The sequence below is a fragment of the Triplophysa dalaica genome, chromosome 18 (assembly GCF_015846415.1).
Source record: "Triplophysa dalaica isolate WHDGS20190420 chromosome 18, ASM1584641v1, whole genome shotgun sequence".
NCBI classification, from domain to species: domain Eukaryota; kingdom Metazoa; phylum Chordata; class Actinopteri; order Cypriniformes; family Nemacheilidae; genus Triplophysa; species Triplophysa dalaica.
Window position 1 is genome coordinate 8,309,920 of NC_079559.1, and position 567,661 is coordinate 8,877,580.

Consider the following 567,661-nt stretch of genomic DNA (forward strand, 5'->3'; position numbering starts at 1 on the left):
GCCCAGAGACAGAGTATATTGGTTTTACAAAAATAGATCAGCCTACTGCATTGGTTTGACTATAGACGGTTTCATTGGACCATTGGGCTGCCCCGAAGTTTACTTCCGGTCTTTTTTTGGTTATAAAATAACAATTTATTTTATTAACTTCAATATTAATTTGTATTATTTTATTCGGATTAATTGTATTAAATCAAATTATAACTACTTAACAGATATTAATCCTTTGTAGAGGTCTACTAGAAGTTAAGTTTGGGCCACATAACGTTTGTTTATGCTGTTGCCGTTGAAACCGTCTATATAGTATTTGACTACTTGTAAATGACTTGAATGGATTAACAGCTTTTTTTTAACGAAAATATGACTTACTAAGAAAACAGTATGTAAATTCTATATAGTTTGGGTTTTTTGAAGTGCTACTTTATTAAAAAAGTATAAACTTGACCCAACATTTTATGAATAGTCATTTTGATATAAAAACATTACAATCTTTTGCACATTAGTACTTAATTACACAGCTTTAATACACACCACCCTGTTGTTTGATAAGCAAACGCACAACATTAGCTGCCACACTAAAATCAACTGGTCTTTGAGATACACAGTATAGCTAAAATGAATTGAAAGTTAAAAAATAAATCCCAAAGCACATAATCAAAACTCACAGAGATACTGCTGAGATAATTTGTCACCAGAGAAAATCATTCCATAAAGGACAACCGGAAAAAACAAATACTTTCAGTAACACCAAGAGCAAATCCCCCCACCCCTTTCTGCATTTTCTTTTGTTCACGTGTTTGTAACATATTTACAACATTGCACTAACGTTTGACTATATTTGGTCGACCTGAGCCCCTTTTTTGTGCGCTCCAGGCAATTGGGATAATTTATTCCAGATCACATTAATATCAGATTCAAGACATTGATAAAGCAGCTATAGTCCATACAGAAGTGTCAGAGATCACAGAATTTGACAATAGTCCACTGTTGAAACCCCAATACACTCCAGTTACACAAATTGAAATTGCTGAGTCTTCTTACCATTTTACAAATCTCCCATTATATCTATATAACACAGAAGATTGGCTCAAGAATCAAATGGATTGTGATTCCACTTAATCTTATCGTAATCCACACTCTTTTGTTTAAAGAATGAGTGTGACGCACACGGACCTCCTGACAGCTTCTGAAATGACAAGAGGGGAAGGAGTCACCCATGACACACTACGTGTTATATTTCTTGCCATCAGTCTATTATTTTAGAGAGTCCTCCTTGAGTCCTCATTGGTCTCCCCAGTACTGAAGCAAATCTCTCTGTGCTTTTTCTCAGATGAAAAAGGCGTATAAAGCAAACAAACCACCGACAACAGCAAGAAATAAACCGTACCATTCTCCGATACCACGTGACAGTGCTAGTTTGTCACGTTTCTTTTCTTTTTTCCCTTTACAAGGGTGTTTTTTTCTTGAAAGCATGCATCTTTTTTAATCAGGCAAAGTGCATAAACAGTTTTGATAAAGAAAAACACTCACTTTACTGTGGTCGAAGTGCTGTGGTGACTTGTGACAGTGATGTTATGTCAAAACTACAAATCAATTAAATTACAATGAAAAGACATCGGGGTCTCCTGTCAGATATGTAATGTATTTTTGTGTGCAATTATTTCATGTTTTTGTCACTGTCCCTGAGCTGTTGCTAATTCTAAATCTTGCTTTATTGGCAATCACAGTTCACCATCTCTTTTTTTTATCGCCCAAAAATGACAATTCTGTAATTACAACCCTTGTGTCATTTCAAACATGACTTTCTTGTTCTGGAGAACACAAAGGCAGATATTCTGAAGAACGTTGGTCTCCAAAAAACATGACTTCCATTATATAGACCACTGAGACATTTCTCAAAATATCTTCTTTTGTGTTCCACAGAAGAAAAGAGTTAGATAGACATGTGGGTGAATAAATCATGACAATTATTTATTTTGGGGGAGCAATCCCTTTAATAGATTTTAAATGTATTTTTCAAATCTGTCCAATTTTTATAAGGGGACTGACTTTGACAGTTAACATGCTGAGCAAAGGATACTTGTGCTTAATAAGAAAAATAATTCCAACTGTGTGACCCAACGAATTAGAATATTTGTTTAAATTATTAATTTTACAGAAATAAACACTTTTACGTTACAAAAATATGACCATGTATTTTCTAAATCTTTTAGATTATAGATAGCTTTTAGCCATTATAAAATAGGATAAACTCTTCTATGAACAGATTAAATATAGATTTCTTGTCAGTAAGTTAATTTTTTAAATAGGGGACGATGCTTTTGCTTTTGACTCTATCTAATCAAAATATAATTTTCTTTTGCCAGGGGCTGCAAGGATGCTTTTAAACTCTGTGCTTTTTTTGTATTAGACTTGTGCTCACTTTCTCCTTTGGGATTTTCTAGGCATCTAATATAGCTTTGACCCGCAATTCCGATGGTCAAAAACCACAGCGTGTAAATAAGAAAAAAAACATGGATTCCATATAGAGGAATACAAGTGATGCTACTGTCTGTTGTGATATGTTATGTTTGTGGTGATATGTCGTGGCTGGTGAAGGGCACTGGTGACTATTTTCTTCTTTGCCATGGAGGTGTGCGACTAAGTGAACTCTGTAATATTTTTCAACGTCAAAGTATTTTGTGCCGCAACAATACTGATCTTGAGCTAGGCTTACAAAACTCAATAAATGCTCAGTGAACACTTGGTACCATTTAAAATACACAGCAGCGGGGTAACGTGTGCATCCCATCGTCAAGATTCAAGTTGTTTTCTAAGAAAAAAGTTCCCATAGCTCCCCCTACAGGCCAGTGACGTACATCTCCATGCCATCATTAAAAGTAAAGATGGTGGTTGTGCTGGAGTTAGCCGAGCTCTGCTTCAGGTCGGGGATGCTCTCATACAGACTCTCCCCTGGAAGCACCAGGCCTTTGGCTGAGAGATGCTGCATTTTGGTGTTCTGCTGGGGAGGTGGAGGGGGAGGAGGCGGTTGCTGAAGGGGCTGCTGTGGTCTCTTCCTTTTGGGCCGAAGGGTAGCGCTGGCGTTGGGCGGAGGCCTGTCGCGCCTCCAGCCGCCTCCACCCTCCATGGTATCGTAAGCTAGGTCTGTTTCCTCTGTGCTGATGGCTTCATAGCAATGGTCCTCCATGCAGCCAGGGGGAACTCGGGAGCTTTTGCCCTCCTGCGGGGCCCACGTTTGGGGTTTGACTACAACACTAAAACCCCCGTCACGGTCGCCGCGGTCACCTCGAGCCAAGGTCCTAAAGCCGCTGATGTCCCTTGGTGCTGTGGGTGAGCCGGGCATGGCTCGCTTCTTCTTGCCTGCTTTGCAGACCTTGGAATACATTTCTGTGATCTATATGGCAACATAGAGACAACATCTTAATCTGCCGTACACTGAAAACAAATCTGTTGGATTAGCTTTAAAAAAGGTACATTTGTTATACATTAAAGTTATGTTTACGCAGCACAATTTATCTATGTTTAATTTACCCAATTCATGTTTGTCAAACGAACATGATTTTTATATGTTAAAGTTTAAATAAATGAACATTGAATACAAACAAGTGTTTCTCTTTACAGAAAAACACAAACCACACTTAATAATGAAATTTACTAAACAAATGCAGTCATAAACAAAGGATGCTGGGAACTGAAAATCCTCGCCCCAGTTTTAACAATAGGGAGCCTCAGAAACTATGTATTTTTGGATGCAAAACCCGGATGCGAGTTAGCATTATAGGACTTCGGGTCCCATCGCTCCAAAGTCTATGTTTTTTTTAATGTTTTTTGGTAAATTGCCCGAATTAAGGTCTGTGGTGAATAAAACCTCTAAATATTTTAATGTTTTATTCTATGTGTTTTATTCTTAATTATAATCAGCTTGTGATGTTTTTTTAAGCCTTATTGTGTCTAATAGCGACTACTGTTTCTGGATAAATTCATCTGTCATTTACTCACCACCATGTTGTTTCAAACATTTTCAGTGAATAACATATTTTTCCATATTGCTGTCACATGGCTCCAAAAGACTAGAAATAATGTATATGTAGTCATATGGACCATCACTCTGATAGCTTTATGGTGCTTTTGTGTCCAATTTAAATCTTGAAGCTCTTTTTCATTCTCAATGCTTTTAATTTCTCATTTTGTATTCCACAGAGGAAAACACATGAAGAACTAAAATAGAGTGACTTCAGTGTGACTAAATGATGACCAACCCAAAAAGCAAGAATAACTGATAAGATGTTGAACTAACATTGAGAATACGTAATTTAACATTGATTAAATTACAGAATTTTTCTATCTTATCAACCATAAACCTATACAACTCTTTTTATTATTGGTTGCACTGTTTCTAAAGAAACGAAGAAAGTGGTCTAAGATCTTGATAGAAAGAGCCACAAGATGTTTCTAGATTCTTCAGAAGTCTTCTTAGAAGACCCTAAATTGCACAGAAAACTAAAAGCATACTGACCCCTGCTGCAGATGCTGCCATACTCTCTCCAGCGTGCAAGCTCAGCATACCCATCTGCTTGTGCTGGAACATGAAGTCATCGTCTTCCGGAGGTTTCCATATGTACTGCTCTCCGTTTCCCATAAACACTGCCTCCTAAACGTATTACAACAATCGACTTGAATTGTAAATATTATGTTACAATTTAACAATAAACCATCTCAAATACTAAACACTGGAAAGTACTGTTGAGTACATCATCATGTAATATAATCAAACCCACGGTTCCCCTGGTAGACCCCCTGTGCTAGCGACATCTATTCCTTATTCATCATGACGTACTGTAGGTTTATTCTATCAAAATGTCAACCAAAAGCACAATGAAAGATGATAAAACCCTTCACTATGTGCCATAGTCATACAAACTGCAAATAAAAATCTAAACGTCAACTGAGGAGTCACTTCCCAATTTTTGTCCCTAAACAATAAACTCATGTAGCATAATCAGTCTCCGATCCCCTGGTTTAATGCGTCCCTCGTGTCTAACCACTCAATGGATCTAATGATATTGGTCTTAATGTGTTTCCTATACTCGCTTTAAGGGAGTGAACCGATGCTTGCTGTGCACTTTCTTCTCATTGTTATGCAGGGGAAGCTGAAGGTGGGCAATGGGGCGTGTCACAGTGCCAATTTTAAGGGCAGGGATTAACATGTTGCAGCTTCCTGCATTCACCATAGCAATTCGCTTTGTCTCCCATGAAAATGTGACTGGCCCGTTTTCTGGCTCTGGCTGTTTGCCTGGGTTTGGCGGATTGAGAAGTTTTCCTGCGAGTTTCCGTCAGTTGCATCATACTCATAGTAAAGGGCCTCTGGGTAAGCAGCACCCCAAATGATGCGGACGGACATCTAATCGCAGCAAGTATCATTGATTTGGACAGCTTTCTTCTAGGCGAAATAATGAAGTACACTTGCAGTGTACTTAATTGTGAACCCACTTATTTTGCACTTTTGCACACAAACAGAGGAAGCAATCGGCTGCATGCTTCTATTTTTAGGACGTTCCATTATAAGACTTTAAAGCACAATAAGACAATTTAGTCGAAGGCCATTAGTGGTTGTATAATGAGAAATGCTTTCAATTAGCATCGGCGCTGTCTGTCTGTAGCTTTAGCTACACCCCTGTAGTTGCATTAATACATGAAGTGAATAGGTACAGTTGTTGCAATACTATAATATCAGAAATAATCAGAATTTCATCATGATATTAATGCGATCCTGCCAGTGAAAACCCCTGGTGATTTACTGTTGTCAATATAAATTCATCCTACTTAATGCAAAGAACATTCTGTGAAAAATATAACATTCATTTCGTTAATTGATTGAGTAAGGTCATGTCAAAGATTGAAATCATAGTGAAATTTATCATTGAAATCTAACTTTTATGCTCTTATCTCCTAATTATGTTATGAGACTTGATATAAAACTTAAAAATGAAATTACGGTTATTAAGGTTTTGTCAGTAAATTTCTAAATATATTAGAAATAAAAAAGTTTAAATTGAGAGCTGTATATGTACATATGAATCAGCAGTTCATTAGCAAAAACAGATAAAGTTTTTTAAAATCTAGTTTTTAATATGAATTAAACTGCAGTTGGGTTGTTTTCATTAAGTAATAATAACAACAACAAAAATCATCATACTAACACAATAAAACACAATTTGAAAATTATAAAAACACAATTTTAAAGCATTTTTAGTGTTAACTGAAGTCAAGCCTCAGAAAAATTACTTTGGATATCAACATAAAAGTAATAAATAATACTACTTCAGTCCATGTATTCTTTATTAACTGTGAGCTTATTAGATTTCTATGCATTTATATATTAAATAAACACATTCTTTGATACACGGTTGTTTTTATTTAGTTCATATTTATTATTAATTTGTCATTTCTCTATTGTTTGGCTTCATAATTTGATGGTTCAATCTAACCCAAGGGACTTTAAAAGCAAATATTGTACAGAAAATCCCTTTTGTCCACATGAAGATAATATATACATACATAGTTAATAGGTAGTTTCTTTAATTCTTCTGTACCTTAGGGAATGCGGGAAGGTTGAAGGTCTCCAAATTTTTCCTAGGCATTTTCTGACTGTGTGGGTGCATAGGAGGCGGGGCTTGGTGGGTGGGAGGAGCGTGTCGGATGTCCCCACTGCTGTGTCGTTGTTGTCCAAGTCCCTCCTCTGTGTCCGTCCCATTTTCCCTCTTCTGCGCTGCTTTGTCCACTCTCCGGACCTTCCTGATGCAGGCGTACTCCACCTTTTCCTGGGGTTGAGGGGGTGTGTTTACCACCTGGGGGAGGGTCTCTGCCTCTGGAATCCCGCCCTCTAAGCAGTCTCCATCAGGATCAGGAGGAGCTGGGGTGTTGGCAGGGACAGCCGGTGGGGCGGGTGTGTCCGTCTCTCCAGCTCGACCTCCGACGCCGTAGCGGGCGTCCTCAGAACTGCGTGTGGGAGAGGAGCGACGGCCCACCTCTGCATATGTGTGTTCCCCGTCTTCACCGGCGGGGATTTGAGGCAGCTGGCGGCCCTGAGCACGCAGGTCTGAGTTTGAGCGACGGCTGGGGAGTAGAAGCAGATCCATGCTGGCGGGGCGATTCTTCTTCGAAGATTCTACAGAGAGTAGGGGATCAGTTAAGTGATGTCAAACAAGAACTAGAAGTATTTTGGTATTTTTAACAAGACGGTACAAAGATTTGCTCGAAACTGCAGAGGCAAAGGGCAGCAGAGACATAACAATCACTATAGAATAAAAGTAGTTAAATATATTAAAATAGCTTATAGAAACTCCCATCCCATGAAACTTCAGGTTCTGCATGTGTGAAGTTGTATCAGCTATCAAGCTATCAAGAGATGTGATTGTACAGTACATACTCTTGCCATTGCAGTTGAGTCTGTTCATCTCATGAAGCTTGGTGTCTGACTTACTGATGGATCGCAGCTTGGACTGCTTCAGTATACTCTGAAAACAGATGCAAAGATAATTACTGTAGAATTTCATGTACACAGTATACAATATTACTACTGTTGAGTAATTTTTATTTTTTATTATTAATATACAATAAAATATTATACATTTACGCATTTGGGAGACGCTTTTATCCAAAGCATCTTAAATTGCACTACTTTTAATTTGTTTCTGAGTGTGTGCCATCCTTGGGCTCGAACCCATGACCTTTACATTTCTAGCACAATGCTCTCACTGAGCAATAGGAAAGCAAATTAATATAAATTAAAAGAATCATATGACGCAATTTGGTGTTTTCCTGTATGTTTGGTGTGTTACAAGTTGTTCATGCAGATTATAAGACACATAAATTTACACAAATTAACGTTTAAACACGCCCCCACATTTCTACATCAGTTCGCGAGAAGCGTTGAAGAACACTGCCCAAAATGTATACGTAAAAAAAGAAGGTGTGTCTATTCCCACTGTAGTGTTGTTGTTGCCGCCATGTCGTGAGAGGCTGTGTGTTTCATCACAAATGAAACAACTACTTAGTTGGGTCTTCCAAACGAGGACACCATTAGAAATACTGTTCCAAAACAGTACAAATCCGAGTGTAGCACATTAACACCTGGTTGTGCACAAAGGCTGTTTCTAAAAAGTGGGGCAAATCCAACTTTGTAAGGACGGTCTGTCTCTTCTCCCTAACAGCATGTAAGTATGTTTTCATTATTAAAGAATTTGCAACTGACTATTCAATTTTTAATTAAGCTGTTTGTCAGTCCTACGTTCACAAATGCAAAAAAAAGATATTTACGAGGCTGAAAATGATATTATTACAATATAAAATTAATTGTTATATTACTAGCCATTAGCTAGTATATATTTTACTAAAACTTTTATGTAAATCAAAATCAAATAAAATATTGGCCTAAATATTATTTGATAAAACTCAAAGGACTGGTTCTTTACGTTATTAAACATGCTGGCTTCTCATGCTTGACATGGTCAACTTGTCAAAAAACGAGTCGGATATATGACGTAGTATATCTGTACTCAATACACTCCTCCAAGGCTCGTTTAGGTTTCACAACGTATTTCTGAACATTAAACTCTCTTACGTAACAACTTTTCTTATACCCTTATTGGACATTTCTATCCGAAAAGCACACCCACACGTCAACCAGCGAGAGCGAGATAAAAGAGCCTGCCCACGTGTTAACCAGGGAGATTTGGAAATTGTTTGAAACTAATAGATGGAGCAGTCCCAGTGCTTAAAGATGGCCGATATGAACCGAATGCGTAAGGTGTGTTTTGTCGGCAATCGGCACGTGCTCGCATGAGGTAAACAGCACGAATTTATAGTGAATCAACGATATGCAGGAATAATCCCCCCCACACGCCTTCAGGATGCCGTCTGTTTTCGGAAATAATCGTACAGCTGTATCTGTCTTTTATTAATGTGAACAAATTAGATACTCTTCGAAGATACAAAATATTTAATCCTACTCTATAGGTACTCAAGATTAATATGAGATTGGCAAAAACAGCATGTGTTTCATCCGCTTTAAAGTATTTGAAAACTGATTCATGTTTTATTAAGAAACCAAAATTATTAAATGAAAAAAAAGACATACCAAAGGCTCCATTGTTGAATATGGTTTTAAGATCAATTTAAATTTACGGTGCTGATGGGAAACACAGCCCAGAACATTCTCATCTCCAGCACAGTTTAGGATGCTGTTGTTTCTAAAATAGCTTAAATTAGCTTCTCTATAATGACCATTATCTTTAGAAAGACCAAAGTTACCACTAGTAATATTCTGTTGGTAAGGTGGTCTACCAACCGGCTACAAACAGCATAAACCTGCCTGGATATTACTGTAATCCTATAATCTAAATTGGTCTTTTTCGATGATAGAACACCAAGCTGGAAAAGTTATAGTCAAGATCTTAGACAATTAATGTTTCAACATTAGTCCCTTTGTTTAAGACTGAAAACCTAAAAGAAAGAGATCCCTTTATACTAAATCTATGTCCATTGAGCCAAAGACTATCTTAATTCATGATGTGTCGTTACTTGAAATGTGTGAGGGAAGAATTTTAATCCTCAAACAAAATCATGAACTGGTTGACCGATCTGCTTGAACCGAGCCCAGAACTGAGCCACTGTACAAAGAGAAGTGAAAGACTGAGGAAAGAAAGCTGCTCACCATGTCCATGAGTCTGTGTTTCCTCTCCTCTCCAGTGCCATTGTGCGACTTTCCTTTCCTGCAGAACACATAGAGAGATTCAGTTTCCCAGCTGATCAGCAGCAAGTGCATTTCACCATCGTTTCATTTAACAACTGAGAGATGAGGAAGTGATGCTCTGACTCATTTCAGCTTTCTGATTCAATTGACTTGTGAAGCTCCAACTGTTTGTCTTGTAGAGGGAGAACATATATATTTCAATTAAATTATCAATTCCAGGGATTAAAGACAATTCTGTCAAGTACCAAACACAAATTATTCTAGATTTATTCTCCTCAGGAAAATGGGTGCAGATTTCTTTGTCACAAATAAACAGATTGACATTTAAAACAACAGAAGGCTTGGCTGGATGGGTGGGTGAATAACAGGCCTTGCAAGCTGGAAAAACCAAATAAACAATCAACATACAATTCAATGATAATTTGAATAGCAAAATGGGCTTTTTTATTATTATGAAATGTATTGTGATTTTTAGTTGATCACAGCATGTCCCCAAAACATTTGTCTCAAAATCACCCAACCCAACACACTTCGGTATTTGTATGATTTTTGCATGTTTGTATATGGATGTGTGTTATTAACTTTTTGTGTTTTCTGTAAGGTGGACATTTAAAACGTGCCACTTACCTCTGGCAACCGACGCACAACACGACGATGAGGATGGTGACGACGAAGGCCGAGGCTGCTGCGATGGCCCCCAGCAGCAGTACTTTGCTGTAGGGATGAGTTGAGAAGTTCACCCCGTCCTGCATGGAGGCCATGTGGAAGTGCTAGCACACACACTTTCACTCTCGCCCCCACACGCACACACACATATGCACACGCGCTCGAACTATCACACCGTCTGCGAGATCTGAAAAAGAACGGCAGAGGTGCGAGATTTCAGTTCCTTTGCTTCGTAACAAGAACGTATCATAATAACAAAACGTGAATCATACTCTTCGTTTTTCTCTCCCCCTACAGACGTTCTCATGTGAATGAATGACAGAGTGTATCTTCCGCACACTTTCTCTTGTTTTCTGTTTCTTTCTCTTGAACAAGTCGGTCTCTTTCTGCCTGTGGGTCTCTTCTATCTTCTCCCTCATTGTATCATTTTCTGCCCACTGACTGTCGCTCAGTGTTTCTGTGAGATCGTTTGCTTCCAACCGGGGGCATTTTTCATCTTTTGACATGCAGATTTGAGAGCACCAGGTACTTTATCTCTCTTTCGCTGCAAATAAACAACAGCAGAGGTGTTTACACCTCACTGTAAAGATTTTACATTGACATTTATTCACTTAGCAGACATTTCTATCCAAAGTGACTTACAAATGAGCAGATAGGGAATGACAAGGTCTATGGTTCGACTTCTGCTGATGTGATAAGTGCCATGGTCTGCTCTTTCTTGGTAGGACCTTAAAGGGACAGGTCACCCAAAAATCTAATTCTGTCATAATTCACTCACCCTTGGATTGTTCCAAATATGTATAAATGTCTTTGTTCTGATGCACACAGAAAAAGATTTTTGAAAGAATCCTTGTAACCAAACAGTTGGAACAATTACAATAGTCCTCAGAAGTCCCCCAGAACTGTTTGCTTTCCTACATTCTTCAAAATATCTTCTTTTGTGTTCAACAGAACAAAGAAATGCATAAAGAAATGTTTCCTACTCAATGGTGTGAAAGAACTGTAAAGCACGTTTGTGATGTAATTTGATCCTTTATTTTTAAATGCTAAGTTGAATTGCTGCTGGATTTAATATTACATTTTCTGTAACAGGAAGTGTGCAAATATGATCAAATATTTATGTATCATACATATCACCACCTCATCTTTCTCATCGCTTCATCCATATATGCACTCCATTCGTTTCAATGAGAGACATCGCAGAAGACTGATGTGCATTGAACTGAACCTCGCCGTAGTACACAATTTCTCCAATTGTCCAAAGTTCTCCATTACATCTTCTGAATGGACTAGCAGCACTTCTGAATCGGCTCTGAATGGTTCAACCACCTTTGTTTATAAGCACAATCCTGCCATTTATTTTTGTTACGAAGACTTGCTCTGCCGATGGCGCTACAAGGAATTCTGTGGTTATTTCTGACTTGTAACCTTACAGGCATCGTGCCTGAGCTGAGAGGGGATTAGAGATCTAAAGTTATACCAGTTTTAATTATTTTGGCTCTCGACTAGTTGTGCTATCAAAGTGAGTCATGAAATGAGCTAAAAATATGCACAAGCAAACAACAGCGTTGAGACATCAAAAGAAGGAAAATACTGCTTTTCAAAAGGACAGAAGTGCATAATAGCTGAAATAATTTAGTATACAAGTGTAGTAAAATGTAAGCACGCACACTCGCCCTGAACGGAACCTGATGTCCTCTATTAAACTCCACACAAGAGTCTTGACTCCATCGTAGACAGAGAAAAAAGATTGTGTTTGTCAAAGGCTGGCTGCCAGAAGTAGGGAAAACCGCTGTGCTAAGCTGAGGCATTCATCCAACCTCTCAGATTCAAGATATTGATGAATATTGCGCTACGTTTGGGAATAGCACAAGTTTTTTGAAAGCATAGAAAACCTGGATGACTACCTGCTTTTGATTAAATGTGCGAAAAAAACATTTAAGCGTTGGATAGCTGTAGAAAATATACAGCTAAATATTTATGAAGTGTTACATTAGAAGTACTTCATTCCAAACATAGCCTCAAATAGCATCACCAGACCAGAGGACTTCTGTTCATCCAGTACCACCAAACAAATCATTTACTTGCAGCCCAATTGTGATTTGCGTTTAATGAGGTTTGGACAAATGTATTCAGGTACAGCCTTCAGTCACTCTGGAGTAAAAGCCCAGAGCTAGTATAAACCGACATATAAAGCAACCTCAAATCACATTGCTAGCAAACAATGGCTGAAAGTACCTGAGCATGACCCATTTAGACAGATATCAAGTTTCTATTTTTTTGGAAAATGCACATATCCAAAAAGACACATTTGAAATATATTAAATAAAACCCAAATCACATTCTCAAGTTTCAATGTCACTTGATGAGCTGCTGTTGGTACTAAAGTACAGTTACACAAATAGCTCTCTCTCTCTCTCTCTCTCTCTCTCACCTTCACTTTCTCAAGCTCTCCATGCCGTTGTGTTTTTTTTTTAATTAACTGCCTCAATGGGTGGGCTGTACGAGTAGAGTAATAAAGCTTATTGAGTTTTTACTGAGTTTGCACTCCTTATCAAGTGTGTGCAGTCTGCTTTCTTATAGTGGATATCTAGGATGTTACTTCTATTGAATTGTAATGTATTTAAATAAATACACATGTTATGAGTCATTTTGTGTTTATTTTATGTTAAATAAAATTTAGAATAAAAAGTAGAATACAGGGTTGAGATAAAAGTCCTACCAAATGTGTTGTTGAGGCTTGTGTATATAAATATACTTGTACATATTTCAGAAATATGAGCTATATATAATGTATACTGAAACATGTGTCATTCACATTTAAATATGAATGTATATATATTTATGCACATATTTATACACATGCATGTGTGTGCATTTAAGTATACATATAAATTTACACGCCACATGCACACGTAATATATAGATTAGGTTGAATAGCCGTCAGCTGTTAAATTTAAGTACACAATAAGATAATACCAAATCAGGGCAATCTATTACCAAACAATGCCTCATTTTGTTCAGTCTGTGGTGTAAAAAGATTGCATTAGCAATAAAAAAAAACATTTAAGCAAAACATGGTTGATGTGTCTGAATAAGTTTTATGAATTTTAATGGCAGTTCAATTTAAAAAGAATGTTTGGGCACAATATTTCACATGTTACTTTATTTAGCTATCCTTGCTTACATAAATGAACTTCAGCATCCTGGACCCACAGGTAAAAAAAATATATATATATCTTGTGTCTTAATAATGTTTGGTTTGACTGTACTGTATGTGACATAACTGATGAATGAAATAATTGGCAAGATCCAGTAACTGAGATCTTCATTCATAATGACCTTCAATATGATATAATGGCCTTCGGCTACAGTATATAATGCTAATAAACCCTATAGCTCAACACTGACTGTTGCAGTTACTTCTTTAATTCCTCCCTTTACAAATGAAGATCGCTAACAGCAAACAATCCTTCGTAGAACAGTACTCCTTGTTGCAAGCCAGTGGCAGGGATCCCAACAATGAGAATGATATTCTCTGTGGAATGAGTGTGTATTGTCCCCTGTGTACATGGAAAGCAGTGTGATGAAACAGAGCGTTCTATCAGGGATTGTTCCATCATGAGCACATCATTAGTTTAAGGCCAGATGGAGCTCGATGTGAGTGTGTTTCACTCCAAAGAATGGCCAAATCACATGTTGGTCCTATTGATTTGTGAAGTCATTCCCTGTAAAGTGTTCTTATGCAGAGACATAGGAAAGTGTGAGCTGGGTGAATAAAATAGTCCCCGTATGACTTATATCAGGAGCGGGCAACTGGCGGCTGGATACGGCCCGCATTTTCTTTATATACGGCTCGCAGGACCATATCAGTATGATCGCTTAAAAATGAAAAGACTGCTTTCATATTAGGATGTTAATTCTCCAAACAGGAGAGGGCTCTAGTTTCTACAAGTCACTATGGTAATTACTCATAGTAGGAGATGCGCGCTATCGAGAACGTGCACCAAAATGAGAAAAATAAAAAAGAAGTGAAAGCCGTGTTTTCCAGGCAAGATGATCTTTTTACCAAGTTTAATGTTTTACCAACCATATGTTTGTTGTGCTTGGAAAACGAAATCAGTTGTGAAGGATTTCAAATTAAATTGGTGACGCGTCCAGTGACGCAAGAGCTGCCCTCATCTCAGATTGAAAAGGCATATACATCGTCAGCAAAACCTTTTCACTAAATGCATGACGGTTCAAGAATCATCCCTAAAGGAATCTTATGCGGTTTCAATCGTATTTAAGCATGTTCTCTTGGGTATTAATCAAAAACAGGGTCTTGTATCTTTATTGAAATGCATACATTTACTTTTCATTTAAAAAAAAGTTACTATATCGTAACTATATCTCCTTCGGCAAAGAAGCAAAAACGTGACAACATCTTAGTTCTGTGTCACCTGCGGTAATGCTTCGACAGGAAGGGTTGAAGTGAGCTGTTGGTTGCAACTCACAACCTCACCACTAGATGCAACTAAAAGCTCCACATTGCTCCTTTAAAGCAGGAAAGCCAAAGAAGGGCAAGTCCTTACATTGCTGTAAAATGAAGGTTGAGGTCAGGATTATTATGATATTGAATTTGAATATTCATAAATATGAATCATAAATATTTACTCCATGGTTTTGGTTTTATCGGTTTTAGGCAATCACAGACACCAAATAAAAGCCAAATAAACTGTGCAGGGTCACCACATTTTTTCAAGAATATCTTTTTCTGTCAAAGTACACTCACAAAAGGTACCCAACACTGGGTTGAAAATAACCCAGGTGCCCAAAAGAAGCAGTGATCTACTGAAATTAACAGTTCCACTCCCATCACACTTTCTGGACTGAGACAAAATCGGTGTGAAGAATTTGGGGCTAAATCTACATCTTGTCTACGCTGTGTTAATTAAACAGTAAAGAGCTTATTTCCTCTGTAATTACACAGATACGGTTTGGGAAAGAAATAGAGCCCTTTCTCTTATACACGGTCCTTGTCGACACTCTCAGACGGATTCATTTCTTCTTTCTGAAAAACGAACTCATAGCAAGACAGAATCATTTTTAATTGGTAAAATTAGCTAGTGCTGAGCAACTATTCAGAATACCACAAAAAGACTCCCAGGTCTCATTTTAATAATATGACCGAGCAAATCTAAACATCCTGTTTGGTCCTAATTGGAAAATTCTGCTTCATTTAAGAAGTAGACACATCTCATCCTTACCAAAGGCTTAAACCCTCTTTTATGTTGTTAAGAGACTTCTACAATAACCGGTTACGTGTGAAATCCAACGTTTGAAACAAACATATGTTGCTTACAAAAACACACATCTATGCATCTTTCTATTCTCAATAGACATCAGTGTTTCCCCTACCATTATATAAGGGGGGCGCCCCGCCCTCCTAACTGCTCGCCCCGCCACCCTTGGACGTCAAGTAAATTTGATTTGATTTTCTTTATAGCGCCAGATTACAATTTGTTATTTTATTAAACAAACTAAATAACCCTTAAGTAATATGTTATTTATCTTATTTCCACGATGGCATGTCTTTTCTGTCTGTGTTTGCGCGTTTACAATTATCCCAATGAGTGCGCACACGCGCTCACTCACACACAAACAAACATTAGCGGACAGAGAGCGCGGCGGGAAATATGTCGCTTCAATCAGATGAAAACCAAATGAAAATATTTGCGTTTTTTAAGAGCTCACAGGGAACTGAAGATGGCAAAACTCACTCCACTGCGAGTAGCAGCCGGAGTAGCTCTCCTGCTCCAATCTAAGTGTTTCGCATCCTGCCCCTGACAAGCATCAAAAGTCCATTCATCACCGGATGGCGGTTAAAATGTATATTAATGAATTACATGCCGCTTACTATTTACATATGTGTGTTTAAAATATTTTTAGTCAGGACATTGTAAATCTGCTGATTAAATAAGACAAGAGATATTTAATACGCTATGCAGATGGCTCCGTGTTGTATGGGAATGTCACGTGATGACGTTCAGAACAGCGCACGTGATGACGTTCAGAACAGCGTCCGCGTCTGACAGGATTATTCTCCAATAAATGCATCATAGAAATTAAACCGTCTCACAAAAAAAATCCCATTTAAAATTAGTTTATCATATAAAGGTATTAACTAACATTAACGAACAATGAATGAGCAATATATTTGTTAGCATTTATAAATCTTTTTTTAGTTCTTTACTTTTTTAAGCTCTGGCCCATTAATATTAACAAATACTTCAATACATTTAACAAAGGTTATTTGCCAAAGTCAATTTTAAAAAGATTTAAATACATTTATTTATATTTATATGTAACATTTTTTAAATTTTACAAAGCATTACCCTCCCAGACAATCAATGTATGTGACTAGATAGATAGATAGATAGCACATAAAGAATGAAAAGGAAATGATTTCTCGTCAATTTTCCCCAACCCCCCCCCCCCCAAAGCTGTAAACCTAGGGGAAACACTGGACATCAATGGCAAACATGTTTTTTTTGTGTAGTGTTATAGTAGGGGTTATTATGCTGGTTAGTTCTGTTAGCTCCTGCTCATCATCTGGTTCTAAAAGTCATCTTTTTCCATTGACAACCATTTAAAATTAGCTGGATGCTGTGGCGACATAACATTTCTTGTATGCATCATGTATTTGTTTATATTTCATAATATCGGTGTATAATCAGCTTTCTGTAATGTTTCATCTATGCTATTTCATTTTTCCGCTATTATTAATTCTTTGAACCCTCCAAACATTAATTTCCATTAGCACTATGTATTCAGTCAAAGGTAAGGTTTGAACTAAGCACCCATTAGGTCACGACCTGATACTGCATCAGATAACAAAAGGTTAGAATGGGTCTAGACTTCAGCCAGGATCATTGGCATGTCAAAACTCCAGTCAGAGGCACATAAATAACACTCATGCCAATCTTTTTTTATTCGATTCAAGTGTATCTTTGACTAACTGAAAATTTGATCACATAACAATGGCATCTTTCCATCTCTGTGTCTGTAATCAACACCTATTTTCCAGTAAAGTGCAGAAAGAGAAAGACATAAAGCCTTTCTGTGTCAAAGGAGGTGAGGAATAGAGCAAAAGTGAAATGGTGTAAAAGAGAGACTGGTGAAATGGCATGTTTTAATTACTTTTAAGTACTAGATTTCAGTCACAGAAAATCTGGCACGTTCCCCCGAACTCCTGAGACATGAATCTCTCGGCTCCTCCCCCTTCTCTTTTTTTCCCTTCCTTTTTATCTTTTTCTGCCCATTTAATATCAGCAAAAAAACAGGGAAATAAGACATTAAAAACAAACATATTTGAAGAGCAGGGCTGTGCAATTTGCATAACATGTCTCCGTGAAAGATGATTAATGATTTATTTGTGAGCAAGTGGTAAGTCAGCGTGTCTTCTGTCATCCTGTCTGAGATAGGAAACAAACAGATCTCTCAAGCTAAACCCCTCAGTATCACCTTTACATAACTGCTTTGTAAAGATAATTCACTCTTCCAGTACACAGAATAACTGACAGCTGGAACTGTTGGTTGCAGCAAATGCAACTAAAATACCCTTTTAAAAGTTGTATTCTATCTCTGTTTTTGAGGCTTTTATTATGTCTTTAGGGTGTTTAACAATTGATGTTCATGTTTCTAATTTCAAAAAACGCTTTATATTTCACATATTTCAAGTCTATTTTTCACCGCTGTCCCTCTTCTAACAAAACGACTGGATTTCTTTCGGTCAATATAAAGTCCCTCCTTTAGTCCCTTTAATTTACCAAAAAACATTAACAATGGCGTCAACTTCACTTTATCAGTTAAAAACATGCGGATCAATCGAAGTGTAACGGAGGACTGCTAGTCCATGTGCAAATGTCAATCTTGGTTAGAGATCGCAAATTTGTTTCCTACTATGGCGAGGGGAAGGACACCGGACCGAATGGCATTAGACCAGTTATATTAATTAACTCTAATAACAGAAGCGTTAGTTTTGCCTTTTTATATTGGACCCAAACTGGATTATTAAACAAGCAGATTGACCAGGAGAAATTTGCAGGCAGGACTTCAAAGGACGTTTCATAGAAGTGTTTTATAGGTAGCCTATGTGCACACAAACACAATATCAGTGTATTACACATAACAGCTTTCACAGCCGATGTTAAAGTCATGGAAGCTGTTTTTTGACCGTTGGTTATCTCAGAATGTGTGTGGCTGAATTCTTATTACCAGCTGTAGGACTGGGAAGAAAGTCAAAGTAGTTTAGCGTGTTGCTCAGTCAAATGTTTACGATCTCTGATAACCAAAGACTACTCCAGCAGCTCTTCATCTTCGCTAAAAAATGCCTTTTTTGGCATGTTCCTTAGGCCGGAGGTTATTAAAAGCACTCGGAATAGTGACATCATGTACGTGGGGAGTAGAGGGCTGTAGTCCGATTCCAGCCGTTCTCTGTAGTCCTTGAAAAGTGAATTCTGGTAAAGACAATATCTTGCTTGGCACTGAACTTTGAGCTTCATCGTTTTGCAGGGATTGTTTATGCTCTAACAGCAACATTACACACTAATTTAAGGTTGAAAAATGGGATCATTGGGAATGGGATCTTTAAACATCTTTAAAACAACTATGGTTATCTTAAATTGTTAAAGGCGACGTGGAATCAAAACAGATTTCTTTTAATAATGGTTCAAAACAACTCAACATTTTTCAGAGTATATTTATTGCTACTCTGTCAGTGATGTTTAATATAAAAAGATTTGAATAGTTACAAAATCAGCCTGTTGTGTTTATGATTATCGAAAGACAAAAACTGAGATACAGCAGAGAAACGTTTCGTCACACCGTGGCAAAAAGGAACATCCATTTACTGTAGCTTACAACCACATACCGTAACTCTACACTCACTAAAACCAGATTTTTTGAGTTTGGCTAAATGGGTTACAGGAAATTACCTTCCTGACTTATTCAAGGCACTTTCCAGGAACAGGACACAAAACCTGATCTGGAATTCTTTTAAAAAATCTTTAAATGATCTGTGCAAAATCATATTACAGACAATGTTGGATATTTTATGAGTATTTGACAAACTATATAATTTTACATTTATTTCAGATAAAGTTTCTGTTTTGGCAACCCTATCCAAAGTCTTGTTCACACACAAACAACTGTTTTTTATAAAAAGGTCAATAAACATCACAATAAATGAATGAAGTTGAGAGCACAGCAGACCTGCACTGACTGAAAATAACAGACTGCAGGGTCATCAGAGGGTCCTGTAGTAATGACCTCCTGTGTTTACAGTAGACAAGAACCTTCTGACCTCTCTGTAAGAGCATGCTGGGATGTGTTTTTGCAAGTGTAATATCAGCCACATTTATAGCTGAACTATCAAACCAAGTGCCAATGAAGCAAAGATGGCAGCATTCAGGTCATGTCCTTCCCTAGAATCATCATCGTACTGGCTTGATCATAGAAAATACTTCTTAATGATAACACCCACAGCCAGCCATCTATTCTAGGTTGATCTTTTGGCCAGTATTGTAGTTCTGAAATGCACACACTTATTGTGTTCAAGGACAGATGTTAGATTGCCTTCTGTGTTTTACCAATGTTAGGAGATATGACCGCTCATTTACTCCACAATAAAACTGAAAGTAAAGACTCCTCTTCATTTCACATCTACATCAACAGAGTCTCAAGTTTAATGGATGACTGTCTGAGGTGCCTTATCACACCGTCACAGACCTACAACAAACCTGACAAAACAATTCCCTCAAAATCAGCAGGTACTGTTCATTCTGCTGGACACTGCTGGACAAACAAGAGGTTAAAAAACTTTAAATCGGTGTAAACACATGCAATAAAGGTTTCCAACTTGTCTTATGTGTTTTTGAGTGTGTTTCCAATTGTTTTTCACTCTTGTATGGATATTCTTAATGCTTTGTTTGACTGTACTCCATTTCCTAATGAAGATGCTTTAATGTTGCATCCTGTTGAGCACACTGCTCTGGTTTCTTTTAAAAGCGATGCAATGGAAAATGGTGGAAGGGTAATCCAATGGAAAATGGGCTAAAGCAAATTAAAGAAAAATGTGACGATATCCAAAAAGAAACAGAACAAACAAAGTTGTGACACACACAGAAAATAAGACCAAACACAAAACAACACAGAAACTATCAATGCACACAGATTTCGTAAATTGTTGAAGGTTATATATAAGAACATATATATTAGTGGACTTTAAATATTAGCACAACCCTTAAATATGAATGTTGTGAGGATAAATTACCATTTAAATTGAATTAAACTGACTTTTTTGTCTAAAAGGTTCTTTATGGAACCTTGAAAGGAGTAGTTCACCTTCAAAATGAAAATGCTGTCATCATTTAAACGCCCTCTTGTCATTTCAAACCTGTATGACTTTCTTTCAGCTGTAGAACACAAAAGAAGATTTTGAAAAATGTTGGTAACAGAACAGTACAGCCCCCCTTTCACTTCTATTGTAACCAATGTAAGTGAATGGGGGCCTGTTAACAACATTTTTCAAAATATCTTCTTTTGTGCACGAACGCTGGGGAAGTGTATCGAACACAGAAATACTACGTCCTACGTCCAACTCGTTTTTTGACAAGTTGACCATGTCAACCATGAGAAGCATGCACGTTTATCATTGTAAGAATGCATGAAACACCGTGGCAACCCCACACCCCAACCCCCCCCTTTATGCACCTTATTTTTTACATGTAAACATGTAATATTACACTGTATGAATGCTATGTTTTACCATATAGTGTAGTCTTATGTTTCCCAGCAAAGTAAACGGAACACTGTTTTTAAAAGCATCAAAAGAAACCATTATTTCAGTGACTTTAGACATTACACATAATAACATGAGCCAATGTAGCCAGCGGAGGCTATTCTTCTGCATTCTCTGTTGCTCATGGTTGGGCACATTGCACTTATCTTTTCCAGTCTCCACCTATCAACAGGAAGCTTACTTGATTGAGCAGCCTGGACCCAATGGTCTGAATCACTGCATCCACTTTCACAAGTACACACGGACACAAACACCCCCACACACTTGAGTGTATGTGTCTCCAAACAGGTAATGGGTGGGGAACCATCACACACTGGGAGTCTGACAAGCATTCTGTCCACACTTCTTATAGACACAACCAATACTTCGTTCATAGTTATTAATGCTCTCTGTTGTTAATGGATTTAAATTATGCTGCTCAATACAGACTGGCACGGGCGATATTAGCCGATGCGCGTGACGCCCTAAACCCGTCCCGTGCGCTCTTGACTCCTCTAGTGCCCCAATAAAGACACATCATCATCTTCTGCGTCCTGTCAGAACCTCAGTCACATCAGATTGCGACGGTTATTCAGACATACAACAGGTTAAATGATTCCGTCCTTACGTACGCCATATAGAGCAAAACACAATGGCACAGACATAGTGACTGCGCACCGCTGGCAAAAACGTATCACGTATGCCAGCGCTCACCACCATTGTTTTTTTTGCCACGCATATATCACGTAGTGCGAATGCATGTATGTTAGGGCCTCAGCGGTCGACCTCCTATTCAGCACGAGTAATTCGTCGCTCCCGTGGGTATTGTCCCGCCAATCACAGATGCACTCAGGAAATAATTTCGCAAGATCAAAGTGGAAATGCGAGTCCGGCGAGAGGTTTCCATCGAAATCCGTTTTAATTGGAAAGGAAACGTATAAATAACCGGCAATACAGCTTCATTGTTAATCGATTCCATAATTCACCTAATTCGGTAAATCTGATTCACGGCACTGGTGCATTTCTGCCGAGTGAGAGAGTGCCACTGTCTGCTTATAAATCGTTTAATTAAGCGTCGAATCACAAAGGGTAATGCGGCTACATTGAAGCTGTTGCACACGTGTCGACGGACTTGTATGAAGCGCGTCATTAATCTCTTATAAACCGGACCCGTATTCTTGCCACATCCACAACCAACGATTATGTTACGCATTCTGATATGCGTTTAGTACAGCATTTTGGGGGATTCCGCTTTGTGGTCAGCAGCACGTAGGCAACAGTGCATGCCAATGAGACACGTATGGGGATGCTACAGAAAGCTCATACTCACTCAGTTTAGGGATTCAGGGGGCGCGTAACCGCGCAGCATCCACCTCGCTGGACTCTATGCTCCTGCTGAAATGTCTGGCACCCGGTCAGACGCCGAAATATCCCAAGCATAATCAATAACCTGCGTTGAGCCTAGATTCGTATGTCAGGGAGGACATGTGTGCGGCATGGCATTTGGCGTCCTCATTGCAACCTCTGACCAATCCCATTGTTCCCGTGCGTTACGCGTCGCGCACGGGGAAAGGTGCTAACACGCAGCTGGGTTATTCCAAGTCGAGGTTGGGTGGTGATATCGGGACCACGTCACAGCTGCCTCCGTTAGGTCTCAGAGCCTCCTGAAACCTCAATCCTGTCTCAAGCATCGGCGACGGTACTATATGACAGCGCGGTGCCCATTGGCATCTGGAACTCGCGTTTTGCGCCACGTCGCGGCGACTCTGGGAATCACAGTCATTAGAGTTACTGGGAAATAATGTCAATACTTGATCATTAACAGTTGCCACGTATTTCCTTTGCACAAAGTGCTGTGGATGTATCAATGATTCAGTATCATTATATGGTTTTGGTACTTTGATAAATATCACAGTACTAAATATCTGTAATATTCATGTAGATGGTATTTCAGGTATAAGTACTGTCATGGTACGTGTTTATATGCTGTTATTTCTTTTTTAAAAAGTACTTGATTTTGTCCATAAATAAAAAAAGAAAATAATGGTGACATGGGTTGGATGAGGTATCAACATAATCTGTTATAGGAGGAAAATTGCATATTTCCATTGATTAAGTTACTTCCTATTCATAACAGGCATAATTTTATAAAGAGACATCACATCAAAAAGGGAAAGACAGTTTTACAAATGTGATTTTGGTCCCAAAGCAACAAGAAACCAACCAATCACATACAGGTCTATGAGGTAGTAGCTGTATTTGTTTATCAGCACATACTAAGTCACTCAGACCTAAACCCTTGCCCCCTGCTGATAATCACCCATCTGTGAGACAAAGCGCTGTGCCAGTGAACATATTTACTAAAACAGACAGCTGTATTCAGGTCGGTGATATGTGCTGAGCATGTCTGGACACACCAGGGGCTAGTCATGTAGGGAGCATTTAAAAATGCAACCTCAGGGTTGACATGTTCATTACTGAACGAATATAGAAAAAATACACACCCAGGAGCATAGACATACACAAACGTGAACAACCATTATAATAAATGCAGAATGAACAAATAATTATAAATATATATATATAAGTTAGAACAGTACAAATCTTGTTGCTACTCAAAAATATACTTATGTTTATCTTGTGGTAAGTTTTCTCGCCATACTGTGTTCTATTATCACCGTTTTACATTTATTTATTTATTTGCATTTTAAATTATCAGTGTTTTGTATGTGCTTCCTAGGAATTATAATCATGATCTTGGCATTGCTGGCATTTTTACAGATCTAATGTCTCATTCAGAATATTGTGTTTTATTTTTATTAATCAATGCTCAAACAGGGTGACACACGATATTTAAATATTTTTGTTTTTATACCATTCTTCTCTTAAAACTCTCCCTCTTAAATATGCTACAAAATTGTGTAAGACATGCTACTGATGTATGCAAACTGTACTGTATACATATCTGATGATTCCCCCTCAAGTGCTCCACCTGCCGCTCCTTCATGACATTACACCAGGAGGTGGGGGGCCGCTACTATCGTCCCATTTATTTACCCCCGATCTCACCCCTTTTTACCCCCGCCCACCGCTTCATGCATTGTTTTGAACCTCATGCACAATGTACAGCTCGTGCTAATGCACACATCTCATTGTAAAGGCGAAATAATTGTGCAAATATTGAGTAAATATCAAGGATCCTTAATAATGAATCTGTTTGATGTGCAGTTTTGAGTTGCACGAGTATACAGAGAGTGAATCTGGAGATGGGGTGCTGCACGGGGAGGTGTATGTTCATATTCTTCTGCGCAGTTCAGCTGGTAAGACAAGACCGTTCTTTATAGAAATGTTCAAAAACAATAACCTTTTAGTCGCTGTACTTTTGTTTCCCATTGATTTCATCTGTCGGTTATAGAAAAGCTGTTTCCTATAGTTGTATATTAACTTAAAGATGCTTTTCTAAATATGACGTCTCCGAAGTCCGTCATGTCTGCGTGCGTTCGCCATGCAGTATTTTTAATAGTTTGTCTTTTGGATTCGGGTTTTGCGCGTGTGATATGAATAAAACTGCACGTATAGGGCCTAAATGTATGTTTATTTCTGACATTGTTGTGTATGACAGGACACTACCTTTGTGTATTATTTGTCGTCTTTGTTAGTTAAGGTTGGCAGAAGATGCACCTAGTATTTGGTACTTGTGCATAAATGTATTTTTTTTTCTTTCACTTTGTTATTTTGATGTTGGCACAACATATGAACTCCTAAATCTTGTCACTGACGTAAAATTGCATCTTAAAATCATGTATAACAAGTTCGTCAACCTTTTTGTATATTTGCAAGTGTTTTCTGCATTTCTTTATTCTTATCAACTCTGTATTGTGTGTGTTCATCTTTATCACTCTTCATTGATTGCTCTCGGTCTTCCAGTGGTGTGAGTCCGTTTTCTCCTCTCACATGAAGTGTTAGTAATTGGTTTGTAATTGTTGTGTTATCTCAGTTCAATAGTTGCACTGGTGTTCTCCACAGGAGGAAACCCTCTTGCTATGAGCGCCAACAGAGTATGACCTACATCCCTGCTTTTATTCTGTTTAACCACAAAGGAACAGTTCACCCAAAACTGAAAAATCTTTCATGATTTAGCTACTCACCCTCAAGTCCAAACCTGTTTAAATATATTTGTTCTGATGAACACAAAGAAAGGTGTGTTTGTGTATTGTGGTTAACCAAAAAAGAAAGCCTATTTATACAGGTTTTGAACAACTGAGACAGAATTTTCATTTTTTGGTGAACAATCCCTTCAATGGGTTTTTAACTGTAGCCAAAGCTCAGCTTTCTTTGGGTTAGTATAATTTTGATTCCTTTGACTCTTCACTTATGTATCTTTTTTAACATTGATCTAGTATGACATCACAAAAGACTTCATTAAATTATCCATGACCTTTTACCGTCATCTAGTAAATAAATGATGAAGATTCAGTGAGACAGGGCAGAACAGAGGCATTCTGTTATTAGTCATCACACTCCTGCATGTTTGACTTTTGGTTGGCTTAAACAAAATATAGACAAACTGCTTAATTGGTTTCACCAGTTAAATTGACTGCTTCACACATATGTTGTTTTAAAAAAGATACTGTATGTCTAACACAATGTAACAAGGGCTGTCACCCTTGATGTTGTCTATGGCAACAGGTTCTAACACGGTTGCTGCTTGTATAGTTAGTTTAATCATTTAAATAGTTTAAAAAGATGTTAAATTTACCCATACAGATGTTATTACAGACCTTAAGCTTTGGATGTGCATTACTGAAATTGGGAAAAACATCCATGTCGATGAAACATCTCTCAATGTTATTTGGTTATTAAAGACAGCTCATTCAAAAAGCAAAAGCATTGTGACTGATGGAGATGTTTCGTGAATGGTTGATTTGAAGTGGAACCTCTGGGAACAGCTGTTAGAAAGCAGTGGTGTGGCATATAAATAAAGAAGGGGGTTGGATTGTAGGGGGATGGGTGGTTAGTGGCAGAGAGAGGGTTTGTGACTGCTGCAGTAAAGCTTTATAGAGAGCAGAGCAGCATCCCCCACACGCAGTGCCTCCCATCTGAATCATGCATCCCTTTACCGAGCCTCTGACCTCCACGGAGAGCTCTCATCTCTTCCTTTCTCCCTCACTTGTCTGCCTCCCTCTTTTCTTGTTCTCTATCTATCGTTCTCTATTTTTCTGTCACAAGCTTTGTACCCCATTGGCTCTGTTGCCCTGGCAACCCTGAGCGTGTGGAAAAACAGAGGGGGGGTTTCGAGTGTTTCTCTGGGAAAAAGCAATGGGGTCTTCATCATTATTGTGATTGGACCAGCATGGTTTATCTGTGGAAAGCAGGGAAAATGAGGAGTGTGTTGTGTTTTTTTTTTGCTTTTTGGTCATAGATGCAAAGTAGCTGGTGATTTTATTGTGTTTACAGCATGCAGAGAGCTCATTTATCTTTTCCCATTCGTTCTTTCTCTCTTTAGATCGCTGCTGTGGAGAGACAGGTGTTTGATTTTCTAGGTTACCAGTGGGCGCCCATCCTTGTCAACTTCCTGCATGTCATTGTGGTGATATTGGGATTGTTTGGGACAGTCCATTATAAGCCCAGATACATTATTTTGGTGTGTATATAAAAAAATCATAATGGAAGATATATATAAACAAATTTATATATATTTTTGTGTTGTTACAAGAAATAATGTCATTACGTCATATGTGGTTAAACATCATTTGATTCTTCCTTTTTATTTTTTAGTATATAGTCTGGACTGTGTTTTGGGTGATATGGAACATCTTTATCTGTTGCCTTTATCTAGACATCGGAGGCCTCTCTAAGGTAAAGAGTCCCGATAAGTAGGGCTACTTATGTGGGTCAGTCCGGTACTATACTAAGATGCATACATTCATGGCATTTTTATAATTAAATATAATCTGTGATCATTTTTCAGTATTACAGAAATTCTTCAGTCATGATGTTTAGTTTCGTGGCATTTTTGTTCTCTGCTTTCGTAGGACGGTGATTTTATGTCATTGGGGCTTTCCTCTCACCAGACGTGGTGGAAAGACAAGAGTCTGGGCTGCAAGAATATAAACATCCCACACACTAGGTGGCAGCATCTCAACAGTCCTGCTCAAGTCTCTGAGCTGGGTTGCATACTAGAGTATCAATACATTGAGGTCCTGCATAGCGCCCTTCAGTTGTTCCTTTCTGTAAGGCAGTTCTTTCAAATGACACCTAAACTAGCTATTATAAATATGTTATTATGTTTTTTAGAAATATTTATAGACCATACAGAAATTCAGACATACGGTGTTGAACGTGATGTGACTCAATCTGTTGCTTTGTTTGTATTTGTGTAGGCGATGGGATTTGTTTTTGCCTGCTACATCGTCAGCTTCTTCAATGAAGATGAAGACACATGTTTGTAGAATATTTTTTTTTCTACTTTTATGACTTGTGAGAAAGGAAAACACCTTTCTCAATTGATAGATATATTGTTTACGGGTATGTTTCTAAATTTGTATCTGCATTGTGTTTCTTTTCAGATGTGTATAAATGAAAGGGTCCAGCTTTTAGCAACATTACCAGAGAAGGACATTTTCAAGAAAGGTCACCATTTCTCAACAAACAAAGGACACTACATATTTCATTAACAGTACTTCAGACAACAATTATAAACAGTAAGAATAGTATACCACCAAATAAAGGACAAAAAAGCATGAGAGTTCATCTATATGAGATCTTGATGAAACCTGAAAAAACCTTGTACACTTTTGGGGAAAATCTGCAGAATTCTATGAAAATCATGTTTAACCTTTTGAATTGTGCAAAAAGTAGGCCTGGCCTACTCATAGATTGTGTGTTTAATATTTTTCTGATTTAATCTGCTTTCAGATATACCAATGAAATTGTGGAATGCTATTGGTATATCTGAAAGAAGATTAAGTTAGCAACATATTAAACATTCAATCTATAGAGAGGACATAAGATGTGTAGAACTTATGAATAGAGCTTGTTAATTGACATTATGCTTTATTGAATGTTGTGCCATCATGGGAGGATTGCTGCTAGTGCTTTCAATGCAGTTTTTTTTTTTATTAGGAAATATAACTATGGTGTTAAAAAACTCCAATAGCATTACGCAGAGTCGTTCAGGAAAAGCCCATGGTTCTTTTACTTTCAATTTCTCCATATATTAAACAAAAGTAACTGTACATATCAAAACAGTAATAGCAGTGGAGTATTATCCTCCCAAGATGGCGGAGCCGCCACAACATAGGGCGTGACGTCAGCTTCACATTCTCTATAAGGGTGTCCTTATTCTTCACAGTTCTGTGGAGTTCAGAATGAAATGGGTAAATTTCACGTAGCCTGCTCTGTGAACTTTATTTGTGTAAGAGAAAGAAATGGCAGTGAGAATGTCTGCATGTCTTGGTCTGTTGTCTTGTTCACCCAAAGAAAAATGTAACACAAAACCAAACCTCATTTTGTGAGTGTAAATATTTCTACATACTGTTTGGCGATATCAAATCTTGTTCAGTACTTAATTTCATTTTAGTTATGACAAGCCAAATACTTTTTTATAATTTGATGAAAAAAATGTCTCAACACCATTTAGCAGGCCTACGAAAATCGGCATTTTATGAGCCCCCTATGGGTTTTGAAAGGTAATGAAGAAATTCCCAAATGATCCTCGCGTTGTAGTGACACCTAGTGGACACATTATTAAACTGCAAGCGTTTGTGTTTACTTGTGCCCAGAGTAATGATTAAGATCAATAAACATGCCTCGATTATTGTGTATGACTGACTGATGATTATGCAGTAAATGTCCTTCTGTCGGACAAATGTTTTTTTAGGCAAACAAACATCCTATACCACACCTGCCATTCTTTTAACGCTGAAAATGCAAATATACATGACTTACAATAACAAAAAATTACGAACGTTTTCAACACACCATTGTCAGTTGCCCAAGCAAAACTTTACAGTGTTTGAAGAAAAAGACTACAAGTTATGTCGTAAGGCTAAAGTTTCCCATGCGATGAGACATTAGATCACGCATTTGTATTGAATTGATTCCTTAAATAAAAAAATGCAGTACAAATTCTTTAAAATGCGACGTTCTTCATCCAGTTCCTTGCTATTTCTGTACTATCCGTTTAATCGTATAATATTGGTTTAACTGCAAAAAAAACTTTATTTGGGGTACCGAGTTCTGCCAGTGTCGACAGACAAATTCATACTCACAATCCAGGAAGTAAGATAATTGTCAATAAACGCCATCTGATGTAATATTTCAAGGATCAGTAGGAGTTCACATCTAGTTGAAGATCATAATTTTCGCTGCTCTCAGGTTGATGAACTCCGCATGGCCACACGCTCCATCCATGTGGCGTCAGTCCCCTCCGCGCAGATCCCGGATGGAGCGGCCATTGGGCGGAAGTGAACAGAGGTGCACAATAACTGCGGCTGGGAGGAGGAAAAAACATATATACACTTTTAAAAAATTACACACACTGTGTGACAGCGTTGGATTACTTTCAGAAAAACGAAGAGCCTCCGATACAAACAGAAACATCCCGAGGCTGGACTTTTAGTGCCCTCGAGAGGACCTGATCGCCGGAATCAAGTCGTGGAACTTGCTGAAAAAAAGCGCAGTTCTGCCCGCACGGAACCGAGAGGAACCCACGGGCTTCGGGTTTCGCCGAGCACCCTCGCTGCTGCTTCGTTTTCTTTGCAAGACTCTTGCCGAATTTAAAGGGGCTCTCTTGATGAATTATGTCTACCACCAGTATTGACCCACAGGTAGGTTGGAGCGGTAGGGGCCGGTGGAGTGGCACGGCGTCGGTAAGGCCTTTAGGAGGAGCAGGGAATGCGCGTCCAGCCTCTGCCGCTTCTGGGGAGACATTACGGGCATCTAACGTTACTTGCTACAAATAATCGTGATGGCTAACGAGTTAGCATTTTTTCAGTGGTTAAATTAAATCGCGTTTCGTCAGTTAAAACAAGCATTCATGCTCGTAACACGACAGATCGCAAAATGCGCTCTTCTCCAGTGTGCCATCTGAATTAAACTGAATTTCATGCAGAATCTTTCCCGTTAGCTTTCGAGAGTTGTAACCGATATTCGTTCTCGACAAAATCTTTAGCTAACGTGTAATGACTAAACGAGAGTCTTTTTAAGCAGTCGGTTCTATTTAATATGCGAGGGACCTATGATGCGCATTGATTTATTTGTGATACTCTGGAGGAGTCGATATTGCACTTTTAGAATCATTAAATATCTCACGGTTTTACTTTTATTAGGAACTAAGAGTTCCTGTCTGTTTAAATAAATCAAACAAGTTAATATGCTGTCTTGTTTCTCTTTGCATCTCTAATCGCCGGCTGAATGGGAAGACATCCAAAGGGCAAGACGCTAAAGGTAAGTTTGCTTGCAAAGACCACTGTTAGTTGCGTCCCTCTGTATTGCACATGTATTCATAAAGACTTGCAATCAATTGTTGTGCTGTGTTTGTCTGAGGATGCACAACCCACTGAGGCTCATTTTAATATATATTCCATTACTAAAGGGAGAGTGTTTTCCATATCCTGTTGCTTGTAAAATTTGGCCATTCATTCTTTATGCCTTGCATGAAGTCAAGGCTAGGTTGCAGTGGTGCTGGTCATATATCATCCATATGTTATGTGAGCTATACACGTATTTCTATCAATCACCTGATGAGGCCGTACCTCCTCCTGTAGCACATGAGTGCGACTTGGCCTTTTGTAGCATAAACCTTTGCATCTGTGAATGAGTCCCACGTTTTGAGACTGTTAATTTATGATTTTGCGACCGTCTATCTTTTAGCATTGTAGTAGTCAGACAGCACATCTGGTGCATGACTCACAAAATATGACATGGACATTACTGTAATCATGCATTATTCAGTGCAGTTCTTCTGAATAAGTTGAATTTTTGCGTTGGTTTATTGATGCCTTTCAAGCAACGTAGGAAGCCATGGTTGTAGCATGTTTGTTGTCAGATCGAAATCTATGACTAATATTCAAACATGTTTCTTCATTTTAGTGCAAAATGGCTCTCTTCATCAGAAGGAAACAGTCCACGATAATGATTTTGAACCATACCTCACTGGCCAGTCTAACCCGGTGAGAGATGTGTGACTGTGTTTTAGATGTCTGTAACTTTTCAAAAAAACACTCAATACTTTTCCACAAGCTTGGTCGCTTTTGAAATAAAGTGTTATTATGTCACAATGTCTTGCTTAATCTTGTGGTTAAAAAATCTTTATTTAATAAAAATGTTAAAAACATATTTATTATAAAGTACAATAATATTCTATGCATCTATTACATGATATTTATTGAGAATTCAATTGAATAATTGAACATATTTTAAGTTGTCTTTGTGTTGCGTATCTTATGAGTTTTATTCTAACAATCATATTTCTGGTTATCTCCTCAGAATAACAGTTACCAATCCATGACCGACCCATACCTGTCTAGCTACTATGCCCCCTCCATAGGGTTCCCGTACCCCCTCAGTGAAGCTCCATGGTCAACTGGCGGAGACCCACCAATCCCATACCTCGCTCCATATGCACCCCTCAGCAATGGAGACCATCATTTCATGCATGACACTGTGTTCGGACAGCCTGGTGGTCTGGGCAGTAGCATCTATCCCCACCGTTTTAACTTTTTCCCAGAGAACCCTGCGTTTTCTGCCTGGGGTACCAGTGGCTCCCAGGGCCAGCAGACTCAGAGTTCTGCATACGGGGGCAGTTACAGTTACCCGCCCAGTTCTTTAGGAGGCACCCTGGTGCAGGACGGGCAAACAGGCTTCCCCAGTGACACCCTGAACAAGGCACCAGGTATGAACAGTTTGGATCAGGGCATGGTGGGGCTGAAGATTGGAGGTGATGTGACGGGAGGTGGTTCAGGAGTGAAAACGGTGGGGTCGGTGATCGGTGGAGGGCCAGTGGCGGCAGCGGTTGCCACGGGTAACGGTGGAACTCCTATAGGACTTCCACCCTCCAAACCTGCATCCTGGGCTGCCATCGCTAGCAAACCAGCTAAGCCTCAGCAGATGAAAGTAAAAAGTAAGCCAGGGATGCCCATGGCTGGAGGCACCCTTCCCCCACCGCCTATTAAACATAACATGGACATTGGAACTTGGGATAACAAGGGGCCTGTGACTAAAGTGGCCTCCCCACTGCCCCCTCACCACCACCAGCAGCCACCTCTCCACTCCCAGGGTCACCTACCACCTCACCCACATGGGCACCTACATGGGCTCCCACCACCTCAGCACCAAATTCCATCTGCCCAATCACTTGCACAGCAGATGGCAATGCAGGGCCCGCCCCCTCCACAGCCCTATCAGAACCACAACCCTGGTCCTCCCCCTCAAACCCGGTGGGTCGCCCCACGAAACCGTAACACTGGTTACGGTGGGGGTGGCAGCGTGGACAGCAGCGGCTCCTCAGGTGGCGGAGGGGTTGGGAACGGCGGCGGTGGTGGACCACCAGCCTCCGGTACCATTGAGTCGCACCCGGTGCTGGAAAAGCTGCGTGCGGCTCACAGCTACAACCCCAAGGAGTTCGATTGGAACCTGAAAAACGGGCGAGTGTTCATTATTAAGAGTTACTCGGAGGACGACATCCACCGCTCCATCAAGTACTCCATCTGGTGCAGCACGGAACACGGTAACAAACGACTGGATTCTGCCTTTCGCGCCATTAACGGCAAAGGTCCTGTCTATCTGCTGTTCAGCGTCAACGGCAGCGGACACTTCTGCGGCGTGGCAGAGATGCGCTCGCCCGTAGACTATGGCACCAGTGCCGGCGTTTGGGCGCAGGACAAGTGGAAGGGCAAATTCGATGTGGACTGGCTGTTTGTTAAAGACGTACCCAACAGTCAGCTCAGGCACATCCGCCTTGAGAACAATGACAACAAGCCAGTCACCAACTCCCGTGACACGCAGGAGGTGCCTCTGGAAAAAGCGAAGCAGGTGCTTAAGATCATCGCCACCTATAAACACACCACCTCCATCTTCGATGACTTCTCACACTACGAGAAACGGCAAGAGGAGGAAGAGGTTGTTAGAAAGGTAATGTTCAAAACATCTCTGTATATTCAGATCTAGGTCTCTTGGTTATCCTTTTTAATAGTTGTGTGAAAGGTTGAGATTTTTTACGCAGATTTTAAAGTGAAATAATGTATACGTTGAAGGAATAAAGTCCTGTTGATGTATTAGACCTGGTAGAATAGTGGTGAATTTTTGAGGCGTTTAACTAAAGATCTTTGAACAGCATGTAATGGGTTGAGATATTTGTATAAGTTCAATAAAATATTTAAAGATGATTTCATAGATCAGTGCAGATGCTTCATTCGGGATGGTTTATGTGCCTTTGCTATTTTGTGATTCAGTTCACATATTCTTATCTTTGATGTGTCATCCTGTTTGTAGTTTATGGTGGAATTATATTTTTTTTGTTTGAAATCAGATGTTTTTATTATTTGCTAAATGTGTGGTGTAGTTTGAACTGTGCTTAGTTATTAACATTTGTATTTTTCTCTTTGATCTCCACTGACAGACCATAGAGCCCGCTCCTCTGCAGAACCGATCCCGATTGGATCAAGTAAGCTATTTTAATTATTTATTTTTCGATTGTTTGTATGAAATTAAAAGTCAAAGATTTTATCTCACCTTAATTAAGCTTATCTGTATTTTGTGATGGATATAGTTTTGGTTCTGTCTACCGTGAAGTAATCTTCTCTCATTCTCTTTTCCAGGAACGCCAAAACCGAAATAAACAATAGGAGGGTGCCCCTACAGCCGACAAGCAGTTGTTTTAGGACTGACCATTTGAAAATGAAATTTAAAGAGGACACAAGATGAAATTAAAAAAATGAACAATCATTATGTTTTTCTATTTAATTCTGGTGACTTTAGCCAGTGTAAGACTCGAGCCTCAGTGCATCTGGCCTCACCTGCGGGGACTGAAGTCGATTAGCGCCTTTCGAAGTCGCGTCATTGTTTTGATTTTTTTTCCCTTTTCTATCATTTGGTATTGTTTTCATACACCCCCTTTGACCAACCAATATCTGCACAAGTCCTGTTTTGTTTCTTCAGCCCCACCGGTCTCATTGCCCTTCAGAAATGCTTAAGTGAGTGGGTAGTGAATTTCGTGACACGTGTATGTATGTATGTGTGTGTATCAGGGAAAGTTGATGGAGTGTATTTCGGTCGTGTCATATGAAAGGGAGGGGCATCTTCAGCAACAGTAACTAATGGGCCAGTTTTTTGCTTTTTGATGTCGTTGTGTAGATCCAGCGGGTGATTGAATCTATTCGTGGAATGATCTGCAACTGCGTAGAAGGGACAATGAAATGTGTCTTGACATGAGTTGATAATGTTATAAAAATACTATATTTTTGAATTATGTAACACTTGACTTTTTTGTTCAGTGATGAGCCACATGTCACACAGGTTCTTTACTTTTTGTTTTTCCTGCTTGGAGCCTTAACATTTTAAAGCTACGGTGTCATCGAAACCATTTAATAATGGCTGTTCTATACCTCAATTGAAACAGCATTATCAGGGAGAAGACATCCCATGCATCTTTATCCAGGCGAAGTCAACATTGTCACTGGCCGGACTAAAAATGAAAGTAAAACTGATGTTTAAGGTTATTGTTCAGAGTCCAGTGCTCAGACTCTGTTTCCATACTTAACGTTGAAAGAGCAGAAATGTAACTACTTACTGTTCCAGTCCCCGCCCAGCAGAGGTCGCTCTTTCTTTAAGCCAATCCGAGAGATGTAGCAATTCACTGCTTTTATTTGACATCACTTTAGATGCATCACTTTCTGTTCTTTGTCCTTTAACAGATTTAATTTTATCGCTTTTTTCCTCCCCCATGTCCTCAGTATATTGCTAAGCTTTAACGTAGGATCATATAATTATAATAATAACGGAGAACGCCTCAAACGTGTAACCTGAAAATTAATGTTACTGATTTACTGTTAAAAGAAAAAACAAAAAAAAAAAGGATATATGGTTTCTGTGCGTGGTTTTTTAGGACCTGCTTGCTGTTTTGTGTGTTTGTGTGTGAGAGAGGAGGAGTGAGCTGTGTGAGGGTTTCAGATTTCTATAGTCATATAACAAAAGATTCATGAAATATATGAAATACTTAAAATATTAAAAAAAGAATTACAAGACAAACATTTAAGTCACCCCTGAAATGAATATGCATTGTATTGGAAGGTCACTATCTATCACGTTCTTAGATTTGATCATGCTCATTATTAAAATAATATTATATGGTGTAATCGGTGTTTGAAAGTGTTTTTACTGCCTTGTATGTTGAGAGCTGTCTTTATTGTTAATTTACTAATTATTTTTGCACAAAAATGCCCAAAACTACAATTGTGCTGTGTATCACCCACTGACCTACTCACTTCAGCTGAAAGTTTATAATATCTTTTTGGCATAGAAGCCAGATTCGAGACATTGGATAAACAACATCCTCTATTTCAAGAGGATTTTGGGAATATGTTTTTGTTAATTGTGATTATTTCGTAGATCTAAAAAATCATAGAGGTGTTATTGTCTGTGAAAATGTTCAAAATGCCCAATTGATGAAAACTTGTAGAAGCCTAAAGGAGCAAATTATAACAAAGGTGGAAATATTCTCCTCGGAATAATCACCAGTGCTTTATGAATGTTTCCTTTTTTGCCCTGAGTATTTTTTCTAAATTTGTATTCAAATATTTTCTTTGTAATCACTTTTTTTAGGCTGTTTTATTGGTGTGTTGTTTTTAGAAAGAAAATGGAATTGGTTCTTCGTCTTTACCTTTGTTGGGACATTAATTGCAAAGAATAAGCAACATTCCACCACAGGCATTGTTACTGTGAAAGCTAAACACTACTTACAATGTTAACTGTTTTTATGTGCACATCTGACAATTAGGCTGTTGAGATTTAACACAAGTAACTAAAGTGAACGGCCAATGAGAATAGTTTAGTATAAAAGGTATGTGATATGGGGTCTCTGTAACACATGGACTATGATAGGCTGCATATATATTAAGCTAAAGGTCAGATGTTGAATGTCACTGAAACAGCTTGGATTGGAATTGACCTTGTGCATGTGTGCAAAATAGATTTGTTTAAGATGGGCTCATTTTGCTTTTACCCATCCAGACCATCTATTCAAATACAATAGTTTAAGAGCGATTATGTGAAAAAGAAGACCAAAATTCGTATGAACAAATTTGGATAAAGTACGGCTTTATTTAGTAATCATGTGGATTGTGGATGTGGTATCTTTTAATAGAAGATGATGTGTAGGAAGATTGAATACACAGTACTTGTAAACATTTTAAAACAAAACCTTTAAATCACCATGTCTGTTTATTAAGTTAAAAAAATCACAGCAATTTGCTTTCTACAAATATTGATGTAACGCAAATATCTGTGGTTCATCATTTTTCGATACATAATAACCAAAATGACCAAATAATCATAAAACCTCTTGTCAGAAGATGCTGTCAGAAGAAATGATGTATCTATGTGAGATGTCCTATTATTTCTAATATAAGTCAATTTTCGTGGTAAGTGGCCAATTCTACTGAAATTTCCTGCGTTGCAACAAAGTCCTATTTCATCTACAGATGTATGGCGTTTTGAATATGTACGCGTTGTCACTTTAAGGAGAAAAGTGCTCCATTTCAACAATGTAATCTAGTCTTGAGTTCCCTTACAGGCTTTATTGTGTAGGACGTACAATTACATTTCCATGCTGAAATAATTAGGCTATCTTACAGACTTTTGGAATGGTATAATTCTGAATAAATCGACAGCCTAGAATTAGAAAAGGAATTTCAAATTCCTGTCAGCTCTGTTCCTAAAATTAATATTCATATCATGCGCCCGCAAACCAAGCGGCCTCAGACATTGCCTGCTCGGTTACGTACAGCGCTCCTCACTCTGAATTCGGCTTATCTCTCGTGTTGCCGCCCGTGTTTCGATTAAGGTTTGAAGTTTTTAAGGCCCCTCTCTTGGCATTCACCGCGTGCCTTAATTGTATGGATATTAAATCAAGGTCCGCCGTGAACACGCAGAGTTGCGGGCCCATGTCACCGCCCTCCATAACGCGCGCGTGCATTATCACAATGCATGGACGCACCACACACATTAGCACACTACAGCAGGCTCCTCTTCAAAGAGGAGACTACCGCAAAAGGGATGTCGTAATGCGTTTTGACAAGGCAACGGACAACATAGCAACCGCAATTATATTTCCATTTTGTTTTCTGTTACAATTTCGAGTTAAGCACGGTCAAATGTTAAATTATATAATTTGAAAGAAATGCGCAGAGCAGACCAACCATTGGCATATGAGCCTCTATATGATTCTGCAGTCTCAATTCAAGCAGCCATGGCTATTGTCCTCCTTTGAGTCACTGTGCTTTCCTGTCTCTCTGGCAACACGTTCGTATATTCAAAATCCAAAGAATGTCAGTACTCAAATATCATGCAGGCTATTTATCAGCATCGTTTAAACCAAAGATTCGCATTGTAGGCGACCAAATGAAGGGAGCATCCACCGGCGCGTCCGCACATCCATCCGAAGGGCGCGCATTGTTATGATTCTCACTCGTTTTGCTGACCTCTGCAGTAGTACATCCCTTATACTACACATCAGCTGTAAACAAAACCCTTTGTCATCTTCAAATACAACTATTTTACAAAGAGCTGTCAAAATATTACCAACACCAAATAAAGCAAAACGTCTCAATAGCCATTACAGTCATCATAAGCACGATGCTCCATTTTTCCGTCGAGCATCTTTTATGATGCCGCTGTATCCCTCCTGCATCCCGCAACGAGGTTACGCCTGTCCTTTAACGCCGAAGAACAACGACTGTTTCCTTTCTTAAATCGTCTTCTGATGCAATGTCTAGGGGTCTCGTTTGCGTCTTGTCTTCGTTAAACCCTTCTGGAGAGATTAGTGCTTCCTTGCGTCCCGGCGCGCTCGCCCTCCTCTACTGATAGGACTCAAGCGCGAGAGGATTACATCGGGACACGGTGACGTCATGACCCGCACCGAGGGCCCCTCCCCTCCCGTAAACCAAATCCCCATCAGTACGATGCCCTTGAAAACCAGTGAAGCTGACATTCGGAGGGCTGAGAGCCATTAGCGCCCTTAGCATTGAGTTGCCGTACCCAGAATTGCCCCTTTAGTTGCCGTTATGCTTCTTTATCAGCACCTTTATTATGAATGTCATGCGCACTCTATGCTACGGTCTATCACAATGCACGAACTGCTTCCTTTTTTAGACTCCGTTTCTGCTTAGTCCGTAGGGAGCTAGAGTGCCATCCAATCTCCATTTCTTAAAACTGCTCGACGCAGGATGATTATCTACAAGGAGGGGGAAAATGTATTAATAAAGAACTGAAAACGTGCTTTTTATAGAAACGCTCGCTCTATAACGTTTAAAAAGTGCATTTGATGAATCATCGCACTGCACCACTCGAATACACCTCTAATTTCTACACAACTACAAGTTAACAATAGGAAAATCAATTAAAACAGAACCAAAAATCCAAAAAGCTCAACACATCTTTCATAGATCTTACATTTCACAGCAAAGTCGATCCAACGTCTTACATTTGATTCCAAAGCCCTCAATTACACAAATATTCAAAACGGTTATACAGTACATTCTTCCCATGAAGCGATATTTTGGGTCTATTTCCTTCTTCACTGCAAGGGAGGAGTTGCGTCTTTGCATTACAATACGGCCGGACTATTCATCCTGTGAGCCTCAGCTCTTCAGCGGCCTGTCCACCCCACAGCGCGACCTGGGCCTCTTCATCACAAGACCTCACCATAAATGCACGTCAGTGCAGGAGGGAGTCTATGGTGATGCGGGGTGCGACTTAGCGGCTTTGTCATTGACGAGGACTCAAGATAATGTAGATGAATAAGAGCTGAAAAAGCCTATTGAGTTAAAGTAACTGCCTGCACCTGCGTCTACTGTCATGTATATCTAACCCGGTTGGCGAGGTCAAAGAATCATTTTCTTTAAGGCATTATTAAAAGGCGTTTAAACACTATAGTTTGGTAATAAGTGATTTTTTACTGAATTTTAAGACTATATGTAACTTATAAGGCATATATATGGGTAATACAAGGTTTTAAGGTGCACACAAATAAATAAATAACTGAAAACAAAATTCATGTATAGATACCATTTTTGACCAAGTAGTCATTATAAGTACAAGCAAAAAGGGTTTGATAGCCTTGTATGTTGTTTATAATTATAAAAATACAATTTTAATAAAAGATATTTATTATATACTTTTTTTTCACCTTTCTCTTTTCCCTTAATTTCTCCATTCTTTGTCCTTGTGCTATCCCTTCCTTCCGTTTCTGTTTTTTTTCAGGAAGTTTAATCATGTCCCCATTTACTTCCTCTCTTACCACAATTTTTACTTTTACATCAATATCTTCGGTATAATAAGATCCACTCTGCCCTACACATCTCAGCTGATAGGACCAGCTGCTCAACTCATGTTCACCATAGCAACAATAATTCAGTCGCCCAGCAACGGGTTTTTCTTTCACCCCACTAGCTACTCAGGGACCCCAATCTCCCCACAGCCAACAGTCCAGTGGGTGAATTTTGTAATAGGCCTAGTGTGTTTCTCCTTTTTGACATTTGCAGTTTCAGAGCTGATCATTGCAGTAGGTGGAGAATGATGTGTTCTGTAATTATCTGATAGTATCTACACAGTCTTAATGTAATTTTGTGTGTATTTATTTGTTCACCTGAATAAATAAAATTTGTCTATAAACCCATATGTGATTTTTAATTTTGTGATTTTAGTGTTTTCAGGTTATATCTAAAACTGGCCTCTTTAGTCAAAAGGTAACACACAAACCTTTTTAAAATTTTATTTGTAAAGCAGATGAGCATATGGCAAGATGTTTTGTGGCTTTCGTTTTTTGCTGAAACTTGGTTGACAAATTTGTTTATATTCTCAATATGTATTATTCAGACGTATAAACCTTCTCATGTGGTTATATAACACTTGAGATGGTGTCTGTGTGGTCACCTGCATTTCTTGCTGAGTTCTGGTTACATCATTTAGAAATTTGTCTGACAGAAAATGTACTGTGATTATTTTGGCATTCTTTAATGAATTCAGATAAAAAAACTTTCTTATCAATGCAGTGCAGTATAATTTGCTAATCCAGATAGAATAGTATAATGTATTTTAACCTGTTATACTATTTGACATGGCTAATGGAAATGTGTTTGCATGTAAATGATTACAATAAACAAAATTAGGCCATGAACTCACACTTATTAAACAGATGTGTGGCTCCGTCTCACAAAATAGTTGATTGCAATCCATCAACCCCCTCCACATTCACAGGATTCTTACAGCATTGGGAGTCTAATTTATAAACACGCTCATTTGCATTAGTAAATGATGACTAATTAATCAGACTGGTTTGGGGCATTTCTCAGATGCAGTAGAAATGTTGGCATGATTGTGATTTAAAACGATAAGCTGTTTTATATCCTAAAAACAGCTACTGTCATCTAGCAAATTATACCATAGAATTTCGAATTGATCACCTACAACATTAAAGGAACAAAGAAGGAAAAGCTGAAGTCATACAGATTAGACAAAGTATAGCATGTATGAATTAGTGGTAAAATATGTTAATCAAAGAACAAAAGAAAAGAAGAAATCAATGTGATTTTGTACCTATACTGAATATTCTTCTGTATTCATGTATTTAGCAGTAAAGACTGAAGTGTTTGAGAATTTTTTCGGTGTGTTTCCTACCTGACATGGCACACTTATTATAACGGGTTTGATTAGTATAATTTTTTTTCTAAAGACATCAAATGCAAGGTCAACAATATTATAATGTTGGCTTTCACTCATGAAATGATCCTGTTAAAGAAATGTGTTGTTTCTACATTTATTTGGAGACAAAATGTGAAATTGTTAGAATGTAAAATTATATTTAAAAACATTAGTAGTCAAATAGAAATAATTCGATTATTTTATAATACAAATGCTTAATTTGTGGATTCTAGTTAAACTACTATCTTCTACTTGACTTGTTTACATGAATTGCTTTGCTTTGTTAATCAATAAAGAGTTATGTACTAAAAATCTATATAATGAGTTTTGTGTTGCCAAAGACAAGAACTAAATAGCATAGCCTATCCTTATTACTTGATTTTTACCTTTTAACTTGACTCTTTGTGTGTCATAAACAGCATGTTTTTATGTTTCCAAGCCTCCTGCTGACTCTATATATGAGGGGGATATTTTGGTAACGTGCACTCTCTTGCAGACTCTAGGCTACTATTTTTCCACACTGGGTAGATTAACTGTCTACCAGCAGTAATTTGGCGTGATGACCCAGTTTTTCAGCAGCAAAGCAGCTAGTCTCTTCTATAGTCATTTCCATACTTGGAACCGTTCAAAATAAAAATTTGTGTAGGCCTAATATATATTTCAAATTATTGTTGGTTTAATTTCAAATTTAATGGTGAATTACGTAGTTCGTATTTCGGTTATAAAAATTCCGAAATTAAAAGAAAAATATTTATCAAAACTATTTTGACCGATTTAAAACAATAAGCTGTCAATTAGGAACACCACCTGTTTATTTACGTTTGTGCAGCCAGACCCAGATGTGATTGGGCAGTAGGGTTAATCCTTGAGAAATTCTCCAGGTTAAATAGGCACACCACTGCGACAAATTCAGGACGTTGGAAAAACAATCTACTATTATATTTTCTGATAAAATGAACAACGGAGGAGAAAATGCAATATCAGTTAGTGAAGGCTGTGGACTGCACTTCTGCGCCTCCATGAGCTACACGCCCCAGGGCCAGAATCTCGATGATGGAGTTCCCACGCATTCCTCTGACGAATTACGTATTGCCAATTACGTAATCGACGGGACCACCACAGAGACGAACAGAAAAAGTTTTTCGCATTCTGAAGATGGATGGAACAGTGGAACAATCAGAAAGCCCAGATCGCTGCGGCTCCTAATAAATGCGCGTGAACGGAGGCGCATGCACGATCTCAACGATGCGCTGGACGACCTGCGAGCTGTCATCCCATACAAACTGAATCAAAGAGCGAAAAAATTATCCAAGATCGCAACGCTGCTCCTGGCAAAGAACCACATTCTGATGCAAGCTCGGGCTTTGAAAGAAATGCGAAGAATTGTTGCACAGCTGGACATGATACAGAACTTAAATACACCACACTTATTGTCACAAGCGCATTAAAGTTGTTTTATTATTTGTTTTGTTTTGTATTGTTAACCAGAATTTCTTCATACAATTAACAATGTGCCCTACCTAATCCATAAAATATTCAAATAATAAAGACATGTAAAAACTACTTAGCTACCTAAATGAAAATATGAAAAAAATGTGTGACCGAACAGATATGGTATTTATTTTAATTGAATTACGTTCATAAATAAAATGTTAGCTACATTTTGTCACATGTAATGTATCAATATCGCTGAATTATGTATACAAAATAAAAACTACATTTCGTTCAAGATAAGCATGACTTTTGAAAAGAAAAAAAAAACAAGAAAAGTACAAACAGGGGAATAAATAAAGTGTAAATAAATAAAATAATAAATTGTACACAAATCAGTCTGTTCTATTTATTTTTTCCTCTTAACAAAAAAGTTTTAGTAAATGAACATCAAAAGAATATATAATGAAAATGAACTCTCGAGTTTATGATACAAGTAGGCCTATAATTGTTATAAAATGCAAAATGTATTATTGAATTAGACATTATACTCGTTGAATGGACACCAGCCTCCAATTTTATTTGTAATTTTACCGTTAACACAAATGATGTATTTAAATAAACAAATAACAAAAACAAATCATTTTACATCACCTGCTTTGACAAACAAAATAGTGTGTTTCATTCTAAACACAAACAAACACTTATTTAGTAAGAACTTGACAGGCTGTTGTAATGGTATGACGAGGAGGGGACATAAACAACAGATTTTTAGCCTACTGTACTAGACAATATTGCAAAAACACCCACTCCCTTCCCCCAAAACAGGGACTTTCTCATCTCTGAATATGGTCTTCATAATAAAGGTGACAATCATAATCTCTGAGCCATAATCAATTATCCTTCAGCCCCTTTGTTTCAGTGCTTATTTTGCAATAACAGTGTTGTGTTAGATAAGAGGATTAGACATATTTAATCTTGTTTGGGAAGGTTTGAGAGAATAAAGGTATGGCATCAAAAGTTATTGTTTGTGTGGTTATATCCCTTTAAAGCATACAGAACAATCAAACCTACGTTACATTTGGGAGAACAATTTATAAAAAAGGACGTATGAAGATTAAGTAAAATTTTATACTAAAATATATATTCGATCACTGCCGTTTACTCGTTAATTGGTATAATACATTTCAGTTTAATTAATATAATAGAAATGTTCTAAATATTGTTAATAAAAGTAGCCTACATACATTTTGCGTGAATGAAAGAAATCTCAGTTCTTATATATGCACTTGATTTGGCAACCCTTTTTTTCTGATCTGGCAACCCTTTCAGCTTTGCCACAGCAACCGTGACGTAAGCAGTCTGACCAATCACTGATCTCCCCCCAAGTCTCGTTAGGAGTGAGTCCCGTTTTGTTATCGCGGGATTTTCGCTGAGGCCCACCGCTATTTATAACAGTAAACAGTAAGTACTTTATAACTATTCCTCACATTTTTCACAAAACAAATAATATGAGTAAATAACATTTAAATTAATATAATGCACTGGTTTGTTACCTGATAAATTGCGTTGTCAAAATTCTGCTCGCCGAGAGCGTGCACTCTAGAGGGACTGTTTATTTTTTGTCCCGAGCAACAGGATATTATTTAACACGGCATATTATTCATTATTCTACAGCGATAGCTTTAATATAATCTGTCACCTGTATGTGTGTCACGGTTACAAATTGTTTTTACGTCGGTTACGCAGTTGCTTGGCCAGTAAGCCGCTTGCTGCTATGTTGTGCTGTCTGACAACAGAAACACCGCGAAAATATGAATTCACGCGGTGCCGTTCATTCATTTATTAACCATAAAACATCAACATCTCTAAACTGCTTTAATGTTAAACCATTTTACACTAACTGCTGGACCCAGCGTGCAAATAACTACATCATATGTCTGATCTGAGTTGAACACAAAAGCACGTGTAAGCTTCGTTTTATGTGTACTAAACGATGTTTGTCCTTTCTACAATAGCGCATCCAAGATGAGTTATTCAGAAAAGCACGAAGATATTACCAAAGAGGAGTGGATGGACAAACTGAATAATGTGCATATTCAGAGGGCAGATATGAACAGACTCATCATGAACTATCTGGTAACAGGTAAGCTTTGTCTTTGTTACTTTTGATAGTATTGAGTGTGTTGTAGTAGTGAATGAGGAGAACTAATACCATATATATTATAAATACTAATAACTAGTTTTGTGCTACTCTAAATCACAGTTGAGGTCTAAAGCAATAGTGCCGCAGTGAAAATGTTTTTTTTCCACAGAGGGCTTTAAAGAGGCTGCAGAAAAGTTTCGGATGGAGTCTGGAATTGAACCAAACATGGATCTGGATTCTCTGGATGACCGGATAAGAATCAGAGAAATGGTTCTGAAAGGTCAGATCCAGGAAGCAATTGCTCTCATTAACAGCCTCCACCCAGAGCTTCTTGACACCAATCGATACCTCTACTTTCACCTTCAGGTAAACAGTATACCTTATAAGAGCGTACTGGGAAGGAGAGAGATGTCTAACAGAGGATGTGAATGGAACATGGTCATCATAGCCTAAAACAAAATCTGGAAACAATACCCCAAACATAGCCATGTTTTACTTATTAACAATGCAGAGATAAGGGTATTATTGAACACCCATGGTTCCAACACAGAAGACAAAAATGCTGAAATGATGATCATTGAACTGTTAGTGTAAACATCAAACTGCAGTGAAGTAGGACAGAGTTACCTGTTTGCTCTCTTTCATCTTGTAGCAGCAACACCTGATTGAACTGATCCGTTTGCGAGAGACTGAGGCAGCGCTGGAGTTTGCCCAGTCACAGCTGGCTGAACAGGGGGAAGAGAGCAGGGAATGCCTTACTGAGATGGAGCGGACTTTGGCACTGCTCGCTTTTGACAACCCAGAGGAATCACCATTTGGAGACCTGCTCAATATGATGCAAAGACAAAAGGTGTGTGCGTTTATATAAATAGGACATAATCTTCACAAAGAGTTTGAGATGTTTGTTTTATAAACATATGTGATACATCAGTTTCACATTCTTCTAACCATAAACACAAACAATTTCTTCTCCTAATTTCATTCTTCTATTATTAATGGTATTCCTGTGACTAGTTTAAATGCTATCATTGTTCCCTAAATGCTGTATTCTGTCTCCCTCTATAGGTATGGAGTGAGGTTAACCAGGCTGTTCTAGACTATGAAAACAGGGAATCTACTCCAAAATTAGCAAAGCTGTTAAAGCTCTTACTTTGGGCTCAGAATGAACTGGACCAGAAAAAAGTGAAATACTCCAGAATGACAGACATCAGCAAGGGCACTATTGAGGACCCCAAGTAGAGACTGTAATCCACATGGACACATTTGTACATTTTTGTTCCTATTTATAAACAGTCAGTGACTGGATGGCAAATATATATCTATATATTATGGCTATTTGTTGATTCCTCAGTAAATATAACATGAAGTTAATGATGAATTGAAAGTGAAGATACGTGATTTACTTTCTAATTTAGCTAATTCTTTAACCAACTGTGCATTGTTTTATTTCAAATAGAACGCTATGAATTGAAAACACTAAAGCTAAATTTATTGTAATCTAATATTAAATATGTTGTTAGAATATTTTTGAAGAACAGATATTCTTAAATAATCTGTGCTAACCTTACCTCTTTTATTTTGAGTTCATTTTTTTTCATTTACAGTTATGATTTATCAATATTATGTTCTCATGCCAAGACAGTTAGCTTTTGTTTGGTCTTTACTTGTTGTTTTACTGTTAGAGACTATAGAATAATATTTCCCCTTTATTATTATTTTTGGAATGTTATTTGAATAAATTCTTTCTAAAATACCTTTAATGATGTGCCCTTTTAACACACTTTATTTTTTAAATGATTATATGCCTTGCATAACCTATGTTCATTTAAAATGGATGGTTTTGTTATTATAAGCACCAAAAGTTTGTCTAATGTTATGACTTAATCTCCTAATTTTGCATGACAAATATGGTATTTACTATATTAACAATGCTAAAAAATGTGACTCTGGACAACAAAACCAGTCTTATGGGTCAATTTTTCGAAATTGAGTTTTTAACATAATCTGAAATCTGAATAAGATTTCTATTTATGTATGAGTTGTTAGAATAGGAAAATATCTGGCTGAGATACAACCGTTTAAAACTCAGGAATCTGAGAGTTAAAAAAAATCTAAATATTGAGTAATGGGAACACTTGAGTTTGTTGCTGTCTTCAGCTTCCACCAGCTGTATGTTTGTATATGTTAGAGGAGGAGAGGTTATGCAGGCTAAATCTCTGGGGAAGAAACTATTCCTCAGTCTGTTTGTAGATGTTCTGATGGTCCTGTAACCTTTGCCTGATGGGAGGGGTTCAAACAGTCTATGACCTGGGTGAGTTAGATCTTTGATGATGTTGCCAGCCCTCTTGTGAAGAAGGCTAGCATTTACTACGTTTAGGTCGGGTAGCTTGGTCCTTACAACTCTCTACATATGTGTTGGGATGCCCCAGATGGTACAGGCTTGAGTGAAGTGTGATTGAAATTGCATCCTCCATTGATCTGTTCCTACAGTACCGCAAACTGGTGGTCATCCAAATTTGATGTGAGATAGAACAAGCCTCTCAAAGCAGTTCATTATAAAATAACATTTCATGCAGCAGCAACACACAAAGCTTTTCACATTATCTGAATTCTCAATCCTGTAGTTTTTCTTCTTGGCAACTGTTGCATTGAAATTGCGCATAGGCCTACTTTGTCTCTGTGGTTCCTTGGTGAGGGTGTTGAAGGAACTGTCTAATTAATGTACCATCTAGATTGATTCCTGTCCTCACAAAAACATGGTTTAACCAACCATATTTTTGGGTTTATTTGAAATTAAAGCTAATAAACAGAATATCCGCACACTGAAAAACTGCTCCACAAATTCATTTTTAAAAAAGCAACGTTTTGACCAAATGGTCTTTGAATTTGTTGAGCAGTTTTTCAGTGTGCAGACATTCTGTTTATTAGCTTGCTTTATTGTATTTTTGTCCTGACCCTGAGCCTTTCTGGCCTATGGATGTGGACGCCTTTTAAAAATTTAAATTGAACCGTAGTAACCACACTTTTACAGGTTACTACTTATAATATTATAAAATATGGTGTTTCTCTCAGGATGAAAATTACTTCTGTGATGTAATAATCCTAATTAGATTAGATATCTTGTCTTTGATACTTTAAGGAAGTATAGGTGTTTCTGTTTTTTTATATATTCTACACTCTTTATGGATCTATGTGATTTTATTGTGATATTCTGTCATGTTTAATACAAGTGTGATATTTGATCCAAATGTGGTCGGTTTTGGCAAACAAAGTCTCCCGTGCAGGCATTGTTAAATGAAAATCAGTGTTGATTTCAGCATCCGTGTTTGCCATGGCAACTATGAATCGTACTTTATTTTCTAGTGTACATTCATTTTAAAAGTCAGACTCACTATACAGCACCATAAAACATAAAAAGTCCTTACTGATATAACTGCTGTGTTTTAACTGAATGGAGAATTAGTGATCTTACATGTTTAAAATTTGGCAATTGAATCATACAGTACTTTTGTTCAGGTCTCATTTTCTCCTTAACTCACTGTGAATCAGCAGTTGTGAGACTGAATCTTAGCCAGGGTCCTCAAAAACCTGTTGGCTGCGTCTTAATCTTCTGACTTCATTCTGCAGGTCATCAGAGTGATCAAATTTAAAAGTGCTGATGAACATGTATCAAGAAATGTCAAACTCTAAAGTGCTAAATGAAATGTTTAAACAAAAGATGCATGAGCTCTGTGTTCAGTGTTACCCAATGGGAACAATTTTCCTTCATTCAAACACGCCAGAGGACGTGGGTGAGGTTTTGATGTTTTCATTCCATTTTAAATCAAGCCTTTGATTGGGGCTTTGAAGGAAATTGGTTCAGTGTCCTTAGCCAAACTCCTTTTTTGGATGTTTGATGTCATTAAAGCATTTCCCAATTTGTTTGATGACATGATCGGGCGTTTAGTATCCCTTGGTTTGTTGCTATTCCCTCTCTGCTGTTTGGAAGCTGCATCTCTGATCATCTCATTAAGCAAATTTAAACACAATTTTTTTCAGACAAAACATGACAATTTCTGTTCATAAGGAAACTTTTTATGATAGTCCTTTTTCTATCACTTATAATGACATTGTGTCTTAATAAACAGTTGTCTTTATCTTAGGTTTTAGGACAGTTACTGTACGAAAACTGATGAATGAGTTACTTGTGGTAAAAAGTCCACAGATCCAAATGTATTTTGATTCTACGTAGACAATATACATTTTAATTAAATTTGTGATCTGTATTGTGTCTGTGTGTGCCTGTTTGGAATATGCGTATTTAGTTATGTGCTATGGAAATATCCATTTTTTATTTTATTAACTCTACCAGGTGGCAGGAGTAGTAGGAAAATAATCTCAGGTCTTGAAAATGATACCTAATCCTGTACAGTCTACAATAAATATCTACATTGTTTAATGTACACTCTAAATGTCAGATATGAAACGGGTATTTTGTCGTAAACTTTCATTTTTATAATACAACTAGCTATGTAATTTAACCTGGTACTGTAAAAATAATTTTGGTTTGTATAAATGCTAGTTCTGTTACTCACCACGAGGTGGTGACAGAGAACCGAAGCTGCAAACGCAAGTGAAAAATCACTCCTCGGCATAATTGCGAAAAATGCAAAAAATAGCACATTGACATTAAGTGTTTTAACATAGGAAAAAACTTTATATTCTGTAGAAATACATTATTCTATATTATTTTACACGTCTGGCCATATTATGTTAATTACAATGTGGATCCCTTAATTATGAGTTCAAAAGAGGGTGACGCGCACGCCGTAATGAAGACGCTACTAGTGGGCGGAGCCTATATCTGCTGCATCTGGTACATTTACGTGATCGGCCGCGCGGTTCCCGGGGATGCAACCACAAAATTAACATCGTTTACTTTACCGCACTGATATTACATCAAGACGCCGTGTTTCGGGGCCGACAAAACGGTAAGCAATGCAGTTTAAGACATTTACATCTTTAGAGAAAGCCGTCTTCTCCGTTTTCTTTTGATTTGTCAGTGGGTTTGGCCGATTCGGTATAACGGGAGCGCGAGCTAACAGGCCAGAGTAACATGGATGCTGGAGCGCAGAGCAAACGAAAGCAACGGGGCCCTTCTTGGTGATGTGGAGCCAGAGATGACAACAAATCCTGTTTTTAAATGATATTTAACTATACACAGTCAGTATTTTATAGAGCAGATAAAACGTTGTGTATTAGATCATCGACCCCTCCTCAAGCTTTAAACTGCGAATGAATGAGTGAATTATATGTGCATTTGCTGTTTTTGCCATTGCATTTTAATAGACATATATGTGATGTCGAATAATAATTGCGTCATGCTATCACATGCTATGTTAAATGCGACAAGCGCTCTTTTTTTTTTGCAGACAAAATAGCGTATCGGTTACCATAACGTAACGTGAGCATGTCTTATTGGTCGTGCTTACAAATTTAATCTAGACAGCATTGTGAGTGTCATAGTCGCTGTCAAACTGTAAGAATTAGTTTCGATTTACCCAAAAACTGCTGTGTAACGTTAGGCAGCACTAGGTTTTGAATCACAGGGGCTCACATGAACGATGTGATGCTGGATGCAGCCAGGCCTGTTCGTGACTGAATCTTCGTAGTGCTTCTGGAAAATATATATGTGCGGCAGTAACGTAACAGTTTTTATCGTGAGGCAGAAGCGTTGTAAGATTTTAGGTCGTTACAGCTTCTATATTCAAATATTCGTAAGAAATGAAATTAAAAAATATATATTTTTCACAGAAAATGTATTGAATTACTGTTACTTTTATTTTGTAATTAAATTACGTAACCCCGTTACACGAAACTAGTTACTCCCCAACATTATTGTGTATGTTTTTGTATATTTGGAATGTCGTTACAGCTTCTTTTGATATAAAATAGCAAATATTCAACAACATACACAACACACAAGAATGTTTGGGAGTACCTAGTTTTGTGTAACGGCGTTACGAAATGTAATTACAAAATAAAAGTAACTGTAATTCATTACAGTTTATGTGAAAAATATGTAATTTTATTACAGGTTCTTACGAAAATGTAAATCATTTCAAAGGGTGTTACATCTGAATATTTTCCTCCTGCCAAGGCCATTTAATAAAGAGATGCTTTTCTGGTGCTTTTGATTAGTCCTCGTTTGAATTTGCAGCGCACCAGGTCTGCCAATCATATCAGTCAACACTGCTGCTGAAAGCTGTGACTAGTCTGAAAGAGTTGCCGCCCGGCCTGGTGAGCCATAAAAACACTGCAATTTAAAAATAATATCATACAGTAATCCGATAAGGGCGGAACTGTAGCAGTGCAAAACATGCTTGCTATTAAATTTCTTTCAACATCGAAGGTTTCAATGCCGAACCTGAATCTGCTGGTCTGTAACTTAACTTTATTTGATAGTTTTGTCGTTATTGTGAGTGTTCACAAATAAGTGAACCCTTTATTTTGTTCCCATTAAGTAGACCCTTTAGTTTAGAATGTTGGTGATGTATTACTCGTTTCTGTATAATAGAAAATATTTTAAGTATTTTAAATCCAACTAACGTTAGATCCTATGTGGAGAAATCATCATTAAATAATGCAACGCTACCGTTATTAATAGAAAAGCTAGTAAATCCCGCATGCTAAGCCATGCTAATGTAAAGTATAGCTTTGTCTGTATTGTTCGTTTCATGTAGCCTAGTTTATTTAACAATGTTCATCTCCATTCATAACAAATTCTGCGTATTTTCAGTGACAACTATGCACTCAACATGATTTTTTGATCCTGAAGATGAACAGTTTGATATTTGAGACGTTTTATACGAAACTAACCGCGTAAACATCATATCTGTCTATTACTTGTTGAGACAGCACTGGATTATTTAAAATACATTAACAGCAAGAACGAACGATTCATCACAAGGACGTATTAACAGAAGCCCTTTTATTTTCCTTTAATGTACATGTTTCAAGTGAATTCAGTTTTCAATTCAGTTTCTATAGCCTTGTGCATTCAAACAGTCTCTCTACTTGGCACTAATCTATAACAAAGCTTTTCTGTAGACTCTGCCTCTTTTTAAATGATGAGCAGGACCAAATGTTTGTCACCTGCAGTTAAATGCATAGACAGGTAGCACTTTAAGACTATTTTAACACATTTGCATATCTTCTCGAGGGTTTGAAACATCCTATGATGAATGTTAACCTAAAGCGCCACCTTGTGAACAAATCACTCTATTAGTTTATCGTTAATTATCATCTTAATTCAAGTGATTAAGGATTTTGTAAATTTGATACTTATCAGTATTATTGAGTACTACCGTAGGGTTAACCCCGCTTGGTTTAAATATAAAAAATAGAAAGAGTTCTCGCATATTCGTGAGAAATTAAGAAAATTAATCAAATGTAATCAGTTACTTTCAATTATAAAGTAATTGAATAGTTACACTACTTAGTACATTTCTCATAAAGTATCTTGTAATCTGTAACCCATTTAATTTCCAAAGTAACCTTCCCACACTGACAACATATTATCGTAAGAAATCTCTTTAGTCCTTGACACGGATTCTGAGCAGGCGTTTTCTAACACATTTGACAGAATGTGCACAAAAGCATAAGGAAAAAAATCATACTGTTCTCGACCATGTGTCTGAGTTATTATGGTCTGGCAGTGCTGAGTAAACTAGCTGAGATACAGCAGTCAGCAACAGAAAGCTCAAGAATCATTTAACACAAACCCTGAGTGCCTCAGGCCCAGACATGATGAGACAAGCAACCAAATGGAGAGACAATTTTGCTTTATTCTCACACCTTATATCCGCTAGTTCCAGCTTTTATACTTCATTTAGCATAGTGCCTAGGAATAACTCTAATCTAGAAATCATAATATGCATTTGACTGATTCACATGGTAGCCTAACCATCATACGTTGTACGTTGATATACTCCAAAACATCACCTGTGATCAGTGTTGTTTTCTCTATCTGGGAACACCACAAAGGATCAGTTGACAGGAGGCGTGCGAGTCAGATGGTGAATCATGGGTAATGAGTCTGATATCTGGAGATTCCCGTTTACAATATTATTTGATTTGTCCAGACTTGCCTGAATTGGCGAACGTTCTCAAATACACTATTGTGATATTATTCTCTTGAACATCATGCTGTTCCAGAGGAACAAAAAAGGTGTAAAAATATGCAAAGAGAGCAAGTTAAACGGAAAGACAAGCAATGTTCTATGTTGTTTGTGCACTGTTAAAATCTCTATGGGATCTTTAAAGGATCCAGCTGCTCTGTTTTATTTCTGTTGCAGTATTGATTAGAAATCTTTTTCATTTACTAATTATCTTGAGTGGTTTTGGTGCTTAACCGTAAGCCATTATTTGGAGAATCTCAGACATGAATAGAATAGAATAGAATAGACCGGTGCTGTACAGAACAAGATGTAGCGTAATAGTATAATAATGACATCATTACAGTTATACAACATGATTTTTGTGCAGTCTGTTCATCTGATAATGCATTTTGTGTCCTGTGGGTTTTTAGAGGCAAATTTATAAATGTACATTTTACAAATTTAAACAGTCAATAAACTTTGCGCAGCTCATCATATATGAGTGAGGTTAATCAGGTGTTTTTTATCGTAACAGTAGAGTGAGGAGAGATGAATAGTTAGAATATCATAACATTTATGGTGCAGGATTCAAAGCATAATAATAATAAAGAAGCTTGTTTCTTATTCAGTGAGGAAACCGTGTTTAGTCTATTGCGTGTCATTTTGGATGGTGCGTTGCATTATTTTAGTCTGTCCTTGTACAATCCTCTGCAGGTAAATAGACTGGTTAGGAGTTTTCATGAAACTGGGAGTCAGCAGATAATCTTAGCAAGCTATTGCCATTGTGATCTTTAAACTCATGACATTTTGAGTAAACCCAGATCTATGATTATGTGTTTCTGATCAGATTGTTAAGGACCTGAATTATCATGGCTGAGCAGCAGAGGCAGCGTACGCTCTCCACATCAGGAGAATCCCTCTATCAGGTGCTGGGAGTGGAAAAACTGGCTACTGTTGATGACATCAAGAAATCCTACAGGTCAGTTCCTCAGTATCTCTGTGCACTGGGCAACTTCTGTTTCTGGCAGTTCACTTCCAATGCTTTCACTGGTTTCATCGCATGCTTATTGACTAAATGCAACGTGGAACCATGCAGTTCAATAACATTAAGTGCATTCAGGGACTGTTTTCATTCTGCAGTTTTGCCTCCGTTCTCTCTGCTGTGTTTATACTTTCTGAATTGTTTAAGAGATTTTCTTGATGGTCATGATCACAATTTTCATTTTTGAATGCTAATCTGGTCATCATTCTTTGCGTCATTTTAATTAGTCTTAAGCTTTTCTGCTTGTGACATAAACTAACCTGTGGTGCACAAATTTGTAGTGTTTTGCGTAATTGTACTGTCAACAAATTTAGTCATTAATTGGATCTGTTTGCCAAAAATCTAATTTATTTGGTACCTTTCACAGGAAACTGGCTTTGAAATATCATCCTGACAAGAATCCTGATAACCCCGAGGCAGTGGATAAGTTCAAAGAGATCAACAATGCCCACGCCATTCTCAATGACGCTACAAAGCGAAACATCTACGACAAGTATGGCTCTCTGGGTCTTTACGTGGCTGAACAGTTTGGAGAGGAGAACGTCAATACCTATTTTGTCCTGTCCAGCTGGTGGGCCAAGGTAGGACCTAGTTCTGTTTTAATGGGCTGGTTTTGGGAGCAGAAAACCTTTGAGTGCATTGTATTGAGTTTTGCTTGCTGTTTTAAGAAAAAAAGGCTGCTATTTCACAAAAGAATATCTATAGTAGTCTATATTATAATAATTATGCTTGTAATAGTCAGACAATATTGCAGCCAAAAAGGCTTGATTCGAACAAATAACAGTGTTTAAACAGACAAAAATCCCACTTATTGGTCATCTCGTTTCTGTCTCCCCCTACAGGCTCTGTTTATTTTCTGCGGCCTGGCTACAGGTTGTTATTTCTGCTGTTGCCTTTGCTGTTGCTGTAACTGCTGCTGCGGTAAGTGTAAACCACGACCACGTGAGGGACCGGAACCGGAATTCTACGTCTCTCCTGAAGACTTGGAGGCCCAGCTTCAGTCCGATGAGAGAGGTTAGTGTGTCTGTGTGTGGTAGCCTAGCCCACATCACATATGATATGCTGTGTCTGTTATTGTTTAAACTATAATTTCAAGTTGAAATCTCTTTGCAGAGGCAGGTGGAGGTGAGCCTATCGTGATGCAGCCCTCGTCGGCCACGGAAACCACCCAGCTGACGTCTGACGGTTTCCACACCACTTACCACACTGACACCGGCTTCAACTAAAGCTCGACCCTTTCCACCTCCACCCTGTGGCTTGTCTCCTGCCACTACATCCCCACCTGTCTGAGGGAGAAATGAGCAGAATCCTTAAACTACAAAAAAAGCCTGTTTGTGAGAGGAGGATAGCCAGTGATGGAGGAATTATTTTTGTTTTTTAGAGTAACCTGTGCTTTATTCACACACCACTTCCATGTCCCACACAAGAGTGGCTCCCATTCACCTCAGCGTAGCTTAAAAACGAGTTTTAGAAAATTGATAAAAACATCCTGTTGGTTCCCCTGATCTCTTTGTTGCCTTGACCTCCGACCTTGCCTTCCACTCGTTCGTTCCTTCCTCCAGCCAGATCTGCTCGTCGTCCTGTGGCATGCACTGTTCCTTGACTCTGTTAGATGAAATTTTTGCAGTTCTGGTTTTCTTGTAGGTATATTTATTGACATGCAATATTTGTTTCCTGACTGTGGTTTAAATCCCTGAATTGACCATAGGTGTTTGAAGACTAGAGATGCTCAGCTGAGAAGCAGTAGGATTTTATTAAATTCTTCATCAACATCTCGACATATTATGATTTTCGATGGGGTTTTTAGGGCAACCTCGCTTTTCTCATCCATCCATTCTATTTTGCGAAAGAGATACAAGTGATGCAAGCGATAACCTGTCATTTCCTTTCATTGGTTAAAATCATCACATTTGGATGTTGGTGATCCTTATTGGACCATTTGCAACAAGCTGAGCCAAAATTAGGACTCTTCTGTATATGTGGAGTGGATTTACATGTCATCTCTCAGTGTGCCTGCTAGTATGTGGATGTTGCCATGCCATGCTGAGGTTGTCCGGTGATGTGCGATAACATGTTTGGCACTAAGCTCTATTTGGCCCAGTTGTGTCTCTATTGTCCTTCAAGACGAATCACGATTGCCAACCGACCATTAAGTACCATAGTGTCATATCTGATGTCACATCTCGACTGTACATGTAAAGTCGCTACAAAGAAGGATGATGAATTTTTATATAGTTATACAATCGGCACACATCATGTGTATGTACAATATATGTATATTTTGTGCATTTTTGTATTTCAGTTACTTTGCGCATATATAGGAAAGATTGTGTGATATAGTTCTTCTTGTGTCTGTGGTACTTGCCTCTTGCGGTTGCTCCCTATGCCAAGATATATGGTTTGTTGTGAGAGAGATGTTTGTATTAGTTTAAAGTAGCTAATTCCGGAACGACAGACATTCCCATATATTTATTGAAGTGGTGTGATGAAGCATTCATCGTCTGTGCAGCTTTCATGCTTTCAACACTAAAATTCAATCTCATCTCTGTCTTTCCATTGTTGCAACAATACAAGTGCAAATATACATGTAAGAACTTTTTCTGTGCATTTATTTGCAAACCGATCATTTCTTACAATTAAATGTATTAAACAGACTTTCTGTTTTGGGAGGAAATATATTAAACAGCTTAGTTTTGATGCTACATTTTACGAGGAAATAAGCTACTTATTCACTGATATTTTCGCGTTTATTTGATAGGATCTCATAATCGTCTTTGAATTGTGGCATTATATTTTGTCATTCGTATATTATTTTTGTGTCATGTTTTCTCTTGTAGTCAAGTTATGTGAATGGATCCTTATTGTGTTGTTCTCCATTGTTAGATGTTTTGTGCTTTCAAAGAAATTTCAAGTTAGATGCTTGTTGGTCTGAATGGTATAAAATTGCCTCTGTACATGTGGTCAGTTGTTTTTTCGAGAACATTTAAAAGTGCTTTAATAACCTTCTTATACCAAACCTGATTTTCTGAATCTGCAATTACACTAAGATGACCATCATTGCCATATTCACGGTCATGTTCTTAACTGTTTTTCTCTAACTTCCCATGCCAGTCTATTCACTGCTGGCATATGGGCAGTCCTGCATGATAAGTTTTAACTTGTCTAATCTTCCCAGCATTATACAAATGTCACCAGCCATGTTCTTTCACATTTTATTGTTGTGCTTCAAATGCAAATGATTCATTGATTTGTTTACATTCAGTTATTGAGCACAATAATCTCTTGTCTGTCGGTATCTGCTCCTTATTCCACGCTCTCCTTCTCTCACTCTGTCACTCCCTTTCTATCTTGTTATCATGCTCTAAATGGCTTATAATGGATGTTGGCCTCTGTGATAACTTTTCCTGTGCATTTATCTGTTTCAGAACTGCAGTCATTTAAAATGTATGGCTTCTTTGTTAAAATGTTGGATTTTCCTTTAAAGTTAAATGGACCTTGCTTTAAGGAGAAAAAAAAGTACATAATAAAGTGAAATGGTCAGGAAATTAATGCATATAATGTCTTCAGAAAGAAGATAAAATGTTTATTGTAATTATAGTGAAATGGTAAATTTTATGCATTTTAAATATTTTATTTATGATCTTATTTTGTCATGTTAATGATGAATTGGCTTTGTTTTAAATGGTATGTTATATGAATACATGACTCTGAAACTATGCGACTCATAGTTCTATAGTGAAAGTCTCTTGTACATACACTGAATTATTAAAAAGAATAAAAAATAGACCTTTATGTTGAAGCATGGTTATTGTGTGAGTAAAATAAAAAATTATTTGCTGGTGCACAAATAAATGTTCTGAACATTTGATGTGACTGAGAGTAGTTTTCTTAAAAATAAACAAAGAAATAACAATTATATTTTTAATCATGACGCATCTCTTTTGCTGATACCAAATTGCACATCGAAATTGAAAATCGAAGTGTGGATAAGCATTTTAATTACATATCCCAGTATTTATATTTATAGGAGTTAAGAAAACAAGCAGAATAAAATTATACCAACGTTTAGGCATTTATTTATTTTCAGTTTATGTTTGAGCAATGTACATTCATTTATTGACTCTTTCAGTTAATAAAAGTTATCGAGCGCAGAGCGTGGTGACGTCACATCCGCGCTCCGGAAGCTTACGCTCGTCGTTGGCTAAAGAGCTTGTGTGTGTGTTGTTGAAGTCCGCGAGAGTCAACTCTCTTTTGTCCGTCAATTTTTTTAAACTATAATCCGTGACATTTGCTAACGAACTTAAACACGTGTTGGAGGATCATATTTGAGCAGAAATGGACTCTCCTGGACAAGGTGAGGAGTGGTTTGTGGGGGAGCTTTGTGTATTTCTGAGCAGGTGCAGTAAAGCTGAGGGGGTGGCGCTAATACAGCAGTGCAAATAGATTCGATTATAAATAGTGTATAGTATAATAAACCTCTCAAACCATTAATGGTATTTAGGATTGCTTTATTATTAAGTGTAGCCTACTTCCACCGTTGGCGTCGCTTGTATGCTAACGTACATGTAAGGGTGTGTGAGAGCAGTATTGATGTCTAACAGCTGATTCGTGACTTTACATGAATATCTAGTAATGGAGGAACAACAAGTACAATATTATAAAACAAAACCAACACGTAGCTATGTGTTTTTTTCCATTTGCTTAAATTACCATAACGAGTGACGACGTCATTCCTGTTTTACACGTCTGAATTTTGTTCCACTCGTTTTATGCTATAGACTCGTCAATGGCATCTACAGGTTTAGCCAGTGGAGGGACTCTACCACCCGGCCTTACAGAGGAGGAGGCAGAAGAAATGCAGCTGGAGCTTACCAAGGTAGTTTCCTCACACTCCACTCACCTCAAAACCACACCCTCACACAACCGGTTGCTAAGAATTTATATAGTATTGTCTGAAATCCAGAAATGATGAGCTCACACAGACCTAACTGTGCAATAATTTGCTCAATCATGTCAAGCCCATATGATTTTCCTTCTAATGGTTTACCAGTGTTGCGAGATAGTGTGGACAATTTCTAGCCCAAATGTTCACCAAAACCCACCCACTCCAGGAAAAAACAGCCCAAATTCTCACTGCCACAATACTGTGATTGACATTTATTGCTATGTCAACTAAGTTTGACAAGATAACAAAATATAACAAAAGCCAGGAAAACAGAAAATGTATTTACAAGAGTTAGAAAATAGGACTAATATGTCCACTCAAAGCGACAATCAAGAAATTAAACATTGACTTGAACCCTCAAAAAACACATGCATCAGCATCACTACGCACATTTTTGTTCAAAAAGTGCCCACTAATAATTAATCGAATAGCAAAGTGCGATATGCGAGTAGGAATTTAACACTCGTTCATGAACTTCATGCACACACCACGACAGCCAAAAATGTGAAATTCATTGATGCATAATAGGACAGAACAAAAAAGAACAGCAGCAACAATAATATGTTAAGCTTAGAGAGTTGCCTTAACCTCTGACAGAACTACAGTACGTCTTTCGTGAAGTATTTATTGCAGAACATATAATGCAAAATTTACCAAGCACGAGTATGCCAGAGCACAGCCTGTACAGTTTAAAGGTGTGCTGATGTTGAACAGAAGTTGTATAATCCTATATTCAGTTTGATTTTATTAAATCATTCAACCGTGCTCTAAATTTAGTTATAGTTATATTTACTGAGTTTTTGACATATCTGTCACCACATGCATAATCCAATAATTTTTATTTCATAAGCAGCCCATATTTTGTTCAATGCATTTTCATCCGGTCTAACCCATCCAATCTGTCAACACTGTATTTGACAGTAATCTTTGTATCAGCACCTATTGTATTATTGCTCCTGTATGACATATCGCTTATTGCGCCCTGATCTTTGGATAAAAGCGTCTGCTAAATGACTAAATGTAAATGTAACTCTATACGCACTTTATTAGTGTTATTGACATGACAAGTAAACATAGCTGTTAATAGCCAGCAAGTACATAGTTGTATACACATATCTTATATATTTATTTTTTTCTGTGTTAGGTGGATGATGAGATTCAGACACTGAGGCAGGTTCTGACAGCTAAGGAGAGGCATGCCACAGAGCTCAAACGCAGACTTGGTATCAGCCCTCTCTCTGAAATCAAACAGAACATAACCAAAGGCTGGCACGAAGTCCAGTGCTCCAGTGCGTAAGTACAGCTCATGCTGTTCTAATAATGTACATAAGGTATCTTGATCACTTGGTACTACATCTATTTGAATATATAATGTATTTACACTATGCACATAAATTATTCTCTGGAGTCTTTTCTCAGGCTTATCTTCGGTCTTCATATACCAGCATCTCAGCTGAGGTCTTTTCTATATATATTTCCATATTTCTGCTTCTAGTTATATGAGAACCTCACAAACTGTTGGAGACTTGAATCGTAGAGTAACCTCATCTAATTTGTGAGTTTTCTATCTTTCGACTGTTGCCTGGTCTTGTGATGTTCAGTTGCTAGGTGTGTGGACCTGCTTTCGTCTTGTTTCGCTGGTATTCCATTTCTTGATCCTCTCCTAAACAACTATTTCAGTACTTTCTTTCCCCCATCGTCAGTTTGCCAGCTCTCAATTGAGACAGTAGCTAGTGTCTATCCAAAGAGGCTATTTGTCCTTAATTAGATTTTCTCTAAAGTTTATTTTTACAGTGACGTCTACAAATAAGGCTGTTTATATTGAATGAAGCTGGCTAACTTTTGGATGCTTTGTGATGTTTTCACTTGAACCTTCCACAAAATGAACCCCTAAACTTTCTTGGTCACTTGTGCAGATGTACCATACAGTATAGCAATGTGATGAAAAAAACCTGCATCTAATCTCGCACAATACGGGTATCAGATTTCAAAGTCCATTTATAAATTAAAGCAGAAAGTCATGAAGATTATTATTTCTTACCAGAAGAATATAGAATATAGCATTTCAGAAAATTAATTGTGCATAGTAGTGGTATCACACACACAAAAACATCATGATGATATGTGAGTCTATAACAATAGCTCATGTGTGCTTTGGGTTGGCTTGAATGACAGAAGGCGCACCGAGTATTTATTCTCGAAAGAAGTCAGACTTGTTTAAGCAGTCTGTCAGCTAACCAGTCAGTCTAATTAAGTGATATGCTGCTTGCTTTTGGTCAAATGTTTTGAGATTTGTTATTGATAAGTCTTCTGCATTTGATGTTCTCATTATGCACACCATATAAATAAAATATTTGTATGTTAAGACATTTATACTATGTGAAAATGTGTGTTTGTAGATACCTTACAGCTTCGGCCACACTGGAGGACATAAGCCGCTCTGAAACGTGAGTTTGTTCATTTATTGTTTAACATCTTTCACAATATTTAGGATCGCAATTTTAGCGAAATCTGACCGACAGACCATATTATAATTCAATATTAAAATCTTACTGTTATGGTAAGGAGTCCATTTCGAAACACTGAATATTTATGTGCTTGCTGAATGCCTGTTTTTTTTTTTTTTACAAAAAAATGCAGCTTTATGTAAAATGCACAGATAGGATTTTAATAGACATAATCCATAACATAAAGCTTTTGATTTTACGTCTGAGAGGAGACCCTAAACAAACAATACTATAGATGGAGAACACGAGAAGCATGAGAAGCAAGACTACAGATTCAAAGACTTTAATCTTGTAACAGCACTGATGTCACTACTCTTTAGGAAACTGAACAACAGGTTTCTCAATGACAACTCCTGCAGAGTTTCCCTGGTAACAGACAAAAAGATCAGACAATAAATCGCAATGATCGTAAGAGCATGAAAAATCTATTCTTGAATGTCAAACTCCAGAAAATTGTTGCAGAAGTTGGTTGTAGATATCATCCTTGTGGGCACAGAGATCTCTCCGGGTCATGGAACTGTCTTTTGTGTTACCAAGATCCTTGGGTGCTAGGCTAACACCCACGTCTGTCATGTGTCTGATATAATATCAATACTGTCTGATCTAGGACACTGAGACTGTATACATATGGTAGAAAGGTCGGGGTTGTGCATGTTATGCGGTTTGTGTGCAGGCATGTGCCTGCATGAGACTTGGAGAACACATGATGGGATTTTGCAGTGGCTTAGCCATAATTAAGGTCATTAGTTAACACTCTTAGGGAACCTCTGCGACTGTTTGGGTAAGTCGTGCTTGAGTGTGCAAGAGGGAATGTGTGCTTTTGGAAAAGAATAAGCGCTTACGTATATGCTTGTGCTTCTGCGGGTGTAAACAATATGCTTTGGTTATGTGTGAAATCAGGATGAGAATTGGCTTTTGATTCAAGCGTCATAAGATCAGACTGTAGCATCTGGTGTGAATATTCAAGCAGCTGTTCTTCAATAATAGTCCTGGACTTCTTTGTCTTTTTAATGGTCATCACTATTTATTGCACAAGCTCATCATTATTACAAATAACACTGTGTCTAATGAAGATTCCAAGTCCCCTGTGAAACCAGTAAGAAGAAAAATCCTTGAATGGTGTGAAGGGGTTTTTATTACAATAATGTGATAGATGGTTTTGTTACAAGTTTTCGCAACTTGCACCTTCAGTTGCATCTCCATTTTACAGCAGTTAAATAAAAAAAATTCATATGTTCGCGATGCAATTGACAAGACTCTCTCTTTTTGTAGTTATAAGAAGACTCAGGATACTCTGTCTCAGGCAGGTCAGATGACATCAGCTGCCTTCTCCACGATGGGCTCTGCCATCAGAAGCAGATTGGGAGAGATGAGGTGAACCTCACATTTCAGCACACCATTTACCCCTTTCTCTCCCATCTTTCAACCGCCCATCTTTCAAACCACTCCTCCATCTCTACATCATTTCCTTTGGTATTTCTCAAACAAGCTATTCAGTGAGATGAAATGTAGGACGGGGGTTGATTTCATCCATCATGACATAATATGTGGTCTATATGACAGATGGTTGGAGGGACGGGGTTGAAAAGAGGTCAAAACATTTTAGAGGCGTTCAGAGTAGTATTTAATGAAATATTACAAATGCAGTTGTTTGTATTATTATATTATAATAATGTGCATCAATTAATGATTTGCAATGAGAGTTGGAATTTCTTCTAAATTTACAGTGGTCAGTTTTTATAAGATGCTGAATTCCACATTATCTTGTTTTTACTTTGGACAAATCAGAAGTGACATCGGTGTTTAATCATATTAAAACATATTTTACCCAGCAGTCTGTGACTGTCAATAGTTGTTTTAATGTGATGGGAAATCTCCAGGTGGCTAACCTCAATCCCTGTTTAGTTTTGCTCAGAACTGTTTGTTTTGATCAACGTGTCAAGGAACAGAATGTATTAAAGTGAACTAGTCACTTTTCACGGATAGATTTTACAGGGAAGAGAACAGGCTGTTTATTTCTTTGAATGATTAAATTCTCTTGCCTGTTTATTTTTTTGTGTCCAACTAACCAATTGCATTGCTTAGTGCCAACTAACAAACAAACAGGGTTGCAAATGTGTGTGACTTACATTCGTGATGTTTTTGCATTAAACATACTCTCTTTAGTGCTCTTTACATGGTGATTTTTGAAATGTTTTAGACACCTGTCGCACTTAAAAACACCAGAATGCTTTTATGTTGCGATCTGCAAACATTTAACATCAAACAAATGATACTAGAACAAACTTAACAGAATAAACATAACATCCATTTATCCTGTTACTTTCAACTAACTGGCTCCCTTCAAGTTCACACAGGTCCCGTTTAAGTATTTGTAAAATATATTTATACATTTTTGAGTGTGGCCTAGTAAATGCATTCTGGAGCCACAGTTTATCAGTTATATGATATGTGATGGAGTTGTGAAGTGTTGCTTTTGTTTATTGCTGTATTTTTTTCTTCACTGCTGCGATCGGGCTCCTCAGGGCTTTACCGTACACTGGGTAAGAGCTCTATGTGAAACCACACTGACGGTGCTCCTCATCTTTTTATGGTCCTCTGTATCTAGAATAGATATGGTACAATTTGAAAGACAAATTGAATGTACGTGAAACTTTATTTAAAGCCGTTGTCTTGGACGTCTTAATAGGTTTGACGCTGAATGTTGTTGTAATGTAAAACTTGTATTCTTCCTTGAATATTTTGTTCTGATGCTCTAGTAAGATGTTCATTGTGCTGTACAATCTCTTTCTCTGCTCTACTAACGCTGCCTGCTTGGCTAATGCTTCTCCAACCCGCTCTCTGCAGTAGTAACCTTTCCATGCGTCACTCTTTAAGTATGCCAGCTATGAGGTAAAGTACCAGCCACGGCAGCACTTCTATCAGTTTCCTATCTGAATATTATTATCTGTCTGAACGTTCTGTCTTCCATCTGTTGTCATAAAGAGGTCAATTCTTAATGAGAATGATTTGAATACAGATTTTAAAATAAATCAATTTAATGCAATATATGACTAGTCTTTATATACTTATCATTGGAGAATAATATGCGTTTTAGATAAAACATGCAGTCCAGGACAAAGATGTTATAAGGTTTTTGATATGACAATGATGCCGGAATTTCTTTGTCTTTTTCTGCATGGAAAGCAAGAGCCGTATGACTAGCTGTTTAATTCATTGCATGAATGAATCTTGAGCTGTTTTGATTAGTTTTTAATTGTAAAATATCTTCTCAGGAACTCGCCAAGCTTTAAATCCTTTGAGGACAAGGTGGAAAACATGAAGGTTATACCTTTTCATTGTTTTCTGTTTTTGTTTTCAAATTAACTCTTTCTATTCGTTTCTTTTTCGGATTCAGACCTTGCTAATGTAGAAGCTGTTTCTGTAGCACTGATAATAATTTGAATTTGTGTTTGTTTCAACTGTATTACTCAGTCTTTTGTCTGTGTTTTGCTGTTTTGTACCCAACAGTACAAAGTAACGGGACGATCCAATGGAGAGAGTTCGCCTACTAGCAACAACGCACCCTTTTGACCAAGAAGCACAACCAGCAACTGACCTCCGTGAACTCTGTGTAACATTGTAAACGAATTTCACTCCATTAACATCAAATGAATGTACGAACCAAACATAATGCTTTAAAACACCGTTACCAATGTGCAAAGGAGCATTTCACTCTCACCCTTGTAAAGGTGTTGTAGCCAAACTGTTAAACAAAACCTCTTAAATATGCATGTGGAAAAGGTGGAAGCCTATTGAAAGAAAGCTTTCTTCTCTATGCACCACATTTACTTCAAATGAAATTTTTTAAAAGATGTTTAGTTTAGTGAAACGTTTTTACAACTCTTAGAATGGGCTAAAATATAGATTTCTCATCCTGCTAAGTCGCTGTTGTTTATTATTGTTACATGCTTCTTACAATAGTACTGCACTAGTTATTACCCTGCTCATTAAATGCTTTTACTCAGGGCAAAAGGTGCTACTGCACCAGATTCTCATGTTTGAAGGTGTATGGTAAATCATTCACATGTAGTGGTTGTTTTGTCTAATTTGAGCTTCATCCCGTTTTCAGAAATGATAATCCGAAAAGAAACTACCTGATGTTTTCTAACAATGCAATATTACAAGATATTGAGTGAATATGTTTTCATTAAGCAAGCTTATCACATTTCCTGTTTACTCTTTTGAATCTTTTAACTTGAGTTGAATTGTTCAATTGACTATTTCTTGGTTAACATCTAGGACTGAATTTTTTCTCTTTGATTGTCCTGTCTCGCATAGCTTGTTTTTTCCTTTTTCTGTATTTTAAGAGTGCATTAGTAACATCGCAGTTAAGGCATTTGGTGACATGATAGTGGTTGAATTATTTATTTTCTAATCAAGTGCATGCCATTGAAAAAGAGATAATAAATGCAAGATTGGTGTATGTGGATTCGTAATGCTTTAACCCACATATTGGGGTGCGATAAAGGTCAACTTCACTCTGAGGTGATGGAAATCCTCTTGTTTTGGGTCAGTTTATTATTTTGCTTATGATTATTTGTGCTGACTGGGCTGGTGCTTGTGGGAGTACTTGACATGCATTGACCTGTTAAATATGAATGTTACCACGGTGACCTAAACACTGTATCATGATTGATGCTTTACGACTCTAACACCCTTGACTGTTAAGGGTTTATCAAGGACAAATAAATGAAGAAAAACAACACAGGGACTGTTTTTTCAAAGCACACATTTACGTCATCCATACTTGTAACACACAAAATGAACAGGAGGTGGCGCCAGGGGTGTCTTAAATTAGTTTTATACACAATCGACTCAAATTGTGTTGTAATTGTTGATTTTTGTTACATTATAGGCTTTTTAGTGTCATTACTGAAGAAAGAAAAACAATCTGCCGTTTGACCTTGATAAAATGCGCACTGTGTTTTGTTAAGAGTGGATTATCTCCACTTGTATGTGACAGCTGTGAAAAACCCCCACCCTCATCTCCTGAACGACATTATTGTTTTGACAGTGTGCAAAGAGAACAAGTCATGCCCATGTTGTCCTGCCAGGGTTCAAACTACTCCTTTAACCCAATGCCAACGACCAAGTCACGCCTCGAACTCATGCTAGTGACCAAGTCACGCCTCGAACTCATGCTAGCGACCAAGCCACGCCCTCCGGTATGGACAGGTATCTGACGTCACTCTGATAATAAAAAGCCCACGCGCTCAAGCAGCTTCAGAATCCAGATCGAGAACGTAAGACCTTGGAGGGTCTCACCCCAAACACCAAACTACAAATGGGTCACGTCGCCTAGCGTTTACCCGACCAAACTTTGCATCTTGTGCTTTACCAACAACAGCACTCGCCACCTTTAAAACGTAAGTGAATAAGACATATTTATGAAAAGTTAACTTTGATTCATATTATTGTATTATAATTAACATAAATATTAATAAAACGTAATACATTAAGTAATATATACATTTATGACATTTTAATCATTTCGTTTTAGCACTTAGACCTCTTTGGTAAATTACCCATGGTTTTGTCATAGTATATACTGCAAAAAATGACTTTCTTACTTAGACTTTTTTTCTTATTTTCCAGTGAAAATGTCCAAACATTCTTAAATCAAGATGCATTTTCTTGATGAGTAAATTGACATAAGAAAATACGCTTGTTTTTAGTAAAAAGACATGAAATTTCAGTGAATTTGTGCTTAAAACAAGCAAAAATATCTGGCAATTGGGTAAGAAAAATAATCTTGAATTAAGGTTTACCTTTTTCTTAGTCACTCAATTCAAGATTATTTTTCTTACCCCATTGGCAGATATTTTTGCTTGTTTTAAGCACAAATTCACTGAATTTTCATATGTTTTCACTAAAAACAAGACTTATTTTCTTAGGTCAATTTACTCATCAAGAAAATGCATCTTGATTTAAGAATGTTTAGACATTTTCACTCTAAAACAAGAAAAAAAGTCTAAGTAAGAAAGTCATTTTTTGCAGTGTAAGTATAGTTACGTGTTTGATAGATTAATATAGCGATAACTTTTTATGCTGTGAGACTTTAATTAAAGTAATTTATTAGTTTATTTTCGTATGAAATCTTTTACTGTCTCATGAGTTTATTTGGTATAAGTGGATTTCGTTATTGGGTGTCTTGTATTTGAATGTAACACAGATGGGCATTAACTGGTCACGTGGTAAATCCATTTGTAAATTTGTGAAATATATAATACAAACTACGGTGTATTTTATGGTGTCCTTTCAGGACACTAACCTTTAAATAATTGTATTTCACCTGGAGGTAGAGTTGCACTAATTTTTGTTTGCATGTCTGGAAATGTCACAGACATACGTGTAAAGTAGCTGTCTACAGTCCCTCCTTATTGGAGAACAGGGTAGTGCACGCATTCAACTCGTGAATGCAGTGTGCCATGAAATAAGAGCCAAAATGCATGCACATGTCGGTGCTCGCTGAGTAATGCTGCCCTATGCAATGTGACAGCTGCCGAAATAACATCACATCACTATCTGGAAAGTAAAAAGAGTAAGGAAGAAATGAGCGCGCACAGTTTAAGTAGAACCTTCTCCTGTTCTTTCACGTGTCAGATATGATGACTTAAATTGGTGCTTCATTGCACAGTCACCAGTACCAAAAATACACATGCTTAATGCTTTACGATGTGACTCAGAGTGCACTGAATAATATGCATGTTTCAGCATGTTGATTGACCTGCCAGCACCATGTGTGATATCTTGGCAGGGTTAAAACCCTGGGTGCCAGTAATGATACACGGCACATACTGTTTGGGCATCAGAGATGATTTCCAGACTGGAATAGGCTTTAAAAGGCCACATTGGTTTCATGCAACTTTTGCATTTGGCTTGCACAGAAACATTGCTGACCATTTTGTTTTTTTAACAGGTCTTCCATCTTCCACACGGTTTACATTTGTACGGGAAAATGGCAGCAATTCCATCTGGTGGTTCACTTGTCGCCACCCATGACTACTACCGAAGTGAGCTGGACTGTTTGATTTTATTCTGTTCCACATTATTATACAATTAAACAAAACAACACTTGTGCTGTATTCTCAGTAAGTTGGAAGCATTATTTGATAAAGCAGTGAATTAAATATATTTTATTGTGCTTCTTTGCAGGGCGCATTGGATCTACATCAAGCAACAGTTCCTGTGGCAGTTCGGAGTACACGGGGGAGATCATTCCACACCCACCAGGTATATGAAGATGTTTATATATAAACTAAGGAATGGAAAATGTAGGAGTGGATGAATGAATAAAAAAAATTGAATTGTTGTATCTAATGGCAGGTCTAGCACGTCAGGACTCTGGCCACTGGTGGTCCAGCTTCTTCTTTGGGAAACAGAACCAACCGAATGGATTTGAATCCCAGCAGAAGTAAGTTAAAGAACATCTTTGTGTTAAGCTATACCCGGCTCCTGTCCTGTTCATTTGTAAGATTGTTTAATGGTTTTGATTTTGTCAGGGCTGGTACTTACACAGTAACAAATGGCCAGGTGACCTGCGTTGCCCAAGAGATTGTGATGAATAGAAAAATGAGCGAAAGCAGTGACTCTGGGAAAGAGCCTGGATCTCCCCTTCCTTCGTAAAACCACCCCAACCCAACGCCACACCCTTCACCTCATCCAAGAGTCACCATGGGAAGACTTTGGCGACGGGGCTCTTTTTTTTATTTTGTAAAAACTGGCTGCTTTTGTATCATGTTAAATTGCTGTTTGTTATTTATGACCAAATCAAAGCTGTTAACCTAAAAGTCTAAGTCACAGTGTTTTAGTGTAAACCCATTGTATTATGGGGTGTAATTGTTTATTTGCGATATATAAATAAATGACTGACTGCAGCCCACAATATGGTGTGATGTGAACATTTGTTGTCGTTTCTATTTCTCCTATATAGTTAGTTACACATTATTTGAAGTTTGTTTGAAACTAAGATGTGCACTTCCTTTGGAATAAATGAGGCCATGTTAAAAGAAGAGCGGCTGGTGACTGTGTATGGATTAGTACTAAATCTATCAAGTTACTGACTCTGCCCTTCTACATGAGATCCTGGCAGCCAGACACGCACAAGACATTTGGAATTAAACAGGCTTTGAAGTGATTAAAACAGTGCCAAGATAGGGCACACTAATACGCTTTATATAACACAACCTGCTGCAACAGGATGTATTTATTAAAGAATCCACTAAAGAAATTCAAGTCTTGTACTAGAATAATTCTTTACAAACCAGCTAAATAAAAAATCGTAATATGCTTATCTGCACACTGTTTAACTGTAAATAAGAGGAAGGATAGTAAGTACTTTAGCTTAGACAACTAGTGAAGGGTTGTCACACTGCTGATGCTAAAGTCTCTGATACCTGTCGCTTTACATAGAAATAGTGATGATTAGCGAGCAGGATCTTTGAGATAAATATAACTGCTGCGTTTCCTTTTTTAAAGCCATGACCTACATTATACACGTGCACACTATTTGAACAATTCAAGTCAATACTGATAAGTAAAAGGACAGTTTGATCCCAAGCTAAACCAGATAACCGGCTGAATATCACCAAAGATGAAGCTCATCTGAACTGCAATCAAATGCCTTATAAAACTGTTCAATGTTATACAAACAATAATACTGCCCTGTAAAAACAACAACTTGTAGTTCTTAACTTTTGTTTTTTTACTTGACAAATTTAAATTTGTGAATTGAATTTGAAACATTATGTCAAGTTTTTGATAATTTACTTGAGCAAATTTACTTAACATGTTTTAGTGGCAAGTTTTTGCACACAGCTTTTTGAAAATCTACTTAAAAAAACATATATATATTTTTGATACAACTACCTTGGCAGTTCATCTATAGTTCCCAGCATGCTTTGTATCTGACTTTATTTTTTCAGATTAACTGTAATTTTAAGTGTTTTTCAGTAAAAAGAAAGACTTGTTTGAGCTTTTTGTTAATTTATCTTTGAGATTTAGGAGAGTTTTGGTATCATTTTTAAATTTGGGTTTTTTAAGTTGTTATCTGTGTTTAGAATGTTGGTGCTTGTGCCAAGGGTGAGGGAGGCACGCTATTACTCATGAAGTGTGTTATTTAACTTATGGTGCTGTAACTGTGCTAATGCAATTACAGAGACCACCAGTCTCTCCTTATTGTTAATAATATATACTTCATATATCAAAATGAAAGTGAGTGATTTGTGAAGTTTGAGTTAGACAGATGTTTTTGTTCAGCATTATTTTTTATTGTTTACTATAATTAACATTTAAACAAAAACTAAAAATTACTTTATTCTGTATAGTAATTTGTACTTGAATTATAGCTGCAAATTTGAGTTAAAAAATGTTCTTGTAAATTGTTAGAGGGATTTTATTAAGTGAATCAACAAAAATGTATAAATTTACTTATAACAACTTGTAAAACAACTTTTAATGTCAAGTTGGTTATTTAAATCTACAATTTTGTATTTAATGGTATTTTAATAAAAAAAATATTTCAGGAAAACCATAGTAGTCAACCCTCTTCAAAGGACACAACTGGTTCTCCTGAATCAGTAAAAACTGATCTTATTTGGGTCAAAGTTTTAATGTCTCCATTACTTGACCCTTCGCCTAGATATTTTGGGGTCATAGACTTCCCTCACAAGTTGATTCTAAAAAGAGACACATGCTAAAACTGGCACCTGCCTCAGTCTGTTGTTTTGGACTATGAAATCTCCCAGAAACTCTTTTCTGTGAACCAGACCGGAAGTACCATCTTGGTGAACCAGAGCTCCAGTCTGTCCTGGACTACAGGGTTACTCTGTACAAAAGTCATTCACATGTTCTTGGAATTGTTCCGAGTCATTCTTTTTATTTTTGTTCTGAGTGAGATGTTCACCAGCAGTGATTGAGACTTTAGGTTTGAAAACCTTTACATTCACATCGACCAATTCAATTTCAAATTGTACACTGAATAAACATGTTAAAATATGGGATCAGGTAAGGTCAGTCTAACTGAATAGTTAATTTGAAACAACAGAATTTTCAAAGATCATGTTTTTTATTGTGCATTTCAAGAATCAATCAAAATGCAGCTGGGTTGTTTTGACTAAGTAATAATACAGCAAACTTACACAATAAAAACATGATTTTTGAAACTTTCTAAAAACAGTTCTCCATTTTTGCAAATAAACTCTTCAATTAGAAATAATATAAAAACAATTCTGTTTGCATTAACTAACATTAACAAAGATAAATAATGACTATAAAAACATATAAGTTCATCATCAACTAATGCATAAACTAATGGCACCTTACTTTAAAACGAGTCCAGATAAATTAATAAAAGCACATGCGTTATTTAAAAGCAAAGAAACAGAAAGAGGTCACACACAAGAGCGGGATGAGGTCTAGCCCATAATAGCAAATCACATTTGGCTCTTCTTTGGTTTGAATCATCCGGTGTCAGTTTGCAGAGGACAAGAGAAGCCAAAATTCCTGCTGGGATGTAATTCCAGCCAATCAACTTGCAGAAGAGACCATGATGGTTCACCCATCATGGACAACTTGTATATTTTCCAATGAGATCTGGCCTAGCAAGTCCAGAGTGTTCTTGACTCTATTTCTGCTCACCACACACCCACATCATGGACGCTGTGTATGGGATGTGCAAGTCATATTGATTTCTTGCAATGGTAGTGGGTATATATGTGAAGATGTGTGTTGGAAGGCCAAGTTGGAAGGACGACATGTTACAAGATTGCAAGAACTACTGAAGCAAGAGATTGTAAAACCTACTGCCCTGGTGATAAAAACACCATGCCCTGACACACTATGTTCAGGAATAATGTTTTACTTCTCTAATATATTACAGAGCGGAATACAGAGTAGTTATTATTATGATTTGTGAGGATCACCTTAATAATTTTTGTTTCTTTTTAGTTTATCTTTTATTCTTATCATGTTTTTGATTGTGTTAGTCGGCTGTATTCTTTAAGTTATGATTACTTAATCAAAACAACCCAACTTGATTTTTGAACTTTTTTAAAAACAGATTTTTCTGCTTTTGCAAATAATCTCTTCAAATATGAAGAATAGATCTCATGATTTGGTTTATGTTAACATTGTAGAATAGTTTCAGCCCTTTCTTCCTCAAAATGTTTCTAGCACATCCACATTTTTCAACTGGGCAGTTTACCTTTTGTCCATTTTACAAAGCTTATTGACAAGACTGTTGTCACAAGTAATACATTTATGAAACCTCAGCTGAGCCAAATGAAAAATGTATCTGCAACAAGTGACTAGTCACCAATTTTGAACTGAACATACATCTTTAAAGTAAAACAAAGCATTTACATCTTATTCGTTGAGAAATGTAACTGTATTCCTATCTGGAAGTTCAAGAAACATTGTGATAGTGATAAAAATTTACTTTTATAAGCATTGACTGCTATCATCTGTTTTAATTTGTGCTTTGGATTTATCAAAGTAAATGCATATAATATTACAAAACATTTGAAAATAAGCATACAACAAAATAAACATCTTGATACTGTAAAATAAAGTGTCGACAACTTGGATCTACCGAGCTCAATTCACTCCGAACGAACACATAAAATGTACCTGAAACAAAACTCCTTGAGCTGCTTTGGATAAACCAAATGCAGAAGTGTAAACTATCCTCAGCACATTTCAATAGAATTGCAATCCTCTGTATAACTACTGTCCCCCGCTGGATCTGACATGTCATTGCATGTCCATTTTAAGTGTCCTGTGCAGTTGTTCATGAGAAGGTCTTTCACATAACTGAAATCTGGCCTTTCATCTGCTGAAATCTTCCAACACATCAGCATTATGTCGTAAATGTGTGAGGGGCACTTATCAGGTGCAGGCATTCTGTACCCCGAGCCGATCAGATTAAATACCTGGCAGTTTGTGTAACCTGTGGAAACGCACACAGACAGTGGGTACACCTTCTCCTGACCCATTTATCAATAAACAGTATATTCACTATACACAAGCAATTTAAACATGCGTGAAGTACATACCTGGATATGGAATGCCACCATATGAGAACATTTCATAAAGAAGGATTCCAAACGACCAGACATCAGATTTGTTGGAGAATCTTCCATGGCTGATAGTTTCAGGTGCACACCATTTATATGGTATTTTCTTATCCTCGGATGTGTAAATCGGCTCCTGTAAAACAAGAGGCGATCAACAATTATCACATAAAATTGTACAGGTGAATTATATGAATTTTGCTATTAATAAATGATTTAATCAGTTAGAAGGTACTGTGAACCTTACCTTGATGATTCGTGCTAACCCAAAGTCAGCCACTTTACAAATGTAGTTCTGACCCACTAAAACATTTCGGGCTGCCAGGTCTCTGTGGATACTGTTTTGTTCCTCAAGGAACGCCATCCCATCAGCCACCTGACTCGCCATTTCTGTCAGTGTCTGGGGCTCAAGGTCTCTCCCTTCCTGTTCTGTATGCATTAAAAAATAAAAGTAATGCTTAGGTTATGTGCGTTTAAATATGGATTTTCTTAAACAAAACACTCTTAACAGTTTTAATGTGTATAATTGGCAAAATCGACATTTTTTAATAGTTAATTGAAAGGTAGAAGACCTCTTAGAAAATTGAGCAGGTTGCCTTTTTCCATAAGCTCCGTTATGATGTAGAAAGGGGCGGAGCTTGTACAAACAGCGAACAGTGTGATCAGATGTCTGTGCCTGAGTTTTTTTAAGATTTCAGTCTCCATTCGGAATTCCTTCTGAGTCATGCACTCTAGAGGAGATGAAAAACAGTAGATCAGATCAGATGAAACAAGAACCTGCGCTCTCAGTCCTTCAGCTCTATGTCGCAGAACAAGAAACACAGCATTTCTCACATTCCCAAGCACTAACAGGAACAAAAAAATATGTAAATACTTCAAACGGGAAATGGTCCGTAACACTGAGATTATGAATCATCTTATTTCAAAGTGAGAGATTTATCTAAACAAAAATTATTGAAGTGATTTTATAGTTTTACTTCTTCTCAATGTAAGCCAGTGCTACTGTATATGTATCTGTACATTTCCCACTGTGAATAAAGTGCACCTTCTTTTCCTTTAATGTATGCATAATCTATTGTATGCACAAAGCGAAAAATTAAAATCAATTAAATTAAAGGTCATAAAACAAATGACCAAAATACATCCAGCTAGCCTACCATTTTTCTTCAGGATCTTAATGGCCACATTGACAATGCCTTTCCAATTTCCACGGTAAACATCAGCAAAGAATCCTTTACCAAGCTGCTCTTCCAGAGTAAACTCGTCCTTTGGTAATTCCCAGTCATCTACCGTTTCGTGGGAAAGATCTTGTGGTTCTGGCTCAGGCTGATGGCATAAAACAGAGAGAAACTCAGGACGAGGAAATACAAGAAAAAAAGGACAGCTGCATATGTGTACACACACACAGATATATATATATATATATTTAATACAATGTTTATTGTTTGTGTTGTGGCTTATATTCTCTGTGCACCAGAACAAATTCCTCATGTGTGAAGTTATACTTGTCAGTCGAGTTCATTTTTAAGCAATTTGCGGAAACCGATTTATAATTAATTCAAGTCTCGTTCCTCATATCACAAATGCTTTCTTGAGGTGGTTCTTCCAAGTATCTCAATTCTCTGAGACAGCACTTGTATAAGAATCTCGACCTTACACATTTATATTTAGTCATTCAGCAGACGCTTTTATCCAAAGCGACTTACAGAGAGTTCAGGGGTCAATACAGCGATGCACACATACACAATGCACCTCATTATTGTTTTTTCCTTTCTGAGCATATGAATCTCACATACCTTTATGCAGGGCTCTTTCAGATGGAAGGCATGATCCACTGAATGCTTGCTGTAGTGGTCCACCAGCTTCTCCACGCTCGGAAACATTCGACTTTGATCCAAATAGAAATTCCCTTCATCATTTTTATGAACCCTAATGTGTTTCACTTCCCTGTCACTGACAACCACTGACGGAATGAGACACGACAGATGCATGAAAGGTTTGTTAAGATATCTTTGTCATGCACTTGATGTCAACACAAGAGCTTTTTGGATAAATTACTCACATTAATCACATTTCACTATTAGATTCATATTGCCCCTTTTTATTTGTATGATAAATATCAACAATGGTAAGTATAAAATCAGAAAAAGCACAAATCTTAGCACACTACAATCGTTCTGACTTACCAGATAATACACATCCTATTTTGTCTTTCTCACTGTGTCTCACCAGGAAAGCACCTATTCCATTACCTGGAGCCAAAAGCAAATTCTGGGTCTCAAAGCGGTTCAGCGTCCCAAAATACCAGCTAAAACACAATATTAAAGAGTTATACATACTATAAAACAATTCACATTATAACTATTGAATCCATTGGAATTCATGTGTTGCTTTCCAATGGTTCATTTTCATTAGGGTAATAAACAAGCGAAATGTGGTCCCAGGTTAGGAAAAGTTTACGCGCGCAGTTATGATGTTGCGCACAGGTAAGATTCGTAACACCGCATCTACTCACGGTTGCTCTTTCACCGTCTCACTTCTCGCCAGGTAGTTGTGAGGAACGTATCCTTCGGCTTTCACGGTTCCGTCTTCGTTGAGTTTAACGACTTTCCACCAAGCACCCGAGCGCTCGCAGATGTGGAACATCTCTCCCTCCTGGAAGGACAGTTCCTCCTCCGCTCGAGCCTGGAAGGGCCATATGGCCTTGTAGATCTCTTCCTCGTCGTAGCACTCCTGAGTTGCCTCAATGGACTCATAGTCGTTATCCGTCGGGGGTTTGTCATTCTTTTGCGGTTCTGTGATATTTTCTTTATCAGCCTTCCGATTGAATATGTCACACAGCGCCTGCAAATTTAGGCACAAACAGCACCCGTTCCCGTACATTTCATTTAGACGAATGAGTGACAAACATACATTGAAAGGAAACAGTGCCAGAACAGGGTGGAGCAGAGGCAGCGTTTCACAACAGCAGATTTTCAGAACGATAATGCCGTCTAGGTAGGCAGCACACTAGGTTTTGAGACCGTCTATAGCCTAATGTATTTTGGAGAGATATACGCACTGTTTTTAACATTTAAATCCTAGTAGTAAAGCGGTGTGCATCTATGAAAAATGTTACATTTTATTACTAAACTATGGTGTGACAAGACATGAATGAAAATGTACAAGTGTGTCCATATATATACAGTGCATAACAAATTTATTAAAACACCTGTATGTCATAATAAAAGGAAAACAAATATTTAACCATATTTGTCACTGACTAGCCAAATAACAAACTTGAATAATGAAATGTCTGTATTTACGTTTTGATAAGCAAATTTGAGCAGTTACTGTTAACATTTAACCTTTACAAGGTGTTTTTTCTAATGAGGATTGGAAGTAATGTAATTATGTCCTAAATGTAAAATATTTATAAAAATGAATAATGAATAAAAACAGGCTATGGAGAACAACAATTCTAGCTTTAGAAATACTTCTACTGGGGCATTAACCCGGTGGTTCTCAAATTGGGGGCCGTGGCTATGCATGGTCACAGGTTTTGGGGGACGTCATGAAATATCATCAATTTTATGCGATCAAACATCAGAAAAATAAGCACAGCAGCAAAAATAACTGATGTTTCAGCATTGTATAACTGGATATGTTTTTGGTTTGATTCAAATTTAAAATAGAAGATTATAAGTAGAATTTATAACTGATTATAACCAGAACTTCTTGGATATTCAGGAAAAAAACTTGTCTTTACCTTATAGCTTTACCGTAATATATATATATATATATATGAAGTGTTTATTTCCAAAATGAGACAACTCTGATAACCCAGTTTTTTACTGTTCATTCCAATTAATAATAATCAAACTGCAGTTAGTTTTGTTTAAGCCATAATAACTGAAAAAACAGCTACTATAAACACAATAACACAATAAAAACATGATTACATAATGAAAAAAACAGGATTTTAGATTTGTTTATTTCATTTTGGAAACAAACTCTTCGTTCTGTATATAACTTATAAATATGTTTTAACTGTTTTGTGGTATGAAGCAAGCCCCTTTTGAGAATGAGGCCTTGATTTTACTCAATTTGTATGAAATTTAGTGTGAGTTTTACTGCATCATATAGTGTGAGTTCTCCGCATAATATTGCTGTTCAAGGGAAAAATGATTTCTGAAAATGTTGTTACTAAAACAACAGACATAACTAGATCTCCTTCAGATACATATTTTCAATGTCTCTCTATGTTAAAATTGTTCTCTAGTCTGCAATAAAAAGTGAGATATTCAATATCCAAAATAATTTTTCATGTGGGCAAATTCCACACTCCACCTGATTTCTTAGCAGCTCAACAACAATAATACTGTGATGGTGAAAGAAACTCGGACTTCAGTATGATTTCAGTTCACAGATTTTATTCAGACAGCTCTGGAGGAAAGACCAACTCGGGTAGCAGGTGCTTTCTCATCTCACAGCGATGACACCACACCGAACATTTTAAAATGTCTTCGAACGAGTCTTTCTGCAAAGTGATATGTAAAAGGCAGGAAAATCACCCACCTGTGCTTTTTTCTTTGTGTACATTAAACAAACAAAAATGATTTTTACCTGCAATATTCTCCATATTGTAGTCGTTTCACACACATTTATATATATATATTTATGTTTATCAACACTTTTCTAAAGATTTCAAATATTCAGCCACATTTACTGGAGAAGATTCACTTTTAAATCACAATAAATATATATAAAATGAACAAACAAAAAAACACATACATAGCAAATCCAATATAACTGGGTTGATATTGGAGAGAGGGACGACTCGTCAGCAAAGACGTACAAATCTGGTTAAAAAAGGTAACGCAGATCCAAGGGTTCCTGAGGTTTGCGTGTCCCCCAAACATACGTAAGAGGTGTAAGAGGAATGGCTTTCCGACTCTCTGAGGCCAAAGATTACATTTCAACATGCGTTGGGTGGGATCTGTTTAAGAACCCCCATCCCAAAACAAAATGCCCCTTTATATTCCCAATAAAAAATGACATCACATCAAGAGGATTTTCGCTGTTTCTACAAAAGCAGAGACTGCATAAAAAACAAAAGGGAATTCTTATATGGGGCTTTTTAATCCCACATTTGTGGGGAAGAGAATTTGTGGTGCACTTTGTGCTGATGAGAAGTCCCTCCTCTCTCTTTCTTCTTCAGCATCTACCATCAATAGTGGCAATCACATTTAAAGGCCCTTACACAGAAGATGGTTTGCCTTGGATATGGAAAAACATTCAAGGTATAGGCAATGTATTTAACCTGATAAACAAATAAAAACACATTTGCATTGATTAAAGCAATGACATAAGATAGAAATAAAAAATCACATGTCTTTTGTGAAAGTGTGACTGCAATCCAATACAAAAGTGTGCAAAGGCCTTTACTGTGGTTTCAGTTAAGATTTTCCCTAAAGGTCACCCTCCTTTCAGATCTGACCCTAGCTAAAGTAAAAATCACGTCAAACAAGACAAGAGGCGGGGGCTTTACCAGGACAAACAGAACCAACAACAACAACAACAACAAAAAATGCAGCAAGAAAGAAAATCGTAAATTCTGTACATGTAAACATCACACACTTCCACTGAGTCAAGAACGAGAAAGAAATCATACAAAGCTTCACATTGGTATACAAAGAGAAACTGAGCCTCTGCCTACAGTTTCTAGTAAGTACAGGAGTAAAAACAAAGAAAATACCATAATAATAATGTTACAAAGCACCACAAAATTAAAATATATCACAGGCAATGGTTGTTACCACATCTGAATGCAGATTTTTGGCTGCATCGAATAGAAAAATAAAAGGTTGTAGCATTTCCTTTGTTTTCAGTTTTTCCTTTTTCTCTTGAATGTGTTGTGTTCACCAACCTCAGATATCAGAGCTCTAATGGTCTACGCTCTTTAATGAAATGTAAAAACTATCTTAATACACGTATGTCATTTAGAAACAAAAAGGTAGAATCGATTCACGGCCTAGTACAATCTTTGTACTTTCAAACTCTTTGTTTTCCTGCAAAAACGTTTACTTTAGAATAAGCCCTGAAGTATTTTGCTTGATGGCGAGTATTCAGACACTATGTCTTAAAAGCTCACATTTTTTAATCTGTGGCATAAAAGGGGGATGTGATAAATAACTTAAATAAAAACATAAGATCTGTTTACTATTTTCTTCTTAAATATTAAATATCCACTTGAACATTTCAGCAAATAATCACGTCACAGAAGAAATGAAGACAGGAGATTATGGCTTGAGAACGATTAGCTGCATTTTATAATTTAGAATCATGTAGATGGTTTTAAGGCTCCGTCTCATTTGACTCCTTCTGTGTACGTTTTCCTTTGCGGATTGTAAAGTGCTACCATGTTTTTCACCAATCTGAATAATTTATAAAGTTTAACATCTGAATATAAATTCCCAATGATCCTGCACATATCATTTGATATTTTCATCAAGGTATCTAAGTTAGAGGTAATAAAAGGCTCCATAGCCACGTATCAAAACCAAGTTGTGTGAGGCAACTTAGAGCTTCTTTTCTCTCCATTTGGATGTCAAATTCAGCCGCTCAGAGACCAATCTGAGATTCGCGGTTTTCATTTGGAATGTTGAGACTCGCAACGCTGATCCTCTTCGGTGTTGCTCAAATTAAATAAACAAATAAAAAAGAACAAACAGTAACAACAAATGCAATGTAAGACAGCAGAAATATACTGGCAATCCAAAAAATGAAATGTTTTACAGCTCAAAAGAAAAAATGCTATTCCGCAGAAAAATGTTGCAGAGCAAGGACACGGTTCAAGCTATGGCTACAAGAGTTAACACTTGAAGGCCCTGTCACTCTGCTAAAGGCTAGAGAGTCGGAGTGAGATCTCATACAACGTTATGCAGTTTTACGAGGGATCAAGTCATAATTCTTCAGGATTGTCTTTTGCTTTTTTGTAATACAGTTTTTTAAAGATGGCGTTTGTGAACGTGAAAAATGGCAGGCAGAACGAAATGCAAGCTCGCAAGCTTTATGTGGGTGATCCTATCCCAGTCCCCCGACCACTGCCAAAAATATGCCACTTCAACATAGCTGTCTTGACAGAAAGGACATGATGACATCATCCTTCCTGTCAATAATTTGTTTCTTCCTCCCAAACTATGCGTATTCAGTACAGTATGTGTGCAGATGTCCCTCTGTATGCATTTGTCCCCGTGAAGATGAAAGTGTCTCAGTCATGAGGTTAGAAAAGAAGAGCAGCATTCACAACCTAAATGTATTTGCAATGCAGTGCATCATGAGAAATGCAGTCCTTGGTCCATATTTTTCTGTTTTTTTCCTTCTAATTTATGTCAACAAGTCCTTCCATTTTGGATGTTGATGTCACGCATGTGTTCCTCTGTCTGTGAAACATTTTCCTACAGTGCATTGATGTGCTGAGCATGGAGGGTTGCCAAGGCAATAGAGCTTGTAGGAAAGGGTTTGAAGCGTTCCTCTCAGCACAGCTTCATTTGCATAATGTATGACGGTGCACCGTTCCCAACCAATAGAATTTCATCACCTTTAGCTATAACCAATCATTGTTTTTTAAGTAGACTTTAGAATGTGCATGTGTAAGCTTGAATGGAAATTCGTATATATGGGTAAGGAATATATATTTATATATGTACAAACAACATTTAATGTGTTTATAATTGAAAATGATACATTTTCAGATAGTAACACATTATAACGATTATCATCTACATTGCACCTTCTCCCCAAACCTCATTAACATCAAACAGATTGAAGAGATCTTGAAAAAAAACCTCTCTCTTGGATCTGTTCTGTTTCTAAATGGCTAAATATGGATCAAAGTTGCAGCATGGTTATCTTTATAATAACAGAAAAACTAAAATTTCTGAGGTGTGTTAGTTTTGGCTCATTGGTCGAAGAAAGTTTTGTAGTTCAATAAGACATAGAGGAGATCATAAATTTGATATGATGTAACTTGGTTGCAAAGAACTTTTAGGCATGAGATGACATCACGGGTTTGTAGTACAGAGAATGTTGAAGATGAAAGGTTGCGGCTCGCTGTGGTTGACTGTCCAACAGGCTTTACGCACTAACTGCAGGATTGTGCTCTGCGCAAGACATGTCTTCCTTTGTGTTGCATTCTCTGATCAAAAAACAATGCTCAACAAGTCATCTCAGCCCTTCAGAAAGGTCTCAAGATATAAGGAAATTTTATAAAGACACTATTTTGAACATAAACCTCTGATGGGCCATGAGTGAAAAAAGAGGAGGCTTTTAGCATAGGCAGAGTTTGGGCAGAGAGGGGCAATGGCAATAGATGAAATGTTATAATTATGAACATAAAATGAGTCTGCCACGCCCCCCACAACTCCACCTATATGGGTTTTAGGTGTTTGTACTGTATGTGTGTAAGTGCACATAGCTACATGTATCTTTCTTGTCATTGCATGTATGTTCTGTGTGTGTGTGTGTGTGTGTGCATTGATGTGTGTATGAGAGAGAGACGGGCAGCACCAGACCATGTGCAGTTCTCAGTTCTGCTGCAGTATGAGGTTCTCCAGTTCATCTGCCGAGCGAAGCAGGAACGCTGCGGACTCGCGGTAACCTGCGATAAGTTGCCGAACAGCCGTGACTTCAGGCGGGCTGAGCTGGGCGGATGCTCCCCCGCCTCCTCCGCCCTGACCATGACTGTTTGAACTGGAGGAGGAAGTGCTGTTGGATGCCAAAGATTTCATGCTGAGATCGGTAGGACCTAAGAGAACAAAAAACATTTATTAATCTACAAGTCAATGTAGATAGTAGATCTACAGAATAGAGTACAACAATGAAGAAACAACAACCTAAAGTTTTAAAGCAAGTGACCTGTGAGATTCAAATAGATTCTTGCTTCAACTCACCATTGGTTTGTTGTGTACCGTTGTTTTGGAGGCTGTTGCCAAGTGTCCCGTATCCACGGAAACTGTAGTTAAGTCCACCATTGGTGTAGAGTTGGTCTTGGGAGTAGGCCGAAGCAGCCAGTGAGAAGCCTGAGTTTGCCAGGGCAGCCGGATCTCTGGAGCTGGATTTGTCTGATGAAACGTTCTCATCCTGAGGAGTGAGCAGTTGAGTGGACCGATGGGAAGAAAATAACAGTATGGCACAAAAACGACACACAAATCAACATTAAATTGCTTTGAAGAGACTAATGAACTGATTTGATTTTAATCATAGGCACAGGATCCAGAGCCAATAATACTAAAAGAGGGCAATATTCCCATAGCACACACACAGACTTACATGGGCCTGGTAGATGTCAAGGCGCATCCTCTTAGCTGCATTACGTGTTTCACTTTCACATGCGGCTGCAAGGATGTTCTCAGCCATGGCGGAGGTGAGGTGAGGGGGCGTGGGCCGTGTCTGACATCGTGAAAGAAAAGGAAAAAAGTGCCATTACCTTAAAACAGCAGATAGTGCCCATTCTTTACAAATTCTGTTTTGACCTATACTATACTAACACAAATACAATTGCTGTTATTATGTAATTATATTAAATGCATTCAAATAAGAATTTAAGTCTTAAGGTTTTGAGCAATGGCAATATAACGGTACAGCCTTGTGTCTCCCTGTTTAATGTTTTTTCAAAATCGTGTTTTTCGAAAAATAGCTGTCTACAGCGTTGAGTGAAGGCTGAAAATTTGTTGAAAAATCTATTATTTAAGAGCAGTGGTTCTCAATCGTTTTTTTTAAACCGGCCCTGCAATGATGTCTCATGCATTCTCACTTCTTTACAATGTTAAACGTGCTGTCTTCATATGCTAATCATGGTCAACCTGAAACTGATGGGTGCACGTGCTTTGGTTCAGCCTGCCCCTCCCCCCGCACACTCCGTATGTTTTTGGAAACAATCGTAAAGCTGTATCTATCTTCTATAAATGTGATCAAACTAAATACTCTTAGAAGTAACAAAGTATTTAATGCTACTCTATAGGTACTCAAGATTAATATGAGATTGGCAGAAACCCTGTGTGTTACGCCCGCTTTAAGATCCGGTATCATGCTTCTTTACCTCATTTAACTGCTGGCTTCTCATGCTTAACATGTTCAACTTGTTGGAAAACGAGTTGGACGTATGATGTATAATTTCTGTACTTGATACACTCCCCCATCACTCCAACTTGTTCCGGAAAGTTTTTTTATAATTCCGGATCCCCGTGTCGTCACAGGGATCCTATTCCTTTTATTGGCCATTCCTCCGGAAAAGCATGCAAGGCACAAGAAAGAGCCGGCCCACGAGCCAACCATTCAGCCAACCGTTCACACCATTTCAGTGATGGATCTTATATAAATGGTTGATATAAATCTGGATTCATTTGAAACTGATAGATGCCGCGGCCCCTAAAAGATGCCAGAGATGAACTGCAAGCGGTAAGTCAAACTAAGTCAAACGTCTGTGTTCTGTTGGCTATCGGTGTGTACGTGCATAATGTACAAAACACGTGAGGATGTGCTAGCAGCTCGTGTTTTTCCGAAATAATCGTACAGCTGTATCTCTCTTTTATATATTTGATCAAACTAAATACTCTTCGAAGACACAATGTATGCAACACTACTGTATAGGCACTCAAGATTATTATTATATAGATATATAATATTACATAGAGATTGGCAGAAACTGCCTGTCATATCTTTAACATTTTGGATGTCAAACTGACAGTTCAAGTACTTATTTGCTAATGAACTGAATAAGGGTTGTTAATTTGTGAAGTACTGTGCTATTAGTACTTCCATTAGAATCACAACATTACAGTGACCCCTTCAGCCACTAGAGGGCACACGTGTGCTATTTAAATTTAACTTTAATTACGGGCTAAAAAATTTGTCCATTCTTAAAATGTATGGCTTAATTGCACATTACTTTCTAATTCTGTCACAGCACAGAGAACTAGAGCAAAAGTGTGTCTGTGTTTTGTTTGTTTGTGCATATGCAGATCAAAAATCATGTTTCCCTACCTCAAAGCCAACCTTCTTCATGCGGCGACAAGATTTGAGGTAGGTTCGGATACGTTTGCGTGCACGTTCTTGGAACTCTGGGAACTGTCGGCTACAGGACTCAATGATGGCCTGGATCTTCTCTTTGGGCTGCTTTGAGATGGGAACCATTCGGTCCAAATTCTCATCCACAAACAACCGCACGAACATCTGCAAAAAGAGAAATCAATGAGGTCAGGAAAAATGACGGCTGTAATAGATCACCAGTAGAGTTCAATTGCAAAGAAGATATAATTGTCATTAAAGGAGTCAATCTCACGTTAAAAGCTTTGAGCCTTTCAGGGTCAAGACCCTCTGCATCATTAATCTTGTCACTGTCGTCATGGTCATCGTGATCATCATCATCATCGTCAATGACCTGAGAGCGACTCGGGGTCATGTCCTCCGCACACATGCTCAGTTCTGTCTTTACGGAGTCATAGCTTCCTGAGCTGTACTGAGGGGACTGTTGAAAGCCAACGGAAAGACAAAATAATCATCATGGATCTGTACAATCTAAACACTGTTATGTTATGCTGATTATTATTTGAAATATATGTAAAGGTACTATTACTAAACGTTTCGAAAAATTGCACATACCTTGCTACCGTACTCAGTTTTGACGGGGAATTTTCTGTTGAGGTCAGGTGGGAAGGATCCGAGCGTCACCCCCGGCAACAGTCTGTCACTCAGATTGACGGGCTGCTGTCCCTCATGTGAGGAAGAGGACGATGAAGTGTTGCTGAAGTCCAGCGGTGCTGCAGCTCCGTTTCCATTCACCTCCCCGTATGGAACCGTCCCCTCGGATGCAGGAACTCCTCCGGTCGCCATGGCAGCACTGCCAGGCGGAGTCAGTGCAGGGAGACCGTTAGCTGTGCTGCCATTCTCTGAAGAGGAGTCATCTTAAAAGAGAGAGAAAATAAAGACTTTATAAAGTCACTGCACTGTAAGTGCATGTGAGTCCGTTTCTGTTTCACTGGGAGAAGGGGAGGCTGCTCCACTTTTAGGCTGTTTTTTAGCATGAAGGTATGCGTGCGTGTGTGCTTGGTTCTGCATGGCCAGGGGACCAACATTGGGGCCAACTGTCAAACCAGTGGAGGGAGGCAGAGGTGAAGAGGGAGAGACAGAGTGAGAGATGGGATGAGGGGGAATGAGATGGGTGTGGGGCTCTGCTAGAGTGGATGAGAGTATGAGGGGGAAGGGGGAAAGATCATGTTGAAAAAGAAAGATCCTTTTTGTGCTCAAATAGGGGAACGGAAGCAGAAAAAATGAAAAATATGAATAGACCCTATAACGCCTAGGACTCAGAAAGGCCACTTGGAGATGATCAGACAATGACTTCAACAGTTTCAATACTGGGATGGATGTGGTTTAGATTTTTCTATTCATTTTCATAATCAGTGATACTGTTGTGTTTTACAGCAAAACTAAACATTCTTTCAATAAATAGCATGCATTCATAGCATCTTGTTTAGTGCATCCAGAATAAAAGTTTGTATTACATAATATATGTCTATGTACTGTGTATACACACAAAAACATACACATACATTATGTATTTGGGAAATATTTAGGTGGATTTATTTACATTTACCAATAACTGAAATTAATTTATAAATGTTTATTTATTTTTTATATTTTTTTCTTAAATATATACATGTACAGTATGTGTTTGTAAATACAAAATTAAAATGCACAGTACACAGACATACATGCGATTAATCGTTTGACAGCTCTCATTTAATGATTATTGATTTATACACTTCCATGATATATATTAGACCATTCGATCATTTATATGTGTGATATAAATGAAATGTGTGATGTTTGAGGCCGTGATCAGATGAACATCCTAACACCAGAACATTTACTATAACAAGCAGAGGAGTTGAACTTATATACAAATTTGACCATCATTCCTAAAACACTACCACCACTCATTGGTATAATTCTCACAGGGGCCTCCAAAGCTATCCGTCAAGGGTAAGGTGCACTGAGCATGAGCGCTGTCACTTTCTCTCTCCTTATGATGGGGAAAGTGTACACTACACGCGTCTGTGTGTGTGGCCTAGTCATTCCCCGCAGCCCCCTCTCAGCGAGATTACACAGGATTAACCCACAAAGAAGGCGATCCAAGCTGCTTCCTCCCTCTCTACCACCCACAAGACTCTCGACCGTCCCAGCAGCCATTTTAAAAACATCACATCCCCTCCCCCTGCCCCATTCGCCACCTCAGCCCCCTTGCACTTATCTGAATGAGAGACAACACGGGAAGTGAGATCTTAAGCAAGTGTGTTGGATTTAAAAAGGAAGCAAAGTCAACAACAGTGATCCATGCAGTTGTTTACACATGTTATGATATGTGTTAACATAGGATGTTTATCGATTGTTGTCTATCAATAGATTATAACTTGTACATTTGCTCTTGGTTACATGCGAAAATACTATTAACATTGATAATGATGACGATCATGCAACCCGCTGGTTTTACAACAACACAAACTTTTCTCCACATACGCTGTACTACTTCACAGACGATTTTCAAATATTTCCCCAGATATCCATTTAACCTGCATCTGTCCAGAGCGTAATGGAAGAGAGATGCTCGAGTGCTGCAGGAAGAGCTATAATGGGCCTTTACGCACCTCCTCAACATCAGCATTACAGGACACTTATCAGACTCTTAGTCTACGCTAATCAACACCGACAAACATTGGTTTACAGTAGCTGTTATCTTAAAGAAATAAACAGTATATCCACAGAGAGAGTGAGTGTGTGATAAAAGGGTGAGATCATACCTTCCTCTTCTTTAATGTTGGCCTGCGGGGGTGTTGGCATCCTCTCTGTGTATGGGGCGGCAGGGCTGCTAGGCTCTGCAGCTGGAGCACGCTCAGTAGAGACCCACGCGGGCTCAGCCATGTCCAAATCCTCACTGCTTACCGAACTCTCATCCTGTATGTGAGAGGGAGGGGGGGTTAGGGAGGAGGAAGTCAGAGAGCTCAGGATACTCTGTGCACAAAATGAAGCACATCCACTCCACTATTACCTAGACATCACTGGACTCTCCCATGTCCATGAACACACAGTCGAACTATCAAACCTGTATTACCTGTTTAGTTAATCGTGGTGATATCCGGAGGATGTAAATAAACAAATCTTGCTTTTTAACCTGCTTACATTTTAGCAGCCCATTATGATCATATACTGTGCTCTATCCCAGTCTAATCCTTTCTGAGCAAACTCCACATTGGTGAAGGATGGGAGGAGAGGGGTGTAAAGAAAAAGAAGGTGGAGACGCTTAAATAATGAGTGACTATAAGGGAAGCTATTTTTAACCCTGTTGGAGCCAAAGCCCAAAAGATGTACAACATACGAAGCGTTGAAAGAACATGCAAAATGTACACTGAGAATTTGGAGAAAACAGGAAACTAGACAAGATATGTAATGTTATTCCAAACCTGTATGACTTACTTTCTTCTACAGAACAATTTTTTTTTTATAGAAAATACATATAGATATTTCGGTAACAAAAAAACACCAACATTTCTCAAAATATCTTAATTTTTCTGTGGAACAAAAGAGTCATATGCAGGTTTTAAAAGAAATAAGGGAGAATTAATGATGACACAATTTTGGCAAGCTCTGCCCTTTTCCTTTTTTATAATTCTATTAATTATCTGGCTAATAAAGCTCACCCGTTGATTCGCATAAACATGCATTTATATAAACTGTTGACCAAATGCCCCCACATCAGAAAAATAATAACAAGGAAACAATATTATAAACACAAGTAACTATGTCTTAATGTAACAATTCAGATGGGTCTTGGAAGGATTAGTTGATTAAAACATCAATACATCATTATAAAAACAATACAACTCAAAGTAAAGTCATAGTAATCATAATAAAAAACAATCATTGTGAGTATACTGTATGTGTGTACTCGCTGCAATAAGAGCTGGTCCAAGCCTAGCGAATCCCGTCGTGACCCTAGCTGTCACCTGCACTATAGGCGTGAACACACCTCTATACCTCTGCTGTTGTCATGACGATGAAACTGTAAGAAAGTTCACAGCTGTAAAATTCTGCATCTCTACTTTATTTATCTTTATATTTTCACATCTCAGCCCCTCCCTAAAAACACCCACAATGCACTGCTCTCCCTGTGCCATCCATCTGTTCAGATCAAACCCTCACGATGGCATGTGGGCTAATCTTGTAGCCAGTGCCGTTTAGACAAACATCCACCCCCACCCACGTGTACGTGTTCCACTTCCTCAATTTGTCACAAACAAACCCCACGTTTCACTCAAACCATCCCCCTTTCCATTACCCTCCTGCACACACTTCCTGTCTTTCTCAAAAGCCATGATTTTAGCTTTAGACACATTGTCACCTTCGGGATGCAATAAAATCTTGTGCTGAGTGCATTTTGCTGTCTTGTGTTGATGTATTTGACATAAAAAGAAGTTTGATACCTTTTTAAAAGAATAAAAACAATGGGACTTACTCACATAAAAGCCCTGAACATCTAGTACTCTATTCAGCTATCAATATAAAAGCAAGTTTTTATTATTTCATCAATGCATCCCTTTTCTTCTACATCACGAGTCCAAAAGAAGTCTCTATTCCCACACGCAAGGACAAATCAAATACGGCCTCTACATGTGTCCCTGAATCCCTGTTTATCGTTTCCATGGCAACCTGAAGAGCGGAGAGGGCTGAAAGAATGTAATCATCCAGTGGGGCTCACAGAGAAAGTGAGAAATGAAGGTGTGTAGATGGAGACGTGTGTGTGTGAGAGAGAAACACACACATTCACACGGCAAAGAAAAAAGTCACTCTGATTTCAGCCCCAAACCGTCTTTGTGAATTGCCTCTCCAAAGATCAGCAGTAACATGTTAAGCTATTCAATCTATCAAGAATTGCACCGCTAACAGGAAACTGGCTTGAGAACCATCTCCTGAGACTTCAAACAGATAAACTGATTGACACAAATGTTCTGATGTTACATAAGATTTAAGTTATCTAAGTTCTCTATTAGTCAATTTATTTTGCACCAAAAACTAATACATTACACAATTTAAGGCAATGGTTTAATACAAAATAAAAGTATCTTGTCCTATAAGATTGATCTCATTGTAAAAGCAATATGGTTGTGGAACAATAGGAGGGTCACTAAATGAATGCACAATTTTCAGTTATGGGTGAACGGTCCCTTTAAGTATTTCATAAAACCACACAGGCCTGTTTTTGGTGTATAAATAAACAGCTATATGCACGTTATGTGGTGAAATTAATGCAGGAAAACCATTAACTGCAATAATCGAGGACCTTGATAAACATAAACTTCAGCTGTAAACCAACATGCAAGCATGTCCAAACACACACACACACACACACACATATCTGTATGTTGTAAACATGGGATTTACAGAATTATCCTCATGAGAAATTAGGCTCCCTATGAGGTTTGTTTTAGAGGGCTGATGTGTGCGCTGTTGGCTCCATTAGGTACCAAGTGGGGCATCAGTAAAACAGGAAACGAGAAGGAAAATGAAAAAGATAGAACCAAGAATGGCACAATACAGTGGCAGGTAAAAAGGTGAACGTGTCCATGTTTTCAGACTATAAAACAATAATAGGGATGATAGAGGGAATAAGACCGCGTAAATAGACAGAAATATCATTGTAGACCAAACCATAACTCATCCCAACCCATAAAATACATATGAAATGTATAAGTCAGTGGGTAATAAATAAGTGCGTTATTTAACCCTATTTATTCTAATCTTCATGTGCAACACAAGCCAAACTGCTGTCTGCCAACCGACATATTATTGTCATCTCTCACTCTGTCCGACTCAGGACTCATTTCAAATACAAACTAAAACCTTTTTCAGTTTCATAGCCACAGTGGTACAATAGCGCCCTCTACCCGCAGGCTTGTAATATATCTACTCTTATCCTACTGCTATAGTTTTCTACAACTGATTGAAGGTCTTACAACTTAACACTTAAGGGCAAAGAAAGGAATACAGAATGTCAATTAAAAACATTTATCAGCCAAGCAACATGTAGCTTTAGATGCTTTTGACCTAATAATGTTTTGTAGAAGCTTATTAACTGCTGATGGCTTCTAAGCCTCTTTAATTATTTTATTCTCTATTCTAAAAATATAACTATATAATTATTTTCAGTCTAATTAATTTTATCTTTCTGGAAGCATTTTTTTTACCAGTATGAGGGTAGTATGTATGGACCACAGTGCTATTTATATAGAAAAGTGACCCAAAGACACATACATCTCTTGCTATTCCAGGCATCCACATACACCGTTGCTGAGGCAACCATGTCTTTAAGAGTTTACCTTGACAACCACACATAAGGCCTTGTCGCAGTTTCTTTGATTGGGTGACTTTTAAATTCTTTGCCTAGAAACTGAAGCATATTTAACATTATGCTATCAAGTCAATATAGAGCTCAATGTCAACACACCTGGTTTTATCTTAATAAGGTTTAGCATTAGGAGCTGTCAGCAAATGCTCAGAAACATATTTTTGAGTCTTAAAATATGATCTCATCAAAAATAAACCAACAACTTAGATTGACAGTACAGCACAACACTCTCTCTCACATACCTGCTCATTGGTGGTCATGCACTGTAGTTTCATCTGTTTCAGATAGGTGGCAGTAAGAGGCATGTTGTAATCAATGAGGTCAGGCACCAGAGAGGTGGGACGGTCATTCTCTGTGGATAAAAAGGTGGTGGTGTCACACATTTAAGGAAATGACTTAAAAACATACAAGATACACGGATTTATAACTACGTGGGGGTGAGTAAACTTTCCTTTTTGACGTGTCCCATCAGTCAGAAAATAGTATTTTCTTATGTAAATTCCTTATGTAAAAAACACTTTTTGAAATATTACCATTGAAACATTTTTTCAAGTCTTTAGAAAGCCAATATAGTCCAATTCAATACACGGTACATAACTCAATTATGTCCACTAGAGGGCGCAATTGAGACGGAGCTTTAATAGACCTTGTAGAAAACCCCCTCGGGTCTTTGTTAAAATCAAACACAGTAAATGCAGACAGGCTTTTTTGTTTGCACACAAATTCTCTGACTCTGACATTATATAGTGTGAACAGTTTAATCTTTAAGCTACAAAATTCTGCAGTGAGCAGCTATTGCCACTACATTTCAGTCACCCGTGGGCAGGAGCTGATCAACTAATTCACAATTCAAAGTTTGCTTAACATTCAATCTGTGCTCTACAAATGTCGAGAGAGCAGATCTCCCCCACACGCCAGTCTGCATGTGCATGGGAGGAAATCAAGCTTATCTTTGGCTGACTGTGAATTAGTCACATCAGTCTGTGACTAATGGTAGACAGACGTCATGTCTGCGCAGACAGCTGACATGCGCAGCATATGAACTATAATATGTCAGCTGTGGGAAAATGACCTAATCCATACAATCAAATCTGAATGTATGTTAGAGTGAGATGCTTGGAAATTACTACATAAGCGTTCATTTTTAAACAGTATGATGATTACAAAGGAGTTTCAATTTTAACAGCAGTACTGTTACGGAATGCTAGAATGATGCTCATTTTCAGACAGGATGCATATTTGAAGGTGAAATGCAACATCAAGCACCATTGGACAGTCTGATATGTTGTGTCTTGAAGGACTGATTGCATTTTTCCTTCAGCGTCATTTGTGATTAGGCTTTTTTGTTTATCTGATGTTCACGGTGGGACGTGCGTGGCTAGAATAATCTATGCATTAATTACACAAGGCCTGTACAAGGCCAGTTTTACTCTTGCCTCTGTTTAACTTAAAAAAAGGGTGCGAGTTTAATAAAGATGTTACGAATCTTGTCTGTCTAATTACTGTTAAAGGGGAATCCAACCCTCAAAACTTTAATTAATGATAAAATGATCAAAAACAATCAATTTAATGAGCAGGGAAATGTCTTTTTTAATGTTGCATATTCATGCATAAGGCTGAAAATCATAAAATACATCAAATTTGTCAGCTGACCTTTGAACTCTGCAGTGCTGGGGTTGATGTGCATCCTTTTCTGGCATTCTCCGCAGCTCATCAGAAAACGGGTCACTGCCTCACGTGGAAGAAATGCATAAGTCTCTGCAATCTGACGAAAAATGCAAAGCGCAGTCAGAAATCTTTTTTGATAGAGATTAAACATCTGGAGGAGCAGAAAATTACAGTGGCTGTACTGTAAATTACTATCACACGGATATTAAAGCCTGTGGATAAACGGATATACTAGATGCAACATAGAAAAAGGTTTCTCAATTAAATTTGTATGAATAATTGTAAATCAAACCCAGATGGCATATTTAGGAATAGTAATTTGTATTCTTATGGGTGGTAAAATGCTATTATCATCCAAACTCAACATGTCACCCACGTGTGAAACACAGCATTTATATAAAAATGTGAACTGTGAACACACAGAGAAGACCACAGGCCAGCAGCAAAAACATATTTACAAATCTTAGAATTTGTCTATAAACTTTGGGAAAGTTGTATATGCAAATATTCATAGCGCTTGCGGTCCTTCAAAAAAACGCTTGTCTCCATATTTCCTGCTTTTTAGTTTTTGCCATAAATCATTAGTTTTAGTCACCCTTTACGCTCTTCACTGGGTCTTGCAAATATCTAACCAATAAAAGTATTAAAACATGCTTGTCGATTTCGACAACACAGTATTCTATACTGAAAAACAGCGAATTTGGACACCCGAACACCCGAAGGACAGCAACGATACCCGTTTTTACACTTGTTTTGTTTGACTATTGACAGCCCTACAGTGTTTCATATACTACGCCTCCCTCTGTCTCTCTTGTGTTCTTCTCATGGTTTTTGTGTGACCTTCACACAGAGAGAGAGTGATCAAGCACAGCCACCCCGGCATCACCCCCCCCCCCCCCCATAGGGGGCACAGAGTGAAAAGGCCACCCGGGGAAAACTGTACCTCCCAGAATGCCATGCTCCCAAACTGCCCCCTCCTGCCAGACTGGCAGGGCTAGTCTATGTGGTATGCTCGTGATATGAGACCTGACAGCAGGGCTCTCCAGGGCACTGGCTGAGGAGAGGAGGTGAACGTTGCCCTAAGGACATCGTGCACCGCCCTGCCACCCCACAACAACCAATACACACATGCTCGCACTCCAACATCTTTTGCATCTTCCTAATATTAAGAACCTACAGTATAAGGTCCAGGACAACAGTGAAGTCTTTTTATCTAAAAAAAGAAAGAATTACAAAAGGCACAAAAATAATCCAGATGTGACTAATAAAGCAAACGTCAAAAAATTATGATGACGCTTTATTGATGACAGATTTACTGATGTCATTCTAGAATGCTCTTTTCACCGTCAGGTATGCTTATTTTATTCCAAAGTGTCAAAGGGTCTTCTAAAAGAAGGATTATTGAAGTCATGTCAGTAGTATTTGGCCGGTCATGTGATCACAGCATGTCTGCTCCCATGAGGCCTACGTAAATTTTGTATTTTTATTTGATCCACTGTTAATGACTGCAGTTTTTATCATATGAGTGAGCGTGCATTAAACGTTTCTTTCAACTATTCATATTTTTCAACTAATTCATTTCTTTGTTTATTCAACTTTCTAATTAAAAACATTGAGATACAAATCAGAAAATGCTCTCATATACTATAATATTTTGAATGAAGGAAGTCTGAAACATGTTTTTAAATATATTTTGTTTATAACCACCGGTTTTCATAAAAGCGAAAAAAGTCATAAAGTAGAAAGATTTACTGTATCTTTCAAGCTGTCTCTAAAACAGCCAACAGAACAGCAGCCTCAATAAGTATTAAGGATAAAGTCATGGTAGAAGTATTTTTATAATTCAACCGATAACATAAGTGAAACATCTGTAATCTGCCAAGAGATATTGCATTCAAAGTTTTGCTGTTTTGGGGATAATGCATGTTACATCTACATCTTTGTCAAGCATACACGTGAGGACTATAGGTGATGTGATTTTTTCGTTATTTTAAGACATTGTAGGCCCCTTGGTGGCTGCTTTGTGTCTCTAAAACCTTACTTTCAATGTGGCATAATGTCACCAGATCACAAATTTGGAAGTTAGGGCAGAATTCGTGACAAGATCATGGATGTACATACTGTAAAGATTTTGTAAACCACCAATCATAGTCGTTCCCAGCTGATTACAACCAATCAAAGTCAGTTCTACCCCAGCGTAACAAGATAATCAAAGACTGCCTCAACCAATCACCGCTGACATTTAAGGCTCACAGCCAATCAGTGGGAACTATGATCTTTGCAATGTGCAATGTGTGCCAAATGTCAATAACGGAGCTGTCAGGCAGTTAATTCCTTTAATTGGGTTATTATAGAGCTTAGTGAGGTCTAGAAACCAACACCTTCACACAACAAGAAGTCACAGCACAGGGGAGCGTAATCAAGCAAATACTGTAGGTAGGTACACACTCTCTGCTACTTCTTAAGATAATGTTAAGCTTACTGTGTTTATGCGTTCTGATTTAATTAGATCAAACATTAAATGCCTCACTAGATTGTAACTCATATTGACTTTCCCTAATTAACAAATAAAGGTGACATAATTTAATAAACCCTATCTTGAATACATTTAAAAAGGTACAATAAGGTGTATTTGTTAACACTAGTTTATGCATTAGCTAACATAGATTAACAATACTACTACTTCATTTATTCATCTTAGTTTATGTTATTTACTAAAACAGTTTTATTAGCGAAGACTATTAAAATTAGTTAATGCACAATAAACAACTGTATTATCTTTAGACAACGTTAACTAAAACAAATGCCAACATAATTTTAGCTAGTGCATTTAATAATGTTTTCAAATACAACCTCATTGTAAAGTGAGAAAAACTAGAATTAGAAATAATATATTTAGTGTGACTGTCTCTGTAGTGTGTTACACTGTTTGTAAGTTACTCTGAATAAAAATGTCATTGTAAATGTTAATTTTGGTCTGTCAATTCAGTCACCAGCTTCTTTTTTCATTCACCAATGTTTTAGATAAAGGTGAGTCAAACACGCATGCACACGCACACATACACGCATGTATGTTTTATTATCTCCATGGGGACAGTCCATAGGCGTAATGAGTTGTATACTGCACAAACTGTATATTTTGTCCCCTAACCTAACCCCTAAACCAAAAAGATCATAGAAAACTTTATACAGTTTTAGATTTTCATAAATTATCGTTCTGTAAAATTTATAAGCTTTTGTGCCCGTGGGGACCTCAATTTTGGGCCCCACAGTGACCCAGGTCTCCATGAGTTGGTGCGCATTCAGGCTTAGGTCCAAACTAACACATAAAAACGTCCACACACACACACACAGATAGCTGCCTTTCAATATAAGATTGCTTTAGATATACTCTTTATGAGCGCAAATGGAAAAATTGGAAAGAGATGTTTTGAAGAGAAGGAGAAATTGTGAGGGTGATAAATACAATACAGAAAACTGTCTGAGACCCATACATTTTAGAGATGTCTGATTCCTTAGACATTCAGAAAGGGAGGAGAGAGAGAGAGAGAGAGAGAGAGAGAAGAGAGAAAAGAGGCTAGATAGGTACAAATGAGAAAAATTGTATGCGGGGTAATGTACACGTTGACTCAAGTTTAGGCCAGATTGGTCGAGTTTAAAATCTTTTACGGTCTTTTTTATGGTCTTTAAATTCTTGTCACATGATTTTTTGTTGCAAGAGGAAGAAAAAACATATAGCCTAAAGTATATTGCAAATAAAAATATAGCAACATCAGCAGCTTCTATGGAGCACAGCAGGGTACAACTTTTGTAAAAAACAAAGATGGATTGTGAGAAAAGTTTTGCTTCTCCTAGACAGCAATGAGATTAAAGGAGACTCATCAAATTTTTGACCCTAGAAAAGGACAGAAACACATTTATGTGAATCTATTTCTTTTTATAAGAAACATCTGAAACGAATTTGACACCTAAATGAAACATGATAACTCACTACAAGAGTTCTGGGCCATGAAAGGATAAACTGTAATTTTATGCAATGTATTTATTTTTCTCAGGTAGTGGGCCAGACAAGTTTATTTAAGTCCCACGAAGCACTTCCTTTCACTGGGTTTTTTTCACGTTGGAGGGTTGTGATGTTGACTTTCATTAGTGGGTCAGACAGTCTCAGGTTTCAAAACATTCTATCTAGTGTTGGTTTGTTTTCACAAACATAGCTGGGTGTTCCAGAAAAGGCTGGCCACTGGTATACATCACAATAAATCTGTAATGTATGGTATATTATTTAAAGTTTAGCGTCTATAATGGCTAACAGTGCAACAGGTGTGTCAAGATTACGGCCTGTCCCCATTACAGTTAGCTATGCAAATGCTCTTTTTCAGCGTTGGTTGTGTGTGGCTGTAAAAAAATGTCGACAAAAGTATAGATTTTGCTTTATGCTACATCCCATCTTTCAGAAGAATAAAATATAATGACAAACGATGAACTCCTTTTGTTCCATGACATGTACTTCAATTTACTTGTATTTAAAAAATAAATGGTTTAGTCTCTTTTTTATAAGTGCATAATTGAAAAAGCAATTATGTAGTAGACTCAAGTGCTGTGTCTTACCGCCTTGTAAGTCTTCTTCTGACCGGCGTGTTTGGGCGCTCTACCAGGATCCGCCCCCATCTCCACGTGCATGGCATAGATGATATCAAAAAAATCCTCCACCACGGCGACCCGCTTCAAAGAACTGTCCTGGGTTCCCCCACCATCTGAACACTGCATTGAGAGATAGAAGGAGAGAGACAGAGTGGAATTACATTACATTAAGGGCAGTTAAATAAAAAAATCATTCATGCTTATACTGTTCATACTTTATTATGAGTTTAATTATATTTTCAGGTCTTCATGATGCAAATTTGTAAACTCTGGGTTAACATCCTTATACAGTATTAGTATGAGGTCAATAACATTGACCAGATGCTGCAGTCTGGTTTGGTCGAATCAGGATTCAAGAGTCACTAGGCGCTGACATCTTTATAGGTGAATGTTTTCATATCTTTGAGTGTTCACATATTAACTTAGTCCTGGGGTGCACTCTCCATATTTATGCTGATCTCAGTCGCCTAAACAGCTTCTTGGATGCGTGCATTGCTGCAGGACTTTATGAGTCTCACCACTGGGGTTATTGTGACTGTGTATAAGGCTAAGTGAGTCTCTCAGTGTAGTGTATTATTCAGACTTTCATTGATCTGAATCTAATATTAAGTCCTCCACGGCTCAAGTGCTATTGTAAAGAATATTGCTTCAGTTTAGATCTGTGTGTGTGAGATGGAAAAAAGTGTGTGGTTGTCAAACGCTTTCCTGCAGCATTTTAAAAATAACTGCTTTCTTTGCCACAGACACACACACAACCAGCCCCACCTCCCACCACTGGCACCTTCAACCCTGCTTTCCATAAGGCTGACCCTGTCGCTATGGCAACCACCAGCATTCTCAGGCAGGTGTGTGGGGCAGCAGGTCATGTGACACCTGCTGTCTTATTCCGGGCCCAAATGACACCTGGCCTTTGTCTTTTTCATCTGCCTATCTTAAATAAAGTTTCCTGTCTAAGTTCACTTAGCAATGTGTTGCTAATGTCACGGTGTTTACACTTTTGGGGGAAATCCAACAATTGGCCTTCAGTTCACTGCACAATGAATAACGATTCAAAGAAATTACACACTTCAAGTTAAACTCCTTTATATTTCACAAATATTTCACACATCTGTACTAGAGTACTTTTGGATTAGGTTATTGCTTTTGTGCTTTAAGATTCTATAATGGAGACAAATGAAGTTGTTTGTATTTGTTACCTGTTTAATGCAGGCAGCAGGTGTGTTGGGGGGGTGTATTTGTGCATGGAAGCAGTAGAAAATGTCCTTCCTCTTATCATTCTCTCTCTCATTCTTATAATGTAAATTCCTTTTTTGATACCCAGAGGGCCGAAATGTTTTTTTCCATTTCTCCACATTTTATTTCTCTAAAGCCTTTTCTAGGATCATCTTTTACCTCTTTCCATCCCTTCATTCTTTTCTTCTTCTGTCCCGTTCCATATTCCCTTTCTCTCGCTCCCCCTTTCCCAAGTGCCAGGTAATGAAGGTTGCCATGGCAACTAAAACCAGCGCACAGAGCGGGCTCGCTTTAATCCAGGCCCTCTCCATCCGCCCTTCTCGTGGATGCGCTCCCTTCCTCTCATCATAATTATCACTCTTATTATGCCATGATCAGTCAAACATGCACAAACCTTGTTTTCCTGAGCTCAGTCACGAGGAGACCATGCCGCATCTATAATATAGAATGTACCCGTCTCTGTCTCTCTGCCGACCAGAGAATTTTGCAGAAACATCCCTCTAGGACACAAGATGCGGGCTGCTCCCATACCTCTGAGAAATCTGTGGCGGTAGACAGTGCTTATTTGAGCCTTGTGCCTCGACACTCTCTGTCATACAAACATCTCAGCTCGATTGCTCCTTTCTGGTTGCTTTCACACGTGCGATCACAGACACAAACATTTCCTCCACAACCCCCCTCTTTCCCCAATCTGAGGGCGCATTACAGTGTGGGACAGACTTGTGTGGGTGAATAAACTAGGCCATCAGGACCAAGGCGATCTGCTCAGCCTTATCCAAAATGGCCTTACCAAACCCTGATACTGTATAGACGTAAATGGGTAGATGACCATTAAGATCTCTTTTATGCTAGTTTATATATAAATATTATAAATCTAAAATATTAACAGTTTGTTAACAGTTTTGCTGTCACACTATAGGACATATACGATTTATTTGTCAACTACCCAAATATAGGCCAGTTCAGTGTATAATGTTTGTGATATACAATAGATGTCGTAAAGTTTGGAATAATGTACAATCAGCTGGTTACATAGGTGCAAAATTAATGGAATGCATGGAATTCTCTTGTTGTTTCTACATCAGCCCTAAATTAACAAACTGCTCTACAGAGTGCGTTTCGTAAATACGTTATCTTCATTGGCAAAGAAGTGAAACCGTGACCACATCTTCGTTCTGTGCCAGCCACCATAGTGCTTTGAAACAGAGGGTTGGAGTGAGCATTGGTTGCAATTCACAACCTCACCACTAGATGTCGCCAAAAAGAAAAACAAAGACGGCAAAATGAGACCTAGCACAGCTTTATAAAATCTGTTGCTTAGGACGACGTTAAACAGTTGGCTAGTCCATTAATACCAAAATGTTATTCCATTCCACAATTTCCCTAATTTTGCAAGCAATGTGTAATAAAAATGATAACTATTTCAGAAGCCTTTTCTTGTAAATTAAGTAAATGGCGGACCGTTACTAATTCGATAAACAGTAAGCAGTTGTGGGAGCAAGTACAGCATGACTCACAAACACAGATAGACTGTGAATGTTTAAGCTTAAGTCATTAAGCCAGAATCCAATTCTCAGGTTGAATCGGCTCTCTGTTCCTGACGTGTAGCAACAGCATATGTGTTTGAACTGAATACGGGTGTTTAATCATTAAACCAATGTAGAGTTGAACTAGAGTGTGTGTGCGCGTAGCACTCGTTGAGGGGCCTAAAAGTGCACGATTTCATCATTCTCTCATCATTTTTAAGAAGCGCTGTGAATAGTCAGCAGTCGCAATCAGCATTTCCCTTTTAAAACTCCACTACAGTGTATCTCTGTTTCCATCCCTCTCTGTCGCTCTATCTTTCTCTTCTCTAGACCCGCGATGCCTTTGCGTTTTCCAGATGTGGCATATTTTTTTCAATCCCCCTTTTCTGTTCTCTATCCCATTCTCGTTCTCTCTGCTTTTTCTCGGCCTTTCTTTCCCTCTCTCACCCGTCCCGCTCCAAACAGCTCTGTTGCTAGGAGACTAGAGGGGTTGATTCGGCAAGCGGCCACCCCCGACCCCCCCACCCCCTCTGGAAGTCGTGTGCGCACACACATCACAGTGAAGAGTCGTACACACACAGGGCAAGTGAAAGGAGGGGGCATTAGAAAGGAGGCAGCTGGGTCACACACACACACACATGGGCCCTAGCAAATATTTACAATGATGATGGTAAAGAAGAACCGATAGACTCGAGCAGTGCAACCAAATGCGACGCAAACTGGACATGTTGGCTGCAAGCGATGACAGTGACACACACACGGATGAGACCCTCAAATTATAGGTGTTTGGAACAGAGCTAATGTTTTACTCTTAAGCCAGATGTTGTTATGCTGTAATGTTCACATGCAGAAAGTATAGTGCACTAATTTCAGTGAAAATCATAAGTCGGATCTCACCGCTTGTCTTCGAGCCTATAAATTTATGATGAGATATCATTCATGTATATCTTAGAAATAGTTTGGGGCGACAATCTGAAGTGTAATCGCAATTGTAATTGTGACTTCTCCTTTTTGGGGCACCGCTAATTATATAGGAGTGATAGTTGCTCGAATGATGTATGATCTCAGACACCTAAACACTTAATATCCAACAGTATAATTATGAATTGGCTTGTTTGTTAAAGCTGCCATAACACATTAAAGTGATACCGCGCCGGAGGGAAAACAGGGGTGGGGGGTGATATTTGTATAACAGTGTAGGAGCCAGTAATGTTTGTGTGTAAGCGACAGAGAGAGGAACTGTTTCAACGATACTGCCGATTCAGATCAGCTCGGCGCAAATCTGATAACAGGTCGCTTCTTAAAATCGCGGGAGGCCAGCACCAGGTGTGGACCCAACATATCATAGATGCACGTTATCTCAGCATGAGGTTGGGATTCAGAGGAGGTTAGGGTGCAGGAAACTGTGCGTGAATTTGTGCATGTGAAGGTCAAGGAAAGAAGGATGAGGTGTAATCCCTCTGTTGCTCTCCTCTCTCCACGTCTCCTTCCTTTTTAGTGCAACCCCCCTCCACAAATTGTCTCCAATTCCCAGCCACTGTAAGTTCACAATGCCCCGCTATTAAATCCACATTACGGCTGTCTATTGCTACTTCTCACTCGTTCCTCATTCCTGACCCTCCCTCTTATTCAGCTCCTCGTTCTACCTTTCTCTCTCTCTCTCTTTGACAGGGTGTGTCGAATGCTCTCAGCTCCACGTCTGGGCGATGCTCATCCCAGCTCCATCTACTCCCAGTGCTTGCGTTATCCGGGCACACAACTGATCATTAACTGTCACCTGCGTTAGCCTGTAACCACACAGGCCTTTGGCCTCTATCAGAGCCAACTGCTGAAACCATATTGACCCATTACTAAATGTATAGATGTGGTTGCTTAAACCAAACAACAGGAAACAAGACACTTGTTTGCATATTGGTATAGATGTGTTTTGTGCATGCTCTGGGGTGTCTGCTTGTGACCCTGGTGTCATGGTGTAATCGTGGGAAGGGGAGGAGGGTGCAGACAGTGAGACAACCGGACAGGATTGCAACGCTAATGAGAGACTGCAGCAGTTAATTACAAAGGAGAGATAGAGAGAGAGAGAGTGGCATAGAGGGTAGGGAGGGAGGATGTGAGGAGGGGGTGATGGAGTGAGACACTCTTTTGTCCCAAAGCTGCATCCTCCCAGAATAGAGATGGAGGCTTTTATTCCCTCACACACACACATATAGGTACACACACACTCTGTGCCGCTCAGCGAGGCGATGTGTACCGGGACTGTGTCTGTGTGTGGTAATATGTGTAGGTGTGTAAGCGTGTGTGTGTATTTGTTGGATCTTTCTTTCTCTCTGGTAGGGGGAAGGCCCTGGAGCCAGTTAAAAATGGTGTTAATTTCTTCTCCTATGGGAGAGGAGAACAGTCTCTCCATGGCAACAGAGAGAAGGAGCCAAGGGGAGGAACACCAGAGCAGCACCATCCTCGACCCTCTCTTATCACACACACAAACATATAGTACACACAAAAATAAATACATATAGGCAATATACATGTGCCCTAAACGCAAACTCATGCATGTGATCACATACATTACCACGAGGAAACCACACAAACTACATCTATACTTCTTATGGATCTTCAAATTCCTAGCTGTCCAGGAGAATAATAAGATCAGGCACATAAACAAAATGTGAATGTGGATGCAAATTTGTAAGATAATGTGAGAGATTAGAGATACCGGATCAGATCACCTACTTCTGAATGAAACACACATTTCAAGTAGGAAAAGTTGTCACGTTCAACACCAAAACTGAAGTGGGTCAATCACGCAGTGTGCGTGTGTGTGTGTAATCAGAACAGTTCTTGATGAATCTAGGCACTAATGTTAGACATGGCGTTTTTTCTGATATGATTTTCTGGCAGCTAGTTACACAAACTTTAAATGAAACAAAGCAACATGTTGTTTAAAATGCAAAGGCCTGAAGCGGGATGTAAAATGCACGGCTCTAACTGAGCAGCATTTAACTTTGGTCATTCAATATTTCACCTACAGTAATAACACACATTGGCATTTAATAAGTTCACATTTTCAGATGATTCTTGAGTGAGAAAAAGGTAAATAAATTTTAGTTGCTGCTGGAGGGCCCACATAGATCTAATCCATCTTTAAATTCCCCACTAGACTGCTTAACAAAGATTTCTATTAGTAGGTAAACAAATCCTTAAGTTTTGACTAAACTTCATGAGGTTGGACAGTGAACTAAGCTGATGTGTTACGTTTTATTGTGGCTAGGGTAGCCGAACAAAATTACTATAAGATTCCATTTTCAACAGGTTTTCCACTTTTCCCATCTGCTATTGGTAAAAAAAGAAAGAAGATAATCCCACCCAAACTAACCCAGCTAAATGCTTAGGTCAGTCTTGCTTTAATAGGCACCACAGAAGCAGTGTTTACCCTCTTGGGGGCAAATCAAACTAAAAATAGCTTATAGCCACATTAAACTGGGATAGAAGGAAGTATTTTACCAAAATTGTGAAATATGTCTGTGCCTGTGCTAATAAACAATATGAGATCTAGAATGTTTGTATATGTGGATGTGGATACTGTTGCTGGACTATGTTGCGTGCGGACAGTGTGACTGTTTTGTGGACAGGACAGTCCTGTATGTGGGATTTTCATGTCTAAGCCTGCTATTGCAAACGCATCATGCAAAACTGTTAGCATTCATGCAAATGTCTGGTAGATAAAAGGCCACTGTTGAGGCAGAGGAGGCGTGTGTCTTTGGGTTTGGAGGGGGAGCTGAGGGACGGTCTGTGTGGAACCCTTTTTCTGCAGATACGCTCACTAATTAATCACTTATCATAATGAGATTTTTGCCTGTTTTTTCATCAGCTATATGCTAATAATGGAATGGAGAAGTGGTTTGCTACAGTATAAGTCCTTCTTTCTCTTGTTTGAGTGTGTGTTTATTTGTGTACTCCTGTTACAGCTGTCATTTGCGTGTTTTTGAGCTCAATGCCCGGAAACAGAAGGTCCTTTAGGATGTTTGCAGGACGGGCGACAACCCCTCTTCAGCATTTTTCGACACGGATAAAAATATATGTTTGTGATATTTTACCCTTATGATATCAGTATCAGTTGGATTTAGATAAGTTGGTTAATTTGGAGTGACATTTTACACATGAACATATTTGGGGAAAATTCCAAATTTCACCACATATTTTGCATAAATTATTATCTAACTGGTGTGCACTAGACTTTCACCACAAAAATATAATAACCTCAGAAAATTCATGTTTCATCCTGGCATGGCAGAAAACATCTAGAGACTACTCCTTTCTTTTACTGGTCCCAAAATTCACTCATCTGATATCCAAGCGTTTCAACAGATATGATGCATTAGGTTACAGGTATGATGTAAGACACCAAAGATTTTCTGAAATAACTGTTTGCTTTTGTATCGACCCATCATCCTTCAGTAGATATGACAGAATGAGTGAGTTTCGAATGCTTGACCAGAACATTTCAACAGCTCAGAGAGTATGAACATGATGCTCAAGGTTCTCTTGCCATGGGCCTGTACCGCAGAACGCAGACTAAACCCCCACACTGCCAGATACACGGCGATGAGGATATTTCTGTTTCCGTTGGCATAGCAACAGAAAGCAATCATTTCCCTCACTTAAAATCTTGCAGCATTCTTTCTTCTCCTTTGCCCTTTTAATAAGGCAAATCATTAAAAAAAGTCAACCTCTCGCTGGACTCTTTAGCAGTTTGCGAAAAATCGACTTCGGATGAAGGGGGAAAACTATTGTGTCAATGAAAAGTAGATGAGGGAAGTGTCTTTGTTGTGAAATGTATGTCAAAGGAGTTTTACACATACAGACAAACACTTAATGAATTCGGAGTGGTCGCAATCCGGTATCAGATTGTGTGAGAGTGTTTTTGCTCTCAATGTAAGCCACAGGACATAACAGGTGATAAATGAAGTTACACCCCCTCAAAAGAGAGAGAGAGAGAGAGAGAGAGAGAGAGAGAGAGTTAAAGCAACAAACAGAAAGAGGATCAAGAGAGAGAGGGAGAATATTAAAGTGATACAGAGAAAGAGTTTGACAGACACAGAGCAGAGCAAGCTTGTGATGCCCTGCAGCTGAATTCAGCACCACTCTCATAAAAACAAAGTCTACAGTGGGCCTGTGACACAACAGATACATATTTAATAGCTTTATAAATGATCTGTACGCTGTGAGCACAGTCAGCACTGATAGTATGACACAAACATACACACTAATCTCCTCTCTCCATCCCAGCTCTAAACTGAAGAATTTACGGCTATTTAACAAATTGTCAAGCACATTTAAATAAATTCACCTTATTTTCACCAAACTGTAAAACAGTCGCCTCTCTAAGCACTTTCCGTCTGTTCTTCCTCTAACTCTCTCTTAAAACCACACAGGATACCCCCCAACATACACACAAACATACAGTCCACCACCAACCCGGAGCAGCCCCTTGCTTCATCTTTCTCCCTCCTACTCGCCCCCATACACTGAAACTTGGCACACCCATGGAGCAGCTGCATCAGAGAGGCCCTCCTTCGCTAAACCGCATCCCTCACTGCACTGCCGTTTCAACCCACAACATGGCACCCTGTAGCCCTGGCACCCTGGGCATGGTGAAAGAAGAGAGAATTGAAACACACTTGGGAGGGTAAAAGATGGATAGGAGAATGTGGAGATGGGAGCAGGCAGGGAGCACCCTGGATGAAGTCAATTTTGTGTTTATTACTGATGATAGAGAGAGAATGACTGATAAGAGACATAGTCACCCATACTACTATCTCTTCATACAGAAATAGCTCTGTCTCACACACACAAACACACACACAAAGAAGCAGGAAATAAAGTACAAGCTGAAAAAATTATTTAATAAAATATGCTTATACAGTACATAGAAATACACCTAAGATTCTAGGTTTTATTATACATTTACAAATACCTATCCTGTATATTAAAAAAACAGACTGATTTACAGTTGATTTATTGTTTACGACATACACAAATCAGAGTGGAACCAGAGATCTTTGTGCCACACTTTGTCTGTATCTTATTACTGTAAAAGGGTCCCTGGTTGACTCAGTTCCTCTTATAATTTGGCTCTGTTCTGTTTGTTCTGTCTTTGTTTGTTGTCTAATTTGCGTATATAGAGCAGGTAGGGGAGCATCCCCTACTGTTTAATCCTTAATGAGATAATAACGCTGATGTGAACATCTCCCTCTCAATGTGTTTGTGTGTGTGGATGGTTACACTTCCTTGTTTTTGGACCGTTGTGTCATGCTGATTGGTGAGGGTCTCTGCAGAGTTGGTATTAGAGGAAGTGACATCAGCTTAAATTCATTGCCCTTTGTGTGAAAGCAGTCACGTTGCATATTTCATTTCATGTAAACTGTGAGGGCAGTGAATAAATTATTAGAAATATGTTGATATATCTTAACAATTTGAACATTTAACATGAATAAGCCCATTGTCCTGAAAACACAATGGCCAGATCCACAAAAATGTATTTAAAATGTGTAATTAGACTCAAAACCTATAGCTCTTGTAGCCCTGCTCTCCCTATATATTGCCATAGATCAGATAACCACATGGCAAAAGTGGTCATCTGTATGACTGACAGACCGTTTGAGCGATGTAGTATGTGTCATAAAGTGACAGGAGGCCTTATTAGGACACAAAGAGGCTCCAGAGAGGCTCCAGATGATTGCTGAACAATATAACAAATGTGGACATTAGGGAGCTGTTAAATTATGATTATGAAAGCCAGTGTGAACAGACCTGAGATCAGCCACAATTTACATGTCCTCAGAGAAAACGGGAGAACATGGAGGGTGGAGACATGTATGTGTGTGTGTTGGGGGGGCATATTTATCAACAAGTTATTCTTGAATGCATTCATGAACTCCACACTGACATTTATCTTTATTTCAATACGGGAGCATTTATGTTCACATGCTTTATGTCCGTTCTTTGGGTAGTTAGGACCACACATCTGTGTGGATGTTAAGTGTGGCAAGAGTTGTTACTATGTTCGGAGTTCTGCCTCATTTCTTTTTAATACAGTCTTATGAATTAAAAGCACACTGGGAGCTGGCTGTTAGGAGCTGTCAAACGGTTGCATAGCAATTATCTACTTACAAGGATTAATCAACACAAATTCAGCTTTGGTTGTTTAAAAAAAAAGGAAAATTTAAAATTAACGTAATTTTTTTGTACAAAGTGATCAGGAGATCAGGTGGTTCCTGCTGGCATGAGAGCTGACCCTGTTTTCTAATAATCAAATAGCACAAGGATTTAATATGAATACTTAATACTTATCAGGTACGACCGGCCATTAAAAACAGTTTTGTCACCATTGTTTTTAATTTACATGCTTATTTCCACTGACGTGTGCCAGTCTCTGGGGAGTCAGTCCCCCCTGGCTGGCAGACAAAGGTCTGTTGGTGGGACCCCTTGAGGGCAACACTCAAAATGGTGTCTGTTCCTGACACTCTGAACACAGCATTATGCAGAAGCGCTAGGAAAGACCACCCAATGTCTCCAGCACGTATATCTCAGCCTTTACTCTGCAATAAATACAGTCACATTTGCATGATTTTATTAAAACAGCACATTGTTTCTAAAAGCCTTATGTTAATAGGTTGTGAATATTTATCTCAAGTAGGAATTGTTAATAAAACTATTACTGGCCACAAAACTGGATCTTTAAATTCGCCCCCAGATCTTCGTGACCAATGCTTTTTATGCATTTAAAATAGAAACATCATGGTTTATCTTCGTTGAGCAGATTTTGGGAGCATCAAACTGATTGCAAATGAAATACAACACTGATTTTGTTCTGCTTGTCTTTCTCGGGGTGAATTCTGTCATAGTCCTGGGATGTGCTAGCATTCTGGAGCAGAACAGGTAGGTTACCAGAGCAACGGGTACCAACCGTCCGCTCCGCCCTCATCCGGCACAGAACAATGCAAGTGCTCGTCCTCTCCAGAATATAATAAATTAATTAAGCGTAGCAGACGCGTTTCCACAGTAAAGACGATTTCACATTATACTTGCTACATTATATATGTGTATTTTTTCTCAAATGCACGGGTTAAGGTTCTAATGATACATTGATAGCGAAGCGTGAAAGAATGTCAGCGCCTGATATGCCCACAGGAGGAGGATGGTGCGCGAGACCCTCAAGTGGTCCAAGAGCAAAGTCCCTCAAAGACCCATTCCAGAACAACTGAGCAGCAATCTATCATACAACGCATTTCACAAAACATCGATCATTTTGATGGTGTTTAAACGTACATCATATCGCCAGTCCCTCGGGCAAAATTTCCTCTTGCGCGCGTACCACGGCATTCCCAATTATTGGGTACACCAGCTCACCATACGCGCGCATCCACCTGTCATCGTCCAGTCACGATAAAAACAGTGAAAAACTGCGCTGTGAACCACGTTGTCTCAATCAACATTATTGTAACTTGCTGGGACGGAAAATGGTCACGTTGTGATTTTCTTTGCCATCCCGTCAGCAGGACAACGTCATGCTTATTCGTCAGGCGGTGCGTCTCGGGCGAGAAACCATTACTACACCGCCGTTATTGCTGCGAGGGACCGGCGTTGCTATGGCAGCCATCTCTCAGAGTAAGACTGTTCTGCCCGGTTGGGGTAAGGGATGTAATGCTCCGTCAACCCTCGGTGACAGAGAGGTGTAAGATTGAAAAGTTCCGCACAGCAATGTGGGTTGCGCGCATTCTTTGCATTGAATGAATCAAACAAGGATACTGACTAAATGTGTCAATATATTGGTAGGACCGTTTTGGGAGTTTACGTCTCACAATCACAGAGACAGTTAACTTAGAGTGCTCACATGACACTCGTGACTGTCAGAACAAGGAAAAAACACTTACCGTAGTCTTGACAGGGACGTACAGGACGGGCTTCCCCGATGTCTCTTTCTTGTTGTGCTCGCCCAAGATGTTGCTGCCGACCTGAAACCCTTTGGACTTCACCCAGAATTTGAATTTGGCATTTATGTGGCTGTTGTCGACATACACGCCGTCAGACTCTTCGTTTTGTAGCAGGGTCTGCATAATTTTGTTGTATTTTCGGCGGGTGACGGTCTTTGTTTTACCCGAGTCCCCGTAAGTCCGGAGACACCAGTCCTGAAATTCGCTGAACATCTCTGCCTCCAGCACGACGGGACTTCGGCTCCTTTTCGTTAAATCCGTGCATGGTTTCTTAGTTGCCATTCCTTCCCCTTTGTGAGCCGTGCCCCTTTACGAAAACGAACGCAACTACAAAGCTTACTGAAAATGATAGAAGACTCCCCCTCCTCTCCCTGTCCCGCTACGAGCACGTTAGCTTCGGCACCGGTGCTGGATGTCCACCTCCGCTAAACAAGCGGAAAAAGTCGTTTGTGTGCCTGTTTCGGGCAACCGCACACCTGTTAGCAGAGACGCCTCGCCTACTGTCCCAAACCGCAACGGCAAATGTCACTTGCACACATCATCCGCTGAGGAACTGAGAGAGGGGGCTGTCCTACCAAGCGGGTATCTCCCACCTGTGCGTAAACGGCTCGAGAACCTGTATAAGTGGAAAAAACATCGATGGCCGATACCGAAAATTAAAAAACGAGGACGGATATGTGTCCAGTGAAAGATATAAAGCTCTGCGTAATGGAGTTGAACGTCGCACTTTAAAAACGACCTGGCTGAGGCGACGTTCTAGTATGGGATACGGCACGAGCCTGGCGATGTCAAAAGGCGCGATATTGTTGGCTAAAATGCTTCAAATTCTTATTTATTATGAGGTTTGGTAACAAAAGATCCCGGGGTACAATAGAGTGCGTTCACGAGCCCCCGTCACGCGCTAGGACGGTCCCAGTCTTTCCACCTGTTTGAATCGGACCTTCGCGTGCAGCGCTGACAAGAGCAGCGCGCTGCCACGCTAGAGACCGTCCTTAATATACATTTCTCGTTTGTAATCCTAAGAATTTAACAGCTCTTTTGTTGTAAAAACGTATGGTGGGTGTACAAAATATAAGAAACATACTGTACGTGATGAGGTGTTATTTTTATTTTCAGGAAGTAGACGATGCAGCGCGTGGACGCAGTGGTTATAAAGCGGACAAGAAGGCAGCTATCGCAATAAAATTACATAAATAAAACAATTTTACCATTCACACATAAAGTGAATGTCCCATCGTTTGCTTATATTTCGGGTATCGAAGATTGTTGAGGCAAATGTGCTTTGAATACAATAACGCACATTTTTACACAAAGCATGTTTTTTGGTAGAATGTAAATAGATTAAAGGTTTTCTTATATTTTAAACTTCACACAGTAGACTAAAATGGAACTATGTGTATTATGTGCATTAACCAGTGTAATGTTTTTTGCTCTTTCAATGTTATGATCTACTCCCTCGAACATCTTTTATGATTAATAGAATCAAGACATTTAGATTTTCTTTATCTTTTTGATGAGGGAATCTGTTTATTATACATCCTCAGTGTTTAGGTTGAGCCGAGTGCACTGTTGACAACTCACTTCAACAATACACTTTCTTGAATATATATGTATAGAAATGTGTGATATTTTGTCATGTAACACATTCAGGACAACATAATTGTAAGGTGGTGAAAAACGAGAGAATGAGAACCACCAACCACCTACCCACTGACCCAATGGCGGAGTCCAAGTGGCATGACAATAGAGTGCGTTCACGAGCAGGGAGGCGCAGGCTGGTCAGGCGGCCAGGGAGGCGCAGGCTGGTCAGGGAGGCGCAGGCTGGTCAGGCGGCCAGGGAGGCGCAGGCTGGTCAGGGAGGCGCAGGCTGGTCAGGGAGGCGCAGGCTGGTCAGGGAGGCGCAGGCTGGTCAGGGAGGCGCAGGCTGGTCAGGGAGGCGCAGGCTGGTCAGGGAGGCGCAGGCTGGTCAGGCGGCCAGGGAGGCGCAGGCTGGTCAGGCGGCCAGGGAGGCGCAGGCTGGTCAGGCGGCCAGGGAGGCGCAGGCTGGTCAGGCGGCCAGGGAGGCGCAGGCTGGTCAGGCGGCCAGGGAGGCGCAGGCTGGTCAGGCGACCAGGGAGGCGCAGGCTGGTCAGGCGGCCAGGGAGGCGCAGGCTGGTCAGGCGGCCAGGGAGGCGCAGGCTGGTCAGGCGGCCAGGGAGGCGCAGGCTGGTCAGGCGGCCAGAGAGGCGCAGGACAGGACTCCAATACACCGGACAGGACCGGCTTGGGGAACTTTGGAGCAGCCAGCTCGTCAATAGCCTCAGGAACGGGAGAGCAGTGCACAGCCCACAAGCAGAGCAGCAGCCTCAACTGGCAGAGCTGATTCCAAGGACAACTCCCCAGGAACAGATGCTATTGAAGGTGGGGCCGTGACGACTGGAGACTCTGGCTTGGTGGCCATCTTGCGAACGGGTTCTGGACTGGCGGCCATTTTGCAAACGGGTTCTGGACCGGCGGTCATCTTGTGAGCAGGCTCTGGACTTGCCATCGGAGCCAGAGGCCTACTGCCTCCTCCAAAAAAAGGTTCCTCTACCTCGCCCACAGTGAAGGGGGACCTGCTCACACCAGGACCAGCCCTACAAAATCAATCAAACGGGGCAAGCTGTGAATTGAATTTATTTGTTTAAGCTTTTACGGTAAAAACAATGAGTGACCTATCTGGATAGTGGGTTTGTGGAAAGAGATCCAAAAAGTCCTGGGTATGATTTTTAAGGGTGCGGGAGCCCCGGCAGAGCATAAGGAGGCGCATCGCCAGGTGCCAAAGTAATGCTGGATCCATAGTGGTCTGTCGTTCTGTAATGATGGCAGAAGAGGCAGCGGTACCATATGCAGAAAAAGGTTTAATCAAAGTAAACAGGACAAAACATAACAGTGTAATCCAGACGAGGGTACAACTTGAAACAAGACTGACCAAACCTCTATCAACGACAGATACCAGACAAAGGGCTTAAATACACAGGGTAACAAGAGGGCTAAACAAGACACACCTGAAACAGATCATGACACAAAACCAATGAACAAAAGAACTACAACAGTAGACAGGAAACAGGAACTAAGGCATACAAACTAAAAGTCCACAATACAAAAAGCAAAACACAGACTGGATCAAGACAATTTCATAATAAGAACGTGGATTCAGAATAATTCAGAATGAATTCAAACATTACAATTTATTAGTCAGGTAGGCTATATGTTTCATGCCAATCACAGAATCAATCCAGAGAATACAAAACAAAACATCAAATACTCAGAGATTAGTCTACGAGGCTAAAATGCATACCTGACAACAGTTTTGGGTGTAACTACTGTAATTTATTTACTTTTCTCTTGAAAAAGTAAAGTAAGAATTTTTATTACAGATACTTCTGATGTATAATAATTAATAATTATGCTTTATGTAGTCTTATATTACTTATTTGAATTAATTAAAAGAGCCATGTCTATCCTTGAATCCCTGAACTTATCAAGGTTGTTGGAGTCCAAAGGAATAAACAGCATGATGGGGTTCATCTTAGTAAGAATCTCCCTTAACATTTTGTAAGCTTTCATTAAATACCAAGAGCAAAATACCCTTCCTCCACACAAAAACAATTTACATAGTAAAGGACTCCTGAATCTGATCAGGCCACAAATGGGCATTTCCATGTAGACACACCCTCAACAGTGAGCACAATATCTTTAAACCACTAAACCTATGATATGATCTGCTCTAACGCTGGGGAAAAGAGACCATTGTGCCAAAACGTACCAGTGAAGATTCGTTTTTTATAAGATAGTAAGGTATCATAAGTGCTTATGAGTTGAGATGATAGAAAGAGAAGAGGGGGACATGTGAAGGTGTGAGGTGGCAATCATCATTCATTGTTGTTTGCTTTCTGAGATGGAGATGCAAACCCTGTGGGGAGTTCATTGTATCGGATGAAGTTCTGTGTTTCTCAGGAGTGCAGCCCTTTTGGTGTGGACACCTAGGCACCGGCCTTATATAATGAATCTAAATATCCAATAATGTATTTTCTCAAAACATAAATGATGGAACCTACTAATACACGCTTTTTAAAGCATATTAACAGAAACACTGTTGTTATACAGATGCTTATATATTTCTTATTGAAAACGCCAGACTCAACTGCAAATTCACATTAATGCTGTATGTGTGCGCTCATAATTTTTCGATGGAACCTTAGGTTTTTCTTATCGTACTATGTTGGCCTTCGCCATGCTTGTCATTTGGCTATTTTGTAAAGTGTTTTGTTTCCTCTATGTCTGGTTCCATCTTTTATATGGCCTTCTCATTTCTATCACGTTCTTTTACAGTTTGTCAATGTGGTGGTATTGTGTATGTCCATATATGACTGCTGGTATGTGAGCGTGCTCTCTTCTTTTGTCAGTAGTGTGAGTGCTCCGGGGCTGTGTCGAGGACCATGCTGGGACTGCTGGTGATGTCGGCTGCTGTTGCTATGACAGCAGCTCAGCTCCAGCAGCTGAAGAAGCAGAACAGGCCGCCTGTATCTGCCCCATCCAGACTGCATTGCCTCACTACATTCTTACAGCTCCAGAATCTTCTCTCAGTCCGGGAACCTGTTCGGAGCTGTAAAACGTTTACCTGGATCGGAAATAGTTTTCTGCAATTCTCATAGGTGTAATGAATAAAGATGACAGCAATTTGCATCTTTGATGTTCTCTTAAATACAAAGTGGGATCCTATCTTGTTCAATGTGTTAATTTTCCCCAGCACCATACTGAATTGACTTGTAAGTGGCAATAAAATGTGTGATTGACAGCTCTAAATCCCACCTTCGTCCCAGATGTGCCCCCCCTTTAGTTTGCAAATATATTAAAAAAACAATTAACATCACACAACCAAATTTAGATTAAATTGATTTTGGGGGGAATATATGGTTGTGTATTTGAATTAATTATTGTTCTCGAAAGAGAAATCTTGTATTAGCGCTGTTAATCTGGGATCTGTAATTTATCTGTAGGAGTGTTTTTCCCTTACCACTGATAAGGTTTAATATAACAGAGAAATTGCAGAGGTGAGATTCCTTTTTTTATTGGTCTTGAATTAGCAGAAACCTATTTAAAGAGAAAAATAATGTAAGAAGATCAAAAGGTGTGTGCTATTATTAACACCGATCTTTAATTGCAGAACGAATTTAAAGTTGATTAATAAAGTTAGGCTAATTAATAACCATATAAAGCTCAAGATAACTTAGTAGATGGTAATGACCCTTCAAATAGGATGCTGTGATAGTGTGAAAAAAACAATAATTTCTTTGAAACTCAGCATTGTATGTGATCTTGTAATAACCATTGTGATAGTGGTATTTTAAAAATGGTTATTTAAGGATCAACTTTGTCGTCTTGACGACACTCATATGAGCTTAAGTAACAAATACAGTTCTTATGACACACTCTGTTTAGCAGCATATGAGTTCAGTTAACTAAGATATACTTTTGTAAACTAAAATGTAGAAGATACTCATTTTTCAAAATATTTTAATTTGCGTCCAATGGAGGGAAGGAAGCCATACAGATTTAAAATGACAAAAGGGGGAGAAAATGATGACAGTGTGCCAACAGATCAATTATTTTTGGGTGAACTGTCCCTTTAACAAATATATTAAAGTACATCAGGGACATTTATTTTTGGTCTTGTTTTGCTATAAGAAATGTACATGTTATGTTTATATTGTCTATATGTGTGTATGTGTATGTGTAAAACAGAAAATAGATTTGTAGTTTAAATAATAAATAAAAACGATGTGCCAAATCAGGTGGGTTAAGTTTTTTTATTTATGTGCACCCAGTATAAAGACGTTATTAATTTCTGAATAATTTGCCAGATCTGGATTGGTCAGTTTTATGTCTAAGAATTATTTGTGAGTTAGCAGATTAGCTTTCTAGCATTAATCTAGCATTAAACAGGCCGGGTGGCCCCTAAGCAGAGCTTACTCAAACATGTCTACCATCATGTCCTCTGGGTACGATTAAACACACACTGATGGAAGTGCATATATTTTGTCCTTGTGCATGTTTCCATGAGTTCATGTTCCTGTGTCATTGCTTTTCTGTGTTTCTCACTTCACTTTGGCCACCACCACAGTGTGTATCCAGCAGGTTTCTGTTACATCAACAAAGAATGTATCTCTCTCCCATTGAGTGCAAATGTGTGCAGAAGTGAATGGAGGAGAGGGGATTACTCTGGCAGTGCAGAGGAGGCTGGTGTTTTGTGTGAATGTGTGTGTGCACACTGCTGCTTATATTTGCAAGCTCAGGGTGGGTGTAACTAAAGCTGCGTATTAGCTTAGAATTTAGTTTAGGAAAAGACAGCCGCTTTTACCTCCCTTAATCTCTCTTCCTCTTTTCCCTTGATTTCTCTCTTTAAAAGCTCTTCCTTCTCTTCTGTTCTCCTTTACCTCTGTGTCTTCTCTCTCTCTCTCTCTCTCTCTCTCTCTCTCTCTCTTTACTATATGAATTCAGAATTCCAAACTAACTATAGGAAAATCAATTCTTGGTGTGTTTACCTGTAAACATCTTAGAGCCATTAGTCTGTAAAGTGAACTGAATGTGTGCATCTCTCTTCTCTTCCATTCAGAACATTTTGACTCTCTTGACCTTTGCCCCTTTGATTGGTGCCGGAACACCCCGTGGCCCGAATTACATCAGGATCAGCTGGTGCCATTAAGGGGTGGAGGGGGCAGTGGGTGTGTGTAAATGCGTGTGTGTATTTGTGGAAGAAGGGGGTTTATCATTTCACATTGTTAATAAGCCTCTCGCTTCATAATTACTCCCCCCCACATTAATAATCTGCCTTCCCCCATCACAGGAAGACAATGATGAACATTCAGCCATCGTCTCCATAACCCTATCATTTAGGACTGGAGGAGGGAAGCAAGCCATAGAGAAGCAATCTTGCCCCTTTTCAGGTCTCTTAGAGGATCACATGACTCATCATCACAGCCCTACCGTGTCAAGACTTGCACTGTAGTGATTAGTGTCAAGCACATCCTGGTTCTTTCGTGGGATGTACTCTGACTTTATGGACATGTGTATTTTTATAGGCAGAGAGTTTATAAGGAAAAGCCTTATGTGGTTATATATTCTCTCTCATATCGGATACTTTATCTGTTTTTTATTCACACAAAAAAATATAATTATAATCTAAAGGGACCTTGTGATTGAGAGAGAAGGCAGAGAAATTGAGATAGAATGTGTGGGAAGTGCTGAATCAGATGATGTTGAAATGCTGACGAAGGGCATTAATATTTCCTTGTTGATGGCTGATGAGTTGACAGACGATCTATTCACTGCTGCCACTTTAAGGTCACCATTGGAACTGCACTCTAGATTTAACCTGACACATTACATTATGCTTATGTATTAAAGCTTTAGTGAAATAGATATGAGAAATACATTTATTCATATTTATTTTCCAGAAAAGTACACAAAGCATTGCATATTTTGATGAAATATTTATGCAACATGTGTTCTGAATGAAGTCTGGCTGGTATACTTGTGTTCGTTTCTTCTGGTTTCTATTCTGAACCGTTTACTTTGGTTATTTTTAGTACCATAATGTGCCTTTAAATTAGTGTGTTCAAAATCCTGGTTCTCAAAGTTCTCCAACACTGCACAGTTAAACATAAAATATAAAATAAATATGAATTAAACATTGTTCTCAAAATATGTCTTTTCTCCTCTCCTGTAATACGCAGAAAATTCTTCAGCGTGTTTTAAATTGGTGGCCAGTCTGTTTATAACACAAACAGAGAAACAGCGAGGGGGCAGTGACACAAACACACGCAGACAGCCTCATGTAATATCATTGTATAGGGTGGGCCTGGGCCTAGGCAGGCAGGCTGGGGGCAGTGGGGAATGTCAGGACAGGAGAGCCAAGAGGCTGTTGGGAGACGGCAGAATGGGCATGGTCACCATGGCAACGCAATTGGCCCAAGCAGTTCGAAGCAACCGGTAACCAAGTAACAGGAAATGAGCAGTGAACAGGGAAGAAACAGAGAAGATGGAGAAAGAGGGAGGTCTCAGCTAATGGGACAGGCTCGAACTCCTTATACATAAAAATGTTAATACATAAAGATGCAGCATGTTTGTTTATTAACACACCTGTGTGCATTCTGAACCCATTGTGGGTTTATGTGTAATGCACTATGTTTAGGCTGCCTGACTGACAAAAACATTTTTTAAAAAACATACAAACAAATTTCTATTTAGATATTTATGCTAATAGTATTACCCATTTGATTTTAAAGGGTTTTGGGATTTTTCCTAAATGCATTTGTGGCAAGTATTTTAAAAATGGTTATTTAAGGATCAACTTTGTCGTCTTGACGACACTCATGACCTTTAGAAGCAAACATTGTTATTATGACACACTCTGTTTAGCAGCATATGATTTCAGTTAATTAAGATATACTTTTGTAAACTAAGATGTAGAAGCTACTCATTTTTATCTACTGGAACAAACCATAAATGGATATGGATCTAACTATGAACGAGATGTGACGTATGCTTTATTCCCATGTGAACTGCATCATCACAATGTCCTATAGAACCAAAATGATGAACATGTGTCAGAGCAATACATTTTTTTACATAAAATCTCACTTCATTCCCTCTGCAATATCCACCATAGTAAAATGTATATGCAGTAAAATATTCTAGAGCTTGGTACAACTAGAAAGATGTATAATTAGATGTAAATAAATAAATATAAATAACAAAAGTTGGTTAGGTAGTGTTTTGATAGAAAATAATATTTTCTCTTTATAGTAATAATTAATGCAAAATGGAATAATATGTGAGAACTGAGATTACTATTACTATATTATTACTATAACCCTGTATATTATGTTAGGGTAGTTCATAAATTATTGCATCCCCCAAAAGGTAATGAATACTGTTTGGTTCTGGTTTAATTAAGTTCAGGGGTAAAAAACAGGGGTCTGTTGTCTTAAGACACCGACAGTGTCTTAAAGTGGGCATAAGAGTGAAGGGGTATCTTATTTTAATGCTTGGTTTTTCTTCAAAATAATTAAATAATTTAAAGCCATCTTGAAACCCCTAGACGTTTGTAGAGGCCAGCTAGTGGGCCCAAGTATTGTGAAACATTAGGCAAAGGAACATGATGATGAGAGACATTACTTGTAAGATAAACAAATTACAAACTTTTAGCATCTCACAATTTTCTTGGAATTGGATTGCTCTACCCTGTGTTAAAGTTACTTGACATGCACATGTTTAAGTCTCTGTATGCATGCTTGCTTACTTAAGTGAAGTTTAATGTAGAGCAATGGGGTTGCCATGGCAACTCAAGGTCAGTCCCTTGGAGAATTGTGTACATGTATGTGTTTGACTCCTGGTGATACAGAATGGTATGATGACTAGAACACAAAAGAAAAAAGCAGTCGAAATATCTTATATTTTTTTAATCCATCAACTCTTTCAGGAAAGCTGAAAATAGGATCTTCTGACCTTCTCAACTGAGTTGTTGTAATGACCGTACATGTCCAATAGAGGTCGCTCTAAGTGTTGGTTAACGAGGAATTATACACTGCACCACATTTTAAAGCAAGAGGGCTTTTTTGTAACAGGAAATAACTGTGCCACGTGGTGTTAGAACTCACTATAAAGGATTGAGTAACAGGTTTATTAACCGAAAGAAATGCCACACTTTTGTATTTTTAAAAGGTGGTCTGTGTGTATAGTTTCTCTGAAGAGCTTTTATAGTCTGTAGTACTGCAAACAATACTCACAAGATTGTGAGGGGTCCTGCTGAATAAATTTTGCAATAACTCTACACAAAGCCTAAGTGTGATGTTGACCCCGTTGACCCTAACACAAACACTCACGCTTTAAAGGGTACTTCACCCAAAAATAAAAAGTCACAATTTGCTCAACCTCTTTTTGATACAATCATGTATGACTTATTTCCTTGTCATAGGAAAAGTGCTAAAAGCTTCAATAATAATAATAATAAACCCACAAACATGAAACCACAGCAGATTGAATGCTGTGTCACCTTTAATAATAGTTTCTAGACTAGAGCAGTTATCCTCACGACCATTAGTTCCACTGACCTATAGGCTATTAAATACTGTGTAGTCTCTTCCTCATCCATGTAAGTCAAACCAAAAATCAATCAAGCTGATTGGCTGGAAAAGTCTCATGGTGAGTTGACACAAACACATGCTGCACTCTGTCTGATTGGGTACGACAAGTGTAGGGTGACCCCCTGTGGTGGCTGTGAGTTCCCATATCCTGGTCCATTGTGATGAGTTTGATCACAACTGTCAGGCCTTGACCTATAAGTATTGTTTTCTCTCTTTTTCTTTGTCTGTCTTCAATTGCTCACCTCTCATTCATTTAGTTACTTTGTCCTCCTCGTTTTTTCTCAGTTTAACTTACAACACACAAAAGTTACCAACACTCTTCACATACTTTCTAAACTGCGATTTTTAAGGTTTAAAATATAATACTGCTATACCATCTTAAGAGACATATTATCTGCAGCTCCATGCTCCCACATAAAAAAAAGTTGAATTGCCCTATCCTGACCAACATGCAATTCTATCAATTGCATCACAATCCACTTTACGATGAAGTAAAGGAAGTTTTCCTTTAAATTGTAACTGATTGCTCAATAATAGGTTTGCTAACGCAACTGTTCTTCAATATAATATTTTTTTTATAGTTTGTGTGACTTTATAATTATTGTATTATATTTTGACTAACAGTATATGTATTATATACCTGTTTAATAAGTAAAGATGTTGGAAAATGTTAAGGTCCATTGTATGAATTTTAGCAGGATCAAGTGGTGAGGGTTGCAAATTGCAACCAAAGACTCACTCCACCCCTCCCTTTCGAAGCACTCTGGCTGCGGACACAGAACTAAGATGTAGTCACGTTTTAAATTATTTGCAGAAGGAGATCACATATTTACGAAAGCACTCTGTAGCGCAGTTTTTTTATTTAGGACTACTGTAGAAACAACATGGCGAATTTCATTTAAACGTATATTACATGTATAGAAATATCTCATTCTGAGGATCTAAAAAGATGATGCTTCATTATGTAAAGTCTTTATACACCTCTGAAGACATAGTTATATAGATTTTATTACATTTCCGTTAATAGATTCTCCAAAAAATAACATATTGGACCTTTAAACTCTATTGAAGTAGGTAACACCCATACTCTCTTTCTCTCTCTCTCATTCAGGGTGTCGTGGGTTGATAAGTAACAAAAAGCAAACCATAACCCTTGTGACCCTGCTGGGGTCTTGAACAGAAATGGCTCTACCCTGAGTGAGATAGCATTTACCATCTCAATAGCGAGGTCAGCATGATGTCACTCATTTGGTGTGGTCTTTGGGTTCTTAGGTGATTGTAGGATATTCTGTTAGGAATCAATTCTGACTTTTTTGTTCTCATGGTTAATCGGGGTAGTTTTGCATGACGTGAAAAATCTATACTGTTCACTGCTAATCTAATCAGTCTCTTGTTGTTTTAAACAGTGTTTTACAATTCTCAATTGACTAAAATGTTGCAGAGCAACATGTCAGTTGAGTATCCCAGTTTAGCAGATGAATATAAAATAACAAAAAGAAAAAAGGCATGTCTCTAACTTCAGTAAAATGGTCACTTTTTGAGGCATGTCAAAAGAAACATTGTGATTTATGGATAAGAAAGATTTATGTGAGGGTTGAGGTAGTTTGTGAAACCGTCATTTTCCGTTTCAGACAGCAAACTTCTAGGAGTCAGGAAGCCGAAAAGATAAAGACCTCTGTTGTTTTTTTAAGTGGAGACTATGATAGCGATCACTGACTTTCTGTTTTACTTCTGGTTACGAGCTCATTTCACTCACCTGTTCCACTGGACAAACAACTTTAGTAAGTTTGATTAACAAGAACTAAGTAAACATACAAAAGGATCACATTGCCTTTGTTTTGACTTTCTCTCTCGTGTCTCCTTTGTTATATGTTACACTTTAGTCTTTCACCTTTCCCCCAAATTTCCATTGTTGTTTAAAGATGTGTGTCACTCACAGATGAGGGCACCCTTCTCTCTTCTCCTTTGCTAAGGTAATAAAAGTGGATGAGAAAATGGGAGCCCTATCATTGGCTGGCTTTATGGCAGCTAAACTTTGGCATTTTCTAAGCCCTATTGAATTCTGTGGACCTCCTCTCATTGCAAACAAACAAACAACAAAAAGAAGGGAAAAGAGAAAGAGGAAGAAAGATCGAAAGATTAAGAAGAAAGATGGGTGGAGGTTCATCTGTCCTGCTTGCCCAGCTGCTTTGCCTGTCTATACAAATTATTGTTTTGATTATAAAAATAGGTTACCTGTAGCTCACTGGTTAGAGCATGGCATCGTGGGTTCGTTCCCATGGGATTGCACATACATAGAAATAAATGTATAAGATAATGCAAGTCGCTTTGGATAAAAGCGTCTGTCAAATGCTTAAATGTAAATCAAAATGTAAATGTAAAAAACAGTATGAGACACAATGGTCTTCAATAAGTCTAGGTCTAAAGTTAATCCAGCAAAAAAGAGAATTAAATGTATTAACTTTTAAAGGTGTCATGAACTGGCCTTGTTTATTATATACTGTTGTATGAGGTCTACTTATGAGGTTTGCGTGGTTTTTAATCAACATCAAAATCAACCGGGTTTTGAGGCCGGCACGACAAACACTCAGTTTTAATGTGCCTGCCGCATTGTAGGCTTGGAAGTAAACGCCCACTGCTATGATTGGATAGCAGTTTGCGCAGTAAACTTAGTTGGAGCCTTCTGTGAAATTTGATAGACACGTAACATTATGTAACACACAAGCCATATTTGCACAGAATATGTATTATCTGGGGACCTCATGTGATTTGGAAATTACCTAAAGGATTTTGAGCCTGCCAAATCACAGAGATGCCGATTCGCACGGGATAAAGATCACAGACATCCCCTGCAATTATTACAAATGATCGCTAGGAAAAGGTCCCTAGGTAATACCGGCATGTCAAGTGATCTCTTACATAGCAACAGTGAGGCATAGTACAAATATGTTTTATTCACATAAGGTTGCTGTGGTATTCCTATCGGATCTAATATTGACGGCACAGCACTGCTTTTTAATTTTAGTCTTTTTAGTAACGTTTTGCCTGTTGTCGTTTTGAGTTCTGACACTTACAGGATGTTCGCTTGAATTTGATTCCCTCTAAACAAAAGCTTGGGTTAAAATTGATGTCTTAATTCATGACTACTTTAACATATATTTCCGAATCATATAAAGATAGAATGCAAGATAGAATTATGCAATTCGCACCAGAATGTCGCACAAACCTTTCAAATTGGTTACCATTTCACCCATGTTTCTGTTGTCAATTCCAATAAAGAAGTATCACAGCATTGCGAACAACAAATTTAGTAACAAACTTCTTAACACCTAGTGTGAATGCCCTATTACAACAATGGAAATATGTTTTGCTTGGAATACATCACAATCAGTTGTATGGTCTCATTCAAATAGTCACACTTTTCAAAATTACTTATATACTGTACAAAGTGTATCCAATAAAACATTTAACCTTACTAACCTTACACATTTTCAAATAAACATAATTTAATATGTTTAATAATCAATTTCCTTCATAGTACAGGCCTTTCTGGTTTTGCCAAATGAGAGATGTGGGACAACATTTCAATCAGATTTTAGGGACTAGTTTACAGTTGATGTGAAGTTTAAGCTTACAAAAAGGGTTATGGGCTTGAACACCTATCATTTTCCCTCTTATAATTTATGGTTTAGGGTTGTATTTAATGCAATTGTGTCCCTAGGTCACCAATGTTGCCCCAAGTATAGCCTACATCTCTCACTTGGCAAAATCAGTTGGCCAGTTTCCAACTTCCCTGAATGTGGTGTAGACTTTTACCATCCTTGTGTGCTCCCCACAATGTATAGAAACACGCACAATAGGCTATGCATTCACAAATCTAATCTTCATTTACTGCTTCCCGTTTATTATGCGCTACTGTTAAACAATTATCCTGTGTAGTAAATATATGTGTTGGTAGATATAACACTCGAATTGCATTTGGGGAGATTGCAGAAGCCTGAATCGAAGTTTCCTCAAAACAGAGTTTCCTCAGTTCTGTTAAATGCCTACTTCACGTGTTAATATGAGTTTCCAATGTGAAAATTGCACATGAAAAGCAGTTTTTACAAAGGAAACTCGTGTTTAAGATCATGCGGAGCACGTGAAAAGACAACATTAAAGACTTCACGCACACAATGATCGGATTTCCAAAATGGCGGCAGCGATTTCCCAGTGAGTGAGAAACGTCGCGCCGCCCGCCATTTCAGCTTCAGGCAGAATCCCATTGTTAGGTTTTCAGAATATATGTGACCACAATGTGATACTATTTGTCTCTTTGCGCGCTTTACAGAATAAAGAAATTTCCAGTTGCTGTTTTGTTCAGATACAAGCACAGTATATCAAGAAATAAAAAGACAACATTCGAATACCAAATGAAGCCAGAAATAACAGAAAAACATGCTCGATGGGAGTACACGACCATTTGACAAATAATGTGTGAAAAACGTGTGAATCGTCGTGTTTAAAAAGGAACCCATAAAAACATATCATCAGAATATCTAAACCGTCACTATGGTTCTAGTGTATCACAGTTACGCGACGGTCGAAATACATTATAAATTATATCTTTCTCATGTTATTTTGACTTTTTGTCCTCGCCACTCGCGATGGTAATAAGCGACGAACGACATTGTACTTTATAACGTCGCAGCGACGCGTTTGTTTTACGCGTTGACATAATCTGCCGACCATGTAGACGAAAACGTATAATTGTATTATTTAGGGATGCCACTACATGAAAACAAAAATAGGCCTTATACTATATATTGGAACAAATGGTAACTGTGATAGATAAGAAAATTTCGATTCCTGTTAGAAATAAAAATAGCATACTAGACGCAGAATTATTAATACGTTTGTCATCGTGAGAAATGCATATTTCACAGCACGCAATTTTGTACGTTACTAAAATATTAACGAGTATCTATTGACTTTATGGGACCTCCCATATTGGTTTTACAGGCCAATCGTTGTCAGCAAAATGCATGTGTTGGGGGATGGCACCGGGTTGGCTTGGAGATTACCTTCTGGATTGAGGAGTAGCGAGGTATCGGGACCAAGGTTCAAAAGAGGTAGGTCAGACTTAATGTTTTAATTGCGTGTTTTGATTCTGCAAATAATGTTAATAGTTATGTGGCTACTGTAGCAAAAATGTATTTCTACGTTTCATGTTTCGATACAGTTTGCTACATGTTTAGCGACCTATGCAGCTACAAAGGCACAAAGACTGACTGACAATAGCATTCGATTTTATTACAATGAGAACGTTGTTTCGGGAATAAGTTTCGTGTATTAAAGTAACCGGCAAACAAGAACAGCATTATTGCAGTGGATGTTAACTTGCATTGTATGCGCTTTAGTAACGCGAGGGGGTTAAAATATAGACATTAAACAATTATGTTACCATCAATCCAGTTGTTTTTAGACGGTACAAAAAGACAACAAACGCATGTTTCAGTGACAAGATTCTTAAATACTAAGCGAACATCATTATTTGCTAATGTCTTTCTGTCTTTAGGCAACATCTAATTCTGAAACATGAAATGCACTCTTTTCCTTGTTGTTTGTTATGCCATGTATATTTTTAATAGAATCGTTTCAGTTTCGTGCACACACTTTTCTGCGATCTGCCTTCTATCAACGTGTCACCGGTTAAACAACCTAGAGTAAAACCTTAACTTCAAGCATGCAGCATTCGCGGCAAAATTACCCCGCGAGATTTTCTTTACTTGTACGTGATCTGGGAGGAGTGTTTTACCCTTGTGTAGGCTACTGGCGCGGACGAACCCCAACTCAAGCGGTTGTGGCTAGAAGAGATACAGCTACGGCCGGAAGTGATGTAAAATCTCGCCATAAAATAACAATAACGTGCATAAGCTAACGCCTACACAAACCCTAAACATATCCTTGAATAATGCAAAATAGTAATTAGCGGTTTTCAGCGTGACAAAAATTATGCGGTATTAAAGTGCGCATGCCAAGTAGAGGTAGCTGTATCCCTTTCAGCCATAAACTACCCAAGCCTCTTCAAAACATGCTACAGTTCTTCCGCTTGGGGGGGGGGGGGGGTTACTATGCAACGTGCAGCAAAGGAGTGCTTTCAATAAAGTGAAATCTACATTCACTGTTTAAAAAGGCAAACTTATTTTTTTAAGCTACTAAAAGACTGGAGCCCATGGACTATGGTTAGCCAATTCACTATAATCATACGCACCATAATATCCAGTATATGAGGATGGCATAAACTCATTCTAAACGTTACAATGAATCATGAGTCTATTTTAAGTTATATTGCATTCTTCAAACCTATACTGATAACGGGCGATCCGAAAACAACACACGCCTAATAATACTTGGCTCTCTGTCATGTTGATAATAACATATATACTGCAGGCACAGTATACTAGGGTGGACGGCCACTGTTATTTTAGCGTTTAAATTGCGCGTTCTCGTGGCTTACATTGTAGCGTTGCGGTGTGCTGTTGTACGACTGTAGCGATGCGCCACCTACCGAAGTTGTAATAAACACCATTTGTTAATAAAATCTTCATTCTTCACAATAATAAACTGCCGTTTTTGTTAGCATTTCAACGACTTAAAAGCTTGAGTGGAAGGAAAAATGTGAATTGCCAAGGCTAGAGCTTTAAACACATCGTGTAAATAACGCAAATATGTGGATTTTAACTACTAATCTAATCACGACGCGTCATCAACCCGGAAGTCGGCCATGTTGGAAGCATTGAACGCAAACACTGCTATTGAACCTAAACGACATCGCATTTATTGCTGGAGAAAAAAAACCATTCTTTAGACATAACTGAAGATAAAGTGCTTTAATACAAGTCGATTACACCTGCGAACCGCTCTGTCCCTATACTATAAAATCACCTCCAGTATAATTAATTATTTTCTACTCTGAACTTCACTCACGAATTAGTAGTGTTAAACGTTACTGTATGTAGTTTAACTTAACTATTCTACATGGATGTAGACACACACAAAAAGACTCACTGTAACTCAGTTAAGAGGCACGCTGTTTTATTAAATAACTTCCGAGGTTATTTAGTTAAAAAGGACCAGGCTGTTTGTTTTTTTAAAACAAAAAATAAGTTTTCGCCAAAAGTTTTCTATGAGAATAAGGTTCAGAGGTAGGACTTTATTTACGAACAACATAAGTAGTTCTATTCGTCGAGTTGAGAAATATAGGACATTGGTTCGTCAGTCCTTAAATCTATGTGATGTTACTGCATATGGCCATTGTTATTCCTATAATAAACCACCTATTAACTTAATTTGTCAAAATATCGCGCCCTTTCCTGCTTATCAAGTCCTTCTCTATATGATTTAGCACCTTCCACGCGTTTTTTCGATGTTTTAGACATAATAAATTAGTTGAACAGCGTCTAATGTAGTACATTAACCGCGCCAATCCATGTTGTTGTTAAGATCCGAGTATTTCCAATATGGCCGCGCATCCGGGTAACTGACCAAACCGTGACGTAGGTGCAAACCCACGTCTATTCTAAACAGCACTGTCGCTCTACCCGATCCGTCCCGGAAACACGATTTGTTCCGCGCATGCGTGAAACTCCGTCTACTTCTGTTCGAAACAATTTACGGCAGTTTTAATACAAAAGTTGTTTGTCCATACCGGATTTTTTTTTTTAAATAAACTCTGTATAAAAAAGAGCAATTAACATCAAAAGACATTAAACACATTACAAATTATAATGGTTTGGTGAAACGTACGGAGGGATACACAAATAATCCTGGAAAGAGTGGAAAGTAGTTTTTCTCTAATAATCTTTGTTGCTTTTTATTATATTTTTTGATTCCAAGAAAATACAATATGACAAAATATTATATATGTCAGGAGTGAGAAATTGATTTTTATATATAAAAATACTTCTTTATTTATAAAAAAACTATACAACTTAAAATGAATGTTTATTAGTGATTCTCTTAAAACCTTTTTTTTGGCAAAATATGTCAAGGTTAATAAGTGGCATAAATTGATGACCTAATTAAATAATTGAAATCCTTACCTGGTTACCCTTGACAAGCAGGATTTTCAGAATTCATCCAATTTATTTATACATTTGTTCCTTATTTTCTTATTTTCTTTATTTTGTTATTTTCTTTAGTCATTCACTAAATCTCAACCCCCCACCCGGCCTCTCAATCACACAATCAAACATCTATTCATCTACTTAAATTGCTGATTAAGGAACAGGGCATTGACCTAACTTTTCTAATATTTTATCAAATGTCTGCATTTAAGAAACGCACAGAAAAAGTTATTTATGTATATATATTACATTTATTTACACATTTGGTTATTCCAAACCCCACCCACCCACTCACTCAACCTAACGACGCTCTGAAGGACAGTCAGGAATCTCTCCTTTTAAGAGAAATTTCTGAAGTCGTTCATAAAACACAAACGAATCCATAGCGCTGTCAACCATTTTTGTACTCTCCAATATCACCAATAACAGATTGTCGTAAAACATCTCCGATAACAGGAAGTGGCGCAAATTAGAACGCATCGAGTCGACTGTCGTAAAAACGGGAATTACCGGAAGTAGACGCACGTTCGCGCATGCGCGGAACAAATCGTGTTTCCGGGACGGATCGGGTAGCGACAAGCACTGAGTAGCGCGCGCAGTTTTGCTTCGATCACATCCGGTAGATATAGTCGCACATGTAAATATTCAACTCCGTGTAACTCAATGTACTTCCGGTCACGTCTTTTGTGTGAAAACGTGGCTTCACGTTGATGCGTATTGCGATGTAAGATTGTGATTGTAGGTTTTACTTCATTTTTTTGTGTGTGTAGCAAATATGATATAAGATTGCAGTATGATTTAAGATTTTGCATTTAAGGGTTCACAAGATTAACTTCCTAAATCAATAAATGGTTCAGCAGTGCACACTTTTCTTTAATAAAAGCCTTTGATTTTTTTTGATGTTCTATAAAACATCAATAAAATGGGGCAATCGTAGCCCAATGGTTAGAGAGTCGGACTCATGACCAGAAGGTTGCCGGTTCGATCCTCAGGGCCGGCGGGTAACGATTGCGGTGCCCTTGAGCAAGGCACCTAACCCCTACATGCTCCCCGGGCGCTGCAGCGATAGCTGCCCACTGCTCCGGGTGTACGTGTGTTCACCACTTGCTGTGTGTGTGCTCACTAATCACTGGATGGGTTAAATGCAGAGGTCACATTTCGGGTATGGGTCACCATACCTGACGAATTGGTCACTTTCAAAAGTGAACTCTTGCATTACCATTTTATTGTTTTAAGTTACTGCTTCCAAATTGTTCTCTCACAATTACTATTCTTAATAATCATAATATTATTTTACTGATGTAGGCGTAATATGGCCACTAATGTTAGTCTGGACCCTGATGACAAGTGCAGCCGCTATGAGGTTGTGGCCTGGATCAATGAAACATTACACACCAAGTTTAGTCAAGTGGAGGAGTGTCGTTCAGGTACTGACCATTGCTTGTTTTGAGTATTTTTGTGTATGTGTTTATATTGTACTTATTGTTTACATTTGAGGTATAGAATATAGGTGGAAGATGATGGGTTGATCTAATGCATGTCGTGCCTTTTAGGTGCATGCTATTGTCAGCTCATGGACTGTCTCTTCCCGAGGTCCATTGACCTGTGCAAAGTGACATTTCAGGCCCGCAGTAAGGCTGACTTCAAGAAGAACTATAGTCTCCTACGGGCAGCCTTTGCGAAAGCAGGTGTCACAAAGGTCAGATTTGCATAATTCAATTCCAATTTTTCGAAATAATTTTGTGTGTTTGCTGACACTGATGTTTTTAAGAGCATTTTTTTTGCCAATCAAATATACTTAATGTACAGAAACAACTGTAAGGTTTCAACATTGGTTTGTTCGAGTGTCCAACATCCAATGGACTACCAGTAGAGTTCAAATCAAATTTAATGGAGATGTTGTCTTTTGAGCTCGGTACAATGCATAAATGTAAGTTTGTTGTCTCTTTTAGTCAATTCCTGTGGAGGACCTTATGAAAGGAAAGTTTAGAGCCCATTTGTCCTTTCTGAAGTGGTTCAAGAAATTTTTCTTTGCCAATGAGAGACAAGGAAATGGATCATACAACCCAGTTGAAGCCCGTAATGGTCAAGATATTGCAGTTGTGGATATTCCTGTTAAGTCTTCAAAACCTTGGAGATCTTCAAATTATGGTTAGTTTTCATTGTTGCCTTCAGTTTCGTTTACATGCTGGTTTACTAAAAAGTCAACATAGTTTACTTAAGAAGAGGGTCGGGATATTGTCTTACAGATTTTTATCGTTTCTATCTGTTTTATGTTATACAGCCATAGTAAGACCAGAATCTGACAATAATGAGGAATTGAATGGAAAAAGGCGGGTGGTAAGTTATGATCCTCAATGGCAAGAAACCTATCCGTGGGTCAGGCACAGCAATCTCGGGGCCAACTGCGCTTACTGCGTTTTGTGCAACATCAACATTGTTCTACACACAGGCTTTTTCGATATGAAACGACATCAGAAGACTCAAAGACACGAAAAGCATGAAATGGGTTCACTTAATTCATCTGAGAGAAAGCAGGTTGAAGACTCCATTTCATGTTCTGATACCATGCTGCTCTTCATTCAGACTCATTGCCTCAACAGTTTGCACTCCAGGATCAATACCGTCTCCCAACGGTCAGCAAGATATATTTTAGGACTGCAGTATCCGAATGACATTGTTTCTGCTTGCAAGTTAAACCCATACAGTGTTTACGTGCACGGTCAAGTGCCACTAAATGGAGAAAGTGGAGAAAGGACCACCTGCCATGTGGTGCTCGTGGGTTATTTTGATGAAAAGCAAGGAAAATATTGCATCCGTATACTTGACGTCAATCAGCCTTCGGCTGAAGATTCGGATTGTTCTGCATCCGCACCTTTACTCGGCATCCTGCAAAAGTTTGAGCTCCCTCCCCACAACATGGTGGCTTACTACATTGATGATGAGGATCATCAAACTTCAGAGAGTTTCAAGTCACAGATTCAGGAACTCAACCCAAAGGTAGTTAATCTTGCCGGACTTTACAGTTTACCAGACTCTGCCTGTCATGCTGCTCTAACGGCTAAATCCAGTCAGGTTCAAGAGCTTATTTTGAACATCTATGGACACTACTCATCCTGTTCCACATATAATGACAATCTCAAGATGCTGTTTGCTGGCATTGGTGGACTAAATGAACAAAGTCCATCCGTTACAAGCAGCAGTGAAGATTTTTGTGCGCTTGTTCAGAGGATGCTCGGAATGTGGACCGATTTGGTGTCATACTTTGCATCCTGCAATGACAACAAAGAAAAAGTCAAACAAATTTGTTCCCAACTGGAGAACCCTAAAATCCGAGTCACCTTCATGTTTCTGGATCACATTCTTGGACCGCTCCGTGCTTTTGGGCAACGCCTGCAACGCTGCCAAGGTTCTGCTCGTGGTGATCTTGAGCAGATCCTTCGAGAAGCGAGCGGACTGCTACGATCGTATGCCTCCAGCTTTCTTCGCCCTCAAGCAGTCATACGTTACCTGAAAGAGCGAAATGCAGCCATTATGGAGAACACCGCGTTCTGTCTTCCTGCAGCTGAGCTCAGCTTGGGTGAGGCAGTCGAGGATTTCATCTCAGCACATGAGGAACTAGAAGACTCCCTGACTGAATTTCAGGACGAGTGTTTAGGGTTTTACAAAACACTGACTACCTCCATCGCCGATTTTCTACCTCTGAGTGATGGTGTGCTCAGGAGCATGTCACAACTGCTCAGTCCAGAAGGAAGGTTAAAGGTCACTGGAAAGAGTATTGTTGAACTTGCTGTACAGTTTGGTTTCTGTGAAAAATCTGAAGATTCTGCTAAACTCACAGATGAGTTCTTGGAGTACCAACTTGTTGAGGATGATGATACATTTTCAACCCTTTCACTGGAACTGTATTGGGCTAATGTCCTAAAGACCTTTGCACCAGCCTCCATCTTCAGGAGACTTGTTTTGAGTCTCTTAGCTTTGCCTTGTCCATCTCTTGAGTCTGAAAAGATCTTTGCTCAGGTAAATACTATAATATTTAACAATCTATGATTATTAGAAATATTTTGTATGTTGCATATCTCTTATTGTACTTGATGTATATACTTTATATGATGTACCTTGTCAAATGTACACCAACAATGTTTTTTGTTATCTGACAGGCTGTTGAAAATGGCGATGCTTGTCATTGGGATGATAGTTCAGCTGAAAGTGACACCGATGTCACAAAAGACCTTGATTCTACCGATGACTCCTCTATGGAGCCCACTGAAGTCAGGATGTCACCTATTCCAAATGGAAATATGGAAAACGCCACAGGAAACACATCAGGTGAGTTTGCCTCAAATGGACAGTTCACCCGGAAATAAAATTTATCATCATTTATTTACCCTCCTGTTGTATAAAATCTGACTCTTTCTTCTGTGGAGCACAAACAAAGATAGCAAAGAGTTTTTGGTGTCCATACAACGGAAGTCAATGGAAGGCAATTTGTTTGTTGACAATGCTTTTCAAAATATCTTCTTTTGTGTTGTGTAGAAGAAAGTCATAAAGGTTTGGGAGTAAATGATGAAAGAATTTTCAGTTTTGGGCGAACTATCTCTTTAAGGCCTATTAAACATTTGCACTAAAGCTGTTTATATTGTGCACGCATATTTTTCAGCCTCTGAGAAAGGTTTCCTGAATAAAAGTACCTGGGCATTATGGATTTCAGGCTTGCATGCCCCTTAGACATGTAAAATCAAAGAAAAAATCTGGCAGGTTGCGTTACATGATGGCCTGATGTTTGATATAGGTGGTTCTTTACCAGAATACACTCTAGTGTTCTAAACATACTACAAAGTAATATTTGGGTCACCTTCACCTTTAAAGCAGGCAGTTTAACCATCACTAAGGTTAGGAGTTAGTACATTTGGATTACTTCCACCAATTAATTCTCATTGTTGAATTTAGCGCCAGTTAGTCAAAGTACAACAATATTAACTAAATTGTTACATTAAATGTAAATGCACTGTTAAAGTTTAGTCCAGTAAACTCCAGTCAGATTAACACCAGAGGCTGGTTAGATTAATGAGTGTGCTGTTTTCCAGAGATGTTTCTACACTCAAACACAGTGAAGCCGTGTGTGGTGCGACTGGAGAGGATGAGCAGGCAGAGAGGTGTGAATGAAATCCTTAAGATCAGTTTCAATGATTCTAGAATGGCTACCAAGTAACGCTTTGCACATCTTGAGTTGCTTCTGGCGGCAAAGTCTGTGGGTCTTCCCTCTCTTTGCGTCTACTCTCTGATCCTTTGTATTTTAATTATAGTCTGTTTTTATGTTTGTGCTCAAAGCTTCGTTGCTTTGTTTTTTTAGAATAGCATGGCACACAATAGATCATACTTTCCCTGATGGTTAAACTTTTTGATTTAAATTAAGTTTATGTTTTTGCAGAAATGGAGTTGAGGGAAGATGGAGCGGATGATGATATAATCTGGACTAGTAACACATTTCAGAAGGTAATTTTCAGATTTGTTTTTAGCGAAGACGATCATTTCTGAATGTCGTTCTAACATTCATTTACATATATGCATTACCTAGTCCCTTCTATCCAAAGCCACTGGATGTGTTTCCTGGGATCAAACCAATGCTAACACAATGTTGATAAAATGAGCCATATCTGCTAATAAACAGATTTATCGCATAACTATCCTGGTGTTTTCAACAGGATTTTTATTCATTTTTCACATTGGTGCGTGTGACCAAGACTGACTGGTTCATTGCACACGAAAACTAATGACACACACACAAACCAACTGTGTCATCCCACTAACCTATTTATTAATCTCCATTCTTTCCTTTTCTATATACTGTATATCTTTACTTTGGGACCCGAATACTAATGACATCACTGTAGGAGACGGGTGAATGTGTGTGTGTGTAATATTTGTGCGTGTAACGTTTGTGCATATGTATATGTACGTCTGTATGTGGGTCTGTAGGACGCTGTTAGGGGAGTATTCGGTTGGGACAGCAGCTTACGGCAGAAACCGCAGGCACGCACAGTCTTTCAGGCTGGTTCAGGCACCTGGAGCAAGCCAGTGAACCTTGACAAGGACGGCAAGCCTGAGGCGGTATGTACCTGCCTAGCTGGACATGCTGTGTGTGGCTCATCGCAGGTGTAGCGGGTCTGCCTATTAGTTTTGTCCGGGCCGCTTGTAATGGCTGTGACTTTACGAGCCCGGAATCATGTGGTTTCATCTTCTTTGATTCTTCATTCTGTTATTCCTCCTTTAAATAGGCTTTTCTTTGCTATTTCATGCCTAATCTTAATAACATCTGCTTCTGCGTGGCTTATGAGCATTTATTTATGTGTCAATGTACATGTGCAGTGCAGTGCACAATACACTAACTCTTGAGTAAAATCTTTATGCGTGTTAAAGTTGTGGGCACATTTTGTGCTTAATGTACAAAGACAAGGACTGTTTACCCTTGGTGAGGTAAACCTGGAAAGAAATGATTAGGAATTTTTGTGGCGAACCACATTAAGTGTCAAAGATACATTGACAATACTAAGTATTGTGAAGGCACTAAATATGCTTAGATTTTTTCAATCTAAAATGTAATTCTTATTATTTTAAGGTGAAAAATGATATTTCTTCCCCGTCTGGTGTTTCAACGTCAAGCCCTAGACCTGGGAAAAGAGAGCAACCGTACCTGGTAAATCTTTTAGGTTTTTTTCAATGTAGGAGTGCTCTGAGAAATGTAAAATACTTTTTTGCCAAAAAAACAAGACTGTGGCTGTAGTGGACATATTTGACTGACTCTGTTTTTCACTGCAGGATGGGAAGGGTTTTGCCATTGGAGAACTGGTGTGGGGAAGAGTGAAGGGTTTCTCATGGTGGCCCGGGTTAGTGGTGGTGTGGAAGGGCAGGTCGCCTCCTGTGGCAATGAGACGTGTGGAATGGTTTGGAGATGGCATGTTTTCAGAGGTTAGAAGTTATACAACGTGTTTCATTTCCTTTTTTTTACTGATCCCGTCCTTACTTTTTATCTGGAACATAAATGTTATTGGAGAAATCTTTTCCAGCATCGTAAAAACTGCATGAATAAACATATACTTTTAGTGCATGCATTTAAAATATAAGGTTGTAAAATATGCTTGATTTTATTTCATTGCCTTTTAAAAGGTGGTGTAATGGCTGTTCACTTTTACCAAAGCACATCTTTTTTGTTCATTTCTAGATTCATGCAGACGGCCTGCTTCCCTTCGCTGCTTTTACAAAGTGCTTTTGTAGTAAATCCTATGTAGGTCTGCCAACTTACAAAGAAGCCATTTACCAAATCCTGGAGGTAAGCTTCAGATCTTTTGAACACTGATTAAATTAATTCAGTTTGTTTAAATACGTCCCATAAAATAAAACCTTTCTTCACTTCTGAAGAATAGATCAGCATTATTAGTTACCAGGTATCTTGTGTTTGGGTGTGCCACCAGCACTAACCAGCAGGATGAGATACTTGTTTATAGGGCATAGTCTAATGCTTGACCCGTTGTGACCTCAGACCATTTTAATATTTAAATGAAAAAACGATGTTATGCTGTTGTGTTTGTTTAGTTGGCAGCAGACCGCAGTGGAAAGAATTTCCCTTCCTTTGAGAAAAGAGAGGATGAGTCAAAAGCCATGCTGGACTGGGCATTTGGAGGCTTCAAGCCAGCAGGTCCCGATGGCTTTTTGCCTTCTGGAGGTACGTATTACATGTACAATTCTCTGTAATTAAAAATCAACAACATGTTTTCAGATTAACTACCATACTACCACTACCATTCCAAGCATTAAGGAATAGCTTGTTATGTCCACACCAAAGCTGTTGAAAGAGAGGGAAGTTCACTTTTTTCAAGCGGCATGTGATTCATGGAGTCTCCAGATAGTTCCAGGCAGTTATGCTTTCAATTCTTTATTTCTTAAATTTTTGTATTCATTAAATGTCTTTAAATGAGTTGACCTCAATTGGTCTGTTTAGCTGCAGCTCCATGCATTACTAGTAACTTCCGGGAACTATTGAGAGGCTTCATGAAGCTCCATTGATTTGAAAAAACTGTCCCATTGGAGTCAACGAAGTTAACGTGACTCTCTCTCGATGGCTCTGAACCAGACCACCTTTTTATTTGGACTTCTTTTATATTGACTTTCAACCAAATTTTGATGTCCGGTAGACTGGGCGCATTTACATTAAAGGTGCTGCTGCGAAAGCAATGCCCACATTTCTTTGAATAAGTTTGAAATTTCCTTGTTAATCTTCCAGACAGCTCTGCCAGTACTAAAACAGAGTCATCAGATTCTTCTGTAGTCGATTATCAGCCACCAGCCAAGAGGAAATATGTTCACAAGAACAAACAAAATCAACAAACTCCGGCACAGGATTACACCAGAGGTAAACTTTAGCAACCAACCCATAAACCGCAACTTTACTGTTAAATTAACCGTTTTATTATTCAATTTATTTCCTTTTTTTTCGTTTTGGTGGTTGTAAACTTCTGCCATTTTTTTTTTTCAGAGCAAATGGTGCACGAGGTATCCGTAAAGAGCAAAAACATTGAAGGTGAGTCACTTGAACATATATTGATATATATTGTCAAGCCATGTATTCTTCCGTTTTAACTAGATAATTAAATATGCTGTATGTTTCCTCAGATTTCTGTCTGTCCTGTGGAGCCAGCACCATTGCCATTTTCCATCCTCTCTTTGAGGGAAGCCTTTGTTTTAAATGCAGGGTATGAGACGAGTCACATTCATGCATTACTGTGTATTACTTATTACATGCATTTGGCTGACAGTTTTATTCATAGAAACTTTCCTCTCTGTTAAAATGCATACCATGAATGCACTGTGTTCCAATGACTGTTACCCAATACCGTTTACAGCGAGCTACATGAACATAGTTTATGTCAAAGCATAACATGCATTTGTGTATTTCTGCACGTGTAGGTAAACTTCACAGAGACGCTGTACAGATATGATGATGATGGCTATCAGTCATACTGTACTGTGTGCTGTGCTGGGCTGGAGGTCATTCTCTGTGGAAATGCTAGCTGCTGCAGGTTCGAATACAAATGTTCTCTTGATTTCTTCTCTCTTAATGTTCTTAATCATCAATGCATATTGTCTTACAATCATTCTCCACCTTTCATTCTGTTCAGGTGTTTCTGTAAAGACTGTTTGAATGTGTTGGTTGGTCCGGGAACATTTGAGAAGCTGAAGGATGTCGACCCGTGGAGCTGTTACATTTGTCTGCCCTCTAAAAACTATGGCATTCTCAAGCTTCGATCTGACTGGAGCGTTCGTGTCCAGGAATTCTTTGCAAATAACAGTGCATTTGAATTTGTGAGCCATCATATTCTCTCATCTATTTGATTTAATACATATATTTAACATAATGAACCGTTACATTTGGTTTGTTTAATATATAGATTCTTAAATGTGTCTGTTGATTCTTTTAGGAGCCACACAGAGTCTATCCTTCCATTCCCGCTCATAAGCGCCGGCCAATCAGAGTCATTTCCCTGTTTGACGGAATTGCAACAGGTTAGTCTGCCTATTCTAGATTTTTGTTACACTAATATAGAGGAAAACTAGAAGAAATAGCATTTATTGTTTGTGAAATTGCAATGAATCATGGGAGTTGAAGATTGGGTTTTTGTTGGTGTTTTTCTGCAGGGTACCTGGTATTAAAAGACCTGGGCTTCAACGTGGAACGCTACATTGCCTCTGAGATCTGTGAAGACTCCATCGCTGTCGGGATGATCAAACACGAAGGCAAAATTGAATATGTCAAAGACGTGCGGACCATCACAAGGAAGCATGTACGTAATAGGAATTCTCATGTTCTGATCTTTATGGGATCTAGATAGGAAATGCCATTATGACATTCTTTGGATTTACTAAGTAAACATTATTGTTTTATGTGGTTATAAACAACTATGTAAAGATCCCTTTTATAAATAAAATGTATATGTGTTTCATTGTTTAGCTGGCGGAGTGGGGGCCATTTGACCTCTTGATTGGAGGAAGCCCCTGTAATGACCTCTCTATGGTGAATCCAGCAAGAAAAGGTCTTTTTGGTAAGAAATTCTGTTCTAAATTTCTTAAAAATCTGACGTTATAGTAGTCTGTAGCTGCAGAATTATTCAGCAGCTTGGTACTTTTTGTATAGAATTTAATTAGTCTTAATTAAATGTATTGCTTTTAAAAAGTTTTTTTTTTTTCTCATCTTCTTGCAGAAGGCACTGGCCGGCTATTTTTCGAATATTACCGTATGTTAACCATGATGAGGCCAAAAGAGGATGACGATCGACCCTTTTTCTGGCTGTTTGAAAATGTTGTAGCCATGAGTGCTCATGATAAGGCAGATATCTGCCGCTTCTTGGAGGTAAAATCAAATTTTAACAGGTTTCTTTGTGTTTTTGACTGCCTGTGCTTTTTCTAGTGATTTTGTGCATGGCATTGGTAGTAATGTGTCTTTATGTGTTCTGCTTCCAGTGTAATCCTGTGATGATTGACGCTGTGAAAGTGAGCCCTGCCCACAGAGCTCGTTACTTCTGGGGGAATTTGCCTGGAATGAGCCGGTATTTAAAAAGAATAATATCACACACATACTGTTCTATGACAAAGCATAACATTTAGTTTGGAATTGTATGCATGCATATAATTTCATTGATATTAGCTTATTGCAGAAAAGTGGACTTACTGTTATTGAATGCCCGTTTTGTGTTTTTTAGACCACTTGCTTCTTCACTCAGTGACAGCAATGAGCTGCAGGGCTGTCTGGAAACTGGACGAACTGCAATGGTAAATTCAATATTCTATCTGTTTATTGCAATCGCTAATGATTTAATGATTTCATACTTTAGTTTCCTCCTTTCAATTTTAAGTTTCTCTATAGTGTCGGCAAACTAGGCTTCATCTAACACCTTGGCAAAGATGTTGTTAGAATGTCCAAAGCATCTACATTATTTCCCTCCCTTTTAATATAGATTTACAAAATGTCAACATTTTCCTGTGTTCTAGTTCAGCAAAGTTCGCACTATTACCACCAAGTCCAACTCCATTAAACAAGGGAAGATGGGACCCCTCCCTGTGCAGATGAACGGGAAAGAAGATTATCTGTGGTGCACGGAAATGGAGAGGTCCGTTCATTTTTTTTAAATAGAACAATGTGTTGCATGGATTAGTTTCAATCTTTGGATTCATGCCCTTTGGATTCTAAACTGATCTTTGCACAATTTTTTTATTCTTTACAAAATGACTGATGCTTTATTTATTTCTGCACTTGCAGAATATTTGGGTTCCCCAAGCATTACACAGATGTGAATAACATGGGGCGGAGTCAGAGACAGAGGGTTCTCGGACGGTCCTGGAGTGTACCCGTGATCCGACACCTCTTTGCCCCACTGAAGGATTACTTTGCCTGCGAGTAAAGTCAGTTCTGGCAACAGACATCTAGATGAGGAGTAACTGTCTACCCAAAGTTCCTAAAGTGTCTCAGATAAACGAATTACATTTTTTTAATGTTTTTAATTGTTTCTGCAGACTCCGACCTCAATATTTTGTCTGTTTTTAAAGTTTCATTTGTTGAAAACTTTTTTAAACGGGCGTTTGGATCTGGTTTTGTACCTCATAAGTACTGTAGCTTTTAATCATGTAGACGTTTAAAACTGATTTAATGCTGGAGAGAGCCACATGAAACTCCACCCACTACCTCAGTGCCATTCTGTGATTGGTTCATTGTCTGGGGAAATGCCTCCTTATGCCTATTTATAATTTAATGAATAATTTAATAATGAATCTAGTTAGTTAGATCTAGTCTGGTATCTGGAAAAAGGTTTTAACCTTATTTCATATTTTTACATCAGATCAGATCCTAATTTTAAACGGTGAAAATATTTTTCTCAATTAAAATCAACAACAGGATTTTTTTCCCGTTCCACGGTGCTATTTTATAACAAGGAATGTTTGACCACCATGACAACTGTACACAAGTCAGCATTAGATTATTGTTGCCTTATTTAACATCACTTCTAACCGAAGAGAATAGTAAGCTTATTATGATTCCTAGTTTAGAGTCTTAAAATCTTGATTTTTAAGAAAACAACATTTTGCTCTCAGGAGCTCATTCAGCCAGTGAGTACACAAATGAGTACTCAGAAGCACAAAATATTGTCTGTGCCATTTTAATTAAGCATTAGGTTGTTGACACACAGGAGTATGTTGACTACCCTCCAACTTTTCAAAGCATTAGCCTCTTATCTCATTGTTTTAACACAAACCTTTGTCATTTTGTGGCTCTGCAGTTTCTGGACCACTTTATTGCTATGTGGTTAAGGGCTTGAATTCAAAGTACGTGCCTATAGTTTGATAGGATATATTTTCAAGTAGGTGGAATTGTGAGTTTAACTGGGATGGTTTTTGATGACAATAAAGGGAATTATCTTGATAATTCTGAATTTATTTTGTGCACGTTATGTCTACATAGTTTTTTTAACATTTTGTGTGGTCTATGAATTACATTTATATATCAAACGGTTGAAAACTGTCTGTGAGAAATTAAGTGCGTTGGAATGTTCGATGAGGATTTTCTTGTGTTTTCTTTGTAGTTAAGTAGCCTGGTTTTATTTAAAGCTAATCCTATGCTTTTTTCAAAAATCAAACAAATATGTGTGGTAAAATATACATCATCTCATGCATTAGTGTCTTGATGCCGAGTATTTAACTATTAGCAAAGCTTTAGAAAATCTCACAAAGAATCTTATTGACATGTTATGTGTTTTGTGAAATGTTTGTCTCTTTTAAGTGAGGGTATGGTTTTGTACCTCATGGGAATAACACCCTCAGGTCTTTACAACACCAGCAGGCCTCGTGGTTTTTTTTAAAGCCACCTAATTATTTTATCCAATACATTGTGTAAAGAAAAAACTATATATTTGTACCCTTTAATACCTCTTTTTTTGTTAAATGGTTTTACAAAACCCCGATTTCATTTGGTGCTAAGTGAAATGCTATGTGTGTCTCTAGAGCTTTACTAAAAGTAAAGATTGACATGATTTGTTTTGTTTTTTTTAACATTTGAGATAGTTTAGGCAACTTGACTAGTTTTATTATTCCATGCTTGTACTAACATCAATGATGAAAAATAAAATTGCATCAACTGTTTCTCTCTGTTGTGTTGATATATCAGTTTGTTTCATAATCAACAAAACCAAACAATTCTGAAGTCCATTGTGTTGTTTCTTTGGCATAAAAATATTACTGTTTTTTTACTCTATTTTCCTGTTACTGTAACGTATTCACATTTTTTCTGTTCAGCAGTTCAATGAAAGCGTTATGTAGGACATCTTTAAGAATAAACAGCTACATTCATTTTAGAGAGTCAATAAGATGATACATTTTTGAAACTTAAACAAAATGATAGGTGGACCTAAAAGAAAAAAAGAAATAACGCCAGACGTACCTCTTAATATAATTACAAAATGTGACGCCATTAAATCGTTATGCTTTCCATTAAATCTTTATTTCATACAACTACCAGATGGTGACTTTTATTTTGACAGTTCAGACTACGTAGCTTTGTATCTATTTCAACGCTTGATACTGACTTTTATTTTGACATCTGTGATTAGTTCGTGAACCTCCAGTTGTCCAGCAGCCTGCTGCCGAGTGCAGAAGCGGCACTTTCCGAACCACACACACGACGGTGAAACTGCTGCACGGTTCACTGACACATCCACCATAGTTTGGACTTTCTGAACCAAACGTAAGCTAAAGACAATGATTTAATGTGTAAAGTTCAAGATCAAACAGTAGAAAAAAGTGTTTGATTGCAGTTCTTGGTCACTTTCAGGATTATAATCGTTTGATGTTATGATGTATCTTTAAATTGCGAACGTTTTCCAACTTCGGTTTGACTTAAAGACAGCGTTAAAAACAATAACCGTCTGTATTAAAATGATGTATAACTTTGATAAGCAGTTGAAAACTTAATTGTCCTTAAAGCACAGCGTTTAGTCGAAACTTAAGAAGTTACGCAAAAGTCAAACTTAAAAGGAAAGATCGTTTTTGATATGTAAATTAAATCTGAGGCAATGTGAGCTCTATGATGAATATTAAAATACAGTCATTTAAACAAATCGTAGGGACTCTAATAGGAAGTAGATATGCAACAGTATGTTTGTGGGTGTGAATGTCTGTTTAAGGAAATGAGGTTTAACTTAACCTTTTAACATGGCATCTCCCTACAGTCACTTTGGTCAAAGGGATCTTCTTCAGTGTCAGATAACCTGTTTTGCCTTATCCATGGCCGTAAACGTGTTTTCGACATCAGTGACAAGTGACAATCTCAGCCGCCATGACATGCTCACATGGATAAACGAGTCCTTGCAGATGAGCCATGCCAAGATCGAGCAACTGTGCTCAGGTCAGTGACCAGCTGTCTTGCCCCTTCATTTTACACTCGAGCATCACTAGCTTGCATTTAAAAAAGGTTTGTGATGGGTAGCATTGATATGACTGTCATTTGCATGCTAAATTTGTCGATATCTAGGTCAGCAGTTATCAGAATGAGATGATAGATAAAGAAAGAAAGTACAGTACTCAAATAGATGATAACTGTTTTGACTCTACTGGTTTTGTTTTTTAAGGCTCTGCTTACTGTCAATTCATGGACATGGTGTTCCCATCATGTATTCCATTGAAGAAAGTCAAATTCCAGGCCAAACTAGAGCACGAATACATCCATAACTTTAAACTTCTTCAAGGTTCCTTCAAAAAGATGGGAGTTAGTAAAGTATGTAAAGCAATGTTTTCTGCTTTACTACAATAACATTACATATATATCAGTATGCTTGTTATTCTCAAGCATTTTTCATCTCTGTGCAGATTATCCCTGTTGACAAGCTTGTGAAGGGCAAGTTTCAGGATAACTTTGAGTTTGTGCAGTGGTTTAAGAAATTCTTTGATGCAAACTATGATGGAAAAGAATATGATCCAGTGGCGGCTCGACAGGGACAAGAAACGGCAACCAATCAGAGTCCAGCAGCAGCACCAGTTAACAAGGCAAGGAAAGTCAGCTCAGGTGAGAACAGTGAACACATAAAAATAATGAAGTATACTTTAGTATTTACTATCATACACTGTACCACCTTATAATAGTAAGGTGTTCAACTGTATTTATTATAATGTATCAATTTACTATAGTTAATTTAACAAAAAAATATATTATAGATTAAAAAGTGAAGTAATTGCTATAATATGCTACACTTTATTATAGTAAATACTAGTAAAGTATACCACAGCATTTTTTTCATGTGGAACATCAGCCTTATTTGTCTTGGTCATTTCTCACGGCCAATTTGATCTATAATATGTAATATAAAACCCATTTTTAATAAAAAAGTAAGTACGTTATATACATTTATATACACACACATACATATATATATATTATATTATATTATATCATATACATATAAATCATTCTCGTTTTCAGACTAGAAGTATATTGGTGTAATTGTCAAAGCTAGTTCCCCCATTGCTTAAACTAACAGGTGCATGACACTTGCAGCTGTTATGGATTATAAACCCGAAATATGTGGGTGTGACCCAGTGGGTCAACTGTTTTCACACGTAAGAGTGGCATCTCAGTTTGTGTGTGCATGGATTTTTTGTTTACTTCAGACACAGGCAGCACACCACCAGTCAAACCAGTGGCCCCAGTTGGTAAGATGTTCAGAGCTGCCAGTTTGCTTAATTAAATCTAGATCACACTTCCTGTTCACCTCTCCACATTTTGTTTTGCCTATGGTCCTTTTTTTCTGGTATTTTAAAGTAAAATATGTGTTATGACATAAAAATGTTGCACATTTAAGCACAACGGTCATCCCTAGGCTTGGGCTTCTCACAACTTTGGGATTAGGAACCTGTCACATTGGTTAGATTCTTATCATGAATTCATTTTAAGGTTGGATTTGATATATAGTTAAGTATGTACAGTGAGGGAAATAATAATTTGATCCCCTGCTGATTTTGTAAATTTGCCTGCTTACAAAGAAATGAAGGGTCTATCATTTTCATAAAAGGTTTATTTTTACTGATAGAAACCGAATATCAACCAACGTATATAAAGGTTATATATTGATTTACATTTCAGTCAGTGAAATTAATATTTGATCCCTTATCAACCAGGAAGAATTCTGGCTCCACAGATTGGTTATGTGCCTATATGGACAACAGATTAGTCCTGTCACTTTAAGAAAGTAATCTAAGATCAATTTATGTTTATAAAAGATGCCCGCCAACAGAATCTGTATCTTCCATTTCAAACTCTCCACCACAATGGTCAAGACCAAATGGGTTTCAAAGGATGTCAGGGACAAGATTGAAAACATGCACAAACCTTGAATAGGCAACAGACAGAAGCTTGGTGAGAAGGAGACAACTGTTGGTTTCCATTATGTTGAAATAGAAGAAATACTAAATAACTTTCAAATGCCCTTGGTCTGGAGTTCCCTGCAAGGTAAAGATGGTCATGAGAAAGGTTAAAGATCAGCCCAGAACTACATGGAAGAAGATTGTTAATGATTTTAAGACAGTTGGGACCATTGGTAACACGCTATGCCACAATAGATTGAAATCCTGAAGCACCCGCAAGGTCCTCCTGCCCAAGAATGCTTGTCGGAAGTTTGACAATGACCATCGAAATGATTAAGAAAAGTCTTTGGAGAAAGTGCTATGAGAACAAAATTGACTCCTGTTTTTGGAGGGAAAGAATTGCTGACTATGACCCCAAGAACACCATCCCTACAGAGAAGCACAGTGTTGGATACATAATGCTTTAGGGCTTTTTCTCTGCTACGGGTGCAGGATGACTTCACCGCATTGAGGGGCTGAAGGACAGTTCTATGTAACGTAAAATATTGGACAAGAACCTCCTCCCTTAACTAGATCACTGAAGATGTGTTGTGGATGTGCCTTTAACATGAACAAGACCCAAAACATATTGCTTAAAGAGTACATAACTAGGGATTTTTAAGGTCCTACTTTGGTTTATGGAATGTCCAACAAGATTATGTTGATAGAAACGTAAAAACACTTATTCTTACCTTACTTCTTGACTGACTCTCAAATGATTCATTCCGCTATTCTGTCTCATCCCCACCTTTCCGCTAGCCTAATTGATCTTATTGGTCAGATTGACTAGTCTGCTGTTATTGGTCTACCGCAAATGAGGCTCACAAGCTACAGTGTTTGGGGGAGAGGAGTGAGGTTTGTGCGTAAAGTCCTAGCAAAACGGGGCGGGTACTATATGTAGTGAAGTAAATCCACGGCGGTTCGCGAATGGGACTAGGGACAACTCGTTTGCATGATTCGACTCCCTTTTTTCCAAGCCAATAACTTTGTTATTCATTCACATTCGGATTTACAACTTGGCAGACTGCTTTCTTTCAAACACGGCAACATTACACACTGCATGAAATGTCATTTTCATGATCTCATGTTTAATGTGCTTCTCCTTAAAGAGATGTCAAAGCCAGCCTCTCGACCCTTGTCCTACAGAACATCTGTGAAGGAGGCAATTTGCTGATCCACAGCCAAGAAACCTTAAAGATTTACAGAAGAGTGTACTAGGATGTATCCTGACACATGTGCAAAGCTGGTGACCAACTATCAGAAATATCTGACCTCTTTGCTTTTCCTCTTTTTCTCCACAAATTTTAATGTTTTGCTCAGGGATCAAATACTAATTTCACTGACTGAAATGCAAATCAATTTATAACCTTTACATAACATTTTCCCCTGATTTTTTTACATTCTGTCTATCAGTTAAAATAAACCTACCATAAAAATTTTAGACCCTTAATTTCTTTGTAAAGAGGCAATCGGCAGGGGATTTCCCTCACTGCATTAGATGATGGATATCATTATGTTTATCTTTAGCTCCACAGCGTTCAGCCGCAGCAACCAAGACTGCAGCAAAGACTGTTCCAGCTGCAACGCGGGCGACAGGAACTGGTGGGGGCGATGAAGACAAGGGAGCACTTACTCAGATGGTAAGACCTTACAAGAAAGAAAACACTATTTACTGTTGAATTGGTTCAAAATAAGCCTCGGAATAAATGCAATTGTTATGATTAGATTGTGCTTTTTAGTAAAAAATATATTCTGTTAGGTTTCTCATTCTGCCATTTGCTTCCAAAAGTTTTAACCATACTGTTTTAATATTCCCATGTGAGCAGATAAATGACTTAAAGGCCACTATTGCAGACATGGAGAAGGAACGAGATTTCTACTTTGGTAAACTGCGAAACATTGAGCTCATCTGCCAAGAGAAGGAGGGTGAGAGTGACCCAACACTGCAAAAAATTGTGGAGATTTTGTACGCAACAGATGTAAGTGTATTTCAAAATGTTTAAAATTGCATCTTAAGTAAACATTCCTCTAATAAGCTCAGTTCTGTTATTTCCTCTTTCTGTCAACAGGAAGGTTTTGTTATGCCAGAGAATGAGTCTGGTGAACCGGAAGAGTTTTGACCAGTTAAGGGGTGCCTGTTTTTTAAATTCCACCCTTGAGACACTTAAATGCACGTATTGGCTGAATTCTGGTGTTCTACTGCACTTGCCTTTGGTCCATTGTCTTGGACTTCAGACTTTTGAATGTCTTTTATTCAGGGATGTTCTATACCTTGAATTTCATTTTTTATTGACCATCATAACATTATTTTTGTGAATGAAAAATAAAGTGCTTATCAAAGACTGTAAAAAGCAGTCCATTGAGCTGAAATTAATGTTTCTTGAATGCAGTTTGACAATCAAACACATTCACTAAAGGTCAGTCTAGCTTACCCATGACTATGGGTACATAATGTAATACTTGTCAATGGAATAGTTTGCCGAAAAATGGTCCCCCACTGACTTGACCATAGTCATTTTTATTCCTACTATGGAAATTCAATGGAGGCCATTTTGTGGGTGAACTATTCCTTTGAGGCCACATCATTTCCACGAATGTACACAAAATTGTAAGTTCCCTGACACTCCCAGGTCTGTTCTTTCATTTTTTTTATGCATTTATTACAATTTACAAGTTCTTAAATCCTTGAAAACAATCCTGCAGATTTGCGGTCACAATCAGCACAAAACAAATACAGAGACTACCTATCACTAAAAAGTAAGCTTCGTAAGAAACAGGCAGGATAAATCAAGTCCTCCAAAGTACCTGAGGCCTCATCAAAGTGCAAAGAAAAGGTTAAGTATTTTGTCTTACAAATGAAATTTAGAACGTGTGTAAGTACAAAAAAAATCAAGTCGAACAGGCCTTTTGAAATTACATTTTGTGCGCAATGCATGGTTTACTCAATTTGGGTTTTATTGTTAATTTTACTTTTAATTATAGGAGATGTATTTTCCATAGCCTAAATTAAACTAATAATGATTTGGTAAAACGATGTAGTAATAGAAACGTTGTTTAGATTTTTTATTTATATAATTTTATAATAATGGTTAATGGCTAAACCTCTTTTTCAATTAGTTTGTTTTTTTCTTCAATTCATTTTTTTATATAATGTTCTGTTAAATGTGTCTTCACATAGTCCTCTCAATAAAAGAAGGTCTGCCAAATCATCCAGCAAAGCGAGATGACACTAACTACACTTCAAATGATTTCCCATTTGTCTTTTAAAGCGTTTCACACGCAAATGTGAACCTCGAACTATAAAATTACTAAACGAGTATTTGCAAAAAAAACACACCTTGACACTTTTTTTGTAGTATCACCATTCTACCAAATTCTCTGCGTAAGCATGCTCAGAGGTGTGCTTATATTTACACACAATTCAACGTACAAGTACAAATTGGTAAATACAACACTTTGCGTCAATGTTTTCTTACGCACATATCTGTGCCCACGCATTGTTGATAAATGAGGCCCCAGGTATGGTTTTGCTGTGTCTTTGTTTCTGAACAGCACATTTGATTGCAAGTTGAGCAACAAGGGATGTTCACTTCCTCTCATACGCTATGAGACTGTAAGCATGTGAACTTCCCTTTTTTGCATGTTTGTTTCACACAGACGTGAAGCAACAGGGAAGCAGTTGTCATAAAGTTCAGATCAACGATAATTTGTTTCCCATTGTTTAACTATTATCAATCATATTCTTTTGTATCACACTTCCTTAGGATTAAATGCATACATATTCACGCACTTTATTTTATTTTGTTGTCCTAGTACAGTCATGGGCAGCAGTCGTTTACGACTCGTGCGAAGCAGAACCATATGGACCAGTCTTATCTCTTAAAATTCGTCAACACCCATCATTTCTCCCATGGTTTTAGCATTCGAGGCATCTGGGAAACGGTGGGCATTTCATGGCATGGTTTGATTTCCGGCTGGTGAAGTCCTGGAACCTGCTCCCCTGCTTGAATCCTGCGGTACACCTCTGAAAAAGAGAGAGTCTGGGATTGCACATCTGCTCCCGGTCCGTCAGACTGTGTCTCACGAACCACTTCCATGTCATTCTGCGCCTCCATCGATTTAATGACAAGCACAGACACCGCTGTAGAATACAATAATATGGTTTAAGTCATTTATTTTATTGTGATTGTGTGGACAACTTTGACGATCGGAGATGACTTACCTGCTTTTTAACTAAGTTTGGAAGCGTTCATAAGTTGACTTCAGGCTATTAAAAACAACAAAGATACGTACTGAAAACGCAGCGTTACATCCTTTTTTCACAAATTGCTATTTGTTCAACGTAAATATTAATTCACATTTGTTTACAAAGTCCACGCGTTTCTTTCGTAAACTTCCGGGTACGCCCATCCAACGACAACCCCGTCATTATTATTTTTTAGAATAAAAGGCCCTAATGGCTCTATGTCGAATTGTGAAAATACTTTTAGTATAAAAATAATTGTTGTAATTATTGTAATAAAAAGACATGTGTGTAATGTATTTTATATTATAAAGTATATTATACCATATTTTAATCAGTTACTGATTTGAGTACATTTATTACGCACTGTATTGACATTTGTAGAACTTTTCCATTTTTGTTTTTTCATAAATGTAATAGTCATGTCTACATTTAGGTTGTGAGAGGTTGTCTAGACATGCTGGACTGTGGAATTTGGCCTTTACCTGCCTGTTTAAGTCAATCATTAATATGTAAGCTTGGGAAGACATCCGTTAGACAATAGGAAGCCACCTTGATATAGATTTTTGTTGTTACTTTTTAATATCTTTTGGCTATTTTCCTACGTCTGCTACTTTAATGTCATCCCGGTTTTGCTCATAATATGACAGGCAGGTATTCAAGCCTGTTTAAGTCATTTTGTTCCATCAGCACCTGAGGGTTCTCACACCGCTTGAGTTTAGTGGGACTTCTCGGAACAATAAGCAGCATGGCGCGCAACTGTACTTTCATGGGGGGTGGGATCCCACTGTCATCGGAATTCTTTAAAGGTAACAACAATGAGAAGTCTAGATATATGAAACCAGATTATATCTATTAGAGTGCTTCTTATGTTATCTGACTTTGGTCAAATGTTTGGGTACTTATATAGTTTTATCTACTGTAGTGATCAAAAATGATCTTTGGCTGTTCCTCCTTCCTGCTGTGTTTGCTGTGTTGCTGCTTGCACTTTTCTTGGAGGAGATCGGCTTCTTTGTGCGTCACGTTTCTTCTACACGGCGCAGACGTCTCAGCCTGTGGATCCTGGGAATATACCCGGTAAAGGAATACCCACGACATGCCAATAAACTTTTTAATTTATATTTATATTTTGCCTTTGGTAACATTCTGTTCTTTGACAGGTCTTTGGGATGACATCTATCGTTTCGTTGTACGTTCCACGTTCCTCATCTCTATGCAATTTCATTGCTTCTCTGTGAGTGACTTCTGACCTCCACTATTATAAAAGAATTGCAGAATATTGATCCTAAATGACAACATTCACATCTATTTAGAATGTGTTCTGTTTCTTTTCAGATACCACTCCATTACGCTGTTGAAGTTCATGGTTCTAATCCAGGACTTCTTCGGAGGCAAGGCACGCATGCTGGCGGTACTAGCAGGGGAGCAGGTGTCTCCAAACCCCTTTCCCTGTTGCTGCTGCTGCTGCCTTCCACTCTTCAATATCAACAGGTACTTCACAATACTTCACAATTTAAATACGCTTTACAGATGTTCTAAAGTTACTATTACTCACAGATCATAGATGTTGAAATAACCAAATAGTTATATTATAATTGGGACGTCTTATTCTTTCTGATATGTAACATTATAACATCGTTCAGGACCAGTGTGCGCTGGATGATGGCTGCGGTACTTCAGCTGTCTGTGGTCAGAACACTCCTGTTTTCCCTAACTCTTGTTCTCTGGACAGATGAAAAGTATGATTATGGGGATGTGAGTTTTTGCTAAATGCCTAAAATGTAAATGTTCTGTGTTCATTTCTGAGGAGTAGGTACAAGGAACATTAAGTAACAAAAGTTGTCTTAAACAATGAGATCCAATGCAACAATGGGATACTGACCAACACATTATTGTCTTAACCATATTATATGAAACTGCGAGTCTGACAAAATTTGTTTTTCATAGGTGGATTCAGTCAACCCCAACACATATGTCAATGCCATCATTGCTGTTTCTACATTTCTATCCTTCTATGGCTATCTGCTGTTTTACAAAGCCACCAAAAGGGCGTTGTCTGGATACAGCATTCGAGCCAAATTCATTTGCATCATTGTTATCTTGGTCCTTTGTGGATTACAGAGTGGAATTTTGGAGACCATGGGTGCACTGAACATTATTCCCTGCTCACCTCCATTCTCTGACCTCTTTCGCTCTCAATGTAAGAAGTACAGACATATTTCTTGGATCCTGCACATTGAAGCTTTACTTTAAAAAAACAATAATTTCTCTCTCTTTTTTTTAAAGTAATTTACCACTATTCCATTACCGTGGAGATGTTCTGCATCAGCCTCTTTGCACATCACTCGTTCCGGAAAGTTGAACCATGTCATGAGGAGAGTGATGAAATAGAAGATGATGTCATGAGAGTTTTCAGTGAGAAAGCGATTCAGACAGAAGAACAGCTATCATGTGCTGTGCAGCTCTCCTGTCAGGAGGATCAGATGAGCCATTCTAACATTGGGTACAACAGCGACAGTGAAGACAGTCTCTGTAAAATTGAGCATGCCCCACTTGACTACTTCCCATTTTCCTTCCCTTTACAACACACACCACAAACTGAAGCCAATAATGATAAAGTACATACTAAACCACCTGAAGACTCCGCAAGAATGGAGTTGCCAACCATAACTGTGATGGCTGATATTAACCATATCGACAATGTTGATGTTACTGTTGTATAGCAGAAAAGATGTATGCTATTTAATACTCTTTTAGTCAATTGATGATATTATAGCATTTTATATGCCTGTGACTCCCCTGAAGCCCAAGATATTAAACACATTTTAAGTGTTGCTTAAATACTATGTTTGAACATGGTCACACCAAGGCCATATACAAACAACACGTAATCCTCTTTTCGTAGCGCTATTGTAAAATATTTTTTTATTAAATGACTAAAGAACCATAATTTATTACTGTTTTCTAACATAATGCCATAATACTAACAATATAGTTGTTTAACTGTGGATGCTACACACAATGCATAAATGAAACAATTTTGCATTGGAAAAATGAATCTTGCTGTTATTTTCCTTTGTGGATTATCATTTTTTAAATAAATATAATTATGTTAAATATTACCATCAGTTGATTATGTATGTGATATTTTCCTAATAAAATAAAAAATAAAATAAAAATAACTTTCCGAACTTGCATTCTGAAAAACCAGTTGCTGTTGTGATCTTATGCTCCCGAATGTGAGCGACAAGCGGTCAGCGGGATCGACCAATCAGAGCTTAATACCCGTGTCCCAGCTACACCTCGACCAATCAGCAACTCAAATGCCGTAGCGCGCTCTTCCGGAGGCAGCGGCGAGGAGAACATGGCGCCTTATTTAAAAGGTAGATTTTCCCGTAATTTCGTGAAATAGTGGACTGATTATGATTAATTAAAGTAATAATCTGGAAAGTTTTATATAAAGGAGAGGACTCGTGAACTGCTGAGAAGTCTACATAACACATGCAGTTTACGACCTTAAACATATCAGTTCGCATAAAAGATGCGCTTTATCTGATATGACATCTTTTATTGTATTTACCTGGTGTGAGCCTTTAGTTTTCGTAAAAAAAACAATATTGAAGCTCCTTACGTATAATTTCAGATTGCAGGGTCTCCTGTAAACTTTCATGGGAAGACCTTCAATATCTGTGCCGCAGAAAGAGGCTACTATGCAATGAACTGGGCGTGACAAGAGAAAACTTCAATGACTATGAGGTGGAGTATTTGTGTAACTACAAAAAATATAAGGTGAGTTATTGCTTTAGTTATGAATTACCTGTACAACTCTGTAACATGTAACATAATTTGTGGCACCTGCTGCTTTTGTGGCGTCCTAATTTCATATGGACACTGTACCCAATTTATTTTCTATTTAGTCTCAAGAGTTCTTTCTGGTGAAGTGGATAGGCTACTCGGAATCAGAGAACTCATGGGAACGTCGAAGAAACCTTAGATGCCCCCAAATCTTGCGCCGGTTCAGACAGGACATGAGGGCAGCGCTGCTTCAGGCCAACGAGCCCCTTGACTCCATGTCCTTGAGTCCCTCAATTGCCTCTTTTCTTGCTAAGAAGGCCAAGCAACGCATAAAGCTTAAAAAATGGGAGGAAATCATGAACCAGACCTGCAAGCACAAGGGCCGCATATTCATGTGTAATGAGGTCGACCTGGATGGACCTCCTAAGAACTTCACCTACATTAATAAGAATAAGTTTGGCCAAGGAGTGGAGGTAAACAAGGCGACAGTGGGCTGTGAATGTGACGATTGTATCTCTCAGCATGTGAAGGGCTGCTGTCCCGGATTGTTAAGTCATCGCAGGGCATATAATGAAAGCAAACAGGTGAAAGTGAGGCCTGGTGTGCCGATCTACGAGTGTAACTCCAATTGCAGATGTGGGCCAGAATGTGGCAACAGGGTTGTGCAGAGAGGGATTCAATATGATATGTGCATCTTCAAAACAGCCAATGGGAGAGGCTGGGGTGTGCGGACGCTGCAGAGGATATTGAAAAACGCCTTTGTTATGGAGTATCTTGGAGAGGTAAGCAAGTAAAAGTCCCCATGAAATAAAAAAACTGGACATTTTCAAATGCGACTCAAATTATGTCCCGCCCTATCTTTTGTTACAGTGAAGATTGTGTAAATGTAGGTTAACATAATTTTCTATATCATATATATTGTTTAATCATTATTATTATTATACCGTTATTGAAAATGTTTTCTCTAAATGCTGATCACTGACCTGCTGTCAGCTGTTTTGCTTCAGGTCATCACTACAGAGGAGGCAGAGAGAAGGGGAATGGTTTATGATAAACAGGGTGTCACTTACCTGTTTGATCTAGACTATGTGGATGATGTCTACACCATCGATGCGGCTCATTATGGAAACATCTCTCATTTTGTCAACCACAGTGTGAGCACTGGAATTCTTGTCCTCTGTCTTATATACTGTAAAGAAATTTAGAACCAAAGTAGAGATTGATGTAGTGAATTACAGCTACAGCTTTACAGCACAAGCAAGTTTATTTTTAGTAAACCCATTCATTTCACATTACTGCTTTATAAGATGAATCATTTTTAATGTAAAAATAGGCTACTAGTCATATGTTAATTCGCAAAACTGTATGTTTTATTTGTTCAACTTTATTTAAAGCTATGTGCATTCAAAAAAGGTATGTCATGAATACATATTTACCTGTGGTGTTTTATTTCTCAGTGTGATCCAAACTTGCAAGTGTATAATGTATTCATTGAAACCTTGGATGAGCGACTGCCCAGAATCGCATTCTTTGCAAAACGAGGTATCAAAGCAGGAGAGGAGCTCACCTTTGACTACAAGATGACAAGTATGAACAAAGTCTTCCCTTTATTATGTTATTAGAAAGTGGACACTTTTCAAAACAAAAAATCTGCTAACAGCATGAATTAACGTTGTCAGTGCATGTTTTATTTATCTTAAGTACTTGTCTTTCATATTTTCAGTTGATCCAATAGATGCAGAGAGTTCAAAAATGGATATTGACTTGAGCCGGGCAGGGTTTGAAGAATCACCCATTAAAAGGATCCGTATGGAGTGCAAGTGTGGAGTGAAGAATTGTCGAAAATATTTGTTTTAATTGAGTGCAGTAAATGGCACTTGCATAGAATTTTCAAATTTTAGTTCCCCAAATTTATTTTTGTATATTTTTATTCATGTTTATATATATATATTACTTTTATTCAATATACCTTAAGTAGTTTAGGTTTGTTCAAATAAATTAGTGTTTCTATTTTAGGACAAACCTTTGCACGTCAATTTTTTATCTTGCTTTCAGCATATTTTAGAATGTCTTTTTTTATTTCTTTTTTATGTAGATTTCTTTTTAAATTGATTAACGACATTAAAAGTGTTCATACTTGGGTTTTGATTTTTACTGCAAGAATATAGTGTAAATATGTGTTTTTATTGGCCAGCAGATGGTGCTGTTGTGTTCATATTGTCAAATCTATATGTAGTCAATATCATTTAAGATTCAATAGCACCTTTCATTCAGTGTGATGCAAAGTGTTTTCACAGTGGTATACAGGAAGTAGAGAAGTTGACAGCAAAGATAGTAAATAAATACACGAAGGTGCTTGTCAAGCACTAAAACACATCTTTGTAGAAAGCACAAGCAGTCATGTTTATTTCAAGAGCTGCACTCTCTGGATTCTGTACAGTAAATATGTGGGAAGGCTGTGGTAAAACCTTTCAGAGAGAATCAATAAGGCATTGCTGTATCTCTGACCTGAATCCCTAGCTAAGGACAGTCTGCCTGGTCAGCACCTTCTTCCATTAACCTGCAATTCATAGTTCTTACCTGACGTCTTTGTCATTTTCTTATTTATAAATATCTATTGTTCGAAACACATTTATAAACTAATAGAATTTACAGTATATGTTGTCCTGTACCATCTCTGTGGGTGAGTGTCTTTATTTGATTTGGTGGATTTGCTGTGATTCAAACCTCAATAAGCGCACACTGGGGAACATTAAGCAGTTGAGCTCACACATATGGTTTGATCATCTATCCATAGCTAGTCTCCCACAGAGTGGACTAATGTTCATCCAACACACACATGATCACTTCGATGTTGATATCCCATGGAGTTATCTGTAAATTCACACTATGAACATTGACGTTGACAATGAGACATTCAGGCAGACAGGTTCAATGTTAACAAAGTTGATGTTCTTGTACCCAACTTTTGTCTTGGTATTGTTTTTTCATAGTGAATCGCATGTGAATTTGAAATGATCATTACTAGAAAATACCCTAGGATTGCATTCTCCTAGTTTAATACCTTTTTGCTTTCATCACAGCATCCACTCAAGCTGGCACAGACTCCACAAGGTTTTGCAAAACCTGATGATCCATGTTATCTGGTATCTCAGCATGATTTGACAATGTTCCAAAAAGCATCTTGTGGGCTTCAATGGAAGCCAAAACATCAATGTCACACGTTTGTAGTGCAAAATCCCAGATTTCATCAATTTGCCATATCTTTTTCATTACTTATTAAATCTCAAAATGTTAATTTTAAGGTTTAAATAAGATTTTGAATTAGATTTGTTTTCAAGCAGAATCATGGCTCTGTAAATTTGTGCTGACTCATTTGGCCCTGCAGTGCAGAGCATCAGCCGTATGTTTAAAGTAGATTAAGATCAGAAGTCAATCTATGTGGGCCAACCAAAAGTGTTTATGTTTAACTACACTGTGAAAGACGTTAGAAACATAAGGGCAAAACAAGAATGACACCAAAATAAATATTGCATGCTGAATCATTTGGTGAATCCGAAAGAGTTCTTCTCATCCGCTTCTCAAGTACAGCAGTCTCAGTATTTAGATGAACATGCATGATCATTCATAACCTTTTTAGGTATATTTTTTATGATTTTTTTCTAAGTATTAGCAAGAAAACAGTTCTTAATTTAAGTTACAACAAATCTATTCAAATTTGATGTTTTTTTTCAAGAAAAAAGGACAGTTTATAAATAAACATTATTTACAGTAAAAAATGCAACAAAAGTAAACTTTTATTGTCATGTTGGAAAAAAATCTGTTGATTTACAGATCAAGATTTCTGAATCTGAAAGCTGACTCACATTTTCTTTCTCATTTTTTTTCAGTTTTCCTTTTTCCCACCTTCATTCATCATGCATTCACAATGAAACAACTCCTGAGATGCTCAACTAAAATTTAATCCCATGTATATTTGATGGATAGATGCTGTCTATTGCACTTGTACTAGCTGTAGTAACTGTGGCTTGTCATTTCTTTTAGAAGAGAAATTAATTTAAAGAGTTATGAGGTGAGACGATGAAATCATGTTGTCATTTGGGTTCATAAATCATATACTTTAATTTGCCAATTATTTGAGATTAAATGGAATGCTGTGATGTGGTCAGACACAATAAATTATCTAAAAAGGGAAATACTACTAGGAGCAGTTCTATAAGAATGATCCGTTTATCATTAAAATGCTCCAAACTTCCCAAATTACGACATCATATTCACACTTAGCAACTGTTTGGAGCAACAATTTGACCAATTAATATTTTGATCCATAGCAAACTCCTTGTCCATTTTAAACTTAAAGTTACATTTTTAGTTGATCAACTTCAGGAGTGTTTCCTATCAAGCCTTTTACCTTTGCTTGCTCTTAATGAGCAGTTTCATCCACACACTCATACACTGCATAAACACTCACACACACATGCGTGGAAAAAGATGATGATCAAGGGTAGTAACCCCGCCCTTCACTCCACCCCCATTTGAAGTTAGTGCGTTGTCCATATAATACACATGAAATTACATAGAGGTTCACAGTTATTTTACAAAAGATAAGATGCCTGAAGCAACTAAAAATGTTCTACCAGGCATTTTTGCTTATTACAAAATCACATCCTTTTCACCCAACCCCAACACCAATCCAAGCAATTTCCTATTCACAGGTGAATACACAATAACCCAAACCTTCATTCATTATACTGCCCCCATCCCGACGACGAAGAAGAAAAAAGTCTTGAAGAAATCCTTAAGAATCCAAGAAGTTCCTTTTACTTCCATGGAAAATCAATTTAATTTAGTCTTTCTGCGTTCTGTGGTTTCTTCTTCTGTTAAATTCTGCCTCTTTAGAGAAATGAGCAGAATTGTATTTACTCCAGCGTGCCCACAATTTGCAAATCATCTGTAATGCAGCCGCAACTCGTAGGCATGTTAAGGGGAGCGAGACGTCTCCTCCGATAATCCATAAATACACAGTGTTGTGTTTTCCCCAGCATATGTTTTTTTATGATTTATCAGTGTCTATGAAGCATACAGCTTTCAAATCATTCTTGCATTGTTAAGATTAAACCTTGGTAATGGAGTAAGGCATAAAATGCAGATAACAGAAATAATTATTCCTCTTTTGCTGTTTATCATAGATGTTGTTATTCATTTCTGCTGTTACTCTTTGTTCTTGAAATGAAGGGTTTGGAAAAAAGTCTGATCATTCCAACCAATCCCGTGTCTACCCTTCAGAGCGATGCCATGTGTTTTCCCCCCTTTCACATTCACAGAAACATTACAATCTCTATGTCCTTTCCGCATTAATTCAGCATTCTGATTCAAGTTACATATGCAAGAGAAATCTTGTCACCGATCAATAACTTTTTGTGTGCAAGTTGTGTGCAAAATATTAGGGAAATGTATTTGACACAGCAACCATTTTCAGAATACAGCTCCTAATGAAATGGAATCCTTAAAAAAAATCTAAACATTCCTCTAACATCTCACTTTTTCTAATCTCAAACGCGTTCATTATTTTCAATTGCAAGAATTCCGAATTTCGAAAGGTCAACAAGAGGTCAAATTATACACAAATTATGTCAATCAGCGCAAACATTTCATCTTGTATAAGTCTGCAATACACTTTAAATACAAAGAAATACACCTACTGCAACCTGCATGTCATTGACATAAAGATCAATAAATTGATTACTTTCTAGGATACACATATGAAAATCATCACATAATAAAAATGTTTCAATTTTGTTTCAATCCAATATGCTAGCAAACTTTCATTCAAGTAATTTAAGAAGCAAAAGACTAATGTAACTTCTCCTCTACAACATTTCTGTGCAATCATTTGGAAGGATAAATAATCGGCTTATTTAACCAAATAACATCACTGATCAGTATATATACTCTTTCCTGAACACTCAAGATCTAGTTTGGTTGCAAACCTTTGTGTTAAGAGCCCACCTACAGTAAAATCCCATTTATGGGTTGGAATACCAGGAATTTATTAGGGAAAGTTATTTTGTTCAAGTCTATGAAATGTTTTTCATCAAAAATCAACAGGTAAACAGAGTTTAGAAAGAGAGACAATAAATAAATCAACAATAAATTACAGCAAAATCTCTCAGGGAAAATAAGCACCTACAAACCCGAACAGGCTTTTATACCCATAGATTTATATTATCAGTCAGCTCTCTGTGTCTCTTTAATGCCTTTGAATTAACTTGTAGATGAAATACACTTTTATTCTCAATGTTTCTCTGTTGCTTTTTTACACAAAATGTTTATCATAATTCCATATTCAGCCCGACCAATTAGCATAAATTATAGGAATTTGTCTTTTTTTTCAACCTCCATCCTCCATTCCTAGTGGCTATGCCTAGTGAGTTGTCTCTTGGCACGCATTCTTAAACATAGTTTAATCTTAAGTTTGTTTACCCTTAAAGATAAGGTAATATACATGCACATTGAATGTTTACTACAAATTATTCTGCCAAGAGTGCAGCTGTTCACAAGTCATGAATAATACCTTTGCAAATCTTTGTTTTTGTGGCACAATTGCCAAATGGCAATGTTTTTTTAGCTCAATCATAAGATACCATTTGATTTAGCCTTTACATTCCCCATAAAATATACCGGTTTGGTTTATTTCAGAACTGATAGATTTCTCATGGTTTTTAACCCCTTTAATGCACCCCAGTGAAGAACGTATGTTCCTTCAAACCTATTTGAGTTGATTTAACGTAACACATATTTGTGTAGAGCCCATTTTCCCCTTAAAATCACTAAGGTGACAGCAGATGCTTATTTCATGACATCCACTCCTCTAAAGCATCTTAAACTGAATCAAAGGCCACAACAGCTCTTCAAGTTCCTCCTGTTCCCTCCCCCTTGGTGTCCTCTCGCCAGTCATCCAGAAGAGAAAGGATGGAAAAGAAAATGACAATATGAATGAACACTCATCTTCACATAACACAGTAAGGCTCACGGGGCAGTTGAGGTGGAGTTCTACAACAAGGAGGCAGGTGGGCCAGCAGACCCTTCTTCAGGTCTTTGTTGAGGAAAAAGCAGATGATGGGGTTTACGCCGGCCTGGGCGAAACTCATCCACACAGTGGTGGACAGATACCGGTGTGGGATGGTACACGCCTTAACAAAGACTCGCCAGTAACAGGCCACGATGTACGGGGACCAAAGCACCAGAAAAAACAAGGTGATGACATAGAACATCCTGCCAAGCTGCTTCTCGGCCTTAAACTCCTCCATGCCTAGCAGGCGTCTGTTCTGGTTGTGCAAGTTCTGCCTGATGCCCAATAAAGTGGGAGGCATTGGACCGCGGCCGAACCCTGCTATCCAGTTTGCGGCTGCCTGGCCCGTTGCTCCGGGCCCGTGAAAGGTCCAGTTTTGGCTGATGGCTGGAACCATCTGGACTGGCTTCATCTTTCGGTGCTTGTATTCGAACAGCAGGAGCTTCATGTAGACCACATGAGTGGCCAGGATTAACACGGCCAGCATCAACATGAACCCTAACGTATCATTGGCCTTGAAGTAGCGATGTTCAAAGATGCATTGGTCCTCCTCACGGATAAACTTGTAGGTGCCTACGTCAAAGACGGGCGGGAAGGCCATGGCCACTGACAATGTCCAGACCATACAAACGACTGCGACACAGGTCCAGAAGGTCATTCGCTTAGAGTAGAACCGATGGTGGGCGATGGCCATGTAACGCGTGACACTAATGCAGAACAGCATGAAGGCAGCATGGAAGCAAAAAAGTACAGCCATGAAGGCCACCACCTTGCAGCTGAGCACGCTGTAAGTCCAGGCTGAACCATTTTTGATTGACACCAGTACGAATGGGAAACAGACCGCTGAGCGAATGGTGTCAGCAAGGCAGAGGTCCAGAAGAAAGTAGTAAGGAGCCTTGTGAAGGGCTCGGTCCCTTAAAACAAGCAGAGACACCACTAAGTTCCCCACCAAGCTGATACAAATGATCAACCCCAACAGGACAAGTTTAACATAGGTGGAAACAGCCGAGGAAGGTGATCCACCCATCATACCACCGGTAGTAGACACTACGGCTGCCAAGGGGTTCCCAGGCCCATCACTGCTTGCGTTTCCGTTGGCCATCCCTTTTGCTGCTCTGATCGCACGACTCCTCCTTCTCCTCCGAAACCAACTTTACCCCCGCTTCCTCCACTCCCACCTCCACCTCCGCCTCCTCCGGCTGAGCTGTCGTCCGTCCTCGTGGTTGCCTGTCGTCGTTGTCTCAGATGGAACGAGAGACGCTTGATTTGCATTGCCCCATTTTGCACGGTACGCTTTGGAACTCCCCTTCAAATTTGCCTCCTCAATTGGCCTTTACCCCTATGAATAAAGAACAGAGCGTTTGTTACCGTTTTTCTCTCACGCAAGATTGCTGATTCTAACAGGCTATAAACACAACTGACATGCGGGAAATGTATGTTTGCAAATGCCTGGGAGGAAGATTTTTAGGTCACGTAGAGTAAAGTAGCTGGATATAAAGTGATATATTGATGTTTGATAAAAGAGCTTATTCTTAACATCCCTTCAGCTTCTTTTTAAGAGCGCTGCTTTTCTTTTCACAAATAAAAAAGATGTAAAACTCTTGAAGCATTGAGGAGAACGTTTTCTGTTTATGTGAAAGAAAACATTATGCAGCAAGAAGCATGACTCCAAAGTACTGTCCTGAATGAAAATGCATTTCCGTTAACTACAAACAAGTTTTTATAGAAACGTTTTAGCTATACCGTCTAGCAGAGGTCTAAATCTCTAAATCTAAATCAAAGATTTTGCAGACATATTTACAAACCCAAAACACAATATGAATTACAATCATATTTAATTTGCTTCCAAACCTTTCCATTTTTTCATAGAGATTGATGTTATTTTCAGGTAATAGTTATATTTTTTGTGTGGTATTAAAAATTGTTACGCTACCTATTAATCATAATTATTTTACATTTATGTGTGGATCATGTAGGGGGCTCCCTCATTTTCAGTCATTGTGTCTGCTAAATTAATAAATGTAAATGTATTTGCAAAAAATTACATTTTAGACATTTCTATAATTTCACTATTAAAATGAATATTAAAAGTATTAAATCGTTCAAGCTACACAAAGCTTCAGCCAATAAACATGCCGTTAATGTTAGCCAATCAAAATACAAGGGTCAGGTAAAACAGTAAAGCAAGTTGTTGACAGTTTCGCTCACCTTCAGAATGACCGAGAAATCATTTAAAGCCAATCTCTGGACTTCTTTAAAAATAACACACAAAAGGTAAGATATTGCCAAGACCTAACCTCATGTGATGTGTGACATATATGTTAAACGATATATATGTAGAATGTCGTTTCTGTCGCGGTCATGTTAGTAGTGTATCTGTAGCATTTGCCGCTGAATCTTCGGGCATATACCTGAATGTGATTCTAATATGAATCATGTGACAATATTAAAAAAGTAATATGGCATGATAGTGATATTAGACTTGTTCGACTTGATAGGGCGCCCCAAGATCCGACAGACGGATAAGATCGAAGTACCGCGAGAGCAATTCGAAAACAAACTTTTAATGGTTTTTCGAATCGCTCTCGCGGTACTTCGATGTCATCCGCCTGTGGGATCTTGCGGCATCGTATCAAGTCGAAGAAGCCTTTAATTTCGTCCTCGCGAGCAGCTGTGCGCAAAAACAAATATATATCGGCTATATATCACTGCAGTCCGATACATAAGCAAATTATTCTTTTGAGGTTATTTTAATTAATCGCTTAGAAGCACTCGCGACTTTGCACGTTGTTCGTTTTTATTGCGAGCTACATGTATTCTGGTCAACATTACATTTACATTTAGTCATTTAGCAGACGCTTTTATCCAAAGCGACTTACAGTGCACTTATTACAGGGACAATCCCCCTGGAGCAACATGGAGTAAAGTGTCTTGCTCAAGGACACACTGGTGGTGGATGCTGGGATCGAACCAGAAACCTTTGATTTACCAGTTCAGTGGTTTAAGCCACTAGACCACCATCTCTCCAACATAAATTGTCTGCCTTGTTTCAGAACGCCCCGTAGGCATACACACAAACATGTTTGATCCCACCACCACCATTTGGAATTTTAAATCGATAAGTATATCAAATAGTGTCTCAGATGTGATAAGCAGGACCCCTGTAAGCAAGCATCTGATGTACCATGTTGAGGAACATCTTCAGTCTTCCCCAGCTGTTGCCACCATGTGCTCCATGGTATGCCAGCAACAAGTCTTTCATGGTAATTACCTTATTGTTGCTAGGCAACATTACATCACTTTTTATGCGTTAAGTATGGGCATGTGGACTGGGACATGGGACATGAAAAGCAGCAGTAATCTTTTTTTATCTTTGTTAAGGGCGTGTACAGTAGTTGCCATGCAGACACTTCTCCCCTGGTGTGTCATCGCATAGCCAACTAGCATCATCCAACTCTTTCACATGAAAGAGCATTGACCCATGAATTCAGGTGAATACCTGCACTGATGTTATATTGGCAGCATTTATAGAGCCATTTGAGCTTTGGTACAGAAATACAGATATACAAAGTGGCCTTGGTTGATGACAGTCACTTGAGCACCTTTGTCCAACAGGAGATGTGCCGACCCATTGTTTTAGAGCATAAAAAAATGATTCACTTGTGTCACAGCAATTACAGCTGCTTGTTGCTAGGTTACAGGGTCCTTCTGCCTTGTACGGTGTATGTGTTTTTTGTAAGCCTGAATTCAACACGGATTTGTCTAGATGAGGTGGGAAGGAAAGTGTCACTCATGAGAAATAGTCTGCCAGAAAGAAGATAAAAGTGAATGTTTTTGTCGTGGTGTTAGTCAAAAACTTCATTGTTGTTTTACTGCAGTATAAGCTTACTGTGACAATGTTTTGAATCTGATAACGTAAAGCTTTCCATTAGTGTGTTTTGAAACAAGTCTCTGATTTAGTTATTTGATTCGCTTGTATGTCTTGCTATTCTTAAATTGTTTGCTCTAGTAGCAACTGTTGATGTTTTTAAAGGATCTGAAGAGAGATTATTGATTGAAACAGAGAAACATAAGGTTTGAGTAAAAATAAGACAATGATGACAAGTTGGAGAAAGTATAAATAATTATTCGCAAATCATCTGGTTATAGGTCTATAGTCTAAATTAGGTATATTTTCAAAATCTTGACCACGGAAATTAAACATCCATTGGTTTTGATCATCGTGTTGTAGCCCTTGTCATACGTAAAATACCTCAACTGCATATGCATGTACTTTAAATGAACCAAAAAATATTAAAACTGTCTAAACAAATGTATTTTAATGACCTGATTTTGGAATAGGGGGTTTATTGCCATTTTTGTACTCCACAGACAAAACTTTTCAATATGTAGATTTCGTTAATTTGCATGCGGATTTCCTTTTAACTTTCCCACAGAAAATATTCATACTTTGCTCTGTGAAATAAAGCGCAGAAATGTGGCTTTTTTGGATGTTTCACAACCGCTACTGTCTTTTGTAGCAACCTACTTAAGTGAAAGTTCACCTCATTTTAGCTATTCAGCAACATAATCAAACGAGGGCGGTTAAAAGGTTTCAGTTTTTCAATGAAACGGAATTTACATTCATCCACCAAACACTTCCTTTTGGTAAGTAATGATCTACCTCAGATTTTCAGGGGACTGTTTAGAATATCATCTATTACATACATAGGCCTACTGGCCCTTTCATCTCACATACAATTTAATTTCTTTATATAATACAGTTATGCTTTGGGATTCTCCTATCAATTATTATGATTCTGTAATATACGTCTCCAAGGGCTCTTATAAATTGAATATCTCACATTAATAGATAGAAGGCCTTCGATATCGCAGGGAGGAGTCAGATGTAAAGGGGGTTGGTTGGAGGTGGAAGGCTGGATAGCAACAGCAGTGAATATCGCTACCGTAGTCTCGGTGGGAGGAGGCGACGCGGAATTCACCAACCAAACGAGCCTGAATCATTTCGACTCTCCCACACCTTTCGTTTTGATACGATAAAAAGAACGATGTGATCCCATCGATCGTGGCTAGCTTTTATAAAATGCTTTCTCCGTCTCTTAATACGCGTTGGGCTAACGGGGAACGCTGAGGTGCCACGATGATGCGCCATGCTTATATACATTAATCGTTTAGTCAAGTGGAGCTTTTAAAGTGCGCGTGCGTGGTCCGGTTTGCAGTTGATGTTTCTTCCTTCAAGCACACGAAATATTATAATTGATTGCTTAGATCTAATGACGTGACACGCACAACCACTGCTGATGCACATTATAGGCAAAAGTCGAAATGACCTGTCTGGACGCTAGCAGAGCGCATACGACGGTACCAGACAGCTTTGTTCCGTTATCTAGTCTATTTGGGTGCGATTTATAGCTTACATTTTACCATATGTAAACTACTGACGTGGTTGTTTATAATGTTGTTTTCTCGGGTAGCCTATGTGAATGCGCGCGCGCGCGCGTGTGTGCATGCGTGCTTGAACGCGCGCGTTTGCATGAGGGACAATAAAACAACAAGTGCATAAAACAGGGCTGCATTACACTTCAGTACATAGGATGCGTCATGCCGAGAGACATGAATGCTTTTTTTTCTTCTTTCAAAAATGCTCTATTTGACATTACCTCATTCCTTAAATTAAGTAAAATCATTTTTTACCAAGATAGACATTAAGGGATAGGAGTGTCATCAATGTGACAAAGCTCTTACCTATAGTTCTCGGTCATCCTCCAGACAATGAATCTTGTGTCGACGGTAGGCCTTAATGGGAGCTTGTTGCAATTATAAAAAATAAATAATAAAAACAAAATATAAACACGGACAAAAATACGTGGTAGTGTTCTTTAACCCGACGTAACCGGTCAAAGGAATCGCTCAAGAGTCCAAATTGTAATCCAATAGGAATCTCGACGTCCTTTACAAACAACAGAATGAAAAAATAATGAATTAATTAATACAAGGAATGGTCACGTCTGGAAAAAAAGAAACAAGACCTGTTTCAATGTCTTTTGTCGCAAGGTTTAAAACTTATTATGCAAGAGCTGGAATATTACATAAATACAGGTTTTAAAAAACAAAAAATATCGTTTCCTCTTTTTTCGTGTGCATGTCATGTCTTCGGGTTTTCCATAAAGCTAGGCCAAGCCTTAGCAGTATATTCCCATCACACTGTGACTAAATCAAATGCAGTTCAACAGCAGAATTACTATTCTCTATTTTATCTTGTTTCGTTGAATGTAATCCTGAGGCGAAGCATCGATATCATTATCTTGTGCACAAATGTATATTTGTAAATAACGATTGGCATCCGCTACACGACAAGACCCTTCTTCCCAGTCTTCATTTTCTTGCTGAAATCTCGACTGAAGCCAAAGACATTTTCTCCCACGCCACGTCGATACAAATATTCTTCGACGGGAATAAATCCGATTTCTCAGGCATCATCGCTTGGTATATCCATTGGCGTCAACCTTGTCCTCTCACACTGTAATCATTCTATGCGTAGACATGTCCACAGTACATGCAGGCGCCCTATATATTTAAAATGCATAAGCCTTGTACGGTCTGTGATGGATCACACATGGCAGTCAGACCCGATTCTTTGCTCGGGAATTCGCCATGACCGTCAGTATCCCGGTGCCATCGCTGAATTAAGAATGCTAACGAAAAATGAACAAAATGAAATGGGTTCCTCCGCGGTGGTGAATGGGAGATAGCGGCGCCCGTCTATGCGCTCTGCCTCGGTTGTCCCTGGATCGGGTCATTCCGGAAACGTCTCGGGATTTTCCGGCAGCGCTATTGATCCCGTTCTGCCCACCACAGTAATGTGCACTCAAGTATATTAACGAAATTACACAAGACAACAACATACATTTATATGGCTTGGGAAATGTAAAGGTGGTCATGATACAATATAATATATAAATATTCATGGTGTAACGTGAAGACTGGCTAATTTAACTTTAGTTGAAGATATGTTTCGGGCTCTGTGGCACGTTTTTGTTTTATTGAAGCGTGTTGCAAGCCAGGTCACTCAGTAGGCCCTTGGTGTGTAGACGTTTAATCTATCTGTAACTTGCTGGTAAAAAGATGTTTGGTCTCTGTGTGGTACAGCGCTGTGTGCCCTCATGCCTGGCCAAACAGCTGGCCGAACCGCTGGAAGTCACAGAAACAGATGGCCTTACCTACAAAGGAGAAATCAGAACTAACAGAGACATTGAATCTTAAACTACTTATTGGTGTAGTGTCAGTTGGTGTAGAGTAATCACAATTTATTTTGAATGGTTAATTTTATATTATTTCCATGTTGTGAACTTAACAAACCACTTTATAGTATTACCTCAAATTGGAAGATACCTTTGCAAAAGTAAAGGTAATGTGTGTACAGATGCGCCCTCTATTGGACAGAATGAAACAGGTTCAAGTGCCTTTCCACACTGTTTAGTCAAACGGAAAATATTGATTTAAGTATATTAATAAAATAGCTTTAGTATAATATTAAACATTTTATGGCCTATATGTTAAGATATATTTGAACTAAATGGCTAAATGGATACAATTAGTTTTAAGTGTATTTTTTATTATTATAATATTGTAAAAAATGACTTAATTTGTCACCAAAATAATTAGATCAATATTTTGATGAGCAATATTTTATTGCAACAACACTTTTGTTATAGAATTGACATTTTGTCAAATGATTTATTTCTGAATTTTATTGTTTTGATAATACCACACATACACTCTTAAAAATAAAGGTGCTTTATGATGCCATAGAATAACTTTTTTTTCTAAATGGTTCCATAAAGATCCTTTAACATCCGAAAACCTTTCTATTTCACAAAAGGTACTCTATGACATAAAGGTTCTTCAGATTATAAATAGGTAAGAAAGTGATGGTTCTTCAAAGAATCCTTGACTGAATGGTTCTTTGTGGAACAAAAAAAATGGTTATTCTTTGCCATCGCTGTGAAGAACCTTTTAAGCACCTTTATTTGTCTGTAATACACAATCTATGGATTGCCCTTTCTTCTTAGTTGAATTCCTTTAGCTTGATGTATGTCTAAATGGCCAGAGCAGGGATAGTGGAGTTTGTTTGCGTGTGCTTCATAGTCTACGTACAGGTTGTTTCAGCGACAACAACATGTGGCCCAAACGTAACTTCAGAAGACCTCCGCAAAGACACAATAACTGCTGAGTAGTTTTATTTAATTTAATACAATTAACACAAACATAATGTGTTCGAATATTGTTTTGTACAATATTGAAATATATATTTTTTTAATAAAAATATTATTAATAGCTACTATCCAGAAGTATAACAAACAGCTTGCAGTTCCAACTTGCTTTTAATGAAGTGCAGCATCAAAAGTCAATTCCGCACAGCCTTCCAGGGTCACTACTTTACAGGGTACTACCATTGAGTCTGTCACTCGGTATTAATATCTTGAAATTTTAATTGACAACTCTCTTTCTTTTACTCCCATGTTCAACAGTTGGTGAAAAGGCTGAAAGTGATGTTGGGTTTTTATTTTAGAATTAAATCATGTTTTTCTTTTGCTACGTTGATGCGATGTACATTCATGCATCTTCTCCGTGTTTAGATGCTTCTGACACTGTTTAACACGGCGTGCTGAGGTTTGTACAAATTGTAGGGAACTCACACATTGCTGTGTGGTCTACGCTAGAGTTGGTTGGCCTGCTTTGTCCGTACGTAGATTAAAACATTGGTATCTATTTGTATATAAATCCATCCTAGGTCAGCTCACTTCTTATTTGCAGAACTGTAAAAAGCAAGAAGGAGGGTACAAACTTCGATCGGAGTAATTATTTTTATTGTCTGTTGCAAGAGTGCGAACTGAAATGAAAAAGTCTTTTAAATTTGCTGCTCCCACTGCCTGGAACAACTTGCAAAACAAGTTGAAACTTAGAGAGCTGGTCACGTTAGATGTTTTTAAAACGATGTTTGATAAAAGGGAATGCAATTTGCTTATTTTATTTTAATGATTCATCTTGCGATAAGTGAGAATTTGCCTTTCCTCTCAGACGGCGGTTTGACACTGGTTCAGGTGAAAATGTTTATCCGTGCAGATTTGATGGCATGTTACCGTGTGACTGACGGACTTTTAGAGGAAATCAGAAAGTGTGACATTTGCCGACCACAAAAATAAGAATTCTCATCAAGGAACGTCATCAAATGCTGTAGTGAGGACAGTCCCATTTATGCAAATATCGATGTGTTGTGATTTTAGTTGCCCTGTTAGTTTTATGCTTTCGTTACGTTATTTAAAGGATACATCTGTTTAGTTATTAGGGAATAGACCGGTTAAAACAGCATTATTTTGCCTCAATTCTAATATATAGAACTATAACCTGTAAAGCGAGCGAGGAACGAGAGTCTCAAAAACTGCAGCCTTGTTGATGATGTTGTTAAATGTCTCGGGTGTTTGGGTTTAAGGTCATGGTTTCGAAAACCCAGTTTAATCTTGACTCGGTTTCAAAAACTTATTAACGGGCAAACAACAACATGTTAGATTTTGGTTAAGCACTCTGGGTGATACTACTGTCACGTGAGAATATTTGGTCATGTTTTACCTTAAAATGTCTGAAGCACATCTTAGAATCAGCCATTGACACCCACAAACAGAAATAATCAGCTGAATCTCAGTTGTAGACACCTACTATAAGAAATACTGACTCATTTACTACTTAAAACATATATTTGACTCACACACATTTGTGTGAAGAAGATTAATATCTGTGTAACAAGAAACAAGATGCATGCTAAGAAAATTACAAACTTAAAAAACAGCAGATCTGCAGATGAAGAATATTGTCACTTTGGAGGTTTAGTCATTGATTTTATTTGACGAAGACATTTTAGTTAATCCTCCCTACAGCTCCAGGAATCAAGCTTTATCTCTCTTTCATTAGCACATAATACTATTTTTTTATATGTAGTTTGTATCAGACACACAACCAACGGACCGTTTTAATGATGTAACTAGAAAGGTTATTTATTATGTGTTATTTAAATCAGACGAGTTTTGGTACATTTTATTTGCAGTTTTTTAATGCAATCGTATAGTTTTGTTTGGGCCATTTAAGGTCATTTTCATTTATGGATCATTTTTTACTTTCTATTAACATATGAAACTAGACATAAATTTAATGTTAGGCACAGGCTTTTAATTTAGTATTTTGTATCAATTTAAATACTCAGCTATTCAATACGTGTGAAAAAACAAACACACAAAAGGCAGCACACCATCTCACTATTTTGTCCTTCTAAACACACATCAGAGACATTACGCATTCTTAGCCTTTGATGTCAAAACATTGAGCAGTATTGCTGTAAATCAGTAGATGTTTTGGGTATGTTTGTTTATGGTCTGCTATGACAAAATAGATTGAATGAGAGCACAAGCTCAGGCAGATTCCACAAGATATGAAAAACCTGATGATCCATCCCGTCATGCCAAAATTATCCCCTATAATGCATTTTTAAAAACATGCTTATACTTACATTTTATTTTATACTCAAATTTTTTTAAGTTGTTTCAACTCATGGGACAGATATGGGTTAGGTTCGTATAATCCACATTTATTTTTATTTCTTTACTTAAATGTAAAACGTAGTGTTGCTCTATATCGATTTTGCACAATAAAAGGATTGTTCATTGATATATGCAGAGCCTATGTATGTCAAATGTGACATGTCTGTAAAAATGTTATATCCAATTTGAGAGATAGGGAGTATAAGAATTGCCCATAATGTTTAAGTCACATTGTTCTAGTTTGCTTCTTTAACAGGATTTCAGTCTTTGACATTGCCTTAGTCAGTTTTAAAGATATTAATATGTTTGTATCTGATAAAAATATATATTAGATTATATTTTTAATACTTGATATTATTAAAACTATATACATTATGCATTACATGTACTCTACATTATGTAAAACGAGTTTACGTAGAAAACAGTAAATCACAGAAAAATGTCTGGGTTTTCACAAGGGTCACATATAATGTTAAACAGCAGATAGAAGTGATATAAAAGTGGAGTTAGCTCCAAAATCATCCAAGCTATTTTTGGACCTCACCTGCACACAGGCACCAGCATGCAACATGTCGGAGCACAGCACTCTGGCTTTCATAGAAAATGTCATAAAACGTATTGCTCTTATACCCATCATTGTACATTGTTGTTGATTTCTCCAGTACTCATATTTGCACACAAAAATACTGTAAATGAACTTTAAATTGAAAATGCATAGAAGATTTGTATCAGAAATTGTAAATGTGTCATACTGTTTAGGTTAGCAATGGCATGCGGACCTATAGGTTTTATTTGTTACTTACCATACTGAGCTGATATCAAATTAGCGACCATCAAAAGTTATGCATTTTATATAATAATCATGCAGTATAAACTGAAAGTGGTTTACAAATTTGACTGTGTTGCAATCTGTCGTGCATTGGAATGTGTGCGTTGTTTATGGAACATCATAACCTTTGTGATGACAGAGTATTTTCTGAGTATAAGTGCTGGATATTGAGTACTTGCAGTGACACATTGTCTGAGTGTGGGAGAGGTGGCATCTACAGGTGAGTACATTGACCTTTCTGCTAAAATGTGAGAAAACAAATACTTTCTATATAATAATCAAAATAATAAATAATCTGATTTGTTGAGGTTTTCAGTTATTGCTCATATTTCTGGAGTGGTTTTGATACACTTTACTTTACTTTGCTTCTGCTGGCTAGATGATGGATCACCTCTGGTGCGGAAATAACAATATATTACTCTTTTTCTGTATTCGATTCCAATTTGAGGGAGAGGTTAAAACACATTTGATTTTTGATTTTTTTCATTCTATGTTTGTTCTGATTGACCATAGTTTGATGGTCAATTTATGAAAAATAAAATAAAAACGGTATTTGTCTAATAAAAAAGGTCAAATGTAATTAAATGAGAAGCAGAAAAAGAGGCATCATAAAATGGCGTAATGATAGAAAAAAAAATGTGTTTAGAAAAGTTTTTTTAATCCCATCATAATTTGACAAAGTGGGTTTAATATATTCTACCAAATGTGACAAATGTTGCGCCAAAAAATCCAGTTACTAAAATAGCTAAAGTATAACAATGGCCTATGATTTGCTTCTGCTACAAAAAGATACATAAACAAATAGTTAGTTTACATAACTAATTAACATAAAATACATGCAATTTCCATAAAAATCTATTTACATTAACATAATTTTGACCATAATTACTGTGATTTAAATATTGTCCCTTTGTAACACTGCCCAAAATAGTTTACGGAAGCAAAATGAATTGTCTAGCTTTAGCTGGAACAACAAAACTTGGCTTTCCTGCACTTGTGATCAGCCCCTGCAGACTGGTGTGTTTGATTGTCTTTATCATTTATGCACACATGATCTATCAGCTTTTCCATGACTGAAAGAAACTAAAGTGCTTTGATGACATATTTTATCTCTGGCTTGGGTTTTACAGACAGTCATATTATCTTAAAAAGATTATTTCACTCTCGTTTTTTAACCAGAACAGCACAGGAAGAAAACGGCTGACTACAAAGACGCAAGGTAAAGAACCCTTGTAAATATTTACATGCTTGTCTGTGAAGCGTGTTTGATTTAATATATGCTTGTCAGTTTCCTAATACTCCCAAAGCCTTACATGAACATTAGACTGCTTTGTATTATAAAAATTGTTAATGAGTTTCAATATCCAGATCATCACATTTACAAGTTGATTATGATAATACATCGTTTCATGTTTATGAATGCAAGAGTGAATTGTAAACGTGATGTACAATATAGATTTTTAAATTTCAAAAGAATCTCACATCATAAAACTGATCAACGGATCAGCTATTTTATCTGCTTTGCGTGTCAGATTCTATCTTTCCTCATATATTGTTATACCATATAGATCGAAAATTTTTATAATATGCAATACGCAGATAACGTTTAGTGAAAGGCTTTTGTTTACTGCATGCCTGCCCTATATAGTGACCTCAAACTCTGGAAATTTGAGAGTGGGAGGATAAAAGAGATAAAGTTATGGTCACTATGAATCATTTTGCTATTTCTCATAAAACGTTTCACATTTTGTCTTTAAATCTTAGCGATTTTTAGAATGTTCCATTTTTCAGCTTGTTTCATGTGGTCGAGATATCGATTATATGTAGTTTCACTTAGATTTTGTCATTATATCCTATGACTTTCAATCATGTGTAAAGAGGAAAATCTCAAGCAACTAATGTAGTGAGTAATATTCCATTACTGTGTGGTTTGAACCCGAAATCAAAATGAAATATGAAGTGACATACTGCAAATTTTCTGGAAAAGCAAATGACTAAGAATTATTATTTTTTATTTGTTTGTTTTGAATCAAATAAATTGAGATTTTTCATACACAATTTTGATTGTTTCCTAGCATTCGATACTTTTTATATTTATGTGAATACCAAGGCATTAAAAGCATTTATTGTTATAGATGCTCCGATCTCATCTCAGGCTCAATAGAACTGTAAACCACATTCTATCGCGTATCTTATATCCCATATCCTGTTCCTGGGTTGCTTTTTTCGTGCATGTTTTTGCAAAATGCAAAGTGTGTGTGTGCGGTTTCCTGAGAGGTGGGAGAGGTTTGTGTCTTGTTTAGATAGACAGATGTCACGCACCTTTTGAGCATTTCTGAGGCAAAAAAGTTTAGGCTTAGAAAAGGTTTTTTGTCAGAAGTTATAATGATTTTGTTATAATGATTCAAGAGAATGCACATCCTGATAAAAATCAATATTGTCAAGTTTGAATGCACTATAACAACTGTGTGTTGGTTGGAATAAACGCATTTGCCAGATGTGTAAAGATAATCAGTCTTATAACGTGGGTGAAACAGAAACACGTTTCCATCCACACATACCTGAATACAATTTTATATTATTCACACTTTTTCCTTTTTAAGATAGCGAAACTGCATTGTACGACGTATGGGTCGTATGCCTATGGTGCATGGTTGTCGAGGAAAACAGCACAAAACCTGTCAACGTTGGCATTTGGTTGCTTCTACCTAGTCAGAGATCAATTGACTTTGTGCTTAGATTAGACACCCAACAGTGGTAAGAAACAAAAGCTGTAAATTGTGTTTTCCTCTCTATCTTTGCTCTCTCGGATAGTTAGAGGAACCATTATTTTCATATTATTTTTAGCATACTATTAACAGTGTTAGAACAGACCAGTGTCTCATTTTGGGGTTTATGTTCATCAGTTGGGAATGACTGGGAAATACTGTGAAATGACTGAACACAAACAGAATTGTGGAATTCTGTGCTTCAGGGATGCCTCAGTCTGAGCAAGAGAGTGGGAGAGAATATGAACATCAGCCAACTTTGAAAGAAGAACGTGATGCATCTCCTCCTCTCTTAAACAAATGTTCTTCACTCCCATGTGAGGGTCATTGTTCTTCTGAGGTACAGTTAATGAATTCACTTTATTTGGCATAAATTATTGAGCATGTCCTGTATAAGAATACACTTCTGTTTGCATGTAATGGTTTGTTTTAGGACCCAGATTAAAAAATTTGAGTAAATACAACAGTAAACAAATATATTTAAAATAAAACACTGAAAAATATTTACAGCGCTTACAACAAACTGTATTTGCTCAACAAAAAGCAAAGCTGTTAACATTTTATTTATTGTTATTCAATTTAACAAAGTGCATAAACAACTTTACCATTAAACAAACTTTAACAAACTGGGTTAAATATTGTTTTGTGTTGCATTGTATTAACCAGCCAAAATTGGGTCAAAACACTGTAAAGTTTGATGGAGCGTGACACCCATTTGAGAACCACTAGTATCATTCCGCAAGATCGTATTTCTCTTTCAAACAGCTCATCTTTAAACATGCTCTATAACACCAGGTATAAGCCACTGAGATTTTAACGCTGAGCTGAAAGGAGCTCTCAGATAATGGATAGACATTGTGGAGAGTGTGCTGACACAATTCTGTGTGTGTTTGTGTGGTTGCCCAGGGAGCTGGTGATGAAGAACGGATGCAGTTTTTGCAGCTTGTGTTTCAGAATTCTCGAGTCGGTCAGATCAGACCGTCGGTTCTCCGCTCTACAGCTTTCCTGCTTCAGGGTTTGTGCTCCAATGAATTATTCAAACCTACATTTTTTCCATTACTTTGCTTTATATTCTATAAATTTGCATGCTCTGACGAGCAACAATGGTATCAACCTGAAGTGTCTGCAGATCTTTTTTTTCAAACTCTCCAATAGGCTGATTTATTATATAGCATTTATAATTAAAATAAAGATTTTTTTTAATCTCATTGTGGATCGTACGTTTATACAGTTCTTAACCAAACCTTTGTGATAATTTTACAATTGTTTCCCAGAAAATGTCTCATAGTTGTAACCTTCGATAAGGATTATCTCGCTAAGTTCTCAAAAATGTTCGTTTTTTAGCAAATGAGAGCAACCCAACAGCAATGAGCAGAAGAAAAGACATGAGTCACAGTGCACAGATTTCCATCCAAGCTGTTTCATCCAGGTGAGAATCTCTGTACTGCTGCAGAAACATCACACAAACATATTTTACATCACAACAAGCTAAAACCTCTACGGGATTTCCCTCAGCCCCGTCCAAACCAAGATGGAGAGTTCTAGCTCTCTTTTTGTAAACGGACAATGCCGTTGGCCTGGCTGTGATGAAGTCTTTGCAGGGTATTCTCTATTTCTTAGGTAAATTTGTATGTTCTTCAATGTAAGACAAGGCCAATAAATATGCAAACACCCAATCATCAATCCTTCTTCTCATTGTAAAGTATATATATTTAATGACTCTTTAAACTTGTCTAGACACCTAAACGAAGACCACAACCCAGGGGAAAGAACCATAGCTCAGTGGCGAGTTCAGCAAGACCTGGTGCGTCACATGGAGAATCAGGTACCGACAGGAGACGTCACTGATCCAGTTTAACACAAAAAAGTGCACATATGTCACTGTCTGAACATCGTCGCACATCAATAGTCATTATAAGAAAGTGGTTTATGGTTTCAATAGTTTTGAATCATCAATTTAAAACTCATACTTCAGAAACTCACAGGTTCTTGTGTGCTTATCCTAAACTTGATCTTTCAGCTCATTCAGGAGAAGCAGAGACTACACGCCATGCAGCTCCACCTTCGGCTGTTTGAGTACATCTCAACACACACCGTGAGCCTCTTCTGAATACATTTTTATAACGCATGGTAGAATTTTCGTGGGTGCATTCACTAAAATAGGTTCTCACACAGGCTATTTCCTTTCTGTGATTTCGTTAGACGTGGGTTAAACTGAGAGCGATGCGAATTGTGACATTAAAACCCTAAATGTGATTGATTTCTTATCAGTGTATAACGTGTGTGTTCTCTTTCAGGAAGGAACTTCAGGTTTGTGGACGCCGTTGGCTCCTAATTTCCCCCCATTGGGCGAGCCAGATGGCAAGACAGAGAAAGCTAATGAAGCACCAGTACGACAGGAACACTGGCATATACCCCCACCACACCTGCTGCCAGGTAAAACCTGCTAAAAATCCAATACGCACCCCCACACAGTGCTCCTAAACACACACACTGAAAATGACACATTTATTGAACATGACCACTTCAATTAAAAATGATCTAAAGTGAGACCTACAAATAAACTGAATTGTTAAATCATATGCATGAGTAAAAGTTACACTATTTTCATATTGAGGCACACACCATTTCTACTTGATGATTTTCTCTTGTTGTTGTTGTCCAGACAGTCGAAAGTTGGAGTTACTGTTACAGTTGAAGTTGTAAAACAGGCATGCCTGTAGACCACAATGGCTGCTCAATCTGGTCTAAAAATAGTTCATGTGGTCTCAGCTATTGCTCTTGCTCATAAGCTCTGTTTTGACATCTTGATTTTGCATGTGCAGGTATTACGCAAGTAGTTCATTGAAAATGACTGACTAGTTGTGACACACAGCTCATTTTACACTCAGGCATGTGCTACAAACCAAAAATAACTGTTTGTGGTCAATTTCCAAAAATTGTTGTGTATTGAACTGATTCCACTCTGTTGCTTTGCAGATTTTGTTAGCAGTGTCGAATACTACAAATATGCCAATGTACGACCTCCATATACGTACGCTTTCCTTATCAGATGGGTTAGTGGATCGTGTCTGCCCTTATGTGCCATTTATAATTCATTTTCATTTAAATACATTTTAAAATGTGGTAGAACTCCAATGATCTATCGAGAATGTTTTTGCTGTGTACTATTTAGCAATAATTCCTATTGTATATATTCCTATATTATAATTCACATATTTATCTGACTATTAGTGTAATTCTGTAGCCTGTCTGTGGCTTTAGTCAATTTCAATGTGCCATTTAAACACATTAAAATGTAATATTTTAACCTTTATTGTTTATCAATAATTCCTGCAGTCAATACTGGAAGCCCCAGAAAAAGAGCGGACGCTCAATGAGATATACAACTGGTTCACCCGAATGTTCTTTTTCTTCCGTTATAACGTCCCAACATGGAAGGTACTGAATATGCAGTTTAGTAAGGCTAAGTGTAATAACAGCATTGAAATCCATTTTTACTTCTATTTATTTTTGTGTTCAACTTCAAAGTTTACTTGTCTTTTTAATGACATATTAAGTGATTGTTTAAAACAAAACAAGTTCTAATATTGAGCATGTTTAGATATAAAAAGTTCAAAGAAACTGGTTTACAATCATGAAGCTTTTGGATATTCAATTTTTGTCCACTTGAGGGCAGTATTGATTCGACCGTGTCATGCTGAATATTAAAACGCTGCTTTTTCACAAAATCCTATATCTACATAAAACGATCTTTTCTGTTTTGTAACCATTTTCCTAGAATGCTGTGCGACACAATCTCAGTCTTCATAAATGCTTTGTGAGGATGGACGGAAGAAAGGGGGCAGTTTGGACAGTAGATGAGAAAGAGTTTCAGAAGAGGAAAGGGCAGAAAATCAACAGGTCATCGTATGTTCTTCTTTCATCTTTAAATCAAGAACACATGAAGTGAGATTCAAGATTCACAATAGTTTTAAGCAAAATACAAAACATATTGATTCCCTGTTTTGAAAAAGCCTACCTGAGAATCTTTATTTTGCTGCATCCATTGGAATAAGAACAGGAGAACATTTTTATATGATTTGTTTCTCCGGTCTTTTTATTACTTTTAATTTAATATTTCAAATGTAGGCCAGAAGACCTTCTAGAACAAAGTTAAATTTAATGAATGAAGTCTCGTGTTTTGCAGGGATTACCCTTTGAAATGGCTGACACCCTTCCCTCATTCTCCATCCCATGATCCCTCAGATTTATCAATGACAGCTGCAGATTCTCAGTGAAGTTTGCAAGTTAAATTGTTATCGTCTTTTTACAGGTGAAGAGTCGTTACGTTGGCATTGAAGTATTTAGAGTAAAGATAGTAATGTTTATATTTGTTTTTTAAACCAAACTGTTCTTGTCAATCTATTTGTAAGTCTGTCCTTAAAAATATGTTGTTCATTTATTTTCTTACCAATTTCTAAACAATTATTACAGTGTAATAATTTATGGAGACATTTTGTTTTTCATAGACAGTCATGTAAATAATATTTTTTTACATAAACGCCATTTATTCAAATGTTTAAAAAGGAAATATAGTATTGTGGCATTGATTTACCAGAAGAGGGCATCTGTGTGTGTATCATTGAATGTTCTTGTGTGAGAATATATTTTGGGTGTGGTAATTCAGCAACAGTGCAGTCGAGGACAAAAAAATCATCCTCGAGTGAGAAGACAAAGACATTTATTTTTTCATGTTGACATTTGATGAGTTTCACATCATACGGATGATGCTTATACAGCAGTAACTAAGTGACTCACTTGAAATCCCACAATATCATTATCTTTTAGATCTTTTCAGCTTTTTGTTTTTTCTCAGATGTTAAAATGGACTCTTTGTTTTCACTTTAGATTTGTTTTCAGCTTTTTAATCCATCACTCGTACACCTACACAGTCACACACACATCCGTGACTGCGCTGCAGTTGAGAGGTAGAGAATAAATAAATCCGCTGCATGTGCTCCCCTGTGTGCTTCTCTGCTTTGTCTTCCAGCTTGATGGGAACGCATACATCCCTCATGATCCTTCAGCCTGTGCTTTTGTGTCCTCTGCTGCCCCAGGCTTTTGTTCGGCTTCACATATCAATGTCACTATGCCCACAATGGCAGTGATTTTGGCATTGCATCCTAAAGGAAAACAAGTATTGGTTTGCCACCTCCTTAAATAATAATCTTTTGAGTTTAAAGAACAAATTTACCTAAAATGTCGAACCATGTAGGTCTTTGTAAGTCTCTTCAGAATCAGTTAAAAGCATTAGTACATTCGAACAGAACAAATTTGAGAACTACGGCAACTGTGAGCTATTATATTGATTTCAGCCCTTGTTTTGTTTTGTTCTTGTCCACATAAGAGACATAAAGTTTCCGTTTACTCTCCAATAATTCTCATTGATGTCTTGGAGAATTAATTGAGAATTTAAAAGGTGTCTTTTGTGATTTTTCTCTTATAGGAGATAAGAATGTTGTTTGTCAGGATTGTTTAAAATAATGTTCCTCTTATTTTATTACTGTATTTTCCAAGCTGCTGTTGCAGGACTCCTCTCGGCTGCTGAGAATTGTTTTGGTTCAACGTTGTCACAAAACATCTCGACACACACCCAACAGTCTTGCTGTTTTATTGTTTCCGTGGCTTTGAGCCCGCAGATATATCCTAAAGAATAGGCGGTTGACAGCCTCGGGGTAGAGCTCATAGCTGGACCCTAATTACACTCGGAGCATTTTCTTCAGACAACACAACTCATTATATTGTCTTCTGGACAGCCTCAAAGATTCTGACTGCTGCCTCTCTATGTGTCAGGTGCTTATTATCTGTTCTTCCTCCCCTGTTGACTTTCTGCACCAAACAGGTGTCTCAGCTCCTGTATCCAGTGTTATATGACTGCTGAGTTTTCATTACCTGAACCTTCCATGCAGCGGAAATAAATGTCCTTCAGGGACTTTCTCTGGTGTTTTACTGCCACTAAATCATTGCGCATTAGTGGACAGTGTAGATTTTTATTTCGTTTTCTCTCTTACTCCATAGGTGTGTGTCAGATTTTTTTTTCAAAAACATAATTTTAAATGTTTGAAATACAAAATGTTTCTGTTTCAAATCTTTGCCTTGAAAAAACAGACCTCAAATATAATTTGCATTAAGATTTATAAAAATCTCTGCATTGTCTCTCCCTGACAATTTTCTATTTAGGAGACATGCAAACGTTTAAAACTGAGCCAGCGGGCTGGTATGTTTGACAGGCTGGAACAGAGATAAGAAACGGCAAAAATGACAGCCCTTCAACATGCCACATCACAGAAATAAGCAGTAAATCACCAAGCACCCGTACCACCTCACACAAGCAGCTGCACAATAAAATATAATTGTTTGTGTTTGCAGGATGTTTCTTTTTAATTCATTGCAATGCATGTCAACGAAAAAAAAAAAAGGCATTGTCTGTGTTATTATGTGATCAGAAGGTCAAAATTTACCCTTGGCCTGTCTTCAAAATAGCTTCACGATAAGGAAAATATTTAACGTTTTGGAAAGATATTTGGACATTTATGCAATTAAAGGAGTACTTCACCTTCAAAATAAAAATTCTGTCATCAGTTACATTAAATTTTGTCATTTCATGAATGAAAAAAGAAGATATTTAAAAAATGTTGGTAGCAGAAGAGCCCCCCCATTCACTTATATTGTAACCAATTGGAGTGAATGGGGTCTGTTAACAACTTTCTTCAAAATAGCTTCTTTTGTGTTCTACGGAAGAAAGAAAGGTTTGAAATGACAAGAGGGTGAGTAAATGATGATAGAATTTCATTTTGAAGGTGGACTACTCCTTCAAAGTCAATTATGTAATCGTGTTGTCCATGTGAGGGGTGTCACAACATAGCCGTATATGTACAATAACCATGATATTAAAAACCATGATTATTGATGTTGTGTTAATTCTACACATATGATAATATAGTTAAAAATCCAGCAGCTGTTTAAAGTTTTGCTTTAGAGCCACAATGGTAAGCACTTTCTCTTATTCTCACATTTGAATTTGAAGTGTGGTTTGTTGGCCAAAGAAGAGAAAAAACAAAATAAACAAAAGTAAAATCAAATAAGTAAAAAATGACATTATAGTGTATTTCTCGCCCACAATAACATCATCACAGTGAATTCTCTGGCCACGATAACCAAAAATATCTGATATCGTGTCAGCCCTAGTCCACTTTAATTTGACTGTCACACCCCTTTTCTCAGTATTCTATAGCTGTGTTCTTTATAATGTAAAGTAATGTAACTATTTTACATTTTTACAACACCAGGGGGTTTTAACGCCTTTTAAAAAAATATTTCCTTAACCAAAAAAATGAAATCTGTTCAAAGTGCAAGAAAAAAAATGTCCTCATCTCACTGACATGGAGAGTTTTTATCATGTGAACGACCTTCCTTTAGTTCAAAACAATTGATTTAAAACCAGGTCTCTTTCAATGAATATCATTTATTGAAGTCACCAAATAGCTTGTTTCATGTCTACTACAGCATACCTAATTTGTTCTTGTTTAAAGATGTGAGGAGTCATTGATTTAGACCGTGGAGTGTCTACACAATTAAAAATCTTAATTACACGAGGGCACATTATCTGGTACTTCAATGACCTTGAAAGGAGAAAATGATATTTAGCAGAGACACGTTTTAATGGGCTCCGCTAGACCTCATTAAATTCTCATCAGGAAAGGCCGTGGTCAGCCATTGACGCTTGTTACATTTCAAGCTGTGCTATTCTTCCCAACACACACAGGTGTCTAAATAGAGTATATAATACATTAAACCAAACCCCTATGCATTTGATACTTTTTCAACTATCTCTTTGTTCTTTGTAGCATCCCAGTTGCAAGCAGAATTTCCCGCACTGCGTCTGCAATCTCTCTCACCTTGATGTTGTCAGACGTGTTGCCTTTGAGGGAATGAAAGAGCGTATACAGGAGAGGATGAAAGGGCGCAGGCCTCCATCTTTGCGGCGCAGAGAGACGATCTCTCCGCGGGGCACCGCGGCTCTATGATACCTCCTGACAGCTCAGGACTTTCCACAACTTTTAAGTCGTGATAAAACAGTCAAATAGCTTTGGGGGAAAAGAAGACGATGATGGGATAGAGAAAAAATGAAGGAGAATCTGATCCGTCTTATTTTTTTCTTTTAAGCTTAACAACTGCTCTGATCTAATTTCGTGGATAGAGACGTCTGAAGATGTGAGAAGATTCTGAACGACAAAAGAGCACGATGGTTTCGCGTTTTGAAATTGGTATGAAACAATCTTGTGTTTGTTAGGACTTTAGATTAGCAAAATCACACAGTTTTCGTTGACATTAATTGAATGCTCACGCACGCCCAGAAAAGGATGAGCATTGAGGAGAAGCTTGTTTGAATTGATAATGTGAACACAAGCACATACATGTCATGCTTAATTCTGGTCCAGAGATTTCCAATGGGTTTGACTCGGTTAGACTGGTGTTTCTGTTGATGGGATTTTAAATGGGACGGTCTTATAAAACAGAGATCATGAAACCAACGGCCTTCCTATAAACCATCTTACGTGCATGAGGACACACATTCATTTGCAGCCACACACACACAACATACATGGACGTACAGCGAGGAGCGAGGAGAATGAGAGGGTGGAATAGAGAGATTAGGATGAAGAGAGCAAGAAGATAAATAGCTGGATAATTAGCCTCATCTCCCAGGACCTGACAGAAATATGCGCTTGAGATGGATGAAACCCATGGAAAAATAGAGGCTGGTCCACCTCCTGCCCCCCATTCACCCATCCCCCCAATCCTCTAACATCCCACCATTCATACGGGATGAGGGAGAGAGAGAGAGAGAGAGGGGGGGGAGTTAGAGCATCCGTTTAGGGTTGGTTATCAAAAGCCCCCCATTTCTCAGAAATCCTCTGTGAGAAGTCAGCAAGGAAAGTTTGAAAGAGAGACTCAGTGTGAAAATTTTTAAACCTGGATGACAATGAAAGTCACATAAACTCATTGTTGAGTACCGATGGAGCATTATTATTAGTGGTGGGCCGTTAACGCAGTGAGACTATTATCGCGCGTTAAAAAAAATGTCGCCGTTAATCTATTCTCAAAGTTGGGTTGGCAGCTGGGTCTATACTACGCAAGCTATGATGACTTTCACCTTGATATTTTAGCGCGGATGTATACCAGCTTAACTGCACTGTACGGGGCGAGAACGAGATTTTTCAACTCGCGTGATTCGCGTCATTCGCGGAAGCAGAAGCCGCCTCATCATCTCATAACCAGGGCTTCATTCGCGCGATTCGCGCAGCAAGTAGGTCTATTGGCTCTTTGCATTAACATATAAATCACTCGCGCTTGACACGCCATTCGCGTTTGGTCTGAACACAACATAACGTTACTGTGAAATTACCGCATCAAACGTGACGTGCTAACATGGATGCAGCTATGAAGCCGCCGGGTTTGCTTCAGGGAATATTAATTTTTAAGAAGCTTCCCAATAGAAACATCGACAAGACTAAGGTTGTTTGCACCTTGTGCAATGCGGAATTGGTTTAAAAAAACACTTTCTCTCAACAGGTAGTGGTCTAGCTTTAGTTGAAAACAGTAACTTTGTATTGAGATCTAATGTATTATGGCTCCTGTATGACAGGTCGCTTGTTGCTCCCTCACTCTTTGTAAGTCGCTTTGGATAAAAGCGTCTGGTAAATGACTAAATGTAAATGTACTGTAGGAGCTCTTCCAGTCTCAAGTACCACCTAAACGCAAATCATCCCTTAGCTAATGCGGAAGTAAACACAAGTTCATCTTATTGAACATAATTTAATTTTCATCACCAATTATCATAGTAGAACAGCTTTCTCAAGCAGTTTGTGATGCATTTTGGAAACAGGAGATGAGCCCCTGGTCTAATGCGCCACCTGGCTTGAGAAACCCGTTCTCAAAGACTTACTTTTAGTCATTATTTGGGTAGCACACATATTCTGAATGCCTTCGGCAGAATTCAAATGAGCCATTTTAATCTAGATTAAAAAAATTAATCTATGCCCACCACTAATTATTATATAAGGACAATCCAATACATGTGACCCCAGAGCACAAAACCAGTCATAAGTAGCACTGGTTGCAATAGCCAAAATTATCTCTGTTTCTTTTATGCCAAAAATCATCATGCATCATATTAGAGAAAGATTATGTTCCTAAATAAATTTCCCACCATAATATATCAAAACGTTATTTTTGTGACTGGATCCAGGAAATTCGCAAACACAAATGATCGGAAACACACCCACAAACATCGCTTGCTGTTGCCTGCTGTTTGAGAATTACCCACTCAAGTTTCATATCTATGTGAAGCTTAGAATTTAAGTTTTCAGGGTTCATCTAATCTACACAACGTTATTACAGCGGTAAAACATAGAGTGTTAAAACACACATGTTTCTTTTGAGCAACGGTCTGCTACAGCGCTTCTAATGGACAACTTTAAAGATTATTTTCTCAATATTTGGATTTTTGCTCCCTCAAATTTTCAATAGTTGTATAGATATAGATCATATAATAGTTGTTTCTTGGCCATATATCGTCCTATCCTAACAAACCACACATCTATGGAAAGCTTATTTGTTTAGTTTTCAGACGCTGTACAAATCTCATCTCGAAAAATTGACGCTTAAGACTCTGTCATCCAGAGTCACAAATGTGGTTCATTTTTATGATTTTTCTTTGTTAAATATCTAATACTTTTAAACAAAAAATTTATCAATTAAAGAAAATTGTACAAGGGGATATAAACAACAAACACTCGACTGTCTTTTGCATCCCTAATCCCTAGAGAAATAAATAAAAATACCTTTGAAATGATCAACAAATTCTTCTTCCGAGGTCTCAAATTTTACCTTAAACTTACTTGTTTCTTCCTGTTTCAATCTCCTACTTTTTGTATCAGAATGCTTTCAACATTATGCAAAGATAACATCATTGAGCCAGGAAAATCCTTTTAGTATATTTCTAAAACAAAACTGGATCCCTTTTAATCCTTTAGAATCTGTCTGGTTAAGCGCCAGTGTGACAGACTGAAAACAAAGGCAAAGCTACTCAAGATTTAATCCTTAAAATGAACCTGCTCCATCAGTGCTAGTGCCAGATGAGCATTTATACTTTATGTGTTCAACAGTCTGTCTGCGTGTTCTGTGTCTTTCTTTTTTCTAATATGACAAACATATTACACAACATTTAGACATTTTAAAGTACTGTTGGACAGTGTGCTCACGTATTGCAACTCTTTTCCAAAATCCATGTTAGATTAGATATGAGGTACTTATCATCAATTTGGACTAAGGCCTCCGGTATTTATCAGAGGCTGAGGTCTTATTAGAAACAGAAACTCCTATCTCTGTTACCTTAGGTCAAATTTTTGTTTCAAGATGGTTTTAACCATGTAATTCCTTTAAAACTGCTTCCAGAATGTTGTTGAAAAAGTACTTCACCAAAAACTAATTACAGGTGTTTAATTTTAATCAAACTGTTGTTTCTTTTGGCAGCTGCCTCAATCTGGAGCTTTGATTGCTGAATTGTTCCATTGTCTCAGGAATTGTGAATCTGGATGATGTCAGCAGTATCAGAATTGCTCGGTACAGTTCTCACTGATATAATCTGCAGCTCCCATTGGCCAGAGGGAGAGGATGGAAAGAAGCTAACGGTAACAGGTGGGTCTTGTTGACTCTTTCTAACCCTTTTTCCTATTCTGCTTTCCTGTTCTCTTTTATCGGAAATTGTTATATCAGTTTGAGATAAATGACCTCAACCATGTGTCCCACAACAGCTTTACACAGGAGTACAGAGTGTGCAATACCATTAATTGAATTACCTATAATTGACCTCATAATCCTGTTTTTTCAGTATAGTTTACATTTTTCATTTGGCAGACAGTATTATCCAAAAGATCTTGCGTTGCATTTAAGGTAAAAGGAACCTAATACACCATAAAGTTTACACATTCTCAATAGGATTGTGTGTGTGATTATGCTTTAGGGATTTCCAGAATGCCTTTGCGAAACACCAACAAATCCAAGTTAGGTTTCAAAATAGCATAATCTGTAAAAAATTTGTACGTTTCAGTATTCATGTCACTGTACATAAGGATGACAGGAGAAAACATACTTGTGTAAACACTGGATCCTGCGCTCTTCTTTGCAGATTTTGGAAGGGATATATTTCCATGGTAAAGTTGCCAAAGCAAAGCAATGATGCTGGAAAATCCATTGGAAAAGATCCCAGGAGTACAGATCAGAATATTTGGGTTTTATGACCAAACTGGGAACCAAACTAGACGAAGATTTCTACATTGTTACCACTGTACATTAACAACTCTGTCTGGAGCATAAAGAGCAACCAAATCTGAAGTGTTGTTACATTTATTTGTAGACGAGGCCTTTTAAATGCACAGCTACTGCTGGTATAACCACAATATGTTTATTTAAAGGGATAGTTCACCTAAAATTCTGTCATCATTTATTCACCTTCTTGTTGTTTAAAACCTGTATGATTTTCTTGCTTCTGCAAAAAAGAAGATATTTTGAAGAATACCGGTAACCAAACAACATCAGTCTGAGAAGAAAATGGGTTCCACCATTGTTTGGTTAATGACTTTCTTCAAAATATCTTCTTTTGAAATGACAAGAGGGCTTGAGTAAATGATGACAGAATTTTCATTTTGCATGAACTATCACTTTACCAAATGCAATTCTGAAATAGAAAGAATTCCTCCCCTTTTTGAGGAAACTATATCATCTAAATATTAGAATAGGATTTCCTTGTACTGTGGCTTGGAATCATCAGAGGACACACTCTGTTGATGCTGTTTTCCTGGTCAAAACAAACAAAAGCGACAAATAATAACCTCACCAAATCAAACAATGTTTCCAATATTCTTATTCTAATCACCTGGACCGTCCGTTTACTGTAATCCAAGCAGTTTTGAAATAACAGATGTCCAGCTACATTTGTGTACCACATGGAGGAAATGTTCACCTTATGGTTAACGTGCATGTGTGTGTGTGTTTTGTGGTCTCAGGTCATGGCACATCTCCTTCTCAGAGGTTTGTGAGAATTTCGATGAAATATACAGAAATTTAATTACAATTACAATTTCAATGTCCAATATAAACGGGGTTCCAACGTGAAATCGCCATGGTTACTAAGCAGATTCGACAGGATTCGCATCTTCATTAAAAAATCGCTGCACGTTCGGAATGTTGTTTTCCAGTCAAAAACCCTGCAGGAACGCTAGGGGTTTGTGACATTGCCGACATGACCTCCCAGTTCATTTCCACCGAGCTGTTTGCATTCTCTGAAGCCCTTCACCCAGATAGCTGCATACCTCGGCCGTCCCGAATTATTTTCTCCTTGTGAAAGCAAACCAGCCCAATCGATTCATCCTCCCAGCAGGTAGAGGAGCCTGGCAGCAGGCCTGTCAGTAAAATTGTGTGCATCTGCAGGCATGAGAGATTGAATAGGCTGTGTGAGACACGCAGGCTTATACGACTGATTCGGGGAGGTGAAGGGTCTTGGGGTCTATTGGAGAATAGGGCGACCTTTGCACAAAGGACCTAACAGAGACATGGGATTTGTTTTGAGTGTAGAAGACACACACACAGAAAGACAGACCTAAAAAGCTATATAAGTGAACCCCTCTCATAGATGCAATGATTTCCATCCCAACTTAAAGGGACAGTTCACCTCAAAATAAAATTTTGGCCATTCATTCATCCTTGAATTGTTCCAAATCTGCATAAGTATCTTTGTTCTGAGGAACTTAGAGAAAGATATTTTGAAGAATGCTTTTAAACAAACAGCTTTTGGCCACCCTTTCCTTTATAGTAGAAAAATTACAAAGCTCAAAAGTGCCAAGGACTGTTTGCAGTGCTACATTCTTCAAAATATCTTCTTTTGTGTTCAACAGAACAAAGAAATTTGTAGAGCTATTTAGTCAATGTTGGCCAAGAACTGTTAAGTTAAAGCATTTTTCCAAAGACCGTCTATATGTGTTCATCAGAACAAAGAAATGTATACAGATTTAGAACAACTTGAGGGTGTGTAAATGAAGACAGAATTTCATTTTTGGGTGAACTATTCCTTTAATGGATGTTAAACGATAATGTTTTTTACAATTCAAGAGCTTTTAAAAATATAGAGACCTCTTCCAATATCATCGGATTTCAACATGTCTTCCTATATTCGTGAGCACATTTTTAATCATCTTGCCCTGTTGAGCATAGCCAAACCTGTATACGCACACGCACAAGAGAGGAACTCAAGCGTGCCCTGTTGTGAATGCCATCTTTAATCCTTCTCCTAGTCATCCTGCTCCTTTCGTTGTGGGCCACCGAGGCTGGACTCTCAGGAATCTGAAGAATTTCCCAGACTGCTTTTTACCCTATTCCCGCACCGAGACACCGGGCACAATGACGGCATCGCCCTGTCTGTGTAAGGGGTCAGGACCCCCTTAGAGTCTTTCTTCCTCCGTGCCACCTTTTTTCAGCTTTCTCTTACTTTCCAACTGTGATGTGCCAAAAACCTGTTGGTTATTGTTGTTATAGAAACATTGGGAGAGTAGCAAAATCACTAGAATGGCACTGTTATTCCAGGCGGATGAGGTTTTGTTTTTCTTTGTGCACACTCTCAGTGTCCTTCGCATAACACACAGCTGCTAAATTAAGTCACCCTTTTGGGGTTGGTAAAGAAGCACACGTGATTGGTTTGTATATATTGTTATTAAAATGGTACAAATCACGCTAGTGAGGTGCACAGATGTTATGTTTATGGTGTTTAGGTTTCCAGGGCATTCTCTGTTAAGCCCATAAGGCAAATGTAAAGCAACATTAAACACAGATGTATAATAATCTCCACAGTGAGAGCTGGATCATATATTCATATTTATGTAGAAACAAAAATGTTACAGCAGGTCTTGTTTTCAATATCTAAACCGTGCAATGAAAACAGAATTAATCGTAACCGCTTTTGACCAAATTGACTGTCTGGCGTTTATTCTTTTTTTACATATTTTTTCGATTCAACATCTCTGTGGTTAGAAGATAACACTATTTTTCGAGCTTTTGACAGAGCACCTTAATTTGACACTCTGTTTCACATCAGAGAGAATTAAATATGAGGCCTCAACCCCACTAGAAGGTTTATTATAAACCATGACACCTGACACCAAGGGTAATAACTCCAAGTTAATAGGACTCAGTGTTGGGAACTCCATGTACTGTCTTATTATTAATGATCCCCTCTTTGTAAGATTAACTATGAGGCCTGATTTATTAGATGCATGACAATCCTTCATTCAGTGCCTCATCAGGCGGTGGGTCGGGTTTTCTGCCTCTCTGTACTGGCTGGCAGGGAGCTGGTTAACAGTGACACGGCTGGCTGGTTTTAATAGGGAGGTAGCGGAGAGAGGGCGAGGTACAGCACAACACAAGCGACACCTGCAAGCACTTGACTGGACTAGTGAAGAGACTGTGGACTACTAACGGAATTAGGACAATATTATCAAAAATGATGACGATGCGTATCGAAATGTAAAAGTTTTTCTTCCCCTAAGTTATTTTGAAAGGGTGCTCGGTGCATATTGTACCTCAACTGCGACGCCTGGAAACTTTAGTAACTCGCAGAAAAACGAAAAAAGAAGACGCGAGCGCACAAACAAATGGACATTGACACGTGTGCTTGAGTTTTGTCATTTGTAACAGTTTTCTTTGAATCGGACAGCTGCGCGCCACGGAATGTAACATCTGCCTTCCTTAAGTTACCTGGACTAAAGTAAGTAGACTACTTTGTTCATTAAAGAATGAAAGATGGCGTTTAAATCACGATTTGTTAATGTGTTTTGTTGTTAGAAATTACGCAAACGCAGTATGCGGTGTTTCTGTGTTACCGTGGTTGTGCGGTTTCTTATTTCGATTTATCTGAAGTTTTCACGTATTTATTTCGGTTGTGATTTAAAATCTTGTCAGCAGCCAAACGGAGTGCATTTTGGTCATCATCCTTCTAGCTCCTACAATATCCCAAAATGAAGCTGAGTGTCACCCGTTCGTGATGCCTAGTTAGGGAGTTTGTGGAAGCGCCGAGTCCTGCGTCTTGAGAGATGCCACCGGTTTCCCACATCAGCTTTTCTCGTCCAATTCACACGCACACGGCAAAGTCTCTCAGGAATGGTCAGTTTTAAGTTAAAACAAACTTCGCAGACAACTTTAAAAGAGCACCTGGCAACATGTCGATATGCACGTTAAAGTTCGCCGTGAACATACGAGGCATTTAAGTCTGAAATGGTTATGCGTTGTGGATCCTAACTTAAAAGCGTGATAGTTTTGAATGCGTATGATGCGGTAAATAAAGATAAAGCCAGGCCTGTAATATTTAATATACATTTCCAAGCATAGATTTCGCATTGAGCAAGAGATCAGATCAATTATTTACGTTTTTAGTACTAGTCCCATTAAACTAAACTAAAATTATACTTATGATGGGGATGTTTTATAGCTCTTGGAATAGTTGTGAGGGTGAGTTATCTGAAAAGAGACTAAACATTTTGTTAGTCTGATAACTGGTTTATTTGTTATTTAATCTGTGTGATCTATCAGGTGCATGTACAGTTATTTTACGTCTTTTGAAAATCTTCTATCAGAGCAACATTTATGGTTTCGGATATTAAAATCCTTCTGTACCTGTCTGACTCTGTATAATGTACCCAAAATCCTGAACAAAACATGAAAAGGCTTTTAGTGGTTATGATTTTAAAACATTGCATGTCTTTTGCAGCTGGATAAATATAAATAATGTATTACAGTATGTGTTCCTTTCTTCAGAAACATGAAGATGGTGTTTGATGCCAGGTTTAGAAATGATGGAATTGATTGTTAAATCAATTGTGTGCCTGTGTGTGTAATTAGGATTTATATTCCGTTGATGGATCTCATGAAGGTTGTTAAAATTCTGTCTTCGTTACCTGGGCCCTTACAAGAAATCCCTCTTATGTTTTTTGTGGTCTCTATGTGCTTTGCAATTTTTTAATTGCTTGCTTGGACTGTGGTGTTTCAGTGGTGTAGAATTGCAACAACCTATTGAAGTTATTCATTAAAACCAACCTGCTGCTTGAAAGACTTGAATGTGGAATTCTGGGATCCATGTGGATTGTTTCTCATCAATTATTGAACAGTTATTGAGGCAGAAGAGGAAAGAAAGTCTGAAATCGATTGAGAGGCATCGTGCCCTCAGGGGTTCACTGGATCTGCCTTTATTTTGGTATTGTTGGCAGGCCTTAGTGAAATATTAATCTTGCCAATCATGGATGCACTGACTTGCCTCGATGCTTTGCAATCCATACTAAAATCTCTCTTATTTATTTTATACAGGGCTTTTTATGAGGTGGCTGACTAGCATAGTAGGAAAAATTACTTTATACTTTTTGAACACGAAAAAATATATTTTGTAGAACGTAGGACAGCAAACGGTCCTAGTGCACTTTTAGCATCGTCATTTTTCTGACTATGGTGGTCAATTGGGTCCAAAACTGTTTGGTTACAAATATATTTGTCATTATCACTCACGGTTCGGAGCATTTTATGGACTTTGTGTCACGGATTGGATAATTTTTCAGATCAGATTATGTAATGCTTATCATAGTTTTGTTATATATTATTATAATAATAACTTCAGTAACTTGTTTTTGCAGTCAATAAAAGGCTAAAAAATATAGAAAAAGAATTGTAAATTCTAAAAAAAAAAGTTGTGAAGATGTCAATAGATCATTGCAACAGATTATTTAAAGGTCCAGTGTGTAATTTTTGGTATGATCTATTGTTAGAAATGCCAGATAATATACATAGCTATAACATTTTACCTTATAAACCATTAATATTATTATTTACCTTCTAGGCTATGTTATAAAGTATGCATGCATAAAAAAAGACAATATAACAAATAACAATGACATAAACATGCAATCAGAGTAAACGGCAGAGTAAAATCTGATCTCTAGAGATCAGATTATAAATGACAGGTGTTAATTTACATAATTTGAGATGGATAGTTATTTCAGGGCGGAAGTGCATTTTCCGATTTTAACTGAAGATTATGAGTGTATATGATTAAAAAAGACACACATTGATAAGCTATTTACGCTTATTTCATGAAAAAAAATCATTTGTCATTTTTTATTTCACTGAGACTTTGACATTGTACTCGTCCATATACTGGAGACAGAGCGAGAGCCCGAAAACTCGCGCTAAAACTGGAGCGAGAGCAAGAGCGCATGTGGGCTAAAACTACATTTTACTCAATGATGAATAAATGTATTTAATCCGCGGGTCACATGCGTTCCGAACCGTAGAGCGCGATCCAAATGGATCACGGATCAAACCGGATCCCTTTCACCACTATTCACGAGAATTTATCCAAACATCCTTCTCTGTGTTCAACCAAACAAAGAAATTTAGAACAACTAGGAGTAATTCATGACAGAATTCCCATTTTTGGGTGAACTATCCCTTTAACCAATTTTTATTCCAGTACAGTCTTTTATCATTTTATTCAGGCTGTACACTCAATTTTTACCAGAACCACACAGGTCTCCTAGCCGGATAACCATAGGCATTTTGTAATTCAAAACCGAATTTCTTTTTTCTGAAGAAATGTACATTGTGCTCTCTTCACTACCAATAAGATTGGTATTTAGTTTCTTAATGTAGTAAGTCTATTCATACATTTCTGTACGATTTTAGTGTCTGAATACTTTTTTGAGCCACTACATTAAGATTTATGCTTCGTGCCAAAGGGTATGTAATCCAGATTTATGTTCACTTGTCATTGGGACGAAGATGAAGCTGATGATTACTTGGAATCGGTTTCTTAAGAGATTAATTCACAAAACCTATGATGTCGTAATTGGAAAGAGTTTAAAAGAATAGCACTTGGAAAGTTAAGAAGAATCATGTTTCTATGAAGCTCAGCTCCTTGAAGGCACATACATTTTTGCCAGAATACTTATCTTAACATATTTCTATAAGAGCCCAGATAAGGGTAATTAATACCTGTACAAACATGTTGACGTAACGTTCTGAACGTAATGGAGGCACATTTGTCATGAGAACATAAATAGTCCTGCATATTCTTTCATCGACTATAATTTTCAAATAATTATTAGAACATCAGTGCTCTATCTTCCTCAATCTCTGTTTGGCTTTCTTTCTTTGGTTGAAAGGGACTGTTATCTTTTTTCCATCTTAAACTTTATTCAATTTCAGGTCAACTAATATCTTCCAGAATTTCTTTTCAGTATTACTAGTGAAATTTTATGGCTATTGTAATCCCTTTTTTTCTTTTAAAAGATTGAAAATTTTGGTCTCCCTCTCTCTCTGTCTATCCACATAATAAAAAAATGATTTGGGGCTTCAATTTGCATTTACTTTTCCTTTCTTTATATTCCTTTTGTTTTTTTATACTTTTTCCTTCACTACATAAATGACAAAATTCCCATTTGTCACATAGTGCCTCTCCCGCTCTTTCTCTCTCTCTCTCTCTCTCGCTCTCTCTCTCTCTCTCTCTCTCTCTCTCTCTCTCTCGCTCGCTCGCTCTCTCTCTCTTTCAACCACACCCCAAATGTAGAGATGCTGCACTCATGTACACTTCTCACCCTCCACAAATACAACAAGCCTCTTGAGACGGTTGTCATGACAGCGTCAGTGGTGCTGGGGGGGTCAAAGTGGGGTCAAACCGGACTCTAGGGGTTGATGGAGGGGGGGAGCTCTGGGGCAAAAGTGATAATTTACTGATGTTAGCGTGGAGTCTTCCACCTTAAGAACAAGTGTGTACTCAATGCAGACTACTGTAGATATGATCTCTGTTGCCTGAAGTTTTTTTTTTAAGTTTGTCCTTTAGTTAGGAAGACTTTTTCATTTTTCATTTAAGTTGTAACCAGTATTAATTTACTATATTGTTGTACATCATACTAATACTTTGTTATCGAATTGTAGCGCTGAAGTGCTCTGAAGAAAAAATTATTATAGAGGCCAAATAGCTCATATATACATCAGATCTTTTGTCTTGCTGTTTGCTCTTGAAAGGCGTAATTACATTTGTTGTCAACTTCATCTACTGTCCATGGAGGATATTCCTGTGGGCAATTACATTCTATCATTAGTTTGTACATGCTGATGCTCATATATCCTAATACAAAAACACCTGACATGACTTCAGAACGGTGACCTCCGTTACCCCCCTCATAAACCCCCACCCGTCCTGGTCCTGGTGCCACATTTACGTGGAAAGGCACAATACATGGGGCGTCAATAATGGCAAGCAGGAGTCTCTAATCCCTGCAGCTGTCAGTTCTGAGAGCATTAAGCCTCCATTCTGAAGATTCCTGGGTCCCGGCCAGCCAAAGACCAACAGTAGTTGCTCCGATCACCAGATGATCTGTCCTCTGTCTGGAGACGGCAGAGAATTTTGTGAAAAATAGTCATCAAGTCGTGTAGGCATGAACAGGCTTGGGTCAAAAAAGATGCAGAATCTCTATGATCTTGTGATGGCACACTACTGTTTAGTGATGCTCCTTGTAGCGCTCGGGGGAAAAAAGCACGGGGTAATAAGAAGTAAAAAGTCAGTTTGTTGAGTGAGTGAAGCAAGAAAATAAACAAAGGGAAAACTAGTCATTTTAATCCTTTCATTTATTGGTCATGTTATGTGCATTGTGCTAAACAGATCAAAATGCCAACGGAACCAACCGCTAATAGATTAGACCTCTTTATTCTTTTGATGCACTGCATGACAACATTGCATCCCATCATGAAGTCGCCTGATGCTGGAAAACAGCTGTCAGCTATGAATAGCTGAGGCCACGCTGGCGGGGTAATTGTAGAGGAATTCAGTGTTTATCATGTAAATAAAAGAAGAGGGGCCATCGAAACAGGTGTCTGTATGCCGCGGGAGGGCCATGTGCTGTTTGCCCCTCCTCTGTATAATGCTCTTGCTCTCAGTTTGTAACATTACAACTCAAGCACCACTATGAAGGATTCTGGTTTTGCTAGAGGGGTGATGAGCATTGTGCTGGGGATTAAAAAGAGAGACGAGCAGGGTTCACCTATTTATGTATGTGTGTGCGTGCGTACGATTATGTTTCCACGGGTCGGGAATGATAGCGTGCGTTAATATTGCATGATGCAAGAGCTCTTTTGTTATTTCTAAATTAGTGGCACATTCTTTCCTGCGGAGACCGTTAAACCCGCAATATGTGCCGGGCTGCATTTTTGGCTTCACCGTTGTTGCGTGTAGCTTGGTGACTGCACAACACCGTCGTTTGAAGGTCAGATGTCGTTGTGGCTGCTGGCGGCGGTCGCTTCAAAGAACGGCAGATAAGATGTTGGAGCTTAGCAGCCTTTGAAGACAGGAGCTGAATCCGGTTCTTAAGGGTGGTAAAGCTTAGCCAATGACTCCGAAGCTCTCTGCTCCACCCGCTTTAAATGCAGAATCCAGGACCTGTGCGTAGGGGGCAGCCAACATTAGAGTTGGAGAAGGGCCACAATTCCCTCAACGGTGGCATGCACTTAGCTCCCTGACACTAGAGAGCATATGCACATTCAAGAAAACCGTCCCTCATCTACTGAGACCACAACATGAACCTGCTTTGGCCCTGAGTAAGGCAATCTGGTATGCTACTTGGATACTTCAGTACTGGCTGACAGCCATGTTTGCAGGGTAGAACCAAAAACATGTAGTAAAGACTACAATGAATGATAGAAAAGCAAAAAAAAACACAATAGATTCTGACACAATTCCCACTTCTTGTAACAAATTTGTACCTTTATTGTTGGTGGTGGGAAAGTTTGCAGAGTAAAGTGGAGGAAAGAGGTCTTGCAGAAGCAGTATTAAAGAATTACAGCTAGATGTGTATGATATTGCTGCAATAAACATACAAATTGAGTCATAGTAAGAGTTCATTTTTTTGCCATTTTTACGGATTTACATTTTTATTTAGCAGCCGCTTTTCCAGGGGAAAAAATGAAACACAAGCTATAAATCACATGGAGTCGACATTAGCAGTTGTGTAATGCAGCAGACCACAAATGTACAAACTGTGTATGTGTAAAACAGAAAAAACTTGAATTTAAATGACATCTGAAATTGAAAAAAGGTTAATTGGCTTTCTAAGACTGTACATTGGAATACCCATTTCTCAATGAATATGTAAATGAAAAAAATATATACACTACAGACAAAAGTATATATAGTCACATATTATTATTCTGTGACATCGTTTTAACTTAACAACTGTTTAACTTTGTATTATATGATTTTTTACATTTTGGGTCTTTTTTTACAACACAAAAAAGGTTTTATCCAAGTAAAATAGAATGCAATCTGAAATAGTTTCTTTTTTTAATAACTTCTTAATAAATAAATCGCTGCTGTCCTTAAACCTTGTATCTCCATATTTCTTGATTTATATTTTTTTATATAAATCATTATTATTAGTCATCCTTTAAAGTTTTAAAGACACCATATGTAATTATTTTATGAAATATCCAAAAAACCCTTGCACAGTGTGATTTATTTCATGCAGTTGGGTACTTGCATTATCCCAAATGTTCCCAGAAATGTGAAAATCCAGAAAAATTTCTATTTTAAATAATAGCTCGTTCCTTGTCTCCCTTGTAATTGTGGCATATCAGTGACTTAATATCTGCACTATCCTCATTTTCCGTTCGTAAAAACTACGGAAGTGGCGGTTATACAGCATATGGGATGAAGCGTTTTTTTTGTTCAGTTATGGATCACGAGTCACAACTACTAGTTGACAAGTAAAGAAAATCCTAAAAAACGTAAATGTAGTCCAAATGAGGCAAGCAGGCTTAAGGACAAAAGTAGCAATAAAACGAGGATCAATATTGGTGTGGCGTTTTCGAAATGGAGAGAGCTTCCCCACCAACTTGGACTCGACATAGACTCCACTCTCACATGTGTTTTAATGGATGAGTAAGCAAATATTATATGGCACAGATTATTTGAATAGATATGAAATACCCTAGGTTACCCTATCAAATACAATATGTCCGTATTTTAGTTATTACTATTGTTAAAGGTGTTGTTTGATGACGCAGTATGCAGTCGTGTAATGTTAAAATGTTCTTGGTCACATACTTAGTGTGTAAATTACAACTGTATTTTAAACACCTAAAACTGCGCAGCATTAAGTTATCAAATCATTTGACTAAGTCTATTATCAGTGACGGGCTGATGTAGCATTAATGCTTGTCAAGCCCGGGATGATAATCGCGCCAAGGGCGCCAATGTGAGTGTGCACACCAATGTGCAAAACATTACCTTTTTTTTTTAAACCGCCTCAGGCTCGTTTTTTTTGTTTGACCGCTGTGTTAAAAAACTGGCCAACCAATGAGATTGGTGCTTTTGTTCAAGTTCCTGGAGCTGCTAACATTACAGTAAAACACGAATTGGTGGCGCTCAAGATAAAAAACGCTCTTGCCTAGCATACATTGATGAAGAGGAAGCAAGATGAACCCTTCTTCTGTGTGACAAGCGAGTTTCAGAAGTATCAAGTTGTGCAGCGACAAGTAAAAACGTGTGCGATTCTTGTCCCAGTGTGTACAAGTCTATACCTTATAATTATATAAAATGATATAATCAAATGTATTAAATTCATTCATAACCCTGCGAACATGATGAGCAATCTAAATACGCCTCTGGATGGTCAATCTGCTTGTTTTATTATCCAACTCGGGTCCAATACAAAAAGGCAAAACTTTAAAACGTAATGTTTTTTCCATTTCCTGAAAAACAGTACTTTTTTCAGGAAATGGAAGGACAGCGACGAAATATATATTTGGAATGCTATAGGTAACAGTACAGTGTATTTATTTATTTAGCCGATGCTTTTATCTAAAGTGACCTGAAAATAAAAAGATTATGGCACCAACTTTCAGTTAGAAGAAAATCTGATATCTCTGGCAAACAAACGCCCAAACTATATAGAGTTGATTTCATTGAAAAGAAGCTTTAGCCGCAACTTAGAAAGTAACACCTGAATAGTCAAGTCTGAGTTTCTAGTAAATGATTGTTTCTTCTGTGCTGGATGTTGAAACACGACCCTCTTGACCCCTTTTGCGCACTTGTTAGCCCCTGGGGGCTGTTTTCCCAAGTCAGTGGCAGCTCTATTGCTGAGCTAATGCTTCACGCTAATGAGCGCTAACATTGACAGCAGGCCGCGTTAGCCCCACCCAGCTCACGTTCAGAGAGGTGATAGGGTTGACTGCCTCACCTTCACCTCTCCACCTCAGTGCTTTAATTACTGTGGCTAAGGCTCATGTTTCTGCTTTCTCCAGTCTTTACTTAGACTGAAACTTGGTCATAGAATCTTCAGAAGCCTCAGGGCAGGTTGGACAGCAGAATATGTTTCTGGGCTCATCCACGGAAAATGTAATGCAGCCTAAGAATTTGGGGGGATTTTAGTAGCTTGTTCAGTTTTTTCATGTTATCATAATCTGTATTAATAGAATATTTTAGGATTTTTCGTTTCTTTACCTCATCAAAAATGTATAATGATCTTTATAAAATGATTGTCTTTTATCTAAATAACAGGTGCTTCAACTTCACTATTGGCTTGAGTTTATTGAATACAGGAAGTCAGTCATTAGTAACATTGAGTATTATGACTGAATGCTAACATAGATTCTTTTCTGGTTTTGTCATTGGCCTATTTATTTAATGAATAAATGAAACCTCATAGCAGAAGTGCACACACACCACCTCCAGCACCGGTCCTGAATATGTGATTACCTCCTTGCACGAAATTATTATTCTTTGCAGATGTTGAAAATAACAGCTTCAGGCTAGAGCGAGATGGCAAAATGTATTGACAGTACCACAATGGTCCCCTTCTGTACCCATTTTATTTCTCTCTATGGAACAACAATGTGTCTCTGGAGATCAGGTGGCCCAGATAAACATGCAATCTGTCACTCCAGCCACAAACTGCCCAAAACTGAGAGAACTGCGTCACATTAATCGCTTGCTAGAAAAGGTATGAGATGTTTTATGGATGAACCTACTGTAACCCAAGAGGTGACGTTGTGTGTTGACACGTGGATGTTTAACCACATCCTTGAAAACACAGAGCACATTGAGTCCAATCGAATGAAAGTTCTGGCAAGTGGACCCAAGTTCAACTTTTGGTTTTTGAAGCTCTCATGTTTTCTTGATTTTCTTGGCATGCAGGGTTCAGCCATCATTAGTCATACTGTCTTAAGTTTTGTGTGTGGTTTAAGGTTGACAGCTGTTGCAGTTGAAATAGAGTCTGTGAGTCTGAATTAAAGCTTTCCTGGTTTCAATTAATTGTGTTTTTGTGTTGAATTATTGCTTTCATACTACTTAGAGTGTCCCACTGGTTTCCTAAACCCGGTGAGAATTAATCTGAGGTAATGAGGATCATCACTTTTCTACACATTATGAGGGTGGTTTCCCGGACAGGGATTAGTTTAAACCAGGACTACTATGCCTGAGGAAAAAATAAGGACATTTAAGTCGATTTTACAACATGCCTTCAAAAAAACCTTACTTTTAGCATTTTGATTCAAAACAATGGCAATGACGTATTTTAAGATAAGGAAGCTCAAACTTTCATTTGAGTCTGGGACTACTCTAAACCTTGTCTGTGAAACTGTACAATGGGGGGGGGTTTCCCGGACAAGGTTTAAAACTGGTCCTACACTAAAATAAATGTTAGAGCTATCTTGACTGAAAACAGTTAGCAGTGACTTATCTTAAAATACATCAGTGCCATTCTTTTGTCTCAAAATGCACAAAAGGAAGAATTTTTGTATGGCATGTTAGCATAATTAGCACAATTAAATTGTTTTTACATAGACATATAGTCCTGGCTTAAGCTAAACCTGTGAAACCTGGTTTATACAGTATGTATGAAGAAATGGGATTATACAGTACTGTGTAAAAGTCTTACATCACCATAAATTTCAGTAGTGGTGTTTAAGCAGTGGTTTAATGGCCGTCGCTATATAATTATTTATTTTTATTACGAATACAAGCAGAAATTTTCTATGCAGTATTAAACTCCAAATTCTCATTTCAAACAAATTCCGGACACTCTCCCCAAAAGCGTTCAAGATGTGCTTCGTGCCAAGTGTGGACACAATAAATACTGAATTTTTTCTGTAAAGAAGCCATTTTGTTTTGAAAATGGTGTTTTATTTATTTGTTTGTTTATTTGTGTGTGGTTGGGTGGATTCGTACGCGTGCGTGGTCCTGGTAAGCCGTAATAGTTGACCGTTTGGGGACATTTTTTTTAGTTAAAAGATTTAGCTTTTTATGATTCAGTGAACTAAATGATGTTTATTTGAAAATGTAAAAATGCAGAAAGGATTGGTTGGATTTAGGGAAATACAATATATAGTTTGTACAATAAAACAATTATTGTATATGGAATGTCCCTATAATACACAGAAACCACACGTGTGTGTACTTATGTCTTGTATTTTCTGTTGTCCTAAATATGTATGGTCAGTTAAACAACACGTTAAGACAAGAAAGCTGATGGTGTTCTTTTTGCAGAGTACTGTATCTCCAAACGTTTTGGTTCACGTAGGCCTATACTGAAGATGAGTTAAAAGGATTACATCAAACACAAAGGATGTCAAAGAAGAGACTGGACAGACATGTGAAAACAAGTCTTCTGTCACTAAGAGATTAATGTGAAGGACCAATAGTCTTGGAAATGAGAAATGGCCTGTCTCCTATGGAGGAATGTGGCACAGGGTTATCAGCCATAGACGATCCTTCAGGGCTAAGAAATGACCTGCTAACTGGTAATGTTGTATTTCAAAGCCTGTTTACTGACTGCATGAAGCTCTTGCCTAGAGACTTCTGTAAATGTACTTTTGAGTTCTTTAGCTAAAGACGGGAGGGATTTCATGTTAGGTTTTAAACACCAGAGAATTTGCATTCTTTTCAATAATGAGGGACACGAAGGGTGTTGGTCATGTGATCCGTCATGGCTTGATTTTTATTCCTTGGGGTTCCGTCGGGGAGCCCCGCTTAAAGTCTTCCTTTGTTAAAGGTCTGTGTATTTTTTCATTAGTCCAATGTTTTGCGTATAGGGACTCTCATTCGGTTTACTTTTAAATTGGTACCATCTTCTAACTGACCCTGAGATATAGCTGTCATCTCTTTAAAGGCTCTTCTGAGTGAAAATGCAGACATGGGTTCAGCAGGAGGGAGCCACTGTGGTTGAATCATTGAGGGAAAGTCTCCCAGAATCCTTTGTGTCAAGTCGCCCCATGACCTACTGTTTCCACACACCCAGGCTTCTTAATGGTAAATGCGCTGCGCTATTGGTTTTCTGTATTCATGCCTGCTGCATGGAAACTAATTTCCACTTGAAGAGGAGCTCAGCTGGAGAGAAAAAAATTGAGAGAGTGTTAGACAGAAAACAGCATGGAGAAAGAGAGACAGTGCCAGTTTTATTCTTTTTTGTATTCTCTACTATTACAATTTAAACAATTCAATGAGTGAACTTTACAGAGTAGTGTTGTGAGACGGATTTTGTGTTGTTGAGCATCCCATAATGCAATGCGGCTGTATATTTATCTGAACAGGTTTTTTATACAACCCCATCAAAATACTGTAGCTACAAGTACCATCACTTATACATAATATTTAATCTTATAAAATTGATATTTTGGACTCTTTTGATCTGATGAGCTGTTTTTTTATAATCACACCTTTTTATGCACAAAGTTCTGTATTATTTAATATATTACAATTATTTTATTATTAAATATCATTGATTTCAATTTTTATGTTTTTCCAAGAATCCACTTAAAGTGACAGTTCACCCAAAAAAGAAAATTTAGCCATCATTTACTCCCCCTTGGCATTTCAAACCTGTATGACTTTCTCTCTTTCGCAGAACACAAAAGAAGATATTTTAACAGCACCCATTCACTTGCATTGGATTTGTGTCCATACAATAGAAGTGAGAGGGGGTCAGCTCTGTTCAGTTACCAACTTTCTTCAAAATATCTTCTTTTGTGTTCTGCGGGAGATAAAGTCATAAAGGTTTGAAATGATATGTAAATGAATGAAATTTAACTTTTAAGTATCCATGTTTAGAAATCCCTGATCAAGATGATCTTCAGACCTCCTCACTTGCCTTTTGTATCTGTTTCTCTACCCTTCTGTTGTATTTCATTCTCTCTGCAGTTCATCTCATTTTTCCTGTTCATTTTTTTGCCTCACCCATCATCTTTGACCTCCATTATTCTCAGTCTCACTCTATTTCCTGTCCGTTTATGAGAACCTCGTCATTCTGTTGCTCTCTGTGCAGGTGTGGTTCCCTTATACACACACACACACACACAAAGAGAGAGAGAGAGACATATAATTTGAGAGACATGTGCGGCCTCTTAATGTTAGGTACAGGGCTCACCCATGACAACACCCTCAAATTTACAGTGATTTTAAAATAAAAGGGGTTCAAGGTGAACAAGGTTCAGATATACAGTCATTTAGATTTATTTGTAGCACTGTACTGATACGTGTAGTGTTTGGTTAACTCAAAGTAGTGCATATTGACATCACCATTTAGCTATTTCCACTACATCATATATAATATATGTGTTTAGTACATCATAACACTCAGCCTCTTGTCTCTGGATGGATGACTTTATATTTGACAAAATAACAATCATTTTAAAAACTTTATAGATCACTGACTCTCTGGTGCTTTTTAAAGGAGGAAGACTGAATATTGTTGTCATTGTTTTATTTCTCTCATCTTTTGTTCTGGATCATCTTTTCTGCATCAGTTGTGCTGCACGCTTACTTTAGTTTACCCAAAAATTAAAATTCTGTCACCATTTACTCAATGTTCCAAACTAGGCATGGGCCGGTATGAGATTTTGACGCTATGATAACCTTTAGCAATGGAGTCACGGTTTCATGGTATTGCGATTACAACATTAAAATGTGTTATTTTCAAATTTCTGTGTATACAAACAACAACTTTTTCTACTGGACACAAATACATTTTCTTTTTAACCAACATCCATAGAACATATATGTCAGGTAAAAATAAAGCCTTAAAATTATACTACTTTCAACAAACATATTTTTGTAATAGCCCATTTATTAAACCTAAACATCAAATATGGCATTACATGACTTAATAATGTATTTTTGTGTAAACACCGCTCATACCTTAAAAACGGTATACCTTGGAACCGGTATTTGGCCCATGTCTATTCCAAACCTGTACACATGTTGTTGTTTTGCCATACGCAATAAAACATATCCAGAAGAATGTTTGCAACCAAACAGTTTGGGGATACTATAGTGGAAGCAGTTTTTTACTATGATAAACAAGTCAAGGGTGCCCAGAACTGTGTGGTACTTGAGGGTGAGTAAATGATGACAGAATTGAATTTTTTGGGTGAACTATTCCCTTAACTGTTAACTGTCAGAGCCCTTTTTGAGCCTACACATGAAAACGCATATTGAAACTAAAATGGAGGTAACTCATGAATTCTTTGGAATACAGATTTGCTGTTGGGCTCGTTTGAAAAAAGAAATGTAGCTGATTATTGCAACAACAAAAAATCTCACACACATACACACAAATTTTTTTTTATGGTATGTTGTTAGGTTTTCTTTGATTAAAAAAATGCATAAAAAAAATATGGTTCAAAAGGATAACAAAAAATCTGAGGACACTCTTTATAAAAAAGAATAAATTTATCTCCCTACATTAATTATTTTGAAAAACACCAAAGAAATCTGTATTCTAGAGTCTTATACCTTTCCAATGATATATAGTTTGTCGTGATTCGATTAGAAATGACATGCACAATATTGCTGCAAACTTAGGTGTCCCGTATACAGGACGGGTGACAGTTAACAGACTACTACCCCTTTAATAAATTTGCTTTAAGATTATTATTAAAGCATTTCAATATTCTTATTCGAGGTATGACTGTGTTCAAATTCCTGATATTTATGGTGGTTAAATCAGAGCATTTATCCTAGTTAAAGAGTGGTGTCATTCAGCTATTGTTCCATTTTTAATAGTTGGAAATGTGTGATTCAGTCTGGCAGAGGACCTGACTCCAGCACTTCAAAGTGCATTACAAACTACACAAACATCGAATCAGTTAGTGAAAGAACCACAACAAACTCGAGGCTACGCTAATCATTTTAATGATTTAATTACTTTTACCTCAGATATTATTTTAAATGGCTGGTTAGTGCGTAGTCTTAAATCCTGGAAGAGAATTCGTACTTTTGAGCAATAGGTTCCCTTGGGAGTTTTTGAATAGGTTGAGGTATACATTTATGAGTAAACTAAGCTCTGTGGTTAACAATAAGGGACTTTCCAGTTGTATAGCTAGCACTAAAAAATGTTGTATAACTTACTGAGTAATTTTTTATTTTGATAACTTAACACATTTTATATTAGTAATTTTACAAAAACTATGGAATACCACAAATATTACTATGAAAATGCTAAAATATAGAACAATAACTCAATGTAGTCATCATTTGTTATAACCAGTTGTAGTTGTGCAAGCAAGTTTCTTGTTGTTTTAAAGCAGTGGTTTTAAATGTACTGTGCATTTGTGGTATAACTGAGTATAATATGTGTTGTAGAACAAAACAGGAAAACCTCCTTAAAGAATATTATAATTGGGTTTAAATGTGCTCATAAATCAAAAAAGCGCTTTTCTAAAACACCATTAGAAATTCCAAGGGGAACCCGTGGCGAATTAACCTTCCATGTTGGCCTACAAATTGTCATGACCGAACAGCTTTATTGAGTTAAAGTTGTGCTGCTTTGTCATTGACATATTATATATAAATCAACATTGTTCTGAGCTCATTGTCTTTGCGAAAAACCCGAGCATTGTGATTATAAAACTTGTTTTGCATTGTCATTATGGTTATCCCTCATTAAGTATGTAAATCTGTGCTAAGAAATATGCCCACCATTTATCACCTTAAACAGGGTGATTTTCTGCAGATACGGAGGCACAAAGTGGTTTTTTAGACCCCTGTCATCCGAGGCTATAAGAGTTTATGATTTAAAGTACGACAGTGTGACATGGATTTGCCGTAGCTGCGAGGATTTGCCAGACCTATTTAAGAAACCATTGCTCTCTCACTACATACTTTTCTAATCTCCTTCGGGCGCTTGTCTCTACTGCAGAGAGACATAACGCCCTCTCCAAAACCATCTATAACATTCATCTATTATTGTGGAAAAGGGCAGAGAGTCCAGATATTTGTCTTTATGGATATAAAAGCGGGGAAGAAAACATGAAAGAATAAACTAAAGCAAATAAAAGTGGACTGAGTGAACCTATGAATAATTTGAGAGGCTGTGTTTACCTCCACGTCGAGATTTAACTTGTCTCGGGGAAGGTGTTTATAGCCCTCGTGGTGGATGGCAGTAAATGCTGTTTTGTTTTGTGTGAAAACATTTCAGTAGTCAAATATTAAAAAGCAAACGAGCCAGCTTTAGTGCTTTGTTTCTCTGTCTATAGAGCCTCTCAGATGAGGGGTGGGATCTTTCTCAGATTGTCAGTGACCTGTGAACAGACCCTAATTTAGTTCAGGGCTTTTCAGGGTGAGTGCTTCTGTGCTAACAGGTCTGAGGCATTGTTAAAATCAATCTTTTCATACAGTGATTTATAAAAACAAATTTTCAAGTTTTATAAATAAATGCGTATGAGGAATAAACATTAACGGAGGCTTTGGCTTTAACTCATACAGCCGGTGGTGTTTGAGGAGATTCCTCCCTTCCATGTACGCACCCAGAAAAGCGCTATATAAATGTGACAAATTGTTATTATTATTATACAGTACTCTCCTTTTCTCTTGCAGATCTCAGTGGGTTACTGCTGTCATTATCATAACCATGATGCAAACCCTGCTACTCATCCTGAGTCTCTGTGTATGGGGTTGTCATGGCAACACGCGCACGGCGCCCCGAGTACACCTGTCATATAAAGGTGAGAAATGAAGCGTTTGTTTGATGTTTGTTTGTTTAAGTGTGTAAACAATATAACACGTACTGTTGTGTATGAATGTGTAATTCAAATCAAATTATTGTTTATCTCATTATCACGTTCCATCTCTGTCGGCTTAGTAACCAAATCGAAATCTTTTGATTTGCAAGGTACAACTACTGTATTCAGGCAGAAACCTGTTGAAATTCATAAATGTGTTATATACAAAAACTGTATTAAAAAGTTTTAAATGAAGATTATTTTTTGGAATCTAGAATTTTCAATTTTTTGCCCTTAAAGACCATTTAAGGTCTTGAAATCTGTAGTTTCTAAATCCTTTCTGTCATCATCAAGTAACTTTTCAATGCATCTATTTTTTATTTTTACTGTTACCCGTGTCACGCATTTTCTCTCTCTCACTTTCTCGAATTTTGCCTTTCTGTATCTGTTTTGAATCTGGCACCAGCATGCCTCATCTCCCAATTAATGCCCCAGAGAGGGGACTACCCATCATCCCCTCTGCAGGGGGATGTGTCACGGCGGGGCACAAAGAGATGCAAGCAGAGTGAGGCAGATGTTTGAAGTTTAAAAGTCAAATCTCTCGCACAAAAGCATTTGCATTTTTTTTCCATTAAACACGCAAACGGCGGTCAACTAGCAGGGTTCAAACGCTGCAGCCGAGCATGTTAAAAAGATATTGTTTTATATAATAAAAGGCACTTGGCGCGGTCGCTCGCAGACACATTTATAAAACTATTTTCCCCACCCGTCTGACAGAAGCACAGAAGCGCGACGGGTCAGAGCCTGACATGAATTTGCTCCCAGTTCTTAGAAACTGTCACACATAAAGCCCAGCAGGTGTCTCTGCAGTAGACTTCCATTACTGTATGTAATCCATTAAAAAGTTTGCGGGCACACACATAGAGGAAGTCAGACTCGCTTGCATGATTACGAAGATATTTCGGGGCATAACCTGATGGCGTGTGCCAACCTGTGGCAACTTGAGACGTGGTTGAGAGTGACACCCTGATGTCAGGATGTCGGGCTTTCCTAAGGCGGGGGGAAGAACACAGATGAAAGCTTTACTCAGATTTCTTCTCTTTCATTTAGTCACTAACACAACCTGCTGTGACTCATTACAAAGTCACAACTCTGATTCACCAATCACATGCTGGCGCTCGGATGTCACATGCTTTGAAACATGATTAATACCTGTCAGCATATCAGGTCGGCAGTGACAACGGATGAAAGGGGAGATGAAAGAAGGAAAGTCAGACCGGCCGTTTTGTATACAGTTGTGGCCAAAAATGATGTTCAGTGGGATATGTTGGATGTCCTTTTAATGCCCTCTTAGGTTCCATAAACTGGTAAAATATGTATGGTGCAAAATGAATGAAACGTGTAAGGTATTTATTGGTAAAAATGATATTGTATTGTATTATCAAAAAGACAAATGACAAAATAGAAAATACAAAAAAAGGAATAGAACAACAAAAAGCTCACACGAAATAAAGCATACATTGACTATAATTGTATATGTTATTCATATTTGTTGATCCTCTCTTGTGGTAAAATAGTGTAGTCATTCTTTTTGTTTATCTCTAAGCTGAACCTTAACTTGCATTGCAAGCACACCCATGCAACATGCATACAACCTTGTTAATACATCTTTAATAATACAATTGAATATAGAGCGAAGATGTAAATTGTTCAAAGTTAGACTTGACTTTCGTGTATCACAGTAAATCACACCTCTCCTTGCCCTGTATGCTTTCAGAGATTTATATTCTGCATTATGTATACAGTACATGAGTTTATTTAATCTTCGTCTTCATTCAATTGATTGCTTTCATCATTATCATTATCAAAGATCAACATTTTAAAGCAAACCAATCGTTCTTACTTTTACATTATTTGTATTACCGTGTTTACTTCTCGTACTTGAGAACAGTTTTGGCAACTCCACATAGCTTTGAGAGCGACAGGTTTATGTTTGCCTTTGAAATATTGTGAGTGTGTGTCTGTTTGTGCATGTCTGTGCACTCAAGTGTTTGCAATGGTGATTATGACCCTGGGTTGTGCGGGGTTATTATGTGCGTAGGTGACAGTGAGATAGATCCCAGTTCTGAGAAACGGGATCGGCCCGTGGATCTTGAGGTTTATTATTAGCTTGTGTAGTTGCTGTGTTTACTTCAGCCAGAGCACAGGGAAGCCCCTCGAAGCATGACGGGGATCATTGCCATCAACCTGTTCCAAAATGCGACATAGACATTCTTTGGGGCTTCAGCCGGTGTCGTCCAGCCTGAATCCCTCTTCAGAGCTACTAGCTTTTAAATGACTACGGTTGGATCCGAAATGAAGTTTGTGATGAGGTTTAACATGTTGTTTGTTTGTATCTCGACATCGTTCTCATTCCCTCTCAAGCTCATGATGAATGCCTTAAGTGCAGGAAAAGAGCACGTTTCCATCCAGTGCTTTCTCTCTGGAACCGGGCCATTTTCCCAGAATGCCTCTTACAGAAGTTTAAAACTGAAATGGTAAATGTGGGAAATGTCTGGGTAAAGGGCAAATGGATAAATTAACTGTATAAACAAGAATACCATCAGGAGTTTATGGTAGAAGATAAGAAACAGAACTATGGATGAGAACTTCAATGAACAACACCAGCAGAAAACCTCTCAGATTTCCATTGAATTGGAGCTGTAATGATTTATAGTGTTGCGCTCATCCCCAGTTTTATATTTATTAGATTTATAGATTTGGTTATTTGTGTATTATTCTCTGCGATGTTTATGACATTTTTTTATGTTTGCAGTATTCTGCTCATTTAAAGGTGCTCTGTGTAGCCAACTATTAAGGAGTATATTGACAGAAATGCAGTATAATATTCATAACTATGTCTTCAGAGGTGCATAAAGACCTAACATAATGAAGTGTTATGTTTTTATTAGCTTAGAATAAGCTAGTTCTATCTACAAACACCACCTTGCATGGAATTCACCATGTTGTTTCTACAGTAGCCCTAAATGGATAAAATGTTCTACAGTGTGTTTTGTAAATTAGCAAAAAGCGAAAACGTGACGACATCTTAGCCCTGTGTCAGCTGCCGCAGTGTTTTTCGCAAGGTGAGCCGTTGGTTGCAATTTGCAACATCACCACTAGATCGCGCCGAAATCTCCTTTAACTGCTCAAACGTTTAACACAGAAAATACAAAAAAGACGCAACGGTATATTTCTTCCGAACTGGGATATTAATAAATAATTATTGTCATATGGGAAAACATTTAAATTAATTTGGGTTGGTTTCCAAAGTAGTTGCAAAACATCAATATATTGTAGCTGTCTATTTTTGTTTAAATGGGTTCTTTTCTCTTATATCAAATCTTAGTGTTTGTCGGCAGATAGATTTATTATGGGGTCAGATAGGGTTTTGCTTTTCATCTACAATCAACATTTCATTCCCAGGAGAAAGTTAAAGAAATTCCTCACCAGTGAGACACTTTAGCCTCACAAACTTTTCTGTAAAAAATATTCAGTTTTTTTCTATCACACTGGCTTTGAACCAGACATCCATTTCCAAGTAATGATCTCTGCCTTTAAAAAATCCATGGCACAGTAGCGTGGAGTAATCAATTAAAAAATATAAAAAATCACATGAATGAGGATTCTTATGGCACTTTTCCATTCTTCTGGCATTTAGCCTTTGATTTTTTTTATTGATCAGTCGTTCAGTCACAAATTAAGTCAAACTAATCTTTAAAAACCGTGCTACATTGTGTCAGTAAGTACAAAAGACAAGATCTTAAGAGGCTCCAGATTGGTATTTAGGCATATTTGTAGCTGTTCACAATGGAAAAATGTTAGGAACTAGTTTGTAAAAATAGCTTATAGTTGCGATAGCTCATCCACTGCCTACGTGCACGATACATGGATGCCTGTGAACAATAATGTGATCTGATCCCTCTTCCTTGCTGCAGGATTAGAATAGAGCTATACACAGAAATATGTTGGGTGTAGCGTAATGGTTATGATTTTGGACTGCTAAAAAAAGATCAGGTTGACTTAGAAACAAGAGAGTGAGATACTGTATTTAGTTCATAATACATCATTGTGCCCTAATTTAGATATTACGAAATGTTATAAACTTAATAAAATTGTATTTGGTATATAATGTTGATTATCACCAATTTTTTTCCATCTTAAAGGGGTGATATGACACGGATTTTTTTTGTTTGTTTTAGATGTAATGCACTGTGTATACACGATTTAAGGTTTAAGAATGCTGTATTTTCCAGAGACTGTGCATGTTTGTATCTCCTCTTTGCTCCGCCTCTCTGAAATGCGAAGATTTTTAACAAAGCTCATCGCTCTGAAAAGCAAGGTGTGCTATGATTGGCCATTTAACCAGTGCTTAGTGATTGGTCGTATACTGTATGTGTGTGATGGAAATGTAACGCATATTTGGAACATCAGGTTCCAAAGCAATTGTACAGTATGCCCACATCTCTTGCCGTACATTTGGACTGTTTAACTCAAATCATACTGCGAACTGACGTAGATTTGTGGGGGTGTGGTTACACAAGGCGTTTCGGGCAGGTCTGGGTAGGCATTGGCTTTGGTGAATTTTTATTGGGTACGGAATAAAATTTAACAGGAGGGAGCGGGACGAAAAATACAGTCCTGCGCAGACCTGTACCACAGGTCCCCTTAAGTGAAATTCCCCATGTTGTTTCTACCGGAGACATTACATAAATACTTTATGTCCTTCGACCATGAAGCCAAAACGTGACGACATCTTAGGCCGATTCACATTTCGCGTCTAAAACCGCCACAGAAACGGGAGCTGTGTAAAGTTGAACTACATCTGACACGCCTCGAAAAATGTGTGCAATATACCTTATGCGTTTTGTGCGGAGTGAGCCGTTGGTTGCAATTCTCAACGTCACCACTATATGCTGCATAAATCTAGATTATTTTCTCTGGTGATCAACATACACTAATGCTGTAGATAAATATTAAGATGCAATTTACAACCCAGAACCAAATTGTTAAAGAGAAACTGCAATTAGTGTTCAGTAAGTCATTTTTAAATAACTTTATATAGTATGCAACTAAAACCTCATGATTTTGTCCTGACCCAAATATTTTGATTTCTTTAAAACAATTCTTGTGCCAAACAGGTCATGAAGTCAGTGAGGCGGAGCAGCTACATGTTTAGGAAAGAAGCTGTCAGGACCAGCTCACAGCAGGAGTTTAGACGGGCTCAAACTAGAAACATCCAAGAGAAATATACATGCGATGGCTTCTTTATACAGTCTGTGTCTATTTTCTGAGCAGACTGAACTGAACTGCTGACACAGCTACAAACTTTCCAGACTTAATGAGACGTCCGTTTTCACCTGCCTCCAGCACTTCTATATTTTATAAATATATTGAGCAGTACAGTACAGTAATAATACATTATATCAGAGTGGCTGACAATTATTTTTGGACTGTGTGTCTGATTTAGGCCGAAAGTTTTGGGATGCGTGTCTCTTAAGGAATAAATCTGGTTTTCCACTACATGTTAATTGAGAGTTCTGGCGTCTTATTCCTCCCTGCAGAATTTCATAAGGTCGACCAAGGATCTATTAATCAGGGGCAACTTTTTCCAAATGGTTGTTTGACGTGTTCTTCGGTTATCAGCTTGTCTTTTTATTTGGCAAAAGCTCCAGGACTTAAAACTATTTTAATGACCCACCAACTTTAACCAAACAAAGGGTGTCTAACAATGACTTTTTTTAAATGTGTTTATGCTTTTTAAATTGTTCTCATTTACAGATGCTGTTGATGTCATAATTCTTTTACAGTACAAAAGAACAATGAGTTCAAAAACACCATAGTTTCTGATTGAACATATGGTAAAACAGAAGTGTGAGGCCTGTTTAGGCTTTCAACATGTTTTTTTCCTTTTGCCCTAACATAACCTGCATTATTCAAGTCCCAAATAATGTTTTTTTAGACCATTGGCACCATCACAGTAGCTGGGGTTGGCGAACTGAAAATGTTTGCATTTGGAAGGTTGTAAGTGGAAACTATGACTGCTTTTGTCATCCATTAACGATGTTGTTGTGAATGTTATTATTCTCGAATCTGACTCGTGGCACTAGCTGGCAAAAACACATTCACACTCACACTAACTCTACAGGCCAGTTGGCAGACATCTGTACTTCAAACTGCACACAGAACTTCTCAAACAAAGAGATAGGCCTACTGTTCTCTAAAACCTCGTTTTTTATAATACTTTTACAGCCCTGTTCATATTAAGACAATCACAAAATAAGTGCTTTTAAAAGGACACACTGTTGCTCAAGTTTCTCTTTGACTACTTTTTAAATCATGTTTCAGATCACCACAGCTCCTTTGCGATGTCTTTCAGTTTGAGTTTCAGAAAATGTGAAATTTTATTGCAATGCAAATGTTACACAGTTTTACTTTATAAATGCATTTCTTTAGTTTTAATGGCGTTTAAATGTGTTTACTGAACAACTAGACGAATGTACAATATTATGGCTATTATGTGTGCTCATTTTTAAATGACATCACTTCCTCTCTTAATCTTCCTCTCAAGTTGCATCACTTCCCCTCTTTTAGGTGTAAATGCATTATGATTGTAGTTAAAGATCAAGGTCTGACCTGACACTTGCTATCTGTCAGGTGCCTCCATCCTGAAAAAAAAATAGAGCTGCCGTCTATTGCCAAAAGATGGTGGATTTGGTGGATGAGGCCTGTTGGACAGGGATGAGAGAGCCTGCTGAGAATAGAACCGTGTGGCCCCAGCGCACAGAAAGCGGTATGGAATCCCAGCATGCCCCTGTGGGTCGGGCCAGGGAGATTTTGTACATGGCTGGAGGATCACCCACACAGCTGCCAGAATCACACACACACCCGGGACACTTCGCCACCTAGTTAGAGCCCTTAGGAGAACACCTAACAAACACACACACACATTGAGAATGTGTGGCATCTCTTCTGTCCCCATACGTGTGGTCATGGAGGTCATTTCTATCAGTCTTTTTGTCTGTGAAAATTCTTTTAGCTGAAAACTACAGTTAGACAGTACACACTTACTGAAATAATCATTGGCAAAAATATTATTATAATATTTAAGATTATCAAAAAGTCTGAGTTGCTAGAACGGTTTAATCATCCTCTTTGCTTATAATATCAAAATCCTCTTTTACGTTCTTCACTGTCTAACTTTGACCTTCCTGTGACCAGCCCCAAGCTATTTCTGTTCATCTAACATGTAGCCCTGGACATGCGGTGCAGCGTTTGGTGCAGGAATACCTCTGAGATCAAAGTGGTGTGTGGTATGACGCTAACATGGAGTAATTTATAGATTTGGTGTGTGTCAGTTGTGCAGCTCCACTCCACTAAAATCACATACTCTGTCAGAGGGCAACAATGTCGGCACGTCCTCCTAACCTTTGATTTATGTTTAAAGTCAACAAGCTTTTTGTCATAACCTGGCACACATTTCAGAGTATGATATGTGCATTTAGGTATTTGCAGCAGATATTCGGCGTGGAATGCATTCTTTTGATTGGTGATGTGTCATTGGGGAAATTAGTGGCTGAATGTGGCAGAGACAGAGAATAGACACTTAGTACACTGGAGCACGGCGAGCCTAGACAGCTGAAGCCATCTCTCATCTCTACACCTGCTCTGTTTTCCCTAGTGTACTCCCTCAGAGAGAGAGATAGAGAGAGAGAGAGAGAGAGAGATGGAAACCACCACCACCTGCTGTGTTGAAAAATATGACAGATCCCAACATAACTAATCCCAAATCTATGATTTTTATGAGCTTTTTTTATGATTGATTTATGTGCATTTGAGCATTTTATTCACAAACAGTCAAACAGACATACAATGTTTTAGAGACTTGAAGGGATAGGTCACCCAAAAATAAGAATTATGTAATGATTTATTCACCCTATTTCATATCAAACACGTATGACTTCTTCTGCAGAACAGAAAAAAAATATTTTGAAGGATGTTGGTGACCAAACACTTTGGGACCCGATTGACTTCCATTATACGAACACACAACCACTGACACATTTCTCAAAATATCTTTTGTTTTCCACAGAAACTGGTATTTTTTATTTTGGGTTACTATGCCTTTAAGTCATGGCCGCAGCCAGCTGTGAGGTCACCTTGATTTTTTTTATTTAAAAAAAACGTGAAGCTCTGAATGAATAATCAGTTTAAAACTCTTCTGAGTGTCTGCGTTACACATATATAATTTCAGTTTATACTGTTAACAAAGTTGTTTATTGTCTGTGTTGTAAAAGATGGATTTATTTCATTTGATGCGGGATGCTGGAGGCGTCATCGGATTGAAAGAGTTGACTGAGTGCGCGCGTGGGTATGCTCCGCACCGCACACCCGTAATGACACACTCGCTTACCAGTTTTTAAGTAATGATACTTTATGAAGTTATTAAAGTGGGGAGTTGCGTATGGGGACATTTTTTATCCGGCAAGTTTTTCGACACATGATCTCACCATGCCAACTTTAGTCATATAAAATAATTTCCTAAATACAAAGTTGTTGATTGTGAAAATGCTGGGAGGCCAGTGAGAGAGGGCAGTGCAAGTAAACGTGACTCCCTGACTTCAAGAGGTGCTTCTGACAGATGTGTAGCCTCATCATCAGAGCTCTCATTTCCCAAACTGTACCAACGCTGGTTCGAGACCTGCTCGGAGCTGGTCAGTAGGACTAGTTAGTCATTTCGGAAAACCACTAGCCACAGTATCAAGCACTGTTTATAGGTATAAGTCTATTGTTAACTTTATTGTTCATTATATTTTTAAAAGTTGATGGATTTATAGCATTTATTTGTAATATTAGGTATAAGTATTGACACCCCACCACGGACCTCACTAATTTTCAAACCCTGGCTTTAAGTCTTTCTTAAAATTTTATACATTTATTTGTATTAGACAACAAATCTCATTATTGTTGGTTCCGTCCATGCAAGAAGCGTGTCATGAGCTCTTTTTGTTAAAGAGGTTTCACATGGATAGTGTCGGCGACCGACCGGTTCGTGATTCTATGGAGCCAGAACCACAGCATGAGAAAGTTATAGGAATAAATTCCACCAGCCCTGGTCATGTGGGAACACATGAAGATTCTCTTCAGTATAACGCCAGGGCTATAAATGTACATGTGCAGCAGTTATATGGATGATTTCAAAAGGACTAAAACATCCGTCAGTTAAATACCACCGGTGGTTTTAAAAGGCTTTTGTTGATATTAAATGCATTGACCTGATATTGTCTCTCTGGTTCTGTCTTTCAGAGTTACTGGAGACAAAAACCATACGGCCGTTCAGTTTTTCCTTCAACACCAGCGACTACCGAATACTTCACATGGACCAAGACCAAGGCAGACTCTACCTGGGCAGCCGTGAATACGTGGTCTCCTTAGATATGCAAAATGTCAATAAAGAACCACTTATTGTAAGACAATCGAATGATTCGGTTATTATAATTTTTTTATTGTTGAAGAAAACTTGGTACACTATTAAAAATAAAGGTGCTACGAAAGATTCTTCAGTCATTTAGTCTAAGATTCTTAAAATAGCCATATCTGTCTTACTTTTATAAAGCCCCTTAATCTACTACGAACAGCTTTTTTATTAAACAGAATATTTCTGTGGACATTATAGGTTCTTTATGGACCCATACAGCCAAACATTTTTTATTTCTTAGCAACTTTATTTTTAAGTGTCTAAATCATATAGTTCAAAAAAGGTTTTTATAACAGTACCATGTTCAAGAAAATACTGTAATGTCATGTCTTGGTACTTTTTTCATAAACAATTACGGAGTGTTACACAAAACTTTGTGTGTTTACAGATTCACTGGCCTGCGACAGCACAGAGAAAGGGAGAGTGTAAATTAACTGGAAAGGGTGGACAGGTACACAGTTCACAGTCTGTCACTTTTTTACACAGAATTTTTATTTCTTCAAAATAATTGAAAACATCTTGTCTCTTTGTCTAATGTGTGTTTTGCAGGGAGAGTGTGCAAACTTTGTGCGTCTGATTGAGCCGTGGAACAGAACCCACCTGTACACGTGTGGCACAGGTGCTTATAAACCCATCTGCACCTTCATCAACAGAGGCTGGAGAGCTGAGGTACACATACATACTTTCAAAAATGTTACAATTTCAAACAAAAATCTTTATAATGTTTAATAATTAAATTTTATTTTGAAATGAAAGTGTTACGGTTGGGGAGACCACAATATGTAGAACCCCCACACACATACCATGGTCTTCAAAATGCAGCAATGAATAAAAATCCTGTCTTGATTTACTTGTATACATTGATGAACACAGAAAAAGATCTTTGGAAAAATGCTTGTAACCAAACATTGACTTGTGGCCACCATTGACTACTTTAGTAGGAAAAATTACAACGGTTGTCAATAGTGCCCCAGAAGTGTTAGCTTTCCTACATTCTTCAAAATAAATAGTTTTGTGTTTAAAAGAACAAAGAGATTTTTTAGCAATTGTTCTTTCGTTGGTAGGAATATCTCTTCCGACTTGTTCCTGGTTATATTGACTCTGGAAAAGGAAAGTCTCCATATGATCCCCACCAGGAGAACGCAGCAGTTCTGATCAGTAAGATCATCTTTCCCATCCTCTCTCTCTCTTTCTCTCTCTCTCTCTCTTTAAGAAACAATTCGCTCAAAATGAACATTTTGACAGATCGTCTTCTTAACTCATAACAGGAAAAGAAATAAAAGCCGTATCAGATATCCCCAGCATAACTTCACCCTGTCTCTATTCATCACCTCTCTGTCTCATTTCATTACTCCATTGATCTTCTTCTCAGATGGGAATCTGTATGCCGGGGTACACGTGGACTTCATGGGTACAGATCCAGCCATCTTTAGAACCTTGGGGGACCGTCCCGCTGTCAGAACAGAACAGTATGATTCCCGATGGCTTAACGGTATGATTTGTGTCCGGAGAGGTGGAGAGATGGGATTAAAACAAAGACTTGTGAGTAAAGTAATCTCCTTTTATCTGTCCATCAGAGCCTGTGTTTATAAAAATCCAGAAGATTCCAGACAGCGCAGAGAAGAACGATGACAAGCTTTACTTTTTCTTTCGGGAAAAGAGCTTAGACTCTTCCGGGGGCAGCGCTCCGAGCGTTCTCGCTCGAGTGGGCAGAGTCTGTCTGGTGAGAAAGTCCTGATTGTTTCATTGATAAGAAGATCCAGTCAGATTTAAGTCTAAACTTCAGACTTAATATTGAACTTTTAATTAAGATATTTTTGTCATGCAAATCAATTATGTTAATAAAGTTAGCTTAAAAGACTACTATTTCATCCGTGTGTGTGCTTTCTCCTCAGAATGATGATGGAGGTCAAAGGTCATTAGTGAATAAGTGGACGACGTTCCTCAAAGCACGACTCGTCTGCTCTGTGATTGGTGCAGACGGGGTTGAGACTTACTTTGATGAACTGAGTAAGACTTTTTTTGTTGTGACATTTCGACCGTAACAAACTCATCGCCTTATTGACTGTGTGTTTGTTTTTGTAGGAGATGTTTTTATTCAGAGGACCCATGATGAACGTAACCCCATCGTGTATGCTGTGTTCTCCACGGCTGGGTGAGCAATTCATGTTGCTTTAAATCCATGTGATTTTTATTGAGGTGGAACACAATAGGCAATAAGGCAAAATATTTAACAAAGTGTCCAGACTGCTTGGAGCTCGAGAGTCTGGTTCAGTCATTTCTTTTGTTTTCATGGAAAGAACCAGTGGGATTTTCCTAGATGTCTCAGTTTCACTGAAGAAAAATGGAAATGTTGACAGAAGTTTAATTTCATGTAATTAAGATTTCAGTGGATTATATTAAATTTGTAATGTGATACCAATATTCTCTCTCTTTTTTATCAGCTCTGTTTTTAAAGGCTCTGCCGTGTGTGTGTACTCTATGGCTGACATCAGAAATGTCTTCAATGGGCCTTTCTCTCACAAACATGGTCACAACTACCAGTGGACCCCTTACACTGGTAAAATCCCCTACCCTCGTCCGGGCACTGTGAGTTTCAATTATATATATCAGATTTACTTCCTCTTGTTCGTACCCCATTCTTTAAATCTGTGTAAATCTCTTTTATGTTTTTCTCTTTCTGGTATTGATTTATTCTTTAGTGTCCCGGAGGAACCTTCACGCCTGATCTCCACACCACTAAAGCTTTTTCGGACGAGGCTGTAAATTTTGTCCGTGCCCATCCTCTGATGTATCAACCTATATATCCGATACACAAACGCCCCCTGGTGGTCAGGACTGGTGTGGACTACCGTTTTACCACCATTGCTGTGGACCTGGTGGATGCTGTGGATGGAAGATATGAGGTGCTCTTCCTGGGCACAGGTTAAACACGTTTTATGTTTTTTTGGGGGAGGGGTTATGTTGCAAATTTACATTATCAATCACGCATTTTGCAGACGTTTTAATCCAAAGCGATTTACATTGCATTTTATTATACATTATGTGCAATCGCTGCGATCGAACCCATGACCTTGGAGTTGTTAGCCCCATGCTGTAACCACTGAGTTATAGAAGCTGTAAATGTGTACAAAAGCACATACAGGTTGTTTCTTCAGGTTGTGGTTGTGGTTGATTCTTCTTTTTTCACTAAAACTGGGCATTATGATTTATTTCTGAAACACGCCTGTTTTTAGATCGTGGAACAGTTCAGAAGGTGATTGTCTTACCAAAAGACATCAGCACAACTGAAGAGCTCATTTTAGAGGAGGTGGAAGTTTTTAAGGTAAGATCAAGTTTTTTTGTTTGGATTTTCCTGTAAATTCATCCAAAAATGAACTTCTGGCATCATTTACTCATCCTCTTGTCAGATCAAAACTGTTTGACTTTCTGTCTCTCTCGCAGAAAAAATATATTTTGAAGAATCTTGTTAACTGGCCGCCATTCACTTGCATTGGTATTGTGTCCATACAATAGAAGTGAATGGATCCAGGCGCTGTTCGGTTACTAACTTTCTTCAAAATATATTTTTTTTTGTGTTCTGTGGAAGAAAGAAAGGTGTAAATGACAGAATTTCCAGTTTTGGATGGAGTATCCCTTTAAATGATCAATTGTAACAACCCTTAAAAGAGTTTGTTTCTCCCTATAATGTTTAGACATCAGCAGCCGTCAAAACTCTGAAGATCTCTACCAAAAGGGTAAATTTTCTCGCTTAACTAAATGTTTGTTTATTGGTCCAAATTATTTGTGTCAGATTAATGCATTTTAATCTCACAATTAAAGATGATCATCACTGTTTAGTTTATAAATGTAATGTTTCTCTCTTGCGATTTACAGCAACAGTTGTATGTGTCATCAGAAAGGGGTCTTACCCAGGTGTCTCTGCACAGGTGTGCTGTTTACGGTAAGGCCTGTTCAGACTGCTGCCTGGCCAGAGACCCCTACTGTGCCTGGGATGGAGAAACCTGTTCTGCTTTCACACCCGCTACAAAAAGGTCAGTATACATATTGTTAGGTTTAAACCTTAAACTTTCATTCTTTAGCTTTGTTTAACACTGATTATAATTAATTATTAATAATAAAATGCTGTTCATGTCGAGCAGCAAAGGGATAGTTTAAGCAAAAATGAAATTTCTTTCATCATTTACTCACCTCTTGTCATTTCAAACCTGTATGACTTTCTTCTACAGAACACAAAAGATATTTTGAAGAATGTTGGTAACCAAACAATGGCTATATATAGACTTGCATTAGTTTTGTGTCTTTACTATATAGCCATATCGGTTACCATCATTCTTTAAAACACCTGTGGGATAAAGTTGGGCCGTACCAATTCGAAATTTCAAGAGGGAGGGTAAATGATGACATTTTTGGGTGAACTATGCCTTAATACTATTCCTACTTGTGTACTTATTGTTGGTTCTACAACTTCTGAAACCAAAGCTGGTGAAGATGTTGTTGTTCATTCTTGAACTCTAGTTAAACTTTATAAACTCTTCTGTTTGCAGTTGGTTACAAAATAAGACTGAATAAAATGAGAGTAAACCGAATTTCAATAACAGTGACATTATATAATCTATTTCTTTTAATAATTAAAACATGTTATTGAATGTTAAGGAGAAGCAGGAGGCAAGATATCAAACACGGAGATCCTTTACGGCAGTGCCGGGGCTTTAACGCTAAAGGTTTGTATAACCAGCTTCATATAAAATGGGGAAAATTAGAATCTTGCAAAAGCTTGAACACGACCCTTGTCTGACCCACTCAGTAGAGAAGCGTCTGAGGGAAACGGTACAGTTTGGGGTTGAAGGCAGCAGCACATTTCTGGAGTGCCAACCGAGGTCTCCTCAGGCCACAGTCAAATGGCTCTACCAGAAGGACGGCAAGAGGAAAGCAGTAAGTCGGCAGTTAGCAAATGACTCGAATTTAAACTGCAAATGAATAATTTATGCCACAGCATTTTATGAAACACTTTCACATGAGACTTCTTTGAATATCATTTTATATACTGTGCAATAGGATGTATATCGTACAGCATCTCTTTTCCCTTTCAGCTCAATCGAGATAAAGACATCTTGAAGACAGGTCATGGCATCCTGATAAAATCTCTCACCCAATCAGACGCCGGGCTCTATCATTGCCTGGCAACAGAGAACAACTTCAAACACACCGTGGCCCGCATCTCTCTACGGATCCTGGACCGGGAGATCGTTGATGCGCTTACTGAGCCGGACATCCCCATTGAGCACCGTCGTCATCATTCCCATCATCACCCTCCACCTCCGCCCCCACCTTTCCAGACCCTTCCACCCCCTCTCCAGTCCCACCCACAAGCAGAGGTGCGTCTCATGAACCAGTACTGCCAGTCCTACAGGCAGCAGCAGATAAAAAGCCAAGCCAACAAACCCAAACGCAACAACCGAAGACACACAGGAGAAGAAGAAGTGGAGGAGCCACAGGATCAATAAGTCGGTTGAGATTGGGGAACAGCCGCCAAGTCACTTTTTGACTGTGTCCCATCTAATGTGTGAACAGTGTCATTCTTTTACTCCTCCAGGCAAACTCAATTTGTTTGCTGATTCGATTAGTTTGTTTCAATTGTTGTATTGGACTTCAAACTATGTTTTGAGGTACACTTTGGTATTCTATATACTCCCCAGCCAGTTTCTTTCATGTGTGTGACATGCACATGCCCCATGCTGAGGTTTAAACACAATGGCTCTCAGTGGTTACAATGAATTCCTAAACAAATCCAGTTTAACCAGCAAAACTACTGCCATATTATGTAAAATATAAGCTATTCCCTTTTAAAGTTAGATGGATTCAGTGTAAATACTAAACAGACGTTTTTGAAATGATGTTCGCTAAATGTAAAAGCAATGCAGGATTGTGTTCCAGATCACTTATTCCAGGTTTTCAAACTTTTTTTGTCAGCCGAACCCCTCCGACCTAAATCATTTACTTGAAGAAGGCTACCCCCTGAGAGGTACTCGACCTGAGGAAGTAGATATTTCCATAATTGAATAGCACATTTGCATGTTTAACTTCTAAAACATTTATTTTGTATCTGTTTTGAAGTTTTTATCAGTAGTATTTTACTTGGCAAAGAAATGTTTAGAAATAACAATAGTTATTTAATTTTTTTCAAAGTTTGGAAAACCCTTATTATTATTATTATGCTAAATTATTAAGCAGTCAAAAAAGATCGTATGCTGAGGATAAAGAAATTATTTGAACTGAGCTCATCCGAAAAACGCAATATATCTTTGACCATGGAAGCTTTACTCTTCTTGAAATTAACAGTTTTGATAGTTTTCTATAGTTCACCTGTAGAATTTTAGCTTTGATTTAAGTCGTGATCAATGACAGAAATGAAAAAGTTGTAAAAAGAGAGTGACATTTTAGTATCATTTGAACTGTTGGTGCATCAGTTTAAAAAAAATACTCACAACAAGGTGTAAAATAGTGAATATAAGACAGCATTGAAAATCACAGTTTAACTTTTGGTCAGTATGTTAAAAATAAAACAGTTCAAATTTAATTTTGTAATCCTTAAAATAAAATAAAAAATTAGCAGCTCTAATTTTACTAACTATAATATGATTGGCTCATTGCCCAGGAAATATGTTTCATTAAGACATGACTGTGGACCAAAATAAAAGTCATGACAACACGCATTGCAAAAATAAAAGTTCATAGGAATTAATGATCAGATTTTTTAAATAAATAAAATCGGACCTGCTACTTTATTAGCTATAGTGTGAAAAGCTTTGAATATGGTTCAGGATGCTGAAAATATTTTTTGTCCTGTAATTGTTTTCCAAACCACTATAATCAAACAAACCTTTCCTTTACTGCTGTAAATAGATAAAGAACACAGATCAAGCTTTTCAGTCTGGTCTCCATATGTGTTTGACTGTGGACTATTATGATAGTCGGACCACTAGTAACATTCTCACTGAGCATTGCTACAAACCACAATCAGCTTTGCGATGTCTTGTATTCCATGATTTGTCAATGGTGAAATGTGGTCATGTTTTTGCTTGTGTATAAACACAGTATCTGTGCTTCGTGTTGTGTGGAAATTACACATGTACATAGAAAATGTGTGTATTCAGAAAGTCGGGATTAAAACTAACCATCACTTATTCCTCACCTCTCCTGTGACCCCCTGCCTGCCTCTCTCTCGCTCTCTTTCTCGCTCCGCAACACCATACAACATATTTATTGTGAGAGTGTACATATTCATGTAAGTTGTGCTCTTTGGTGATGGGACACGGCTGATTTTGGTGGAAACTGTCATTGTATGTAATGTTTATTTTCAGGACAAGGGCACATGGAGAGATGCTGAGGAAAAAGAGGTAGATGTTTTTGGAACAGTTGAAATTGTAGCTGAAATAAAACCGGGTTTGATATGAATAATTTATATGCCTAAAAAACTATGGGAAAAATGTTTGGTTTATCTGTTACCATGAAGTAGAAAGAAAACTGTTAACAGAGAATTTTTTGGGGGGGACACAACTCACATCTCTAGAGTATTTAATGCCAGAAATGTCTACCTCTTCAAGCACTTTCAATGAAATTTAACTAGCACAGAACTGACAGGACCAGAGCAAAGAGAATCGTATAATTTTCTTCTGGAAACATGAACATGGTCTAGCCCACTGATTTTAACATCCTGAAAGATTAGAGACTGATGTTTATCTATATAAAGAGTTCACAAGTGATCATTTGGTGGTTTTAACCCTCGACACTGGTTTTGAAGGTATGGTGAACATATTCTAAAGTGAAACCACAATTTTTACTCTTCAAATAGATGTTTGTGTACAGAATGACAGCCATGTGGATTCACATACACTTACTTGTCCTGTTATGTTTTTTCTTTGGTATTGGTTATTGAACTAAACACAAACTTCCTAACAATGGTTGCTTCCCAAATGCTTTGTACTCACCGATGTATGTGTAGTTTTACCTTAATGTGATTACTTGTGATAAATATTATTTTATTATCATGATATCTGGTGGGATGGGAGTACTAGGTGTTTTTTAAAGCAATAACAATAAAGTGCTGTTTTTGTTTTTAACCAATTTTGTTTCATTTTACTCAAACACCTACACCGATGTTAAAGGAACAGTTCACCAAAAAATGAAAATTCGGTCTTTATTTACACACACTCGAATTGTCACAAATCTGTATACATTTCTTTGTTCTAATGAACACCGAGAAATATATTTGGAAGAATGTTTGTAACCAAACAGCTCTGGGACCCCATTGACCAAGTAGGAAAAATAACTTTCTAAAATATATTCCAAATATCTTTCTCTGTGTTTATCAAAACAAATAAATGTATACAGATTTGGAATGACTGAAGGGTGAGTACATGACAGCATTTTTATTTTTGGGGTGAACTGTCCCCATTTTTTTTAAGTCTTGACGTGGCGTCAAATATTTCTTCTCTGTTAGGCCTGTAGGGGGAGCACCTGTGCAACGTTTGTTTCTTAAAATCATAAAACGTATTACTTATTAGAAAGTTTAGATATATTGACAAGAATAACAGAACATTACTGCATGTTAAATTAAGGTGTAGAGATTGGCGAGATAAAAATATGTGCAGAAGGATGAAAAGAAGTTGTTGCTGAGTGTCAGTCAACAAACTTCCAAGGGGTCCTCAAGATAACTTAAAATTATTTAAAATAAGCTTATTAAAATAAGATAAAACAACTAAAATATTATTGTCATTGATACTTTTTTAGGACAAATAGGTTATTATGTTATTCTAGTAACAACCAGGTCTAATGTTCTCACATGTGACTGCTATCTGATGGGTAAAAGCTGGAGTTGAAGACCGAGCAACAAAGAAAGAGTGACAAGCCTCATTTTCAATGAGTAAAGTACAATATAGGGCCACAGTTACTATATTTAATGGGTATATTTTATTGGATGTTAAGATATGTAGATCATTTATTGAAATTACAATTATGTCAGGTAAAGAGAAAATGCCTTTTGCTCAAATGATTAGATTAAGCATAAACTTTTATGGCATTTAAGTGTGTGAACAGAGAGCAAACCGAAGCCTTAGTCGTCCCATTCCTCATCTTCATCCTCATCACCACCACAACCATCATCGTCTTCATCTTCTGCACAAAAATAAAAACACTGTAAACACACTGTAGGTCAGAGACAAGGACCAATGTGGAGATTTTAGCGTTATCTAGTGGTGAGGTTGTGAAATGCAAACAACGGCTCACTCCACCCCTCTCTTTCCAAGCACTACAGGGCCTGACACTTGACAAAGATGTCGTTACGTTTTTTCTTCTTTGCTCAAGGAGATAATGTATTTGCGAAACACGCTCTGTAGAGCAGTTTTTTCGTTTATGGTTACTGTAGAAACAACATAGTGAATTCCATGCAAGCGGGCCGTGGTGTTTGTATATCAAAATAGCTCATACTAAGGTTACTAAGGTAACTCTTCATTATGTAAAGTGTATTATATCGCATTTCTGTCAATAGATCCTCCTAAATATTACACGCTGCACCTTAAAATAAATTCAAATAAAGTAACTTTTTGAATTCTTCAATATGTTCAGTAGTTTACCTGAGGAATGGATAACTTTACATCTCTTCTGCATGACCATCATCAGGGCTCCAACAATGCCTTCTGAGGACTCATCCTGACCTTGAGAGCAAGGGTCTTGTGACTCGGTTACCTGTTACAAACATCATGTCAGCTTTGTTAGAAAAACAAAACAAAGTAATGCCATTCTAAAATAATGTATCACATACGTTCTTTAGCAAACGTCCACGCCGGATTTCCTCCAGTAAGGTTCCTCGTCCTCCACCACCAGAAGGAGGGGGAGGAGGAGCTGAGCTGGCAGGACTACTGGGGAAGCTGGGAGCAGAAGAAGTTGCAGGAGGTGGAGGAGGTGGGGGAGGAGGGGGAGGTGGTGGACCTCCACCCATTTGCGCAGTAGGTGGTTTATGACACTGGCCGGGAGGTGGCGGGGGTGGAGGCCCAGGTCGACCTCCAGGTGGAGCGGGTGGCGGTGGGCCACGATGCGGGGGTCCAGGACTACGTCCAGGTGGGGAAGGGCGAGGAGGTGGGGGGAGTCCACCCCTTGGTGGTGGAGGTGCAGGGGTTGAACGAGGACCTCCAGAGTGACCCTGGGAAGTAGTCATTTCGTCTTTGAAGGAAACAAACATCAGCAAATTATTAATGATCTTACATTTCATGTATGTGGTGAACACAAAATAAATCTGGATATCAAAGGCTCGAAATAAATTTATTTCAGTAAATTGTTTTGCAGAAATTAGCTCACCCTTCCTCCTCATTTCTTCTTTAACTGCATCCAATCCCCCAGATTGCTCGATTAAATCATAGATCATCTTAGATGTTTCTCTGTCTGTTAGCTCTGCATCACTGATTCCAGCACAGTGAAATAGTTTCCTGAGATCAGGATCCATATTGTTGGTCTAAAATGGCCCAAAAGTGTTTTTGCTTTATATTTGTCTTTGTGACATTTGTATTCTCTATTCTATACATTGTGTTGCCATTAGTTGTCACGTTATCATGAAACAGCTTAGTTGCTGAATTTGCAGGACTATTGCTTGATGCAGTAAGAGAAAGAACAAAAAACTTACATCAAAACCAGAGCTTGGATCCCACCCAATATGAGTGATGTGTCTTATGAGAGAGAAGCACAGCACATCAAATAAGTAGAACAAAAACACAAGTTTCTTTTAAAGTTAAGATAAAACGTCCTTACTTGAATCCACTAGGAGCTCCGATGTCTGCTTTTGTAAGCTTTGGGCCTTTCTTCTTTCCCTTTTTGTCCTTCTTGCCTATGAAGAGGGAGGCTGGTGCAGGTGTGGGCACTGGGGGAGAGCGGTACCTTGAAGCCAGTATATCTGGGTTCTGGATATCCACTGTTGCCATTACAGTTTGCTGTGGAACTGGACCTGGTCCACATATAACCTCATGAAACCACCTTAAATATGTCTTGCACATGAAACTGCACCACTGAGAAAGCATTTATAATTTTTGCATGTTAGAACTCTGTTATAGATGACTCACCATTTGATGGAGGAATTTGTTGTAGCACCTGTTTTTCTGTTAATTGAAAAATAAAACATGTTAAAATGCACATCGTTCTAGGAAAATATTAATAGCCAAGTTAAAACCAGTGTTGAAAATGGCCAAAAGTCATTGGGGGAATCCAGTATTGGACATATTTTATATTTTTTAACCATAAATATAAAAAAGCAACTTAATTATTAAATGTATACATATCGAGTTTGGAGGCTATTTTATGGATCAATTATGAAAATCCTCTACATTTCGAGGCGGAACTTTGTCTCCCTTTGACATTCACTCCCTGAACTCTGTTACCCGTCTTCCCCATTGTCCATTCTTGAATCCTGGTTATAACCCTACAGTTGATGTTCGATGAAAGAACATGTTTCAAATGTAGACACATACCTTCAACTGGAGCATGTTGTCTTTTTTCTATATTGAAAAAAATCACAGATATCAATTGGAGATTTTAATAAAATAGGTACGTTTGTAAAATTCTGTATTCAATATAATCTGTAAAAATGACCTTGGCGTTGGGTTCTATGATTGACCTTCCCCCCGATAATGTTCCTGAAACACTCAGCTTCTGCATCGCTAGCAAAGTTCAGACCTACTTGACAGTCCTGTGATACAAATGCATGTCAGCTTTAGATTCAAATACATCTGTCAGCTGCAAAATAACATTCAAGTTAGCACAATACAAATATGTTTGGATATGTCTCTTAAAATGTAAAAATTTAAGGCGAATGGAACTACAGTATGTTCAAGGTAGTCAGTACAACACCATTCGGCCTTATATGGCATTACAGTAGGTTTATAGATTATTGTGTAGAGTATTACGCCTACTCTATAGATAAAACGTAAGGGTTGATTTTTCTAAGAATTACTCAATGGAAAGAATCAAGAAGTAAAAAAATTGGTTAATCAAAGACCGAAAAATGGGAAAAGGACATTTCTGATGTAACTGGTGAAGAAGCCTGTACCCACATCTGCAGCAAAGCTGTGGAAGAACTGTGTTGGGCAGGAATATGTGAACGGACTGTACATCTCCTGCTCCCAAATTAATTTACCTTCCTGAAATACACCAAACGCACACACAGCTTGAATCAGCAGTACCACTGTATTTAATTCCAACATATTTGCTCTTAGAGATTCTCTAGTGAGGTAAACCACATTCTGTTTGAATAAATGAACTATTATTTAATGGGATGACATTAGCAAGACAAGACCAAAACTCGAAAAGCAAATATTCAATTTAAAAAAGAAAAATAGTTACTTTTGTCAGCCATCAAGACACTAACATATAAATGGCTTTAAATATAGCGTACAAGCCATGATACACTAATATTGATTTAATGGGTTTTCTGAGTCTTAATCCAAAAGAGAATGTAGTACCTTGATGTCAAAAAGCCGGATGTAATAAGAACGTTTTATATTGTCCTTAACAAAACACACAACTCCTGTATGTTGGAGGCTCCATTGATTTGGACTGTGAGGAACAGCCATGCACAGCTGAATAACTGCCGTGGCCGTGGTCTGCACACACACACACATACACAATTACCTGACAAAAATGTACATACATTACATAAAAAAGAACAAAAATCAATGTACAAGTGCAATATATCAGCATCCTCTACAACAACAGGAAGTGTGCTTAAACGGCATTTCCTGTCACCTTACGATCCAAATGTACCATCACATACATCACTTGTCAATGGAATTCAATCGGTATTGAAATTAAAATTCTCTTGAAGCATAGTCGTGCCTTCAAGATATACAGTATCTAACAAGTGAGAAATTTGGTTTTCCTGACCAAAACTGAAAAGATTAAAAAATAGAAGCAGATTGTTTGGGTGTTACTTTTGTCACAAGGATGTGTTGTATCGTAAGCGGTTCTGATCATTCTGCAGAGAGAAAATGAACGGACTTCTTAAGCTGGTAAATGCCAAACGAATGCATCCGAGTGTTGCTTTGACCTTTGACAGACATCAAACATAACATCGCTCACATCTGTGGCCTGTGCAACACACATCTCTCCTTTGAGATCTTGTATGCATGAACATCGATACAGTAGCAAAGATAAATGATTTGACAATAAACATTTTACCATTGATTCAACATTCAATCTAGGGAAACTTTCATTTAAGCTTATAAAAGGATGTATTTTCACTTACCACGCATCTCCTTCCCAGAAGCACATCCAGACGTTCATTCTCCTGGTTGCTGAGGAGAGAACTGTGCACATTCTCCTGCCCTTTGGCTTTTCCTTTGCTCATCTCTCTTCTAGACGGACACTCAGATCCCGGGACTCCAGACCGGGGTCCCTGATCACAGCGTCCACAGCACCTGTCTAAAGTTGCGTTTTTGGGGACGGATTTAGTCTCGAAGGAACCGTCACTTCCGTGTTCTGAGAGCTGTGAGCTGGTGTAAATGTAGCACAGCAAAGGAGAACAGGAAGAGCAAAACCACTGAGCAGATCTGTTCTGTGAATGCCTTGAAGAGGCACGTGCTTCTTTGTTCATACAATGGAGGGGTGGCTTGGGTTTCGTTATATCTGTACGTTTAAAACTGCTATATTTGAGATGCTAGATTTGGGTATCCTAGCCGGAACGCCAAGAGTTTAGGTTCACTTCTTTTTTTTTGTAATCCATTGTCAGGTTAATTCTGACTACACCTTTTTTATATATTGAAAAATAATTTAGATGTGCACATAAAGCACATTTTAGGTGTTTCAAGGACAGAGAAAAAGAGGAATAAAGAGATAATGAACAGTAAGAAGTCTGTTTGTAAGAGTGTCAAGTTCCTTTGGTATCAGACCGACAGTTTCATTAGGCAAATTCATATTGAAAAAACTGACATAGTGATGTTTCATATACAGTACAGTAAGATATCTAATAAATATATTCGTTTTTAAGTTTGTGTTTACATAATATAGGTCTGTATACTGTGCATATTAATTTTGTATTTATAAACACATGCATGAGTACATATGGCATATATTAATATTTATGTATTATTTAAAGTATATCAATGCTTATTCATTTTTACATTTCTATTAAATATAAGCATGTATGTGTATGTTTTTATAAATACAAAATTTATATGCACAGTACACAAACATATATTATGTCAAAACAACCTGCGATCGTTTCACAGCCCTAAAATATATAAAACCAGGCCAACTCAACCCCTAGTCAATGTACACAAATAAAAAAATACATATTGCACCTATTTAATACTGACTGTACTATCTTTATTGAAAATGACAGGTACAAAGTCAAAGGTCAAGTAACCCAAAGGACAAATGTAAAAGCAGCAGAAAATAACTTATTCAACCGCTGACTGTCTTTGGATTCTCACATAAACTGTAAATCTTTGGCACCTTTACTACACAAAGTCATTTAAATACTGTGCATTTTCATGAAACAAAATAAATATACATTAAAAAAATCTGTAAATGGGGGGGCTGCCATTATGTTATACTATTAGCAATGGCCTGAGCTGTCTACATAAGACCACGAGGAAAAAGCTGTTATTTACTGTAATGACATGTACAGCCATTTAATTTTTAACTTTAATGCATGGTTCAAATTTTAATATACATGATAGTTTTAAAACAAATACTTAACTCTTTATAAATGTCTGCAGGTAATGTTTTTGGTTTTATTTCTAAGTTAAGTAGTTCTTGTTGTTAGTTTTTTACCCCAAAATTATTACTTTCTTGGGGTATATTTTGTATGTCATCAAATGTTCAGTAAAAGTATAAATAAATTGTATCATGTCAGCCAGTGAAAATATGATACATGTGACCCCAGACTGTGATAGGAAAAATCACATTAATTCACAGTGTCTGCACTGGACGTCTTTGAGAATCACAGCATTGTAATGAAGCACCTCATCAAGTAGAGTTTTTCTCCACACATAGTAATTTATCCGACCTACAACTCCACGTACCTCACATTTAACTAAATAAAAACTTCAGACGAAACAAATCTGAGTATAAAGCTGATTTTCTGTTTTAACAATTCACAATGATGTTGGTGATATCGCACAATATTTTAGGACCAAGTTTTAAGTCGACTAAAACAATTTTTTTATCAATTTCATAAGCAGCAGTTTGAATATTGGATATAAAAGCTTACTGATTCATTTCAGGCTTGTAGCTTTTATTAAAGCTACTCTGAGATGGTGAATCTTTTCCTAATTATCTTCCTAGTTTTTCTGAATCACATCGTATTGTGGTGGACCAGAATTGTTGCATGAAAACATGTTGCAGTTTCAATTTCCTTGGTTTTGGACTCTGGGACCATTGCCTGTGGTTTGATATGGGCAACAGATGATAGTAAGTTTGGGTAGTGATGTAGTGAAGAACTTATTTCCTATAGTCTCCATCAGATAATACCTTAAACCTCTCCATTAATTTACTTTGGATTCTGCCTTATGTTATGCCTGTTGTTCAACACAATTTTAAAGAGTTTGGTTGGCTTCCATCAACAACACAAACATCAGTTATCAATTAGAAGCATTGTAGGAGAAACGACTGTGTGCCGGATCACAGTCTGAAACAGCCTCAAAATGGCATGACATGCCACATCCCCTGGAAATCCTCCACCTAATCTTTCTTAACTCAGTGGGACAAAACATCTGAGGTGAGATGGGTCCAGCCTGTCAGTGATGGCCTTCTCTCATGTTCAGGAGCGAAGGGGAGGTGGTGTTCTTCTAAGCAGGCTGTTCGGACCCTTACAATCTTGCGGTTGAAGATTAGTGGCCTCCTCCACTTCGGTTCTCCCCATAGATCCAGTCCAGGACGATGAACGTCAAGCTCATGGACATGAAGATGAAGCCCAGAGCGGTAAAACAAGCAGCCTGAAGTGGAAGAAAACCATGAGCTTATGATGTTTGATAACTGAGGCAACGTTGAACTCACATCCTTGTCCGTAATTCAAAATGTTATCAGGATGCGAGGCCACGACTTACTTGAATCTTTGGCCTTGAATTCATTGGCTCCTGCTCTGTGGAAACGATACGGATGTAGAACAGACCCGGAAGGATGAAGATCAGGCTCGGAGCAGAGGTTGCACCTGTAAAAAAACAATAAAGCTATAATTTATACTTTATATTAAAGTAATGCATTAAATGTATGAAACTTGAATGCTCTTTTAAGGAGGCATGAATTAAAATTTCAATTTTAACCCGAGCTTTTGTTATATAAGAGGGATCATATTCACGCGAAAATGATGTAAGTGTCAGAACTGAAAATGCCCTTGTTACTGAGATTACATCTCTTCTTGAGACCAGGCCCAGCGAACGCCAGGTTCTGGAACGCAACTATCTGTTATGGTTCTGGTATCCTTCTTTGTCTCCCTCTACTGGTTTCACTCTTCTCAGCTGTTTCTAGTTTGCTATCAGCATTTGTTAATTTTCTCACACCTGTTCTCCTTTCCCTCTGATTGTGTTTGCTACTTCTAGCTTCATTTTCCTGCTTCGTTGCCGGATTATTTCCAAGAGTCATCCATGCAGAGGCTTTCTCGGCGGTCTATGTTCCTGTGTAGTCGGAGTTCTGTCTGGATCCGGTCTGTACTATTTTTTACCCTGTGTTTGCTGATCATCGGGTTGTTTTTGTACTCTGTCCAGTTTACCTGCTGATGTCTGCCAGCCTGAGTTATCCACCTGCCAGCCGTGTGTTGTCTCTCCCCGGAGAGACTGAGGCTTCTCGTCGCCAGACCTTTTCCGTTTGCTGAGTTTTTGTTTTTTGTCATGTGGATAGTTTTATAAGCCTTGTGTTGACGGCTGTTGCTGGAATTTATCTCCGAAGAGGATTTCTGTTTTTTTGGACTGTTGCTTACCTTTATTAAAGTCTTCTTTCTGGCATTTCGCTTTTGGGTCCTTTCTCACAGTCCTAACAACTATCTATGACGATGGAGCGTTTGTTTGTTTCATTTCTCCTAGAATTCCTTTGTGAACCATGCACAGGTCAACACTGAATTTGTGGAGAGTTTAAAATTTAAAAGCAGCGCTGTGCCTTCAATATTGGATCCGATAGGATTTGCGCAGCAATCTTATTTGACAAATATTTTGTACTATGCGTCACTATGCTTTGTTAGCGATCGCTTGATGTACCCTGAGCACTATTCACACAAGATTAGTATTACCTGGGGACCTCTAATCATTTGTAATAATTGCAGAGGTTGTCTGTGATCTTAAGCCGGTGCGAATCGGGATCTCTGTGATTTGATGGGCCCATATATAATTTTTCAAGGTTTTATCCACCGTTTGTGAATTATGGTATTTTTTTCGGGTGCTGGATGATATCCATAAGTTACCGGGAGTCTCCCGTTTGTTTATTTATCTTGGAAACTCTCATAACCCGCAATCTTGGTGATATTTGTCTGGTTCGGGACACTGGTCTCTAATGCTGACAGGTTCGGTCCTATATCATCTGAACGCAATACAACTATACTCCTATAACAGTATTAAACAACAAACAAGCCCAGTTCATCAGACCTTTAAAGGGCTTAGATACAATTGTACTCAATTTCTTTATGTACTCACCAATGATGCCGAAGATGTCACGAATATTGGGCACGAAGATGACGAGCAGGTTCACAACAAAAAGCAGACACAATGCAATGAGGACGTGACGCACCCAGTGGAAGGGCTTATCAGGGAACAGAAGCTGAAGAATAGCTCTGCGAATCTGAAAGGGGGAACAAGACAAAGACCAAAATTAAATCTCAATCATTATCATCATCAGTTATAAGTTTGTTGTGGCATTATATTGACAAGTAATAAGCAGAAAGGTGGGGCAGATAACATTTTTCCTATTACCGGGAAGAGAACAACAGGAACAGTTAAAGTGACGGCCACCAGCACTGCCAGACGCACACAAAGAATGAGAATGTCCAGGGGATCCACCTTGCTGTAGGTGTGCAGAAGTTCTGCCTCTGTGTTCACTGTCAAACAGGAAAAAAACTTTCATTGCCAATAACTTTAGACATCTTTCAAGACGTTTAGACTGCAAACAACATGATTAATGTAAAACAAATATAGCAGGAGTTTGTATGACACTAACCGGATACTGGAAAGAATTAAGAGACCATTTCAAAAAAAAAAAAAAAATCTGAATGTACTATTTATAGGTATGTGTTTATGTAAAACAATCATTTTTGTTTCATTCTGTGAAACACTAACAATATTTTTCCCAAATTTCTATTTGCATTTATTTATACAAAATGAAAACTGGAGGTCCAAATAACAGAAAAGGTGGTCTTTATTTTGTCCAGACCTCAAATACTGCCAAGAAAACAAGTTCCTATTCACTTTTAAGCAAAACAACAGTAATATTTCCAAAATATGACAACAGTTTTCAGTTTTGTTATGCTGTCAGTATATCACATTGCTGTTGGATGATTTTATGTCACTCCTGAGGTTTTATTTTGTTGAAATTCAACAGATGCTGGACTGGAATGGCCACAATACAGTACATCTAGAAATGCTGATTAGATGAAAATGTGGAATGGTCTCTCAATTTTTTTTAGCAGCTGTATAAGCAATGTCTTTAACTTCATTTAAGTGTACACGGTTAATAAAAAAAGAAATGATTCTTGATTGACAGCCTCTGTAAAGTCAATACTAACACAATTCCTAAGATTAATGTCTTGTATTTAAAAAGTGATTTTGGGATAGAGTAAGGGTAGCAATTAAAATGATACATCAGCCTGTTCTCATAGGAATTCATAACAATTTTACGAGGAGGCTAATTCGTAAAATTTGCATGAAGTGAATCGAACAAAAACTTAATTAAGGAAACAAAATGATGAAGTTCCAGAACTAACCCTTACTGGCACAAAAGCAAATCAGACAAAATCGTATGAATTCCTACAAATTAGCTGCTTCGTAAAACAGTCATTTATTGGACATGGACATGATTTTTGTTCATTTAAAATCCAGAATGCTTACAATAAAAGGTGAGGTAGCCAAAGATGGCAGTGAGCAGATACATGACAAACATCCCCAGGATGGACACGTTGGCAATGGCCTGCATGCGTCTCTTTGTGGGACTAGAAGTGTCAAAACAACAACCATAAAGACCGTAAACAACCCAAAATAAACAACCCAGATTAACTTTTGACTCATATTTCCCTTTTCCAACAAAGTAACAGAAACACTTCCTGTTAAATCAGATAAACATCGTGTATGCAGAAACACATCTTATCTTACGTTATCGTAAAGTAGAACAGAGATTTTAAATGTGAAAAAACATATTCATGGTCTAAATTCATACTTTGGGACATAACACAGTATTGAATGCTGTATGTATATTTTCCTTCCTCAGTAAGTGTCTGTCAAAAGAATTTCAATTGGGAACACTTTCAATATGTTTTTCACAGCATGTGTGTTCTGAACATACTTGCGCAGTTCAGTGTAGATGGGCAGCACCTCAGGGTGGCAGACAAAAGCAAAAGCCAAAATTGGAACAGTGTAGGCCGTCTGTATGACAAACAGAATGACTGTTCTTACACTTACATCATACTGAAAGTACATGTCGCTTGGCAACATTATTCAACATCTACATATACACAGTATTTCCCTCATGTTAGGAACAGCTCTATGTGCTCTACTGTAAGACAAATAGTCTCGGTTGAAGATCATAAAGAGTTAAAATTACTTTTGCCGTGTTTATTTCCTGACCTGCTGGTTGATGGTGAAGTATTTGGCTTCACATTCGTCTTCCATAGATATGTTTACTGCAGTGTGGTTTGTGAAACCGTCGTAAGGACAGGGGATGTTAAACTTTTTATAGATGACCTGTGGAAATCAGAGGTAAAGAGAAAGAAAAGTGAAAGAAAGTGAAAGTATGCAATACAGACAGAGAGACAGAGAGAGAGAGAGAGAGGGAATGTTAATAAAGCAACTATCACAGGATGGAGAAGAAGAATAAAGGCTCTCTGAATTTCACATTGGTCAACATCATAGGCATTTAAAAGATCTCCATATTGGGCAGTATGTGGACCATCGCATTTTAATTGAACTGAACAATTTATAGAACTTTTTATATATTTTTTTCGTTCATTTATTTATTTTTTGTAGCCCAATTTGTATTGCTTGCAGCTCTAATGTACATCTTTACAACGTTACTGTCTATCTTTACTAGAACAGTGCACAAGCCACAGAATTAAGTCAACATATTATCTTATAGGTCGACACCTCCCACATCACTTACTGAAATCAGAAAGAAGACCATACACGACAGAGAGAACCCACTGGTGTAGCCCAGGTACCCTGCAACAAATAACAACCATTATTCCAATATCAGCTCACTACCTATCATTTAGATTACATTAAGTTACAAATCAAATCTTATACTAGATCGTTGAAATTAGATTTATTAAACCACAGCAAAAGGCTCAATCAATATAATTCTGAATTAAATAACAAAATGTGTAAGCAGTTCAAACACTGAACAGAATAGCTTACCAAGTTGTTTCATCAGAGCAAGTGGCAAAATGACACATATGGACACAATGACGATCAGATAGTTGCCGTTCTGGAACCATTCACTCAAATAAAAGAGAATAAAAAAGTAAGATTAAACCGGATCCAGTGTCAAAGTGAATGTTTTTATGTACTTTATATTTCAACAACACATTGTGGATTTGGAATGCTCTGCATTCTGAATCATGTCCAGACTAAGAGTAATAGTGAGGTTTGTATAAGAAGGTTTAAATAAACAAAGAGACTGTAATACTACCGGTTTAACAGATGACATTTTGACATTTTGAACAGAGACGCTATTATTAGTTTAGCATGGTACTTTGAATGACCTGCAATTTTTTTTAATTCTTTGGTACATTTAATTAGATTAATTATGGGATCATGGGGAAAATGATGTTTTTTCTCACCCACTGCTGTGTTGAAGACCAAGGAAAGCTTGAATGACTAGAGGTAACTCATATTTCACAATGAAGAGGTAGCTAGACATTGCTAAAAGAAAAAGAAGGTCATATTAACAACCGTACTTTTTTATGACTAAGAGTACACTGCAGTACACTGACTTGTTTTCGAGGGTTAGATCACCCCAAAATTAAAATTCTGTCAATATTTACTCACCCTGTTGTCATTTCAAGCCTGTATGAGTTTTTGCAGAACACAAAAGAAGATATTTTGAAGAATGTGAACAACAGCGGTACGCATTGACTTGCAAACTATGGTGAGCAAATGATGACAGAATTAAAATTTTTGGTTGAACTATCCCTTTAAATCTGACTTGTACCGTATATTTCATAGGGCAATAATGGGGGGCCTCAGAAAGGAGTATTTTCAACAGGACTCATAATCCGACCTTGTGCATGGCAGTAATAAAAATACTGTTACCTAATGTGAACTACAAAACCACAGTCTGTTCCGCTCTAACTTTAGAGTGGTGAAGACATTACAAATATATTGCAATGCCACAGGCAGGACAATAAAACTCTTGTTACATGGTCTGAGAGAGGACGTTACATAACAATGCCCTGCTAATATTTCATGCGAGCCTTCTTTATACAGCCTTTATAAATATAAATGCATGATGCTTTTGATTTAATACCAACTATATATTATTATGGTAAGATAATGGATATCTTGTAATAAGGGTTTACTATTACTGTATCATTTTACAGTATTCAAACAGTAAAGTAGAAAAACAGAGCTCTCCAACTGACCACCAATGTTGTGTATGGTTATGACAACAGCTGCCAGTATTTTTCCTGGGTGTCCAAATGCACGCTTGCCAAGTTGTTCATAAGCACGAATCCCTATACAGAAAACATCACAGGTTAGTTAATAATGATTCTGCGTGATAAACCCACCCACTCAAATTCTTAAGAAAAAAACAAAATGTTAGCTTTTGAAATTACATTTTTGAGAAATTAACTGTTTACACAGAAATAATATTATAATTATTTCAATCAAAGTGACTAACTGTGACTTTCAAAGTTATAACTGAGACATTTCAAATCATATTATCGGCCATACCCACAACCCCTGCACACTTCAGGAGAAGATGGACAGAGTATGATGACAGGACAGCAATGGACGTCAACAAGATCCTATGGATGGCAATGAGAAAAGATGACACTTTAAATTAATGTAAAAAAAACGTTGTAAGTATTCTCTGACTGATACTGTTGAAACATTTTTACTTATTAAGTGCCAGGCTTGTTGTCTTTGCTTCAGAAAAAAAACAATTAAATTGTTTAAGGCAGAGATTTAAGTCTGTTTTATCCTAACATGCTCCAGTTCTCCCGGACAACAAGCAGCCTACCAAAGCTATGGAAGCATGTACATAAAGAATATGGGCATTGCTCAATTCCTAGACCTTCTTCTAACATTAGTCATGAAACACCTGCACAATTCACATGCAATGAATTGAGAGAATAGCACATTTCAAAAGTGTTTTTACTCTTCTAATCATAGAATGTAAAAATAAGAGAATGTAACATTATAATGATATGAAAAATACAACAGATGGCAGATCTTTGGGTGAAAAATTTGGGAATACTGCACGATCCATGTATATACCATCCATGACAGGATAACAAATAAACTATTAAGACACAGAGAGGATTAAGGTGTGACTCACAAGAAAAGGACGATACCAGTGTTGGACATGGCATAGGACAGCCCCAGAATCCCACTGCCCATGATGGCATTGCTGAGGTTGAAGACAGACATTCCAAATGAGGTCTTTCCTTCAAACTGACAGAAAAAAACTGATATCAGTGGAAAAGCAAGAGAAATATAGCTTCACGCAAACAGCTTGATTTCTACACTTACATCTGTAAACTGAGGTGGTTTTCCGCCATCACTCTTGTGTGGTAAAAACTCCTCCTGTTCAGTTGACTCTCTTTGTGTATCAGAAAATATACGAAAAATTGTTATAGATTACGAAATATAAAAGCTTATAAAACAATTATCAAGACAAAGCAGTTCCTGTTCACACTGTGAACACTTCCTCTTTGTTACAACTCTTGTAGGTGAGAGATAAAAAAACATTGGAGGAAGATCAACTTAAAAAAAGTGTGGTTTCTGAGACCCAGACACTTTTCAACTTTGTAAAACAATTAAGATGTTGTTTGGCTGCCAACATTCTTCAAAATATGTTCTTTTGTGTTAGGGAGAACTGTCGCTTTACCAGTTTAGCATGTATAATATACTATTTTGACCTTTAAACCCAAGGTGCGTGCTCATGAAATGAGGGCTCTTGTGGAATGCTGAAAAATTTCTCAATCCCTTTAAAATTATATATTTCTGGGTTCTATGTTTTCCAGGCTAATTTTACATCAACACAAATATTTACTTAAACACATATTTCTTGTTTTCTAAAGGTGTATACTTCAGGAACTAAAGGTGTGTGGGCTTTGGTTGAGAGATTTTGGTTTGCATACACGTCAACAGAAAATGTTAGTGTCAGATTCAGTTCTGACTGAAAATAAGACCTTAACTGTTATAAATACGGAACAAAAAATAATGAATAACACATACCCCTCTTCAAGCTGTTGAAAGTCTTGGTGGTGACCGTTTGTTAGTTTCTGAAGTTCCATTGTGCTTTTATTTATTTATTTTTCTCTTTAAGGAAGTGAAAAGGTTGTCCTGTTAAGCTGAGTGGTAGGTTTCCTTTTTGTCTGCAAGAAAAAGAAAAAACAGCATTTCATCAGTTGAGTTTAAATTGCTAGAACAATAAGTATTAACACATTTTGTAAACATTGTACCAATCTCAGTTAATAAATGTATGGCCTAGCCTCCATTCATTTACTATTTAGGTGCTATTTCCAATATTCTATCTCTTGTAATTCAACAGGATACCGTGAGAGTGGTCAAGACGTGGCGGATTGTTCAGGAAACATGAGGTCCATGTGTCCAATTCCCACTACCTCTATTCTGATTGGCTGTTAAGTGGTCATATTTTTAGGGTTAAAAGTGCACAAGGATCTCTGACGATCTGCAACTGGGGGTTTATTTCTTTATTTTGCACTTTTTAACTACGTAGATGAAAATTTAAATAGGAAGGCAGAAATTACAGTACAACATTTGGGAAATCACGTATGCAAAACACTGCTGTAGCAGTTATGGGTGTTACGTATGCATTTGACACATCACCAGTACATATTGCACAGTTTGGAGCCATGGCCCATGTTAAACCTAAACATCCTTTCATGTTGTGGGTTTTTGTGTTGCCATGTCACTCATCCCAAACATCAAATGGTGAAACATCCTCTGGATAAATGTGGGAATATGGTGGTGAGAATTGAAGACTACTTCTGTTCTTCGTAATTTTGTCTGACATCAGCCAGATCAGTTCCGATCAGATGGTTCTGTTGTTGAAATTTACGGGATCTGTTCTACTTGCTTGGAATAAAGGTGCAGTATGTGACTCAACCAACTCTACTAGAAAAATGTTTCTTGTCGTGTGTATGCGACTTATCTCACACGGTCACCAATACGCAAAAGAAGAAAGAAAATCCTGCGGTAATGCCTGGTTGACACTATTAAAAAATATGTAAACAAATATCAGATCTGAGTGTGTGTAGGACCCTGCGAAAAGACTGTGGGAGGAAGCAACAGGGGATGCATCTGCAATTCAGTCACATTCAGTTGAATACGTGGCTCTGGCTTGAGGTTTGGAGAGTATCCAGCGCTCCCTTGCAGATTGAGTTCCCTGGCTGACTTTCCAGCACAATCTTTGACACTGGTGAGAGCCTGATAAGATGTGCTGTAATAACAAACTGCCAACACATGGTGATTCACATATCGGTCTTTCCTCATATGCATTAAAGAAATCTTGCAATAGCTTTAGATTTATAAAATGGAAAGTATCTAAGTTTAAGTATGTTACCATGTGACTTTATGGGGTCACTGAGACTTATTTAGAGAATAGTTTTGTGATTATCCTGACTGCGTCTGAAACTGCAGTGCATATTTAGTTAAACACTAAGTAACATTTAAAAGGTGTCTAATGTGACAAAATAATTGCATTATTTATTATAATTGTTTGGCCATAGCAATTTACAGACACACATCAAAAGTCATACTGTAGGTTCACCACTACCATGCCATGAACTTTACCTAATTAATAGATTGTCGACATACAATTACTAAAAGTTAGAATTCAGTTGCAAACCGAAGATGCTTACCTTTTGTAAGTTGTCATGGTAAAATTCTACAAAGTATAGCAAAATTCATGTGTCATACATCAGCGTGAATGCAAATCTTAAGGTTATCTGCTGGTAGTAATTGGATAATCTGTAACGTTATTATAGCTTATGCCACATGTACGCAAATGAATATAACTAACATTTTAAATAGGGTTATATACATTGACATGAGTAAATGCATTAGCAGACAAGGAGCAATACAGTTTTTCAGCATTTTTTATCATTTAATATTATTTATCAATTGTTTGGGTTAACATGTTAACCTAATGTTAACAGTTTAAACTATTTGATTTAAATATTAATTATGTATGAAGATGAACTAAGAATAATAAAGGCTATAAAAATCAGGTTCATTGTAAGTTGTGTGTTAGCTAATGCATTAGCAATAGAGATGCACAGATTGCAATTTTCTTTGCCGATTCAAATTTTTGTAGATTGCGATTTTATATCCACAGACTATAATTGACAGTATATAAAAAACATTAACTTTTCTTCAATACACCTTTTTTATCATTACATAAATTATTGAACATTACAATTTCCCTAAATACAGTTTTACAACCTTTGTAAAATTAAATTAAAGATTAAATTAAAGAATCTTCTCTTGCCCATATAACTCTTAAATTGAAGAACTCTGTGACTGAAAATAAGTATAAATAATAAAATATAACTAAACTTAATCACTTAATCGACCTTTTTCATTTTTGTACTCTCACAAAAGTCTAAGATAACAATAAAATACTTCAATGTTATTGTTGTCTGTTTCTGTTTATGAAACTATCATTGCTTTATATTATTTTTTCTGGAATGTAAAATAACTTGTCTTAACTTGGGTCTGTAGTCCTAAAAGAAGTGGGTTGATTTTAGCTGCCACTTCAATAAAAAAGTAAAAAGTGAATTCTACTCTAAATATGTATGTATTTGCCCTTATTTGTGTTAGTAAAGAACTCAATCAGGAATACATCACAAATATTGGTAGATTTATTCATTTTTATAGTTTTGATTTTTTCAAGTCATGTTGAATTTCAATTTACCTTAGTGTAATGACCAAAGTTTTAACGTAAGACAATCAATCGGGTTGAATGGAATTTACATTTGTTTTACACATAGTGAACGACTTCAACATGAGTTTAGCATGTGTCAGAGTTAAGCATCACAGTAAGCATATAGTACATACCCGAAGTAGACGGAGCAACGAAGGTGAACTACTTTACAGTCAAATAATGAAGGGGTTATCGCCAGTCAGCGCAGCCCAGAATTTTTTTTAATGGACCTGTGATGAACAGACACCTGTGAGAGCTTAAGTCACCTCGCTCATCTCTGGCTAATCGCCGGAGAGCCCACAGCTTCCCAGGTAGCAGAAAAGATTGTGGCCGACCGCCTCCTGTGAGCCCTGCCCCGCCGTCTCCCCCACCCTGTTGGCATGCGCGGCCCCACCACCTTCCGAGGCCTGGTCGAGTCAGTGGAGTTGGCAGAGACATCGGCAGCCCGTGAGGCTGGAGAGAGAGGGATGCTGCTGCCCCGGAGGGTGAATCCACGATGGCGACCACCGGAGAGCACCTCACGACCAGGTAACGGACCAGCGGCCCCCACACCCGTTGACAAGCCGATGCCAACGGTGCCGGCTACCCCGGGAGTGGACGGCAGGTTGCACCGTACACCGGTCGACCCCTCCCAGAGCTCCCAGGCGGATCTTACTCATCAACGGTCGGCCTGTTACAGCCACTCTGGATTCGGGAAGCTACGTGACGTTGACCCAAGCCGGCATCGTCCCGCCCCACGCCAGAGGGCCTCCTGGAGTGGACATTATACCATCATGGAGAAGTTTGGGCCGATCAACTACCGTGTTCGTCAGCTGGGACGCCCGGGAAGAGAAGGCATACCACATCAACCTGTTGAAGAGATGGATAGCGCCGCCAGCCCAGATGGCCGCCATCGAGAGGCCCGGGCAGACTAGAATCATCCACCATGAGATTCGGACCCCACTTGGCCTCGTCATCAGGCAGCGTCCCTACCGGGGCCCAGAGGCTCACCAGCTGGCTATAGAAGAGGAGATCACCCGCATGAAGGATCTAGGCGTAATAGAGCCTTCCCGCAGCCCCTGGTCGAGCCCCATCGCGATGGTCCCCAATCCCGATGGCAAAGCCCCCCCCTCACCAGCAACTCCCTCAGTCTAGCCGCAGGATGTCCCGCCTACCTAGTCGATGCTAAGGGTCTGGGAGTGTGGCGAGTCACCCCCGGCACAATCAGCGTCGCCATGGGAACAGATGGAATTAACGAGGCAGAGCTGCTGGTGGTCAACATCTCATCTCCGCCGGCATAAAAGTCAGTTTCACAGAAGGCACGGTGAGGTACGACTCCATAACATGAATTGTCTAATGATTGTCTCCCCTGTCATCTCTCAGGCTCAGACGACTGACGACCGGCAGCTGCCGCGGACCCATGCACCTACCTTCACTCCTTTACCAAGGACAAGCAAGCCACGGTTCACCGCCCCTCAACGTTGCGTCACCACCCAGAGCCCTTATCCCGCACTTCCTCAATGGCCACGGGCTGCTCCTATCAATAAATCCCCCTCCGGGGCGTATGAACGGTGATTTGTTGCACTTGTCGTTTCTCTACCTGTCACACCATGTATACAAAGAATACTTACATGTTCAAATATACACATCACTTCTACACATTCACAGGTGGTGTTAAAGTGATAGTTTACCAAAAATACCTGAATGACTTTCTTTCTTCTGCAGAACACATAAATTAGATATTTTGGGGTTATTTTAAGGTTGATAATCGGCACCTATTCACTTGCATTGGTTAGAAGTGAATGGGTGATAGCGCTGTTCAGTTACTAACTTTCTTCAAAACATCTTCTTTTGTGATTTTTTTTGGTGAACTAATACTTTAAGTGTGTCATTTGACCAGAAGCAATCCAGTAGAACTACAGAAATAACATACAGTGATAAATAACATAATAAACATGCAGTATTAAAAAACATGTCATTTGACAATGCAAGTAGCATGACTGTATGACAATCAACAATCACTATATAAAACTTTAACAAACTACAAGTTTAACCATGAAGCAATTTGTCCAGTCACAATGTTGACATGACAAATTGAAGTCATGTGTATAACACCATCTAAACAAAAGTACAACATTCCAAAAGCAGGCATATGTTACGCCCCACAAACACAAAATGATTCCTTCATACACATCACTGACAAAAATAACTGAGAATTCCTTCTAACTTGCCTACTTCTTGCTGTTAGACCGACTAACAGCAAAAATCTTCCCAGCTTTCATGGAAAAATCTGTTATAAATCGCACACTTTGTCCGCTGATTAATGTCACACTCACTCATATGCAAAGAATTTTACTCAAAAGGCCTACATGGAAGGGAGAAAAGTTTAACCTCTCAACTACAGAGACCACCTTTCCAATATGTGCCTGATCAAGTATGAAAAACTAGTTTGACCGGATTGTCTGCTACCTGGGGCAGTTTATCATAGCGCGGCACTGGTTGACTTTCTGTAATCCCACGTTTTTAGACTTTTAAATGTTATATGGACAACCGTTTATTTAGACTCAATAAGTTATTTGTTTAACCTTTTAAGCACTTTGTTAAACCAGTTAGGGTGAGCTGTGGGTACACTGAGGGGTAGAGAGAGAGAGAGAGAGAGAGAGAGAGGTGGGGGAGGGTGAGTAAAAGAGTATGGTGAGGAGTATGTGAGAAAGCATAACTTTACCCTTTACTTGCTTCCAGGGAATTAAACTTAAACGGATAGTTCACCCAAAAAGGAAAATTCTGTCTTCATTTATTCACTCTTAAGTTGTTCTGTTGAACTCAAAAGAAGATATTTTGAAAAATGTAGGAAAGAAAACCGTTTTGGGGCACTTTTGACTACCACTGTAATTTTCTTACTATGGTAGTCAATGCTGGCCAAGAACTGTTTGGCTATAAGCATTCTTCCAAATATCTTCATTAGTACAAAGAAACTTGTACAGATTTGGAACAACTCGGGTAACTAAATGATGACAGATTTTACGTCAGTGAACTGCCCCTTTAAATATGGCAAATAAACAACATTTGTCACTTTTAGTCTGTCTATATGTTTGAAGCACTATATACTATGGTTGCCTTAAAAGTTGATCAAATTTATTATAATGAAATATTTGCATTTATTTTGACATATTTTAGTGTATAGTTAATAACTGGGACGAAAACAAAGGCGATTGGCTATTTAAAAAATGTGAATAAAGCCCCTTTCAATCTCAATACAATAGGAAATATGTCAACGAAGGGAGGGAAACAAAGACCAAACATCTTTACATTTTAATTGCACACCAAACATTACAACACGTGTGCAGTGTCCCTAAGAGAGAGAGAGCATTTTCACAGAATTCACGGCACAAGCGTGGACAGAATGTCCCCATTTGCCACCATCTATACTTTTCTCAGTCAGAGCTAAACAACTCTCTAAACTCTCTCTCCCCATTGCACTCACATTCCTGTCTTTGCCTTTCTTCCAATTTTTTGTAGTCCCTCCCTCATTCTCTACAGACTCTATACGTCCTACCTCTTACACTTCTGCCACCCATTTTATAGCCTTGACTGGAGGTGTATTAAAGCGCACAAGTGCTCTTTTATGGCAGACGCATCTACTTACGCTTGCTTTACCTTCCAGAGTACTTCCCTTGGGACACAATATGATCCCCTCTACTATGAGGCCGCATACATCTGTGCCGCAAAACCTCAAGCGAATCTAATATTAAAACCGCATTTACAGTCAGTTAAAAGCCAGATCTGGTCATTGTTATAGATCATACGATGCATTGTTGCACTCACCAATCTTTCTTCAGACTCATTTCCCCTGGTTCTTGCAGTGTGAGTTCAATATGACCAGGATATCCGTTTAAACCGTTTTAGGAAACCACTTGAGTTCAATCAATTGTGTGGGTCACAACTTCTGCATCTTTATTGTGCTTAAGGCAGCCCTGTCAGAAAATAACACGTTCCTTTTCGGTTTTCAACTGATAATGATTTCCTTTCTGATAACAACGGTATGCCGACACATTATGGGATGTTTTTTTTTTCATACTGTGAGGTGTTTTTAAGTCTGGTAAGCCACAGTATTTGTTACCACTACGATATAATTTAAAAACAAAGTGAAGTTATGAATTCAAGCCATATAAAATTTTTTGAGGCACATTCTTTTCTGGTTAAATTTAACTTTCACACAAACAGCAGTTCAAAATAACAGTCCTTCAGTTGCAGCATTAAACAGCATTCATCTGAATCTTTCTCAACCATAGATTAGTATATTATCTAACTATCACTCTCAACTAACTTGTTATAGCAATGTCAGATACTTTCATACTTTTAAATGTTTGCAGTCTCCCCTAGATCACAGAATAAACAACGGTTAACTGAGGTTTAATGAGATTTAATGTCTCTTTTCCAAATGTTCACAGAAAGTGACAACACATACTATAAACTATTTGAACTTATTAAATAGTCCAATAAAGGTGGGAAATTATACTTTTTAACATAAACAGACCTGATTCTTACTTTGCACTGAGGTGAAGTATTACATGTCAATGACAAAATACGATGGCAAATACGACGACAAATAATGGTTTCTGTAAATAACAATACAGACATCACTCCATTTATGAGCAACAGCAAGACTGTTTTAAGCATTATTTGTAAGAGAAGGTACACAAACGGTGTGGTGTACCTTAACAGTTTCCTCCAAACCTTGAAGTATGTCAGATTGTTGGCAACATGCTCATATTTCACAGAAAGATCTATTCCAAAGCAGAATACTTTACTTTTTTTTATATATCTTTTTTAATGTGTTTACACTGCTCACAAACAACATAGAACGCAAACTCTCAATGCACGAGCACATTATGGCAATCCTACACTGCACAACAAATCATGTAATGCTTCCAGTTAATTCTAGCACTGTGATACATGAAACCACATTACGTCATGAACAGTGTGAATAAAGTGATTTTCTTTGCACATCATGCATTTCTTCAAGCATTTTAGGCAGTAAATAAAAGATCCAAAGATCTTTTACCAGCATAAAGGTGACAGAGTAAAAAGCATACATGTCACAAAACCCAAACAAATCTTTACAATTGTGCAAAAAAGTCTTGAGTCTTGAAGAGCAATTAACTAAAATAGTAAGTTAAGTAACCACTTTAAAGTTATGAATATGTTAACAAAAATCCATTACGTCTTTAAAGCCACGAAGCCTTTTCTGTCAAAACCAGCAGTGGGGTTTTACAGTCCATGTGTTCAAGCAATACAGATCTCAGAAAAGAAAAACTCCTCCTCACCCTTTTAAAAGGCAATTGTTGTTTTCTCAAAGGCAGCTCCGGTGAAGCATTCTCTGAGAGCTTTTCTTGGATGCGGTGTTGCTTTTTATCCCGGTTTTAGTGAGGTTTATGTAAAGCCCAAGAGAAAGAGAGAAATACACTGTAAACTCACTGAAGAGTGTAGGGCAGAAGCAAGGGTGGGAAGCACATGGGAGGAAAAAATCCCTGAAAGGGGGGAGGGAGCTTCTCCAATACAGTCTCAAATTTCTTGTGATGTCACGTACAACAAGTATCTGCTGCAATGTTAAGACAAGGGACAGTTCAGTTTTTTCAATGGGCTATCTGTCACATGTCTTATATTCACATGTCATGCAATTCCCAAGAAGATTCACGTTTTGAGAGGAGAAAAGAACTTAAATAGTTTACGCTGGTAAAAAGTTTGATGATAAAGGAACTTTTGTTCTTCTGTTGCGTGCATGGCAAGAAATGCATTTTTAGTGTATATGACATTTTTAATGCATTCCAATTAATATCAATCAAACTGCAGTTGAGTTTGAATTAACTCCGAAAATACAGCTCCCTAACATAAAAAAACACCATTTAAACATGATAACATAATGAAAAAACATGATTTTTATTATCTAATTTTGTAACCAAACTCTTCATATACATACACACGCACGCACATATTTTTTTTTCAAGCAAAAATCAATGCAAAAATCTTTAGCAGATACCAGAAAGCCTCAGAAATTTCTGAGCAGAAATAAAAGAACCTGTTGGGATTGTCATAAACTGCTTTCCTCGACAGTGACAGGTGTGCATGCTTTAAAACTCTTTAAGAGAACGTGCTGTGCCTTTTTTATCCTGACACCCGAGGAACCAAAGTAAAATATAAAGTATATTTATATAAATAACTAAGAGATCACTATTCCAACAAAATTGACACATGCATAAGCATACACAACGAGTGATATTCAATAGTAAAACAGGCTTTACCATTCGCAAACACGCTAACAGCTTCTGTTTACGAGCCTGTTTTACTCTGAATATGACTTATTGTTTAATAACAAAACAAATATGAATAGTAGAATTTCGCAATTTCTATGTTTTTTGGATAAGAAATTAATAACGCTTATAATACGACTGTTCTGAGCCCATCTCTCCAACCAACAACATCTGAAACATTTCAATTCGTTCCTGGACAGTGCACGTGCATACGCGTCACCCTCAGTCACGAGAACTGGACGCGCAGTGCATGTCGGGAATTGAAGCTTTTAGCCAGCAGTCCACTACGGATTTGCACAGTTGCAAAACTTCATGTCCCACTGTACATTGCGCCGGGCACTCCTTGGTAACGACTTCCTCTCCAGCAAAACGAGATTTTGAAGAGACTAGCATAAAAAAAGGCTGTTATTTTACAAGTTATTTTTTGGAGGATTTGGTAAACAGCACTTTGAAGTTCGTCTAAAACAGCGAGTTCAACTGTTACTATGACAACGGAAAGGTCGTCCGGGTTAGAAGCCCTACACGGACTGTAGTGCAGGGTGATGCTGTGGGTTAGCTAACACCTTATGATATTCATTTGCTTTCCCACGTCGGGGTTTACATTTTTACAGACCGTCGAGCAGTTACATCTTATCTCGTTTCGTGATGGAAGAAGTCGACAGGATTTTAATTCACTCCCTACGACAAGTTGGCACGTAGGTATCCGAGATCTGACAAGTCATATCCTCTGTCTTTGGAGTTTTGACATTCCAAACTATAAGATCATATAATCAAAAATATATAGTTTCCTTAATATGTGCTGTTGAAACTTCTTTAGTGTTATTAAGTGTTTTTTCTTTAAACTTCTTTGAATTCACTTAGCATGTAGAAATTGCACTTGGTACTCATGCATATGCAATCGTTTTTATATCCCTTTTTGGGATTTGTCATCACCTTTTTATTACCTTGCATAATATGTGCTGTTTTATGTCATGCACAAGACTGTATTTAATCTCATCTGCCTTACAGAGACATTGATGAAGATGTTCAGAGTGTGAAGCAGTTCACCAGTGAGCTTATAGTAGAGGCAGTGGTGAGATGCTTGCGTGTCATCGACCCTTCGGTGGGCAATGGCTTGTCTCACTCGCTGCCACCTGGAATGTCTGCTCGTTTCAGACTGGGCATGAGTCTTGCACAAGCCTGTCAGGTGAGAGACACGGTGCTCATACTTTCATCTTTGTCTTGACTTAACTTGAACCCTCACTAATGACTAAGCCGAGTCAGTTGAGATTGCAGTAATAAGTAATACATCCCATTCGAAAGTGGACCAATTTTTAGTGAGTTGAGTTTGTTTGTGAGACTGTTGTAATGTTGGATTATTATGTTTTTGTTTAGGATGTGGGCTTTAAAGAGAGATTGGCTACCAGACATTTCTTTACAGCAATGAACCAGAGATCCGCTCTCTCTTCATGTTTCTGGTGGAGAAGCTGCCCAGAGAGAGTGCAGAGGCCTCGGACCAGCCTGCCGGTATTTGACTATATGAATTGAGTTCAATCCTCATTGTGGCTTATATATGCAAAATGTCGAACTTTTTGGTGGAGATAAATCTGAAATCTGGGCCAGAATATGTCAAAAACAAGTTCCTAAGTATTTTAAACATTACAGTCTTCGGAACTACTCACTGCAACCCGAAAATATCTGTATAATGTCTCTCAGAAACTGTGTATAAAAAGCCATTTTGCCCATTATTTTTATATGTGCAATATAAATCAGATGACCTGGAGGTGTGCCGTCTGACACTAGTAGATAATTAGCACATTAGTATAATCACCAGGCCACAGGTAAATAAAACAACCAAGAGAAATCACCCGTCCAAAGGTTTCTACAGGAACAGAATAAATCTGGATAACTGCCAGTGCACCATAACTAATCATCTTTTCACACCCAAATAATACTAGTGGTTTGCCATGATTGGGACCTGTTCAGGTGTAATTTAGAAAATCACTGTCATTAATTTGTCAACATTAGATTGCAATAAATATAATAATATGTGTTATTCTCAGTGTAATAGTAAAGTGTTGTTGATGGTCTGTGATGTAAGACATTACGGTGCTGATTACTTCCAGCTTTCGCTAAAAAATACAACAGGAAGTATTTTCCCCACTTAATACGTTTGACTGTATAAAACTGACATTGATTGTTCTGGAAAGTTTCCAAAGTCAGCGCCACTTGGATTTGGAAATGACTTAATCTGTTTTTCCTCTTAGTTGTTTGTCTGGCTTTGTGATATATGTTGCTTCAAAATTATTTGATTTAATGGAAATGATAAATAGTTGATCGTAAGACTTTTTTTCTCTTTTAGGAAAATCTGTGCTGTTGCAGAAAGCAATTGCTGCTCAAATTAAAGCTCAATTGTCAGTGCCTTGGCTCCCTCCGTCCTGTAGACTCCCCATTCACCGTAAAACACAGGTACTCCTACATGCCTAAATGTCAAAATCCAGAGGCTCAAACACAAACATTATTCTTAAAACCTGATAGATGGTTTTGTCATATAGTTAAGTAAATCAAAGTTAAATAAAACTTAGACTTGTTTGTCAACATCTGTTGTCGACTACCACAGAAAGTAATTTGGACTTGCCCTTGGTTTGTAAAAACAACCAAATTTCCTTATAGATAAGTACTAGCGATTTCTGAGAAATTACACATTGTATAGCCAATTTTGTTATATGTGTTGTAGTGAAATTATTATGATAAAACCACTTACTGACATATGTTGTCAAAGCATAAATTCATCTTACAAAAACAGTCTTCCTGTCACAAAACAAGATAACACTGATCCATTTCTTTGGAAGAATAATAAATGAGTATACCAAAAAGTTACTGTAAACACAGTTTTATTTTGTTTTTGCACACTGAGAGGTAGTTTGTTATATGTTACAGATGTTGTCGAAATATAAGACTTTAAAGGGATGTTCACCCAAAAATAAAAATTCTGTTTCCTTAATTTACTCACTGTCAAGTTTTTCCAAACCTGAATCAATTTCTTAGTTTAGTTGAACACAATGAAGGATATTTGGAAGAATTTAATCAACAAAGATTTCTATGGCACCATTGACTACCATAGTAGAAGAAAAAATATTGTATTTTTTATCTGTTGAACACAAAAAATATATTGACAAATTTACGAAAGCAAACTGTTGTGGGGCACTTTTGACAACCATTTTTATATTTTCTACTTTGTTAGTCAATGGTGCTTCGGAAATCTCAGTTGCTAACATTTTTTTTCCAAATAATCTTTCTTTGTGTTGAACAGGACAAACACTTTTATACATTTATAGGTTTGGAACAACTTGAGGTTGAGTAATTCTTGACAAAATTTTCATTTTGGGGTGAACTATCCCTTAAAATACTATGGAACTTTGAATATAAATGCTGAAACATGTTTTAGACATGACACTTACACTTGGCGCTCTGCTGGTAACATTAGAAATATGTTTCACGTTAATACAGGTGCCGTTGTTGCAAGGGTTATTGAAAATTATGCCAAGCCACTTAACAAAATGACGAATGTGTGTGAATTTGATTTCAGAGCTCCGGCCCAGTCTCACCATTTTCACGTCCAGCGGCTGAGTCTCCCGTACTCAGTCAAGGTCTCTACCAGGAAACAGCCAAAAGGTATGTTTATTTACATTGACATAAATAAGAAAGCCCCCTTAGGTTATGTGCGATTTGCCTGATCCGTTGTAGGTTTTTTGGTAGTTCCCACCTGCCCCTGAAGTGTGACTAGCCCGTTGAGGAATTTGACGTAGCCCTATTTAGCTCTGATGATTCAGTCTTCTAACATGAGCATGTGTTTCTGATGTTTCTTTATGAATTCTCTCAGAGATGCAAGAGTACTGGAGGAATTATTTGCTGCCTGTGACCGCCCAGCCTTCCCAGCATGCCTCAGTGCCAGCGTCCCTCCTGGAGAACCACGTCTTTGAGCTCAGTGCCGCGCAGGAGTGGGAGAGTGAATGGAACAGCCAGGGTCTGCTGTCGAGACTGACTCCTGAGGTTGTTCTGTTTCCCGCTTCAAACTTAAGTTAAAACAAAACACACTTTATTTCTCGGTCTCAGTGTGCGTCCCTCTATCATTAGCTTTGGGTTCTCTGAGCTGTTAATAAGAATAACACTAGCATGTAAATATTTTTGCTCCCGTCCTGCTTTCTTGATGGCGTCTCTGTGGTAAAGGCATGTATCAACATGAGGATGAACACAGAGGTGTCTTTCACACTAGTGTGACATTCAGCATGTATGTGTCTTATTACTGCACTGCTGACCTCCACATTCTCACCTCACCTGCCCTGCAGCGTACACACTGGCCTATTGTCTGACCCCTAGACATTTTCCAAGCGTCCAGGACCTATTTGTAAATCACAAGGCAGACTATATCTGTGTTTGTGTTTGTATTTCTATTAATGTTTCATATGTTGGGGAAGTTTTAAGAACAGTCTGAAAATAATTACAATGTATCCATCAGTTTATAAAAAAGTGTTCAACTTAAAATAATAACTGACAATGGACTGTTAATAATGATAGGAAATTAAGGCACAACCAAGATCATCAAGCGGCCATGACGTGAAGCATATAAGTGATAGTTCACCTTTAAAATGAAAATGCTTTCATTATTTACACGCCCTCTCGTCATTTTAAACCTGTGTGATTTTCTTTTTTTCTGCAAAACACAAGAGACATTTTGACTTCTACTTTATGGACACAAAATCAATGCAAGTCAATAGGGACCAACGGTTTTCTGTTACAAACATTTTTCAAAATATCTTCTTTTGTGTTCTGGAGAATAAAGAAAGTCATACAGGTTTGAAATGACAAGAGGGTGATTAAATAATGACAGCATTTTCAATTTAAAGGTGAACTATCACTTTAATTCTAAATAATTCAATGGTCCGGACTCAAGAATAAATTATTCTGCTTACCACGTGTTTTTTTATCTCAATATCCCTTCAGTTTCTGTCCTATATCGCTTTTATGCAAAGAGATATTCGTTAGACCACAGTGACAGAAAGTGAGAAATGTGAGTGAGATGACCTGCATATAACCTGTCATAAGTGTATGGGTCAAATTTTGGTCAAACACATTACATTTAGCCAATTCAGTTTTCACCATAGGTTTAACAAAAGGTCTTGTTCATGCTTTATGTCTTACATCTACAGGATTACAGAGCCAGGAAAAAAGCTCGACTGCATAAGCGGATTGAGGAACAACTGAGAGTGGCGGCCCAGCCTCGGACCGACACGCATGGAGCAACGCGCTCGACCTCTGACCTCACAGAACTGCTGCAGTCATTCAGCGGTGTCTCCTCTGGGAGAGATGTGTTGACCAAAGGCACACGCTTCACCCACACAGAGAAATTCACTTTTACAGAGGTAGCATTTCTTTACTCTTTAGTAGTTCTTGAAGTAAGATTAGTATGTGTTCCTTGTACACATACCACCAATTTTTTTTTCTTAATGTTATTAAAATAATTTATTATTAAGTTATTTAATTGAATATACATCACTTTTTGCATTTAATTATTGGACATAAACATGTATTTTTTTCTAAATGTTTATTATCCACTTTTATCTGTAACTGCATCTTTATATGTCCTATTTAGTCTATTTAGCTGTAAATGATTAATGATGAAAGATTTTTATTATTTTGTAGGAACCTGAGAAAGCAGCCCAGCAGATGGCGGCAGCAGCAAGTGCACTTCCCAGCTCTCACCAATCAGAGGAGGACCTGAAGGCCCTACAGGAAGCAGAACTTTCTGCTCTGCAGCAACAGTTGCAGCAACTTTCAGTCCAAATGGAAGAAGTGGGCGGAGACATCAAACTGCTAACTGTGTCCATCCAGCAGGTAATAAGATCACTTTAAAGTACTTACACGGATTGTTATTAAAAAATATTGATAATTTATCATGGCAATAGGGGGAAATATTTTAATTCTAAGATTCCTCATGCCTTGAATACCCTTTAGTGCTGCAATGGCCTTTAAAAATAAATAAATGAACAAATACTCTTATTCCACTGTGAGTCTGATACTAAATGCATCATTTCCTTGAAGTCTTTTTTTGTATTATCTTTGATATGTCAGATTTGTCTGTGTGTTTATTTCTGTAGGTGTCAGATGAGGTGAATCAGAGGGAGGTGAGTAACGCAGAAAAGGAGAACTCTGTCAAAATGAAGAATCAGACAATCGATCTCCTTCCTGATGCTGAAAACAACCTGCTCAAGTTACAGGTACGTAACAAGTAACACCTGTGGTACCGATGTTCTCTCTGTTATACCTTTGCCACACAAACCTTAATAGAAAACATGTAGACTTGCAATGTGTAAAATAATCCCTTGTCGCATGACAAGTCAAAACATTATGATATATCAGGGAGCCGAGCGAAGAGCATGAAACTAGAAGCATGCAGAATAAAGCAGTATGAGGAACAACAATCAACAATGTAACAATCAAGTAATGTAAATAGCCTTTACAAGCCTCTAATTCCGATAAATAACATTTTTATGTTTTTCTGCATTGCATTTCTGTGTTTTAGAGTGTAGTAGAGGCAAGCTCTAAGCGTGTGGTGAATCTGGCTTCTCAGTGGGAGAAACACAGAGTTCCATTGATAGACGAACACCGCAGACTAAAGGAGCTCTGCAGCAACAGAGAGGTATAGTGTGTTTTACATTGATGGCTTACACAGTCCTGTAGCAACTTCTAATGTTAGTCTTGTGACTGACCTTTTCAACCAATGGAGCTCTTATTTGAATAATTTCTGTAATTTTACCATCATATGCTTTGTATAAAAATAGACATTTGATATTTAAAAAATTTTTATTTGTATTATTTCTACTTCAAGGTCAAGGTTTCAAGCATCAAAACAAAACAGTAATCATTTATCATGACACTCATTCACATTTTCTTTAAACCTTAAGTCCGAAGTATGGTCTGTCTGGCCGATCTCGCGTCCGCATGATGCAATTTTCGTAATTAGAAGGGTACTCAGTTGTCCGCACACCAAAGATTGGTTAATTTAATTTACTGTTGGGCTGTTTTAGAAAAGCCAGAAACGTCTCTGCTGTGTGACGCAAATAGGAAATCCTCTGCAAGGCTAGGGCGTCTCATTTCAGTCCGGTTCTTGGACTTTTGAGCCTGTGTTTGCTTTGTAGTTTCCGACCTACATATTGCTTTTCCTTTATAAGAATCTTTACTTATGTTTACATAGTGCATCAAACATTTAAATATTTCAGAATTTCAATAATAATCCAACATGTTCATTCTATCATCCATTTAGAAAACGACTAAAAGCACAGATGGACTTATAACGTGACTAAATGCGTATTCACGTTTATGACATTTATGCGATCTCTTTTAGTTTGAGTCCTCTAGGAAGCTGACTGAAATCAAAGGTCTTCATGAGAAAATCAGACAGTCTGCTGAAGAAGCAAAAAAGAAGGAGAGCCTCTACAAGCAGCTGGTATACATCTTTTATGTCATCACTTTGTCACGCAAAAATATGTTGTACCCCAAAAAGTGTTTAGTACGGATGTTATTGTTTGTTGTTTTAACATCGATTGCGTTTGGGTTTTCCCCTCCCAATGTTTTTCCTCAGCTGACCGAGTATGAAACGCTGTCTAAAGATGTGTGCCGCTCAGCATACACCATGAGGATCTTGGAGATCGTAGGCAATATAAAGAAGCAGAAGGAGGAAATTACAAAGGTCTTTGTTTAAATTCTTTCATTATCTTGTCCTCAGTGAAAATACTTCATTTAAGTTCTTGACCCTTATTCACAGACTTAAGCTTTATGTTTGAAGTTGGTAAGTCCTCAGAAGCCTTTTGACCTCTGACCCCATTAATGTGCCCCCCTGCAGATTCTGTCAGACACTAAGGAGTTGCAGAAAGAGATAAATGGCCTAACGGGAAAGCTGGACAGAACATTTGCGGTCACCGATGAGCTGGTGTTTAAGGTTCTGTTCTGTTTTGTGATTTATTTGAATACAATTTTTTATAATAATATAAAATAACACATGGTCAGTGTAAGAAATTTCTTAGTTAAATAAGTGACCCAGATAATTTGCATGACTTTAAATATTTCTTTACTTTATGTGAAATACAGATCTAAAATTTACAGAAGTAAAAGTATTGTTTAATTAAAAAAACGAAATCTTTTTAAACTGCAGGATGCCAAAAAAGATGAATCTGTCCGCAAATCCTACAAGTACTTGGCTGCATTACATGAGGTACGAGTAAGCAAATCATCAAAATGTTTAGCAAACAATTGTGATTCAACAGGATGTTGAACTTGTTGCACTTGATGGACAAAAAGAAAGACCTCAATGAACATTATATGTTGTGGTTTTACAATGGACGTACAGCGTTTTAAAATGTGACATTTGTAAACCATGTTTTCATCTCATGTAACAAGGCCTTCATATGGTGGACTTGATGCGATACTGCTTAAACAACAATTTAACATTGTGGTGGCTTGTGTTTCTGATAACCATGGCATTAGCAGAACTTCTGTCCATCTGTTCAACGTAAATGGACTCCGAGTTATTGCCCTTGATGACTTTAACTGGCTTTTGTATGCAACTGAGAATTACAGTGTAAGTTTGAAATGTATCATTTTAATGGTTTTAACATTTGTGTTGTCTCAGAACTGCACTCAGCTGATTCAAACCATTGAGGACACAGGAACCATCATGAGAGAAATTAGAGATCTTGAGGAGCAGGTACGTGACAAATTCATAAATACGAAGTAAAATTTAGTAAACATTATGAAAAGTAAACAGTTATCGTCACTTTCAGCTGTGCCATCAGTTGTATGTGTTCTTGATTTACAGATAGAGACAGAGAATGGCAAAAGGACAGTTAGTAATCTAGAGAAGATCCTTGAAGATTATAAGGCTATTCGTCAGGAAAACTCCGCTCTTGCTGCAAAGATCCGGGATGGATGAGCCGTGACTCGGTCTACCTTTCTGATACTGCAGAAAACAACCAGGTCTGCTGGAATGAGTGCTGCTGTGAGAGACTCGAGTCTCACTCTTCATCTGCCTCCACCAGTACATCAAAAATAATCCTCATCGCATCAGCAACTTTCAGCTTTTACTGGGGGTTCAAACACTGAAGACTGTTTTTTGCATCAAAATTACATTCTAAGAGACGCTAAATAAATCTAATTCTGATTGTTGTGATGAGGTTTTCGGACTTGAAGAATTTAAGAGACACAACTGGATAAGACTACACCTTTGTTCTTTTTTTAACAGCGATAACATTTATTATGTACATGAAAGTGTCCGTTAACAATGACCTTCGATTGTTATTGATTGAATCCTATGAGTTCAATTCATAAAAGTTTAAATATTCAGGGGATTGTGTTAGTCGGCTTCCGCTTGGAACACTCAGAAAAACGGTTTGCTTGTTTTGTATTAAAACTAAATTGAGAACACATATGTTTGGCCCTGATGGATCATTATCACTATTAAAATTGGTATTAAAAGTAATATCATCAGGACTGAAGGGTTAGTCATTACCTCTGATCAGAAAAGTAGTCTGCTTTATCAGGCTGACAGTAGAGAAGTTTGTGTAAACAGTTTAGTTGACTAACACTGATTTTCCCAATCAAGCTGTTTTTCTAAACACTTAATATTGTTCATGTCAAGGTTTAAAATGTTTGATTTGAGAGATTATGCTGAAATTGTTTTGTACTTTACCATGTCTTGTATAAATCTGCTCAATCTCTAAAAATGATGTGATATTTCACTAGTTTTATTGTCCCGGAGCATAACCATTCTCTGTTTGCCTTTTTAAATTACAAAGTGATATAATGCACACAGTTTTATCCCCACCAAACCCCGACTGATGCTGTTTTGTGCGTTTAAAGCTTTTTCAAGCTTGCATCAACACCAAAACACGCTTCAGCAAGACTGCCACACCCTGCACGTGTTCATTCTGCTCGAGTCCGAAACATTCCTTTTAAGCAAACTTAATAATTTGAGTAATCCTTCTTGGGGCTTCTTTCATTTTTGCTCAGCAAGCGTTAGTTACATTTTCGCAACCTGTCAATCGGTTGCAAATACGTGACTTTTACCTTCAAACCGAGGATTTAATCCACTCAGTGAGGAAGAATTGGTGTACATTCCGGATGAGGCATGAGCTAGAAATCGATGTTGTTTATCTGTTACGATAAGTGTGTGAAATTACATAGGGTAAAAGCGGGTCACGTAAGATAAATTTTGTCAGATTTTAATACAGCTATAAACTTTAGTCATTGCATTGCATCCCTTTTGTCTATTGCAGCACGTTTGTGCACGTTCCTTAAATACAATCTTGTGCGTACATGCCAGCGGCTAAAATTACAGGAACAAAGCATATACGTTAAGCATATCCAGTCACGTACCGCATGTATGCGTACGCAGGTCGTCTTGACCAATCATACACCCCGAAATATTGCAAAATGTTAGCCTAGGCAACGTATTGGTTGGACTGGTTTGTAAACACGTTTTCCTTTTAGAACAACCCCTTAACGAGCGAAAAACAGACCGCACTTCTTATTGGTTAAGACCATATGTCAATAACCGCAAGTCTGTTATTTGATTGGTTAATATAATCGCTTACGCCCGCCTTGTAAAAGCTTTCACGAAGCTATATCAGCTCACGCAGACGCGGATCTGACTTAACACGCGGTGCATGCATGCACGAATGAAAGGGTAAACAACTTCAACTGAGGATTCACGTCCGTGTAAAGAACTAGTGTTGTTTAGACATGGCTTCCCAAAAAATGCTCAGTTTGAGCCATGCATTATGGCAGAGAAGCTCCAGTTGCAGGGGTGGGTTGTGTGCAGTGTTTAATGTCCCTGCGTTTTCGTGTGGAAGCGTCGCCTCGTCTGGTTCAACAAGGAACAGACAGGAATGCTGCAAAGACGGACAAAACTGTGGACCGACAAAAAACGCGGCCGCAGTTACATCGCACAGACATCAAATCGTGGGGAAAAATAAGGCCGAAGAATCGCTTGCCAAGTCTGGCAGGGCTTTCTCATCCACGGCCCCGCAGACCGACAACAAAACGTACTTGTGGGCGAGATATAATGAGATGAAACGACTCGTCCACGGTATGTTTACTTTTATTTGGGTTTCATGTTAATACACTGCAGGTAGAACATATGTGAGTTTTAATAGACTGCCCTCGTGACAAAACTTTTGATCCACGTTTTAATCCACACCAGCAGGGCGCAAGACTAGGGGCGATATTGTAAACAACTGTCCAGTATGGGGCTGCATGCACGCGGGCTGCAACCTCAATGCATACTTTTGTATCATTCACTTTTATGGCATGTTGCTGTTTTGGGTTTGGAAATTATAATACAAACTTTTTAACAAATGAAACATAAAAAACGTATTTGTCCACAGATCTGATTCCTCCCGGAGTGTGCAATCTATTGAACCCTTCCACTATCTATGCCAACAATGAAGTGAATCTGGAAGAAGTGGACATCTACGGCTTTGACTACGATTACACACTTGCTCAGTATTCCAGCGCCCTGGATGAAATGATATACAACAAAGCCCGAGAGTTTCTTGTGCAGCACTACAAGGTCTGTGGAAAAACATCCCATCCCCCACCTTAACATTTATTTTTAGCAAATATAGTTTGGTCTATTTAAATTATACCAAATGTGCAATAGATATATATTAAATATTTATTTTTAGTGCAAGATTGATGAAAGTTTGCTTTTCTTGTTTTCACTAGTATCCTGAGGGAATCGGCAAGTATGACTACATTCCCAACTTTGCAGCACGGGGGCTTCACTATGACATCCAAAAGGTGCATTAAAAATGCATGTTTTATTGTTTAAAAGCGTTTATTGCAGCCGTGGCTTGAACAAACCTGTTTTATGTACTCCACAGGGGCTTCTGATGAAAATTGATGCCTTCCATTATATCCAGCTGGGCACCGTTTATAGGTAAATCAACCGTGATTATATAAAATAGATCTGTCCGTCTGTGTGAAGAAGAGGTTAAGGTAATCCAGAAGGTTCGTTTCTCCTATACACAGGGGTCTGAAACCCGTCCCGGATGAAGAAGTCCTGCAGCTTTATAATGGGTCAAGTCACGTCCCCCTCCACCAAGTCAGCGGATTCTACGGCAAGGTAGGATTGTTCCATGTGGACTTCATAATGTGCTTGGTTTCTTGTTTCAGCAGCCATTTTTGAGGATGAGAGTTAGATGTTTACCAAGACATATTTAAAGGCTTACATTTTGTTTCTTGGTACTAGAGGTCAATAGGGGCGAAGTGGGACCACCTGTCACCATCTCGGATCCTATTTTGTGCGCCTCGTTATAATGAGGAATGTTGACAGCATGAAAAATGTCATAGAATTAAAAAATGGATTTTCTAGGGCTGGAAAAATTCTATACATTTTTTTTCTGGTTTAAAATATTTCTTCTGCTAAATATGTATCTTCAGTAATCAATAAAATGATTGGGTGTTTTCACATGTTTTTAAGACAAAATATGCCAAACATGTAATGTAATGTAAAGAATAAATACATTTAAATTGTAGAGGGAATGAGAGGAAACTACGTTATAAACCCTAATATGATAAAAATGTTGCATTGTTAACAATGCCGAATCATTAAAGGTTTCATTGTGGTGTGCATCTGAATCATATATTTAATTTTGTATTATCATTTTATCAGGGTCCCGTGATGAAGCAGTTTATGGACGTTTTCTCCATCCCTGAGATGACTCTCTTGGCAGCTGCGAACGATTACTTCATCTCAAATGACATCGAGTATGATCCCGTTCATCTCTACAAAGATGTCTCTGTAAGTCAAATAAGTCAATACGTGAATCTTTCAGAACAAACCTCTTCTTTACATTATCTTCCTAATATGTGAAAGCTTGTTAGTGAATTTGCTCAATGGAGCCAGTCTGTTTTTCTAGACTGTGGGAAGGGTTTACAAACTGCTTTTGTCATTTAAAACCGTGAGAGATGTCTCTTGTACATCGTTTTGTTTAGCTTGTCGTCAAGCTGGGATGGTTCTTTCTTTTGCCTGTGGTTACGCACAGCTGACTGATTTGTTATTTTTATTCAGCCGGGATCACGGTGGTCCTGAATTGGGTTGCAGAGCAACTTTGTTTTTTCATGCTGCTTTTGCTAGTTTGCCAGAACATCATGTATTAGTCTTTTTCAGTTCTGCTTTTCAGCCCCAATCTGTACTTCTTCAGTCTAACTGTTGTTGATGATAAAACTGTTGGCTAAACACAAAATGGCTAATCATATTTTCCCAAATCTGAAAAATATTGGCATTGATTAAACAAATAATCAATTCAATTAGCATGTGGTTTTATTTCAAAATGTCTTAGCAAGTTTTAGGAAGCGTTTCGGTGAAGGCGCTAGCATGCTGCACTTGTTTATCTTACAAATGCAGCTTTGTGACTTGATGTCTGTCACCGCTGATAGAACAGATTGTTCTGTACACGTAGAGGGGTGTGGGTACATAAGGTGTCAGAGGAACCGGAAACCTGGCAGCTGATCAAAGTAAAGTTTTTGTAGTTTGTGTTATATTGGAAACATATGAGAAAAATATCTCCAACAAATATTTTGAAGCATGTATGTATAATGCATTATGAAAGTAGTTTTAATGCATTGTAATGTCTTATAAAAATTGTTATTACAGTTAAGACGTTATAACACTTAGCAATTCATTGTTACACTACACATTTTAAATTGGTTATAATTCTTTACAACTACAAACAATGCATTACAACACACATTATGAAGAATTATAATGCATTTTACCCTTTAACTCTTTATAATGCATTATACATGCATGCTTCAAGGCAAGTGTTACCAATATTTCTTTCCCTATTTCTAACAATGAAAAAAAGAATAACATGGAATAAAGACAAGCAGTCACAAAAAAACAAAAAATAGATTTAGCCATATGTTTGTTTTATGTTTTAATCTCGGTTGTATCATCCTGTTGTGATGTTTTAAATTTGCTGGTTTGGAACCATAAGCACAAAGTTAAAACGCCACATTTTTGTCTGCAGGATGCGATCGGAATGGTGCATATCAAGGGTTACATGTACAAATGGATCATGCAGGATCTTGGTGAGTATAAAAACACAACTACCGTGTGCATTGCCTTATGGCATAAAAAAGCCCTGTATTTGCCTGACACCAAGCCAAAAACAAGACGATCTTGTTTTTTTTCTGTTGCTTTGTGGGGGCAAATTATCGAAAATTGTTAAGAATACGAAAACAAAACGCTCTCATTCCTTTTGTGTGGTCCGTGTCGATGGAGAGTTTCTTTCAGAACAGCCTGTTGCGTAATCTGACCTCTAGAGAATAGAAGCGAGTTCTGTTTGGCTAGCCCAATCTAATCTTTGCTTGTAACGTCTGCAAGCAAGGAACCTTCTGATGCTTTCATGAAATATTTCACTCGGAGATCAATATTTATTATCCAAAAAGGAAGCAGAGATTGTATCTGTATGCTATTTATTATGGTCTGCAGAATGACAGATTTTTGTCAGTGTACTGTTGTTTGGCTTTCAAAAGTCTATTTTGTAACTTGTATTTTTTGTTCTCTGTCACTTTCTACCCTGTGACCTTTTTTGCTTATTTGGCCTCCAGAAAAATACATTCTCAGAGGAGATGAGACATACGCTGTGTTACACCGACTGGCCAGCCAGGGGAAGAAGCTTTTCCTTATTACCAATAGCCCCTTCAGCTTTGTGTGAGTTTCCCTTTGGTTTTACAAATTTGAATGTTCAAAAATTAAGTTCAAATAATTTCCGAGTTAATATTTTAAGTTCACTTTATTTAAGAAACCAAACTAACATCTTTTAACCAGTTATTGTTTCATGATATTTTCAGTATTTAATGTGCTTCGTTATTTATGTGTTTTGCTCAATTTTTTTTAGTGACAAAGGCATGAAGTATATGGTTGGGAAGGAATGGAGGGAATTCTTTGACGTTGTCATTGTTCAAGCTGATAAGCCACATTTTTTCAATGACTGCGTAAAGTAAGTCTGTTTTATAATGAATAAATCTTACATTTTTATATTAAATCCTAACTTGCTAACCTGCCTAATATATAATGATTTCATAATCTTCCTAAATGCTTGCAACTTGAGTAAATACTTTATTCTTGAATTGTTGTATTAAATTACGTATATTTAAATTTTCAAGACCATTCAGACGTTTGGACAGCAATGGAGACTTGAAGTGGGATAGGATCAAGAGTTTGGATAAGGGACAGATCTATAAGCAGGTAACAAAATAAAAAATATGTAAATAACTTAAATTTGTATTTATAACGTTGTATTGTTTATGTACCTTTAGAATTTAGTTACAAGAATATTTTGTGTGGTACTGTGTGTTATATTCAACACAGATATGTGTTAGGGACATTTCACACCTAAAACTAAGTGGAAAACGCGAGCCGTGCCACTATCTCTTGTAATATGACCGTGCACTGCAAGTTTAACTATTTCCACTTGATGCTTGTGAGCTTTACTCCCTATTGGCGCACGTCTTCCGCATGTCTACATTTAAAATAACTTGCGCAAGCAAAAGAAGTGAAATGTAAATCGCTCCTTGCATTGCATTTGTTATTGTCAGATTAGACCAATTGTATTCTTTTCACTTAACCTGATTATGAGCAACACATGAATATATCTGGTTAGCTGGCAAGCTTTAAGTTGCCAAACTGCCATCAGACCTTTCTGCCGACCCATCTCTGAATGTGGGTTAGGTCTAAGGATTACAGATACAGATTTGGGTCATTTGTTTAGAATTCCTGCAAGATTTGCCCTACTTATAAAACCTTGACCCACTGAATCATGTTTGTTGAAGTTGTGTGGTTCACATGTTTCCTTTCTGTGTGAGAATAAACCAAGTCTTTCCATCTGAGCATGGGTCCTGTGTGAATTGTAGAATGAATTCGCTTTATTTCCTTTCCTTTTTAAGTGGGAAAGAGGGCAGTAAGGTGAACCTCAGTCTCAATGGAAAGTCAATTGAGCACAGTTCAGTGGTGTCAGCCGTTTACAAACAAACTCAGCTGGCCGGAACAGAAGTCAATACAGAGACCTTATGAATGCCCTCCAGCAAGATTAAGTTAAAGAAGCGTTTGTAAAGCATTCTAAATTGGGGGGAGACTTGTGGGAAAGTGTCTGGCAGGAAACTTAGGAAGGCAAACTGTAACTGCTGTGTAAAATGAAAACCAAAGAAAGGTCTGTTGCCACATAGCTTCCAGAAACATAATCGAGTCATGGAAAATAATTGCGTGGTCTCATTGCTGCTTAGAACATAAACATGTGACATATGTCTTTGCTTTTTCCTTTTTAGGGAAATCTTGTAGATTTTCTGAAACTAACTGGATGGCGAGGATCCAAGGTGTTCTATTTTGGAGATCATCTCTACAGTGATTTGGCAGTGAGTCTCAGATCTATTGGTGCTGCCTAGAATTGCAAGGGTTCCTCATTTTGCACATTTGTTGTTCATATGAATTTATTTTGTAAATGTCTTTTTTCTTTTATTAATGTTTAGATTGCTGATTTAAACAAGTGTTACTAGAGCTTAATGAATCTTCCTCTTCACTTGCTAAGCCATTGTGTCACAAATAGGACAAACTATAGTTTCCATAGTCAATATTTATGTCCAGAGTCAAAGTAACTCTGACTGTGAAAGGTTTTTTAAGTGGACTTCTGTTAAGCTTTACTCTGTCATGTCATGATATTTTAAGGACCTGATGCTGCGACATGGCTGGAGAACAGGAGCGATTGTGCCTGAACTTGAGATGGAGACAAAGGTGGTGAATACAGATCAGTATGCTCAAAGTCTAACATGGTTGCAGGCCCTCACTGGTCTGCTGGAGCGCATGCAGGTACGATTCAATTCACCCTTAAACCATTCATAAAAAAAAAGAATTGCATTATAAATGTACATTTATGCATTAAAGCAATTGGTGCCATTTATACATTGAGTGTTCGGTTTATAATGTGGACTAAATAAGTGTCCTGCCAACATTTGCTTGCTTGTACCCATATGGCTGCATTATAGGACTGACCTGATTGATTGGCAGGGGTCCATTCGCTAAATATTGACTGTGTGTTAGCAGTTTTTTGTATGCACAGTTAGATCATCTGTGTAAGACAAGCTTGATTTGATTGATTTATCTGTTGTGCATAATCCAGAATGCATGTAACATACGGTTCTGTCAAGGTTTAAGAGATAATTGTTTAAAGCTCAATGCTTCTTTTCTTCCTTTTTTAAATAAATGTGACATCTTTGAAGGGACACCTCATTTCTGCTCTTTAATCCCACAGTTATTCTCTCACTTTAGACACATTTCACAGCTTTAATTTTAAAGTTTAATAAATCCATTAAAACTTCAAAATCTTGAACGGGCTTTTTTCAAACTACTATATTGAATTTGAACATAATTTTTTTTTCATCCAGATGTATAGAGATCCCGAGTCCAAGAAGGTTCTGCAAGAGTGGCTCAAAGAGAGAGAGGAACTAAGGTGAGGGAAATAATAGATGATACATTTATGAACTCATCTGATGAAAAGTGCAACCATTGTAATGAGTTTCTCCATTGTCTTATTCTCAGAGCCGTCACCAAGAACCTCTTCAACCCTCACTTTGGGAGCATATTCCGTACCTGCCACAACCCCACCTATTTTTCCCGACGCCTCTGCCGTTTCTCTGATCTCTACATGGCCTCTATCAGCTGCCTGCTGAACTATGATCTTTCGTACACCTTTTACCCCCGCCGCACACCCCTGCAGCACGAAGCCCCCCTCTGGATGGACCAGCTCTGCACTGGCTGCATGAAGACGCCCTTCCTAGAAGAGATGGCGCACATTCGCTAAAAACTGCCAAGGGGGTAGAATGCATATATAAACAGGACTTTTGAAAAGTGACAGGGTGGATCCATGTCTGCAGGGCACTGGACACGTGGCAATTGGTGCTGGTGCTCAGCACGCGCTGGAGCCATCTGCTGGACGTTTTGTTACAATGCATCTCAATGTTCTCAAGCCTTGCATGAGGAAACGCTGAAGGACTTGTTTATGATCCCTCTCTTCACGTGTTTTTATCTTTAACAGTTTTACATGCTATCGAAATGTCTTACAAGACTGTGCAAAATAGTGAAGTGTTAAGAATGTTAAGTGGTTTACCTTTTTATATATTCATCTCGTATGTCGTGAGATTTGTAGTTAGAGCAGAATGTTGTTTGCATTACCATGAATTCTGATGAAATATATCACTACGGTGATAGGCTATTTATCACACTATATATATATAAACTTGGGGACCCAGAATTTTTTTTACTGTGATGGGCCAAAGTATTAAGCCGCTGGCTAAAAATGCACAATATGAGTTACAATACAGTCATTCTGATTATATGTATGAATAGGTCAAATAACTTTGTAATGTTCTTAACACTAACAGTACAGCATTCATGTTACATAGGGTCAGACTTTAAACATGCACAAATAATCCTATTAACCACTCTGTAGCTTTTTTACTAGAAATGTTTTGTTTTAAATGACTAAAAATAAATAGAAGCTCCTGGAGGGCAAAACCAAATGCATTTCTTTTTTACCCACAAATCATACTGTGGCTTTTGCCAAGCTTCAGTAAAATCAGACGTTGTTTCGTTACATTCTGACGTTTGTGGATCGCTATGCTGCGAAATGAATTTCTCAAACAACATGACAGACCGAAACCATTCTATTTGCTTCCTGTACAATTTATAATCAAATCAAAGCGTTTTGATACAACATAAATAGTGACTTCCAGGATACAACAATGGCTGTTGGATATCGGTATGACGTCTGAATTTTTGGCTGTCACACATCAGCTGAGTAGCTCGCCGTGATCGTATAGTGGTTAGTACTCTGCGTTGTGGCCGCAGCAACCCCGGTTCGAATCCGGGTCACGGCATTACAATGAAGCGAACATTTTCTGTTTTTTAAATCTGTGAAATAATTGACATAGTGTGCTTATTGTATAGTAATGTTTGTTGTTCTAAAATGTATAACGGCCATATACTTGTTTTATGCATTGTTACACAAATAAATAATGTAATTTGTGTAAGGTGGAAACATAAATTATTTCTTCTTTAAAACGACCGATTTTCTCTTTATCCTTAAAACAAATCTTTAGGTGTTTTTGTGTTTCATATTGATCATCCCTTCCCTCAAGACTGCAATGATGTAATGCATATTTGACGACATATCCTGTTGTTCAAACTGGCCAGTGCTGTCGTTCAATCTTTCTCCCGGCTTCTCTGTGCAAGCAGTAAACGCATTGGCTACAAAACCTTTAGTTTTAAAGAATGGCATGGCTATTGTTCTGGTTGATCCCCGATAGAAATATTAGGTTAATATATACCAGATACTTCCTTCACAACCCTTTTTATAATTTGTATAACCCTTTTTAAAATACAAGCGTCCATAGCTTTGCTTTCAACGGGGCTTTTATCTTGAAACCTGTCCGCAGACGTTGTTTTGGAGTCTCTCATTAACGGAACCTTCACTGAACCTGCTGAAGCAGTAGCAGCGGAGAAAACGGGTACCGCATCCATTGTTATTTATTTCACTTTATATTCTGGATGACGACAACGCATCTCTGAAAAGGACCCTCCGAAGCGGACTACCCACCATGTCGGCTGAGGAGGAGAGGGGGGTAGTTCGTGTCAAAGTCAAGGTGAGAAAATGTGGGGACTGAGCGCCAGGTTGAAACCCCGACAACCCGCAGAGCAACACAGCTGGAGCAGGATTGAAATACAATATTACAGTAACGTTAGTCCACGTAACAGTCCAGCCAGCCAGTCTAGGATAAATAATATATATATTTTGTATTCTATTTATTCTTCATTTTCATAATTTACCTCGCATGCATGGCATCTTTGTTGTTTACATATACATCGTGACTGCAACATAAGTGACAGTTACATGAGCGATTGGTCATATTGTTTTTTATATTTAAAACATCTGTAACGTTATATTCATTCACATGTATACAACTAAAGTGCAGCGCACTTAACCGCTTACGTCATTAATTGTAGCGTGTCATTGTTTGGGATTGATCCCATCAGTCATTTTACGACAGTACGGGTTATAGTTTTTGTGCTTGACGTCTACGTTAGCTTTTTATTCCTACAGGTCTAAATATGAACAAATATTTAAAGCAAACATAAGTGCTGCTGACATTATCGTGAGTCATGTTTGAGCTCAGGTGTCACATGATCAAAATGCCATGAAATAGTTGAACTTGTTTTCCGGTCACTTCAAATACATACAGAGTGTTTTAATGAATAAACAAAGCAATGGAAAGAGAATGCACATATCGTGTGATTTATTACGAATGCAAGTCTAAGGGAGACGCTATAAATGATTAAATAGCACTTCACGTAATTTGGCTCCTTTAAGAACAGTGTGATGTCACCTGTCTAGAAAGGCTCTTTACAGAACTGTTGTCAATGGATTGAAGATGATCACTCTGAATTAGGGATTAAATAATCAGAAAAGTTTCATATAGTAAATTAATGTGGGCGTCATGTGAACCTTGAAACAAATAGTTGCTTTTTAACCATTGTTGTTAAACATTGTATAGTTTCCCACAGGGATCATTCATTTTAAAGGCAGTGGCAACATAAACACACTCTACATGCAATAATTAAGAATGTTTCACCTGATCAGTTTTGTTGTTGTGTAAAGGGTTATATAAAGCAACCCCTAAATATTTGCTCCCAAATTGAAACATAGAACCCTTCAGACCCTTCTTGTTCAAATAGTGGCTTTATTTTTCTGTGTGTGTGCCAACAGAAGTGTGAAGGGGTGTTACCGGTGGAGTTCCGCTCATTTGCTGTAGATCCTCAAATAACCTCTCTGGAGGTGTTGCAACATATACTGATACGAGCCTTTGAGCTGAATGGGTGAGTGTGAATTACAAATCGTTTTTAAAATGGTAAATATTCATTCTGGCTTGGATTTATTACGGTTATTGAGTATGATTGTGATAATGACAATTTAATTTGTAATAAATAATTGAAGGGTCAGTAGAGTGAAAACAGATATGAAGTTTGTTTTGGTTCTAGGAAACGCAATTTTGGGATTAGTTACCTGTCCCGTGATCGCGGAGGTTCGGAGGTGTTTGTGTCTCTGCTGTCCGACTGGGATCTAGATGCAGCGTTTGTCAGTGCAGCAAAGCCATTCCTCCAACTCAAAGTGGACATTAAACCATCAGAGGACAGTAAGTTAACTCTTATTTAAAGGGATTGTTAACCCTAATAAAATTCCATCATTATTTACTCCAAACCTGTATGAAAGTCTTTGTTCTGCTGAACACAAAGGAAGATATTTGGCAGAATGTAAGTCACCAAACAGATCTCATCCCTCATTTGCAACCTTAGCAGGGAAAATAAATAGTATGCAGGGTAGGTGGACTGGTTCTTAGGTTAATTTGGTAATCGCCATGGAGTGTCGGGAAGGACACGGAGACAGTAGTTCCGATTAAAGTACTTTAATGTCAAATGAAACTGTTTACATTGGCAGTTACAAGCCCACAGTATCCATAGTTTGTGTATATGTGTGTTTGTTGATCACTGCGCACATTACACAGGAATTTGGCAGGATTAAGATAAATACGCATATTCAACTCTCCATGCCGCCGATCTTATCTGAAACTAAACTAACTTTGCGTCATAGGGCAGTGTTGTGTTCTTATTGGCTCTTTACTCACGTTATTTCAGTAGTTCCTGAAAATAGGGGAAAAATGGTTCTATCACCCCATGATACTTCCAGAAATCAGTCTATACATTTAGCAGCAAATAATGGCAACAAAATCCTTTTCATGCAAATATAAAAAGGAAGATTAAGAAGTGTTTAAGTGTCAACTGTTATGATTTTTGTTTTTTCTCCTAAGGTCCAGTATTGGAGGACTGGGACATAATCAGTCCTAAAGATGTGATTGGCTCAGACCAGCTGCAGGGAGAGAAGAGGTCATTGGTATCCGCCGCACTTCCCTTCACACAAACGCTTCTGTCCCAGGTGACTCTTGAGTTTCTTCAGCCTGTCAGACAGCTGTTTACCAGCCTGTAGGGCTGCTCGATTATGACAAAAATCATAATCACAACAACGATTTTGGCCAATATTGAGATCCCGATTATTTAGCAACGATTACTCACTAACTTTTGAAGCGACAGAGAAAAATGTAAAAACTTTTTCAACAGAAAAATGAATGTAAAGAAAATAGCACAGTTGAAGAACTATAAACAAAAACTGCGCTGTGGTTTTATACCACAAGAAAAGAGAGGATCCTTGGAAAATGGAATGCGGCACAATAATCATTTTACCTCTAAATTGCTTTTGCAATTGTTGAAGGCTAATATTGACGATTACGATTAATTTTCGATTAACTGCACAGTCCTACCAGCTGCCCATTTGCTATTTAAATAAAGGTAGTAGATATTGCAGCGCTCACTTTTCCTGAACATTTTTGTATTTATTTCTCACTCTTTCTGCCTTCCGCATTCAGGTGGGCCGCACCCTGTCACGGGTACAGCAGGCCTTGAGTTGGTCCTATGGGGAAGAGATGAAACCGTTCAAGCCTCCTTTAAGTGATACTGAATTTCACAGCTACATGAACAGTCAAGGTCAGCTGACCAGGCCGGAAGAACTCAGACTTCGTATTTATCATGGAGGGGTTGAGCCATCTTTACGCAAGGTGTCTAAGCTGTAGTTACTCTGAGAGCATTTTTCATCATGAGCAGTGTTTATTACATGAAATCTACATCGATTTAAAGGTGCTGAGTGTAATTTTTTGGAGGATCTATCGGCCGAAATGCAATATAATATACACATGTCTTCAGAGGTTTATAAAGACCTTACACAGTGAAGCGTTATGTTTTTATTAATATTAGCTATTTCTATCTACATACACTGCATGTCCCCTTATATGGAATTTGTCATGTTGTTTCTTCTGTAGGCCTCAACAGACAAAGCGCTCTACAGAGCGGGTTTTGTAAAAACATTATCTCCTTCAGGAAAGAAGGGAAAACATGACAAGCTCGAAGTTCTGTGCCAGCCACCATAGTGTTTTGAAAGGGAGCTCTGTGGCAGCCACCATAATGTTTTGAAAGGGAGGGGGGAGTCAACTGTTTGTTGCAATTAACAGCCTCACCCCTAGACGCTGCTACATCACATACACTAGACCTTTACATTTATTGTGAAGTCATGTAAAAATACTTTTTATTATGTCTTACTTTTCTTTTTATCATGGCAGGTTGTATGGCGATATCTCCTCAACGTGTATCCAGATGGTCTGACGGGGCAGGAAAGAATGGACTACATGAAGAGAAAGACAAGAGAATATGACCAGCTTAAGAGCGAGTGGAAGTCACGAGTCAGCCCAGAGGATCTAGAGTTCATTCGGGGAAACGTTCTAAAGGACGTTCTCAGAACTGATCGAGCGCATCCTTACTACGCCGGCTCCGAAGACAGCCCTCATCTCACAGCCTTGACTGATCTCCTCACCACCTTTGCTATAACACACCCACAGGTAACCATGTGTAAAAAATACCATAATGTTCATTATACGCAGTGCTTATACAATATAAGCTATCCTAAATCTGCTTCTCCAGGTGTCTTATTGCCAAGGCATGAGCGATATTGCCTCGCCGATCCTTGCGGTCATGGACAACGAGGCTCACGCCTTCATCTGCTTCTGCGGCATTATGAAGCGCCTCGAGGGCAATTTCCGTCCTGACGGCCAGCTCATGTCCATTAAGTTCCAGCATCTCAAATTGCTTCTGCAGTATTCAGACCCTGAGTTTTACGCCTACCTAGTCTCTAAAGGTGCAGACGACCTGTTTTTCTGTTACCGCTGGCTGCTCCTTGAGCTGAAGCGTGAATTCGCTTTCGATGATGCTTTGCGAATGCTGGAGGTCACCTGGAGCTCTTTGCCACCTGACCCACCCGAGACTGAGGTGGAGCTTCTGGGGCCGCCGCTTGAGGCAGACCAGTCCACAGGCTCACGGGATGTCCATCAAAATGTGGAAATGGAGGTGGAAGAGGAGCAGACGGAACAGCAGAGGAGACGACACATGCTGAGACCGTCCCGAGAAGAGGCAGATGGAGGTCGTAATCCGGTTGTGGAGGAGGAGAAGGGTTCGCGAAGGGAAGGCGAGGGAGGTTACAGCGTGGATAATACTGTCAAGAAGAATGATGATGTCACAGCTCCAGTACCACCGTTTGAAAAACAAGCCAGCTTTGGGGAGTTTAAGTACTATTGCAGTCGTACTGAGGATAGTTTTGAAGAGAACGATTGCTCTGATTCCACATCATCTCCAGTGCAGTTTCAGTCGGCGCACTCCACGTTGCCGTTCTCCATCCGCCAGTTCACAGAGGAAAGCGAGGGGGATCCTGGAGAGCAGGAACCGCTTATCAACGGTAACTGCACACCCTCATCTCCAGGCCAGAGAGACTCTCCCAACGGTCAGGCAGCTTCCCCAGAATCTGGTCTGCCAAACTGGAAAAGTAACTCCAGTCAATCACTGGAAGCTTCTAATTCACCGTCCAGCTGGCGAACAGCGTCTCCCGACGCCCTGTCAAAATGCACATCCTCCTCATCAAGTGGCGATAAAGCGGCATCTCCCGAGAAAGCCCCCGGAGGGTTCGCGTCCTCACAAACTGGAGCCGGGGCTCAATCTCCATCAGTGCTCCCTGGGAAATCTTCATTGGCATCTCCATCCCAGGGTTACACTCGTTCTCTTCTCTCTTCCCCAGTTTTATCCTTCGGCAAGTCGCCCAAACCGTTCTCCAGCAATCTCCCCTCCCCGTGCAAACCCACGGGAACCGGTGCAAGCTCTCCAAACACAACCAAACCGGAAGGCGGCGGAATGAAACCATGCTCACTGCCTCCTCCACAAGAGTTCGGGAAAGGGAATCCTTTTATGCTGTTTCTTTGTCTTTCCATTCTGCTGGAGCACCGGGATCACATTGTTAAAAACAGCTTGGATTATAACGAGCTGGCCATGCACTTTGACCGCTTGGTCCGCCGACACAACCTTGGGCGTATTCTGCAGCGAGCTAAAGCGCTTTTCGCAGATTACCTTCAGAGTGAGGTATGGGACTCTGAGGAAGGCGATGAAGTCAGCTTGGACTCACCGGCTACTGCTGCGGCATCCCCTCAGACCCCCAGCACTAGACCCCCTTTCCTCAATGTACAGCCCTCTCAGGGTACGTTCCCAAATTCAACGTACAATCTGGCAAATACTATTCCTTCCCCGACTGTTCCCATTGCTCTTTCTCCCTCAGCTTCATGATTGATTCATCTCCAGCAACCGGGCCCCGACAACAAATAGACGCTCGTGTCGTAACACAAGCAGGTTTTTCAGCACACCTTTGTGTTCTACACATGATCTATGGGACTTGTTTTGTTTTGAAACCAAAGCTCGATGACTTTCTGATTTTCCTGTTTACCGGCCCTGTCGTTGTACTGTACCTTTTTTATTGCACTTTATTTTTGTCCTTTGAAAGGACAGGCCAGTTTGGGTTTCATTTCAATTTGTAAATACTGTAACACTTTTGAAATGATACTTTGAGAAAGGCACATTATGAAAATGTAAACCCCTTTATATTAACCTCAAGTATCTGCGTATGTTTGTTGAACTTATTGCCAGCAGCAAATGTGATTTTGGTATACTGATTATTGTCCAGTGTGCTTTATGAAACCTTAAGCCTTGACTTTTGTTTTTGCAAAACGTTTTAACGGGACATCTGGCTTTCAGTACAGGACGAATGTGCTGATGTGGTATTAAGTGTCCCATTAATGTGAAACGTTTATAGAACAGATAAAAGTCAGACCCAATCTTGAGTAAGTGATCAAATTCTGTGTAGTATAGAACAGCTTTATTACAAACAACAAAATCCAGTGGGCCTTTGATAAATATTGATATTAGCAGATGTACTTGATCAAATATTTTCCCACAGTAAAGACATCTTTAAATCTCTTTCAGACAGAAAATGATAATAATAATAATGCTCAAATACAGTTCTGAACTGACAGAACCTTGTCAATGTTGTCAGTTTATTTGCTTTTACTTATTCTTGCCTTTGTGGGAAAAGTGCCTCATTTCACAATTTTTCATTTTAATATCCTGGTCTGAATCATTTTTGCTGTGCTCTTTTCTATGTGCATTATAATTTAATATTCCATATTCCACCAAAGGCTTAACTGTTCATTTGTTGCCATAAGAACTTTGTTGTGAAGTTTCAACAGTGGCAAAGAATCCCTGCTGATCACATAAATGACAAAGTGATTCATGACTTTGGTCATATGCTGTTCAATGGACAACCTGTACAGTCATTCTTCACGTCTTAATACCAAGTGTTCTTTTTCTCCTTTTTCTTCGAAGTGCTAAAACAATAATAAACCTTCACATGGACCAAGAAAAGTGGAACAGTTATGGGTCCTGATCATCAGCGTTAAGTTCAAAACATGTATGTATGATGTATGTTACTCTGATTTAGTTTGACTGTGTATGATAGTATTCTTTACCCACACCCATGGAGAGATTTGTTGGATTGAATGCTTGCAATACTCCTATTTATACAATAAATTCACTGAATATTGAGTGATAATAAATATTGTTCTTGATCGATCATTTGTTAAAGGCCGCATGTAAAAAAACAAACCAATATATTTAGAGACTACATCGAAGCTGTTAATTACCAGTCAATGAAAATACTCTTCCACATTGTCTAATACATTTTATAATCTGACTGAATTGTGATGCTGATGGATATATTATAACAGGCCTTGATCACTCGTTGAAGTTTTGCAGAGAGAGAATCAAACGGTCTAAAGTATGGTTACATTTCACTCGAGTGGATGCAGACAATGCTCGTTGCAACAAGATTTTCCTTGTAAGAGCGGAAACACAAGCAATCTGGCAAAACATCTTTCCAAAGTGCATTATGGGCAGACAGAGAAATGCAAAGTTTTCTACTGCCTAGCTACTAGTTCATCATCCACGTCCTCAGGTACGTATGCTAGCCTAGCAGTCTTCCTAAATAACACCGACATAAACATTGCATAAGGTTTCTTTAAATTAGTATGTAATAATTTAATAAACACACATCACATAAAAAAATAGCCTACATATAAATCTTTATAGAGTATTGTTTTCTGCAGTAGCCTAAATAAATCTTAAACAATAAAAATGCTTTCACAGTAGGCTACTGCATTTAAAGTGGATGAATAATAATAAATTATGCTTAAGAAATTATAAAGCAGAGCTTACCCAAAAATGAATTTGTAGTGATGAAATACATAAACTTTTGTGTGTGTGTGTACATTGCAAGAGGTTCCAAACCTGTAAGACTTTTAAGCCCAAACAGAGTTAACTACATTATGTGAATGTAAAGCTGCAGTTACAGTGAACCAATCCACTCCAGCATCTGGTCCAAGCAAAAGACAAACCTGAAGCACTGATAAGAGTACAGTTAAAGTACCGGATGGATAAGTGGTATCGGTATAGTAATACCGTTAAAACCTTAATGATACCCATCCCTACCTAGTTAATTTGTCATAGGTAGGCTTTAATTCCATTTGGTTCAAAATGCCGAAACCCGGGATCGAACCAGGGACCTTTAGATCTTCAGTCTAACGCTCTCCCAACTGAGCTATTTCGGCGGGTGATATTCCATTCTGTCAGCGCCGTCTCGTGTATATGTCGGTAAATTACGTATGTCAGACACAATAAATACTGAATGCTAGCCAAAATAGGGTCATATATATTTGCAACAGAAAAAAAGATTTGCAAACAAAACTTAAGTTTTGTCACCCGTTACCTCTTGCAGCACGCTTTGGCGAGTGCAAGTCCGTCAGATATTGATTTGTGTCCGATACTTTGGAGACATGCGTTGAACTAGATCGTTTCGTCTTATTGTTAGCTGTTGGCTGACTTCACCCAGGCTATGAGTAACGTGACGTATGCCATACAGCAGGTGATGGGCGGAGCTTGCCAACTTACCCGAGCACCAAAGTTACAAGTGTGATTTCATAAGATAAAGGGCTGCTTAGGTAACAGTGGCAGTAAAATGCCTCCAGTTAAGATTTGTCCTACCACAAAAAATATTTTAAAGAGATTATTTTAAGGTCGAAAAACGGCTTGTTGTTGCTTTAACAACAGTTTTGTGAATCCGGCCGGTTTCTTATATGTTTCTTTGATCATCAGTACATACCAATGTTAAATTATGTTAAGACATTCAAATAAAAATGCACAAATAATGTCTCAATTAATAATCTATGGTTGCAAGTATATCCACCACAAAGACCGCTGAAAAGGAACAAGACAAACAATGTCAGTTAAATAGAGTGGGAGAGGGTAGATTTTCACGTTGTTTTTTTTACGTTTTATTTAATGAGCAGTCTTTATAGAGAATCCTTTTACCACACAAACAGACACACAGAAAAACATATTTATTGAGGAAAATTGTTTCAAAAACATACTTATAACAAAACACGAGTTTTACACAGCTGGATTTGATTAACTTAGAAGTGAATGTGTTTGGGAATCAGTGAAATGAATGGGCTTCAATGCAATGCTTGGAACTATAGAGACCTCATGATATCATTTACTTCCGCATGCCATTCTTATAACAGATGTCTATGCAACTGTCGAAACTCTGTTTGTCAAGGGCTAAGTTACCTATAAACGTTGACTGTTCGACATTTTTTCTTTTATCTCTGCACTGAGAACCCTCTACAATTATGTGGCGTTTTACAAATAATAACCTTACGTCTGAGAGAAAAACGTCATAGGTAACATTGTCTGGACGTTATTTAAATGTGGCGTTCTATTTGTTTGCCTTGCTCTTTTATATGCTCTTTTAAAGGAATACTCTACCCAACATTAATAAATCTGTTATCTTGAGTTTAAAAAAACCCATCTTATAATACAATTATAAAAGTGTACAGTTATACGTGACACGGTTCAGAGTGTTGCGTGGTTTCGACATAAACTCGTCGGGCCAGTGGCGCAATGGATAACGCGTCTGACTACGGATCAGAAGATTCTAGGTTCGACTCCTGGCTGGCTCGTGTCTTTTCCTTATATTTTCTCGAAACGGTTTTCTAAAAGCAGGATTAGTTTATAACATATACAGTTAGATTAATACTTGAAAATATTGCTTCATAACAGGCGTTAAAAAACGATTTCGAAATGTAATCAACAATGGCATCATTCCAATGCTAATCATTCCATATCATAAAACGAGTAATACAATGTGTTATCTCTCTATATTTTTTTAATATAACAATAGCAAGCTTTTGATGTCCTTTCCAGTTGATGAGGTTTCAGCTCTGAAAAAAGTGAGAATACGTTATTACACTCTTTTAATTTATAAAATATAAAGCGTATGAAAATTACAAACTTACCCTAGCACTCGGGTAAATTTTTACATTCGGTTGTCTCTGTTTCAGTTTTCAGATCTTTACAATTAATATTCGGTTTCCCATCGAAAAGATTGATGTCCTGGACCCTTCGTGGGATAAAAAACAAAGAATTTGAAATCTGTTGGTGAAACATTACCAACACAAAGTATGCATGTGATTGGAGTGCAGTTTAAAGACAAAATATGTCTCTCATTTTGGAGTAAATCTCTTTTCTACCTGTATGCAGAGATGTTAGCAGTACACACTCTTTCTCTTGTTCGGTTAGATTGTGACCCACAGTCTGGTTTGCAATAACTCCAGGTACTCCACTCTGACAACATAGCATTCACTAAACACGAAAAAATTGTTTTGAGACAGTATTCAGCAACACATAGACCCATCTGGCATCTTATCTCATTTGTTTGAAATACAAATATCTTAATCTTATTAATTGTGGATGTTATACTACACAATGAAAGACATTGTTCTCTAAAAATGATCTTTGCACTAACTTTCACAGCCACTAATATCATAGCAGTCGCCATGATCCACAATCTCTCCATCACAGAAACTTCCTTCAAATTCTCTGCCAACACACTCCCTCGTTCTAGTTCGGATTCCATCTATGAGCCTGCAAGCGATTTTTTTATGGGAACGTTTTTTACAAGAATTCCATGGACTCCATTCGGTCCATACTCCGTTAACTGATTGAAGGGAGAAAAAACAATATTAGCCATTTTTAATGTAACTTGTTAGTTATCAACACGTCAACAAGTAATAAATTAGTTAAAGGAGTAGTCCACTTCATAATCAGCCCCCATTGACTTACCAAAGTCATTTTTATTCCTACTATGGAAAGTCAATTACTCTCAATGAGATTACTCTTTAACTACTCCTTTAAGCAATCTATTTTTTCAGATGAATATTTATTTTTTCTATGTACTTACTAGGACAGTTAACAGGAACTGTACAGGAACCAGTTTTTATGGCATCACCATCGCAATATTTGCCACCATATTTGGGTTCAGGGGAATCGCATTTCCGTCTTTGTGACTCTCTGCCCACACCACATGTCACAGTGCAGGGTGTGGACTCTGACCAAGGACCCCAGTTTCCATTAACTAAAGAGGAAATTTTTCCAAAAGGTAAATGCAGGAATTCTAAAATTCAACCATTATGAATAAAAATATAAAAACTGTTGCTTGTCAACCTATATGAAAACCGATCTACTCTTTCTTTAAATGCTTAATGGAAGAAGGCACAGTGTATTACTTGGACAGAAAGGTAATCCTGTGCAAAATTGTCTGTCCTCGTCAAATCCCTCACAGTCTCGTCCACGTGGAACTGAAGACGGAGGGGGGTTGGTGCACGTCCTTTTACGAAATTCCATTGGGGGCTCATGCCCTTCATTAGCACAAGTTCCTTGACAGGGACCCCATTTTCCCCAACTAGACCACCCGCCATGAGCTAGATATAGAAAAAAACATGTTTTTAATTTTCAATGTGTAAAAAATTGTCTTTTGCCAACAATTCTGCAGATGTACAGATAATGAATGTTGTCATTTAATCTATGTGAAGATGTAAATAAGGCACAGATTTTTTTTTTTTTTTTTAGCAAATAATTAAAGAGACCACTTACTAGGACAGACAACTTCAGTATTACAGCTTGCGGTTTCTTCTGCTTCACCTTTACAGGTGGCCCCACATTGCGGAAGTGGGTTGGAGCAGCTTCTTTGCCTTTTTTTAATTCCAATTTCACATGTGACTGAACATGGCTGCCAGTTCCCCCACCCTGACCAACCACCTTCCACTGAATGCCACAAAAATATAAACAAATGAGTTTGCTGAGAGTGTTTACGCCTGGATTTTAGTAATAAGTATTATTTTTACCTGGGCAGCAGTCCTGTTCCATACAAGGTTCGGTTTGAATCGATCCCAGATTCTCAGGGTCTAAGCAAGAACCAATTCCGTAACACATTCTTCGCCTTTGCCGAACACCGTCTTTACAACTCACTGTACACTTGCTCCAGCGAGTCCACTCAGACCATGCAGCCCGGCTGAAAGTAAACAGACAACTATTGTGGATACATGGGACCCTGTCAGTCAAATCCAGGCAAAAATCTTATATCTGAATGAGATTAGAAACATCAAACTTGGACATTACTCAGTTATTATTATATTAGAATTTTCTTTACATTAACAGTAAATGACAAAACATGACTTAAATTGGGTTTTCACTGGTAAGGTCACATGCTTAATTTGATCTCTGTAATGGCTGGGTTAGCCCTGTTTCAGTGCACCACATTCTGTAGATTCATGGGTCAGATTATGCTTTGATTTGTTGTCAAATCTGGTTAACATACATCACAGGATTATCTAAAAATACTGAAGTCATATCTCAGATTTCTTAATCATAATGTTTACATGCCCTTTAAAATTTAAGAATATTATAAATACATTAACTAAACTTACCCACAGGATTTACAAACCCCATCTGCTTCTACGTAGCCATAGTTAGGGTTAATACAACAGTCCTGGATTTTAACCTCACCCAAAAGATCACCACAAATCCCATTGGATCGGGAAAATTCACTGAAACACTGTGCCATCTGTGAAACTTAAAAATATATTAAATAATTGGTAACACTCTACAATAAGGTGCTTTTTGTTAACAGTAGTAAATACATTAACTAACATGAACTAATAAAGAACAATTTAGTTTTTCACCATTTTTTAATCCTTGTTAATGTTACTTCATGTCAATACAGTATTCATGTTAGTTCATGGTGCATTAAAGGGGTCATATGGCATGAATACGTGTTTTTCTGTGTCTTTGGTGTGTTATAAGCTGCCCATGCATGTATAAGACTAAAAATTGCAAACATTTAAAGGAGCTCTGTGTAAATATGTTACTGTAGTAAATCAAAACAATACCTTAATATTTTCATAGACATTTAGAAAACATGCTGAGTTCATATATTGGTTAACCCAAAAAACAATGCTATAGCCAGTTATTCCACTCTGAAATGTGCTTTCTGTGCCAGAATGCCTTTTTTTGTTTTGTCCGTGTGGCCACGCCCAGTGACGATTTCCCCATTAGTGTAATTCGACAGCTCGGTTGTCAATCACGGCATATTGCAGAAAACAAACGACCTGGGTCAGAGCAGATTCCACCCTTTCCGGTACTTTTACGTTGCAAAGAATTACTATATTATCTTACAAATACATAATATACAATTTTATTACCGTTATTTAAACGAGACAGCAATATTTGACCTCCGTAGGACGCAACTTCTGAAACGAGCTGTTGATTGAGTTATATTTGAAAAAAAAAACACTGCAAACGTATAAATTTGCACATACAGTCAAAATTTTCGTATGTGTTTTTTCGTATTTGGCACTAGTTTGTAACGTGTCTCTGAAATGTCAAAAAAAACCTCTCAAAATCATTTTGACTAATTTCAGAGATAAATGGGAAATGGAGGTAAGTTCTAATGGGTTATACTTTGTCAATAAATATTACCAACCTGATTGCTGGACATAAATCCCCAGGACCATCATCACCCAACAGAGGAGATTCATGGCTAAATCAATCAGATGGAAACTCCGGATACGCTAAAATTCAGAATGTAAAAACACTGTAAAGATTTGAGAAGGGAAGGAAACATACATCTTCAATTAAATAGCTAACAATAGTTGGTGCGTGTTTTGATCATCATACAAATTATTAAAAGTTCAAACACATGCAGTTTTCTAGTTTTAGTTTTAGTTTGGCATTGTTAAGCACTTACACTGTTGTCTTCCCCTTCTTGTAGCAGTTTGAAGAAGACACTTTATAAAGAGTGGTCTTCTAAGCCCTCCCCTCACAGGGACTTTCAGAAAAACAATAAAAAATGTTTAAAAACAGGATATGGTCATTGTGAAACTGCCAAATCAGCTTCCTTTACCGTAGATCATGAATTTGCACAGTCATCATATATTAACAATATATTTTATTGATGTAGAAAAAAATACAAACACCAAATACAAACACCAAACAAAACAGATGAAATGTTCCTTTTCACATTATGCAAGTTGTTCCATCGTGTAATCACTTTTTTTTAACATATTTTAAAGACGTGCCTCTATAATCAGTTTCTACAGAATTAATGGTTAATGGTTCAGGGGAAGTGCAGTAAGCTCAGCTTCATTTCGACAGACGCAATTTCATCAAAGGCTTGCAACCAGTTTAATTGTTTATCACGATCTATAAGTGCATTGCTTTTAATATAAGAAGGATAAATATACTTGTTGTTGTCTATTACTCACACATAAGTTGATCAGTTATTTTACTGTTTTGTTTCATTTTGTGGAAAGAAGCAGTTTTCACCTTTGTAGACAAAGAACATTTTTATTTAATCAGTTGCCCCATCTTGAGAGCTTTGACTGCTGGACTCCAGTCTAATAGCGACATCTACAGGAGGACTTGGAAGTCCCATCTATTAAAAGCTACAGTTATTGATTATCACTAATATATTAAAATAGACTTATTTAGACTATTTAGAGAGTAATTTACGTAGAAAAGCTATGTGCCTCGTTAACGATCTTTACTACGCGTACACTTTTATATGCATTTTATATACTACGATGACCTAATTTATATGATTTTGTAATGCTTCGTAAGCATGTTAGCTCTTGTATATAACAGTACTGTATTTCAGCGGATGAGTGCATAATTGGTTTAAATGGACCGGTGTGTTTCGAAACAGCCTTCGCGGGAAATAACATCTATAATTCTGTCAGCTTCTTTATTATGAATATTTCTAGCTACGCATATATCACTCCATGCTTTACGTGTGGCTTTTGCTGTCAACCACACACACGCCTCTGTGAAACCTAGAAAGAAAACAAACTGAACTCTCTGAACTAAGCCTCTGGAATGAAGCGGTCATTGGAGAAATGTGTGTCATGTGATTTACTTGACGAATATTTTTAACAATTGATTTCTAAGGCATTTGTTTCACTCATATATGTCTTATACACGTTGTTATGATTGCATAGTGAAACTAAGTCCCAGTAGTAAAAATAATTCGATAAATTCACTTTTATATCCAGTCGATGACGTTGAGCCGACGCGCGCCCCCTACAGGTTATTAACATACATGTTGCGCTTTTCTAGTTCGTTTATTTCTGTCCTCCCTGACAACCGAGTAATCAAAGCGAATGGAGTTACTAGACCAGATTGAGGAAAACTTGATCTTGAAATAACAGAGCGCTGGTACAACGCTTGCTTCGTATTTAATATGGATTTAAGAGCAAAGTGGATATAACAGAAAACCCGGCTGGAGGGACCCGTATATCTTATCTGAGACATATAAGAAAGTAACTGTTTTGTCGAGAAGAGATTTTACAACGTGGACAAAATGAAAAAAACATGTTAGCATTACGCTAATGCTAATATCAAACTAGCATTTGTGGAATGAGAGATATGGGGACACAGTGGTGGCAAAATTGATATAAAGCGACGGACTATGAGCTCTTCTAAGATTAAAGTCAACTTTGCTCTACATTCGAAGAGCATATTTATACGGGATCTACCGCTGGGAATCTTCGAAACTAGCTCGTAAACCCAAGGTAAAGTAAAACGGCTAGTTAGCCAAAAATCAACTTTTTAAAAAAAATATTGTCTTATATCTGCTTAAGTAAAGTACTAAAGTAAAGTGAGATGTTAATAACATGAGTTCTTGGTGTATTGTGTTTAATAGGTATTGTTATATTTTAAGGTAACGTACATTTTGTAATAATGTTTTTGTCAGCTATATTTGGTAGGGTCTGTCTGTCAGGCGTATGTGCCCCCCGACTCTAGCGTTTGTGTTATTTGTCTTTATATCACCGTTAAAGCCTATGAACTGTGGACTTTTAACCTTTGTGTTCTTTTCACAGCGTTGATAAATTAAGTTTTTACCAATTATATTATAGATTTACAAACGTTGCTCCTTGATACACCTACGATTCAGATGAACTGTTTCATAGATAACTATTAACAATCGAAGATCAGATATTTCAGAGTTCCTCAGTCAGCATGTTGTAGATTTATTTATTTTGACTATAGGAAAACATTCTCATATCCTCATGTTCAAACTTGTGAAACAACACTTTTAGCTGTCATGACAAGATTTCAGTTTTCTGAATAAACATTTAAAGATTCAAGCTGAAGAAGAAGATTGAGGTTAACTTTAAAGTTCATAATAATAATAATAAGTGGAAGTGTGTGGTTATATATTTGAAATAGTTCATGAACAAGTATTACATTTGAACTTGTTATACCCAGAAGTCAGTTTCTGGTGAAGTTGTACAGGGGTTCTTAAATGTACTTTCTAGCCTTGGTCACCAGTTCTCTTGCATTTGTATAACTTGTCAATAAATAACTTTTTAGTCACCTTACTTTTCTCCCGCTCTTTAACTAATAAAAACGCCAACTAAGTAACTGAGAGGTCTGCAGACTGGAATGCGTGTCTGTCATTCATAACCTACGCACATTGACTCATTTAGTTCCTCTGTGCGGGTTGCCTCTTGCATGCAACAACCTCTGTACAATGTTGATAACCTGAGAACCAGCACGACTGGTTGCTGGCAAGTCTCGACAGTAGCTCAAAGCGTTTGTTATTTGTTCATTTGCTGAGCATGTATCAGTTAACGTAAAGCCTATGCTTATAGGGCAGCCTTTGACTAGTGTGGACGTGATTTTTTTGCAAAAATACATATGTAAAATGTATAGGATAAAGCAATGTAAGTCACTTTGGATAAAAGCGTCTGCCAAATGTCTAAATGTAATGTAAATGTAATGACCACCTGATAATCCTCTTGTCAGAATCCAAGGATCACATACTCTGTTTGGTAGCTGTCTCCATCCTCCATATGACCAAAGACTCGCATCTGTTATCGATGGCTTACGAGACATCAAGGATGTGTCCTCATTCAGTCAATGAGCCCCCTTGTGTCTCATTTACCTTAATGGGCGGAATTGAATTTTAAGAAATGTATACCTTGTTCATTTGATTGTATTGATACTAAATTGATAAATATACTTGGTAAAGCACAATGCATATTTTCTGTGACAGTTTATTCCTTTCTTCAAATGCCAATCTTATCTTTTCAAAATGGCAGAGCTCTAAAAAGCTCATACTGTACATCCACCATTAAACGTATCCAAATTACAGTGGGTAAAAATTTGTCTTTTGAAGCAAAATGATACGTTTGTAAGAGAGAATGATTCATAATTTGAGCTTATTTAGTTATTGATTGTTGCGCATCCATTGATATCAGTGCAGTAAGTTCAAATATGGTGGCAAGTTAAAAAACATAGAATCGCATTGGTTCTTGCATGAAGAAACGTGCATATGGCAACTAGTCACGATATGCATGGAAATCAATTCTGTTTTTTCATGACCTGAAGGTAGCATATATGTGCACATATGGGTTGTTGAAAGATGTACTGTATCTCCAGAGTTGTCAGACTTTTGTGTCACACGGTCGTTCTTTTAAATATGCACTTCATCGATTTTTCGGTCATGTGATCGGGTGGAGGGGCGTTTGCTTGTGTCAGATTTGCAGCAACTTGTCTAATGGTATGTCTTCCTCAACAGGAGCTTTCTTTGCTAGGTTATCTTATCATTTTAAGTAAACAACCTGCCAAAGTCTTATAATGGCTTTATCACCTAACAGACCGAGGAGACTATATACCACAGGCTAGTAATTACTGATTGCGTCTTACTGCCTCGAAAAGATAAAGGTCATTGAATGGGAAGTGGTGAATGACTAAATGTTGAACATGGAAAGAATAATGAATGTGCATGCTAAGACAAAAGTTAGTAAACCACTTGAGATATGTTATTTGTTGTTGAATATTTATGGACATTGTTTAGAAGCCTTTTTACACAATTCTTAAGAATAGAGGTATATATGGAGCTTTTAGAGTTCATAAAGATTTTAAAAAGTATACATCATTAATATTTAGCTAATAGTTTGCCTTATGTGACCTTGTATGTGGTCTGAAAAAAGTGCTCATCTTGATGATGACGTTGTATTGTGTGTTTATGTTAAGACACACAGTTGTGTTTTGATGTATTATGAGAATAATTGACTTTTTGTCACTTCTTCTGTTTTTCTGAAGAGTGGCAATGTCACGTGATGGATGGTCATGAGATTTAGCGGCTAGACTGGAGAACCATGGAACAGGTTGAGCAACCTACCTCAGGAATAAAATGTGACAGCTCTGCGAAACTAGCAGAGGGCCGGGGGAACGTGGAATTGACGGGAATTATGGAAGGCCAGGCGTCTCCACAGCCAGATGGAGAAATGCACTCTGCGCAGATTCTTGAAGACACAACATGTGTAGGTGTGCAGGAGGGCGGGTCTGTATCCTCAGACTGTGGAGGCATGTCAGACCTTCAGGAGCCCGGCTCAGGTTCTGGTGAGGAGGTGGAGAGCAGCGAGGCTTCTGACCCCACGGGAACAGAGGTCTCACCCGGCAGCAAAGGGTCCTCGGTGACGAATCTAAAGAATGGAGGTGGTTCGGAACAAGAGGGTCCTCAACCGAAGAGCAATGTTCCTGTAACAGCTCAAAACTTACAAGGTAAAAGTTCTTTAGTTTCAAGGTCTAGTTAAAGTTCAGGGTTAAATATATTCTGCAATATTTTCCATTGGTGTATTTTACAGATCCATTACCGGCCCCCCCCCTCTCGCTGTCTGACCAGTTACGGCTCGGCCGGGATGACACCAATAATTTAGGTCTAAATGTTGAATGTCGCATATGTGGAGATAAAGCCTCGGGATTTCACTATGGAGTTCATGCTTGTGAAGGCTGCAAGGTAATTTCGCTGAGCTTGCAACTAGCAATTACAGGAAGAGTTCCTCCAAAAATAAACATTCTTTCACCTATTCACCCTCATGTCGTTGAAAACCCAAAAGTGACTCCTCCTTTTGTGGAACACAAATGAAGATATTTTGAGAAATGTCTCTGGTTTTGTGTTCATACAATTGAAGTCAATGGGTGACAATGTTGTTTGGTGACCAACATTCTATAAAATATCTTCTTTTGTGTTCTGCAGAAGAAAGAAATTCACACAGGTTTGAAATAACATCTGGGTGAGTAAATTATGAAAGAAGTTTTATTTTTGGGCGACCTGTCCCTTTTAAGGTTTATTACAAACTCCATATGCAGAGTTCTGCACATGTGACCTGGTTTAGCCAATCAGAAATTCTCTTTTGCCTACAGGCCCAAAATGTTTATATTTCATTTCCTTAAATACCTTCCTTAAATATCCTTAAAGTTGTGTTTTTGTAATGTTATAATGAAGCAGTACAACAGTGTGTGCCTTGCGGTTTCAAGTAAGATATTTTAATCTTTTTTTCAAGGGATTTTTCAGACGCACCATTCGTATGAAGCTGGAGTATGAGCGATGTGAGCGTGCCTGTAAAGTCCAGAAAAAGAGCAGGAACAAATGCCAGTACTGCCGCTTCCAGAAATGCCTGGGTCTGGGCATGTCTCATGACGGTGAGGAGCCCACATACATATAACCACAAAAGGGTATATGTCGAATGTCATGTGACTAGAAGGGTAAACGGGTCTCATTACATCCACTTGTTGGAACGTGTAACAGCGGTATTAACAATTAATCATATTTATGGATTTTTTATTCTACTGTATTTTAATATAAAAAAATCTGTCGGATGGAAAAATGTAAACCTTTTACATATTTATTTGTTTACATGATCGCTTTTGATCATCTTTGATCAAGCGCATACAAAGGACTTAAACCAATTCCGATGAGACTTGTTTTCCAGTTTCTGCGTGACATTCAGCCTAAAGCCCATCAAAAGCATTTCAGAATTTTGCACCCAGATAAAGAGAATAGTCATAATATTGTCAGTAATAGTCAATATTTTCTTTAAAACCAGCGATCAGATACGGGCGCATGCCGGAAGCTGAGAAGAAGAAGCTAGTGGCGGGACTACTCGCAGGGGAGAATCTGCCGAACTCGGGGGGCGCTGACCTCAAAAGCCTAGCCAAGCATGTTAACACATCTTACCTGAAGAACCTCAACATGACCAAAAAGAAAGCACGGAGCATCCTCACGGGAAAGACTACCTGCACAGCGGTATTGTTTGAGATCCCTCAGACATTTCGAGTATTTATCGATTTGTTGTAGCAAATCCAACGAAACAGTTTAACTAGATTGGTGGGAGAGCTTTTACAGATTTTGATAAAGGACTTTCTTGATTTACATGATTGATCTACTGCAATATCAGTCCTGAATTAATCATATTCTTATTTTATCTTCAGCCTTTTGTTATCCATGACATGGACTCGCTGTGGCAGGCTGAAAACGGGCTGGTCTGGAATCAGCTCAATGGAACGCCACCGAACAAAGAGATCGGGGTCCATGTCTTCTACCGCTGCCAGTGCACAACAGTAGAAACTGTACGAGAACTCACAGAGTTTGCCAAAAACATCCCCGGCTTTGTGGATCTCTTCCTTAATGATCAGGTCAGAACAGTCCAGGTCACCTGTAGATCTCCCAAATTATTTGATCACTGCTAGTCTTTAAAATATATGTTTGTTATAGTTTTGGAGCAAATGCCATCAGTGACCAGCTTTGAGGTATTGACACAAACTCTCCCACTGAATTTATCTTCCACTTTGTCTCTCAGGTAACGCTGTTAAAATACGGAGTCCATGAGGCCATATTTGCAATGCTCCCATCTCTAATGAATAAAGACGGGCTGCTTGTAGCTAATGGAAAGGGCTTTGTGACGAGAGAGTTCCTGCGGAGTCTGCGCAAACCATTCAGTGAGATCATGGAGCCCAAGTTTGAGTTTGCGGTCAAATTCAATGCTCTGGAGCTCGATGACAGTGACCTGGCTCTGTTTGTGGCAGCCGTTATACTGTGTGGAGGTGAGTGCATGCGTGTTTGAGACTATTTTTCGGTATTATCTGATTTTCTTATGTGTTGGATCAAAAAAAAAATTATTCAGTACTTGTTTGGCATGAGAGAGCACGCTTCTTTTTGGTTTATACTGGATGTAAAACTATGCAAAATGCTCTAACAAAGCATTGTCTCTCTTTGCTCTAGATCGTCCTGGACTGATGAACGTAAAGCAGGTGGAGCAGATCCAAGATGGCATCTTGCAAGCTCTTGATCAACACCTTCAGGTTCACCACCCTGACTCTCCTCATCTCTTTCCCAAATTGCTTCAGAAAATGGCTGACCTGAGACAGCTGGTCACTGAAAATGCCCAGTTGGTTCAGATGATCAAAAAGACTGAATCTGAAACCTCTCTTCACCCACTTTTACAAGAAATCTACAAAGACATGTACTGAACGGAATACTAAAGTCACAGACTCAAGAACCTGACAGGAGATTGGACTCCTGAATTCCCTCCTGTATAGATAGGGTGCACAAGTTTTAATGGCACTTTTGGTGCCGTGGGATTTTTTAAAGAATCATTTTGTAAAGGACTTTTACAAATTTTGGGTTTGAATACTGACTTTAATTTGATCTTGAGGAGTGTTTCTTTAAACTTAAATCTGTTCTTATATAAAGGACATTTCATCTAGCTATTGTTTACCGCTTCATGTTGTTGTTCACTTACCTGATGAGGGCTTACACCTTTAAAAGTGGTCTTGTCCATCATGATTTTGGTTAGCAAGTACATTTAGGGGATATGGTATGCTATTTTGAGGACAGAGCAGAAAGACGGTGGAAAGCTTGACTTGCCATATATAGTTTGTGTTTTGTGTTGGTAGGGCCTTTCCTTTAGAAAGTAATTCTATTTTCCCCTTTGATTCTGTTTGATTTGGTTGTGTTAAAGGTATATTCCTCATATTAAAGTACAGCAGTCAGTTATGTTATTTTGGATTATGTTACTTGGTTGTCGTTTTCAGTGTCAGCTGCTACAAATAGATTGGAATTGAAGCTGAAGACCAATCTTATTTTTATTAATTCACTTATCATGTAGACTTTAACTCTTTCTTTGTCATGAGCCTACAAACCCTTTTTTAGGGGTATGGAAGGACATATGGGCTCATCTTTTCAGATATGCTTATCTCTGTTAAGTACTGGTACCATGACAGTACTTGTATTAAAACATACTGTCACAAGGTCATATTTACCCCTTAAGACCTCAAGTATATTTAACTGTTTCCTTGATAACCAGTTGTATTAAATTAGGTCTTCCATCCATTTGCTGAAGTTCCTCAGATGATGAATTTTCAAGGGCAAGAAGATAAGTTTGATAAGTTCTATGCATATTTTCTGAATGAATAAAAACATGCAAGCTACGGTTACATTCAAACATTACGGTCAGTTTGTTTTATAGTAAACATATAAACCCTAAACTTTTATTCTTTAAAATTAGTTGCCTTAATAGTACAAGTGACATGGTGCATCAGTTACTAATGGTAATTACTCATTTGGACGCTTCTAAGTCAAAAACAATGAAAACTCAAATTTGTGAATTTAACACAAATGTAACAATGAAGAATGTCTGATTTGTTACATTGATTTTTTTATTGTTATGAGGTGCAACACATCTACCATTTCACATTTAGAAATAAATCTATGAATCAGATATATGAATTGGAGATTTTACCTCGAGTCTGAAATGACAATTTCTGATGTATTTAATTACTGTATGGCACTTTATATCAAAGATGTATGGTCAATGTGTAGAACTCGTTGCTGTGAAACTAACTACAGAAATGTATTTAGGAGGGATTCACACTATAATAGTGGACTGATTGTCAATACTATGCCACCCTGAAGATGTTTATCAATCATCATTGCATTTCCACTAAACCTATACCTATCTAGTCTGACCCAACTCACAAATGTCTTTGTGAACAAAAGAAATCAAAAATCACGTGTTATGATTTGTGGAATATTATTTTTCACAGTAAAACATTTCTGAATATTGTTGTGGTGTGATTTATCCGCTGCTCCAAACATGTCAATATTTCATGCATTAAAGCTACAATCCGCTTTACAACACATTTGTCAATTGATTTCAATCTATGAAAACGTACTCAAATTAAACATCTTTATTAAACGCTTACAGTTGTGAATCAAGATATGGTAATAAAGTTCACTGATCTACTTTTAAATGTTTTTTGTTTATTTTTGACCAAATATGCTAAAAACTTCAGTAGTGATTCATTTAACTCAAATAAGATTAGCTAAATATTTCAATGTTCTTTTTGTTTTATATGAAAATGCTTTTACTAAGAAACATTTGGTTTAAACAGATATTCATTTTAGGTGTGACCAAAAATACCATTTTTTAACGGATTGATTGTTTATAAATAAATAAATACAGAATTAAGTACATGAATAAGTACATGTAGAATTAAAGAAACTACATGTCATGACTCGTTGACTCGTGCATAAAATGTAAATATTATTTGTTTATTTATTCATTATTTCACGTTTATTTGCTTGCGTCTCTTTTTTCGCAGTTTTAAATTATTGTCCTAAATCAATCTGCATTACGTCTTGATGCATCTTGACGTCTATCAGACGGCCAAATGGTAAAGCCCCGCCCAACAATTATAAAAGTGTGCGTGTCATTAACCATTCATCAGGCAAAGAGGGACAAGCAGCAGGATGGAAAGAGACGCGCAATCTTCTAAAATCTCAGGCGATAACAGTGCAGTTTGTAGGTCAGTATGGTCATCAGCTGTTGACATTTGTGCACTCGAGTTTAACTTGGTGGTTTTGAGTATTACAGTGTCTCTAAGCAAACATCTAGACACAAAATGTAAGATCAAAAATCAAGTCTTGCTCGCTGAAGTCGCGGTTCATGCTATAGAATAGATACACGCCCACTGGCGCCCTGGTTGGTCAGCGCGCGCGCCTTGTGTGACGTGGGTCGCTTCAGTAGCTCCGACTTCTCTACATTTACTAACTCCGCTAACTAAGTTGCATTAAAACTCATTTTTTAGTGGTTCTTATAATGGATCGGTACAGCCTACCGTACAGACAATCGAGAAAAGGCAGCTTGAACGGGGAAAGGGAAATCTGCAGGTATTTTTGCGCAGTGGAAGTGGGGAAAAAAACGTTTGTTTTGTTACACCGATCATCTGTTTGAAAGATTGACTTTTCCTGCTTTAACGTTTCTCGACGCAGATGTTTACATCCGGTTTTGGGCAACGAGTAGTTTTTAGTTAAAGCGTGCTGGAGGTATTCTTAATTTGCAACAAACTAGATGAATGCCCTTTTAGATTTCAAATGTGTAAAAGAGACGAACAAAATAAGTTTTTGTTTTGTTTTCACTCACGGTTTCCGTGTATTGCTGTAGTCAATAGCAACACGAAAAACTCGCTATAGGGGAAACATTTCAGTTTTTCAAAGCATTTCAGCTTTGAAAATCGTATCCCTTTCAAAATGTACATTTATACAATGTTCTGTAATGCACATGCTGTTCTGTTTTGCAGGCAGTTCATCAATGGATTTTGCCGTTATGGTCAAAGCTGTTACTATCTGCATGAGTTTCCAGCAACGCCATCATTTCAGGTTCGATGTCGGTACTTCCAAAAAGGTGCTTGTTGGTTTGGGGATCGTTGCAGGTAGGTAGCCGCCTGTCAAGAGCAGTTTTAGAGCGACGAGTGATCAAAATCCCTTCTGAAATATACTTTGTTTTGAATTGCAGGTATCTCCATGTTCCTCAAACATATGACGGGCCTTCAGGGAGCAGCAGACGAGGTTCAGCGCCTGCAGTGTTCCCTTCTGCTCTGGCTGGCCGTGCTTTGGCTGACCGCCGGGGATCAGAACCCTCTCTTCTACCGGCTCAAGGGGCGTATAGCATGAATCGAAGAGGTTCTGAGCCCCTGGTAACAAGCATGAGCATGCTACAGCAGAATTTTGAACGCCTAACCGCAGGTATCGCAGAGGAGGAAGAGTATGGGGTTATGGAAGATGTACCTCCTCAACAGCAGGGTACTTCCTGTTTATTTTCCTCCTTTCCATCAGTTCTGTAATGTTTTGTTTACCAGTGCTTCTCATTTTCTGCAGGAGCATCAAGGAGACAAAGTGGTGTTCCAGACCACAATACAACAAACGCATATAGCTCGGCAAGCTCTGCATCTAGTGCAACACCTGCTGAAGTCCATAAAGTAACGGCATGTGTAGCTGAAACACAGGTCTGTTGTTGATTTAAAGGTGGAGATGGTGGATCTGGACTCGAGTTTAATGCAGTGGTGTTGGATTTTAGGGAAGCAGTTTGTCGGAGAGACCGAGTCAGGTTGGTGCTGCCATCTCACTGGGGCAGCGACAGTCGGAGGCTTTTGATCAAGGCAAAGATGTGGCCTGTGGCATCTGCATGGACAAGATATCTGAGAAATTGACTTCTCAGGAACGGCGCTATGGCATTCTTCCCAACTGTAATCATGCTTTCTGTATCAGCTGCATTGTTACATGGCGAAAGACAAAAGACTTCCAGGAGGATGTCATCAAGTGAGTTTTGTCAATGTATAGGATCGCTCTACCTTTCTCTTTGTGCATGCTGGGTGTAATGTGGTGTCTTTCTCTCAAAAACAGGGGTTGTCCACAGTGCAGAGTGAAATCCTCCTTTTACATTCCCAGCAAGCACTGGGTCTGTGATGGGGAGGAAAAAGCATCACTGATAGCCTCTTTTAAAGAAAGAAGCAGGTTAGAATGGTTTATATTTGGGATTGATGGTTATGTTATATTACTTAATCATTGCCTTTTAATGCTTGTTTACTTTTCTTTCTTTTTTTTTAGTAAATTAAAGTGCACTTTCTTCATGCGTCATGGATGTTGCCCCTTCAAAAGTGATTGTATTTACAGTCATGATGTGCCCGCTTCTCATACGTTCCATCGCAGGCGCTCTACACGCAGGGTAACACTTTTTTTTTTTTTTTCTGATCTGTTACTTTGGGTTATCTTTTGAAATGACCCGTTTCGGTTTTGTTGCCATATTTGTAAGATCTGCTAAATATTTTGCTAGCTGCAGTAATTTTCTTCATGATTTGTGTCTTTAGAACACTGCTGAGATGTTGGAGGATTTGGACATCGATGGCATTCAGCTTTGGAGCTACATTTTTGCCTTGACTCTGTTGGATGAGGATGATGATGATCTTCTGGGTTTTTTCGACGATTAAGGACCATCTAGAACCTTATCTTTGCTCATCTACATTGAGTGAGCTTGGCTTCTGCACTGAAATCTAAGTCTCTTTAGGGTTGGCTTTTAGCGACCCTTTCTTGTTTGGCTAATTGTTTAGCCATGTAAAGTTACGGTGTGAGTGTTTGTGTGTGAGAGTTTAAGTCTTGTGCCTTTAGTTTATGTAAAGGGGTGGTTAAAAAAAGATGAAATGCTCGGCTCTCTAAATTGAGATTAAGTTTAGGTGTGGAGGGCAAAAAGTGTTAAGATGTTGAAAATATTGAATGCATGGTTGTTTATATCAGCTATCTTTTTTTTCACTTGTTAGTCATTTAATACCTCCATCTGCGCTGCTTCCTGATCGTTGCACCCTCTTGTCTAATATCTTTATATGAAATCGGCTTTTAATATTTTGTGAACTTTCTAGTTTATATTATTGTGCCAGTATTCTGCCAAACACTAAATGTGCAACCTGTCAGCAGGCTTTTGACGTGCTGTTCTCTTTAGCAGTGTTAACAGGTGTAACTTGGTATACAAGGACTTGATGTCACATTTTATGACTTTTAGTATTGTTTGTGTACACTCAGAGAAAAGTGAAAATAAAAAATGTTCCACTGTTTGCCTCACTTAATCCTTTCTGTCCTTTTTGTGTGGACTTGTTTTGTCTCTGACTTGGTACTAAAGGCAAGGGGTCGAGATGTTTTTTTTTTTTTTTTAGCTAATATGTTTTTCTAATAATGTAAAACGTAAACCTTACTTTTATGAATGGACCCCATGCAACAATAACGATTTAAAAAAAAAATCCCATAAACTATTTGAGTTTCAACCCCTAGACTGTAGGTGTCAGTAATGTGCAAATGTTGTCTAAGCGCGTCCTCATCTTCGCCATAAAGAACTAAATCTAAACTTTTCAAAACACTGGACTCCGCTCATTCAACTGTTTGATCTTTTCAGTCCATGTAAGTTTTAGTACGAGAAAATACAGATTTATCTGTGAACCTAACTACTAATATTCTAAAACCACAGTTAACAGTCATCAGTTCGGTTGATCTGTAGGCTACTTTTCATTAATGGATGTGAAGTCTCGATTGCACCGTTTTGATGGACGCTCGCGATTGCTCGTTCACGCTTTGCTCTCCGGGGCTGCAGGACCGAATAAAGCACAAATAATATTCAATAAACAACGCAGATCTGATCCAGATTATACCCTTAATTCGTTTTTGGAGACCTTGTGCCTGCAGGAACCTTGTCTGCACGAAGACGCTCTCGTTTCGTAAGTTAAACAAAACGCAGGTTTGTTGCATGTTATGTATTTCAGCAACGTCAATAAATGACTGTTTTGCAGGAAACCTTTGGTGTGTCTGTTTCCTGAAGTCTTCAAACGTAATCTGCTTGGCTTTTTGCATTTTATTCATCCTGGAGTTTCAAGACACAATCTTCAACATCTACTACAGTGTCTGATCCAGGATCACAGAGAAAACCAATGGTCTTGTGTATTAATCAAACAGCTTTATAGAGATATTGAGGGGACCAGGAATGGCACCCTCCTCAGCTCAAAATGTACAGAGAACATAAGGGGTCTATGTGAGAGATTTAAGGACCAAAATACAAAGGGGAGTTGGGCATCTTGTTTTCAGGAGATGGGAACAGAGCATGCTGATGATCAGACAGACTTCTCAGTTCTGCCTCATAAAAAAAGAAAAAGTGACAACCTTGATCGTGATGTAGATGATGATGCTCAACAGAGTAAAAGGGTAAAGATGGATTTTTGTACAGCCCAAGATGAGGTAGAGAGGTTACCTGAGGAAAAGGAGGAATCTATGAGAACGTCACAACAGGACCACAGTTCTGCCTCAAAATCACAGACAAGCTCTCATCAGTCCTCAAAAGTGCTGTCAGACCACATTAAGGTGAAATTCTTCACCTAACAATAATTATTGTTAAACGTTTTGCAAAAATTAAGGAACGGTTTATTTAATGCAGAATTGTTCAGTACAGATTTTACCAAATGACCTTTTTTACCACAGTTTACCACAACTAATTTCTACTGATACACTATTTAAGTTATTTTTTTATGCATAAGCTGTTTTTTATTAATTTAAAGTTGTAGATTTTTGTTATTGTGTTTGAATTTGTGAAATAAATTTCTAATGCATTGACATTAACATTTTAGACTGCTGTCCCTGTTATAAAAGAATTACTAGACACAGAGTCAGGGGTAAGAGATTTAGATTTAATTATATAAGTGTGACTGTTATTATTAGCATCGTATTCATATCATTTGCATTTTTTTTTTGCAGTGGGATAAGAGCTCTTTGTCTGCTTTGGAAGTCTTGCATGAATGTGACCCAGATGAGGTTCATCAGTACATCCTTTTTAGATGCTCTTCATAATCTTAAAAATTGATTTCTTACTCTGGATTTATTTTTTATAACTCAAACAGGTGGATTTACTTTGTTCGATGCTGAGTTTGTCAGAAGCACCTGAACAGTGTTTACCTCAGTTCTGTAGCTGCTTGCTCGAACTGTCCCCAGACCTCAGTCACCGCACTGCTTCTGCTGTCATCACACACCTCCTGCTCGACAGGGTTAGTATGTTGATGTGTCTTAATTTACCTCTGGATGTTGATCTTTAAAAAATGGTAATCTTTAAAACTTGTCTCTGTTTACTGCAGTAAAATCTCCCTTATTTATCTCTGTTTCTTAGATTCTGTCTCTTGTGGAACATGCCTCACGCTGTTTGGTCACAGCAGTGATGTCACTTTGCACTCGTTACCCCAGACCAACTTGCCAGGCCCTGATAGAGCCAGTCTTACGGAAGGAACGGACAGGTATTAGTAACCCTTTTTCAACATTAGAGTTGTATTTTATAATGTGTATTTAAATTATATTTATTTAAATTATATTTAACTTTTTCATTTTTGTAGGAAGTGCTCAGGCTGAGTTACTGTGTAGACTGGTAGAAGACTGTCTTGAGCCACATCACAGACTCCTTGTCTTCCGGTCAGTCAGAATATCTCAGATCAGCATTTAAAAAGAAGCGGGTTGACATGCAGTACTAATGACAGAAATTTACTTCCAAATTTTAGGACAATACTTGAAGTGTCCTGGGATGAGGGCGTTTTGTCAGTCATCCATGCGCTGCTGGATTCAAAGGTACCACAATCTTAAAAAAAATAACTTTTGAATTTTATAGAAGTCATAGATTGATGCTACGCCTTTATTTTAACTCAAAGTTGGAACTGAATGAGGTGGATTTCACTCTCTTCACTGACCAACTGTGCACCCAGTCTCCACAATTCAGCAAGTCAATGAAGTTTGCCAAGATGTTGCTGAGCGTCTTGTCCAAATATCAGTCACATGTGAGTAGAATTGTAACAAGACCTTTTGTAAATTGAATCACTATTGTAAATCGCATTGGAAAAAAGCATCTGATAAATGCTTAAGTGTATGTTTACATATTTATTTATTAAGTATATTCTGTTATTCGTTATTTCCAGGTCAACGCGGCATGCCATCATACGCTGTCAAGTTGTCTGTCTTTCAATGAGACTTTCCTCAAGAAATCTCTGCTGGCTGCATTGAAACGGATTTCCCATTGTAAATAATTGTAACAAACACCTTTATTCTTAAAACATAAATTCTTGATATTAATAATAAATATTGTTGCAACTTGCCTAAATAAACAATTTACCAAACATCTTATTTTTTTCTTCAGAATTCTTTATCCCCTGCACTACACATATTACAATTAAATTAATTTTAATATTAAAGTTTAAAGTTATTCTCCTTAAATGTATTTTATAGTCATTTATATATGAAATATCATGCATATTTATAACTGAACGTCTTAAAATGTTGGCAAACGTAAATGTCCTGCCACAACAACTATGGCGGCTGCGGAAGTCCATCTCAGTGACAGGCGCATATATTCCACGCCACTTCCCGTCTGCCTTCCTTTTCGAGCTCCGTGTGGAAGGAGATAGGTCGCGGCAAAATGAGGCACGTGAAAAACCTTTTAAAACATTTAATTTAATGCCTGAAATCATGTTGCTATATTTATCTTAACGTTTATAAACATTGACAATTAATACGCTATCGTGTGAAGTTATACTCTGCACGTTTTTAAAGTTTCACGAATCGACGCTGGGCAGCGCAGATGAGTCTGCCGATGATCTAGAATGCAATCCAGTTTAATCTATCGATTATTAAACATCATATAACATGATAATAGTTTTGATGGTTGTTATTCATACGTGGCATATGTAATACTTATATATTTCGTTAAAAAATGTATTGTTTTAGCATATTATCAATGTGTTAAGCGGTTGGTCTGTTAACACCACACGAAATCGGCGCTGTTGCGGTGACGTCGTCTCTTGATATTTAATGTTTTACCCATTCATGTATTTAACCGCGTTTTATTCTCTTTTGCAGCAAGGTCTCAAGAGACACGTTGTACGAGGCGGTGCGTGAGGTACAGTCTGGCTCCTTTGCCAAGAAGAGAAAGTAAGAGTCTAGTTACAGTGTGTTTAACAGTAGATGAAAGCATAACATATCTTTAAAGCATTTTCTGTCCAGACCTTTAAATTTCAAAGCTGTTTAGTTGCTCTTACGTTATAAAATATTGGTAGGTGTCCGGGTTCTATTTGCTTGTCTGGTCAATAGTGTCTAGATTCCTAAATCATGGACATTTTTTTGTATTATAAATATCTCTGTTTGTATGTAGTTCGTATGTCCTCCACCTGTTTTTACAAGTGCTATTGTGAAATCTTTGTATTAATTTTTTCTTTTCATTTTAAAGGTTTCTTGAAACTGTGGAACTTCAGGTCAGCTTGAAGAATTATGATCCCCAGAAGGATAAGCGTTTCTCAGGCACCGTCAGGTTCGGCCTTTTACTGTATCACCCAGCCTTCTTCCTGTCTGTCCCTTGATTCGCCCGAATAGAACCACATATTTGGTCATCGATTATTTGGCCTGTCTGATTAAAAATCGTAAGCGGGCTCTAAAGGGCTGGCAGTGGAGAACAGCCCCGGGTAGTCTGTCTGAACCACTTTTGGGTTGGTGAAGCAGGCGGACCCCTACCCTGGGTCTTAAAACATGAGGGGAGGCTGCAGGTGATGGCGTTTATGCCATCATACCTCAGCCGACCATTTAATTGTATTCCTGTGCTAGCAACACCTGATGTCAGCTGAGGTGGTATGGGTAAGAGTTTGGTCTGCCTCACATGGGGTCAGAAGGGGCCTGTTATTTCTATGTTGTCACTCAATGTTACCTGTTGACCCTCAGGCTGAAGACCACTCCACGTCCCAAGTTCTCAGTCTGTGTCCTTGGTGACCAGCAGCATTGTGATGAAGCCAAGGCTGCCGAACTCCCACACATGGACATCGAGGCTCTCAAAAAACTTAACAAGAACAAGAAACTCGTGAAGAAGCTGGGTGAGTTTTTACAGATTCCAAATCTACATTACTCCTAGTTGGATACTTGAGTATCTAATATTCTGGATTGAAGATTAACGTATTGGTTTTGGTTCTCTTAGCAAAGAAATACGATGCTTTTCTGGCCTCCGAGTCCCTGATCAAGCAGATCCCTCGTATCCTGGGTCCTGGCCTTAACAAGGCAGGAAAGTTTCCCTCTCTGCTCACCCATAACGAGAACTTGGTCACCAAAGTAGATGAGGTGAAATCCACAATCAAATTCCAGATGAAGAAGGTTTGTGAGCATTGTTTAACTCAAGACTAAAGATTTAATCTAAAGGCTTAGCTTGTGTGTTTGACCGTTGTTTTTGGAATCATTCTCAGGTGCTGTGTCTGGCTGTTGCCGTTGGTCATGTCAAGATGACCGAGGATGAGCTGGTCTACAACATCCACCTGGCAGTGAATTTCCTGGTGTCTCTGCTGAAGAAGAACTGGCAGAATGTCAGAGCACTCTACATCAAGAGCACCATGGGAAAGCCACAGCGCCTCTATTAGAGACTCTGCGTCACTCGCTTTTCTACAATAAATGTGGAGTAAATCCAATCTGTTTTTGTCTTGATTTTCATTATCTGCCTTAAAATATGCTGACAGGTCAAGACGATTTTAAAAAAACAAGTATTGATTAAAAATATATAATGAAGTATTACGTTTGTAGATAAAATGTGCTCTAAATTTAAAGAAAAGTCTTTTAAATGTTTGGGTTCTATCAAGTTGCGCATAACTGGGAGGTACAATTCTTGGACAAAAACTTGGCATCCTGATCGACAACTTTTATAAGATGACTTTTAATATAGCAAATATACACACCATATGAGATGGTACAGTGACACCGTGGTTGATGCTGTTGTCTCGTAGCAAGAATGTTTGTGATGGTTCGTTCTTTCTTTGAGGTGTTTGCATGGTTTCCCTGTGTCAGCGTGGGTTAACTCCCACTGCCCAAAGAGGTGCCGGTTAGGTTAATTGAGTATTCTAAAATGTCCCACCAACTTTTGTACGGATCGAGTTGTGTATAGAACAGAGTATTGTATGGATTGGCTGGTTCTCACCATGAATATAGCCGGAGATGCTGGAATGGTGTTCATGAATAGAACAAACAAACACACCATATGAAGCAGATTATGCATGCAGTGGCTAAAATAAATTAAATTCTTTCTCAGACTAATTTAATATGTGGCAGGCAAGGACCCATAACATGGCTGGGATGACCTTATGTGTCTGACGGATTACTTGTCTAACCTAATGAGATTATGTTGCAACTGTTAGCAGTGGGTGGAGTTTTGACAACTAGAAATCACGGGGAACGTCATGGTAAGCAGGCATTTCTCTTTATTTCCCAGACCTTGATTTCTATCTGCAAGACTAGTTTGGTGCTTTGCCATGTTTTATTGATTCAGATATTGGATCGGTGGTGGTGTTAGTATAGGATATTTCGTTTAAGGGGTAATTTTGGGGATTTTGTCAGGGAAATTTGTTCAAGAAATCACTTGTGATTAGTTTAGTGAGTTAGTTGTCTTCTAATTCCAGTAGACATGTCTGACATTTTATCTTTATTTGCATCTTGGGTTAACTAGATACAGACGAGTAAAGATTGTAAAGACTATTTTTCAATCATGGGTGAGGGTGGTATTTTGATTTGACTTCGCTAAAATTACATAAAACCCCATTATTAAGTATGGTGAAATACTTTTTTCTTATATTAATTTTGTTTGGTTTGAATAATGTATGGTCAGGCTTTTGTGAACCAACAAGTCAACAACAACAGAACAGAAAACAGTGAGAATGACTCTGAGGAAGGTACCAGTTCAACACAACTTCATCTACTCATTTTGCGTTCAGGTTATTCTTAAATAGTTAAATAAAGTTAAATAAAAACAAATGTTTTTTTTGTAATGCAGGGTCTAGACAAGAAGACCTAATGACTTTTGAGGAACAGTTTGTTTTGAAAAGACAGGGACCCAACAGGTAACGCCTGCAAACAAGTGAAATAAAGACATTTGTTTATATATTAAAACATGCTACATATTTATTAACATTTAAAGGGATAGTTCACCCGAAAATGTAAAAATCATTTACTCAACTTTCAACCTGCATGACATTTTTCTGTGAAACTTCTGTAAATGTCTTAGTCTATCAATCTATCTTAGTTTCAATGTCAATGGAGGCCAATGTTGTTTCGTTACACATAACATTCCTCAAAAGTTCTAGAGGTTTTTGATGAAAGAATTATATTTTTTTGGTCAACTATCCCTTTATCGACATTAATTTATATAAGGGGCTTTTTAAAGGAGCTTTCTGCTATAACACCGATAACCAGCCATAGCCAACACGGATTTATGTGGCTGAATTTCTTGGTCAAATAAATGAAGCTTAATGTTATTAAGTTAGTAACGGTAATCTATAAATTACATTTTATTTGTGTTTGTGTGTTAGGATACATCACTCGATTCCAGCTTTGTGGAAATTCTTAAAATATCTGTAATTTCTTCCACAGTGTTGACATGACAGAGGAGGAATTAGAGGTCGGTCCTGTTTTTCAATCATAATAATAATTGATTATAATCCTACTGTGTCATTTTGAATTTCGGAATACCCTATTGTTGCTGTGGTTGCAGGCTACTTTCTCTCAGCTGTCCCTGTCTTTCTGCTGTGATCAGTACACCTTGTTCAAGCGGCTGGAGGCGGAGGAACATGCAAGAGACAAGGCTGAGAATAATCTCAAACTTGAAGTAGAAAGAGGCATGGAGATGCTTCAGGTACAGCTGTAAACTTGCAAAAGCATGTTTAATTTGCTTAACAGTATTAAGTTTATGAAGAAAGTTGAGCGCTTGCCATTTTTGGTGTCACTAGACTCTGAAAGGGATGTGTTTAGACATCAAGCAGGCCAGTCTTCTCCAGCAGATTGAACTTTGTCTCAGCATTATCGGAAGCACGGTTGGACGGATCTCTAACTCGGCAGAGGTACTCGGGGCCGTGCATCAGGTACAGTAACATACCAGGTTATTCTCTGGTTAACAATGTTATTACAAATGAATGTGAGGACACGTTTTCTCTCATCTTTATCATGCACATCTTTAATTTAGTTTTTAGTTTTGACCGATATTGTATATTTGAAAAGTCTAAACTATTACAACATAAATGGCTTTATTATATATTAAATCTGAAGTGATAGTGTGTGTTTAGGAGGTTAAATCCAGTCTTGCTGTGGAACTGATGGTGGCTCACGTTCAGAACCTGAAACGTCATCATGAGAGGAACATCACTGAACTGGAGGACATGAAGAAACATATGGAGAAAAGCAACAGAGAGCGACAGGCCTGTGAGCAGAGGGGTATGTAAATACACATTCACTTCTTTCATGACATTCAGTTATTATCTTTCAACATGTATTGGTAGCAATTATTATTTTGTCTTACTGCAGAGGATACAGAAGCATTCGGAAAGATGGAGAAAGATTCACAGAAGGTATTGATCTTAGACTTGATCTTAATTGATTTTGTTTCTTGGATTATTCATCGTTTATTGGTTAGCAGATTATTGGTTATGAGATCGTCTGCCTCCCTCTTCTGTCTTCCTCCTAGCCACGATTACGACGCAGAATCAGTGTATCTGTCATCTCAAAGCAAAGCCAGGTCAGTGCATAATAAATATTTTTGACAAACAGACAATGCACATCTAATGATACCAATCTAGGTTTAGTTGAATTTATTTATTTTTTGTGTTTTTAAAGAGACACAAGTTTTTGGAGTCACAAGCCTCAATTTCAGTGACCAATGAGGAATGTGAAGAGATAGAATCACATGCAAACAAACCAGACCAAGCAGTGGGTAAAAGGTAATTTAAATAGGTTTAAAGTGAACATGAAATCATAATCAACCCTGTTGACTTAATACTCACTCCTGGTCATATTGTGATGTATTCATTGGTGCATGATGTTCCAAATAGTATTCAGTTTTAAGATTCATCCATGCACGTTTTAAAATGATAGTTCACCCAAAAATGAAAGTTCTGTCATCATTTACTCACCCTCTTGTCATTTTAAACCTGTATGACTTTCCTTCTTTTGAAGAACACAAAAGATATTTTGAAGAATGTCAGTAATGATGACAATTGTCATTAGTTAGCTAACTGAGACCACCAGGCCTTAAAAATGACAGGCAGATGACACCATATTGCATGTTTTAAGGCAAGAATTATTTCCAGAGGACAATCCCTTACAAACTGCTGAAGCTCCACAGATATCTACTGTTTCATCTCAACCTCACCACAAAAAGAGACACGAGACAGACCCAGTTCATTTAAACAAGTAGGTCACACAAACAATAACACACATAATACTTTTAAAGATGAATTCATGCACTACTACAGAGTTACAGAAATAAACTACAAAATCTGGAGTAGCAAAATTATGAAAAGTTTACATAAAGTACATAATATTGTATTTAGTTTGCGCTATGTCTACTTAAATATATTATTTGATCATATACTCAATGAGTCAATGAGACATATTAGATTTTTATTAGTGATCTAAATATAGTTCAAAACCTTTTTTATCTTCTGTCATAACATGTATTTGTTTATAAATATTAAAAAATTGTACTGAGTATTAACATTTATGTTTATATAGGTTTTATTTTCAATCTGGATATTCTGTGTGGTCTCAAAAACTACACAGTATCTGTTACAATCAAATGATTCAACCATTTGGCTAAAACTCCACATTATTAAATTATTTATTTATTAAAATAACAGAAGTACCAGATTACTGCTGCCATCACCTCCTCAAAAGATGAAGGCGGATCTGGAGCTGAGCTCTGCTTTGCTGAAGAGATCTTGTAAGAAATTGTAAGTTATACACAGTAGTAACACACAAATTTTCTGTTTTCTCCTCTGTTTCCAACTAATTTATGAATCCATTTTTTGTAACTTATGGTAAGGTTTGTATTATTTTTGACTCTGTGCAGACACCGCCCCCTGCTGCAGTGGCTGTATCACTGTCAATGGATAATCCTGGTCATCTATTTGACAGTCCTTTGCTCATTACTAATATTAGCTATGTTAGTGTGGTTTCTGCAAACACCTGTCTTATGGATGTAAATGCAAACATAGGAATAAATGATTATTTGTGAAATATCAGTGTTGAAGAAACTGAAAATAGAGTTTGCGGTTACTTCTTGTTAAATGTATAACAGTAATAATTACTTTAATAAACATAAATACTTTTAAAACATAAAATCACAGAAAGACAGTCATGATTTACTGTTGTGAATTTGTGGTATTGTTTATTAAAGTGTATTATAAATAATAAAAATAGAATTTGTATGTAGTTAGTATACAAACATGAAGAAAAAATTCTGAATTTGGTTTTAAGACTCACAGACATCGTAAATTATTCATACAATGCATTACAGTAGCATAGCAACATGTTTTAAAAAAGATTTGACTAAAATATAAAACGTGTTAGGAAAAGGGGAAATAAAATAAGGAAAAATAAATATTGTTACATAAATAATAATTCATGTCTAAATTATAGGTAAACTAAGACATTACAAAATACTTAAATTTAACAGAATAGTGTACCAGACACAAATATATATAAAATGATGTAATGTTCATGGGTTTCAAAGAAGTCATTGTCCCTAGGAAAAGTGGGCCACACTTTCAATACTACTCAATAAAATAAAAGCTATATCACATTCATCATAAATATCTGGCATGATGCCTTACAAGGAAGTCGTAGACTTTAATCATGTGTTAGTTACAAATGTAGGTTTAAAGAATTGTGACCTGCCATTTATTATTGGCGCACCTCTAATACTTGGTCAAAAAGTCTTTGTGAGAATTAACATAATTTTCACTATGAAAGTGTATCAGCGAGTCCATTGGCTCAATAAATAAAGTAAAGGAGTACATTGAGACAATTTGTCCACTGTTTTTTTACATCTTACACCTGACTTACAATCTCAGAGTCTTCTTCCTCATACCACTGCATTGGGGTTCCATCTGAAGCTCTTTGCAGGATCACTTTCTGAGAAACCAACAAAAAACACATTTAAAAGCATTTCTAATTTACCATCATATAACTAATTTTAAGAATGACATTTAATAAAACGTTGCTTAAAACTGTGCTAAATGATTCACTAAACATACATTCTTGCAGTCCTCACCTGTTTTTGAGAGGCAATCTGGTGGTAGGGTGGTGGTTCTGGACGCTTCATTCGAATCGATCCCTGCCGTTCGAGTGAGCATGGCCTGGGCAAAACTAAATTGTTCTTCTGGTGCCAAGATTTAAGCTCCCCTGAAACCACATCCCGAGGAAGCACCCGGGCGGGATGGTTAGGGTATTCTCTTAGCGACGTCGTGCGGACCACCTTGTTGTATGGCGGGGGAGGTTTGAGCATTCGTTTGGGTGATGTAACCTCCACCTGTTGGGGTTTATTCGTAGGCGCAGTACCAAATTGTGAGTTTTGTCCAACCTTGAGCCTTCCAATGTTCGCTTCAAGTGCTGCCACATTATTGTTCTTCACTCGATTGGGGATGGACACAGGTTGAGGTAGGTTGTTGTTTTTAAGTGGGCTGCGGGTAGGGAGCCGGCCGGATGCTTTATTCGCAACAATGCGATGGTAACCATACGGAGGTGGACATGGTTTGGGTGCATCTATGGCTGTTTCTCTGCTGGATGAGCTGCTGTATGAGGAGATGGAGAGTTCAGAGCTGCTGTCCTCTGAGCTGCACTGATACAAACGTTGAACCGAGTAGGCCAGGGAAAAATCTGTCACTCGTCGACGGGGTAACTTGGTGCGGCCACGCCCTAGATCAGAGCTGGTTTTAGTCAGTTCTGGTTTGCTTCTGGGGAGTCTGTTTGAGAAGGCAGAACATTACATCATCTATACAGTCCTGACTTCAGCCACTTATTTAGCCACACAAGAAACAAAAAAGTGTTAAAAAAAATATTATTTGATGAGACACCATAATAGAAGTACTAAACACTATATTTTTTGTATATTGAGTAAATGTGTAAAAATAGAGTACTTTAAGTTCACTTATGGGAGTGCGTATTTAAGTTTATTTTAGTGAAGTATTTTACTTGGGCTGGTAGTTACATTCATGATTAATCTAAAATGTAAGACTTACACAAATTCCTCAGACAAACCCAGAAATGTTTATTGATGTATTGTTAGTATTACCTAAAGGACTGCGAGATGTGTCGGCGCAGTGGCAGCTCTGGGGTGGAGGGGGCGCTGTTGGGTTGATTGTTCCGCACTGGCAGACTTTTAAACACAAACTGAGGTGCTGGAGGAAGGTCTGCCATTCTCGTGTCTGTTGAAAATGTTGGACTGCTGCGGAAACAGGAAGCCATGTGTGAGAAAACCCTTTGATTAATAATTTGTATAAAAAGAACTCAACTCTTTAATTTATTGGTAAGAATAAATACTGTCACAGCATGGTGTTAAAGCAACATCATGTTATTTTAAGCTAATCTATCAAATAATACCTTGAGCGACTGCTGCTAGCAGAGAGAGAGGGTTTTAGTTTCTGGTAAGGCTGGTCTAGACTGGACTCCTTCCACGGAGAGTTCTGGATGGGTGTGGCATCATAGTCCAGACTGGAGCTGGAGCTCGATGTCTTTGGGCCTTTTTTGGGTGAGAGAATCAAACGCTGGTAACCGCTGTCCGTGGAAGAACCCAGAACGACTGGAGAGAATGGAATGGCATCTGAATCTGTTAATAAAGTAGAGTTTCAGCCATTAGTTAATGCTAAACCTCAGAGAATATTATCAAATAATAATGAGTTCGATTGAAAGTTTAAAAGTATTATTAGATAATAATGAGCTCCTTTGAAAATCTGGGAAAAAGGGTTCAGAAAAAAGGTTAACACATAAAATGAAAAAGAAATACCTACAACATGAATAATTCAATTAATATCATTAATAATATTTTCTATAAATGATAAAAATCAATAATCATCATGAATAAAATAAATCAAGGCAAAAATGTGTAACTTTCAATTTCATTTTCTGATGAAATTATTGTATTATAAAAAAGATTTATTTGAAATTATGATATAATAATGATAGATTTTATATAATATTTTGCTACATTATATTAAGTCACCCTTTGTGTTTGTCTAACCAATAAAAAGTATTAAAAAGTGCTTGTCAACTTTGTGGAGTATGTAATCAAGAGTTTTTTCCCGCACATTTTTTCAGCAAATTTGGACATGCAAGAATTTTGGAAGGACAACTATATTTTTTTCTTAGAAATGTTTTATATCTGAACTTACCATCATCCAAGACAACACCATCAGACAGTGAGCTGTCATCAGAAGTACCCAGATCTAAAACAAACACATAAATACGGTTGTTGTCAAATTGAATTACGTATTATATAACAAGGCCCAAAAATTAGTGGCCTCTGATTGGCTGACCTCTCTGCCTGGACGAATAGCAGGTCTGTGGAGACACGCAGCCGTGGTTAATGCGGTGTTTCACCGCGGCATCCTGTAGCTCTTTCAGTTTCTTCTCTTCGCGTTTGCACTGCTGCAGTCGGCTTTTTCTCACTGGTTTGCTGATGTGCTCCTCCAGGGAAAGCTTACGGGCCGCCTCATAAATCTGCCGCTGCAGGGCGACATCAGACTCCAACGCGTGCAGCTCAGACTCCTAGAGACAAGCGTTTTAAGAGTCGACCGCATGATTACAAGCTAAAAGTGATGAAATGTGCATTCAATGCAGCTCGCAGAAATCACTGCCTACTTGTTTAATCCAATATATAAGTGGAAAGTTTTCAGTAAATGACAGCCTGTGCCTTAAATAACAACACTTGATACTGTGAAACTAGCCAGGTGAGGTCAAATAACAGCAGTCTAGCTATTAAAATTGTCTCAATGCAGGAATTGTGGCCTGTACCTCTCCGTCTTGTGAAATAAAACCCTCATCCAGTTTAAAACAGGCTCCAATTCGTCTCCGGATCTGCGGAGGCTTCTCATCGGGCAGAAGGGGGTAATCCGAGGGCAATTTTCCAGTCAGCTCCTGTTAAAACAACAACAACAAACAACTTTATGTTTATCTGTCAATGCAAACAAAACCAGAGCAGATGCTCATCTTTACATTGTCAAGGCGTCCACAAAAGGGTCTCTACGGTGGAGTAATGATTAGGCACTTAAATCTTTTGCCTGCTTGACCAACAGTGAATGACAGACGTGTGGGCTAACATGCAAAGAAGCATCTGTTTCTGGGCCTTTCGCTTTAGTGTCTCTATTATTCAGCACAAGAGAAAGCCTAGCTTCAACAGAACAGATCTGATTTACACTGACAGAGCAGCTGAATGAAGAATATCCATTCTGAAGAAAATACAATTTATGACTAATTTCATTTGCCTGAAATAGTTTTATTTCACCTGTTTCTAGGTAATTAGACTAATATACTATGCAAAACATTTAAATAAAGAGCCCCCGTGGAGACCCCAATCCTATTAACACGGTACATGATGTCGATGAATATAACAGAGGTTGTTTTTCAGGATGTTACTCACAGCCTCTCTGATGCAGAGTTTCTTTAGTTCCAGGACACACAGCTCCAGCCGTTCCTCCAGGGCCTGCTGCTTCAGTCTCATGGCACGTGTATGTTTGTTCATGTCTTTCACGGGTGACGTGGGACTGTCTGGGCCTGGACACCAGGAGAGATTTAATTACACCATGGGACATATTTTAAGCTGTGGCCTTTTAGAAAAGCTATGGAGGTAAGAGTTAAGTCCAACTTGCAATGTAAAAAAGCCACAATAAAACATTTAACCCAATTTACATCAATGTATTGTTATATCCCATTTACTAAAATATCACACTGCAAAGTTTCACCAATGTTCCCAATATTTTTGACTTTTTTACATTTATTCACAGTGTTGCATATGTGGACAGTTCTTGTTTTTATTCTTAAGTAAAATTTGAAGTATCTGCACTTTATGAAAATGCTTTACTTAGGAATGACAATTTTATAAAGCATAATCTTTACTCCACTACGTTTAATAAATACATATGGATTTTTTTGCTGTTAACACTTCGCATTAACACTTATTCTAGCACTTTCTAAGCATTTTTGCTCCTACATTTTAAAATGAGGTAAAAAGCATGTTATTTGTGACCCTGAAAACCAGGCTTAAGTCTCAGAAATCAAATTCTGAGATAACAAGCAAGTTTGCTTTCAACCACTATTTTCACTATGATTTCATTCTTTGACATGTCACTTGGTCAATATTAAAGATATCAACGTTATATTTTCAGACAATGTTCTCTACATTTTGTGGGATGATTTTTTAAAGAAAATTGTTAATCACAAAACGATTTACAGACTGGGTCACATTTACGAAACGTAGTGCAGTTGAAACCATGAGCTCTATAATGTAGTGAAGCAAATATTTTCCAAAGTAAAAGCACTCTGATAAAGTACAGACACTTGAATGATGCACTCGACTTAAGAAAAATAAATTCAGTACCGCCCACCTCTGCAATGTTGTTGACTAAAATGCATTCGGACCACTACTAAATATTAGCAATGTTTTATCATAAACACATTTTTCAGATTTTCATATAAAACATATTTATCAGTACAATTGTAATCACTCACCAGAGTTTAACATGATTCCGCTATCAGAGTCACTGATCTCCTCCTTACAATCCATGTTTGTTTTCATTACTCTGTCGTTTTATTTTACGTAAATATCCTGTTCCACTCTTCAGATGTGACCTGTAGATGAAACAGAGAACATATTCAAATTCGCTGTTTACTTTTAAGCGCTCTCCATTTAATCTACCGCCCCACAGTCCAGCAACCACTAGGCCAATTTGCCTTCCAAATAGTGTCTTGTGGCTGTATGATTATGAAAAACCAACCTCCCGAGGAGAAGCCTGCACAGTCTCCACATCTAAGGTTTAAAGACAAAGCAACTGGTAACTTTCGTCCTGTCCACCCCTATTTCAATATGCACACACACGCAAACTACCCCCAAAAGTCTGAATGCCTCAAAACACAATAGCAGCACACCCCTCAGTTGACCGCACACTTGTGGGGGTCTCTTATCCCCCCACACAGCACCATGGCGACCTGGATCGCTATGACTATGCAAGCGTGTGTGAATTGTGACGGAGTGTTTTTAGGGGAACACTAGATGCCCCCGAAGTCAACAGATGGCAAAAGGGACTCTCCCCCTCCCTAAGGCTGCACCTGTTCTAATCCGACCCCCCTCTCTTTCTTTCAGCCTCCACTCTCTGGGGCTTTGAAGTGGAACAATGTCTATGTGCTGCATCAGCCTTAGGCGGGAGATGCTGATAAGTCGGATAACCATGTCAGGGGTTTCTCCTGTTACGGTGAATAAAAGGTACAGGCAATTTTAGATATAGAATAACATTCGGGGATCTCCGATTGTCTCCAAGATTGTGACGTCTCACATTTCAGGGCACTCAAAAAATAGTAGCTACAGCAGTTACATTGAAAAGTTTTGTTTTGGTATTGTATATGAATCTATCAATACACTGGGGTAGGTTGACCAAACAGTGCCACCTGATCAAACTTTAATCAAACATGTTGAAAACAATAATTTGTTTATTTAAGTGTCATATGAAAAGCCATCAACATCGCCCTCCATTAACACCGGTTTACAAAGGATCCTTTCATATCCAGTAACTAGATCATTTTAGCTAATTTTATGAAAGAGTATATCTATCTCGTAAAAAAAAAACCCATGAGAGATGTGACAAGCCACCGTCTCCCTGATCACAACAACAACCTTGTTGTATCTATACGCAAAGGTGCCACACAGACAAAAATCTAGGACAGACACATGTATTTATATGAATGTTTTAAAGGAGAAATCCAGATGCCCACCCACACTACTAGGGAAAACATCTCTGCTAATGAGTCAGTGTGGATCCTTATCATCGTTCTTCCCGAGCAGTGAGGAAGTCGGATGATATGAGAAAATCTGACAGTATGTCACTGTGGAGATGCTCAATGCTCATCATCATTCAATCCTGTAAAGCGTGTGGATGGATGCAAGATGGCAGAATTGAAAGCAGCCCGTTTTATAAGGCACTGAAAAAATACCAAGCTCCGTGTCAACAAGCCAGGGTGGTTTGCTGAGAGGACAGTATCTGCTGATACAACACGCCTCGGCCAGCGAGAGAGAGGCGAAAAGAACGGCTGATGAAACCACTGCGGGGAATTAGGTCACTGTAACAAACGACACTATTAAAAAATGCTGTTAAATTTATGCTTAAAAAACTGCCAGCTGCGCTTGCCAGATATTCACTTTAAAAATTACAATGACCACATGCTCTGGTGCCTGTACTGCGGATTTTGCAGTTCACAACCATAAATTTCATTACCCAGCAAAAAACTTTACTTATCAACCTTGAACCAATAAATATGCCTTGTACTTTAAAGTGATATAGCCACTTTAGAATTAAGAGGTTAAGAGATTTGTCATCTTTACATAAAAAACAATTATATAAAGTATTGGTTCACCAAGAAATTAAAAGTCTGTCATCAACAGAAATTAATTGTAGAAATGGTAGATTACAAACTGATCAATTGGTTAACTGAGCTATAGATTTGTGGAAAAATACAATTTTCTATAAAGAATTTCAATTAGGATTTTGTCATCGTTTACTCACCCTCTTGTCATTTCAAACCTTTATGAATTTCTTTGTTCCCGGAATACAAACACAAAAGAAGATATTTTGAAGAATGTTGTCAACTGGCACCTTTTTACTTACATGCAATAGAAGTGAATGGGGTCCAGAGCTGTTTGGTTACCAACTTTCTTCAAAATATCTTCTTTTGTGTTCGGTGGCAAAAAGTAAGTCATAAAGCTTTGAAATGACAAAATCTTCATTTATATTTTTCATAGAAAATTTTCTTTTTTTCCACAAATCTATATTTCAGTTAACCAATTGATCAGTTTATAATCTACCATTTCTACAATTTAATAAAATTTCAAACTGACTCTGAGGTTGTCAAACTGAAGTGAGCTCCACCCTGAAAACACATTAGGCCAAAGCTCATCAAGCACAGATGAGCAGACAGGATGTAGTTTTCTCGACAGTGATCTTAGAAGCAGACAGATAACACTACAGACCCACCCATCCTCTCTGCGCGGTCAAGCATAAAGATGAGACATCAGTTTTCTGTACTCTCTGCAATTCCCATGCGCCGCCTAGAGCATCTCCAGATTCCCATGAGTCTGTGGGGCTGTGATCTATTGGAATGCCTAACCAGCCAATTTCATTACCACTGTGGCCAGATCTGGAATTCCCAGAGAGGGCTGGAGCTTGGAAAGTCTGACAGGAGACTTGAACGGGACCCAGAATGTATACAGAGCCTGTTATTATAAGGATGCTGAATCGTGTGGACGCAGATGTTATAAGAGCAACAGAATTTACTGTGTGACTTATTTCCGCAGCTGGTGCAGAGCCAAAAACCAGTTGAATGCTAATGAAACCATGCAAAACATGGCGGAGAGAGAGATACCGAGAGGGAGATAGAGACTTGAAAGGAAAGTAAAATCACAAAGAATGACTTTCATCGTTGCCATTTAACTGAGATGAAAGGTGAACACACACATGACAGAAAGGCTCTTTGAATGGAAAACACCTTTAGCTAATATGTTAGAAGAAAGAAAAAGTTCTCATTCTCATTTGTAAACAGATATCCACCAGCAATCTGGATCCCAGCAGAAATACAATTAAGTTTATTTAAATGAGACTTCGCTTAGTTTTGTGATAAACGTGTCCATAGGCAAAATTAGTCTTTTAAATAACTTACATTTCGGCATTTATGGCTGGAACATTGATACAAAGTAACCTATAATAATGAACCCCTGATCTTCCGACTTTTAGAACTTGATCAACATTAAATCACATTTGCAAGCACCAAAAAAATCTATGGTTTAGAGATGTGTAGTGCATTTTGGAGACACTAAAGTCCTGGAACATGAACAACACGCACTGTATTTGTGTTTACACTGTAGACAGCAGAAAACAGCCTTAAAGAAGTCATGCTTTATGTCAATACAAACTCAACCTGGTTTCTGAATGGATTATTATAATATGCATGCTTGAATAAGCGTCATTTTAAAAGTGCATACAATACAATGATCAATAATTAATTATTTACTTTAAGCCTCTGTAGTTTACCATAACACCATTTAACTTTAGAACAAATAAACCAATCAAAATCCACTAGAAAACGAATAATGCATGTCAGAATTTTCAGTAATGTTGTTTACAAATATACATTGTAAGCACATTGCAGTACATCGAACCTAATATTAAATTCTTGCAAGTAGGTCAGGCCTCTAGAATACATGAAAAAGGAAAAATTATGTCATTATGATTATTATCATCATCATCATCATACCCGTCTCTGCAGTCTCCAGTCCAGTGGACCTCAGTTCACTCCATTACGGCATATAGGCGTGAGCCGGCAGAATGCACAGTGATGGGCTGCGGCGTTCTCCTGTCCTCAAACTAGAAACCCGCTGGACTGTACCATTTACTACACGGGGGCGTTTTTCATCCGCGTCAAGCGTTTTTCTGTTCGGGTTGTTAAAGTTACAGAAACGTCTTTCTACATTAGCGGTTTAAATGAGCATGTAGAGTTTCGCGAGGCAAAAACTACACTTCAAACTAATTTAGGCATAAAAACAGGACCGTACCAGGGCTATCATACCCTACCTCTAATGTTTGCTGTGCTTTGTAAGCGCGTGTGATCGTTTGAAGGCAGCGCACGCTTCTTTAGCAGTGGGCGTGTCTGACCGTGAATAGAGCCAGCGGGAGAAAGAGACAATAAAAGAGTTAAACAAGAGGCGGGTGCTCGAGACAGCTGGCAAATAGTCCTCCAGACTTTATGAATAGCCCCGAAAATGGCACACAGCCACAACTTTATTTTTCTGCATGGCAACACGCTTGAAACTAGAGCAAGCAGTTGTTGAAGGTATTTGACGTTACTGTCTCGAGCTCATGGAGATGTGATATATACATTTCGACAGCACAACATGGATCGAGTGGCTTCTCTCAAACGTTCTTTTGTTACATCCTATTTGCCGCCTGTCGTTACTTTCCTAATAAAGGACCCCGGCAGATGGTCAGTTGTCTTTCCCCGTGCCTCTCCGCGAATTTTGTGATCAGCTAATGAAACCTCTTCATTTCCATGTTAAAGGCAAAGCCCATGGAGATTTCTCTCTAGAAATGGCGCCTGTAGGGACACACAGAGATTTGGGAATTTCTAAAACCAGGAAAGACCCTGTAAACAATCATGAGGTTGCGAATAACATCCAATCAAAAACACTTGCAAATGTAAAATTCATTAGTTAAAAATAAACACCATGTATTTAGTCATATTTAATTAGATTCCATTTTTACAATTCAATATAACAAACTCCAAATACAAGACTACATACAAACATAATTTGGGCTGTATGCCCCCTCATTTCATTACATGATACACTTTTTTTTACAATACACCAATTGAAAAAATAAAAGGCGCATCTTCTTCCCTGCATCAGTTTCATTCGGTAATCTGTATGCGTCGCAGATTTTCTCTCACTCGCACAAATTCTGGAATGTTCTTCTGATCTTCCAAACGCCTCTTTTCCGCTATTTCATACTGCGGAGACATTTAAATCATCAGTGATCTTTGGAAACAAGGAACAAGGAAAACCATCAAAAGGCACTAATAAACAGAGCTGCGGTGAAGTCTACCAAATTTTCAAAATCACAGATCTTGAAACTCCTTAGATCCATTTTAGTGCAGACTAAAAATTAAAAAAGGAAAGAACGTGGTTGGTACCTCCAGTAGTTTCTGCTGCCGCTTGCGTAGCTCTTGTTCTAGGTCTGAAGGAGGTCGGAGGGCAAGTTCCTGCTCTTTGTGCAGGTCAAGTCTCCTCTGCTGTAAGACACGCTTCAGTTCTGGTTTCTCCTCCAACAGCAGCCCTCTGAGTGTACATTAAAAATCACAGACCTTTGGGTTAGCTTGGGGGATTATTTTAATGGATACATGCAGGGGTGTTAATAGGATTTTAAGTATTTTGTTCACTTTTCTTCTCATAAGTATATGACCAGAACCAAACACTTCTTAGGAAAGCATCTTTGCCTCACTTTTTATGGGCAAACAGAAGCTCCTTATGGAGATTCTGGTGACTGGGGCTCTCGCTGGGTGAGCCATTCAGTTTCCTGAGTTGAATGACTTCCTCCTCACCGTCTGTGTCCTCTTGGGCCGCTGGAGGATGAATCACATAATTCTCTACAGGACACAGGGGAAAAACTACTTCAAGACTCAAATATGAAAGTAAAAAAATCATTCTGTATTTATAAATGGTTGCATAGAAACACAAGTGATATTACAAATGAAATAAAATCCAATGTAAATCACTAAATATGAATCCCAGATTGTACCTTTTTTGTGATGTCTAAACCCTGGTTGCTGGAAAAATGTAAAATAAAAACATTTCAACAATAATTAGACATATTGACAGTATAAGAGTGTAAAACTAAATTGCATATCAAAAAGTTCAACAGAAGTTTTAAATATTTAAAAGTACTACGGTTGTGCCAGCACATCCATGAAATGAAGAATCATTATCTTAATGCATGGACTTAACCCTTTGTGCTTCATTTGTCTGTATTAGTTATTCGGCATTAGAGTTTTTTGACTTCTTGTCTGCATGACATTCAATCGGAGAAAGGATAGTAAACCTGATTTTCCTTAGAAGGTTGTTCGAAGTACAAACAAGATTAATGCATAGCATCAATACTAATAGGAGTAAATGTGTCTGGTGGAGTGAATCAAGACAATTGAAATTAACTTTTAAACCGTGAATGAAAATACCAGCACTTCAATACATTTTACTCATTCCAGTTAAAGAGCTCATCCACATTCATAAGGGTAATCACTAATCTTCTCAGGGACCAGGAAATGTCCATTTGTGAATTAGACATTAAGCTGCTGGGCATCCTGCCCACCTTCCCTAGCACACAGCAGGGTGTAGACTCAGAGCAAAGATAGAAATAAACAAGCTTGCTCTGTTCTTGCAGTGGCCACCGGTGTGCCAGCCATGCCAACCACACCCCTGACGTCCCCTTCTGAAAACCTCTCAACAGACATAAAATCTGTGGATTACGCCAACAATATTGTCCAAAGATATAAAAAAAAAAGACACACACCATTGCCAGTTGATATGGCATTTAAATAGAAGGCTATAAATTACATGTTTAGTGTGATGTCCGACAGTTCAGTTTGAGCTCAAAGCCCCCACCACTAGAAATTCATAAAAAAAATCAAAGAGATTATTTAACTTTGAAAAAACAATGCAAAAAACTGCACATTATAAACTCTCATGCATTCTTCAATAACTGACATGCAACATACAAAAAAGGTTTTGTAGAAACTAATATATAGACACCAATCAGAAATAACTGGCTTTTCACAGGTTAAAATAAACAAATAAAGTTTACAAAATAAACACAGTTAACACATACCTCAATGCATACAGGTGGTTGTTTTTTTGTTGTGTTAAGGTCCAGCATTATGCAGTCTGGAGAGTGTGGTCTTCTCCTCACCCACTGTGTTTACTCTGTTTGTGTTCAGTAATGCTGGTAGTAGACATATCCGTTCAAGCTCATTACGACATTCAAGATTAACCCGCACCTTTACGAGGCACGCAGAACGCCAGATTAACTAATTAACGCGGACATCAGTTCTGATTTAACCCTCTACCTTACTTCCATGAACTCTTGATCTTATAAGAAAATTATTAAAGTTGTTGTTTCTTTGAAAATAACATTGTGTTGGCTAAATTTGTTCATGGCTGTATTCATAAACGTCAAGAAAATATTAGGTAACGTTATCGTCGGCGACCACATGGGGGCGCTGTGGTTTTTTGGACTGTGTAATGTTTTCCCATAATTCCACGGGTCTACTTACTGAAGTCAACCAGGAAGTCAGGTCATTTGAATGTGTCGTATGTGTGAGGTGAGTGCGTGAATGCTTGTGTGCGTGAATGTTTGTCTTTTTTGTGTTAAAAAAAAAAAAAATCTACACCGTGATCTTATTTGATCGGATCCTAGTTGCCCTGCTCGGATTTAGAGATGATAATAACCGACTCGTGAGCTTTGTTGCGATGATCGATAGGCATTTTCACAACTCGGGGCAGCCACGGTTTAGGCTGTGGTCAGAAATGATGAATCGATCAGATATACTAGAGCAGACGGATTACTGGGTCTCGACCCAGTGTTTCTCTGTTTGCTCCGTGAGTATTACGGCGATTCTGATCTCACCATAACTTTTAAAAGCGAGTCCTGGAATGTTTGTGAATCATTACGGAGATACGCTTTAGTTCACATTGTACACTATGGTTGCTGCAGTGTAATGCAACACAGTTTTTACCGATCACAAAATAAGACCACACCAGTATTATTTGTTCTTTTATTTTTTATTTTTTTATTTGTTCTGAAGTGTATGATTATTATCCACAGGTGAGGCTTCGTACGTCGGTGTATTTGATTTATTTACGTGGAGTAAAATCCGCCATCGTGCTTCCTTGAGTAACCTCTGTTTGTAGACGCCGCGTGGTGAGACTCTGTAATTAAAAACACTGTAATAAGAAACCACACAAAGACCACTTCAAACAGCCTGTGATTTGAAATCACGTTATAATGTGTGTGTTAATAAAGGTAAATCCCACCTATCGTCCCTTTAATACTATGCATGGATACTCTCTGACCGTCGATCCACACTTTTATTCCTTTGTTTGAGGGCTCACACACCGGAGCTTCTGAATTCCTTTTGAAGGTCTGGTTTGGTAAATAATCACCATTACTGAGAAATAAAACGCAGTTATTTATGCTTTGTTTATGCAATGTGTTTAATGTTTACCCTTCAGAAGGACATTAAAAAAATAAGTTCGGATTTTAGTGCTCACCCATGGTCATCAGAAACTGTTTCCTTTTGTGTAACAGTTAGGTTCTTTTTTGGAAATAATCCTAGATGATGATCATATATCGATTTGAGATGAATGTCTAGACTGTCCTGTGATGCCTAGTAACAGATGTATCAGTCAATGAATTGAAATGGGTTTAATCAAATCCATTCATTTAGTATTTATTAGATGGGCACATATTGGGAACCCAAAGGGAAGTCAACCCACTGTAGTGTCACAATGAAAGATGTTTCGACGGGAGCTAGACATTGTTGACGCGCTATAGAGCCTCCTCCACGGGTCATCGTTTTGGGCAAGATGGGTTGGTTTATCATAGGCCATTATCTAGATCATAAAGTTGCGAGAAACACCCTTATAAAATTTGAAGTCATTAAAGTATGCTTAAATATCAGGTAAGTTATGGACGAACTAGCTATTTTAAAACTTACATTTACGTTAAATTTGTAAAATAGGCCTACCTGAATTTGTTTACTCCCTGTGAGTGTATAATCGTTCTCATATCGCGGGAACGGGAAAGGATCTCGTTCTCTTGGCATATTCCCACAATATATATCCAGATGAGTCCTAAGGAATGTTACAGATCGGTGGTTTGGGATCTTTTTGACTAGCTACTGTGTTGTCCCTCACACTGTTGCTTAGAAACAGTACGTTCTGGCGCACCACACAGCGCGAGGCGTTAAAATGTATAACCACTTGAAGGAAACTAGCACATGTGGGTTTAAACTTTTATTTTTATAAAAAATTGTAATGGCATATTTTACTGCTAAAATGAACAACAGCATCTTATGTGCTATAGCCTAGATGTTTTATTTATTTATTTGCAATCTGACTTTCTAATAATTAAATGTTTATTCCTATATTTAAGGCAACTTTTATGTTGTATTCACGAATGTTATGTACGTTTTAATAACTCAAATAAATCGTTACCCCTGGTGCTTTATGTATTTTATCATTTTCCTGGTTCGTATAATTTCTTACATTTTATGCTAAAAGGCTAATTTTGTTAGTGCATACAATTGGGAAAAGCTTTATAGAAGTGTTTTTACATTTAATTTCTAGGCAGAACAAGAGGCTGACCAATAGGAGAGCTGAGCGAGTTGCACGTGTAGTGCAAATAGTGTCCGGATAAAAAGCGCAGCGTTATTAACAGAACACGCTCTTCTGTTTTCACCTCGAACAGGTGCAGGGCACATACAGCGATGTTTTTAAGATATGTACTTTCCTTTGTTAGGATGTATTGTATAGTTGTCAGTTTATGGCTCTTACTTTTAACAGAGGCAACAGAATTGCCCAGCTGTAAAGAGGTAGGATACAACAACAGCTTTGTTTGCATAATACAGCTTTTCTGTTTAGACTTGTTTGTCATTATGAATTATATTTTAAGTTGCTTTTAAAGATGACTGCTGGAACCACATTATAACTATGCATTCTAACTGTACTACCTATTGAAAAATCTCACATTTACGCAGTAATCTTTTTTTGTGCCGCAAACGCTTTGCCCTTTTTATATTGCTGATGGAATATTGCATTTTATTTGCACTAAACATAAAACCACTATTAGGACAGTTATTTCTCTAATGTATGGAAAAATGTTGATGTCAAAGTGCTTTGTGAAATATAAAACTTATAAGTATTAGACTGTCACAAACGTTTAATGTTATTGTCTGCAACACCAATTATAATGTTACAGGATGGTCATGAAATATATATTTTTAGTTAAACTGTAGCATGGAACTAGTGTTTCTAAACACACAATTACATTAAGGTAAAGAGTTCTAGAACTATGAATCACCAATTGACTAAGGTGTCCATGTGAATAAAGAAATAAGTTATGTAGCCTATAGTTCAGAAACTAGTGTTTATTTTACTTATGATTTCAGCGCCTTTTTCCTTATCTGGACAGATAACACTTTTAAAGAATCTCACTCGCTCATCAATTTTCTTTTACATTTCCTCATGTTCACGGTATCCACGAGGTTTAGTCATGTTTGAATGAGAGTGAGCATGTTCATGGGACTGGGCTGCTCATTTACCTTATCAAATGCTGACAAGCTTGTCCGTTGTCGTTTGATAGCAGTGTGAAAAGGACATCTGCTCTAGACAAGCTGCTCTATTGCTCTACCTGTAAGGGTACTGTCTTTGTTTTAAGTTTTGGGTAAATTGGAGAATATTCTTGCTATTGGCATTAACAAACCAGAGTTTAATTGCCCACAATATTTATATTTCCAAACATTGATACCATCCTTACGATTAGATGTTAAAACAACATCTGAACAAGGTACAAAGACCTGGCAAATGACCCTGACACCATAGACGGAACATGTTTCTGTGGGTGTAAGAGAGTCATCAGCTAATCTGACCCCAGGAGATACCATGGAAACAAATGTCACTCTGTTTTGTTGCCTTGGTTTTCTGCATTTATATGGATGTGGGGATTAGGCTGTGGACTGCTTGTTAAGGACACCTGAACATTTCTCTCTGGCTCTCTCTCTAAAACATTACTAATAGGTGCACTAACACAAAGCACTTAAGAGTGCCTGGTTTTGTTAACTATTAATCTTATTCTTACCCGTGCTGATCATTCAGGTTAATTTAGGTTCCTTTCTAACCGCCTTGTTTGGAGTTGTCTGTCAACATCCACTAACCATTTAGAGTGTAAACAATTATTTTATTGAAGCAACACCCTTTTAAGCTTGAAGATTATGTAAGAAGGTAAATTAGGATAAATAAGGATGTTTGGAAGAGTTACCTTTTTATTTACTGAAGATTTTATTTTATCAGCCTCTCCCCTTTTCCATAATGATGAGTAAATAATACCTGCAGAAGGCTGTTTGTTTAGAGAATGATAAGAAGACATCCTTGTAGTACTTCATCACAGTGGGTGGGTCAGGCTATGTAAATATTGATCTGACACAGTATTTTAAATTGAGGCTGGTTTAAAGAGAAGGCTGGTTACTGCAACACATTTGGAACAAAGCCCAAAGTAAGAATTCAAGCAAAACAAAAAATGTAACTTATGTTTGTGTGTTGGTTAACAGGATTTAAAGTAATAGTAACAGGACCAATAATATGTGATCACTAGAACACTGACATAAGTGTCATCAATTTACATCTCTGAATATCTGTAATCCTGTAGCTTGTTCCAAATTTGTGTGTCAATTCTGCTTTAACCAAACTCTATTAGTTAGTCTCAAACTAAACTTTTATTTCATAATACATACTTCAGTTGCTTTGTTTTTCATTACTTTGCAGTCCGATTACCATTTTGAATACACAGACTGTGATGTATTGGGCTCTCGATGGAGAGTGGCGATACCCAACAAACCAGAAACCTGTACAGGTGTACCTGATCCGGTCAAAGGCACCAAGTGCAGTGAGTATCTCTAGCTCTCACAAGTGCAGACCTTACTTCTTGTATTAAAGGGATAATTCTTCCCCAAATGTAAATTCTGTCATCATTTACCCACCCAAGATACATACATTTGGTAACCGAACAATGCTGATACCCATTCACCTGCATTGGTTTTATCTACATAGAGTTAAGGGGGAACTGCCGTTGCCAACATTCTTTAAAATATCTTCTTTTGTGATGGGGAAGAAAGCCATGCAAGTTTGAAATGACAAGAGGGTATGTAATGATGACAGAATGTTCATTTTTGGGTGAACTATCCCTTTAAACTAACAATTGTTTGGAGGATCTTAATACGATTTCCGTGTAGAATAGTGTATTTTATTATGTGTTTTACAATGTTTTTGTGTGTACCTTACTATATGTGATGCTTTGCTTTTGTTTTTAGGATGACATTTTAACATTCTGTCAAGGGTCAACAGATGAAAAATAGCCTTTTTGACTAATTCTGACACATTAACAGCTATGTTTATTTATTTGCACTGCTCCTGTTAATAAACAAAATAAATTCCCTAGTGCTAAAGATTTTAAATCATTTTTATTATTGTCTTTTATTACGGGATGCTATCAAGGTTATTGAATTTTTCTCTAACTTTGTACTGCTTCTCATTGTCAGCGTTCACCTGTAATGAGGGAGAATTTCTGGACATGAGGACTCAGGAGTGTCAGAAATGTGTCGCAGGGACCTACTCTTTAGGCACGGGAGTTGCCTTTGATGAGTGGGACAGTCTGCCCACCGGCTTCATCAGCCATGGCATCGATATGAGCAAAGGAGATTCTTCCACAAATTGCTCTAAGTGAGTGACTCATGCATGAAAAACTGTATTCAGGATATGCAAACACAATGTGCTTGTTCTGATTAAATTCAAGATCAAGTGGTTGGTTGGGCCATTTTACTTTCATCAAATGCAATTGCAAATATGAAAGTGCTTGACGGGTCATGACCTTGAATAAGATGTATGACATTAGACAGAAAATGGAGAAATGTATTTAATATGGAAAAAAAACGTTTAAATGGGAATTAAATGTACCTCTTGCCTTGTAGCTCGACGTGGATCCCTAAAGGTGACTACATTGCCTCAAACACAGATGAGTGTTCCTCCACTCTTTCCTACGCTGTGAGTCTGAAGAAACCCGGTTCTGTGTCTTTTCAGTACATCTACCCAGACAACAGCATCTTTTTTGAGTTCTATGTAAGTTCTTTGTATTCTCATTGCAGACATGACCTAAGTGTCATATTTAAAAGAAAATTGACAAATCATTTTGGCATAAAGGATACCAACCTGATCGCACCCGATTGCGTATAAATAACACGCTAATACGTACGCCAAATTGCGATTTTGCGTGCATATGATACGCCAATGTTTGCTTGTACCTGGGTGGAGAGCAGCCATTTTAAAACGTACATGAAGAGGAAACACTGAAATAATTAAAATAATAAGGTTAGGTTTAGGGTTTGGGTTAGGGTAGTGGTTATAATATGCACGGACGCTAACATTAGGTTTAGGGTTTGGGTTAGGGGACAGGGTAATGAGACAAATTGCTGTTTAAAATGCAAACGCGCTAATTGGCGTATCATATGCATGCAAAAAAGGCGTATTTATGCACGCAAAATCGCAATTTGGCGTCCTTATTATACGATAATGCACAGCGCGTGTTATTTATACGCAATTGGTGCGAATGGGCTGAGGATACATGTATACACGGCCTGTGTGTATATTTATAGGTTCAGAATGACCAGTGCCAGTCAACAGATTCTGTAAATCGCTGGATGACATTATCAAAACGTGACTGGGAATATCACTATGTAAGTAATATTTACAAGTAATTAAGTAATTCAGATGCTTTAAGAAAACATATTAAACAATGTTACAGTGAAAATCTAAACGCACAAAAACTATTGAATGGAAATTAAATGAAAAGTATCAATGATGATAGCAGTACCAACATGTGAACGCCTCAAGACATTATCTTTTTTTCTGTATGATCAGATGCAGCTGAGTAGTGGGAACAATGTCTTGTACTGGAGGACTACAGGTTTCTCTCTGGCTGGAAGCTCTCCCAAACCAGTTCTACTGAAGAACATTGCCATCTCAGGTTTTTATCTATTACAAATATTTGCACGTCTCCTCAAATAAAAATTTGATGTATTCTGAATACACAACTGTGTTGATTTCAGAATAAAAATACAAATGTGCTTTTTATAGGTGTCTCCTATACATCTGAATGTTTTCACTGTAAGCCTGGCACCTACAGTGATAAACCAGGAGCCTCTCGCTGCATCCCATGTGCTGTTAATTCTTTCTCTAATAAAGGAGCCACGGCATGCCAGCCATGTGAAGCAGATACATACTCAGGTAAGTGTGTGTGTGGTGTGCACATTTTCATAGATAAATTGCTCTGTGTGCTCCATCACTTTTATCGTAGCTCAAAGTTTGTTCAAGTATATTTGTACCTGGCTGAACGGTTATGACTACATAACCGTTCATACAGTACTGTCAAGTTTGAGTCCACATAAAACTGATTCAAAATCTCATTTAAACCTTTTATAAACAAAACGCTAAACAGAAAATAGAACACAAACATGTTATGTTTGTCACTTATATAATTTTTGTAAATTCTGTGGTTGGATGAACAAAATTACAACACAATTTAAATAGGAAATCATACGTATTTTGCACAGCATTTAACGAAAGGACTTGGGCTTTGAATGTTACATTTACATAGATGTGAGGAAGCATTTTAATGTAATCGAATGAAAGTAAGTGGTTATGTAAATGACTTGAACACCCCAGTGCTCATACGCTTTGGGATTTGCCTACTGGAGAGGTGTGTTTTATCACTTTATCTAAATGAGTGTTTTTTTCCAAATGCCACTGGCTATTTTTCTCTCCTGTGTGTGTATGTACGTGTTACACCAGGGATTGGATCTGGAAGCTGTCTACAGAGGCCACACTGCAAGCAGAGCGATTACTTCTATACTCACACAGCATGTGACTCAAAAAGCCAGGTGCGACAGAAAAGACACTTCTGCTTGCATGTACTTCTAGTTAGAAAACACAAACAAAAGCAGCCAATGTCATTACAATCAAATTCTGATATAAAGGTCTACTGTACGATAGTTTGATAAATTGTCTCCATTTGTTTTCTGGTGTGTTTCCAGACACAGCTTATGTTTAAGTGGATCGAGCCCAAGATCTGCAGCGAGAGTGCAAATGGGGCGATCCAACTCCCAGCCTCAGGTGAGATGATGGCCTGCCCGCCGTGCAATCCAGGATTCTTCTCCAGCAACACCTCCACCTGTGAACCCTGCCCACATGGCCTCTATTCAAATGGAACAGGTAACAACACACAAGCGCTACAAATGTACTTTTTATTTAATTAATAATTCTGTTTAAAAGTAGCTTGTTTGACGCTCCGTGACACATTTGTTACATGCGTTCAGAATGCTCTGAGTGTCCTGCCGGAATGGAACCTGTCGTGGGTTTCGAGTATAAATGGTGGAACACGATGCCTAGTAACATGAGAAGTTCTGTCTTTAGCGTAGAATACAGCAGTACTGACAGGACCACAGGTAAATATCACCTTGCGCTGATCAATACAGGTCCATCCACCACATCAACGACACACACATGCCGATGACTGCCTTTAAAACCCTATAAAGCTTGCTAACAACACATTGAGAAACCACAACATTTTACAAGTCAATATCGGCCTACAGATTTTCATGTTCAGAATATTAAAGGGTTGTCTGAGGTCGCTTTGCTTCAGATGTCTTTTCTTTGAACAGGCTGGGAGGTAGCAGGTGAATACATCTATACCACACCAAGTGATCGGGACTCCGACTTCATGCTTTTGACGCTCCAAGTACCTGGATACGGGTGAGCAGATGAAGTCCCAGTATATTACTCCCTTCGAATGGTTTTTAACTGCAACTACATAGTCAAAATGAAAACCTGATAAGGAATACAAATTTATACGTAATTCTTTTCTTTTTCCAGCTTGCCTCATTCTCTAAGTAAAGACAACGAGAGAGTTGAACTTTCAAAAATAACATTTGTGTTTGAAACGAAATGTACAGCTGATTGTAAACTGCATTTCATGGCTGTGAGTATGACAATCCATATTTAATTTTTTTTAGTACATAAAAGGAAATTTATACTACATAATTAAATTTGTACTTGTATATGTGAACACATAAATGTAAACAAGTGTGGAAAACATTTCAGAGACATTTCAGTTTTTGTGTGTTTAGGTAAAAAAAAATGTTCTTTCATTTTGTGAACTACTATTTCTTTTTTTTACTGTTTCTTTTTTGCAATCGTTTGCAGAAAATTAAAACTGGAGATACAGGTCAAAATAACAGAAAGATGCTCTGTATTTTTTCCGACCTCAAGTACTGCAAGTTAACTTTTAAGCAATACTAAAGTAATACTCTTTTCCAAAATCCTATAAATCCATTTGAATAGTTTTCATGAAAATGTCATTTTTTACATTTGGTTAATATTCAATTTATCCTGTTAAAATGGTCCGTTGGCTCAGTCTGAACATGTTAAACAATGATTGGTAAATGAAACAACAATATTGTCGATTATAAATTCAACTTGTATTTTCATTTTTTTCAAAACGCTACAAATCCATCCTTTTGTTTCAAAAATATGTTGTTTTATTTCTTTTTAAAAACAAACAAACAACAGAGCATGAAACATATGACATCAGGGACTCATACTATAAATTAATATAAATCAAATAAATGCAAACGCATGAAAAAAATAGCAGCCAAATAAAATAAATAGTACCAAACTTAATAGTAAAACGAAATAAATATTTTCCACTACATACAACAAATAATTTAGAAACAACACATAAAAATACTACTAACGAGCGAATTCTGATCGGTCGAGAGGACATATCGCATTTAGGCTTCTGACCATGTCCATGCCTTTCTGACCACCATGTACACATCCTCTGATGGCTACTTCCAGCAGGATAATGCACCATGTCACAAAGCTCGAATCATTTCAAATTGGTTTCTTGAACATGACAATGAGTTCACTGTACTAAAATGGCCCCCACAGTCTCCAGATCTCAACCCAATAGAGCATCTTTGGGATGTGGTGGAACGGGAGCTTCGTGCATCCCACAAATCTCCATCAACTGCAAGATGCTATCCTATCAATATGGGCCAACATTTCTAAAGAATGCTTTCAGCACCTTGTTGAATCAATGCCACATAGAATTAAGGCAGTTCTGAAGGCGAAAGGGGTCAAACACAGTATTAGTATGGTGTTCCTAATAATCCTTTAGGTGAGTGTATAAATCTACATAATTACATTTTTTTTTAAGATTTTAATCTACATTTTATCAGGGGCAGAATGAAAGGAACAATATGTTTGTGGAGAGTTGGAGTGGTACTGTAGGCAAGCAGTCCTACTCTTATCTTATTAAGAGCAACAGCACTGTCAGCTTCACCTGGGGTTTCCAGCGCACTGGGACCTTCAACATGGTGAGACCAGGACAAGATCTACAAATCAATCAATGTTATCTTACTCCTCTGATATTGTTATTTCTAACTCGACAACAGCACTATTGGTTAGAAGATGAACATCTTTTTTGTTCCGTTTCTCCTCTAAAGATAAGCTGACTGTCTTTTACAGGAAAGTGAATACAGCTCTGACTTTGCCAAGATCTACTCTGTTCACATCACCAATGTGATTGGGGGTGTGGCTTCAGAATGTCGACAGTGTGCTCTGGCGGCCTCTGGCACAGAGTCTGCCTGCGTGCCCTGCCCCTCAGGCCACTACATGTTAAATGGCACTGGAGTGTGTCAAAGCTGTCCCTCTAACACCATCATCAGACCTGAGCAGCCAATAGGAGCGCAAGCCTGCATTCTTTGTGGTCCGAATACCGACAGTAATAAAGTAAGACCACTACTTTCTCTAATACTAATGTCTCTCACAAACTATTTCATATATTCACTGACACATACTGTACATTTGTCCTCTGTGTTTGCAGGGCCGTTCAGCGTGTATTAGTGACTGTACTTTAGCACTTTTACATAAAGAAGAGTTCCTGCACTATGACTTCTCCCAGTTGGCACGAGTTACAGATTTCCAGAGCACTCCACGATTCACCAGTAAAGGGCTGCAGTACTTTCACCATTTCAGTGTTATGCTCTGCGGGACGCAGGTGAGAGTGTGGAGGAGACCAGCTAAGTTTTTATGAATTACTAAATTATCCAAAAAATACATGTAGGAAAGTGAATTGTCGGCACCTTAGAATGACACCGAAAAATGATCTCTCTATGTGTGCCACATATAGAACAGGGGTCTTGCTTCCTGTGTTGACAATGTGACTGAGAGTAAGAGAGAAGTGAAGGGCTACATCTGTCGGTCCACTCTAGTGCCTTCTGAGGTCAGGGGTCAGAGTGTTGTGTCCTCTCAACCTTTCAGTATTGGAGACACTTTAATCGGTAAATGTTACTGCTGCTATGAGATTGCTTTAAAATAATATAGTAAGATAAAAACTGTATTGTCGTTCTATTGCAAATACAATGCTTTAATTTTCAGGAGTGACAACTGACTCCAAACTGGTTGACATTTCATCATTCGACAGCTACTTCCCCTCCAAATCTGAGCTACCTGATGTCATATTTTACTATAGGTAAACCAGAATGCACAATGCATGCTTTCAATAAACTATGTTAACAGCTCTGACTATTCCAGACCTCATATCAGTATATTTAAATATATGTTCTGTGTCAACAGATCTAGAGAAACAACACAAGCATGTAAAAATGGAAGATCAACCTCTGTCAGGCTCCGATGTGATCCTACTGTAACAATGGACAAAATTTTCTTACCAAGGTACATTGTGCATAAAGCATTATTTGCTTTTTGTGTAAGGAAAAAAGTTACTCTGATCTAGACATGTGTACGGTTGTTATGGTATAGGTTTGGACCTGAAAAAGCGTCATACTAATTATCATTGTAGAGCTGACATCTAGTGGTGAGAGAGAGAAAGTGCAACTGTAGTCCAACTTTGATACAGCACATGGTGCAGGAATACTTTATTAATATCCCTTAAATGCTGTTTCTTTCTCTCTTTCTCTCTCTGTGTGTTTTGGGTGCAGTAATTGCTCAGAAGGCACATGTGATGGCTGCTCTTTTCATTTCCTGTGGCGTTCCCAGCATGCTTGTCCTCTCTGCTCAGAAAGGAACTATAAGGAGATTGTGAGTGCCTGTATCCAAGGAATCCAGGTATATGTCAACACAATAAACCACACAATGACCGAATGAAATTGATCTTAGGTCAGGTGTCTCTTTTCACAAATACATAGTTTCCTATTGATTTTGTATGTTGTATAGTTAAAAAAATACTTTAAAGTCATGATGAACAGCTGAAATATGTGTTTCACAGAGGACCACCTATGTGTGGCAGCAGCCTCTGAGATGCACAGGTGGGGTTGACCTGCCACCACAGAAGGTCAGCGCCTGTGTGACTTTGGACTTCTGGCTGAAGTTTGGTGTCTCTGTTGGAACTGTGGCCGCCGTATTGCTCATTACCATCAGCTGCTACTTCTGGAAAAGAACACGAAAGTGAGAGTCATCAAAATGCCACTTTTGATAAAGCGCATGCCACTTACTTGCTGAAAGTGACATTTAGTTTAATTGTCCAGTATATATTTTTATTTTATGTTAATATTTTGCAAAGAGGCATAGAAAATATTAATAATATGAAGAAATTGTTCCCTCTCCATAGGCTGCAATATAAATACTCAAAGCTAATGATGACTGCAGGAGATAAAGAGTGTGAACTACCAGCTGCAGATAGCTGTGCCATCATGGAGGGAGAAGATGCTGAGGATGACCTCATCTACCTCTCAAAGAAATCTTTCTTCACTAAAATCAAGTCGTTTTCCAGAGAGGTGAGCCCACAAGACAGGCTCATTCAAACTGGACACAATCTTATATTTAGGAGTCCTGTGGTTTTAATTGAATTGTCTGATTATAAACTCTGAAGCACGAGATCACAAACGTTTTTCTTTTACAGAGAACATCAGATGGCTTTGATTCTGTTCCTCTGAAATCCTCAGCAATACAGGAGATGGAGATGGACTAGCAACAACAGGAAATTTTGGCCAAAATTCGAAAACATGTTTTAAAAAACTATTGCAGCGTTGCATTGTTTTCCAAAGAGCCTGTGAGAGTCTTATCAAATAATCGGCAAAACAAATGATTCAATAGCTGCCTTATTTAAATGTGCATTGATAACTTAGGTTTTCTTTCTTGGGTCTCCCCTGGATTAAGTAAAGCCAAAAAGACAAATGACTTTCAAAAGTACAAACAATTCTAACAAACATTTGAGATTTTATTTAACCGTGTTTAGATCATAACTCTATTATTTAAAGGCCGAATAAACTTAAACATTTGCAGATGCATTAATAGATAATCAAGTAAACATCATTTATTTAACATGTCCTTCTATAATTTATCTCATAAATGTCTTTTTTTATGTTTCCGTGGTTTTGATGTTGAGTGTGCAAGGTATTTGAAGCCATATCTGGTGTAGTGAGTTTTTGCTTTTTTATTCAATACAATTTTTTATAAACATTTTTGTCTCACTGGCAATTATATGGTATGTTGTGTGATTATTTTCTCCAAATGTATTTGCCTCTTTTTATGTTTATTGGGTTTTTTAAAACATTTTTATCTTGCAGAATACATTACTTTAAAAACCTGTTTAGCAGCCTACTGTTTAGTAAGTGAAGCAAATAAAGTACTTGTTTGTCTCTTAAATAGTTACGTGTTCTAACAACAACAATAAACACGTAGGCTATCTTTTGTCGTACATTTTAAAGTATTTATTTACATTGTTTCAATTGTTGAGTGGCATCCGACACTGCCCGTTTCCATAGTAACGATTGTAAACAATGTCATTGAAAGTATGAGCCCGTGCAAATCCAACATCACCTAAAAAGCAGAAATATGCCGAAGAAAAAAGCAAACAAGGGCAAAGGGAAAGGGTGAGGAAGGACAATATTTATTTGCATCTATAATCATGGTATTAGATGACTGAGTCTTCTTTGATGCATAATTTCTGAATAACACATTCACAGAAAAGGTAAGAAAGACGGGAAGCATGAGTCTAAAGCCGACAAGGAGTCAGAGATCGAAAAGTTCAAATCAAACGCTTCGTTATGGGAGGCCAAGTTCAATATCACGGAAATTTCGCGTGTGGAGTATCGCGAAGCTGCTCGCGCCCTCGCCAAAGGCAACGAAGAGCTCGCGAACCAGCAGTACAGAAATGAGAACGACACGGACGATATCATTGAGTTTCTGAAGAGAACAGATCGAGAAAAAACAGCAAAGGTTAGTTTGCATTGGTCATAAACGCTGATGCTACTGATTCTTTTAGACAGAACAACTAAATATGTCTTTTGGATATTCATGAATAAATTATGTTAATAAAATGCATACCTGTCTTCTGTGTGCATTAAGATTGCAGCATTAGAAGAGCAATTGCAAAAAGAGAAAGAAAAAGACTCGTATGAGAAGGATCTCTTGGTAAGGAACTATCTTCTTGTATTTTAATATTACCACATTATTTATGGTGAGCAACTTCCTTTCTGGAGCAAACATAAAGGGATAGTTCACCAAAAAAGGACAATTTTGGTCATCATTTATAATATTCTAAACTTGTATAGTTTAACTCTTTCTTCCTTGGAAAAGAAGAGAATAATTTTGATATTTATTCTCAGTGGTTATGTGGGGAAGTTAGTGGGATACAATGCTGTTTACTTAACAGCATTCTTCAAAATATCTTCTTTTGTGATGAAAAAAGTCATACAGGTTTGGATTGGAAAGAGCATAAATAAATGATGCAATACTTTTTATTTTTCTGTGAACTTTCCCTTTAAATTGAGTAAAATGAGCTGTTGTATGCATGGTAACACTGCAGTTTTTATGCCTGGAATGTTACCGTATCGGTTCCTATTGACCGGCTCTTGCAGATGGCTGAATATATGCAGAAGATGGATGCTTTAGAAGAAAAGTTTCAGCAGCGGTCAATGGACTTCCAGAGGGTTCACAGAGAGCTCAAAACCATCAAGCATTTCCGCAAAATAAAGGCCAATATGGAAGAAGAACTGATAAGTGTACTGCAACTATGAAATATGAAAATTCATACAGATAGCAAAACAAGTAAATAAAGAGTAAAAAAATGTGCTTTCTGTTCTTCTCGCAGCTGAGAGAAAGAATGTATGTGGCTTACAATAAACACAACGACAGTCAGATGAGATCTCAGTACAAGTTCCATACTGCACGGGTGAGAAAACCTAGTTATGAAATATATTAGGGATCTACCCAGCGATAGGAATAGACAGATAAAGATAATTCTTAATATTACATTCTATGAACTGTGGCAAATTTGTCTATATTTGTTATCTTTGTATCGATCCTTTTAAGTACCATTTTAACATCAATCTATAGCTACTTTCCATGAGATAGAATCTGTTATATATTTAAATAAATTATGCTCAATGGACCTGTCTGCAATATCTTCTGCTATAGATACACCTTGAGAAGGAAGCAGAGCAAAAGATCAATCAGCTGGCAGATCGTGCACATCATGAGGCCGTTGTGTAAGCAATCCCTATTGTCACTTATTCATTTTATTCCAGTTGCAATATATGTCAAAGATTGCATATAGAACCATTTTAGGACATGTACGTACGTATATGGGTATGATTTGTGTTTGTAGATGCTTGTAGATGCATTCACGAGTCTAATCAGTTTAAATGGCTCTCAACAGGCAGCTTGATGCAGTATCACATACTGTTTTCACGGAGAATGTGCGATTGAACGAGGCACTGAGTTACCATGTAAAAGAGGCTGAAGAACTGAAAAAGAGAAATATAGCTTTAACAGACAGGAACGCCTCCCTTGCCTTACAGAAGGTAGTTTCCTAGTTATTTCACAGTAAATTATATCATAAACTTGAAAAATAAAAAACAGATATATGATTATTTTAAATGAGATGGCAACAGAGCTTGTTATTGACAGATACTGACTGTCTAACTCATGGTTTGCAGGAGACAACTGAACTGATGAGAAAGAAAGCTGATTCCCAGGTCAGAGCCCAACAAAATGAGATCTCCGAGCTCCAGGCTAAATTGGACACACTTGAGCAAGCTCTTGGCATTATGGCAGGAGAGTTTGAGCAGGAGAAGAAAGAAGTACAACAGCCTGCTATGGTCAGTATGCAGGGAGATATCACACACCTTAAAAGGCTGGAAATGCTTCTAGCCGCTCGTGAGAAGGAGCTGGACCAAGTGAAACGTCTAGCAAAGAGCATCCTTGAGCAGCGCAAAGAGCTCGAGCTCTTCTTTCATGAAGCTCTTGACCACGTGAGGACTGAAATTAGAACCCAACAACAACATTACAGGTAAGATAATGTTATGGAAAGTAAGGTCTGCGTTTCTTCCATTTTCTGCATCAAGATTTTGAGTAAATAATTGTTATAAGCACAATCTGATGGGTCTGAATAATGTTGTGTGAGTAGACAAGAGGCTTTGAAGGCGTATCGCTGGAGGATGAGTGAAGCTCGATCTGGAAGGTCTGAATATCCTCGCATACGGACCTTCACCAATGTTCCACACAGCACCAATGATGTTCACACTGACCTAGAAGAGGCGGAGAAATGGTGTGCAAGTTTTTATTTAAAATATTCTTTAATTATGTCACTGATAAAGAAAAGACACCAATCCAAAATAATTTTTATTTTTTCCAAATTTGCTAGGCAAGTGTTTAAATTAAAATGATTTTTGTTTAATTCTGTAAACTAGTGTCCCAAATTCCAAATAAAAATGTATTTTTTGTGCATTTATCTGGACAAGCGGTTCAAGATAACAAATTAGATGCATTTTGCAGATCTCAAATAATAATAAGCTCATGCTTATTTGTAAACAAAATACCAATATTTTTTCTTTGTTTATTTGGATATGCCCTTTTATCACAACATGTTCGAGTTTTGTTTTGTTTGTTTTGATTATCTTATTTAAATCACTGTTAGGTGACTTTATATCATTCGTAAGGTTTTTTTGTGAAGTTCTACAGACACTGGACTGAAATGGCCACAATAGATGCAGAAATGCGGATTTATGGCAAGACTGGATCGGTCTCTTATTTTTTTCCCTGTGGCTGTAATTTATGATAACAAAAAGAAAGACCTTTAACAATCAGCTTTTGTTCCACTTATTAGGGTAAAAAAGTGTGACATATGAACGACTAAAAAGCTAATAGACATGGACTAAAAGCCACAAATATGCCTTTTTTTTCTGGGTGATAGAGATGAGTAATAACACTGTGCCATTTTAGGAGTAATTTGAAGAGTAACGGTGTGGACATTTCTGATCTGACCTGGGAGCAGAAAGAGAAACTGCTCAAGCTGCTCTATGCTAAATTAAATGGGCAAAAAATACGGTAAGGAATTAAAGTAATTTCATCTCAGAAATCGACCAATTTCATTAAAGATCTAATACGAATCATTGTGTTTTCTTAAAAAATAACATACATTTCATATTTCTTCTCCATTTGGTTTATAGAAAACATTTGCTGACTTGGCAGATCCAAATTCATGAAAAAACCACTGCAGACATGTTTTGCTTTGGTTTGTAGATGTTATAGATGTGTAACTCATTAAATTACAACCAGATTCTGCAGTTCTAAGAATTTAGCTGACTCTGATAGACAGAACAGAGTTCTCTTTGATTTCTTTGCAATTCAGAAATTCTGGTTACGTCTGCCAAATACTCAAAGAAACATGTCATGCGTTGTGTAGCAATAGAAAACACAAGGCTACAAGACCATCACTCTGTGTTTTCTACAGTTCTCTAAAATTGTACCATGTTTTTATTCGCCTTCTGACAGGAAACCAGCTCAGCCCCCAGCTCTACCAACTTCCTTATCTGAGAGAATCCAGGATAACAGTGATGCAGGGTGAGGCCGCACACCACGAGCTATCCTTATTTTCTAGAGTACGTTTTCTATTTAGGGTGCATGCTTCACATAGATAATTCAGCTTGGAATCTTATGATCTTATGATTTTCTGTAATTATACCTGTTTTTGTTGATTTTTGTGTCTTTCACAGGTTTACAGAGGACAAGTATAGTCGGAGCTTTATAACACAGATCCAAATGCCCAATAGGACATCTGACCGCTGTTTCTTACCAGCAATTTAAAGGACTGTACAACCTTTCATACAGTATTATATTCAGATATTTCATTTGAAACATATAAGAATTATGAAATGAGGTTTGAGAAAAAATGAATAATATTATAACCATTGTGGTCTGTTGCAAACTTCCTAAAAAGACAAGGAATATAGCACAGCTAGATTTAGGGTTACTTGCATTTAAATAAAATATTATTTGAGAGTGGAGTCTGTATTTTGATGATGTTGTATCTTCTTTGTTTACAGATTTTCTATTATGTAAGAATAGGAGGGCAAATGTGAACCCGGACAACAAAACCAGTCTTAAGTAGCACGGGACATTTTTAGTAATGGCAAAAAATACAGGGTATGGGTAAAAATGACAGATTTTTCTTTTGTGCCAAACATCATTAGGATATAAAGATCACGTTCCATGAAGATATTTTATACATTTTCTACCGCAAATGTATAAAAACTGTATTTTTGTGAGTGGACGGCATGCCACAGTGCCTCAGATTAACAACTTCAAAGGCGAATTTCTCAATATTTAGCTTTTTTTGCTTCCTCAATTTCCAGCTTTGTAAACAGTTGTTGTTCCGCCATATATTGTCCTATTCTAATAAACCATATGTAAATAAAAAACTTCTTTCTTCAGCTTTCAAATTATGTAAAAATCAACAACAAAAAAATTGGGGGTCACAAATGGACAATTCGAGCGTTACGGATGTGACATAAAAACGCAGAGGGAATGTGTTTGTTCCCAATATACTGAACCATTTCTTTATATTTAACTAAACCCTTGTTGATAGAGTTTAAAATCAGAAAAATATCAGTCTATGCACAAGTTTTATATTAAAAAAGGGTAATAAACATGCGCTTATTGATGTGACAAGAAATTGACAGTTTTTGGGAGACAAAAATCTTTGTAGGATTTCTAGAGAAATGCATGGAGAATGGATTCCTATTCATAGAACATGATATAGTTACTTTATTTCATTTTCATGTGTCTATTTTTGAGGAATATGTAGCTACCCTTAAACTTTGGAGACCTCAGATGGGTATTTGAACCACCAAATGTTGATATCTGAAATAAAAGCCTTGGTAAAAATAGTAAGCCTGACAATTTCAGGGAATTGCCCAAATGTTTTCAAGGTGTCTGGTGTTTTTTGCAGTGCAAATTCAATGCAACCAAAATATAAAAAAATATCATGAATCTGCAATAAATATGATATGCAATCTTTTTTCGTACTTGTAAATTGTTTTGTTAATCTGAAATTTGCATCGTACCTAACTTTCTGCTGGTTTTATCCGGGTGTGAACGCGTAACAGGGGGCGCACTTGCAAGCTCCATTTCCTTTACTGTGACTTTCATTTCTAGCAGTACTAAGGAGAGAAGCGAACGGGATAACGTTAGCGTTCACGCCACCCGGAACCGAGCAACTTTCGCGTAGTCACATTCCAAGCATATCTGGATCTACTGGCATGAATTAAACACGTAGTGTCGCTTCGCTTATAAACATACGAGTGCATGTTCGGCCTGTTTCGCTTGTTTGATACTTTATATCCTGTTTATCTCTGCACGAGAACTCGGCTACCTTGAACCGCAGGCGACACAGGGAAAGCAGAAGTGTCTCAACTCGCCTCGGGGGCTCGTTCTGCAGGCATGTCGCAGAAAGAAAGACCCACTTTCCACCGACAGGACGTCAACAAGACGATATGGGAGGTCCCCGTGCGCTATCAGAACTTGTCTCCGGTCGGCTCGGGTGCATACGGAACCGTTTGGTAAGTTAAATATATTGATGTTGTTCTCGCTGGCGGACGAAATGCCCCATTCATTCTCATGGGCCCGCAGCATTGCACCGCGTTAGCAAACTTGCTAATAAGACTGAAGTTCTTCGTCTGTTTCAGGAGACCGAGTTGCCGATTTAATGTATTTGTAGTGATGCAAAGAGATATAATGTGTGTAGTTATGCTTCATATACATGCTTAGTCAAGCTTGTTGTATTTCCCATAACGCACGCACGCACGCACGCATTCCACCTCAGCTCGAAGTGATATTTACGTGTGTGGAAACGTGCGCTTATAGGGGCGCAATGATTGAAACATGTTGCAACAGATTCGACATCGAGAGCTAAAGGCTTCACAATGCTATAAACTTGATAATATAATCGTCTTTACATTATGGTATTCTAGTTTTATGTTAACGATCACGCCTTTTTGTATAGCGTGGTCTTAATTCGGACATCTGGTGGGTACTGTCCTGAATGAGGTCACCATGCATGCATGCTGTATTGGGTTGTGAGACACAAGCTATGAGTCATTTCTCCGTGTAATTTCACGATGTCAGTGATTCATGACACTTAATTTCTTGTGGGGTGGTTGTAACACCCAAAATGAGGTGCAACACACCGCACTGAGCTCATCCTATAGCTTATGAGCGAACCCTGTTTTGTGTGATGAGAAAGTTTGTTGGTGGTTTGTGCTGAGATTTCCCTCCACTCCCTCAAATAAAGATGAGGTATGAAAATATGATATAATCTATGTTTTTTAGAGGAAACAAGCACATTTCAACATCTGAGCACTTCTGTTTTTGTTGAACTCAAAACAAAATGCAGCATTATCTAACTCTTTAATGCTTCCAAATGATTTCAGAAAGGCCTCTGTGATATTTAACTGCCAGGTGTTTGAAGGTCGGGCTCGTTTTCTAAATGACTCCTTTTACTGGGAGTAGACAGATTGTTTATGCACCAAAGTGACTGTTAGAAGTTTTAATGCTAGGCAACCACGCTATCTAGATTAGATTTCACCGGGGCTTTATTGTGTCCGCGTAATTGAATATCTGATGAACAGATTGCATGGGGTTTGAAGTGCCATGCTCATCTCTCTGGCAATGCACTGTACTCGATTCCTACATTATATTGAAAAAGAGAGCGCAGAGGTTTAAAAGTGGTAGGCCGGCGAGTTATAGGATAACAAATAATATGCTATGTGTTTTGAAATTGTGGTTTAAAATTCTGATTATTATTTAAACACAGATGTTCTGTTTTTGCACTTTTGTGACATGTTTGACCATTTAGTTCCCTTTCTCAATCCTTGTGTTGTTTCCATGAGGAACTGAGAACTTGGCAGATTTTTGGTTTTAAAGACAGAATTGAATTCAATTGGCATTACATAAGATCATCTATAACTTCTGTCCTGCTGTAGCATGTCTGAGTTCCAGTTGTGCAACAAATATTATGAAAACAGTGACATTGTGTTTGAATCATGCTTACTGTTTTGCAGCTCAGCGTATGATGAGAAACCAGGGTTGAAGGTTGCTGTTAAGAAGCTGTCAAGGCCTTTCCAGTCCATCATTCATGCCAAACGCACCTACAGGGAATTACGGCTCCTCAAGCACATGAAACATGAGAATGTGAGTTTGGATCCTTGATACTGTTAAATCCACAGGGCTGAAACGATTAAGGTTAGGTAATGCCGGTGGTTTTCATTATTTTTTACTCACTGTTATTGTGTTTAATATGACTGGTTGACTTATGTTTTTATTGATGTTTTTCATCATTGGGACCAGATAAAACAAATGCACCATTCAAATTGTGCACTTTATTTTAGTCAGAAAGTCAGATAGTACATTATTATATGTTTATGTAGCAAAGGAATTTGTTTTGACGACAAATCAGAAGGAGCTTCCAGTACACAGAAACAAAAATATTACACAGAGACCATAACACAGTAATACACAGATAAAAAAAACGTTTTCAAATCAGTCAGATTTACCTATAATTCTATAATACATGTTTTAAAATATGTTCATTTTCATTTTTTAATGCTGTTTTATTTGTTTTTATCTGTCTGAGAATTCTAGATGTTGTAATTCAAGATTTTCCCGGTCAGGTTATGCAAGACAGAACATGCTGTACTAACCAATCTTGATTTGTGTTTTTTTTTCTCTCTTTGTGACTATAGGTAATCGGCTTGCTGGATGTTTTCACACCTGCCACCAGCCTGGAAGAGTTTAATGATGTGTGAGTCGGACTGTTACTTTCTCTCTTAAATTAGTAGGCAACAAATCTAAAACATTTAGTTAGATTTGGAAAAATACATTCATAACAAAAATCCTTTTATTTCAGAGTCAACTCTCAGATAAGGCGCTTTTGATGTAAACAGATTTGTTTAGTGCAACGGGAGATATTTATTTTGTTTGATCTTGGCACATCATTTTCTGTTGTGTACACATAGTTTCAGAAACGCTTGGCTTCCAGCGCTGGCAACATTTAGTGTAACCTCACTGTCTGCCTAAATCACTCTTTTTGCGTTTAGCCCTTATATCTGATACTTTAAGCAGAATAATGTTTTATTAATCCCACGTTCTTTGCTGGATGAGTGTAAGCTTTTAGATAGGCTCTCGTGGTTCCACGGAGCTTCTGGTTCCCACAGAGACAAAGCTATTTGTGCTTGTTGGCTCCAGCCTAGCAGCCAGGAGTTAGCGGGGAATGCTACTGAGGAAAGAGCCAGGTTGTAAAAGCAGATGCTGCATTCACTTAACATCAGTGTTTCTGCTAAAAATAGTCCTGTCTCACAGGCATGAGGAAGGGCATCCATGTTCTTCACACACACACGTTTACGAAACAAGGAGACACGTGTGTGCCAGAACAGAGGATTTGTAGAATAAACAGACTTCCTGTGAATATAGATTTTCCAGTGAAAATGTGTGTTTTTGCTGTCTGTGCACTGCATCTGTTTTTTTTCTTTGTTTGTTTGTGTGGAAGTGGTCTTTATTTACATTGCAGTTTTTTCTCTCTAAATCCCTGTGGGGGGTGAAATGTATTTATTTATTATTGCTATGGGTGAGTAGCCTATTGGGTGGAGGGAGTGTTTCTCGGATTAAGCCGCATTTATTTTAAGCGCTGCTGTGTGTTGAACCATAGTGTCTTAGTTTGGCCTGAAACCCCGCCCTGCTGATATAAGTCAACGCTTTTGTGAGATACCATGAGGTCTTTGAAAGGACAATGTAGTGAAATATACTGTTCATGTGGTAAAATTAAATATGGGAGACCAAAACGTTTTCACATCGATGGCATCCATTAAATTGCGATCCGGTTTGTGTCATTTTCCAAAACCATTCCCTCAGTCCTTCTTATAATTGGATGTCTCGGTTTTTCCCGACATTGTCATTTTTGTCAATTTATTAATAATGTTAAACAAAAAAGTGCATCCTGCTGCCGTAGTATTTTTGCAGTAGTTAGTTTGTAGCCCAATATGCAGCACTGTCAAACACTTGCTAGTGAAATAAAATTGTTTGTCAGAACAGAACATCATGTTTCCTTCAACAAAGTCTTTGTTTCACTTTGGGCATGATGTACAACAGGTGTTGGGATAATAACATTCTTCTTGTGTTCTTGTGTCTGATTGGCAGGTACCTAGTGACTCATCTTATGGGCGCTGACTTAAATAATATTGTAAAGTGTCAGAAGCTGACTGACGATCACGTTCAGTTTCTCATTTATCAGATCCTCCGAGGACTTAAGGTAATTAAGAAGAAATAAATTACACTTGTTATTTGTAACAAATACAAAAATGGATCTTAGCTTTTTAGTCTGATAAAGACAGAGATTGCAACCTCCACTTTATTTGTGGTGCATTGTTAATTTGCTTCAGAATATAAGTTTATTATAGCCGAAATTATATGTATTATAAACAATATACATTTGATTAGATTTAAGTAGAATCATATTTTAGGTAATGTGATATTATTTTATAATTTTTTTAAACTAGGAACTTACTTATCACTTTGTACAATTTAAGATGCTCTAAAAAAATATACAAATAGCAATGAAGTAATATTTGTGAAAGATAATATCTATACAAATGTTTCAGTTTGTTTATCTATCTCCTAACATAACTCTCTTTTTTTTTTTATTAGTACATTCATTCAGCAGACATCATTCACAGGGTAAGTGTTTCCTCTGGGGTATGAGAAGTGGCCTGCAGGGTTTTTTAAAGCATCTCCCTGGCGCTACAATGTTGCACGCCCAAGCTCGCTTTTATTTCAGGAGTATCTTTATAAATCTTTTGTCTGTATAATATTAGTTTTTCATTGATTTCTACAGAATTGGTTTGTCTTAAATTTATCTAAATAAAGGATGTTTAGCATGCTAAGAGTACGCTAAGAGTTACCACGGACACATATGTAAAATTAGTTGGAAAAAAAACACTGCTCAAAAAATTGTCTTATTTGCATCATTAATCATACCAGAAATGTTCACTAATTGTTTTCAGGATTTAAAACCCAGTAATCTTGCAGTAAATGAAGACTGTGAACTTAAGGTGAGTCAGAGGTATTTAGGTTTAGTCACAAATTTTGTTTGGAATATTGTTTAATATACACGTATGTCTGTCCTCTTATCTCTCTCAGATCCTTGACTTTGGTCTGGCTCGACACACTGATGATGAGATGACAGGGTATGTGGCCACAAGGTGGTACCGTGCACCAGAGATCATGCTCAACTGGATGCACTACAACATGACGGGTAATGCAACTCCACCAACATGTGATACAGTAAACGTCAGTCAGTTTATTGTTTGCTGAGAAAGAAAGCAGTCATTTTAAAGTGTATTATGTAAAGGTGCTATTTAAAATAATCAGATGCTCCATCTGAGAAATATGACACAATGGCTGACATCACTTTTATTTACAGCAATTACTTGCAAGTGTTTTTAAAAATACAATATGATTCTATCACTGCTGAGGAATTAACATGAAAAGATTATCTTTTACTCTTTTGAGGCGATGGGATTATATCACAGTTTCTGCCTTGTGACCAATTTTACACAAATGGCCCATTGACAACATAGCCGGACCAGAAGAAATTGTTTTGGTGAAGACTTGAAACATGTGGTTGTTGTCAAAGTCTGCTTTATAGTCAGTTCTGCCACATGCACAGTACATACATATAGAGGATTGAAAATGCGTTTCTCCCAGAACAATGGTGCATACAAATAAAACAGAATAAAAAAATATAAAAAAAATCAGATAAATGCAGATTTATCTGAATTTAAATCTGCAAACCAGTGAAATATACAACAGTGCAGATGTGTGGTAGTGCAGAGAGCTTATCAGTTTGTGTTAAGTCTGTTTCTGATGTGATTGCTTGGCTTTGTTTTGCAGTGGACATTTGGTCAGTGGGCTGCATTATGGCTGAACTGTTGACGGGCAGGACTCTGTTCCCTGGCACAGATCGTATCCTTTTCCTCTTATTTCCCCTCACTGACCTGCAGTGCGCTCTCTGTAAATTGCTTCATGGCTTCGAGCCACAGAAGTATATCAGTATTATTGCATGATTTTCCAGGTCATTCAAAAAATGAATTTCAATGTGTGCCCTAGGCCCAGATAACTAATGAAAGTCATGGACGTTTAGGCTTAATTTAGACGTTTGTTTATTTGAGCTCTGAAGTATTTAACGGGCTAGATGTTGCTCCTTGAATACTTGTATTGAGTAAAAAACACTTAATTGAGGATTCCATTGCGTAGAAAGTATAGTTTTAATGTATTAATTGACAATATTCAGTCTTAAAATACACCAAGTAATTTTCAAATGGTCTTGGAAATTAATTGGTTTAAAAGTGTGCTTAACTAGATTTAGTTTTATGCAGATTTGAATCTATTTTCCTCTTCTTGCAGTGTGTTCTATGACATTAATGTGTAGCACGTGTGTCTGTCAATACACTGAACTTTTGTTCCCTCCACCTCCAGGCTGTGCCCCATGATGCAACAGTGTTAAGAACGCAATAAAACATCCTGCAGGAGATGACATGCCTTTATATTTTCAACGCTCTTTTTCTGTCTCGCTTGTACCCCAGTGACTAATTTTTCTTCACATTTCAGCACATGCAGAGTATTTCCCTCCAGCTTTGCATATTCGACACTTCGTATCCTGAAGGTCCTGCCTGCTCTCTATGCATCGGGCCTACAGCCATGGAACACAAATGCTTGCCAAATATTTTCTTTCTCTCACAGGCAGAACACACCTGTGTAGCTACTTCTGACTTGCTTTTGCTGGGCAAGGCTGAACATATTTTAACCTCTGCTATTTTTACCAGCTTGCTTGTCTTTTCACACGTTACCAAAGCTTCTCTGCTTCCCTGTTCTTTAAGCACAGCTGAAAATAATGGTCTCCTGCTTTACTTTTTGTGATGTCTTAAATATCTTCTTTCTGAAGCACAGTGAGACAGCGGTCATCAGAGTTGCCTTACAAAACACGCTTTTTCTTTAAGAGAAAGTGATCTATTTGTCAGATATGGTGACCCAAACCCGAAATGTGACCTTTGCATTTAACCCATCCAGTGAGTAGTAAACACACGTACAGCCGGAGCAGTTGGCAGCTAACACTGCAGCTCTTGGGGAGCAAGTAGGGGTAAGGTGCTTTGCTCAAGGACCCCTCACTTGTTACACGCCGGCCCCAAGAATCGAACTGGCAACCTTATGGTCACGAGTCTGACCGTATAACCATTAGGCTACGACTGCCTTTAAGGTGAAGTTTAGGAAGCCGAAGACTCCGGATCTCTCCTGTTAAGTCATAACAGTTTTCCTATATATAATATTACTAGACATCGATCAGTTGAAGCTCATTATGCTGCTAGTTGGAACTCCTGGACCTGAGCTGTTAATGAAAATATCATCAGAGTCTGTGAGTTATTTGGGAGGTGCTGGTTTGCTTAAATGGCCTGTGTGTGCTTATTTTGGAAATCTAAAATAATGTCTGTCTAAATTAATGTTTTGGATGTCTTACTAAACCTAACAAGCTTGTTTTTGTCTTTCCTGGCAGTATTTCTTATGAACTGAATTGATTACACTTCCAATTCAAAGCATGGTCTTCACTGGATATCAGTGCGGTTTATCTCTGCATCTTTCTTCTTTCCTCCCTAGAGCAGTGGAGAATCGCAACATAACGTCCGCAAAACCTTTAATAGATATGCATGACACTAAATTTGTTTACCTTGAGCTCCTTGACCTGCCCTTCAAAGATATTAACCAGCTTCAACAGATAATGCGACTGACAGGAACTCCACCTGCCTCCCTTATTAGCAGGATGCCTAGCCATGAGGTGAGCTCACTGAAGCCCAATCCCCATGTGCAGAATACTCATCATGGCCTTCACTTGCAGTCTCATTATCTTGGTCCTCTATATAAAACGCTTAAAGCATTTATGGAATGAATGCATTTAACAATAGCAGGATGGAATCTTCTCCACTTACTCTGGGGGGTGACTTCTTTGTACTCTGTCCTTCAGTTATTCATTGATCTGTGTGAGCTGAAATTACTGTCTGTCTTTGCCAATACAGAGCCCTCTGCCTTCTGAAGCTTCATGTTTGTCGCATTATTCAAATGGCACTGCATACTGACACTGTGGATTTATGATTCACAGGGTTAGTAATGTATTTGAAAACACACAAGCGCTTGCAGTCATGGGGATTATGTCGAGAATTTCTAACGTGCATGTGTCTTAATCTTAATTTGCAATAAGCAGAGAAATCTTAAAGAAACAGTTAACACAAAAACAAAAATTCTGTCTTATTTACTTAAGTATATGTTGTTCCAAATCTGCATAAATGTCTTTGTTCTGATGAACACAGAGAAAGAATGCTGGTAACCAAACAGTTCTTGGACCCCATTGACTACCATAGTAGGCAAAATGTCTAAACTTCTTTTATTCTGTTAAACACAAAGAAGATAATTTGATGAGAAAACAAACAGTTCTGGGGCACTTTTGACTACCATTGTAATTGTTTCTACTATGGGAGTCAAAAGTGGCCAAGAAATGTTTGGTTACAAGCATTCTTCCAAATATCTTTCTCTCTGTTCATCGGAACAAAACGTTAGATACAGATTTGGAACCGTGCGAGGGTGAGTAAATTATGACAGAATTTTATTTTTGGGTGAACTGTCTGTTTAACTTTATAAATGACAGTGTAAAATGTTACTCTGTTGGATAGGTTACCGTTAAACTGTTTAAGTTTATTTGATCAAATTTGTCCATTTCAATCCATAGGCTCGTACTTATATTAACTCCCTGCCTCAGATGCCCAAGAGGAATTTTGCTGATGTGTTTATTGGGGCTAATCCACTCGGTAAGGACGCAGATTGGTTTGTGTGTATGTGCACATGCATTATATTTTGTCAACAGACAAGGTACTTGATTTGATTGTTATTATATTTTAAAGATACCTAACTCTTGTATGTTTTTAGCTGTGGAACTTCTGGAAAAGATGCTGGTTTTGGACACAGATAAGCGCATCACAGCCGCTGAGGCTCTGGCAGATCCATACTTTGCCCAGTACCATGACCCAGATGATGAGCCCGAGGCTGATCCGTTCGACCAGAGCTTTGAGAGCAGAGAGCTTGATATCGAAGAGTGGAAACGTGAGTCAGCTGAAGAGAAAAATGATGCTCTGTTTATGTGTAAAATGGCATGTGTAATGTTTGTTGTAGTCGGAATCTTAATCGTTTATTTTCTGCACAGGTCTGACTTATGAGGAGGTGATAAGTTTCGAAGTGCCCGTCTTTGAGGGAGATGAGATGGAGTCTTGACCTTTTCTGCTGGATTGCAATCAAACCTTTACTACTTTTACAGTAATGCTGTAGCTTGCAGTATTCTAAATCAGCCAATCAGTATGATTTTCGTCCTTTCATTTTTCTTTTACATTTTAAATGCCGTCTGTTGAAATTGCAAGCGCCAAATAGAAGGAACATGGAAAACTATTTTATTACAGAGTAAATCTTTTCAAATGAAATATCAGTCAGGTGAAAGCTCTAGACCTTTTTTATTTTGTAATATCCATGTGTAACATTCATACAAGTCCTGGACTTTAGTTTGTTTTGTTTGTCGGAACCTTAGTTTAAGTTGTGCTGTTATGATTTTTTTAGTAACACAATATAACATGCTTGCAGAGATTTTGTCAGTACAATGTTCAAAAAACATTATCCTTATTCCCAGTCAATTCATGGACATTACAAATAAATTGTTAAATTGGTGAAACGTTCAGATTGCTTGTAAATATAAGTTTGTCTAATCTTTTTCCCCATCTGTAGGTCTTCTGTTTCTGCTCTTTTTCCAGATTTTGTGTATGTGTGTTAGAGATTAAAGGTTTGAGTCTGATGTGTGTCTGCGTGTGTGAGAGTTCAAGTGAGGTTCCTACTGTGTATTGTATGCAACCTCAATGTATGATTCTGACTCCTAGTCATTTTTAAAATGTTATTAACTGAAACTAGAGTAAGATATTTATATACTGTTGAGGTGATATTTATAAACATGAAAGGCTGCATCTGTCTTCTTTAGCACCACATAAAACATGGAATCAAACATAATTGTTTACTGAAAATAAAGGCTGGTATTTTTCAGAAACCTCAGTTTTGTCTGGATTTTTTGCTTTATGGTGAAGATAAAATGGATTTGTTTTGTTTTGATTCTTCTAAAATAATGTTAAAAAAAGTAAAGTGACGTTGGCTTGAATAGGCCTACAACATAAATACAACGTTTCCTAACGCATTTACAACACGTTTACTGCTATTATCATGAAAAGCTTCAACATTACTGTTGTTACGAATGTTGGTGTTACTGTTACCATGGTACACTGCGAGTGTCGCATGCATTGAAATTGCTTTCTTTTGGTGTGTTGAACTGTAAAAAGTGGCGTGGTAGGTTAACATAAATACTGTAGTTTAAATACTACATTTTTGTTTTCCACTACGTACCATTTTATGCAAGGGTTAAACACACGTACGAGCTTTTGACATCTTAAAACGCATAACGAATCGTGGACGCGCAGCAACCAAGACGCGCACGTTACGAGGCGCGCGCATGCGCAGTGCCACCCAAGCCGCCAAGGGGCCAACATGGAGAGAAAAGGTAATCTCTTCCTTGTCTTTCTATGAATATCATTTGCCTTTTAAAACTACACCGACTGCCTGCGAGGCAGGACGACTAATTTACATTCGGACTTAAATAAACAATATAGCATTGGAGCAGACAGATGTGCGTTTTGCCCTGTCTTAGGACGCATGGGCTGATGTCTTTAGCTTTAGCCTTTAGCCACCGAGACTGCAGCTCCAGTGAGAACATTTTATTTTTTCTGACGCCATAGAAACATTTCCTTATTTCGTTGAATAACGCTATTGCATAAGCGATTTAACTTTTCTCATTTGTTTAAGACGTCAGTGCGTGTGTGGACGCGCGCACGTATTAGGCAGATGAGAGTTCATATCTTCTGTAACGTTATTTCTATTTTCTGTCGTGGAAACTTCATGAATTTCTGTTCAGCCTCATTCTTGCATCATAATGTTCGCGTCGTTACAAAAATGCAAAAATCCAATAAATGTTTGACATTCTCGTGTACAGTAATTTAAAGCGAAACGTTTCTTTCACGATAACTGTAAACACACAGATATGTATTGTTTATGTTCATACAGAAGATTACAAAATTGCCGGTCTGTGTGTTTCCTGTTGTAATGCCATGTTAAATTTGGAAGTCATAAAGGCACACAGAGATATTTTTTACTATACTCGTGTATTCGTTACAATTATTATTTGCGTTTTATTGTTCTGTAACTATGCATCTCTTATATTATTCCAGTTCTGGCACTTCAGGCGAGGAAGAAAAGGGTCAAAGCCAAGAAGTCGACCAAAAAGTGAGCTGTTCTTCATTCCCTTCCTCCGGTATTTCTTTAGATTGGGAATATTTAAAATTTTACAAAGAGGAAGTTAGACTAAATCTTGGAAGGGCTGGCTTCATACTTCTGAGTAATGCTTGTTTCTCGAAGGTTTCCCTGGTCCGTGTAGATCTGGCTGCTTTGGTATAGCATACTCTATGGTGCAGAATGAGTCATCAAGGATTTACTGGCAATTTAGTCCTAGTCAAAAGGCACAAAGAGTGTTGAACTTATGATCATTTACTTTTAAGCAGAATTTTGGCATGTCTTTCATACACTTCACTCTAGGCTGATGTGAGACGAAAGAGAGGTGCTTTCTTTGATAAGGTTAAACCAGGCATGGACTGATGCAATCTTTTTGTATGCAAGTTACCATGGGGCCGAGTGCTTAGAAATGCCCTGTATCAATTATCTCATTGTATATCAAAACTGCTTGTGCAATAGACAAACAAAACACTGAGTGTTCTACTGGTGCCTCTGGGATCGATTTAAACAGTGTGTTGACTTTTATATTTGTTTATTTGGGTCGTACTGAAAGATGCTTACGAACGTTTGATGAACTCATTTGAGCCAAATCAGACTCGCAACGTTAAATTTGTTGACTTTTAGGGTTGTGGATACTTTTAACTATACAGAAATGTAAATGACAGGTTTTGAAATACTTTTCAATCTGTTTTATTGAAGACACAAAAATCAGCACCATAGATTGCCTGTCAAGGGGAAGACTGGTTTTCTATACGCTAAGTGGTACATAAGAATGCACATTCTTACATAACTGTTGACCTATATGAAATGTACCATCATCCCTCAGGCCAGCACATCCTCCACGCGGGGCAACTCAACAGGAGCCCCCTACAGAGACCCAGATACAAGAGCCCGACGAGGAGATCCTCGGCTCTGATGATGAGGAGCAAGAAGATCCTAATGACTACTGTAAAGGTAAGAGACGCACGGCTCAATAAATCTCTTTTGACATCAGAAGTTGCTTCTCTAGTGAAATGGGACTAACAGTTGCTGAAATTACAGAAAGGGTTGCACTTGTAAAACAATGCAGTACTTCCTTGTTTTGCAGCTTTTTTTTGAAGTCGTTTTTCCTTTCATGTTTATGTTGTTTAAACTAAATTTGTTCTTGATAGTTCAACAAAAATGGAACTCAAATGTGACCCTGTATCACAAAACCAGTCTTAAGTAGCATGGGAACATTTTTAGCAAAAGACAAAAATACATTGTATGGGTCAAAATGATAGATTTTCCTTTTATGCCAAAAATCATTAGGATATTAAGTAAAGATCATGTTCCATTGAGATATTTGGTGAATTTCCTACCTTAAATATATGAAAAACATATTTTTATGAGTGAATGCCCTGCCACAGTGCCTCTGATTAACAACTTCAAAGGCACTTTTCTCAACTCATGCATCAATAGAAAGCTTATTTATTTAGCTTTCAGATTATGTAAACATCTCAATTTCGAAATTTTTTCCCATAAAACTGGTTTTGTTTTCCAGGGTCACATGTAACAAATTAATTCTTCTGTCGACTCTCCCATGTAGCTTTGCATTTCTGCTATACGTGGATTTCTATTACCATGTTCATTTTTTGCTTTTATATTTATACTACTATGATTTAAAGTGATATTTTATAAAATTTTGACATGATTATTTTATTGCTCATAAAACGAACATAGTAAAAACTACCACTATAGTGTCATCAATGGGTTTTTGAATGCGAGCTGAGAAATATTCCTTTCATTGTTTAGGAGGCTATCACCATGTCAAAATAGGGGACCTGTTTAATGGTAAATACCATGTCATCCGGAAACTGGGATGGGGGCATTTCTCCACTGTGTGGCTGGCTTGGGACATCCAGTAAGACTTTCGTCATGCAAATTATAATGTTTTTTTATCATCTGCCTGCACTATTTCAGTTATTGGATTTTCTGTTTTTGTATCTGTAGAGGGAAAAGGTTCGTCGCTATGAAGGTGGTTAAGAGCGCAGAACATTACACTGAAACCGCTCTGGATGAAATAAAGCTGCTGAGATCTGTGAGTGTTCTGAACTAATGTCACATTCCCTTCCTTTCGTCTTTGGCAAGCACATTTAGATTTTTTAAGCCAAACTGTTTGCAGTGTGTTTCAGTAGGGTTTTATTTGTTAAAGAACTGCACTGTTTTCAGGTCAGAAATACAGACCCAGATGATCCGAACAGAGAGATGGTTGTGCAGATGCTGGATGACTTTAAGATCTCAGGGGTCAATGGAACTCGTATCCTTGAATGTGAAGAATTGTGCGTGTGTGTGTGAGGGTGGGAAATTGGGTCAACAGGGCTAAAAGCAGGTGCCTTGTGTTATTTTAAGGCACCCTAAATTCTTGTGCTGACTTGAGTGCTGATTTTTGTATTGTTTTGTGGATCTTGGTTACATTTTTAAAACCGTTGGACCTTTACTCGACCTTTTAGACGTTTGCATGGTGTTCGAGGTGTTGGGTCACCATTTGCTTAAATGGATTATTAAGTCTAACTATCAAGGCTTACCTCTGCCCTGCGTCAAGAGCATCATTCACCAGGTAACACGGCACGCCGCCACACAAACAGCTCAGTGTTTACGTAATTGAGGCACTGAATTCAGGACAAGGTCTAATTTAGAGACCGTGGTTACAGATGCTTATTTATTGCGGTTTGCGAAGTTGATTTAATTAAGGATTTAGACTGAATTACCATGAAAACAGACTCTGTGTTTCCATTTTTTATTTTGACTAAATTTGATTAGACAAACAGTAAGATCACTGTCTGCCCTGTTTGTTTCATCTTTGTTATAATCAATTAGATATGTAGAAGTCTGACAGAGGATGTTTTATGATCTTTCTCTTATTTTGGGATCTCAGGTTCTGCAAGGTCTGGATTACCTGCACACCAAGTGTCAAATCATCCACACAGACATTAAGCCAGAGAACATTCTCATGAGCGTTGAGGAGCTGTATATCAGGCGACTGGCTGCAGAGGCCACTGAATGGCAGAAAGCAGGCGCTCCCCCTCCCTCTGGGTCGGCAGGTACGGAATATCTGCTTTTGAAACTTACTTGTGCTGATAAATAGGGACACACTTAAATCCTTTTAATGACTTTAATTTACACACGTGTGTAGTCAGACAGTTGCTGAGAAAATAGTGTATAATGTACATTTCAGTCTTTTGTTGTTTTATTGAAAGCATTCTTATTGTGTAGGTTATAGGCGTGTTTGCTAGCCAACAGTTTGTGTGAAAAAGACAAACATATCTTGTTTGAAGTACAGATTGTATAAACTATTATACAATTATAACAATGAAAGAGTTTGAGAATTCCTTTGCCCTAACCACTTGCGAAAGTTAATTCTGGTTAGGGCACAGTGTTACTCCAAGAATCCCTCCAGATATATTCTTGGAGCTTTTCCTGCCAGCTCATTTAGCTGATTTAACTTTTCTTTGCTCAACTTGTTGTTTCACTTTCATTCACCCTCCCTCCAGCGTCATTCTTAAAATGATGTATTTGCTTTGTTACCTCCTATTGTGTTCTGATGAGTCATGATCTTTCTTTCAGTGAGCACTGCCCCAGCACCTAAACAGGTATGTTTCCTTTACCTTTTATTTCCCAGGCTACACAGATCTTATCATGTATTAGTATTTTTATTTCAATTATTGTAGTTCATTTATTATCAATTGTAATTAAATAACTTTGTTGCTTGTAAGCAATATTGGTAATGAACTTTTGGCATCTTTACTGCTTAACTGCAGCTGCCAAAAATGTCTAAAAACAAGAAAAAGAAGCTAAAAAAGAAGCAGAAGCGTCAGGCGGAGCTACTGGAGAAATGCATTATGGACTTAGAAGAGATGGAGGTTGGACCTGAAGGTGAAGAGGAAGATGACCCTGAGTCCCCTCATTCCCCATCCTGCCACCTACTCAGAGAAGCTTCACTTCAGGACATCGCTGCTGAAGACATAATCAGTTAGTTTCTGTTTGTGCAGTATAGTTTTCTTGCTTATGTAGATAATTGGTAGTTCATGTTTAGGCTTTTATTTGGGATTTGTGGTTAAGAATATGCAAATCATTTTCCATCATGTTTTCCTCCCCCCCTCATATTCTCTTTCTTTACCTCTGGTTATAGCAGACACCAGAGAGAGACTAACCTCAGATGATTCAATGGAGCTCAACTGTAATGGATTTACCCGTAAACAAGACACCCTACTGCACACAAGACACCCCACAGACGCAGAGGACGCAGATCAAAGCATGTATGAGTACTGTAATGGGGCGGAGTCCCCAGAAATGGACCAGGCCGGCTACAGTAACGGCACATCAGGCCAAGAGCAGTTGGAGGAGGAAGAGCTGCACCCCGGGGAGCAAGAACAGCAGAAGTCTAGAACCAGAGCAAGGGAACAGAACAAGGAGAAGCTGAAGAACGGTCAGTGAAGCAGATGGCTTGGTTTTTGGATGAAGATTACAAGGAAAATTTCTCTGGAGAACGTATAATTGGTTTCCTTGTTTTCCTTTTTCTTTGATGCTTTCATGAAAGATAGTACACAAAATTGTATTTTAAAATCTGTGCTTGTTCAACGCTGATGCAGTGTATTAATATTTTGTTGACTGATTGTGGATAATTTGGTGGATTTTATAATCATTGCTGAGATTATTGGAAAAGTTTGTTTTGAAATCCAAAACCAACACATAAAATGATCTCTCTTTTTTTATACATCATTTTTGTTGACTTTACTTCCTGTTTTACAGACAAGTTGTCCTCTGGAAGCCTATTGGTCAATCCATTAGAGCCCCTCAATGCTGATAAGATTAAGGTCAAGATTGCAGACCTGGGCAACGCCTGCTGGGTGGTGAGAATCTTTACCTTTAACATTTCAATCTTGGTCAGTGTTAGGCAGGTGTTAAATCGCATGAAATTGTAGTTTGTGGGCTTTTTAAATATTATTTAGAAAACTGTTAAGGTTTCATTAGCAAAAAATAAACTCAAAAGGGCATAACAAAAGAATATACAGGAAGCATTGTTCACAATTGTTTTGAAAATCAGATTTTTCACTACAATAAAACAAATCAGGAGAACAGACCAAATATTGCAGTTTATGTTCATGCACAAATATGCAGTTTCTGTTTTATACAGATTAGCATATTTTAAATGCATATTTAACTTCTGAAAAAGTGAATTTAAATGTTTAGGAGGACAAAATAATGTAACGCTATGTAATCCTCTATACTAGATTAACCAGATTAAAATGATTATTATTATTTTCCTGTACCTGTGATCATTTCATATAATCTTTTAAGAGGGAGCTTATTAAGAATGTGATTTTCTGTTTTTCAGCACAAGCACTTTACAGAAGACATACAGACCCGACAGTACCGCTCTCTGGAGGTGCTGCTTGGCTCAGGATACAGCACACCAGCCGATATATGGAGCACAGCCTGCATGGTGAAAAACGCCACACACACATTCTTTAACCTTTCTTGATCATTTTTGCTTTCACGTACACTTACAGATGCTGATTTGCACGGGTAACCAATCATTTCTGTTCTGCTTTCAGGCGTTTGAGTTGGCCACTGGTGATTATTTGTTTGAGCCTCACTCTGGTGAAGATTACTCCAGAGATGAAGGTAACAGCGTTTCTATGTTGCATAAAAATATTTATCTTAATCTCTGTTAAGTGAGATTAATTTTATGACAGATGTTTTTAAAATCTCTTTCTTAAAGTGTTTATTCAGTAATGAAACCTTAAACAATATACAATTTGTTTGCAAGTGATGTGTTTTTTATTTGAATTGCTATTTTAGTGGTTGTAGTCCTGTGCTTGTTTCCCTGCTATCAATCAGAGCATAAATCTGCAAAGAGACATATAATATTGTCTCTTCTTGATACTCACTTCCTTCTTCCTCACTCCTTCATCTCTCATTCTTCACGCCTCTTCCACTCCACCTCTTTCTTCTGTCTTATGCCCTTTTGTTTTCCATGTTAAGGACTCATAATGATTAACACCATTGACCAAGGCAGTAATGTGTGTGGGGAAAAGAATTTGTGCAAAGCCTAATTTATTTTACAGTAGTCAAGTTTATTTAGCTTTTTTAGGACCAGTTTGACACTGTTTAAAGTGATCTTTCACCCAAAATTGAATTCATCTTATTCCAAATGTGTAAGAATTCCTTTTATTCTGATAAACACAGAGAAAGATATTTGGAATAATGCTTATAACCAATCAGATCTCAACACCCATTGACTACCATAGTAGGGAAAAACAATGATAGTCAAAAGTGCCCCAGAACTGTTTGCTGACCTATATTCTTCAAAATGTCTTCTTTTGTGTTCAACAGGATAAAAAAATAAATAATTTTACCTACTATGGTAGTCATTGGGTCTTAAGATCTGTTTGGTTATAAGAATTATTCAGAAGATCTTTCTCTGTGTTCATCAGAACAAAGAAATGTATACACATTTGAAACAAGTATTTTCATTTTTGGGTGAAGTATTACTTTAACACAATGGCGGTTACGTGAGTCATGTTCAGGATATACAGGTATTCACAATGACACTATATGGGTGTTACTTTTTATACAGCCATGTATTGATATACAATGCAGTACAATGTAGTGTTAATCTAATCATTGTGATGCTCACGTATCTAGCTGATGTCATGAGACTTGATTTTTAAAAGAGACGAGTTTACATTCTGAATTCTCCAAGCTTCTGTAATTCTGTGAGGTTCAGTGAGTGAATGTTTTCGTCGGAGATGTAAAACTGTAAAGGCCTGCAACCAGTAGTGACGTTTTAACAGTGCTACTGTGAGAATATTATACGTCATGGTCTTGTGGTAGACCACGTTGCACTGGAATCCACTGATGTTATATTCGTAAACATTGAGCACAATAACACTTTGATCCTCTTTCCCTTTATGTTGTCTCAAAGAGGAAGGTAGTTATTGAATTTTCATTACTGAGAAACCTGATGACTGTAGGCTATTGAGTTCCTTCTTTTTGCTTTTTATTATTTACTGTGTTCCATCCCATGCTCATTCTGTTCTTTCCATGTAAGTTCAGACCCCGGAAGCGGCCAGTGTCTCTTTATAGCAGATCAAATATTATGTCAGTAGGGTAGGGGAAGTGACCAAGTTTTCATTTAGTAATTGTTACTGGTAAAACACTTGTTTGTTTTTTAACATTTGCACTGTAGTTGATGAAGAAAATGTTTCAGCCGAGTTGTAAGTTTGTATGACTGAATTTATTAAGATGTCATCCCCATTTTTCCAAAACACATGTTTTCAGGGATACAGTGTGACTAGTACAGTCAAAAAAACAATACAAGCTCCTGAACCTTCATTTGTCGAACCCTGTCCATGTTCCTGCCACTCTCCCCATTCCATGATCTTATTCATTCTGACCCTCTTTCTCCCACTCAGACCACCTTGCTTTGATTATTGAGCTTTTGGGGCAGATTCCCTGTCACTTTGCTCTGAGCGGGAAATTCTCACAGGAATACTTCAGCGGGCAAGGTACGCCTGTCAATCAGGTAGAGCCCTGCCTTGAGGGAGGAGTTTTAAGAGAGCGGAAATCGCAGGAGCTTGAATGACAGCACACCCTTAGGTCACATCTACCTTTATATTGTTTGGCTAACTCGAGATTTTTCAGAAAATGAACAACCTCTTACAGAAAAGGATCAAACTCTTCTTACAAGTGAATGCAGAGATGGTTGTCTCGATCTGACTTCAGCTTTGATCATTATTTTCGTGTTGACGCTCAAGCAGTCTGTTCCCACGGACTGGCTCCAACATAATAGACAAATGAAGTATCTTCAGATTTAAAAGTGTTGCGTGACTCTCTTGAAAGTGCATAAAGCACCGAAAGGCAGTTAAAAGTTGAAAACAGACTTCGGCTTTATACGGTCGAGTTCTCAGAAAGTTAAATCTTTTCAACCTCTGATCTCTAAGTGCTTCGCTATGTGATTGTTATCGTTGTGCTGTCAAGACGTGGCCACTGCGGCTCCTTTTCTCGTTCCTCTCTTCTCTCAGGATGGGTGAATGACTGTATTAACTCTCATCAATTTGTCCTTTGTTTTGTCCTCCATCTCACCCTTCCCTCCCCGACTGACACCCCTGTCTGTGTGTAACTGTGCGATGGTAGACCACATTGCTTTGATCATTGAACTGTTGGGGGTCGTCCCACGCAAACTCATGTTGACCGGAAAATATTCCAAGGACTTTTTCACCAAGAAAGGTAACGTGGCATTTGTGATACATTCTTGAAATTGTACGCATTACAACTAGTAAGTGGAAAAGATTTAACTGTCTTACTAACACAAGTGTTTAGATCTTTTTGTGTGTATTTGTGTTGTGCATGTTGCAAGATGAAAAAAAATAATGGTACAATAAATGATGCATGAACTGAGGTGTCCATGTTAATGCGCCTGCAGATGTGCTTGTTTAGTGGTAAACCTGGGAAGCTAATGGTGTGCTTTCCATAGGTGACCTGAAGCACATTACTAAATTGAAGCCGTGGGGTTTGCTGGAGGTACTGATGGATAAATACGAGTGGCCTCAGGAAGAGGCTGAGACCTTCAGCGATTTCTTACTTCCAATGCTAGATCTCCTGCCAGAGAAAAGAGCCACGGCTGCCGAATGTTTGCGACACCCTTGGCTCGCCCTCTAGTGGCTTCTCAACGCCACTGCACATACTTCAGGCTATCTCTCCGTAAACTCAAGAGACTGCAACAGATCACTTTCCAATTTTTATGGTATATCAGAGTAGTTATTTTTCTGTTCATCTGAGTGTTTTCGTACGCTTGGCTCACCAGAAGAATCTGTCTGTTTTGTTCTAAATGTCGCTTTTTCAGAGTTGAGACGTGCCGTCTGTGATCTTTACACTGTCCCTCTTATTTTGGCAAAAGATGAAACCCATTTAGAGGATTTTTGTAAAACATTAGGATGAAACCTTCCAAGTTATGTGCAATGCAAACCTGAGATAAAGTGGGACTTCAGTGCAATGCACAATAAATTGTTACTAAGGCGGGAAGGATTGTGGGGTATGGAAAGGGAATTGGTAGGTTACGTTATGACTGTAGAGTATAACTTAAGATTCTGTTTTACGTCGATTCATTACACCTCTGTGTTTTCGTTCTCTTTTTCTAAACTATACAAGTGTCTCTTTGTGTGTGTGTGTGTGTGTGTGTGTATGTATTAGTTAAGTAGGTTTTGATCTTGTTTGTCGCAGATTAGATTTTAAAGTCTTCTCACTTATGGGTCAGTACGTAAATGTGTACAAGAAGCTTCCACTCAGTGAGCAACCGTTAAGGGCCACCAAAATGGGATTTTTGGAGGAAAAAACGAAACAAAATGATAGTATGAGTGTGTTGTTGTGTATTTGCTTGTGTGCGCGCATGTGCATGTGAGTGTGTCTGTATATATGTGTACCAAAGAGTTTGCCTTGATCTGTATATTACAGCCATGTACAGTTTTTAAAAGAAATCCTACTATTGCATCTAAGCTAAGATTATTTAGCTGGATAGAAGTGTTTTAATAAAGCATTTGGAAGATGAGTGTACCTTCTTTGTTGTTCTCAAATTGTTACAAATGGAGATGAAAGCTGGTTCATTTGATATGTAATGCATGTTAATTTATTGGATGGGTAAAGATAAAAAATCATTGATTGTTCTAAATACGAGCAAAAAAAAACATGGCATAACGACAAACGTTTTGCTTCCCATATAACGTGGGAATTCATCTGACTCCTGTTTCATGTCCACTGCAGTCCAGTTGTGTAAATTAGGCATGTGTCGTATTCTGGCTTTATCTGTAAACAAATGGAAATATTGTTATACAAAATGTTAAAATATCTGCAACCTACACGTCTGTAAAATCCAGCACTGAATGGTTTGTCTAATGGAAGTTCATCATTACGTTACGTGTGACCTCATAGCATACTACAAATCCAAATTCTAAATAATCAATTCTAAATCTCAAAATCTAATCTGTTATTACCTTTCTTGGCAGAGCTCTTCACTCACTGTCTTTTCCTGTTTCCACCTCAAAGTCCTCAGGCAGCAGGTTGTCTTGCCGGTTGCCCAGAGTAAAAGCAAGCAGTGACAGTAAACCCGCATCCAGGATGCTGATGATGCCTAATATGTAAGCCCAACGCACGGTACAGTTCCCAAGCGTGTATTTGTCAGTCCTGTCACCACACATTCGCTTCACCTCCGGGGCATCCCAGCCATCCGGATAAATCATACAACCCATCCCCATCAACACGGCTAGAACAACAAATGCAAAAGATCAACTCACACTTTAAACTTCATGACTCTTATACAACACACTTGATATTAGGGTAATGATGAATATAAAAATATGAAATAAAGGAATATATTCAAAAAATGTATTTGTATACAATATTATTGGAACCAAGCACTTTGTTAAAATTGTTTCCCTGTGGGTTTTTAAATCCTATACTTCTGATTGGCTAATTCACTGCTGAGTGACTGGTTCCTATCCCTAAAGCCCACCCCTGAAATAATCCTAAACCCATAGTAGTCGGAAACAAATGAGTCATATGTCACTTTCCACTCCAAAGTGATCATCCCTTTGCCCTATACTCCCTTTGAAGAGTAAAGCTCTTGATGTCTGGATGAAACAACACAACTGTATCTCCTAAGGTGTCGTTTAAAATTCACTTAAAATTAAAAAACAATGACATTTTCTCTTTATTTGAAGCGATGTTTGGTTGGCCGTCCTTTTCCAGAAGGGCCCTTCGGAGGGTTTTAAAACCAGTTTGGAACGCGCCAGCAGTCTCATATAGGGAGGAAGATTTCGATAGGCTACTACACCTGATTTATGAAAACAATGCCTATAAATGGAAAGATTAAAGTGTACGATAAATCACGTGACAATACTACTTGCCCACCTGAAGCTGTTTGCATCCACGCGCATATCTTGTAAACACTCCCAGCGTTGCAAAAGAAGAAAAGAGCCAAGCACACAATCGTACCCACGATAAGTAGCATTGAGCAGCCTACGAAGAACATAGCAGTTCTGAAAGCCCCAGATGGGATCGAGCCGAAGTCAAAAACGCTTCCCTTACAGACCAGTTCGGAGGTGATGGGGTTGCCAATACAGTAGTGAAAGAGTCCAAAATATCCAGCCTGCGGGGTATTAACGCTGTCACCAATCCAGTAGGGCTGAATAAAGACCACCACAGTAATGATGGCGAAGCATAAGGTGAAAACTCCCCACAGGACGCCGATGGCTCTGGAATTTCTCACGTAGTTGGTATGGTAGATTTTGGCAGCCTCCACGGCTGGCAACATTTTCTCGTTCGCCATGGTTAGATCAATTTACAATCGTTTTAGAATCCAGCACCACGGATAGCTCCAATTATACTTCCGTCCTCTTTAAACACACAGAATAAATCTCTCTTTACACAAGTTCTGTGAGTTCAAATGCAGGGGAGATCTTCATCAGTAGACAGCGCCAAAGAAGATTTTGCTGCCAAGCAAAGGTGTCAGTGTTTTAATTATTCAAGGTAAATTAAGCAGAGGAATAAGGTGACAATAACCTGTTCTCTTAGATACTGTAATCAGATATACGTGTTATTTCACAACAAAAAAGGTAATTGTTTTAAAGTTACCAGAATAACAACATTAAGCGAATTCTATGTGTATCTTTTAATGTCTATTAAAATACAGCAGTCGTAACAACTGGTATTTGCGTGTTTTAAATATGTCACTGTAAATAATGAATGCTATATAATTGGATTAGTCAAATGGTGTTTTAAGTACATCATTTGTAAAAATTTAAGACATATCTATACAGAGAAAAGATCCCTCTCATTTGCTTATTTATTCTGAACTCCCTGCAGCTGAGAAAGTTTTTGTTTAGTACTCGAAACAACAATCTCCACCAGGAGAGAAGAAAAAAAAGAGAAAAAAAAGAGATCATTGCTAATGGTGTTTTAGAACGGACATGAATAAAACAACAACTTCACATTTGTCAGAGATTTATTGCTCACAAGAGAATTGTGAAGACACAGTCAACAAAAAAAGACTGCACTCTCATGTTTTGCATTCCTCTCGGGCGTGATGTTAAACCTTTGCTGTGGGGACCATAAATTACAAAAATATCTAAGACACTGTGATCTTGATCTATAAACCGAACCCTTGTGCATTGCACATTCTGCAATAACATTGAAACATCTGTTCAATAGCTATCATTTTACATTTTAGACATTTGGCAGACGCTTTTATCCAAAGCGACTTACATTGCTTTATCCTATACATTTTACATAGGTATTTGCAATCCCCTGGGATCGAACCAACAACCTTCTCTTACCACTGAGCTAGGAAAGCTGCGGGGTATTATTAGTGGTAGGGTACCCTTAAAAAGAGTATTATTACGTTAAATTTTCAGGTACTAATACTGTTTATGTGACCCTGGATCACAAAACCAGTCTTAAGAAGCACCGTAACATTTTAGGTAGAAAAAAAAAAAAAAAAACATTGTATCGGTCAAAATTATAGATTTTTCTTTTATGCCAAAAATCATTAGAATATTAAGCAAAGATCATGTTTCATGAAGATATTTTGTAAATTTACTATCCTAAATATATAAAACTTTACTTTTGTGAGTGGATGGCCTGCTACAGTGCCTCTGACTAAAAACTTCAAGGCCATTTTCTCAATATTTATACTTTTTCACACTCTCAGATTCCAGAGATTTAAACAGTTGTATCTCAGCCATTTATTGTCATATCAACCCATAACAACCCATACATCGTTAGAAAGACATATTTTCATTTTTTAGATTATATAAAAATCACAATTTCGAGAAAGTGACCCATAAGACTGGTCTTGCTGTCCAGGGTCACATATGCAAAACATTTTTGTGCCTTTTTCTGGGAGTGTAAACAGGCCTTTCAAATATTATTTACAATGTTATCATAAAAGCCTAATTCAAAAAAAGGTTTCACACATAATGCCCACACCAGGGATCAAAGAGATTACTGGCCTGAGTAATAGAACCCCCAAAAAGTCAAAAGTTTGCAACTGGGTTAGGATGTGTGGTTGTACGGAAAACTGTGATGAGCTTTGATCAATGTGATGTGTGCCTTTTGGTTATACTGTGAGACATCAAGACATTCAACATAGAACATGTCATGCTTGTTTTTCCGTCAAATACTCCGTCTCCATCATTGTTTTTATATAAACATTTAAGCTACAAATAAAATTCTAACTCGACGCACTGTAATAAGAATAGTTATGTAATGTCCTGATGTATAAAAACTAGTGGTGGGGCAGTGAGACTATTATCGCGCGTTAAAAAAAATGTCGCCGTTAATCTATTCTCAAAGTTGGGTTTGGAGCTGGGTCTATACTACGCAAGCTATGATGACTTTCACCTTGATATTTTAGCGCGGATGTATACCAGCTTAACTGCACTGTACGGGGCGAGAACGAGATTTTTCAACTCGCGTGATTCGCGTCATTCGCGGAAGCAGAAGCCGCCTCATCATCTCATAACCAGGGCTTCATTCGCGCGATTCGCGCAGCAAGTAGGTCTATCTTCTCTTTGCATTAACATATAAATCACTCGCGCTTGACACGCCATTCGTGTTTGGTCTGAACACAACATAACGTTACTGTGAAATTACCGCATCAAACGTGACGTGCTAACATGGATGCAGCTATGAAGCCGCCGGGTTTGCTTCAGGGAATATTAATTTTTAAGAAGCTTCCCAATAGAAACATCGACAAGACTAAGGTTGTTTGCACATTGTGCAATGCGGAATTGGTTTTAAAAAAACACTTTCTCTCAAAGGGGAAGTGGTCTAGCTTTAGTTGAAACCAGTAACTTTGTATTGAGATCTAATGTATTATGGCTCCTGTATGACATATCGCTTGTTGCTCCCTCACTCTTTGTAAATCGCTTTGGATAAAAGCGTCTGCTAAATGACTAAATGTAAATGTACTGTAGGAGCTCTTCCAGTTTCAAGTACCACCTAAACGGAAATCATCCCTTAGCTAATGCGGAAGTAAACACAAGTTCATCTTATTGAACATAATTTAATTTTCATCACCAATTATCATAGTAGAACAGCTTTCTCAAGCAGTTTGTGATGCATTTTGGAAACAGGAGATGAGCCCCTGGTCTAATGCGCCACCTGGCTTGAGAAACCCGTTCTCAAAGACTTACTTTTAGTCATTATTTGGGTAGCACACATATTCTGAATGCCTTCGGCAGAATTCAAATGAGCCATTTTAATCTAGATTAATCTAGATTAATCTTGGAATTAATCTAGATTAATCTAGATTAAAAAAATTAATCTATGCCCACCACTAATAAAAACATACATTGAATTACTTGAACTCATACAAATTTATGAAAGGTTTTATCAGACCAAAGACACGTACACACAAAAGGATTTATAGATGACTATTCTAAAACAACCACAGTGATTAGAAAGTCATATCTAAGTAGTAAAAAAAATAAACCACAAACCAACATCAAACTAACACAAAGTAACATGTCCAGTGTGATGTATTGCAAATATTCTGAAACCATGCAACTGCTTTGTGTGGGGAAACAGACTGAAAGCACTATGGTGGCTGACACAGAACCCACGCTGTACATAGAAAGAAATAGCTCATTGTAAGGTAATAACAAAAATACTAGTGGTGGGCATAGATTAATTTTTTAATCTAGATTAATCTAGATTAATTCCAAGATTAATCTAGATTAATCTAGATTAAAATGGCTCATTTGAATTCTGCCGAAGGCATTCAGAATATGTGTGCTACCCAAATAATGACTAAAAGTAAGTCTTTGAGAACGGGTTTCTCAAGCCAGGTGGCGCATTAGACCAGGGGCTCATCTCCTGTTTCCAAAATGCATCACAAACTGCTTGAGAAAGCTGTTCTACTATGATAATTGGTGATGAAAATTAAATTATGTTCAATAAGATGAACTTGTGTTTACTTCCGCATTAGCTAAGGGATGATTTCCGTTTAGGTGGTACTTGGGACTGGAAGAGCTCCTACAGTACATTTACATTTAGTCATTTAGCAGACGCTTTTATCCAAAGCGATTTACAAAGAGTGAGGGAGCAACTAGCGATATGTCATACAGGAGCCATAATACATTAGATCTCAATACAAAGTTACTGGTTTCAACTAAAGCTAGACCACTTCCCCTTTGAGAGAAAGTGTTTTTTTAAAACCAATTCCGCATTGCACAATGTGCAAACAACCTTAGTCTTGTCGATGTTTCTATTGGGAAGCTTCTTAAAAATTAATATTCCCTGAAGCAAACCCGGCGGCTTCATAGCTGCATCCATGTTAGCACGTCACGTTTGATGCGGTAATTTCACAGTAACGTTATGTTGTGTTCAGACCAAACACGAATGGCGTGTCAAGCGCGAGTGATTTATATGTTAATGCAAAGAGCCAATAGACCTACTTGCTGCGCGAATCGCGCGAATGAAGCCCTGGTTATAAGATGATGAGGCGGCTTCTGCTTCCGCGAATGACGCGAATCACGCGAGTTGAAAAATCTCGTTCTCGCCCCGTACAGTGCAGTTAAGCTGGTATACATCCGCGCTAAAATATCAAGGTGAAAGTCATCATAGCTTGCGTAGTATAGACCCAGCTCCAAACCCAACTTTGAGAATAGATTAACGGCGACATTTTTTTTAACGCGCGATAATAGTCTCACTGCGCCGTTAACGGCCCACCACTAAAAAATACGTTTCATTATGTAAGGTATATATCTCATATATATATATATCTCAAGATATATATCTCAAGACATAGTTATGTATATTTACATTCCTGTCAGTAGACCCTCCCTAGTGTGTACGTGCAGCTCCTGTCTTAGTGTGAAAAGATGTTGGTATCCCACACGGAAAAAACCTATATAAACCTATATGTTTTAATATAGGTTTTGATATAGGTTTTTAATATATGTGACATATATAAAATTGGCCGTTTTCCTATATTATATGTACATATATGCACATATATGCACATATATGCGTACATATATGCGTACATATATGCGTAAATATATGCGTACATATATGCGTACATATATGCACATATATGCGTACATATATGCCTACATATAAGCGTACATATATGCGTACTCATATGCCTACATATATGCGTAAATATATGCACATATATGCACCTCAATTTGCCTATATGTGGCATATATACTCATATATGTACGCATATACGTACACATATATGTGCATATATGTACGCATATATGTACCCATATATGTGCGCATATATGTGCATATATTTACGCATATATGTGCATATATGTACGCATATATGTGCGCATATATGTGCATGTATGTACGCATGTATGTACGCATATATGTACGCATATATGTACGCATATATGTACGCATACATTTACGCATACATGTACGCATATATGTGCATGTATGTACGCATGTATGTGCATATATGTACGCATATATGTACGCATATATGTACGCATATATGTAGGCATATATGTACGCATATATGTAGGCATATAAGTATGCATATATGTACACATATATGTACGCATATACGTACGCATACATTTACGCATACATGTACGCATATATGTGCATGTATGTACGCATGTATGTGCATATATGTACGCATATATGTACGCATATATGTAGGCATATATGTAGGCATATAAGTACGCATATATGTAGGCATATATGTAAGCATATATGTAGGCATATATGTACGCATATATGTGCATATATGTGCATATATGTGCATATATGTGCATATATGTGCATATATGTACATATAATATAGGAAAGCGGCCAATTTTATATATGTCACATATATTAAAAACCTATATAGAAACCTATATTAAAACATATAGGTTTATATAGGTTTTTTCCGTGTGGGATATAAGCTACAAAATCACCAGATCCTGCCATGAGCTATATAGGAGACATATGTTGTATGTACATATAGGGCTTATATGTGGATATAAAGAAGCAATACAGGAGACCTATATGGCCTGTATATGCACATATATGCACCTCAATTATGCCTATATGTGGCATATATACGCATATATGCAGCACATATGCAGCAAATATACGCATATATGCAGCATATATGCAGCAAATACACGCATATATGCAGCATATATGCAGCATATATACTCATATATGCAGCATATATATGAGCATATATGTGCATATATACTGCATATAGGTTTCATATATGTGCATATATCCTCATATAGGTTCTTTCCATGTGGGACGATTGCAGGTGTCCAAGTGCTCAAACTCACACATGAGGCCCATAGCCCCATATTATATCACAGAAATACATGTAGTATAACTAACTAAATGTATTATTTTATATTAGAAAACCCAATAAAAACCCAATACTGCATTGGAAAAAACACCAAAGTACTATCACACAGATGAGCTATTGTAGCTCAAATAGCTGAATATAGAAGCTACAAGGTATCAAAACACATGGCTGTGTATGGGTCTGCATAACCCAAGATAATCTGTCCACTGCCAAGAATGGCAACAATGTATGGCACCTGACAATCAATGGCTGTCCACGGGGCAACAAAAAGGGTTGCCTTGTCTGATAAATCACATTTTCTCTTAGATCACCATACTTAAACAAAAACAGATGGTTTTAGCTAGACTACCAGTCTGGTTATTGCCGATTAGGCTTGTAAACCAGCTAACCAGCCGGGAAACTTGGCCACTATGGTTGGCTTGTTTTAGCTGGTTAAAGATGTAATTAGCTGTCCACCAAGCCTGACAAAGATGGTGTTTAGCAGGTTTAAGCTGGTGGGTCAGCTGGTCTTCCAGCCTGACCAGCTTTACAAGCTAAAAATGGGGCCAAGCCCCGCTCTTAAACCAGTTTCACCAACTTAGTCTGGTTTAAACTGTTTATTTTCAGTAGGGCACATGGACATTATACATTGTTATCCTGAAGAAGAGATGGCAGCTGGATGCACTACTGGGAAAAAGGCAGCAGTTCTACGCTCGGGACAATTTATATGCAAAGTGATGGATCTTCAAGTTGTCAGTGTGCAATTGCTGCTTAAGTAGGCTGTGTTGGATTTACTACACTGATTCAAGAGTTAAGTAAATTGACGCATACGGCCTTGTCTTATACCTTGTCTACACCTGATGGGATTCTACGGAGCAGCATTTGTAAAATGTGCCATATAATACATTTAAAGGGGGGTCTGATTGGATTTTCACTTCTTTAAATTTAGTTTGTAAATAGTATAGCTGTTTGAGCATAAACAGGATCTGTCAAATCGCAATGCACAAAGTTGACAGATTTTTTTTTTAGATTAAACTACTACCTCGTAGTTGTGGATATAACTCGATATATAGAGAGCTTAAATCCTTTGTCTCACTTGCTTGTTGGAGCAGGCATCAACGATGTGGTGTACATCATTAATGCTTATATTTGGCAGATCTTTAAGACATTGTAAACACTGACATTTTGTGCGGTGCGAGAGCAAACCGGAAACTGACATCCCGACTTCTGGCGACAGCGGAAGTTTGTCGCTATGCTGGTGCACAGGGCGTAATAAAAACCCTAAAAGAATAGCTAATGACACGTCAACGTATTCGGTGCCCAAACACACTGCCGAAACGAATAGAAATAAGTGCAAATGGACAGCTGTAACTGAGGCCTTAGGCGATTATGTAATTGTTTCACCCGTAGGGGAGAGTTTAGTTGTAGCTAAAATACCTAAAAAATTGTATAAACTTGGTTAATCAGATTTTTACACAAGCAACATACACGTCATTGCTACAAATGAACACTTAAAGTTTGTTTCCAGAAACTACCGTTCTTGTACAATTACAGCAAAAGTGACAGAAGTGCAAAAGTTACAACTTACCCGCTGCGTGGGGTTCACAGACGGAGGATTACTTGTAACAAGTTCTGTTTCAACACAAATAACTCAGTATTATTTTGTCTATAAAATAACGGTGGATATTGGTTGTACATCTGTCTATAACAGACAGACATCTACATCTATCATCCAGCCATCCTCATTTTACCATCCTTCCATTATACATCCATACATATGGACAGATATATGAGAAAACACGGCACAATTATATACAAAAAAATCATCATTGGCAACTACTATCGGTAATATTGTATTTTCAGTTATGATTTCGATGAATGGAATTTACCGTTTTCATTGCATTGTTTTATACATTTTCACACATTTGGATTAATGGTAACACTGTGTTACAACAAGCCATGCTGTGTATTTTTTTTTACATAGCCTAGTAAACAGTTGCTAGCAGTGGCTGACATGTTTCAATATGGTGCTAAGTACCAAAGCACAACTCTGTCGACCATGTGTAACTATATGACAAAACATCCATGTTACAGTTAACCCTGTGTTACTTTGTGCCTCGCTCTCCCCCTAATTTTAATCCTTTAAATTTATTGTGGAGCCCTACTTGGCGTATTATAAGTGAGTTCCACCTGAACAATGCTGACTGTACCACCAGACAAAAGAGGTTTAGATAAGACACGATTCATCAGGTTTCATCATACTGTATACTTTCATAATACTTTTACTGTCATTCTGTTTACTTTTAAGTCTTAATACTGGGATGTGAGGACATTTTATGTATATCACAATGCCTTTATAATGATGCTTTTACTGTCACCATGTTCACATTAAAATCATTTACAATTAATTTGTGAATTAGTTTGATTCTCTTATGTTTTGTGTGACAGTCTTGGAAACAGTGTTGGCAAATCATTACTATTTGAAAAGTTGTACACAATGATACAGAGCAGTATTAAGTGATAGTTGTCTGAAAGTTTGCCCTGAAATCAGCAGGCCACTGTTGTTGAGCTGAAATGCACATCTGCAAGGAACCGAAGGAACATGCAAGTACTGGAGTTTGTGTGCCAAGAACAGACAACACAAACCATAAGAGATAAAACTGAGATGAACCATGTCAAATCTTATTCCCCCTTTCTGCGTGAAAGTCAGCCAGCAAAATTTTCAGCATTTACACATCCAAAAATTGGTTTCTATTGTAAGACATGATGGTGAAGTGGTGCTTCTCCTCAGATTCATCCGTGCGTCCAGCCAGCCGTGTCCATCCAGCCGTCTCCGTCCAGTTGGTCCGTCCAGCCCATTGTCCATCGTCTATCGAGCCGGTCGTCTGTCCATCCATCCAGCCATCTCCGCGTTCCTCCATCAGTCCGTTGAGGCAGTCGTCCAGCCGTTCATCCATTGGTCTGTCTTGCTGGTCGTCCACCCGTTGAGCCGATCGTCCATCTATTCGGTGAATCCACTTGTCCTCTTTGAGCTTCAAGGGCCGCCAATTGCCAAGACACTTCCTCAGAGTATTGAACGCAAAACGTGTCATGCAAGTTTTTTCGTGCCTTAATGTTGTGCTCATCACCTCGTCTGGCCTCACCTTGAAGGCGATGAAGATACAATACATATTTGTTCAATATTAAAAACTAAACTTGCAGTATCTCCACATCATACCATAGAAAAATTACAATTATTATATGACAGGCGGCATTTTTTTACATTTTAGGCTTGACAGTAGGCCTATATTATATTTCATGTTAAATCATTAACTGCAAGTTTCTGATTTATTATCAGTGTTATTATTATAACAATAAATTTACAGTTTTTCGGTTTCCCAGAGTAATAATATCTATGATGTGAAACAGACGTGCACAGTATAATACTGACAAAAATCTATATTTTACATAATTTGTACATTTTATATTTGCTATGACATGAGCTGAATGTTCAGTATGCTATGTGGAGCCCTGCCACCAGATGGCTGCATCCCATTAAAACAACTCCAGCGCGTCCCATTAAAACAGAGCAGTAGACACAGTTTAGTTATCCCACGAGGTACTGTGAAAACAACTTCACAGAATTAAAAAAAGACATGTTAACAGCTTGCACGGACGAAATATACTTCCACTCGTACAGCCATTGTCAGGTATTGATGTCTCTCTAGACTAGCAACCAACTCTTGTGCTTTAGTCTGAGCTGAGCTAACACTTCCACGTTTTCATAAAAACACAGGTTTGATTAAACAATTTGATCACGTCTTACTCATCACTTCCCTTATGTTACACCTTTTCACCTAGATTTTGTCAACAAATTACAGGCTGATTATGTTGGGTGTAGGCTGAATGTGACATGCATGGACTGGACTACATTACATCCATACATTACATCCTGTCCTCAATATAGGCTACTGTAAAGGAATTTGATGAATATGATGATCCAAGGCTTCGGATATGCATGCTATGTCTTAGCCACTCCTCCACACATACAGATTGTACTTCTGTTAGACACGCTGTAGTGTAGAATCTTTCATTAGTGATTGTGGCTGCTGTCTTATGAGTGGGCTTCTACATCTGACAAAAAATACATAAACAGTTTAAATTCAACAATATGTATAGTTTTTATACAATGTCTAATAAAAAACTGTAAGGATCTTTAGACTGTATTCTTTTTATCAATTTTTGAGTTTAAGCAGTAAATTTGGATGTTGAGGCTCTGGAGTCTTCTTTTCAGTTTATTGAAACCAGTAAGAAAATGTATTGCTTTTAATTTCCTTCCCCCCCACAGGGAAGAACATTGACTGTGTTATTTACCAACATTTTCTTACACCGTTCCCGCTTAAGAACTTTTTTTTACATTTTGTCTGCTTTTTCATACTCATTGAATAACACAATTGCCTAAAGCAACAACACAAGCATGCATGCCAAATAATTTCAATAATTTATAATAGACCTTAATAATTGTATACACATCCAAGCATTTCTCTCTACAAAATAATTCAATTTTGTGATGAAATGCTATTGTGTTGCTGTATACACTGTTAAAATATTTTCACCTTTAATAGTTTGCAAAGCCTTTTGAAAAACAGAAAATTGTGTAGGTGTCCCCCATCAAGGCTGCATTGTTTAATATTACTTGAGTTTATATGAAGCATTAATGATTTGAATTGTAAATCATATTGTTGTATAAAGTATCTTAGGTCAGTGACTTATTCAAAAAACCCAATGTTGTTGGTTGCTTTCATCTTCATTGCGAAAGTCATTTAATTTTCACTTACAGATTTATTAAAGGGGGGCATACAGCGATGTATAACGTACAGTCTTCTGATGCTTGACATGGTCAACTTGTCAAAAAATGAGTTGGAGGTATGCATTGTACTTCTGTGCTCAAAACACACCCCAAGTGTTCGTTTTGTAACAACTTTTCTTAGTCCGTTATTAGTTAATTGTCGGCAAGGCTTAAAGAATAGCCCGCCCACGCATGCGAGCGACGACCTAGACCCGCTTACCACCAAGATAGGCTGCGCTGCGTCAAGATGGGCTGCGCTGTGGGCCTACAGCTGCAACTCGTTACTCTTGCAATATTGAGATGTGTGTGTTTGTTTGTTCGCAGCATTTTAGTGCTGGATGTTATATAAACGGTGGATTAAAAGCTGGATTTGGAGATCGAAGGGTGAAGGGTGCGATACTATTCTGGAAGGACTCAAGATTATGATGAGATATGCAGAAACTGTCTGAGTTATGGCCGCTTTAAAGTAAAGGAAGGTTTGTATTGGTTTTTGATTGGGATTGTAATGATATCGTATGTCATATGAGCTTTCAGCAGTAAACATGAGATTGGACATTGCTCAGTTCACATAAAACTGTCTACTTTGCATCTATGCCGATATGAATTGTCATCTCGTGGCAGATTCTTGTTTTCCTTATTTATATAAGGAAAGTCTGAGCGCTTTTCAACCATCTCGCCGAACAGGTCTGGAACGGTTAAAGTTATGATTCCACGTAAGCGTGGTTCAACATGGCACGTTTACAAACTCTTCTTGGCTGTGAAATTTTGGCACGTTGTATAACCGCTTATAGAATGGGTGCAGAAATGTTATAGCTCAGTCTCTTACATTGCCAATGCAGTGCTTGCATCATTTGTGTACACATTCTAAAGATTTCTGTTATCAGTCCGTGGTGGAAAATGAAACAACATAAGATCTTTTTCTTTGTCTCTTTCACGCTTCTTTCATGCTCATATCATAGCCTTCAAAGGGGATTTTTTTATTCTCAAAGGAATTAACTCCTCAGATCAATGGCCTGTCGCCTCACAAATATTTGACCTTTTACCCCTGTTGTTGCTTTCTGGTATTTCACTGCTACACTGCAACTTCAAAGCCGGGCATGGCTTTGGACCATTTTCTCTCACCTTGTATCATTGACTGATGTCTTTTCAGCAGGAATATTTGAGATTTTTACTCTGTAGTAGATCTAATGCAGTGGCTCTCATATACTTCTGCTTCAGGGCCAAATTCTACATGAGCATCAATTGGCGAACCAACACAGTACAAAAAGAGCCGATTAGGCCGATTTTCATTGAGTTTTAGCCTCTCGAGTTTTAACAGATTTGTGCTTTTGGCCGCCAAGTAATTCACAGCATCAAACACATTGTGGTTGCATGTAAACCTGGTTCACATTTTTTTTTACTTTGCCTTGTTCATAGTTACACAAATTTACACCCTTTCATCGGAGACACATCAAGTAAACCTCCCCCCATTTCGTGCATCTGTATAGTAAATAGGAGACAGTTGGTGTTCATTACTGCTAGGTTCTGTCATCCTATGTGTACAAGCTCTTTTTTTATTGTTAATACTTTTTTATTGATCGAGTTGTGCACCGTCAGTAGGCTTGATGCCTGAGTTTCCCACATCCACTCTACAAAAGATAGCTAAACGGTGGCCCATTCTGTTTATGGACCGCTCCTAGTGGGAACAATTGGACATAATTGCTGATAGGTATTAAGTGGTGGGCTTTGTCGTAGCGTGCGGTGCACTGCTATCATTAAAACAGTCATTATTATATATGCATGCTCTTCATATGCTTTACTGCTACCCTGTGGCAAAGTCAGACCACTGACATTAAAAGTATTACATTATTTCAGGTTTGTCCACGTCATTCCACTCAAATAGCTTTTGTGCTGTGAAAAGATTTTCACAGATGCACATCTTTAAGAGGGTCTCTTTTTAAATCCTTAATATGTGTTGTTAGGTGCTTTTAATCTTTTATAGAGACAATACATCTTTACTTTAATAGTTAACATATTTTAGCTCAGCTGGTAGAGCATGGTGTTTATATATATTTAATTCCCAGGGGAACACAAATTGATAAAATGTTTACATTGAATGGAGTGCATGTCACTGTACTGTATATGCTTTACTGAAAAAACTATTCAGAGACTCGTCTGTTTGGATGATCACATATCTCTCCCATTCTAAGAAGTGACCATGTGTTGATGAAAATGGGCAGGGTTCTTTGGAAGTGTCTGATATTTCTCTCTCGCTTTGCCTAAAGCTTCCCAAAAAAGTTGAATTGTTAAAAACATTCTATCTAAAAGGGAATGCTCACCCGGACCTGCCCGATACGCCTCATGTAACCACACCTCCACAACTCCAAGTCAGTTCGTGGTATGACTAAGACCGCCCAAATGTGTACGCAATAAGGGTGGGCGTACCTGTCAGTACAATTAATTTGGAACCTGATGTTCCAAATATGGTAAGAGGCGTTACATTTCCGTCACACACTTGCAGTATTCGACAAATCACTACGCACCGGTTAACAGCCACTCATAGCACACCTCGCTTTTCAGAGCGATGAGCTTGCTAAAAAATCTAAGTGTATTAGAGAGGCGGGGCAAAGAGGAGCACAAACATGCACGTTATCTGGAAAATACAGCATTTTTTTACCTTAAATCATGTATAAATATTGCATTATATCTAAAACTAATGATAATATTCGTTTTAGCAGTTTCATATAACCCCTTTAAGGTAACGTATTTGTGAGGTTTGAGAATCTTCTGACACCATCCCTAACTCACTCTTCTCTTACAACCTTTACACTGACACGCATGATGCGAGTAAAAATTCATTTGTAAATCACCAGAGGGGATCTGTGCATTGTGAAAAATTTGTTTGCTTGCTCAAGGTGTGAGTTATGAGTCACTGCAGTGCAACAACCAAAGAAACATTTCTCAGAAACGCCATTCTGCGGTAGCCTAACTCTATTTACCATCATCATTACCCCCGGTGAGGGACCCATGCATTTTCAATTGTGTGGCGCTCAGATTAAGAGATGGGTATAGCTTGAATATTGATGTCAGGAGGAGTCGTTATTTAGCGCTCAATTCCCCAGAGAGCTTTTGATTGTTTGTGCCCCGTCAGTGGTGGAGTCAGTAAAGACTAGAAGTGACTAATGTCTGTTAAAGCATCGATCCAACCATAGAACAAGCAAGAATCGGAGCGCAGGAACTGTACCTTCATCTTTAGATCCATCTTTCATTTTCAGTGAATGCCTTTAATAGACCTGACCCGCTTCTTGGTCACCATTGATCACTGTTTTCAAACTCCAAAGGGGGTAAAGCAAATAGTTCAGCCATGACTGATGCATTTTAACTGATGCGATTTTTCGGTCGCAATGAAGATATACGGTACTGTTGGGGGACTGGACACCACACTGTTTTATCCTCCCCATGATGAAATGCTGCTGGTTTTGTACCTACTCAAAATCCCTGAAGTTGGACATATCACCTGGTTGGATGGAAATAGATCGGAAGTTAGAAGAGCTCTGTGAGTTGAACTCCTCAGTTCACACCTCTGTGGGGCGCATAGACAGAGACACACACACACTAACTCACTAAGTTGTTTCCTCTAATGATGTCCCCAGGCGCTCATGCATGGATGTGTAGCGATGTTAGCTGGTATGCCGTGATGTGAGATCATTATAATATATGCTGATGATGATGTACACCAGAGGTTTTATGATGCAGTTATAGTGTGCTTATGTGATATTAGAGCCATCTCAAGTCCTGTTGGAAATGTCACCAAAGCTTGAGTGATGTGCGCATATTCATGTGTGTGACTCTGACCTTTTGGTCTATTATAAGAAAGGTGTAACTTATCCTTCAAAAAGAACACTGTGTACTGCTGTAGTTTGATTCTTCCCTGATGTGCTGTGTCAGTATGGCTGTTAATGTGGTGGTCAAATTAGACTTTTTAGTTTCATTGATTTCATTCATATGCATGCGAATGCAGTAGACCAAGCTCCTGAGACGAAATCATCCGATGAGGTGTGACCAATAAGATCAATACGCCACAGCTTGACTTTTCTTAGTTTGAAGGAATGGCATAGTAATAATAATATTGCCCATCCACATCGCCTTCCTATACATCAGCCAAAGCTTTCGCAATACTTAATAATTCATTTACTTTTACATTCATAAGATTTTTAAAGATTTGTTATCTCGGCTATAACAAGGATTTTATCTGTCTTTTGAATTCTTGCGAAGTTACTGGCCTTTTTTATTTGATATACGTCTCTATCCACTGTGATTGAATTGTAATCAATACCTGTGGGTGAAATGAATGAAACAGAATTAAATACACAGGAGTATTCTCCTGTTCCAGGTATCTCAACACCACCCTCCTGAATTCATAATGTTTATGTGATCCAAAAATGTACTCTTATAAATCAATAGCAAAATATTATGTTTTAAATTGCGTTGTATTCCTTTCATAAATCATTTTGATGTATTTCATGGAAAGGAGTTGGCTCTGTTTACATCAAACCACATTAGCATCGGTTTGTATCCACGGGTAACAGGATTAGCATCGGCTGGTGTTTGTGGGATAATTACTCGATCACAGTGGCTCAGTGGCAGGTTTGACAGCAGCAGGTTTGTAGAGGAACCAGGATGTAAATGTTCTCCGGTAATTTCAATGAATACTTAAATCGGTGTATTTATAACATTACAGATTTTTTCTGGTGTTTAAATACATTTATATGGGTCCACACTTTGTGTAGGACTGTGTTTGCGTGTTGTGATTATAATGTATGGTATTTGGAGGCTGGGTGTTTGTTTACATGAGAAAACATTTGATTTTTTTCTCATAGAGTTGCTGCGTGGGAGGTACATAAGGTTTTCGAAGAAACCAGCAATGTTTCAAGCTTCTGACTTGCCTTCAGATTTTCTGCCATTGCCCTTTTTGACATGTAGAATGTGTAATTCACATAGCTGCCTTAGAATAACAGATGGCAATGAATGGAAAAACAAATAATGATTTTGTGACTCAGACTTTATTTGTTTGTGTTTTTGGCACACCTTGGACCGTGCAAAGAACATTTATTGGCAAAGTTAGTAATAAACAGAATTTTGCTCTGTGATCTTCAAATGTCACCAAGATTTCTTCTTGAGCATGAATTGTTTTGTCTGATTTCATATTTTGGATATTTCTGAAGGTTGGTTGATAAAGTTGTCAGACTGCTTATGCAAAAAATTTTAATATATATTTTTGTACCATTTGTGCATTTCGTGAATATATAAATACATGTGGATTATTCAATGACTATATGTGTGTTTCTTCATGACTTTCCCAACTGTTTTCCTCTACATTTTCAATTTTCCCTCAATGATCATTCTGGTATCTCCCTACAGTAAAAATAAATGAAAAACCGAGTCCAGCCACTATGTCACTGTCATAGGCGTTCATCTCTTTATTATGTACCCAATACTTAATGAGCACTCTGTACTTTTTGAGCTAGCTGATAATAATAATGTTTTCTCTTTTCTGCATGCATATGGTTGGTCTCTGATTAGTGAGCTCATGAATATGTATTTGTGTGTTGAGAGAAGATGTTGAAATTGGGTCAGAATGGTGTGCTATTCTGTGCTGGTGCTGAAGAGAAGCAAGCTATACTTGACACCTTAAACCGTCTCCCCAGCTAACAGGGAACGTTCCCGTACTTTGGCTAAAGTTCTCTGAAGGTTCTCTCAAAGTTATCAAAAACGTTCTTACAATAACGTTAGTAGAACGTTTTCTTAACGTTATCTGCAAGTTATGTGCAATTTATAAACGTTCTAAAATGGTTAACATTACAAACGTTATTATTGCATTGTTAGTGGAACGTTCTAAAAACATTAGCAAATGAAAACGTTAAAGTTACATTTTTAGCAGAACATTCTATAAACATTAGCAATGAAAACGTTACCTATGCGTTGGTTATGTAATGTTCTTAAACCGTTAGCCTTAAACGTTATAATTTCGATGTTCTAGGAACGTTCTGAAAAGATTAGCATTGAAAACATTACCATTGCATTGTTAATGTAACGTTTTAAAAATGTTAGCATTACAAACGTTATGATTGCATTGTTAACAGAACGTTCTATGATAGCATTAAAAACGTTACCATTCCGTTGTTAATGTACTGTTCAAATGTTTCATTCATTTCGTCAAACCAGTCGTTATCACCAGTTTTGGAATATCTTTATCCCTCTCCCATACTTTCTAAAGGTCTCTGGAGTCAGTGATGCCAGGGGCTCAACCTTAGACAAATGAGCCTGTTGAACGGCAGTCCCAAAATGATGTGTGGGACTGCGGCTTGAGCCACGATCTAAGGTCCACCTGCAAGCTCTGTTAGTTGGGCAGGGTTATGTGATGTTACTCAATTTCTCCCTCATTTTTGTCCATAAAGGGTGGTGATGGGCCAAAAATGGTACCCAGATTTGGAACAACTCGAAGGCAAGTAAATAACAGAATTAGAAAGCACTCATGTTGTCATTCTACAACATTAGTCCAGAGACGAGTGGCGTGACAGTCATTGCTGCTGCTATATTGGACACCACCACCAATAATTGTAACGCTGCGGAGCAGAGTAGTTACAAAGGTTGCTGCCAACACGGGCATTTAGAACCATTTTTGAGTCTCTGAATATCGAAGTTGTCAAAAGTGGTTTGCATTTTCAGTAAACAAACTAATGTTACTCACATGAAACTGTTAAAGGGATAGTTCACCCCATGTTGTTGGGGCTGTTATGATGCTCTTAGATTTTTTGTTCTCATTTTGTTTGGTATGAGGTTTGGTTTCATTTTCTTGTCCGCCTGGTGAGCCAGTAATTTGGCCCAATAGTAAGGCCTTGAGAGCTGACTAGTTTATGGTTTGTAACTTGTTACTATACTGAGGGCGTCCAATCAATCATAGGTTCTTTTTCAATCTTAGGTTCTTTTTACTTGAACCCAAGTATTGTCTTGTTGCCACTAGTAAAACATTCAAAGAAACAAAATAAGTAATTCAAGCTTTATTAGGTTTGTTCAAGAACCTGAAAGACAAAATCTGACATTTCAGCATAAATGGAAAACAAATTTAAGAACTTAACCAGATTTAGATCTATGAGGTGGCTTTCCATATCCGTGCCGCCCAGGCTTTCCACGTCCGTGCCGCCCAGGCTTTCCACGTCCGTGCCGCCCAGGCTTTCCACGTCCGTGCCGCCCAGGCTTTCCACGTCCGTGCCGCCCAGGCTTTCCACGTCCGTGCCGCCCAGGCTTTCCACGTCCGTGCCGCCCAGGCTTTCCACGTCCGTGCCGCCCAGGCTTTCCACGTCCGTGCCGCCCAGGCTTTCCACGTCCGTGCCGCCCAGGCTTTCCACGTCCGTGCCGCCCAGGCTTTCCACGTCCGTGCCGCCCAGGCTTTCCACGTCCGTGCCGCCCAGGCTTTCCAGTGCCCTCCATGTCCGTGCCCTCCATTTCAGGGCCCTCCATGTCCGTGCCCTCCATTTCAGGGCCCTCCATGTCCGTGCCCTCCATTTCAGGGCCCTCCATGTCCGTGCCCTCCATTTCAGGGCCCTCCATGTCCGGGCCCTCCATGTCCGGGCCCTCCATGTCCGGGCCCTCCATGTCCGGGCCCTCCATGTCCGGGCCCTCCATGTCCGGGCCCTCCATGTCCGGGCCCTCCATGTCCGGGCCCTCCATGTCAGGGCCCTCCATGTCAGGGCCCTCCATGTCAGGGCCCTCCTTGTGCTGGCCTTCCGGGTCGTCCATGTCCGGGCTGTCCATTTCCGGGCCGTCCAGGTCCACCAGTCCAGGCCGCCCGTGCCTTCCATTTCCAGGCCATCCAGGCCGCCCGGGTCTTCTCGCCGGGCATGACGCCTGCACTGGTGCCCCCATTATAATCAGAGACAGAATATAACTTCCACTCTGTCAGAAGAGAGAAAAGACTAAGACCCATTTGCACAAAACAACTGTAGCAAAGTAATTTTTAGCACAGCACGGGCAAGCACTGACCTGTTGTCGGACAGGACAGTCACGGAAAGGAACAGAAAAAGAAACATCCCGACGAACCCTCTTCACAGAGATAGGGCAGCTTGCTGGGATTCCAGACACAGGCACTGGAGACCCCGGTCCTAATTTAAAGAAACCATACCGGACCTTAAAACTAAGAAAAGGAATCCAACAATAAAAGTTGTATAGGCTTACCTCGATCAACCAGGAAGTGGGGCATTCTTGGGCCAGGAACACGCAGGGTCATAGTATCATTTCCACAGTGCACAGAAGGACCCAGGCGTTTCAGCTTAGCCGCAGCAAGTTGGAATCGGGCTGAATTAAGTTAAATGAGACAAGTCGACCATTTGCCCATTTGAATAAAGCTGCAATTTAAACATTTACAATTAACATACCTTGTCCAACAGACCAGTATCCATTAGGCTGTTCTCCTTGTCTTTCAGCAGAATCATTGGATACAGCACTGCCAATGATAACCTTGCCAAAATTGGGTGTTCTGTTGGCAATGGTGCCATGTGAAAAACCCATTCCTGAAAAACCAGCATGACCAATGCTTAAACAGCTTGCGGTCACCACAGTCAAGCCGAAAAGTAAAAGATCCCTAAGCTCCAGCATTGCAGGGGCAATTCACTATTCCGCTCTACTTGTGAGTGCCGCTATAACACATCAATTCAGTTGAATAAACTTGAACTGCAAAAGTACTTTTTGTAAATATTCACTTGGTCATTTACATGGCTGACCAATCAATTCTGTCATCTGTGTAATCCATCATCACTTACCTTATGGCTTTCACCTGTGTCTCATTACGTTGTGAGTTACCTCAAGGTATGAAAATATCTAGGAAATGTGAAGCCTTTGTTGATAGACATTATATTTTACTCTCGTTTTAATGATTTACAATGCGGTTTCATTGCATTTTTTCATTTGGTTTTCCAGTTTGTCAAAACAAAAGTTATTCGCACCTGCAGACTCTGTTAGTTGGGCAGGGTTATGTGATGGTGCATTATTTTAAGGTCAGCTTAGTTCTATTTTGTAAACTTAATTCAAATGTTTTCAATAAACTTGTTTTTTATTTATTTATTTATATTTCTGTCAATTGTTTTATATTTCCACCAGATAACAAAGAGTACTCACAGGCGCCCTCGTTTGCATCTCAAAACTTCACCTCTGATGTTGAGCACATAAAGCATTACATTTCTTGGTAGAACATAAGCTTCGTTCGCTTTGAGGCTACTGATCTTCATGGTGTCTCCCGGTCCAAGACAGTTCCAGCTCGGTTCTTTCATGTGAGTGTCTTACTGCAATTTTTTGTAATTTAGAGTGGTGGATTAGACTATTCTTAGACTAACATAAACGTAAGAGCTGTCCAAACTGAAAACAACTAACACTGACGTATCTTAAGTTAAAATACGTCAGTGGCTTTGTGTTGTTCTAAAATGCACACAGGAAATGTTTTTAGTAAGGCATGTTAGTTAAAATTACTTAAATGTTCTAATTTAACTAAAGCCTAGTTCTGGTTTATGATAATCCCTGTCTGGGAAACCGCCCCATAGTTTCCTTGCAGTTGAATATTTAATCAACATATTGTACCTGTAGTTTAGATTGTTGTGTTCAAAAGAATGAACAATATCATGATATAAACTGAATGAAATGCACCCTTATGAAAAATGAGCTTCACAATGTCATAGAAGAACCCTTTTTGGCTAAATGGTTTCATAAAGAACTGTTTATATCTGAATAACCGTTCTGCTTAACAAAACGTTCTTTGCAGTGGAAAAAGGTTCTTTAGAATATAAAAAAGTAAGAAATAGTTCTTGTAAGAACATTGGTGGGAATGGTCCTTTGTGGAACCCAAAATAGTTCTTCAATAGCATTGCTGTTTTGTAACACTTTTATACAAGAGTTTAAATAAATAAATTGAGGAGAACATTTGTGACTCCTGCACCATTACAGGCATACCACTGCGAACGTCACCACGACTCATCGCCAAACAGATGCTCAGTCAACTCCAGAGCATGGGATTCTCTCTCCACTCCTCCTTCACATATGAATGCTTCATTTTTGGAGCCCCGGAGAGAGTGGGACCCAAATCTGTGTTCTTTCCCGCCACTACTCTTTTGAGCACCTATGATCTGCCCTTCCTACAGCAGCCTGTCAGGGGGATGTACTACATGGGCGCTGATGTTGAGAGCTTCTCATCTGCAAACGGACCCGGGCAGATGGAGAATGCCTTGAACCATCTTTACCAAAGGTCGCTGTGTTTTAGACAGCTTGTCTCTAAAAACTTCTCGGTATAATGACTCTGCACTAACACCATATAACACTTTGGTTCTCATTGTTCCCTTGATTTACTGAACCATAATTTACTCAATCTACTACTTTCCTAAAGGGATAGTTCATCCAAAAACTAACATTTACTAACCCTTGTGTCAGTTTAAACCTGTATGACTTAACTTCTTCTGCAGAACACAAAAGATATTTAAAGGATTTCTTTAACTAAACAACACTTGACCCCATTGACTTCCATTGTAATGAACACAAAACCACTGAGACATTTCTCAAAATATCTTCTTTTGTTTTCCATTGACATTTATGCATTTGGCAGACGCTTTTATCGAAAGCGACTTACATTGCATTATACTATACGATTATTTTCTAAGCATGTGCAATCCCTGGGATCGAACGAATGACCTTGGCGTTGCTAGCGCCATGCTCTAACCACTGAGCTACAGGTTAGAGCATGATAAAGAACGTTTTATCGGTTTAGAATATCAGTGGATGTAAACTTTATTGGCTTCAAAGGCCTCTTCATTGTCCACAATGATCTGAAGGCCAATCCGAAAAAATATTATAAAGCTTGGTATAACTTGAAAGATAAAAAATAAAATATTCTAAATAATATGGATTTTAGTTGTTTTATCTTATTTAATGCTGGTTTTGTCCCTGAAGCCTAAAACACTGGCCCATACAATACACCACAGAAACTCAAAGTGTTGGAGACAGATCTATTCATAATGTTTTGAAAAATTAAACAAACTTGTAGATTCTGTGTGCAGTAGAACTTGAAAATTGCATGGCTCAGCTTTGTATGCTAACCAGAACAATATGTTTTTTCCAGTACAAAGGGCTATCCTCTCTAAGCCTTTATATTATGTGCACCACATCTTCCTTTTTTCATTTTCATTCATTTGACTTGTTTTTGCGCTTAGGTCATAACATAGTTTTCCTTGAAAGCTGTGCTGTTGTCTCAGGTCACAGGTGGCTATTGAGAAATTAATTGCATATTGCCTTAAATGTGCAGCTCAACAAAACATTTTATTTGAAACTAAGTAACTGAGTGCTGTTAATCCACATCCATTTGGCCTTGAAACGTGTTTTTGAACCGCGAGTCCCATTGTTGAGATTATATGTAATGCTTAGTTTAAAATAATTGAATTTCGGGCTAAAGGCTATGTGCTCAATGTTTTACTTAACAGGTTTTGGAAATGTGTGATTGGCATGTTTGAGATGTTAGATTTTTTTATCACAGACTTAATTGAGCCTCAGTTCACCATACTGTGATATGAGACACAGTGTGGTGTCTGGCAGCCCGTTCCTGTGAGGGATGACATGACAGTCACTTTTTACGTGTGCATTTATAGTTTGGTAAAGTTTGAATTTGGTGCTTATATCAAATTGTTACATATTTCCATATTTAATTTATTATGTATTATGTAAGCTTTAGAGAGTCAAGAGATTTACTAATTGTAGTTGTGCCTATACTGTACGCACACACAAAAATGAAGACACCATTTCCAGTTCAGACTATTTTCAGTTTTTCTGAACTGACTCTTTGTAGGATGGGTTTAGGTAAAATAATATTTTTGTTTAATTCTGTGAACTACTATCAATATTTTTCTCCAAATTTTAAATACAAATATTGTTTCTATTTGCATGTATTTGCAGGAAATGAAAACTGCAGAAACAGGTAAACATAACAGAAAACATTCAATTCAATTCAAGTTTATTTAGTGCTTTTCACAATGTGCACTGTTCCAAAGCAGCTTTACAGGGGCAAACAAGAAAAACTGAAAAACACAAAGGTAAACACACACCACAATGCTTTGTGTTTATAGAACAATGCTCTGTGTTTTTTGCTCTTCTGAAAAAAAATGCTCTGTGTTTTTCAGAAGTTCACTTTACAGCAACACAACAGTTATAATTGAACATCCATTTAAGGAAAGTAAGGAAAAGCTATGTGATAACATTTATTGCAGTTTTCATATGGCTTTTCGTGCTATCAGTCTTTTACATTGCTTATTTTTTACTTTGCACCTGAGGTTTGATTTTGCTTAAATTCAACAGACACTGGACTGGTAAGGCCACAATACTTATCTTAAAATGCTGATTAATTGAAAATTTGGAAGGGTCTCTTAATTTTTTCTGTGGCTGTACATAAATGCGGACTTTAATGGCTATGTATTGATAGCAGTTATATAGACCACACTGAAGAAAACCACACTGCTTGTTTTTACAAACACATTCTCTGACTGGTAAGATGTGCCATTTTAAGCTGTGTTGAGCATGTTTTTTTATTTAGGATTTATGCTGATGTGCGTTTCTTATCTTTGGAGTTGATCCTAAGTGTGGAACAGATTACTAACATAACAGAAGCAGACAGTCCTTCAGTGTGTGACCACATCACATGACCTCAACAGCGGTGTTACGGTGCAGGCCTTTAAACTATAAATCTCATATGTCAGAGGATTTGTAGTCATAATAGAACTGGGTCTCTCTAGAGCTCTCCTATTGAACAGTTTTAGATTCATATGCAGACTATTAGCCAGGGTGCTTTGGACAAGAAATGGTGTGTACAAAACTACGGTACAGCTTCGCCATCAAAATGCTTTCACAGACTGTTTCTTTCGCACCGTATTCTTCAGCTCTCATGCTGCTGTTTCCCCCGAAACCAGCTTGTAGGTGAATAAATTGTTCTCGGAAGTCTTCCTTCCATTTCTAAACTTAGCCAACGAGAAAAAACTGTTAGTCATCTGACATTGTGTTAAACATTGAATTTCCTGTTTAATAAAATAAATTTATCTGTCTCTCTTGACTGCCCACAAACCTTGGTGGGAAATGGTATTATTTGTCAAAAAGCTTTTGAGAGGGTGCAATATAACTTTTAAATGTTCTCCTCCCCAACGGCTGAGTAACATTTGACTATGGCCAAATAAACTGTTATATACCCATTAAGCCAACAGGGACAGAAGGCACAAATAAAATGTGGCGTAACACAGAACGATCTCAGAGAATGAGACATCCGTGCTGGGGAGATCGGCCGCTCCGACTGGTGGTTGAATTCGCACAGCTGCTTTATTGAGCTTGTGGCAAAATAACAGAAAGATGAACTGCTTTAGTGGTTTAAAGATGGAGAGTCAACTAACCTGATACTATCAGTTCATCTTTTTTATATTTTATTAAGCACCAACACAACAAAATGATGCTTTTAATTCAAATTTAAGGAACAATGATCTAAATAATCAAAACTGCTTTGGAGTAATTATAGAAGTTATTAAAGAAATGAATCACATTCTCCTGAAAGGTGAATGATAGCTATTCATTCTTTTTGCAGTGTCAATGTTTGGATAACTAGACACACAAAGACTTACTAAATTATAAGCTTTTTCTTATTCTAACGTGACCCAAGGACAAAGATTTATGGCAAAGCTTTTTCACTACGACTGGATGAAGTTATGCATCAGGTCACATTGAGCAAATATGGCAGGGAATATTTGCTAAGAATATCCACACAGATTCTACTTCACGCTTCATCTCGACAAAACACTGAATCTGCAATACACTCTCCCATTACTTTTTGTCCAGGTGAGCTGCCCTGTGGATAAACATTGTCACTTTCAGTAAAGTCACTTGACTAATTTTCCTCCATGCATGAAATTATGTCGCTGTGTCTGGTTCAGCCTTGTGTTCTGTTGGAATTCCCATTTATTTTGGTGAGTGATTTCTAGAAATGTAATTTTAAAAGAGGCGGCTTGTCAGGGTGGGGAAAGCCATCTGTGTCTGATCCACTGGTATGTGTGACTGAAAGGCAGGGCTGAATGTCAATCTGTGAAGTCCTCTGTGGAATTGGATGTAAACCAAGGGGAAAGACACTGAATAAAATGTCTCTCCGTTTTCGCTCTTGGCGCAAGAGGAACAATAACAGATGCTGTTGATAGGCAACACTTATTCTGAGCGGAAGTGTAATTCAAGAGGATACTCTTTCATTTGGCTACCATCTAGTACCTATGCACATTATTCTAATTTCCTCTCACAACCAAAACACACCACACGTTGTATAGTGTTCCTTTTGTCTTCACACTCATCTATATAACCCAAGCTCCAGAGCTTTAGTGAAAAAAATCCAGTGCAACGCCACTGTCAGTCAGGGTCCCCCACCAGAGCTTATATCTCTGTCAGAGGGACTATATGCTGCTCCAGTTTGAAGCTATGTCAGGATACAGCCCGCATGCCGTCACCTTAAGCCCTCCCATAGCAGCCCCGCTGGGTATCTCCGAGGAAGCAGAATGTAGATCTGAGAGGGTTTACGGCAGTTAGAAGGCCTCATGGAACATCAGGCCAGGCATGACAACAGTAGCTGTAATAAAAACTGACAGATGATTGACTCCTGGGAACTTTGGTGTAAGGGGGGCCGTGCACACTTTGCCTCTGCATGTAGATGGGTCTTGATGTCTCATAAGGAATGAGTGCATAAATGTTTGTACATGTAAATTTAACTTGTTACAGAAACATACTGTAGGATTTCAGTACATGGCGGAGCTGTCCAGCTATGTGGTGCTGAAACGCAGTTACAAAAGGAAAGACTCTGCGTGACTGTCTCGCAGAGCTTAATACAAGGATACAGTGCATATAGAAATAACGCGATCTTTATAGAGATTTGCTTTGTGATTTATTTATTATCATATTTTATTTTTAAAACTCCATTAATGAGAACAGTTCAATTAAGTTTTCTTCATCTGTGATGTCAAAGTAAATAGCTGGGGCTGTAACAGATCGATACCGTGCGCCGAGCGAGCGCAAAGAGGCGAATGTGTGAAAGAATGCGAAAGGGGTGGAGTTCTGTTCTTTTACTTTACAATCTGTCCAGTGCAGGAGTGAGATCGCACTGCTGTCAGGAGAGGCACACACTTCCACCCTTCCATTAGTTTTTGCTGTACAACGAATTGCTTAACCAAATCCGCCCTGCAGTTATTTTGTTTCTTGTAATGATACCGATGTGATTTTTTTGGAGAGCATTTGAGGTTTCCTGCAGTCCTCCGACACAGACGTCGATTCTGTCATCCCGCAGCGTTCCTCGCGCGCACTCGCACCCGGAGCCGTGAGACTTTCACAGACGCTCCCAGGACCCAGAACCGCCAAACTGTTTGAAGTGGAGAGCTTCCACCCGTCCCGTGCGTCCATGGAAGGGGACGTTATGGATAAACTGGAGGACATGGCCTCAGTGTGCGAGTTCGACCCCATCACGGGGGATATCCCCGCTACCAAAGTGGAGATCACCGTCTCATGCAGGTATACCGCGTCAAATCACTTTTGACTCATTTAAGTTCATTTGACGGGTCTATCCAATTGTATCCAAACAAAGCTCAATAAAGTAAGACTAAATATTTAATAGTGTATTTAAAATGAATGGTTCATGTTCTTCTAACCGAGGTTGTGTGTAGGCTATATACAGTATATGTTTGGTTGGCAAAGGGTTAATATTTTAGGTAAATGCAAAATCTAAAGTTAAAAATAAACTTTCGGAAGTAGGAATTCACGCATTCTGTCTATAGAGAATTGATATGAGCGTTAAACTAATGCGATGAGAGTGTACAAGTCCCTGCAAATACCCAGTATATAATTCAAGAGATACTTTTTATTGGGTTCAGTTGCTAGATTTCACTACTCAACACATTTTACAGCTGTAATCTTAAAGTAAACAATGATGAATATTCATGAGGACCATGAAAATAACCAGAAAATGAATCTGACTGGATTTACATTATAGTGCAAAACTGTAGAATATTGATTGTATGTCCCCCTCAAACTAATTTCTGTTCTGTGCTTTTTCATTGGTGCTTGCTTGTGCGCATTATATTGTAAGTGCAGTGTTGCATATTATTAAGTTGCATTTTGAGTTGACACTAAGCAATGTTCATTTATCACCCAAGCTCTTCTACTGGAAAAATGAATGAGATGAGGTGAAAATAAATTTCAGTCATGGGGCTTCTCAGGCAGGATCGCAGCCGGCTCATTGCTCAGAGTAATGGGTTGGCTGTTGGTTTAGGTTTTCAATCATCTGGAGAAGTAATGGGTAGTGCTGGCGTTTCAGTTATGTCTTTAATAGACTTTTATAGCCAATTATACATGTTTCAGTCCAATTTAGACAAAATTATTTGACTAAATTTCCCAACTTGACTGTCAAACCCTATTTTAATAGGGACAATTTTCTTTAAAAGTGGATAATAACCATAAGCATGCCAATTTCTCATCTGCAAGTTAATATCGCCTGCTGTCTGCGCAGTGAAAGACTCTATACTAATTATGAGTGCAATTTTATCAGTGATTGCTAGATGAATAAACTTCTCAGTTACAAAACGAGGTATTAGCAAAATTTTTATCTCAACTGTTTTATTGAAGCATTAGTAAATTGCTTTTTAGACTGGAATACATTTTTACTTGCTTCATGGTTGGCTAAGAAGCCAAAATGCCATTTTACAATACTTACTCAAAAACATGGCCTTCCAAAACCAGGCTTATGTTTCATTCTCTTTCAATCTCTCTTTTTATACCTCTACCCCTTTCCAGAAATCCTATAGGAATGCTAGTGGATTGCTAATGTGATTTCATACAATGGATTCAAATAAAAGCAGTTAAAAGAACTGGAGAAATTTAACGTAATATACCCACTGGATAAAGTAAAATTCTGAAAAGATAATTTAGTTTATGGCGTATCATATTTGATTTTGTCTGTAATCTTATAGGATTGATGTTTGGTCCTTTTGAGATTAATTTCAAGTTGTAATTATACAATTCTATTTAAATTCATTTGAATTTTTTCATTGCTTATCCCTCCTGTAACTCTAAAAGCTGCAAAACTCATTACTGTTATCACTTTCGTGATCAATTGATTATTTTTTTTGCATTCTTATTTTTAATTGAATTTGATTTTTCGCACCTTTACTCCTAATATTGAATCAATGCATTAATAAACTGTTGTCTCCGGACAGTTACTGCCCCATCTGTTGGGAACATTTTCACCGGGGCCATGATGAGACTTGGCGTTGCGGTGGTGGAAATCATAACCTGCATTTGTTCTCTGTAATATATTTAGTTTGGGGCTGGTTATCAGGGGATTGAGGCAGACGTGGAATTGAATTGCTTCACTTCCCCCACCAGATTCTTTAATAACCTGCAGATGTTATTGGAGAACAGAAAGTTTGGGCTGACAAACCCAGAAGCTGTAAGGAAATCCTTATCAGAAACAAGAGAGATGAGATATGGGATTGATCCAATTGTCTAGACCTAATTGTGTTTTGGGATCGGCTCATGTTGTACTGTTTTAAGTGGCAGGAAGAAGCTATCTAGATGCATTTGTTGGGTCTTCAGTATTGTGGTACAATCCTATTGTATTGTGGTACAATCACTAAAAGAGGTCACAGGATTATAAGAAACCCGATGTCAAATTCAACCAGGCTATCATGATTTCTCAAATCCACAGACTTACAAAAACACGAGACGATATACCACTCCTGAAACTCAAGAAGTATCTGATTAATACTTTTGGGAATACAGCATTAGTTTCTCTGCCACTTCAAACATCAATAAAAATGTTTTATTTGTGTTTCTCTCTTATGATGTCTCCCAGGTGACACAGGTCTTGGTTATTTGCAGGTTCTACTACTGTAACTGCTGCATCAAGCTGCATTTCTGTGGATAATGTCTTGCCTAACAAATAAGAAAACTTATTGATAACTAACTTTTTAGATGATCCACATTTTTTCCATTAAACATGCAAGAAGTACCTTTCCGTATTTGAAAATAATTGACATTAAAGTGCTTCTTCAGTTCATGATGATCATTCCCCTAAACATTTAATTTAGTATATTGAACATAATCGTAGACCTTAATCCAGTTTGACACCAATCTAGATAAAAATGAATATTTGAGTTTATATGAAAATAATAGCCTTGACATATCTTAAAATATGTCATTGCCATTGTTTTGTCTCAAGATGCACACAAGTAATGTTTTTAATAAAATGTTTTCTAAAAAGTGACTTAAATATTCTTATTTAATTAAGTCATAGTCCTGGCTTGAGCAAAGCCTGGTCTGTGATTTAGGTCGCTTCTATTAAAATGCCCTAGATAAAAATATTACTTTTGTGCATCTTGAGACAAAACAATGGCAATGACATATTTTAAGATATGTCAGGCCAATTTATTATCAGTTTAGATAGCTCAAACTTTTAGTCTGGGACTAGTCTTAAACCTTGTCTCTGAAACTGGCTCTTGACCTTTAACTCCCTTTAAATTAAATTTAGCGTCAAACCGGATTAAGGTCCACAATTATGTTCAATAAACTGAAGTATTAACATCACTTGCCACATTATTTATTTACAACCAATTTGTTCTAGTCCTTTAGATTTTTCTTGTAAAGATATGTTTGTTTTCCATTTCTGTTGGGAAACATGCCAAAGATGTCCAATCCCTGCACCCCTATTGTTGCTTTCCCTCGGGAAGATCAATGTATTGTGTCAGCGGAGACGCATAGTTGCACTCGTTGGCAAGCTTTAGTTTCACTGCAGATCCACATTCTCCTCTTAGCTGACCTTGCAGGTAAGGAACGAGATCATGGATGGAATACATCTACATTCACATTCCACCCCTCCACTGCATTGGCTCCGATCCTGCTGTGAACAGCTCTTTCAGGGACTCTTTCAATTGGTGGGCTTTTTAAAACCTGGAGATGAATAACTCGAGGTTCAGCTTCGTTCTCAGCATGTGATTTGATTTCAAATGGAGCCATGTGCTATTGTAAGCCATGATATCGTTCTTTTAGCTATCCGTTTAGCTCTATTGCCCTTAATGGCTGGATTGTATCATCTGATAATAGAATAGCAGAGCATCTACCAAAAATAAGGACCGATAATAGTCACGTGAGGGTAATAGTCGCTAATCCTTAAATGCTTAACGTGCATATATGAACATTATTAAACGACATCAACACCATTATGCAAAAACTAAATAAGGTAATAAAGCATATGATGTAATGAAATAAATGTACTTTTTCAAAAACTCCTAAGAAAGAAAGATTTGAGAGAAATGTGGAAATATACAGTCACATGAATGACATCAAATCTTTCTTTCTAGATTACTATGCGCTCTATTTTCGCTGTTATATTGATCTTGAGTGGTATGATTGACATTTTGTGGAATCGTCCGAATTATAGCTTTGAGGATAAACAAGTGTCTGAATAAACTGCAATATGACCAGTCTGTGGATAGAAGGAAATCATAGGCTAGCACATAATGTTTTTGAGAGGAGGGACTGAGTGTCTGACCTCTGCATGTCAATGAGGGAAGCTCTTAATACAGCGAGAAGTCAACAGATGGTGAACGGATGGATGCGCTTGGTGAGAGCTAGGCCAGTTGTTAATTGAGCTGGCAGATGTACAGTAGTAAGTGTAAAAATGAGTCAGTAGCCTGTGTGTGGGGTTGGCTGGGAATGCTTGTGTCTCAGCAGAGGATGTTTGAATTTACGAGATCAAAATGGTCAAGTGAACTCTTGAACTCTTTGTCGCTGATGCGTGGTTCAGATGTTCAGTAAAATACTGTACTGGAATGACAGCATAATTCTCCACACTTGTACTACAAGTCGAAACTTTACTCATATAAATAATGCAAATAAACACACTGATAGCAAAGATAGTTGATTTAATAATATCAATGTTATATGTTATAATCAAGGTTATTCCCAACATTGATTTAACATCAATTGCAATCAATTATCTTTGCTATCTGGGTTGTCTGTTTGCCTTAAAGTATTGTTGTAGAAATATCTCCTGGTCTCTGACCAGTCTGTTTTAAATCAATATTGACAGTCTTATTGCTGTTAGATAATGTTGATTTATTTCTCAAGCATTTGTATTAAAATAATAAAATGAATGATAATCTGCGTATCTCACCAACTCTTTGCAAAAACAATAGAATAGTTTCATTAAAAATATTCACTCTCACATTGGCTTTCATTTAGATTTCTAATAGACTCTCAGCCCGCTCAGTTACATCCGGCATACGTAGCTTCAGGGAACAATGACATTTTCACTCAAGATGCACCGAAGATTACGGTCAACGACGCGAGTCATATTATCCAATATATACATCTACAATCAAAAAGGGGAAAGGCTTCAGCTGTACGTTTAAAGCTACATTAAAAATGTTTAAAAAACTTTTTCACTTACTTGAGGCTTGATTACAGAGGCACTCAACAATGCAGAGCAACAATGCCGAAGCTGAACCTCATTGTTACTGTTTATTACTAAAAGTTTATGAATACACGTGCACTGAGAGGGGCACTGACCAATCACAACAGCCCGAGAAACGGAAGCTCGCTGATATTTTATGGGTGGGACATCTTCACAGACACACTCTAAGCGGGGAACCAATCACGACAGACCTGGTCAGCTTTACCAATCAGAGCGTTTCAGAAGGAGGGACTTTATATAGACCAGAAGAAATCCAGTCGTTTTGTTAGAAAGGGACAGCGCTGAACAATAGACTTTAAATATGTGAAATATAAAGCGTTTTGTTTTTATTAGAAACATGAACATCCATTGTTAAACACACAAGAAACATCATCAAAGCCTCAAACACAGCAAAAGAATGGCTCCTTTAAAATATATCAACGCCATTGTTTTGTCTCAAGATGCTCAGGCATTTTCATAAAAGCGACATAAATATTTTAATTCAACTAAGGCATAGTCCTGGCTTAAGCTAAACCGTGTCTGTGAAACCAGGCCTTTTGAGTGATAATTTCAGTCAATACATGCATTAATATTTACAGAGTTGGTAAAGTGGAGGCTATTGATCATATTCTAGACCTTAAATGGTGGCTTATTTTTCCACATCCCAATAAATCCCAAAATATCTGAGTGACATAAATGAGCAGTTTAATTGCTTCATTACCATGACAATAGCTTTAAGTCAAAGATATATAAAAGGCATATCTTCCTGATCATCTCAGCCTGAAAAACCCATGTAAAAAGGATTTTCTTTATTAAGGGTACTTTTTGATTATTATGATATTCATCATTTCTGTATTACTGAGCCTTTGTTTGACTATTTCTGCTGTCCCCTGTAATCAAACAAATGTTTAATTCAGCCATTAAAGTGGTAATTCAGCTCAAATGAGAGTCATACTTCAGACGGCACTGCGAAACAGGGATTAAGCATCATTTTTGTTAATCAAACATCTATCTTAGCAGTTACGCCAGAGGCTTGTATAGAACAAGGTGGCCGCATGGTCTGTTACTTTACTAGCGATTTTTGCAGTGCAGTGATTTACACCCAGTTTATGTGCGATGTCTGCTCAGGGTTCCTGTCTGTTTTTGATAAGCTGAAAAAACGCTGATGGTTTTCTTTTGTAATTTCCCCTTGTGGAGAAGACAGAGGATTGTAGATCATACAGCATTTAATGAAACACTATAACAAGAATTCTGAGATCTTAGAGCTGGCCACGGACCATTGAGAAACGTTTTAATAACACACCGGTTGAATGCCAGTGCCCATTGTGCTTGGGTGATTGGGATCCAGGGCAGAAAGTTCTACCCTACTGCCCATCTTTCGTTTCAATCTAAGGGAAATATCAGCGTGTTGCTGTCTTTTTTGAAGCTTTTAAATTTTAAAGCGTACATACACAATGTGGTTTGTTTAGATTGGCACTGAAATGTGAGCTATCAATGCATTGAGGGCATCTATAACATGGGGAAAGTTGGTAAATGTGTTAACTATTCCTAATAAGAGTTAAGCACAGTCTTTAGATATATCATTTATCATAGAAACAATAAAATGTATGATTTCAATATGAACCATTAACAATTGTATATTGTTAAAGTTATTCAAACTTATGGAAACCATCAAAACAATTGTTTCTTTCATGTTCAAAAATGCTTTTGTTATTATTTAATCCTTCTCAAGGCTTTACTCAAAGTTGAACAAAAAGCCATAATGTCAAACATCTCTTACCGACTTGAGAGTCATTCACACAGAGCGCTAATACCCCTTCCAGTGTACAAGAGTTTCATTTCTGATACACAAAGAGTACATCCTGCCTTTCTTTGTTCACCTTTCCTTGCAGGTCCATAGCTTTCAACTCAGACGCACACTGAGATTTCTCTTTGCCCCTCTTAACCCGATAGCGACTTGGACTCTTGAATTGCTTTTTCTGCTTCTTTGAACCAATGAAAGTTTATTGGGTGGCTGAGGAGTTTAGAATCTATTTTGATCCCGCTGACTGGAATAGCTTCTCCCGCATGAGGGTGCCAATTACAGTGCCACCGGGTGCTGGTAGAGCGTGGGTGAGAGGGGGATTGGATCACAAGTCCATTCGTGTCAGACCACTTCTTTAGCAAAATGAAAAAACAGATACGAGGTGGCAATATCCAGTACTTCTCCGATCGAGTCTTTGTGTTCTAGATAAATTGTGTGCATTCTTTTTACTATTGTTTTTAATTAGTCAGTGATAAATACAAAAACATTACAGGAGTTTTATATCAGGAACCATGTTCCTTGATCTTTTGAGATTAAATAATTTCTTTAAGATATAAAAACTTCTATACTTTAGAATTTCCGGGTGCCATGAAAAATAACTCTCATGGAAAGTAAACTGCATTGATAATTTGTTTTGTACTTCCAAAAGAGTGTCTCCACATTTAAGTTTCTTTACATTACATTACAGCGTAATGAGGTTAGATTCCTAATATAAGATTGTTAGTAAAATATGAGAAAGATGGTCAAACATTTTAGCTGCATGAAGTTCCTACCGCACCTCATTTCCTTCTGAGAAATGTCAGCGTTAGAAAAGAATGGCCAACGTTTATCTTTCATCACTTAAAATCCTAGAGGCCTGGGCGGCACATTTCAGCATGGATTGTTTTGTGAATCTATCACAATGTAATGCAGACTTTGCCAAAAGGCTGTTATTGAAGGATGAGGCAATTAAAAACCATATTGCAGCCGACAGCAAACCTGCAGATAGGAAGCATGTGCTGCAGAGCAATGTATCTGATTTCACATGCAAAAAAGTCTTTAAAATGGCCAACAGCGAAAAATAAGCTGATTTATTTCAGTGGAAAGGTGCAAAAGTGACATAAACTTAACTATGACTGATTTTTATACCTAGCATTGTTATTAACATTAAAGCGTGACGTAACAAAAATAACTATAAAATAAGGATGGCTTGAACCCCATGCCTTCTCACAAACCTCTAACACTTAGTTGTTGGAGGATTCATCCCGGAATGCAGTCATGTCTCGAAGCCCAAAGGAGTCAATTTATCATTTTGGTGTGTGAATGTCAGAGATCTGTCAAAACCTCTGCATGTTTAGAGAGTCCATTTCAAGAGTCTATGGCATAATGTCTCTAAAGAAGCCCAACTTTATTTTGGCAGCAGTAGACACAAGTTTCAAAATCCTCACATCAAAGAAAGCTATACTGAGGTATCTAACGTTCTGTGTTTCCGGTTGCATACAAATATGATATTGATAAATCAAACAATTTAAGCGTTTCCTCAGAAATGTCCATTCTTTAGCATTGAGATCTTAAGATCCCCAAAATTCATTCCTCAGTCATGTCCTATTTCTTGTTAATAATTCATTACAGATGGAATCTGTGATATCCCCCCATTCAGAAAGGCAACCATTTAACCTTAAGCCTCAGGCAGGAATGTGTGAATACAGAAAGAATAAGCATGAGAATCTTATTATTGGTTTGCAAAATACTAAAGGAATATGTCTGTACTTATGAAATGTCTTTGTGGCTGAATCAAAAAAAATGTCAATTCTGCTATAGCAGTTCAGATTTTCGGTTGTGTTTTGAAGACCTACCTGGTATAACAATGAGTCTGAGTGGAAAAAAGAATAAAAAAATCAATAATGAAAAAACCTTATCTATCAGCCAAGTCTAAAATGTGATCTTGAATTGAGTTTATTCATTTATCCAAATGACTGCTTGGGTGCAGTTAAATGATTAGTTTTGCATTGAAACGTCTCTAAAAACTCATTTCTTGTTGAACACACAAGGCTCAGTCTACCACGGGTGAAAAGATTAATTTAAAACCTTTGCAATTGCAGGAATGTTTACTAGTTGAATTGACAGTTTTTCTCATATGTCAATGTCTGAAGCACACTAACAATGTGTAGCCGACACTCATGAGAATCAGCGAACCCTGTTTCAGAGTTTTCAAATACCCATTATAAAATCCAAAGACACACATAAAATTGAATTACGACTAATTCCTCTAAAACTGATATTGCAATAGAAAACAGATATTTTCCAGCCTGTCAAATTAAACCGCTTGAAAATGTTTTATAGAGCGCTACTGATGAAAAAGAAGGTTTGAATAACAAGACCAATTATCTGTTAGTGACTCTCACAGAGTTTATTGGACCAGGATGTTAAAAACCCTTTCAGATTCGATCAGCCAAAAGATGACAATAAGAATGAAATGAATGTCAAGAGCTGTCTGAAGAGTTTGCAAAACTGTATATTTTGGCTTATTTTGCACCCTATTTGTGCTCAGAATGTCATTTAATTTAAGCAAGGAGAAGCGTTAGTATTCAAAGGAATAAATTCTTCTCTGTGAGTGCTTGGCTTATGTTGCCATATGCCTCCCCTTATGCTTTCAAATGGATTATTTTGAAAATTTCGAACAACTTGTGTAAGTATGTACAAAAACGAAAAACACAACTTTTCTTTCATATATCAACGTAATGGAAGTGTAACCTCTCTTCTCAATTTTTATGGGTACTGAAGGATCCAAATGATTGGGTTTTGAAATAACATTTGAATAAGAACTCCATCCGGTTTATTTGTGTTAGGCTGCTGTTTTCATTTTATGCCTGAACCGTTTGACCCAAATAAGCTTCATTGGCGCCTTTTTCTCTTGTTTCCCTAGAAACCTGTTAGATCGAGACACGTTCTCCAAGTCTGATCCTTGTAAGTACATCTCTTTTTTCTATGACAATAGCACTTGTTTTGTAAAACTCAAAAAGAAAACGAAAACATATTTTGGCCATGCAATGTTCAGAATGTAAGCTAAGTGCTTTCAGAGTCAAGTTATTAGTTTAATCTACTCTGTATGCATTACACGTCACTCACACACTTATAGAAACTTCTCAGGCTCCCCAAAGTCCCCAGGCCTCGAACTTTCTGTACCTGACACATCGTTCTCCAGTTCTGTCTCTTCCACACACTTCAGTTGTGCTTCTGTTTTCTGCACTCTGCCTGCAATTTGTCTACTCTGCTGTTTCTTCCAAGTTCCCTTAAACGCATGCATAGCATTTGCATTGCAATGTGACAGATTTTCTTCACCAACATATAATAAATGTAGAGGATGAACTTGGCCCCTCAATACAAATGCATTATGAATTATAGGGACATCTGGGGGTCTTCTTAGACATGTATAGTAAATCTCTTACTAAACACATAAATTATGAAATAGGGACCTAGAGGAAAAAAATATTGTTCAAAGGATGCTCTTTCATAGATCAGTTGTATTTCATCCAAGTACTTAATACTTAAATAGTACAGAGCTATAAAATTAATGTAGAAAAATAAATACCACTTCGCAAGATGTAAACACTGGTCTAGAATCAATCAAGGTTTCAGTTTTTATTTTTTATTTTATTACTATTATTATTTTAATCTTACATATATAGTTAAAAAGAAATTCATTTTATTTGGTTATACAGGTAAATGTTCTGTTGGTTGCATTTTGTTTAAACGTTTGTGTAGCATTAACAATTGAAACAGTTCCTCTGGACTACTGTACATCTTCCGCAATGATCTAAAAAATAATCTGGTTTTAGATCAATTTTATGTTCAGATTGAAATTCTAAATAATATTGATATTTGATGTCAAATCAGACCTCTGTTTGTGTGACATGGCTAAGATCTCTTTTAATGGGATAGTTCACCCAATAATTATGTCATCGTTTACTCACCCTCTTGTTATTTCAAAAATATATGACTTTCTTTCTATTGCAGAGCACAAAATAGATTATTTTAAAGAATGATGGTAAACGAACAACGGTGGTACCCATTGACCTGCATTGGTTTTGTGTTTATACAATAGAAGTGAATGGGTACCGCTATCCTTCGGTTATCAACATTCTACAAAATATCTACTTTTTTTGTCCTGCAGAAGAAATAAGTCATACAGGCATGAAATAACAAGAGGTGAGTAAATGTTGACAACATTTTCATTTTAGGATGAACTATCCCATTTAAGTCAAGTGCAACCATTTATTAGATTTCTGTAGAAGAAAAAATCTAAGAAACAGAGACAAAAATCGGTAACACTTCAGTAAAGGGAACAATTCTCACTATTAACTAGTTGTTATTAGCATGCCTATTATTGGCATGTTGGCTGTTTATTAGTATTTATAACGCATATATGTGACTCTGGTTCACAAAACCAGTCTTAAGTTGCATGCGAACATTTTAAATTAAAGCCAAAAATACATTGTATGGGTCAAAATTATCGATTTTTCTTTTATGCCAAAAATCATTAGGATGTTAAGTAAAGATCATGTCCCATGAAGATATTTTGTAAATATCCAGCCCTAAAACCAGTAACAGTGCTTCAAAGGCAATTTTATCAATATTTTGATTCTTTTGCACCCTCTTAAACAGTTATATATCTGGCAGATATGATCATATCCTAACAACCCATACATCATTTCAAAGCTTAATTATTCAGCTTTCAAATGATGTAAAAATATTGATTTTGAAATAAGACCCATAAGACTGGTTTTGTTGTCCAGGGTCACATATTTTTCATGACCATAATCTACATCCCTAATCCTACCCAATACCTAAACCTAACAACCTTACTAACTATTAATAAGCAACACATTTTTTGGGTAAAAAGTCATAGTTAATGGTTTGATAATAGCGAGAATTGCCCCCTATACTAAAGTGTGACCAAAAATCTTAATCTTATTACTAGCAAAAACACGGTCTTGAAAGATGTTGTTTTTTTACCTTTCTGATCTAACTATATCAAGTTTGTTTTACAGTATTGATGCAAATTGTTTCTTTGCTTTTCTTTGTTCTCAGTGTGTATTCTTTACACTCAGGGAACGGAGTCGAAGCAGTGGCGCGAGGTAAGTGTCCACACTCGAGACCAAACCGACAATCAGTTCAGACACAGACTCTATCATTTCCTCTAATCACCTCTGCATATCCTCCACCATCTCACTTCTCTACGATCCGCCCTCTTCGGTCTCTCTGCAGCCCTCCACTGCCCATTGATTTCCCTGTTGAATATTCATGAATCTGTCCCCACGGCCTTGAGTGATTGGCTGTTAAGATGATTGTACACTTTCCGTTACCGATTAGCATTAAAGTCGATCTGCTGCTAAAGTCACCAGCCAAAGCATTTGTAATGCTTCCAAAATTTTCACACTTAAATTGTGTTGAGCTAGGGGACCCTGGCTCCCATTTGGCAGGTCATTGCAATCAGCAGAAAATCTGACTCCAGAATCATGTCCATAAATGAGCTTACACAAAAATGGAAAAATCTAAATTGGACCGAGCGGGTTGCGGTGCTCCTTGCTGGACTGGTTTTTTGTAGAGAAACCCTTTTTAATTGAATTCCCCATTAACGGGTGACAGTTGTTCAGGCTGGGGTTCTCAAAGTCTATTTCGAAATGTCAGGAAATGTTATCCACTCAAATAATAAGTGCTGCTGGAGTGTCAGTCGTCTTTTATCAGACAGTACAGTTTTTCTGGGATTGCTTTTCCTCTCTTACTACAACAGCTTACATAATACTAAGCAGGTTGCTGACTCCGATTAGCTTTGTGGACTCTTTCACCGGATCCCTTCGGTGTTAAACATCTGTTGTTTGGGTGTTATACCAACCACAGTGAAAAGGAGAAAGCTAAGCTGTAAAGGATTGATAAAGACATTTTTTTTGTATGTGTGTACCTCTGTCAGTAGGAGATTTAGGTGTGTATGTGTATCCTCGGTTGTTTGTGACACAATATAAACGCATGACTATAGCCGAGAGATTTACAAGCCAATATGTGCCCATGTTCTCTCCCAACACCCTTTTTTATTATGTATAGTTATTTGAACTGTGATTCTTTATCTATAAACACTTGAATGAAATGACCCACCAGAGGCTTTAAGATTTTCCTGTGGGGTGTTTTTAGACACAAACCAATACAAGTTAATGGGTGCACGTGTGTTTTCCGTCATAACTTCACTGTTTGGCCGCTTTTATTTTCCCCATGTTGAGATTTTTCCTATTGTTCCATCACTTCTCCAACTCTGCAAATGTAATTTGCTCAAAATCATACGTTATTGTGTTTTGTTTCCCCCTCATCCATGTCTGATCTCAATCACGTTTTTTCTCCATTATGACTTGAAATATAAAAGCATTGCCAAAAGCATTTCCTGAAGTTTATGTTTCTATTTGCATCTGTTCTCTCTAATGGCATTACTCCCCAGAACTAATCTGAATGTCTGTGATATAATACATAGAACACTGCACCTAATGCCAAACAGTATACAAGCTAGCAATAAACAAAGGCTTACAGCCTACAGCACAGCATACGGTAAATAGAATGATTTATAACAGCCATCGAAGTGATGTGAAGTGTGACTTTAAGGTTGTGTAATTGTATTCTGTGTTTATGACACATTATGTTGTGAATGCTAAAAACTCTGCTTGTGTTCTCCTCTCAAAGAGCTGCATTCTAGTCATTCCAGGGCTGGTCTCTTTTTCAACGTTTAGGGCCTTGAAAAATAAATTTCAGTAAATATTCTCCTTTAGTTTTTTGGAAATATATTATGGATTTTAACAGGCTAATGGGCCATTCACATGGTACGCGGCAGTCACATCTGTCCAGTTCAATAGGAAACATGCGGTAAGCGGCAAAACGCAGGCAATTTCATTGGCGTAGCGGATGATGGTGCACCCAAAATGCTGCAGCTTCCACAAGCAAGGCTCTTTGCGGCGGGCGTCGCTGCAGAAAAAGATATTTTATCTTTTGAGCGGCAGCCGTGTCGGATGTAACCAATCAATGAACAGATTATTACCAGCCAATCATAGAACATTTGACTCATCTTGCAGACGAACGCTGAAAAGATGGAGTAAAAGATAGTTTTAACTGTTATTGACTTCCCAGAGCTGTACGATACGTCAAAAATGACCACTCACACCACTCACGGCGTACCGTCTGAATCTGCCTTTAAGAGTTCAGAGCAATACATATGGGCCAGGCCATGTACATTCATATGCAAAAGGATTCATAATGGAAGACTAGTAGAGGGTAGGCTTCATCCCCCTACATATCTTTGACATTTTACATCTTAACATTTTATTACATTTACATTACTCTGTAATGAGGAAAAATGGTTTTATATTTTAATCACCTGATTATCATACGAACGCTAATAATCATATTCCTCCCTAATTTCTGCCTGGCCAGTACAGTTTCCCCCCTTCTGGTGATTCATTTATTTATTCATTTCTCATCTGACTTCTCATATTTAATTATTCATGGGAAACACTATCAGCTGAGGAAACCAGCTGCAGACCTTCTTTCTAGTGTACATCCCAAAGAACGAAAGCTCCTGTAAAACTGTTCTCTTTTCTTTTCCTCTCTGAGACTGCTGTAGGTTCAGAAATGTTTACCCACACTTTCTGATTCAGATTTTTGCTCTAAAACCAACAGGGACAGACCCTTCCAGCGGCTATAGCGGATAAAGAGATGCTTTTAGAGTTCGCGATTCTACATTTTCAGAGGACATTACAGTGAAACAGTTGGTTGTGAAGTAATATTCATACATAAAGCTGAGCTCTGTTTCTTTATTAGCATAGAAATTGCAGTCATTTTTAGTACTGCATATGTTCATATGAATAGACTGTGACCATGTGCCATTAAAGTGACATCCCATGAGCTCAGAGAGCTGCACTTCTGAATATTCATGTTTATTTATCGCCTGTGTGCCCTTTATTTGCATGCAAACACTCGCATACATGCCACACAAAGACTGATTACATGAGGGGGTTCTTTTATTTATCAAAAGTAGTGCTCCAAACATCCTGCAAAAAATTCACCTGTTCTAGTTTTCTTTGCGCCTGCTGACTTAATGCAGCATAGATTATTGGGTATTTATTTAAAAGTTTGTTGACACTCCATTCCATTTTGTAGTGTGGTCCGTGTAGTCCGGTCCTGTTTTTGCTTCCTGCTTCGACATTAAAATGGACATTCCACCCAAAAACGAAAATTCTGTCATGAATCCCCCCCACTAAGTTGTTCCAAACCCATATACATTTCCTTGTTCTGTAGAACACAAAGAAAGATATTCACAAAATTTAGTAACTGACAATTATTGTCAGTAATTCGTGATAGTCAGTAAATCATTGACTACCATGGTAGGAAAAATTACAATAGTAGTCAAAGGTGCCCTAGAACTTTTTGCTTTCCTAAATTCTTCAAAATATCTCATTTTGTGTTCAACGCAACAAAAAATATACAACAGTTTTTCCTTCTATGGTAGTCAAGGATGTCCCAGAAATGTCAGTTGCTAACATTTTTCCAAATATATTTCTTTGTGTTCATCCGAACAAAGAGATTTATGCAGGTTTGGAACAACTTGAGGGTGAGTAAATGATGATAGATAATAGAAGTACTCATTTAAACAAACTCCTTTATTACATTAAGCAAGTCTTCGCTGTATTCACATCACAATGACACAATAAAACTCAACCAGGTGCAAATCCATTTTTGACATTTACTGACATGCATTAGCGATACCTAAGAGGCTTTACAGTGTTTGTGATTCCTGTGTAAATACATTTATGCCAACTCAGCTGAATATAAAAATCAGACAATCACGTTGGCCTGCCGAACTGTAACTTTATTATTTCTATGCTATGCTGTGCTCTTTCTTTGTCTAGTTTGGGAGAACTGAAGTCATCGACAATACCCTGAACCCGGATTTTGTGAGAAAGTACATCCTGGACTATTTCTTTGAGGAGAAGCAAAATCTTCGCTTTGACATGTGAGTTCTTCCCTTTGATGCTGACACAGAGGAATCTGCCTTGCTCTGTGAAGACCTGTCCCACTCCATCCCCTGTTTCTATCTGTCTCTCTTTCTAAACCCTCACCCCTAGCGCGTCCTCCTCTGTAATTATTGATGGTGAATCTCTCTTGACTGTCATGTTTAAGGGGCTGGATCAGTGAAAGGGTGATAAATATTTCAGATGAGTTGTATCCTCAATTTTCGCGCTTCCCTTTGAAAGCAAAAGCACTATGCTGGATGCCGAAAGATTTACACAGCGTTCTCACCTTCACCTGTGTGTCCATCGCATGCTCATTCATTCTTTTAAGTGGGCTCCCCTAAACACCAGCTGGACTTAATTGGAGAATACAGAGTGACTTTGGTCTTAAAACCTTCCTCTTTCATGCTGACTCCTATACCACTTCCACTTACACCAATGCAAATATTTACAGAGCCAAACAACTGTGCTCCAGACCCAGAGTTCCACTCAATTCAACTTTCAATACTGCCAGGAATTTATATGCATACTAAGGGTGTTCCATTTAAATTCTAATTTAAAGGTGAAATGTGTCATTTTTTCGCTAGCTAGTAATGAAACCAGATGGAAGTGCAATATTCATGATTGGTTTCCTTTTGCCTTTCACGTGAACTCACGGCACTGGTTGAGGTTTTAATCAAATAATGTTTAACGCAAAATATATAGCACAACTTAAATTAATAAGTAGCCTAAAGCTAATCTTCATACAGTGCAGTTCTGTGAGGGTTGTCAAGTCTGCGTTTTTCCTGTGGAATTAGGCTACTTTTATACTGTTATCGTGGGTTGTTGTTAAAGGTGAAAATATTCCTTTCATCATTAGTATTTTTAAGGTAAAAATTTTATATTTATGAAACAAAAGCGTCATTATGTTTGCTCCTGTACAGTGATTTTCAAGAAAAAAATGTGGTTAAATTATAGAGGTGACTGCAAAATGTATATTTTAGGTTTTGGTGTTAGGTCGGGGGTCGTTGGGCTAGTTTTGATTGGCTACCCTGAGTTCTGTAGTCCTTTTTAAAGGAACAGGTTAACCAAAAAATTAAACCTGTCATACTCCCCGCCGATTTGTTCCAAATCTGTATAGTTTTCTTTGTTCTGATGAACACTGAAAAAAAAGATATTTGGAAGAATGCCTGTAACCAAACAGTTTCTTGGCCACCATTGACTACCATAGTAGGAAAAATTACAATGGAAGTCAAAATGCCCAAGAACTGTTTGCTTTTCTTCATTCTTCAAAATGCGTATTTTCCTCTGTGTTCAACAGATCAAAGAAATGTTTGCAGATTTGGAACAACTTGATGTTGAGTAAATGAAGAGAGGGTTTTCAATTTTGGGGAACTGTTCCTTTAAAGATATATGTGCCTTTAAAAATGAATTGTTGCTGCAGTAGAGTAGTATGCCGCTTGGCAAACATTTTTAATTATACCTCAAATAACTCAAGCAGAAGGAGATGCCCCTGAATCACTGTCTCTGGATCAGTTTGACTAATGACTTTCATTAATGGCAGAGATTTAATATTGACATAATTACACCGTACCAGCAGGAGTTGTGTTAGTAGTTACTGTAGCAGTCAGCTGTTTAGCATTATGGATACTTTCATTATAAGTTAAGGTAACCCAGATCAAATAACTTCAGAATTGTCGAGCATGCTTTTCACAACACCTTAGAGCGCTCTTGTAGTCACATGATCAATACTGAAAGCTATTTTCTGCCATTTCAGTTATGACATCGACTCCAAAAGTCCAGATCTGACCAAACACGTGAGTATAGCGACGCTGTTCGATTTGTGCATGTGTTTGTTTGCCTGATTGTGTATTAAAGTGAAATTATACTTTTTATATGCATGCCCTCGTTGTGTTTTTGTGGTTGGTTCTCTGCAAGTTATTTAAAAGACTGTCACATTTGATATTGTTATCCAAGCTTTAAACTCTGTGAACTGACAGAAAACAGGCTGGACAGTGAGTCACTAGATATGTGGTAAATTAGTAAATGTTGTAATGTTCCCTTTTTAACGGCCAAAAAAAATATTTCATGACAGGAGATATAACATATGATAAAAAATGTGTGAAATTATCTTTTGCATAGAACCATCCCAATGTGCTTTTGTGTTCATTTCACAGTTCTTTTTCTTTCGTTTATCTCAGTGATCATTTTGGGTGTTTCGTCCCCTTTTTCTCTTCTCCAAAATCTTTTTGTTCTTCTCTAACTCTCTTTTTTTTTCTCTTGGTCCTCTACGGCCTGACTTCACTGACGCCTTCAATTTGGTTATTTTGCTTTGTTTGTCTTGTTCTGTTACATGATATGCTCTGTTGTTATTGTTATATTTGCGGCCTCACATACCTCCTGGAAGCCCTCCGATTTCAACGTACGTCTCTGCCTTGCACTCCTAGACTCTTTACCCGTACATCTTATTTCTATCCAGTATCACCCTGATTTATTCTGATTTTTCCTTTACTTCCTGTATGCCAATCCACCCCACGGGGCAATTTTTGTTTGGACCACCGTTGTTTAGGACTTTCTGGGTCAGACCTTCTGCACTCTGGGAGAAATAGTGGGTTCACCAGGCAGTCGTCTGGAAAAGCCTCTGGGGTAAGGACCTAATTCACTATTCTTTGGGACTTAGCAGCTGTGCTTGAATCCGTCTCAGACTGATTACTAGCCACAAGAAACAGAGAAATTACTTTCTGGGCAACCCCTTTTCAGATGGATGGCATACATGCCTATTGACAGGCTGTTTGTCTAGTCTCATTTATTGATTCATGAATTATTTCCTGCTGAGCTATACTTGTCAATTTCACTTCTTAAAGGTATCATTTATTCACCATTTTGTCATTTCAAACCTGTATGACTTGCTTTCTTCCGCAGAACGCAAAAGAAGATATTTTGATGTATGCTGGTAACCAAACACAGGCGTTACCCATTGGTTTAGTGACCATACAATAGAAGTGAATGAGTGACGCCATTGTTCGGTTACCAACATTCTTCAGAATATCTTCTTTTGTGTTCTGCGGAGGAAAGAAAGCCATACAGTATCAACATGACATGGCGGTGTGTAAATGATAACAGATATTCCTTTAAACGTCAAGCATGTGATGAGGTTGTTATTAATTCACAAGTTCTGTGAAATGCACAGGACTTGCGTTTTTGACCTTGCCTGATGGCCCATAATGCAATGCACTCTATCACTTTAGCCTGTCTTTATGTTCAGACCTTGCTGAAATGGGCCGTAGCCTAGTCTTTCGTTACTGTTCGGAGCATTATGGCTGTGGAACGATGATGGATACCGTCGTCAATGCCTCACCATCTGTGTCCTACAGATGCGTGTCAGAATAGCAGATTAGGCTAGTCATTGTAGATTGCAAACACTAATTGAACACAACCAAAGGCATCCATTCTGCAATAGTGAGCGAAAGAAGGGTTCGGGAAGTAAAAATCCCATTTATTTTGTCCATAGACAGTAAGGAATTAACCTGTCAAGAGAGACATACTATATCATAAGCTCCAAAATTGTTAAAGTGATAGTTCACCCAAAAATGAAAATTGTGTCATCATTTACTCAACCCTCTTGTCATTTCAAACCTTTATTACTCTCTGTCTTCCCCGGAACACAAAAGTAGATAAAAGATTTGAAAGAAAGTTGGTAACAGAACAGCATTGGTTCCCATTCACTTCTATTGTATGGACATAAAAACCAATGCAAGTGAATCGCGGTCATTTAACGACTTTCTTCAAAATATCTTCTTTTGTGTCCTGCAGTTGAAAAAAAGTCATACAGGTTTGAAATGACAACAGTGTAAATGAGTAAAGAGTAAATGATGACATCATTTTAATTTTTGGGTGAACTATCACTTTTAGATATGTTTGTGGTCAACTAAATCTCTTTTTTACACATTTTGCTACAAAGTCATTTGTTCTATTTATTGTATCACTGTTGGTTCGTTCATGTCATTCAAACATTTTTTTGTGAAATCCCTATGCAAAAAATGAATGGGGAGAATCCTTGAACGAAGCCACTGAAAATGCTTGCGGTCTATAATTGTTGTTTGTTGAGCCCTTTGAAGCCAAACACTGGTGCAGTCCGGATCACACATACACATCATCACCACTCCACAGCCTGTAAGTGTTTTATAATGGCGCTTGCTACTTGTATATAATGGTGTGAAAATAGCAAAGAGTTGAAGTTTTCAAGGTAGATATGCAGAGTGTGGTTAGCACATATAAATAAAGAGAAGGTCTGAGGTGAAGCACACCCTATTGATCAACCTGAAAGGCTCACGGCGAGATGAGATGTGTGAATTGCTTTTATTTATCTGTGCGAACTGTGTGATTGGAGAGATTTTGGATGAGGGACATTGATGTGCTTGGCTGCTCAACTGGTGAATGAAGAATCTGTGTGAGTTTTGAATCTTAAGGAGAGAATTGGAGCCCCCGGTGTCGTACGGTTTCCCCAGACTGTGTTACATAAGATACAGTAAGAGAAAGTGAGTTAAAGTGAAAATTGGGTGTTTGTGTTGAAAAAAAAAGCCAGAAGTGAATGCATTTGTGTGTAACTGAGAAATCAAATTCTAGCAGAAATTTGGAAATCTGCTAACCACAGCTAAATGGAGTCTGTCACAGAGCACACGATGACCTGCTTCTGAACAGCCATAGAGCTGTCTGCAGCAAACAAGCTACAGCGTTTTCTCAATCCATTCAGTGCGGTCCATACAGAAGCATTCATCTCTTTGCAAGTATCCATTCTTTTAAAATAAGTAAATCAAAGGTGACACACTTGGCAGCTCAATTTTTAAAGCTCAAAATTGTATGTTTTATGTACAACCATAAAGAGAAATCTGATGGCTACTGCAAAGAATTCAAGTTAATTTATCATCTTCAACATTTAGGTCCGCCTCCGCTGCGTCTGTGCTGAAAGAACACCAAAACATCCCTCTGCTGTAGATTCAATTACATCTCTCAGATCTTGTTTATATAGGAGATATAGGAAGGGAGGTAATCTAACCCTTATTGAATACAGCACATTACCCCTGTGAACGCCTGTGATCTTCTCATTTTAGTGGTGGTGTTGTATTCGGGTTGACTCACCAAAATATGCATAAATATAAAACATTTGAAATATTAGATGGATTTTGATGTTTTAATGGAAATTCCTTATAAAACTTCTTATGAAATTTCTTATTTGTTTTAAGAGCTAACGGCAACATGATTGGCGGGGTGGTACAGTAGGCACTTAATATTTATTTATTCATTTTACACCAGTGGCATTTCAGCATGTGAGTGGGTGATTTCTGCATTTTAGACAACAACTTGCAGCCTGTATTGACTTTTTAACCTTATTAGTAACCATACATAAGTGACCCATACATATGAAATCAAGTCTTAAGTAACAAGGGAACATTTTTAATAATCGCCACAAATACATTGTGTGGGGAAAAGTTACAGATTTTTCTTTTTGCCCCAAATCATTAGGATATTAAATAAAGATGATGTTCTATGAAGATATTTTATAAATTTCCTACTAGTTATTCTTCCGCCAGAAAGTGTCCTTTCATACCAAAGCATATATCAATAGAAAGCTTATTTCTTCAGGTTTCAGATGATGTAAAAATCTCAATTTCGAAAAATTGACCCTTAAGACCTTTGTCGTCCAGGGTCACATATTATCTGTTAGAAGTTACATTCTATTTCCTCTTCGGCTTAAAAACATGAGATGGCACGTGCACATTCAATTTGAGTGAAGCTTCTGGCCCGAGGCATTAGGTCATTATGTCATGCTGATAGATTGAGCCTGTGCCCAAGTATGCTTTGACTCTGTTGCATTGACAAACAGAAAATGAGAGGGAGAGAGAGAGAGAGAAATGGGCCAGCGAGTTCTATCTAGGCCTTAGATGCACTACTCTGGAGGGACATCGCATGTGTTTTGACCGCAGGCTGTTTAAGCTTTTTACTGACAAAAAGGGGCTTTCAGATTTAAATGCTAACCAGAAAAAACACCACAACAGACTATGAGCTTTAAAGTGCAGCGGCAGAATAAAGGCGGTTCAGAAATCCACTGTACGCATTTGCCCCCAATAAAGAATAAAACATTTAATTAAATATTGCTTAAATTATCATAAACAAACCTGCAGTAGTATATTTCCGAGCTGTGGTAAATTAAAACAGCGACCCAGGGCATGTCTCGTCTAATAAATCAAATTAAATGTAAGTTAACGTTGATCCATCATCTTGGATGAGTTTAATTGGAATTCACACGTATAGCAGAGGAGTCTGTGATCATCTAAGCCACTCCATATTATGCAAATATGCAAACATTCACACCGAAGGTTGAGCCGTTTCCAAGTGTTCTTATAGGCTCCCTTCACAGAATTAAATTTTAAGCCATTCTGTCACATCTAGAGAGATGAGTACAGGAAATGCATTTACCGTTCCATCTGCAGAAGCACTCTGGTCTAGGGTCATTTATGAAAGGCAATTGTCCACATAATGTATACATTGATTGCTCTCAGTCGAGTTTTTAGATTGCAGACGGACCGCATAAAAAGCCTCCAGCACTGGAGCACATTAAGTTTATGGATATTCCTCCTGTCGTTGGTTTAACATCAGTTTATTTATTCACCTAGAGGTCAAAATGAGGGCAAGATGAAATATCTTATGGGCTGGAAAAGCTACTATCTCAGTGACCCCTAATGTGTAGGAAAAAAGCTGCTTTTACACTTTTTTTGTCTTTATTTTCTCTAAGCTGAGGGACCTTTGACACATGCACATTGTTGTGCAGTCCACAATAGACACCGGCCGACGACTAAGCAGAGGAGGTAACAGAATTACAGATATGAAAGTCATCAGTCACTACACAAGGTCAGGTAGCTTTGGTAGGCAAAACAGAAAATTCAAAAGCTAAATCACACAAAACAATCATATTGAGTGCTGGTGAATAACTTCAGTATTTCACCATAGAGGATACATCGTATAAGTGCTGAAATATAATCACCTCCGAAGCCGTGGTACAGTTCCTAGTACCACTTTTTAACATTCTCTCAGTTTCGCTCTCCACAGTATTTTATTTTGTCTCATTTGGCCTGAACTTGACTCCAATTAAAAATACTTATAAGTCAAGTGTATTTAATTGGAGTCGAGTTTGGGCCAACTAATAGAAATGAATTCAGGTACCACTTGGGAGAGAAAGATTGAGTGAAGGTTGAAGCTGTCGCTGAATAATAAAGCTACATACATTTTTTTACTGTGTAATTTGCATGTCCACGCTATAAAGCAAAATATAAAACGGCGGTCTTAGACTTCTTTTCTACTTAGCCCTAGATGAACCCTTTGCATATGAGGTAGCTTTCAGCTCTATCATTATTTTGTGGCTGTAGCCATATAAGATATGTTTTCATGAATATGATTTAATTGCAAGCATGCATTTTCGAACAATAAACAATAATGGTTCATGCCAAGCTCATTTAACTGCAGTACCTCTTAAGTAGCTTTATAGAGAAGATGATTCCTCATAACTGTATAATAAAGAAATGCTCGGTTATTTTAGAGGTTTCTATAAATTATAGATTATGTTAGTTAGCAGCACAAAGCGGTGTGTGCTGCTGCTTTGATTTTTCAAGGTTTGCTTAAAGGCATTTTCGAGGTGTCTCTAGTTTTATTCAGATATTTTCTGTTGCGGCACTGTTTGGATTTTAAGGCGATCGAGACGCAAAACTCAACAAGTGGCGGCAAATGGCACACCGCTCTTAATTCTAATGCTGTCGTATTTAAGGATTATAGATGCCTGTCTAAATATGTAAAGCAATTGGATTAAATTTAAAATCTAATTTCAATCCCACATGGAGTTTCAGAGCTGTGCTTCAGCAACTAGTCGGGTTTGCCCTCTCTGTTTGTCTTAGTTTCATGTGAAATGAGTCCAGATAAACTTATTCGCCTAATCTCTTTGTTAGAAAGATGAATGTAAATTTTTCTACCGACCCAATGGTCTGTGAATGCACGGCTTATCACTCTCAACCAGAGCTGTTTATATCTGTTCAGACTGTTCCTGGATCAGCTGCTCTAGTTATTTAATGAACGCATACACGTTTGCATGCTCGGAAACACATGAATATTTAATCCATCTTTGATTCTCATTCTACTGTTGTTCATCACATACTTTTTTCTAATCATTCCTCTCCGTCTTTGAATCTCCTCCGTAGTTTTCTGTTTTTCATTGCCACCTGTCAACCTGCTGCTGGTTTAAATACGAACATAATATTTCATCCTAATGATGATACGTGCAAAAACCCTCCCGCGTTTTCCCTTCCTGCTGTTTTTAATGACAGTTGTGGTTACTGTTCAATTCTGCTATGCATCTTTCCCAGTCATGTGAGATAACATTTGTGCACTTTGCTAGAAGTCTCAAGGTCATGACATCATTGGGACATTTGTTTTTTAATCTAAACATTGTGCGGCTGATTAGGGGACAAGTGTGACGAAAACTCTTCTTTTGTTGTCAAAACTTTTTGTCAACACTTTGATGAATAGTTTCTGATATAGCGTGTAGCTGCAAGTGCGGAGCAATTTGTTAGGTTGACAAGTACCACCATAAATCACCTCTTCTTTTCTCATGAATTGATCAAATCAGGCCATGCCCGTGTGAAATGAGACGGTGGGATTCCGCGGATGCCGTGATGAAGAAGAGGCATCATTGAGAGCATCTTCGACAGAAGATATTCCACATAATGCTGCCTAACTCTTTCTCTCTGCCCGACTTTCTTTCATCTGTGATCAGTGTTAATATATTCCTCCTTTTCCTTAAGGACTGAGCTTTGTGCGCATACTTTGTTAAGGTACTGTTTGATCATAGCGAACAGGTCGGACTGTGTGATGTTGATTTATAAGTCATTTGGCTTAGAATATCTGCTGTGGGATGGTCTGATTGATCTTATTGGTTCTAGTTTATAGTTAGAGAGTTGATATCAATCTGTAAGCTATGTGCAAAAGATACCTTGGTCTCCTTTGCTGATGTGTGCTCTAGATCATTATTATTGCTTTTGTTAACATTACCGAGCTTTCCCTTGACAGGTACAATGTTGTAAATGCCAACAAAGACTGCCCATATTCAAATCATGCACGGTAGTTTATGCTCAGTCGTTATGTGTGTTTGTGTCGGGCTTATACTGAATTGCTGCATTTCATCTTCATTTAAAAAATGACCGTACTGTTATCAAGTTCACAAGTCACATCGAGTCACAACATAATGTTCAAAGCAACCTTTATTTTAGTAGTGTAATTTTTGTGCTCAAGATTCTGAGAACAGTTTTCCCCAAAATACTTATTCTGTACTTTCATATTAGTATGCTTTTTTTCTCAATAAATATTTATACAGGTCTTCCATGATGACAGTTAGATTCTTAAAAGTCCAGTTTTGGAAATTAAGCGGTATCTTGTGGTGAGGTTGCGAACTGCAACCAATGGCTCACTCCACCCCTCCCTATGAAGCACTACGGAGGCTTACACAGAACTAAGATGTCGCCATGTTTTTGCTGTTTTTGATGCTTTCCCTGCTCTGTAAAGCAGTTCCTGCTGTGTATGTGGATAGAAATAGCTCATTCTAAAGTAATCAAACAAACCCGCTTCATTGTTTAAGGTCTTTACACACCTCTGAAACATAGTTATCTTTATTATATAGCATTTAATTATATAACAGTTAAAAATTCTTCCAAAAATTACACACAGCACCTATAATTTTTTTTAATTATTAACATGCTATTTAGCGCAGTGTGTGTTGGTTTTGTGTTAAATAAATTAAAGGGACAACACAATTCGAGTTAAAAGTAAAGGTGTGTTGTCTCAGAAACCCCCCCGGAAAAAACACACCAACTTTGTATTGTTTCAACACAATCATTTTGACAGTGGTGACCACAGCTGTCAAGCTTCTAAAAGTGTTAAAAATCCACATGAACAAGTGTATTTTGTGCTTTTTCACATCCCCTGGTTTTTATAAACTTGATTGACAGGTACTTGCTAATAGCTACTGAACAAAAGCTTCCTTTATATGTTGTTAAGTAATTTTTGGCTAAACATATTCAATTGCACTTTCTAGAGCAAGAAAAAAATATTATCCTTCCCCACAATTGATAAAAGGTCCCCTTTAACAGTTTGACAGTTGTGTGACGGCTGAGAAATACCAGAGTGGACTCTAACTGGTTTAGATTGTCTTGCTTGGTTCCAGTTGATGATATTGCTTCAAATACAGAATGCATTTCAAACATTCTAGGCTTTTCGGTTTAAATTAGATGAAAGGAAAATTAAACTCTTGAGTTTGCATTAATAAGAGTTAAACAGCATGCAGTAGTTCAATATAAGCTGAAGGCACCGAGGGGTTCAGATGTTTGATCAGGCTCGAATCATATGGGAATGCAGCACGGAAGGAGTGAGCGCCATTGATTTTGCTCTTCTGCAGAGCACGGCCAACACGGAGTGTTAAAAGCCACTTTCCAAATAAACAAACGGCCACACCACTGGGGTTGTAATAGGAAATTAAATGCCACATTTCGAAGGGTTTCATCATTCCAGACTTCCTCTCGCATTGAATGACTGTGCATACAGCAGCCTCACAGTGAATGAGGTTATAAATGGCTTTTTGCTACTGATACAGCCACGCTAGCGTTACAATCCTCAATTCGTTAGTGTCTGCAATCACAGTGCAACATTTTTTTATAATGTCTTCATGACAAACATACTTTTGTTATTGCTTTGTCAGTTTCACTGGATTTTGTCGAACAGTGGTTGTTCTCAATTATGAATGAATTTACGTGTCTGCACAGAGATGCTTGGATGAAGCTCAGATAAAGCTTTATAACTGTTCACAAATGCCAGTGTTTGAAATTTGTTAAAATGAAGAGAAATAGCAGCTGTATGCACTTATTGCAAACTTCTTTGTTTGAAAGCTTCTTCTAAACATATGAAAGTTACTTAATCTTCTAGATGGTTAATCTTGTTCTGCTAAATTTCATCTTTCTGGCATTTGTAAACCTGTCTCCAAAAAGTGCTAATTTGCCAGCCATCTGGGTATGACCCTCAGAAAATGAGCTGCCGTTTAACCCTGTTCACTTGTTTTTGGTTCACGTCCAAAACTGAGTCCGAGAATTTGTTTGGCTGTAAATCGTGTCAATGATTAAAAAAAGAATTTGCTCAGGTAGCACTGCACAAAACGTTAAAGGTGTCATAAATGACGTAATAAATGATGATGTCATAAAGACGTCCAGTGATGAGGTCATACACGTATATTACGTAAATTACGTTATATATTATGACGGCCTAAATGACATAATAAATGTTGACGTCGTAAATGACGTCATAAATGATGCCGTCATAAAGACGTCCAATGATGCCGTCATAAAGACTTCCAATGATGACGTCATTAAGATGTACAGTGATGACGTCATAAAGACGTCCTGTTATGAAGTCACTGCCAGTGACAGGGAGCCAGTGATGATGTCATAAAGACAACCAATGATGACGTCATAAAGACGTCCAGTGATGAAGTTACTGCTAGTGACAGTGAGCCAGTGATGACGTCATAAAGAAGTCCGGTGATTTTGTCACTGCCAGTGATTCACACCAACCGTGTGTAATAATTTTTTTTTTTACGGATTTGTTGACTTCCTAATGAAATGGGATGGCAAAAACAAAATACTTTTGAAGTATAGTTTTATGTAATGGGTATGGCTATTTATAGAATCAAGCATAGTGTAATGTCCTCCTGTAAACATTTTAGAAGTCTTGGATATACATTGACAGAGTGTGTGAAGCAAAATTCATAAGGAAACGTGAAAGACAGTGAAACGACTGAATCTTAAAAACATTGTAAAAACATCCCAAAGCACAGTAGTTTTGACACCTGATGGCTCCTTTTTTCATGCTGTGTGTTCTGTATGTGTTTTTGCCAAAACAGTGAGCTAATTGTAAAATCCCCTTTTTTTATTTTTTCAGAGTGATATTGAGCTCCTCGGTAAAACACTTACTTTATATAAACTCATGTATTGCATCCTTTTAACTTTAATGTTGGTTTTCAAACTATATTTTGTGTCAATTTAAAATGTGTTTGTCACATACTTTTTATTAATTCCTGCTTTGCTATAAAAAATTGTGTATGTTAATGCACTGCTTGTGTTTTTCTTGTAGTGGTATAACTGGAAAGAACTGTGGTAAAATTATTCTCACTGCGGAGGAACTAGGAAACTGCAGGGTAAGTTTAACTTCTTTATTTACTTAAGGTTTTGAAACTTAAGTTGTTTATTCTTAAGATCAAACCATTCACTGTCAGACTGCTAGATACAGTATTTCAAAAAGGAACTGGAAAGATGCCTATGTCTTTTCACAGACATATGGGAAAAACTTCAAAAACCTGTTGAAAACCAAAGATATCTTTTTTAATACCTTCATTTCCATTTTAATGACAAATATCTCCGCTTTCCCAACCCTTCATCATAACACCATAAACATAAACAGTGCCATAAAATAAGCCAGTAAAATGCATTTTTAAAGTGATAGTTCTCAATTTACTTACCTTAAGATTAACCAAACCTGTATGATTTTGGTTGTACTGCTGAACACAAAGAAAGATATTTGAAAGAATGTAAGTTACCAAACAGATCTTACTGACATTCTTCCAAATACCTTCCTTTGTGTTTAGCAGAACAAATAAATTTATAAAGGTTTGGAGCAACCCGAGGGTGAGTAAATGATGTAGAATTTTCATATTTGGGTGAACTATCCCTTTAACAGCCTTTTTCATCTGTACCATTGGAAATTATACTGTACATATGCTGGGCTGAAAAACTGCATGATTGCCTTCTGGGTAGAAAGTGTACAAAGCGAAATCTGTCTCCCTTATTCTAACTCAGAGTAGATACTAGGCTACATGTGTTTTATAACCTAACTCCTATTGAATCAAAGGGTTATGGATTTGGCAAAAAGTTTTTCAATAAGGATGCACAATTGAATGTTGTAGCACCTATTGCCATAGTTTCAGTGTTGAGTGAAGATAAACCGGGTCTCCACAGTGGGATACGGATTTTGATCCCTCTCTGTCCAGCTCAAAGAGGACAGTGTGTCTGAAGTCCCCTTCAAAGGTTGCTCATTGTGATTGGTATGAATCCTGGGATGTCCTCAGAAAGCCTCAGGTGTCTGGACATGTTTCTTGTCAAAAGTCCTGAAGTCGATCACATGTGTTAAGAACCACACATTGGTCAAACTTAGAGATGATCATGCGATGGAGCATTTTGTATTCAGACTATGCATTTTAGATTTGATCTGGTGTGTCAAAGTCGAATGCTACTGGATAATAAAGAGCCCGAGGAAGTCACGGCGAATAGCACTAGATGGTTATGATAAGAGTCTTCTTATAAATGAGAGAGATGGCTTGGAAGAATGACAAGCATTAAAATGCAAATTAAGAGTGTTGGAAGAAATCTGATTCTGTGCAGTCCTCTGAATAAGTCAATATCAGGCCATAAAAGATTTAATTAATAGTTCATGTTTTTGCTTTTTGGTTCAATTTAAATTATTTAACATTCTCAAAAAAGTTCATTTTGAGCCAGGCATGGCTGACTTTGAAGTCCCTGTGATCCGGAAGTTGCGATGGTTTTTACGTCCGTATTTTGACGCATTTCTGAATGAAATGTTATTTTGAAAAGAGAATGACCCACATCGATAAACTATTTACAATAAACACGTGCATTATTTTGTGAAAAAATAGCCATTGAATGTTTTAATTTCACTGGGACTTTAAGTGACTGACTGTAAGTTCCATGCAGTAACCCAAACCAACAACTCATGAATCTGTAGATTGTAAGAATAATGTGTGAATAGTGAATTGAAGGACATCCTGTATATTGTTTTTTGTGTTTTATATTTTTTTATTTAATGCAACTTTAATGCAACTTTAGTCAAGATGTCACATTAAACAGACACACTGTCTATTTTCGTGACTGGAAGAGAAAGGAGTTTCTGCAAGAGTATCTCTTTAAAATGTTATCTTTCTGGAAGATTTCAGTATGGCATGTTTACCGCTCTTCTCTCTGTCTAGTAAAGTTTATACTGTCACCGGTGAAAGTACTTATTAAAGGGCTGAAATAGCAGCCCAGAGTAAATTACAGCTTTTCTGGGTTGGAAATGGCTGTTACATTGGCTAGAGGTTCAAACACACACACACACTCTCCAAGGATTGCTCATTTGTGCAGTGAATTGCTCACACACCGGCGCACTCCAGCTCATTTCAAATGCTCAAAAAGCTTTTTTCCTCGGTGAGGATAATATAGCGGTACATCTGCTACATATATGTGTATTTTGCAGGGGTGAATAAGGCACATCAAACGATTTTACAAGATGTTATGAAAGGATTGGTTTTGATCAAGTACATGCATTGCACAGCTGTAAGGAAAAGAGAATAAAGGGCAGAATAAAGGGCAGGTTGTGGACATGGTTATTTTGAAAAAGCGAATTGTTGATATCAAAAGTCGATTTCGTTTTAAGAAGTTGCATAACTTGCAATGACCATACGAAAATAAATTTACAATACAGCAGTTATGTCAAGAATCAGTTTGACTGACGTACTAAACTGTGATTCAAATTTCCTCACTTGTGCTTTGAGTAATATTTAGGAGTATCTATTGAAAGAAATGCAATACAATATACATAACTATGTGTTCAGAAGTGTATAGACCTTACATAATGAAGCATTATGAATTAAATCCTTAGAATGAGCTATTTCTATCTACATACAACGGATGGAATTCGCAATGTAGTTTCTACAGTAGCCCTAAATGGACAAACTCTGAGCATGTTTCGTAAATACGTTACCACTTTCGGCAAAGACACGAAAAACGTGACAAAATCTTTGTCCTGTATCAACCACTGTAGTGCTTCGAAATAGAGGGGGGAGTGAGCCGTTGGTTGCAATTCACAACCTCAACGCTATGCCAATAAAACGTCCACATTGCTCCTTTAAGGAGGCCTATTATGTCCTGCACAATTCACAAAGGCTGGCTTCAAAAACCATCCTGAGCTTGACTGGCTTTTCTCTGTTCAAATAATTTTCCGCGTAAATGAATTTATGATGGGGTTATAATCATGTTTTAAATGATTAGGTTCATACACTAAGCCTTCCATACACGCCATTTCTGCTTCAGTCAAAAAAAATGTCAAGCAAATGTATTCTAATAAAAGCGAGCTTCTCTTTCACCGTTAAATATGAGGTAAATGGTCTCTAGAGCATGAGATGTCCAGTGGCTATTCCCCCTCAATATTCATCAGTGGCTATATCATTAATACTAATCACCTCATACCATTGAGACCTCACATCATACCATTAACACTAATGACAGTGGTCTCTATTTTGTTAATCATGGCCCTGTAGCCTTAAAAGCCCATGGCAAGCCAGTTTAGACTGATGTCAGTCATTACCGCAGTGTAATATATCAACAACACACTGGGCAGGATGTCACGTGAATGATTCTTTTAGAAATCATAGATGTTTTTCTTTTTTTCTTCTTCTCCTAATCACTCTTCCCGTCTTCTTTGACTCCAGTGTAATTTCATCCTTGTGACTGGCGCTCTCATTGGAAGATGGTGTTTAGCAGCTAATTGGTTCATAGTGTGCCAGGCAGAAAATAACCATTTGGGGACCTCAAAGTGTTTTTCTTTGCTCTAAACCAAAATGTATTAGTATAAAATTGTGATACAAAGAAACTGTATGGATATAAGTGACGTTGAAATAACCAATTAATATGTTTTATTATATTTTATATTCATTGGCAATGTTGTTTTATGCAACATGATGTAATTATAACCGGTTTAAAAACGTGTCAACGAAGCTGCTAACTTTTTAATAAGGCTCGGGAAGACTTAAAAAAACAGCAATGGGAAAATGTAGCCACTATTGTGAAAAGTGTTATTGGACAGGGGAAGAAAATTATGTTCGTCAGAATGAGAAAATTACAATCAGAGGAGATGTGGTTATCGACACGGTATGAAATATTCTGATTAGAAGTGAGGGGCCTGTATTTCTTGAGCACTAAATATCGAACCTCAGTCAGGACTGGTGAAGTTTGTGTGAGGAACAAATTATTACACAGAATAGGCAAAGAGAGTTATTTCCCCTTTAAACTTGCATAAATGCAGGTGTCTAAATCACTTTATAAACTGCGTGTGGTGTGCACATAATGCCTGAGGGTTCTGAGTCTCTTTATCCATCCAAACTGTCCGTGAAAAAGCTGCATGAAATGGATTTCTCTGTTGTCAAAGCTTACCTTCCATTCTCTATTCTTTCTTTCTTGCTTTATTCCCATTCTTTCTCTCTCTCTCACAGGACTGTGCCACAATGCAGTTCTGTGCTAATAAACTGGATAAGAAAGACTTCTTCGGCCGCTCAGACCCGTTCATGGTGTTCTACAGAAGTAATGAGGACGGAACGTGAGTTAGCCTACCTGTCAGTCTCACCATCCCACAAAACCACAGACAGGAAAAATCTCTTGTCTCTTGTCTTGAAAATGTTATTTCTTTAGCCAGTAAACTAGAGCAAGTATTTTAAACATTATTACATGCAGACGTATACATAAACTATAGAAGCAGTAAAATGGTGTGTGATACTATAAAAAAGAATGATGCATACTGCTTAGTTTGACTGGTTTGTGTTGTTCAGGTTCACAATCTGCCATAAAACCGAGGTAGTAAAGAGTACACTGAACCCTGTGTGGCAACCATTCAACATCCCTGTCAGAGCACTCTGCAACGGAGACTATGGCAGGTACACATACACAAACACATTTATATGCATTTATATGCACCAGTGCATCACTAACCCTAACCCACACTGTATACGTGAGTGTAGAGAGGGATCACGTCTTTGTGCTCTTCCATTCAGTTCAGACTGCTGATATTTATTGCATCGGCAGTATTTGATCACTGAAAGCCTCGTATTAAACCACAGAGCGCTTCACGCTGTGATGTATGTCTGCTGAACATTGTTTTCATTTTGTGTGTATTGCAGATATGAGTATTTGCTTTATACTTTATTGTTCTCCACAGGGCTAAATTCTTTCTAGTTTATTTCTATGTCAATCAATGGTTATTTTCATGGCCCAGGTGAGCATTGGCAGCCGCGTGGTGCCTGAAAGCTGTCATAGCCAATCAGAACACAGAGAACAGAAGCACCTGCCACCAAGTTCCCACCTGGCCTCTGATCTCGAGTGTGTGTTTGTGTGTTTGAGAGAGAGAGATAATAAAAGTGATTAAAAAAAGAAAAGAGAATCTCCAGCTGTTGTGCTGCTCTGCTAATTATTTCCTGCTGTACAGATGCCAGTGGAGATGAGCATTTATATTCCAGTTGGAATACTTTCACAGAAAAAAATTCATAATGAGAGATGTTGTGCAATTTCATTCAGCCCTTCATACATTTGAAGCATTTGATAGGAAAGAAGCTAATGCACATTCTTGAAATCTACAATTTAGATAGTGAGGTATCTCATATTATTCAAGGTATTTTGAGGTGTGCGCAATAAGAATATTCATTATCGCATTAGATTGTATAACTGAATATGAACACATGTCTTGAAAGAATCTATGAATGAAGATCAGCTACCGTGTGGTGTGGCTTTTATACACCAGTACAATAAACAAGAATTTTATATAGAATGAAATGCACAATGACTAATTTGATTTACTTTTGCTCAAGTTAATAATTTATATTTAATTCTGATGGACTTTTACATTCCCATAACTTGAGCTTAAAGGGATAGTTCACCCAGAATTAAAATTCTGTCATCATGTACTTTTAAGCCTGTTTGGCTTTCTTTCTTCCGCAGAACACAAAAGAAGATATTTTGAAGAAATTTGGTAACCAAACAATGGTGGCATCCATTTACTTCTACTGAATGGACACAAAACCAATGCAAGTGAATGGGTGCCGGTTAGCAACATTCTTCAAAATATCTTTTATGTTTTGCGGAAGAAAGCAAGGTATACAGGTTTGAAATGATGAGAGGGTGAGATGATGACAGAATTTTTATTTTTGGGCGAACTATCACTTTAAGTTTGAGTTTGTTATATCACGTAGATCAATGTCCTGGATCTCATGGTTGTGTGTCCTTGCGCTATTTTCTGAGACAACTCAACTTTTGGCATCTGAGGGGTCTTAAATGAGTGCATTTTTGGTTTGATTGACAAGTAGGGAAACCGTTATTTGCCCATAGTGTCAAAATTGATCTACGTCTCCCTGTGATCTTGGGAAGAGACAGACACAGCGCTTAACCCTGTCAATCAGCCAAACTCCTTAGGAGCACAGCTCAGAGTTTACAGGGGAAACTACTTCAGGCCTCCTGGGTGAAGACATTTCCTGACGTATCTCTATGAGTTTGGTAGAAACTTCTGGACATTGTTTGTCAGGTAGAAGAGTTGAGTTTAGCTTTGAAACAGAGACTTGTTTGTACGTTTATGTGCTTGCTGGAGGGGTGCCTGACCCTTCTTTGGGGAATCCAAGACGTTATAGAGCAGATTTCGGAAGAAGGTTTGCATTTACCATATTCTTGGACATGGGCCATGTGAACCTTGGGGCATCTGCTACATCTGCTGTCTTGCATCAGTCTGCTGAAGGCGACAGATGGAAGGTTTCTCAATCTTCTCTGTGGAGATCTTCAATGGAGGCTCAGTGGTTTCGAGCCCATGTTTTCCTCTCATCAAATCACATGTTTGCTGCCTTTAAGATTTGATAAATGCCTTAGAGAGTAAAGATCCTTCAAAACCTCCAAAATGTTCTATAACACCTGTTAGTTCAGCACATGCATAAACAGATTTGCGAGTTACAGTTTTGCTGCCTGTATAACTGAGAAGTTAAACTTAAGTTTGTAACAATTCTCAATAGCCTACCATTTTATAACACAGTATATGCCCCAAATGTGTCATGAATCACAAGACAGGACCCAGTTGCAGACAGCAGGTGATCTCAAAAACTCTTTTAATGAAAAACAAAAACTTACGATGGGTCAAACACATGAAACAAGGCAAAATGAAAACTCACAGTTCACACTGTAAAAACCAAAACCAAAAATCTCTGATGTATCAAGGGAAAGGCAGGAGCGGAACAACCACACATGGGAGATAACCAAACCCAACCAGCACAGGACTGTAAAAACAGGGGCATTAAATAGGAGAACAAACAAGGGATAATTACAAAGGGCAGGTGATGGGAATGAATGGCGGGAAGCTAGACAGGGAAACGAGGGGGCGGGGCTAAGACTCAGAACAGGTGAGATAAATGCCAACAAGGCAAACAAAACAAAGGCCATGTTCTTCCACTCATAACATAAACACAAGGACGTATACTGTCACGACCCAGTCCACAAAACGTCTTGGTTACGTATGTAACCTCAGTTCCCTGATGGAGGGAACGAGACGTTGTGTCGAGAACGACAGATGGGGTTCGCTCCTGAGAACCTATCAACTCTGACTACTATAGAAAAGGCCAATGAAATTTGGCGAATGAAATTTGCATGCCGGGCTCCGCCCCCGGATATCCGGTATAAAAGGACGCCGGCGTGCAGCATTCATTTACCTCTTGTTCTGAAGAGCCTGAGAGCCTCTCACAACTACAACAGAAACGATACAAGTTTGTGGCATAAGGGACACAACGTCTCGTTCCCTCCATCAGGGAACTGAGGTTACATACGTAACCAAGACGTTCCCTTTCTGTCGGTCTCTCGACGTTGTGTCGAGAACGACAGATGGGGTTATCAATGGAAAACGCCACAAACGTGTATCGCGTCACAACCTCAGCGAAGCGACGGTAACAAGCCGGGGCGTGTCAGCTCGACGCTTTCGTGAAACTTGTAACCTTCCAGTGTGGTGGTCGGGGGGTTCCAGAGCTTTCTGGGAGAAAGATGGGGACAGCCCTGACCGGTAACCTTTCACGGACGGGGCCTTAGCTCTCTACAGGCGAGAGGCCGTCCGGCTCGGGTTTACACCGGGAAAAGCGCAACTCTTAATCAGAGAAGCGCTGCAGAGGCCACCTCCTACCCGTGGGGAGGAAAATGGTGGAGATATGATATGGTCTCGTCCTTGGAGGAGAACGCATGGAACGGGCGGACTGGGTAGTACCGCGAGGTGGAGGTCCACCTGGGGAAGCTCATGGGTTACCAAGCTTGGGAACCATAGTCATGAGGGTATGGCAGACGGAACAGCCCTCGGAGGGGGTGTTACTGCGTCTGATAGCACAGGTCCGGTTAGAACTATGTGAGATAGGTCATAAGGTTTCCCGGCCTAAGGGGGAAGGCTGCTCTGCCCAGCCAACCCCCAGGAGTGCTTGCTTAGTGATGGAAGGAATGCCTGTTCTTAACCAGGGTGTGGGTAAGAAAGAAGGCTGGTGAGGTCCCAATTTTCTTAGCCAGAATGGGTAAGAAGAAAAGGGGATAGATAGCACACTGACCCAACCTCGGGGAGGGTGGGAAGGTGCTTTCGCAGGCATACGCCCTCCCGGATGTCACTCCTACATGTCGCCACGTAGGACGTGAGCTGATACCGGGTTTACGCGAAGATTGTAAAACCTTGCGAAGGTGGTGGGCGTAGCCCAACCCGCAGCTCTACAAATGTCTGCCAGAGACGCGCCTCTGGCCAGTGCCCATGAAGTGGCTATACCCCGAGTAGAGTGAGCCGTAACCGCCAATGGGCATGGCAAATTCTGAGATCGGTATGCGGTAGTAACGGCATCTACGATCCAGTGCGCTAGTCTCTGTTTGGAGACAGCCTTCCCCTTCTGCTGTCCTCCGAAACAGACAAAGAGCTGATCAGAACTGCGGAAGCTCTGAGTGCGGTCCAAGTAGAGGCGCAGAGCGCGTACTGGACACAACACGGACCGGGTTGGGTCTTGCTCCCCGGTGGGGAGCGCCTGCAAGTTCACCACTTGGTCCCGAAAGGGAGTAGTGGGAACTTTGGGCACGTATCCGGGCCTGGGTCTCAGGCGAACGTGAGAGTAGCCAGGGCCGAAATCAAGGCAGTCCGGGGACACAGAGAATGCATGGAGATCCCCTATCCTCTTAAAGGATGCGAGCGCCACAAGAAGAACCGTCTTAGTCGTTAGGTGAGTAAGATCGGAAGCTTCAAGGGGCTCAAAGGGGGGCTCGGCTAGGCCCCTCAAGACCACGTTAAGGTCCCATGAGGGTATGGAGCGGAGACGAGGCGGGTTGCGTCGTCTTGCGCCCCTTAGGAACCTAGTGACCAGGTCGTGTTGCCCTAGAGACCTTCCGAGCACTGAATCGTGATGAGAGGCGATAGCGGCTACATACACCTTCAGTGTGGAAGGGGAGATGTTAGTCTCCAGTCTCTGTTGTAGAAAGGACAACACGATCCCGACCGAGCATCTCTGTGGGTCTTCTCCTTAAGAGAGACACCAGGATGAGAAGAGGCGCCATTTGTAGGCGTATAACCGCCTAGTGGATGGCGCCCGTGCCTGTAAGATGGTTTCAGCCACAGCGGGGTGTAACCTACTCAGGGTCTCCTCGTCCCGTCCAGGGACCAGACATGGAGGTTCCAGAGGTCTGGCCTGGGATGCCAGAACGTGCCCATCCCCTGAGAGAGCAGGTCCTCTGTCAGGGGAATGGGCCAGGGGGGAGTTGTTGTCAAGAGCATCAGCTCCGAGAACCAAGTGCGGTTGGGCCAGTAGGGCGCAACCAGTAACACCTGTTGCTCCTCTTCCCTGACCTTGCACAGGGTCTGTGCAAGGAGGCTCACTGGGGGGAAGGCGTACTTCCGCTTGTCTCGTGGCCAGTTGTGCGCCAGGGCATCCATGCCGAGGGGGGCCTCGGTCAGGGCGTACCAAAGCGGACAATGGGTGGTGTCGCGGGAGGCAAAGAGGTCTATCTGTGCCTGTCCGTACCGCACCCAAATAAGCTGGACTGCACGAGGGTGGAGTCGCCACTCTCCGCAGGGAGTGTACTGTCGAGAGAGCGCGTCGGCTGTCTCGTTCAGTACGCCTGGGATGTAGGTGGCACGCAGGGAGCGGGTCACCTGCTGACTCCACAGGAGGAGGCGTCGGGCAAGTTGTGATAGTTGCCGTGAGCGCACGCCACCCTGGCGATTGATGTACGCTACGGCTGTGGTACTGTCCAGGCGAACCAGTACGTGCTGACCTTGCACTAGAGGCCGGAGCCTTCTCAGTGCAAGCAGTACAGTCCACAACTCTAGGCAATTGATGTGCCAGCGCAGTTGGGGGCCCGTCCAGCGCCCCGCTACCGCGTGCCCGTTGCACACTGCACCCCAACCCTGCAGCGAGGCGTCCGTCGTCACCACGACGTGCCTCGTGGGCAGCCCGAGGGGAACCCCAGCTCGGAGAAAGGTCATGGAAGACCAAGGGGTTAGGGTGCTTCGACATACAGGCGTTACCACCATACGCCTGCTGCCGGTGTGCCACGCCGTCCTCGGAACTCGACTCTGTAGCCAGTGTTGGAGCGGTCTCATGTGCATCAATCCGAGGGGTGTTATAGCCGCGGAAGATGCCATGTGTCCCAGGAGCCTCTGAAATAGTTTCAGGGGGACCGCCGATTGCTTGAACTGGTCCAAGCAATCCAAGACTGACTGGGCGCGTGCTGCGGACAGCTGCGCCGACATGGTGACAGAGTTGAGTTCCATACCGAGAAAGAGGATCGTCTGCACTGGGGAGAGTTTGCTCTTTTCTCGGTTGACCTGAAGGCCCAATCGGTCTAGGTGCCGGAGCACCATGTCCCTCTGTGTACACAACAGATCCCGCGAGTGCGCCAAGATAAGCCAGTCGTCGAGATAGTTGAGTATTCGCACACCTCTCTCCCGGAGAGGAGCGAGGGCGGCCTCCACGATCTTCGTGAAGACTCGTGGAGACAGGGACAGACCGAAGGGGAGGACTTTGTACTGATATGCTCGACCCTCGAAAGCGAACCGTAGGAACGGTCGGTGTCGAGGAAGAATCGAGACATGAAAGTAAGCGTCCTTCAGGTCGATTGCCACGAACCAATCCTGACACCTGATAGATGTCAGGATGCGCTTCTGGGTTAGCATCTTGAAGGGCAGCTTGTGAAGGTGCCTGTTCAGGATACGTAGGTCCAGAATAGGGCGCAACCCTCCGTCTTTCTTGGGAACGATGAAAACCGGGCTGTAAAACCCGCTGAACATCTCGGCTAGTGGGACGGACTCGATCGCCTGTTTCGCCAGGAGGGTGGATACCTCTGCCCGAAGCACGGAGGCGTCTCTGCCTCTGAGAGAGGGGGAGATGATGCCCCGGAACTTGGGAGGGGCCCTGGCGAACTGGATCGAGTAGCCGAGACGGACCGTCCGCATTAGCCACCGAGACAGTGTGGGCAACCTTAGCCAAGCTCCCAGGGACTGTGACAGGGGGACCAAGGGGACGGCCTGTTTCACCATTCCCACGGAGGGTGGTTCGTTGGCGGGTGGAGTCAACCGTGTGTCGCCGGGGCTTCCCCGGGGGGATGGTTGGCTCCACCTGTTTTCCTGCCTGGCGGGACAACGGCACGCACTGTCGGGTCGAGAGTGGTGGCAGCTGTCGGATGTGTGCGGCCTCACACCTCGCCAGGGTGTGAGGTCGGATCGCCGAGCACAGTCCGGGGGAGTGTGCGAAAGGCTGGGGTGAACGCGCGGGGGAAACAACTCTCTTTGTGAGCAAGTGGGCGCCAGGCCCTGATAAGGGCCCGGCTTTGGAAACGAGGCAGGATTCGTCCCATACCGACCTGTCAGAGGTGGAACTGTGACGGTCGGGCCAGATGTTGCTTTCCCCGGCGTCTTCTCGTCAGGGGCGCTTCCTGGAAGGCTGCTGGCGAGGAGGGGGCCTAGCCTTCGGAGTCCTCTTCCGGGGTGCAGCCTGGGGGTGCGCCTTAACCGGTGTCGGGTTCGAAGAGGCCCTGGGCTGTTGGGGAGCAGGAGGTGCGCGGGAAGTCGAAGGCCGGGGGGCCGTCGATTCACGGCGCGGTAGAATGTGGCTTATCGCCTCAGTCTGCTCCTTGACCGCCGAGAACTGCTGTGCGAAGCTCTCGACGGTGTCCCCGAACAGCCCACCCTGCGAGATGGGTGCGTCGAGAAAGCGTACTTTGTCGGCGTCACTCATACTCGCAAGGTTAAGCCAGAGGTGTCTCTCCTGGACCACCAGAGTGGACATCGTCCGACCCAGGGCCCGCGCCGTCACCTTAGTCGCCCTTAGAGCGAGGTCAGTGGCGGCGCGGAGTTCCTGCATGACACCCGGGTCGGCCCTACCCTCGTGGAGTTCTCTCAACGCCTTGGCCTGATGGACCTGCAGGATGGCCATGGCGTGGAGAGAGGAGGCAGCCTGGCCCGCAGCACTGTAAGCCTTCGCCACCAGAGAAGCAGAAGTCTTACAGGCCTTGGACGGGAGACGAGGTCGGGTCCTCCAGGTGGCAGCCGCTTGCGGGCATAGGTGCACAGCAATGGCACGCTCCACCTGGGGGACTTCGACGTAGCCCCTGGCTGCCCCACCATCGAGGGAGGTGAGGGAGGCGGAGCTGGTCTGCGAGGAACGAGCCGTGAGAGGGGCGCTCCAGGTCCGACACAGCTCCTCATGCACCTCCGGGAAAAATGGAACCGGGGGTGGGCGTGGCTTGACACCACGTTCCGACCCCAGGAACCAAGTATCCAACCGCGAGCGTTGGGGTAGAGGCAATGGCGTACATTGCAGCCCAATGCTGGCGGCAGCCCGGGTTAGCATGACCGACATCTCGACTTCTGCTTCCTCCTGAGCTCTACCCCCCGGGGGGGGGAGTTCGGAATCTTCATTGTCGGATGTCGGCATCTCTCCCTCCGATGCTGCGATCGACATCTCATCCGCTCTGCGATCCGTTGCCGAATGCGCAGAGGAGGATCCAGACGGTGTGCCACCGCTGGGTGGGGAATGGCCAAAAGAGCGTGCTGGGGTGCGAGCGGCCCGTGAGCGCTTGGCTGGCGGGTTTGCGTCCGCAGAAGTCCCCAAATCACTAACGCCGCTAACCGGTCCGGAGATCTGGGTTTTAGCCACAGATGTCACGGCCCGGGTAGCAGACGAAATGTTGGCTGGTTCCTGTAGGAAGACAGCCAACCGTGACCGCAACTTTTGCATGACGATCTGCCCGCAGTGCGGGCAAGATGCGTCACTGAACGCTGCCTCGGCGTGCTGGACGCCCAGACACCTAATACAGCGCTCGTGTCCATCCCCCTCCTCGATGAGGGTACCGCACCCAAGAGAACAGCGGGACATGCCACGCTGTAGAGTTGTTAGTCCTGAAAAGGACTTTTGTAGAAATCGCTCTGACACCACTGGAGCCGCCGAGACACCCAGGGGAAGATCGCTGCAGGAGGGACGATCCGCTGGGACAGGTCTTAGATCCGGCAGTGTAGTTGTAGGAAGAAAAAACTTCAGTTTTTGTACTCATGAGTCGATGGCTCTGAAGAACAAAAGGTAAATGAATGCTGCACGCCGGCGTCCTTTTATACCGGATATCCGGGGGCGGAGCCCGGCATGCAAATTTCATTCGCCAAATTTCATTGGCCTTTTCTATAGTAGTCAGAGTTGATAGGTTCTCAGGAGCGAACCCCATCTGTCGTTCTCGACACAACGTCGAGAGACCGACAGAAAGGGAACTAGAAATCTCTTGACCAGAAGGACTGGATCATGACAAAATGCATGAATTCACTTTTCACTGTGTACATTATTAGAAATAATAATAAAATATTATATATTAAAAATAAAAAAACACCTGCATGCTTTCGTTATTGAAAACGTGTCACACGGTTTGGCGCCTAACAGCGTCTTAAGCTATTATCCTCCAAGGCCGTTTTTATTAGCCAGGCTACAAATCTCTCTTAGCTCTGTGTAATTGATCTCGTTAACTTGATTTAAACAGAATGAGTTTCTAATTATTCAAAACTTCAGACGTAATAAATGTTAAACTTGAACTCGCCTGTGTCCCGTCAGATGAAGTGATGCTCGGCGGCGCAGCCAGAGTGTACAGTCCCTGCCGAATGCTGTTTAATTCTGAGCGCACTGTCTGGATAATGGCCAGTAATTGTTGGGTTTTAGTACGGAGATGAAAAGCACAGCGAGGCATTCTCTTCAACCTGTTTTTAATCAAAAAGCTGCTGCATCTCACTCTTTTTTTCAGCCTCTCATTTCAGTGCTGCATGGGGTGAGAGTAGGGCATATCCAGTACACACCTTATCATGGTCAAATGCACAGTCATACATACACAGACATGTACACAACACACAACTTATACCAATACCGTTTCCCTAAATGCTCTTTTTGAATCTTTTAGGTCAATTAAAGTGGAGATATATGACTGGGACAGAGATGGAAGGTAGAGAAATGCACACACGTGTATGTGCTTACACATTTTTTTAACATATGAGCCATCTAGTTGTCTTCTATTGTCAACATGAAGGTTTATAATATTTTATATCAGCTAATTTATCATACAAAACGTATTACAAAACATAGTTTGGTCTATTTATGAGCTATCTATTCTGAAATTATCACAGACAATAACAGTCTCTCTGTTTCAGTCATGATTTCATCGGCGAGTTCACCACCAGCTACAGAGAGCTTTCCCGCGGGCAAAGCCAGTTCAACGTATACGAGGTAAGTTCAGACAATTACAAGTAAAGTTATTAGTGTATATTAGATCTGGTGGTGCACATCAAATAATTTATCAATATTTCTGCACATGACTTTCTTTTTTCTAATCAAAAATCGCTGTAGTCATTAAATATTTGCTTGGTTATCTCCATAGCTCTTTTGAATATTTTCATGTTATTAGACATGGTATTATGGTGCTTTGGAAGCCGAATTAAAACCAGTTTGTTTAGGAGAGATCTTCACCGAAAATGATGGTTTGTTAGGCTTCCTGGGGTGTAGTTTGTAATAGAAACAAAAGATAAAACGGAAGAGAGCGCAAGAGACAGAATGTGAAAGCATGCGTATATTTGCAACCCAGCATTAGCCCAGTTGTGGGTTGGGGGCGTGGTGAGATGTGAAGGAGTCTGACAGCCTCAGCAGTCGACTGAAAGGATCTGGGGTCTGTTGGGGTTTGGTTTTGGGCAAACAGTACAGGAAGCTGCGGTGCCGGGTCAACAGAACCTCAATCCATACAAATCAGCAGTGTCCCGTTAGGCAAGGTTGAAACCGACCTGAATTGGATTTCCGACCTGAATTGGGTTTCTTATAAGAATTTAAATCAAGAATCGCTTGAAAACTTAGTGAAAGGGCAAGAAATAATACAGGTAACAGATCACAGAGGTCAGTTCTCTTTCGTTCTTCCAAACACATCCATTCATCCTTTAAATCATCTGTTGTTTCTAAATTTGCTGTTTCAGGTTGTGAATTCCAAAAAAAAACTGAAAAAGAGGAGATACATCAACTCGGGGACTGTAAGTAGTATTTTACTGAGGATAAAGGAAAAATATATATTAATATAAATAATAAATATTGAAATAATTTATTTAATATAAAGTATAAATGATTTGACACTTAAAACTTATACGTCCATTGATTATATAGAGCAGATAGAAAGTTATGTTGGAGGTGTGAGTGAATAACAGCGATTGATGATCCAGAAAGACTTGAATTGGCTTAGAGATTGTAATCAAAACTCAAATGAATAATCTATCACCTGTTTCTCTCCCAACACGAAAAGATTGTGGTGCTTTAATGACAAGACTGATGAAAAAGTGTGTGTTGAATTGATGGCGGAGAGTGTATATTTGAGTGATTTATTGATAGATTATGGCAGATGTGATTTATATACATATGCCGTTCAGCGTGTGTAAAATGTTGGTTTCTTTGTTACTCAATTACCCAGGTGACATTGCTTTCGTTCACTGTGGAAGCCGAACACACATTCCTGGACTACATCAAAGCAGGGTATGGACAAAATACACACAAGCGTACACATACACATTTCAACACAAATGCGCAGCTGTGCACGCATTCCTATACGCACAAACAAGAACACAAATGTAGGAAATAAACATTTCTTCTTAAATCCTGATTGATCGTGCCATACAATATACATATTACAGCATGTTTATAGGGAAGCGAAAGTGGATGTAAAGGTCATCAAAGTATGTTATCAAAGTAATGGCTCCCCCAAAAGAACCTTTAAATGCTAAACTGGAACAACAAACACCGTTATTTGAGTAGTTACAGTAATCACCTGTTAGGGGTTGCCAGGTCCTCTCTAGTTTGCTTTGATGACAGGTTTCTCTTCTACACAGGAGCGAGGATTGTGGAAAATATTTTTGAACCGTTTCTCATGATCCGCTGATATCTCTGGGTTTAGGAAGTACAACTTATCTTTTGTGTCATCTCTAGCAAAGAGAAACATGAAAATATTGCCTTCGCAGGCTGTAGAGGTAGGAGAGCATGAAGGCACATCCATATCTGTTAGTTTACATTCTGTCTCCTACAGAAGAAAATGGCAAAGATGTGATCTTGGTTTCACATAGGCTTGGTTTACTGGTTGGTAGATGGAAAACAACTCAACCACTCGGTTCGTCTCTTTTTGACCCAAGGATTGGTTGAAATTACTTTTTGAATAATTGATCTGATAAAAATCGGTTTTAAAAGGTTGATAGTACATTTAGAGAATAAGTGTAGAAATGCAAACCTGTGGATGGTTAAAGTGATGTTCGCCCCAAGGTGCAAATTCTGTCATCATTTACTCTTTCTTTCTTCCGCAGAACACAAAAGAAGACATTTTAAAGAAAGTTGGTAACCGAACAGCACGGGCCCCCATTTATTTCTTCTATTGTATGGACCAATGCAAGTGAATGGGACCAATTAACAACATTCTTCAAAATATCTTCTTTTGTGTTCTGCGGAAGAAAGTCATACAGGTTTGAAATGACAGGAGATTGGTATTTATTTTGTGTTGAACTCTCACTTTAAGGTGATTTATTGGCACACACAGTAAAGGATCTGATTCCCATAAATATTGATTCAACTAGCCCTGCCTGCGCTATACCCAATCCCATCTCCTCTCTTTCCCCAACAATCCTTCCTTCTTTGCAAATCAATGAAAAGTGACAAAAGCTTGTAAATAAATACAAGAGAGAGAAAGTTAGAAGGATGCCTGAAGTGTAAACTGTCTATCAGTGAGTATCTAAAGGACACGGCTGACCTTTTACTGCCAAGTAATCCATAACACTCTGACATGGGCGGTTCGCACCACGTCACAACACTCAAACTGCTTTCTGTCAACTTACCACCTTTGTTATTTTTCTCCATTAGACTCTGACCTTTAATACTGATTCTAAAAGACAACATGAATTTCCTATTGCTACAGGTTTTCTCTTCATAGGAAGGACTATAAAAAACATGTGTGTTCTTCAATCATATCCTGGTTCAGAGAGCGACAGGGATTCTCCTTTTACAGCTGTGATTGAGTGAAAGCTTGATGTCTCAAAAGTGTTAATATATACTGCAGGTCGTAAAGGTTCAGCTTTGTACCGCTCTCAGAGCTAATGCAAAATTGAAAGAGGTTTATACATTAAATAAACAGAGGTTAAACAGAGGTTTTTACATTTTAATTATCTTTAAAAAAGAAATGGTCTGCAGGAAGGAATTGCTTTGTTATTCTAAATATAAAATACTTGAACTCAAGCATGCAGAACTAGCACCCAGCAGACATAAACACATCTCTGTAGCTGATCTGACAGTCATAATGCTTTCGTGCCATATAATTCAAGGTTACAATGTATTTTGGCTTCTCTAGCTGACATGCAAAATTCGATCATTAAGATAAATGTCTTTTGTGCTCTCGTTCAAAACTCTTCAAGGTTTCCCGTCTCCACCAGTGGAGCTGCTGAGATTCCCTGTATAATGCAGATTAATGCAGAGACATCAGCGCAAAACAAAAAACTTGAGATGGACAAAAACGAAGAAATGAAGATAAAGGAGGATAAACAGAGCCTGTTAATCAGCATTGTGCTGCGCCATCACTTCCTGTTAATATTGTGCTGAGTTGGAAAAGACCAGATAAAAGTGATATTGTTTTTTTCGCCTCCTGAAGGTCTTTGCATAAATGCAACACCATTGTGTTTTCTGCGAATACGATTTGGCTGAAAATTCTGTTTAGTAGATGTGTGATCATGTTTGCGGATGTAAATATGTAATTACTGTCCACTGTCCCATCCCTGATGAATCAGCGCTCAGGGAAATATCCACCACCACTGGGATTACTTATGAATGACAACCTGCCGATCGGAGTCAGGGGCTCCGTTTTAATCTCGTTTTATACCGATTCCACACGCACCGTTTTGGTGTATTACCCACTCGCACACAACGATGCTTTATTTGTCCGTGTTGAAATCTTTCATAAATATTCACAGACCTTGTCCGCCATGTTTTCCGGTTTCACATTTCCATCCAGATCTCGTTTCTCATTTCCACCCAGGCTCATTCAGAGGGTGTAAGAGATTCTGTGCTCAGTTCAAGAATGCCATTGAGATTCAGATATTGGATATGTCATAATTTCACAGCGCTTTAGCGGTGATCTGTACAATTGTTGTCCCTGCTTCTGTTGCTGAAAAAGCTGTTAGCTTGACTTGAGCTGTAAGCTTGAAAAGAAACCTGTAATTTATAAAAAATAAATAATGTTATTAATAATGTAAATATATAATAAGATGTCAAATTTAAACATTACATTTTAATAAAAGCATTATTTCAATTATCTCAATTTTTTCAGGTAAGTGTCAAATTACTGAAATAGAAATGTGCAAATTCACATGTTAGATGTAAAATTGCATGAAAACATGGACATTTCATTATACTTAATTGTTATTTTATGTTTTTTTTCGGCTGCCCCAGCTGCCAGAATATTGATGCTTTTTACATTACCTTAAAGTGAAAATAGATTTAGTTTTTCTATTCTAAACTTTTGATTAATAATAAAATGTAACATATAAAGATTTTATTTCATAAATGATTGTATTTTCATTTGTTTTTTATAATTGTGGTGAAGATGTTAAATTACAGAAAAAGGCTACACATTTGCATGGTCGGGTGTAAAATAGCATTACAAATCATTTACATTTATTATGCTTAAATGTCATTTAACGTTTTTTGTTCTGCCGCCCCAGCTGCAAGAATATTACCGCTTTCATTTTTTGTCTTTCCATTAAGCTTTTGATTAATTCATGGTGCTTTTGTTATTTAGTGAAAGAGAGATGAACAAAAGCAAACGAAACCGTAAAAATGTTTTTTTTTGGACCAATTAAATTGCTTTAGTGACTATTTGAAATGCATTGTAAGTGCTTGCGTATAATATACACTGGATCCAGAATGACATTACGGAAATCTGTAAGTAAATCTGACCTCTATTGGGTGTGATCCACATTGACCAGATGTCCGATAATTTTATCTTATTTTGAATATCATTTTTCATGTAACATGACCATCAGACGGAGTTCATGCCATCATGTTAATGCAGGCTGTCATTAATGGATATTCTGTATTGAATATGTTTTCATTCTCCGATCAGCATTCACAGACTACAATACATATCCTTTATTTAAGTAGTGTGAGTCTAACCGCTTGTGAATCAGTGGGCTATTATTTCAAAGACGTGTCCCTGCAGTAACTGGTAGCCATTGCAACTCTTTACAATCGGAATCAGGTAATCGAGTAATCACTGGCTTCACACTGATTCTGGTGAATGAACTGTTCTCCGGTCAGTTTCTCTTCTGGACAGGTACCTACCATGCAGGTTCACACTGATTTCAGAGCAGAGTTCAGTGTCATTGAAGTGGCAGGGCATCGTCCACTGTTCTGGATCTGGTGTCTCTGATTATAGTGGCGGATGTGAAAAAGTGTATTTAAGCAGATGTTACATTTGTCCAGTAAGTAGAGATAATTGTGAGGATGTGTGGATGCTGGACAGGAGGTTGGCCGCCAGTCAGGTGAGAAAGGACAATGCTGTGCTGGAGATGGTAATTACATCAACATCTCACACAGCAGGCGAGAGCTCTTTGTTTTTGCACTGGAGTGTTTTGAATCTGCATCACAGTTTGGTGTGAATCAGAATCAGGATCTCACATGTTGGTTTATGTTAAACACTATAGTGGTCTTTATTCTTTATCTTCTCTCTCTCTCTCTCTCTCTCTCTCTCTCTCTCTCTCTCTTCTCTCTCTCTCTCTCTCTCTCTCTCTCTCTCACAGCACCCAGATCCATTTCACAGTGGCCATCGATTTCACTGCTTCCAATGGTAAGGATTTCATATATTTGTGTTGAATTTGCTTGCTGATTCACAGATTCACCCAAATATACGTTTAGAATCTGAACAGCACTCATGATGGTCTAAATAAGTGCTATAATTTATGGATTGTCTGTTTCTCTCTCTCTCTGTACACTCTAGGGAACCCTTCTCAGTCCACTTCTCTGCACTACATGAACCCTTATCAGATGAACGCGTACGCCATGGCGCTGAAAGCCGTTGGCGAGATCATTCAGGACTACGACAGCGATAAGATGTTTCCAGCACTGGGTTTCGGAGCCAAACTTCCTCCTGATGGCAGGGTTTCCCATGAATTTCCCCTGGTACCTGATCCTAGATATGATAGATTATTTGGATTTCACAGTCACTTGGTGCATATCCACCGTCATTTCTACTTAGGTCCATGCAGTGGTATTTATATGCTCAGACTGGAAAGGAATAGTGTAGCTTTGGGCTGTTTGTAAAATAGTATGGCACTGATTCTTGTGGGAGGGCATAAAACAAGGGCTTTTTTTGGCCATTATCTGAATCATGACACTAGATTGTTTTCAAAGAAATGTACAAATTTATTCAGTTTTATCGAAACTCGCAGGGCCAACTCTGATCAAAATACAAAATGAAAACGAAATGTATGAAAATGAAAATAAACCAAAAAAACGTAGATTGCTGTGGTCCTTCTGAAACCTTGTATCTCCATATTTTGTGGTTTGTCATTGGGTTTTGCAAGTACAGTATCTAACCAATAAAAAGTATTTAAAAGTGCTTGTCAATATATGACAACACAGCATTTAATCATTTAAAACTGCACACTCATTTTTTTCATTTCCTGAAATTCAAGGTTTTGAACGGACACCGATATCTTTGAAAAGAAACTTTAAAGAAAGACAACATTAATTTCTTGACAAAATTAGTGACTTTAAATAGTTTTGAATAAAAACTTTTCAATAAAGTTTTAAAGCTGCATCCCCACTCTCATCCATAACCAGATGAAAAAAATAGAAAAATGAAACCAGAAGAAATTTATGACAAGAAATTAAAATTACAGTAAGTGTGCCTTCAGCGTTCAAGGTAAACAGTTTTGGATTTGTCAATATTTATAATACGAAATTCACATTATTCTGAAAGTTCTGCCGCATATTGAGTCTCTTTTTTAGAAAATGGAGCTTGCACCCAAACATCGAATTTTTCAATCATTGTTCAACGTTTTATACTCAAGAACCAATGTTTTGTCTGTTGAAACAAACTTTGCTCTTTTATTAAGTTGTTTATGCAGATGTTTGTATATATTAGTTTTATGATATCGTAATCAGAAGTGCATGGGTGTATTTTGGTGTAAAGTGTAAATAAGGCTCTCCTGGCGCTCATTATCATTAGGCAAGCATTGCTGATGTGCTTGTTCCAAACCCTCATTTCAGCATATTGAGACTGTTAATTAGTTTTCACTCCATCTCTCTCTCTCTTTTCCTCCATCAGCCACTCCTCCTTCCTACCTCTCTACTCTTGTGTTGAGTTATTTATTGCTGGAACATTGTGAAAATGTATTCATGGCTTCGCTTCATTACGTCCATATCCTTTGAATATCCCTTGGAAAATCTTTAGAGCACAAATAATTAATTATGAATCATAAAAAGTTGATCAGATTCTCAACATCATCCACACTGGAAAAACTTCTGGCAGCTTTTGATGAACTAGAATGTATACCATTTGATTTTATGTGAGGGTGGAAGAAACCGTGTCAGTTTAAAATCAATCAGAATACGGATCTCCAAAGTTATTTCCATAGTTTTTAATCAATTTTTCTGAACTTTTGATCACATGATAAAACATCACTTTCACAACTCTTGTGAACCATTTACATTCCAAAAATTCATGCCATTCACAAATGCAGCATAAACCCGAGTATTGTAACCCTAATAAATTATGCTTTCAGATTTATTTGATCAGTGAGACACATTATTGATTTATCTGTGATATTCTCTTTGAAGAATGGGAATGTAGATAATCCATACTGCAACGGGATGGAGGGCATCCTGGAGGCTTACCACCAGAGTCTAAAGACTGTCCAGCTTTACGGACCCACCAATTTTGCTCCTGTCATCAACCATGTAGCAAGGTGAGAAACACACGAAAGCACTTACACCCGTGTGCTGTTAACAGCTTCAAAGGGGACAGTAGAAAGGCACTTAAACCAAGTGAAAACTTTCATGTAAATCCCGAGAAAACTGTTAGGATGACAGACCTTAAATGTTCAGTTAGTGTTACTGCAGCACTGGACTCACTTATACTTCACCCCTATTGCTTTTACAGATTGATTGTTTGAATATAGAAAATAGGTCCTCAAAATTGGAATCTATGTAATTATCATTTTTAATATGTGAACCCAGACCCTTATAAATAGTGAGTTGATGAATGGAATAGTGATCGTATTGAATGTGCAATTGTGTGAAAATGTGCAGACCTCTGACGCGCCACATCCCCTGTCATAAGTTCTGGAAATGATTTGCATCACAAAGAGCGTTATGAGATTTTGATGAAGACAGAAGAGCTGTGTCAATAGCTCAGGGATATCCCAGAGCAAATATATAAATGCATGGGACTCGACTCCTGAATACCAAGCGTTCAATCATGATGTTTATTCTTTCATTTATCATCCACAATGTTAAAACGCAAACCATCAAAGGTGGTTTTGAGTTTTGGTTATAGTTAATTTGCGGGGTTTGGAACTGCCTGAGAAATCATTACGATGTCTGCTGATGTCTGTAACATGCTGATATAAAAGTGTGTTGTGTGTGTGTGTGTGTGTGTTTGTTGGCAGGTATGCAGATGCAGTTCAGGATGGCTCTCAATACTTTGTGCTTCTCATCATCACAGACGGTGTGATATCCGACATGGCTCAGACCAAAGAAGCCATTGTCAATGTGAGTTATCTTCAACAATCCTCTATAGACCATCTCTCTTTCTGTGTCTCTTCAAAGCAAGCTCTTCATGTTTTCATACCCTGGTGCATCAAGACATCACAAGTGTCCCCTAGCAAGAGGTTTTTTATAGGGTCTTCTGGAGTTCCACTCCACCACCGCTCCCCAGCTAATGGAATTCGTCCGTCACTGTTGCCATGGTTACCCAGCAGACTGGATTTAAAGGGAATTTGCGACTGTTTAGTCACTTTATTAGAACAGCCACACCTTCCTTTTAAGATCTTGCCTGCTGCTCTGTATCTTCTCACCCGCTTCTTCACCTTCTCTCCGCGGATCCCGTTTCTGAAATAACATGCACTGTAAGCTGATGTGAATTCTTCTTTGAATAACTCCGACATCTGTGCATTTCTGTAAGTTTTAAGCGATTTTATTGAACCGGTGTTCAATGATTACTTTGAGTGCTGTGAAAATGTCTCTTGTACTTTTGCTCTAGTCTTTTCAAAGCGATTAGATTAAACTCAGCACTTTGAAGAGTAAAACCTCTCTCTTATTCTGCCCTTCTCTGCACTCTCAGCAATTTAGTCACTCATGTATTCCAAGTGCATAACTTAGTGAAAAATTCTGTCATCATTTACTCACCCTCTTGTCATTTCAAACCTGTATGTCTTACTTTCTTCATCAGAACACAAAAGAAGATATTTAGAAAAACGTTGTTAAAAGGCCCCCATTCACTTGCATTGGTTTTGTGTCCATTCAATAGACGTGAATGGTGGCCGGTGCTGTTCGGTTACCAACTTTCTTCAAAATATCTTCTTTTGTGTTCTGCAGAAGAAAGAAAGTCATAATGGCTTAAAATTACATGAGGGTGAGTAAATGATGACAGAATTTCTCATTTTTGGGTGAACGATCACTATAAGCGAACTGGTTATTTCATAGACTGTGTTGTCCCTCCGTCTGTTACTGTTATTCATTTTGATCGGTTTTGCAAACTGTTCACTGGCTGTTCTTGATCTCTGCTTAGCATGTTGAAAATGTCACAGGTACAACAAAAGTTCACCCATAAATTATTTGCTTCTTTCATTTTGAACCCATATGCCCTTATTTTTTTCTGTTGAACAGAAAAGGAGAATTATCTTCAAATAGCCATAAAAGTCAGCATGACTTATTCTGCCCTATAAACAGTCTTCTTAAACCATTGGATGGCTACGTAATGAGGAAAATAAACCTTTAACCAGAAAAAATCTCATAACTAACCTTAAATGACGACAGGCTGTTTCATGTTTGGGTGAACTTGTTATTTAATGTGGCTCTAATGACTCTATTAAAGTCCTCAAAGAATTTATATTTTTACTGATACCAGCTAATGTGAGCATGTTCATTCTGTGAGTGAACATCTAAGAATTCACCGAAGCTAGGCAAGAGGTTATTTGCCTTAGTGGACTAAAGAACCCTGTGATTTACAGTTTATCAGGTTTGGGTGCATCAGACAATTCAAAGTAATTTTCAAATATTTCAACACCAAGATTTTTGGAAGGAAAAGAGTGAATTTAAGAGGAAGGCGAGAGAAAGAGCTACAGGAATGGAGCCATATATATATGAAGTTTGCTTGTCAGAAAGGTGTTTGTTTAGACTCGTCTTCCCAGCTCGATTTCTTTCAAGACATGACCGCCTCGGTCCCCTGTGAGCATTAATGCTGACCTACTTTCAACCCCATAAATGTCTTTTTTATAATCTCTGCCCATTGCCACTGAGATTTCTGCTTGCTGTCTTCACAATGCTTGCAGGCAGATGTGTCTTTCACAGCAGGTCCTTGAACCTAGTTAGCCAATTCTGCATAAGCGACATTCAGGGCCCGTTCTCACAACTTATAGAGTCTGTTTCCTATATATACAACTCAGTGTTTATTGAAAACATTGATCTCTGAATCATTGTAATTAAAGGTCTGAATCACTCATTTGGTTTGATTAGATCTCCAGAAACCAGTGGATTTGGTTTATTCTTATGTGATTTGTGTTTGTGTGTGCGAGCTTGTGGCTCCTTGTGAAATTCCAATTCTAACTCCATTACAGCCCACAAACTTATCAGTGTGACTGAGGGCGTGTGTCTGGCCAGCTTTATTCAACAAATTATTCATTCCCCTCAACTGGGTCCTCCAAGAAAGCACTGCCTATAACATTCAGACTCCCAGGAGCCTTAATGGTACTTGGTGTGGTGTATATTTGACGTACATTAAATCTATATTTCACTGTAAACTTCCAAGGTTAGGTATTGTAGAGAATCGAAATCCTTTGTTTTCAAGTGTTGCATGTATACATGTATCCTTATTTTATTCCTGCTCTGCTGGGATCATGTGTAATGTATTAGTGTATATGCATTAACATTTCCTCTGCAACCAGCGGGAAGTTGCTTTCCAGGGAGTTTTGTTTTTCGGAATATCCTGTGGTTCTCTTGTTATCCGGTGTCAATGGTAAGCCAAACTTGAGCTAGTTGAATACAGACTCCCTCTTTGCTTTTCTGATAAAGGGGATTTGACCTGTCAGTCAGGCACCATATCAGGAACAGGGACACCTGGCACAGGGGAGAGAATGTTGATATAGAAAAGTCTGAATAATGCATATAGTGTGTTTTTTTTTCGAACAGAGTGAGGTGAACAGCTCCTAAACGTGACTGGCTTGACGTGTTAGCTCAACTTATGGAGTGTGTGAAATGTATTTAATGTAATTTATATTTGGATTTAACTGTGATTTAGGTTAGACAATGTAAGGGTTCATTAAAGGTAAACACGCCCCAAAAAAAGACAAATGCGTTTTTTTATATATCTCTCATATCAAGCATAAATAGCATACGTTTTTTTCCAATAGTTATTCTTCATTTTCCCTACTTTGTCTTGCATTTTTCATTTTGATAATACCCTCAACCAAAAAAAGACAAATGCATAAAAAAATTCTAGTCTGAATGTCATACTACATATGATTGTGTAAAAAATAATGTCTAATATATTGTTTATAGATCCAACACATGTTTCAGACAGATTACATTGTCTGAAAATCAGTGGTTCCCAATCTATTTATCATGTTGGGAATCACAACTGTTACCAAGCCATGTCGTGTCCCCTTGTTATGACCTCGAGCCCCCCAGTTTGGGAACCGATGGTCTAAATACATTACGCATTACTTTGTGCTGTGGTTTTCTGATCTGAGATAGATTGTGTCTCTCTGTTTTCTTCTTATCAGGCGGCTAAGTTACCCATGTCTATCATTATTGTTGGAGTTGGCCAAGCGGAGTTTGATGGTAAGATTTTAGACAATAGCATGTTGTTCACATTAGAAAACAGTTATTCTCCAAGCCTTTATAGCCTTTAAAGCTTTTTCAGTTTCATCTAATGTCATAACTCATTCCCAAATGAAGCTAATATAAGCAAGTCCAGTTTGCTTTCAAGCTTGAATGCATTAATGGGGGTTAACTTCACCGTTACACTCATGAAAAGTTTCTGGATGAAAAGTCACCTAATAATTGGTAAGGTTTAGGGTCTTGGGTTGACAAGCAGATGTCAGCCAGCAAGCTCTTCACTGAGCACACAGCTGTTGAATATAATTAGCATGTCCCACCATCTGCTATAAGTATTCATTTTGGCCTTTCATAATGATGATCTGCCTCTCTAGCCATGGTAGAACTGGATGGTGATGACGTGAGAATATCCTCCAGAGGAAAGCTGGCAGAGAGAGACATCGTACAGGTACATGGTTTTCGATATTGCTGTAACACCTTTCAACATTGATAACAATCAATCAGCATGGGAAAACCCAGTTAACATTCACAGCCGCAATATTTTATAACCCAAGCATTGTGGAAGTAATGTATGTAGAAGTTTCTTACGAAATAACTTTTGGTGACCTAGATTTACAGGCATCTCAGATTTAGGGCAACACACGCATGGCTAAAGGATGTGTTGTGCTTTAAATAAATAAATATATATACAAACAAACAAACGACAGCATCTGCAGCCTATAAATAATACAAGTTTCCACAATGCATTTTCGTTTTTATTACATTGTTTACATGATAATATCAGTTTTTGAGGGTTTAAAAAGATTCATTAAATAAAGATATATCACTGACTACTCTTAAATCTTGGCTGCAGTTTGTACCATTTAGAGACTACATGGACCGGACAGGTAACCATGTTCTAAGCATGGCACGGCTTGCCAAAGATGTCCTGGCTGAGATCCCAGAACAGTTAATCTTATACATGAAATCAAGGGGCATCAAACCCAACCAGACACCACCGTACTACAGCCCACCTGTGCTCAGCCCGACACCCACTGTATGAGTTTACCCTGTCGGCTCCAGACTACCGAAGGCAGAAAATAACTTCTTGATGTCGCTTTCAATTTGGATCTCTTTCAAAGACAACACAACTCATTAAGTTTGAGTTTAACAGCTGTTTGGAAGAGCGGATGACTTCAGTTCTCCGTTTCTGGGACTGGCACGCTGGAGAAGTGGAAAACCATATATCAGCGTTTTGGCATTTGTACAGAAAATGCCGTGTTTATTTGTGTTTTCCCCATATTTGGCTAATAAGTCAAGACTGAAAGAGATTTATACATGTGAAGCTTGATGTCATTCAGATCGAGTGTGACTTGATGGGAGAGATCACCAAACGCAAGCACCAATTCTGAGCTCGTTTAGCATCTCAACATTAGCAACTGAACAAAGGTAGTTCTTGTGTCGCATGTCAGGATTCTATGTTTATTAAGAGAGTGATATATAAGAGAATATTTAAATGTATCTGTAATTATTTTATAGTTATAGGGAAGTGTGAAAGAAATTTGTGGACTTTTTTTAAGTTCTTGCCTGAAATATTGCACCCGTTGGGTAATCTGTGTAGTGGACTGTTTTTTTTTTGTAGGGGGTTGTGTTATGGTCTTTCATTTTTCCACAGGGATTTGGGCTTTTTAATACAAAATAATGTCTCATTGCAGTTTCCCATTTATAGATTTTTAGAACTGTGAAGAGATTTTCTATTCTAAAGCATAAAATCCATAAATCAACTGTGCATTGCATTCATAAATTGTAGTAATTGTTTTAACATTCTATAGAAGAATCATTAAAAAAAATGTAATCCATTGTTTAAAAGCTGTTTTAAAAAGCTTTACGGACGCAAGTCTAGAAGCACAAATATTTTCTTAATACTGTATTATTTGTAAACCACGTAAATCAGACACAGTTCACGGATTCAGTCATTACTCACACTATACACAGACTGAACTTTCAGGTATAAACAGCTCTCAAGAAACAATTTGTAAATACATTAACAGAACGCCCTGCAGCCAGTATAGTCTATCTAAATACTCAACAGTGACTTTTCTGACGCACAAAGCCCATCAGGGAGAGAAACTCACTGGTATACATATGCGATGAGACAAGCTGTTTTCTTTTTTCTCACATGTGTGACTCACCTGATGCCCATGTCCAACCATGCTGAACCTTTAACCTCTCATTCTCTGGATTCTCCATGAAGTTTAAAACACTTTTCTATTATTTACTGTGACAAGATTTCAAAAGATGAGAAATGTGTTGCATGCAACTGACCCGCAGTGTAAATAAAACTGTTATATTGTATCACTGGGTATGCGCAGCTCATTTGGTAAACCAAACCACACTTTTGTATGTTCACATTAGGGAATTATTTTCCAATTTCTGATGATGACTAAAGCATTATTTAGAAATAGTTGTATTTGTTACAATATGCTATGCTGTGATATTAATTTAGACTTTAAGAGACCTAAAATAGTCAGTTGAACTTCAGAAACTGTATTTAGGTTATTAAGCATTAGAAACACCATTTTACATGCATCTGTATAAATGTATTTGTTCTGATGAACACAGAGAAAGATATCTGGAAGAATGTTTATATTCACAGTTCTTGAACCCAATTGACTACCATAGTAAGAAAAATCAAGTCATAATTTTCTTTGTTCTGTTAAAAGAAGATATTTTGAAGAATGTAGCACAGCAAACAGTTCTTTTGACCATTGTCATTTATTACTATGTGATAGTCATTGATGGCCGCAGGAACTGTTGGTTACAAACATTCTTCCAAATATCTTTCTCAGTGTTCAATCAAACAAAGCAAAAAGTATTCAGGTTTGGAACAACTAGAGAGCGAATCATTCATGAGAGAATTTTCAGTTTTAGATGAACTATCCCCTGAGCCATTTTGCTTACCCACAGTTTTTTTTTGTCCTAACAATGAGATCAACAGTGTTTTGCTTTTAATGCAACATACATATATGTGGTTTCTAAACAGCTGCTAATGATCCGAGTAAAAATGTTACTGCAAATTTAAGGACCTTTTTCACCAAACATTAATTCTACGCTTTTTAACTCAACTGAATGGCTGAGTTTTTCTGCAGCGGATTCAGAAAATTTGCTCCTAATTAGATGTTTAAACCTTCTTTCTCACTTGACACGAGTCATAACAGCATACGTTGGCTAAAGAGAATGAAGTGATTCATCAATAACTTAAGAAGTGAAGATTATGTTTTACAGAGGGGGTGCTGGGTAAAGTGTTTGCATGTGTTGACAGGTGTATTGATTTTAAGGGATTATTCACTTTTCAGTAGAAATTGTAAATGGTAAGCTAATCGCTAATAGCCCAGACGCTGGGAAATGTCTACAGCTTTTTTCCTTTGTTTTTGTCTTAAAGAGGCATTTTACTGGAACCTTTTTAATATTCATGAAACACTGTTGATTGTAAATCCAGAGAAAACATTACCAGCTTGAAACACATGTATATCACTATCCAGAGAATGGTAATGGGTTAATTTTATGGCATGGTGTAAATCAGAAGTCGAGAAATGATTGAAATCAAAATGAAAAACTGCATCATAAAATAAAGGACAGTGTGTATTTTGGTTAAACATGTGGCCCTCGTCCAGTGCCAACGTTCCCTCTGTGAGATTTGCATGATTGTGCCAAAATTTCCGACAGGTTCTCTCTGTGTTAAACCTTTGCTGCTCGTTTCATTCTAACCTTAATACAGAGCATGACGCATCAAATTCTTGCTGGATTTTCTATGCTTCTCTCCTTTTTCTCATCTTATTTCCCTCTTTATCAGTTGAAATGCATGGTGAGCTATTTCCAGTCCAAACAGAAAACATTGCTGTTGTCATTCCTGTGGTGTTTGAACTTTGTAATGGATTGCCTTAAAAATGACAATGAATAAAACGACATTTTTTGAGAAGAATGGAGAGCGATTATTTTTCTGTGCCCGACTATCTTTCTAATGAATGATTCATCGGTAACAAACTGTTACAGTCTGTAACAAACCGTTGCAGCCTTTAATGGGAGAGGAGAGAGATTTTCTCATTAATTCGTATTAGATGGCTTTGTTGGCCCCTCTAGAGACAGGTGTGCATTTACATAAGTCTATTCACTGTACGTCCTTAGGGCTTGTCACATTCATTCTGAGTGATTAGTCACTCTATTCACTCTCTGTTGAAACGTTAAGCTGATGCACGTGGGTGTTGTTTTCTCTCTTCAAACAGCAAAAGTAACTATCAAATGTCATTAGCTAGTTTACTAGCATGCTGACACTGAAGTTTCATTGTCTGTAATGTATTTGTTGTTTACTTGTTTAAATCTAAACGCTAAATTATTGCATTTCAGTATGTGTGGTCCTGTGTTTAAATATAGACAGTTTCAGTGGCAAGCAACAACATAAACAAATGTTGTGTGGCCCAAACGTAACTTCCGGTAGACCTGAATAATCAAAAACTGTTCGTTTTCATTAAATTTAATAAAATTAATATAGTAATATAATTTAATATAAAATAAATTGTTATATATATAAAAAACCGATCACTGACTTCACAACACATTCTTAAAGGAGACAGAGTCAAAACAGATGCCAATGAACACATGTGCAGGTGACCCTCTATAGACTCTGAATGTCCTATACTTGATTGAGACTATCTTAAAGCGACTCTAGCTTTGTTTTTCAAGGTATCACACATTCATCTCTATCGCTGCACAGACACAACCCTTGTGAGAGATTTGGCTAAAGGGAAGACAGGTCTGAGGTCATCAATGTGCTGAAAACACTAATGTTCTCTGTCAACATGCCGTAAGCCAGCTTGGGTTTTAAAAACACTACAAGCAGTCACTCACATGAAAAGCGTGGGCCTAAAATAGAGAAACTGGGGAACATTTTCACAGATGTCACACGAAAACTGGGACATCTGAAGTTAAGAAGTCTAGCCATATAGAGACACATTTCAGTGTACAATGGCTACTGTTGAGGCTGTGTGGTTGGCAGGGCAAAAATAGGATAAATGTTAGTTGCTCAATGTTAACTTCTTGTAGAATTTCTGTATTAAAATCAACATCACTCTTAATAATAATAATGTTGTCATTTTAAATATCAACACTGCTGATGTGATGTGGCCATATCACAGGTGCTGACAATCTATACAACATCAGTCTTTCTCAAGTGGTATTAATCATTTAAAGCTATATCATTATTTTATTACACACAGTACATAACAACACCCTTGGCATTGTATTCAGATGGCGAATCAAAATACTCTCCCTAAAGAGGTGAAACAGAAATACGCATTTACAACCAGGAAAACAAGCAAAGCATTATATCTAATTTGTGTTCATTTGAGGACTACTTGAGCGAAGCAACAGAATTCATTTACAAGTGCAGTGAGCAGTTAAATTTGTTTATTTTTTCTGTGTATTAAATTGGAGAAGTTTTTCAAAACATGATTTTTTTTACGCTGAGTAGAACAGAACAACCTCCCAGACATACAGCTAATTTATCTAAATGTGCCAGGCTAAACCTAAATATACTTTAGATTATATTATTGTATTGTTTTAAAATGTTTATCTGTGTTGGATGGTGTTAAACAGTATCAGTACAGTATGTGCATGTGGGGTTCTGATTTGGTCATTTTCAATAGTGCTCACTGGTATTCAAATCCCACAGTGCACATGACTTATTTACCCTTGTTTGTAATCTCTCATTAATGCCGACTTGCTGTATACTGCATACTGTATAAAGAAACCCATCAAAGGCTTTGCAGTGGGAACAGAGACTGCGAGACAGCTCCATGCCTAATTTAAATCTCCAGCACCCCAGCTTGGCTCACACTTCCCTGTAAAAGTCACTGTTATGAGATGCCCTATTTCAGGAAGAGGGCGCAAATCACAAGGCTCTCATTCTAACAATACACTGAGAAAAAGGAACTGCATTACATATAACAACATTTCTTACTGCTGGTGTGCTCAGAGCTCAGAAGTAATTGTGTGAATTAGGATGCAGACTTACCCTTAGAATTGTGTTAAGCCTTTGATTTATATATCACACATTCTCATCTTTATTTTGTTTCTAAATGTTTGAGGAGGTCGTGCATCAGATTCAAAGCCCAGAAAACTGGAGCAGAAAACGTTGCAAAAAAATGTAGGTTACAGTTCTGAAGATAAGAAAGAGAACCGATAATTTTGTAGTAGCTCATATCCTTTTTTGTAGCTCTACACCATACTCGAGAAAAATAAGCAAAACAATGCATCAAAGTCTCTTGCAAAACATTGCCCAAGGTGTGACGTGATCAACCCTCAATAGAAATTATGCCAGTTTTTATTTAATGAGGAATCTGTGCCCCAGTATTGCTTAAAGACAAAATCACCACTGATGTTATTCCATCTGACATTATTCCTAAATGTTTCAGCTGGAATGAAACAGTTACATTTTAAATGTGCAGGTTAAATAGACAAGGAGTAAAATAATACGGATATTTGCGAGCAAATATAAGCTGCCCCTGCAGGTTGGGTCAGTGACATTACAACAAAGATTTCTTTTTTTTCAAGATTTCCTTCAGAATAATACTTATCCCCGTCTGACTCAACCAGCAGCCTCTAACATGAACTAATAGGGCGTGCAAGTAAGGTATTAGATCTGTCCTGCTGTAGACCACGAGCAAATGCATCGTTTATTACCATTTGTCTTTTGCTCCTCCTATGGATTTTTACAATACAAAAGGCTTTTTATTGATGAACTCGAGGTCAGGTAGTTGCATTGGTGTGAGTAAATGGTGTAGAATGCCCAGGGCTGAGTGAGTCTGTATTAAAGGGATAGTTAAGCCAATAACTCCAATTTGCCGTGGATTTACCAAACAATCTTCTTTATGGTTCTACTCAAGAACAAAATGTCACCTACATCTCGGATCGCCCGTGGATGAGTAAATAAACGTCAAATTGGAGTTTCTGGCTGAACTATCCCTTTAAAAAAGAGAGACGAAGATTAATGAAAACAAGCTGGGAGCAAGCTGTTATATTCTTATATTCCTCACTTGAGTGCTCGACACCAGTTATCAAAACCAGAAATAAGATATTTCACTCACACCCCAGTGGTTATGATGATTTCAGCCGGAAGTCAGCCTCAGTGCTCATTGAACAATGGCAATCATCAGTTTTCATTAAACATTCACTTGTCCTTTTATCCAGATGATTTTTCATATACATTGCAAAATTGTAGGTGCTTGTTCTTGGAATTGAACCCAGGCGTTCCAAATGAACCCAAAGACGTTAAATTTGCTTGAGGCTTAAAAAAAGGTTTAAAATACAAGCTTTTTCTAGAAATGAAGATTGCATGGTTGTACGCTTGATTTTGTGCAGTTTAGTAATGCATAGCTAAAACTGACAACCTGTTCATTAGAAATGGATGCCCACATACTCTCGGCAACCAATATTGTTTGACCATTCACTGATAACACAGAGGAACTGATTTACTTGCAAATGTAAATGAATTCTCTCTCACAGGCCGTCGTCTGTTGTTTCCCTGTGGTGCTTGAGCCAGCGGTTGGTCATTATTTCAGAGAATCTAAGACTGATATAAAAGCGTCTATGCAGGATCAGCTTCACCTGAAGACCATTTTAATGTGGGCCAGGCCACATCTGGAACGCAAAGAGTCCCCCTGACACTTCTGACCATTTATTCTTAATGAAGAGAGTGAGCCCATGCAGACACCAGAGGTGAATTAAACATCACTCCACTGGAACAGATATAGGACAGCTTGACCTGGTATTATGTTTTCTATCGCTTGCCCACAGCCCCCCAGTACGTGTATACAATGGTAAATAGAAGCATGTGAACTACTCCATCCAATTATGTAATATAGGCATCAACACAATCATGCGAATGTTTGATTTTAACTCTTCGATATCTTTAATACACATTTGCCTTCAAATATTTAGCTAGAACAATATTTACAATATTATATAATATAGAGGAAACTTCTGATGGCATGTTTGATCTGTTTGAATTTAAAGTAATCCGAGAAAACACCTAGAAAAAAATGTGCTAGATGTTTTTGGTCACAGCTGAACTATGATCCCCTTTTTCCCTCTCCAAAGGGGTTGTTGGGTGTGAAACTAGTTGTAGGAATTTTTGACTCTGTGCTCATTTGTGACGCATGAAAATACAGAGATGAAGGGGAATGCTAATCTTAATCTCACTTATCTAATCACACTCTCAGAGGTCTAAATGTTTTGCCTTGGGAGGCTAAATTGCCGCAGTCTGCATTTTGCATTTTAAGTGAAATGACATTTCCAATCTTGATGTAAAATGTATAAAATCATGCAGATTGTGCGGTCACAATCAGTAATCTTGTAGGCAAGAAAGCATACACATTCCGTTGTAAAATCAAGAAGATTAATGCATAATAATTTCCTACTTAATGTTGCGTTTATGAATGGTTGAAGGTTTTTAGTATTGAACTATTCTGCCACCTTCTGGTTAAACCGCTACTTTACAGTCTGAATTAGAACAACTACCATTTTTTGTTAATAATCAGAAGACAATTGGTTATTATTACCACTGACACTCTCTCCACATAGCAGTCATTCTGCATTAAAGAGACAGTTCTCAGCCAAATAAAAATATGTCATCCTTTACTAACCCCCCAGTAGTTCTAAATCTGTATAGATTTCTTTGTTCTGAAGAACACAAAGCCATTTGGAAGAGTACTTGTAACCAAACAGTTCTTGGCCCCCATTGACTGACATAGTAGGGGAAATTACGATGGTAGTCAAAAATGCCAAAGAACTGTTTGCTTTCCTACAATTTTCAAAATATCTTCTTTGTGTTCAACAGCACAAATAAGTTTAGACATTTGTACTACTATGTAAGTCAATGGGGCCAAGAACTGCTTGGTTACAAGCATTTTTTCAAATATCTTTCTCTCTGTTTATCAGAAGACATTAATACAGATTTGTAACAACTTGAGAGTAAATGTGACCCTTGACAACAAAACCAGTCTTATGGGACAATTTTTTTCCAAATTGAGATTTGTAGCTGATCTACGCTTTCTAATGGTGTACGAGTTGTTAGAATAGGACAATATCCGCTCAGATACAACAGTTTGAAACTCAGGAATCTGAGAGTGCAAAAACTCCAAATATTGAGAAAATTGCCTTTAAAGTTGTTAATCAGGGGCACTGTGCCAGGCCATCCACTTACATAAATAAAGTTTTTATATATTTAAGGTAGGAAATTTGCTAAATAACTTCATGGAACATTATCTGTACTCTGTATCCTAATGATTTTTGGCATAAAATAAAAATCAATAATTTTGACCCATACAATGTATTTTTGTCTTTTACTAAAAATGTCCCCCTGCTACTTAAGACTTGTGATCCAGGGTCACAAATGAAGACAGAATTTTCATTTTTGGGTAAACAATAATGTTGTTTATTAACAAAAGACTACATGATGAAATTACAGATTTATATTTTTAAAGTTAAACTGAAGAGTTTTACCTTGCTTGCATGCATGCATGCATACCTGCATAAAAGTGCTTGTTTAATCACAAAAATGTCTATTAAAGCATCTTTATTGGTTCTTCCAGGGGATCGCCTACTCGTTTAGGACAATCGACTGGAGTGAGCCGAAACTCATCCAGGCCCCGCAACACCTGCTCACCCTTGAGTTCCTCAGCAGGTACTGTGAAGTTACTGATGAGCCACCGCTCAATATGCTCTCTCTCCAGTGTAAAGGTGGTCAAGGGGGCCTCGGCAGCTACACAGGCTCGGTCGTGGATCCTGATACTGTCCATAGAAAAACATGTCTCTCTAGAATTGGTGCTGCCCATTTGAGGGCTCTTCTTTGAAGCAGGCGTGCGCTCACGCTCACGTTCGTACGTGCAGTTGGAATCAGGTAATCTTGCATGTTTAAGTGAATTAACAGATTCATTGTCATCGGGAGGAAGGCTGCTGCCAAGCGTGACTACATCTTCTGATGCGACCCGGACGAGTTTCAAGCGTTTGCTCTGGTGGCCGTTCTCTCGATGAATGAGTCAGGGCTCATATCTACAAGGATGCAGTCAGACTCTTCATCCATCACAGAGTTTGTGTCAGCATCTGTATGATCTGATCGTCCATCACACGCAAGGTGGCTTGTTTGTGACCCTGGAGAATCAAACACAACCCCCCGTGGGTGAGAGGTTCGTGGAAACATGTTTGATGTGCTGTTTGCTGAGGCAAGAATGTCAGTCTCATTCGTCATGAAACGTTGGACTGACTCTGGGATGATCACTGCTTTGCGCTTCTTACGGGGGCTCAGATGGGAAGAGAAATATGGCAAGCAGTTCCCCACGATAGGCACAAGGGAGCCAGGACGCAATGCGGACACGAAGTCCTCCAGCTCCTGGTAGGAGGAATGGTCAGAGTAAGGCACCACATGGACATTAGGGTGGGAGGAGACCATGGGGCGGCTAGTGGGCAGTATGGCTATGGTGGGTTGCTCCTTATTCCACGCAAGCAGGTTTGAGGCGTTGATCTCAGACTGGCTCACTACACGAATGCGACCCGCGCCGCGCTCAGTGGTAAAAACGTCGGGGAGTTCCAGAACTCGCAGGGTTTCCAAACGCTCCACATCCACCTCCACCCATGTTTTAAACTCCATAGCCAGCTTTACAAGGAGAGACTCTTTACCCAGAGAGTAAAGTCCTGCAGAGTTCAGATAAAAGTCTTATGATTATCTTCTTATAAAACCAATGACAAGCCAATTATGATTTTAAGATAGCATTTTGTTTTCCAATCATCCTTTAGATTTTTGTTAATACATTGTAAGTGTGGTGACACTTTAAGCTGCCCCTGTGTGAATCAAACAATTTATAAAGGAGCTTTAAATGAAGTTAAAGCATGACAGTCTCACCAATAACAACAGTGTAGCCAGGATGAGCTCTGATGATCTCTTTAATTTGCTGAGTGGCTAGGTTGCGAGACGGGAGAGCTCGAGTCGGGTCACGGTTCGTGTTGTCCAGATACAGCACATCAATAGTGATGTTGTTCCTCAGACACTCCTCACGTAACATAGATGGAGTATAACGAAAGTCACCTGAATTGAACATATTATGAAACCAAAGGTTAATGTGACAGTTACACAATAAATGTATGAAATGTGATAGTTTAGCACAGGGGTTTTCAAACCGGGGGTCCCTCACAAAATGTTAATCATATTTGGGGGTCCTTGGCATCATCAAGTTTGAAAACCCCTGGTTTAACATGTAATCTATGAAAAAAATAAAGATGAATCAATCCATCACACACCGGTGTAGAGTATGGTGCCAAAGTATCCCTGGAACAGAAACATAACTGCCCCAGGACAGTGGTTGGCATCTATTAGAGTAACAGTCATTCGTTCTTTCCCGAGATCATCTAACAACAACATGTGGGATTCCCCAACCTCCAAAGGCCGAATCCATTTCTCCTTCACCTGTGGATCAAGATGCAACAATTTTAGGTGTAGTTCATGCACAGATGAATTCATTGATGATACATGATATTAAACCACGCAATTCTAGAGGATATTTAACGCTGCATTTATGCATTGATGTTTGATTTACCGATGCATGCTTTGTTTTCAAGTGGGTTTAGAGAGAGCTCACCTGCAGTTTAAGTTTGAGGAGCTTAGCGGTGAGGGGTGAGCAGTAGATGGGTCTGTAACTCCATGTGGACGTCAGGCCAGAGGTGTGATCCGCGTGCATGTGAGACAGGAAAAACAGACGGACACCTTGGCACTTACGGAGCTGCCAAAAGTCAACGGCTATGGGAGTGTCCGGTATGAGCTTTCCATTCATTTTACGCTGCTGTTTGGCGCTCAGTCAAGTTATTACTTATTTCCAAACTAATGGCCGTATTTCGGTGCACGAGCTTTGTTTATGTTCGATAACGTGTATAAACACAAAACATTCATTCACCGTGAACTTACTGTGAATGGTTTGTAATGTAAAACTGTTTGATGAAACGATAAAAATGGCACCAGCGTTAGCGAACAGCGTTAGCAGTTATCTGTAAAGTTGTCCATCCATTGGAAGTATCGACATGGCAGCAACAGCAGCGATCAAACTTACCAAAGCACCGACTGAGAAATGACAAGAAGCGCAAAGAGGCATGCAACGGTTTGCAAAGTAGTGTTCATCCAAACGTGTTAGCAGGCTAGTTAGCTATGTCCAGGTTAAAATACCCTTCATTTGTGCAGATGTGTGGCTTGCTGAACCCACACGTGAGATTTCTGAAGTCCGTCACTCACTGGCGCGTGTGTTCAAAGCTTTTTTTAAGCGCGTGTTGTTTCAAGCATTGTTATTTGTTTCTGTTTTGTGCGCCAAAATGGACAGCTGCTGACCACGCCCCCACATCGCGCATGGGCTCGCCGACGTCACGCGTTGCCGTAATTTTGCAGATATGACCCCAAAATGACCCATTGTTACCACTTAATGTCACAAACATCAATTTTTATTTATTATGCAGTGTTCTTCAAATAATGATTCTCTGTTCCTTCTTTTTCTTTCTTTCTTTGCACGTAAAACTTTTAGCAAATCGTAGATTCGTCATGTTGATATAAACCGAATTTAATACCGCAGGTGCCACACCTTTATTAGAAAAATGTGTTAGAAAGATTCACAAAATACCAAATGTATATATTTTTTATTGAAATTCAACCACAGGGTGTCGCTGTTTTCATAGTTATGCAGCTTTAATGTATAGTTAATTTTGAAATTCATATTTATATCTACATATTTTGATTTTGCTGATTGTATTCCTTAAATGTATTTTTTAAAAGATAATAATAGATCATGGAATTTTACTATTATTTTTAAAATGCATATTAAATACTAAGTGGAAAATCAGTTTTTACGTTGACACCTGGCAAAATTGTGCAACTATGTACAGCAGGCTTTGTTTTATATTTAGCTCTGTAGTTACATAACAAGAATGCTTTCCTTCAATAACTGTTGAGTGCATGCTGCGGAGTCCACTAGAGGTCAATATAACAACACAGTATGGTGCAATTTTTCTACGTGTACCCTACTGAGAGCTTTATTATTTTTGCTTGAAAAGCTTGAGGCATTTTTAGGGGAAATATGAAACAAACGTTAAGCCATAAGGCAGCAGGCTAATAAAAATCTTTATTGGAAGCAAAAGGCCTGTTCACATACATCCCATTATTTTTAAACCTTATTGTTTAGCCTAATAGATTAGAATTTGGCAGTATATAGACATTGGCTGTACGACTAAGATCACCTGTACTGTTTTCTGTGAAGGGTTGCTCCTTAACACAGAGGAAACACATTTGAGCACTCACCATAAAGGAGAACTTTGCCCAAAGGTGTGTCTAAAACAGCTCACCCACTACTACAATACAGAATACACAACAAGAATTTTGCTCAGATTCTGCCCAGATATTCAGTCGGGAAAGTCTATGCCAGTCTGCAGATTTGATCAGTTAGTGTGTTTCTGTCTGAAACTTTCAAAAAGTCTGCAAGTATATGTCTAGTTTTAAAGTGTACACTTGTAGTGTATTCCAGCCTCTACACTTAGAAAAAGTGTGTAATGAACAACAAATAAGACAAAGAAATGTGATTCAGAGCAGAACACACACAAATATAAAGAGATTAGTCTTTGAAATGCCATGCATGCATTTCTAGCTGTTTGGTGCTCCTGTAGCTCAACTGATAGACTATTGCATTAGGAGTGCAAAAGGTGTGAGCTTGATTCCAAGGCAACATACCTGTAGACGCTAATAAAATGTATAACGTTTTTGCACTTTAAGTCAAGTCGCTTTAAATAAAAGTGCCTGTGTCAAATGCATGAATGTTACTGTATATGAATTGACACTCTGATTAGCTGAAATAATGATGAGAATTTTCTATTGATCGCAAAGTGATGTTTCCTGTTTGTCATCTCTATTAGATGTTATTATTATAACTGCATGGGCGTCAAACAGGAAGTTTCAACCTCCTCATAGCTAACCTCATTCTTGTAAACCTAAGTTTATAGCGCTGTCTATTTCTGATTCTGTTTGCTGGAATGAAGTAAAAAACAAGAAGGCAGATTTAATTAGCCCATTAATCCCATTTACTCAGAAATCCTTCATGTACAAATTATTGTAATTCCACAACTGTTTGTTTAACAATTATGAATATACTGTATTCATATAGTGCATTACATTGTTATGTACAGATTAAATACATGTTCGGTTTGGATGCCATTAGGTAGAGAACAGGTACTACATCCACATGTGAGATCATTTGTATCAGATGGTAAAGATGAAGTGTGTAATGATTTCTTCGTCACTTGAGCCATCAAACATAATTGCAAAAAAATACTTTTACCTATATTAAAACATCCCGAACATCTGCCGTCGCTCAGACAAACTGAATGCTTTGATAGTGCCACAAATCCACTGTGTTTATACCTTTCAGGGAAAATTTCTAAGAGCTTATTACACTTCATTTTTAACGATTATCATACCCCCCAAAATATGTCCAATGTAGGTCCAATAAAGGTCCGGTGTATAAAACTTAGTAGCATCCAGTGGCGAGGTTGCGAATTGCAACCAACGGCTCACTCCACCCCTCCCTTTTGAAGCACTGTGGAGGCTGACACAGCACTTAGATGTCATCATGTTTTTGCTTATTTCCCGAATGAGATAACATATTTACGAAATGACAAACATCGTTGTTTATGTTATATTGCATTTTTGTCAATAGATGCTCCAAAACATTACACATTGGGCCTTTAAAGAGGTGGACATGTGCTGGTCCCTGTTCACTTTCACAAAATAAAATAAAATAAAAAGAGCATAACGTACATTCTGCATAAAATATCCTTGTTTTTCTTACAATAAATTTACATGGGTTTGAAAATAAGTGAGGTTTAGTCGATAATTACACATTTTTCATTTTTTGTGTGAACTAGTACACAAAAAAGCATTCAGTATTTAGCAGTAGTGTACATACTCATGCCAGTCTTTTGCGTGTATCCGTAAATTCCCAAAATGACTATAATACTGTATGGTTTAACACTGATCATTGATCATTTTTTAACCCTGAAAACTTTCAAATAGTATAAGATTTAATACAGTAATCCAATACTATTAAATCCTACACTAGGAACTGAAAGTTCCTCTTGGTTTCTTGTCACCACATACAGTATAAAAGGATAAATAGGACAGGTCCAGTCATTCTGCAACATGCATTCAATCGCTCACACACTGTACGCACACAGTTTTGCTAAATGGCAAAATAACCTCACTGCGACTGTGAGTAAAATACAGTTTCAGCTGCCTGGAGTATATGTTTTTTTTTCACCACAAGAACTTGTGCTGAGACAGTCGATAAACCAAGAAGAGAATGAAATACATGTAAAACTTTTGTACCATGTCACTCTTGTCACTGTTTAGGACATCCTCTTTCTGGAATTGCGCACATAGGTTCAAAATACAAGCAGGATGTCCAAGAACCTGAGAGTGTGCTGTCATTTCTGTACTGTTCCGCATACTCAAAGAATATATATTTATATATTCAAAGAAAACAAGTGATTTCTGGTGATCTTTCTGTATCAACCATGTTATTTGTGATGTTTTATAATAGAGATAACATCACAACACATTTGTGCAAGACTTAAAAAAGTATTTTTCCAAGGCTGCTTTCATAAAGCTAGATTTCCTGTAGGTTCCCTTCTTGAACATTCTTTTCTAAGTGATCTAAACTCACTTCTCTGGACCTTTGTAGTCTTAAATCAATGCTGTCCCCTATTTCCAATACAGGGACAAATCTCAACCACACTGTCTGTTGCCAAATCACAATTAAAACTAACAAATCAGGTCTTGACAGCACTGGACAGCCGCCCGAACCCATATGGCCTCCTTGAGAATGCTGGAACGTCGGTCAGACGTTGTGTTCCGAATGAAGTTCAGCAGGAATGGCGGCGATGTAGTGGTTGTTATCCAGTCTCTCGCTCGGATAGCACTCAGGAGGCGGAGCATCCTTGCAGCAGAAGTACTGCTTCCAGATTCTCTGGAACGCCGTGCGAAACTTCTTGATGCGGAAAGCGTAAACGATAGGGTTGACAGCGGAGTTACCGTGCGTGAGTAGAATGGCAATGTAAATGAGGAACATGGGCTTCTCACACTTTGGACAGAAGAGTGTGATGCAATTCATGATGTGGAGAGGAAGCCAGCTAGCCGCGAACAGAAAAAGCACTAAAGCCAGAGACTTCGCCAGCTTCAGTTCTTTGTCGTAATACTTGTTCGGTTCGGCGTGGCTGGTCACCTTCTTATTCAGATGCTTGTGGATCATGTAGAAGATTTCTGAGTAAATGATCAGCATGAATAGCAGAGGGGGCAGCACCCAACCGAAGAAGTTGAAGTAGACCATGTACTCCATGCTGATGACGTTCTCGAATTGGCAGGTGATGATGAGGTCAGGGCCGAGCGAGCCGTTTTCATGTTGCAGGTTGCTTAAATTGTTCCAGCCCAGCATGGGAGTCAAGCCGACTATGAAGGCCACCGTCCAGCAAACAAAAACTGCTATTCCGGCTCGCTTTGGAGTGACCACACGCTTGTAACTGCAAGACAAGAAGAATAGTATGGAACTATGTTTTCATTGAAAAATACGCATTATGAATAATTCAATAGCAACAGTATTAAAACGTCCTCATTTTAAAGTTACTACTGTGCAAACCAATCGTCTGGATTCACAGATGTTGCATTGTGTCTTTGAAGTACTGTTCATACATAACACTGACAGAATAATGATCTCATGCAAATCTTTAAAAGCCTGTGTAAAGGCTGTAAATGGTCGAGGCCATGTAAACATCTCTGGGTTTCTGCTGTCAAACCTGACAATGCTGTCTGTCCTCCACCTAACAGATGCGCCACTTCTCTCAGATGCCTTTAATCCTACATTTCATCCTACTTTCTCAAGCTCTCTGTTTGGTGTGGATTTTTTCTGAATAAAAGTACTGGTGATTTAATAACAGACTTTCAAGTTTCTCTCTATGTGTTTCACTGTAGACATCGTCTGATGCCAATTTGGTAGACTTCCCCAACCCTATTCCATCCTAAGGCACTCTGGGTATTTGTTAAGATTCGACATAGTGGTTAAGAATTCTGACCAATTTTTAGCCTAACTGCAACTGAACTAATTATATCATTCAGATGCCAAGCAAATTCATATTGACATTTACATTTACATTTAGGCATTTGGCAGACGCTTTTATCCAAAGCAACTTACATTGCTTTTTCCTATACATTTTACATAGGTATTTGCAATCTCCTGGGATCGAACCCACAACCTTGCGTTGTTAACGCAATGCTCTTACCACTGAGCTACAGGAAAGCTCAGTGATCCATCGGGGGGTCATATGCAAAGCAAATTCATATGGCCCTCGAGGCGGTTTTTAAATGTATTCAATAACATTGCGTTTCAGTTAGGTTTTTTGTGAAAATAACAAATTTGATGTAATACAAACAAAACCCAATAGATAGATTGAGTCTGCGCAGTGTTCGCTAGAAGGACGGGTGAATATGGCTCACAGTGGATATAAATATAAATATTACAATGTTTTATTTTAGAACTGTATATTACACATCTGACTTCACATTTGGATGTACATATAAAACCAGTGATATGCACAAAGGGTAGAGATACAGAACAGTGTTTGAGTGGTTTCTTTTTTTATATTAAAGTCTTAGATCAGATATTTAATGCATTTTAAAAGACATAAATTCAGTATTGAGCAGAATTAAGTTTAGCCTTTTGGTTCAGCTCTCACATTTCTCATGTGGCCCCTTGGGATTAATTGCACACCCCTGAATTATAGAGGAATCATTGACAAAATAATAAAATAAAATAATGTATACTGTAAATTATTCTGGCTAATAATGTGTTTTATGACAGATTGCAAATGTTTTGCCATTTTTCTCAAAATGAAAGTGTTTACAAAACACAGTGTACAAGGAATTGCATGTGGAAACACTGCAGTAGTTATCAAATCTCAGTTTGGAATAAATAAAAAAAGGTTTAATTTGATAAGCAAATATAAGCGGCCCTTAACATGGATTTCAAACCTTGATGTGGCCCTCGAGGTAAAAAGTTTGCGAATCCTTTGCACCCTATTGTATATTTTGCCATATTATCATTGCAAACTGAATTGAGGAACATAACTTTTAAGGAATTTAAATGGATTACATGTCATCTCTGAAATTAGTCATTCACTCTGACCACGTTTTCTTTCTCTTAATTCTGGTTCAATAGCCTGCTATTGTTTTGCAGTATTCTCATCATTGTGCAGTGACAGGAACTCTATAAAGACTCAATCTCGACTTCTCTATCACTATAGCAATTTAACAGGATTCCCCTGAATCTCCTCCCCTCTCATTGAAAATAATGTGTCACTTTGCAGGCGGCAACAAGCTCTGATTTGTCTGCTCATAATAAACGCTTTCTTACAAGAGGCCAAAAGAGTTGCGATTGTTGGGATGGATTTTATGTCAATGCGGCATATAGTATAGGACACAACAATCAAACTGGTCAGATTACAAAATATAACGCAACCAAAATGTTCCCCCTTGCTTCATAACTTAAAAAAACAATTCTGTCATCATCAACTCACCTTTGAGTTGTTCAAAATCTGTAAAAATATATTTGTTCTGATGAACACAGAGAGAGATATTTTAATGAATGCTTGTACGCAGTTCTTGGACCCCGTTGACTACCACAGTAGGAAAAATTACTTGATACTTTTGAAGCATGTAGGACAGCAAACAGTTCTGGGGGACTTTTGACTACTATTGTCATTTTTCCTATAGTCAACGGGATCCACGAACTGTTTGGTTACAAGGATTCGTCTAAATATCTTTCTCTGTGTTCAACCAAACAAAGAAATGTATACAGATGTGTTTGATTCATGACAGAATGTTTCGGTCAACTATCCATTTAAAGATTGAGAGAAATATTGGGGAATTGAACACTTCTGTAAATCCCTGAAAAGGTTTTATTTTCCTTAAAATGCACCTTTTAAATTGTTACAATTTTACAGTCTTCTCTGGGACTGTGGTTAACCCCTTCCACACTGTGTTTGTAAATATAAAATACTTTAGTTAGAACTGCATCTATTGTGAGGGTATTGTGTGGTCCTAAACACTAAACAACAACAAAACAGGCCCATGTGCTTATTGAATCAGGTGTCGGTTTAGACTTACTGTCTTCAAGCCTATGACGATGCATTGAATATGGTGTAGGCAAATTGGAAAGGCATGAGTCATATTATGTCACCATGTGCATGAGGTTACCTCTGTCGGGCATAGACACAATAAATCCAGTAAGTGATTCAATCCGTTTTCCTGCTTTAAAGCAACTCTAAAAGCTGATAAATATGCCAAAAGAGCTTTTATTATGTTTATGTGACTGTAAAAAAGGTTTAACCTACATATTGTTGGACAACATAATGTATCATAAAAGAAAATGTCAAATGCATTAAATATGGACTTGATTGATAACGTTACCTGGTTGGGATCTTGACTCTTAGGTATCGGTCCATGGCAATTGCGAGCAAAGCAAGGATAGAACTTTGAGTCAAAACCAGCACAGTGCAAGCCACCAGCAAGCAACTGTAGAAGTGAGTCTGAAGTCCGATACTTATCGTTATCGCCAAGGGTATAACAAGCGCTCCAACCGCGATGTCGGCGAGTGCCAGAGAAACAATGAAACAAAACGTCGTGTCTCTCAGAGATTTGTTTATTTTGACCGCCCAAACCACCATCACGTTTCCTATGACAGAAGACATGGCGATCACCACCTCCATGCCCATGTAGAGGGCTTTGGCCGCGGAGTCTTCGGGCATTCTTTCACTGGACGAGAATCGATCCGATGATGACTGTCCACACCAAAACGGGCTTTCGAGTGAAAGTGATGAGTAAATTCATTAACTGTAGTCCAGGGGGGGAAATGCACGCGTTAGACCCTCAAAAGAGTCGTTGTATCCCACGCGTGTCTATTTACAAATGATAGCATTAAAACACACACACAAGAGTAACCGAGTACAAATGTATCAAATGCCCAGTTTTAAGCGTTTTCTTTCCGCGTTGCAGGTCACCTCTTCGTGTAGATCCACCTGCGCGAGACAGGCGCGCGCCACTTATATATGTAATAAAAAATATTCATTTGTCACCTGCAACTCTCCGGCAGTTCTCTGGATGTCCATACGGTAGGGAAAAAGATAAAATAGCGCACCATATTGCTTGCTGGAAATGGGAACAATAATGTCCAGAGCGCAGCGTTTCTTCCCAACACTCGACAGCTACGCGGTGCCCCACAATAACTGTCGATGGGTAGAGCCCTTTGTCTCACTCATTCTCGCCCACTTGACCAATAAAAGCACTTTTTGGAGCAAAATGCATACTTAACGCGGATGCTCTGTCTCCGAGAATGTCAAACCTAGAGGTCGTTCCGGTTTCCCTTTGATAAATGGAAAAAAGGCGAACCCCACCATCCCAAGCACGGCGCTGTCTTGGGTTCGCTCTCTCATTGAGGATGCACGGAGGCTTTGCTACTTTATTTTGTTGAGGGTCCGAACTCCTTTTCTCAATGTTGTATTCGTGTAGTACAAATAGAGTGGCTCTGGTATGCTCGTTCGGGATGATTGTGTCAGACGGTGTCCTTGTCTAGTGTAATATTAGTGCGCACTGTAGATATGATACACCATTGCACCCATGAGAGTGGAGGGGAGCAGGTGATGACTGTCTGATTAGCATTGTATAAGAAAACATGCCCTTTAAAAATATGATATATATATATAAAATATATTTCACAAAACGAATGGCTTTGAAGAACTATATTAATTTAAATACCACATAAGACATCTATAAAAAGGATTTCCACAAGGGAAGTGACTCAAAATAAGCTACCTCACACTTTGCAGTGTCCTTTTGATGTCAAAGTTTGTGTCTCAAACACTCCCACGTGACCTCTATTCATAGCTGTTTTTAGGTGAATCGGATTGAAGTCTTCTGCCCCAGACAAAGACCGCCCAGTACTTTTAGCCTCTTCAGGACTGAATGTGAGCTCGGGCAAGACAAAGTGCACACTCTCCTCTACATTAGACGCAGGTTGCTCACAGTGATTTAGCAAGCAGAGAAATTCATGGCATGAATAAGCTGCCTGCACCACAGTGACAGTCTCATTTCCATATGGGAAAATTCTAGGTGATCCATCAAGGGCTGTGATTCGTCCATGCACTTCACCGAATGCCGGCATGTTAATTATCCTGTCGATTTTGGGGAAACAGAGGCTGAGTTATTCTTAAAAATAAATAAAATACCACACTTGATATAAGCGCTTCTATATCAATTTTATCACAGTGAAAAAATAATTAAATTAGAAATCAGAAGTGGTTTGTTTGGTATCCTATCAGTCCATGGCCATAAATTTGGGTTCATGTCTATTTTCTGGCGGTTTAATAGTTGTCGAACGAGCACTAGGGTACAGTGTGAATTGTCAAATCAATACATGGCTGCATGAGCAGCAACCAATTATTCATCAGCCATTCCTTTGTGTAAATTAAATGATTTGCTTAGTCAAGAAACAAGCGCTTACGCCTGGATAAGTTGCAGGGGCCCTTTTCATGCACCGAGGCAGATTCAGTATCCTGTGAGCTGTATTTTAGGAAAGTCCAGATGGTAAACCTCTTTTTACATAGCATACAGTTGGCACTAAGATACCAAACCCCAGCTGAGCACGACCACATGAATCATCAAGGGATTACAAAAGACATTAGCAATCAACAAACAAGATACCGGGATACTAAGGATTGTGGGGATGATGTTTACTTTGTTTCCCAGGTAGGATTACAGGGCTTTTATTTTGAAGCGTTCTACAGTTTTTTTGGACTGTAGGTCAGACAATGATGCACAAATCGGTTAGTCGCATACTGTATATAGCAGGGTTACGCCGGCTGTGTCTATTATATCTAGCACAAATAATTCACCTTAAAAAGCATTACAAGCATTCCTCATCCTCCTTAGGGCAGTTTGGGCCCTTAGAAGCATGGATTTTAGTGTTGTCCTTGAAAAGAAATACCGCTCAGAAAAAACAATGCGGAAAGCACTTTTGTGACCGCACGAGTATTCCTCTGAGGCTCATTTGTGTAGATTATTTAATGGCCGAGACCTCCTTATCATGTATATGCATAACTAAAATCTCTGAGGTTCACAATCAAAACACTTGAAAGCTGTAAGGACGTTTTGTAGTGATTAGTCAGAGATGTGCAGTTGTGTCCGTGACTCTCACTTCCATTCTGTCCCTGAGGAACATTTGCTGTGTCCACAGTCTGATAACAGCACTATGCCCTCAGAAGTATTTGCTTGCGCCTTAATGGCCTACTCGTGGTCTCCGTGCTCCTGGGTTTCCTTAGCAAACATTTGAGCTTTTGCACAGGTGACATCATTAAATTTACTCTGACTGGTCTCATTTAGGCCTATTAGACACCGCAGACAAACAGCCTATTTACACCAAACCATTCACAATGAGGCTGTCATCCTAGCACTGTTTGTCTTTAATGGAAATTGTCAATCATGTTATGATGGATTGACTCATTTGTTGCTAAGCAGATGAGCAGTGTATAGATAAGCATCTAATGTAAAGTTTTACTAATCAAGCACAACTCAAGGGTTTCTAAAATTTACACCATTGTCACAGCAACAAACAAAAGTATGTTGTGACCTGCGCCGGTAACCAGGGAAGAGTTCTTACCTATTTTTTTAAAATGCATAAAGGTTATACAGTAATGTTTAGTGTAATGCTTTTGATTACAAAATCTGTTATGTAGCCTGTAAAATGCTTGAGAAATGATTTTCAGACTCCTATGTTTCATTTTTGTGCTAAACGTAAGGAAGCTTTGCCAATAAACATTTACCAAATAATGATTTTTTTGTTTTGAATGTTTTAGTAATTATTGCATGATTTACAGGTTAAAGGCATATCAAACAATATTTACCTTAAACAATTAATAGCTACCAATAAATTAGTAAAGTTGTCACAGCAATATACCAATATATAAAAAAAATATTTATATGTATTTAAAAAAAAAATCATATGAAAAATGAAGATATCATTTCAGAGACAGTTTTTATGATTTTAAAATGTACTATTTATGTGTTGAGGTAAAATTATCATTTTTGTTGCATGTGAACGACTAACAATATTTTTTACCAGATTTCTTTTTGCACTTACTTGCAGAAAATGAACAAACAGGTGAAAATAACACATAAGATGCTCTGCATTTTTTTTTTTAGACCTCAAATACTCCAAAGACAACAAGTTCATATTCACTTTTAAGTAAAACAACATTCATATTTGTACCTGTATTTAGGAAAAGTTCAAATGTTTTTTTTATGGGATAATCTTGACTTTGATGACAGTTTTTATGTTTCTTGTCAATCTGTCAGTCTTTTATATTTGCTGTTGGATGATTGTCACTTCTGAGGTTTGTATTTGTTGAAATTCCACAAACACTGGACTGAAACATGCTAATTTGAGTTGAAAATTTGGAATGGTCTCTTAATTTTTTCCGCGGCTGTATTTGTATATGTTAACATTTATATATTATTAATTAAAACCAAGAAAATTACTGCAATAATTAAAAGGAACAACAATATTTTGTGCATTTTATTTAACTATTATTTTTGCGAACATAAAAAATATTCTATAGACACCTTATTGAGTCATCAAAGCACTCCTTGTGTCACTTGTCCTATGAATTGTGTCATATACCCCTCATATTCATGCGGATGCTTTAGCACTTCTATGACAACACCCTCAGAGTAAGCCTTCTAAAACGTCATCTGCAATATGTTTTTTTTTCTGTTTCGTTTGTGGATTTTCTCAAGAAGAATTTTCCTAGACTAACATACCTTGTTTTACCCCTGCCTCATAAATGGTGACTCACTTAGTCGAGCTCTACACATATGATAAATGTAAATATACCAGTGACCATAATAATTGGCATGTGATTAAATAGTCGTTTAAGGAGGAAGCTTCTGTGAGAAGCATGACCTCTTGAAAAACTGCCAGCTCTCGTCTCCACTGGCCCGCATAACAGAGCTGCCAGCTCTCTCTCTGTCTCCACAGAGCAAGAGCAGCTTGTCATCACGCTCCGAGATTTTTAAAGCTAGAAACATCAGCAGATGGTCCCTCAGCAAGCCCACTGATAGTTGAAAAAATAGATAGCTGAACTTCTATTTAGCTGAAGAAGTAAAAAAATGTCTGGACGTGATTTAAACGAAAAAAACGTTTTTCTTGCATTGTCAGATTTTGCCTCCAAGGGCATTTTAAGTCTTTTTATAGGTCTATCTTTGACAGGTTCTGTAGTTTATTTCTCAAAACTTTAACAATGTATGAGGTAACCATTGCAAAATACCTCAGAACAGGGCTTTTTAAACTGTGAGTTGGCATCCCCTTATGGGACACAAAAACAGTCAATGACTAGAAATAGCTATGGTTTTGATATCTTACCGGGTCATTTGGTATTACAATCTGCATTTTTAAAGTGATAATTCACCCAAAAATAAAATTCTGTCATCACCTTCGAGTTATTCTGTATTTATGTCTTTGTTCTAATGAACACAGAGAAAGACATTTGGAAAATGCTTGTAACCAGACAGTTATTGGAACCCATTGATTACCATATAGGAAAAAATCTTTTTAATTTTTTGTTCTGTTGAACAATTCTGGAATGAAAAAGTTTAGCAACCTGTTTGCCAGGCACATCTGGATTTGTTGTGTAGATCTACCTTGGTTAGTTAGTTTATTTAGTTGCATGTTTTTTTAATAATATTATTTCCCCAAGTAAAATTTCAGTCAGGAAATTTCAAACTTTCAAATGGCCAATTTTCCACTTCATTCCATCCACATTAGGAAGCCGGATGCCATGCTCTTCAAGGCTCTTACTGCACTCGAAATGAGAACTTTTCTGAGATTCATATAATTCGTGGCTGGGGGTCTTTGAGAGAGCAGTTTTTCTTCACCAGCATAACGAGAGAGACCAGGCCACCATGATGCGGGCCACCATGCAGTTTTGTTATCTTCTACCATTAACCATGCAGGGTTACTGCCTTAAGGTCTTTTTCTTTGTTTCCCCCTCTGCTATTTTTCTCTTCTCTTGCTCTGTAACATTTTTCTTTCTCTGAATAACACACACACATTTGCCTTCTCAGTTCATGAAAGTCAAATATTGTACTCAATATCGTTCCGCATAAATTAAAGGTGTCTAAAAATTGTAAAATGCTATCCCTTAATATTACCAATTATTGATTGCTGTGGAGACCTCGATTCCTGATGCCGATTGACTGAGAGCATGTACACTTTCCAGGTCTTTTACTAGCTACTAGGTTGCTATGTTACAGCACAAAAATATCTTAAACCAAACAGTAGTTACAGTATCTACCAGCAGGGGCTAACTGGCCAATACTAACCGGCCAAACTTACTGTATATACTGTATCTTTAAGGCAGTAGAATCTCTGAGATGCTCTAGTATTCAAATAAAGTTACGGGCTTTGCTCAGGCACAGTGTCACACACCACAAGAAGATTCATTACTCATTACCCTGGCATGGCGTGCTGGCTTATTCTCTGTCATTCTGTTCATTTCATTAGTGATAAAATCTCATCGAACTGAACAGAATGGGAGCAACTTAACAAATGTGGTGCTCACAGCTTAACAAAATTGTTAGCAGAAGAGCAATATCTAAGATGATGAAAAATGCCAGGTGCAACGGAGTGCAGTTCCTCAGGTCCTGGAGTCACGTCGAGACCGGGAACACTTCAGTGAGAGAAGTGGCCCCCGCAGACGATCTGCAGGACGTTCAGCAGGGAGGAAGCTATTGTTAGAGAGTGTGTGAGAGAGATGTGAGTGGTAGATACAAAGGAGAAATAGAAAAATGAGCTCAAAAAGACACAATACAGAAATATAAGTGTGATACGGAGAGGGAAAAATAGAATGAAAGTCAGTGGAAGAGCTAAAGAGAAAAGAGACTGTTATGATTCCATAGTGTTTTTGAATAGATGTTAGAGTTTTCATAGTTTTTGTTAAAAAATTGTGGAATAATTAAAAAGGTTTCTCCTTGTGCAAACACAACTATAGTTTAGAAATAGTAGTTTAGTTAATATAGTTTAGTCTTTCTAGAGGCCATCAGAGATATATATTTATTACACTTCATATGCAGTATTTGCTTTGGAATGTCAGTGTATTGCAAATAATGTTTATTGTTTTTTGTCTGCTTTTATTTTAGGAGAAAATATATCAGATGTGTTCTGCTGGAGATGGTGATAGGAATTTTATTTTATTCTAGCTAAGGAGACAATGGAGATTAGGAAGTTATTTGGCAAACAGTGAGCGTGGGTTTGTGCTGTTTGGAGGAATTACACATTATTAATGTGATCACAGACAGATCTTTGACAACTGAGAAAATAAAATAAAAGATAAGAATGAAGAGAACATGAAATCTGCATTTGCAGAACACACACACACACAGAACACATTGCTGAGGTCCCTAATGTATCCGGTGAGATGCAATAGCTGAGCTGAAGCTTCACTTGATTCTTTTTTGGAAAAGTAAGGATTCTAGGGAAAAACATGTAAAAAATAGAAATAGCCAGGTCTTGAAAGCAGAAATCTCTGACTAGAGCACATTTCACATTTGCTCTTTTCACTTATACAATTTCGCTAACTTCATTTTGCGGGTTAATTAACAACATGCATTTTTATATTTTAGTGGGTAAATAGAAATGATATGTTGTATCTGTCATCATGGTCCTACATCACCACAGACCGTTCATTTGTGTCCGTGTATTTATTTTGTGTGAATGCACATTTAAGTGTGTTTGCACCACCTTTAGGGACATTGGGACATGGTGTTGCATTATTTATTCTAAATTACAGCTGTTTACACATCCACACCAGCCCACCATCAGCCCCCTTCCCCACCCCCTTTTGAAAATAGCAGAATATGGGAAGGATCTGAGTAGAGCTGTGAGAGGAGTGGTACTCTCAGTGCTGATTGTGTTTTTGAGAGATAGTGAGAGAGAGAGAGAGAGAGAGAGAGAGAGAGAGAGAGCATTTAGCTGATGATAAACGCAATGAAAAATATGCATCATCACTGTGGCTTTAAGGAAATACAATGAAAACTGTGGGATGAATTCATTGTCATCGTTTAAGAACACACGATCAGGACAAGAACAAATTATGTATTTATTAATTATGGTTTTGTGCTTTCAAAATACTATTTAAAATTAAACCCTAATAAATGAGGTTATGTTTATGATGCAGCACAATCCATTTTGTGAATTACAAATTGCTTTCTGACCCTCTGATTGATGACAGCTAGAAAATAGAGAGAAAGTGATGAGGATTTGAATAAGCTTGGATCAAACCTGATCTCTGGCTAACCTCTTTTTTCTAAGCTTACTTCACTGAAACAGCCTGAATTAGTCTAAATGATAAGCTCTGCTCTGTAGATAGGCAGATCTGGATGCCTGAGGGCATATACAGTATACCTTACATCTTGAAATATTTCTGTGTTTAAAAGGCATTCCTTGACCTCCTCGCCTCATAAATGTCCTCCAATCTCTGCAGTTTATCTCTCCACATGCAGACATCAGCGCTCCATTCATCAAAAACACAAGAGGGACTTCTCAACCCCCGAATTGGTTAAACCTCATCCCAATGTATGAACTGTACACACATCATACTCCTTGTCAGCGTGCATTGTGTCTGTTTCCTTGACAACTGCAGCAAGCGTGAACTCTGTGCATGGTTGACCTCACATTGTTCCCATAAATTACTCTTCTTCCCTAAAGGGGAATAAAGTGGTGCTGGGCCTGAAAAGATACACGTTATAGCTTAATGCATTTCATTAACGTGTTAGTCCTGCTGTATGTATAGCAACCTGTCAATCTAAACTGTCAATCAAGTTATAGCCTAGCTTCAGTTTAGTAAGGGTATAAACCTTAAAGGTCCACTGTATGAAGTTTGGCGACATCTAGTGGTGAGGTTGCAAATTGCAACCAACAGCTCACTCCATCCCTCCCTCATCTATCTGAAAAAAGCTCTGTAGAGCAATTTGCTAATTCATTATGTAAGGTTTTTTTTACACCTCTAAAGACATATATATCATATATTTCTATCAATAGGTCCTGTCACATTAGGCCTTTTAACAGTAAAGGAATAGTCCAGCCAAAATGAAAATTTTCACCCTCATATCATGCTAGATGTAACTTCCTTCCATTCGTCACACAAACAAATCATTTTATATTAAAATATTACATCGAAATGGTTTCCGGTTATTTTCTACTGATGGAACACACATGACGACTACTTACAAGACATGCGAGGAACTACAAGTTATTGACATGGCGCCATATTTGAATTCAGTGATTGGATCTGCTTGTTTCTATTTCATTTTCACTAAATAAGCCCAAAACCTTTTGTTTGGCTTTGTAAGTCTCACTGGAGTCATTTGGATTGGGCTACTTTAATGATGGCTATAGGCCTATGTGTTTTAGGAGTTTAATTAGATAACATGATTGCAGATCATTGCAGATTGCTTTCATCACTGAAGAAAGGAAGATACGCTGTACATGATATACATCTGGGATAAGATAAGGGTGAGTTTTCTTTAATAACACTTGAAGCAAAAAAGGGTAGTCACAAGAATGAATCACAAAATCAATGTACTTACACAGTTTTCAATCAGGTTTCTTCAGCATTCCTCATGTCTTTCATTGGTCACACTAACAGACGTAACAGTATAGAAACAGGCTAGTGTTGTTAGTCTCCAAAGTGTTCGAATTTGAAGTTGCACTTAAGCGTCAGCAAGTCCAGCAGTTACAAATTACCCTATAAACAGAAAATCTCAAGGTAAGTGTTTCTTTTACAATAAGTGTTTCAAAGTAATGTCCTCTTTAATTAAATAGTGAGGTCCTGTTTAGATACAAGCTGTGGAGTATTATACAAGAAGTAGGAATTAATAGCTCATATAAGCAGGCAGATATAGGATCCCAACATAAGAAGTTGCTTATGCTGACATAGACAAAATTACGACATCAGCAATCGCTAAGTGATCTGTGTGAGCATGTGAGCCACAGAGACCAAGAATAACAGTCGATTTGATTAAGGCTTCCCGGTTTCAGTTTTCATACGGAAAAACTGTCCAAAGGTTAAAACACATGCTATTGTTTTCACTTTGTAGTTTCCACTATTCTGAAGCTAGAAGCCATAAAGGGCACCAGGGGAAAAGCTTTAAAACAGGATTTCAGTTCCTTGGCATCGATCAGGTCCTCTAATGGTCTTCAAGAGAGGCTGCTGACTTAAAACAATAGGAGCAGATTCAGTGGCCCAAAGTTAGCAGTTGGAAACAATACTCTACATACTGTATATTCTATGTATTTTTGTCATAATATTGAAACATCAAAAAAGTGCCATTTAGTGCAAATAGTACAATCGCTTTTCAAGCAGAACATTAAATTGTCGGAGATCCAGTTTACAATGAAAAGACAGTATATATGTTTATATGTGTCTATTTGTTGATACTCTGTAAGGGAATTTATCTGAACTTGAGGGGAACTGAGTTCATACATCCAATAAAAATCACCTTGAGACCAGCTGGAAATTGAGGCAAGTTCGGAAGAAGGTCCAGCATGACCTTGCCGAGTCCCCTTTAAAATGGGCTGTATGCCGCGAACACATGTTTTTCTGTGTCTTTGGTGTGTTATAAGTTGCCCATGCATGCATTAGACATGTAAAATTGCAAAAATTAAAGTGTTGGAGCAAAAGATGCATTCTATCTAAAGGCGAATGCTCACCCAGACCTGCCTAAAACGCCTCGTGTAACCACACCTCCACAAATCCACGTCAGTTCGTGGTATAAGTTGACTTAGACCGCCCAAATGTATCCGCAAGTAAGCTGGGCGTACCTGTCAGTACAATAACTATGGAACCTGAGGTTCCAAATATGGTAAGAGGCTTTACATTTCCGTCACACGCTTGCAGTATTCGACCAATCAGTATGCACTGGTTAACTGGAAAATCATAGCACACCTTGTTGTTCAGAGCGGTGAGCTTTGGTAAAAATCCGCGTGTTTCAGAGTGATGGGGCAAAGAGGAGATACAAACATGCGTTTTTTAACCTAAAATCCAGTATAAACATTCCATTACATCTAAAACGAACGGTAATATTCGTTTCAGCCGTGTCATGTGACCCGTTTAATCTAATGTGGTTAATTGAACTGTATGTTATAAGAGACTGGTTTGATGCTAAACATTTATAGAAACTTAAACTAAAACACAAAGTTGACAATAAGAAAAAAGTAAATTCTATATAACTGTATATTAGTCCAATGCTACCTTGTTTAAAACGATAGAGATTTTATCATATCATCTTGTGTGTTGTCACAGTTGTGGTTTCACAGGGACTGTTTTAGACACGGTAATAAGCTGGGCAAGCAGCCACACTATATCTGCTTCTTTCATAAAGAAAATTACATTTCTCAAACACACTATCTCTATATCGTTTTTGTCTCTTGGTTTGGTTTCACATGACTTCTTTTATTGAATCAGATTTTTACCTTTCCAATGGGTCAAACACTTGTTGGGTCAAACAAGAGTTGTCGTCGACAGGCTGCAAAACCTGATTCAAATAAGGCAGTCTGGTTTGTAAACTGTTTTAAATCAAACACTGCATTTTTATTTTCATAAAATCATATATCTAAGTTTAGTATACGGATCATTTCCTTTAGCTTTTTTTTGTTACAATATAGATGGCTGAAGCATAGATTACAATAAACAATACTGTACATCATAATGCAAAAAACATATATTTTATATCTAAATAACACTTTTATATCAAAGAGGTTATTTCAGAATATAATGGAATTTTTTATAAAGAACTTGGTTATTATAGTGCATTAAATGACTTGCATTACTTTGTCTTGATTGCTTTTAATGAGAAGTTTTGAGTTTGAAACGCACATTCATGTCTGACTGCAAAAGACATACAGATACAGCTACTGAGGTTAATTTGATTTGACAATTTTTTGGGCTGTTTGGACAAACATTTGTGTACACATTTATTGTTTTGACTATGAGAAACTTCATCACCTTACCCTAGTTTGAGAAGCACAATATTCTAGAGTTCTTTGTAAATGCATGCTGGTGTTTTCATCTGCAAGTCATTGAAACACCCTGATGTTTTTCGATAATTTTAGCCCGTGCTTTTCATCATCTAACAAGTGATCTTACTCAGCCAGTCTTTTTTGTCTTTTGTGGTTGGCTGCATGTATTTCTGCATGATGTTCTTTTATTTTAAGGTATCAGCTTTTAACCTTTGTGATTAGTCATATAATTAATGATAAGGGATGGGTGAATAGTTAGCAGAGAGTGTGTTGTTTACTGTACATGGATATTATTTGTGACATGACATCAGGGCCAATTTTAATGATTGAGGCTTCATGTAGACCTGATGTCTCTTCATACTTTAATACAAATACATTCCCTTGATTTGAAAATTGGTAGCTCATCCTCTGGAAGACACAGATTATCCAACCTCGATGAACTCCGCATGGAGTGCTTGCCTGTTGAGCTGTTATCTTTATTAACAGCATAAACTAAATACAGAGTGAACATCAGATGTGCCACTTTAGGTAGAAACAATTTATATATTGGGATAATGGTAGCACAGAGGTTAAATAACTCATAAATGTACATTATGCATTTGAAAATTGGTTTTGTTTAATGCGACTTACAATGCATTTGGGGTAACCATTATTTGCATATGTGGATTTTTGGAACATTATTTTATCAAAGGTTTCTTTCAGATTTTATGTTCATCCGTTGTAAAGATTTAGTTCAAAAAATAAACGTGAAAAAGCCTCATATTGAATCCTAAAAGGTTTTCACTTATTGCATGAGGCGGTAAAAACATTTTTGGCTCTAACTGGAACCTTCTGTCCTTAATAGTGTATTTTGCAAGATATTGGACACTGTTCTTTACAGGACTGCTTGTATCCAAGCCTACAAGGAGAAGCAGTGCCAACTCAAGCATTCTGAGAATTGCTTGTCTGCGCATATTGACTTTTTGTGTAAGGAAGATACAATGTATTCTAACATTTATGTTTAGAAGCATAAGCTAGATGGTAAGACAGACAAATCGTACAACAGGCAGGTAAGCAGAAGATCTTAGAATTATGTTGTGGCAGTCATACAGCGAAGCGCTTAGGGATGTTTAAAGGATGTGACAGTCAGTTAGGTACCAAATACAGTACCATCCAGCATCAAGAGTTTATTTTAAAGCTCCTTAGTGTGGCTTTAATTCTGGGAAGGACTAGTCAGATTCATTTTGATTCATCTAAATGTGCTCAGTACAATGGGCTTCAGAAAGATCAGGGGACACTCGCCTTAAGCAAAAAATTGTCAAAGTCTTCCTGTGTGATCCATTTCGAGGGAAGCTGTGTTTGGTAGGTTTCCTTGAACATAATAAATATAAAAACTTAGAATTTCAAAATCCATCAGCTTGCAACATTTTCATCGTAATTTTATATTGGGAATTGAGTGATAATTAATTAAACACCAAATTTTCAATGCATTCTCTAAATTCCCAGCAATCACGAGGAATGAAATGAGGTTACTCATCAATTGCGTATAAATAACACGGTGTTGCAAAATTATATAATACGTACGCCAAAGTTTAATTTTTTCTACAAATCTATTTACAGTTTTCTCCTTACTTTACTTTCCCTATCTCAATTCCAGTGGCTACTGGAGCATATATAGAGCTGTCCTGTTGCATTGTGGGAGCCAGCGTAATCCTCTATTATCTGAAAGCACAGCTGATAATTCAGGTATAATGCGGAAAAAGATCTTTTCACAGCGTGTTCTCATTTTGCATGGATTAAGTCGCAAATAGGCAGAGTCAGCAGGAGAGATGGACTCAAATTCTGCCATTCAGTTCAGCAACAGTAATAGGCACGTTTGGATTTGTGCTTTTGTTCTGTTTATGTCTCTCCTGCCTCCCAACATACAATATTTTCCTTTCACTGACATCCTTTTATCCATGTTTTCATGAATATGTAATAAAATGTCATTTCATTTGATATCCCTATTTTTTTTACGTTTTCTTTTTCTTGCAGACTCACCCAGCTAGCTCACCCAGAATTCAATTCTCTTCGCTTTTTTGTACCCGCAAAATTCAAACACCTATAATTCACAAACAAACGTACACATTTCCGTTTAAATACATTTCATAATGAGATGCGTATTCTCAGCGACATTTAACCTATTCTACATTTTAAATGCAAAACGATTTTAATGAGTTAGCTCAAAGGTTCCCAAGAGCAAAGATTCCTGTCTGAGTCTCACAAAGTCATCCAGTGAATTATTCAACTCAGCCTTGGCATCACTATAGATAATTAATACAAATGTATGCCGTGTGTCATGAACGTCAGGAAATAGAACCTAACTGCCATTTAAATGGGGTAAAACGTTAACTGAACAATGAAAACCTGAAAACAAAGACTTCCCACGAGGGTGCAAAACAAGAGTATCAATGATAACAAAATTTTACACTTTACAAGAGCTAGACTAGACTTGGAATGCAGAACTAGGACACCAGGTAAGTACTAGAGTAGAAACAACTAGAGCAAAGCAACCAAAACAAAACAGCACAGGACAGCAAATACAAGGGCACTAAATAGGTTAGCTAGCAAGGGATAATTACAATAGGCAGGTGGAGAGAATAATTAACAGGTGGAAAGGTAGACGAGGAAATGAGGGGGCGGGATCAAGACACGAAAGGAGAGCACATGGCCATCATAACAAACAATGGCCTTGTGCTTCTACACAAAACACGTGAGACTGTCATGATCCTGCCACAAGACTAGAAAAGCATGACAAGGTGAGGCAGGATCATGACAGCCGTGTTCCTGTCAGAGAAGGGATCCTGTCAAGGAATTTAGAGTACTATTATAAACTACGGCGAACTTGGAGCAGTTTGAATGTCAGAGGTCCATCTCCCTGGGAAGATCTCAAACCATGTTGTCGAAAATACACTGCAGGGGTACTACCTACCTGTCTGTCTAATTACATCTCGGGAAGGTTCAGAGAATCTGATCCCTGTACTTCAAACCATGAATCCCGCAGACAGCCTCAGGTAGGAGGAAGCCTTGGTTATAGGGTTTTTAGACTACACAGTTGGTAAGCTGCAAGATGCCCTGAGCTGTACAATTTGATAGGCACAGAAAAATGTTTTTATGTGAAAAACAGAAGGTTTAATATTGAAGTCTTCTGCTTGTCAGGTGAATTGTAAGAGAAGTTAACATGGCAATAAGATTATAAAGGTCAAGGTCAAGGTTTTCATTTAATCGTCCTGGGAGGGGGTCCTTACTCAGCAGTGTTCAATATTGCAAGGCAAGGGCATAGAACATATCTGCTTTCATGAATAACAAGTATAACCCAAGGGACTTCTGTCATTATTCAGTGAAAGACTATCTGTGCTAGTTTACATGCTTTTAAGTTATAAAAGTATTTAAAAGGTACAGCGATACAAGATTCCTCTTTTGCTTCTGACGTGAATCATTTGCAAGAAATAATAACTGTGGATTTAAAAATTCTACTTCTCGCTGAACTTTCCAGACTCTCAGTGATGTGAGAATTATAAATCAGTATTCAAGAGCTTTTTCTTAGGCGGCACCAAATCTAGCTGAGTCCAACCCAGACAATGTTTTCACCAACAGTGTCAAAAGCTTATTAATAGAAATGTATGCAATGCTTGTCAGTTTACTGTGAACTGTAGATACTGTAGCTTGGCCATCTTCTTTACCAAAGGTTCGAACAAACGTTCTAGAACCGACAGTAAAAAGGGTTTTTTATTTCAAGATGTAATCTTTAAATCTTGTGGTTGAAAATAACAGTACATGTCGGAGCCGATGGTTGAGTGGTTCATGCTCCGACATATGGCGCCAGTGTGTCCCGGGCGACCCAAGTCCCGTGGTCACTGTCTATCCAATAAAGGCAAAACGCCAAAAATAAAATACCTTAAACAATAACAGAACATGAAGAAAGTACATAAACAAATGTATTACAAAAAGTCTGCTAACCTCCCACCGATTCGCAATGGTAAGCTTATAATAATTCATAATAATTTTAGCTGTTGGGTACATTCCAAAGAAAACTTCAGTTTGACGTCATTGTTTAAACTTAAAAAAATGATGTATGAGCCTATGAGGAAATTCTGTATTGCAGATTTAAAACCACAGATTAGTCCTGCAAATCCTTAGTTTTTTAAGTCCTTAATTTGTAATGAGAGGATTTGCGCTTGAAAATTAGACATGCATTGCCAAAACAAAAGAGATAATTATATAATTTCTTGTGAGAGAGTTGTGAGATCATGACACGTTCGAAAATTGATGATGCTAATATTAGAAAAGAGACGGTCCGATATGTGAATGTTAAATCACAGTAAATTTGATGAACTTGTTTTTCCTATAAATCTTTATTGGTTATTTGTGCTCTGTTGTTCTTCACCCTATTTCTCTGTGAGCCTGATTACGGTTAACGGCACACAGATGAGCCTTTTGATTGGACGATGGAAAATAAAGAGTCAAAGCATAGCAGGATTGTCTTTCAAATGATGGAATCAACATCTTCAGAATTAAATTATAAACTAATTCATTTAGCAATTCAAAGATGATTTAGCAAATATTTCAGAACATAACAATATCATATATTGTATGTCATTTGATTACTTGACCCGGTGCCATTATTTAAACAAATATATACTGTATATATATATAATATATATATATATTTAATAAATCCTTATTCACACATGATTTACCAAGGAACAGATATTTATAGATGATTTCCTCATGATTGTTTTCATGAAAATTTGGAGGACACAGAAGCATGTCTTTATGCTAGACAATTGTTTTTAATGATATAGGAACAGGTCTGGCCTTGAGCAAAGATACTGAGCTCTCATAAACATGCAGGCAGAAACTGAGATTACGTAAAATACAGGTCTGAAGCATGTTTTCCATGTTAAAACTGTAACAACCACATGTGCTCGTCCCAGAGCAGTTCACTGGAAAACGGGTCATAGAGTGCTTGTATTTGACATGACATTTCATCTTTCACATTACACCCTTTTACCTGCTCAAGACTTGTCAGTTTAAGTTGCCTGAGGATGTTTTAAATGGAGCGTGAGCTCGTAATGAAATGGGGAATCAGGTCACACTCTTGATCTTTACCTCCGGTAATCAAAAACGCTTGGCAGCATTAAGTGCATCCACAGCCACTGTAACCTCGCTGACTCAGTTCACTTGAAAATTTGAAGTCTGTCTTAATTTCTCATCCTCTTTTAGTTTCAAACCTGTGTACGTTTCTATGAATCCTTATTAATAGTCACCTTTTATGTTTTTCACTAAATTCTAAATGCTTGTCTTTTTTATAAATCATAGAATTAAATTATTTATTGTAAAAAGTAAAAAAGTTTTTCCATTTACTCCAAAAATGGACATCTGAGGTTTGGGAGGACAGCAAAGATATGTAGTAGTAAACAAATCCCTTCACAATACTTGTTTAATTAAAAACAAATAAATAAAACATAAGTACATTTTAATTTGGTTACACTTTCCATTTTAAAGTTTGTATTCAGACTAGTAGTGAGGGTTCAGTCAAGAGGACAGAAGTAAGACAGAAGGCCTTATAGACCAGTTATTTCGGATGCCTCTTCCTGTTAGCTATCTATCAGTGTCAGTACTAAATTGACTGACTTTCTCTTTGATGAGCAATGAGCATGTCAGGAAAGGTTGGTAAGCAGACTGCAAAGCGCCCTCTGGGGTGGTCCTTCCGTATAAATAACATTTGGCTGCTTTGTGGTCGAAGGGGATGTCTGTAGGAAACTGCTTTTGACACAGTTATGAACCCATATGTAAAGCAGATGCTTCCTTTGAGTGTGGTGTAATGTGAGGGTCTGTACAGCCAATCTCTCTCGCTCGGTCTGTCTCTCACGCTCGTTCATTCATTTATTCAGGCTTAACACTTCTAAAAACAGACCTGAAATGGTATCAGAGCTCAGCGCATCAAACTCCGGCAGTCATTATATGATTAATTATAAATGCTCCGCTGTCTAAAAATACAAAAGTCAATAATTCACTATGATTCAGTACAAATTCGATATCAAATTTCGTCTCCCGGCAGTGCGGTCAATAACTGCCACGTACGTCCAGACTCATTATGTTTTAATGTATTCCTAAAATCTGATTAAGGGACCAAAAGCGTCCTGCACATTCAAACTAAGGCAGAATTTGGAAGTTAACTTCCAAAACTAAAAATGCCTAAAAGCATTTATATCTTCAGCATGTCATTTGCTTCAAACCAAAAATTCTTGTCACTACACATAGTCAACTGTCAGTTCAATATCTGTGATGCCACTAACAGGGCTTTAGGTCGGACTGGATTCCACCTTTCACACTTGTTTTAGTGTGGTGAGATGATTGTGTCCTCGTTGTAGTGTTACGTGACCTTGCAGTCATAGCGTTTCTACTTCTGCACATTGCTTAAGGGATATGCTGTTTAGCGAAGGTGACCCACTTCACCTGTCCAACTCAATAAAAATCTGCCTTGGTTTGTAACATATCGGTGAGAACAAAGGTCACATGATGCTTGTGGTGTTTATTTTAGACGTTAATGGAACAGTGTTCAAACCTGACCATGGTTCTGACTAAGCTAATTTGCGAGTTTTGTTATGCTAATGGTTCTGTCTGGAGGCCACGAGCGCACAGCCATTTATACCGAACAAAACAAAAACATGTTCCAGACCATTTGTTCCTGTTCTCAGTCAGCAGCAACTCGTCACCTCAGGCCCGGGTGTCATCTGATATGAGAAAGCCATAGAAAGAGAGAGAGAGAGAGAGAGAGAGAGAGAGAGAGAGTGTATGGACTACCTAGTGATAACGCCGGATGATGTCATGGGTTCCTATTGAGGTTTTGTCAGGTATTCCCCTCTTGAGTAAAGAGTTTTGTGGCACTTTTATCGCTCACAGAGTGTGATAAGACAAGTGTTCCTCTCTGTTACCTGGCTTTGCATTGCTATTTTTCATCTCGGGAGCTGTCCCATAAGCTCTGCTTTGTGATCCGGAAGGCTAGTCAGAATGCTGTCTGAATCGCAGGCAACAAATAAATGCAATGTAGCAGAATGTTGGCGGTGCATTTGATCCATTATTGAACAGGTTGAAAATACATTTTTATCTTGACACCTTCAACTCTTGTCCTTTCCTCAAGGTTATAGACAGAAAAAAAATGTGTAATCTGATCACTAGAATAAAAGAGTCCAGCTCATGTACTGTCAGGAATTGACAAGAAAGTAATCAATTGAATTTGTCTCATGAGGTGAAGCAGATCTAGCACAATATTTAAGGGATAGTTCACCCAAAAAGAAAAAAGATCTTACGATTATTTATCCTCATGTCATTTAAAACCTTTATGTGATTATTTTTATGTGGAGCACAAAATAAGATATTTGGATATTTTTTTCATACAATGGAAGTCAATGAGAACCAATGCGTTCTTCCTTTTCTCTCTAAATTCCTTATTGCGTTTATTGTACAATTTCAGTGTGATACTGGTGGTCGGTTGTAACACTTGCTCAGTGGCCTTACAGCACCCTGGGTCTCATAAAACGGTAATGAGAACACAGTCCATCTTCTGATTGGTGGAGACGGCACCACACTGCAAGTCCATAAAAATACTGCCAGAGAAAATCTATGCATAGCCAGCTTCATCGGAACACTGCGAGATGTGTAAAATGAGTGTGAGATTTGTTTTAATTAACTGTCACTCTCTATCTTGTGCTTCAGGGAGGCTCATCCAAAACGTGAAGGACTGCATGTAGCACCCCTGTTTATGCCTGACCTACTAATACGGAATAAATTACCCTCATCTGCACTTCTCCTGGTTAAGACAGTGTCAAAAAGTACAAAATTGTATAAAAGCATTTAATTATAGGCTAGGTACTTGTATTTAGGACAAAAGGGATTTATGTTTAGTTTTGGGTGTAGTACAGAGATTCACAGTTTGAGAAAGCGGGTGGCAGAACAGCTTTTAGCCTCAGTCTCCTCTGGAGGAAAATAAGCTATTTATAACTCAAACAAGACACACAACCAGAACAGATAAATATTACACTGTGATCTGAAGGATATTTTTACAGGTGACATGACTGTGGATGAAAGGCTGGTAATATCCTTGAGAACAATTATAGTTTTATATATTATATTTTACATAATATATATATATATATATATATATATATATATACAACAGTTCTTTCTGTTTCTCCAATCTGATTGGCTGAGAGCCATGTGATATTCCACCAGGATCACCACGGAAACTGACTGTTGAACCGCTTCACTGACTGTTTGTATCACTCCGCCACAAAACTAACTCGGACTATGCTGTCCTTGCAACTGCTGTCATGATTCTGCCGCATCATGTCATGTTTCTCTTGACCTAGTGGCAGGATCATGACAGAACCCCATGTTTTATGTGGAGACATACATATTCTCTCTCTGGTCTTGTCATTCTTCCTGCCCACTTGTTTCCTCGTTACTGCTCATTATTAGTTCATGACCTGCACCTGTCCCCTCTTGATTTTGATCCCTTGTAATGCCCTTGTGTTTTCTGTCCTGTGCTGGTTCATTGTCACTCGTTTTATTGTGGTGAGTTCCTGTCTTGTCAGTGTAGTCTAGTCTTTTAATGTTATGTCATATGTTATCTTTAATCTGGTTAGGTTTAGTTAGTCCATATTCCGGTTACCTGTCATGTTATACCCTTGTGTGTTGTTTACTCCCTCATGGGTTTTTGAATGGTTTTATAATTAAAAGTCTGTGTACCCGCTGTCTGCATTTGGGTCCTCTATCCCCTTCCACCTCACCTAAACCCTGACAACTGTGTCTCTCTGAAGAAGTTAAAAACTAAGTAACAAGCAAACAAACTTTCCAGAATGTTAACTTCAGTGATGCTTTCAGTTTTTTTTGTAAAACTGACACCACCAGATTTGAAATTACAAACTGCACATTCATAATGTTACATTTAAACGCATGCACTGCCATCTGCAAATGGCTGTTAATATGCTATAGGACTTTCTTTCATGCTGGGCTGGAATTCGTGGCGGAAGAAAGTTGTTTCCAAGTTCTTTTAAAAACCAGAGGGTTTTAAAGACACTATGTTGTTTCTGATTTATCTACACGTGTACCGTCAAACTGTTTTATAACCGGCTTTAATTGCCTCCGGCACTCAATCCTTAGGCCTTATCACAGCCATACTGATATAAGAGCACTTTATACGATCCTACTTGAGCGATATTGCATTATTATATATATATATATATATATATATATATATATGTAAGGGATAATCCAGGGCTAGCCGTGCATGAAAGGATTTTAATACTCAACGTGAAGGCCAAAAAAATTTCAAACATTGCAGAACTGACTGGAACTACATGTGCACTACACGGCTTTAATGCACACCTTCCAGGCAATCAGAATCGAGTATTTAAAAAAGACCATGGTATAAATGTGTATAGATTTTGCACAGGTTTTTCAATCTACACTGCATTTGGTTGTTTTTACAATTAGTTTTGAGTTGGAATTGATGTTGAGAATGTTTTAAGTGAAAGTTAGTTTGCACAGTGGGTTTGTGTTTACTGAAATACTTGTGTTTCTGAAATACTGCCCTCATAAAACATAGACATATACAGTATGGTAGTATAATGGAAAATATTTATTGGAACCAAGTATTTATATTTTTCAATATATAAAATGAAAATTCTGTTATCATTAACTCGCCTTCTTGTCATTTAAAAACCTGGATGACTTTCTTTGATCTGCAGAACGCAAAAGAAGATAGTCTGAAAAATGTTGGTAACAAGGCAACAGTGGTACCCATTGACTTCTATTGTACAGACACAAAACCAATGCAAGCCATTGTAAAACATGACAGACTTTTCATTTTTGAGTGAACTATAGGCTATCCATCCCATGTGGTACTGAACATTTTAGGGGTCTTAGCAATTTAGGGGATATAGTGGTGACTAATGAGCCCATGAGTCGAATCAGGTGTGTTAGATGAAGAGAAATGGGATATTTGACCTAAGGATGGTACTTATCATAGCTCTCTGGGAACTGTGTGCTTCATCTGGCTGGTAATGGAGACGAAAGTCAGCATGCTTCAAAATAATGTCATTTAGAGAGATCTACAAGCTTATTTCACAGAGGACTAACCCTATTGAAGACACAGCGCAGGGCTCATTGAATCCATTAATAGGGCGACATAGTCCAATGGTAACCTGTCTCAATGGGGTTCCACTCAGCATTGGTATATGCGTAAAGCATTTTTTATGCCCTGTCTAGAAGTACACCTTTGAGAGTTGTAATGTTGCCCCGGTTACATAGATAAGGCTCAAAATGCTAATTCCAGATTTTTTCAAGTCTTTGTCCCAGAAGACCTTTGTAGCGTCTGTTCTGCTTTTATGTTTTGCTTCTTTGGAAAAACAACAAATTTAATGACTGATGAGTGAAGATTTATTCAATTTCTTCTCCTCAGTGCTAAGGTGCTCTGCTGTAATGCCTCACAACTCCAATCTAACAGGATCTGGAAGATGAAAAAGCCAAACAAGGTGGGCGTGCTGGAGAACAGAAGCAGCGTTTGTGTAAACATTACATTCAGGCGAGGTTCAGCTATTTAAAGACGACACGTTCAAAAGATTGTTCAATCAAAAAATATTGGAACAGAGGGCAGAATTTCTTTTCAAAAACACTTGCAATCGTTGCATTTTCCCATGATTTTCCAAGTTTTTTCTTTGGAACGCCGAAGCCAGATAATTTAACCCAAGTAACCTAGAAAGACATTAGTTTGGGAATATTTGCCATTGTTTTTTTTTTGCATGCATGCATGTTTTTATATTAAAAGCATATTGATTTAATAATCTCAAATTATATGACCTGTATATCAGGCAAATATGACTGCATTCATGACTATAATTTGTCAGAAATGCAATTCACATGAGCAGTACAAAGGTGCAGGTGGTAAAAAAATAGTGAGAGCTGCTCAAATGAATCTTCATTTCTTCATGGCAGTGATCAGGGATACAGCGTTGCAAATATTGTGTGAATTTCTGTTCAAATGGCTGTTTCATTTTAACATTTTCTGGCTGGCGAGGGAATAAATGGCAGATGTTCGTAAGACATTAAAATCTCACATTCAAATGTCATTGATCAGTCTAATGGCATGGCAATGATAATGTTGCTTTATTTTGTGAAACATTGTCTCCATTTAGTTGCTCCATCCGGAAACATTACTTGAAGCACAATTCTTACATGCACATTCAGATTGTGTCCCAATAGTGTGCAATAGTGATATTTACCATCTTCTGTCATCATAATAAGCGAGTGTCATAAACACATTTACAAAGACTCTTTGTGAATATAGAATTTTATTTGCCCAATACTAAAGAATATCTAAAATGTGTGATTTGCAGGGCTGAAGGGCTTATTTGTTTTGGAACAGCTGAAGTTTTATAATATCCTTAGAAAGACAACAGATGGCCCACTCGTTCTGCTTCACACTTTTTTTTACCAGACAAACAGCTGTTCATGCCTGATTTACCAAACTACTATATGTGCAAAACCTTTGCTTGCGATAGAAAGAAATCAATTGCTAGTTCCATATATATTCAATAAGATCTGAAGACAACCTCACTCCTCACTGATAATATGAACATTTCTTAAAATGCAAAATATTTGGTCAAATACGTCCAGCAAAGCAAACAAGATGTTTGTTTTCTGTTCTCTTACTGTAAGACCAGCACTGAACTCCATTATTACTGGTAAGCTTTTGGTGACTTAAATGTTGGTTCATAAAATTGATAAAAATATTTTTGATTAAGATGAAGAATTTATTTGTCATATTGGGTTTTCTTCTGTTATATTTTCCGCATTCGCACTGCCATTTACATTTATAGTTCTCGTGTGCCACTTTATTGGGCCTTTGTGATTGCAGTCATTTATTTAGTATTCGCAACAGCTTGTTCAAACCTCACATTGAATCGAATTTGATTGCTTTCATTTAATAACATCAAACATATGGAATTCATCATACAATTCCCTTTTCATCATAGTAATCACAGAGAAAACATCCTTCCTTTAGAGTGTTGAGTGAGTGTGCATGTTTTATTTCTAAACTCTTAAAATAATTTATCAATCAAACCCTGGGCTGTTTGTGTAGCAGCATAGCAACTTAAGGAATTCACTTAATGTTTGTTTATGCTCATTTTACAATAGCTGTAAACATATCTCATCAGAATTTAGTGTGGGAACTGTCCGTTTTAAGATAAGGTGGGAGAAAAGGCCAATATTTTGTTTTTCCATTGAATCAGTTACTGAGATCTCTGATGAGGCCTTTCATTCTGTCTCTGTTTACTGACTTCAAATCAGCTGCAACTATCTCATTAGTGACCGCAAACTGTGACAGCTGTCTACTCATGGATGTGCTCAAACAAGGGGTAAATGCTGGACATAATGATGTGCTGGAATCTTAGTTACACAAACAGATCTTTCTCTCTCTCAGTCTGTCATCAGTGGAGAATACGCTTGATCAGGCACTTAGCGTTGTAGGACCTGGATTCACTGGGGGGACACTAGTTGAGGACAAATTTTCAAACCAAAGAGGCAGAAAATCACTCTACATGTATGTATGAAATTTGCATTGTGATAGGAGGCTTATAAGTGCAACAAAGATCCCCTCTTAAAGGTCCAGTGTATGATATTTAGCGGCATCTAGCTGTGAGGTTGCGAATTTCAACCAACGGCTCACTCCACCTCTTCATCTCGAAGCACAATGCTGGGTGACACAGGACTAAGATGTTGAAACATTTTCGCTGCTTTGTCGAAGGAGATAACGTGTTTATCAAACGAGCTCTGTAGAGCAGTTTTTCCGTTTAGGGCTACTGTAGAAACAACATGGTGAATACCATGCAAGGGGACCCGCTGTGTTTGTAGATAGAAATAGCTCATCCAAGTTATAAAATTGTAATGCTTCATTATGTAAGGTCTTTATACACCTCTGGTGTAGTTGTGTATATTATAATGCATTTTTGCCACTAAACAGATGCAGACTGATGAGCAGCGCTGTGGGTTACCGCTGATTGCTCAACCACATGTGGGTGAAAGTGACAGGACCAAAACAACCCCCAAGTTGCATCATAATATCAAGACAAGATCCTCCAAAAATGACATATTGGACCTTTAAAGATCCCATTCCCGAGATCCCATTTTTCAACCTTTAGTTAGTGTGTAATCTTGCTGTTAGAGCAAAGACAATACCTGCAAAATGACAAACCTCAAAGTTCAGTGCCAAGCGAGATATTGTCTTTAACAGAATTCGATTTTCAAGGACTACAGAGAATGGCTGGATCGGACTACAGCCCTGTACTACCCGGGTACATGATGTCACTATTCCGAGTGCTTTAAATAACCTCCGCCCAAAGGAATACGCCAAACAAAGGGGCGAGGTCTTCCTCAGAGAAGAGGAAGAGCCGCTGGAGTTTAGTTATCAGAGATTATAAAAATTTGACTGAGCTACGCGCTAAACTACTTTCACTTTCATCAAAGTCCTACAGCTGGTAATAAGAATTCAGCTACACACATTCTGAGATAACCAATGGTCAGGCTGTGAAAGCTGGTCTGTGTAATTCACTGATATTGTGTGTGTGTGCGCTTACCTCTAAAACACTTCCATGAAACGTCCTTTGAACTCCTGCTTGCAAATGTCTCCTGGTCAATCTGCTTGATTAATTATCCAACTCGGGTCCAATATAAAAAGGCAAAACTAACACTTCTGTTATTAGAGTTAATGTAAATATTATTATATTATCATTTCCCTCGCCATTGTTGGAAAAAAATTCACAATCTCTAACAAAGATTGACGTTTGCACATGCACTAGCAGACTGCCGTTACACTTCAAACGATCCGCATGTTTTGAACTGATGAAGTGAAGTTGACGCCATTGTAACTGTTTATTGCTAAAAGTTTATGAATACACATGCACTGAGAGGGACACCGACCAATCACAACAGCCCGAGAAGCGGAAGCTCGCTGATATGGTATGGGTGGGACATCTACAAACACACACTCTAAGCGGGGAACCAATCACGACAGACCTGGTCAGGTTTACCAATCAGAGCCTTTCGGAAGGAGGGACTTTATATAGACAGGAAGAAATCCAGTCGTTTTGTTAGAAGGGACAGTGGTGAAAAATAGACTTCAAATTTGTGAAATATAAAGCGTTTTTTTTATTAGAAACATGAACATTCTTTGTCAAACACCCAAAAACATTATCAAAGCCTCAAAAACAGCCAAAGAATGGCTCCTTTAAAATTCAATATTTTCCCACTAACCTCAGTGATTCATTTTTTTTTAAGCTCATAATCTGTACAATGAATTTCATTTTAAGCTGGTTAATGCGTTATTTATTTATCAGTGTATCCGCACATTCTGATAAATTGTTCTCATTAAACAAAAGCTATTTGCCTGAGGAATTGTAATAAAGCCATTTAAACGTATGAATGAACTGATGCTGCTTTACACACGAAGCTAGAATAGTCAATATTACTATTATTGCCTTTTTTCTGAAAGGGATGTCAAAAAAAGTATCTTAATTATACTGCCCCAATGAAACTCTTCTGGATGTCTTTCTAAAGACAAGGAACAGGCCAAAAGTATTGTCTCCTTAGGTTAAGCAATCGTTTTCGATAAACTTAACAGAATAGGGCTAGTCTCCTGAGCTGTATGTAATGTTGTGCTTAAGGCGGATGGTACAGGCCTACAAACACAGCAGTTAAGGATTTCTGGTCAATAAGTGAATTAGTACAATTGCAGTAGGGAGAACTGGAAGTATTAAACTGTCAAGTCAGATAAGTCAGCTAAGTAATGGCATTTGTTATCCAACAGGGGGAGGTAAACGCAAAGCTCATTTATTCACTGTCATCTAAAGATGGTTGATTACCTCTAGAGGTCTGCTGATGGATCATAAAATCACATGTGTAGATGTGAAAATGTAGTCTCATGAATTGGATAGTTCCTCCCCAGAAACAATTCTGTCATCTTTATTCACCCTCATGTCCTGAAAATGACAAACACGAAAAAAGATGTGTCAGTTGTTTTGTGTCTATATAATAAATGTCAATGCGGGCCCATGTTGTTTGTTTACCAGTGTTCTTCAAAATACTTTATTGTGTGTTCTGCAGCAGAAAGTAGGTCATGCAGGTTTGGAAGGACATGAGGGTGAATAAATGATGACAGAATTATGATTTTTAGGTCAGCTATGCCTTTAAATGTTAAATGCTCATTTTAACCTTTGCGTTCCATATTTGCACAAATATATCATAGTGTTCTTCGGCTGAAACAAACAGATTCACTGTTTTTCATTTACAGAGCTCAGATGTTGTCTACTTCATTTGGGTGCTCGAAGGTCAAAGATCAGCTGCAATATTGATCTGGCATCCTTCACTCTGTACTATAGCGTCTGTTAGATCACTGAAATGAGCAGCAATGAGTTACAGAAGCGATACGTTGGTGCACAAGGGTTGTCTGAACAAACGCCGTGATGCTCTGTTTGAGATATCTGTTGAAGCTCTGTGGCCTCCAGGATGACAGGCAAAGAGTCTTGCTCTTTATTTATGTCTCTTGGAGGGGTCCAGTGTGTCACTGTAAATGCCACCCTGCTTTTCCATTCCTCTTCACACGTCAGTTATTTAAAAAAGAATATGACACTTCCCCTCTCGTTCAATAGAACAAGCTGATCTACTCAAAGGATGAGATTTCACTGTTAACAGTTCAGCACATCTGAAGCGTGGAGTGTTTGGCTGGTTTTCTATGCTTTTGTTATGATAGGTGGAATGATTGGTGTTTGTTAAAGAGTCCCAGTAAAAGTGAATCAAAAGCCATTTGCTCCCCCAATAGCGAGAGCATTTTAAGCAATGGGAAGTTATTTACATAAATGATTTACATCTCATGGATTACAAAGGAAACAATTTTATTTAAAAACAAAAGATTATGAGTAAACAAAATTAGTGCTCATTATAAATATTTATTTAGGTATGAAATTTAGTTATAATTGATAAGTTATACAATTTTATATAATTGAAGTTATAAATTCAGTTTGTCCAGATCTGGGAACAGTCCTGCCTCCTGCGCTTTGACTGCGGGCCCGTCTATGGGCAAAATGATCAATGGGAGTTTAATCACAGGGTTTTTGGTGAACGATACATCCAAAATGATCTGAAACAGAGAACACAAAGGAAAAAATTAACTTTGAACCAAACTACTATATGTGCAAAACCTTTGAAAAAATAAACTAAGTTGGATTCACAATGATGTTGCTTCAAGAAAACACAAATAAGTCTCCTTATAGAAGCAGTATTTTTGCAATGTGCTTACTGTTAACTGCAAAAATAGTATTTTAAAGGAAAAGGGAAAAAATAGACTTCACTTGTATTAATCAATTAATGAAATTGATTAGCTTTTGCCACTTTGTCTCAATGATCAGTCTCCTGTGAATTTTAGTTCACCAGTGCTTGTATACAAACTACATGATTCATCTTTGTAATTCAAATGAATCAGTGAAGTTGTTAAAATATATATTTTCACATACCTTAAGTCTGTATTCCACTTTGAGGATACGGCAGTTTTGGATGGTCGGAGTGATTCCCAGTGGAACTGGTAATACCTTAGACAGTTTCTGTCGGGTGGATGAAACTAACTGTTCTCCTTTTTCCTTCAAGATTTCTGTGGTATGAACGTTTCGGGAACTCCCAGCAAAGAAGCTCTGCTTCTGGTAGATAATATACTTCGGCACAATTTTTCGAGTTGAGCTGTTGACAATCTCACCATTGACCACCAGGACTTCGCCTGATTGAGAAGTAAATATTGAATTAAAAAATATCACCTTTATGGTCTATGTTGAAGATTGTAAGAGTTCAAATGCTTCCAGGAAAATTCCACTGGGAGAATTTACATTGCTAGTGCTACATTTGTTCCAGGTTATATTATGACAGATTGTTACCTTGTTGGTAGCCTGACTTGGGTAGGAATATTTCCATAGAAATATTTCCAGATGCAAAGAATACAACATTCTTGTCTTTACTGCCATGCTGAGGTGCCTGTAAATTAAAAGTGATGTTATCTACTGTATGGTATTGTATTCATAGCTTTAAATAATAACACTAAATGGTTGTTGATCAATTATAATCTATGGAAAGCTTTGCATATTTCCACTGACTTAATTAAAAATGATTGTCATTTTACCGTCAGTGTCGGCTGATCATAATCTGATTTCGAAACATAGGTGAAGTGTACTTTAGCTTTGCTTGCAGAACGCATAGGCCTGCTCAGGTTGGCTGAAAGTCTGTAGTCAATTTTACCATAAGCACCTTTAAAAGACGAGGGCAGACCCCTGGGAGAAAGAGGACATTCTCAATTAATCCTTCACACACTTTCAACAGACTTTGTATATGATAGATTGATCAATATTTCAAATTTACAACATATACAGAATTAATCGATCAGAGTTCCTCCTTCAGCAAAGAATTTATCACAATGTTAAAAAGTATAGAGGTCCATTCATCCTATCTCTTTAAATGAAGACAAATTTCCACTCTCGGTCAAAACCGTCTGTTTATCTGTCATACGTATCAAGCAGATTTGATTGTATATCAGGTAGAAAAGAAAGAAGGCTCACTGGTAGGGAAGCTGGAAGGCAAAAGGAAGCGCATGTCTTCCGGCCACAAGACTGACAGACCCTGAAAACACACTTCATAATTAAAAGGTCCAATCGAAAAACGGTCCTATTTACTTTACCAGTTAAGCACCAGGAAGATGTAACATTAAATATGTTCTGAAATATTAAAATGAAAATATATTCATTAATAAATGTTAAAAAAACAATATTGCATTAAGTGTACAGACAATTTTGCAGTGAGTATGTAGACCATCAGATATTACCAGGTGCTTTATCCTCTGGTAAGACTGACTGGGTTTGTGAGAAATACTTTTCGTTATCCCAGTACGTCACATTTTCTTCACCCTGTGACACAGTCCAAGACACATCAGCTTTGCCCTTCGCCTTGACAGTGACATCCTTGATCTTTGTTTCTTTTGTGATTTCCACAATAACTCTGCCCGTCAAAGTATCTCCATTGCTAAAGGTGTTGCGATCGTTTAATGCATCATACTCAATGGCGAAAGTCTGTATTGTCATCTCCTTAGTAAAACAAATGTTAAAAACAGATTGAAAAGTGATTATTGTCATAAATAGACGTGTATGGTCCGTTCTGCTGTAAAAACAGAAACCTGAGGCTTTAATCTGCCTGATGAGATCTCACCAGACTGGCTTAACAGGTTTATCTTTTTAAAGACACGCCTCTTACCTGACGACACCTAGTTCTAGCATATCAACCATGATAACGTGTGTGTTGTTATATACGAAAGTTCTGTGGGGAAATGGTAGTGAAAACAGGGCCTTTGTGATGGAAAAGAAGAGCAGTAATATCTCATGGAAAAGTGAATACCTGTCGGTTCGCTGTGTACTTGTTCCAGGAGCTTTGAATGGAAAGTTCAAACCAAAAATGAAAATTCTGTCATTATTTACTCACCCTCAGATTGATCCAAACCTGTTCTGCTAATCACAAGGAATATACTTGGAAGAATGTCATTATCCAAACAGATCTCATCCACCATTGAGTCCCATTATATTTGTTTTCCCTATACTATGGATTTAAATGGGGGATTTGATCTTTTTAGTTATTTACATTCTTCCAACTATCTTCCTTTCTGTTCAGCAGATCAAACACATTTAAACAGGTTTGGATTAATAGAGTAAATGATTTTAATTTTGGGGTGAACTATCCCATTTCAAATTTTCACCACAATCATTTTCATTGTTTTATAATTGTCTGTAAAAGTATTTTAAATTTACATTGTACACAAAATGTGAAATGATTGATGAGGCACGGTGTTACCAAGATACTGTGAATGAATGATATTATGTGACATGAAATTCTTGAGCGGCTGTATATTTCTGTTGTTTGCGAGTTGCGACAAACGTGCCATATCAAATCCATCGCAAGACACATCACATAACGTGTGGAAATGAACTCGTATTATCTGTTGATGCAGTTTTTTATTTCTGAAGCTATGCAGGAAGAGAGATATCGGATCCTATGGATTTTTTGAATGGCCCGGCACACTACATGTCTGTAACTTGATTCTGATTAAGGCAGCAGTTTTCAAGGACGAGTACAACAGACGTGACCATTATATGTTTATTGTCCACTTCATTAAATGCACGTTGAGATGCTGCCTTGTTTTGAAGATAGTTGTGACTATCTTAAATCATTCATGCCTGATGATTTGTTTAAATGTGTTAGGACGAAAGCAAATGTTTCGACCTATTTGGCTTTTGGAGATTTTAATGTGAGTGTTGAATTCAGGATAAATCTGTGTCATAATCTCAACGTGGCTATGAGCCAGAAATAACTTGCATTAGTATAATAAAGTTATCCCTTCATTGGATATATGATTTGTATACAGCAGATATTGTACTGTACTCCTCCGTGTGGGAGGTTATTTACACTATTTACTGAGTGTTACTGAACCCATGTTTCATGTTCAGGACCTATAGAAGATTTTCAAAATAGTTTCCTTATCAGGGCCAGACTGTAAAAAAAGATCCCCTGTGAGTGCCAACAATGGATTTATGTGTTTATTTATATATCGCTCATGCATAATGGAGAAAGTCAGCCTTATCTAACACAGTTGGCATGGCTAAAGTAAGAGTGTTCTGTCTCTGGTGAAGCTGCAATAATTTGTTCAGGCTTAAGGTAAAACAAACAGTACTAAATCAGCACCAGTTCAATGATGCCGAAAGACCAATGATTCACAATGGAACGGTTAGGTGCTTTTAATGCACCAGAAATATCTGGTCTTTTACCACTATTCTTGTTATATTCGGTCTTTCTTAAGCTTTATGAAAAAACATTGGTGTCTCAAAACATTGAAAATAGTAGGGAAAAAATATTGAGAATACTGACAAAAATATTTGTTTTTGCTATTGTGTCCTTTAGAGATGGTGATGCAAGCAATGTGTAAAATTATGAGCTTACAGAGATGTTTTTGTCAGCAGAGCAGATCAATAGGATGGGAGAGTATTTATGGGGGAGAAATTGGCTTAAAAGGGTCAGGCAGGAGCAGAGAGACCTCCGATCTAGCTGATCTATAAATTACTCTGGGGTACAAAGCATAAAAATTGTATTAACCGAAAATAAAATTAATAAATGATCTCTTTTACACACAAACGCTAAAGCCGTAAGCGATTTACTTGAATTAAATGTCCCAAAGTTTTTAATTCCACTCATGTAAACTTAGATCATAAATCATCTCAGACCCAGAATACAGTTTGTGATCAGCATACCACACGTAGAGTGCAGAGCGAATTCACAGCTGTTAGGCTTAATGAAGCCCTTCTCTGGGGATTTCTGACATCTCAGCATCCACTTGCACTTCTGACACAAACACTTTCTCACGCTTACATATACAGAAGCACACACACTAACAAACCCACTTAAAGCTTCTCTGAACTCTAATCGATAGACTTGTCTATTTGTTGTGTGTGTGTGATCTGTGTTTTTTGCAACAGATACACATTTAATCTAGTTGTGCTTCAATATGGAAGCCAAATGATAAGATAAATTGTTGATTCTTTTATTTGGGACACTTCATGAGTTTGTCTCCAGAAAGGTTGTCAATTGCTTGGACGAGAAATGGTTTCTGTAAATTGTATAGTTTTGTGTATGATATGGGGTGTGTTCATATCCTTACACTGAAACATTTTCATAGAGATACACGGTGCCCTCTACAGGCATGTTCCTTAAATGCATTCTAAATGCAAATGTTAACTAATATTTGAAAACTCAGCTTAAGTCATTTCTTTAGATTCACTGTTTTGTACATAAAATCATCTATAATGTCAAGAACATTCTGGGAATAATATTGACTTCAGCCTTGTTTCACTGACAGGGTCACAAATGAACAGTTTGGTTCCAAAATAAAAATTCATGTTTTTCATTATGTTATCATGTTTTTATTGTGTTTTATTGTGTTAGTTAATTCCATTTTTCTTAGTTATTATGGTTTAATCAAAACAAAAAAACATGATTTTTTGAACAAATTCTAAAAACGGAGTTATCTCATTTTGGAGGTATCTCACTTCAAATGTTTACTCCAAAAATATTTAATTCTCTCATAATTTACTAATACTATTTTAAATCAAATACACAAACATCTGTCATAAAAGTAAAATACTACAGTGGGTTGATAAATTATTTATGCACAATGATCAAACTGGTTGATAACTTATCTTATTGGTCCTGTTGTATTACTACCAATTGTCAGTTATATGAATCACATTTTATAAATGTAGCACCCAGAAGTGCTTATTTTGGGTTTCCTTTCTCTCAAAATAGTTTGTGATTTCCCTAACAAACATAGTTTTGCTTCCAAAGACACTGAAGTCATTTGGAATAGTTTATTGATTGATGTGCTTTTTGACGCTCAATGTTTACCCCATATAACAAGATGTCATGATAATATATAAGGAAGTCATATACATTTGTAAGGAGTAAGGAAGTCATTTGGGGCGGCATGAGGGCAGACTAGATTATTAAGGAATTTTCATTTAGGGTAAACTATTCCCTTAAGTTTGATAAACCTATTAATACAGATTTGTAGACAGCGTAATATTTATTATAATACTTATAAAAACTTTGACATTAAACTGAATTGTGAGCTGTATGCTTGATTGCATAATTATTGCTTGACTTAAAAAGTTTATAGGTTGGACCTGGAAATGATTTACGAATATTAACATCATCCTCAATGGATAACACCGTCCTGGATTTTTCCCTTGATAATAATAAGCAGCACTTTCAGTAAATCACAGGGAGACTGTTGGCTCTGGTCCTGCTGGATGTTGTGGAGCGGTCTGTGACATGCTGCCTGTGGTTTATATGAAAGCCAGGAATTCTCCTGAATTGTTGTTATGATTATCCTGTTGCCAGACTCAATAGAGTACCCTTATACAAAGAAAATGAATTTTCCTATGCAGTGTTGGGTGTAACTAGTAACTAAGTAATTAGTTACTGTAATTTAATTACTTTTCCTTACTAATTTTTTTCTGTAATTGAATTACAGTTACTTTTGGTGTAATTAAACTAAATACTTTGTGTAATATATGTTTGTGCAATAGTGGAATTGACATCAAAATTCAAAGTCTAACTCCGTGCTTTAATGTTTAACTCTCACATTTGTTATACTTTGGTCAGTTACTACTTTATGTAGTTTTATATTATATATTTGAGTGAATTAAAAGAGCCGTTTCATGTCTATCTTTGAATCACTTAACTTTTCAAGGTTGATATAGAAAGTAATTGGTAAGTAATTAAATACATTTTGGAGACAGTAATTTGTACAGTAATATAATAACACTTTTGAATATGTAATTAGCAACTAGTAATTAATTACTTTTTCAGAGTAACTTGCCCAACACTGTTCCTATGTAAACTGTCAGTATATTCAATTATTGAACATATATTTGAAAATAATTTCATTCAATGCATTAAATAATACATGCGAAATTGCTGCTTTTCCTATATTGAAAAAAATATAAGCACTTGGTTCCAATATATTTTCCAAAAACATACCGATACGTTTTTGTATCGTAAGCGTTTATACTTACTGTGATGACATGGATGAGTAATGTACAGGCTGGAAGTTGTTCAACATTTGACGTCATGTCGCCATGTTGACATGTTGTGACTGCTGTGTTTTGGTATGTTAAGTGCCTGCTGCTACGTGGTGTTTATGTACATCGCACATCACATAGATCATAAAGATCTGAGTGTTCAACATTATTTTTAGAAAGAATATTATTTGTTACATTTTCTCCTTAAGTATATAAAACTGCCACTTTATGCGAAGTGGCAACAACAAACAGCTACATACAGTTGTTTGCATATATTTTTTGTGTCTGCGTCAGCATATAAACACATGTAATGTTGGTAAACAGCAGCATTCCTCCTAAATGACTTCCAGAAAATAATATCACCTTATTGGGTGACCACTTACCCAACCTGTGTCTCACCTCATCATGTCAGGGCCTGCATGTGGTTGCAGGGATACTAACAGCTGCTCCTGACTCAACAGACAATGGGGAATTTCCCCCAATCTGCTGAGGAGAGGAACTCAAGCAAGAACTGATTTATATCCATTAAGTTAAAACTTGCAGATGATGGTGATGGTGGTGTTGTGTTTTTTTGTAGATACGGAAGGGGATTTTGTTGCTGAGGGGGATAGTGTTTGCCATCCTAAAGCCATCATAAAATAGCCAAAACAATACAAAGTGATAGATACAACACATTCTAAACACTCCCACAGCATATTTTGTGCCCACAAATTAAAAATAACAAGCGACACATTGAAAGCGTTAAAGGGGCGTAGTCTTGTGTATGTTAACATGTTGAATAAGCTCTAATTATATCTGTGTTAATCAGGGTTTGTGGTATATTTCTCTCTCCGCAGCAGTAAGTTATAAACTGCAGCTTTACAACGTCATTCCTGTGCCAACTTAAAGAATCCAAGAATGCTTTACACTCAAACTATACATTTTTCCTCACTTATGACCGACTGTCCTTGGTAAAATGTGTCTTTTGCCTCCAGATTGGTTTTGAAACATACAACCACTTTACTTTTTATTACCGTTTTTTCAAACCCATCCTAGTTGCCTCTTAAATTGACTTGTTAAACAAGTCTGTTTATTCATTTTGTTTTTTTCCCTTTTTGTGTGTGTGTGTGGTTTTAGTGTGGTCAAGGTCTTACTAGTCTGGCAGATATTTCTCTGGTGTCTAGCTGTACAGACGCTGCTGGGATTGGGTGCCTTAGTGTTATTTTAAGGGAAGGGAGGAAATGTGTGCGATATAGAGGTGCAAAAACATTGCCTGTTACGGGTCTTGCTGAGTTCAGCTTGTGGCTGCTTCAAAGTGACAGTAAGCACAGGACAATGTGCAAACTTGACAAAGTTAATCGTGCGTGCTGAGTCAAAAACAGGAAAATATTTATTTTGGTTTTTCTTTAGTTTGGCCTTCACGGTTTCTGTTCAGCCTGTATTTTGTTATTAATACTAAGAAATAAAAAGAACAAGCTGGTTTAGACTGCTTTTATTAATAGTTATCTGTTATCCTCTGTCTGTATGCTCACACATACACACATACACACATAAAGATACACACTTATTCAAGTGAATCATTTTAATGCAGCTGATTCTATAAAAAGATTTAGCAGAACTCCAGTCAGACAGATAAGTCACTCATCTGAGCTTTAACAACATCAGGCCTTTGACTCACAATCAGGCAAAATTTGATTTGATTTAGCATTTTCTTTACATGTTAGTTTCACATGACATGACAGTGCTCTACATCTGATTTTATGTGTTATTCAACATTCATTCAGTTGTTCAAAAACAAGAAACTTCACCTTAAAAATTGATCCTTTTGCTTAGAGATTGAGACTTGGATCTGTCAAAACTAAAAATTGTATTATGTTTTATTAGTCAGAACTGAAAAAATAACTTTACATTTTATACCCAAATGAGCTGTCACATTCAACTTCTCTCAGATGAAAAAAATGAACATTCAGCCAATACACTTATTTTTCAATGAAAGAAAAGTAAATAATTTTAATTGGGCATTTGAAAAAATATATATAAAATACTAATACAAATTGTGTATATATATATAGCTATGTTTTTTTAATTCTGCATTAAGTCTGTATTAAGTTGTGCAAATGTTTATTTGAACAATCCCTTAATTTAAAATTGTGTCTATATGGAAAAATGCCAGAGTCACCATCGTTCTAAAGGGCAAAGAACCAAGAATTTGTGAAATGGACGTTATTTATGCATGACTTCATCGTTTCACGGTCAGAACCCTAGGCGGTTCCGGTCGGGAGACTTAGAGATGAGAGAAATTAAAAAATTAGAAAATAGTTGAATTTAGCAGATGCTGTACATTTCGGCACACAACAATGGTAGTTCTACCATATTTGAATGTTATAACGAAATTTATGAATGTATCATTTCAAATACGGTATAACAGCACTTCTATATATATATATTTTTTATTTTTTCCATTTCTCTCTGATTTAAGTCTCCCCAACCGGAAACTGCAGAGGGTTCTTCCTGTGAAACGCTGTTGGTTATATACAGTGTAGGCGGTGAGGCGGATGATAGTTTGGCATGATGACAATTCTTATGAGATTGTGGTTGACAGGTGATGGGATTCAATGTCAGTCTTCCTTGTGTTCTGGAGCAGGATTCAACTTGATGGATGTTGGCTGTTATTTCTTGTAGCAGGCAGGAAAAATTGAACTCCAGACATACTGTGGTTGGAAGGCAATCTGTCGGAATGGAAAAAGTTGAGAAATCTTGGATATGGAACACTTCACACTCCATCTGAGGGAGTATGTTGACCTATATTCGACTCAGCGAATCAACAACAAATTGTTAATGTAAGCTTAAAATGAAGTGAGAATATGTCAATGTGTGTTTTTGACCAGTAGAATGTTGTGGCTGATATCCACTTTATTAGGACAAAAACATTCCCACAAAGCCCTCACAGTCTCATCATATTTGTAGCCTCAGGAAATGATTCAAGCACTTATGCAAACACAAAGTCCAAAATAACTGCGCTGGTAGCAAAGTAATCACCAAGGTATTGTTCTGGCTTTGAGGAAACAGTAACTTGGTATTAGCACCTATTGTATTATTGCTCCTGAATGACATATCGCTTTATTGCTCACTGAACTCTCTGCAAGTCACTTTGGATAAAAGCGTCTGCTAAATGACTAAATGTAAGTTCCTTGCAACTTGAAAGTGTTAAAACGCTACTGTTAACTTCTGTTTTGAGTCATCCCATTTGCATTGTGTTTAAAAACACACAGTAACAGTAATAACCAGCAAAGCTGCTTGAAATAATAATGATGCTGCATTGACTAAACTTTAATATCTTTTGCATATTGGATAAAGCACACGTGATATGTGGGTAAAATGACTCGATTGACACATTCAGGCCGTGGTTTGGAAGATTGTCAACTAATTTTCAATATTCTTCCTATGTTATTTGTTAAAGTTTTACATTTTTATGGATCTTGCAAACACAATCCAAAGGGATGTCGATTATATTAGAAATATTCTGGGAATCAAGTCCTAGTACTAGAACCAGATGAGCTACAGGAACACCAGGTTTCAGTTTGTGAAATGTTTCTCAAAAAGCAGATCCAACTTTCAAAAGCTATTTTGTGAGTCACGATGGACATGGGAGTAATATTGATTATTTTGCTGACGTACCGTGGGAGTTGAACCGAATGCCTATTTAAACGGGCCACTAAATATGTGAACAGGACACCAGACCATTTTTGAGAAGGAAGTACCAGAATCTTGAAATCCAGTGACATTTAACCACAATATGTGATCCGATTTGCAAGATTATTGCATTCTCATGAACTAAAGTTGAATAAAACATCAGCATCTTTTTATATGAGACAGGCAGATATTCCATTTCGCTAGTGGTCACAGTTTATGAAAACACAATACGGAATTACTCTCAATGATTTATGAACAGTTTATTCGCCTGTTTAGCCATTTTGTAACATAAACCCCTCAGGCCAAATATATCATAAAATATTATTAGAGTATTGTTCTCCTAAACAGCAGCCTGCAGTTGTGGGACAAAGCCAAGTGTGAAGTTCAGTGTCTGTGTAGGCTTTGGCTTGAAGACCAGGGCAGGGCTGACTAGGGCAGACTCTGTTGCTGTGGTTGTTTTATAGGCAGCCATCTCTGCCTGCGACATTCAAAACATAATTGTTTTCATGCAGCGCTCTGTGCTAATCGCATGGCAGTCTGAGGTAGATTAGTAATGTGTCAATTGAGTCATTTTACTCACATATCCAATATGCAAAATAATTTTAAAATTTAGTAAAGGCAGCATCATCATTATTCCAAGCAGCTTTGCTGGTTATTAGATATGCTGTGTTTGTTTCTAAACACAAGGCAAATGGGATGAATCAAAACATAAGTAAACAGTGGCGTTTTAACACTTTCAAGTTCCAAGGCACGTACAATAACATTTAGTTATTTAGCTGACGCTTTTATCCAAAGCAACTTACAGAGAGTAAGCATTAGATTTTTTTGACTTTTAGACTTGTGTCTTTCTCTTATCACATGGGTTCCTTACTGTATCCATCATGTGCGTGTCACATTCTCAAAACACACTCACATCCTCAATGTAGTGATGCAATGATCTTGTTCTGTCTTTTGTGATTTCCTCTTGTAACATATGGGATGAGAAATGTTGGGTAAATTCAATGTTGCCAAACAAGATGTGTTTTGTTCACAGCAAATTATTCTGGGGGGTGTGCGGGCCGTTTTGGGATGTAAAAACATTGTGACGTTCAATACGGCCTGGAGACATTTTCATTACACACTTGACGCCAAGCTTAAACACATGCAGATGTTTCCGAATAAGCAACAGGAATTTTAAATGTGAAAGATAGAAATAGTAGCATTTAGATGTTAAATTAGCATAAAGCGATGTCCTGTTACTGTGATTGCTTGAATGCTTGTAACACTTATGATTTCCTACGGAATAGAGTGTCAAGTTTGGCATTATAGAAAGTGTATGAAGTGGGAAATCTTCAAGTCTTTACAAGAACAACAGTGCCCAAATCAAACTTGACCACATCAGCAAGTTTTGTCATCATAAATGATTTGGAGATTTTGGTTTGGCTTTCTAAAAGTGGCAGATAAACAGTGCCTGCATATGTGTTTGGTTATTTGACTTCAGGAATTATTTGGTTTTGTTTTTCTACATTTGGCATTTGTTCTTCTTGACGGAAGAATCATCCTCAAAAAGGACTTTTACAGCAAAACTTTATTTGAGGAACAAAGTTTCCACTTCAAAGACAAATGGTAGCCGTATGTCTGAAAAACATAAACACGAGTATATTTCCCTTGTTGTGTCTTTAAGTTAAAAGAAACACTCCCTCTTTGTAAAAAATGCAAGGTTATTTCCAACTTAGCATTGGGTCAAAAACGGGACAAACCGTTTGAATAAATTAATCCAGAAAATGTTTATATTGGACCGAACATTGGGTTAAAACAACACTGCATTTTGGGTTGAAACGACCTCGCGTAGGTTCATTTATTACTCAAGAGTCGGTTGAAATTTCTAAAAGGAACTCTCTGTGAAGTCGTGTTTAGACTCTTTGTGTAGATACAAATTTTTTTGAAAGGTTTTTGAATCAACACACCGTTGCAAAAAGGGTGTTTAAAGGTTATTTGAGTTAACAGTCTTGGTATAGAAGTGCATTCAAGAATGATCATAAGTGAAGCCCACAGAGGTAGCCCATAAATTAAATAACCGATATAATAACCAGGTTTTGCATTTTGCTTTGTTAATGGATGTGTAAGAATGTGTGAAAGAACCTAAAAAAGACCAGCAAGTAGGAGTTTTGTACTCAATTCAAACAGATTTCTTACTAACCATCATGTTACTCGGTAGCAAGAGCAAAAACCCCTAAACACAAACTTTTTTTGCTCTTCTAATATGTTTCCATTGAGTTTTTTGAATTGAGCTAATTATTGTCTATAACTGTACCAGAAATCGTGCATTTTATTTTTTTTCAACCATTCTATTATATGTATGTGCATAAAATCATATTAACTTGGGGGAATGTCGGCTGCTCTGCTGTCTGCACAATGTTACATATTTCAGGCTTTATCATCCTTGAGTAGAACATTTGGTCACCTTAAACAATGATGAAACCTGACCCATCACGCACACACACACACTTATAAATGCATACAAAGTGTTCCCACATTCATTAAATATTTAACCTCATTACATTACCCTCTCAATAGTCCCTTTTACAAATTAAATCATTTTCCAACTCAACTCCACCCACAGAACGCAGACATTACACTACACCCTAAAAATATGTAGGAACTATTTTTTATAAAATGTTCTCAATTGGTTTGAAATTTTACTTCATATGGTCATGCTTTCAATTAAATTAACTCAATAATTAACATTTATCAGATACAGGTGAGTACATGCAGTGTGCAATTTAAAACCTACTGATCTTTTTGTAACTAAAAGTTATGTCTTGTTTTTTTTTTATTTTAATCACACAAAATAAAATAAATAAAACGAAATCTAAAAGGACCACAGAAATTCAGATTCTGATAAAAAACTTTAGAATACTTAATGCATGGATGGATAGATGATTAAAGGACAGGCAGACACAACTGCTATAGCCTGCGAATCTGACAAAAATTTACTGGCAACCATTTGTTCAAAGATAAATGAACATTAAACATTAACAAGTCTTTATCTTTGCAGAAAAATGTAAAATAACCGCCTAATGCAAAGCATTCTGGGAACTAAAATGAGAAAAAAAGAAAAAGGTTGATGAGGATTTCTGGTTTCCAGTATGCTTTGCATGAGGCGGTTATTTTATAGCTTTTTTCTTTAAATATAAAGACTTGTTAATGTTTAATGTTCATTTATCTTTGAAAAAACTGTTGCCAATAAATTATATATATAAAAATCTACAGTAAGTAACTGACAGCTATCTGCATAACCACAGCAAATTTGTTAACAGTGTATGTTTGCCTGGAAATGGCTAATTTCTTAATTTACTCCTGATGAAACATTTTAAAAAGGATGTTACAGTTGTATCGGAAGTGTGTATCACTTCAGACCCGAGGATGTCCTAATACAGTCTTGTTTTAATGTGGCATTAGACCCGCTCTGTGACATAATCCATTACCAAATGTACAAATTTGGCATGGTCGACAATATGTACTGTATTCACGGTGTATGAACTAACCACGTTCATTTATTTCTTTAAAAAACGACATTGTAGTTGTTGCAAGATTATTCTGTTTTTTATTCTTATTTCTTAGTAAGAATATGTGATATGAAGATGAATTTGTATCAGTTTAGTAGAAGATGCTTGCTTGCAGGCTGCCACCACCCACTGCTGATTCATTATCAAGCCTTCATTGACTTGAGGAAATGATTTATGATGTTGAAAATAGAGACATGCAATGTACTAGGTGTGAGAAATAGTGAAGTAATGTAACAATGTATTTGTCCATGTGTTATTGTAAAAGGAAATGATATCAAATGTAATGAGTGCATGTAGGGTATATATTTATCTAGATTATTTATGTGTGACAAAAATAATTGCTCATATCTCATATCGCTTGAAACCCAAAGATGCGCTGAAGCCTACGGAGAAATTAAGAAATTTGATTGTATCTACATTAATACTTATACAGCATCATACCCTTATTTCTAAAGTACAGGCAACAATTCTTAGACAGTACAAAAAGAGGAAAAAAACAGCTGATAGCTTCCACGTCATAAAATGTATGCCCATATATGGATTTGCAGTAATATATAGCCCCTGGGAACAAAACTGCTTCGATCACTCTCAACCAAAATTCGTCATCATTATTATTACTGTCAGCTTTTGGGAGATTCCTTTTTATGAAAATATAGGAACCTTGTGCAATAAGCCTGCTTACCTGACACCTTTTCAATCCATGGTTTTCCCAAGATTTTGAAACAGTGTGTATACTCACTGTTCAAACATTATGGTACAGAGCAAAAAAAATAAAGAAATTCTGGCTATCATTATGTCCATCCCCTTAATTCACAATGTAAATGTTTCTATAATTCAAAATAAAATATTAAAATACTAATTCACTAAGCAACAAAAATGATCATACCAATTTGATATTTTCATTAAGATACAATTACCAACTGTGCAGAGATAAATCATCATTAAATTATCATGATCAATTCCTAACCTTTACTTTTGTCTCCAATAGTTAAGGTGATGACTATAAAGTTTCACATTAACCAGGATATTATTTTACTGCTGAATTTAATATGGTTAGTTAAAAAAGGGATAATAGTTACGATAGATTATTAATAATAGTAGACAAAACAAGTGTCATCAAGCCCTTTGTGGGGTTGCTGGAAAGCACCTTTTCTTAATGGTTAAATACAAAAATATTTTTAACAGGAAAGCTCTAGTGGGAGTTAAAAAATGACATATAGGATGTGGAAGGGGGGTGGTTTGGTTGGGTGACTAACCCTTGTAGACCACATAAATAGTCCCTCAAGGCACAAGAGAAGGCAGACAAATCAAGAGAAGAAACACAAACAGAGCCCATTTATCTTCAGCAGATTTTTACAAGGGCTGTTTCTGGAAGACTTGCTGTAGCGTTGATTCCTTTCTTGTCAAATTTCACTTTGTTTTGTGACTTGAAGGTCTAAACATGAGATTTGGAGTCCTGGCGTTGCTGGTTCTTGGAACCTGCTCATTGAATGTGTCGTGTGTGCCACTACAATCTGTGTTTGTGACGTTCCCTGGGGATGTGATCAAGAACATGACGGATATAGATCTGGCAGATGTAAGTATACCAAATTTTATTTCTAGTTAAAGAATCATAAGCATAGTTTTTATGATGAGGATAATATTTTGTTTTCATATTTTTTTACAGTTGAATAAAACAGAATGCACAATTTGAAATGTATTTTTCTGTACAAATTACATTTGATTATATGTTTGGCTCCAGGCATACCTGAAGCGTTATGGTTACATAGATGTCCAGCAGAAGAGCGGGCTGCAGGCAGTTGCCTCCACTTCTAAAGCTCTGAAGATGCTCCAGAAGAAGCTTGGGCTGGAGGAGACAGGGGAACTTGACTCACCTACGATTGATGCTATGAAGCAGCCCCGCTGTGGCGTCCCAGATATCCGCAACTATCAGACCTTTGCAGGGGACCTGAAATGGAACCGCAATGAGGTTACATACAGGTAAAATATAAACTATAGGATCAAAAATTATATTACAGCATAAACTTGAATACTAACCAAACGCATTGAAGACCATTTACAACGAAAAAATCCTTTAACATGCCTAAGTCAACCTGATTACAATAGAATATACCAATAAGTAAGATCAAAACAGATCCCTAAAATTACACTTTTTATTGCACTGAATTTAAATTGAATTGACATGGTAACAAACAGGTTCTAATACATTGCATTGCACTGGTTTGTAGGATTTTGAACTATTCTCCGGACTTGGAATCTACTTTGATCGATGATGCATTTGCTAGAGCTTTCAAGGTGTGGAGTGATGTCACACCTCTGACATTTACACGCCTCCACGACGGCATCGCTGACATCATGATCTCCTTTGGGAAAGGAGGTGAGTTCATTTATTCTGTCTTGTCAAGATTGATCCCCAGAAAGAAAAATCCTCCTCAAAGGCAGACTTAATATCGTACGGGGGGGGTAAGTTGTAGATTTAGTTTTTGACTTTATTCAAATGTTGTGCACGATTATATTGGACTGACTTATTCAATCGCAATATAATATGCTAAATAAAGCCAGCACCCTTAAAGATATAGCATGAGAAATAGTTTTTACTGTGTGTATTTGGATTTTCAACGAAACTTTCTGTATATGTAGTCAAAGAGAACCTTCTGAGAGGTTTTGAACGCGTTGCTATTTTTGTTTCAGATCACGGTGATCCATACCCATTTGATGGCAAAGACGGGCTGCTGGCTCATGCTTATCCTCCTGGTGAAGGAATTCAAGGGGATGCCCACTTTGATGATGATGAACACTGGACCCTTGGAAATGGAGCAGGTATGGGTTTGTATTAATCCCTCTTAGATTCATTAAGACCCTGTGGTTTATCAATAAAAGTTTTCTATCCTTTTTTGGACTGTATAGTAAAGCAATAGCTCCCTCTACAGCTTAATGTAAATATTAACAGAATGAGCATGTTTTGAGATTTGAGGTGTTAAGACTATATTTATGTGTCCTCTTTAGCCATTCAGACTCGCTATGGTAATGCAGAGGGTGCCCTGTGTCACTTCCCGTTTGAGTTTGAAGGACAGTCTTACTCAACCTGCACAACTGATGGCCGCACAGATGGGCTCCCCTGGTGCGCTACCACTCCAAACTACGGCAAAGACAAAAAATATGGCTTCTGTCCCAGTGAGCGTAAGTAGCGGAGCTTTACTCACCAATCTGATTTCATGCCACTCATTATGAATGAATGTCAGAGAACCTCGAGAAAGCTTTTAATCCTATGTGCATGCCTAACATTCTGTCTTCATTCAAACAGTTCTCTTCACATTTGATGGGAACAGCAATGAGGCACCATGTGTCTTCCCCTTTGTGTTCGAAGAAAAAAAATATGACTCATGCACCACAGAAGGGCGGAATGATGGGTACCGCTGGTGTGCCACTACTGCTAATTTTGACAAAGATAAGAAATATGGATTCTGCCCTAACAGAGGTGAGCAACTCTCACACTTGTCAACCTCTTCATCACAGAAACATTGATGGAGTTCCTTTTGTCTACAGCACAGAATATCTCAAATGTTTCCTTGTTCACCTCACAGACACAGCTGTGATTGGTGGAAATTCAGAGGGAGAACCATGCCAGTTTCCCTTCACCTTTGAGGAAAAGGCATACACTTCGTGCACAAGTGAGGGCCGGAGCGATGGAAAACTCTGGTGTGCAACTACCAGCAGCTATGACAAAGATAAAAAATGGGGATTTTGCTCTGATAGAGGTGAGTGTGTTCATCCTTTCTTTCAGACACAATAAATATGTGAGATGTTAGCAGACATGCGTGACCAGAATGACACTAATTCCTCTCATAGGATACAGTCTGTTCCTGGTGGCTGCCCATGAGTTTGGACATGCACTTGGCCTGGACCACTCTACAGTCAGAGATGCTCTGATGTTTCCCATGTACAAATATGTAGAGGATTTCTCCCTGAACAGTGACGATATTAAGGGCATTCAATATCTATATGGTATTTATTCAATGAAATTTGATTGATAAATATTCTGTATTTTTTATCTTAACACCAGGAGTCCCGTTCTTGCATTATAGCTGTAGTTTAATTGAATTATTTCCTTTTAGGACCTAGAACAGGCCCTACCCCTGCTCCCCCAAAACCCAAGACAACCACTTCCTCTCCAACTGATCCCACCCCAGATGAGACCACTGTTTCCACCACAACACATGTAGTCCCTTCGCAGGATGCATGCCAGATCAGTGAATTTGACACCATCTCTGATATCCAGAAGGAGCTTCACTTCTTCAAGAATGGGTATGAGACAATGTTCAAAAAGACCTTTAAAGACTAATATGAAAATACTAATTTCAGACTAATATGAGAAAGAAACATACAAACTTGGAAACGTATATATGTTGAAATATTAGGAAATAGGATCTTTCTCTTAAATTGCATAAATACTCATTAAGCAAGGGTCCTAAATAATGTTTCTGAGTTCTGTCTTACAACAAAGGCACTACTGGAAGATCACAAAAGCTGGAGAACGCAAAGGTCCATTCCTGATATCTGAGAAATGGCCTGGCCTGCCAGCTGTCATTAATACTGCCTTTGAGGATCACCTCACTAAAAAGCTCTACTTCTTTGCAGGTATACAACCAGCTTGAGACATATAGCCATAAGTACTAAATACTGAATTCATACTTATAAATCTGTTTTTTAATCTTATGCACACAGACAAACAGTTCTGGGTGTATACTGGAAAAGACGTGCTTGGTCCACGTAAAATTGAGAAACTCGGCCTACCAAGCACCCTAGAAAGAGTGGAAGGAGCATTGCAGAGAGCAAAAGGCAAGGTTCTCCTGTTTAGTGGCGAGAACTTTTGGAGGTGAGTTAGCTTTAAGAAGGATTTATGTACTTCAAACATGATTGTTGTGGCTGTATGTAGGTGTTCTAAGTATTGTCTTTGATATGTTTTCTCAGACTGGATGTGAAAGCTCAGATGATAGACGCAGGGTATCCTCGAGAAACTGAATTAGCTTTTGGTGGAGTGCCCAGTGATTCACATGATGTGTTTCTCTACAAAGGTAGGTCTGCTAAACACAAAATAATGCCTTGTCCATCACACACACTAAAGAACAATCGTCCTCTCTCAGACCATCAAATGTAAATGATTATGAATAAATGATTCAATGTTCTTACAGTATTATATTTTCTGCTTATCACATTCAATCCAACTAACATTTGCTGCTCATATATACTTTCAGGATTCTTTTACTTTTGCCGGCAAAGCTTCTACTGGAGAATGAACGGCAAAAGGCAGGTTGACCGTGTTGGACATGTGAAGTACGACCTCCTGAAATGCTAAGGCGTGCAGTTGCTCCTCGCAGTAAACACGTCCGACATTCTAACTTGATGACAGACACCTTTTTAATAGGGAAACCATTTTTTTTCTTCAGTGAAAGGGTAGTGAGGAAGACATAGAATGTATTAAATGTAAAGTCTCTGTTATGGGGATTTTGACTTTTACTATTATAGGAGAAGAACAGTTTACACTGAAATTATCGCTGGCAAATGACACAGGATGTATGTCCTATTTGTATTTCAGCTCGAAGATGGTCTTATAATTTATTTTACGCCAACTATAATACTGCTTTGGTCATGATGTTTGTTTCCAGATCGTTAAGAGAAAGAATGCTCCTGTTTGCCTTTAAAAAACTATAATGAAGCAATGCCATGCGAACCATGAGAATTAACTTTGTGTTTGTGAATGTATGAGTCGAGTCACCATCAGTGACCTGCCGCTTATGAGCAACAATGCATATTCAATGTGATCCCACTCAAATGTTTTCCAATGCAAAGGATTATTTTTGCCTTAGAGCTAATTTTAAGATATTAAACCCATATTTTTGGCGTATTGTCAAAATCATTTGCCTGGTGTAAATGGTAATATTATTAATTTAATGTTCTTCATTTCTCTTATTTATACATTTGTGTTTGCTTGATGCAATGTTTATGTTTACTTAATAAATTTGTAAACAAGACCATTTATTCCTGTGCAGTTGCTGTTTTATTAGAACACGACACAAACTAATTTTGTAAATGAACTATAAAATAAATATGATAGACGGAGACAATTTATAACTTGATCGTATTTATTTCAGAGTTATAGCAGTTACAATGATTCAAAGAAACATACACATTTAAAATAAAATAGGCCTACTCTTGGATACCAAGTAACTCTACTAACCGAATATACCGCATTCTGAGCAAAAGTTAATAAAGCACTAACGTTACAAATAAAACTAAACGACTCTCTTCAGTATTAATCCGCGAGTCACTCTCGGTGCAATAGTCCTCCGTTTCACCACATTATTACACAAAACAGTAAAAAGAGAGAACTTGTGTTAATATTTATATTCTCCGACAAAAAGATGAATCGATCCGGAAACATTACCAAACACATCGAGACTTCGATCGCTCGTCTTTTCTCTTTGACCGATAAATGAGTTCCGGCCACCTATGAGTACAGGAAGCGAGGAGACGTTGATGGCGCCCGACTAGAAACCAGTAGCAGCTAATCGCTTTCAAATATCTTTTTTATTTCGTCTTATTCGCAACGACGAGGAGTAAAACGGTTATCAACACACGGTAAGAAAAATATTCCTGCTCTAAATATTAAAAACAAAACTTCTTAATTATATGTATTTGCATGATGAGCTAGAGAAAAACATTCGGGCATACTAGCTGTTCCCTGCTCGCTTAGGCCCTCGAGGTCCCCGAGCGGTTCTTCATATCGCCTGAGCGGAAAAAACTCAACTGCGGGAAGGAAAATGGCGCTCAGCGAGCAGGCAGGACGAAGGGCAGCACAAACACGCGTATAATAGAGAGAGGTTGAGACTTGAACAAAAGCCACATAGCTCATGTGAGGGTAGTTGAGTAGTTAGATGTGAAGTAGTGATATGTTCTCCTTTAAATAGTTGCACATGATGTTAAATTACTCGGTGTTCATTTTAGGCATATACACGCGCCTTGCTGTTGTCCTTGAGAAGTTTGAACCGAAAAGCAAATGTTATGCCATAATCCCCGCAACATATAAAGCTGGGTGGGATATGCACTACTTAAATTGTGTAGATGATTTAATAAAATCAAGTTTCGATTACGTTTAAATGTACAATGTTCTCGGGGTAGGTTTGTTTTAGCCTAAAGTGCAACGCGTGCTTGTGATCATGAAATCCATCATAAGACATATATTTATGCGTACAGTATGCACAAACACACTGACAAGTGAATCAAATCTACCGAGGTGTATATTTCCACACCGTGTTCCCACTATGTTCTTGTGAAGTGGTCAGTATCGTTTCTCTAACGCACTAAATGCATTTCCCCTTACAAATCGGGTAACTGATCTAACTCAAACCCATAGATAACCCCATTATATTAGGACGCAACAATGTTATTATCATAATATTTTAGTATTATAAAGTATGGTACATGATTTCCTTATACCACTTCACTACATTCGAATATCTAACATACTGAAAAGGGTCATTTTAGTTAACAGTAAGAGCATATGTACTTCCCCTATAGGTAAATGGGTCACACTACCAGCAAAAAATGTGTAGATACCTACTTCACTCAATAAACATGAAAGAAAATATGTGACCTAGTAGGTCTACTGTATGACTGAATCATAAAGACAGTGTGCCACAGAACTAAGATGGATTCTGAGGACATGGAGGTTGAAAGCAGCAGTGATGTTGGGCATTCTGGGATGGAGGAGCCATCAGAGAGTGGGATGGGGATGGAATCTTCAGAAGCCATGTCTGCTGATAGCAGTGATGCAGCTACAGCTCAGGCACCAGAATCGGACTGCCATGTTGGACAGAGTTCTGAGGGAATTGTGGTAAGAAAGGCAACATGCACATCTCTGTAGCTCTATATGATAACAAAACGTGCATCCAGTTTTTAATATAAATGTGTGTTGTAGGTCTTTATCCCAGAGACAAGCTCTAGCACCGATGTGCGAAGGGTTCATCTACCTGACTCGTCTTCCGTCGCCCAGTCAACCAGCGTGTCCAGCGTTTCCACGGTCACACAGTCAGTCCTGGTGTCAGAGTCGGTCCAGGTGATGGTGCATTCCAGCGCTGTGTCTGAAGGAGGAATGATGGTTTCTGATTCCACTGCCTCCACCTCTTCAGATCTCGGTTCGGCCATTGACAAGATCATTGAGTCCACTATTGGACCAGACATTATAAATGGTAAAGATACATACTAAGTTATAATAAGAAAAATACTTTTCCTTTAAACACACAAAGTTTGTCTATAGTTATTGTTGTTTTAAATGTTTATTCCATACATTATGCAAATGCTGAGTATACTTTATATATATTGCAAATATTATGTGTGCTGTTATATTGTACAGATGAATTATTTGACATTTCTGTCCCTTTTACAGGATGTATTGCAGTTACGAGTGCTGAGGACGGCAGTGCAGAAACTACACAGTATCTGATACTCCAAGGACCAGATGATGGTATGAAACGATGAACTTCAAATGAAAAAGATAATTTATCCTCACCCTCTCGTTGCCTGAAAAAGGTATGATTTATTTTCTTCAGTGTAAATTCTTGTGTGTTACTGTGTGTAGGAGCTCCTATGGTCGGTCAGATGTCTTCCTCTGCGCTTTCGAGTCGCATTGCCATCGAAGCCCTATCTGATGGCCCCACCTCTACCTGTCTGGATCAACCTGGACACTCCGGTTACCGTGACCACGAAGATGGCAGCAGCAGTAGCTGCCCTGACCAGCCCCAGCGCTCCCAGTACATGGAGTGCAATGGAAGGGATGACCCAGATCAGACCAGGGAGGCCCGATACATTGAATGCTCTGGAGCAGAACCAGATCAGACCCCACTTCATTCTGACTACAGTGTGGCTGAGTGCAGCGGTATGAACAGCAGCCTTCAGAGATGCTCATTCCGATCGTCCCGCTACGTTGTGGAGTGCAGTGACAGGTACTTGGAATGTGGCGCAGAGGGGGAAGAGCGTCCACAACATTCACGTTACATAGACAGCAGCATGGATGACAGGGAGCACGTCTCTGCCTCGGAGCAAGAGGCCGGTGTGGCAGAGGAGCCCCAGCATTCTTACATGCTCCAGGGCTCACTGTATTCAGATGAGGGTGCTGTTCAGCACTCACTGGCTGACACGGTGGGTTCCCAGCTCGCCGATCAGATGGATTGCAACGATAGCTTAGCCGGGACATATATTAGTAGCAGCGGGACATATTCCGGCCAACTAGAGGCTGTGGAGGTGCAGTCTGGGGTGGTGGATGAGCCAGGGAATAGAACCCCAAACATGGCGGAATTGGAGGAAATGATGGAGGTGGTCATCGTTCAACAGTTCAAGTGCAAGATGTGCCCATATAAAAGTGTATCCAAAGACACGCTTATCAACCACATGAGAGACAAGCATTTTAGACAAGCAGGTAACCAAGAGGGTTTAAGTGCTGTTATTTATCTTGGACGAAAACACTTAATTTAAAGAAATAAATTACCCGAAAATGTTTTTTTTATCATGAATACTTCACCCTAAAATGATAATTATGTCCTCATTTACTCACCTTCGAGTTGTTCCAAATCTGTATAAATGTCTGATTGACACATAGAAAGATATTTATAAGAATGCTTATAACCCGACAGATTTTACCCCCATTGACTACCATAGTAGGAAAAAATACAATGGTAGTCAAAAGTGCCCCAGAACTGTTTGTTGTCCTACATTCTTCAAAATATCTATGTGTTCAATAGAACAAAAATGACAAAGTTATTTTTCCTACTATGGGAGTCAATGGGGGGAAAGATCTGTTTGGTTATAAGTATTCTTCCAAATATCTTTCATTGTGTTCATCAGAACAAATAAATGTGTACAGATTTGGAACAACTCGAAGGTGAGTAAATGATGAAAGAATTTTTGGTTGAAGTATCTCTTTAAGAATGTAATGTCTTGCAGGTGCTTCTCCTCCAAAGAAGCGTGGACGGGGTCGTCCACGAAAATCTGAAAGCAAGGCACAGGCAGTAATCGAAGTTAAAAAGGAGGAGCCACCAGAAGAAGAAGATGATGACATAGTTGATGCAGGTGCCATTGATGATCCTGAAGGTCAGTAGATTCGATGCATTTAAGTGTCATTCTCCGTAAGCTTAGAATTTTCTTTTTTATATATATTTTTCTTTTCAGCGGACAGTGATTATAAACCAGCTGATGAAGAGCCCAAGCCCAGATTAGCTGCGAATCATTGCAAACCTCCTCCTACCTGTTCTTCTTCATCTTCCTCTACCTCACGAAGACGGCCCCGCAGGATGGTGGGTCCACCTCGCAAATTCCTCAGTTACTCAGGTCAGCATTAAGAAAACCTTTTCTGATTTTTCATGTTTTTCAGGCCACAGAATAAATTATACACCATTTAACAAAATTTTGTATAATAGTATAACAACATCCCTCTGAATTAGTATAGCCTGTAATTTCTATTGTGCTCTAACATTTTCAACTGTGTATGCAACAGAGACACCAGAAGGGTCTCAACCCGGCAATGCAGCGGACCCTCAAACTCCTGAAGAGGCAAGCTCTTCTGGATTGGAGAATGGAACTCTGTCATCCAATGGGACTGTAGCTGAGCCAGGTGTCAGCCAATCAGATTCAGAGAACAAAGATCCCTCATCAAACACAGGCACAGATGATGCAGATTTTTTGCCAAGGAAAAGAGGACGTCCTTCTAAACGTTTCCTCCAAAAGAAGTACAAAAAGTACATGAATCGCAGGTACGTGATGGCTATTCACAAAATCAGTTAACCTTAAATGCAACCAAATCTTTTGTATTGTCAAAACCAAAAGTCAAATATGTACTTTTATCCTTGTTAAAGTAAATACTACAGAACTCTCAAGCCTCTGCTAAGGCCTCATAACTGCTGGATATGTGGCTCCCGCTTTCTGTCGCAAGAGGATCTCAGATTCCATGTGGATTCTCATGAGGGAAAGGACCCTGAACGTTTCAAGTGCCTGCAGTGCAGCTATCGCTGCAAGCGTTGGTCCTCACTGAAGGTAACAAGAGCCTCTTATGTGTGGATCTGGCATCTAGCTGAAATTTGTTGTTTTAACCATGTGAAAATAATTAGTTCTATCAGTAAAACATCATTTCTTTACTTTTAATTTATAAAACCTCAAATGCCTTCTAACTGGATTATACTGTATGTGTCCTACAGGAGCACATGTTCAACCATGAAGGTTCAAAACCGTATAAGTGTGAGGTGTGCGATTACTCCAGCGTGTATAAGAAGGATGTGATTCGGCACTCAGCAGTCCACAACAAAAACAAGTAAGAGTTGGGGAATATGATCTTTATTTTTGAAACAATTTGCTTTTTAAAACTTGTATTTTATGCATATTAAATTTTATGTTAATAAATATAATAGATATAGTGGCAATATTTAACGTTCATGTTTCTTTTCTATTCCTATTTAGGAGTCGAAAAATAGACGTGGTAAGAGTCCAGTCATTATAGAACAAACTGTTATTTTGACCCCTGTCCTGTGTTAAAGGGAAAGTGTACACAAAAATGAAAAATCTGGCATCATTTATTTACCCTCCGATTGTTCCAAAGCTGTTTTTGTTCTGCTAAACACAAAGGAAATGATTTGGAAGAACATCAGTAACCACACAAATCTCATCCCCCACTGACACCCATAGTATTTATTTAGTAAATAATGACTGAATTTGCATTTTTGGCTCAACTTTCCCTTTAACGGGGAATTTTCTCGCGGCAAATGTCTTGTGTTGATCTTTCGCAGGTTCCCAGAATGTCTGAGTTTCCGTGTCCCATCTGCCGCCGTGTGTATCCCATGCAGAAACGTCTCACGCAGCACATGAAGTCACACAGCACAGATAAACCTCACATGTGCGACAAGGTAGGATCACCGTCAAAGTTTTTGGCACTGCAGCAAAGTATTCAAATAATAGTTCTGATGGATCAAACAAGATGTTATAAATTGATTCTGGATTACATTTGTTTTTCAGTGCGGGAAATCCTTCAAGAAACGCTACACTTTTAAAATGCATCTTCTTACGCATATACAGAATTGCGGCAACAGTTTGTAAGTGAGATGTTAGATCTTGGAGTACTATGGACGTGTCATGATGATCACAACACATCCAACAAGATTCTTTTATCATGTTATCAGGTTTAAATGTGAGTTCTGCGAATACATCTGCAATGACAAGAAGCACTTGCTTAACCACCAGCTGTCCCATACAAACGACAAACCTTTCAAATGTGAGGAGTGCAAATACTCCACGAGTAAAGAGGAGTTCCTGGTGTCCCACATTGCCATTAAACACACAGGTAATGTCAAGGTTACGATAACAGATTTTCCTGAATTAAATGGCCTTCGTATGAAAATACTGTACGTTCTTTACACAAATATCTTGGTAAGAAGATTTCCCGTCTTGCTTTGTTCAGGTGAAAAGCCTTTCTCCTGTGACATGTGCCACTTCACGACCAGACACAGGAAGAACCTGCGGCTACATATCCAGTGTCGTCACCCCGAAACTTTTGAAGAGTGGAATCAGACGCACCCGGAGGAGCCCATCCGTCGCCGTCAGAGACCCGCTTTCACCGTGCAGCAGATCGAAGAGCTTCGATTGCAGCATGAAACACAGGGGCTTCAGGGAACAGTGGTGAGTTGGGCTCCCATATTTCTCCTTTCAAATCATCAATAATCCACAAGCACATACGTATGTACATTCTGGACTTAGACGTCATTTTAAGATCTTCTTCTTTAACCAAAGGTCTCAGTAGACCCCATCACTCTCCAGACAATGGAGTCCATGGGAAATACATCTGTATCCCAAGATGCACTGGGTAACACTACCATCATCTATGAGCAAGGTTAGGAAAAGATTCCTTCAGGCTAAACTCAGTTCAGTTCGGATGAAATGAAACATGTATTTATTTTATCTTTATGTTGCAATAGTACTATTTAAATTGATAGTTCACCCAAAAATAAAATATCTGTCATCAAGAAATTTATAAAGCAATTTTTACTACATTAGTAGTCAATGAACTTCCAAATATCTTTCTCTGTGTTCATCAGAACACAGAAATGTATTCAGATTTGGAACAACTTGAGGGTGATGAAAATGAAGACAGAATTTTCATTGTGGGTGAACAGTTCCTTTAGCTCACAATGCAACATTTTATAATTTCATCTGTTTTACAGCCCAGACGACAGACCTCTCAGCACAAAATGCTCTAGATCTACTGCTTAACATGAGTAATGCCAGAGAACTACAGGTACTGTACCGACCAATAGACCTTTTTCATATATTTATATAATAATTACAAAAATGCCTCATACAAATCACCTCTTAGGTGGCGGTTCTTAAAACAGACGGCAAGACTCTGGAGACAGGCACGTGGTCCACAGCTAGCTCTGGGGGTCAGGGGTCATCCCTGCAGTCTCAGAAGATTGTGACCTTCCATGTGTCAGAAAACGGTGACACCCTGGTGCAGGAGGCGTTCGAGACGGCCACCGGGACCGTGGAGCAAGAGGAGGCAGCCGATGGTTCGCAAATCGGCATCGAGACATATGAGACGACAGATTTCAGCGTGGTGGAACAGTCTGAGGAGATTCCTGCCCCTGGAGCACCACACAGGTACAGCTACGTGTCAGAAGTATTTTTTGAATTGTCATGGTGCAGATAAACACCCTTATAGAATAGTTGCATTAACAGCCCCAAGGTCATATGTTTGATTCTCATGTGAAAAATGAACATGGAATAAACAATGAGTCTCTTAAAATGTAATGTAATACTTGTGACAGCAGTTTAGAGGAACCCTCAGCAGAGCCTCAGGTCATGGAAGTAAGCACAGAATCTTTGTCCATCTCTACACCTCTGAAGGAAAACAAAGAGAAGTTTTACCTGAGCTCAGAAGAAGTCCTTCAGCAGGTTGAGGTGAGAATTGTTACTTCACATGGGAAACCACTGTGGAACCTCCCAATGGAAAGCACAAGAAATTCATTGATTTCCCTTCTGTAGCTGAGCAGTGAAGCTCCAGGCTCCCCCTCCCTGTGTCCATCACCTCTTCAGCAGCTCAGTCACAAACGCTTCTCCTGTCGGATATGCATGGAGACTTTCCAGGGCCGCTCGGACATGGAGAACCACAGGAGGGCGCACATAGACCCTAAAACATTTAAATGCCCTGACTGTGAATTCACAGCTCCCTCTTGGCAGGAGGTCAAGGTATGACTTTTAAATTATTCTGTTTTATTTATTCATTGATGGAGTACATCGGACGTAACTACATTGTCACTCTGATCGGGTATATAAATATGTTTTATCATTTTAGTCACACATGGCCATGCACGCATATTTGAGGCCTCATAAATGCACTAGCTGCAGTTTCGCCTCCAAAAACAAGAAGGACCTGAGACGTCACATGATGACACACACCAACGAGAAGCCTTTTGCCTGTCAGATGTGCGGACAGAGGTGAGGGGATCAACAAGAACACACACACATACTCACACACCTGCAGCTTCTCAGTACTGAATTTGTCCTGTAGGTTTAACCGAAACGGTCACCTGAAGTTCCACATGGAGAGGCTTCACAGTCAGGAACCTTCGCCTCGCAAAACCCACTCTGTTTCCTCGCAGCAAACCATCATCGTCAACAGTGATGAAGAGGCTTTAGCCACACTACAGAGTGAGTTCTAAGGGCTATCTGTTTACCTCGTAAAGGAAAAGTTCCCCCCAAAAAGTAAATTCTCTCATAATTTACTCACTCTCGTCTCATCCCATCCAAGGTCCATTTGACCTCAGCGAAACACAGAGTTAGGAATAAGATAATGTATATAAGAAAACCCTCCGTTTTTGTTCAGATTAAGAAAGACGGTCATACACCAGAGATGGCATGAGGGTCTGTAAATAAGAGAATTCTCATTTTCAACACTTTGATGGGTTTCATCCATATACAAATAATGGGTTCACTATTCATGTTGCTTTTTTGTATTGTAGTTTTTTGTTTTAATTCTTGTTCTCTATGTGTGGGTGTTCCAGATCTGCAGGCGGGTCAGACACTGATCAGTCCAGAGAGGTTGCAGCAGGCTTTGGGTCAGGAGCACATTATTGTAGCCCAAGATCAGGCGCTTTCTGACCAGGTCTAGCACAATAACCCACAGCACTTACACATTCCCGTTCACACCTGTGAACTTCTCTTTTACATTTACATAAATTGAATGAACTTTTTAGTTACCCTTTAGTTATCATTCTGGGTGTGACAGCTAATGATCAGCTTCAGAAGGAGCTTATGATGGTTTTCCTATCAGCCAATCAAGGGGAAACTTAGTTTAGAGAATCTTAGAAAAAGTTGTGTTTAAATATATGTTATAGGTTGTGCTCATTTTTTAGGCTTCATACAGATTTGGGTTGGACTAATGGGATACTGGACTTGTTTTTAATGAAATGTTTGTTTGTCAGGAGGAGGCGACATACATTCAGCAGATCACAACAGTAGATGGTCAGACGGTACAGCACTTAATGTCTGGAGACAATCAGGTCACTGAGGTACAGCTAATTTTTTAAAAGATCATTGATTGTTGAAATTACAAACGACCTGCTAATAGCATCAGATGAAGGTAACATCTCACTCGTAGTCCTGCTTGACCTTAGTATAGCGATCGATACTGTAGACCATAACATACTGTTTAGATCGTTTACACAATTATACCGGTATTCAAGGACAGGGACTACAATAGTTCAGATCTTACTTATCAGACATATATCAATTTGTCCATTTTAAAGCGAAATCATCAAATCTAACGCAAGTAAATTATGGATAACCTCAGGGATCGGTTTTAGGACCCTTGCTATTCTCCCTATATATGCTGCCTAGTGACAACATTATTATTAGAAAACATGGAATTAGCTTCCACTGTTATGCAGATGATACTCAGCTATATATCTCATCAAGACCAGATGAGTCCTTCCAGCTATCCAAATTGGCTGAGTGCATCGAAGACATAAAACATTGGATGACTAGTAATTTCCTTCTTTTAAATTCTAATAAAACAGAAATATTACTTATCGGACCAAAGACACGTAAACAGAATATTTCGGATTATTACCTGCAAATTTAAGGCTGCACAGTTACTCCAACAAATACAGTTAAAGAACTAGGTGTTATATTAGACAGCAACCTGTCGTTTGGAAATCACATCTCAAATGTCACAAAAACAGCCTTCTTCAACCTTAAATTTGCAATACGAAAATTCTATGTGTTGCTGATGCAGAGAAGCTTATTGATGCATTTGTGACCATAAGACGTGACTACTGTAATGCTCTTCTTAGTGGTTGCCCTGCATCATCAATAAACAAACTACAGTTATTTGAGAATGCAGCTGCCAGAGTTCTAACCAGGTCCAGAAAATACAATCACATAACACCAATGTTATGATCCCTTCACTGGTTACCCATTAAGTATCGTATTGACTTTAAAGTTGTTTTAATTACTTAAAAAAGCCCTAAACGGTTTAGCCCCTACCTACGTAGCACCTAAACTCTGGAATAGCCTTCCCGATACTTTTCAAGGTACTGACACACTCTCGAAATTTAAATCCATATTAAAGATCTTTTCAGCCAAGTTTATATATATGCCATATATATGCTAAATAAACCACCGGGAGACTGCATTTATAGGCTATTATTTACTAGAATGATCTTGCTCGTTATATAAACACCATACACTGTGCTGTGTTTCACCTTTTTGTGTTTTTCTTATTTTCTCATGTAAAGCAGCTTTGGAACAATGCACATTTTGAAAAGGGCTATATAAATAAAATTGAATTGAATTGATTCAGGTTGTTGACATGAATCTCAAATGTGACAATAAATCTTAAATCTGATGGATTGCGAGGATGATCAATGCAAATTACATTTTGATCTGTTCCTCTGCCATGTTTTCTCAGGTCCAGTATATAATCTCTCAGGACGGAGTTCAGCACTTAATCCCACGGGAATATGTTGTGGTTTCTGATGGAAATCATATTCAGGTTGGTCTATGCACTTTACAAAAAGTCTTTGTATGTATGTCCTGTTGTAAAGTATTTTTAGTATTATATTAACAGGCGCTGTTGCTCTGTAACAGTATGCTGAAAAGCATTTAGAGTATTGTTTAAAATCTAGACGTTATGTTTGACCATAAGATTATGATCAATTCTCATTGTGTTTTTCAGATGGAGGATGGACAGATTGCTCACATTCAGTATGAGCATGATGGGACGTTTCTGCAGGAGCAGCAGGTTGACCTCAATATATATGTTTATAATGTCTTGTCTTGCACTATATACACTACTGTGTTATCTACACTGTGTCTGTGTTAGAATCACATCAAAATAAGATCTCAATAAAGGTTTTGCAGCTAATAAAACAACCTCTAGAGTTAACACAAAACTTTATTTGTTTACATAAAAAGGTATGTATAATCTAAAAACCTGTTTCATGATTAACTCTCATGTGTTTTATTTTAGATTGCTCTGTCTCATGATGGACAGATCCAGTATGTCCCCATCACTACAGAACAGCAGGTTGTCGCCCCTGAAGACCTGGAGGCAGCAGCCCATTCTGCCGTCACCGGTATAACCTTTCTCCTTCTTTGACCTTTCGACTTTTAATCTGTTTTGATCGCCCACAGTGGCAATAACAAATGTTTTGCAACAAGTTTTTAGTAATATAGCAAAGTCAAAAACAACATGTAAACAACCAATTTGTGTGTATGGGTAGCTGTTGCAGATGTAGCCATGGCTCAGGCACAGACGGTTTACACAGAGGCCACACCTGAACAACTGGAACAACTGCAACAACAAGGCATCCAGTATGATGTCATTACTTTTACTGAGGAGTAGAAACTACACACACAGTATGAATTCATCATCAACACACATACTCGCAGTGTCTCCAGTGGACTCGATAACGTCAGCTAGAGTATACAACACAAAGCTGATTCACTGATTCAGACGTTTGTTTCTTCAGAATTGTTTAGTAAGAGGGTGAATGTACAGTTAAACGCACGCTGCAAATTACACAAATAATGCCTGTAAATATTTAAAGCAGTTTATCTTTGCATGCGTACGGTGTTTTGCTTTGGAAAGGAACAGAACAGCAGCTTGTACAAAATATTCTGTATTTAATTCTACATTTGCTTTGATGCATGGAAGCGGATGCTACACCTCTTCGAATGAGACAAAAAGTTGAAACCATGCGGATTGAGGATTTAGTTTATTCGTGATACGGTTCCTAGCTGTATTGCTTGTACAAAATGTTTATTATTGGTTTCTTTTTATGTGAACCATACTGTTTCATCTTTAGGTTTTCAGTTTTTTAAAGATACCTTTGTTTCAGATGGATAGAGAACGGAACGTACATACCAAATAAATTACAACATGAGCTTTTACATTCAAGTATTTCTGCTTTTCATTAAATTCAGTACAGCAATACAAATGTTCTGACAATCTACAATAACTTTATTGAGTGGTTGTGAACAATTCAAGTGAAGATAAAAGCAGAATGTAAATATGTATTGCATACCAAACATTAAAGAAAAAGTCTGTATTAGACACAATTTAATGTCTCCCGACAGTGTCCGTTTCATTATTTCAATTTCCACTCACTTTCTTATTTGTCTTTACATTATTTGCACAAAAAATCTGCAGTGATAAATAATTATGGAAGGCCGAAAAAGTGCTCAAATTCAGAAGTATTTTTGTTATGGGTTTCAGGATGATAAATGTTTGATAAATACGGCCGGGAGTAATACACTTCTCTTACTGTCAGATCTTTTTCATGGTTTTATATTTATAGTTCCTCATTTTGACGAAGAGCAGAGCAACACATGTCGATGCGTGAACTCTGTCGTGTTTGTATTATTGTAGGAAAATGAAGCTCGTTTTCTTTCTTCTTGTCTTCCTAAAGAATGGTAAGAACAATTCTTAAGTCTCTCTGAAAGAAGCTTGTGCTGATAAATTGGACATTAGATGCAAACAATTTATTTACATATAAAAATATAATACTGGAGTTGCAGTCTATTTCTGCTAAATTAAAAAAAAAGTGCATTATGTGGTTACTAGTAACAATACCTTAATTTTACCTTGTAAATTCACTATAGTCAAATTGTTTGAGCCCCCTTTACAATTAACATTACATATTCATAAAAAAAGTGAGTTGTGTCTTTATACTATCACCTTGTTATTTATTACATAAAAATGCTTTTCAGGAATTACGCCAACAGAAGGAGACCTTTCAGTACTACTTTCATCAAGTGAATTGATATTGAAAACTTATTACGACTATTATTATGCCTGGTATGTTAAAACATGCTGTAAATTTCAACAAAGTTATTGTGCTGACTTTGTGAACGACAGAGGACAATTTGCCGCCGAGTATGAAGGAAGAATATTAGTCGAGAATAACTTTGGGGTTTTTATTGTAAAATTGATAAACCTGAGCATAACTGATGCTGGAATGTACAGATGTGGTGTCCTTGGAATCGCCTCAACCTATGATGACTTTGAATTAACAACATCTGGTAAGACTTTGCTTTTGCATTCAACGATTGAATAAAAGGTGTCTGAGAAAGGATATGGTTGAGAAATCTTAATGTATGGTAATAAATATCGATGCCATCAGTCTTACACAAGAAGTGTGTTGTTCATTAAAAACCTGGATGCTTAAATAATTGTAATAAAATCGATTAATTGTCCTTTTGTTTATTCTTCTAGAATTGCAACGTTTCTTTGAAGTTAGTGGAAGCAACCAGTCACCAAAATCATCTCTCAAGCCAAACATCCAGGCCTCAACACTTGGTCTTCAACTTGGATCTGAGAAACACACAGATGAGCACAGGTAAAAGCACTGAATGCTTTAACACTGTCATGATACAAGTTGATGTAAGCTGCACAATGTACAAGTAATATTGAAAATGTTTTAAAATTAATATAAAAGTGTCTCTCAATACGATTTTTTTTTAAGGTCATTCATTTACACTTATTTGTGATTTAAGCAGTGGAAGTGAGAACATGGTCCCCAAGCTTGCGGCTCTTTGCAGTGTTGTGGCGTTTGCTGTTATCGTTTCAATTACACTGCTTGTGTTTCATCTAAAGAAATCCAGAGGTGAGTGTGAACCAATGATTTTGTTCCCTTGTCTAAGACTTTTTTTCACTGGACATAATCAACGACTTCTTCTCCCTTAGAAAATAGTGGAACTTGTGGATTTAGTGACAACACCCCGGTAAGCTATTTGCGTACATCTTATTTGACTCATGGCCACATGTTTTAGGATCGTCAGCAGATCTCTAATGTTAAACACATGCTAAACATGACAAAGAAACGTCGGACCTTGAGATGATTTTTAACAGCTTGTTAAAAATGTTTTGAATCATAGGACAATACTGATTTAGATGTTATTTTTGAAATAAATCATGTTTAAAAACAGCTTTTTCAAACTCTGGCCATGATTTCATTGTGATTATCATTTTGCATTATTTTTCTCTTATAATATTTTTGTTTTTAATGTTATCTGCTAATCTGTGACCTCAACATCTCTCCTTTTAGCGGCAGAGTTCACAGGAGCAGAACGGACCCATCTACTCCTCAGTGTTGTTCAAGTCATATGAGGATCCATCTGAACTTTATGTCAATTTACAGGCACACAGACCAAAACACACTGTTCCTTCCTCCGCCTGTATAATAACAACAGGGGAAAGTGTAGAATATTCCACTATTTTTAGAGCGCCAACATAAACTTTTTTTTAAACACAGCTATTAGGGATACTAATATTTGACCTCTTAAAGGTTTCATTGTGAAAAATGACCAGATGAGTTTCATTCTGTTTAAATTATTCTTATTTAGATAAAGATACTTTGAAAATGCTACTTAAATTGTGTCATTAATCACAAAGTTACAATTTTAGGGTCTTCGAGACAGAAGACATAAAACCACACAGGAACACAAAACATGTTATGCAATATGTCATTTTTATTTTGGTAAACAAAATAAAACGTAATATTTTGATTAGCTGAGTTTTATGCATTCTTTCTTGTTCTAACTCTAAATATCATACAGAGATCGAAATCAGTAAAAATAACCATTTTCTTCAGACCGCAGTAGCTAGACCCACTGAGTTAGTCTGCCTGTTAAACACAGTGTAGTACTGCCTGATGAAAACGTCACCCAGAATCCAGAGAGAGTCCTGGCCACCTGAGAAACCGGTGAAGCAGGAAGATCCGGACTGTTAAAGAGAGAGAGAGAAACAAGGTCAAAGCTTGGCTAAATGTTGACAAAATGTGTAGTTACTGCATTTTGCATTGTAATCCATCCCAGCTACTTCATGCATTCCCCAGTTTATGAATTAAAGAAAGATGAGATGCTGCTCACTGACCTGAGAGACATAGGCAGAGGCTGGGAGGGGGAAAGCAACACCGTTGATGTTGAAGGTGACAACAGGCATGCTGCTGATGCTGCCGCAGTTGACCATGGCCTACACAGACATTCAGACATTACAAATGTGCATGTGTGGGCTAAATATAATAACATTCAGATTCCACTATAGGCTATGAACTCTGTCATAGACATCGCAGACATTTCATCATACACTTACATCTCCATTCTGACTTGTAGAAGCTCCAACCCAAGAGTTCATGTTGGTGATGTCACTAGCTGGTCCCACAAGGAGAGAAGTGCCTGTGTCAACAATAGCCTGGCAGCCACCGGAGCAAGCCACTACTTGACCATTGATGGTAACACTGCAAAGGAAATTGTTAATGTTAGAAATCATAAAGTGGAATTGGTCAAGGCAATACGACTGGCCAGTTGTGTACCTGTCCATGCTTATCTGCCAGTAGGTCTTGGAACTGAGAGGAATCCAGTTGAGGGTTCCGCTGTAGTAGGAGCTGTCGATCTCACCAAACAAAACCACGCTGCCTGTCTGTGCACTACAGAGATCAGAGGAACCACCGCTAAATAGATAAAAGCTTTCATAGACTTAAATTTGTCTTACAAATCCTACGATCTGAAAACATTACTGTTAATTGGAAGATGGTTAAAAGTACTATTTGAGAGAATTGGTAGGCATATTTATTTGAATATTAGTTGGAAAAAAGTGATGTGAGGAGTCACAGTACTTGTTGGACAGGTAGACAGAGAACAGATCCTGAGAGACCAGGCCCTGTGACATCATGTTGTCAAACACCGGGGTGGCATCAGAGCTGGAAATGGATGGGAAGGCCAGACCCAAAATGCCATCGGCTGTCATCTGAGCCATGAAGTCGGCTTCCGTCTCGCTCAGGCCAAAAATCTGCTGACTCACCGCTATTCCACCAACCTGAAGGACAGCAACGGACCATTAACAGTAGGTTTGCGTTCTCTGAAGCTGAAGTTGCTCATTTATGTTAGGACTTTAACACTATATTCTTTTTGTGGTTTGTTGATTCATGTTTAAATCATCTTACCACCACAGTATCATATCCCAGGTATCCGGTCATGCTACCTGTGCCATACTGAATGGACAGATTGCCTTGGCCCCACTGGAAGGTCGCAGACTTTGTTGGATTGAATGTATGGTGGTTGTCTGTGGGAAGGAATATGGTGAGTAGGAACTCTTATTTTGTAAAACATAGCTTGAAAAACAGATAGAAACAAGGATTGACGACTAAAAAGGGGCCGAGAATTTTGAATGAAGCTCTTAGATGGATACATCTCTTTATCAAGTAAAAACATTAAATTGATCATAATTTGACTAATTACTCTATTATGTTAATTGACTTTGGGCGGTTTTTATTATTTTTAATCAGGACTAGGCTTTGGTTAAATTCGGATAGTTAGGATATTGTTTTTAAAAACATACTTGAGACAAAACAGTCACACTGATATATTTTAAGACATGTCAGTTCAAGTTGTTTTCAATTAAGACTCCTTTAACGTTTAAATTATTTTGGGACTAAGTTTAAACCCTGTCTGGGAAACCGCCCCTATATGTCTATTCCCGGACACGGTTTAAAACTAGTCCTAGACTTACATAAATGTCAAAATAATGGCACAGATAAATTTTAAGACATTTATGGGCAAGTTATATTTAGTTAAGACAGGTCACACGTTCATTTTAGTCTGGGACTAGCCTTAAGCCTTGTCTGTGAAACCAGACCCATAATTATATTGTTACGTACACAGTTTTTGAAAAATTTCCTTTTTATAAAGTACTTAAGTAAGTATGAGCCTTCAGCTGAAATGACAGATGCTTGTGCATGTCTTGAAAGGTTTAAAACTATTTGTAATCAGTTCTGTCTATATATCTATACCATATGTAGAAAGCTATCATTTTACAGTTAGTACTACTAATGTAGATCTGATGAAAAATTTGACTTACAGTACTACTAGCACTATGGATAGAAACTGACAAACGTTTGTTAATGTATATTGTTATATAAGTTATTCTATGTTTTATATTTATTTCTACTTCTGATTTTTTACTACCCATATGTAAAGATGCTTTGTAACAATGCAAAATTGTGGAACGCACTATAGAAATAGATTTGAATACAGTAAAAGTGTCTGGTAACACTCACAGCAGGCCTGGCTAGAGCAGTAGATGGAAGGCACCCAAAGGTTAGAGGATCCAGTATCAAAAATCACAAGGAAAGACTGAGCAGGGGTTCCAATGGAGATGGCTCCGTAGTAGGCGAGCTGAGAAAGAGGATTAAAATAGCATTTTGCTCAATATAAAAAATTGATGTAAAATATCAAGTAATAAATTGTTTTGGTAATAATGTAGACTTTAAGCTGAGATTCTTGCATTTATCTATTTATGTAATTTGCATTATGCTAAATTACTCACATCAGCATCATTGGTCATTGATTGGGCACCTTTTTGGGTGAATTTAATTTGGGGGTTGTATGGATATTTTTGCCTGTATGCCTCCCACAGGCCCTTTTCCTGCAGCTTTTCACGGGCAGTTTTCCCTTTGATCAGTGGGATCCTATGAAGCACATAATACTTTAATACGTCTGTTTATGAGTTGTATTTTTTTCCTCAAAGCTGTTGGTTCTATCCTTTATATTCTTGCTTATTTCATTCTGGATTAGTCACACAACATGCAGGTAAAATTATGAATAAAAAGAGCACTAGAATAAAAATGATTCGTACATGTTTGACTACAGTTAGCAAAAGATATTGAGATGATTCAAAAAAGATTTATTATGAATAACTTTAAAATGAATTATAGTTTCACCTTGGAAAATGTATCGCCCATACATTTTATATATACTGCACAGATCTGGCAACGCACTACTGGAGCCATAAAATGTGAATATTAGCTATTCTTCACATTTACAGTTTTGAAGTCTTACCTGAAACATTCAGACAGCACCACCAGGGCAAACAGAGCCAGTAGAGTCTTCATTTTTTATTTCTTTCCTGTTCAGCTGGGACTGATCGAGTAAATTCACATTTCCAAACCTCATGTTTTATATACTGTAAAGTATACGACTTATCTATTTTTTCCTTATCGCTTTGATCGTAGATAAGATAAGAGTCCTTTCAAGACTTTAATTCTTTTTAAAGTCATGCATTAACAATCTTTTGTTTTCATTTGAAACCTGGAAAATCAAATACTTCAAGGTCAGAATGTAAACACAGCACAATTGGAGATATCGTAACACATGGTAACCAATTATTATGTTTTGCTATTGTATTGATTGTTGTATTGTAATATGTGTTCCTGGACAACAAAACAAGTCTTAAGTAGCACAGGAAAACTTTTAGTAATCGCCACAAATACAGGGTATGGGTAAAAATTACAGATTTTTCTTTTATGCCAAAACTCATTAGGATATAGCTTTCCTGTATGTCATTTGCAAGAGCATTGCATCAACAACTCAAGGTTGGGGGGTTCGATCCCAGGAGATAGCACATACCTAAGTAAAATTTTTATAGGTGAATACAATGTAAGTCGCTTTGGATAAAAGTGTCTGCCAAATGCATAAATGTAGATGTGATAAAGATCATGTTCCATGAAGATATTTTTTTTATTTCCTCACGTAAATGTATTAAAAAAAATTAACAACTTCATACGACCAGGGTCACATATCTTCGAATGATGACTAAAAAAAATGTTTGTATTTTGAACATTATGCCTATTTATGACACTGTACAATTTCTTGTGCAGTTTTTGAACTTTGTAGTTTGTCATTGTAGTCTTTCAATGTCTTTACAGAACAAATATTCTATTCAAACACAAGTGGGTTAAGGAATTGATATTTGCATTTCATGGAACATTATGTTTCCCTAAGCTTTCATTATGATATGATCCACTTTAATCTTAGTTTGCATTAAACATTTGATGTGTTTAATCAGTGATAAGCAGAGAGTATATGTCAGGGTCAAACTACTTTGTCTTTGCTTTTACAGCTATATGTCACAATTGTATTTTCCTTGAATAGTTTTGAAAAAAAGAGTAAAGCAGATCTGAAAAAATTAGTGAAATAAAATATATAAAAGATTTATATATAAACAGCCTTTTGACTTTATCTACTGTACATTAGTCAATATCCTAGAAATAGTCAAGTGCAAAATTTTTTTAAATTTGTGGCAAAGAATGTTTGTGTTTCTATTCAAAGTGGCAAATTAATTGTGATATACGTTTGAATCTGCGGATACTGAACATTTGTTAAAGACTGAAGCGTTTGTAAACAATATTCTAGAACACAAATGGGTAAAGTGGTTCTATGGAATGATATGAACATAAAATGATTTATTTATTACATTTGGGACGATATAAATGATAACTCAAACAATCCCACAAAGAGAAAAAGATGCACAAAGACCATTCAGACAAATTATAATTTAATTACAATAACTACAATATACCTTCAACAAATTTACGTCATTTTGAGATGGATCATTCATAAACGTTTCTCTTCCTTTTCGAACAAAATTGTGGAGTGTGCTTTTATTTGCATGAAGACTTTATGTGAAGGTCAGGTTATGAAACTAAATGTATGTGCTTACTATCAAATATAAGTGCAGTGGATGCCAAGGTAAACCAATGATTGTGAGGTAGACCTCATGACGCTGGGGAAAATGTATGTTGGCATTTCGAGAGAAGTTGGATGACAGCATTTGCAGTGCAAAGTACATGACAGTGATATAAATGATGTGCAAAGTGGTATATGGCACTATGTTTTACTCTTGTGCTATCCTGTTTCCTCTTCTCCTTTCTTCATCGTCTTCCGCTCCTTATTCTTAAAAGTCTATATTTTTGAAGTCACTGGTGCAGCGATATCTATTATCAATGTACCTAGTGCAGACCAGGTGTGGCAGACAGGGGCAAGTATGGTGTTGTCTTTTGCCGGGAAAAGGAACCTGCATGAAGGTTGGAACATTCTGGGTTAGTTTTTTGGCCACTTAAGGGCTTCTTTAAACAATCATTTATATTATACATACATACATTATGAAAGCTAAAAAAAAATTTTTGCTGTAATGACATCAACATGCTTATCATTTCAATTAAATCTCCAGAGGGTGATAATCAAAATACATTGCATTAAAACTATAGGTTTAGTTGGGTGAGGATCTGTCAGTCTTATTAGCCATCGATGAGTCAGAAAAGCTGAAAATCCATCTTTTATCACCTCTAAGCCTCAGTTGAATAGCAAAGTCGAGCTCCTGCGTATCTCTGTATCAGAGAGTCCGACAGAGTGATAAACAACCCTGATCTGTCAGACATTCGATCAATATCTGATGCACTTATCAGCAGATTCTTTCTCCGTCGTATCTGGCGATCACAGTTTAAACCATGAAACAGCGACTCGTGATACATGAGATTTAGACGTTTTTTATGCGTTTGATTTTTACAACAGGACATCAATGTTTTACCATGTTTCTTAAAATTCAATAAATCGTCGCAACTGTTGATTTCGACTCCAGCTAAAGGAATAGATTTCGATTCCTTACAGAATACTTTGCCTTTAAAATGAAATTTCTATCATCATTCACACACCCTGTTGTCATTTTAAAACTGTGTGTTTTTCTTTCTTCTGCAAAAAACAAAAGAAGATATTTTGAAAAATTTTGGTAACCAAAAACCATTGGTCCCCATTCACTTCTATTGTACGGAAACAAAACCAATGCAATTCAATGGAGATTAACATTTTTCAAAACATCCTCTTGTGTGTTCTGCAGAAGAAAGAAAGTCATACAGGTTTGACATGACATGAGAGTGAATAAATGATGACAGAATTTTCATTTTGAAGATGAACTTTCCCTTTAATATTTTGTCGGATCTGATCAGTTAAATATTTATTTCTTTTTCTGTAGGGTCGCTCTCCTTTTCTTTCTGTATCCTTCCTTTAATTTTCACCGTTCCATCTTTTCCTTATGTCAACTATCAAATCACTGCATTCGGATTTTAGAGGTGTTCCCGTGTTTGTATTTGTATACCTTGTAGCTGTACGGGTGGCATTCGTCTCCTTCCAGACCCTGTGGTGTGCACATCCGCAGGCCTCTGAGCCAAAGACTAACAGCACAACACAGACCCACACCACACTGCACGTCCCTGTCACATGCCTGATACACAACAGCACAACAGAGAATCAGTCTGACCCATGCTCCATGTATTTTAATCCTTTTGAAAATTTAAACAAAATCCAGATGCAGCTGCAGCCCTAGTAGAACTAAAGCACGCATTTTGGATGTTTCTTTGATCATACAGATCTGAACCCCAATGCATTAGTGCACCTAAAATCGTTGAATATAAATGCGGAGACATCTAAAATATTACATATTGGATCAGGACCAGAAATGAAAAACCTAAATAAGGATTAAAACTGACGCATTAAACATTAGAAATCTGACTCTAAAGAAAGATTTGCAGAAGGTGTACAATTATATTTGTATAACTTAAAAATCAAATAATAATCTTTGTTGAGGAAAAATCATTTAATTTGAAATTATTTTGTTTCACTATTGACTGGTAACACAAGAATTCCACATGAGATCATTCTGGAACAAACCTCCTATTGACTTCCATCAAAATCCACCTCTTATTAAAAATGAATCTTCTCAAAACCTCAAAAAAAAGAATTTCTCCTTGATTTATTTAAATGAATTGGAGCAGAATACCATCCATTTTTTAGCATAATTACATAAATAGTAAAATCAAAATTTGTGTATGTACTTACCCCTGTGATGACGGCACATCGGCACCAGCTCAGGGACACTAGGAGCACAGAGAGAATCACAACTCTGCTCATATTGTAGCAGCAAAACAAACAAAAAACCCTCAAATACTGTACTTCCTTTTCCCCTCTTTCTAATTCTCTCAATTATTTATTTTTAGTATCTCCTGTGGAGTTCCTAAATTGGTTTTGTATGGCCTTGGTGGAGATGTGGTCCCTCTTCACAATTTCACCTTCTGTGAAAGACTTCGCTCCTAGACTTCTCACGGTGTCGACTGTGGAATCTTTGAGAACTTCTGAAATAAGGACTGGGATCTCGCGCTGTCTCTCTTTCTTTTTCATCTCCCCTTCTCTTTATCTCCCCTCTACCCTGTATTGCCCCCTCCCACACCTCCGCAGGACTTCGTCATCTCTCCCTGTATGACGATGGAGAGGATGATGGAGGAAAGACGTAACTGGACATTTCACTGCAAACAAATCTTTCCTGATGACACCTGCAACAGTACAGCTTTATGTTTCTATTTAGTAATAAACCGGGTTTATTTCTGAACAACAATCTTTGTGCCAAGAGGGATTTGTGGTGGAGGGTGTGGAAGATTCTTGATTTTAGAATAAATCACTGTTTTCTGATTATTTTTTACACTGTTTTTATCAATGATGATTAAAATGATGTTTCTGAAAGTATTCTTTGAAATATTACTTGAAGTAATGTACATGAGAAACTTACTGCACCCATTGCATTTGATATTTTCCTAAAAGATTTATGAACAAATTTGAAGAAAATAAATGTTTATATATATATATAACGAAAACATTCATAGATTATGACAAGGTCAAATACACTGGAAACACAGCTCTTAAATTTAAACATAAGCTGCGTCATTGCATGGTGGTTTGTGCACAACTATATTTTTGTAGATTCAATTTCTAAATTGGTTTCAAAACAATTTAAAAATTAAATTTCGATTCAAATCCCGATTGAACAACTTTTGAGTCGTGACCAGGTCAAATTTCAACAAATTATAAATTAAAGTAATTTCAATTACTCTTATATTTGCTATTCTTTACTATTCTTATGGCAAACACTTCTCTACAAGGCACTTGTTCATTTCACAAACCGTATCATCAATTTCTCATTTGTATCATTTGGTTTCATAATTCTTTACTGTGCCAAGTAATGTCAGACTTGCAGCCAAGTATTAGAGAACCAACACAAGTCAAGTAAGTTCATAGGAAATGAGTCATCGGCACAAGGGGTTGACTAGAGAATTGTTTATTTTTGCTTCCCACCAATATTATTCAGCTTGCAGGTAAATCACAACAAATTAAGCACTAGTCAATTTATTGGAGACGTTTAAGCCTACAGTCACTCCCTGACATAATATGGGCTGTCACTCACTGACAATTTAATACTTACATGTCTTTAATGTGCCAGTCAGGCACCGATGGTTAAACACATTTGACACGAAATGCCTGAAAACTTTCTTGACCACAAGCGTTTATTATCCTGCTTTAAGAGTAATTAAATGTCTATTATCATTGTCATGATTTATGATTTTGTGTAAAAATCCTAATCAATGAATAGAAATGTATGCATCTTTATTGATGTAGCTGGTTCGCATGTCTTTAAGTGTTTTTTAACCATTTAAGATTACTTCTTGGTCTTAAGTATCCGTTCCTTTTAAATTGTCAGAATTATTTATATAATATATATATTCACTCCAAAAAATGATGGGTTATTTGGGTTAAAAAGGGACAAATTTGACTGCTGGGTTAAATTAATCCAACTACGGGTTAAAATAATCCTAATTTTATGGGTTGAAACAGCCTAACACGGTTTAATTTATAATCCAACGGTTGGGTTTGTCCCTTTTTGACCCAACGCTAGGTTAAAAATAATAATGTCCTTTATTGTCTTGTAAATTATATGAGGCCATTAAAATGCATGCATAAAAAATTGATGACAAAATTATGCTTTAAATAGTTTAAGATATGGATTTGACAGACACTTGAATTTCCTTTTTCCAGGTTTCTTTTGCTCATTTGGGGTGTACCTTCCTAGGAGTCAACCCCAAGAATCTAACATTCCCAGTTAAATTACAGGACTAGTTTTAAATTGTAGTGTTGCATTTCACACTGCTAGACATGTCAACTATCCAATTACATCTAATTATTTGTGTACACATATTAACACACTGTAAACAGCACATTTCTCATTCAGGGACTCATTAATCATGACATTCCAGTTACTCCTGTCAAATTCAATCTTGCTTTACTTTTCTGCTCTTACTGCTGTGAGGAACAACTGAGCATCCAGTAGAGAACATCACACATTATGACATTCTTTGTGTGAAGTCCTCAACAGAATTGTAAACCTTATTTCCTAACATTTTAAGAAAAACTGATACCTCAGCGCATCATATTTCCAGCATCAGGAACACTTTGTATGAAAATGAGGTGATGCACAGATATGGCCTAAATGAAGTGCTGTACCCAATAGTCCCTGGGCTGTGCCAGACCACAGCTACAAAAAAATCAATGAGCTTACTTGAAATTAATAGCTAAATAAAATATCCAACTTGACAGCAGCCGGGGTGAAGAATTGTGGACTGGAAAGTGTCATTCCTATCTGTTAGGAATTGATTTAGGCTTAGAGAGTGCTAGAAAATGCCATTGGTTAGTCAGCAGGGCATTACTTAGCTGCATTGAAATTGATGGATGTCACTAATGCCCTGGTCTCGTAATTACATCGCAACTTTTTGCCCCGTCAGCAGACCCAACTTGGCCTTAACTGCACAGGACTGGAAAGAAATCATCAACCGTTGCTTGCGGGGCAGGATCCAAGTTAGCTAAAAGAGCTGTTAAGGTCACTTTATTATACTGTAACTTTGTTATAAAAAGCAGTGTAAAGCTTTAGATGACATTCCAAAAAAGGAAATTTTGATCAGTTTTTTAGACTATGGACCAGGATCTTTTTACATACATATTTAAAAAAAATTGTTTCAATTAGTAAGCAAGCACTTATTCATATAAAGTGTATTCTTATCAGCAATAAAAAAATATTATGCCTCTGTAAATGTAATTTGGTGCAAATCTAATTATGTTTTAAAAGTGACAGACAAACAGTATAAAGTAAACCATCCATCCATTCTCTATATCGCTTATCCCTTAATTAAATTAAAATTGTCATCATTTTTATGAGCATGCCTTTACCAGTTATGCAGCTAATATGCAACTAAAGCCAATTTTTCATACAACGTTCTTTAATGGTGACACATTTCACATCCAACCTGGTCGTCTATTGCAGAGGTTTCAAAAGGATCTAAGCACTCCTAATTAAAGCTATTTGTCAAGAAAGAGAAACAGTGAGACATATTAAATTGGTTTCATATCAAACAGCTTTGATATACGTAAATAAAAGGCTGCATACATTCTGAATACATTAACTGGTCTGATGGGCTTTAGAGAGACAGAAATAGCGCCTGTCGTCAGCTTCTTCTATTTGCATGTAAATTGAGTTAAATAACCTGATTTATACATACAGACATTTGAGTTGGCTAATGTTTTCTTAACCACAAAGAGTATATGGTGGAATTCAATTTTTTAAATTTATTTTTGGTGAATTTATATATATGTGTATAAAATTGTATCCAATACACACACACATGTTATATAATGCATATCACAGAATGGTCTTTGTCAAAGATGACACAGAAAACAGGCACAGAAAAGACAGAGTGACTCAATATCGTTCAGTTCCTAATGGAAAAGGCAGCATAGATTTCTGATAAAGAGCATCTGCTCAAAGACAGACTCAAATACAATTGATGGTAAAGAGCAGAATTGGTCTTTTATTCTGCTTTTGGTGAAGAGCATGGGGTCGTCTGGAGAGATAACAACATTTCAACAGGGAATCCACTAAAGTTCCCCTGGGAGTATCCATTGACAATGACAGCTAAATGTTAGCTCGCCATCTATAACTGGATGTATTTTTGTGGCCTTTAAGATTTTTTCAACATTTATTATTTATAAAGCGGGGAGGAAGAAAGACACTAGTTCTAGCTGCTATTGTGCTTAAAATGTAATCCACTCCTAACAGTAAAGAAACATTTTTTTTAAATCACAGTGATAGCAAATACAACTTAAGTATAACTTTACACCTAAGCTTTACTAAATTGGTGGTGGTTAAAGAGATTCCACCTTTCCATTTAAAAGCGCTTTGAGTGCCCAGGCAGAGAAGCGCTATATAAATGCAATGAATTATTATTAATATAACTTAACATCTTAACAAATGTCTCTTAATCATTTATCAACATATAACATCATGATAATAAACTCTAATCAATATATAGGTAGACGACAAATAAGCGCGAAGGCCTAAATGTGGTGAATAAAAACAAAGCATAAGAGAGATTTAACTTCATTGTTTTTATATTGAAATATATAAATACTAATCATATAAAATAATTTATCATCAACTTTCTGCTTTGGGTAAGCACTAGACGGTGGATACATAAAGGGTTTGGGTTTTAGCAATCTCTCGATATTGTTGACAGATACTCGCGCTAGACGGCGCTGTTTTGGTATGCATGCATTTTGTTTAACCCTCACAGGTTGCCGTAGTTTCGAGTCACATGTCAGAATGTCAGCTGATTTTCCGGAAGTAGTACAAATAATAAACATCGACGTCTCTACATTCACATATTTACTGATCATTTAACAACATTTTAACAGATAATATGGAAGGGGCACTGGAGCAATATCTTGACGATACGTAAGTGTACATGCTTATGTTCTTTGTAATCAAGTATTTAAGTTGAGTCAAATGTAATTGCGTTGTTTTCTTAAAATAGGATGAAAAATCCTTCCATTGTTGGGGTTTTGTGCACAGACGCCCAAGGCCATAATTTAGGATGTGAGTATCGTTTTGTTATATTTATCTTGTTTATGATGACAAAAAGTGTGGCATAAATCCTAACAAACTTTTTATCCAACATAGATTGTCCTGGACTGCGACATGTCTAACTCAAGTAACATTATTCTGCCGAAAATTTTACTAATTTTGTTGTATTTGAGCTGAAATGCTTAAAGTATACTAGTCAGGGTAAAAAAGTTGTTTTCAAATTTAATTGAATAGTAAAAAAGACATAAATTGTGAAACGTCACAACTTACATATTGGATATTTATTTATGCATGAGATTCTTCATAAAAATCTGAAGATCTTGAAGATGCATTCCTTTGCATGTATGAACAAATAATTTGCTAATGGTTTTATTTTGTGTCATTTCTTTTTATTTGTGGAAGTATGTTTCTGTTATTTAAAATTATATTTGTTTTCAAGTGCCTGACTCATTGATTATGTCTGCATAATCTTTCCCCTTTAGGCCGTGGCTCTCTTTCGGATGAACATGGAGGAGTTGTGTCAGTATTGGCTAGACAAGCTGCTTCTCTAACCAAAGACCAAACTGACTCCCCTACTGTGTGTTTGGAGTCTGACTGTGGGTAAGAATGTACATTAAACACATAAAACATCAAGTAGAAAATAACATTTCCAGCATAGAGTCTTGAGGATTGTCACATAAAAGTATAAATAAATATTTCTGTCCATGCAGGAACATTTTGGTGAGAACGCACGGAACAATTACAGTAGCTGTACATAAGATGGCATCATGAGTTCAACTACTTGCGGTTTTGGAAGGATCTGTTTCGTCAGATATTAAAAGTGTTTTTAAACAACTTGGTCTATTGTCAGCAACCTATTAACTTAATGATTGGCTGAGATCATGTCTTCCGTCATGCCATAAAATATTAGATGTCTGCCATGGTTAATCTTTCCTATAGTTGTATCTGCTCTTAACCATAAACCACAGTTCAGATGTGTTTATGGCTTTTTGTTAAATAATATTGTTTTCAAACTAATAAAATTGTGTTATTTAAGATAATTGATTTTGACTGAATTCATGGAGGATTACATTTTTGCCTTTAGTTTAATTAGTTTCTATCATAGAATGTCCAGTAGGGGGCGGTAGTTGTAAGTTGCTTTGCATACAGCAAGCTACTGAAGATCAGCAAACCTGAACACAACATTTACACACACTTTGAATTCAATAAGTAAGACAAGTAATGCTCAATTATAAACATAAGGCCAAAAGCATTTAAATAAGATGACTCAATCTATTGCAAAATGCTTTCGAGAAAAGTCAATCAGGCTTGTCATGGAAGGTTTCTCCTGCATGCATGTGATGGCTGGTGTCCAAAAACATTCTAGTTAAGTTAACATTAAGTGAAAAAAGTTGTCTCATCCATTCATGGTTAAAGGTTCATTATTTTCACCTTAACTTGAGTCAAAATCAGATACAACACCAGATCTGCCGTGGATAGACCTTTAAAGGTGCAGGTGCTCGAAGTATAAAAGGGGCACCTGGAACAAGGCTTTAAATAGGGCTGTGCTCAGAACATCAATACAGCAATACTGTATGACGAATTCCTGGCTGATGCATGTATCAATATGGATGCTTCTATATTGATAGATCAGAAAATGCCATGATGCAGTTTTAAAAGAGAAACAGAAAATACCATTCTAATGTTTAAAAGTTAAAAAATATTATATTTGCACCTATGAATAAATCTTGGATTAGAAACTGAAGTTAAATTGTCCAAACCTTAAAGGGATAGTTCACCCAAAAATAAAAAATTCTGTCATCACCCTCAGATTATTCCAAACCTATATAAATGTTCGGTTAACACCTCAGTATAGGGGGCAATACTTACTTTTAACTAGTTGTTATTAACATGCTTATTATTGACACATTAGCTGATTATTAGTACTTATAAAGCACATATTCTGCATTACCATATTCTACATCCTTAATCATGCCCAATACCTTAACCTAAAAACTGGGGGACAGTTGTAGTTTATGGCATGTTATTAGCAAGAATTGCACACTATACTTTAGTGTGACCAAATGTTTTTGTTATGTTGAACACATATTTGAAAGAATGTCAGTAACCAAACATATCTTATCCCCCATTTACTGCCATAGTAGGGAAAATAAATAGTATGGGACTCAATGGGGGATAAGATCTGTTTGGTTACTGACATTCTTCCTTTATGATTAGCAGAACAAAGAACTGTATACAGGTTTGAAACAATCTGAGGGTAAGTAAATGATGATATACTTTTTATTTTTTGGTTGAACTGTTCCTTTAAGGTTTCCTCAAAGGTTTGGACAATTCACTTCAGTTTCTAATCCAATTTATTAATAGCTGCAAATCTTTAAAAAAAAAATAGCTTTTTAACTTTAAAAAATTTGTAAAGTCCCTATTTAAAGCCTTGTTCCATATGCCCCTTTTATACTTTGTGCACCTACACCTTATGTTGGTGAGCTGTGTGTCTAACATCGACTTGTTTAAAGCGCAAGCTGCTCCAGTCAGTCATGTAAGATTCATTACACATTCCAAGTAAAGCATTCAAGTCTGCTGCCGGTTAAATACATTTTGAAGGAGGAACTCACAAACTCGAGTGGACTCGGCAATGTGAAATAAATGTTGGATTTTGTTGGAAGGGGGGAGCGATGAACAATAGACTTGAATATGTGAAATACAAAGCGTTTTTTTAATCAGAAATATGAACATCCATTGTTAAACACCCAAAAAACATAACCAAAGCCTCTAAAACATCCAAAGACTGGGTCCTTTAAAATGGTATCTTTCAGTCTGTTTCCCCACACAAAGCTGTTGCTTATATATCATTGATGTATAATGGAAGGATGGTTAGATGTAGATATCTGTCTGTTATAGACAGATATACATTATCCACCGTAAGTTTATAGACAGATTCATATTTTAGAGTTATTTTTATTTTCTATAGCAATTGTTACAACTAATCCTCTGCCTGTTACTATGAACCCCACGCATGGGGTAAATTGTAACATTTGCACTTCTCTCACTTTAGCTGTAATTGTACCAGAACGGTACACTTAAATTTAATTAAGTTCTGTTTACACCAAATGAAAATAGCAGCATTTCTTAGTAATATGCTATTTACACTTACCAAAAATAGCTGTAGGGCCTATTTTCTTTGGATTAAGTAGACATGGTAGATTCTTTTTACTAATAAATAGTGGCAGATAATGTTACTATTTGCACCTCAGCATTGTTGAGTATTAAACATTATGCAATAATAACAGACAGTAAATCATTATATTTATAAAAATGATAGCAACTTATTGAGATATTAAGGCCCTATACCTATCCCTAACCTTACCCTAAACCTAAAGTTTATAAATAAAAATGAATTTTCAGTTTTAAATAGTGTAATTAAGTTTTATAATATAGCGTGGTTCATTGGCTTGTAGGCTAATCATAGACCGACAGATAAAGAAAACCGTAGAGAAACCACTTTAATTAGGAAACTGCTTTAATATGTTTATGATGTGCTAAACAATGGCGTTCAAGAATTCAAAGTGTTTATTGTCATATGCCCAGTGAGGAAACAAGTTTCCCTAAGCAATGAAATTCTTAATTTGCTTGTCCACATGAATTACAAGTGCAAAGCTATTCGTGTGACGGTATTCAAAAAATGCTTTATGTATGTTATTTGTGTTTAACACCGTCATCCCGATTCTCAGTAAACCGGTTATTGAGTTCCTGGTTCTATGAAGTCCCTCCTTCCGAAATGCTATGATTGGTGAAACGGAGCAAGTCATTTGTGATTGGTCTGTCGCTTAGCGTGTGTGTGGAGATTACCCTAGCTGTGTTTCAGCGTGCAGGGTTTAGGTCAAATTTGTCTGTCATGATGAAACTAATGTAGAACTTGTTCAGAGTGCTTTTTACACCTGACTTAGTACGGTTGAATCGCACTAGTTCGTTTATCTTCCTTGTGCCTTTTGTAGGGGCGAACCGTACCAAATAAGCGTTCCGTGATGTCATTGAAGAGGTAGTCTCGGCACGCTTTAAAACGAACCCTGGAGTGGTTCGATTGTGGTGAGAACGTGATCCGACCTCGAACGGACCTATAAGCAATATTTACTGCACTTTTGGAGATTAAACACCACACATTAGAGTCTAACACGCAGAAAAAATAAATTAACACAATAATTGTAATAACTTGTTAAAGTACTGATGAGACAATTTTAAAAAGGAATTTATGTAAAATGCTGCCCTCTAGTGTTTCAAAAGTGCCCTTAGAAATGTTGTTCCATTTGTCCAATAAAAGGACAAAAAATTGTGTAATAAAGTTGTTGAAGTCGCTCTTTAAATTATTATAATTGTTACCCAGTAAAATACAAACGTTCTTAATTTTATAAAAGTACGTCTTCCAATCGCTCCTTTTGTCTTCAGTTTGAAGAAACAACTATACATTTGTTTTGGGATTGTGCTTATTGTAAAATGTTTTGGGTTGACATCTCAAACTTTGTTTTAAAATATCCCTAAACTTTTGTATAAGCCAAAAAACAACTTTTGGTGTTTCCCACAAATAGGATCTCGTTTCTTTAAAACGTTTACATTCACAAATGTAGATTCGCTTTTTTAATATATTGTTGTATATTAAAAGTCCTCAAGTATAAAAATCTCATCGCTTGTAGACTTCTTGTGCAGTACCTAATGAAACGCACAAGGGGTCGGACCTTGGCGCTACACTACCTCAGCGCACAGTGCATCCAATCTGTGCCGGAGGTTCGAGAGGTCAGATGTGACCCGATAGACTCCAAAATCCTCAAAATTAAGATAAAACACACATTGGTGACTTTGGTTAGACGTAGCCAAACATCAGGGGAGCTGACGTCTGATGCCGCCCGCGGCGTAACTGTAGCGAGTTATCAAACCTCAACAAGTAAAGCCTGAAATGAACTGATGTTTTACATAATCTGGGAGGAACTGGTAAGTGCTTCTTGAAAATCCTTCTTTTATCGTCATTTGTGAAATGTTTGGTGCTGAAGGCTTTCTTTGAAACAGATGGTAAAAATCCCAATTGACAGAACAAGACATTATTTTTGTAGGTTAGAGATTTAGGCGTGTTTTGTAAATAAACATATGATGTAAGTGACTGTACATTAAAACAATTGTATCCAACAGACGGTTTATTGCTTCTAAAATATTTGTAAACTTTTGGTAAAGAAACAGTCTACAGGACGGAAAGGAAAACATGCAATGTTTCCAAAAAAACATTGATCACATCATGCGGGAGTTTCTAATTGATCTGACGGTCTACTGTCGATTGATACTGATAGGTGTAAGTGCTGCACTCAAGTAGCGCGCATTCACATGCACGCCTCTGGACTTCAACTCTTGTGCGCGCTATCCGGCGAAGAGCGCTATGCGGCTGCGGACAGCGCGCGACTGGATCGGCACTGGCGTTTGGGGTAGGCTATGTGCATAAGTCTAGCAGTGTCGTGGTGTGAGCGAAAATAAGTTTTGAGACGTTAGATTGCACGATCGTAAGGTTGTATATTGTGATGTCTTAGTTGAGGATGGGTGAGAAACGATCATAATGTTGTATGTGTGGGATGTCCTGAACTGTGCAGTGAATCTCGGAGAGCTGTTAACCCTTTACATACGTGCAACATTTCAACAGAAAATTGCAATGCATTTCTAAAGTATTTACTAGTTTTTATTTGTGCCAAACCACAACCTAGGGGATGATTCCTGCCTGGTGTTTTATCCTAATCAAATGTAATTGTTTTTAAATGATAATAAAATCTGTCAATATTCCCTTTTCTAGTAGGCTAACTGCACATTGGAAAAAGTTGGTAATGCCTTGTAAGATTGAAATGATTGATTTACAAACACGTGTAGGCGTAGATTATAAATAGGTGTTTGTATTTGCAACAGCTCTGTGACGAAATGTATTACCCAAATATTCTTTGAATATGTGTTTAGAAAGCAGTTGAATCAATGGAAGGGTCATTGAGTTTTCTTTGCACTACTTGTAAAGTGAGGATAAAGGTGTGAGACAGATTTATAGGTTTTAAACATTTCTTTATATATTTGAGTCCATTTGGATGAGAAAAACTCTAAAATGTGACCCTGGACAGTTATAAGGATAGCACGGTTATATTTGTAGCAATACCCAACCGTAAAATGTATGGGTCAAAATCATAAATCTTTCTTTTATGCCCAAAATCATTAGGATATTCAGTAAAGATCACATTCCATGAAGATATTTTTGTCAATTTCCTACCTAGCGCAAATATATCAAGACTTTGAAGTGCAACCAGCTCTTTGGGACACACTCAAGTTTGTTATCTATGTAAAGCTTAGAATTTCACTTTCGGGTTCAACTACTCACTACGTCCCAATCGGATTGCTATCCGTCCTCAATAGTTTTGAAAATATAATTAGTAAGTCCCAAATCATAGTATGCTGAAATGGATGGCCTACTGTTTCCTATGAAAATTTGAAGTGTGAATCCATGGTTGTGGCTAGAAGGGATACAGCCACGGTCGGAAATGATGCAGAATCTCGCCATAAAACTACAATAAATGACATTAGCTAATGCCTACACCTACCCCAACCCTTAACCTAACCTTACAAAAAAAAATAACTGTTGTCAGCGTGACAGAAATAAAGCGGTATTTAAGAACGCATGCCCAAAGGAGGTAGCTGTATCCCTTATACCCAAACTTGAATGCATGGAATGCATCGAGAGGGTGTAGTTTAGTGAAGATGCACTGCATTATACAAGCAAGATACTTTGCTATATTAATAAATGTAAGTACACAGTAAACATTACATACAAAATAATACATAAATAAATACTTAAATGCAAGGAAGAGCTGTATTTGACAGTTAAGGATCACAGTGTTGTCTAGGCAACAACTGCCCCTTCCGTTTTGCGTAAGTGTGTCCCAGTGCGTTCATACAGTTTTGCTAGCACTAAAATGTATGTACTTTTACATGACAAAAACAGTACATACTTTAAGGGCATATAAGTAGACGAATTGTGACCCAGCATCATTACAGAAGTAAGCCAAGAGCTTCTTAGCAACAGTCTGGTAACAGCGCCTCTTTACCTTTTTTTGCACCCTCAGATTCCAGATTTTCAAATAGTTTTTGGTCCAGGGTCACATATCTGCATGGTGAATGTCAAATTTAACCTATAAAATATCCAAACACAAAAAGGTCCCATATTCATTGTGATGGTAATGTCCCCCGTCAGCTATGATTAAAAACATCTTGATTTCCAAACCAGAAAAAAACACAGTTACGAAGTCTGCTGGCCCAAAATCAGGTCTCCAACAATGAATGTCAGAAAATGTGTGCACTCGTGCATTCGTCAAAGTAATATGAGATTGAATCGCGAGACAAAGTACACAACTTAAAATTTCAGCAGCCAATGGTTGCATATGTTGGGCAGTTAAAACACCTGAAATGTGTTGTCTATGTAGCAGATTCGTCAAAAGCGAGATCTGCAAGTTAAAGTTCCAGTGCAGAAGATGACACTGTAAGCTGTCAGCACAGAGGTTCTTCATTTTGCAGAGTAAAAACTATGCTGCCGAAAGAGCAACACAGGTGAGCCTGCAGTTCCACTGACCTTATGTTTAGATATGAGCAAACATTAAAAGTTTATCTGATCAATTAATATTTTGTTTTTTATGAATATTGTATTACATTTAAATGTATTCTTGTTAAAGGGGATATGTGTTTGAATGAGTAAGTGGTGTACCGAGTGGTGTTTTTCTTCTGTAAACAAATATTTTGTGCAATTTGTGGATTAAACTCAAGTCAACTTTATTTATATAATATTTTTTCAACTTAACTTTTATTGTTACAAAGTAGCTGTACGTGAAACATATTGACTATAAGCAAAACATTTTAGTTATACATGTTAAAACTGAATTAGTGAACACACATGCACACAGGTTCATGCACAGCCACATGCATAAAACACAACTCCACACGCACAGAGCACAATAAATGCATATCTAATGAATTGTGTTATTAAAAGAAAAACAGGCGTATATGCATGCATCAATCATTTTGGTATTGTGTTTGTAATAACGATAACCTAGTCTTTTGTAGTGTGTGAATGTTGTACAGCAGGTATGACCTGCACGCTGAATGCATTTTCAAGGACCACTTTGACACACCCCAGTTTCTTTTATTCATTTTCAGTTAGTGCTTGAGAATAGTTCAAACTGTGATCACATCCGTTTTGTTGATATCAGATTCTATTTAGTTATCAAAAAGCAACAATCGCTGTGTTTAACATAGAATTTCAAGTGAGAGAGTTGGGTTAAAAAACAGGATGGAGCACAGTCTGTACTGTACTGAGCACCTTTTCAGTGCTGCTTTGTGCTCTTCCTATTAAACCGAAGCAGTTACACATGTGATTTCACACACATGCAGAAAAAACTCAAGCACACACATGCCCAAACACATTCCTTCGCCCCTAGTTAGCACATGGAAGGAAATGTTTTAACTTACAACACACTGGGCCAATTCATTGCTCTGTAATCCTCTAAGCAGTTTCTGCATGCTTTGTCCCTCCACTTGTCTGTTTTCTTTTGAAAGAAACAGCTACTTAACATTTGATCTTTTCGCACATTAGTTTTACAAACCGCATATTCCATAAATACCCTTCTGCTGTCTTACAATGATTGTGATAAACTTTAACCACACTGTCTTTAAGGAAAAAAATGTATATTATATATCAAGGTATAAAAATCTTTTTTTATAATTGTGTTCCTGTGTGCATTATGTTCCTTTATCAACCTAAAGCACCTGATGTGTCAAATTTCATTGATCAATACTGTATTTATAGTTAAGAAAGCGCTTCAATGGTTACATATTCTGATGGTCCACCTCTGCGCAAGGACTCGCCGTTTGGTTAACCACAAGTGGGTTGTCCCATTTGAAAAAAACAGCATATCCTAGGAAGGCATGTTTAGAAGCATGGCAGCTGGTTTAAGCTGGTCATGTGCTGGTATTTAGCTGGTTTAAGCTGGTCCTTAGCTGGTTTTGAGCTGGTCCTGAACTAGGAGCTAGCTGCTTCGGACCATCTTAGGACACAAGCAGCTTAAACCAGCGAAGGACCAGCACATGACAAGCTTAAACCAGCTCGAATCAGCTACCTCGTTTCAAAACCTTGCTTTTTGAACGAACCTGTTAGCCTTTGTCTGTTCTTTGCTCCAGTCTCCTAGCCTTTTGAACATGATTGACAATTAATGTATTACACATGCTTTATTTTTAGCTGTAAAGTAAGATGTCTGGGATGGATTCATATTGATGGAACCTTTTACTGATAACCATAGTACATAGTTTGGAACATTTTACTGATAACCACAGTACATAGTACTGATGTTATCATGGTCTACTGCCTCCTGACACAGAAATCGTTTAAAGATTTACAGTGCACCAAGAAAGAATAACATGTGAACCAACAAAATATAACCAGGAGATAAAATAGTAAGTCCAATATTTTTGAGAAAAGGTTTTGGAAGTGAAATTAACATTTCAAAAGGTTTGTAAGATCAAGAGACATATTTCACTCAAATGACCCCCAACTTTTACATGGTAGTGATTATCACTCACTGGTTGTTGTGATGTTTCAGTGAAGGCAAGGCAGCCATAATCCCCAGTTATGAACAAGAAGTCAAGCCCATGAAGAAAGAAAAGAAGGAGGTCGTGTATGTGGACCCACCAGATGGAGGATGGGGTTGGATGGTGGTTCTTCATTGTTTCCTGGTATGTTCTAAGTCCGACTGGAATGTAATGTCTCTGTGCCGGGATATTCATTTATCGTCCTGAAAACACATTTTTAAATAAAATAAGATTTCTTGTTAGTTTGAACCGAATTGAATGATATCTGCTGTTGTGTTCTCAGGTGAACGTGTTGGTCATGGGCACGCTGAAGAGCTTCGGGATCTTCTTTGTGGCTTTGCAGGACGAGTTTGGAGGCTCGTCCGAGAGCATCAGCTGGATCGGATCCATCATGTCCAGCCTCAGGCTCTCTGGAGGTATGGTCGCCATAGCAACCATCCTCGATCCAAAGGGTCAACATGACAAGAGGAAAAATTATAGTCATTACATACAGTAAATACACAGCTGAAACATTGACTGTTGGGCTGGTTTGCTTCCATCACCCCAAAATCAATATTGTCTCACACAGAGGTCATAAAGATATTTTGTTTGTGACCTGTCAGGTCCGTTGGCCTCAGTGGCCTGTGCCAAGTTGGGGAACAGAGTTACCTCTATAGCGGGGGCATTTCTCGTCAGCGCCGGCTTTCTCTCCAGCATATTTGCCCCCACTGTGATCTACCTTTACGTTAGCATGGGGGTGGTCGTAGGTATGTTTGTTCGAATATTTGATACTATATAGTATAGTACATGTCTTAATGTTTATCAATAGCTCTATTTTGAAATTCATTGACTGAAGTTACTTTTTGTTACTTCTTATTTATCCTTAACATTACTTTGATCATTCCAGGTCTTGGGTTTGCTCTTCTGTATCAGGCCACATCTGTAGTTACAGTGACCTATTTCCGAAAGAGATTGGCAACTGCATATTCAATTGGACGCTCTGGCATGGGTTTGACCTTTGCCCTCGCTCCTTTCACTCAACTGCTTTTGGATCAGTATGCCTGGCAGGGTAATTCACAGTTTCATATTCATGAACATAACACGAGGAACCATTTTTAATTAACTGGTCAATCATATTTTTATATAAAGAACAGCTAACATTTGTCCATCCTACATGGGAATTCCTTTGATGCAATAAAACAAATAATAAAATATAAGTTAATATTTTTTTTGCTCACTGCATAATTTCTATATTTTAATGCGTTATTTCATAGTTTACTTTACCACTTTTCCAAATTGTGCAAACTTTTCTGCAAATAAATGCAAATAGAAATAAATAATAATTTTACCTAAACACATATCTATAAATAATTAATCCAGAAAAACTGAAAATGGAATTTGAAATTCTTATTCTTATTTATGATGTCTAACCACGCCGTGATAGTGCCCTAGGCTAAATCCTCAGCTCCAGTAGAGCATTTATTTTCCTTTGTTGGACTAATCAACAGCTAAAGAGTCTCAATGTAGTCAATGACTGCAATGTAGTCCACAGGCAACACACACGCACACAGACACAATCACAAACTTACTCTCTCACACATTTACACATAAGTTTGACTGTAAGACATTTATTAAATGTTTTGGAAAATCTGCTCTGTTGTATGGTTGGAGTTGGTTGAATACTCCTTGAGAAATTCTGTTGATACCTTTTGATAAAATTTCTGGCAACATTGAAACATTTTCAATCAAAATTTTGTTACTATGTTTGTTTTCAGCTCCCAATGGCTGATAAAAAATATTTTATTTTTTATAAAATTGTACCTTAATTCAAGTGTCTGTTTAAAGGTGCATGATTTTGCATACCATCGCATGAACGACTGCCTGTCACACAATATATTATAACATGTTTATTATTATTTATGATTAACAATCAAATGATTAATTAATGAGAAACTAGTAAATACAGGTGCCATCAGTCGTCTTCTTATGAATGACTTGTTTGTCATTGAGTCAGTGTTGATGATGCACAGAAGGCCCTTTGTTACCGAACACCAACTAAAATAAGATACAATAACAAGTCATTTTCAAACTGTAAAACATTACACTGTAAAACTCACCTGGGAGATCACATCCAAGCATATTAACGTTTGATCTGTTAACTGGTTACATATGTCAGATGTATTGCATGACTTTGGGCAGAGAAAAGCTGTTGCTATCAAACATTGTTTACTTAATCCACATAAGCAATGTAGTGATGAAGGGAAAGATCAAATAGGCCAATTCATGCAGGATTTGTGAAGAAATGTCCTGTTCCCTTGTAAAGGTATTTTGTAGTATTTTTAAAATACAGAAATACTGTAGTTTATTTTGACAAATGGTGTGGCTTCTGTATTTGGAGCTGTCAGCCGTCTCAGAAATAGGAAACATAAAAAAAAGAAACGGACGTTGCTCGTCGTACAGAGCTGTCGCTGCTTTTTAGGACAAAACCTCTGGTTGACATGGAAATACATATTTTATTGCATGTCGCAGTGTCGCATCGCGTTTGGTTAGGACATGGAGTGAGGTGCATTTTCATTTGTACCAAAATCAGAAGTGACAGATATCTATTTTGTCTTTATGTTCGTAGGAGCTCTGTTGATATTGGGTGGTCTGATGCTCAACCTGGTGGCCTCTGGGATGCTTCTGCGTCCCCTTAATGTAGCACATCCTGCCTCTCCAACCCCAAACTCCATCCCGCACAAGGCTCCCGCCGGTCCCTTGAGCGAATCTGAGAAAGACATTTCTAGGAACAGCCTCAACGGCAACACACCTGTGTCCTATGTTTTTTCCAAAACTGATAGCTCACCCTCTGTTCACAGGGACACGCTTATCATTGAGAACCCGGCACATGAACGGAATCTGGAAAATAAAAAACACACCCAGAATGGGGTAAATGGAACAGACAACAGCCAAATTAAAGTTTCCCCTGACTTGAATGGGGTATCTCCTGTAGATGGTTTACTTGATAAGACCAGAACTGAAACCCCACCTGAAAACCCTCAAAAAGTGTTGGACTTCTCTCTGTTGAAGAACCCTTTCTTTTGCATCTACACCTGGTCGGTGGTCTTCAGTCAGTTGGCTTATTTTATCCCATACTTCCATTTGTCTGCTAGAGCACGGAATCTGGGCATTGACGCCATGGATGCCTCCTTCATTATCTCTGTGGCAGGTAAGTCGTGTTTTCTCACATTTACCTTTGATCAACCGCTTTAAACCTCAGACTCTTGTTTTCTAGTGCAAAAAATCTTGTAGTCATCAGGTTTTTTATAGCTGCCCTCTGGCTGAAACAGGTCAACTGTACACTAATAATGTGTAACCGAAGAAGAAAATCAATAGGAACGAGGCATTGCAGAGCAATGCAATAGCAAAACAGTAGTCCAAAGACCACAGCATGGTAGTTCAATGGAAAGCATAACATTTTGCAGTGCTTCAAGGAAGAGCAAAACGAATACCTGAGAGATGAGCTACGATTGTTGTGCTTTGCAGCGTGACTTTCTAATATGGAGTTTAAGGGTTGATGAAAAAACACAGCCGACTTCACATTAATTATTTGTGAGCAGTTTAAAATCTGCAGTGTTATGTAATGGGTGCTCTTACATAAAAAATGAACTTTGGCCCAGTGGCTAAAACAGTAGAGGTTCATATTAATAGAGCCACAGCGAATGCAAAATTTGTATCAATAATACAATGTGTGATAAAAAAAAAATCATTAATATTTTCTTATTTTTCATGCCTGTTTTATTGTCAATTTTCCAGATACAATGCTAGTCCAAGCTGTCATTTCCAAAATCAAATGCGCAAAAATTCCCAATTTTCCTAAAGACCCACTCCCCCCACCTGCATTCCGAAAGCTCTTTCACATCGGAGAGGGTGAGCGGGGAACTAAAGCTCAAGCCACTGAAAGCTGCTTCTCGTTGCGGGTCGCTCACTGAGAGAAGTCGCTAAGCAACAGCCCAAGTATTTTGCCATGAGGTTTGGTATTCCATGGCCAGTTCTGAAGCGGCTGACATTGTGCAGTGTGCCACCAAGCTATCGATGTGGACAAATGAATGCCGAAAGACGAGCCAAACACGTTTTGTGTTTTAATGAGCTGGTAGCAATCCGACATGCACTGGGGCTTTCAGTTCCTCAGTGTGGGCTCATTGTCCATCTTTGATGTAGTGGGGACATCGCATTCGCCCGGTCCTTTTGTGTCCACTGAGTACAGTCGACAAAAGCTCAAACACCTGTCACATGTCCGATTACCCCAGTAAAAGTCCCAACACACTACAGAGTCTCGTAGATTATAGAGGTCACATGAAGATGGTTTGCTACTTTTCGTCGCCGAGATCGTGTTTTAAAGTCTCAATGTGCAAAGCAGGACAAGAACAGCTGTGAAACCCAATGACCCTGCTGGGATTCAAACACACAAACAACTCACGAAATGTCTCTGTGTCCGAGTGGGACACACCGGGACATCACCTTCAGGGACACACCGAGGACATGCAAACATTGAGCAGCTGTTTTGTTTTATGTCTGGGCAGCATTAAATGACCCCACATGTGTGTGAGCTACAGCATCGGCTCAAGCCTTTCTGATGAAGTTCTGCTGTACTTGAAGACTTTCTCAGATCTTCAGGGTGTGTCTGGTTGGCCTTTTGCTTGAACATAATCGATAAAGTCTACAAGTCTGAGACTAGACCGAAAATATGGGATTTATTTGAAACCTCAATAAAAAAGAAAGTTTTTTAAGATTAAACCCCCCAAAAAGTATTTATGACACTAATCAAATGTGACATCAAACGTTCACATTTTTATACATCCATTAATGTTTAAAGGATGACCTTTGGAACATTGTCAAATCATGCTGGGATAGCACGAATCATCAGGTTTTACACAAACATGTTTAGGACAAAAGGAAAATGATGCAATACTAGTTTATTTCAGGAACTCGTGATAATGTTTAATTGAACTTGAAACGGAATAATTGACAAGAACTAAAATACAGAAAACTGAATTAATGAAAAATGCTGTTAAAGGCAAAGTTCACCCAAAACTAAAAATGAGGTCACCATTTACTTGCCCTCTAGCCATTCTAATCCTGTATGACTTTGCAAAACACAAAATAAGATATTTTGAAGTGCTTTGGTAACCGAACAATGGCGGTATCCATTCAATTCTATTGTATGGACACGAAACCAATGCAAGTCAAAGGGGACCGTCATGGTTCGGTTACCAACAATCTTCAAAATATCTTCTTTTGTGTTTTGCAGAAGAAAGTCATTCAGGTTTGAAATGATAAGAGTAAGTACAAAATGACAGCCTTTTCATTCTATCCCTTTAATAAAAAAATTTATAATGATGATGAGGATGATAATATGAAAATGTAATGAAAAAGGCTGATTTTGGAGGATCTATTGACACAAATGCAATATAATATGCAGAACTATGTCTTTAGAGGTGTATAAAGACCTTGCATAATGAAGTGTTATGTTTTTAGTACCTTAGAATGAGCATTTTATATCGACATACACCGCGGATCCCCTTGCATAATTAATCAGTTGTCATGTTTTTTCTTTAGTAGCCCTAAACAGACAAACTGCCTAACAGAGTTTCGTAAATTCGTAATTTGTTGCGCGAAAACACAACGACATCTTAGTTCTGACCAGCCACCATAGTGTTCGAAGGGAAGGGGTGGAGTGAGCCGTTGATTGCAATTCACAACCTCACCACTAGATCCAGAAAAAAGATTCTATGAAACTTCATGTGTCAGATGGGCAGTATTTATGATACATGTATTTCAAATACGTTTTTTAAATACAAGCCAACAGAAAATTGGAAGAAGGTAAGAAATGTGCAGTCTGCAAGATTTGAATCTATTTATTGCATAAATTGCTATAGTTTTCATGAGTAAATGTTCTTCTTTCAAGGTCTTTGTGTTAGTACCCTAGGCTAAATCCTCAGCTCCAGTAGAGCGTTTATTTTCCTTTGATGGACTAATCAACAGCTAAAGAGACTGCAATGTAGTCCACAGGCTACACACACAAAAAACACACAAACTTACTCACTCACACATTCACACATAAATTTGACTGTTTCTGTTAGACCTTTGATAGATGTTCTGCGATACATGGTCTGTTGCTTTGGCGTGGTTGGAGTTGGGTGAATACTCCTTTAGAAGTTCTGTTGATACCTTTTGATCAACATTTTTTCAACATCAACCTTTATATCAACATTTTGTTACAACGTTTGTTTTCAGCTCCCAATGGCTGATAAAAAATATTTTATTTTATTTTGTAAAATTGTACCTTAATTCAAGTGTCTGTTTAATAGGAGTATGATTTTGCATTCTATTGCATGAACGACTGCCTGTTACATAATATATTATTATATGTTTATTATTATTTGTGATTAACAATCAAATTAATTAATTAATGAGAAACTAGTTGCTATGAATGCAGGCGCCGTCGGGTGTCTTCTTATGAATGACTTGTTTGTCATTGAGTCAGTGTTGATGATGCACAAAAGGCCCTGTTACCAAACAAACATCGACTAAATTAGGATAAAATTTTCATAAATCATTTTCAAACTGTAAAACATTAAAATGTTGTTAACTTTAAAACAAACCTTCATCTTGGAGATCACAGCCAGGCATTTGAATTATATATATATATATTTTAAATACATTTTGATGTATTTTTGCCCAGCCCTGCATGAGTATTTAGACCAATTTATATTTATTTATTACTTATTTAAATACATGTCAGCAGTGTGTGTCACTTTAGGCTGTGTTGTTTATGTATCAATCTATAGAATAGTGCTGCCTCGGGTGTTTTCCTGAACTGTTCAATATAGCACTGCATCAGATGGACACTGAACTTACACATACTGACGGCAGCACAGACAACCGTAACAATCTAACACACCACAAGGTCTGTTATCATTCTTTTGTTCTTTTCCCGTCACAATTTGGGCTGACAAACAGATTGCGCCACAGGCTTCAATACTGTGAGAAACGATCGTCAGTATTCATGGAGACTTTTTAGTTTTTGTATTGTGTGAAGTGGTAGTGCACCTTTTTAGCAGTTGCAGAGGTTTTCACTATACCTGGTAGAGATAGTGACTGCGATCAAATCAATTAACGAATCAATTTCTCTTTAACAGGTATAACAGAGACAGTGGCCCAGCTTGCATCTGGCTGGGTGACGGATAAGAATCTGGTTCACAAATATCACTACCACAAGGCCTTTCTAATCCTGTGTGGTGTGGTTAATCTTCTCTCACCACTGGCCACCTCCTACATCCTTCTTATGGTCTATGCTGTCTTCTTTGCCATCTTCTGTGGGGGATATATGGCTCTTCTGCTTCCTGTGCTGGTGAGTACCTATGCAGGAGGTACTTTTGAAACTAAGAAAATAATTCTAGCAATCTTAAGCAGCCCAGCAATTATTAATGGAGTCGTTATGTTTTCAGAAATGCATTGCAATACACTAGTATAGGTTTTATCTGTATCAGCATTTCTTAAAGAGTACATAACTAGGGATTTTTAAGGTCCGACTTTGGTTTATAGAGTATCCAGTAACAAGTTTATGTACATGAAGGTGTAAAATCACTATTATTTTGTAATAAAGTTATTCTTACCATACTTCTTTACTAACTCTCAAATGATTTATTCTGGGATTCATTCGTCTAATCCATGTAGTGACGTAAATCCGCAGCAGTTCACGAATGGGACTAGGGATGCCTCGTTTACGTGATTCATAGATGGCTTCCTTATTTCCAAGCCAATAACTTTGTCATTCACCTTTGGATTTACAACTTGGCAGACTGCTAACTTTCAATCACGGGAAGATTGCACACTGCATGAATCATGATCTCATGTTATGTACTCTTTAAGAATTACTCTGAATTACCATTAACCCATGGTCTTGAATTACATTGCAAAGTATTACGCTGTACTGTTTATGTGTGTGTTATCATTATAAAAAAAATGATCTTGATTTTTAGATGTCAAGTTCAGGCTACATTTTACTAGTTGTATGGGCTAGAGTAAACAAAGGTGATTGAATCTTTTTTAAGAGCCATATTGAGCATATTTATTTCTGTCATTGTACATTGATATACCCTTTCTCTATGTTTTTATGTCTGGTCGTAGAAAGATCTTCTTTCTAGTAATCTTACTTGTATAAAGTGGTGTAGTGTTATTCGGGGAAGGGTCATGAAAGAAGAGTGGGTGACTGATTCTCGTTCCACTGGAAGGAATCTATGGGTTTACATTTCAAATAGATCCTATGGACACATTTACAGTGAACCAGATTTAGAGTTTAGTAATACAATTTTAAGAATTAAGTTTTTAAGATTGGCTTTTGTGTTGCTAAATTTAATGTTAAGACATTAAATAAATCGGAAAATAAGAGGTTTTGGAGAATTAAGGTGAATCTCATATGTTGCTTTAAATAAATAAAAATACTAAGCAAAGAAAATCAATGAAATATACTGTTTACATTTCTTTTCAATAAATAAACGTAAAATATGTAAATTTGAGGGAAATTAATATTAAAATTAGATATTTTTAGTTAGTGTTTTAAATATGTTCCACTGATGAAAAATCTTTCAATTGATTAAGTTATAGCTGTTTATGTTTGCAATATATAATAAGCCACTGAATTATTTTGGAGTGAATTTATTAAAAACTGAAGCTGTTCGCAGATCTCAACAAATCCCTTAATAAAATTCATAGTGATGAAACACAGTAAAATTATTAAGATGTTTGTTGCAAATGGCCACTTATGTTCTGTGAAACAGCTATATTAATATCATTCTTTAATCACAGTTCTGTTTTGTTATTTAGCAATGTAAGCAAACAATGTTAGCCGTTGGCAACATGTTAGCAAAACATCAGCTGCTTTTGTTCACACAGTTTTCAAACATTAACACCCTTGTGTAATATAAATATTTCTAGTTTAAACATCATAATAAACATGTTTTCGTAAAAATAATAGTATTCTTTCCTGTAGTAGCTTTCCTGTAGCTCAGTGGTAAGAGCATTGTGTTAACAACGCAAGGTTGTGAGTTCGATCCCAGGGGATTGCAAATACCTATGTAAAATGTATAGGATAAAGCAATGTAAGTCGCTTTGGATAAAAGCGTCTGCCAAATGCATAAATGTAAATGTATTCTTCACGAATGTTAGATCCTGTCTGTATTTGGTTTTAACTGCAGGCGATTCATTTTTAATATGTAGGCGAGGATTTCCTTCAAACGTTTACCCACAGACGTGATTTATGGCTCTTAACCACATCCATGTCTTACACCAAATTAACTTATGACAAGTCATCCGTTCTTCTATACATCATAGGCCATTTTGGTAATTTCCCTGTTTGTTTGTTTTCCAGGTGGACTTGGTGGGTTCTGAGAAGCTAAACAATTCCATGGGGTTCTCAATGTTTTTTGTGGGACTTGGCTGTCTAACAGGTCCTCCTCTGGCAGGTATGTAAAGTTTGGAGGAGTGCGATGAATCAGATCATGGAAGCAATTAAAATCGATAAGTAAATCTAGCCATAGAAAGGGAATAACCAACAGCTTAGAAAAGACATTGCCCGTTAATGAATATGGCAAAAGTACTTCTGTATACTGTATGTGTGAGCTAGGATGCATTGAGGAGGCTATACAGTTTCATATTTCTTTTAGAGAGGGGTTCATGGGAGACATGTTTACTCATACAAAAATAGAATTTCCTGTATGGTAAGATTGACAGCAGTTTCAACTATTTTGTTTGGGTCTCCAAATATGTTTGAAGGATACTTAGCATTTTTATAATCAAAAAGTGTGCATTCTTGACGTTTTTACTCTGTCTCCTTAAGAAAAAGAACATGTTACTGTAACATAAAATGCAGAGGGGCCCCTTTAACTTAAGTATAGACCTTGCCTTGAACTCTATAACACAGTTATGCTAACATGAACCATTTTGTCAGGGCCCCTTTCGCAATCCCTCCACCTCCAAAAATAATGAGCAGCCAGAGAAGCAAAACTGATTTGTCTACCCTAGGGCCTTCCTGGACACGACCTGTTCCTGCTTAAACAGGCGCTAGAAACTTGCCTGAAAACACTGTAGATTTGCTGTTCCTTCAAAAGCGTATTCATTAAAAACAAGTGTGGAGAAATTTTAAGCTGGAAAATACAGTTTTCTCCATCTCTATCCATTATCATAAGTTGATTGCGCAAAGGAAAAAATTTATTTGAACCCACTTGTAAAATGTTACTAGCGTTGTTGATATCAAAGACAATATTTTTTCAGTATCACTTCACATAATAAAACGTAGGGGAAGTTGCATTCTGTTCTTAAGTCTTTGCGCTTTGTCTTGAAGGCTTTCTGTATGACTACACTCAGACATATGACTGCTCCTTTTACCTGGCTGGGGTTTGTTATCTGCTCTCATCGGTTTCTCTGTTCCTGGAGCCTCTGGCGAGACGCTGGCAGGCCAGAAAGAATCAACTAAAGATGTTAAATGAGGAGCCGATGTGGAGCAATGGCTGTTTCTGCCCAGTGCCTCAGAGAAACAGTGTCGTATAAGAACAGGAATTAACTTATGGTCGTCTTGTTTTTCTCCGTGCCGTCCATGCGGTTCATCCGTCTGATCGGAAGAGGACCTGACCTGAACTTTTGTATGAACCGCAGCATGGCAATCAAATGAATGTTCATTTGAATGCAGAGGTTTATCCATGACCAAAGCTATATTTATGCTTGAGGACACTACAACTACAAACGTTTTGTTTGCTCCTGAGTGAACATGTATTTTGTTGTTTTGACTTTACCGCCACACATTTTGAAGAATCAGCACAAGAATCCTAGATGGCACCATGTATACAGTTTTCTGTATTGAATCATTGCATATGTATTATGTTTGGTACTGTCAACAAGACTCTATAAACTGGGTCACAGTGACAGACGTCCTAGATGACTTTGTCATTAATGCCCCTATTGCAAAATGTTTGGGCCACAATCTCAATATTCCAGACACGGTCTTTTTCTGGCTGATGCCAAATCACTGTTCATACTGTTTACTACTGACAACGACCAAGAGTTTTTTTGGAACAACTCCCTGCACTTAGATTATGAGTGAAAAACCTTCTGATGCTAATGAGCCAAGAATTGCAAGAATTAGGTCAGTCGGCTTGTGGGTAAATGTGTTTGAAATGCAGACCCATACAGTGAGCAGTTTTATAGTTTTGGTAAAATGATTTCCGTTTGTCGTAGTAAATATCTTCCTGTGCAAGTTATCACCACTGTTTGCCTTTGTATGCAGTGACTGTGCTAACAACCCTGTAATGAAAGCCAAAGATGACAGATCTATGCATTTAAACAGGTCCTTTTATATAGCACATTATTTGTTGCCCTCTAGTGGCACATCTTATGTACTACTACTGGAATGCTATGCCAAGCTTTCAGATGCCTTTCAGCAATGTTGTTTTAAAAACTGTGGATTTTCTTTAGTATTTACCCACACACGAACACGCACAATACAGTAAATAGCAACAAAATCAAAAGTACATTCTTAAAAAGATTTTGATAGAAACACGCCATTGTTCTGAGCACTAATAATTATGTGGTTTTAAGGCTTTTTACTATATTGCTTTTTGTTTGTGTTTTTAAGAAATGGTTTAGAAGTGTTTCAATAATCTTTTATATGTAAATGGTCATTTAAAAGCTTAGCCTTAAAACAGGAGACACAATAACACTTTAAAGTCAGAAGAGACAGAGACTTCACCAGCTAGTTCTGTTAGTTAGAGATTACGGTTGATTGATATGTTAAGGGTTTATTATCTACATTCTTTTATTTACTTTGAACGTTTTGAAATATTTGGTTGTCAAGATTTGCAGTACCGCAATTAAAGCCAACTGTGAACAAAGCCATTTTCTGTGGCTTTTCATACAAATGTTTGTTGATTCATGAGGTATGCTTCTTTATGTTTTCAAAGATTTGCATGAATCGCTGCATATTTAGATGGGATTGAACATTTAAACTTGAAAACAATGTTTGCAATGCAATGCATTGTTATATTAGTAATTACAATGTTATGTTCACAATACATTCATTTATTCCTTGTGGTGTGTTAGCGTATCAAAATTACACATTGTGGTGTAAAAATATTTTATTGAGAACATTGCATGTAGTATATACAACAATTGCAAATGCTATTTACATTTAAGAATGGTTCCAAAGGTCTCAGTTAATAATAAAATACATATTTTACAACATCAGTGTTATCATTAGCATCCATTAGTAATATAAACTTAATTGATGTTTTAAAACTTAATACAAAATAACATAATATACAGTATATTATAATTTAATTCAAACCAAAATTACTTCATTAAAAAATAAAAAAGACTCAACAAAATAAGCAGGTACTTACTGTCTGTGATCAGCCAACTGATACGCTGCACTCATTTGACGCAACACTGATATCTGTGAACACCAAAACAACTACATAAAACAAAATCAAAACTGAGCTTTAATCCACACAGCTATTACAGCTATGTGATGAATATGTCAAGTGAACTATTAAATAACATGCAAAAAATGAATACAGGATAAAAGAGCAAAGATAAAAACAATCAGAGTTTCATTGATGACCAACTTGTAACTGGGTTTGTAACTCAGCAGGACAATCAATCTGTCAACCTGTAAGTAATTCAGATCAGAAAATCAGTTAAACATGAAAGATTATATATTTTTTATATTTCTTGTGGTTGGTGTTAGAAGGGAAAACAGTAAAGAATGCCGACAGATACCAATAACATCAGTTGACATAAAAAGAAACGCAAAAATAGACTGTTGTTTAGTGAAGGATCTCTAAATTACAGTCCAATAACAGCACAGTACAAGTCTGAATAACTCTTCAAAAGGTAAAAATTTAACTATATTTCAATAGGCCGTCTGACTTGATTTTGAAATTAACATCACGTAAAATCCGAGGGAAGAAAGCCATTTGTGAGCCCTGAAATAGCTTACAGCCATCATGTGGCAGCTTATACTGAGGTGGTGTAAGAACATGGCCACAACTAAGAACAATGAGTTCATGTTTTGGTCTTTTGCAGTTAACAGTCTGTTCAATAGCTGGAAAGGGAGGTGCCCTGGCTACACAAACTAATGAAAATGAGGCCAGGGGGGGGCTTGAGTGTTACCACAGAAACCCACAGTTGCCAAGTTACTAAGCTCATTCCACAGCATCTGAAAACAAGACAACCTGTGTGCTGAAGATACAAAAGAACAATTAGAGCTTATGTCTGAATTCCATCCTTAGGGTTCTGTGACCAAATTATTATATTATTATCACAAAGTTTGAATCAATGTCCTAAAATATATTGCAAAATTAAAATTATTAATAATTAAAACTATTAGATTTTTTTAGATTTGCCTAGTGTCTTTTGTCATAGTGAAAATAGATTGCATTTAGAATAGTAAAGGGTTATATAGAGTATACCTTTCTAGGTAGGCCTTGAATGAATAATTTGGGTGAAGCTGCTCTAAAAAAAAACTTAACTTTAATGCACACATACTATATTAAAAGATCAGATGCAAAAGGCTCAAAGTGCCATTTGAAATTTTCTTCTAAAATTAGTTCAGTGGATTGACTTTAATGGCAAAGAGGACATATTCATTTCCTTTATAGTACAGTAATTGTTAATATAAACATTGGAGCCTGATAAAATCTTTTTAGAAGAAAAATGTGCCGTGGCAGCTTTTGCATCTGAACTCTTCGTATGCAATAAAACATTTGATAGATGGCAAACCAACACAACATACCTGACATAATCAGGCGAGCAGATTCAATGTTCAGATTTTGGTAAGGCTTAAATTGAATTCTGTCAGTTTTATCAATGCGGTTGTCATTATTTGACAAGATTTATCAAAAATGTTATTTTTAATTTATTTTATGTTATTTGATAATTTACCAACAGTATAATCAGTTTGATAAGTAATCCAGTATAATCACCTTAATGTTTAAAAACGTGAAAATAAATGTTTATCAATTCATATTAAAGAAAAATGTTATCTCAGCTAGAAGTAAAAATTATAAATAGTTGGGGTTAGATGTCATAACCTTCTCTCCTACCTTAATACCACAAAAACGTATTAAAAAACAGTTAAACAAATTAAGTTTTAGAAATTACAGACCTTGACATCAATGGTAAAGTGCATTTCCTGTTATTCAGTTGCTTTACTGACACTTACCTGTACCGTGCAGGCAGACTTTGAGTCTAATGACCCAGTAATAAGTATATGCCCCCTACTTACCACCCACACCAGTTCACTGGTCTGAATCCTCACGTCTATCATTCAGAGGCCGGAACGAACAGCTGGAGAAGTGATGCAGCTGACTGGACTTCTTACTAGTGAGACTTCTCTTCCTCTAGAGTCTAGACGAAGCTCCTTGCAAGCAAACTCCATTAGTTAATGGTGGAGGAATTCACACTGGCAGTGGGAAATACTTTCAGGGTTTCTTCATAACGGAGTGTCAATTTACCGTTCAAACGATCATCTCAGTGGACATGTTTTAAAAATCTCTTGGAGAACAAACGTTTAAGAAAATAAAACTATCGACTCAAGACGCACACGATACTGAAGGCTAAAAATGCTTTTCTAATTTGTTTTGATCATGTAAATCCTCTTCCTTCACTGAATTTCAATGGAGCGAAACAAAATCATATCAGAAGAAATCAAAGGATGGAATAAACAAACGCCTGCTCCTCTGATTTGGAAATCAGGTTCATTCGGCCTGAAACATGCTGGTAGTCGTGCTGGCAACGCATAGTGTGAAACAGCAGAGAGGCCGGCCAGCTTACAGCAAGCCTGGATACTTCCATCTGAGGTACGTATTTGGAAGCTTGTCGCAGGAAACGCCTCAAAGACCACAGCGAAGGTGCCGAAACAGATATTTCAGTTTAGATGAAGGTCTGCGCGAGCATCATCCCTCCACTCCCTCAACGCTCAGCAGAACAGCACCCTTCTCCCTGATCTGTTTGAGGGTTGGGGGCAGCAGGGCCCTCGGTTAAACGGCACATGGGGCAACTCCAGGAAACCACAAATCAACAATACCCTGGGCAACACAAGAGCTCTCTCCCTTGCTCTCACCGCCATCATTGATCCTGAGCCGAAAACAAAGGGGAGAACTTCTTTCCTGATCGGAAACAAGCAATTGAGCAACAATTCCTCCCGAAACACAACCGAAAAAGCAGCGGCGGCCGTTCTTCAATTCATTTCCAAGGAATAAACATTTCTTCCTCAAATGAAACAATTTATTGACAGCGTGATATAACCAAATGAGGGGCCAGTGCACTTTTTGTGTGTACAAACAGCCACGTCAGAGCTGTGTGAGTGACTGATTCCTCTTTCTCTCAATCAAGAAATCAGGTAAACACAGCACAAATCAAGAGTGTCATTATTTCCGTTTAAATAAGGGAACCGTAAGCACAAAAACAATTACACAAGCAGGAAGATGCTCTCTGTGAGAGTAAACTAACAATAAATGGAAAGCTCTTGCCCTCTTGCATCCAAAGGGCTCCTGAATTATTTCAAACAATCCTTTCTGGTGCCAGCCATGTGAAGTGCACTCGTGGAACGGTCACTTTCCTGTCCTGTGAGTCCGGTACAGTATGTCCACTTATTCATGTACACAAACAAGGTGTCATTATATAAATCAACAACTGATCAACTTTTAAAACACAAAATTCTGGGTAGATATAAAAATCAAACATGAAAAGATGTTAGTTATTCATCTGATCAATACACTGCAATTTGCTAAACAGACTAAGAACACATATTTTACCCTTTCAGGATTTTAGAGAAAGTATACTGTCATTTTAAAACCACTTGAACAATGTCACAACATGTGTAATATTTCAAACATAAACCTCTTTTGTTTACTTGAACATTTGATTTTCCACTTTCAACTAAGGTGTCAGTAAAATAAAATGTAGAACTGTCTTACAGCTGCACAACAAAATCTTACGGCCATCAATTTCTTTAGTTGTACAGATGTACAAGATTTTTTACATTTGTTTAAGATGGTTAAACACATTATGTTCCCTTGTAATCCAATTGTTTTTCACATAGCATATCTGGCTAAATATATTATAGGCCAAAAGTTCAGTCAATCTGTTATCATTTACTAACTCTTATGTTGTAAAACCATATGGCTTTCCTATTTAACACAAAAAGATTTCAAGTGAATGTTAAGGACTGACAGGCTAAATTACCAAATATGTTAATTGTATGTGAAAATTGACATTAAACACATATTTCACACACAAATAAAGCCATCCAGCTTCAATATATAAGAGTAAATGATAACAGACTTGAATTTTCTAGGTGAAATAAAAAACCTCCAGAATACCATTATTAATGTGACTATAAACTGTTTATCTGACATTTTTGACAGTCCTTTTGGACTAAAATAAAATAAATTAAAACCTTTTGCAATCAAATTATTCCTCTGACACACATAATAAAATCTAACAGTCAATGAACAAGATTTTCTCTTTTTGAAACCAGAATGCATCCATCAAAAAACCTTGAAATGTAACCCAAAACACAGAAACTTTTCAGAATACCTTTTTTTATCTTTAAACACACTTGCCTTGACATTACGCTTTGGTCTAGGAGGGCTTAGATATATTTACTTTATCATGAAAATAGGTTCACAATGTATTTTCAATGCAATAGGGGAATTTAGGTAGTTAATATGTTTTCTAGTTTTTAGATCAATATAACACTGATGACATTTTCTATTGACTATCTTTGTACAATTAGCTGGATAAACCTCTGCAACGGTCTACTGTAGAGCACTAGCATCAACATGCAGTTCAATGAGCAAAATATTATTCCTGTTTAGGTTGCCTACATGACTATATACCTATATTACACTTGCCATTGTTAAATGATTGTTCAAAGCATCAAGTCACATGAACCCAAGATGTCTTTAAATGAGATCAAATGATAACCACATAAATCAACATGAACAGAAATTATTTTGTACAGGGATGACTGAAATACATGTTGATAGTGAGTGTTTAATTACCAATTTCAAATTAAAAAGTTTGTATTCTTATATGCCCAATTCCATTCATTAATGTATGCAGGGGACAACTTATCAAAAACTAGACATCGGAATAAACTTGCAACAGAAAACAAATATATATGAACTAAATTTTGCTATATAAATGGGCCATTTTTTCTTTTCTTGTACGTTTGGCAGAGCAGGTAATGAAATATGCCCTCTACTGTTGTACCACTTCTGCTTTACAGAGCATGCAATTAAGAGACATTTAGAGAAGCTTGCATTAAACAACACTTAAGCATGTGTTATGACTTTTTAAGATGCTCCTCGAACAATGATCATGACCAGGAAGTCCTCTTCCGTTTTGGCAAGAGCTTTCGCAGATGAATCTAAGAACTGCTGAGAGAAATCACAGGGTGGGAATGCGTGCAGGACCCCAGTGTTGTCCTTATCTCTACTGCCCCCCACGGGTAAACTGATGACCCCAGCTGCCTGCTTTTGCTTCAGGTATGAAACCAAGTTGCGCAGGGGCCTCTGTGTTGATGCTGCAGGGTCCGAAGATGAAGTCTCCTCCGAGATGCCTGGTACTGCCAGTAGAACCGCATATCCGCCCGGGCCTGCCACTTTGATGCGCCGAGACACTTCGTCGATCTTGGGCTGGTCCAGGCGAAGGCGTTGTGTGATGCGTAGTTGAGTGACCTTACCGCTCGTGCTGCCATCAATGAGGAGACTGGTGGCGATGTTGAGATCTCCCTCCAGGAGGTGCATGCTAGCTGGGAAGTTACTGTTCTTCAGGAGTAACATGCCATTCCAGGCCATGCTCAGCTTCCCACCTGCTTCTTGCTTTGAGGCCTGGCTGCTTTTCGAACCGCTCTCAGATCGGTCTCTTTTGGAGGCACCTTTGGCTGAATCACCCGCTTTACGTTTTCTCTCTGCTGGGCTTGCACCGATACTGGACTCTGATAGGCTGCTGCTGTTTTTGATGCGTTTCTCACCAGATGCTCTGTCCAGGCAGTTGCGACTTTCTCGTGCCGGGGACGCTCGATCTGCTCTCGCTGGCCGCTCAGAGTCACTGAACCGCCCATCACGGCTGCTCCCTCCCGGGCTGCCCTCAAGGGACGGAGGTCTCCGGCGCCGCGACCCCCACTCGCTGCTGCTGTCAGGTGAGCACTCCAGATGTCTCCCATCCTCCATGAGCCTGCGTTTACGCCCAAGGTCTCTTCCTGGCAGCTCTCGCTCCAGAGACCACGCCTCTCGCCGTCGCTCACGTTCCAAGTGTTCTAGGGGCTCAAAAGCAGGAGTTCTGACACGTTCACGAATGGCAGGCGCCGCCCACTCGGCCCCGGCATACAGTTCTCGTTCTCTGAAGTGCAGTGGTGGAGGAGTCCGTTCTCTGACTCTAATGGCCTCAGGGGTGGCACGGTGGACAAAAGACTCGGCGACAATTTCATAGTGTTGCAAAGGAAGTGGCTGCAGAAACTGCTGCTGGTAGCGGTGCTCTGTGTCAGCAAAGTCCACCCTTAGTCTCCTGTCTGGACCACCGAGAGGAAATCCACGCATGTGTGTGCAGGCTGCTTGCGCAGCGTCCAGGCTTTCATACTGAATATAAGCCCAGGTATCACCTTTTCTGTAGTCTATAGTTCTAATAGTGCCAAAGCGGTCAAATTCCCTTGCTAATGCAGCCAGAGGAACCCAAGGTCCAAGCCCCCCCACCCATAGGCGTGTAGACGGGGTAGCTTTGCCATAACCAATTTTAATAGGGTTACGGCCAACGATTTTTCCAGACATACTGATTTTTGCTCTGTGGGCCATGTCCAAGTTCTCAAATTTAAGAAAGCCATAGGTGCTGCTTTGGCCCCGTGTGGGTCTTTTAATGTCCACCTCAGTGATGGTCCCAAATCTTTCAAAAGCTCTTCTCAAATCATTTTCAGTGACCGTAATATCCAAATTACCCAGAAACAGTGTGCGGTTGGCTCTCTGATCGTCCTCTGGAGAGATGAAGTCCTCCTCGCGGAAAGGAGCGGCCCGCTCTGCAATGTAAGCAGGCCTTGCTCTTGCTTCATAAAAGGCAAATTCTCTTTCTCTTTCAAGCTCTCTGGGTAATGGCGGGGGTGGGGGAGGAGGAAGCCGACCTAGGGCTAACTGCTGTAACCTGTAATCCCTGTAGCCCAGACCAGTTGGAGAGAGTGGCCTCTGAGTATGCAAATGTCTATGGCCTGCGACGACAGAAAAATGGTCCTTGTCAACCGGAGACCGACTTCTCCTCCTATTCAAATAAACAGCTTCGATTTTCAAAGGACGGTCGTACAGCACCAGCCGGCCTCGCGCGTGCTTAGCAGCCCTTGCATCGTCGGGTCTCCTGAAGTTAACAAATGCGATTCTCTCGTCGTTAACACGGCTGATTTTGACACTTACGTCGCCGAATTTTTTGAATTCGTGGAAAAGGCCATCCTCTATTTCCTCGTCGCTCAGCTGGGAGCCGAGCTCGCTGATTTTTAAAGTTTTGTACTCACTTTCGTTCGTGGGAAGCGCCGCGCGCGATTCTCCGCGCGAATTGGTGCGCGCGGCCGCCTCTAAAGACAGGCTCGAGGCGTGATTCTTGCCGCTCGAGCTTGCAACCGGGCTGGTGTAACCGTGATTATTTCCAGTCCGACTCGATACATGTCCGTCAAAATCTCGACTGTCTCTTTTCTCACCGATTAATCCTCGTCTTGCAGATCCTCCTTCGCTTTTAGACGAACTGTTGCCGTTGTTGCTTCCACCGCCAGAAATCGAGTTCACCCCCATTTTCTTACTGGTTGGGTGGCTTCCTCCCCTGTCTCGTATATCATCCAAGGCCCTTGAACGCTTTTTCACCGGCGACCGCTCTTTTCCTTTCATTGTAGATGCTCGTTAGGTTTGCGCGATTAACAAAAACACTTTATAACAAATACGCTACCGCAATGTTTCCGAGTATAAACTATAACGTTAGAATTTGTTCAGTGTCCCTGCGGCAAAACAACCGCATGCGCCATCTTGTCAAGACTAAAATATAACCCGCCCTCTCACTTTGATTGGCATGAAGGTCTGAAAAACCTCGATGCTATTGGTTAAAAGGTCTGTCGATCAAGACCGCCAGTACAGCGCCCAGTCACCATTTTAGGTCCAAACTCCAATATTTACCGCAGCCCTTTCGTCATCAGGAGAGGTGACATTCAAAGACCTTTTTCTCGAGTCTCCAAGGAAATACATAGACATGTGTTATACCAAGTACTTCATGTCATTAAAATAGTATCATACATTTAGTCTAGATCACCAATGTACGTTCTTATCAAATTTTAAGTGGTAAAATCTTGTAATTCGCTTTATATCCAATAGATGGTGATGTTTGCTTGTCTCGCTGAGGTGAACAGAAGAATGACGTTCGGGCATGTTGAACTACTTTTTAAACGTGAAAATGTGTTGTTGACACAAACTGTTCAATGCTTAACTTAAAATTTATTATTTTTTAAATAAATTCTATAGATCTTTAGAACGCCCGGATACCAATTTTGTTAAGATGAGTTAAAAAAAATTAAAAGATGCAGAAAACAACATGCCTTCTATACACACATTTTCTCTTTAATGTAGGCTACTTAAGCTTCGGTTATGTGCTTTACAAATGTAAATACACACATAAAACAAATGCACAAGCCAAAAGGCTACAATTTAGTTCTAAAATCTGAGTATTTTAAATCAAACCTCTAGAATGTATGTGTTATGTTATTGATATCTGACCCCAGTCATTAAAACGGGTCTACCTTACTACCTCCAGTAAAGTTTTGGATATCACATCACATATCTTATGTAAATCTTTAGATTTTGTGTTATATGTCTCTTATGTATGAGATGTGTGTATGTTATATGAGGGTGTTTTTTCTGGACAGTGATTAGTTTAAGCCAGGACTAGGCCTTAGTTAAATAAGGACATTTAAGTCATATTTACAAACATGCCCTACAAAAAACAGGACTTTTGTGCGTTTTGAGACAAAACAATGGCACTGATTAAGATTGTTACTGCTAACTGTTTTCAGTTTAGACAGTTCCAACATTTGTTTTAGTCTGGGACTAGTCTTAAACCTTGTATGGGAAACCGCCCCATGCTGTCACAGAAACACAACATAGAGTACACTACGGTCTCTTTTAGTACATTCTTCATCCCACAACATCCTGCAGTCCTGTTGCACTTCGCATCAATTTAGTTACGCTTCTCTTGTGTTCCTTAACTGTATCTTTATCTCATCCTTTAATCTGGGATTTAATCAGTTTGCATGTGTAACTGGCTCCACTTTCTTGAAAGATCAGGCTGGAATTTGAAGCTGTGGGTGTGGAGAGACTTTCTGTCAGCTTCCCTTTCTATCCTCTATTGGAACCACATGTCCGCTCTCTTTAAAACACGGCATGGTCTGCTAAACTGGCACTTAATGTGATCCAGCACTTCTGTCATCCTGAATGCACAAAGAAAAGAAGCAGCAGGACATTTTTGGCCCAAAGCAATTGTCGATCTGTTCCCATTTTGAGAAATAGGAAAATGAGAGGACCTTTGAAAATCCTGTCACTGCATCTAGTCAGCTTTTATCATCCCAAACAATTTCATCTTATGTGTCATCTAAATGAAGTGAATCACCCTGAAAGAGTGGTTGGCAGAATTGGCAAGCAGTCATTAAACCCAGATGGAGCTGAAAAGCTTATACCGGTCACATTGCTATGACACAGAACTACTCTCTCCAAGGCTGTTTGGCACTTGTATCAACAAAACATTGTAATTTAAGCTATTTCCCACCGGATTGGGATTCCATAAACATATTGAACATGAAAAACAGTATTTCTGACTTTGACATTTTAGAAATATACTTTCAATATGCTTATTGCTCTTTGGGAGTTCTGTTCCTAAGGCACTAGTTGCTGTTCATGTCAATGTCAGAACAATTGAAATGCAAAACAGTTTTTACCCGGCAGAATTGCTTCGGATTTATGTATTTGCTTTTGTCAATATGCATTTAAAACCACGTAACCAGGTGCTCCTGTTCTGTCATTGCCTTCACGGTGCAGAGGTACGGGTTTAATTTCCACAGGAACGGCCATACTGATAAAAGTAAATGTGATTCTGGTCAGGTATATTTATGTGGATATACCCTTCAAATAACTATACAATTGGACACCTGCACACTTCTTTCACATGTTGGGTAGGTTTGCTTTTAAAAAAATGGATTATTATCCAAGACCCTTGAATTGTACAGTAGCATATCATGACTCAATTTATTAAGCTTGTGGTTGTGCTGCTGTCATAGCCCAAAACTATTGTTGATAGGAAAGGGGTTTGTGGTCGCTTGTTTGGTTTTATTTGATGCAATAGGTGCATTGACAGAATTTGCATTTCAAATAACACAGATTGAAACATAATGCAATTTGACTGCGAAAACTTACTTAGAAAATATTTATCCAAAATTTAATGGGATCACCTCCAGCGTTAAGAATTTATCACACGAATAATGTATCATTATAAGTTTGTGACTTTATGGATGCAAATGTTACCCAAGCCACATAATTCAAATGATAAGAATAACACATAATATAATGCAATATGCGCAGAGATATTATTTAACTCCTGTCAACTTTATTTGTTGTTATTAGAAGTGATCATGGCCGTACAGGTCCCCGAGGTCCAGACCTCAGAGGTTTTGTCGTGAAAAAAGTATTTAGTAATGTCAATTTTGTAGAAAACGCTCTACCTCAGCTGTTTAACAGCGCTCTTAAGTGTCAATCTGATTGAATCAAATGAAGATAGACGAGGATTACTGTCCAATCAAATGAAAGAATGCGAGAGTTATCGACAGAAGTCAAGCCCGGGAGTTTACGCTCTCGGTTTGAGCGTGCTTGACGCGCGTCAACATTTAAGCAACAAGCCCGATTAAACGACCGATTGTAATATACACTAATGCAAACTACAATCGCCGAAAACATATCATTTACGTGTTTAATGCATGGTCGTGTGTTTATAGGTTGCGGTTACCCCATTAAAACAACCACATGATTTGCAAATAATTCAAATGCATCACTTTTAAACAAATTCTCGTTCTTTAATTCAGTTTGCATATTATTTTAAGTTGAGCTATTTTGTATAAAAACCTAAGTGTAGATCTACTGCAACCTACACAAAAACGTTTAAGGGACAATTCACTCAAAATTGGACACCTATTATGATCCTTTATGAAAGACAGGTTGTTGTTTAATCTGGTAGTATTTGATTTCAAATATCATTGATCATGTGAATACTTTCATTACTGATAAACATGAAAAGAAAAGAGATGGTTTTAGCAATTGTCATTTGCACTCCAAACGTTTTAAAATGCAAATACTGTATGTAGATCAAGAAAGTCCATTTTTTTTAGTTTGGGACAAATTCAGTTTTTGGACGTCTGTATTTCCAAAATCCTGCGTACGGGCCTGGAAGTGATGTATCCGTGCAACAACCTCCAGAAATGTAATATCATTTATTGACTTTCTTAATGATGCTTAAACAAGGTAAACATGGTAATACACTAAAACTATAAGATTATTATAAACATACTTAAATAAACATGTTGCACATCTTCACTGGTAATTCATATTTTTACAATTTTGGTTTCCATGAAAGAATTGAAAGATTTTACAGGAAGGCTAATCATGTGCAAAGCCGATGGTTGCTCACGGGTTTTCACAAATGTACACAAACAAATAAGTTGCTTCCACAGAATAAAACAAAGAGTCATGGCACATGGCACATCCGTACACTAAAAACATCTGGGAGCCTGTAAAAAAGGGAGTGTTGTGCCGGAATGTGCAGGCATGCTTAGTGTTTGTTGGCTCAGTGATGTCATCGCTATCACAGCAGCTGCATGGTCATGTTGGCCAGGATAACAGGCTCCCTGGGTCTTTGGTCTTCATGCGTAAGGCCACCAGCCCTGAGGGCTTGTATTCAGACTCTGGTCCTGGTTCGAAGGAATGGGCTCCTAGGCTTCCTGGGAAGCCATGGAGTGAGTATATTCCATTGATGCTGGGATGATGGGGTGGGTGATGATGATGATGATGATGATGACCTGGGGATGCAGACATACCCATGAGACCAGGAAGGTTGCCATGGGGATAAGGGGTCATGCAAGAAGACGGCATGTTTTCTGCACCCAGGACACAGCCGCTGCTTGTTCCGCCTGCACTTCCTGTACCTGCGCTGCCCGGCCACAGGTTATTCTGCATCTATAAAGAAATGCAGCAAAGATAAAAAATAGGATATTATGTTAAAGAATTCATTCAGGTAACAAATTATTTCTCTACTCTTTGGTCTGAGATTTCATGCTAGTGTGTAAACAGATATAAGTTGTTGTAGGAGGATTTAACATTTAAATGAATATGTCTTTTTAAAAACACAATATTCTTATCACAATGCTGACCTATTACATGTCAGTACACTAGATGTTATTGCATTGTCAACCCAAATTAAATTCATCCTTTATGTTTTGGACAAAAATTGTTACTCATGGGAATGTGAAATACAGTCCTAGCCAAAACATAACAAAGTCAAACAAAATCCCCAGTGTTTACTTGTCATTTTTTTTTATTTTCATACTCTCTCTCATGCTCTTTCTCTGTGTTTCTGTCTTCGGTGCATTGGTATTTGTACATGTACCTGGTATGTGTCCGAGCGAGGGAGAAGGGATATATCGTATGTAGCAGCAAAGTGATTTCGCACCTCTTGCATCTTTCCATAGCGTTCTCTTTTCCTCCATTTGGCCCGTCTATTTTGAAACCATACCTTTGAGGAGACAAATAGTTCGAATAGTTCGAAATAATCACTTTTAAATCTTTTAATTATCTTCAAAATACAATTATATTGAAAAT

The 567,661-nt window shown here is 38.1% G+C and overlaps 47 protein-coding genes, 1 long non-coding RNA gene and 4 other non-coding genes across 97 annotated transcripts in view; 32 read left to right on the forward strand and 20 right to left on the reverse strand.

The window, feature by feature from the left end:
- Nucleotides 1-503: 503 nt before the first annotated feature.
- Nucleotides 504-22,939, reverse strand: si:dkey-70p6.1 (uncharacterized protein LOC570575 homolog). 3 transcript variants are annotated; one of them, XM_056773310.1, is made up of 7 exons: nt 22,573-22,939; nt 10,382-10,607; nt 9,716-9,773; nt 7,484-7,517; nt 6,594-7,168; nt 4,517-4,651; nt 504-3,394 (listed from the first exon to the last, which is right to left on the reverse strand). In XM_056773310.1, exons 2-7 carry the CDS (start codon nt 10,513-10,515, stop codon nt 2,840-2,842), a joined length of 1,491 nt encoding a protein of 496 aa, XP_056629288.1. In that variant the 5' UTR covers nt 10,516-10,607; nt 22,573-22,939; the 3' UTR covers nt 504-2,839. The 3 variants fall into 3 exon arrangements, with proteins under 3 accessions (XP_056629288.1, XP_056629286.1, XP_056629287.1); XM_056773308.1 differs by having other exon boundaries at nt 7,430-7,517; XM_056773309.1 differs by lacking the exon at nt 22,573-22,939 and adding an exon at nt 10,693-10,967 and having other exon boundaries at nt 7,430-7,517.
- A 1,399-nt stretch (nt 22,940-24,338) lies between these two features.
- nkain5 (sodium/potassium transporting ATPase interacting 5) lies at nt 24,339-29,113 on the forward strand. Its single transcript, XM_056773394.1, has 6 exons — nt 24,339-24,562; nt 26,749-26,886; nt 27,021-27,101; nt 27,278-27,475; nt 27,626-27,686; nt 27,812-29,113. Exons 1-6 carry the CDS (start codon nt 24,509-24,511, stop codon nt 27,823-27,825), a joined length of 546 nt encoding a protein of 181 aa, XP_056629372.1. The 5' UTR covers nt 24,339-24,508; the 3' UTR covers nt 27,826-29,113.
- Nucleotides 29,114-29,696: 583 nt separating this feature from the next.
- On the forward strand, nt 29,697-35,599 carry ythdf1 (YTH N6-methyladenosine RNA binding protein F1). The gene is made up of 6 exons (XM_056773278.1): nt 29,697-30,073; nt 30,668-30,692; nt 31,338-31,417; nt 31,734-33,377; nt 33,865-33,909; nt 34,064-35,599. Exons 1-6 carry the CDS (start codon nt 30,047-30,049, stop codon nt 34,088-34,090), a joined length of 1,848 nt encoding a protein of 615 aa, XP_056629256.1. The 5' UTR covers nt 29,697-30,046; the 3' UTR covers nt 34,091-35,599.
- Nucleotides 35,600-43,989: 8,390 nt separating this feature from the next.
- gid8a (GID complex subunit 8 homolog a (S. cerevisiae)) lies at nt 43,990-46,435 on the forward strand. Its single transcript, XM_056773380.1, has 5 exons — nt 43,990-44,057; nt 44,612-44,739; nt 44,909-45,105; nt 45,392-45,589; nt 45,805-46,435. Exons 2-5 carry the CDS (start codon nt 44,622-44,624, stop codon nt 45,976-45,978), a joined length of 687 nt encoding a protein of 228 aa, XP_056629358.1. The 5' UTR covers nt 43,990-44,057; nt 44,612-44,621; the 3' UTR covers nt 45,979-46,435.
- Nucleotides 46,436-49,575: 3,140 nt separating this feature from the next.
- Nucleotides 49,576-57,711, forward strand: dnajc5aa (DnaJ (Hsp40) homolog, subfamily C, member 5aa). The gene is made up of 5 exons (XM_056773388.1): nt 49,576-49,709; nt 53,725-53,856; nt 54,287-54,500; nt 54,762-54,933; nt 55,033-57,711. Exons 2-5 carry the CDS (start codon nt 53,747-53,749, stop codon nt 55,143-55,145), a joined length of 609 nt encoding a protein of 202 aa, XP_056629366.1. The 5' UTR covers nt 49,576-49,709; nt 53,725-53,746; the 3' UTR covers nt 55,146-57,711.
- Nucleotides 57,712-58,102: 391 nt separating this feature from the next.
- On the forward strand, nt 58,103-66,116 carry tpd52l2a (tpd52 like 2a). Of its 5 annotated transcripts, XM_056773382.1 has the most exons (10): nt 58,103-58,273; nt 58,698-58,795; nt 60,009-60,157; nt 60,360-60,419; nt 61,264-61,311; nt 62,644-62,745; nt 63,897-63,914; nt 64,219-64,263; nt 64,647-64,695; nt 64,882-66,116. In XM_056773382.1, exons 1-10 carry the CDS (start codon nt 58,255-58,257, stop codon nt 64,942-64,944), a joined length of 651 nt encoding a protein of 216 aa, XP_056629360.1. In that variant the 5' UTR covers nt 58,103-58,254; the 3' UTR covers nt 64,945-66,116. The 5 variants fall into 5 exon arrangements, with proteins under 5 accessions (XP_056629360.1, XP_056629361.1, XP_056629362.1 ...); XM_056773383.1 differs by lacking the exon at nt 60,360-60,419; XM_056773384.1 differs by lacking the exons at nt 63,897-63,914; nt 64,219-64,263.
- A 507-nt stretch (nt 66,117-66,623) lies between these two features.
- Nucleotides 66,624-69,298, forward strand: ppdpfa (pancreatic progenitor cell differentiation and proliferation factor a). Its single transcript, XM_056773397.1, has 5 exons — nt 66,624-66,779; nt 68,333-68,426; nt 68,569-68,646; nt 68,740-68,827; nt 68,916-69,298. Exons 2-5 carry the CDS (start codon nt 68,372-68,374, stop codon nt 69,037-69,039), a joined length of 345 nt encoding a protein of 114 aa, XP_056629375.1. The 5' UTR covers nt 66,624-66,779; nt 68,333-68,371; the 3' UTR covers nt 69,040-69,298.
- A 2,010-nt stretch (nt 69,299-71,308) lies between these two features.
- ptk6a (PTK6 protein tyrosine kinase 6a) lies at nt 71,309-76,429 on the reverse strand. Its single transcript, XM_056773305.1, has 8 exons — nt 76,000-76,429; nt 75,671-75,792; nt 75,281-75,447; nt 74,642-74,810; nt 74,057-74,215; nt 73,732-73,913; nt 73,467-73,620; nt 71,309-73,360 (listed from the first exon to the last, which is right to left on the reverse strand). The coding sequence occupies exons 1-8, from the start codon at nt 76,365-76,367 to the stop codon at nt 73,101-73,103; spliced, it is 1,581 nt and encodes a 526-aa protein (XP_056629283.1). The 5' UTR covers nt 76,368-76,429; the 3' UTR covers nt 71,309-73,100.
- A 1,456-nt stretch (nt 76,430-77,885) lies between these two features.
- On the reverse strand, nt 77,886-109,560 carry nol4la (nucleolar protein 4-like a). The gene is made up of 11 exons (XM_056773265.1): nt 108,929-109,560; nt 97,204-97,356; nt 92,581-92,692; nt 91,170-91,279; nt 87,326-87,479; nt 85,128-85,429; nt 84,808-84,993; nt 84,510-84,698; nt 82,797-82,916; nt 82,418-82,607; nt 77,886-82,272 (listed from the first exon to the last, which is right to left on the reverse strand). The coding sequence occupies exons 1-11, from the start codon at nt 109,268-109,270 to the stop codon at nt 82,052-82,054; spliced, it is 2,079 nt and encodes a 692-aa protein (XP_056629243.1). The 5' UTR covers nt 109,271-109,560; the 3' UTR covers nt 77,886-82,051.
- A 14,639-nt stretch (nt 109,561-124,199) lies between these two features.
- Nucleotides 124,200-140,391, forward strand: dnmt3ba (DNA (cytosine-5-)-methyltransferase 3 beta, duplicate a). Of its 4 annotated transcripts, XM_056773232.1 has the most exons (26): nt 124,200-124,268; nt 128,571-128,692; nt 128,819-128,964; nt 129,218-129,416; nt 129,550-131,285; nt 131,426-131,594; nt 132,353-132,421; nt 132,697-132,761; nt 133,245-133,376; nt 133,885-133,962; nt 134,085-134,234; nt 134,488-134,595; nt 134,859-134,988; nt 135,547-135,675; nt 135,799-135,843; nt 135,936-136,015; nt 136,230-136,342; nt 136,442-136,625; nt 136,742-136,826; nt 136,959-137,104; nt 137,272-137,362; nt 137,522-137,670; nt 137,781-137,866; nt 138,020-138,089; nt 138,309-138,427; nt 138,577-140,391. In XM_056773232.1, exons 2-26 carry the CDS (start codon nt 128,578-128,580, stop codon nt 138,716-138,718), a joined length of 4,536 nt encoding a protein of 1,511 aa, XP_056629210.1. In that variant the 5' UTR covers nt 124,200-124,268; nt 128,571-128,577; the 3' UTR covers nt 138,719-140,391. The 4 variants fall into 4 exon arrangements, with proteins under 4 accessions (XP_056629210.1, XP_056629213.1, XP_056629211.1 ...); XM_056773235.1 differs by lacking the exon at nt 133,245-133,376; XM_056773233.1 differs by lacking the exon at nt 132,353-132,421.
- Nucleotides 140,392-140,918: 527 nt separating this feature from the next.
- mapre1a (microtubule-associated protein, RP/EB family, member 1a) lies at nt 140,919-146,066 on the forward strand. 2 transcript variants are annotated; one of them, XM_056773376.1, is made up of 8 exons: nt 140,919-141,051; nt 141,536-141,711; nt 141,935-142,080; nt 142,173-142,368; nt 142,971-143,012; nt 145,230-145,342; nt 145,529-145,681; nt 145,772-146,066. In XM_056773376.1, exons 2-8 carry the CDS (start codon nt 141,591-141,593, stop codon nt 145,820-145,822), a joined length of 822 nt encoding a protein of 273 aa, XP_056629354.1. In that variant the 5' UTR covers nt 140,919-141,051; nt 141,536-141,590; the 3' UTR covers nt 145,823-146,066. The 2 variants fall into 2 exon arrangements, with proteins under 2 accessions (XP_056629354.1, XP_056629353.1); XM_056773375.1 differs by lacking the exon at nt 142,971-143,012.
- Nucleotides 146,067-147,089: 1,023 nt separating this feature from the next.
- LOC130440336 (uncharacterized) lies at nt 147,090-148,221 on the reverse strand. The gene is made up of 2 exons (XR_008909534.1): nt 147,925-148,221; nt 147,090-147,843 (listed from the first exon to the last, which is right to left on the reverse strand). It is a non-coding gene; the product is annotated as an uncharacterized LOC130440336 (long non-coding RNA).
- A 252-nt stretch (nt 148,222-148,473) lies between these two features.
- si:dkey-16n15.6 (organic solute transporter subunit alpha) lies at nt 148,474-151,003 on the forward strand. Of its 2 annotated transcripts, none has more exons than XM_056773343.1 (7): nt 148,474-148,754; nt 148,871-149,022; nt 149,106-149,179; nt 149,281-149,436; nt 149,589-149,700; nt 149,893-150,145; nt 150,232-151,003. In XM_056773343.1, exons 1-7 carry the CDS (start codon nt 148,694-148,696, stop codon nt 150,666-150,668), a joined length of 1,245 nt encoding a protein of 414 aa, XP_056629321.1. In that variant the 5' UTR covers nt 148,474-148,693; the 3' UTR covers nt 150,669-151,003. The 2 variants fall into 2 exon arrangements, with proteins under 2 accessions (XP_056629321.1, XP_056629323.1); XM_056773345.1 differs by having other exon boundaries at nt 149,106-149,134.
- A 279-nt stretch (nt 151,004-151,282) lies between these two features.
- Nucleotides 151,283-154,335, forward strand: suv39h1a (SUV39H1 histone lysine methyltransferase a). The gene is made up of 6 exons (XM_056773346.1): nt 151,283-151,328; nt 151,589-151,734; nt 151,863-152,522; nt 152,748-152,894; nt 153,198-153,327; nt 153,464-154,335. Exons 1-6 carry the CDS (start codon nt 151,310-151,312, stop codon nt 153,595-153,597), a joined length of 1,236 nt encoding a protein of 411 aa, XP_056629324.1. The 5' UTR covers nt 151,283-151,309; the 3' UTR covers nt 153,598-154,335.
- A 1,196-nt stretch (nt 154,336-155,531) lies between these two features.
- Nucleotides 155,532-165,675, reverse strand: gpr173 (G protein-coupled receptor 173). 2 transcript variants are annotated; one of them, XM_056773350.1, is made up of 2 exons: nt 164,558-165,675; nt 155,532-160,151 (listed from the first exon to the last, which is right to left on the reverse strand). In XM_056773350.1, the coding sequence occupies exon 2, from the start codon at nt 159,912-159,914 to the stop codon at nt 158,751-158,753; it is 1,164 nt and encodes a 387-aa protein (XP_056629328.1). In that variant the 5' UTR covers nt 159,915-160,151; nt 164,558-165,675; the 3' UTR covers nt 155,532-158,750. The 2 variants fall into 2 exon arrangements, with proteins under 2 accessions (XP_056629328.1, XP_056629329.1); XM_056773351.1 differs by lacking the exon at nt 164,558-165,675 and adding an exon at nt 161,021-161,151.
- foxp3b (forkhead box P3b) lies at nt 160,876-177,980 on the forward strand. 8 transcript variants are annotated; one of them, XM_056773338.1, is made up of 13 exons: nt 160,876-161,086; nt 171,413-171,452; nt 173,208-173,341; nt 173,908-174,016; nt 174,346-174,430; nt 174,517-174,621; nt 174,739-174,826; nt 175,022-175,096; nt 175,299-175,437; nt 175,981-176,057; nt 176,341-176,442; nt 176,783-176,949; nt 177,191-177,980. In XM_056773338.1, exons 3-13 carry the CDS (start codon nt 173,210-173,212, stop codon nt 177,279-177,281), a joined length of 1,170 nt encoding a protein of 389 aa, XP_056629316.1. In that variant the 5' UTR covers nt 160,876-161,086; nt 171,413-171,452; nt 173,208-173,209; the 3' UTR covers nt 177,282-177,980. The 8 variants fall into 8 exon arrangements, with proteins under 8 accessions (XP_056629316.1, XP_056629315.1, XP_056629312.1 ...); XM_056773334.1 differs by having other exon boundaries at nt 161,006-161,086; nt 171,418-171,452; XM_056773335.1 differs by having other exon boundaries at nt 161,006-161,086; nt 171,418-171,452; nt 176,783-176,910.
- Nucleotides 177,981-188,506: 10,526 nt separating this feature from the next.
- On the forward strand, nt 188,507-222,768 carry sema3gb (sema domain, immunoglobulin domain (Ig), short basic domain, secreted, (semaphorin) 3Gb). 2 transcript variants are annotated; one of them, XM_056773259.1, is made up of 18 exons: nt 188,507-188,863; nt 205,004-205,131; nt 214,474-214,634; nt 215,034-215,096; nt 215,195-215,314; nt 215,710-215,803; nt 216,018-216,137; nt 216,223-216,368; nt 216,541-216,655; nt 216,731-216,800; nt 217,090-217,234; nt 217,348-217,570; nt 217,882-217,970; nt 218,341-218,382; nt 218,522-218,679; nt 219,302-219,369; nt 219,453-219,580; nt 219,739-222,768. In XM_056773259.1, the coding sequence occupies exons 2-18, from the start codon at nt 205,038-205,040 to the stop codon at nt 220,150-220,152; spliced, it is 2,250 nt and encodes a 749-aa protein (XP_056629237.1). In that variant the 5' UTR covers nt 188,507-188,863; nt 205,004-205,037; the 3' UTR covers nt 220,153-222,768. The 2 variants fall into 2 exon arrangements, with proteins under 2 accessions (XP_056629237.1, XP_056629238.1); XM_056773260.1 differs by having other exon boundaries at nt 219,456-219,580.
- Nucleotides 222,769-223,595: 827 nt separating this feature from the next.
- Nucleotides 223,596-228,300, reverse strand: wasb (WASP actin nucleation promoting factor b). Of its 2 annotated transcripts, none has more exons than XM_056773285.1 (12): nt 227,934-228,300; nt 227,152-227,292; nt 226,744-226,830; nt 226,283-226,379; nt 226,162-226,188; nt 225,757-225,792; nt 225,449-225,641; nt 225,324-225,366; nt 225,002-225,155; nt 224,469-224,866; nt 224,281-224,392; nt 223,596-223,819 (listed from the first exon to the last, which is right to left on the reverse strand). In XM_056773285.1, the coding sequence occupies exons 1-12, from the start codon at nt 228,279-228,281 to the stop codon at nt 223,761-223,763; spliced, it is 1,695 nt and encodes a 564-aa protein (XP_056629263.1). In that variant the 5' UTR covers nt 228,282-228,300; the 3' UTR covers nt 223,596-223,760. The 2 variants fall into 2 exon arrangements, with proteins under 2 accessions (XP_056629263.1, XP_056629262.1); XM_056773284.1 differs by having other exon boundaries at nt 223,596-223,822.
- Nucleotides 228,301-228,990: 690 nt separating this feature from the next.
- Nucleotides 228,991-246,478, reverse strand: slc38a5b (solute carrier family 38 member 5b). Of its 2 annotated transcripts, none has more exons than XM_056773318.1 (16): nt 246,304-246,478; nt 238,285-238,424; nt 237,577-237,646; nt 237,383-237,498; nt 236,776-236,849; nt 236,463-236,555; nt 235,662-235,743; nt 235,237-235,319; nt 234,983-235,041; nt 234,451-234,567; nt 234,170-234,249; nt 233,719-233,819; nt 232,588-232,712; nt 232,312-232,456; nt 230,737-230,840; nt 228,991-230,625 (listed from the first exon to the last, which is right to left on the reverse strand). In XM_056773318.1, the coding sequence occupies exons 2-16, from the start codon at nt 238,341-238,343 to the stop codon at nt 230,521-230,523; spliced, it is 1,413 nt and encodes a 470-aa protein (XP_056629296.1). In that variant the 5' UTR covers nt 238,344-238,424; nt 246,304-246,478; the 3' UTR covers nt 228,991-230,520. The 2 variants fall into 2 exon arrangements, with proteins under 2 accessions (XP_056629296.1, XP_056629297.1); XM_056773319.1 differs by lacking the exon at nt 246,304-246,478 and adding an exon at nt 244,802-245,119.
- A 1,129-nt stretch (nt 246,479-247,607) lies between these two features.
- On the forward strand, nt 247,608-256,801 carry ccdc22 (coiled-coil domain containing 22). Its single transcript, XM_056773275.1, has 16 exons — nt 247,608-247,982; nt 248,296-248,473; nt 248,662-248,793; nt 249,629-249,735; nt 250,856-250,941; nt 251,150-251,319; nt 252,477-252,689; nt 252,970-253,161; nt 253,425-253,544; nt 253,850-253,966; nt 254,672-254,773; nt 254,909-255,016; nt 255,170-255,265; nt 255,479-255,538; nt 255,956-256,030; nt 256,142-256,801. Exons 1-16 carry the CDS (start codon nt 247,933-247,935, stop codon nt 256,253-256,255), a joined length of 1,920 nt encoding a protein of 639 aa, XP_056629253.1. The 5' UTR covers nt 247,608-247,932; the 3' UTR covers nt 256,256-256,801.
- Nucleotides 256,802-257,957: 1,156 nt separating this feature from the next.
- Nucleotides 257,958-266,010, forward strand: nt5dc2 (5'-nucleotidase domain containing 2). The gene is made up of 14 exons (XM_056773280.1): nt 257,958-258,409; nt 258,708-258,892; nt 259,048-259,122; nt 259,206-259,261; nt 259,354-259,447; nt 259,997-260,125; nt 261,357-261,417; nt 261,940-262,042; nt 262,230-262,331; nt 262,498-262,579; nt 263,656-263,742; nt 264,053-264,193; nt 264,769-264,833; nt 264,923-266,010. Exons 1-14 carry the CDS (start codon nt 258,064-258,066, stop codon nt 265,182-265,184), a joined length of 1,788 nt encoding a protein of 595 aa, XP_056629258.1. The 5' UTR covers nt 257,958-258,063; the 3' UTR covers nt 265,185-266,010.
- A 177-nt stretch (nt 266,011-266,187) lies between these two features.
- On the forward strand, nt 266,188-266,259 carry trnah-gug (transfer RNA histidin (anticodon GUG)). Its single transcript has one exon. It is a non-coding gene; the product is annotated as a tRNA-His (tRNA).
- Nucleotides 266,260-266,596: 337 nt separating this feature from the next.
- On the forward strand, nt 266,597-273,195 carry tbc1d25 (TBC1 domain family, member 25). Of its 2 annotated transcripts, XM_056773247.1 has the most exons (8): nt 266,615-266,697; nt 266,818-267,024; nt 268,146-268,255; nt 268,418-268,572; nt 269,245-269,369; nt 269,857-270,045; nt 270,604-270,879; nt 270,962-273,195. In XM_056773247.1, the coding sequence occupies exons 2-8, from the start codon at nt 266,980-266,982 to the stop codon at nt 272,642-272,644; spliced, it is 2,583 nt and encodes an 860-aa protein (XP_056629225.1). In that variant the 5' UTR covers nt 266,615-266,697; nt 266,818-266,979; the 3' UTR covers nt 272,645-273,195. The 2 variants fall into 2 exon arrangements, with proteins under 2 accessions (XP_056629224.1, XP_056629225.1); XM_056773246.1 differs by having other exon boundaries at nt 266,597-267,024.
- A 1,748-nt stretch (nt 273,196-274,943) lies between these two features.
- On the reverse strand, nt 274,944-275,016 carry trnaf-gaa (transfer RNA phenylalanine (anticodon GAA)). Its single transcript has one exon. It is a non-coding gene; the product is annotated as a tRNA-Phe (tRNA).
- Nucleotides 275,017-275,790: 774 nt separating this feature from the next.
- On the reverse strand, nt 275,791-280,664 carry LOC130440292 (properdin-like). Of its 2 annotated transcripts, XM_056773332.1 has the most exons (11): nt 280,551-280,664; nt 280,287-280,374; nt 279,232-279,376; nt 278,650-278,816; nt 278,399-278,569; nt 278,032-278,226; nt 277,707-277,880; nt 277,272-277,463; nt 276,997-277,108; nt 276,763-276,866; nt 275,791-276,687 (listed from the first exon to the last, which is right to left on the reverse strand). In XM_056773332.1, exons 2-10 carry the CDS (start codon nt 280,339-280,341, stop codon nt 276,764-276,766), a joined length of 1,314 nt encoding a protein of 437 aa, XP_056629310.1. In that variant the 5' UTR covers nt 280,342-280,374; nt 280,551-280,664; the 3' UTR covers nt 275,791-276,687; nt 276,763. The 2 variants fall into 2 exon arrangements, with proteins under 2 accessions (XP_056629310.1, XP_056629311.1); XM_056773333.1 differs by lacking the exon at nt 280,551-280,664 and having other exon boundaries at nt 280,287-280,393.
- On the forward strand, nt 276,354-276,426 carry trnar-acg (transfer RNA arginine (anticodon ACG)). The gene has a single exon. It is a non-coding gene; the product is annotated as a tRNA-Arg (tRNA).
- A 1,292-nt stretch (nt 280,665-281,956) lies between the features above and the next one.
- Nucleotides 281,957-289,715, forward strand: ppardb (peroxisome proliferator-activated receptor delta b). The gene is made up of 8 exons (XM_056773304.1): nt 281,957-282,372; nt 284,912-285,373; nt 285,457-285,608; nt 286,156-286,294; nt 286,699-286,898; nt 287,084-287,287; nt 287,452-287,695; nt 287,874-289,715. Exons 2-8 carry the CDS (start codon nt 284,968-284,970, stop codon nt 288,119-288,121), a joined length of 1,593 nt encoding a protein of 530 aa, XP_056629282.1. The 5' UTR covers nt 281,957-282,372; nt 284,912-284,967; the 3' UTR covers nt 288,122-289,715.
- Nucleotides 289,716-290,372: 657 nt separating this feature from the next.
- On the forward strand, nt 290,373-293,543 carry mkrn4 (makorin, ring finger protein, 4). 2 transcript variants are annotated; one of them, XM_056773348.1, is made up of 8 exons: nt 290,373-290,458; nt 291,233-291,364; nt 291,448-291,734; nt 291,810-291,937; nt 292,009-292,250; nt 292,335-292,445; nt 292,539-292,656; nt 292,799-293,543. In XM_056773348.1, exons 1-8 carry the CDS (start codon nt 290,403-290,405, stop codon nt 292,916-292,918), a joined length of 1,194 nt encoding a protein of 397 aa, XP_056629326.1. In that variant the 5' UTR covers nt 290,373-290,402; the 3' UTR covers nt 292,919-293,543. The 2 variants fall into 2 exon arrangements, with proteins under 2 accessions (XP_056629326.1, XP_056629325.1); XM_056773347.1 differs by lacking the exon at nt 290,373-290,458 and adding an exon at nt 290,637-290,822.
- A 269-nt stretch (nt 293,544-293,812) lies between these two features.
- Nucleotides 293,813-296,633, forward strand: fance (FA complementation group E). Its single transcript, XM_056773311.1, has 10 exons — nt 293,813-294,190; nt 294,263-294,827; nt 295,091-295,135; nt 295,218-295,274; nt 295,361-295,504; nt 295,624-295,747; nt 295,844-295,919; nt 296,006-296,072; nt 296,153-296,278; nt 296,417-296,633. Exons 1-10 carry the CDS (start codon nt 293,988-293,990, stop codon nt 296,522-296,524), a joined length of 1,515 nt encoding a protein of 504 aa, XP_056629289.1. The 5' UTR covers nt 293,813-293,987; the 3' UTR covers nt 296,525-296,633.
- A 697-nt stretch (nt 296,634-297,330) lies between these two features.
- rpl10a (ribosomal protein L10a) lies at nt 297,331-298,936 on the forward strand (the record flags this gene model as incomplete). The annotated part of the gene is made up of 5 exons (XM_056773400.1): nt 297,331-297,425; nt 297,721-297,801; nt 298,206-298,354; nt 298,456-298,628; nt 298,718-298,936. Coding segments are annotated over 5 exons (669 nt in total), but the record flags the coding sequence as incomplete, so codon positions are not given.
- Nucleotides 298,937-299,089: 153 nt separating this feature from the next.
- On the forward strand, nt 299,090-303,619 carry si:ch211-163l21.11 (inositol 1,4,5-triphosphate receptor associated 2). Of its 6 annotated transcripts, none has more exons than XM_056773354.1 (12): nt 299,090-300,187; nt 300,289-300,355; nt 300,885-300,912; nt 301,006-301,146; nt 301,241-301,372; nt 301,574-301,721; nt 301,812-301,855; nt 301,972-302,022; nt 302,121-302,224; nt 302,577-302,696; nt 303,143-303,235; nt 303,355-303,619. In XM_056773354.1, exons 1-12 carry the CDS (start codon nt 300,112-300,114, stop codon nt 303,485-303,487), a joined length of 1,137 nt encoding a protein of 378 aa, XP_056629332.1. In that variant the 5' UTR covers nt 299,090-300,111; the 3' UTR covers nt 303,488-303,619. The 6 variants fall into 6 exon arrangements, 5 of the variants coding, with proteins under 5 accessions (XP_056629332.1, XP_056629333.1, XP_056629336.1 ...); XM_056773355.1 differs by having other exon boundaries at nt 299,090-299,701; nt 300,124-300,355; XM_056773359.1 differs by having other exon boundaries at nt 300,125-300,187; nt 300,824-300,912.
- Nucleotides 303,620-303,788: 169 nt separating this feature from the next.
- Nucleotides 303,789-313,118, reverse strand: inavaa (innate immunity activator a). The gene is made up of 10 exons (XM_056773281.1): nt 312,798-313,118; nt 309,009-309,128; nt 307,921-308,054; nt 307,296-307,418; nt 306,818-307,049; nt 306,674-306,727; nt 305,886-306,111; nt 305,578-305,730; nt 304,558-305,248; nt 303,789-304,418 (listed from the first exon to the last, which is right to left on the reverse strand). Exons 2-10 carry the CDS (start codon nt 309,073-309,075, stop codon nt 304,335-304,337), a joined length of 1,764 nt encoding a protein of 587 aa, XP_056629259.1. The 5' UTR covers nt 309,076-309,128; nt 312,798-313,118; the 3' UTR covers nt 303,789-304,334.
- A 692-nt stretch (nt 313,119-313,810) lies between these two features.
- On the reverse strand, nt 313,811-316,735 carry zgc:195245 (uncharacterized protein LOC565483 homolog). The gene is made up of 5 exons (XM_056773396.1): nt 315,917-316,735; nt 314,834-314,861; nt 314,537-314,681; nt 314,229-314,373; nt 313,811-314,045 (listed from the first exon to the last, which is right to left on the reverse strand). Exons 1-5 carry the CDS (start codon nt 315,962-315,964, stop codon nt 313,947-313,949), a joined length of 465 nt encoding a protein of 154 aa, XP_056629374.1. The 5' UTR covers nt 315,965-316,735; the 3' UTR covers nt 313,811-313,946.
- Nucleotides 316,393-316,713, forward strand: LOC130407351 (small Cajal body-specific RNA 2). Its single transcript, XR_008904613.1, has one exon. It is a non-coding gene; the product is annotated as a small Cajal body-specific RNA 2 (non-coding RNA).
- Nucleotides 316,736-316,850: 115 nt separating the features above from the next.
- Nucleotides 316,851-318,052, reverse strand: cfap276 (cilia and flagella associated protein 276). The gene is made up of 5 exons (XM_056773395.1): nt 317,835-318,052; nt 317,584-317,700; nt 317,359-317,474; nt 317,122-317,255; nt 316,851-317,016 (listed from the first exon to the last, which is right to left on the reverse strand). Exons 1-5 carry the CDS (start codon nt 317,910-317,912, stop codon nt 316,946-316,948), a joined length of 516 nt encoding a protein of 171 aa, XP_056629373.1. The 5' UTR covers nt 317,913-318,052; the 3' UTR covers nt 316,851-316,945.
- elapor1 (endosome-lysosome associated apoptosis and autophagy regulator 1) lies at nt 317,662-329,396 on the forward strand. 3 transcript variants are annotated; one of them, XM_056773244.1, is made up of 22 exons: nt 317,662-317,768; nt 320,629-320,749; nt 321,402-321,582; nt 321,831-321,978; nt 322,512-322,592; nt 322,777-322,882; nt 322,993-323,142; nt 323,707-323,795; nt 323,949-324,126; nt 324,231-324,359; nt 324,576-324,666; nt 324,787-324,892; nt 326,154-326,291; nt 326,443-326,706; nt 326,801-326,974; nt 327,107-327,257; nt 327,355-327,448; nt 327,553-327,651; nt 327,918-328,044; nt 328,205-328,383; nt 328,547-328,712; nt 328,838-329,396. In XM_056773244.1, exons 1-22 carry the CDS (start codon nt 317,754-317,756, stop codon nt 328,904-328,906), a joined length of 2,856 nt encoding a protein of 951 aa, XP_056629222.1. In that variant the 5' UTR covers nt 317,662-317,753; the 3' UTR covers nt 328,907-329,396. The 3 variants fall into 3 exon arrangements, with proteins under 3 accessions (XP_056629222.1, XP_056629223.1, XP_056629221.1); XM_056773245.1 differs by lacking the exon at nt 317,662-317,768 and adding an exon at nt 318,200-319,500; XM_056773243.1 differs by lacking the exon at nt 317,662-317,768 and adding an exon at nt 318,200-318,680.
- A 316-nt stretch (nt 329,397-329,712) lies between these two features.
- Nucleotides 329,713-334,492, forward strand: si:ch211-163l21.10 (basal body-orientation factor 1). 2 transcript variants are annotated; one of them, XM_056773307.1, is made up of 12 exons: nt 329,713-329,810; nt 329,904-330,156; nt 330,286-330,351; nt 330,798-330,941; nt 331,031-331,111; nt 331,357-331,427; nt 331,598-331,742; nt 331,878-332,230; nt 332,348-332,488; nt 333,163-333,267; nt 333,715-333,821; nt 333,936-334,492. In XM_056773307.1, the coding sequence occupies exons 1-11, from the start codon at nt 329,773-329,775 to the stop codon at nt 333,785-333,787; spliced, it is 1,470 nt and encodes a 489-aa protein (XP_056629285.1). In that variant the 5' UTR covers nt 329,713-329,772; the 3' UTR covers nt 333,788-333,821; nt 333,936-334,492. The 2 variants fall into 2 exon arrangements, with proteins under 2 accessions (XP_056629285.1, XP_056629284.1); XM_056773306.1 differs by having other exon boundaries at nt 333,715-333,783.
- An 860-nt stretch (nt 334,493-335,352) lies between these two features.
- On the forward strand, nt 335,353-345,402 carry mapk14a (mitogen-activated protein kinase 14a). Of its 2 annotated transcripts, none has more exons than XM_056773363.1 (12): nt 335,353-335,780; nt 337,281-337,410; nt 337,962-338,020; nt 339,412-339,523; nt 339,919-339,948; nt 340,275-340,322; nt 340,411-340,525; nt 341,164-341,235; nt 343,020-343,099; nt 344,045-344,123; nt 344,242-344,415; nt 344,516-345,402. In XM_056773363.1, exons 1-12 carry the CDS (start codon nt 335,662-335,664, stop codon nt 344,581-344,583), a joined length of 1,086 nt encoding a protein of 361 aa, XP_056629341.1. In that variant the 5' UTR covers nt 335,353-335,661; the 3' UTR covers nt 344,584-345,402. The 2 variants fall into 2 exon arrangements, with proteins under 2 accessions (XP_056629341.1, XP_056629340.1); XM_056773362.1 differs by lacking the exon at nt 343,020-343,099 and adding an exon at nt 342,603-342,682 and having other exon boundaries at nt 335,357-335,780.
- Nucleotides 345,403-345,825: 423 nt separating this feature from the next.
- Nucleotides 345,826-356,257, forward strand: srpk1a (SRSF protein kinase 1a). Of its 4 annotated transcripts, none has more exons than XM_056773268.1 (17): nt 345,826-345,901; nt 346,626-346,680; nt 347,513-347,640; nt 348,460-348,568; nt 348,658-348,745; nt 348,877-348,964; nt 349,158-349,264; nt 349,583-349,748; nt 350,272-350,297; nt 350,466-350,676; nt 350,837-351,133; nt 351,457-351,557; nt 352,043-352,150; nt 352,263-352,332; nt 354,126-354,218; nt 354,847-354,939; nt 355,187-356,257. In XM_056773268.1, the coding sequence occupies exons 1-17, from the start codon at nt 345,889-345,891 to the stop codon at nt 355,369-355,371; spliced, it is 1,938 nt and encodes a 645-aa protein (XP_056629246.1). In that variant the 5' UTR covers nt 345,826-345,888; the 3' UTR covers nt 355,372-356,257. The 4 variants fall into 4 exon arrangements, with proteins under 4 accessions (XP_056629246.1, XP_056629247.1, XP_056629249.1 ...); XM_056773269.1 differs by having other exon boundaries at nt 350,840-351,133; XM_056773271.1 differs by lacking the exon at nt 354,847-354,939.
- Nucleotides 356,258-356,530: 273 nt separating this feature from the next.
- Nucleotides 356,531-358,033, reverse strand: lhfpl5b (LHFPL tetraspan subfamily member 5b). The gene is made up of 2 exons (XM_056773387.1): nt 357,616-358,033; nt 356,531-356,968 (listed from the first exon to the last, which is right to left on the reverse strand). Exons 1-2 carry the CDS (start codon nt 358,031-358,033, stop codon nt 356,718-356,720), a joined length of 669 nt encoding a protein of 222 aa, XP_056629365.1. The 3' UTR covers nt 356,531-356,717.
- A 25,999-nt stretch (nt 358,034-384,032) lies between these two features.
- On the forward strand, nt 384,033-442,673 carry cpne5a (copine Va). 2 transcript variants are annotated; one of them, XM_056773282.1, is made up of 21 exons: nt 384,033-384,437; nt 394,083-394,123; nt 396,248-396,294; nt 400,102-400,205; nt 401,960-401,999; nt 402,590-402,604; nt 402,752-402,828; nt 412,402-412,465; nt 416,588-416,691; nt 416,921-417,025; nt 426,555-426,596; nt 426,802-426,877; nt 427,612-427,665; nt 428,097-428,158; nt 432,454-432,500; nt 432,651-432,832; nt 434,495-434,622; nt 435,325-435,427; nt 438,658-438,715; nt 439,087-439,160; nt 439,566-442,673. In XM_056773282.1, exons 1-21 carry the CDS (start codon nt 384,328-384,330, stop codon nt 439,752-439,754), a joined length of 1,722 nt encoding a protein of 573 aa, XP_056629260.1. In that variant the 5' UTR covers nt 384,033-384,327; the 3' UTR covers nt 439,755-442,673. The 2 variants fall into 2 exon arrangements, with proteins under 2 accessions (XP_056629260.1, XP_056629261.1); XM_056773283.1 differs by lacking the exon at nt 402,590-402,604.
- A 5,495-nt stretch (nt 442,674-448,168) lies between these two features.
- dclre1b (DNA cross-link repair 1B) lies at nt 448,169-451,107 on the reverse strand. The gene is given in 5 exon segments (XM_056773291.1): nt 448,169-448,781; nt 448,784-449,437; nt 449,646-449,828; nt 450,041-450,206; nt 450,379-451,107. Coding segments are annotated over 5 exon segments (1,665 nt in total). The 5' UTR covers nt 450,571-451,107; the 3' UTR covers nt 448,169-448,311.
- A 1,752-nt stretch (nt 451,108-452,859) lies between these two features.
- On the reverse strand, nt 452,860-459,357 carry adora1b (adenosine A1 receptor b). Its single transcript, XM_056773364.1, has 2 exons — nt 458,283-459,357; nt 452,860-455,341 (listed from the first exon to the last, which is right to left on the reverse strand). Exons 1-2 carry the CDS (start codon nt 458,618-458,620, stop codon nt 454,663-454,665), a joined length of 1,017 nt encoding a protein of 338 aa, XP_056629342.1. The 5' UTR covers nt 458,621-459,357; the 3' UTR covers nt 452,860-454,662.
- A 26,592-nt stretch (nt 459,358-485,949) lies between these two features.
- On the reverse strand, nt 485,950-488,228 carry zgc:110353 (uncharacterized protein LOC550482 homolog). The gene is made up of 6 exons (XM_056773365.1): nt 487,883-488,228; nt 487,620-487,680; nt 487,187-487,334; nt 486,945-487,041; nt 486,534-486,790; nt 485,950-486,160 (listed from the first exon to the last, which is right to left on the reverse strand). Exons 1-6 carry the CDS (start codon nt 488,187-488,189, stop codon nt 486,029-486,031), a joined length of 1,002 nt encoding a protein of 333 aa, XP_056629343.1. The 5' UTR covers nt 488,190-488,228; the 3' UTR covers nt 485,950-486,028.
- A 12,975-nt stretch (nt 488,229-501,203) lies between these two features.
- On the forward strand, nt 501,204-505,929 carry mmp9 (matrix metallopeptidase 9). Its single transcript, XM_056773266.1, has 13 exons — nt 501,204-501,473; nt 501,639-501,877; nt 502,126-502,274; nt 502,589-502,717; nt 502,904-503,077; nt 503,202-503,375; nt 503,482-503,655; nt 503,747-503,902; nt 504,013-504,202; nt 504,402-504,535; nt 504,623-504,773; nt 504,869-504,972; nt 505,153-505,929. The coding sequence occupies exons 1-13, from the start codon at nt 501,339-501,341 to the stop codon at nt 505,251-505,253; spliced, it is 2,010 nt and encodes a 669-aa protein (XP_056629244.1). The 5' UTR covers nt 501,204-501,338; the 3' UTR covers nt 505,254-505,929.
- Nucleotides 505,930-506,044: 115 nt separating this feature from the next.
- On the forward strand, nt 506,045-518,563 carry LOC130440243 (zinc finger protein 335-like). 5 transcript variants are annotated; one of them, XM_056773238.1, is made up of 28 exons: nt 506,045-506,810; nt 507,589-507,791; nt 507,876-508,146; nt 508,344-508,421; nt 508,536-509,372; nt 509,897-510,043; nt 510,122-510,280; nt 510,447-510,702; nt 510,805-510,982; nt 511,144-511,256; nt 511,403-511,421; nt 511,729-511,845; nt 511,955-512,031; nt 512,119-512,279; nt 512,397-512,614; nt 512,726-512,825; nt 513,157-513,230; nt 513,309-513,592; nt 513,760-513,892; nt 513,977-514,180; nt 514,287-514,429; nt 514,503-514,642; nt 514,996-515,096; nt 515,416-515,502; nt 516,903-516,986; nt 517,170-517,235; nt 517,464-517,569; nt 517,717-518,563. In XM_056773238.1, exons 2-28 carry the CDS (start codon nt 507,606-507,608, stop codon nt 517,836-517,838), a joined length of 4,461 nt encoding a protein of 1,486 aa, XP_056629216.1. In that variant the 5' UTR covers nt 506,045-506,810; nt 507,589-507,605; the 3' UTR covers nt 517,839-518,563. The 5 variants fall into 5 exon arrangements, with proteins under 5 accessions (XP_056629216.1, XP_056629218.1, XP_056629215.1 ...); XM_056773240.1 differs by having other exon boundaries at nt 506,045-506,536; nt 507,585-507,791; XM_056773237.1 differs by having other exon boundaries at nt 506,045-506,536.
- Nucleotides 518,564-520,946: 2,383 nt separating this feature from the next.
- LOC130440304 (pepsin A-like) lies at nt 520,947-524,404 on the reverse strand. Its single transcript, XM_056773360.1, has 9 exons — nt 524,333-524,404; nt 523,821-523,962; nt 523,552-523,669; nt 522,439-522,557; nt 522,112-522,311; nt 521,809-521,922; nt 521,589-521,733; nt 521,370-521,468; nt 520,947-521,219 (listed from the first exon to the last, which is right to left on the reverse strand). Exons 1-9 carry the CDS (start codon nt 524,383-524,385, stop codon nt 521,085-521,087), a joined length of 1,125 nt encoding a protein of 374 aa, XP_056629338.1. The 5' UTR covers nt 524,386-524,404; the 3' UTR covers nt 520,947-521,084.
- Nucleotides 524,405-526,005: 1,601 nt separating this feature from the next.
- Nucleotides 526,006-528,235, reverse strand: prok1 (prokineticin 1). Its single transcript, XM_056773398.1, has 3 exons — nt 528,164-528,235; nt 527,424-527,549; nt 526,006-526,346 (listed from the first exon to the last, which is right to left on the reverse strand). The coding sequence occupies exons 1-3, from the start codon at nt 528,233-528,235 to the stop codon at nt 526,227-526,229; spliced, it is 318 nt and encodes a 105-aa protein (XP_056629376.1). The 3' UTR covers nt 526,006-526,226.
- Nucleotides 528,236-532,800: 4,565 nt separating this feature from the next.
- Nucleotides 532,801-534,103, forward strand: lamtor5 (late endosomal/lysosomal adaptor, MAPK and MTOR activator 5). Its single transcript, XM_056773399.1, has 4 exons — nt 532,801-532,934; nt 533,014-533,075; nt 533,546-533,663; nt 533,774-534,103. The coding sequence occupies exons 1-4, from the start codon at nt 532,900-532,902 to the stop codon at nt 533,832-533,834; spliced, it is 276 nt and encodes a 91-aa protein (XP_056629377.1). The 5' UTR covers nt 532,801-532,899; the 3' UTR covers nt 533,835-534,103.
- Nucleotides 534,104-537,784: 3,681 nt separating this feature from the next.
- slc16a4 (solute carrier family 16 member 4) lies at nt 537,785-554,958 on the forward strand. Of its 4 annotated transcripts, none has more exons than XM_056773286.1 (11): nt 537,785-538,043; nt 538,394-538,525; nt 540,551-540,674; nt 542,717-542,849; nt 542,989-543,121; nt 543,308-543,451; nt 543,592-543,753; nt 545,311-545,892; nt 549,866-550,077; nt 552,097-552,190; nt 553,069-554,958. In XM_056773286.1, the coding sequence occupies exons 3-11, from the start codon at nt 540,652-540,654 to the stop codon at nt 553,272-553,274; spliced, it is 1,689 nt and encodes a 562-aa protein (XP_056629264.1). In that variant the 5' UTR covers nt 537,785-538,043; nt 538,394-538,525; nt 540,551-540,651; the 3' UTR covers nt 553,275-554,958. The 4 variants fall into 4 exon arrangements, with proteins under 4 accessions (XP_056629264.1, XP_056629266.1, XP_056629268.1 ...); XM_056773288.1 differs by having other exon boundaries at nt 540,554-540,674; XM_056773287.1 differs by lacking the exon at nt 537,785-538,043 and adding an exon at nt 538,107-538,121.
- A 3,025-nt stretch (nt 554,959-557,983) lies between these two features.
- On the reverse strand, nt 557,984-562,788 carry rbm15 (RNA binding motif protein 15). Its single transcript, XM_056773249.1, has one exon. It carries the CDS (start codon nt 562,643-562,645, stop codon nt 560,081-560,083), a length of 2,565 nt encoding a protein of 854 aa, XP_056629227.1. The 5' UTR covers nt 562,646-562,788; the 3' UTR covers nt 557,984-560,080.
- A 3,642-nt stretch (nt 562,789-566,430) lies between these two features.
- The window catches only part of alx3 (ALX homeobox 3), a 5,988-nt gene continuing 4,757 nt past the window's right edge, over nt 566,431-567,661 (reverse strand). The window contains exons 3-4 of the mRNA XM_056773361.1: nt 567,450-567,575; nt 566,431-567,019 (exon numbers count right to left, since the gene is read on the reverse strand). Coding sequence (XP_056629339.1) covers nt 566,666-567,019; nt 567,450-567,575 — 480 coding nt within the window. The 3' untranslated portion in view covers nt 566,431-566,665. The remainder of the gene's footprint in view (nt 567,020-567,449; nt 567,576-567,661) is intronic.

Coding starts and splice junctions, on each gene's coding strand:
- si:dkey-70p6.1 (XM_056773308.1), bottom strand. CDS start 10,515: ATGGCCTCCATGCAGGACGGGGTGAACTTCTCAACTCATCCCTACAGC. Junction 7,169..7,429: donor ACTCAACTGCAATGGCAAGA/GTATGTACTGTA, acceptor TACTCTCTGTAG/AATCTTCGAAGAAGAATCGC. Junction 4,652..6,593: donor ACCTTCCCGCATTCCCTAAG/GTACAGAAGAAT, acceptor TAATACGTTTAG/GAGGCAGTGTTTATGGGAAA.
- nkain5 (XM_056773394.1), top strand. CDS start 24,509: ATGGGGTGCTGCACGGGGAGGTGTATGTTCATATTCTTCTGCGCAGTT. Junction 24,563..26,748: donor TCTTCTGCGCAGTTCAGCTG/GTAAGACAAGAC, acceptor TTCTCTCTTTAG/ATCGCTGCTGTGGAGAGACA. Junction 27,102..27,277: donor ACATCGGAGGCCTCTCTAAG/GTAAAGAGTCCC, acceptor CTGCTTTCGTAG/GACGGTGATTTTATGTCATT.
- ythdf1 (XM_056773278.1), top strand. CDS start 30,047: ATGTCTACCACCAGTATTGACCCACAG. Junction 30,693..31,337: donor CAAAGGGCAAGACGCTAAAG/GTAAGTTTGCTT, acceptor TCTTCATTTTAG/TGCAAAATGGCTCTCTTCAT. Junction 33,910..34,063: donor ACCGATCCCGATTGGATCAA/GTAAGCTATTTT, acceptor TCTCTTTTCCAG/GAACGCCAAAACCGAAATAA.
- gid8a (XM_056773380.1), top strand. CDS start 44,622: ATGAGTTATTCAGAAAAGCACGAAGATATTACCAAAGAGGAGTGGATG. Junction 44,740..44,908: donor CATGAACTATCTGGTAACAG/GTAAGCTTTGTC, acceptor TTTTTTCCACAG/AGGGCTTTAAAGAGGCTGCA. Junction 45,106..45,391: donor ACCTCTACTTTCACCTTCAG/GTAAACAGTATA, acceptor TTCATCTTGTAG/CAGCAACACCTGATTGAACT.
- dnajc5aa (XM_056773388.1), top strand. CDS start 53,747: ATGGCTGAGCAGCAGAGGCAGCGTACGCTCTCCACATCAGGAGAATCC. Junction 54,501..54,761: donor TGTCCAGCTGGTGGGCCAAG/GTAGGACCTAGT, acceptor CTCCCCCTACAG/GCTCTGTTTATTTTCTGCGG. Junction 54,934..55,032: donor GCTTCAGTCCGATGAGAGAG/GTTAGTGTGTCT, acceptor ATCTCTTTGCAG/AGGCAGGTGGAGGTGAGCCT.
- tpd52l2a (XM_056773382.1), top strand. Junction 60,158..60,359: donor GAAGTCCAGTGCTCCAGTGC/GTAAGTACAGCT, acceptor TTCTGCTTCTAG/TTATATGAGAACCTCACAAA. Junction 64,696..64,881: donor ACAAGGTGGAAAACATGAAG/GTTATACCTTTT, acceptor TGTACCCAACAG/TACAAAGTAACGGGACGATC.
- ppdpfa (XM_056773397.1), top strand. CDS start 68,372: ATGGCAGCAATTCCATCTGGTGGTTCACTTGTCGCCACCCATGACTAC. Junction 68,427..68,568: donor CACCCATGACTACTACCGAA/GTGAGCTGGACT, acceptor GCTTCTTTGCAG/GGCGCATTGGATCTACATCA. Junction 68,828..68,915: donor GGATTTGAATCCCAGCAGAA/GTAAGTTAAAGA, acceptor TGATTTTGTCAG/GGCTGGTACTTACACAGTAA.
- ptk6a (XM_056773305.1), bottom strand. CDS start 76,367: ATGTACGGGAACGGGTGCTGTTTGTGCCTAAATTTGCAGGCGCTGTGT. Junction 74,216..74,641: donor TAAGATCCTGAAGAAAAATG/GTAGGCTAGCTG, acceptor CATCTCCTCTAG/AGTGCATGACTCAGAAGGAA. Junction 73,361..73,466: donor TGGTGGCATTCCATATCCAG/GTATGTACTTCA, acceptor GCGTTTCCACAG/GTTACACAAACTGCCAGGTA.
- nol4la (XM_056773265.1), bottom strand. CDS start 109,270: ATGGCAACTAAGAAACCATGCACGGATTTAACGAAAAGGAGCCGAAGT. Junction 92,693..97,203: donor AGAAGAAGACTTACAAGGCG/GTAAGACACAGC, acceptor ATTTTTCGTCAG/ATTGCAGAGACTTATGCATT. Junction 84,699..84,807: donor AAAGGCTCAAAGCTTTTAAC/GTGAGATTGACT, acceptor CTCTTTTTGCAG/ATGTTCGTGCGGTTGTTTGT.
- dnmt3ba (XM_056773232.1), top strand. CDS start 128,578: ATGGCCACTAATGTTAGTCTGGACCCTGATGACAAGTGCAGCCGCTAT. Junction 132,762..133,244: donor CTAGTAACACATTTCAGAAG/GTAATTTTCAGA, acceptor GTGGGTCTGTAG/GACGCTGTTAGGGGAGTATT. Junction 137,105..137,271: donor GGACCATCACAAGGAAGCAT/GTACGTAATAGG, acceptor TTCATTGTTTAG/CTGGCGGAGTGGGGGCCATT.
- mapre1a (XM_056773376.1), top strand. CDS start 141,591: ATGGCCGTAAACGTGTTTTCGACATCAGTGACAAGTGACAATCTCAGC. Junction 141,712..141,934: donor GATCGAGCAACTGTGCTCAG/GTCAGTGACCAG, acceptor TTGTTTTTTAAG/GCTCTGCTTACTGTCAATTC. Junction 142,369..142,970: donor GGCAAGGAAAGTCAGCTCAG/GTGAGAACAGTG, acceptor TGTTTACTTCAG/ACACAGGCAGCACACCACCA.
- si:dkey-16n15.6 (XM_056773343.1), top strand. CDS start 148,694: ATGGCGCGCAACTGTACTTTCATGGGGGGTGGGATCCCACTGTCATCG. Junction 149,023..149,105: donor GGATCCTGGGAATATACCCG/GTAAAGGAATAC, acceptor GTTCTTTGACAG/GTCTTTGGGATGACATCTAT. Junction 150,146..150,231: donor TGACCTCTTTCGCTCTCAAT/GTAAGAAGTACA, acceptor TTTTTTTTAAAG/TAATTTACCACTATTCCATT.
- suv39h1a (XM_056773346.1), top strand. Junction 152,895..153,197: donor CTCATTTTGTCAACCACAGT/GTGAGCACTGGA, acceptor TTTATTTCTCAG/TGTGATCCAAACTTGCAAGT. Junction 153,328..153,463: donor CTTTGACTACAAGATGACAA/GTATGAACAAAG, acceptor TCATATTTTCAG/TTGATCCAATAGATGCAGAG.
- gpr173 (XM_056773350.1), bottom strand. CDS start 159,914: ATGGCCAACGGAAACGCAAGCAGTGATGGGCCTGGGAACCCCTTGGCA.
- foxp3b (XM_056773334.1), top strand. CDS start 161,028: ATGACCGAGAAATCATTTAAAGCCAATCTCTGGACTTCTTTAAAAATA. Junction 171,453..173,207: donor GCTGACTACAAAGACGCAAG/GTAAAGAACCCT, acceptor TCTGTGCTTCAG/GGATGCCTCAGTCTGAGCAA. Junction 174,622..174,738: donor GGGTATTCTCTATTTCTTAG/GTAAATTTGTAT, acceptor AAACTTGTCTAG/ACACCTAAACGAAGACCACA.
- sema3gb (XM_056773259.1), top strand. CDS start 205,038: ATGATGCAAACCCTGCTACTCATCCTGAGTCTCTGTGTATGGGGTTGT. Junction 215,315..215,709: donor ACAGAGGCTGGAGAGCTGAG/GTACACATACAT, acceptor TTTCGTTGGTAG/GAATATCTCTTCCGACTTGT. Junction 216,801..217,089: donor GCTGTGTTCTCCACGGCTGG/GTGAGCAATTCA, acceptor CTTTTTTATCAG/CTCTGTTTTTAAAGGCTCTG.
- wasb (XM_056773284.1), bottom strand. CDS start 228,281: ATGAACAAAGAAGCACGTGCCTCTTCAAGGCATTCACAGAACAGATCT. Junction 227,293..227,933: donor TTCTGGGAAGGAGATGCGTG/GTAAGTGAAAAT, acceptor GTGTGTGTGCAG/ACCACGGCCACGGCAGTTAT. Junction 225,642..225,756: donor ACAAATTCCTCCATCAAATG/GTGAGTCATCTA, acceptor TATGTGGACCAG/GTCCAGTTCCACAGCAAACT.
- slc38a5b (XM_056773318.1), bottom strand. CDS start 238,343: ATGGAACTTCAGAAACTAACAAACGGTCACCACCAAGACTTTCAACAG. Junction 237,647..238,284: donor TTTCAACAGCTTGAAGAGGG/GTATGTGTTATT, acceptor TGATACACAAAG/AGAGTCAACTGAACAGGAGG. Junction 232,713..233,718: donor TGGCTACCTCACCTTTTATT/GTAAGCATTCTG, acceptor CCTGTTTGACAG/TGAACACAGAGGCAGAACTT.
- ccdc22 (XM_056773275.1), top strand. CDS start 247,933: ATGGAAGAAGTCGACAGGATTTTAATTCACTCCCTACGACAAGTTGGC. Junction 252,690..252,969: donor AGAAATTCACTTTTACAGAG/GTAGCATTTCTT, acceptor ATTATTTTGTAG/GAACCTGAGAAAGCAGCCCA. Junction 253,545..253,849: donor ACAACCTGCTCAAGTTACAG/GTACGTAACAAG, acceptor TCTGTGTTTTAG/AGTGTAGTAGAGGCAAGCTC.
- nt5dc2 (XM_056773280.1), top strand. CDS start 258,064: ATGGCTTCCCAAAAAATGCTCAGTTTGAGCCATGCATTATGGCAGAGA. Junction 264,194..264,768: donor GTCTGCTGGAGCGCATGCAG/GTACGATTCAAT, acceptor TTTTTCATCCAG/ATGTATAGAGATCCCGAGTC. Junction 264,834..264,922: donor AAAGAGAGAGAGGAACTAAG/GTGAGGGAAATA, acceptor TCTTATTCTCAG/AGCCGTCACCAAGAACCTCT.
- tbc1d25 (XM_056773246.1), top strand. CDS start 266,980: ATGTCGGCTGAGGAGGAGAGGGGGGTAGTTCGTGTCAAAGTCAAG. Junction 267,025..268,145: donor TAGTTCGTGTCAAAGTCAAG/GTGAGAAAATGT, acceptor GTGTGCCAACAG/AAGTGTGAAGGGGTGTTACC. Junction 268,256..268,417: donor CGAGCCTTTGAGCTGAATGG/GTGAGTGTGAAT, acceptor TTTTGGTTCTAG/GAAACGCAATTTTGGGATTA.
- LOC130440292 (XM_056773332.1), bottom strand. CDS start 280,341: ATGAATCTCCTCTGTTGGGTGATGATGGTCCTGGGGATTTATGTCCAG. Junction 278,227..278,398: donor TACTGAAGTTGTCTGTCCTA/GTAAGTGGTCTC, acceptor TTCTATATCTAG/CTCATGGCGGGTGGTCTAGT. Junction 277,464..277,706: donor AGTTCCTGTTAACTGTCCTA/GTAAGTACATAG, acceptor CCCTTCAATCAG/TTAACGGAGTATGGACCGAA.
- ppardb (XM_056773304.1), top strand. CDS start 284,968: ATGGAACAGGTTGAGCAACCTACCTCAGGAATAAAATGTGACAGCTCT. Junction 285,609..286,155: donor ATGCTTGTGAAGGCTGCAAG/GTAATTTCGCTG, acceptor CTTTTTTTCAAG/GGATTTTTCAGACGCACCAT. Junction 287,696..287,873: donor AGCCGTTATACTGTGTGGAG/GTGAGTGCATGC, acceptor TCTTTGCTCTAG/ATCGTCCTGGACTGATGAAC.
- mkrn4 (XM_056773347.1), top strand. CDS start 290,752: ATGGATCGGTACAGCCTACCGTACAGACAATCGAGAAAAGGCAGCTTG. Junction 291,735..291,809: donor TGTACCTCCTCAACAGCAGG/GTACTTCCTGTT, acceptor CATTTTCTGCAG/GAGCATCAAGGAGACAAAGT. Junction 292,251..292,334: donor TTCCAGGAGGATGTCATCAA/GTGAGTTTTGTC, acceptor TCTCAAAAACAG/GGGTTGTCCACAGTGCAGAG.
- fance (XM_056773311.1), top strand. CDS start 293,988: ATGGATGTGAAGTCTCGATTGCACCGTTTTGATGGACGCTCGCGATTG. Junction 294,191..294,262: donor CACGAAGACGCTCTCGTTTC/GTAAGTTAAACA, acceptor ACTGTTTTGCAG/GAAACCTTTGGTGTGTCTGT. Junction 295,136..295,217: donor TACTAGACACAGAGTCAGGG/GTAAGAGATTTA, acceptor TTTTTTTTGCAG/TGGGATAAGAGCTCTTTGTC.
- si:ch211-163l21.11 (XM_056773354.1), top strand. CDS start 300,112: ATGTATGGTCAGGCTTTTGTGAACCAACAAGTCAACAACAACAGAACA. Junction 300,188..300,288: donor TGAGAATGACTCTGAGGAAG/GTACCAGTTCAA, acceptor TTTGTAATGCAG/GGTCTAGACAAGAAGACCTA. Junction 301,373..301,573: donor TACTCGGGGCCGTGCATCAG/GTACAGTAACAT, acceptor GTGTGTGTTTAG/GAGGTTAAATCCAGTCTTGC.
- inavaa (XM_056773281.1), bottom strand. CDS start 309,075: ATGAAAACAAACATGGATTGTAAGGAGGAGATCAGTGACTCTGATAGC. Junction 307,050..307,295: donor TTATTTCACAAGACGGAGAG/GTACAGGCCACA, acceptor GCTTGTCTCTAG/GAGTCTGAGCTGCACGCGTT. Junction 306,112..306,673: donor TGGTGTTGTCTTGGATGATG/GTAAGTTCAGAT, acceptor CTTTATTAACAG/ATTCAGATGCCATTCCATTC.
- zgc:195245 (XM_056773396.1), bottom strand. CDS start 315,964: ATGCTGGACCTTAACACAACAAAAAAACAACCACCTGTATGCATTGAG. Junction 314,862..315,916: donor AACCACCTGTATGCATTGAG/GTATGTGTTAAC, acceptor ACATTTTTCCAG/CAACCAGGGTTTAGACATCA. Junction 314,374..314,536: donor CTTCTGTTTGCCCATAAAAA/GTGAGGCAAAGA, acceptor ATGTACACTCAG/AGGGCTGCTGTTGGAGGAGA.
- cfap276 (XM_056773395.1), bottom strand. CDS start 317,912: ATGCCAAGAGAACGAGATCCTTTCCCGTTCCCGCGATATGAGAACGAT. Junction 317,701..317,834: donor CAGGGAGTAAACAAATTCAG/GTAGGCCTATTT, acceptor TTTATGATCTAG/ATAATGGCCTATGATAAACC. Junction 317,256..317,358: donor ACAGTTTCTGATGACCATGG/GTGAGCACTAAA, acceptor TTTATTTCTCAG/TAATGGTGATTATTTACCAA.
- elapor1 (XM_056773243.1), top strand. CDS start 318,576: ATGTTTTTAAGATATGTACTTTCCTTTGTTAGGATGTATTGTATAGTT. Junction 323,796..323,948: donor CATGTGACTCAAAAAGCCAG/GTGCGACAGAAA, acceptor GTGTGTTTCCAG/ACACAGCTTATGTTTAAGTG. Junction 324,667..324,786: donor CTCCAAGTACCTGGATACGG/GTGAGCAGATGA, acceptor TTCTTTTTCCAG/CTTGCCTCATTCTCTAAGTA.
- si:ch211-163l21.10 (XM_056773306.1), top strand. CDS start 329,773: ATGCCGAAGAAAAAAGCAAACAAGGGCAAAGGGAAAGG. Junction 332,489..333,162: donor CTAGAAGAGGCGGAGAAATG/GTGTGCAAGTTT, acceptor GTGCCATTTTAG/GAGTAATTTGAAGAGTAACG. Junction 333,268..333,714: donor TTAAATGGGCAAAAAATACG/GTAAGGAATTAA, acceptor GCCTTCTGACAG/GAAACCAGCTCAGCCCCCAG.
- mapk14a (XM_056773363.1), top strand. CDS start 335,662: ATGTCGCAGAAAGAAAGACCCACTTTCCACCGACAGGACGTCAACAAG. Junction 339,524..339,918: donor AGATCCTCCGAGGACTTAAG/GTAATTAAGAAG, acceptor TTTTTTTATTAG/TACATTCATTCAGCAGACAT. Junction 340,323..340,410: donor ATGAAGACTGTGAACTTAAG/GTGAGTCAGAGG, acceptor TATCTCTCTCAG/ATCCTTGACTTTGGTCTGGC.
- srpk1a (XM_056773268.1), top strand. Junction 350,298..350,465: donor CTGCCCCAGCACCTAAACAG/GTATGTTTCCTT, acceptor GCTTAACTGCAG/CTGCCAAAAATGTCTAAAAA. Junction 352,151..352,262: donor TATGGAGCACAGCCTGCATG/GTGAAAAACGCC, acceptor TTCTGCTTTCAG/GCGTTTGAGTTGGCCACTGG.
- lhfpl5b (XM_056773387.1), bottom strand. CDS start 358,033: ATGGCGAACGAGAAAATGTTGCCAGCCGTGGAGGCTGCCAAAATCTAC. Junction 356,969..357,615: donor GTGGATGCAAACAGCTTCAG/GTGGGCAAGTAG, acceptor TTGTTGTTCTAG/CCGTGTTGATGGGGATGGGT.
- cpne5a (XM_056773282.1), top strand. CDS start 384,328: ATGGAAGGGGACGTTATGGATAAACTGGAGGACATGGCCTCAGTGTGC. Junction 396,295..400,101: donor AGTCGAAGCAGTGGCGCGAG/GTAAGTGTCCAC, acceptor TTCTTTGTCTAG/TTTGGGAGAACTGAAGTCAT. Junction 428,159..432,453: donor CTGGACTACATCAAAGCAGG/GTATGGACAAAA, acceptor TCTCTCTCACAG/CACCCAGATCCATTTCACAG.
- adora1b (XM_056773364.1), bottom strand. CDS start 458,620: ATGCCCGAAGACTCCGCGGCCAAAGCCCTCTACATGGGCATGGAGGTG. Junction 455,342..458,282: donor AGAGTCAAGATCCCAACCAG/GTAACGTTATCA, acceptor CTTGTCTTGCAG/TTACAAGCGTGTGGTCACTC.
- zgc:110353 (XM_056773365.1), bottom strand. CDS start 488,189: ATGACAATAATCACTTTTCAATCTGTTTTTAACATTTGTTTTACTAAG. Junction 487,335..487,619: donor GCCTTCCAGCTTCCCTACCA/GTGAGCCTTCTT, acceptor TCTTTCTCCCAG/GGGTCTGCCCTCGTCTTTTA. Junction 487,042..487,186: donor ATGATCAGCCGACACTGACG/GTAAAATGACAA, acceptor TTTAATTTACAG/GCACCTCAGCATGGCAGTAA.
- mmp9 (XM_056773266.1), top strand. CDS start 501,339: ATGAGATTTGGAGTCCTGGCGTTGCTGGTTCTTGGAACCTGCTCATTG. Junction 503,376..503,481: donor TGGATTCTGCCCTAACAGAG/GTGAGCAACTCT, acceptor TTCACCTCACAG/ACACAGCTGTGATTGGTGGA. Junction 504,536..504,622: donor AAAGCTCTACTTCTTTGCAG/GTATACAACCAG, acceptor TTATGCACACAG/ACAAACAGTTCTGGGTGTAT.
- LOC130440243 (XM_056773238.1), top strand. CDS start 507,606: ATGGATTCTGAGGACATGGAGGTTGAAAGCAGCAGTGATGTTGGGCAT. Junction 510,703..510,804: donor AAAAAGTACATGAATCGCAG/GTACGTGATGGC, acceptor TCCTTGTTAAAG/TAAATACTACAGAACTCTCA. Junction 513,593..513,759: donor GCCCCTGGAGCACCACACAG/GTACAGCTACGT, acceptor TACTTGTGACAG/CAGTTTAGAGGAACCCTCAG.
- LOC130440304 (XM_056773360.1), bottom strand. CDS start 524,385: ATGAAGACTCTACTGGCTCTGTTTGCCCTGGTGGTGCTGTCTGAATGT. Junction 523,670..523,820: donor CAATGACCAATGATGCTGAT/GTGAGTAATTTA, acceptor CCTCTTTCTCAG/CTCGCCTACTACGGAGCCAT. Junction 521,734..521,808: donor TGGCAGATAAGCATGGACAG/GTACACAACTGG, acceptor TTTCCTTTGCAG/TGTTACCATCAATGGTCAAG.
- prok1 (XM_056773398.1), bottom strand. CDS start 528,235: ATGAGCAGAGTTGTGATTCTCTCTGTGCTCCTAGTGTCCCTGAGCTGG. Junction 527,550..528,163: donor GATGTGCCGTCATCACAGGG/GTAAGTACATAC, acceptor GTTGTGTATCAG/GCATGTGACAGGGACGTGCA. Junction 526,347..527,423: donor GCCACCCGTACAGCTACAAG/GTATACAAATAC, acceptor ACCTTCATGCAG/GTTCCTTTTCCCGGCAAAAG.
- lamtor5 (XM_056773399.1), top strand. CDS start 532,900: ATGGAAGGGGCACTGGAGCAATATCTTGACGATAC. Junction 532,935..533,013: donor GAGCAATATCTTGACGATAC/GTAAGTGTACAT, acceptor TTCTTAAAATAG/GATGAAAAATCCTTCCATTG. Junction 533,076..533,545: donor CCAAGGCCATAATTTAGGAT/GTGAGTATCGTT, acceptor TTTCCCCTTTAG/GCCGTGGCTCTCTTTCGGAT.
- slc16a4 (XM_056773286.1), top strand. CDS start 540,652: ATGCTGCCGAAAGAGCAACACAG. Junction 540,675..542,716: donor CTGCCGAAAGAGCAACACAG/GTGAGCCTGCAG, acceptor GTGATGTTTCAG/TGAAGGCAAGGCAGCCATAA. Junction 543,754..545,310: donor GGATCAGTATGCCTGGCAGG/GTAATTCACAGT, acceptor TTATGTTCGTAG/GAGCTCTGTTGATATTGGGT.
- rbm15 (XM_056773249.1), bottom strand. CDS start 562,645: ATGAAAGGAAAAGAGCGGTCGCCGGTGAAAAAGCGTTCAAGGGCCTTG.